General features: G+C 51.1%; 2 protein-coding genes across 10 annotated transcripts; one reads left to right on the top strand and one right to left on the bottom strand.

The window, feature by feature from the left end:
* The first annotated feature begins 216 nt into the window (after positions 1–216).
* On the top strand, positions 217–311914 carry CTIF (cap binding complex dependent translation initiation factor). Of its 8 annotated transcripts, none has more exons than XM_060118402.1 (14): positions 217–429; positions 40371–40521; positions 76293–76494; positions 80928–80975; positions 90667–90738; positions 112922–112995; positions 113978–114082; positions 120608–120683; positions 167074–167150; positions 216079–216571; positions 219270–219569; positions 273814–273969; positions 309824–309877; positions 311604–311914. In XM_060118402.1, the coding sequence occupies exons 3-14, from the start codon at positions 76315–76317 to the stop codon at positions 311817–311819; spliced, it is 1851 nt and encodes a 616-aa protein (XP_059974385.1). In that variant the 5' UTR covers positions 217–429; positions 40371–40521; positions 76293–76314; the 3' UTR covers positions 311820–311914. The 8 variants fall into 8 exon arrangements, with proteins under 8 accessions (XP_059974385.1, XP_059974386.1, XP_059974384.1 ...); XM_060118403.1 differs by lacking the exon at positions 40371–40521 and adding an exon at positions 69387–69515; XM_060118401.1 differs by lacking the exon at positions 40371–40521.
* Positions 311915–367683: 55769 nt separating this feature from the next.
* SMAD7 (SMAD family member 7) lies at positions 367684–399700 on the bottom strand. 2 transcript variants are annotated; one of them, XM_060119334.1, is made up of 4 exons: positions 397511–399700; positions 396100–396153; positions 390462–390533; positions 367684–369645 (listed from the first exon to the last, which is right to left on the bottom strand). In XM_060119334.1, exons 1-4 carry the CDS (start codon positions 398121–398123, stop codon positions 369107–369109), a joined length of 1278 nt encoding a protein of 425 aa, XP_059975317.1. In that variant the 5' UTR covers positions 398124–399700; the 3' UTR covers positions 367684–369106. The 2 variants fall into 2 exon arrangements, with proteins under 2 accessions (XP_059975317.1, XP_059975315.1); XM_060119332.1 differs by having other exon boundaries at positions 390462–390536.
* Between the last annotated feature and the right edge of the window lie 32434 nt (positions 399701–432134).

Genomic DNA, 432134 nt, shown 5'->3' on the forward strand with positions numbered 1-432134 from the left:
TCCCGGCGGCGCCCCGTTCTCCAGGGCCCGCCATCCCGGTAAAGAAAGGCGAACTACATTACCCATCAGGCCTCCCGCCGCCCTCTTTCCTTTCAAGTCTTTGCACGTGGCCGGAGGGGAGGGCGGGGCCTGGACGTCACTCTCCTACATTCTCTTTCCCTGTGTCAGAGCGGGGATCTTTTTTTTTTTTTTTTTCGTTCCTCTACTCCCTCTCCCCCACCCGCCCCTCCCTCCCTCTTTCCCTCCCCTCCCTCCCTCCCCTGTCGGCTGGGTTTGTGCGCTGGGGCGCCGGAGCCCCTCCGCAGCCGGGACGCGCGGAACTCGAGGCTGGAGTCGGCTCTCCCGAGCCTCCTCCCTCCCTTCTCCTTCCCTGCCCCCTTCCCCCACCCCCCGACTAGGGCTCGGAGCGGAGGCCAGAGGAACCCCGAGGTGAGCATCCCCCCGTCCGCCCCCCTCTTTTAGTCATCTCTGATTGCCGATCGATTCGGGGACCCGCGAGGAGGGCTGCGTGACGTGCGCGTGCTTATACATAAATCCGGGAAAACCGACCCAAACAATTAGCCCCCTTCCCTCCTCCCTGCGCCCGGGGCAGCCAGGAGTCGGCGCCCATCCACCTTCCCCGCCTCTGTCGAGGACCGCACTCCATGATCTCGCCCCCTCCCGAGGTTTGCCCCTTCCCTGCCGGGTTCCCCGCCGGTAGGGGAGCCGTAGCTCTGGAGCTCCAGTGAGGAGGGGGGTACTTGGGGGGCGCACGGCTGGAGCCCGGCTCGCGTTGGAGCCGCTTGGTGTAGCCGCTGTCATGTGCCAGATTCCGACCCGGGGGGAGGAAGAGAGCGAGCTTGATTCCTCTCTTTTGTTTTGAAGCCCGCATTTGCTGCATCAAGCAGTTGGTTTAGTACCGGCCAAACTTGCAGCTGTTCTGACTGTGCTCCACTGAGGTAGGGTGGCGGCTCCCCGAGGGACCCTGAGAGAGTATCTCCACGCCGCCCCTCCCTCCTCTGGTGACTGATTGTGTCTGTGGCGGCCGCGTGTGTGTGTGCGCGCCCGTCCCCGCGGGCGCGGGGATGTCTGTCGTCTAGACAGGCTGCACCCTCCCTCCGTCCACGGTGAGCCCGCGGGCCGCGGGGGCGCGGGGGACGGGAGCAGAGGAGGAACCCGAATCGGTAGATCCACTGAGGTCGCGGCTTTGGACATTCCCCACGGCGGTGATTCTGTTGGCTTTAAAAAAAATTATTATTATTATTCATTCCTGTCGCCGCGGTGTAATTGGGCCTGGGGAACGGATCCGTCCGGCGGAGCCGGGGTTAAGTTGACAGGCTCTGAAAAGCCAGCTCGCGGTGGCTGGTGACCCGGGTTCCGGCTCGGGTCCTTCAGCGAGCAGGTGACTGTCCCGGACGCCGGCCGTGGTGGGGGTGTGGGGGTGGGCGGCGGGCAGGGGGAACGGTGGCTTGTCTGCGGCGGAGCTGTGCTGCCCCTGAGGGCCGGATGCTGGAGCCTGGGTGCATCTGAGGGAGGCGTCCCGGGGACCGCGCATCTGAGTTGGGTACGTCTCTCCATTGACGTTAAATGACAGTCGGGAGTCTGAGCCCCTCCTGTGGGCGGCGTTGGCTGTTTGGTTTCGTGGAGTTTTCAGCGTTGGGGTTTGGGGGCAGGTGTGAACAGAGAGGGGGTTGCGGCGTGTAAAGGGGAGGGGTGGCTGGCGGCGCGGTGTGCATCCCCACCCGGGGGGTGAGGCGTCGCCTCCCGCGCCCAGCTGTTTGTGTGTGTACACACCGCTCTGGCGTGTGTGGGGGGGCGGGGACCGCAGACCGCGGCGTCGTGGGGACGCGCTTGGGCCCAGATCGCTCGGGGTATCGGTCCCGCCAGGGCTCGTAGTGGTGTGTGTGTCCGCGCTCGCGCCCGGGTTACTTGGAGAGGGGGGTCGTGCGGCTGGGGGCCCGGGGAGACCCTGGGGTTGCGTAACCCTCCCTTCGCGTCTCGACGCCCCCCTGACCCGGCAGACAGTCCACCTACTCGGTGGCGCCGGAGGCTGGTCTGGCTGGGCCTGGAGGAGCCGCGGGCGCTCGCGCGTTGCCCCCACCCCCCCACGCCCCTCGGTTGACCCTTGGCCGGGGGCGCTCTGTGGGTGCTCGTGCCCGCGCCTGCTGCCGTCTTCGCAGATCCTGGAGAGAATCAGCGCGCTCTGCGCACCCCTTCCCAATTTTTCGACCTGGAGATAGTGGGGGCCAAAGGCTGTCCGGCCTGACCGACCCCGGGCCCAGCCCCGCGCTGCCTCCTGCGCCGCTGCCGGGTGCCCGGCCGGCCGCATGCCTTTGCCGGCTCTGTCCGCTCGGCGCTGGGTCTCTGCGGCCGGGGATTATCTCCCAGGCTAGGGGCCCGCGCGCAAAGGGAGGAAGCCGCTGGAGCTGTGGGCTCCGCGGCGGCTGGAGGCTCCCGATGGCGAAAGTGACACAGCACGAGCGCCGCTGCCCGCCCGAGCTGGAGGAGAGAGGAAGGAGCCGCCCAGAGGGCGGGGAGGGGCAGCAGGCTGTCCGGCCTGTTTCCTCCTGTCCAGCTCCGGATCTGGGCAGTAAACCTCAGGGATCCCGGCTACGAGCATGCTGGGACCGCGCGAGAAAATTGCCTGGCGTGCGAGAAAACCCAATCATAGTGGAACAGAACGCACCGAGTAGACATTAGAACATGTCCAGTCCCTCACAGGATACACTCCCTTAGAGTATTTGAAACAGGATTCGATTTACACACAGATCAACTCATCTGCTGTGTCAAGTGTCTGTCCTGGATAACGTGTGCTTGGAGCAGTAATTTTGTAACGCATTCTGGGATACAGTGTCATCAGTGATTAAGAGATTGCTAGAATAACAATATGTTTGTATGACTTTACTGGGAAGTCCCCCACTGCATCATCGCATTTATTAAGAGGGTCCCATGAGGTAGGGGGATATTAACCCCATTTTACAGAATAGCACATTGAGGCTCAAACACTGACGTGACTTGCCTGAGGCCTTTCTGTGATTTCACTTCTCAGACTATGGCTTTTAATTTAAATAGTGACCACCTTAAAGTGTAGGTCTTGGCACCTCAGGAAATACTGAACCCAAGAAAGGGAGTAAATTATGGTATTTATTCTTTGTCAAATAACACTTGGTTTGCTACCAGTCCTAATGAGAATAAGTATTAAAAAACAGAAGTCTGCATTGCTGTTGTTATCACTCATCTGAAAATTTACTGCTGGTGAATGATCATCAGCTTTGATACATGCAGTATGTATACCTGCATGTAATAAATACATATGGATATATGTTTCTGCAACACATGCCTGTGTTCATATGGGTGTGTTCGTGGGGTCTTTATTGAATCTAAGGTTTATTCTTTACTTACTGGTTCCAAAACCATGGGTTTAAAGTATAGCTCCTGAGAAACCACCCAGGAACCTGCCCCCTCCATCTCCAGGGATGGGGAAGCCTTGAAAAGAACAAAGAGCTCCTACATAACTGTATGCATTTCTCAGAGTTCCCGCACATGAAGGTTCTCAGACACAGCCTGGAGGGTTATTAGGTTTGGTCAGATAATCAGCTATTCATTCACAAATATGTATTGAACACCAACATGTTTGTGTATCTTGAAGTGCATAGAAAGAAAATTTAACACAGTGGCCCTGCTTGGCAAAAACATCTTCTGGCTGTGGAGATAAATGTAAGATTTTAAGTCCAGCAAATGTTTGTTGAGCACCTTCCGTAGTCTAGATACTCTGCTGTGTTTGGGGCACACAAAAATATAGGATAGCAGAAACAGCTAATTTGCAGTGCAAAAAATGGATGATTCAGAGCCTACAGGAGGGAACAAATCATAAATATTTTAAAGCACTCGGCCTGGGACTTAGTCAATTTCACAAATGTTGGTTGCAAGGGACTCATAATGCCAGTCCCTGTGCTACAGCAAATGCAGAAGGAAGCAACAGAGGAAGAAGAGCCTTGTTCCTCTGAACTTCAAACTATTTGGAACCTCCCAGGTGAGCCCTAGAGGCCTGTCCTTCTGTAGAAGTTAGGCAGCTCGTGGGAGATGACCCTGAAGCCAACCAACAGTTTAGTCTGCTGAGCAATGAGGAACTGACAAGTTGTTGTCTGTGCTCCTGCCCCAGCTCTGCTGGACAGTGATGGGCTGTGATAGGCTGTCTTCAGTGGCTTTGGTCAAGGTCTCACTCAGGCCTTGCCTGAGTTTAGTAGTTTCTGTCTCACAGGTCTGTGGATATGTTCTAATATGAGTCTGCTTTTTAATCTTTTCATGCTCCAACTCACTTCCCGGGTCCTTGACACTGTTTTCCAATTTCATCTCAGTTTTGGGGTCCACTGCCCTTGTTTTTTTTTTAAATAAATTTCATTTATTTATTTATTTTTGGCTGTGTTGGGTCTTCGTTGCTGCATGTGGGCTTTCTCTAGTTGTGGCGAGTGGGGGCTACTCTTTGTTGCAGTACGTGGGCTTCTTATTGCGGTGGCTTCTCTTGTTGCGGAGCATGGGCTCTAGGTGCGTGGACTTCAGTAGTTGTGGCGCATGGGCTCAGTTGCTCTGCAGCATGTGGGATCTTCCCGGACCAGGGCTCGAACCCGTGTCCCCTGCATTCACTGCCCTTGTTTTAAGGTTCTGTTGTTTGCAGTTCACATGATGAAGGAGGAAGCAGGAGGTGGTGGTTAGGATGGGTAGAGAATCCTGAGCCCAGAGAAAGAACAGGAGGTACAAAACAGACGGGCAAATTGCAGTTTTGGGCAATTCTCCAAACCTGATGGCATTTCTGCATAGCTTACCCAATAATGTGGCAGCCCCTTTTGGTGTTCTCTTTGAGGGGGATCCTCTACCTCTGGACCTCACTGCTGACTCGCTGGTCACCTGAGCTCAGCTGCTAACATTCAGGCTTTGCTCTTGTGCCCTCCTGCCTCCTCCTGCGTGCAGTTTAACTTAGGGCACTGCTGTGATGGTGGTCTTCTCTCAGAATTACCCCCATGCTGACTATCGACAGCTGCCTGTTGTTTCTGAATTAATCCCCGGCCAGAGCTGTGGTTCAGAACAGAGTGAGAACAGACACATCCTCAGATCTAAGCACCCAGAGCTGGGAAGGGCCTTGTTGATGAGCTGAAGACCCCAAGGCTCAGAGAGGTGAAATGACTTGCCCAAAGTCACGGGGAGCCCTTGGCAGAGTGGAACATGAACTTCTAAAATTTGATGCCCTATTTAATCTTCTTTCTCTGTACTGTGATGCTTCCTGAAAAAAAGTGGGGTTCTTACTTCCCAAAGAGTGAAAACTCTGCATCTTTTTTTTTTTCCCCTTTGGTTCCAGGAAAGGCCCTGGAATTCGTCTTTTAGTCTTGAGATTGCTTTCCTTCAAGCCTGGCCTTCCTTGCCCTATCTTTCATCTTTGGCCCCCAGGAATCTAGATGAGAGCATACATTTGGGAGAGAGGTCTATGCTTGGGGCCTTCCAATGCTCTTAAGTTTGGTCTGTGGCTTTCCCTTTCCATGATAGGGTCCTCAGGAACCTCCTGAAAGTGTTTGCAAAGCTGTTATGTATATGCATTTTTCTAGGAGGAGGATCCACATGTTTTCATTTGATTCTTACCTGACTCAAGTAAGGAGAAGAACTACTGGGGGTCGGGGTAGTGGAGTTGGATAGGGGGTTGGTTGGCACTGGAGACTAGCATAATACCCTACACCTGATTTGGCTTTGCAGTTTATGAACTATTTCACACAAATTATTTCATCTGCTTTTTATAATACCCCTGTGAGGCTGTTGTTGTTATTCCCATTTTGCAGATAGGGAAACTGAGCCTCCATGGTTACTGCCATGCCGCAGTCACAAGTAAGTAGTAGAGCAGGGATCTGACCCCAAGTCTTCAGGTTTCAAATCTGGTGTCCTGAGTTGACGTGGTCCACCACGGCACATCATCATTACATTTTATGAGTGGAGGACCTCGAACTTTTTGGAGCTTCTTCTTTTTTTCTTTTTCTTTTTTTTTTTTTTTTGGAGCTCCTTCTTCATGATATCTGCTGCTGGCTATGTCCAACCATGGAGCCAGACTTAAGTGCTAACTTACCCGGGGGTGGGATGCATAAAGTATGGGAGGCAGTTATCATAACAGTGATATGTGGACTGGGGCCAGTTTGGGATGATTTCATGAAAGAGGTGAATCTGAGGGTAGGTCTGGGGTTGTGAAAGACCTGGCAGAGGTTTTCAGTTGGGACCATGGCCCAAAAAGGGTGAAGGGGAAATTGTGTGTGCTTGGTCCGGGGTGGAGCTGACCAAGGAGGTTGGGTGGATCCTGCAGTCAGACGGGGCTTCTCATAGTGACTGGGCTCTTTCTCTGGCCAGCTCTGTGCTACACCCTGGGGCTGCAACCATGAACAGGCACAGCCCTCCTGCCTTCAAAGAACCCACTGTCTCGCGGGAGAGGCAGACACTTAAACAGTTAAATTCAGCGTGTGTGGTGAGCACAGTGGTGGAGAAAGTTGCCTTCCAGACAAGGGCCACCTGCTCTAGCCTCAGAGGTCAGAGAGGGCTTCCTAAGGGAGATGATGCAGGAGCTGAATCTGAATGGATGAAAAGGAATTAGCCAGGAGAAGAGACCGGAGAAGGACCTTCAGGGGGAAGGAATGTGGGCGCAAAGGCGTGGAGGCCCGAGGCTGCCTAGTGGAGGAAGGGACTGCCGCAGGGAAGTCAAGCACAAGGCTGAGAGGCATGCAGAGCCCCGCTCTGAGGAGCTTGTGAGCCTGGCTGAGGACGTCGCATTTCAGCATGGAGGACAGGGCTTTAAGCAGAGTCGAGGCACTCGGCCATGGGCCGGAAGGGAGCATGACTGGGAGCCAGGCAGCCGCTGGGCTGATGAGGCAACAACAAGCTCCATGCAGCATTCGGGTCCCAGGGGATGAGACATATGAGGAGGAGGGACGGCCACGTATTTAAAACGTTTGGGGAGTAAAGTCGGCCGTGGTTGCTTAGCTTTGGGGGATAAGGGAGGATTCCCAGTGACTCCCAGGTTTCTGGCCTTGTGGACTCAGTGGATGGCGGCCTTTACTGGGCAGTGCCCTTCTGGTGGCTGGAGCAGGTCTGCTCTGGTGGGGGTGAGAAGGATTGTGGTGAGTTTAATGTTAGTCGTGGTGAGTTTGAATTGCTGGTAGGATAGTCCAGTGGAGCTGTCTTCCAGACCATACAGCGCGCATGGTAGAAGCCTGAGGAGGAGGTGTGGGCAGGAGCTACGGTTCTGGGAGTGGGGAATGGTCTGCGGCCGAACGTGACTGCGTGGGGACTGCTGTAGACAATAAGAAGACCTCTTCCTCCCATTGTCAGAGAATCCTTTGTCACGCTGGGCCGCTGTTGTCAGGGAAGCCAGGCGGGGATGCTGTGTCATGCTGGAGGCCCAGCTGGCAGAATCCAGCAACAGCCAAGAGCGCGCTTCAGCTGGAAGCCTTAGAGTGAGTTAGGGGAGAGGCCTTGTCATTTTTAACATCCCTGGTTAGCAGAGCCCTTCCCAGGCCCTCAAGGCGTAAGTAAAGGGCAGGGGAGACCTGGACCTCTGCCCAGGAGAAGGCAGTCTAGTTGGGAGACAAGATGTGGACATACGAAACCACTAAAAATCTGTAATAACCTGGACAAATAGTGGGCTGCACATTAAATGGAAGAGGCCTGCTGGTACTTCTCTTCCTGCCATGCCGCATTTTTACAGGGCTGCTGTGTTTTGGGCAGAGTGCCAATCTTTGCATTTTTGAATGCTCGGACCTACATAGTAGGTGTTCGTCCTACGTATTTGGATCTGCAGGGATGTGGCCAGAGTTTGTTGTTTGGGGTGTGGGGTGAGGTCAGCCAGAGAAGGTTCCCGTGAAAAAGTCCAAAGAGGGGATTCCAACACTGATTTGGAATATTTTTAGTACCATAGCGGAGTAAAAATCTCGAAAACCTTCCAACTACCAAGCACCTAGAAATGCTGTATGAAATATAACTAGCATCCTTTCAAAGAAGAGCTGAGCTCCTCGAATGTAAGAGAAATCCCCAGGGAACTCAAAAGTGAGCGAGGACAGTAAGCTTGCACTGACGCTAGGCTAGGCCTGGGGGTGGGTTTGGCTGTGGGCGTGTTGAGGGGTCTCAGAACCAAAGGCAGCTGAGCCCTTGGCATTGCCTCCTCCAGGGTCCGAGGTGAGACTGGGAGTTGGCATGGAGGGCCCTGCCTGAAACGGGCCCCTGCAAAGGTGTGCAGGCTTGGAGAGAGGATGCAGTAGATGTCTGCCCAGTGGCATGGAAGCGGGAGAGGGGGAGCTTGTCTGTCTTGGCCTGGATTTGGGGTGGGGAAGAATCTTCCCTGGAAACTCGAAACCTCAGGCCTGTTGTGGCCTTGGATGACCACTACACGTGTGGTCCAGAAGTCCCCAGGGAATTAGCACATTAAAGCCTTCGGGGGCCAGGGTCTCCCTGCCTGTGGGCTCCAGGATCTCATGAGTGTCAGGAAGATTCTGGGGTTCTTCACCCTTCACTGACTTGGGTCTCCATTTTGGAGAGATGCTGCAGGACCCGGGGGGATGGGGGGGCGCTAAGTGAGGAGGAGGAGAAAGAGGCCTTGGCGGGAACCTTTGAAAAGGGCCTCCGTGACACTTATACACTGCTGAGGGCGTGTGCATGGCTGTGGAGAAGGGCTGCACCTGCCCGAGGGCTTCATCTCTCAGCAGAAGCCTGCAGACGAGCCTGTCCAGGAAGGTCAGACCTTCTCCCCCGCTGTTGACTCAGGCCAGGTCTTTCCAGACAAGGCTTCTGTCCAGGTTACTTCTCAGGGTGGCTGTGCAGATTCCAGCAGCTCCAGGTCCCTCCAGACTGCGCCACATCATCTGCCCTAAGCCCAGAGGCTTGAGCACCTCGAATTTCAAACTTGGGAGACATCTTAGAGGTCACCAAGTGGGTCTCCTACCTGGTGTGGGAATCCTGTCTCCACCAGCACTTGCTCAGAGGCTTCCCGTGGCCGGGAGTATGTGGCTTCACGAGGCAGTGCCTTCCCTCATTAGAAGGCTTTTGCAGCTGGAAGTTCTCCTGTGAGCCTCAGGCACTGCCTGGCTATTTCTACCCATCGCCCCTTCGGCCATGGGCTGTGGTGAGAGATGCTTTGGAGGCCTTTCACCACCTTGCTCACTTTTGCTGGAAGGGCCTTAATTTGTCGAGCTAAGATTCTGTGAGAATCCAGCCAGCTTCCATCCTAACTTCCTTAGCAAAGAGGGAGATTTTGAAGATGAGATGTAAGGTTTGCTGAGCTGGCTGTGATGCAGAAGTTCTAGAAGCTTTGGCTCAGTGCTTTTCAGATTCCGACTAGAGAAGCAAGTTCCTTCCTCCAGCACCCAGAATACATTTCAGTTTGTAAGTGAGTGACTCAGGAATCTGATGCAGGGAGCTGACGTTTATTGAGTGTCTGTTAGGTACCCGGTACAGTGCTAGGTGCTGTCGGTATGTGTTACTAAATAAAAGTAACTTCTGGGGCTTCGCTGGTGGCGCAGTGGTTGAGAATCTGCCTGCTAATGCAGGGGACACGGGTTTGAGCCCTGGTCTGGGAAGATCCCACATGCCGTGGAGCAACTAGGCCCGTGAGCCACAGCTCCTGAGCCTGTGCATCTGGAGCCTGTGCTCCGCAACAAGAGGCCGCGATAGTGAGAGACCCGTGCACCACGATGAAGAGTGGCCCCTGCTCGCCACAACTAGAGAAAGCCCTCTCACAGAAATGAAGACGCAACACAGCCAAAAATAAATAAATAAACAAATGTGGGGTTAAAAAAAAAAAAAAAAGTAACTTACGTGAGGGAGAGAGAAAGGGCAGCAGAGCCATGGAAATGCCTTACTGTACTTGTGACAATTGAGCCCTGAAGTTATTCAGAAAGAATGTGTGTGGTTCCATCCGGGAGTGGGTGGGGCAGGCATTCCCCATGCTATTCCCTTATAGGGCCTTCCTCTGGGGTAGGCAATGTCATGATCTCACCACGAGCTGAGAACCCACAGGCCTTTGCCGTATTCATAGGTCATTTGCTGAGATACTTACAAGTTTGAACCATGAGATCAAGAAAGTAGCCTGCTGGACAATCCGCACCTTGATGTGTCACCAAACAGGACGGTGTTGACAATGACAGTGTTTTTCCCAGCATGCAAGGCAGAGCTTGCATGCAAGGGGGGAGCTTGTCTGTCTTGGCCTGGATTTGGGGTGGGGAAGAACCTTCCCTGGGAACTTGAAACCTCAGACCTGTTGTGGCTTTGGATGGCCACTACATGTGTGGTCCAGAGAAGTCCCACTGGTGTCTGTCTACAGTGGCCCGGGCTCTTTGAGGAAGCAAAAGACTTTCTGCTCCTTTGCATTCACAGGTTGGCTGGCATCTGTGAGTTCATATATTTAACAGGTGCCGTGTTGTGTTATGAGGAGCATGAGTTGCCTTTGTCGCCGAGGTTGCATCAGCCAGCTGGATGCCCGGATGTGTGCTCCTGACAGGGCCCAGTGGTGAAGGTCAGGGATTCTGGGAAAGTACCCAGTTTCTCCTCTTCTCCCTCCAAAAATTGTTCTTCATGCTCACATTCTACTGGTTTGCCTCAAACCTTTTTTGGTTTTTTTTGAGGTACGCGGGCCTCTCACTGGTGTGGTCTCTCCCGTTGCGGAGCACAGGCTCCGGACGCGCAGGCCCAGCGGCCATGGCTCACGAGCCGAGCCGCTGCACGGCATATGGGATCTTCCCGGACCGGGGCACGAACCCGTGTCCCCTGCATCGGCAGGCGGACTCTCAACCACTGCGCCACCAGGGAAGCCCTGCCTCAGACCTTTTACCCTAAGCCTGTTACCTCCGTTAACATTTGGTTTGGTTTAGCGCACATGCATCAGATGCCTGAAGTGGGTCGGAGGAATTCAGACGAACCTGGCAAGGTCCCTACTTCCTGTCTTCATCTTGGTGGGGAAGACAGAATGGCCTCATTTGTGTGGTGCGAGAAGTACTGGGTAAAGAGAAAGAAAAGTGTGCTGAGGCAGCCAGAAGTTGGAGTGACAGGGAGTGCCATTAATAATCATGCCAGGACATAGATATAAACTGGGACTGTCCTGGGCAAATGGGGGCTTATGGCCACATGAGCCAGGGAGGGTGAGTGCATGTGGATCATACCTGACACTGTCATCAGTCCTTTGTACTACAGGATGCACGTAGGCCTAATGGAGGGGAGGGGCTTGGCTGCAAGAGAAACTGGCATCTGTTTCCTGTTTTTCTGGGGCTAGAGAGGAAAGCTTTATCTGTGGGGACTGTGGACTAAGAACTCAGATGGGTCTCAGTTTACAGCCACAAGATTCTATCTTATATCTCACTATGATCTCAGTTTTGGGGTTGGAGATGGAAGTTTGGGGAGATGAAAACCGCCGGATTTGTAGGATGTTATTTGCTACAGGTAAAAGAACACTAGACTAACAGTGGCTTAAAAAACAAGATGTTTGTAGACTTATCTAGCCAGAAGTCTGAATGTAGGGGTTCTAAAGTTGATTAATTCAGTGGGTCAATGATAATTTTAAGGACTCATTCTAACCTTCCAGGCAACCATTTACAGCACATTGGCCTCTGGCTCAGGCTTGACCCCTCATGGTCACAGCATGGCTCCCACTGCTCTACACACCACATTCTCACGTAACTGTATTGGAAGGCAGGCAGGAAGGTGAGTTTCTCCTTGTGTCTTAAAAAAATTTTTTTTTTCTAATTGAAGTGTAGTTGATGTACAATATTATATAAGTTACAGGTATACAATATAGTGATTTACAATTTTTAAAGGTTATATTCCATATATAGTTATTAAAAATATTGGCTATATTCCCCATGTTGTACAATATATCCTTTAATTTGTTTTATACATAATAATTTGTACCTTTTAATCCCTGTCCCTATATTGCCCCTCCCCGCTTCCCTCTCTCCACTGGTAACCACTAGTTTGTTCTCTGTATCTGTGATTCTGCTTCTTTTTTGTTATATTCACTGGTTTGCTGTATTTTTTAGATTCCAATATAAGTGATGTCATACAGTATTTGTCTTTCCAAGTCCATCCATGTTGCTGCAAGTGGCAAAATTTCATTCTTTTTTATGGCTGAGTAGTATTCCATTGTGTGTGTGTGTGTGTGTGTGTGTGTGTGTGCCACATCTTTTTCCATTCCTCTGTTGATGGACACTTAGGTTGCTTCCACATCTTGGCAGTTGTAAATAATATTGCTATGAACATTGGGGTGCATGTATCTTTTCAAATTAGTGTCTTTGTTTTTTTCAGGTATATAGCCAGGAGTGGAACTGCTGGGTCACATGGTGGTTCTATTTTTAGTTGTTTTTTTTTTGTGAAACCTCCATACCATTTTCCACAGAGGCTGTACCATCCTTGTGTCTTAATGTATCAGGCATGAAAACCTTGCCCAGAATCCCCCTGCTAGAATTTACTATCAAGTTCCATTGAAGAGAAATGGGTCGATATCTCACCATGGAGGCTGATAAAGCAAGTTTTGGTGTTTTCTGCCTCATCTATAGCAAGAGGGAGAACTGCTTGTGAGGAGGTGGAGAGGGGGATCGTGGTTAGGTAAGCAAGGATTGTTTACCTCACCAAATTTCATTGTGATTTTACTTATTCATTTGGGGATGTATCAGCTTTATTGAGATATATTTTTTTAATAAAATAATTGAGGTATAAGGAAAACAAAGCTACCCCCTGGGCTTTGGCAACTACTCTTCTTTCTTTCACTATAATCCTGCCTTTTCTAGTAATTATTATTTCTTTTTTTTTTTTTTTCTTTTTGCGGTATGCGGGCCTCTCACTGTTGTGGCCTCTCCCGTTGCGGAGCACAGGCTCCGGATGCGCAGGCCCAGCGGCCATGGCTCACGGGCCCAGCCGCTCCGCGGCATATGGGATCCTCCCAGACCGGGGCACGAACCCGTATCCCCTGCATCGGCAGGTGGACTCTCAACCACTGCGCCACCAGGGAGGCCCTAATTATTATTTCTTAACCTATAGGTAATATGGGAGTGGAGGACCCTAGGTGTCCCATGGAGGTCTTTTGTGTGGTCTCAGGTATGTTCTATGTCCCCTTCCCCCAGTGGCCCCTCTGCATTCCGGTCACTGGGGCCAGGTGGAGAAGCCGAGTAGACAGAGTTGTCCAGAGGGAGGGAGAGGGAGGGAACCTGTGTTGGTGGTGGCCCTGACAGCAGGACTGGAGATACCTAAGGGGCCGAGGTTCTGGATGGTCCATGATAGACAGCAGTCACTTGTGCTGGCAGCTGTGGGGTTTGAGGGAGGAAATTGCTTCTTAGTGTGGCTTGGACACTCCTTGGATCCTGCAGAGTCAGTTCTCCTGCCCCTGCTAATTGAGAACTCTGGCTGTGGGGATTGTAGGCCACGGGAAGGTTATGGGGGACACCACCTCCCCCTCTCCAAACCATCATCCCCTTCTATTGATACAAACAAACAGCTCAGGCCAAGGGAAGACCACCCAGTCCCCTGGAGCAAATAAGTGCCCTCTGGGCTCTTCTATACTCTGCTCGTATGGTCAGTTTTGTCCTTCTCTTCCATCCCAGCCTATGGTCTGTACATCTTTAGCACACTTAGCACTTTGCGTCACTCCCATCCTTCCTTGGGTTCTTGCCTGGTCTGCTCCCTGAGATCATAAGCACCTTGAAGGTCATATCCTGGTCTGAGTCACTTGTGGATTTCCCACTGGGCTAGAGCAGTGCTTGCCACAGGGTCCCTGCTCCCGGAACACAGATCTTTTTTAAAGCAAAATGAGTATTTGTAGAATGAGGGGAGGTACTTGTTCACTTTGGGCATCTCTCCAGATTCCAAACCAGCTCAGTGTGGCACAGCACAGTGCCCTGGATAAGGATTTGTGAGTCTCTACACATTCCTTTCCTAAAGAGGAAGAAAGGTAATCCACCATGCTGTTATGGGCTGAATTGTATCCCCCCCTAAAAGTACGTTGTAGTCCTTCCTAACCCCCAGGACCTTGGAATGTGACTGTATTTGGAGATGGGGCCCTTAAAGAGGTAACTAAGGTAAAATGAGGTCCTATGGGTGGCCCTAATGCAATATGACTGGTATCCTTAAAAGAAGAGGACATCAAGACTAGGACACCTGAGACAGCCATGTGCGGACACAGGGAGAAGGTAGCCATCTGTGAGGCCAAGGAGAGAGGGCTCAGAAGAAACCAACCCTGCTGACGCCTTAATCTCAGACTTCTAATGTCCAGAACTATGAGAAAATAAATTTCTCTTGTCTAGGCCACCCAGTTTGTGCTATTTTGTTATGAAAGCCAGGCTCCAAATTCAGGCCTATGTGACTCCAGAACCTGGACTCTGCACTGTGAGCTGCTGTGTTTGGGGGTGGGGTGGGGGTGGATGTCTGTCAACTCAGGGATTGAACAGGTGGTATTTCTGCTGAAACCCTGGGGCAATCCAATAATAACTTTAAAAACCTAACATTTGTTACGTATTACTGTGTTAAAGTGCTTCGGGAGCACTTTACATGTGTTATCTTAATTAGCCTTCTATTTTATAGATGAGACAATGAGGGCACAGAGAGGTTAAGTAATTTACCCTAGGTCACACAGCTAATAAGTGGCATAGACTTTTGCTATTTTGAGTGTTGTATCTTAACCATTACACACGGGGATTGACAGGTTATGCTGAGGTCCTCTTGTGGTATTCTGGGAAAGTCACTGGTCTTACGTCTGCCATTAATGCCTTGGGTGATCTTGGGCAAGTCACTTTGCACCTGGATGTTTTCTCCTCGGTGACCTCAGGGACTGGATGAGCTACTATCTAACGCCCCTGATTGTCTCCTTCTGAGGTTCCTAGTGCCAGGCCTCTGAGGCAGGGATTATATCCTCAGCATGGACTGGTGGAGGGGAGGAGGAATCCCTGCGATGCCATCTTCGGCATTTGCCCACACCTGAGGTAGCAGGTCTAGATCTGCCTGATTTGGCCATTTGGACCTATGGCTTGACAGTTTGCTCCTTCCCTATAAAATTAATTTTTTCAGTAAGGTAGAAATTATCCCCACTCTGTGCCAGACACCTTTCTTGGTCTTTTAAGGATGTGGGCTTTGAGTTATATCAGCCACAGGGTACGGGGAAAGGGTTGATGGTAAGTGATATGATGTGCTCTCTTCCTCTAGGTTAACTGCAGTCCCATTCATGCTAGAGAGAAAGCAACCACGGGGACAGCACACCTTAAAAGATCCCGTGTTGAGCCAAAGACCTCTGCGTCTTTAGCCTTATCTTGTTTCCATTTCCCATGAGACCCAGGTAGAGGGCAGGTGAGGGTGAGGGTGAGGAGAGGGTAGTGGCCTGGTTCTAGGATTCTGCAGCCTGAAAACAGAGCAGTAAGAACAAGGATGAGGTTGGCCAGGCTGCTTGTGGACAATCTCAGGGCCCTGGTTTTTAATCCTCTGGCAGCCCAGCCCCTGGTTTATCCCCACAGGGTTTTAATGATTTTAGTTACCTCATTACAGCTAGGTTTACTTAATGTATCTGTAATAGATTTTAAAACCAGAAAAGCAGGTGAGTGTCTTTGAATGTTCCCAGTTACTCAGCTGCCTGCTCACGACCTCTGTAGATCTAGGAAGCCGAAGCTCTCTGGCTCTAGCATTCAGATGGCCGGGAAGAGGCCTTCAGATCCCAGTGGCTGAGGACACCTTGAGTACCCTGACCGCTATGGATGGGCGGTTGTCAGCAAAACCAGGGGTTATTACCCCCCGGTGCTCTTGTGAGGAGTGGGAGTGGGCCGGGCTAATGCACTTCTTCTAATGGGGGCATTGAAGCAAGAAGAACTAGGTGACTTGGCCAAGGTCACATACCGCACTCATCAGTGAGAAAACAAATTAAGGGCTGGTTCTCCATTCAGTAAACCTCCTTCCTCTGCCTAAAGTACGGCATTCAGACCACTGATGGGGAGTATAGGCTGATTTTCAGTCGAATATCTAGGAACAAGTTAACAATTTAAAGCCACGTATTCATTTAAATGTGCATTAAAGAAAGAAAACATAACTAGTACATGGAACTTGTGATTTCGTTATTGCTTAGCAGGAAGCTTAGTTTAATAAAAAGTCAAGACAGGGGCTTCCCTGGTGGTGCAGTGGTTGAGAGTCCGCCTGCCGATGAAGGGGACACGGGTTTGTGCCCCGGTCCGGGAGGGTCCCACGTGCCGCGGAGTGGCTAGGCCCGTGAGCCATGGCCGCTGAGCCTGCGCGTCCGGAGCCTGTGCTCCACGGCGGGAGAGGCCACAACAGTGAGAGGCCCGCGTACTGAAAAAAAAAAAAAAGTCAAGGCAAAGTCTATAATAACATGACACCTGGTACCCAGCCATGACAGAAAACTCCAAGGTGGTGAATTTTGGGAAATGCTGCCCAAATCAAGTTTGGGTTGGGCTTCTGTCACTTGGCACTGGGTGAGTTCTGAATAATACATGACCGATTTCAGCCCAGGGCTACCTCTTTTCATGTAACAAATACGGGTTACTAAGTATTGAAACTTAGAAACAAAACTTCTATACATGTGATTGTAATTTGGATTCATGAAAGGTGGTCATTACCTAAAGACAACCTAAGTAAATATTGTTGTAAAGCAAAGAATCCTTTTATATAGTGTCCAGTTTCTTTCAAAAGCAAATTTAGACTTTTAAATAGTAACTTATATTATCCAGGATTTTGATGACCAGAAACTTCTTAATTGGCACCTGAATAACTTCAGCACAATGAAGGTTAATATATTTAATTGTCAGAAAGATCATCTTAGCATCAAATGTGCTGCAATAAACAATGTTCTGACATCCTTTCTCCAACCAGTGATAAATACTCTTGTCTAAGGTTAACTAAGGGGTGCATTTTAGAGCTAGCCCATCCTATGAACCCGACAAAGTTTTACTATCTGCATTTGAGTAAATTCCGATTATCTAGAAGAGTTGTGTTGAAGCTGAGGCAGTCACTTGTAACACCAGACTCAACATCTTTAGGCCAGCCTATTCTCTTCCATACTGTGAGCAATGGTGACCCTATTTTCTGAACCCAAAGTCAGGGTGTGCATTTGAATATTTGAAATCAGGACTTCTTCCACCTGTCATCTTACATCTACGTCGGGACACTGAGGTCTCATTCTCAAATTTGTTGATGTGCTCATGCAATTTCAAAATTCTCTTTTTTTTTTTTTTTTTTTTGCGGTATGCGGGCCTCTCACTGTTGTGGCCTCCCCCGCTGCGGAGCACAGGCTCCGGACGCGCAGGCTCAGCGGCCATGGCTCACGGGCCCAGCCGCTCCGCGGCATATGGGATCCTCCCAGACCGGGGCACGAACCCGTATCCCCTGCATCGGCAGGCGGACTCTCAACCACTTGCGCCACCAGGGAGGCCCAAAATTCTCTTTTTTAATAAACATATTTGTCCTTTCTTCACATCCTCCTGAGACCTACTTTCTCTTTCTACTTTCCTCCCAAATATCTTGGCCCCTCACAGTCCTGCTTCCAGTACAATGTGTATGGGGGTTTTCTACACCACCAAGCAATTCTCTGACACCAGCTGGGTGTCCTACAATTCAACTCAATTCTTCTAACACTACCTACCTACAGACAGCATCAGATCCCACAGGTTAAGGGCTCAGTCCTACGTCTAGACCCCCCCCCCACACCCCCAAACTTCAGATGCTATGCTTCTGACTGGCTTTCAGTGACCCTGCTCCTTGGGTCCTATTAATTTGTTAGAGCAGCTCACAGAACTCAGAGAAGCATTTTACTTGTTAGATTACCAATTTCAGGAACAGTCAGATGGAAGAGCTGCATAGGGCAAGGTATGGAGAAAGGGCCCAGAGTTTCCATGCCCTCCTGGAATACACCCCTCTCCCCAAATCTCCAGATGTCCACCAACCTGGAAGCTCTCTGAACCCCATCTTTTGGGGATTTTAGGAAGGCTTCGTTACATAGACATGCTTGATTAAATCATTGACAATTGTATATCGATTCAATCTCCAGCCCCTCTCTCGTCAGGGGTGGGACTGAAATTTTCTACCCTCCAATCACATGGTTGGCTCCCCTGGCAGCCAGCCCCCATCCTTATGTTTCCAAAGGTCACCTCATTAACATAAACCTAGTTGTGGTGGAAGGGGTTTGTTATGAATATCAAGACACCTTTAAAGCTCTTACAAATTCCAAGGGTTTTAGGTGCTATATGTCCTGGATGGTTGAAGACCAAAAATATAGTTCTTATTATAAATAACAATATCACATTCCTTTATTAATATAACAGAAAATTAAATCTGGGGTCTGCATTCCTACCCCATCCCCCCAAATCCTAACAAACAAAAGAATATTTTGCTGTGTTATCTGTGGGAGCAGGTGGCTTTGTAGCCTGAGCAAATGATTGAAATTAAGGAGCCTATTCTCCTTACTATTGCTGTATAACAAACCATCCTAAAACTTAGTGGCTTAAACAGCGATAATCCTTTATTCTGCTCAGGAGCCTGCCATTTGGGCAGGGCTTAGTAGGTACAGCTTACGTCTGTCCGCTCCACGTGGTATCAGCTGAGATGGCTCAGCCAAGGCTGGAAGATCCACTTCCAAGATGGCTCATTCCTGAGGCTGGCGAGTTGTCCTGGCTGTTGGTTCTTCTCCATGTGGGCTTCTCCACGGGTCTGCTTGGGCTTCCTCAAGGCATGTGGCTGGGTTCCAAAAGTGAACGTCCCAGGAAACAGGAAGGAGAAGCTGTGCTTTCCCAGAGCGTGGCCTGGAATCCTCGGTGTCTCTTCCATATACCATCCGTGGAGCAGTCACCCAGGCCAGATTCAAAAGGAAGGGACATAGGTCCTATTTCCTGATGGGTGGGGTGTCAGAGATTTGGGGGCCATGTTTTAAACCACGGGAACTGGTCTCACAGGAGAGGAGTGTCCTTCCTTCTTGCAGACCTGCAGGTTTAGAGTTCATCTTCTTGCAGTCTTTTATGGGGAGCATGAAAAAAGAAATGCCTGTAAAACCCCGTTTGTATCATTTAAACACTGTTATAGTTAGTAAATGTCCATTTTATATTCTAGTCCTTTAAAAAGTGGCTTCCCCTCGAAGCAGCCGCATAGCACAGGGAGATCAGCTCGGTGCTTTGTGACCGCCTGGAGGGGTGGGATAGGGAGGGTGGGAGGGAGACGCAAAAGGGAGGGGATATGGGAACATATGTATATGTATAACTGATTTAATTTGTTATAAAGCAAAAAATAAAAAAAACACATAAACATAAAAAAAAAAAGTGGCTTCCCCTTGTCACAGGTATGTGGGCATCTTCATTTAATCAATCACTCCCAGAATTCGCTGAAATAGAGGCGTGCAGGAATTTGCTGAAATAGAGGCATGCTGGCACTTGGCCTTGGCGGTGGGAGTCGTCCCCAGGCAGGGCTATCCACAGTTACCGGCCTTCCTGGAGCAACTCTCTGTGGCAAGAGCCTGCGCTGGCTGCCAGCAGGCTGCAGAGATGAATAGGGAGACACCCCACACCGTGCCCACCTTCAGGGAGCCCAGGGTTGTATGGTAGATGGACAGCAATGGCCTCAGTGTCACTTTTTCTCAGGGTGTCCTTTTCCACTGGTGAAACACAGGGTGAGCCTGTCTGCTCTGAATGCAGTGGGGATGACTTCTCTTTCCCTTTCTGGGGCTCTTGATTTTAAAGTGTGCCCTGGCCTGGAGCTCCCCACTCTGTTTTCCTCATCTGTGAAACAGGGAGTTCGGTACAGTCCAGGGGTCAGCAAACTACAGCCTGCTGACCAAACCAGCGCAATGCCTGTTTTCCTAAGTGACATTTTACTGGAGCACAGTCATGCCTGTTGCTTTTTTTTTTTTTTTTTTTTTTTTTTTTGGCAGGACGCGGGCCCCTCACCGCTGTGGCCTCTCCCATTGCGGAGCATAGGCTCCGGACGTGCAGGCTCAGCGGCCATGGCTCATGGGCCCAGCCACTCCACGGCATGTGGGATCTTCCTGGACCGGGGCACGAACCCGTGTCCCCTGCATCAGCAGGCAGACTCTCAACCACTGCGCCACCAGGGAAGCTCATGCCTGTTGCTTTATGTACAGCCATGGTTGCCTTTTGCTGGTCGCAGCAGGGACCATATGGCCCACAAAACCTAAAATGTTTACTCTCTGGCACTTTACAGAAAGTTTGTAGACCCCTGGTGTAGAATAATGGTTTTCAAACTTCACATTTCAACAAACACATGGTTCTTTCTTCAAATAACTTTACCAATAAATCAAATAAATTTACCAATAAATCTGTTCTTCTAGAACTTGTGCCATGCACTGTACCAAGTACTTTTAAATTGTCAACCTATTTTAATCCTTATAAAAACCCCGTGAGATGGGTATTATTATCATCCCCATTTTAGAGAAACTTGAGACAGAGTTAACAGAGAGGTTAAGTAACTTGCCTAAGGTCACACAGCTAAGAAGTGGCAAAGGCAGGCTTCGAATTTAGCAGTCTGGCTCCAGAGTTCATGTTCTTACCCACTGCTCAGTGCTGTTCACTGGTGGCCTGATGTGAAAAGAGGGAGGCCGGATGACTAGAACTGGTGTGGAGATGCTCAGCATCTTCCACTCATCCTTTGGCTTCTCTCCCTGCAGCCCCCAGAACCCCCAGGGCCATATCTGATAACCTCTGCAAGGTTAGCAAATTACAGGGTCCTAAGCTAACAGGTAGAGGGGAGTTTAGCTCGTTTGGGTTTCCCCAAGAGGAAGTGATCCTGGTTGTTGGGACCTCAAGCGAGCCTGGAACTGTAGAGAGTGAGGACTCCAGACAAACGATCATAATTATGCCCAATAAAAATGAGTGCTTGGAGACCAAGGTCCACAGTTCAGAACAATAACTGGAAGAAGCCATCTTTCAACTAATTGCAATGCCCCAAACAAATATTAAAACTAGTAAATCTACGTGGAGTCAGTTCTCTGGGCCAGAGTGATTTACCTCAGAATTGAGCCATAAAATTCAGCGAGGGCCAACTTTCCACACTGAATGTCACCTTCCCAGCTCCCTCCTATCAATAACCAATAAATCAGCCCAGGGGAGTTAAAAGATTAGTGGCAGCGTTTCTCGGAGAGGTGGGAGCCTGGGGCTGCTGAGGGGCCCTTGGGGGTCTTCCTCTGTGCAGATTAGCTGCCTTGACTGAACCCACCTTCCCCATAAAGGGCAGTTTTCAGGGAGGAAATACAGCCTTCTCTGTCCTTTGGAGCAGCAGAGGTGAGGGTGACTCACTTTTATTGCCGGTGGGAAGCTGACCTTGATCTTGGTGGTTAGTTTGAAGGTGACTGGGATCTTGGAGGAGAGTTTATTCTGTGGTGTTGTGGCTGGTTTCAAGAATGGGTCTCTTCAATTTAGCGATTTGAGAGGATTCCTGATTCCTAGGGACGCCCCCCCCGGCCCCGGGCCTGTAGCTCCTCTGCCCTGTACAGAAGGGTCTCTCCTATTGTGAGGGTTTTGCTGCCCCTGCTTTTTCTCCTAGGTCTGTGTCCAGTGGGCTTGGGACCCCCGAGGGGACGTAGGGCGGCTCTTTGTGGGTGCTCCCCTCCCGCCCGCACACCTCTCTTCCTGCCCCCTCCACCCCCCAATTGATAAAATAATCTTCCTGACAACCAGGAATCCCAGTTCCTTTCCAGAGATACTCTCTTTGAAGGAAAGTCTTTATAAAAAGTCTTGCAGGGCTTCCTTGGTGGCGCAGTGGTTGAGAGTCCGCCTGCCGATGCAGGGGACACGGGTTCGTGCCCCGGTCCGGGAGGATCCCACATGCCGCGGAGCGGCTAGGCCCGTGAGCCATGGCCGCTGAGCCTGCGCGTCCGGAGCCTGTGCTCCGCAACGGGAGAGGCCACAACAGTGAGAGGCCCACGTACCGCAAAAAAAAAAGTCTTCCTGTTTCTTTTTGGCTGCTTTCAGGCCACGCTTTGCTGTCCCTCAGTTTTTTCAGATCGGGGTTTTCCTTCTCAGAGCCAGCTTTTTGGAAGTGTTCCCACCCGGTGGCCGCTCTCCCCGCATTCCTGCCTGTTTCAGGCGTGACCGGACTTGATCGATGGGTGTCCCAAAGGCTAGAAGGTCCTAAAGCAAAAGGGGCTTTTGTGGGAGTGGGTGGTACCCCTTCTCTTCCCGTATGCTTTGCCTGCCTCCTGGTTGGTAGTGGGGGCCTTGTGGGCCTGGGGGTTGGGACTGCACGTGTGGAGGTGGAGGCCCTGCAGGGGTGGGCTGGGGTGAGGTACAGTCTTGGGGCGGCTCCATGTGCTGTGGACGGCCCCCTTCCCAGGCCTCTGTGAAGGTCCCCAAAGCCTGGCTCTAACTTAGCCTAAAGAATATTTGACCTCATCCATCTCCCAAGTAACTGTCGACGGAAAGCAGCAGGTACTTGAATAAGTGAAGCTGTTTCTTTTAGGGAACGTTTTGGAAAACAGAAATTTGGTTCTCACTGAAGATACCTTACTAGTGTGTGTGGTTGTGTTTTCAACAGCTTACAAAATTTTAATGAAAATATGCGGCCACCACTGCATTAAAGTACATTTGAAGAATCCTCTCCACCTCATCACTTAAATACTGTGTTAAGTTTTGCATATTGTATCCCTTTTCCCCTTTAATAGCAATTGGTTGATTGGCAGCTGTGCTAAATAATTTTGTATGCTTAATTAGCTTGGTTTTAAAATTTTTTTCGAGTCCTGTTTATTACCGATGTCACCGCTGTTTTCCACAGAGCCCGATCCCCGCAGCTCTGTCTTATCACCGCCTTCATCAGTGGGACCTTCTCTGCAGAGAGTACAGTTGGTCCTCTGTATCCACAGCTTCTGAATACTCGGATTCAACCAACCTTAGATCCAGAATTCTACGGGATCCAACATTGGTTGAATCCGTGTATTCCCAGGGCTTGTTCTAAGGGACTTGGAACGTGTGCAGATTTTGGTTTCCCTGGGGGGTCCTGGAGCCAACCCTTCTGTGGGTACTAAGGGACAACTGTATCTAGTTTTAGTTGTGCCTCCCTCTGTCTGGGGTTTCCCTTCCCTCCTCCTAAAGGAAACACCCGAGAAATCGCCAGGCTCGTTGTACCCTTAAATAACATCAGTTGCCACTCATTTGTGTCGTATTTTAAGAATTTACCAAGTGCTCTCATGCCCCATATGTGGGGTAGGCTGGTGTTATACTTATGGCCACTTTACACAGATACTCTGAGAGATTAAAAGTCTCACATAGGACTTGGCAGCTGACATCAGGACCAGAGGCTATATCCTCTCACTCTCAATCTAGCATTCTTTCCACCACACCATGGAACCAGCCAGAAACACCAGGGACGAGACCGCTATGCTTTAGTTCCTTCTTCTGTAAAGTGGGGTCATAACAGCGCCTATTTCATGAGGCCACTGTGAGGCCGAAGTGAGCTGTCACATGTGCTTAGGATGGTACCTGGTGACAATACATGTGAGCTCTTAGCGGGGGTGGTAGTAACCCCCGCTTGTGTGCCGCACATTGTGGGGAACAGACTGATTCCGTGGCTCAGGCACACCCTCCAGGAATGCAGGTAAAACATGCGCCCAGATACGTATCATACGGGACGAGAAGGCTGGGCCCGTGGCTGCATGCTGTCTCACACCACACGTCTCGGGGTCCAGCCTCCTGAAGTAGTGCCCTTTCCTTTGCCAGGGTGGTTGACCAGGAGGCCACCTGTAGGGCTGACCCTTCAGTTGGGGATCTTGGCGTGCTCGGTGGTCTGTCCATTTAACAGACTGAGGCTGTAGCACTGGGCATTCTGGCTCCCAACATTGCCTCACGGCTACCCTTGCAGTGTCACCATGTGTACACATACATGCCCAAAGGGACAAAGCCATCAACAGTGGGAGTGTGTGGTGTGTCAAGGAAGGAGTTCATTCATTCATTCATTCAACCAGTATGTACTACAGTATGCCAGGCCCCGTTCTAGCTGCTGGGGGTGCAGCCGTGAGTGGGCCAGAGCCTCATGGAGCTTTCTGACCACAGACAAGGACACAAGTGTGTGCTATGAAGGGGCATAAGGCAGGGCCAGGGGCTGGAGGGGCTGGGAGGGGGGTGGTGACTTGAGTGGGAAGGACAGAGTCCTGGAGAAGGAGAGTGTGTGGAGGGGTGGGGATCCTGGTCTGTTGGAGGAGCAGCGGGAAGCCATGGGGCTGGAGGGGAGCGAACACGGGGGGGAGCACCAAGCCATCCAGTAGCAATATCATGGGGCCAGATCTTGCTGGACTTGGACTTGGACTCATAGGAAGCCTTTGGAGGCTTTGGAGGGCATGCTGTGAGATTGCAGGGCTCGCATTATTAGCCAGGGAGAGGAGAAGCTCTCACATCCGACCCTGGCACAGGGCTGGGGTTTCGGAACCTCCAGCGCATCTGCAGTTGTGGCCTGTGCAGGTGCCTCCTGCATCCTACCCTTTAGGTATGCTGCCCACCACGCATGACATTCCAGTGATCTCCTAGGGCTGATGTACCCGCTCCACCCCCTGTGCTGGAATGCAGAGTCTCAGTCCCAGCAGCTGGGGCTGCCTGGTGTGTGCTTTGGCAGAATTCCTCTCCTGATTTTGAGCTTCTGGGACCCATCTGGGGTTCCACTTTGTGCCCCTTTCAGCGAGCGGCACACCATAGGCCTCCCCAAAGCTGGTAGGGAAGAGAGAGGACGTAAAACCCAAGATTAGGTCCTGAGCCTGGCCAGCACCTTGGGGGAGGCACTTTGAGGGCAAAGCGTTGCGATTTTCATGGCCAAGATGAGCTTGTTGTGTGTGGGGATTGTCCTCACAAGGGCTGGGGGCTAGGTGGGGGGTTGGTCCAGCCGCAGCACAGTGGGGACATCCTTCCATGGGGGCAGCCACCTCATTCCACTGCTCACTGTTGGAGGCGACAGCTGGGACAGCGGCTGCTGCCTCTGAGGCCAGCCTCTTCCTCTCAAATGCCTCTTTCCTTTGGGGTGGGAGTCCTTTCCTCATCCAGAAAAAGATGAAAGCTTTGGAAAGGCTGCAGAAACCCCCTTATGGACAGCTCCGGGTAGATGACAAGAGAGGGACTTTGGGGAAGGGATTAATACTGCTGGAGTTGTGTCTAAAGGACAGTGCTTCCTGGGCACTCCTATTTGGCTTACAAAACCCCACAGCCAGCAGCCTACCTCACTCGGGCCTGTCTGAGAGACTGTAGATTTTGATTCTCATTCAATCATTAAATGTTTTAAAAGTCTGTGAAACAGATAGTCAAAGAGTTAATAGTCTTATTTATTCAAGAAATTTATTCAACAGATATTTTTGATTTTTTTTTTTTTTTTTGGCCACGCCATGAGGCATGTGGGATCTTAGTTCCCCAACCAGGGATCGAACCCGTGCCCCCTGTATTGGGAGCACGAAGTCTTAACCACTGGACCTCCAGGGAAGTCCCTCAACAGATATTTTTGAGCAGCATCTATGTACCAGGCTTTTTTCTAGGTGCTGGGAATATAGCAAGTGAACAAAACAGAAAATTCTTGCCCTTGAGGTCTAGTCTTATAATAGGAGGTCATCTTTAAAGAAAGACCTCTCAGTTCTTTAAATAGTAACTCGTGGAGTTAAACACGCATTGGTTTAAGGATCATTGGCTTTGTGCCAGAGAGTCAGGGACAGTGGGGTAGTTAGGATGTCCAGGGACAGAAGGAAGGAGAAACCGTGTCACTAAAGGCCAGTTGGGCAAAGGAGACATCCAGCACTCTTCCAGTATGGCAGAAGTCAGGGGAGAATGGGATTCTGTTTATGAAGTTGAGCTTGTACATAACTATTTCTGAACATGTTTATATTGTGGAGGTAACTTATCCATGACTGGTCTTCTGATAGACCAACAAGTGTTACTGAGTGTTTTCTTTGTGCCCAGGTACATGGGGCTTGTGGGAAGATGTGTTCCTTTCCCTGGAGACTAACATGGTTAAGCAATTTACAAACAAAACAAGGGCAAGTCTGTTCAGAGTCACTTCATATGGCTGGGCTTGAGAGCACTGTGGAAAGAACTCATTGAAAGTAGTCTGGGAAGGCTTCCTGGATGAGGTGGCTCCTAGCTAGTCAGAAAGAAGTGGAGAAGGTGTTCTCAGAGATGTGGTAACACGTGAGCATGGCTTGTGTCCTTCGGGCAGCACGGCTGGTGTGTCACAATGGACTTGGCAATGGGGCGGGTAAGAGGTTAGAAGGTGGGGGGCAGTGCAGGCCAGTGGGGGCTTCATGTGGCCTGCACCGGGGCTCCATTGAAGGTTTTGCAGCAGATGAGTAGACTGGTAATGGCAAGTGTTTAGGGTGTCTGTTGGTGGGAGGGAGCTGGGAGCAGACAAATGTGAGTCCAGAGAACGGGTCCTTCCCCAACGAGTCATGAGGGCCGTGGATAAATCACTCTCTAGAGACACCTCAGTTTACCTCATCTGTAAAATGAAAGTAAGATTTCTAATTCTGGCTATTTCACAGATTTGTTGTGAGTCTTAATTTTACGAATAGGTGTGACAATGCTTCAAACAAACAAAAAAAAGAATAAAGTGTTAAATCAAGAAAAAAATCCAGGCTATTAGTGTCAGGTTCTCCTTCTCCCTTTGGCTTCCTGACCTAGGAGACAGCATGAAGCGAGAGAGAAATCTCGTTCTCTTGTGGGTGAAGGACGTTGTCCACGCATCAGAGAACCAGGGAGGGGGAAGTGAGCTCACAGCATCTGCATTTAATCCCCTCTCCTGCCCCCACTGAGGTAGGGGAACTGAGGGGCCCCTGAGCCAGAGCTGCAGCCCTGCCCAGGGTCCCACAGCTCATCAGCAGTGGAACAGGGACCCTCCTTCTGTGTGAGTCCGCTCCGGCTGCCATAACAAAGTGCCACAGAGCGGGGCTTAAACACCAGAGACTCATTTTCTCATGACTCTGGAGGCTAGAAGTCCAAGATCAGAGGTTGGTTTCTCCTGAGGCCTCTCTCCTTGGCGTAGAGATGGCCACTTCTCACTGTGTCCTCACATGGTGTTCGCTGTGTTTGTCTGTGTCCTAATCTCTTCTTATAAGGACACCAGTTGTATTGGATGAGGGCCCACCCTAATGACTGCATTTTACCTAATCACCTCTTTAAAGGCACCATCTCCAAATACAGCCACATTCTGCGGTACTGGGTGTTCGGACTTCAGCAAATCAATTTTTTGATTGCTGGGGGTGGGGCACAAGTCAGCCTGAAACACGTTTTTGTTTTTTCCAGAATTTCCAGAGTGTGCACAGTTTTGAGTGGAAAAGCACACTCCTGGAGGGAAAGGGGACTGAGAATTGAAAATCCCTGGGAGCTGTTAGAGATCTGATTTGTGGGATGTGGGCACCGCTGAGAATTGTGACAAGGCAAACATAGATGAGTGAATGATTTAGTGCTCCTGGCAAACTTGAATTAGATTCACTTAAGTAAACTTCATAAACAACCCGTCCCCCTGAGTTTCAAAAAAGTTCAATTAACTGCCTTTATAAAAGATTTCATAACAGGTTTACTTCTTTTTTTTTTTTTTTTTCAAGCTCCACCAGGAGTTGTTTTTTTTTTGGCTGCGTTGGGTCTTCATTGCTGCGCGTGGGCTTTCTCTAGTTGCAGCGAGCGTGGGCTTCTCATTGCGGTGGCTTCTTTTGTTGCAGAGCACGGGCTCTAGGCACACGGGCTTCAGTAGTTGTGGCTTATGGGCTCAGTAGTTGTGGCTCATGGGCTCTAGGGTGCAGGCTCAGTAGTTGTGGTGCGTGGGCTTAGCTGCTCCACGGCATGTGGGATCTTCGCGGACCAGGGCTCGAACCCATGTCCCCTGCATTGGCAGGCGGTTTCTTAACCACTGCGCCACCAGGGAAGCCCAGGTTTCCTTTAAATACCCACCCTCACTGGTATACTTAAAAAGTGATTTAACACCATGTGATTAAAGTAGTACATTTTCAGAGCCTAGCCATTAAAGGCAGGAGAGGCAACCTGTAATTAAAAGTCTGCTGAACCTTCCTCTCCCAAAGACCAGTTCAGTTTAGGACAGTTGACAATTAGAGCAGCTGAGGCGCTGGTGAGTCTCCTGTGCCTTCCACTCTAAGTAAGCACGTGCAGAGATCTGACCAGGCTTGGAGGAAGGCAGCACTGACCACCCCGCTCCTGCCTGGGGCCGGGGCATCTGTCCTGCTGTCCTACGAGCCAGCGTTGAGTCTGTGCGGGCAGCAACCCAACCTCGTCCTCCTTGACCTCTGTCACCTGAGGGCAGTGATAGTGGACCCCGGTTAGTTTAGAGGGCAAGGAGACATAGGCCACATTGAGTGTTGTCCAAACCTGATGTTAGCGATTTCAACCTGCAAACATTCCCTCTTAACCACAGCTGCAGACCTGGCCAAGTTGACTGATTCCTAGTCCTCCGTGTAAATGGAGCACATTGCCCGGGACTGGGAGAGGAAGCCAAGATCAGAACGAGGCCCTTTCCCACCCCTTAGAGGGGAGAGCATGTGTAACCAGGATCCGTTTGCAGGGAAGCATGTCATGATTCTTAGAGCGTAAAAGCTGAACATTACGGGGAGAAAGAAGAACACTTGTCACCCAGGGCAGAGGAAACTGGAGTTTAATAAAGTCAGTTGCTTGTTGCGTATCAGATTCTGTCCTTCCATCATAAATATTTATTAAGAACCTCCTGCATGCCGGAACTGTGCTGTGTACAGAGGGCCACGCGGTAGTCTCCCCTGGCCAGAGAGCCTTCAAAAGCAATTTTCGAAGTTGAGCGCTTCGTCCCTGCCCTGAAGGCTTGCACGGACGAGTGGAAGAGGCAGATGTTCACACACAGGGTGGAGCGAGACGCCCAGGGCACCGTGTGAGTCCCCGGAGAGGAGCCTGGCCCAGCCTGGGGAGTCAGGGAAGTTGCCTTATGAGAGTGATGAATAAGTTGAGAACTAAATGAAAGGACGCAGGGAGGGAAATTCGTTTGGCCAGCAGGTGGGGACAGGAGTGTTTAAGGCAGGAGGGACATTGTATGCAAAGCTCTGGCAGTGAGAATGTGCATGTGTGGGCATCATTCAGGGTCATCTGAGGACACAAACTTGGAGGAGAGTGGAGGGAGGTGAGGAATGGGGCTGGAGTGTTGAGCAGAGGCCAGAGTGTGAAGGACACACAGGCGGAGGTGAGCAAGCCAGACCTTGCCCCAGCTTTTTTCTTGCACTTTGGGGCCAGAGATCCTGTGACAGATGCCTTCGGCTCGAGGGACCACACTGCTGGGCAGTCTGGACACAGCCTACCCTTAGCCCCACTCCTCCCCGCTATACCTGGTGCTCTGAGGGCTCACTCAGTCCCCTCGTTGGCATCCAGGCTGGGGGATTTGTTCTTTGATTCTGCTGTGAGGTTTGGATGGCCTCCTTGCCCTTCACCCTGAGTTGCCTGGCTCCTTTCTGGGCTGTGATGCCTCTGTGTCCCTTCATGCCCATGCAGAACTCTTCAGAGCCTGGCAGCCTTTGTTGTTTAGGGTCTATAAACTCAAAGGAACCAATCCATGAGTACTGGTTGGTGAGAGACATCAGAAATAACCAGGGCTTAAATAAGATAGAGATTATTTCTCTCTTGCATAAAAGAGGCCTGGAGGTAGGCTGGCCAGAGTTGGTATGCTGGTTCCATGGGCCTTAGGCTACTTCCATCTTTTTGTACCACCATCCTGTGCATGTGGCCCTTTTATTCAAGGTCACTCAAGGTCCAACGGTGTTGCTGGAGTACCAGCCATCACACAGGGTCATTCTGGGAAGAAGGAGGAGGAACTGGAATCAGTTTTCATTGATTACCCCTATCTGCAAGGGAGGCTGGGAAATGTTTTTCAGCTGAGCACTTACCCAAGGTGCTGTTAGTAAAGAGGAATGGGAGGATATATATTGATTAAGCAACTAGCGGCCTCTGCCGTGGCATGTTGTAGCAGGGAGCCAAGGAGGACGAGCAGCTCCCTGAGGGTGTGGCTCTGTGTTCCATTTCTATCTGTGGCACTCAGCCCTGTGGCTCATAGGAGATGCTGCTGACTGGGCAGATGAATGCGACAAGACGCGGGGGAAACTCTACTACTGATTAGTCATCAATAAGCCCAGAGGTAAGCAGCTCATGCAGCTCAATAGCAAAAAAACAAACAACCCAATCCAAAAATGGGCAGAAGACCTAAATAGACATTTCTCCACAAAAGATATACAGACAGCCAACAAACACATGAAAGGATGCTCAACATCTTTACTCATTAGAGAAATGCAAATCAAAACTACAATGAGATATCATCTCACACCAGTCAGAATGGCCATCATCAAAAAATCTAGAAACAATAAATGCTGGAGAGGGTGTGGAAAAAAGGGAACACTCTTGCACTGCTGGTGGGAATGTGAATTGGTACAGCCACTATGGAGAACGGTATGGAGGTTCCTTAAAAAACTACAAATAGAACTACCATATGACCCAGCAATCCCACTACTGGGCATATACCCTGAGAAAACCATAATTCAAAAAGAGTCATGTACCAAAATGTTCATAGCAGCCCTATTTACAATAGCCCGGAGATGGAAACAACCTAAGTGTCCATCATCGGATGAATGGATAAAGAAGATGTGGCACATATATACAATGGAATATTCCTCAGCCATAAAAAGAAATGAAATTGAGCTATTTGTAATGAGGTGGATGGACCTAGAGTCTGTCATACAGAGTGAAGTAAGTCAGAAAGAGAAAGACAAATACTGTATGCTGACACATATATATGGAATATAAGAAAAAAAAATGTCATCAAGAACATAGGGGTAAGACAGGAATAAAGACACAGACCTACTAGAGAATGGACTTGAGGATATGGGGAGGGGGAAGGGTAAGCTGTGACAAAGTGAAAGAGCGGCATGGACATATATACACTACCAAACGTAAGGTAGATAGCTAGTGGGAAGCAGCCGCATAGCACAGGGAGATCAGCTCGGTTCTTTGTGACCGCCTGGAGGGGTGGGATAGGGAGGGTGGGAGGGAGACGCAAAAGGGAGGGGATATGGGAACATATGTATATGTATAACTGATTAAATTTGTAAAATAAAAAAAAATAATTAAAAAATAAATAAATAGAAATTGGAAAAAAAAAAAAATAAGCCCAGAGGACCCAGAGAATAGCAGGACTGTGCATGGGCTGGGGGCCTGGCCCCACTTCATACTTAGACAAACCGTTTACTTCTTTGAGCCTCAGTTTCTCCGTCTTCAGAAAGGGAATAATCGTTCTCCAAAAGATTTGTGACAAGGATCACATGAGTCAATAGACTCTACATAGCTATATAAATGGAGGTTTGTGGTAGTGATTTGCAGGTTTTTTAAAAAATAAATTTATTTTACTTATTTTTATTTGTGGCTGTATTGTGTCTTCGTTGCTGCACATGGGCTTTCTCTAGTTGTGGCGAGCAGGGGCTACTCTTTGTTGCGGTGCGCGGGCTTCTCATTGTGGTGCCTACTCTTGTTGCGAAACATGGGCTCTAGGCGCGCAGGCTTCAGTAGTTGTGGCACGTGGGCTCGGTAGTTGCAGTGCACAGGCTCAGTAGGTGTGGCTCGCGGGCTCTAGAGCACAGGCTCAGTAGTTGTGGCGCACGGGCTTAGTTGCTCTGCGGCATGTGGGATCTTCCTGGACCAGGGCTTGAACCCGTGTCCCCTGCATTGGCAGGCGGATTCTTAACCACTGCACCACCAGGGAAGTCCCTGATTTGCAGTTTGTTTAGCTCCTCAGACTCTTCCCCTCCCTCTAGGTAAAGTCTAGAAGATTAAATGACTTTTCTGAGCTCAATTATATGTACTGACTTCTCTCATAGACTCCACCCCACCCACCCAAGCCGCAGGGATCATAATATCCCCTTGTGTTTCCAGACATCTTTCTTCTGAAGAGCTCAAAGCCTTGATTATTTCTGGACCACCTAATATTCCAAGATACAGGGAGGGGCAAGAATTATTATTTCTATCCGGAAAATGGACAAGTAACCCACTCAGGGTCAGAGCTGTAACTAAAACTGGGTCTTCTGACTCCAAACCCAGAGCTCTTTCTCCCGAAATAGTATTTACAGACCTTTTGTTTTAAAGCAACAGATGGAGCTCTTTAAAATAATCCTTCATCAGGGGCCCAGTGCACAAAACAGGAAACAGAATGCCACTGGCTGCCCTGCCCCACAAGCCACCTCCCTGGAAAGTGCCCCTAACTCTCCCCAGGGCCCCAAGGTGGGCTGTCCTTGGTCCTTCAGGAAGCTTCCACTTCCCTAACTGCCCAGTGCTTCGTGGGTTTTGAGTGCTCTGGGTGGATGCAGGAAGTAGAAGCCCAAGCCCTCCCCTTAGCTGGTGAGATGAGCAACTTGGTCATCGGGTGACAGTGAGTAGATGTCATCACACCTTGGCTTGGTTCCATCCTGGGATGGAGACCCTCACAGTCCGGCCCCATCTCCCAACCCAGCCCCGACTCATTGCCCACTCTCCCAGTGCTTTACCCTAAATAGGTTCTCAAGGAGTGCTTTCATGCTCAAAAGAATTATAAATTATGTGGTAAAACCACATACCCCAAATACAAGTAATTATAACTTATTGTCCATTTTTCCTTTTATAGTTTTGAATGCTTTCTTACTATGTTCTTGCCAAGCTTCCTAACTTTTTAATAAATCTACCCTGTGTTCTCATCCTGACTTCTCTGTGGTCCACATTGATTATCTAATAGAAATTTAATTTAAAAAATTTGACGAAGTAATACACTTACACAGTTAAAAAATAAAGACAAGGGCTTCCCTGGTGGCGCAGTGGTTGAGAGGCCGCCTGCCGATGCAGGGGACACGGGTTCGTGCCCCGGTCCAGGAAGATCCCACATGCCGCGGAGTGGCTGGGCCTGTGAGCCATGGCCGCTGAGCCTGCGCGTCCGGAGCCTGTGCTCCGCAACGGGAGAGGCCACAACAGTGAGAGGCCCGCGTACCGCAAAAAAAAAAAATAAATAAAGACAAAATGAAAAGGTATGCTTTGGCAACAACCCAAATGTCCACCAACCAATCAATGGATAAACAAAATGTGGTGTATCCATACAGTAGAATATTATTCAGCTGTGAAAAGGAATGAAGCACTGATAACGTGCTACAATTTGGATGCACCTTGAAAACATTATGCTAAGTGAAAGAAGCCAGACACAAAAGTAACATATTGTATGATTCCATTTATATGAAATATCCAGAACAGGTAAATTCATAGAGACAGAATGAAGGTTGGTGGTTACCAGGGGTGGGGAGGTTGCAGGACTAGGGAGGAATTGCTTAATGGGAACTGGGTGTTCTTTCGATGTGATGAAAATGTGTTAGAACTAGTCAGAGGGGGTGGTGACACAGCAATGGGACCGTACTAAGTGCCATTGCATTGTGCAATTTAAAATACGTAAAACGGTTCATTTCATGTTATGTGAATTTCACCTCAAGAATTAAAAGAAAAAAAAGCCGATACGATCTGTGAAGTATGGAAATATTGTTCTCACTTTGTCCCTTCCTTCTCGCCCTGCTCCCTCCCCGGAGGTAACCATTTTTGAAAAAACTTTTTATTATTAAAAATTCCAAAAGATGTAAAGGTAGACAGGAGGGTTTAACGAATTACTGTGTACCCACCACTCAGCTTCCTCAGTTATCATCTCACCACCAAGCTTGATTCTTTTCCGGTGTCCATTCTCCTATCCCTGGAGTATTTGAAGCAAATCCCAGACACTATATGATTTCACTCATAAATAATAAATCAATATAGATCAGTAAAAGAACTGTTTTTTAAAAAACACAAGTATAATATGTACCACTTTCAATAATATTTTGTTTCTCCTTTCAGTATTTTTTCATGCACTATAAGGAATACATTCTGATGTTTCCCCTTTCTTACGTCAAAGGGACCATACTGAAAATGTGATTCTGTACCTGTTCTCTTTCACCTTACAGAACATTCTGTAGGTGTTTTCTCTATCAGTGCACAGCGATCCTCCTTGTTTTCTTCTAAGTGTATAATATTGTATCATATGGCTATATACTAGTTTATTCACCCATCCCCCATTTCTGGTGGTTTTCAGTCTTTTCCTTTTTTTAAAATTTATTTATTTTTGGCTCTGTTGGGTTTTCGTTGCTGTGCACGGGCTTTCCCTAGTTGTGGTGAGTGGGGGCTACTCTTCCTTGCTGTGCGCGGGCTTCTCACTATGGTGGACCCTCTTGTTGCGGAGCACGGGCTCTAGGCGTGTGGGCTTCAGTAGTTGTGGCAGGTGGGCTCAGTAGTTGTGACTCGCGGGCTCTAGAGCGCAGGCTCAGCATCTGCGGCGCACGGGCTTAGCTGCTCCGCGGCATGTGGGCTCCTCCTGGACCAGAGCTCGAACCCGCGTCCCCTGCACTGGCAGGCGGATTCCTAACCACTGCGCCACCGGGGAAGTCTCCAGTCTTTTCCTTTGCAAAGTCTGAGCAGGACACTATGCAGACTAAGGGGTCCAAGGCAAATCATATTTGGCTCATGGTCTTGAGAAACCTGTATTACGCAGATTCTTCAGAGAAGCAGAACCATTAGAGAGAGAGGGAGAGAGAATCCTCCTGGGGTTAGCTTGGGTTTCCCTCCAACATGGTGGTCTCAGTGGATGTGGCCTTATTTCAAGGTGGCTGCCCTCCCTCAGAACACAAATGTGAAAGCCTCCAGGTCTTCTTCAGTCTTAGGCCTGGAAGGAAGCATCATGTCACTTCTGCTGCATTGCTGAACATCCAGTTGCACACTGCGAAGTGTGGACACTTCCATCCCTATAGGGAATGTAGTAGAATGTCTGGATACTCAATAAATATTGGTCGTTTTATTAGAGCACTGGACTGTGAGACCCCGCTCTTGGGATAACTTCCTTTGTGACTTAGCCCAAGACCTACTCCTTCTCTGGATCTCTAAAATGGGGATAATAGAAATACTGCTGCCAGGCCCAGGTCCAAATGAGATAAGACAATAATAGCTGTGAAAGATGTTGGCAGCTAGGTGTGGCAGGGTTTTTGGAACCTCCCTCCCTGGAGCTCCCACCCCCAGACACGAGTCCTGCCTCTGCTGCTGGGGGCAGGATCTGGGGGTGCAGGAGACAGGTCCTGGGTCCTCCTCCTGAGATGTCCAAGTAGGCCATCAGGTGGGTAGGTGGGTAGGACTTGAGCCCATGAGGGACAAGAGGAAAACTTGCTGAGTGTTTTATATCCATCAGGGGCTTCATGGCTTTTATATCTTTTCTCATGAACCCACATAGCAGTTCTGTAAGGCAGTGACACTTTTGCCCCTTGGACAGTCGTGCCATGGTGATACAGCTGAGTGACAGCCAGAATTCCAGCTTAGGCCCTCCAGGCTCCAAACCCCGTGCCCTTTGCCCACAAAACTGGCTGGAAAGAGAGACTCTTGGCAAAATACCAGAATTTTCCTTACTGTGAACACTGTTGACTCTAATTAGATTAATTTTCACTTTTCTTTTGCCTCTGAGGGGTTGATGATACAGTAGGATTACAGCACTGCACTGTGAGTAGAGCTGTGAGTGCTGGTGTGAGATCCTCCGAGCCCGAGAAGCAGTCAACTTCACATTTAATTTACCCAAGTGCCCTGCTGAGGAGCCCTCCTCACCCACGACAGGGCAGTGATGGTTGATAGAGGCCCAGCCTCTTGGTCTGGCTCTACGCCCCTGGGATGTTCCCTGCCCACCGCCCCCCAGGCCATGACTATCACAAAGGGTCCCTGCCCGGCATGCATTTCTAGAAACGCTGCTCTGAGCACACGTTTGTGCTGGGTTGTGGCCCTAGCCCCAAGCCCTGGTTAATCTGAAGTAGTTAAAGCAGCTGCTTATGGAGTCTCCTCTCTCCAAGGTAAACTGTGGAAGTAAGGGCTTTTGCCTGGATTAAGGCCTTAGCAAATGAGAGTGCTTTTCCAATGCCAGTCTTGCTTTTTTCACTACAGGGAGCCCAAAATAGACATTTGTGGAGGGCCCAGGACATGTGCCAGGTGGGCCCGAGCTAGAGAGATGTATGTGCTGGAACTTAGCCTCAGACAGAACTCACTGAAGAATAATTCCAGTTTGTGCATTGTCCCTCCTTGACCTTGCACAGCAGTGCCAGCACGCAGGACGCCAAGGTGTTGCCCACCTGCCCTGGCGCGTGCAGCTGCTGAGGGGTGGGCCTGCCTTCTGAGAGCTGTGAGTGTGCGGTCACTCGCGCCGAGGCTGCCCAGGGCAGTGCTGACCTTTGGAAGGGCAAACAAGTGGCCTTTGGGGCTTTTCCGGGTCAGCCGCCAGCCCAGGAGAGAAGCACTTAATACAGCGTTGTGTTTTCCCCTTCTCCTCCGGCCTGACCATTTCTACTGGGAAGCCAAAAAGGCATAAGCATCTTACAGTAACTGAGGTGGTGCCGGGCCTACTGGTACCTTATGGCCCCTTCCTGAGATGGGCCTTGCCTTTCATCTTCGGACCTTTGCCTGCCTCCCCACATCTCGCTGGCACCCTCCCCACCGAGCCTCTCATTTTCCGAGTCCTCTTTCTGTGCAGCTCGGTACCTCTATCAACACAAACGCCAGAATGAGTAGGCGAAAAGCCACCTCTGGACGGAGACTCTTCTCGTTTCCAGATTCACGGTGCCGGCGGAGGCATAACTGTTTAATCGCTGACACTGTCTCCAGTAAGACCAAATAAAACCCAGTCCCATGGAGGCCCAAGTCCAGGATGTGACACAAACAAAGGAAACAAAGGAAGAAGGACATAGGTAGGACTTGGTCTGCTCAGATGCGCCTTTTAAAATTCTTCTATTTAGACTCTAATTCCCTATTCTACTTCATAAGCTTGGTGCTTGGGAATTTCAAGCCTTGTCTTTTGTGTGGTTTTGGTTTCTGGCTTTCTCTATCCAGGGGATGATATTCTAAAATGTTGAAATTGCTAATTATTCTTAACACCTTGAGAGCCGCTGGGGTGGCCTGTGTGATGAGAGCAGTTCATGTCGCCGCCACAGCAGACGTGCTCACGGAGCCCCTAGGAGAGCGATTTGAGGGGAGTTAGCGAAGTGGAATCACTGTTCCTGCTTGAGCAACGCACCGGAAAGTGGGTGTGACCTGAGGACCTCTGTAAGGCCTAGATGGGCTGTCAGAGTCACGGCCTCTGTTCCCCACAGTGACCCAGGAGGAGAGGCATCTGCCAGAGCCCCCGTGTCTGGTGACAGACCGGCCTGGGGACTCAGACAGGCTCTCAGACACTTGAGGTTAGAGCTATGAGGAGAAAACCACAACAAGAAATCGTGGCTCTAGAAAAACACTTCCTTGTCCACTGGAGGCGCGGAGTGTGGGTAAAATGGGATCTGACGTGTCCCTGCCTGGGGACCAGAGAGCGGTGACGGAGAGGGAATTCCCAAAATCCACCCTTTTAAAGTAGGTGACTTTGGGGACTTCCTGGCGGTCCAGTGGTTAGGACTCCATGCTTGCACTGCAGGGGGCGTGGGTTCGATCCCTGGTCAGGGAACTAAGATCCTGTGTGATGCGGCCAAAAAAAAAAAAAAAGTAGGTGACTTTGAATATATTCACAATATTGTGTAACCATCACTTACTATCTAGAACATTCTCTAGAGACATCATTTTCTAGAACCTCATCACCCAGAACATTTTCATCCCCTCCTGTACCCGTGTGCAATCACTCCCATTTCTCCCCACCCCCCTCAGCTCCAGGCAACCTCTAACCAACTTTCTTTCTCTATAGATTTGCCTATTCTACACATTTCGTATACATGCCATGACTTTGCCATGCTATTACACATTCCTTCTTCAGCATCGTGCCAGCACGAGCTCTCTCGTTTATTTTCATAAATTTCCCATTTCACAGTGAGAGAAGGTGAGACAGAAATACTCCGTTTTCACAAATACTGCAGCTGATTTTTCTGTAAAAAAATGTCGATCTTTTGGAAAAATCCTGAGATCCAGTACAATTGCATAACTTACTAACCCTGCATCTGAAATTACACTTTGCTCCTTGTATTTGCAAAAATAATTCTTGCCACCCCCTTAGGCTTGGGGGCTTTAGTTTAGCCCTGCCCCCCTCATCTCCACGTTCCAAGAGCTTTTCTTCCCATTTGTGTTCTTTTCAGCTGCGGGTTGGATCTGGAGGCTCCCCTCTCCTTGCTGGGTTCCTGCAGACTTTCTTTTTGGCATTTCTGTCACCACTGGCATTTCCTCTGAGGCAAGCAGACCAGGAATAAAGAGCAGCCGGCGAGGGGAGGGAACGTTTTCTCTGTTGGCAAAACTGGAGTGAAGCAAGTGTCTGGGAGGACGGGGCTCCCATCCAGTTTGCTTCCTGGGGTCAGGCAGCCAGCGGCCCTTTACCTCATTTCTTTCTTTTTATTGCTCATGTGGGGCTGGAAAGCTAGAGGGTGTGTCCCTCCTGCAAGTGTTTATTGAGCTTTAGGTAAGTACCTGGTACCCAACAAGGTGTTATTACCTGTTGCTGGGAGAAAAAATGGCAGACGGGAAGGAGGTAAGGCTCCACACAGGAAGAGAGAGGTATGATTACGTGGCGGAGGGTGTGCTTGGGAAATAAGTGCTGGAGACTTTAGGGAAGTGGCAGGTCAGGGTGGAGCAAGGCAGGGGAGGCCTTGTGTCTGAGGTGGGCACAGTGGCCCTGCGGGATGGGGGTGGGATTTAGAGACGGGAGGAGGGGGACCCATTTTGGAGGGAAAGGGTATCACTGTTCTTCTCCCAGAGATGTCTGGTGTGACTTGGCATCTGAGAGGCCAGGAGGAGAAAGGCCCCAGAATGAAGCTTCCCAGAAGCAGGAGGCGGGGCCGGGGCATGCGGGGGTAAGGCTCCGAGTGGGAGGTAGAGCCTGTCCCCTCTGCCCAGCGGGGAGCCATTATAAGACTGTACAAAGACCCACTGACAGCTTATGGGGCTGTTTGGGGATGAGTCCTGGGACCCGAGGTAGAGGTTTGGGACCCAGAGTCCATCAGGCACTGGCCTTGGTGGCGCAGAGAGGTGATGGCTGCGTGGATGACGTAAAGACATCGGTAGGAACAAAGAGGAAGGGGTGAAACTGAAAGACCTTTGGCGGAAGACCCCTCAGGGCTCTTGGCTTTGGTGAAGGAGGCACCTGGGAGTGGTGTTGATTCTGTGTGGTCCTCAAGGCCTCCCTGCTCTGCCTCCTGCGTCAGGGTCCCCTCGGTGCCTTGGATGGTCTTCTGAGGCATGCTGGGTCAGGTGCACCTGCCTGCCGTGTGCTGTGTGCTTCCTGGCACAGGGACAGTCTGTTTACCTTATGGCCTCCCAGCCAGCAGGTTATCGAACAGTAGCTGGGGTAAGGATGGGGGGCGGTTAGGAGGACTCTTTACTCTTGCAGGTAATAATAACTTGGAGTATTAACTTACTGATTAATTATTATTAATTATTATTAACTTATTATTATATTAACTTATTATTAATTAACAATAACTTGGAGTATTGGGACTAGAGGAGCTAATATCACCGTTTGAGCGGTTACTGCATGCTAAGCATTTCACCAGCGCTAGTTGATTTAGTCCTTGCAGTAACCCCATGGGTTGGCCCCATCTTACAGGTAAGGAAATGGAAGCATGGAGAATTAAGTGATTTTCCTGAAGTGGCACATCCAGTACAGGACAGAGCCTAGACTCAGATCCCAGTCCCATGGCTTCAGCCCCTACGCTCTTGCTCACCCGGCTCCACCCTGTCTCAGAAGAGCAGGCTCTGTCTGTCTGCTGAATCGCACTGATTGTGACTGATGTGTGTCAGCACCTCCAATAGGCCGAGGACCTGCCCCTCGCTCCCTCCCCAGCCTTGTCTGTGACGGTGGGTAAGAGAGGAGAGAGGAAAGTGCTGGAGAGGAAATGCCCACCTTTGGGGCAGCTGGGCAGCAGGACTGGGTGGGGCCTGCGCACAGCCCAGCAACGGGTGTGGTTGGCCCCCCCCCGCATCCCACCCGGCCCTAGGGAGAGTCTCCCTCACTAGCTGTTGGGGCCAGCAGTGCTTGGAGCACTGGCCAGAGAGGTTCTTAGGCGAGGAAGGACAGGGTGGTGGACCAGGGAAAAGAATTTATGTCCAGCTGGTAGTCTGTAGAATTAGATGCTGCAGAAAATTTTAATGAATGCTCTGTTACCTTAATTTTCTTAGAGTGTGAAGTATTTAGGCATCATAGGGATGAGAGTGATACCAGATCCAAGAGAGCTTTGAGTTCAGTTTGCATTGTTTCTAGACAGATTGGCAGGGGAGGGGGTTGGACTGTTTTTAGATGGTGCTATACTAGTTTTGTAATGAACAGACAGCGTGCCCACTGCTACACACTCTCCTTACTCACGCTTTGTTGTAATTAGTGCCTTAATCATCTTCCAACAGGATCATAAGGTCTGTGAGGGCCTGGAACACGCCTGTCTCATTAGCTGCCCCATCCCCTGTGCTGGGCACAGGATCCTGGTGGGAGGATTAATTCACCTGGAGGGGTTGCAGAAGGTGCCAACGACTGGATCGCTGACCAGTGAGAAGTTTGGTAGGTGGTGGCAACAGCTTGACCAAAGCATGGAGGACAGAGACGAGGAATGTCTGTGGAAGGGCAGGTGACATTAGGACAAAGTTGTGGACTGCTGGCAAAAGGCAGGACAGGTCCTGAATATCAAGTCACTTATCTTGTCTTTAGGGAATTAGGGCTGAAAACACATGAATGTTTTCTGATGCTGGTCTTTCTGTAGACACCACTAACTTATGCAGCGCCTTGGTCAGAAATAGGAAAAGGCATCCCTTATCTTGGATGAATTTTGAAGCAAGCAACCCCTCCCTCTCGCCCCTCCCCCAGGTGGCTGCAGCCTTGCTTCAGGGCACATGGTCTGACAAATGGGATGTGTGCTGACTCTCAGCCTTCACCCATTGTCTTGCGTAGATGTCTTTGAGCAGTACACAAACTGCACAACTGTATAAGGTCACCCTTTTGAGATTTAAAGTCTGAGTTTAGGCTCTTGAATGGAGAATGTAAGGTGGGAAGCCTGTGTCACTCAACTCTGATCATCCTATTTATTTACACCTTCCTCTTGGCCCTATGTCGGTGTTCTTTCCACAAAGAAGCAGGGATTGTTACCACTGGAGGTCAGAACCTTTATAAGCACATGGTCCACAATTCCCAAATATTGGTCCTGGACCCCGAAGAGCATGAGTCTCACCCAAGGAGCTTATCAAAATGCAGATTCCTGTTCCCCGGACTCACATCGCAAGACAAAGCCCAAGAATCTGTATTTTTTTAATGGAACTAGCCCATTTCTTCAATTTATAGATAAGGAAACAGAGACCAAGAGAGGGATGGTGACTTGCCCAGGCGCGTCTGGGGTGGGGTTGAGACCTGATCCCACTCTGGTGATTTTCAGTGCAGGCCCACCTGCTCCTAGCCCCCCACCGGCTCTCTCCCAGCTCCTCCATCTCTGACAATCTCCAAGGCCAAGAACCTGTCTCTGTACCATTTGGTTTGCAGATCATGCTTCCTGTAGCCATCAATTTTTTTTCCCCACTCTTAATAGTAACAGTACTTTACTGGAGTATAATTTATATACAGGATAATGCATGAATCTTAAGTGCATAGCCTAAGGGATCTTGACAAATGTTTATATTCGTGTAACCATCGCCAAGATCAAAATAAAGATCATGCCGGAATATCATCAGGGGTTCTAAAACCATCTTAGCAAGGCTAGTGAGGATGGAAGGCACCTGTTCAGGGGACAGCGACCACCTCTCCCGTTTGGTCCCCATGTGTCTTGTATTCTCTGCAGTTTCCCTTGGAGAGGTGGGGCCTGTGTGGGGAGCAGGGCTCAGGGAGCAGCAGGAATGACTTGTTGCCAGATTTCTCAGACCTAAAACAACTCCACGTACCAGGGCCAGACCGAGCTGCAGGATCGAAGTGGTACATCTAATTGGGGTACGATCTTCAACAGCATTTGAAGATTGTACCCCCCAAAAAAATCTGTCTTGCTGTTGAAATAAAGAAAGGCATAGAGAGCAGAACAAAAATCATTTGGCTGCTGAAGATAAAGAGTTACCTTTAAAAAAAGCTCCCACTTGGCCTGGGCTTCTCTCACCCTCTCCTGGGACCCTGGGGTAATGCAGACTCGCTCCCAGCCAGTGCCAGCCTTGGGGGAGTTCACAGAGTGCCCGTGTGTGGCATTGCTGGGGCCCAGCAGGGGACCCCACGGCTTTCTGTGAGGTTGGGTGGAACCTGGTAACACAGCCTGGACGCACACCCCACGCACACCCCTGGGGGTGACCTGCTGGGCAAGATTCCAGCACTGCCTCCCTTGCAGACTTGGCGGACGGCCCATCCTCAAAGGCTTGCTTTGAAGAGTCCATCTCTTCAAAGCCATACTTTTAGGGCCCAAAGCTGTGGACAAGGACCAGTGGGATTTTCATCCCATCCCTTGGCAGGGCTGGAACATCCAAGAGATGCAATCTGCTCCAGCCTTGAGAGGCTTCCTGGGACTTTGCTAAGGGACACTGACCATTGTTTGCACTTCCCAGGGGCAGAATCGCCTCAGAGCAGATGACCCAGCTGCTGAGAACTCCTACTTCTCAGTGATGCTCTGTTTCTGTTTCACATGCTCTTTCCTGCATGCTTCCTTTTCCTGTCTCAACTGCATGACTCTTTATAGCTGAGTTAGAAAAAGACAATAACAGCCTGCAGGTATTTCTCCCTTTGGGTGGACTCTCATTTGTGAGTGTTGTGGTGTTGTTACCTATGCCGACTCCAAGAGCTAATGGCTTGAAGGAAGATGCCTGACCTGTGGGTGTGGCCTCTGTTCTTATTTTCCTTAGAGACATACTTGTAGGTGAATGTCAAAGACATCTTTGGTTATTTTCTTGACTGATTTTTTTTTTTTTTTTTTGCGGTACACGGGCCTCTCACTGTTGTGGCCTCTCCCGTTGTGGAGCACAGGCTCCGGACGCGCAGGCTCAGCGGCCATGGCCCACGGGCCCAGCCGCTCCGTGGCACATGGGATCCTCCCCGACCGTGGCACGAACCCGTGTCCCCTGCATCGGCAGGCAGACTCACAACCACTGCGCCACCAGGGAAGCCCTTGACTGATTTTTTTATTCCTAGGTATGCATACATTAAAGGGTTTTTAATATCTGGGCAAATGGCCCTAGAGAAGATAGGTTATACACATCTTCATCCCCATTAGCTGAGTGTGAGAATACCAGTTTCCCCAACACTGGGTTTCGGTGTTCCTTTCCACTCCTCCAGATTTGGTGGGTATGAAATTATATCTCATTTGCCTTTGCATTTCTTTGATTACTAGTGAACTTGAAGATTTTTCAGGCCATTTTTTTATAGGCCATTTATATTTCTTCCTTTGTAAATTTACTTTTCATGCTCTTTGCTCAGTTTTTCTATTGATGTATTTTTCTTTAATTTTAGTTAGAGGTCTTAATTTATAGGTTAAGGCCTTGATTTCTAGATTTTAAAATGTACTCATCTCTACCTAGACTTGGAGGCTTGGAACAAATTAAATTAGCTCCAGGGTGGCACCAGGTCATCACTGGCCCATCCCCAAAGTGGTCTTTGGGAGAGTTAGGAAAAGCGCCCCTCGCCTGCAGACGCAGCTCTGTTCCTAAGCGTAGGGCTTGGTGAGTGGCACATAGCGGGTTTCAGCCCATCCTGGCTTCCTCAGGCAGGCACCCCTGTCCAGAGCACAGCTGCACAACTTACACAGTCCACACAGCCTACACCACTCTGTGTGGCCACTCTGAGTGTTAGGCAACTGAATTGAGGCAGTTTTAAAAATAACAAAAAAACCCATCCAAGCCATTGACTGGTACACTTTTTACTATCAATATAATGGAACTTCCCAAACTTCAGACGTGGGCATCGCAGTGTTTTTTTTTTTTTTTTTTTTGATTTTTGCAGTACACGGGCCTCTCACTGTTGTGGCCTCTCCCGTTGCGGAGCACAGGCTCCGGACGCGCAGGCTCAGCGGCCATGGCTCACGGGCCCAGACGCTCCGCGGCATGTGGGATCTTCCCGGACCGGGGCACGAACCCGTGTCCCCTGCATCAGCAGGCAGACTCTCAACCACCGCGCCACCAGGGAAGCCCCACATCACAGTGTTGTGAATGGAGTTAGAATTAGGTGATTAGCCTTGATTTGGTTTGTGTTGCAGCAATGGAAGCCAGGGAGGAGGAAGGAGACTCTAGTCCTGACTTAGTTACTAGTTACTGATGTGACCTGTGACTCGGGGCAAGCCAGCTCACTTGACGGGCCTCACTTTTCTCACCAGTCAAATGAGAGTCTGTGACTAGATAAACTTATAGGTTGTTCTCAACTCCAAATGTCTATAAGTCCAGTTCTAGCCATATTTTTCTTTTTCTTCATAAAAAGATTATGACATATTTAAGACAGTTTAGCTTTATTTTTTCTTTAGTGTCTGGATTATGTAGAAACAAAAACAATTGAAAGTTCTATACATATGTTTTTCCATTTCACCAAATTTCTACCTTAGTTATGCTCTGACCGCCCAAAAGAAGAAATACTTCAATGGAACCAATCCCCCTTCTCTCTCTCTCTCTTTTTTAAAAAATTTTTGTCTGCATTGGTTCCTCGTTGCTGCACATGGGCTTTCTCTAGTTGTGGCGAGCAGGGACTACTCTTCGTTGCGATGTGCGGTCTTCTCATTGCGGTGGCTTCTCTTGTTGCGGAGCATAGGCTCTAGGTGCACGGGCTTCAGTAGTTGTGGCACACGGGCTTCAGTAGTTGTGGCACATGGGCTCAGTAGTTGTGGCTCACGGGCTCTAGAGCGCAGGCTCAGTAGTTGTGGCGCACGAGCTTACTTGCTCAGCGGCATGTGGAATCTTCCCGGACCAGGGCTTGAACCTGTGTCCCCTGCACTGGCAGGCAGATTCTTAACCACTGTGCCACCAGGGAAGTCCCCCAATCCCCCTTCCTTGTTTTACTGAAGGGCGTCCTCAGGGTCTATGAAGTCGTTGATGAGAAAGCATGTGTGCATTTGACAGTGGGAAACTGTGGTTAAGTCAGTGTCATGACTCATTGCATCTCTTCCTTCTTTCCTTCCTCAGTAACCATTTATGTGTCTCCTTGGTGAGACCTGGAAGTGGGCAAGGCGTCAAGGACCTCATTGCCTTCTGGGGAGCAGCGACAGGAGCCTGAACTTACTGGGACCCTCCTGTGTCCATTCTGCCTTTGCCCTGTTATGTTGCTTGCTGTCCCACCGAGGACCCCCCTCCCCCCAACTCCTGCTGCCTTTGGCTCCCACAACCACTTGCCTCTGCACCCCATGCCTTTTTCTTTCTTTTTTCTTTTTTTTTTTTTTTGCGGTACGCAGGCCCCTCACTGTTGTGGCCTCTCCCGTTGCGAAGCACAGGCTCTGGACGTGCAGGCTCAGTGCCATGGCTCACGGGCCCAGCCGCCCCGCGGCATGTGGGATCTTCCCGGACTGGGGCACGAACCCGTGTCCCTTGCATCGGCAGGCAGACTCTCAACCACTGCGCCACCAGGGAAGCCCTGCCTTTTTCGTCTTCCACATTTTCCCACAGGGACCTGTTCTCTGTGGCCTATCAGACGGGGGTTCCTGGGGCCCTGTCCCAGCCCCGTCTCCACTTGCCCTCCTCCTGGGTCCTCTTGCCCCCTTGGGTCGCCCTGGCTGTTGCCTGAGTGCCACTGACTGTCACATCTGTTCTCCACACCAGTCCTGTCCTCTGATCCCAGTGCAGTGCCCACCAGACTGCCTCCCGGACACTTTGACCTCAGGCGCCTCCCAAATCTGCCTCGTGGTCCTTGTCCACGCCCTCTGCTCTGGTTTGCCTTCTTATCACCGAACTAGTCCCCCAAGCCCACAACCCGGGACACACGTTCTGCCTCTCCATGCCCCTCCCCACAAACACGCTCACTGACCTGTCCGGCTGCTGCCCACACAGCACTCACTGCATCTTCTTGTCTTTGCTCTTCTGCCTCCATCTTGACTCAAGCCCACGTCTTCCCTGTTCTAGCCTCCTGCAGGACTCTCTCCACTGTTCCTTCTGTTCCAGTCTTTCCCCCTCCCGATCTTGCGTTATTACTTTGATGCAAATCTAAGACAAGGAAAACCTCTGTCCTATGAATGACTCGCTCCAGAATCTTTGCTCTCTCAACTGTACCACCATCTTGCGTAGGGCAGGATGCAAGCTGGCAAAGATGAACTTGACCTATCCTTTATCAAGGTAGGCCACTCCCCTCTGACTGTTTCTGCATCCTCAGCACAGCGTGGGCAGTGGGAGAGTGCCCTGTGCTTTTCCCCATCCTCCCCTGTGTCTATCCCCTGCCCTCCCCACCACCACCTCCCATCATCCTCCAGAGACTTAGTAGATCAAGGAACCTGCGGAAGGAGGTCAGAGCTGGAAGGGACTGGCTGGCACCACTTTCTACATTTTACAGAAAAGAAAACCAAGGCCCAGGGAAGGGGCATGTTCAGGTCTCACAGCTGGGGGTTTGTGGTGGGTCCTCTCATAGGTGTGTGTATTCCTTTCCTGCAGATGCTGGAACAAATCACCACAACCTGGGTGGCTTAGAACAATAGAAATTTATTCTCTCACAGCTCTGGAAGCTGGAAGTCTGAAATCAAGGTGCCAGCCAGGCCATGCTTCCTCTGAAGTCTCTGGGAGGGATCCTTCCTGGCCCCTTCCAAGCTTCTGGTGGGTGACTGGCAGTCCTTGGCCTCCCTTGGGTTGTAGATGCATCGCTCCAATCTCTCTGCCTCTGTCTTCACGTGGCCTTCTCCCTGTGAGTGTCCCTGTGTCTGAATTTCCCTCTTTTTACAAGGATAGGAGTCATTGGCTTTAGGGCCCATCCTATGCCAGGATGACCTCAAATTTGATTACATCTGCAAAGACTCTACTTCCAAATACAGTGACAGTGACGATGGGGTGGGGAGTGTTAAGACGCCAGCAGGTCTTCTTGCAAGGGACCTGTCACCCCACAGCAGTGTGACAGGCGTCCCCCATCTCTGGTGCTAGAGAGGGGTATGAGGTGTGGTTCACACCGGGTCATTCTGGGGTATTCTAGGTTGGAAAGTCAGTACTCAGTACCCTGCTTGTTGGACCTGTCCCTTTAATAAACAGTTTGCCAGTAGTGGGTTTGTCTCTGCGCGCGTGCGTATGTGCGTGTGTGTGTGTGTGTGTCAGAGAGAGAGGGGTGAAGGACTGAAGTCTTATCAGCCTTCTTTTAAGATATAACTATACATTTCAGCCTAGGGGAGGGGAGAGATGCCTCACAGAGGCATCATTTTTATTTGTAACTTTTGTCATTGTTCAGCTCTGGGAAATAAACTTGAACATGCACTGGGGGTAAACTGCTTTATATTCTTGTCTGTTATTTAAACTAGCAGGCTTGCTTCTGTATTCCTTTACAGGCCAGTGCCTTGTACTGCTGGTTTTTCGATTGCTCTGGAAGTTCATTGTTGCTCTGGCCCTCTGACCTTTGTCTGGCCTTTGCCCATGTGCAGAGTTTGCGAGTCAGCGTTTTGGGTGGGCTGGAGGGCAGGCGGCATGATGCTCCCTAGCCGCAGAGGTTTGGACCCTAGGCTTGCAGGTGGGGAGAAGCCTGGGTTGGGGCTCCATATTTAGTCTGGAATCCAGTCCCAGCTGCTGCTCTGAGGCCACAGTGGATGCCAGAAAGGGCGGAGCACCGGCCCCAAGCCAGGGCAGCCACGGCCTACTGTCCAGCACTGCTGGGGGACAAAAGTGTCAGTCCATCTGTACCGGGCCTGCCCCTTTTCCTGCCTGTATATTGACCGGGAAACCCCGCTGGCCTAGAGAGGTGACTTGCCTGACGTCACATAGTTAATAGAGAGCCACTAGGTTTGGGTGGCTCTTTCTGGAATCCAAGTCCTTTGCCCTTCCCTGGAACCATGCTGCCCAGGAGACCATGCTGTCATCAGGATGGGGGTGCCTCCAAGTGCCAGCTTTCCCAGAGACTGGGAAGAGAATGACCAGCACCCCTGGCGGCACCCTAATTGGGAAAAGAGACACATCCATTTTAGACTCTCCAGTTCCAGTTGGCTTCTGCCACTGCTTACCACCCCCCCACCCCGCACTGAAACCTGCTTGTGTTAGTCATTTACACCATAGTGTGAATGTCAGTCCTCTCCCAGGGAACTTAAACAGTGGTCACAGAGTGAGACTTGGAGTCAGACAGATACAGCATTCTGCACATTATAAGGTACATGCGGGTGGGAATAGGCAGGCAGACCTCAGACATGGAGGAAGTTCTGGGACCAGCCCTCAGAACATCTCAGCTCCTGTCTGGTGCCTGCCCTCTCTCCCTTGTCCATGGACTGGCCACCCATCCTGTGCTGTACAGTCCAGACCTGCTCAGGAGCCTGTCCAGTGGCCTCGCTAATTACCCTCTCCCTTCCAGGGCAGGGTCCTCCCACTAAGCCACCTCACGCGTCCCAATAGTCTATAGGTAGACCACCCTCGGGTGTGGTGCCTGCTGCTCCAAGCAGTGGCTGCCTGCAGGCATCAAATAGCCTGGCCTGAATCTCTGAGCAGGACACATGGAAGGGGATCATTTCAGCATCAGGAAGGGCTCAGCACCATGACAGCAGTCCCATGGCCCCGTGTCCATGTGCCCTAACCCGCTTGTGGCCATGATGTCTGGACCTTTCTGGGCCTCAGTTTTCTCATCTCTAAGATGGGAACCATCTTACAGACTAGAGAGAGGATTGGACAGAGTACATGTAAAGGCTTAGCTCTCAGTAGCCACTCACATAGTTATTACGATGTTCGTTGTCTCAGTTGATCCTCATAGCAACCGTGGGAAAGTAGGCAGGGCTATTAACCCCACTTTACAGATGCAGAAGTTGATAGTAGAGCAGGAGAGGGACCCAGCAGCCCTTTGGGTGGCGCTGTGTTCTTCCCACTGAAACACACCGGTAGTATCTGTGGGTTTCAGGGGTAAGGTTTTCTCCTTTGCCCCAATTCTCCTGGATACCAGTGAATAAGCAAGTGTGAAGCTCTCCACCTGTGAGGCACCTTACTTCCCAGGGGTAGTTTGGAAATAGCTCTCCCTGGCATTGCCCGAATGGTTCAGACTCAGCGGAGAAGCCACGGGCCTCTACGGCTGGGTGAATGGATTTAATAACTGGCACGAGTTGGCCTCCCAGCGCGGACACTGTAGTTCCCATGCCACGCAACCCCTGTCACTGTTAACAGTCGGAGGCTGTGTGCCGGCAGAGGGCTCCGGAGGAGTGGACGGGAGGGCCTGGCGCTGCTGAGGACAGCAATTAGCAGGGAGCGGCTGGTACTCATCGCTCTGCTCAGCTGAGCAGCAGCCAAGCCTGACATTCACAGGCTGCTTTTGGCTCCTGGGGCCCCAGGGGTAGAGGAACAAAGGGAGTCACTGCAAAACTTTGGGGGCGTCATCTCATCCTGGAGGGGCTGACTGCCATGGGAGCAGGGCATGGCGGGCAGCTGGGAGCTGGGAGGCCCGGAAGCAGGTGGGGCCCATCCAGGCTGACCGACTCCACTCTGCCTGGAGCCCATATCCTGCCTCCAGATGAGCGAGCTCATTTTTGTAATGAGCCCGATAAAGTTTTCTCCTGTCCTTGTCCCCCTGGGAATCCTCAGCGGCCAGAAAGACTGGGGTACTGTGTGTCCGGCGGGAGCGTGGCACCTCTCAGCGTCCAGGAGGCCACAGGAGGGCTTCCCTCAGGTCAGTATGCACTCGGCCAGGACGCACAGGGAAGCCCTGTGATAGGGTGCTCGCGGGGAGCAGGGCTTTCAGCCAGACTCTGGCATTCTCCGGAGAAGACTTGGCAGAAAAGGGCAAGTTTGTCGTGCGTGTGAAAGGACTCAATCAAAGCAAAATTATCTTTATTGTCATCATTATTGGCATTAATAATATGTGCCTAGAGTTCTTCTGGATTTTAGACCTGGTATTTTTGTTCTTGACAACCCTGGGAGGTTAGAAAAACATAAAGATGGGCAAAGATATTGTTCTGTTCTGAAGGTGTAGAAAAGGGGCCTAAAACAGGCAGGTGACCGACACAGGCGATAAGCCAAGGGGAGAACATGCCTTTGCCTCCTCTGGGGCTGGGGCCAGGCCGAGGGACGCTAGATTGTCCTTCACATTGTTTCTTCTGAGTAAGTACATTCAAGTATCTACTATAAAACCTTATGTAGGGGACTCTTTTCCATCAACCAGATGCCACAGACGGAAGAGGTGAGTCCCTCTCCTGCACACAGGGGCCTCCTGGAACAGGCCCTTCCCCCTTCTCCCACCCCGTCCCACCTCCCCGACTCCTGGGATGTGTGGCAGGGAAGGGGAGAGTTAATTTGGCAGCTCTGGTGTGTGGAGCATCGAGGCTGCAGACTGGCCTCTTTCATCAGCAGGCGGGCCGGCTTCATGGGTGTCCCTGCGCTCTGACACACGGCCCTACACTCAGAAGGGTTAATGCTCGCTGATCCCTGGGCTGTCGCTGTTCTGAAATCCTTATGTTGAACAAGAGGCTCCGCCTGCATTCTTCTTTTCCCCGGGCGCCCCATGAATTACGCAGCCAGGCCCGCTTGCTTGGGTTCCACAGCTGTTGGGGGCGTGAGGAGGGGTCTTTGGGGTCTGTCAGCTGGCCAAGCTGCTGGGGTGAGGCTGGCAGAGGCCACAGCTCCCCCTGTGTGGGGACTGGCATTTATGGCACGCCGGGCGGCTGAGCCAGGCCAGGCGGGGTTTCTGGAATGGGCGCGCACACATTCCCGGCCTGCCTCTCTCCGCCCCTCCCTCCCCGCCTCCCTCCATCCCGGGCTGCCCCTGCCCTCCACACCTGGAGACACCACGGTGCACTCCCGTGACTTTGCTGCAAAGGGCAACGAGCCAGAACTCCTGGCATGCACAACAGACAGACATCCCCACCCTGCCCCGAAGTTGGCTCCATCCGCGTCCCCTCGGGGTTTATTTTTGATGGAGGGGGAAGAGGAGAACCATCCGAGGAACGCGCTCCTGAGGCCCCTCCTCACCTGGTGCGCTCGGCAGGCCGCAGCAGACCCCAGCACGCCTGGGAAGTCAGCGGGCCGGCCCTCACCCAGACCCTGCCCAGCACAGTCCTTACCAACACATCAAGTTCAGCAAGAAAACAATTAGGGAGCTGAGGCGCGAGGTCAGAATCATGGGTTCCGGACTGCAAGGGCTGGGGGGAAATCGGTGGTTAGTACCAACGTTGCCACTGGAAACCAATGGGCTCCAAGGTGGGGTGCCTAAGGACCCACCCGAAGAAAGTATTAGAACTCTTATGTATATTTATTTTTTTATCTTTTAATTTCTATTTGGGTTATGTTTTTGTAATGCACAAAATGTATTGCCAGGGTGAGTGTGTGTGTGTGTATGTGTGTGTGTGCACACGCATGTGTGCAGGGGTGTTATGTACAGATTATGTATTAGTCTGCTAAGACTCCTTTAACAAAGTACCACAGACTAAGTGGTTTAAACAGCAGAAATTTATTCTTTCACAGTTCTAAAGGCTGGAAGTCCAAGATCAAGGTGTCAGCAGGGTTGATTCCTTTTGAGGGCTGTGAGGGAGGTGCTGTCCTATGTCTCTCCTCTAGCTTGTGGTGGTTTCCTGGCAATCTTTGGCATTTCTTGGCTTGTAGATGCATCACCCAGTGTCTGCCTTCATCTCCACTTCATTCTCCCTGTGTGTGTCTGTGTGTGCAAATTCCCCCTTTTTACAAGGAGACCAGTATAACCTCTTCACTAATTACATCTGCAAAGACCCTGTTTTTTTTTTATATAAATTTATTTATTTAATTTTGGCTGAGTTGGGTCTTCGTTTCTCTAGCTGTGGTGAGCGGGGGCTACTCTTCGTTGCGTTGTGCAGGATTCTCATTGCGGTGGCTTTTCTTTTTTGTGGAGCACGGGCTCTAGGTGCGCAGGCTTCAGTAGTTGTGGCACGCGGGCTCAGTAGTTGTGGCTTGCGGGCTCTAGAGCGCAGGCTCAGTAGTTGTGGCACATGGGCTTAGTTGCTCCTCGGCATGTGGGATCTTCCCGGATCGGGGCTTGAACCCGTGTCCTCTGCATTGGCAGGAGGATTCTTAACCACTGCACCACCAGGGAAGCCCAGGATTCCGGGATTTTAAAATGGCAGGCGCCTGCCTTCGAGATCCCCCAGTCCAATGCTCTCATTTTACTGACAAGGGGATGAAAGACAGAGGAGGGGAGGGTCCTGCCCAGGATTTTAGTTAGAATCAGGCAGCTGTGTCAGTTCTGTACTGCTGCATAACAAATTATCCCCCAAACAGCACACATTTATCTCCTGCTTTGTGCTGGCTGGAGTCTGGGCTCAGCCCGGCTGGACACTCTGCTTCCAGGGTCTCTCCCAAGGCTGTAGAAGAGGTGTTGACTGGGGCTGTGGTCGACTGCGGGAGTATCTGCTTCCTAGCTCGCTGGTACAGTTGTTGATGAGGTTCAGTTCCTTGGGGCTATTGGGCTGAGGCCTCAGCTCCTCACTGGCTGTTGGCCAGAGGTTGCCCACAGTTCCTGGCCACGTGGGCCTCTCCAACGTGGCAGCTTGCTTCACCAGAGTGTGCGAGCCGAGAGGGCAATGGAGAGTCAGCAAGACAGAAGTCAGTCTTTTGTAGCCTGATTACAGAAGTGACATCTTATCATTTTACCATATTCTATTTGTTCGAAGCTCGTCTCTAGATCCAGCCTACACTCAAGAGAGGGGATTAGGGCCTCCCTGGTGGCGCAAGTGGTTGAGAGTCCGCCTGCCGATGCAGGGGATACGGGTTCGTGCCCCGGTCTGGGAGGATCCCATATGCCGCGGAGCGGCTGGGCCCGTGAGCCATGGCCGCTGAGCCTGCGCGTCCGGAGCCTGCGCGTCCGGAGCCTGTGCTCCGCAACGGGGGAGGCCACAACAGTGAGGGGCCCGCATACCGCAAAAAAAAAAAAAAAAAAAAAGAGAGGGGATTACACAGGGCATGGAAAGCAGGAGGCAGGGGTCACTGAAGCCCATCTTAAAGAGTTCCTTACCACAGCAGCCTATAACAGGAAACCTAAGTAACAGTGGCTTAAACAATACAGAGATTTTTTTTTTCTCCCATGTAAAAGGACTCTGGAGGCAGGAACCCAGGACTGGTGTGGGCGCTCTGTAGCCATCAGGGGCCTAGGGTCTTTCTGTCTTTCTGCTTTGCCATGCTTAATGGGTGGCTACTTACTAGCCCCAAAGTTGCCTCATAGTCTTAAGAGAGCTGCGGGAGCTCCAGACATCATGCCCACATTCTACACAAGGAGGAGAAAGTGGAAAGGACAAAAGTCATGTGCCGGCCCAGTCAGTCCCTTTAAAGGGTTTCCCACCCATTAACTTTATTTTACATCTCATTGGCTGCTACTATCTGTGAGGGAGGCTGGGAAATGTAGTTTTTATCTGGGCACATTGTCTCCCTCAATGTTATAAGGGTTTTGTTAGTAGGGAAGGAGAGACTAGATATTACAGGTTCAACTAGAAGTGTCTGCCACTCTCATAGCTCCACAACCTGAAGGTGGTAAAGCCAGGTTTTCGGGTTTCCCTGTGTCGTGTGGGCCCTGTTTCCAGTTCCTGATCTTCTGAGGGGGCGGTGTGGGTGGAACAAGGTCAAGCGTTGAAGGGGGAAGTGCAAGTTCAATGCGGGATGAAGCATTGAATGTAGCAGTTTAATGTATATGTCGACTGGCCAATTTTATTCATTCATTCCCTCCCTCATTCACTGAACATCCATTTGCTGCTCACTTACTCTCTACAAGGCAATAGGAAAGGAGGAAGAAAAAGATGTGAGGGACCCACAACATCCAAGAGGAAACAGACATGTGAGTGGATAATTGACCAGTCAACAGATAACTCACCAGAAAACCAGTCCTGGGGAGAAGGGTCTTGAGGGGTGCATAGGCGTTGTCTGGATAGGAATAAGTCAAGGATACAGCCTGTGTCCTGGCATGTAGATTCAGCCCCCTGGTCTAAAGGAGGGCCTTGCTGGCCTCTCTCTTCTTGAGCCTGTGAACTTGGGCAGTTTCTGATGAGGAGACCCAATGACCAATGCAACAGACAGACCTCTACCTCCAGCTGGGCCCATGATGGGGTCTCTATACCCCCTATTCCATTACTTCAGCTTTTGTAGCCCACCGTCTGTCCCTGGACCCTGCAGCCAAATTCCTTAGACCTCCACTGGGCATGCACCAAGCTCCAGGCTCTTAAATGGTAGGCAAGTAGCATGGGGGGCAGGGAAACCCCGGCTGAGGTGACTGGGGAATTGGCGGGTGGTTCTGGGGTCTTACCACGTTTCCAGATTTCTCCTGCTTGGCAACCACAAGTATTTTTCATACCTTGGTTGTCTTAATAAGTCACAAGAGAACAAATGAAAACCATACAATTTAGTCTGTGAAATTCTGCTCATTTATGTTTAAGAAGGCTTCAGAGGCCTTGGTGTGAAGGAAGTTAGAAGTGTGATGTCATTAGCAAGGTGGGGGAAGGTGTGGTGGGCACCTCTCAGCCCCGAGGCCGATGTGGCACCATCTGATGATGCTCAGAAATTCCTGGAGCCTGCCTGCCCCCAACACCATACGCAGAAGTAGACAAGAGAGCCCACAGGGCAGCAGGGGAGCTGGGAATAAGATCATGGCATGTGCCATCTCAGTGCACTTAAAATGTTAAAATCAGAACTTGAGATCATATCTCCCTTTGGTATTTTGCCAGCAGAAGGATCTACTGCCGGGAGGTTTGTGTAATGATGGAACCCAGAGCAAGAATGAGGATAGTAGCGCCAATAATGAAAACAGTGGCATTTATTGACTGTATCAAAACATTCAACATGAGTTACAAGGGCTTTATGGGGATTATTTCTTGGTCCCCACCTCCAACCCCCAGCCTTCTTCCCAGGGACGGGGGCGGGTGGTAGGGAATAACCCCAGTGATGCTCCCATTTCCCACCTCTGGCTCTGCACGAGGTCAGCAGATTTCTAGATTAAGCGGTGACGCACAGGGTGACAGATGGACAGCATGCTCTCTACCCAGCAGGGGCCCTCGTGCATTGCCAGAGAAGAAAATGACCTCTGTGCCAGACAGCTCATGGCTGTGGAAAGGCCTTGCAAATAAGGCAGTGTCCCTGCCGGAGGGGTGTCAGCAGAAAGCTCTGCTGGCCTGGCGCGTGGCAGGTGCCTCGCAGCAGGGGGCTGCCCTCCGCGTGACCAGCCGCCTGAGTCTGGGATGGCAGAGGCTCCACCCAGCCAGCGTTCTAACCTGGTGATCAACAGGCCGGAGGGACCCCGCAGCCAACTTTTTTTTTTTCTCTTAAACCAAAGTTTGTTTCTTCTTACTTATAAAAAGACCAAAAGCTTATTTTTGAAAAAAAAGAGGAAAATACAGAAAAGGTAGTCCTAATTCTGCCTGAGAGATGTTTTAGGATATTTGTTGTTTGCAGTCATTTTTCTGTGCATTTTCATGTGATTGAGATCCTAGCGTACCTAAAAATGTGTTTTTCCCCCCATAACATGGCAACATGAACACTCCTATGTTGCTACAGTCCTTCACAAATTCCTGGGGGCAAGAAATCCATGGGGCGGCAGCCCCAGTGGAACCATCTCTGTTGCTGGGTATGACGGCATCTCAGCGCCCAGCAGTCTGTTCCCCTCCACGCTAGCTCCTTTCCTGCTCAGCCGGGCCTCTGCACTGCCCAGGTCAACAGGGCACCTGGCTAGTTCCTAAGGGAATTAGGAGACCCTCCTCCTTCTAGAGTCTGGGCAGTGCCAGGTACACCCATTATCGGGAGGCAGGGCAGCGCCTGTGTCCTGGGCAGACGGATGAGACCCTCAGCGTGGTGATGGCTCTGAGAAGCGGGTGCCCTGGCCCCTCCTCACAGCCTTCCATTGCGGGGGTGATTCCTGAGCCAGCATAGTGTTCCCCAAAGCTTTCCAGCCTCTGATACCCACAAAGTGGCCAGTCCACTTTGAGTATGTGAGGCCAGAAGAGGGCCGCTCACCACGTTGACAACCAATGCATCCAATAATACCCTGGGCCTCAGTTTCCCTCACTGTCCAATGGACACAGTCACAGCATCCGTGGGAGTGAGCACTAAATGCAGTAAAACATGAGGTGCACTTCGAAGGGTGTCTGGCACACAACAGGTGTGTGCTGTCACTAGTAGCTGCTACTTGGGAGCTCGTGGGTGGCGGGGAGCTGGGACCAGCAGGGGAGCAGCACGGATGCTGTAGATGAGCGTGTGATGCCTGGGCTGAGCGAGCGGCTGTGCTGATACACACACCTGGGTTCAGGTTCAACCAGTTGCTAGTTCCTGTCTCACCTGTGGCAGCTCCAAGGTCTGGGCACTTTGCACGGATAACAGCATTGATTGCGCACGCTCTTCACCCTAGTGGCGCAGCACCACTCATGAGGATGAACTGGGAAAGTGGGGTCTTGCACTCTTTCAGCCAGTGGTGCCCCCGGCTGCTGTTGAGGTCATAGGTCCTGACCCACATCTTCCCTCTGGGCCTGCACACGGGGCTTCCCACTGCCAGGCAGAGCAGGGGAGGGAAGGGATGCCGACTAGAGGCGATGGGACCCAGCAGGTGCTCCCAGGCTGGGACAGCTTCTCGGGAGTCCCTACTGTGAGGGTCACCTTTGTTGAGTTGATACGCCGTTTGGGCCCAGCATGGTGGTCTTATGTCCTGAAGGCCTGGGAAGAAGAGCTGGTCTCCTGTCCCTGCCTCCGTGACTGTACCTGGGGGCAAAGGCCAGCCCCTACTCCACCCCTTCCGCCCAGCGGGTTGGAATGAGGATTTGGGAGCCGTTTTATGCAGCAAGTTGTGCTGTGCCCAGCTGCCTGGGCTGGCTGCTGTGGTCATCGTGAGAGGAGGCAGCGGCGTGGCCCCGGCCCTAGAGGAGGTCAAGGCCTCACGGGATAGCACACAGGCTTGGTGGTGCCTCGGTGATGCGGTCCCTGCACTTGGGGCCTCTCCCCTCCCCCACCCCGCGGACCTCCCATCCTCCTCCAGGGTCACTCAAGGTAGGTGCTCCCTGACCTTCTCTCCCGGACATATTATCATTATTTTTGTTTTGTTTTGTTGGGTTTTTTTGTTTGTTTGTTTTTATTGAGGAATCATTGACATGTAACATTATGTTAGTTTCAGGTGTACAACATAACGATTCAATATTGGTATATATTGTGAAATGATCACCCAAATTATTAATCGCCATTGTTTATGGAGCCTCTAGTGCATGTTTGATTCTGAAATAAGCACATCAAGTGTACGCGTCATATATTGATTGCTTACTGTTTGCCTGGGACTGTGCTAATTTTATATAATCCTCTCAATTGCCCTGTCAAGTTGGGGTTCTTATCTGCTGAGGAGACTGAGGCTCCCAGGGTTCAGTACCTTCCTGGAGGTCGTGCAATGTGTTTGCCCACCAGTTACTCTGTGCTGACTCCTGTGTGTGTCTTTGTACCGGTGTCTTTGTGGCTCCTGACAGGAATTCCTATGTGCCATCTTCTGCCTGCCACCCTGGCAGATCCTCAGGGCAGAAGTCACGTCTCACCTGGTACCCGGGTTCTAGCACGGCGCCTGGCACGCGCTGAGGAAATGGCAGGTGTTTGTTGTGCTTTGAGTCAAGGGTGGAGCCAGAATAAAGGGCACAGGGGTGCCCTGAATGGATATTCCTTTTGAGCTCTGACAGCTCAATGTCCGCAGCTGTGTTCCTGGCTTGGCACTGCAAATAGACTGGAATGTTGGATGCTTTTTTCTCCCTTGGACAGTGCTGGGTGATGGACAAATTCTTCGTTACCTTTTGCACCGTAACTAGTTCTTTCCCTTTTCCCCAGTATTCCAGCCCTGAGTGGCCTCCTGTTACATCAGTCCCAAGGCAGCTTATCTCATGTTAGTTCCATTTTACACTGGTGTCCCTGGTGAGGCTGTGACTCTTGCTGAAATCCGAGCAGTGCCCTCCTTGCTCTCAGCCGCGTAGACTGGCTGTTTCCACAGGCCGCTGTCCTCATCCTTGTTGGACAGGCCCATATCTGGTTCAGTTTTCAGGCTTCGGTCTTCTACTAGAGGAAGCATATCTCAGCTCTGTTTAACTGGCTCTATCCTCACCTTGAAGGCTTTGGGCCTGTTCTTTATCCAGCTATAGGAAAAGAAAAAGGACTTTTTTGCTGAAGCAAAGAGGACTTGATCATGTTAATCTGTGCTCATGTCAAAGGGCCAGCTCTGCAATCCCAGGCTTACAAAAGAAAAATGTGTTTTTCCCCATCTTGATCCGGTACCCTGTAAGACAGACATACTGCCAGGATGCGAGCAGCATGTTTAGATATTGAGAATCAGTTTAGCAGTTTCCTGAACTCCGCATATTCTGTCTGCATGCAACAGACATGGTGATTTCTCACATCAGGCTCAGCAAGGCCGTTTCTAGACTCTTACAGGCGATCTGATGGAGAGGCTGTCTTCCCGGGGCCCCCACCTATAGGGAGAATGTGTAACTCTGAGAAAAACACCTGGCCACCTTCATTTATAAACATGGCACAATATTGTTGGATGGCAGCCTGGGGACCAGCCTGTGGGGAGTGGAAATGCAGTCTCCTGGCAGCTGTAAATTAATGGTCCTTCTTTGCCTACATGCATGTTTAACATGGTCCCTTAGATGACATTGGAATGAGCCCATCTTCATGGGCTTGTAGGACTATGACTGTTTGTACAGATATGTTCATCTTATTGTTGGGTATGCTCTAAAAGACTGTTTTCTTTTTTTTTTTCATTGTTGTTGTTGTTTTTTATCGAAGTAGAGTTGATTTACGATGTTGTGCCAGTCTCTGCTGTACAGGAAAGTGACTCAGTTGTACACACACACATATATATTTACATTCTTTTCCATTATGGTTTATCACAGGATATTGAATATAGTTCCCTGTACTATACATTAGGACCTTGTTTATCCACTCTAAATGTAATAGTTTTCATCTACCACCGCAAAGTCCCAGTCCATCTCTCTCCCTCCCCCCTCCCCCTTGGCAACCACAAGTCTGTTCTCTATGTCTATGTGTCTGTTTCTGTTTTGTAGGTAGGTTCATTTGTGCTATATTTTAGATTCCACATATAAGTGATACCATATGGTATTTGTCTTTCTCTTTCTGACTTCCCTTAATATGATTATCTCTAGTTGCATGTTTTGGTTTTTTTTAAACGAGAAAATGTAAGAGAAGCTTAGAGATGGCAGTCTCCTGGAGGTGGCCTGAGGGAGTAAAAAGGAAACACACTGGCACAAATCTCAACTAATAAGGGTTTTAGTCCTGGCTCCATGATTTGGGATGTGTCATGTCACAGCTCTGTGCTTGTGTTTCCTCATCTGTAATATGAGGGAATGACTTGACCATTTCATTGCTTCTAGGAGACATGATTTTCCCCCCACATGTTAATATCTCTGAAATCAGGGTGCATCTTACTATTGATGGCTGCTAGCCACATGGCAGGTGTGTCACATGGCATAGCTGTCATTGCCTGAGCAGGTGTGAATGTGGTCCTGCTGTTCAGACTGTCATGACCTCAGTTGAATTGGGTGTGTCGTTGGTCATCCACCTGTTAAGTGGATTGGCACTCAAAACGTCTTCCAAAAGATCTCACTATAATTTATTATTGATACCAAATGTTACTGTGTACACAGAGGGACAGGGAAGCAGTAGTGGGGCATTGATTTGATATTAGAAAAGCAAATATTTGTTGTTGGGGGAAGAACTGCAATTTCATACTTTCTTGTAAAACAATAGGAATTATCAGTCTCATGCATGCCGCCAAAGGCAGGAGAAATTCCCAAATCCCTCAGAAGAGATGAAACCACCGCAAAGCTATGTGAGGCTCGTGTGACCAATTTGTCTGCATGCAGGCTTGTCGTTAAGGCATTATGTCATAGTTTAATTGGCAGCATTTTTTTCGTTTCTTTGTGGCTCATAAAATAATGGTGGGTCTTAGAATTGATGACTTGGCTTTCTAAGGTTTCTCCTGGTTTTAAAATCTAGTAGTTTTATTTGCATTTTTTGGTCAGTTAGAACAAACTAATAAAAATAACATTCGTCCCATGTGTTGGTGCTGCACCTCTGCGGCCCACAACACTTAACTCATGATATCAATTGCCTGGTTATTTTCCTGTTTGTTCCTAACACCTAAACTCAAACTTGAGTAGGTACTTATTAAATGAATGGATGGATGGATAGATAAATGGATGGAGGGATGGATGGATGGACAGATAAATGGATGAAAGGATGGATAAATGGATGAAGGGATAGGTGCATGGATGGATGGGTGGGTGGGTGGATGGAATGGATGGATGGATGGATGGTTGGATGGCTGGATGGATGGATGGGTAGATGGATGGATAAATGGATGAATGGATGAATAAATGGATGGAGGGATGGATGGATGGATGGACAGATAAATGGATAAATGGATGGATAAATGGATGAAGGGATGGGTGAATGGATGGATGGGTGGGTGGGTGGATGGAAGGATGGATGAATGGATAGATGAATGGAGCTGCACCAGGAGATGCATTCTATCTTTGGTGAAGCAGCAGAATCCCTTCTAGGGAAGCTGCAAACATTTCTGTCAGATTTAGGGGGAATCTGGACTCAGTTTTTTAGGCTTTTTGTTGATATTCTTTTATTCACTTATAGTCTTAGTTGATTCTCACAGCTATAGTTTTCTCTGGGTAGGTCTCTAAGCTACTCAGCCAGAGATTCAAACCCAGGGCAATTATCTTGGGACCAACTTGTGTAAATACACTAGTTTTTTTTTTTAATTATTTTTTAAAATTAATTAATTTATTTATTTTTGGCTGTGTTGGGTCTTCGTTTCTGTGCAAGGGCTTCCTCTAGTTGTGGCAAGCGGGAGCCACTCTTCATCGCGGTGCGCGGGCCTCTCACTGTTGTGGCCTCTCGTTGCGGAGCACAGGCTCCAGACGCGCAGGCTCAGTATGTGGGATCTTCCCAGACCAGGGCTCGAACCCGTGTCCCCTGCATTACCAGGCAGATTCTCAACCACTGCGCCACTAGGGAAGCCCAATACACTAGTTTTTAAAGAGACTTTATTGAGATATAATTCACATACCATACAGTTCACCTATTTAAAGTTTACAATTAAATGCTTCTCAGTATAATCACAGAAATGGACAACCACAGTCAATTTTAGAACACTTTCATCACCTCAGTAAGAAATCCCATACCCTTTAACTATTGCCCTCCTGCCCACCTGTTCCATCCCCTCACCTGCACATTAGTGGGTACCCTAATCACACACTAATCTACTTTCTGTCCCTATAGATTTCCATATTCTGGACATTTCATAAGAATGGAATTGTGTAATCCATGCTCTTTTGTGACTTTCACTTAGCACAATGGTTTTTTTCTGTTTTTTGTTTTTTCTTTGCGGTACGCAGGCCTCTCACTGTTGTGGCCTCTCCTGTTGCAGAGCACAGGCTCCGGACACTCAGGCTCAGCTGCCATGGCTCATAGGCCCAGCCGCTCCACGGCATGTGGGATCTCCCCGGACTGGGGCATGAACCTGTTTCCCCTGCATCGGCAGGTGGACTCTCAACCACTGCGCCACCAGGGAAGCCCCGTAGCACAATGTTTTTAAGGTTCATCCACACTGTAGCATGTATCAGGACTTCATTCTTTTTTATGACCGAATAATATTCCATTGCCTGAATATACCACATTTTGTTTATCTATTCATCAGTTGTCAGACATTTGGGTTGTTTCCATGTTTTTGCTATTATTAGTAATACTACTAGACTTCCCTGGTGGCACAGTGGTTAAGAATCTGCCTGCCAATGCAGGGGACATGGGTTCGAGCCCTGGTCCGGGAAGATCCCACATGCAGCGGAGCAGCTAAGCCCGCAAGCCACAACTACTGAGCCCGCGTGCCTAGAGCCCGTGCTCCGCAACAAGAGAAGCCACCACAATGAGAAGCCCGCACACCGCAACGAAGAGTAGCCCCTGCTCGCCGCAACTAGAGAAAAGCCTGCTCACAGCAACAAAGACCCAACTCAGCCAAAAATAAATAAAAATAAAATAATAAAATAAATTTAAAAAAAAAAAAGAATCTGCCTGACAATGCAGGTTACATGGGTTCGAGCCCTGGTCCAGGAATACCCCACATGCCGCGGAGCAACTAAGCCCATGCTCCACAACTACTGAGCCTGCACTCTAGAGCCCGCCAGCCACAGCTACTGAGCCCACGTGCCACAACTACTGAAGCCCATGTGCCTAGAGCCTATGCTTCGCAACAAGAGAAGCCACCACAGTGAGAAGCCCATACACCGCAAAGAAGAGTAGACCCCGCTCGCTGCAGCTAGAGAAAGCCTGCGTGCAGCAATGAAGACCCAACACAGCCAAAAGTTAAAAATAAATAAATAAATAAAATAATAATAAAAACATTTACGTACAAGTTTTTGTACGGACATGTATTTTCATTTCTCTTGGTTATATGTATGTGTGTGTGTATATATATATATATATATATATATATATATATATATATATATATATATATGTGTGTATGTATATATATCTAGGAATAGAATTGTTGGATCTTATATTAACCCTATGTGTAATCCTATGAGGAACTACCAGACTGTTGTCCAAAGCAGCTGCATCGTTCTTCATTCCCACCATCAGCATATGAGGGTTCTAATTTCTCCATATCCTCACCCACAGTTGACTCAGTGATTTGTAAGGGCCTTTCTACTTCTAAGCTCCCAGGATTCTGGAGTGAAATCCATTGACGGTTGAGAGAATGGAGGCCCTTTTCTGGCTTTGTAGATCCCCTTCTCCCATCTCAGCAGAGTTTGCAGAGGGCTGTGGGGCATTTCTCAGTTAATTATCTGCCAGTTAACCACTCAGCCTGCTCGCTGTGGCTGTAACTGGTTACAGACTGCTCCTGCTGTGTGCCCGTAAAGAGGTGATCTGCTGCTACCACACTCTAGTGAGGGAAATTAACTGCAGGGCTAATGGGAAATAGAGCCCAATGACTGTGATGGCCTAATAAGAACAGTCATCTGGGATCTGCCACCAGGTGGGTTCTCTCTTCTCTCTGCAAGGCATCTGGCTGCGTCTGGGCGCCCTTGCTGCAGCTACCCCACTCTAGCCCCCGGGGAGAGCTCCTAGGTCACAGCAGCCCTCTCACCGGGAGCCCCCAGTCCTTCTATCCATCTTCTGTGGAATCCTACTTTGTGCAGGGCCCTGGAAGTATATTGATGGGAGAGACAAAATGATCACGTCCACAGGAACACACACTCTAGTGGGTTCCAACGGGAGTGACCTGGAAGTCAGATTTTCTGGCTGCCTATTTCCCTAATTATGTGACCTCAGCATGTCCCAGAGAGAAACACTTGGGGGAAACCAACCCCAGGAAAACTACTGTACCTGAGCCTTCAACATGGCCGTGGCCAGCAGCCCTCATCTCTGCTGTGGCTGTCATTGCCGAGATCTCAGTAGTTGGGCTCCGTGTTCTACAAGGTAACAGCTGTAGCCAGCAGATGTCTGTGGTCTGCAGAGCTTGGCTTTCCCACCCCCTCTCTCCAGAAGAAGTCCCTGTAGCACGTAGGACTTTCATCCCTTCCATCCCCGTAGCACGTAGGACTTTCATCCCTTCCATCCAGTCCCTTTCCTCTTCATCCCTCAGAGCTTCTGCCCTATCACAGCACAAGCTGGTGGGAACAGTCAGTGATTTATTGGCTCGTGCCACAAAGCAGTGGGACTCTGAGCTGCTGCTGGTCCTGGGGAGACATCCGGGGCTGGAGTCAGGAAGCCTGGGTTGCAGTCCTTCCTGTCACTAAGGCACAGGCACATTGCTCCAGGGTCCCCATGTGTAAGAGGGAAGTGGTGACGCATACCTGTCTCCCTCATACACAGGGTGATTGAGAAGCGACTGGCAGGATGGTGCTGGGCTGTGCAGACCCCAGGGCAAGAGGCCCAGAGCCCCCTCCCAAGCCCGGACAGATAATTTCAGATCTGATTCAGTAGTTCATATCTGCTGGTAGCTTACTGCCTTATCCTGTGAAACGCACAAAGCCTTGACCTGGAGCAGTGCAGGGCCCACTTGAGCAGTGACCATGGGGAACAGCAGAACCATGGGGGATGTTGGGCAAGGATGGGAACGTTGAGTGGGTGGAGTTCTGGGCTCCTGGCTTCTGTTTAATCAGAGTAACCGTATCTTGGAGCCCCTCTGTTTGGGTTCAAGTCCTGACTCAGCCAGCCTCTTACCAGATGACCTTGGGCAATTCCTCTCTGCCATGGTTTCCTAATTTGTAAAGTGGGGACAAAAAGGTGCCTACATTATAGGATTGTCTTGAGGATTAAAGTAATATATGACAAGCATTTAACACAGGGTTTGGCACATAGTAAATGCTCAATAAATGCTGGCTGTTATCTTTTCTATATCGGGGCAGCTGGGCAGCCATGTATAATTTAATTTGAAAAATAAGTATGGTATTAGAGGAAAGTAGTTTGGAAACCAGCAATCTGTGGGGAATACAGTATTGATGGTTTGCCTTCCTGCTTCAGTAAAGGTCAAAGGCAGCTGGCCCTGAGCAGGAGCAGCCCTCTTGGCGTCCTCCAAACAAAGGCAGGGGCAGCATGGGTGTGCTGGCTCCAGACCTGGAGGCCACTCCAGGAATCAGGGGTCTGGTCTTCCATTTTCTGTGGTTTTACACTCCTGGGCACTTGCTGTTCAGTTCTGCCTGTGGTTCCTGGAGGAATGCAGGGAGAGTGATAAGAGCCTGGGCACTGGATCAAGTTCGAAATTCCTGTGGTTGCTGTCCAGTGGGCCTCAAGCATTGTGTGTGATACATGCAGGCTACTCAGCCAAACAGGGGTCCATCCCCAGCCTACTGTACTAGCTGATTCCACTGCTGACGTGCCACCCGTCTCTGCCTACCAGCAGCCAGCAGCTGCCTGTGTGTTAATACCAAAGGGACGGAGCATCAGTTACCTGCTGTCCATTTTCTAATTTCTGAGAATCCAGCATCAGATACTCAGTGATTAACTGAAAGCCTACAGTGGGCTCAGGTCTGGCTCCCAGGGCACAAGGGGATGAGCAGACACGTCCTCAGCCTCTAAGAGCTTGTAGTTTAGCTGAGGAAGGAGGCAGCCCCTCAGACCACTTCAAGGCTGAGCTGGAGTATGGTGGAGGCATCACAGGGAGCAGTGGGACAGCCCTGTCCTTTCACCTGGACCTCCCTCAAGACACCCAGGAGGGGCACCCCTTTCCCTGGACAGAGTTTGGGGGTACACTGCCTTCTGTGGTTGACAATTTTCTTTGTTTCCAGTGCAGCCCAATCCCTGCAGAGTGACACAATCTCCCTATAATAGCTCTGTGACCTGTCTTCAACCAGGTTAGGGTAGTGTCCTGCTGGTCCGGAAACCTCCCTCTTTGCAGTGACTTTGCATATTTCTATTTTGGACTGTCATGTACTGATTTCACATTGTAACTCCCAGGGGACAGTCCTTGTTCTTGATTTCCAAGTTCTTAGGGACACTCCTCATTTTTGTGGTCATAGACCACCTACAGTTTCTTTCTTGTAGTGAGGGGGTCTCAAACGCGGATGTCTGTGAGGGCCAGGCAGGTAACATGTGAGTGCGTGCAGCTGCGTGAGAGTGATGGCTATAGGCCGTGGGGAGACATTAGGGAGCATTGGGGTCTGTGGAGAACTGGTGATCATGTGCCCTGTCTGAAGGGCTCGGCCCTGCTTAGCTCTAGCTGACGCTTGTAATGTTGGGAGGCAGGCCAATATCGCTGGATCTCACAGTCTTTCAAGAAATCAGAAATGTGGATTTTTACGTGAAATCTTTTGGTTAATAAAATTGGCTCGAGGGCTTCCCTGGTGGCACAGTGGTTGAGATCCTGCCTGCCGATGCAGGGGACGCGGGTTCGGGCCGCGGTCCGGGAGGAACCCACATGCCGCAGAGCGGCTGGGCCCGTGAGCCATGACCGCTGAGCCTGTGCGTCCAGGGCCTGTGCTCCGCAGCGGGAGAGGCCACAACAGTGAGAGGCCCACGTACCGCAAAAAAATAAATAAATAAAAATAAAATAAAATAAAATAAATTGGCTTGAATATTTAAAAAATACAGGACAGACCAAACGAAATACACTGTGGTCCTGACATGGCCCCTAATGAGCATTTGCAGTCTCTGCTTTGTGGTTATGCTCCTGTGCGGGAAGAGTTGGTCATCCAAGGTGGCAGGGGACAGAGGCTGAAGGGCCCAGTGAGCAGCTTCTGTGGCTGTTCTGAGGGACAGGGTCACTATGAGCTGGGGTAGTCAGGGTGGCGTCCAGAGGTGGGCTTGATCGAGGGGTCCTGGAGGATGAGGAGGGGAGAGGGAAGGGATGCTGTTCTCGGAGCCAGCTCTGTCTTCCCAGCCGTGAGACAGGCCCACAGGGTCACAGCCCCCCAAGGGACAGGCTTCCGAGACCCCCGCCAGTGTCTCTGAAGCCACTTGGTACTGTCACTGCTCCAGCTGGGTTGGTTTAGGAAGCTGTTGCCAGGAGGGAGCAAGATGACTGGGGACCCTGGTTACCCCGAGAGAGACACTGGAGGGAGAGTGTCACCTGAGAAGGAAGGCCTGGGTGCTGGGCCACCGGGCTTGGAGGAGCTTTGTGGCCTTCACCTGAGGTGCTCTCCCAGGTGCCTCACCGGGTTCAGAGCAGGACACCTCTGGGCTCTGTTCCCGGCATTCTCCGAGTGAGGTTCCACTCTTTGTCCGTCAACTCAGAAGCTTTTCAAGGCTGATGGCGGGGCCCACGCGCTCCACTTCTCATGCGTTTTCACTTAATCCTCCCAACATTTTATGAGATGGTACTTTTATCATCAGACTACTTTAAAGATGAGGAAACAGGCTGCCCAAGGTTACAGAGCTTGGTTTAGCCAGCATTGGAACCCAGAATCATCATGTTTCCCTATCTTAGGAGTAGGAGGCAGGGAGGAAGCGGCCTGACTCCAGCCAAGGATGGGGCTGGCCAGCCAGTGACCCTGAGGCCTGTGACTTCCTTGCCCCCTCGAGCCTGTGGGGCACGACATACAGCAGGTGCTCAGTACCTGTTGAGGTAAATTGCCTTAAGGAAGCTCTAGAATGTGGTGGGAAGAAGTTGGAGTCTTGGTTCTGGGACCAGGTGACCCTGGAGGCTGGTGAACCGGGGGATGGGACAGGTCCACCCCCAGCACCCTTGGCTGTAGTGTTCTAAGAGCTGGGAAGGGGCTGGCGGGGAGCCTGGGCCTAGCAGCAGTGGGCAGAGGAGCTGGGAGGCCCACTCCCGGGGAAGGAGCATGCTGGCCTGGGTGGGAGGGGTCTGGGGAGCCGGAGGCCCGTCTGCCGTCAGGGCTCGGGACGGTGAGAGGTATCGGATGAAGCGGGGCCCCCAAAGACCATGAAGTCTTGTCAAGACAAGATAAAAACCCATAAAAAATTCAAGAGCAGGATAAGAGTTGGGTGACAGCGCAAGGTGGGGTGTGAAGGTGTCAGGAAGCAGCCTGTGCTCAGCCAAGGGAGCGGCTGGGGGGTCTGGACCTGGAGCCCGGTGGAGGCTCCTGTTGACCCCGGGGGCTGGAGGGGAGGGCAGATATGGACGGCAGGACGGTCCAGGGATAATGCAGGGGCTGGACCTCAAGAGCCCACCCTGGATGCCCTTGTGCCCATTGGTCCGGGCTCGTCTGCTGGTGTGGAGGCCTCTGCAGGGTCGGGGGAGTGACTGTTTCAGGATGTTTTCTCCAGAGGAAGTCCCAGTCGGGAGACTGGAATCTGATGGGGTGTGTCCTGTGCATGGACTGCTATGGGTGCACCGCTCCCTCTCCCCGCGCCCCCCTTCTCAGGTGCCTCTCCAGGTGCTACCACAGTGGGCATGCTGAGGAGAGTAGGGTTCCCAGCGTCTCTCCTGTCTTCTTGGCTCAAGTGGCCTGAGCCGTCACTGTGAAAACCAGTCCAGCTCCTCAGTTACTCCTAGAGGCTGCTCTGGGGAGAGAGCGGCAGGGCCTGGGCCCATTGGTTTCTCCATGGAAACTCTGAAAGATCCACAGGGCTTGGCCCAGGGCCCTGCATGGAGTGAGGGTTCAATAGGGTGTGAAAATGATGCAATGATTTGGGGGCTGTGTGTTATTTAGGAATAACTGTCTGATGTTAATGACTGCAGCCCAGAACTGCACTTGGGGTCCAGAGACGTTGGCAGTCATTGGGGGAGGGGGAGAGGTGACTCAGCTCAGCAGGGGGTCTCTGGGGATGGCAGACTCTCAGGGGCTTGGGGACCTGCATTACAGGTGGGCTCTATCCATAGGTATCCGAGTGGCTCCCAGCAGACCCTCCCCTTCTCTGGGCTCCAGTGTCCTCATCTGCTCAGTAAAGGGGCTGGATTCTCTAAGATCCACTGAGGTCACGAGGCTTAGATCTCAGAAGCCCCTCCAACTTGTTGAGAGCATTTGGGTATGTCTGGACCCACAGCTCGGCCCTGTGGGACTCTAAGCAAGTACTGTTATGTGTTCCTGGTGCCGAGAGCCTGGGGTGGAGGTCTGTGATCCCAGGGTCCACAAATAAATATCAGTTCAGCCTGTCAAGGTCCTGCCTGGCCCTAAGTGGGCCATGAGAGAAACTGCCCCTCTCCCAGGGAGCTGGCCAGCAGGCCAGAGGATCAGGATGGAGAATCCAGCCATTTTCCCACCAGGGTGGAAGAGCTGAATAATGGATAGAAGGGATGTGACAGGTTTTCTAGATCTTGGCTGTTCTAAGCCGGGTCCTCTGACCAGCGGCAACACCACCAGCTAGCTGGCAGCTTGTTAGACGTGCAGCCTCTCAGGCCCCACCTGGGATCCACTGAATCCGAATCTGCATTTTAACAAGATTGCCTGTGATCGCCGCACACAGGAAAGTTGGGGAAGCACTGCTCTGGCCCACTTTTCATAAAGTCTTTTGACCACGCCTCACAGAAAGAAATACATTTCCATGGTGTGTGTGTTTGTTTGTTTGTTTATTTGTTTGTTTATTTGTTTGTTTACTTACTTACTTACTTACGGTACGCGGGGCTCTCACTGTTGTGGCCTCTCCCGTTGCGGAGCGCAGGCTCCGGACGCGCAGGCTCAGCGGCCATGGCTCACTGGCCCAGCCCCTCCGCGGCATGTGGGATCCTCCCGGACCAGGGCACGAACCCGCATCCCCTGCATCAGCAGGCAGACGCTCAACCACTGCGCCACCAGGGAAGCCCCCATGGTGTATTTAGATGAGACAGAAGTTCCATGAAACAATAGTTTCACTTACAATGTGTGTTACTCACTGGACTTTTCAACTTTGTTGTATAGTTTTCATGCTGAGATCATGAGTTTGCCTTACACTAAGTTTATTTTGCAGCCGCTAAACCGCCGAGACCTGCAGTTTGAAAAGCACCGCCCTAGCTAACCCTCGTCTGATGTTTGAGTAACAAGGGTTACACCAGTATCAGACATGTAGAGGATGCCTGGTGTCCTGACTCCTGAGACGGTAAACGATGCTGATTTGTGAGGTCGCCTCCAGCTCTGAGTGTTTCTAAACTTTTCTACTTCTGGTGGTTGGGGGCCTGAGGCTCCTGTACACAGAAGCCTCCCCTGAATCCCCCTGCTTTTTTTTGGTAAGCACCAGCGTGGCTCAGAGTCCCCAGGCCAGCACTGACATGAGTGGCCGAGCCTGAGGGCTGCAGGCTGGGGGGAAAGGCATTCTGCCTGAGTCCTGTTTATGCAGGAGGTGAGGCATGGGCCAGACTCAGAGGGGTAGGTTTGCTGCAGGACGTTGTGAAGGGGGTTCCCATGGCTTCCTCAGGGAGGGCTGTGGGTGTCCTCCTCCCCTGGCACCTGGCCTCTCTCCTCCCACACTGGAAGCGGGAGGCCTGGCCCGGCCCTGCCCTGCCCTGGGGGCTGCCTGCCACAAAGGAGAGAGCCCTCCTGCAGGCTCTGGGTGTAGGTGGCAGTTGCCAGCACTGTGTTGGGGAGGGAAGTGGAGAAGGGCGGGCCTTGTGTGTAGCAGGGTCACCAGGAGCGACTGCTGGAGGGGATCCGGGCTCGGGGAGCGAGGCCGAGCTGGTGGAGACGTGGTGGGTGGATGCGATGCAGCACCAGGGGAGCGGCGCTGACTGGCGGGGCCCTGCCGCCCACGTACAGCTCAGATGTGCCTGTATCCATCTGCGGAGTTGCTGTCCTGCTGGGCTGGATGGACAGACCCATGAGTCCCCAGGCCACTGAGCTCAGGAGCCCAGAGCGAGCCCCCTACTGCACTGCACAGCTCCCTGCAGCCGGCCTGCGGGCCAGGTGGCCGGACCCCTTACGGAAAGCCGAAAAATGAGCCCTGGGCTTCCTCTCTGTGGTCCCAGCTGAGATGTGTGCTGAGGGCCTGAGGGGAAAGGGTCCGAAGAAGGGTGAGGGGCGCGGGGCTGCCCTTTCAGGGCCCGGAATGATGGATTCCCCAGGGAAGAGCTAGCAGGCAGCGAAACAGAAGAGTCTCATCTGGTTGGCAGGTCGTGGAATTGGTCCTGCGGATTGGGGGAGGAGGTGATGCCTCTAACGCCTGGCTGTTCTTAAAGGGATTGGCTAAATTTACAGCTGCTAATGCCTTTTGTCACTGGGCGGGTGGGAAAGGATGCTGAGAGGGCTGGGACAGTTCCAGCTTCTTGTCTCTGGGCCCTACCTTTTCCTCCAGACCTCTGGCCCCTGATGTAGCGCTGTGAGCCCCACGAAGGATGAAAGGCGGGCAGGCCCAGAGGATGGGGGGAGCGAGATTCCTGACCTTGGGCAGAGCCCGCCGTGTCAGCTGAAGCACCTTTGCTGAGTGCTGGTTTCCCAAGGAAGCCGCACCGCTTTGCAGCCTCAGCCCCTCCGTGCCCCTCCTTCAGCTGTGCCCACCCGGGCCCCGCCCTCCCGCCTGCAGGCTCTGGGCTGCCTGCCCTTTACAGCAAAGTGCGGCCTCAGCACTTTTCCCACTCCTGCTGTCTGCCCTTTTGTTCCTCGGCATCCATCACCTGGCAGGGAATGGGGGCAGGGCGGGGCGAGGAGGGGAGCCAGGAAGGCTGCAGGGCGTGTTCCTGGGATCCGGACTCAGCTCCGCATACTGCATCCTGGATGGCTGCAGCCGGGGGAGGTGTCTCTTCTCCTCTTCCACCCTCTCCTCTCTTTCTTCCTCCTCTGGTCCCGTCCCCCTTGTCACTTTCACTGATCATTAAAACATAAGCTCCTCTTGCTGGCTCTCAGCTTAGCCAGCAGCCCAGCTGTTTGGGGGTTTCCCATCCCATCCTGATCTTCCTGTGAATGAGAAACGGAGCCAGGAGGACACCCCAAAGCACAGGCAGGAAGGGAGCAGAACAAGCCCTGGAGGAAAGCATCCCTTTATCTCCCTGTGTCTCCACCAGCCTGAAAGTTTACTCTGTGCCTCCTCACTCTTTTTACCTTAAAAATGCGGTGGAGGGCTTCCCTGGTGGCGCAGTGGTTGAGAGTCCGCCTGCCAATGCAGGGGACACGGGTTCGTGCCCTGGTCCGGGAAGATCCCACATGCCGCGGAGCGGCTGGGCCCGTGAGCCATGGCCGCTGAGCCTGCGCATCCGGAGCCTGTGCTCCGCAGCGGGAGAGGCCACAACAGTGAGAGGCCCGCGTACCGCAAAAAAAAAAAAAAAAAATGCGGTGGAACTTCTAAGCTTATACCCCAAAGAATTGCAAACAGGGACTCAAACAGATACTTGTACACCCATGTTCATAGCAGCATTAATAGCCAAAGATGGGAACAACCCGAATGTCCACTGATGGATGAATGGATAAACAAAATGTAGGTCATACATGCAGTGTATTATTGTAACACAGTGTATTATTCAGCCGTAAAACGGTGTGAAATTGTGACACATTCTACAACATGCATGAATCTTGAAAACATTATGAGTGAAATAAGCCAGTCACAAAAGGGTAGATATTGTATGATGCCACCAAAATGAGGTACGTTGAAGAGCCAAATTCAGAAGAGATAGAAAGTAGAGTGGTTGCCAGGGGCTGCGATGGGGGATGGGGAGTTGTTTGCTGGGCACAGGGTTTCTGTTTGGAATGTTGGAAACGTTCTGGAAATAGATAGCGATGATGCTCACACAACATTGTGAATGTACTTAATGCTACTGGGTTGTACACTTGAAAATGGTTACAATGGTACATTTTGTGTTATATGTATGTTACCCCTATAGAAACTGGGGGATTGAGTGCCTGGCTGATAGCCAAGGAGATGGATAATGTAGCTGCACTCCCTCTCTCTCCCTCCTCCCTCTTCTCTGCTAAAGAGATAAAGCTTGGGTCTTTTCTACTGAAGGAGGGACCTGAACCCTGGTTGGGGCTCATTCTAGAACGTAGAAATGAGCCTAAGTGATATGTTAGCCCGGTTCCCCCTCCGAAAGCAGAGTTCCCAGAAGTACCCCAAGAACAGGAGTCCCTGCGGAGAGTAATACGGAAGGAGGGAGAGCTGGCAAAGGGGCATTATGGATCTGGTCACCACTGTGGGCAGCCGGGCCCGATCCCCTGGGACCCCCTGGAGGACCATGAGGGAGTGTTTGTCCCCGTCCAGGGCTGCCCCGGGGGCTGGTAGCTCCTCCCACTTCTAGGATGCAGGTTCCAGGTGCAGGTACTGCTGGTGTGTGTCAGAGGAGCCCTGGGTCCAAGGCACTCAGGGCAGCTGTGGGGAGGTGCTGTCAGGCTACATGTTGAATCGGACTGGGCAGCAGTGACCGGGCTAGGAGGGGCCTCCAAGGCAAGTGACCAGTGTGGGGCATGCTCCTTTTCCCTCTGGGCACCAAAATTCTCCAGGGTGGCAATGTGTCTCAGTGCCTGTCTCTTTCCTCAGTGAGCCAGTGAGGGGTGAGTTCTGCCCCCGGGCTCCCTGACAGGACGGTGGTGTGGCCCCATGACAGACCCGCAAGAGCCTGGGAGCGCCCAGCAGAGCAGGACAGAGACTGCTGCTGTAGGCCGAGCCTCGTGGAAACGCTCTTGTCTAGTTCCTACAGAAGCCAGCCCTCTGCCTGTACCTGTGACGTGTGCCAGAAGCCTGTGATAAGATCTTAAGTCTTCGAGGAATAATAGGCGCGGCCTTAGATACTGGCTTTTTTCTGCAGGCGGCTCCTTTTCAGCCCTCTCTGGACACTGGCCTTATCATCCCATCCCCCTGAGGCCGTCCGTCTGCCCAGGATCCTGCACTGAGCTAGGCACGGGGGCCAGGTCTCTAGAGCCTGCAGCCCAGTGGGGGTTAAGACACGCGCACACACACACACACAGCACTTGAGGGATTCCCTGGGCTTTCAAAGGGCACTGGGGAAAGGCGAAGTGGGAGATGTCCCGAGGGCCTGAGCAGGCTGCCGGGAGGTGGGATGAAGAGGCAATGGGGAGTCACTGGACCTGGAGCTCTGCTGTGAGAACTTGGGCAAGTTACTTAACCTCTCTGAGCCTCAGTTTTCTCTTCTAAAGTGTATAATTATATCGATTACATAGAGTTATGGTGAGGGGTAAGTGGACGAAGGCATATGGAGTGCTGAGGAGAGTGCCTGGCCCATGATACAGGCGCAATACACATTAGCCTTTCCTGATATTGGGGGTTGCCGTATCCATGCCCCTAGGCCGAGGCTGGGTGCATCCTTTGCCCACTGGCCGCTATTAAAGCTAATTGCCCGTTGGGCTAATTTCCTGTTGGCTCTAAGGTTCTAGCACTCTGTGAGTGTTAGGACCCCGAGATTTGACAGGTGGAGGGAAGGGGTGAGGGACATAGTGTGAGCAAAAGCACAGAGGCAGTAAAAGCATCATAAGCATCATGTGTTAGTGGCTTATTGCCATGTAACAAATTACTACAAACTTAGTGGCTTTAAACGATGCCCGTTTATCATCTCACAGTTCTGGAAGTCAGAAGTCCTGCCTGGGATAGCAGGAGGCTGAAATCAAGGTGTCGGCCAGACTGAGTTCTGGTCCGGAGGCTCTGGGGGATGAAACCTGACCCCAAGCTCATTGGCTGTTGGAGAATTTACTTCCTGCAGTTGTAGGACGGAAGTACCTTTCCCTTGTGTGTCGTTGACCGGGCATTGCTCTCAACCTCTAGAGGCTGCCCAGGATCCTTGCCCACGCCCCTCCTTCTTCAGGCCAGCAACGCTGTCTCTACCGCCAGCCCCGGATTTAGGGGGCTCGTGTGATTGGATCAGGCCCACCTGAATACTCTTCCTCTCAAGTCTGCTGATTTGGAGTTTAATTATATTTGCAAAATCCCTTCCCAGGAGTTCCTAGATTAATGTTTGATTGAGCAGCTGGGGGAAAGGTGTACACTCAGGACCCTCTTAGGGGGTCTACCTGCCACACACGGCTTGTACCTGGGACAAGGAGCAGAGTGGCGAGGGGGCTGGGGGGAAGCACAGGCAGCCATTGGAGCAGGTGGATGTTGGTGGTGGGAGGGATGTAAGGCCACTGTAGGCCTTGAATGACAGGTGCAGGAAGGGGCGTTGGACACCCCTACCCCCTCCTGTGGCCCTGCACCACTAGGCATGCTTATTTCAGTCTGAGCAAATTACCTGCACACTCACTGCCACCCTGGCCTCCACACCTGGGTTCCCTCACCCAACCCTGAAACCTCAGACTCCTCCCTCTGGGGCAGGTGGACAAATCCATGAGCCCTAAGGCCACTGAGCTCAGGAGCCCAGCGCACACCCGCTACAGCTGGCCTGGGGTCCAAGGGAGACTGGGCCTCATGCAGCAGCCGAAAGCCAAAACCTGAGTCAGGAAACCAGCTGAGAATGTGTGTCTCCCCAGGGAGTTCTTCCTCCCCATGGTCCACACAGACTCTGGGGAGCCTGGCGAGGGTGTGAGGGCATCAGCATTCACAGTCTCAGCAGCATTTCTGGAACCCAACAGGCCATTCCTTGTGCTGTTTTGGTTTCATTACCGTTAAAAATGCAACAAGCCCTTAATTATCGGTGAATAACTGTGTCCTAAAAAAGCTCTCAGTAATCCAAGGTTTTGAAATGCACGTGTTCCTTTGAAAATACTGGGATGTTGCCTTTATTATCCACAGTACTGTTCTAGGTGCCCTCAGCCCTTTGTGGTCCCAGAGCCCCGTGCATATGTTACTTGGGTCTTTGTGTATCTAATGGTGGTGGTTGGGTAGAAGACTGTTCTGCTAGTTCTGATGGTGAAGCCATGTGCAGCCTCTGCTCCCTCTGCCGAACGGGCTTCCCTGTGGAGAGCACTGATTTCCAGACAATGGAAGGGATACCAGACAAGCTTCGAAGCCCTTTCCCATCAGGCCTAGAGCCTGTCCAGAGGAAGGGGGAGGGTCCCTGGTGGGAAGGGACCTAGTGGTGAGATTGGTTCTAGCCTTCCCAACTTCCAGGTGGATCGGGAGGGAGCTTTGGGAGCAAGTGTGGACAGTGGAGGTGTCCCTGCAGGCCTGGGCCCCTGCAGCAGCTGGGTTGACCCGGTCTAGTTGGGGAGGGACAGCAGTTCTATTGGTGGACTTTAACAGCTATCCCTGGAACATGGTCACATTATGCCAGGCCCCCCAGGGAGAGGGCCTGAGGGCTGAAGAGGGAGTCATTCTCCTACAGAGGACCATGGCTGGGCCACACCCTCCCAGGCAACCCACCTTGCCTTTCACATGGTATCATTAAAAGCCAGTCACGTCCTTACAGACTGAGTGTAGCGTGTGTCCCAGTAGATGCACCATTAACAGGGCTGCAAGATCATGTTAAGGCCTACAGTCTTCACCTAATTTAGGGATAGCCTGGTGTCCAAAGAGAAAAGAAGGTATTTCTTAGAGGCCCAGGCCCCTTAGAGGGTTTGTGTCTGGGGACCCCTGTACATCTCAATGCTGGGGTCAGAGACGTAGAAGCCTGTGGTCTGTTTTATTCTGCTTTGTGGTGGATTTTTTTTAACTCTAAGTTGAGAAGTAGGGTTGAACTTGCCGACTGGGTCCATATTCCGCCTTTTCCTGGGTGGTAAGGTCCGGGTATGGACTAACGCTCAACATCGCATGAGTTACTGTGTTGGCCAATTAGGCAAATTACCTGCCTTCTCTGGGACTGAGTCTCCTTCCCCACGCAGGAGGGATCACAGCATCCTCTTCACACTAAAGGCGAGCTGGCACCCCACTGACTTCTCAGGATGTTGGGAGACCAAGACAGCAGGCTGGACGAGGGAATGCTTCCAGGCGGGGGAGGATTTCTCAAGTGGGGTCATCATCTCTGCCTCCAGCTGTGTCTCACAGAGCCCATCTGTTCTCTGTATCCCGCAGCCGAGGCCCCTGAGTGGGAGGGATGGAGAACTCCTCAGCAGCATCGGCCTCCTCCGAGGCCGGGAGCAGCCGCTCCCAGGAGATCGAGGAGCTTGAGCGGTTCATCGACAGCTACGTGCTTGAGTACCAGGTGCAGGGGCTGCTGGCCGACAAGACGGAGGGGGACGGCGAGAGTGAGAAGACGCAGTCCCACATCTCCCAGGTGAGCACTGCCCGGGAGGGGGCAGGGCCTGGGCACGTACGGGGCCTCGGAAGCTCGAAGTGGGGTAATAAGGGTAAGGGACCCTAATTCCAGGCAGCATCTGATCGCCTGGCCCTAGGTTGCCAAGGTGTGGATGGCCCCACCCAGCAGAGCGTGGGATCCAGGCAGGAAGCCCCTGGCTGTGTGCTCCCAGCCCCTCTGACCCACCTCTACCCCGTCCTACCCCACTGGGCAGCTGCGGCCCAGCCAGACTCACAGTTCATGGAACACTCGTTTACTGAGCCCCTGCTGTGTGCTAGGCACTGTTCCCTGTCCTTCACAAGCTCATGTTCTAAAAGAGATCTGGCGATTGTAGCTTATCCAAAGGGCACACAATCAAAAGTCTATCACTTGTGAATATTTCCTCTGATGTCGAATACAGGCAGCTGTTGGCGCCAAAGAGTCGAGTCTCTCAGACAGTCATCCAGGGCCCTGTGTGCCAGACCTCGTGACACACATGAAGCCTTCAGACCAGACTCTCAGGTTGGCCTCCCTGCTCCTGGTCCATCTGTGGCAGCCCTGATCCTGGGTAGAAGCTGAAAGACTGTGGGTCGAGATTTGGAAGTTTTGAGTTGTCTTGAGTAGAATGTGAACCATTAAGGGAAGTGACCATGTCACATGCATCTTTGCTGAACATGTTAAATTCTCAGTAGATATTTGTTCAAGAGTTGGTTCCAAATTTGCTACTAGCTGCCTGTGTGACCTCAGGCAAACCCCTCAACTTCTCTGAGGCTTGGCTTTCTTATCTGGTGAGTGGGGATGATCCCGCTGCCTCAGGAATGTTGGAAGGTCAAAGGTGATAAGAGGCTCCCAAACTACAGAGGAGCAGGGTGTTGTCTGCACCCAGAGGCTCGGGGTTGGGGGGGGGGTCTCTTCTGCTCAGGGTCTGGGGCCCAGTGTCCACCTCTTGTCCTTGTCCCCCTCAAGCCTGGGGCTCCTCTGTCAAGTAGAGAAGTTGACATGGGTGCCCTGCTTTGGAGAAAAGCCCAGTACAACTGGCTGGTTCACACTCTGGGTGGGCAGAAGATCCAGACCCTCCAGCTTTTTAGAAAGCCAGAATGAACCTGTGGCTTTCCTGGAACTTAGGACCAGGAGTGGACCTGGGAAACTGTGAAGCCTTGCTGGTCCACACCTGATCCCCATTGGAGGGTGGGGAAGGCAAGATCTGCCCTGAGAGAGAAATCGATGCTTTCCTTGGCGTCCTTGAAGTTCTAAAATCGCAGGTAGTGTGAGCCTGTAATCTGTTCAGTATTCATTCTACAAGTGTGTATTGAGCACCTGCTCTGTGTCTAGCACTGTACTAGGACAGGGTACCCGGGAGTGAGTGAAAGAGGTGAAAAGCTCAGCCCTCGTGGAACTTATCCCAGTGGTGGATGGCAACTGCTGTGGGGAAAAATAAATCAGGAAAATGGAGTGGAGAGTGATGAGGGTCAGGAGGGGTTTGCAATTTTAAATGGGATGTCAAGGAAGATGTCACCGAAGGAGGTGGAGAGGTGAACTTGCAGAGGTCTGGGGAAGGGGCAGTCCAGGCAGAGGGGACAGCACGTGCAAAGGCCTGAGCTGGCAGAGTTATTCCAGGGGCAGCAGGGAGGCCGGTGTGGCTGGAGCAGAGAGAGAAAGAGGGAGAGCAGAGGAGATGCTTCAACAAGGCAGTGGGGTCAGGTAGACCAGATGTACAAGGGCTGAGTCCTGGGGTCTGCCTACATTCAGGAAGCAGGGGTGTGAGGGGGACCGGCAAAAGGGACCAAGAGGGGCTGGCAGTGAGGCAGGAGGAGATCCAGGTGAGAGTTGGGTGCTGGAAGCCCTGGGGAGGATGTGTTTCGAGGGTGTGAGGGCGGGCTGACTGCTGCTGCAGGGCATTTGGGAGGAGGAGTGAGAATAACCTAAAGGAGCCACTGGGGCCATTGGCGACCCTGATGGGAGGGGTGACGGTCCAGTGGTGGGGGTGAAGGTCAAGGAGATGGGTTTGAGATGGGAGGATAATACAGTGCAGGTCCTCCCTGTATTACAGGAGTTTCACTGTAAAAGGGAGAAGCATGTGGTTCTGGGGGAAGCGAGGTCACGACGGGAGCATTAACAATGAGCTGTGCGTTGATGGGAGCGGTCCAGGGCAGAGGGGCCGCTTGCTGGAGCAATGGCCTTGAGTAGGTGAGAGGGCTTGGCCTCAGCTCGGGCCCTGTGGACGGGTGCATGGGGCTAGCCTGACATGTACTGCCTGCCTCCCCCACTGAGTGGACTCTGGTGGCCTCCAGCAGGGCATCCCTCAAAATTTCCTTCAGGTGAAATGGGCTCTTACAGGACGAGGGTCCCAGGAAGCTGTGAAGCTTTACCCCAGAGGAATGCTTTGTGAGTGATAGGATTTCTGTTCCCAGAGCAGCCATCGGGGAGAATTTTGGAAGGAGGGGCCCTCCCAGCGGCTCTGAGCCCCCTGTGGGGACAGCTGAGCTTTCAGGATGGAGAGCAGATGGAGACGTTGCCCTCAATCTGGGCCCTGCACTCCCGGCTTCTGCTCCTGGGATTGGTTGGACCTAACCACGCTTGGATGTCCACATCTGGGTGGGCTGTTAAACAGATGTTGGCTTGAGGCAGAGTGTGGAAAACATTTGTACCATCTAGATGCATTCCTTAAACTTTCTGCATTCCCTGAGGTTCCCTGGGAGAATGCAAACACCTGGCAGGGTCCCAGGACCCGCCTGTGTGCAGGTGGCCGAGGGGGACATGTTTCAGTGCTGCTCCCACCAGCTACCCGCCCCAACCCAAATACAGCTGGGGTCCAGACTCCAGGGGAGGGGGCCTCTGTGGCAACTCTAAGCAAGGCCAGGGTCAGATGTGTTATTAGAACACACTTCTTTAAAAAATACAATCGCTGTTGACACAGCTTTGCAGGAAATCTCTCTGCTAAAGCACTTTTGCTTGTTTTTATTTAATCTGATGACTACTTTAAATGGAAGCCAAAGACAAAAATAAAAAACCTCAGAGAATGTCCTGGGCTGCCTGTCTGTGGTGGTGTTTTGATGTTTCTGGGAGAGAAAATTGTTAAGAATCTTGGAAACCTTGAGAAAACTTGAGGGAGTGGAGAAGAATGTTGCTTTTCAGTGGGTGAAGTCATTTTTTAGGATCTGAGAGATGGCAGTTGACATTCAGGAAGAAAATACCTCATGATGCTTGTAAAGTTGTGTTCTCCCCCACCCCTCCCCCATCAATAACTAGAAAGAAAATTGGATGGATGGACGGATGGATGGATGGATGGGAGAGAGAGAGAGAAGAAACAGAGAGAGACAGGAAAGTGTCCTTTTTTTTCCTACATGAGTAACCAAGAGAATGTATGTTCTAAGTTTCCCAACGTGTTTGGGTACCGATTTAAAATTACACCCTCACCCTCACCCACACATTTCAAAAGTGCCTGTCCTCCAGTGGATTCCAAGTCCCCAGAGGCACATCCTGAGAGTTGTCTTCACTCTGTCCTTGGGAGGAGGGGGATTATAGCCCTATTCTGCAGGAGAAAAGACTGAGACACAGAGATGGAAAATGGCCAAACCCCACTGCTTGGTGGTGGCTGAGCTGAGCCCTGGTGCCCACCCCTTCCGCACCTACTTTTGGTTGCCTGCTCGGTACAGGCTGTGACTAACAGGCTGTTGGGAAGTTAGTCTGTTTTTCCCCCTGTGGAATGGGAATTAGGATTCCAAATCTCATTGACCATTAACCTTTTGTGGAAGAGATTGGGATGTTATAAGTGGGGTAGTCTGGCACTTCTGATGTTAGTGGATGGTTTTGTGGATCATCAGCAAGCTTTAACGCAGTGTTCACAACTCTGGCTGCATGTTGGAATTGCTCTGGAGCTTGGACAGATCCCACCCTAGAGTTGAGTGGAATGGGGAGGGACCTCGGCATTGGCATCTCATCAGCCCCCACGTGACTCTGATGTTCTGCTCAGGTTGACGACCACAGCCACAGGTGGACTTGTCTGACTGCCTTCCTACCCCTCCATGTCCAGCTGCCTTCCCTTGGAAGGATAGAACGTAGGGCCATTGTAAAAAGTGGATACATTTAATGAAAGCGTGTTTTACACTAAATGCTTGTTTGCAAGTCAAATGAAGAGCCAGTGAGGGTGAAGAGAACTTCTTGTAGTTCTTTTTGGTGCTCTCAGGCACTTGGAAGTCCTGGGTTTTGTCTCATGCACAGAGACCTTACGAGAGATGCGACCATGCAGATATGTAGGATGGATTCAGATTGGCCTGATGTCGCTTTCTCACATTGTTTTTCCTTCTCTTTCTTTTTACATTTTTCCTTACATTCTGCCTTCCCTGTTCACTGTTCCCTCATCCCTCTTTTATCCCATTCCCTCATTTCCTCCTGTCCTTTGAATCCTTTTTCCCTGTCATCTTTGCTCATAGGAGGAAGCGATCAATGGTGGACCACCTATGAAAGGCTTAACAGAAGAAGTGAGTTTAAGGGAACCTGTGGGGTGTGAATGTGGGGACTCATTCTTCTCCTTATTTAAAAAAAAATATTTTTAATGACACAAGTACTGTATGCATATATTCTCATGGTACCTAAGAATTCAAATGCTGATTAGTTACGTCCTCATTCCACTATCTTACCCTACCTCCCACTGGAAGGATGAGTTAACTTCCTCACCTTTTCAGTGCTTTTACGTGTGTGTTTGTGTGTATGTGTGTGTGTGTGTGTATGTAAAACACGACTTACAGAAATATATTATTTCAAAATCATATATCATAGCTGGTGAATATGTTGTTCAATAACTCACCTTTTCCCCATGGCTGTATGCCCTAGGGATTCCTCCAGGCTTGTACATCTGCTGTGTTCTGTTTAATGGCTGCACAATTGCCCATAGTATGGATGTCCCATTGTTCAACCATTTACCTATTGCTAGACATTTGGATTATTTCCAAATTTTCCCCTGGAAATACAAGCTCTTTCAGTGAATACTTCTGAACATGCCTCATCCTGCACATATAAAACTGTTTCTTTAGGTGGATGCTGGGAAGTAGAATCCATTTTAATAGCTATTGCCAAATTGCTCTCCAAAACGCCTGTTGCATTATTCACAGGACTACCAGTGTATTGGGACAAATGGTCTTTTGTCACTTTAATTTGCATTTCCTCAATTTTTAGTGAGGTTGAGCACTTTTTAATCTGATTACCAGCCATTTTTTAAATAGGTTAAATTTTTATTTTACTTTTAAAGCAACAATTGGAAAAACAGAGACAATCAGAAAACAGAGAAAGAAGCCCACCATAATCTTGTTTTTTAAAGGAAGAATTTTCCTTTTTCTTTTTTTAATGTTTTTAGCTCTTTATTTATTTTTTAAATTTTATTTATTTATTTTATTTATTTTTGGCTGCGTTGAGTCTTCGTTGCTGTGCACGGGCCTTCTCTCTAGTTGCGGCGAGCGGGGGCTACTCTTCGTTGTGGTGCGTGGGCTTCTCACTGCGGTGGCTCCTCTCCTTGCAGAGCACAGGCTCTAGGTGTACAGGCTCAGTAGTTGTGGCGCGCGGGCTCTAGAGCACAGGCTCAGCAGTTGTGGAGGACGGGCTTAGTTGCTCCACGGCATGTGGGATCTTCCCGGACCAGGGCTCAAACCCATGTCCCCTGCATTGGCAGGCGGATTCTTAACCACTGTGCCACCAGGGAAGTCCCCACCATAATTTTATGTAAAAACTAGTGTCATTTTTGGGTATTATTTTTTCTTAATATACCTTCAAGAGTTGAGTTTCTAGCATACCTGTCACTCTTAGCTTGCTCGTGTACTTAGCCTGGTTTCCTACACATTATCTGGTGGTTTTTGCATAAAGTATAATTGTTTAAACCTGCCAGTTACTGTTGGCTAAATAGTGAAATATAATTATAGCTAAGAATGGTTAATTCAGGCCCCGTTCTAGGCTCTGGGATAAAGTCATGAACAGAATGGACCATAATCCCTGTCCTAGCTCTTACTTTCAGTTGGAGAAAGACAGGTGATAGACAAAGAAGAAAATAGATGTTAGAAGGTGATACACATGAAGGAGGCAAGAAGGCGTGGGGTGCTGGGCTGTCTGAAAGGCTTACTTAAGACTTTTGAGCAAAGATTTGAAGAAGGTAAGAGTTGAGGTCACTTAGGAACCAGGCTTCCAGGCAGAGGGGATGTTGAGGGCACAGCTCTGGTGTAGGAGTGTACCCTCCTTTGAGGAGCAGCTTTGGGGCCAGTCTGGTGGGGAGCAAAGAGCCAGGTCTGTGGGGTCTCGTCAGTGAGACGCCGGGAGGTTTTGAGCAGAGGAGGGACATGGTATCACTGGTTAAATTGGACCACTCTGGGTGCTGTGTGGAGAATAGGCTATAGCAAGGGGCGGGATGGAAAGGAAGCAGGGGGACCAGGAAGTCCTTGGTTGGTCAGGGTCAGAGGTGATGGTGAATTGGAGCTGTGTGGCACCGTGGAGGTGGTGAGACGTGGTCAGATTCTCATACTTTAAGGCACAGATAACATGATTTTGTAATGAATGACCTTGACAATAGCCTGAGCCTATAGAAGGACAGACTTTCCAGAAATGAGATGGAAGACCCTGGAAGAGCAGCATTGGGGGAGCAAAGGTCAAGAGTTCAGGTTTTGGATGTGAAAGGTTTAAGATAGTATTGGATATCTTAGCAGAGATGCTGATCAAGCAATTAGATGTACAAAGTGGCATTCAGAAGAGGGGAATGACCTGGAGATTCACATTTGTAAATAGTAGCATGTGGGTGACATTTTAAGCCCAAGGAGTGAGGGAGCTTAGACAAGAGGGTCAAAGATTGAGCTCTAAGAAGTTGGGGTCATGAGGAGGAGCTACCAAAGGACACGGAAGGGTGTCCATGTAACTCATTTACTCTACGTAACAATGCTGTGAAGAAGATGCTGTTACTGTTGCCAGCATACAAGGGAGGAAACAGAGGCACAGAGAGGTTGAATATGCTGCCTAAGGTCACACAGTGAGTATGTGGTCAGTGTGAGGTTTGAACCAGATGATCTTGCTCAAGGTGCCATACGCTTAACCTCTGCTATGGCAGTTTCTGTCATTATTACAGCTTGGGGGAAATAGTCTGAGGGAGAAAGAGACTTTCCCAAGGTGATAGAGTAAGAGATAGAGCAGGGATATGAACTCATGTTCGCTGCTTCAAGAACTCAGGCTCCTAATCACTGCGTTAAGCTGCCTCCATAACAGGAAAGTTGTTTGGGTTTCTTGTTAGTTAGTTAGTTTGTCTTAAGATCGGAGCAAGAAGCCTTTCTCCCTCTGAAATCTCAGCCTTTGGGCAGCATCCCCTCCCCCTCACACACAAGGTTTTCCTGGAGTATCACTGTGGAGGAGAGTGTGAGCTGCCAGCCCGTCTCTGCTCCCACGGCCTCTGTTCCCCCTCTCCTGGTCAGTAAGCCCTTGTGCCAGCCCAGAGGAAGCAGTCGAACAAGCTCCTGACTCTGAGAAGCTCCCATCTTTAGGCTGTCCCCGTCTCCTCTCAGGCCCTTCACCGGGAAAAGAGGACGTTGGGTGAGAGCAGTGGTTCCCACTAGACCTTCGAATCGCCCCCTGGGTGGTCCTGGCACCCCCTTGATTAAGAAGCCATGGATAAGATGGCTTTTTAAATACTTTTTCACTTTGAAATAATTTCAGATGTACATAAAAATTATAATAATAGGACAAAGAATTCCTCCATATCCTTCCCCCAGATTCTCCAGTGTTAATATCTTACCACATTTATATTCTTTCTCTCGTCTCTCAATAGATAAATAGATCAATAGATTCTGTATGTAGAGAGATTTTCCCTTTATCTCTAAACACTTCGCTGTGTGTTTCCTACGAACAAGGACATTCTCTCTCTCTCTCTTTTTTTTTTTTTTTTTTGCGGTATGTGGGCCTCTCACTGTTGTTGCCGCTCCCGTTGCGGAGCACAGGCTCCAGAGGCCCAGCCTCAGCGGCCATGGCTCACAGGCCCAACTGCTCCGCGGCATGTGGGATCTTCCCGGACCGGGGAATGAACCCGTGTCCCCTGCATCGGCAGGCGGACTCTCAACCACTGCGCCACCAGGGAAGCCCCATTTTATTTTATTTTATTTTATTTATTTATTGTTAACATCTTTATTGGAATATAATTGCTTTACAATGGTGTGTTAGTTTCTGCTTTATAACAAAGTGAATCAGTTATTGACAGATGAATGGATAAAGAACATATGGCACAAAAAAAAGAGAACATATGGCACATATATACAATGGAATATTACTCCCCCATAAAAAGAACATTCTCTTATAATTACAGTATAGGAAATAACCATTGATACAGTACTATTATTTAATCTATAGACCTTTTATTTCACCAGTTTTCTCAATAATATCCTTTATAGCAAAAGTTAAAAAAAAATTCTAGGTTCCTCAAAAAATTAAACATAGAATTACTATATGACCCAGCAATTCTACTTCTGGGTATATACCCAAAAGAACTGAAAGGAGGGTACCTGTACAACATGTTCATAGCAACATTATTCACAATAGCCAAAAGGGGGAAGCAACCCCAATGTCCATGTCCATCAGTGGATGATTGGATGGACAAAATGTGGTCCATACATAGAGGAATATTATTGAGGCTTAAAATAAAGGAAATCCTGTCACGTGCTACAACATGGATGAACCTTGAGGACTTTATGCCAAGAGAAATAAACCAGACACAAAAGGACAAGTACTGTATGATCTCACTTCTATGAGGCTTGTAGAAGAGTCAGATTCACAGAGAATGAAAGCAGAATGGCTGTTATCAGGGGCTTGGAGGAGGGGGGATGGGGAGTTATTGTTGGAGGGGGACAGCTGATGGAGCTGGAGTGCTGGATGGTGGTGATGGCTGTACAGCAGTGTGAATGTACTTCGTGACACTGAACTGTACACTTAAAAATATTTAAAATGGTAAATTATGTATATTTTACTACAGTAAAAAAATTTCTGGTTCAACATCTAATGCAAGACCATACGTCACATTGAGTTTCCAACATTTTGACTGGCTCTTTGAATTAATACCTATTTATCCCCTTTACTCATTCTGCTACTTTTTGGCTGTGTAACCCTGGCTCAGTTACTTAACCATGCTATGCCTCAAATTCCATATTTGCAAAGTGGGGGTAATACATGGGCCTTGGGATCTATGTGGAGTAAATGTTAATGTAAGTAGCAGGCTTAGAATAGTGCCTGGATTAAATGAAATCTTTATATTTCCTGGGGATGAGTCCTTTGTTACACATGTTGCAAGTGGCCTCTCACTTGTCTTTAATTGTGTTTGTGATTTCTTTTGTCACACAAAATTTTAGACTTTGATGGAGTTTAAAACTTGTATCTTGGATTTTAACCAACTTGGAATGTGTTGTCCATGGTACTGGGAGGCAGATTCTAGGGTCATTTTTTCCTCGCTGGCTTGCTGGTTGTCTCAGTCCCTGTGTTTGTTTTTGTTTGTTTGTTTGTTTGTTTTTGTGGTACGCGGGCCTCTCACTGTTGTGGCCTCTCCCGTTGCAGAGCACAGGCTCTGGACATGCAGGCTCAGCGGCCATGGCTCACGGGCCTAGCCGCTCCACGGCATGTGGGATCTTCCCGGACTGGGGCACGAACCCGTGTCCCCTGCATCAGCAGACGGACTCTCAACCACTGCGCCACTAGGGAAGCCCAGCATGAAGTATTTAAAGTGTACCGATAGAAGCAGAGAACAATAGAATAAGCATCTGTTTTGAGTACAGACTAAACATCTGTACTCCCATTTATTAAACCTTAACCCTGTGCCATCTTTGTTTCATCTTTTAAATTAAGAAATAAATTATAGCCGTTATGGTGAAGACCCAAAACCACTCTTGTGAATTCCATGTTCGTTGTTCCCATACAAACAGATTTCCCACTTTTCCTGCCTCTTCGTGTTCAACGACCTTTTCAGGAGGGGCCACCTTAACCCCCCAGAGAACTTGCTCCCAGCTGTAAACCCTTCACCTCAAAGGAGAAATGCCCTGGCTGAACCAAGCATAGGGGCAGGGCCGAGGAGAGTGTTCCCCAAGGGGGCCCTTCTCTTGTTCTGGAATCATCTCATACATATTAGGACGGGTTCCCGGAAGGTCTGTGTCTGGAGAATTTTCTAGGTGGTGGCTCAGAAAAGGCAAAGGGGAGGGAGGTGGTGGTGGCTGCAGCCTAAGAAGAAAGAAGACAGTGTGGGCAGCAGAATCCCAGCACAGGGGAGGAGATTTGAACAGGGAAGGGAGAGCTCCCAGGGGCTTGTAGGGTCAGGCAGCAGCAGAGAGCGGACGTGACTGGGGGGTTGGATGCCACACGGGCCCAGTGGTACAACTTCCTGGGAGAACTGCAGTGACTCACATTTAATTCCTCCCCGGGGGTCAGGAAAGCAGGACCCAGCTGGACCACACTCCCTCCCCCAAAAGCTTTCCCTGGGGGCCATGGCTGGGTCTGTGGGGTGGGTTTCTGTGGACTTTACTATCTTGCTAGCTTTCCTAAACACATCAGCCCTCTGCTCACTGCTTAACTGTATGATGCTCTCAGAGCCACTTCTTCATTTCTGTCTCTGCCTGCTCTCCCAGTGGAAACCTGGATGTTGGACTCTAGCTTCCCAACCAGTGGGTTCCCCACACCCACACTCCGGGCCAGTTCAGCCTGTTCTAACACAGCTCTGATGACGCCCTCCCCTAACAGACGCCTTCGGAATCTTTCCACCCAGGAAGTCTCTGACCGCTTAGCGGGAGAGTCCTGCTTGCTACCCTCTACCCCTGAGCTGGCCAGTGTTCCCCTGCCATGTCCACACTTGGGCTCACTCTTCTCCAGGGATCCCGGCTCAACTGCTTTCCTTCCCTAGGGAATCCCTCCGAGAGCACACTGTCCCTTCTCAGCCTCGCCCTCCCCCTCCCTGCGCCACTGTTACTGCACATCTCACCTCTCCTGTGAAGGGAGCGCCGGTGGCAGGTTCCACACCAAAGGTGCTCAGGAAGGTTGGCCAGTGTAAAGTCAAGGATGAGCTTTGACAAAGCAGAGCAGTCTCATCGGAGCTTGGAATCGCTCTGGGAAAGCCTAGCCAGGGGGCTGAGGTGGCACGTGGCTGTGCACAAAGCCTCGGCTGCCCCTCTGTGCCCGCTTGTCAGGAGCAGCCAGTGTTGCACCCCATCCCCGCCCTGCCAGGGACCACGTGGGGACCACGCTGACCCCAGGAGGAGGTGTGCCCACCCTCAAGTCACCTCTCTGTGAGATGTCAAGTCAGCAGTATGCAGCTGGGGTTGAAGCGTTTGGGTTGCCCCACTGGAGGAGGCCTTTCTCTGCAAGGCTGTCCTGGGATGGGACGAGAAGTGCAGGATCTACTTCTCTCCTGGCCGGTAGTCACTGCGTGCCTCCCCACTGTCAGCCAGGCTCCAACCAGGAAAGGAGAAGCCACTCAAGTATAGAAAGCAGTAAAGCAGAGGGACTGTTTTTATAGTAGTTCAAATAGTTTACAAATATATATATATATATATATATATATATATAAATACATATATACGTATGTGGATTACTTTTTTTTTTTTTGGCTGTGCCACGTGGCATGTGAAATCTTAGTTCCCTGACCAGGGATCTAACCCGTGCCCCCTTCAGTGGAAGCACGGAGTCTTAACCACTGGACCACCAGGGAAGTCCCTGGATTACTTTTTATTTTGAAGTTACTTTTGACTCATAGCAGATGTGCAAAAATAGTACAGGGTGTTCCCATGTACCTGTCCCCTAATATGAATATCTTACATAACCATAGTACAATGATCAGAACTAAGAAATTACCATTGGTACAATGAGACTTTATTTGAATATCACCGGTTTATCTACTAATGTCGTTTTTCTGTTCCAAGATTCAAATTTGCATCTAATTGTCATGCTTTCTTATTCTCCTCCAACCTGTGACACTCCCGTGGTCTTTTCTTATCCCTACAACCTCGACACTTTTGAAGAGTATTGGTCATTTATTTTCTGGAAAGTTCATCAGTTTGGGTTGCCTGATATTCTCTCATCATATTGAGATTGTGCATTTTTGGCAAGGACACCTCAAGAGTGACATGGCCCTTCTCAGGGCATTATGCTGGGAAGTCCACGGTGGTAATACGTTTTATTACAGGTGATATTATCCTTGATCACTTGGTTTAAGGTGGTGTCTGATAGATTTCTCATTTTTCCCTTTTTTTCTCCTATAATTTAATAAATATCTTTGCAGAGATGCTTTGAGACTACAAATATCCAGACAGAGGGAATTTAACCCAGGGAGTTGGTTACCCACATGATAAAAGAGCTGAGAAACTAAACAACCACAGAGAGCCATTACCACTTCTAGGCCTGAGGCACAAAGGGAGGAGATGGTATTGCCAGAGCCCAGCATTAGGGGTCGTGCACAGAGGGCCCATCTGGTGAGGCTGGAGCCTTGAAGGAGACCCAGTCATTGCTGGTAATGCTGCCTGAAGCATAGAGAGATGGGGGAGAAACACCACGGCTTCTCTCTCTTCCTGTCTCCCATTAGCCCAACCCAGCTAGAAGCCAGCTGAGTCTGCAGGGTTCAGCCCCTCTGCAGTACAGAGCCAGGATGGGCAAGAAGTGGCTCTGAGGGCACACTCTCTTGGGACTGGTACCTTGCCTTTGCCAATTCCTTCGACCTGAGCTGTGCTGTCCAATAGGGCAGCCACTAGCCACATGTGGCTCTTGAGCACTTGAAATTGACATGCTTTAAGCAGATTTCAAAACCTTAGTATGGAGAGAAGTATGTAACATATCTCACTAATCATTTTTATATCAATTACCTATTGAGAGAAACATATATTGAGATAAATAAAATGCATTATTAAGTTTCATTTTACCTTTTTCTTTTTTCTTCTTTAAATCTGGCTACTAGATCATTTAAAATTATGTCTGCGATTCCTATTCGTTGGCCAGCACTGCTGTAGAGTACACTTGTACCAGCCTGTATCATCGGCATTGTAATAAAATGTCTTTCCTATACAAAGGTCATGCCCTTGACCCACAGTCGGGAGGCTGGCGGTGTCTAGCCAAGGTTTCACGAATCCAGGACGGTGATGGCTTTGAGCCATCCACACTCACTCACAGTTCTGACCAAGTGTGTCAAACAGAGAGAGACTGGGCTGCTCTGCTTTTTATGAATCATACAGGTGTAGGTCAAGATCAACGTTCAGTGTGAGCAGGAGAGCCTACCTAACATTTAACACAATAATAAAAGCACCACTATATATATAGATAGCACATTACTGTGGAAGAGCTGTACTCTTACTACTACTTTATATCTATATATAGATTTGGTGTAGCTTACAAAGTCCCTTCATTTCAACCTTGCAGAGTCACCCAGCCTTGCTGTCCCCATTTTATAGATGACAAAGTGAAGCCTGGGAGGTTACATGGATTTCAGTGGCTCTCAAACATCTGGTGCATCCCTTGGAAAGCTTGTCAAAATGGAGAAGACAGGTGCTGCCCTCAGCAAGTGATTCAGTGGGTGGAGATTAGGACCCAGAGACCCCCTATGTGGCAGGGTTTGAGGACCGTTACACTGGTAGTTGTCATATCACACTTTGGGGCACATGGGGCCCCTGAGGTCAGTGGTGGGACTGGGCTTCTGATGGCCAGTCTGGGGCTCTTCCCCGATGCCATGCTCTCCTGTCAGTCCACAGGTCCACCGTACTTTGGGCCTGGGTGTACGGTATGATCCACACATACATGCCTCTCCTCTAGCTCCAACCTTGACACCGTAGGGAACTAGTGTGGCTGAAGCATGGTTAGGTGGTCAAACATGGTGCTGGTTTCTCAAAACTCATATTTACCCTCTGTGTTGTCTGGTTGGCTTTGGAATGTAGCTGGCTCTTCATCACTTTGGTGGGCTTAGGTGGCAGGAAATGAGTTTGCCTTCCCCACACATATGCCAAAGGGTCACCTCCATGTGGCACTGGGAGATGCCAAGTGGGACCTGGTGATACAGGAAGATTTCTCTTTGAAAATGGCTGAGCAGGATTTCATACTGGCTCTACTGCAGCAGGGCGGGACCGTGCCTGGGGGGCCAGAGCAGAGTGAGGATGAGCCTGTATGTCCTGCCATCACTGACCACTCCTTTCTCCCCTGCAGTGGACGGCGGACTGCAATGAGCAGCTGGACTGCAGCTATTCCTTCTCCCGAGGGCGAGCCCCCCTGCAGCAGGTAGGGAGCCAGCTCCATGCTCCATCTGGGGGTCATCGTGGTCTTGTCTGTCTGGGTTCCTGGGCTGTTCACCATGGTGCTCCTGAGAGGTGGTGATGTGGGAGTGCGGGAAATGGGACAGGGGAGGGTGCAATCTGCCCTCTGGAAAGCTCTCCCTGAATATCCAGCCCACAATGAAGCCCTCCCTGCCCAGAACACATAGATTCATAAGATTTATTTTTAGTAGCAGCATTATTTATAATAACAAACATCTGTAAACAACTACTTATCCGTTGAGAGGAGAATAGATAAATGATACGTGATATATCCTTACCATGTACTGTAATACAGCAATAAAGTGAGTGATCTGTGATACATCCTTACGGTGGAATATTATACAGCAGTAAAATGAGTGAACTGGAGGTTCGCACATCAGCGATGATGATGGATCCCAGGGTTTTGGTGGCGGGGGGCACTCTGGAGATCACTTCTGCTCCAGGTCTGCAGAGGACTGGGAGGGGCAGACTGTGGGTATGAAGGAAACCAGCCAGCTTCCTGGGACCAGGCTGGAGTCCGCTGCTTCTCCCCCTGCTGCTTCCCTGTGAGATCCCGAGGGGGCCCCTGTGCGGGTCGTGTGGCCCGGAGGGAAGGAGGCAGCTGCTCCTTGAGAGCCGTCCCTGGTGACCCCCAGGTCCCGTACACCCTCTGGTTGTCGAGCTGTTCTTGCTGATACCTTGTCCCACCTGTGGGAGGTGGTGGGATCAGAGCCTGAAAACTCCGTCTATCCCCAACCCCCAGTCCAGCCTCCCACTGCACCTGTCCAGAGAGATGAGGGAGGCTTTATGGGCTTCAGCAGTAACTTGCTCCCCGTTCCAAAGCACCTGTGTTGACACATTGCCTGGGCCCACTTGCTTGTGTCCGACTTCGGTCCATGGTGCTGATTAAACCAACTCTTCTCTATTCTGTCGTGAGGGAAGGGGGGCAGTGGCCTCAGTTCCAGATCTTTCTTAGGCTGTAGGGCTTTGCTATACCATGGGGTGTGTGTGTCGGGGCAGTTGCCCTGGACAGTTGTGTCACGTGACAAGACGCTTGTGTGTGTGTTTCGTTGATTCTTAAGTAGGAGGCCACGCTAAAGCCAGGGTGCGGTGCTCTGCCACAAACTTGGTGGCAGTTCTCTGTGTCCTCAGCTTCCTCGTCTAAAAACCAGGAGACTCGATGGCTTCTGACGGTCCTTCTAGCTTCTCCATGCCATTTACAGACAGGGAAGCTGGGGTCATGGAGGTGTCATGACCTGACCAAGCTGGGACTTGAAGCCAGGTCTTTGCCTGTCCTGTCCCCTCATCGGCCCTTTACCTTGTCTTCCTGTAGTAGGTAGCCTTCTATGGAGGTCTTTTGTCCTCCCCACTAGACTGCTGGTGCTTGGTCATGGACTCCGTTTATACTCCCTAAACCCCTCCAGCTCTTGGCCGAAGACCTGACACATCAGGGGCATTGTCACTAGTGTCTGCCAATTATCTGGGGTTTCCTACATGAAGATTCTCTTAACAGTTCAGCAGCAAAGGTGGACTTGGATTTGAGGACTCAAAAATCAGAGAGAGAGCTTCAGGGAAGGGTTGAAAGTCTTGGATGGGGACATAGGAGGCTGGTAAATGAGAGATTGAAAAACCAGCTCTCTGTTATTTAGTCAGTAGGTGTCTGGTTCTGGAATCATCCAGAGTCTTCCTTTTTGTTCTCACTCCTTTATCTTCTTTACTGGGTCCCCTCTCCCCACCCTTTCTCTCTGGTCCCATTTTCCCATCACTCTGGACAGGTTTCCAGGGGGATGAGATTGGCGTATCCTCCCACTTGCTTCTCATCTGCCTGCCTCACTCTGAGCTGTCCTTTCACAGCTGGTTTCATCCCCTGGAGGAGGGTGGGTGTGGTGTTGGCCAGGGCTGGGGGCTTGTGGGAAGGGATACCCTGGCACCATGAAGACCATCTGACCCCGAATGCCATCTTAGAAGCAGCTGAACAGTCGGCTTGGGGTAAGCAGGGGCTGAATGAAATGCAAAACGAAATGCAACTGAACTTAAAGAAGAAATTGTAAAAGGCTCATGTTAGGTCCTTTCTTGGCAGGTGGAACTGAGCATAAGTCCATTATAGGGGATGAGCCCCAGGAAGGGGGAGGTGAGCTCTCAGGATGTAAACCCACTTTACTTCCCTGATGTGCCCGGAACACGAGGGCTTCATAGTAGGGATTTCCTACAGGCAATGGGGCCATTGGCACTCCCACCGCCCCCAAGTAGTCTGTCTGATCATCTCAGAGAGAGGAAGGGAGAGACATCTGCTTCCAAGAAGCGGAATAGTAGCCGGGGCACCGAGGGACAGCCACGGTCTCAGCCCCACGTGCCACGTGCCTTGTGCATTCTGGATTCAGAGCCCGCAGTGTCCCCATGCGGCGAGCCAGCTGGGGGAAGCGAGAAGGCTGCTCCGCCTGAGTCCTGGTGAGGTCACACCCTGTGCCGTGAGAAGCTGCTCAGAGCCGAGGAAAGCGCAGCGGGCCCAAGAGTTCAGGGTGTTTGCGGAGGGAGTTTTCATAGATTCCTCTGCTGGGGAGTGTTTGTAGTGGCCTGGAGCATGGCCCCTGAAGGACAAGATAATGTATAAAAGAATGCCCAGTGCAGGGCAGGAGACACAGTGTGCACAGCGTGGCCAGACCTCAGGTGGCCCAGAGCTAAGGCACTCGGGCAGGCCGAGCAGAGGTGGTGGCATCGGGCTGGCCCTCCTGGAAGGCCCCGGACGCTGTACCCCATGCTGCACGGAGAGGTAAGATTGAAATGAGGTCTCCTGGGGTCATCACCTTGGTTCGGTGATGAAAGGCCTGACTGTAGACATTAGTAACTCAGTTAACTAGGGTACGAACAATAGAGTGGTGTACAAGACGGAAGGCTCTTTCTCTCTCGCCACCCTCCTGGCAGGGTGTTCAGGGCTGGCATGGCAGCTCAACGGTGTTGGGACAGCCTCCTTGTTTCTCATGCTCTGCCCTCTCTGGGGTGTTGCTCTTGTCCCACGGCCCATGCTGGCTCACGTCCACGTCCACATTCCTGCCAGTGGGAGCACCCACCCTGGGCTTCGTCTCCAGGAGCCTCTGATGTCACCTCAAGAAGCAGCCATCTTTTTTTTAAAGTTAAAAATTTTTTTAATTTTTTGTCCACACGGTATGTGGGATCTTAGCTCCCCGACTAGGGATGGAACCCACGCCCCCTGCAGTGGAAGTGCAGAGTCTTCACCACTGGACCGCCAGGGAAGTCCGTGAAGCGGCCATCTTCTTTATTTATTTATTTATTTATGTATTTATTATAAATTTATTTTTGGCTGTGTTGGGTCTTCGTTTCTGTGCGAGGGCTTTCTCCAGTTGCGGCGAGCAGGGGCCACTCTTCATCGTGGTGCGCGGACCTCTCACTATCGTGGCCTCTCTTGTTGCGGAGCACAGGCTCCAGACGCGCAGGCTCAGTAGTTGTGGCTCACAGGCCTAGTTCCTCCACGGCATGTGGGATCTTCCCAGACCAGGGCTCGAACCCGTGTCCCCTGCACTGGCAGGCAGATTCTCAACCACTGCATCACCAGGGAAGCCCAAGCAGCCATCTTCTGATGCCCTCTGGTGGAGGGATCAAAGCTGGTCAGCATCCCTTGAGTGACATAAGGAAAGCCCCACAACTTACCAGAGACAGCTGCTCCTGCCCACCCTGCCCTGGAGTGGCCCCCTGATGGAAGGGAAACCAGGGAGCTGCCGGCTGAAGAGTGCCTTAGCTGGGGGCAGCTCTGACGGGATGCTGCTGCCCATACAGCCTTCAAGGGCCCCTTCAGCCTGGTCCACCAGATGGAGGAGCACTGGACCAGCTCATATGAGCACCCACTGGCTTCCTCACTGTACCCTCTCCACCAGGCAGACACCCTCACCCACACGCTAATCCATGATGTGATCAGGATGTTCCGTATGTACATCTGCCTGTCCCCTCAGCCTGCTGGTGGGCCTTGAGCTGGGCACCACCAGGGCTCCCTTTACATCCCTGACCCACCCCCCCACCAGCCTAGGGCCTTGCACACAGTAGGTGCTCAATAATGATACCTGAGATGGCTCAGACCCGGTCTACGCAGTCATTCCCTAGCGGGTCCTGTTCCTCTGGCCACACCAACTTTGCTGAGCTTTTGGAAGTCATTGGGATGATGCGGAAGCTCTACTATCCCACATTCACCCCTGGGAAGAATTTCAGGAGGAAACTGAGGCTAGATTGAGACTGGGGTGACTGCTCTAGCACTTTCCCTGACTGCCCCACTCTGGGCACATGTACCCGGGACAGTGGGGCCCACAGCAGGATGCTGAGGTGCTGCATTCTGCCCAGAAAGCTGTGTGGTGAGTCACACAGACCATGCACTGAATGAGGAGCTGGGTGCAGGCACCCTTTGAGAAGTAGTCATGCACTGGGATTATTTTTGTTGTTTTAATTAATGAATAAAACCAAAAAAACCCTGCCTTCTCTGAACCCTTTCAGAGGCACAACGTAGAGGTAAGCCAGGGTAGGTAGAGTCCCACGAGGTGGAAGGAGGGGGCTCAGAGAGTCCAGAACAAAAAATGGGTTCCACATAGTCCTGAAGAGGCCCGTTAACTGCCTGTAGTCAGGACTTGGCTGTACTGGGGACTGTTTGGCATCCTGGCAGCATCTTTCCAAGAGAGTTCGTCCGCCACCTAGTCATTTACTCAGGAGGTCGGAATACAGTTAACAGGGGAGGTGCCCGGAGATGATTTAGAGGAAGGCACCTGAAATGAGAGAGTGCAGCCCAGTGCATTTAGACGACATCCCCAGGTGCCGGCCCAGGACTTAGCATTCAGGGAAGGAAGCTGAAGGCATGTGAAAGGTTGTGTGGAGTTAGGAACAAACAGGTCTTCTCCATCAGCACAGAAATGCCAAGGAAAGGAAATTGATGTGCCAGACAGCAGCAGTGCCTCTGATTAGTCCTTGAGAAGTACTTCCTGACCGAAGGACTTGTTGACCCACGGTGTTGGCTATTGAGCAAGTGATGGGATCTTTGCTGGGAACCTGATGAGCACACGTCTTTCCAGACAGGTTCATGCAAAGCCCTGGGAAAGGTAGGGATGTGTCAGAAATGGTGTCCTGAGTCCTGGCTGCCAGGCTGTGATCCCACACTCCCTGGAGTGAGGAGAGAAGGGCACTCCCCTCTTCCACCCCGTGATGCCCGGTAGCAAATCGAAGCATCAGGAGAGAGAGAAAAGAGCTGTGTTCCAGGGGTCAGAAGAACCAGATGTTGACCCAGGTGTGACGTGCACTCCAATGCCTCTTCCACAAAATGAGGCATTGGACTACACAGACTCCTCTGAGCCTCTCTGGAAACATCTTTCACTGTTTATATTCTGTGTCTCCATGAAGTGGGTCCAAATGGCTGCTAAAATCAGCAGGTCTGGATTTTCCTGATTTCTCTACTGTTCCCCCCACATACCCTGATGCCTGTGTCAACCTGCAGGTTAGATATATCCTATGTGTCAGCACTGACTGTGACCCAAGAGATAACAGATGGTAGGCAGAGGTGAGCCTCAAATGCACTGCTTACCTCTGGCTCACAGAAAAGGGTAGAAGGAATTTTCTGCCAGTCATCTTGCTGCCCTTGAGGAATTATAGTATCTGATTCAGAGCCAATCTAAAAACTCAGTACAAATGATATCTGAGTCAAAGTGCCCAGATTTTTAATCAGCTTCTCTGAATAATTAAGAAATATCATGTGTGTGTTCATGGCACTGCTCTCTGTTCACTCAGCATTTATTGACCACCTGCTGTGAGCTTGGCTCACATATGAGCTGGAGCCTTTGGGCTCACTACCTGTTTGTAGAGCAGAGGCGAGTGAACATGAAACAGACTACAGGCACACACGGTAAGACCCCCAAAGAGATGCCCTGACCACAGACCCTGCAGTCATTCCAAGGAATGGCCCTGTTGCTCTCTGCGGGTAGGGAGATGGCTTGCAGGACATGAGACTCGATCTGTGCCTTCAGGAATGGATAGGATGTCTGACCAGATGGAAGGGAAGAGAGAAGAAGGTGAAGAGAGAAGAAACGGTGTTAGCAGAGACTTGAAGTTGGCCATGACGTTGGGATATTAGAGTGGAGGAGTGGGCACAGCTGGAGTCACTGGTTAGTGCTGGGTTTTACCAGAGTGGTAGGGGGTGGGGTGTCTGTACGCCCCGCTGAGTTGCTGGAGCTGCTGTCCAACCCCACACATTTGTGTACCTTGCATGGCTTGTATTTTCTTTGTCGTTCCTTACAGGTAAATTGTGTCCCCCTGTATCAGTCAGGATAGCCTAGGAAATGCTGCAGTAACAAACAGCTCTGAATCTTAGTAACTTTAAGCCACCCATTTAGGACCCAGCTTGGTGGAGCAGTTGCCATGACGGAGGGAAAAGAGCACCGGAGGCAATTCAGCGCTCCAACCTAAATGTAACACACATCACTTCCACTCTTAGCTTGTTGCCCAGAACTAGTCACATGGCCCCACCCAACCATAAACACACTAAATAGGAGAATCCTACTATACGCCTGGACCAGGGAAACCAGAACTGGTTGGTGACTGGCTAGAATGACTGTCACATGCTCCACTTCTAGTGGAAACTCAACAGGGGCTGTGGCTGACTTCCTCCCCCACCCCCTTATCTCCTTTACCACATTAAATCCAGAGCTAGGCAGGTCTCCAGTGAACCCTGAAGATGTGGGCTCTCAGGATGAGAAGAAGCTCAGAGGTCACCTGATCCAACTCCCTGCAATGCAGGATCCCCCTGCTTCTTGAGGCCATTGAGCTGCTGGACGTTTCCAGAAATGGAGAACTCACTGCTTCCCAAGGCATCTCAGAGCATGTGAAGCAGCTCCACTGATAACAGTGTCGGTCTTTGATTCAGCCCAGACCACCTCTTCATGACTCCAGCTGATGGCTTTAGTTTGATTCCTTTTGTCCATGGCTATTTAGCCTCTCCCCCACAGTCTGCCATGGCAAGTCTGCTTTCTAAGCTAAGCATCCTCATTCCTGCAGCTGTTTCCTTTTGTTGTGGTTCGTTTATTCCTTTGATTATTTATTTGTTCGTTCATCCATTCATCCAACCAGCACGTCATCATTGAGGGCCCGTGTGCCAGCCACCATGCTAGGAACCAGGAATCTGGATGGGGAAGGCAATGGGGGCAGTCTCTGTGTATGTGGAGGGTAGAGTGGGCAGGGGTGGGGGCGGGAGATGGGCACTTAAACCACAGTGCTAAGAAGTCTGGGACATGACACACTGCTTCCCACGTCCTGTCCCATCCTGGGTTACTTTTCTGGGAGCACCGTAAGCACAGACTATATTTCCTCTTAATAAGCCTCCCAAAACTGAACACGGCATGTACTTCTGCTGCTCCCAGCATGTGAGCCTCTCTTTTCCAGAAGATGCCATCTGTCTCCATCCTCGGAGTGACTTCTGGCTCCAGCTCACCCGGAGGAACCAGGATACAATACTTACCAAACAATATTGATGATTGACTTCTATAGGGAGAGTAGTCGGCAACTATTCATTGAGCCCACGTTGTAAACAGGATGAGCCATGTGGCCTGGTCTCTGCCCTCAGAGTACCCAGAGTCTGCTTAGAGAAAGAAGACTTTCTCGAGTGGACAAGCAACATTCTAGAGCCGCGTGTGAATACTGGGAGGAGGGGAGCTGGCTGCAGCTGGCGTCTGTAGAGGAGGTCAGATACCCGGGCATGAAGGGGGAGGAGCCATGCTGTCATGGTAACGGCATCCGACTGGAGGACTGGAGTGAGGAGATGTGAGTCCTGGCTTCTGTACCTCTGACTCACTATTCCATCACTGGTGAGATACCTCATCTAGCTGCAGCCTCAGTTTCTCCTCTGAAAAATGAGGAGGTGAACTAGACTTAAGGTCATCAAAATGTGTTGTTAAAAATACAGATTTCTATTTCTGGGAAGATGGAATAGATGTTCTTTTCTATATTCCTCCTGTACAACTAAAACCCTGAACATTCTATATAAAACAAATATAAGAAGATTCTGAAACAGAGAGAGAAGGCAGACCAGCTAGGGACCTTGGGACCTGAGTATTGACACAGGAGTGACCTCCCTGGGTTTTCTTTTTGCTTCCTATATCCCAGACTTGAAGCTGAAGATGTGGGTAACTAGGAAATGCCAGTGGACACAGATTTTTTTTTTTTAAGTTCCAATAAAAGCCTATTATCTCTAAGCTTAGGTCCAGGAAAAGAATAGAAGCTTAGGTCTAGCAAGATAGAAAACTTTTAGACAATAGCTGCTGTACTCCAGCCAAATAGCACAGAAAAAAACTGTAGCACCATCCCCACCGTCATGAGCAAATAACCAGTGGGAACCTGGACTTCCACCCGCTCCGGGCTGTAATGCGGCCCCCTAACTCCTTCAGCAGTGTGGTGTCAGAGAAGGTCAAGTAGGAGGTTGTGACTTTCATCCCTGCTGGCTGGTAAGAAGCTCCCTGCCCCCATGGTATTGTTGGAGGCCATGCGGGGACCCTGGACTCCCACCCCCACTCAGCAGGATAGAGGTGCCCCTCCCCTCCCTGCTGGCACGTGTCAGAGGAGGTTCTACTAGAGAGCTGGGACTTCCACTGTTGCCCGGTGGTCGTGAGGCCCCCATAGCAGGGTCAGTGGGGACCATGTGGAGTCCTGGAACTCCTGCCTCCACTGAGCCATAACAAATGCTCCACTGACAGTACTGAGGTCGTGCCCACCCCTCTTTCCCCTGACAGAGTGGTACCACAAAAAGCCAGTTAAAACAGAAGATTTAAATGAGATTCAGAGTCTCATTACGTAACATGAAAGTGTCCTGATTACAATCAAAAATCATTTCTCATACCAAGAGTTGGGAAGATTTCAAAGTGAATGAATGAAGACAATAAATGTCAACACCGAGGTGTGAAATTGGACTTCATCAAAATGAAAAACTCTTGCTCTGGGAAAATCCCTGTTTAGAGCATGAAGAGACAAGTTACAAAGAGGGAGAAGATTTTGCAAAACATATATCTGACGAAGGACAAGCATCTAGAATATGTCAAGAACTCTCAAAACTCAGCACTGACAACAATGCAATTAGAAAATGTACAAAATACATGAAGAGGCATTTTTCACTAAAGAGGATATACAGATGGCAACTAAGCACACAAGAAGATGTTCATTGTTAGCTGTTAGGGAAATGCAAACTAAAGCCTCAGCAAGGTGTCTCTATACACCTGTCAATATGGCTAAAATTAAAAAACAAAAACAGTGACAACACTGAATGTCAGTGAAGATACAGAGAAATTGGATGACTCACACATAGCTGGTGGGGATGTTAAGTGGTACAGCCATTCTGGAAAACAGTTTGGCAGTTTCTTATAAAACCAAACCTACAAGTACCATATGATCCAGCAATTGCAACCCTGGGTGTTTATCCCAGAGAAATGAAAACTTATGTTCACACAAAAACCTGTACTTGAATGTCTATAGCAGCTTTATTCATCATAGCCAAAAGCTGGAAATAATCCAGATGTCCCTCAACAGGTGAATGGTTAAGTAAGTTATGGCACTCAGCAATAAAAAGGAATCAACTCTTGGTGCATGCAGTAACCTGGATGAATCTCCAGGGAATTATGCAGAGTGAAAAAAGGCTAATCCCCCAAAGTTACATACTCTATGATTCCACTTATATACCATTCTTGAAATGATGGGATTATAGAAATACGGAGCAGGTTAGCAGTTCTTCAGGATTAGGGGAGGGGGGCACGATGAAGTGGGTGGGTACAAAAAAGCAGCAGGAAGGATCCTTGTGCCGATGGAAATGTTGAGCCTTCTAGAGGGTATGGCTCTCGGTACCCTGGATGTGATCCGAACTATATACTTTTATAAGTTTTTCCTTGGCGGGGAAACAGAGTAAAGGATACATGGGATCTCTATTATTTTTTACAACTAGATGTGAATCTACAATTATCTAAAATAAAAGTTAAATTTTTTAAAGTACAGAACCTTTTGTTTCATCACAGTCTTTCAAGGAAATCTCATGTAGAAAACCCAAAGGGCAGAACTGTTTGGTGAGGCAGGGGAAGGAACCCACCTGCTTTCTCTCCCACTCTATCCACCTCGTCACTGTGGGAGCATCTAGATCAGCCCTGGGCCAGATGATCTCTCAGCCCCTTCCCTCCCTGGCCTTCTGTGGTTCTGAGTCTGGCGCTGGCAGGAAGGGAGATATCTCCAGCAACTGGAGAGTTCCAAGAAGGCCTCCTAGGGAGGAGCCTTGGAGGATGAGCTCCTTTCTCTGCACAGAGGCATGGGCAAGGTATGGGGCTAGGGACAGCTGAGTGGGCCCCCACTGCTTCAGCAGATGCTGGACAGGCAGCCAACCAGAAGTGGGCTCTGCTGTGGCCCAGTCTAGGGTAGGTACTAATAATATTGCCATTTAAATCCTAAGGCATGATTAATTAGCTGAGAGACTGGAGAAATATACTTGGCCACAGGGAGTCATTGTCTCCCACTCCTCTGGGTTTTGGGTCTTAATTCAAAGACAGTGAGGGTAGAGACAGAAGGGACAGATTGGACAGACAGACAGGAAAGCTCCAGAGTGAAAGGAATGGCCTTTTCTGCTCCTGAACTCAGCTCTGGTACTCCTCAGGAGGCTCTATCTTCTGGTCTCTGCTCTGTCGTTCTCCTGCCTCAGGCCTTTCTATTGTAGGAAGATTAAAATATTGGGGGTCCATCACCATCTTTCCTACCAGCACGTGGGGTGCTGTCCTTGGTGCTGAACACACACACACACACACACACACACACACACACACTCACACACCCCACACACATGCACACACAAACCCCCCCACACACACCACACACACACACACACCACACACACGCCCCCTCACACACCACACACACCATGCAAACAGAAACACTCACCACACACACACACCCAAACACCCCCACACACACACACCCAAACACACCCACACGCACACCCAAACACCCCACACACACACCCTACACACAGACCCCCCCCACACCCCACACACACCCACGCACACACACCACACACATACCCACAAACACACCCCACACACACACCCCACACACCCAGACACACCCACACCACACGCCCCACACACACGCCCCACACACACCCACACCCCCCGCACCCACACACAGCCACACACATACACACACCCACAAACACACACACCCAAACACACCCACACACACAAAAACACAAAAAAACACACCACAGACACACACACACCACACACACCCAAACACACACCCACACACACACCCAAACACACCCACACACCACAGACACATACCACACACATAAACATACACACACACACACACCCCACACACCCAAACACACCCACCCACAACCACCCACACCACACAGGCACACGCACACCACACACACACACACACACACACACACACACACACACCAGGACAGGACTGCTTCTCCTTGGGCCCTACCCTGCCCCACCCTTGATCTGTGCTTGGGTCCTCACTTCCTCTCTCTTCAAGCAAACCCAAGTCACCCTCAAAGTCTAGTTGTTTGGGTCTGAGAGGAGTTTTGGACCTGGCCTACAGGAAGCCCCTGTTTTGGCCCAGGAGATGCCTTTGGAGTATTTTGGTCTCCAAACGTCCTGTATAATGCACCACACTAGCTGCAGCAACCCTCATGGGGCCCCAGGAAGCAGCTTACAGGCCTAGGGTCCTGCTTTCCCCAGTCTCAGTCCATCCGTGTTGTTACTTGCAGGAAGTTTTTCCTGGAGTCCAGAGCCACAGTCTCCCCTGGAGCCCGCAGCATGGGTGGCATGCATCCTATCACATGGTGCTTCACTACGTGTTGTCTTCAGTTGTTTTTTCCTTTTCTGTGACTTTCCAGCTAGGTGGTAAGACCTGTGGGGCAGGGACAATCACCTCGGACCTCTTGTGGCCACACAGTGCCTAGCACTGTGTTAACCCACTAATGTGGGTGATATATTGGGGCTGGGGGCAGGGGACTTGGGAGGGCATCCTTGGAGAGGAAGGAGAGAGGTCTTGTCCATTGTTTAAAGGGATAGCCCTCCCTATCAGCTCCCCTGGGAGCCCTGAGTCTGTGGGGTTTGCTTGCTCTTGGCCCTCATCATGGACAGAATCTATGGAAGAACATTTTGCACCAAGAAGGGGAAATGGACTGGGATTATGAGCCTTCCAAGGAGCAGGGGCTGTACTGCCCTCATCTCTCTGGTGCCCAGGCTGGGCCCTGTAGAGCTGACGTCCAGCAGCTGGCCCCTGGTTCTGCAGTCCGGGAGTTCAGGCCCTGGTCTCTGCAGGCTCCTGGTGCTGCAGCCGCAGTCGGGCCGGCCAACTCTGGTGCGGCTGACACAGCAGCAAACATGCTGGGGAAACTCAGACTGACATGCCCGGACATCCTCTAGTTGGAACTTTGCCTGTGACCCTCCCACTAATGGGGGGGGGGTCCTCCTGCTGCCCCCTGCCTTGTTTAGCCAGACTCTGCCTTATTTCTAAACCTTTGCAGCCTGGGATTGTCAACACACACATACCTGTGCACACATACGTACACTAGCAGAAATGACTCTGCAGTTGTATATTAATAAAGAAAAAACAACAGTATAGAAGAGGGTCATTTTTTCCCATTGCACCTGACTTGGCATGTTTTTCTACTGTCCAGTGACTCACTCCCATCTTGTTTCATTCACTCATGCATGGAGCCCCCCGACCCTACACATTCTATCTTGCACCCCTACATTCCTTCTTTTCCTCACTGCAAGTATTTACTCCCTGCACCAGCGCTGCCTTCCCAAGAGATGAACTCGGAAAACCCAAATGTTCGTAGGGATATGGGTATGTTCCTGCATTATGGGAAACTCGACAGTGGGGTCAGAAGTTATTTGAATAATATATCTGCAGAGTGCAGTGGTTAAGAGCACAGACTCTGGTCCACACTCATATGCGTTCCTGGGAACTAGCTCTGTGAATGCGGGCAAGTTCTCTGAGCCTCAGTTTCCTCATCAGTGAAATGGGGATGGTGATAGCAACAGCTGCTTCCTAGGGTTGTAACAGATGTCAAGTGCTCAGATGGTGCCTGGTGTGCGGTGAGTGCTGCGTCAGTGTTTGCTGTTATCATTCTCTGGAACCTGTCCTCCCTGATCTGGGGTAGCTGTGCACCCCGCGTCGCCCTTTCAGAGGCAGATTCAGTCTCCCTGCCCGTGGGCAGGCCGTTTCCATTTCTTTTTCCACACGGTTTAAAGTGCTCATTATCCCTTTGTGATCTGTTCTGAGAGCAGCACGATTCACCCTGTCAAGGGGCCCCCTAATTGTCAGTAAAAGAAGCTGTTGTGAAGGATTCAGCAGCGTTTAAGTGCTAAAAAACGATCCACTGAAAAGGGTGATTTTTTTTTGATAAGGCTCCTCAGAACCTTGGCATTGCAACAACCTGGCGGGGTGTTGGCAGGGGCTGGGTGACCTCAGGGCCAGGGAAGGGCTGGGACTCAGAGGAAAGCCGTGGTCACCAGGCCAACTGGAATTGCAACCTGGAGAATGTTCTCGAAGAAGCCAGCGAGGCTTTGTGGAGAGCTCTCGGTGCCTGGCCACAGAGTCCTTGCCAAAAAAAAAAAAAAAAAGAATGAATGATGCTGCGTCCCAAGACTAGGAAGGCGGTGGGGGTGAGGAGGCAGGGGGACACAACAGAAGAGTGAAGCCAGGGCTGCTGCAGTTGAGGGGGTGGCAGGCTAATTGGGGAAGACAGGTAACAGATAGTTTAAGATGTCTATTTCCCAGTGGGGGAACCATAGTCCTGCAGGATGCTCTGTGGAGTGAAAAGGAAGAGTGGGGTGGGTTTCTGGCCAGAGGAGTTTGGGAAAGGTTGCATAGTGTGCCGCCGCCTACTTGAAGAGTCAGCATCCATCTAAGACCAATAAAGGCACTGAGAAGTTCTGCAGTAAAGTATTTATTTAACACTCTTTTAACTCTGTGTGTCCCAAATATTTGACCGAGGAGCCTTTTTAAACTTTTTGTCCCCCACAAAACTTTTTAATATCCACTGTTTCCTAAAGCGTGTTCCATGCATCACTCCAGCTGCCCTAAACTTAAACCGTTCTCAGTCCCTTCCCTGGATGATTCTGATGCACACTGACATTTGTGAGCCAGCGGATTAGTGTTTCTAGAACACCACTTGGAGCACACAGTAGATCAGGAAGGGAATCAACCACTGGGGTATGTGCTGGATGTGTCGTGGGCTTGAGGGGCACCAGCTGATGAGGAAACAGCAGAGCCACAGGGAGGAAGGCTCTCGAGCTGGATCCCATCAGAGAGAAAGACTCGGGTGGAAGGAGATTTGTTTTCTCTGAGTCCAGGAAGAGCACAGTGGCCCAAAGAGGAATATAGCCTTGTACCTTCAACAGCTTGGTGTGGCCTCAGAGCCCCTTCACAGACAGTGTCTGAGCCGCATACCAACACAAAGCTTTGCCAGTGTGCCAAGGAGGATGCTGAGGCCCCTGTAGCAGTGAGCAGAACAGCCAAGCTGCCGCCACCATCGTCTCTGCCCTGTGTGTGTGTTAGGGGTTGCAAGGTTTGAGGGTTGGCGTCCAGAACTCAAGAAGCGGGGAACATCCAAGAACTTTATGGCTTCAGGGGCCTTGGCTGGATGTGCATCAACGTGGCAGGTGGCCCAAGGTTCGCCTGGGTGCTGTCAGCCCAGGGCTGGCGGGCGCTGGGGATGAACGTGAGAAGCTGTTAGGTTCCTGGCTGTCAGTTCAGTGGCAGCAATCACGCTGCCGGTGAGTCCTGGCCCCTCTGGGCATCGCCTGGGTCACCACCTCCGCTTCAACAAGGGACAGAAAGGAAGGCTCTGCAGGTGAGGGTCTTCCCTCTCTGGGCTGAAACTTGAAGGACACAGATTTTGTTTCCAAGAGCCAGGCCCCTTCTCCAGCCCCTGTTGGTAAAAGGTTACATGCAGTGACTATATGCCGGTCACATCCCATTGCCACAAACTCTAAGGAGATGTCCAGATCCTTGTTATGTGCTGCAGTCATCTTGTCAGATGGAGCAACGATAAGTAAGTCATCTGCGTGACCAAGAGTTTCACTGTGGGCTTCTCCAGACACGTTCCCCCTCCCCGTTACAACACTGGCCTTGCTGGGGCTCACCCTCCTACTCTATGCAGCAAGAGAGGCCGCAGCCTTGCCCACAGCCCTCAGCCACATCCCGTTCAGCGGCCCGAGGGTCCTGATTCTTGCCCAGTGCTCTCGCCTCCTCCAGGGAGGCTGGGCACATTATTCTTTCCCCAGGACCGTGCAAAGTGTGGGCTGCGGCCCCTCGGTCTGTGAGGGGCTCATCCTAGCACTTCTGTTCCTGAGCTCCGAGAATCAGAGTCACGGCGTGTGGGGGAGGGAGTGGAGGCCGGAGGCAGGTGCTCATGAGGACTAACGAGGGATGGAGGGGTGAGAGCAGAGGCTTCCGCCGGCTGACGGATGCTCTCACCGGAACCAGAGGTTGAGCTGACGGGAGGGTGACGGGGGGAGGGTTGAGTAGCCAGGTGCCCGCTGGGAACCGCAGTGGTTTTGGAGTTTTCCAGCATTTAAAATAGGGTTCAGGTTATCTCCGTCGGCTCAGGAATAAGTCCTCTGGGCTCCTGCGAGGATGGGTGAGAGTCGTAGGGCTTCAGTGAGGAAAAATGTGTGGAGAGGGTCTATAAACTATGAAGTACTGAAAAAATGCTTCTCACCTCCGATCGGAGATGGTACCAGCTCCTCGAGGTTGATCTGCACATGCAGGGAGGTGGGGGGGGCCTCCCTTTACAGGGTACCTCCTGCTGCAAAGGCCTGGGGCAGCCCCTCCAGCAACTGCTGCTCTGTCACTGTCTCCCACTCATCAGCCAGTGGGGCCTTGTCCCTGGACCCCCAGAGTCCCTGAGGCTGGTGGGTCCCCTGCCAGGGATGCTGCTTCAGAAGAGGCTGGGGCCTGAGCTTGAGATGCCCAGGCACCTCCCTTAGCTGTGGTTCTCTCTGCACAGGGCCCTCTGCCCACAGCACAGGGCAGAGGGTAGACGGCCTCCCCTCCCTGCTACGAGGGGTGGTGGCCAAGACTCCAGCCCCCGGACCAGGAGGGAGATTTATGTGCACTCGCACTGCTCTTGAGCTGCTTTTAAGGTGTATTGTGCTCGTCCCTGTGAGGTGCTTGCGGTCCTGCGTTCAGCTGTGACCTTCCCGTCCTTTTTTCATGGTTGTTCTCTCTCTCCATCCTGCATTCCTCACTCTTTAGGGGTCTCAAATCCTAGGTTGGTGAATCCATCTTGACATCCTGATCTGTGACTCAGTCTTTCAGGCACACAGGCAGCAGGGCCTCTATCTCTCAGGGTAGAGTCTCTTTAATCAGTTGGCAGCCATCTGAGGTGGACCTACTGTGTGCCCGGCTTGACCACTTTGGGGACACAGGAACAGAAAGCAGCTGTGGTCCAGGAGCTTAAAGTCTCACTGGGGTCATGGATGAACCTTGAGGACCTTATGCCAAGTGAAGTAAGCCAGTCACAAAAAGACAAATACTGTGTGATTCCACTTGTATGAAGTACTGAGAGTTGTCAAAATCTTAGAGACGGAAGATAGGATAGTGGTTGCCAGGGCTGGGAGGAGCAGAAATGGGGAGTTGGTATTTAATGGGTATACGCTTTCAGTTTTACAAGATGAAAGGAATTATGGGAATGGATGGTGCTGATGATTACACAATATTATAAATATATTTAGTACCACTGAACTGTACGCTTAAAATGGTTAAGATGGTAAATTTTATGTTATGTGCATTTTACCACAATAAAAATGTTTTGAAAAAAAAAAACTTACTTGGGGAGATTAACACCCTTATGGGTATAAGAGAGTGATGACTAAGCAATGGTCCACTCCACATAAGCTGAATTTGTAAGTGCCAGAGTGAGTTGTGTATTTAAAGGGTCAGGGATTAAGGAGAGACTTCGTGTTACTATCCTGAAGGAGGAAGTGAACTTCACTCCAGGTGAGGTCTCAGACGTGTGCTTTGGAAGCAAGGTTTAGTGTGTTTGTTTGATTTTTTTTTTTTTTTACCTTTGCTTTAGAAGTCATTTTAAAATGCTGTACCTATTGGTAATCATCTTTGAGGCCTGGCAAGGGTGTTGTGAACAAGCCACTTAACATCTCAAGAGGGTGGGGGCCTGTCTCCTAGATAGAAAGTGAGTCTCTCTAGCCACCTACAATTTCAAAGTGACATTTGAAGCAAGCAGGGCACCAGGAGTTGGGATGGGTAGGGTGATGAGACAACTCAAAGAAGGAAGGGAGGGAGGGGCTGATCCTAGAAGATTGTAAATTGTGCCATAATTGATTAGTGATGTCTGCCCCTGGTGAGAGAGGGTGTGCTGGCAGCACACGTGCCAATCAGAAGAAACCCATCTACAGGATACGGCACTTCACTTTCAGAGATCTCTTCATTTAAATGTGAAGAATCTGAAGTCCAAATCGGTGAAGTAACTTCGCTGAGGTCACATGGCTCATTATGGCAACGTGTTTAAGGAAGACAGTGGAGGTCTCTTGAAGTGTTTGTCAACTCAGCAGACACCTCCTGGGCACCGAGCATAGAGTGCTGGGGCACCCGGAGAAGTCCCTGCCATCCCAGGTCCAAGCCTTGGAGCAGGAGAGAGTGACGGTAAGATGGAGTGAGAACTGCCACCGGTGGGCTCTGCGGCCACAGGTCACCCACGCGGGTGCTAAGTTCAGGACAGAGGGGGGTGACTGCAGTTTGGGAGGTCGGAGGAGTTTTCTGGAGCCAGGCGCTGCAGGATGGGGCACGTCTGGAGGGAGCAGGAGAGGAGCAAGGCCGAGACGAGAGGTCACGGTCAATAGTGAAAGGGATTATGGGGAAGCGAGACTGGACAGGTGTGGGGAAGACCCAGGTGCACACAGGTGGCACCACATGGAGAAGCTTCTGGCCCTGAGTGACTGTGGCTGATTCACAGGAGGATTGTGGGAGGTCTCAGGGCATCATGAGAAAGTTCCCAGCCACTTAGAGCCTGAGTGACCTAAAGCTTCAGGCTGGTGGTGCCAGAGGGAGGGCCCAGTCCTCATTGTATGGATGCAGCCCAGGCAGGTTACGTGACTCATCCGAGGTCACACTCTGGGTGCCCCTCTCTCCCATTAGCCCTTTGTTCCCTCAGCCTCCCCTGAATGCTCCCCTCCTCTCCCCACCCCCTCCTTATCTCCTGCCTGGTGTCTGTGAGGGTCTGAGCACTTGGGCCCCTTCTGCTGGGAGGCTGGGCCTCAACCTTTCTACTGGCCAGTTTGTGTTCCTCTCCCTTCAGACCGATTAGAAGCCAGAAACTACCCTCAAACTGCTCTCTCTCTGGGAAGTAGGTTGGTTTCTCCCTTGAGGGGTTGGTGAGTCGGGATGCGCAGAGTAGGATGCAGTGAGCAAGGAGACCTTGCTGGCCGCCTCTGCCCGACCTGAAGAAAATGAGAACTAAAACCAAAACCAGGGCTTCCCTGGTGGCGCAGTGGTTGAGAGTCCGCCTGCCGATGCAGGGGACACGGGTTCGTGCCCCGGTCCGGGAAGATCCCACATGCCGCGGAGCGGCTGGGCCCGTGAGCCATGGCCGCTGAGCCTTCGCGTCCGGAGCCTGTGCTCCGCAACGGGAGAGGCCACAACAGGGAGAGGCCCGCGTACTGCAAAAAAAAAAATTGCCAAGGCGTCGGGTGTCTCTGGTTGCTGGGGGAGGGAGAGGCAGGTTGCTGAGCCTCGTTTGGGGTTATTTCTAGCCGGCTTCTCAGTGCCTTGTATGTGGGCGGCGCTCAGTAAGTGCAGAATCTAAACACACACATACATCCTCATGCCTTTTCTCTTTTCACCAGTGTCCATGTGAGCTCTGCTTGGTAGGCTCTGGGGTGATGTTGGCCGTGGTCTCCAGCTGGGGGGGGGGCACAGGAAGGACGGCAGGTGGGACTCTTCCTGGGCCGTCTCTGGGGAGGTGGTGTGGGGAGATCAGAGACTAGCTGAGCCAGCCTGGGTCTGAGCTTGTCTGTTTGCAGGAGGTGGGATGCCAGGGCCCTCTGGTGCTTGATGTGGCTGAAGGACATGAGAAGGTCACAGGAGGGTTGTCTGCTGGCTGTGGGAAGTGGGGATGTGATGGACTGCCTGCCCTCACAAGGGGTTTGTGGAGGTGCTGGATGGTTGATCACCGTTATCCGTTTGCTAGGGCTGCTTGATTTAGGATGTTTGACCACGAACTAGGTGACTTAGAACAACAGAAGTGTGCTGTCCTCTCACAGTCCTGGAGGCCAAAAGGCTGAAAGCAAGGTGTCGGCAGAGCCACGATCCCCGTGAAGGAGCTACGAAAGGCTCTGTCCAGGCCTCTCTCCCAGCTTCTGGAACTTCCTTGGCCTGTGGCAGCATAACTCCATTCCTCACCTGGCGTTCTCCCTCTGTGTGCATCTGTCACTGTGTCCAAATTTCCTCTTTTTATAAAGAGACCGGTTATAGTGGATTAGGGCCCACTCTCATCTTAACTGGTTACCTCTGCAAGGAGCCTGTTACCAAATACACTGAGGGGCTGGGGGTTAGGACTTCAGCGTATGAATAATGACGGGGGCGGGGGGCCGGGAGGGGGGGTGATGACACAATTCAACCCATGACAATCACTGAGGAGCACTTGTGAGGCCCCTAGTAGGCCCCTGACCAGGACTGAGAGTGGGTGATGTTGAAAACCACTGACTTGCCCACCTGGGGGCACCTTGACAAGCTGCCGGGCTCCCTGTGCAAACCCAGGAGGCCTTAAAGTTACCCAGAATGCCTTATTGTATCCTGCCAGGATCCCTTTCCACATACTGGCCCTTTTTCCCAGATGACCCCTTCCCTCCTTTTCCCTCCGCTCTCCTGATCACCATGAATCCCTACTCTGGGGGAGTCCTTCCCTACTTCTCAGGAAATTTGCCTGTGCTTTGGTCCTACTGTGGCACCTTGAATCAGTGCACATTTCACACTGTATTGTAATTATTTATTATGTGTGTGTCATCCCATACCATTCTTTGCAGGCATAACCTGTGACTTCTCCACTTCTGTGTCTTCAGTGTCTGCCCAGGGCCAGACCTATGGAAAGATCTCAAAGGAAGATTGCCCAGTGTATGAGCTAGGGGATCTGAGGAATGACAGGTCCAGGGACAGATCATCATAAAACTAAAGACTGGGGATGCTACCAGGAATCTAACCAGAAGGTCATAACACACACAGAAGAAGGTGTACCTACCATGCACGTACAGTTCAACGGATTTCCACAAACTGAATACACCTATGTAACCAGCACCTAGATTAAGAGCAGACATTATCAGCCCCCCAGCACCCTGTTGGGGACCGCTTCTGGTTACTATCTGAATTCTCCATAGCTTAGTTTGCCTGTTCTTGAACTTTATATAAAATTGAATTATAGAGCTGGTACTCTTATATCTAGATTCTTTTGTTCCACTTTATGTTTGTGGGATTCATTTATGGCATTACATGTTGTTTTAGTTTATTCTGACTGTTGTGTAATATTCCAGTATGTGAACACACCACGATTAATTTGTCTGGTCGACTGTTGGTAGGCATTTGGGTGGTTTCCAGTTTGGAGCTATTCTGAGTAGTGCTGCTCTGTACTTCTGTGCTGTGTAATACTGGTGAACGTCTGTACACATTTCGGCTGTGTTTGTACTTGGGAGTGGAGTCCTGAGTTATAAGGCATGCACACAGTCAGCTTCAGTGGAGGTGGAAGTATTGTTTTTAAAGACTGTGGTGATGAAAAGCAGACTGTGGGGGTCATGATGTTACTGAACCAAACTTGGGTCCGCTTGCCCACGCACAGTAAAGCCAATCTACTGACTCCAGGTTGTGGTGAAGGAAAGTGCAGCGTTTATTGCAGGGCGCCAAGCAAGGAGTCCAGGCAGCTTAGTGCTGAAAAGGTCCAAAGTCCTCAAAGGCTTTCAGGGAAAGGTTTTTAAAGACAGGGTGAGGGAGGAGGGTTATGGGATATGTGATCAGCTCATGGACATTCTTCTGATTAGTTGGTGGTGAGGTAATTAGGAGTCAACCTTACCAACCTCTGGTTCCAACCCATCTGGGGTCTATGTGCTTGTGGTCAGCATGCAGTTAACTTCTTCCACCTGGTGGGGGTTTCAGTATCTGCAAAACAGCTCAAGGGACCTGGCTCAGAATATTATCTATAGCCCTAGAGGAGGAACTAAATGTCCTTGCCTTTGTTAATGGCTAAACTATTATGATTTTTGTCTTGCTTGTCTGTTTTCCTTTGTTTCTGCATTTTCTCACTTCTCTGATTACATTTACTCTTTGGAACTTGGGGAAGGCCTAGGAGGCTGAAGTTTTCCTTCAGGTAGAGGACATGGGAGGGGGTAGGGTCTGTTCTGGGAAGGCCCCATAGGGTCCTGCTCAGTTACAGTGAGGGATGGGTGGCATCAGGAGTGAAGATAGGGATCTGGAGAACTTGTTGCAGAGATCATCAGCCAAGGGCAAAGAAGACAGATCATAGAAGCTGGGTCAAGTAGAGCATTTTCTGTCTATGGAATGAATCATATAGGAAACAACAAAGGATGAAGACCGGAGCTAGTTGACTTAGAGAAATTCCATCGCTGGAGTTGTTGGTCAATGGGGGCTTCTTGGTGCCACCTGATTTCGGGGTGTGGGGCTTAACTCCAAAGGAAGTCAACCTCCCGACACAGACCTTCCAGCGTGCCTGGCTCTGCAGAGCCCCTGCCTGGGGAGAAGCCGCTGCCATCAGGCTGGCAGTGGTGGTGGCAGCTCACTAGTATAGAGGCTTTGAGGAGAGAGCCACGGGCTGGAGCAGCAGAGACCTGGCTGCCCTGTACCTGACCACACAGCTCTGTCAAACACCAGCAAAGTGAGGGCCCAAGCCTGGGGGAGGCCAGGGGTCCCCCTGCCTCGTACTGGGTACACCAGCCAGGACACTCACTCCAGTGGCTCACTCCAGCCTCCAAGCTGCCCAGGATGACCAACCGAGGGGGATGGCGGGGAAGGGGACCCTCTGCAACCCTCTCTGGAATTGGGCCTTCCACCCGTTTGTTCCATGTCCTGGCCGGGCAAATAATGCCACCCCTTTCATCCTCCATCTCTTCCAGAATGGCAGCAAAGACACCTCTCTGGACATGCTGGGCACAGATATCTGGGCTGCCAACACCTTTGATTCCTTCAGGTGAGCTCCTCCTCCTCTTGTGGTGTGTGGCTCCGGCTGGGACCCCAGCTTACTGGTCCTTATGCCCTGAGGGGCCTTTGGGGATTGAGTTACTGTTGAGAGTTCATTGATCAAGAAGTGGAGAGAAAGACAGGAGGGTGAAGTAGGAAGGATGAGGCTGGAGGAAGGAGGTCAGAGAGAGAAGGAAGGAAAATGGCGGTGGGGGAACGGCACGTGGCAGATGTTAGGCAGGCTGCGTTAGAGCTGAGGACGGCCAGCTGTGGCTGCACACCCCACCCCTCCCACCAGAGGTTATGGAAGGCGGGGGCTGGGGTGTGCGGAGAGGGGTCCAGAGAAAAGGAAGAATTGTCCGTGCTTCAGACTCTAGAAGCTTCCTGACGGGCCAAGTTGGAAGGGCAGGTATTGGCTAGGACGTGGGGATGGTGCCCCTGAAGGGTTTGCTGATGGGCTCTCCTGTCATGGTGTCCACTCCTTTGGAGAGTGATGGCCTCAGACCATGGATGGTGGTGGCCCTTTAGCTCAGCTCTGCCCCGGCCCTGGAGCTGGCCAACTCTGGCTCTGGCTCAGGCTTGCCCAGCATGGAAGTGCCGTGGGTCTCCTGAGACTGGTACCTGGGGGACCTGGCCTCCTGCTTTCCCGACTGACACACTCTCCCCAGGCTTTCCAGTGTTTCAGGTGGACCACTGTAGAGCGAGCATCAGGCCCACACTTGTGTTTTATAGGCATCTATTATCATACAGCAGGGTTGAAGAGAGGGGACGGCTACACAGGCAAGCACTTGCCCTGTTGTCTGTGAGCGCAGAGCTGACATTTCAGGCTCCATTCTGAGTGAGGGTCCCTGCCTGACCCCTGCCTGTGGCCAGTGGGCACTCCTTCTTCCTGCCCACCTCTTTCTGAGGTTCCCTGCCTGGGGTGTGCCGGGGTGTCTCATCCCCATCAGTAACTGGGCTTGTCACGTTTCTCACCCTCCCTCGCCCTCTAGTGGTGCCACCTGGGACCTGCAGCCTGAAAAGCTGGACTTCACCCAGTTCCACCGGAAGCTCCGACACACGCCCAAGCAGCCCCTGCCACACATCGACCGTGAAGGGTAAGGGGGACTCTCACGTAGGGGCTGGTGAGGTGAGGGACAGCCGTGGCTATACCGGGGCAGAGAGGGGCCTTTCCTTGGGCAGAGGCTGATGTCCAGAGGCTCAGTGGCTCAGATCTGCAGGTTCACTGGCCTCGCTCCAGAATCCCTCCACCCTTCACTGCCCGGCCCCCTCCAGCCACACTGCCTGCGCCCCTTCCTGACCACTCACAGTGGCCCTGCTTGCCAACAGTCTAGAGCAGTGGGTCTCACCTTGATAAGAACAGGGATCACTGGGTCCACCCGCAGAGTCTCTGATTCAGGAGGTCTGGGGTGGGGCCTGAGAATTGGCCTTATTCACAAGTTCTCAGGAACCGCTGATGCTGCTGGTCCAGGGGCCCCACTTTAAGAACCACTGGGGTAGTGGTTGCTTTTACTCGGTCATCTCACTCTTTGCTTAGTTCATGCATCAGTCAGTGTTTACTTTCCCTTTTAGAGATAGTGTCAGGGCCTGGGCTGACCTCCAGACAGGAATGTGACTCCAGCCACACACAGGGGTGTGAGACAGATGATTTCTTTTCTTCCTTCCTTCCTTTCTTCCTCCCTCCCTCCCTCCCTCCCTTCCTTCCTTTTAAGATAATTTTTACTGAGGTAGAATTCACATAACATAAAATTAACCATTTTAAGGTATTCAACTCTGTGGCATTTAGTACATTTATAATGTTGCATAACCACCACATCTATCTAGATGTTCCACACATCTAAATGTTCCAAAACATTTTCAACACCCCAGTATAAAACCCATACCCATTAAGCAGTTATTCCCATTTCCCCGCACCCCTACCCATGGCAACCACCAGTTTGCTTTCTGTTTCTATGAATTTATCTATTCTGGAGATGTCTATCTATACCTACCTACCTATCTCTATATAGATATATAGGTATAGATATCTGGAGGTATATATATATATATATATATATATATATATATATATATATATATATATATGTATGGAATTCCATATATATATATATGTATGTATATATGGAATCATATGTGGCCTTTGTGTTGGGCCTCTTTCACGCGGCATAATATTTTTGAGGCTCATCCACGCTGTAGCTTATATCAGTACTTCAATCCTTTACATAGCTGAATAACATTCCATTGTTTATCCATCTATCTGCTGATGGATATTTGCGTTGTTCCCATCCTTTGGCTACCATGAGTAATGCTATTATGAACATTCATGTATAAGTATTTGTTTGAGTCTCTGTTTTCAATTCTTTCGGGGTCTTTGACTGGGAGTGGAATTGTTGGGTCACATGGCTAATTTCTGACACCAGTTCTGACGTGTGTGTATTTTTTTCCCAAAATCCACAAGCAATTCTTCAACACTAGCTGGGTGTCCTATAATTCAATTCAATTCTGACACTGTCTCCCTGGATACAGCACCAGATACCAGTAGAAGTCCAGGTTGCTACTTGTGTTTCTGATCAACTGGCTATAAATCAGAGGTTCCCACAACCTCTCCTGGAGTTTGTTTAATTTGCTTGAGCAGCTCACAGAAGTCAGGAAAATATTTAACTTACCTGATTACAGTTTATCATGTAAGGATATAACTCAGGAACAGCCACATGGAAGAGATGCATAGGACACAGTATGGGGAAAGAGGTGCAGAATTTCCATGCTGTCTCTGGGTGCACCATTCTCCCTGAATCTCCACATGTTCACCAACCCAGAAGCTCGCCAAACCCCGTCCTTCTGGGTTTTTAGACAGGCCTCACTACATAGGCATAATTGATTAAATCACTGGTTACTGTTGATTGATTCAATCTCCAGCCCCTCTCCCCTCCCTGGAAATCTGAGGTTGGGGATAAAAGTTCTTACCCTTCTACCACAGGGTTGGTTCCCCTGGCAACCAGCTCTGATCCTCAGGTGACCTAGGGACTTTCCAAATTTCACCTCATTAACATAACGAAAGACACCTTGATCACTCTCCCCTTAGGTAATTCCAAAGATTTTAGGAGCTCTTTGCCAAGACTGGAGGTGAAGATCAGATACATCTTATTATAAATCACAATATCACACATGGCAATTCTATGTTTTAACTTTATGAGGAACAGCTAAACTATTTTCCACAGCAGCTGAGTATTTTACATTCCCAACAGCAATACACAGGGGATCCGATTTTTCCACATCCTCGCCAGCACTCGCTATTTTCCATTCTTTTCTTTTAATTATACTCATGGCTTTTATTTTTCCTTCCAGTCCTTCCCTGCCCACCCTTGTCTCCCTGTCACTTCAAGCTAAAATGTAGCTGATATTATGGGCTACATTCCTGCATCTCACCTGTCCCCCTGCTAACTCTGCCCACCCCACTCACACCTAGTGGTCACCCTCCTCTTGACGGCAGTGGTTTTACTGCAATGTAAGTGTGACAACCTGGGAGGGAGATGCTTGCATCCTTATTTCAGAGATGAGAGAAACGAAGCTCAGAGAGGCACAGTAACCTGCCCAAGTGGCAGACCTGTGATTTGAGCCCTTCTGACGCCATCCAGTGCTCAGGCTCAAGGATACAAGAGTATCCTTGAATTGGCTTGATCCCCTTAAAATTTTATGTAAAATTATGTGCACATGTATATTTTGGGGGGCAGGGGCCCATCACTCATATCAGACTTTCCCAGGGGACCCCATCTTCTTCCCATACCTCCTTTTTCCACCGTCCTGCCCCTACCTGTGAGGGTCCTGTCCAAACTCTTGGGATGGTTTTTTCGAGTAGAGAGAGAAGTTGCCCTTGAACACGGAGGCATCCTGTTAGGAGGACATAGTGCAAAGCAGAGTCACAACCACGGGGCTCCCTTGGCCCTGCCTGACACCCGTCCACCCGCTCACCATGCCCTCAACCCTCTCACTCAGCAGCACTGGGGCCATTTTCCCCCTGAGCTGCTTGGCTGCGCAGGGCTGTGCCCTCCACACTTCTGAGTTTAGGAAAGCTGACCTTTGCTCAGCAGGTCAAGTTCAGGAGCTGCTTGTCTGCAGAAGCGATGCTCCCCGTCTGCCCTGTGGTGGGAGCCAGTTAGAGCTTGCGGTGTGCCATGGGAAAGGGAGGAGCATTGTGCACTTCTGAAGCCCAGTCACGAGTCCTGCTGGGTCCCCAAATGGTGAGGGACACACACACACACACACACACTGTATACAATACGGTCCCAGAATAATGCCCAGAAGCGTTATTTCTATTCACTCTACTGTTAAAAAGAGACATGAACCCATTCATGATTGAGACTATGCATACACGTTCAGAGAGTACAGGTATAAAATAAGGGCCAGGTGTGCAGTTACGTAAAGTGAATGCGGGGGGCACATGTAGAGAAGTGAGCACCGTGGGGGGGATGAACTGGCTGCGGAAGCCTTCTGGAGAGAGGTGGCATTTCCCTGGGAAGCGCCCATCTCTCCTTTGTCCCCTGGGGGCACATGGATGGCAAAACCAGTGGGGAAACTGAGGCCCAAAGGACAGAAGTGATGACACTGCCTCATGGACTGAAGGTGTCCGTTGGGGAGCGAGTGATGAAGTCAGGCTTTCCGAAGGCGTCTGCACCAGTTGACACAAATTAACGTCCTAACAGAACACAATGTGGCAGTAGCGACAAATGACTATCCAGGGAAGGAAAGGTCCCCCCTGTGCTGAGGGCCCTTGTCCCTTCTGCAGCCAGAGGACCTGGCCACACCTGCTCACCACCAGGCTCACTCACTCAGAGGAGCCAGCCAGATTTGCTGACAGTGCCCCGGGGTCTCCCATAGACACCTGGCTCTCTGACCAAATCCCGTCTCTCCTGGGATCCTGGGGAGTTTGGGTGCAGCGTCCTGTGGCCACCTTGTGGCTAAGCCAAGAACTGTGTCACCCTTGGAGTCCGGCCTTTCTGGGGATGGACTCCACATGCCCAGCCACGGCAGCAGCCCTTGGAAGTAGGGTACCACTCGGTTGCCAAGGCTTCCCGCAGCCCGTGTTTCCACGGAGGGACAGAAATCAGAGGAGGTTGTTACCTTGGAAACCCTGTTAGCAGCAGTGACTCAGCTGGTCTATAGCAACCTTCTGCCCTTGGAACCTGCCTGCCGTCCCTCCAGGGAGTTCTGAGCCCCCGACAGGGCGGGCCTAGGGGCACAGCAGCCCTCCTTGCCGACCCCAGGGGCTGATGAGGTGAGACTCAAAGGCTGTGCCATGACGTGCTAGGCTGGTGCCCGAGGGTGGTTGGAGCCAGAGGTGTGTTACATGTTCACATGACCTGGGGGAGGGGTGTCAGCCCCAGAGCCCCCAGTTCCCTCCCCCTCACTGCCCCGGGACACAGGGAACACAGATGTCTGTGAGCAGGTGGTGTCTTCACGGGCCAGCCTGTCTCTGCCAGGCAGACTTGTTAGTTGAAAGGCAGCTGGATGTTTCCAGACCCCTCTCCACCTCCTCTGCAGCCCTGCACATCACCACCAGGCTGGAGGCTGAAGAGGCAAGAAGTCCCCTTACACCCCTCCCACCCCATCTCCACCGGCCAGAACCCAAGCTGTGCTCCCAACCCTGGCCTTCCAGCGCCATCTTGCCCCTTGGCCCCCTCCCCGCACCCCTCTGCAGCCGCAAGAACCCTGCCCTCCTTGCTGGCAACACCCTTGCGCTTAGCCCCAGGCCTTTGCCTTGCTGCCCTCTGCCTGGGACGCTCTCCAAGATTCTCTGCTGGACCATAGCACGTCCCACCTCCCCCCCACCTCCTCCCCAGGCTATTCTAGATGCTGCTCCTCTGGGAGGAGCTGCTCCGCGTCCCACCTCCCCCCACTCCCGCGTCCTCACTTGCCACCGAGCACTACCACCGTGCTGTGACGCGGAGGGCCCAGACCAAGCCGGAGCCCCCAGGGACACAAGCGTATGTTGAACGGGGCATAGATCCTATCCCCCACCCCTTCCCCCAAGCTGTACTGGGTTTTGTAGCCACCCCGTTTCTCTTCCTTGGAGTTTCAGGGTGCCTCTGTGCACGGGACTTTCATAGCACTTATCTCATGCTGCCCCCTACTGGTGCTCAGGTTCACTGCCCTGTAGACGGGCTCAGGACTCCTTGGCTAAGAGCTGTGAGCTGTCTGAGGGCAGGAACCACGTGGGATTTATTTTCCACGACTCCAGGAAAACTTGACAGGTCCAAAAACACAAGAGATGCTTGGCAAATATTGGATCAAATGAGCTAATTACTCTGAAATTTGAGAGTTGCATTAACTCTGGAACTGGAAAATGCTGCCACCAACCCATCAGGTAGCCCTCACCATACCTGGGCCAATAATAATAACAATACATAATAGTAATAGTAACTAATACTTACTGTGCACTGTGCATACACCAATCCCAGTTCTAACCGCTTGCCTGTATTATCTAAAACTCACCACAGCTTAGGGAGGTAGGAGCTGTTATTATCTTCACTTCAACAGATGAGGAATCTAGAGGCCCAGAAAAACTGAGTAACTTGCATGAGGCTGTGTTGGCTCTAGAATCTACGCTATTAATCAGTCACTGCACTGCCTCTGTGCCCCAATAACAATAACAACAAGGACAGTAAATATAACAGTCCTAGTAGCACTAATATATTTCCCTTATTATTTGTTTTGTTATAATTTTACTGAATTATTGCCTGTATTTACCATGATAATATATTTTCTACATATACCTTTATTATAGCATTTACTGTATATGCTGGGCACAGGTCTAGGCACTTCAGTACATTAACTAATTTAATCCTCCAACCACCTTGTGATGTTAGGCGCTAGTAATTATCCCCATTTTACAGATGAGGAAACTGAGTTACAGAGAGGGAAAGTGACTTGAGCAGGGCCACCCAGTTAGTAAGTGATGCCACTGGGGTTCCAAGCCCTGCAGCTCCAGAGCCTGCACCCTCAAATATGTGGAAGATGTGGGCCTTTGCCAGTGAATCGGGGTCGGCACCTCTGGTCTGAATCTGTGCCCACCCACAGAGGACATGAAGACAAAGCATTGGCATCTGAGCGGGCTTGCTGGACTGGCAAAGTCAGGCCCGGGAGGGAGGAAGCCCTACTGGGGGCCTGTGTGACCTTGAAAAAGTTGCTTGATCTCTCTGTTCATTTGCTTTCCCCTTGGTGTAACCGGGCAAAATGATGGGTTTTTGCAGGATCTGTGATACGCTTTGGGGCGTTCATTGGCAAGGCGCTTAACTTCTTTGCCTGGAAAGGTCAAGGGGAACTCTGGTATCCTTCACCTCCCTAGGGGATGGATGCCTTGTTAGTGCCTCTGCCCCACCCCAGGTCCCACATTCCTGCCTGCACACAGTCCTTTGTCCTCAAGGAAGGGCCTGTGTTGCAGGCCTGAGGGAGGAGGGCACTTCTCCAGGGCCATTTCCCCCAGGTGGGACAGGCTGATTCTTCGGCCTTGAGAGAGAGTAGGACCTGGTGTCTCCTGACCACCCCTGCTCTTCCTGCTTGCTGGGCCTGGACAGGATGCATGAATGAGCTGTCCTTTCAATGTTGTTATGTCTTTTCTGGTCCAGGTGTGGAAAAGGGAAGCTGGAAGATGGGGATGGAATCAACCTGAATGACATCGAGAAGGTCCTCCCGGCCTGGCAGGTAGGTTCAGGGGCAGAGTCTCCACACACCCCTCCCCCTGCCCTCGGCCTGCTCAGGGCCTAAACTCTCCCACTGGCCCCTTGTTCCTGCAGGGTAGAGCTGGATGTACTGCAGTGGTAGGTGGGCCGGGGTGGGTACCTGCCTTGGTGCAGAGTGTCCCACTGTGATGTGTGTGTGGCAGCCTGTGCTCAGCTGTGCCACAGGTGCTGGTGGCAGACCTGACATGGATGAAATGGCCCATGAACTGGCAACTCAGCAAACTGGGAAGCTTTTGTCCCGTGACCTGAAACGTCTGAGGTGAGGCAACCTGCAGCGTGTTCCGGTGGGACTGGCAGGGCTGTCATGGTTTCAGATGTGGTCAGGGCTATTTTTAGGCCTTTGAAAAGTGGAGTTGTCCTGCCAGCCTCCAGGTGTCTGGTGTGCTTGATGGTTTTGTCATTGATTGGACTCCTTTCCCTGAATCGGGCCGGGCTCCAGGACAAGAGGATTTACTCAGCAAAGAGACAGCAAATCGAGGTCCCTAGATGCTTCTGGTGCTGGGCTTTGGGCAGAAGCCGTAGGAGTGTAGCTGCTTCCGGGAATGAGGCTAGGCCTCCTGCAGAGGAGGGGAGCAGCAAACCCTCCTCCATGACCGATCCTGCCCCACGTGACCTGCCACGCACTGCACTCACCACATCACGCTTTCCTCTCTCTTCCCAGTCTGTCTGGCTGTGTCAGCTGCATCCATTCTTCTCTTCCAGCTCCCTGCAGGACTTACCCCCTTTTTGGTTGAGTGTTTATGCCTTGGGCCTATTAATGAGAGGCAATAGACTGAACAGTCAAGGCATCAGCAATCTGATTGGGATGTGACTTGGGCTGGTTTTCCTTTGTGTTTCTTCCACTTGGAGTCTGTTGAGCTTCTTGCATCTGTAGGTTTATAGTGTAGGTTTATATCAAATTTGGAAAAATTTCAGCCATTATCTTCCTCACCTCCCCCAGAACCCACCCTCTGGGGGATTCCAATTATATGCACACTGTGCTTCTTCATATTTTCCCATGGTTCACCAAAGCTCTGCTTTTTTTTTTTAGTCTTTTTTTCTGTGTTTCCTTTTGGATAGTTTCTATTGCTATGTCTTCAAGTTCACTAAGCTTTTCTTGCAGTGTCTAATCTACTGTTAATCCTGCCCTGTATATTTTTCATTTAAGATATTATATTGTTCATCTCTAGAAGTTCAGTTATGGATTTTTTTTTTTTTGGTATTTATCTTCCATTTCTCTCCTCTTCATGCTCATGCTTTCTCCTATCTTCTTGAGCACATGGAATACTTTATAGTAGCTGTTTTAATGTCCTTCTCTACTAATTCTGTCATCCATGTCATTTCACAGTCTGTTTCTGTTAACTGATTTTTCTCTTGGGTATGGGTTGTGTTTTTCCTTGCATGCTTGGTAATTTTATATTAGATGCAAGATATTAGGAATTTTAGGGTGTTGGATATTATTATTATTAATTAAAATATTTTGAACTTTATTCCAGAACACAGTTAAGTTACTTCAAGAGTTTGATCCTTTCTAGGCTTGCTTTTTAAGCTTTGTTAGGTGGGAAGCCTTTAGAGCAAAATTTGCTCCACTACTGGGTCAATAGCCTTCTGAAGTTGCCACTCGGTGCTTTATGTCCTAGGAGGTATATTTCCACCATGTCAGCTGGGAATACAAACTATTTCCAGCCATGTGTGATCTCAGGGGATTACGCCATCAATTTGTTGCAGGTAGCTTTCCACCAGCCCTGGAAGTTTCCTCACATACATGCACAAATTGGTGCTCAGCCAAAGACTCAAGGGCCTGCAATTTCTGGATTTCTCTCTGTGTGCAGCTTTCTCCTCTCTGGTACTCTGCCTTCCAAATTCTAGTGGCCTTGGACTCCCTGAATTTTGAACTCTGTCCTCTTAACTCATTGAGACCACCGGGCTCTGTTTGGACTCCTCCCTGCCTTGCAGACTGGAAGCTCACCAGGCACCAGGCTGGGGCACATGTAGGCACAGTATAAGGGAAAGTGTGGTGACTTTATGGTGGAGAAACCTGTCAGGCTCCAACCTGACCAGGTGGTCAGGGTTAACATCATTAGTGTGGGGTGAGTGGACACCATGTACCCATGATGTGCTGCACGGAGGAAGCCCAGCATCATTTCTGGGGTTTTCCTGCCAAGAAAGCACAGCCTGCATCTGGTCATGAGGAACCAAATGGAAAGGGCATCTTGTAAAACTGCTTGGACATGAAAGACTGAGGAATCTCCCAGATTGAAGGGGATTGAAGAGGCAGGCAACTAAATGCAATATGTATTCCTTTTTGAGATCCTGGACCATAAAGAAATAGAGACCTTGTTGGACAGTGGGAGAATGTGAGTTGGGGTCTGTGGCAGTAGTGTTTCTTGGCTAGAAGTGTCCTGATTTAGGGGGCTATATGATGGTTAGGTAGGTGAGTGTCCTTGTTGTTGAGAAACACACGCTAGAATATTTGCGGGATATGTGGCCTCATGTCTGCAGCGTGTCCTCAAATGGTTTAGAAAAAGATGAATGATAATGAGTTTGTAGATCTACAGAGGGAGAGAGGAGCCGGAGTGAGGGGGATGGGGGTTGGGGGGAGGGGCTCTTTGCACTGTTCTTGCAACTTTCCTATGCTTGAGAGAAAAATAATCAATAGGGTCTAGGCCATGATGTGTAGGTCAAAGGCACAGAGTATCGGCTAATGAAATACCCTCTGGCCTGGATCTGTACTAAATTCTCACAGCTAGTATAAAGCTAGCCCTGCTGCAAAAGTCAAAAGGTAAAGTACTCAGAAATCGCCACTTTATCACTCCATTCCTAAATGCCTACAGCATTCATTATTGATAGAAAAAGTACATTTGAGAGACACTGACCTAGGTGAGGAGCCCCCTGCCCTAGGAGAGGTGTTGACCCCTCAGTGGCCTTTGAGCCAGAAGCCTGGGGCATCCTGGCCAGAAAAGTTACAGGTGTGATCACATCTCCTGTTGGGTGACTGCCTCCCAGCTCTTTGGGGAGCACAACAGAGGGCCTTTCACTCCCGCTAGAAGGGAGAGGGAGCCAGGCCCTTACCTGGGGGAGGCAGCGGAGTGCAGGGGTTAAGGGCTTGGTGTCTGGACACCATGGCATCCTGGCCATGCCACTGACTAGCCAAGGGGTCAGGCTAGTTACTTACCTTGCTCTGCCTGCTTCCTTCTGTGTAAAATAGGATAATAACAGTATCTACGTCTTAGGATTGTCTGGAAGATAGAGCACATGAATTCACGTGAAGCACTGAAAACACTGCCTGGCACATAGGAGGTGCTCCCTCTGCTGGTGGACAGGCTCTGGGGCTCCCCACTTTCTTAGGAGGTGGGAGAGGGAGCTATTTCCTATACCCCATCTCCACCTTGTGCATTTGTCCTGAGTGGCAACCCAAGGAGTGCAGAAAGATTGCATCAGAGGTCACGAGAGTCAAAGGATAGGCGTCTGCCACAGACGTGCCAGTGACCTCCCTTCTGTGGGCCTTGGTTTACTCATCAGTAAAAGACACAGTTGAACTAGATTAGAGGTTTGCAAACTGTAAAGCTCTGGGATTTTCCAGAGGCGTCTCAGGGACGCTTCTGGAGTGGGGAGTGGGGTGGCTGAAGAAGCAGGCTCGAGGGGACCCCCACGCAGGCTCTCCCAGAACAGCTCAGCCTGTGTCTCTAAACCAGTCTTCTACAAATGGTTTCATTCGAAGATATGGTTCCACTACTGAACAGATTTTGAAAACCATCCGACCAAGGTCCTGCTCAGGTTTCATATTCTAGGGTTTTCTCTCTCTCAGGAACAATCCATCAGCAAACATTCTTGGTCTCTAGGCACTGCGTGAGACATCAGCTCTTAGAGGTGACGTGAGTGGAAGCCTACTGCCCCTGGTCTCCATTCCCAGTCAGGATCTACACAGCAGACGGGCTTTGATACTCACACACACCAACACTTTGAACCAGCTTTGCCCTCAGAAAACTACCAACAGACAAGTCCCTGAGCAGATCTACAGCTTTCCGGGTCTTACCCTAGATCCACTGTATTAGCTATCTATTGCTATGTAATAAGTTGCTCAAAATTTAGCAGCCTAAAACAATAAATACTTGTTATCACACACAGTTTTTGAGGGTCGGGAATCTGGGAGCATCTTAGCCAGGTGGTTCTGGCTCAGGGTTTCTCACAAAGCTGTGATCAAGGTGTCATTTGGGGCTGCAGTTATCTGAAGGCTGGACTGGGGCTGGAGGACTCACTACCATGGTGGCTCCCTCCCATGGCAGAGGGCAGGGAACTCGGTTCTACCCTGGCTGCTGGCAGAAGGCTTCATTCACATGAGCCTCTCCGTAAGCCACTTGAGTGTCACATCATGGCAGCTGGCTTCCTCCAAAAGGAGGGAGGAAGGAAGAGAGACAGATAGACAGACATAGACATATCATGGGTGAGAGAGTGGAGGGCATCCAACACAGAAGTCCTAATCTTTTCTAACCTAATCTTGGAAGTGACATACTCTCACCATGCCACAAGCTATATACGTTGATTGCACAGACCAACCCTGGTACAATGTAGAAGGAACTATACAAAGGTGTGAACATCAGGAGGCGAGGTCAGTGGGGGCCATCCTGGAGGCGGTGACCTCACCCACTGATTGTACCCAGGAATCTGTATTTGTTAAAGCATCACAGAATATCTGCAGTTTTATCAAGGTTATCTACAAGAGTTGAAAAGTTGTAGTTGATCATGCTCAGGGCTTGACGTCTCTTTGGGGAATTTGCATTTCATATGGTACCATTAGGACAAGGCCAACAGGCCTCCTGATCCCAAAACATATATCTCTGGTGGTAGAATTTGAGGTCTAGTGAGAGAGAACGTCAGGGTGATTGTTTTCTGAATTTTCCTAGTGTTCTCCTAGACAGGGCTGGCTGGTTCCGTTGTTTGGCCTTGGGGCCTCAGGGTCAGCTAGCCTAGCTATTGGCATTTGGGGTGGGACAGATCTTAATTGTGTGGACCTGTCCAATACGTACAGGTATTTAGTGTTCCCAGTTTCAACCACTGAATGCCAGTCACTGGGGAGAGGGCAGTCACGGTGACCACCAAAAACACCTCCCATTTTCAAATACATGTGGGGGACAGCATGCACCCAGCTGAAGACTGCTGAATGGGAGGGAAGCCCCACCCATAGTCTGGGGACCCCAGCCCATCCACAGCAGTCAAGGGCCTGAGCAGAGATGAGTGGGCTTCCTGGGGACTGTCTTAGACAGAAGTCAGGCTTTGAGGAGAAGAAAGAAACCTAGAGCCTCCCCTCCCCTCCTGGAGGCAGGAAGGAACAAAAATAGGAGGACGCAGGGAGAAGGTTGGCCTGAAGCTCATTGCCCACCTGCCCTCCACTTCTTTCACCCAGAAGAAGAGAGGCGGATATTTGTCTTAACGTTCAGTCCATCCTTCTGCCTATGAGTTTCTACCATCATTTCCCAGCAGAACTTTGACATGAACCTGGTTATGCTCTTGTTGGTGTGATAACTGGGGCGTATGTCTTTTTTTTTTTTTTTAAAACAAGACAGAATTTTTCAATCATCTGCTGTGTTCAGATACTATAGGCCATGGCATGATATTAAACAAACCCCCAAATCTCAGAGGCCTCACACACAGGATATTATTTGTCACTTACTGAGATTTCTGCTGAGGGTCTAGCTACCCACCAGGGCAGCTCCTTTCCAAAGCAGGGGCTCAAAGGTCCAGTTGGACTCCATGCTGTGGCCCTACCATCTCAACCCACAGTCCCCAGGTGGCCCTGGCAGGGACAAAGAGAGAGCTGGAGGGTCATGATCTGGGTCTCAAATGCTTTGACCCAGAAGTGTCATTTGTACTTAGCCCATTGGACAGGACTAGTCCCATGACCCCATCCAGGGGCAGAGGGGCTGGCGGAGAAGGAGGCGGTCGGGTCAGCAACGGCGCTTCTGCCCCGATTTCCTCTTTCCTTCGCTTGTTCGCCTAACTCTTCTTCATGGACAAGGGCTTTGCACCAGCCTTCTAGAGAGAGAGAGAACTGCATGAGATACAGCTGCCGGGAGCGGCACAGTCTAGAAGAGAAATGAGACCTGTGCTCTGATGACGGTAGTGCACAGTTGCAGCTATCAACGCCTGAGCGAACGCTGGTGCCTTGCCCAGGCCAGTGTCCCCGTAGAGGGAAATCTGGTCGCCTCCCTGCATGCTCCATCTGCCTCTCCAGTGCCGTGCAGTGTCTGCAGCCTGGGGCTTGAAAGAATGGCTGAGTCAGGAGCCGAGGGCCCCAGTGGCCCCCCAACTTAATGCCTGTTGTAGATCTCTGGGAGCTCTAGCTTGTCTCTCACTGGGATTCACCCATGGGGCACATGTCACAGTGAGTGGTCCTCGGTGGGAGTGCCTCAGTCCGAGGTCAGCTGCTGATGCCTGGGTGCCTGTCCACGCCCCCCTCCAGCCAAAGCCAAGGACTCGATCCCTGGTGGTCCCACCTGGTTGTGTTTGCACAGTGGGCAATGAATCCAGGAACCCCACTGCTGGGACTCAGGCCCCTGGAGCCACCCAAGAACCTGAGGAAGTGGGGCAGACAGTAGGTACCCACATCCGCCAGGCACAGTTCTCCACCCATAAGAGGCGTTTAGTTGGTTAGTAAAGGCTGATGCTGGTGATGTGGACTGTCCCCAAGGTCTGCCTCCCTGTAGTGATAGTTGAGGGGGGAGAGAGAGTGAGCTGGGCTGGGTGACAGCCAGCAGCCAGCTGTCAGCATCCCCAAACTCAGCAGCCTCAGGGGAGCTCTGATTGGAAAAGGCAGCTGGAGTCCCTGAACGTGGTAACATGGATTCAGGAGGACATCCATCATGGTTTCAGGCGGTGAAGCCACAGGGCAGGGCAGAAGCTGACACCTATACAACTGGGCTTAGAATGGAGTCCTGGGGGTCCCGCCTGCATTTTGGGCACCTCTGTTGTGAACCGTGGAAGGGGGTTGGCCAGCCTGCCGTATTGGCAGTGATGTGGACATTCCAGCCCCCATCGTTTGTAATCCCGCTCCCAGGGTGGCCCCAGGGTCAGGTACGGCAGGTGCAGAGGGACGGATGGCTGCGCCGTGATCTGCTCCCACTAGAGGGCACCAGCGCACCGCTCTGGAGACTCCGCAGTCACATTTGCAACGGGAGGTCCCTTGTCCCTAGCAGCCGAAGGTGTCCTTGCCTTGCGGGTGCTCAACGTGCAAATACCGTGCTTAACATTGTCCCCAAAATGACGCAGGCCCTCCAGGCTCAGGCCTTCTCCCCAGAACAAGGGAGAAGAAGAGGCAGTGAAAGAGGCAACCGCACAAGTGAAGGAAGTACCTGTTTGGTCCAGGTGTCCCCTGCCATGCACAGGCCTGACATTCCTCCAGGGACCCCTCCCCCCACCTCCAATCCTCAGACCCCTGGGAACACGTGGCAGCTCCCGGGAGGGCACACCCATTAAGCCTCTATCTGCTGCACAGACAAGGAGGGTGCTCGCCCACAGAGTGAGGCGTGCTGGTGGCCTTCCCCACACCAGACGGTTTCACCTGGGCCTGCAGGGGAGAGAGCCGCTGGTGTGGAGCTTGGAGAATTACAGTGCTGGCTTCTGCCCTTGGAAGGACAGGGGCTGGCAGGCGGTGCTGAGGGGATTGATGGAGCCCCATAAACTTGACTGAGTTCAATGCAAGGCAAGGGAACCGAATCTGAATGGGTTCTGGTCTCCCCTGGCGCTCCCCTCTCCTCCCCCCTGGTCCAAGACCTCCAGCCTAGACGCCACCCTAGGCTCCTTCCCCCTGAGGTGTGGTGACTTGAACAGTTTCTCCTCAGGGCCCTGCAGAAATACTGCCTCTTTATTCCACACACGGCCCTGGATGCTTCTGCGTTTTAAACAAAACCCCAGTTGAAGGACATGGTTGTTGAGTTATCTCGTGTCTTGCCTAAGGCTTTCTGAAAGGACACATTTTGATCATTTTTCTTTGAATTCTCTGTCAGAAACGTTTCACCTGCCTTCTTTTGTCTGACAATGGGAACTGCATAACCCAACTTATTTTGCTTTCCTGTTAGGAAATTTTGAAACTAAATTCTGTGTCTGTCTGCAGTTAATTATGAGCTCACCCTGACCTGGTCAGGTCCGTTGCTCTAATCCTCTGGTGACTGACCTAGTTTAGTGCAGCGCATAATGTGTAGGCCCACTGATGTGAGGTCGGCGTGGCGCACACACTGAACAAAGAACATGACTGAGTCGAGTGGGATTTCTGGCCTCCTGGATGTGCCCAAGTACTCTCTTCACATGGGACCCAGAGTGAGGACAGGAGACCAGCTAAAGGAGGGGGACAGTGAGGCTTGGGGTTCAGCACCCCATTTACCCGCTTGGCCCCGAATAAAGACAGGGTGAGAAACACCCCACCCCACCCGCCAGGAATCTGAGGGACATATGAGCTTTCAGAATGAAAATCACTGAGTGCTCGGAGGAATAAAAATGGTGGCAGATGCGGGAGCAGCCTTGTTCCTCCAGCAGGTGGCGCTGTTGCAGTGTGGACTCAGGGTTGGTGGGAAGGGGCTGCCCCACACTGGATGGAAGCGGCTGGAAGCCCAGTTCCCAGCCCTCCAGATGGGAAGGAGTGACTTTATCATTCCCTAGAGCTATACCAGCTCTGTGGCCAAGTCTTCTGGAAACTTCCAGGATATGCTAACTCACAGGCATGAGGATTATTAAAATATCCTGAGATGCCAAGGAGCAAAATCATGTAAAATCATGTAAAAACTAAGTCCCCCCTCACAACCCCAGGCCTGCCCTCTTCCCCAAATCCTGCTTCATGTCCCATCTTGGTCCCATGAGAGGTTCAGTCTGACTTCATTAACTGAGTCCACCAGGATTGACTGGGCATCTTTCTGTGGACCAGGCATTGTCTTAGTCATAATGGACTGAGTTTAAACGCAGGGGCCGCTGCCTTTTCAGTGAACCAGGACATGCAATTCTCCTAATGTCCCTGTAATGAGCATCTAGCAATGAATGACTGCAACGCAGTGCAAACACTGGCTAAGTGCCTTCCAGGCTCCAGGAACTGTGACGGTGCTTTCCTTTTCTTATCTTACTTATCCTCACATCGTCCCTGTGGAGGGTGTGCTGTTACTGATCTCCTTTTACAGACGATGCTATCTCTGGTCAGATGTCACCTTCTCAGTAAAGCCTTTTGAACACCCCATTCCGTACTCCCCATTCCCGCCCACCCCCACTTAATTTTTCTCCATAGTGATCATCACACACATGCTTTATTTTATTTTATTTTTTTGATTTTTTATTTATTTTTGGCTGTGTTGGGTCCTCATTTCTGTGCGAGGGCTTTCTCTAGTTGCGGCAAGTGGGGGCCACTCTTCATCGTGGTGCGCGGGCCTCTCACTGTCGCGGCCTCTCTTGTTGTGGAGCACAGGCTCCAGACGCGCAGGCTCAGTAGTTGTGGCTCACGGGCCTAGTTGCTCCGTGGCATGTGGGATCTTCCCAGACCAGGGCTCGAACCCGTGTCCCCTGCATTGGCAGGCAGACTCTCAGCCACTGTGCCACCAGGGAAGCCCCACATGCTTTATTTTTGTGGTCTGCCTTCTCCACTGGAATGTTACGTTCCATGCGGGCTCATATAGGTGCTCATTAAATATTAGGTGAATGACTAAATGAGCCCTGACTTGCTCCTATCCCAGAGGGACTCACCCCCAGCACCCCACAGTCCTTCACAGGGGCTCACGTAAATCGCGTACCGTCTGAGCTACGTGTCTGCACGTATCATCTCTGAATTCTCGTAACTGCCCTGTAGAGTGTAGGCAGTACAATTATCGTCATCTTGCAGACAAAAAAACCGAGATCAAATACCTGCCCCAAATCACATGGCTTACAAATGGGGGAGTGGGATTGGAATTCAGGCAGCCTGGCGCTCCTTTGTAAGGAGCGACGAGGAGGAAGAGGTGATGGAAAAGCATTTTCTAATTCTAGGTGACTGTAGTCACGTACAGCAAGTTAGGGGTGAATGTCATTTCCTTAATAAGCAAGAACAAGAAAATGGACATCTTTCTTTTTTTTTTTTTTTTTTTTTTCTTTACTGCTGTAGGCACTAAAAATGGAAAGAGACGAGGAGGGGGTGTGGTGAGGGAGAGAGGAGCCCCTACTGACACCTTTGACAGAGGAAGAGATGTTTTTCCTTTTTTTTAATCGGAAAGGTTTCCAGGGGCCTCCCCCCAACCCCTGCCGACTCCAGATCCTGCCCCGGCTCTGAGGAGGAATGCTCACCTAGGAGAGCCTCTCTGCTCTCTGGCCACCCTCCCACCCACCCAGTGCTTCCTCCCTCAGGGTAAAAATAGGTGCCCATACAATAAAGGAGGAGACCAGGACTTCTTCGATCCATGGTTTCCTGTCTGAGACCACCAGGTAGAAAGGCCCATTGGCCATGGGCAGTGTGTGCTGTGAGGCCAGCCTATCTTTATTTTTGTTGTTTGGGAGTATTTTTACAAGAAATTATTATTTGGGGCATGAAGAGTTTTGTTGGGAACAGCTAGGAAAGTTCCTGGGAAGCAGGCGACTGGCTGAGTCTGGACCAGGTTCTCACAGTCTCGGGCTGCGGGCAGTATGCAGGGAGGGGGGACTGGAGGTGACAAGTGCTTTCTGGCTCTAGGGCGTCCCGGAAACATCTGGCTCCCTTATAGGACAGCCTCAATTATCCGTAGCACAGTTAAGGTCTTAGACAGGGGCGGGCAAACTGTGGTCTGCAGACCAAGTCCAGCCCCCCAGCCTGTTTCTGCAAATAAAGTTTTATTGGCACATGGCCACACCCATTCATTTGTTCACTGGCTGTGGTTGTGTTTGTGTTACGAAGCAGAGTTGAGTAGCTGCAATGTGGACCCTACCACTGTCGAAGCCTAAATATATCCGATCTGGCCCTTTACAGGAAAAGATTGATAAACACTGATCCAGAGTATAAACAGAAAAAAAGCCCCGAGAGTTAAAACAGGTGACAAATAAGTTCATTCACTTGTCATCTGAGAGGCCTTCGGTTCTACATGCAAAACATCTTGGAATTCATCCAAAATGATTCTCTTCCAGCTCCCATTGCTTCAACTGTAACATGGGATCATATACGGATTTGACTTTCATTGCAAGGCTTTGCTGAGGGTCACAATATAAACCAGGTCGTATAATGACCAAAAAACACTCTACAGGTGGGAAGTGGCCTTACTAAGTAGCTCAGTTACACCTGGAAGCAAGCACAGAACTGGGGAGCTTGACAGACAAGATGGGAACCATCCACACATCCCTCCTGTGATTTGGGGGTGGCAGTTGCGGGTGGAGGGATAGAGATTCGGTTGTGTTTCCCCAGCTCCTACGAAGACAGAGATCTCAAAGAAGACTGTGTGCCCCGTAGACCTCGTGTGTCCCTACCTCTCCCTTGTCCAATCTCCCTGCTCTTTCACGGCCCTGTCAAATTTCACCTGCTTGGTGAAATTGTCCTAGATGAATCAGACCACCATCCCACCGTCCCAGTCCTGAGGGCTTTCGTGGGCATTTGGAGGACTTCATTGTAGGCCAGTTTTGAGGTTCTCCTTTTGTTTCACAGAGAGAAAAGCAAAGGTATGGCATTAGGGCTGCAGAACTAAGCAAGCAGTTGTTCAGAAGAAATGGAGGCCACGGAGAATGGGGGAGTCCCAGAGTCTTGAAGGGACGTGTCCAACAGCAGAGAGGGCAGTTGGTGCAGGTGCTCGAGGCCTTGGAACCTGACCAAACAGGGACTCAACCGAACATTCTTGAGCAGAGAAATGTATGATGGAAGGAGGTTTTAGGAAGCCAAGGGCCAAATCCTAAGGCCTGACCAATCCTTATGCTCTCTTCCTGGGACCTCTAAGGAATTCCTAGGATTGTACACATCTTCCCACAGTAGCCGAGGAAGGACGTTTCGTTGCTTCGTTAGGGACAGGCCGGGGTCCCTTAAAAAGAGGACCTTCCCCCAGTAGAGACGTCATCTGGTCCATGCCCTGCTTTGGGCCAGACCATACCCAGAATCCTTTGCTGAGGGACAGGGGGCTTGATCAGTCGGATGGGGGAGGGTGGGGGAGTAGCAGACCCAAGCAAGGCCAGACTGAAGATGGCCTCCCTCGTGACCTCTGCTGGGCCCAGGACATCTCACAGACAGCAAGAGCTGCTCTACCCACCCACCCCCAACCCCGGAATGACTTGGGCTTGGGAGGGGGAGGCCAGCAGAGGTACCAGAAGCCCAGGCCGAGAGCAGGCCCTAAGCTGGCCCGCGGGACCCTGGCTACCATCGCTCAGAGGCAGGGCCACCCTCATGCACGCACACACCCCAGTGACCCAGTGGTCCTTCCAGGAGGGGCCCCAAAGCCCAGGGTGAGTGGGGTTACCCCACCTGCAGCCCCACCGTCTGTTCCTAGCACAGTTTCCAGGACTGGTGTAACACCCCAGCTGTCTTGGGAATGTCCTGGTGACTTGGGTGACTAGGGTGCAACCTTCAACAAGGTTGCACCCTGGTCCAGCACCTTCCTGCTCCATCCTTGGGCGGTGGAAGGAGCAGCTGAGGCGGGGGAGGAGGAAGGTGTCGCTGAGGGTGTGAAGCATCCATTATTCCTTTATTAGCCAGGGTGCCATTTCTGGTCTCGTTCTCCTTCCTGGCGGAGAAGCCCGGTTATTTTCGTTTACCCCAGCTCCTCTCGCTGGGAGCAGCCGCCGGCAGGGCAGAGGGGGCGGGGCGGACAGGGCTACGTGCTCTCCTGCAGGCGTTTGTGAATGGGCCCTGGCTCCCAGGCTGCCCCGACGGCAGGCGCCCCCCCCAGGACGCGCTGACTCTTGCTGGCCGGCCGGCGTCTTTTCTAGCACTGCAGTGGCCAGGCAGGAGGAAGCTTTCTTCTGGCCCAAGAACAATACCAGGGTCAGCCCGGGGACCTCCCTCCTACACCCTCTTCCTTCCATTGTGAGCCGCTGCACAGTCCCAGGCCGCTTGGCTCTGCAAGCCAGGGGGGAGGGGGAACGGGCCCAGGAGAGATTAGCAATGTGTGTGACACCTCCAGCTGTCTGTCTCCACTTCCCAGGCTGGCCAGGATTCTGGAGGCAGCAGATGGACAGATAGACCAAGCATGTGTGAGTGACCATTGGGTCCCTGAACTTGCAAGGGGCTGCCGACAGGGTGAGGCCACTGACTGGATGGCACCATGCCCTGTCCCCTGCCCCCATGGAATCAGCATGTCAGGGCTGGAAAAGGCCTGCCCGGACCTTCTGCCCATCAACCCATTACACAGACAAATAGACCCAGAAAGGTAAAGGTTTTACCAGACTTCCTATTGCCCTGCTTAAAACTCCTTCAATGATTCCCGAGGCCTATGGGGAAAAAAACCACAGACTTTCCTTTAACCCCAGTGCCTGCCGGCCTCTCAGGCTTCTCTCCTGTGACTTCCCGCCTTGTGCTCTAGCATTATGACTAGTTAACGGGTCCTGATCCAGCAGCACCAGTCCCCTGCCTTAAATGTCCTTCCGGCTCCATTCGCCTACCTGCCACTTACCTGTTCTTCAAAGACTACTTGAAGGTCACCTTCTCTATGCAGCCCTCTCTAACAGCCCACTTCCGTTTTTGCTTTTTCTGGGCTCCTCGAGCACTTAATATATCCCTAGAGAAGGGCTGCCCTCCACACCACTGGGATGCCCATGTGTCTCTCCCCCACTTACATGCCTCTCCCCACACAACACACTCCAAATCCTGGGGTCTGAAAACCCTTAGGTCCTCAGAGTGTGGTCCTCAGCCCAGCAGCATCAGTATCACCCTGATACTTGATAGAAATGCAGATTCTTAGCACTCCTCTTCACTCCTATTGAACCAGCAACTCCGGGGTTAGGGCCCAGCGATCTGTTTTAAGAAGTCCTCCAGGTGATTCTGATGCCTGCTCAGGTTTGAGAGCCAGGCCTGAGGACCTACTTGCAGGCAGTTGGCTCTTAATAACTTCTTTTTTTTTTTCTCTTTTTCTAAAATTGAGATATATTTGACCTATAGCATTGTGTAAATTTAAGGTATACAACATATTGACTTGATCCATTTATATTGCAATATGCTGGCCATTGTAGTGTTAGCTAACACCTCTACTGTGTCACAGAATTGGCATTTCTTTTTTTTTTTTTTTTTTTTTTTTTGCGGTACGCGGGCCTCTCACTGTTGTGGCCTCTCCCGTTGCGGAGCACAGGCTCCGGACGCGCAGGCTCAGCGGCCATGGCTCACGGGCCCAGCCACACCGCAGCATGTGGGATCTTCCTGGACCGGGGCACGAACCCATGTCCCCTGCATCGGCAGGCGGACTCTCAACCACTGTGCCACCAGGGAAGCCCTATTTTTTTTTTTTTTTTTTTTTTTTTTTACATTTCTTTAGTGTTGGGAACAAGTAAGATATAGCCTCAGAAATTTTAATGTTTATACCAGTAGTGTTGTCTATCTTAATAGTTTCTTGATAATTTCTCTGGTAATTGACATCACCTATCCCCTTCTATTTGCTGACAAAATTTTGGTTGTTTATTTGTTCTTTACCATTATTTTGCTCAAATGGTGGACAAAGAATCTTGCCCTCTTTGACAACCAAGGATGGAGGTTTGCAGAGGGTTGAGTGATTTAGGAACGACCCAGTCCCCCAGACTCTGGCACCTGATCCTGGCACTAGCCGTGCCAACAGCCCTGGGTGAGCCCCTGGGGATTAGAGTTCCTGGTTTGGGGGGGGGAGTGTCATTACCTCACCGTCAAAGGTAGAAACCTCAGCAGAGCCCCCAGTGATGCTGCGCCTTTGCAGGTGATCAGAGCCACTGCCTGGGGTGAAGATGTGGGGGAAGCATTTATTTAGAGATGGAGGGGAAGCTCTGGGCTAGTTACGCTGTTCCTCCTCTTTGGATGACATTGCTGTGTGTGTAGCGGATTTGTCACCCACTGTGTGTTGGGCAGTGGCTGATGGTGAAGGGAGTCTGTCCCTGGGCTCAGAGCCTGTAGGCAGCCGGCAATGACCCTGAGGCATAGTTAGTGGCGAGAGGAAGCTGACCTGGGGATAAAACAACAAACACTAACTTCTGTCTACAAAGGGAATAATCAAAAGTTGATGTTAAATAGGCTATAAATAATAACAGTAACGTAGTTGCAGGCTCAGCACAGACTGTGGAAAAGCTAAACATTGAGATCTGTCCAGAAAACAATTCTGGCCTTTCCCTCTGAGCTTCAGTGTTCTGACTTTGGGAGCAGGGGGCTGATGAGAACAGAGCCCCTGGCCCAGGGACAGGTGATCATGTCCTACCTCTGAGCCTCACGGTCCCACTTCAGTGAAATAGGAGAGGAGGCTCTGCCATTCTTCTGGACCCAACCCTGTAGCCCCCTGACCCACTCTTGGGGTGCTTCTAGAGGAAAGACCTTGTTTGATGATTAAAGCATTACATGTGTTCTTGTGTTCCCCAAAGACCCTCACTTTTCCTCTTGGCATGCCCCCTACCCCCTGGAGGGCTCAGGAGGAAGTCCCGCTTCCCCCGTCCCGTGGCGGGGCCATAGGTAGCTTCCTCCACATCCCCAGGCTCCTCTCCCTCCCAGGGTTTATAAACCTTGAGTTTTTCCATTACTGATGGAGAAGTTAATTTAGCATTTTGCTTCTCACGGCTTGGAGTGTGTTTGGGTCCCAGAGGACTGTCAGCCTGGCGGGGATCCAGGGAGAGGTAGGTGGAGCCCCATGCTCCTCTAGGACAGGTACAGGAGGCTGAGGGTTCTGGGCCGCCGTTGTCCCCCGAGGCCCAGGGCTGTCAGCCCACGTGTTCTATGCTGAGTGGCTTCTTTGGCGTGGACGTAGCCTCCACCCGATGGGGGATGCTACAGTGTCAGGCGGGGTGTAAGCCAGAGCCTTCAAGGGCCTCGGCTGGCTCACCCTCTGCCTCCGTGGCTCGGCATCCTCCTCTCCAGACTGAGTGTGTCACAGCCAGTGGTCTCAACAGCCGTCCCCACCTCGTACGTCCTGTGGCTTGGATGAAACAGCTCACTTAAACCTGTTGGTATAATGTGATGCCATTGGTACAGGTGGGATTCATAAAAGGGAGGCTGAAGAGACTTCACGCCTTCCTGGGGAGTTGGGCCCCCCAAGAATTAGATTCATCTACCCAGTGGTTCCAGAAGTAGTATATGTCTGTAGTTCACACAAAATAAATAATTAAATAACGCTTTTTAAAAAATACTGAAAATTAAATCATATTAAATAATAGTTTAAAAATACTAAATAATACTAAAAGTACTAAAAACTAAATAATTCTGAAAGACCTATAGTAGCAGAAAATAGCCAAGTCCATGCCTCATTCTTCTGTAATTACCAGTTCCATTTCTCAAAGCAACTACTTTTCTTTTTTTTCCCACTGTTCTTCTGGTGTGCCACCATATTTCTAATTATATATAAAATATCTAATATTTCTATTACCTGGTGTACTATTCTTATACTGCTCTTCTTTTTTTTTTTTTTTTTTCTTTTGCGGTACACGGGCCTCTCACTGTTGTGGCCTCTCCCGTTGCGGAGCACAGGCTCCGGACGCGCAGGCTCAGCGGCCATGGCTCACGGGCCCAGCCGCTCCGCGGCGTGTGGGATCTTCCCGGACTGGGGCACGAACCCGTGTCCCCTGCATCGGCAGGCGGACTCTCAACCACTGCGCCACCAGGGAAGCCCCTCTTCTTAACTATATTGAATTTAGACATCATCTGCTGACTTCCTATTATGGTAGATGTGAGTTTTGCTCTCTTATACCCCTATCTTCTCAGTCTAGTTATATCAAATTTTACTTAAATTTTTAGTCAGATTATTACTTCATTATTGAATCTTATTTTACTTTTCTTTTTCTTTTGAAAAACATTCATAATAACAGAAAAGTTGCAAAAACAAAATACAAAGATTTCTGTATACCTTTCACCGGATTCCCCAAATGCTAACATTTTTCCATGCTTGCTTTATCAGTCTCTGCATAATTTTCTTTCCTTCTTTCTTTCTTTTTTTTTTTTTTTTGTGGTTTGAAGAATAAATTGTGGACATGTGCCACTTTATTCCTAAAAATACCTCAGTGTGTTTTCCTAAAAACAGGGTCATTCTCTTATATAACTACAATTTCATGATCAAAACCAAGAAATTGGGCTTCCCTGGTGGCGCAGTGGTTGAGAGTCTGCCTGCCGATGCAGGGGACACGGGTCCCCTGGTCCAGGAAGATCCCACATGCCGTGGAGCGGCTGGACCCGTGAGCCATGGCCACTGAGCCTGCGTGTCCGGAGCCTGTACTCCGCAACGGGAGAGGCCACACAGTGAGAGGCCCGCGTACCGCAAAAAAAAAAAACAAAAAACAGGAAATTAATATTGATGGAATACTATTATATAATCTTCAGACCTTATTTTGCCAGTTGTCCCACTAATATTCTTTATAGCTAAAGAAATTGTTTTGGGTATTTATTTTTCTGGTTTAGAACTCAATACAAGATCACAGTTTGCTTTTAATTGTAATGTCTCCTGAGCCTCCTTGATTTTCCTTTGTCTTTTATGACCTTGACATTGTTTGAAGAGTACAGGCCAATTATTTTGTAGAATGTCCATCAGTTTGTGTTTGTCTGATGTTTGCTCATGATTCAGTCATGCACTGTGACCTCAGTGCCTCATACCAGGAGGCATAAGATGTTGCCTTGGTGATGTAACACTGAGCACCTCTTCACGTGGTAGCTCCTAGGCCTCACCACCACAAAGTTACTATGTTGCCCTTTGCAGTTAATAAGTATCTTGCAGAGAGATATTTGAGACCATGCGATTGTACGGTTTCTGATAATATTTTGACCCACCGGTTTTAGCATTTATTGACGATCCTTGCCGGAAATATCATCAGGATGGTTGGCAAATGGTAACTTTTCTAATTTCATCTGCATATTTTAGTGGACTTTCTAGTGTAAGGAAGGTCTTTCCTTTCTTCTCTATTTATTTATATGTCTTGTCTTATAGATTCTTATGTTACTCTAGGGATTATAATCCGCTACTATTATTACTTATGTTGATGCTCTAATTGTCTCAGATTTGGCAAGTGGGAGCCCCTTCAGAATCACACCTGGGTATTTCTGAAATGTCCTGATTATTCTTTGAGTACTTCCTTACTTGCAGGCACAAGAAGTTGCTCCAGGCTTATTATGGACTTTCTCTGCCCAACTCTGGAATCCGTCATTATCCTCGGAGCCTGGTACTTTTTAGTGGACGTTTTTTAGAAACCCACATCCAAGTGCTAGGGTATGCTCATTGCTACTGAATCCCCTTGTCTTTTTTTTTTAATAATTAATTTATTTTTATTATTTATTTATTTATTTTTGGCTGTGTTGGGTCTTCATTGCTGCGTGTGGGCTTTCTCTAGTTGCAGCGAGCGGGGGCTGCTCTTCATTGCAGTGTGCGGGCTTCTCATTGCGGTGGCTTCTCTTGTTGCGGAGCACAGGCTCTAGGTACGCGGGCTTCAGTACTTGTGGCATGCGGGCCCAGTAGTTGTGGCTCATGGGCTGTAGAGCGCAGGCTCAGTAGTTATGGTGCATGGGCTTAGTTGCTCTGCAGTATGTGGGATCTTCCCAGACCAGGGCTCAAACCCGTGTTCCCTGCATTGGCAGGTGGATTCTTAACCACTAGACCACCAGAGAAGTCCCTGAATCCCCTTGTCTTTTGACCCTTTTCTCTCTCCCACTTTCTGAGTGCCTGTGTCCCCAGGTCAGAGTTTCTCTTATTCAGCTTCTCCAGAAAATAAGATCTTTTACCTGCAGGCAGGGATTGATAGATAGTTGCATGGCTGTGTGGGGTGCAGAAGGAGACTTGGGGGTCCTATATGCAGTCTTTCATGCAGTTCTGCTGTTTTCTCCCAGCACCTGAACCCCACCCTTTGTGATCCCTGATACCTCCAAGCCTTGAGCTCCTTGGAGGTCTGTAGGTTCCATCGGTGCATTTCTTATCAATATTCCTCTCTGCTGGGCTGTCTGCTACTCCTGCATTCGATTTCTGTCCTCCCAAAGTGTGTTGAAATCTCTTTGGTTCTCTGTGCTTTTGTGGGCTTATAACTTTTTTTATTGAGAGAGGAGGAGTTAAAATAAGTGCATGTGTCAATCCACCATGTCGAGTCAGAAGTCTAATTTGGTTGGATTTAAATCATCAGGGAAAGAGGGAGAGCATTGTAGGAGACACTGAGCTTAACGTGCTTATCAGGAGCAGTTGAAGGAGCAGACATTCGTATCTGGGAGCAGAGGGATGAAGTGGTCTGTCCTCTGAGTCCAGGCCCTGGACATGTTGTTACTGGGGTTAGAATATAAAGGGGGCAGCAGGATGTTCCTGAATGCCAATAAATAGGTTCTTTTCTTTCCTATTGTTCAAAGAACTCCAGGAGGGGACACACACACACACACACACACACACACACACATTAGCTGTCTGAGGACCCTGGGAAAATCTGCTTGGATTCAGACCTTATAGAGACGCTCACTCCCACACAAGAGCCAAGAGCCACCAGGGCAAATGCAGTCCAGGACCCGAGGATAAGCTCTATTGCCCAGCTCGTTAGGATCCCAGCCTCACCCTGCCTAGCTTTGCCGTTGACCCCTTCTTGTGGGGAAGACTTTTTCCCAGCAAGCATCCAGGGTCCTGGGAGGAGGGTTCTTGCCCAGTGCCACACCTGGGACAGGGCTGGGCACGTGGTCGGAGCTCAATAAGTCACAAAACCATAGAATGGTTGCTAAGATGCCAGAGCAGATGTGGGAGCCAGCTGTGTGCAAAGGACAGGGCAGTGCGGCCTCTCACAGTCACCCTGAAAGCCTACTGGTCATTGCTGGCCTCTCTCCTGTGGAGCTGCCTGGGCCTCTCCTCTTTGGCTAAGAAACGGGACCCCACCCACCCCTAATGGTACACTGGCTCTAGAAGGCCTCACATAAAGTACACGCTGTCCCTGCCTTTTGCCAATTTGCATTTCAACAATCCATGTATTCTGCAGTTCCTGAAAACCATTTGTGTAGAACTTTTGGCAGCTTTAAGCTTCTTACCTGGGAGTTCCTGCTCATTTCTGGAAATGTTGAAATAAGCAAGGATGCCCTTAAGGGCAGGCAGGGCAGGTTTTCTGGCATCACGCATTGCACCCAGTTGATAAAGGGCAGTGCCCCAAAGAGCCAGCCGGGGCTGGCAGAAGGCTCGTCCGTGTGCAGCTCTGTCAGCTGCTCCTAATCTGAGGAGCGCAGAGCCCTGAAGGGCAGGCACTCTGGGTACATCCTCTTACCTGGAAGTGTTCCATTTCCAGCCGATCACTGGCAGTGATTTGTCCTATTGACACGTTGTCACCTCAGGCTGCAATGTGCAGGATAAAACTGGGCCTGGAGGGGCAGAAAGGGTGAGATAAGGGCAAGGTCAGGAGGCGGGGACCCCGAGATTGGGCACCTAGACCAGCTGGAGAGAACCCAGGTCCTCTGGCTACCTCGCCCTAGTGCTGGCAGGAGGAACAGCCAGTGGTGGGCTGTGGGGCAAGAGTTGAAATCTCTCCCTGAACATCTGTCGTGGAGACCACGTGGTCGGCACTCTAAACCGTGAGGAAAGCATTCTAAACACATTGTGCTCAACGAGGAAACTAAGCCCCACCGTGGGGCTGGGCCGCACCCAGGGGCACACAGATCTGGGGCTCAGGATCCGTAGGTCACAGCTCTTTCCATACACACTGCAGTTTCATTTCTGATGAATTCTAACCATGGGTCCTTGCATAAGGCTCACAGGACATCTGTTTAATAATTTATTCTAGAATTTCACTAGGGATTGGCATCAATAGGTGTCTTTGAAAAGCCTTCATCCCTGAAGTGTCTGCACATAAAACGTTCTGTAGAAAGGAAATTAGAAAAAAGAAGAAAGGAAAGGAAATCACCATCAGAGCTGCCTCTCCACCCTCGCCCCACCCCCCAAGCACGAACCAGAAAGGCAAGGCTGTGTGAGCTGCCGAGGGCAGCCTTGACCCCAAGCCAGGCGCTCCCTGCGGCCCCCTCCTCAGCTCTGCCGGGTCCGAGGCGCAGAGGGACGGAGGGCCACTTAGAAGAATGCAGTGAATGTCGGGGGCCTTGGTCAACACCGTGGAGAAGGGTTTTCTGTCGTGTGCTCTGGACGCCCCACGTCGGCAGCCGCATTGCGTCCTCTTGCTGGTCTCTGTTCTATGCTATCAGGGAGGCCTGTGAGGCCCTTTTTAGCCCTGAAAGATGGCTTTTCAGAAAGTGTACATGGACCAGCCCTGCCTCTAGCCAGCACAGCCACTCTGAAAATTAGAGAGCGGTGTTTCTTCCTCTACACATGCGAAAGCCTCTGCCTGAAATTATCAAAAATGCCTCAAATCAGGCTTCCCTGGTGGCGCAGTGGTTGAGAGTCCGCCTGCCGATGCAGGGGACGCGGGTTCGTGCCCTGGTCCAGGAAGATCCCACATCCCGCGGAGCGGCTGGGCCCGTGAGCCACGGCCGCTGAGCCTGTGCGTCCGGAGCCTGTGCTCCGCAATGGGAGAGGCCACAACAGTGAGAGGCCCACGTACTGCAAAAAAAAAAAAAAAAAAAAGCCTCAAATCGATGAGACCGAGAGGATCATCTCCCGGAGGTGTGCAGAGCTCAAGTAAGCAGCAGCTGTTCCTCATTTTAAGCAAATTTCATACCCAGAAGCTTGAGTTGAATACCCAAGCCATTCATTCATTCCATAGAAAGCCAGACTTTGAGTTTAGAACATTTCCAGCTAAAGGGAACCTCCCTTGGAGAGAAATATCTTAGTGGAGAAGGTGAAGTGGCCCTTTCTATTTCCTCAGGAGGAAGGAGTCATGGCCATGGAGTGTTCTAGAATGTTATAGTGTTAGTCCTGAAAGGAGCCTTCTGGTCATCTAGCCCAGCTCCTTTCTTTTTTTTTTTTCTTTTCTTTTTTTTTTTTTTTTGTGGTACGCGGACCTCTCACTGTTGTAGCCTCTCCCGTTGTGGAGCACAGGCTCCGGACGCGCAGGCTCAGTGGCCATGGCTCACGGGCCCAGCTGCTCCGCGGCATGTGGGATCTTCCCGGACCGGGGCACGAACCCGTGTCGCCTGCATCGGCAGGCGGACTCTTAACCACTGTGCCACCAGGGAAGCCCCCTTTCATTTTGCCGCTGGGAAAATTGAGGCCCAGACAGACGTCCCTGCCTGAGCACAGGGCTGTTCTCCTCCCCAGTAAAGAGGAGATGAGCTGAATTCTAGAAGCTGTTGTGAGTCAAGGGTCCCCGTACCTGGGAGAGAGAGTCCTGCAGACCAGGAAGGACTGGCTGCAGAGGTGAGTTTGCAGAGAAGGAAAGCTGCTGCCAGGTCCCCCAAATTCTTCTGAGCCCTGAGCAGGACCCTAGGGGAACACCTTGTTCACCTGCTCTGGCCAGAGGTCAGCCACTTAGCACGAAGATTCTGCTCATGGAAATGTTAGTAAGATTTGATCATGTCAATAGTATGTGATTCCTTTTAAGGAATTCATTGCAAAGACCCTCAGCAAAGTTGGCCATAAGAAGCAGACATTCTGACAGCAGAATCTTCATAGTCCTGGCCCATTCACCCCACCCGGCCCAGCCAGGGCACAGTGACTGGTCAGGGACTGCTCACACGAGGGGCGGTTGTCCCTCTCCCACGTGTCCCAATACGCGCACGCGCGCGCACACGCACGCACACACACACACACACACACACTATTCTCAACATGCTAAAAATGTTGGGAACAATTCTTTCCAGTACTTGACCTTTAGGGCAGCTCAGTGGCCTCTGGGTCATTATTTTGCTTCAAAGTGCACCCGTCAGGTCAAAACAGAAACATTTGCTTGGCAAGAAAAAAGAAGATGTTCCTTTATGTGGCCCTTCCTGGCGGCAAGAAAAGGGACATTGTTCCAGCAGGCTGGTGTGTGGTGTGGTCAAGGAAATGCATCACACCCCCTCAACGAGGTCTTTTCAGGACACCCCAAAGGGCGGCAACACCGGGGGCTGGCTGCGTGGCTTATGCTAGCCAGTCAGGTTGGGCAGGATGTCCATGCACTGGAGGAGGAAACCTGACCGGTGGAAGATAGAGGGTCAGGCGAACCGATCCAGTGGACAGAGGGCCAGGGAGGAACCTTGCTGGGTCACTGGGGAAACTGGGCAGGGGCACCTCTCTGTGTTGCAAGAAGAGATGACTCAAAGACGTCGGGGCAGAGAATCAAAAGTTAGTCACTAAGCAGAACATCGTCTTCCTTCGGTCCTAGCATTGGTGGTGTGAAACTGCAGCTCCCTCTTTGGAAAGCTGAAAAGACCTTATTTCCAGGTCTCTGAAATGAGGGGCTGCAGCCCCCCTCTCAGTCCTTGCTGCATGTTAGAATCAGTTGGGGAACCCTTAAAATATACCCATGCCTGGACCCACCACAGACAAATCAGAATCTCTGGGTGGTGGGTCCTGGGCATCCGTCATTTTTACAGCTCCCTGGGTAAATCTAACATGCCACCAGCTTGAGGGTCTGTGCCCTTAGGTATTGAGGATTGATCCCATTTCCCCATCGTGTAAGGTGTTTGCATCATAGAAAAGCAAGGGGTGAGCCAGGACTGGATCCAAACTTATAAAACCTTTGTCTTCTTGATATTAATCACTCAGGCTTACATAATACTCATTCATTTTCTATCTGTCCTATGAGGATGTAGGAATCCTCCAGAGCAGGGACTGTGTCTTAGTTGCAGTTGTATTTCTCACAGACAATGCTCTATCCCCAACTCCCACCCCGATCCTTCACCAAAACCAGTCCTTTTAGTCTTAAATGTTTGTAGACTCTCCTCTTCCATCCCTCTGCCACGTCCCTAATTCCTATATTGGCCACTGTCGTGTCTTGACAATTGTGATAGCCTCCCTAAATCCATCCCCTTCATTACCTCAGCATGATCTAAAGTACACAGATCTAGCTATTTTGCTACGTGCTTAAGCCTTTCCCTGCCTTCCCATCACATGTAGGATCAAGCTCCCTCTGTGCCAGGCCTCCCCAATCCAGCTCTCCTTTCAGCCTCGGATCCCACATTGTCCCCACCATGCACTCTATGTAACAGCCGTGCTGGACTCATTCTGGGGTCCTGAATGTGGATGGACCAGCCCCCATCTTCACCTGGCGGACCTGTCATGAGCCCATGCCTGGCATGGGGATTGGCAGTGGTAAGTAGGCCATGAACAGGTGGTGAACCTCTCACTGCAGCCCTGGCGCCCACCACACCATGCACGGGACATCCTCCAGGAGTCAACATGGGGTTCTGCCCCGTCCCCTCCAAGCTGGATGCCTTGACCAAGTACCCTGACTTCTCTGTTTCCTCACGTCCAGATTGGGGATAACAACATCTACGCCCTGCCACTACCATCTCGGAAGGCTCTCGTGGGAATGAAGCACAATGGTCACTGAGGAGGGACTTTGAAAACCGTGAGGCCCCAGTCAGATCTGAGGGCTTCCATGAGAGCCTCAGGAAATAGGTGTTGCATATGGCAGCTCCCTGGGGCCCGCTGTGCACGTGCTCCTTGTGAGCAGGGCAGCGTGGAGATGGCGACACCAGCCTGTTCCCTCGGTGTTTTCATAAAGGGAATCGGGTGAAGGAAATGTCTCGGAATAGACAATCTTCCTAAACTCCCCCAAAATAACTTCAGTGGAAACAATTGTGGTAACGTCCACTCCGCACTTATTGTTTCAGTCCACTGCAGTGGGAACAATCTCCCGGCCTCTTCAACTCAACTGGGAATCAGCTGGACTTCCAGGGGCCTGGAAACAAAGGATTGTGCCCAAGGGCCTCTCTGGGTCTTCGTGGCCCACTGAAGCTGAGGACAATCCCAGGGTCTGTGTACAGGGCTGCTCTTCCTCTCAGCTTCCCTTGGGGAGTCTTGTTTGCTAGAGACTCATGTTTTCCCATAGGTAACTTTTGGGGGGGCATTACCTAAAGAGTTTATGATAACAATGCTAGAGGCTCTAGCTTTCCCCACAGTTAGATAGCCCAGTGTCCCGGACTTGAGACCTCAGAATGCTCAGTGGCTCTTGCTCACCCCCCACCAATCATCTGCCTCCTCTGAAAGGTCTTTCTCAAGCTCCGTCCTTTCCCCGGTCACAGGTGCTGCTCTCCCCAGCTCCCTGTCTGGTCTTCCTGCCTCTCTACTTGCTTCTCTTACTGGTCTGTCTCTTCAAAGACATTGTCTGAGCCCCTCTGCCCAGCCCCCTCTCCTCTCACCTCCCTCCCCAACTCCAGAGGCAACATGCGGCTCTCCACTGGCCCATGAGACAAAATCTGAAGCCCTCTGCAGGGCGTCCAGAGTCTCTGGAATCTTCCCTCACAACCTCGTCCATGCTAGTCATCCACCACCTTCCTGGAAAATTGTTGCCCCCAATTTTCCAGGACAGCCTTATTTTCTTGGCATTTTATACTTTAAAAACCCTCAGCCTGTTAATTATGTAACTAAATGTGATTTAATTTTCTACTTTTATTAAAAAGAAAACAAGAACGTTCTGACCCCTTCTCCTTACTTCTGGCTCACCACGCGTACAGACCAGCTTCCTCCTCACCTCTGTGTGCTGGGTCCTGCCTACCATCCCTCTGCCTCTAATTCCCCTGTCCTGCGGCATCTCTTGTTTCTCCCTTCCTCTAAAGTGTTCCCTGGTTACTGTGGGGGGACGGTCTAGAGCTGGTTCTTTCTCGGAACAGGGTTCCCTGCAGCAGCTTCTTGAACTTCACGTGCAAACAGCGTGCGGCTCTGGTTCACGTGCAGGTTCTGATTCAGTAGGACTGGGGTGAGGCTCGAGTTCCTGCGTTCCTAACCAGCTTCCAGCTGACGATGCTGCTGTTCTTCCATGGACCACACTTGGAGCAGTGGGACCTTATAACCATGGCTCCCGAATTTTGCTGCACAGTGGCCTCACTGGAGGGTTTTAAAAGATACCCGTGGGCTTCCCTGGTGGCGCAGTGGTTGAGAGTTCGCCTGCCGATGCAGGGTACATGGGTTCGTGCCCCGGTCTGGGAGGATCCCACATGCGGCGGAGCGGCTGGGCCCGTGAGCCATGGCCGCTGAGCCTGCGTGTCCGGAGCCTGTGCTCTGCAACGGGAGAGGCCACAGCAGTGAGAGGCCCGCGTACCACAAAAAAAAAAAAAAAAAAAAAGATACCCGTGCCAGTCTTCTACCCTCAGATATTCTGATTTTATTGGCATGGGGTACATCCCAGGCACTGGGATTTTTTTAAATCTCTCCAGGTGATTGTGTGTACTGAAGTGTGGGAACCACTGCCTTATGACATGGCGCGAATATGGCTAAGCCTATTGTAAGTTTCATCTGTGCTTACCTTGTCTCCCTTCACAGACTATAGACCTTCTAAGGCAGGACTCAGTGACCTCTTTTTTTTTTTTTTCTTTTTGAGGGTTGATTGATTGACTGATGATTGAATATTAGGCCATTAGGGGTTTCTTTTTTTTGGATGATTAACCAGTGTTCATAGAGCACATATTGCCAGCAGGGAATCATGCTAGATGTCAAGAGGGAAACAAAAATGAGAAGGTCGTGGATCTTGCAAAGCATGGTGAAATCTACACAACACCAGCCTTGGCGGAGGGTGATTGCCTGGGTGGTGTGATTTCAAGGGTTCTGGACATGTCTCCTTCCCCACTCCCCACCCCCAATTCCCATCCCCGAGGGGGAAAAACAAGCTTTACCTCCCTGGCTCGCTTATTCTAAAAACACTACCACTAATTTTTTTTGTTTCCCTTTTGGTCTAAGGCAGTGGTTGTCAACCTGACCATCCTTTAGAATTACCTAGAGAGCTTTAAAATCCCCACTGCCTGGGCTGTGCCCTGACCACGTGCATCAGAACTTCTGGAGTGACACGTGGGCATCAGGAGTTTTACATCTCCCCGGGGCTGTCAATGATACTCCAGGGCTGAGAGCCACCGACCCAGGGTTTTTATTGATTGAAATGTAGATACAACCCATTTATCCTCATCTGGGGGATTGAGTTTGTCAGAGCCTTCCCCGAAAGCAGGTTCTGATAGCAGTAGGGGAGAGACTGTGAGGATGGGCCCCCATCAAACACAAGAAATCACCACTGCGTCATGAGAAGGGCCCAGAGAGGGAAGACACACTGCTGCAAAATGCACTTGGCATCCCAACATTTCTCTAGAGCAAGGTTGCCAAGTCATGGCCCGTGGGCCAAATCCAGCCCCCCCACCCATTTTTATCAATAAAGTTTTACTGGAACACTGCCACGCTTCTATGGCTGCTTCTACAGTACATGGCAGAGCTGAGTAGTTGTGACAGAGACCATATGGTCTGCAGAGCCTAAAATAGTTACAACCTGGCTCTTCACAGAAAAAGTTTGCCAACCCCTGCTCTGGAGAGTTGACCCTGCATGTCCTCCCCTTGCTGCAGTTTACACATTAACACAAATGCTGGGAATTTAAAAAACCACTTCTTAGACTCTTTGTAATTTTGTAGTTGCTTATAAAGCAGGGCAGAGTGTCCTGCTTTATAGATGTGATGTGTTGAGAATAAGTCCTAGTTGGGCTAACATATGGCTCTGTGCTCTCAGCCTTAGGGTGATGGGCCTTGGGTGGCCAGTGCTACAGGCTGCCACCCTCTGGCCCCAAGCAGCCTTCTTGGGTTACCCCAGTGGGCCATACAGATGTCACTGTGCTCCCGATGGGCTGTGAGGTGAGAGGGCTGGGAAGCCCCATGTCAAAACTTGATAGATTTAAGAGGTTGGACAGACTGCGCTGGGAATGGACTGCTTTCCTGCCCGAGAAGGATGCAGTCAGGGGAGGGACTGCAGGAGGGCAGAAGCTCTGGAGATGGAGAGAGGGAGGGGATGAGCCCTGTGCTTGACCAGAGCCCACGCTTCAAACTCCTGTGTCCAGGCTCTCGCGTTCCCCTCCTTTCCTTCTTCAGCCACCACTGTGCCCTTGAAAGTAGGTCAAATCACTGTCTGCTACAGAGGCACGAGGGACAGAGATACCAACTAGGTCATCAGAGCTGCTGGTGCCTGGTGAGCCGGCCGAAACCAATGGCTGCCCAATTTAAGACAACCCATAAAGACTCTTTTATGTGGCAGGGCGTCCTTAATGGCCCACATCCACCCAGCAAAAGGTCAGCCCTGCTTTCTGGGAATGGAACAAGTAATTGAATTTCTGAAATAGTCCATTTCCTGTAGTCAGAGAGAGGTATAACCTATGTCCTTAAAAAATTAATAAGTTGCAGGCAGTTATTTCTTTTACCAAAGATATTTGCCATAGGACTTATAATCTCCTAGTATAGTTAAAACACAATTCTATACAGAAAGTTTATTGCATGCCAGCAGGTTTTTAGGAACTCATTTCTATCTACTGATTTCCCATCTTTCCTAATTGGAAACTTCCATAAGACCATGTTCCTTAGACTTTATAATTTTTGACAACACACTTGTCAGGGAGGTCCATTATTTTCGCACGATACTGATCATTAATATTTAGCTTGGCAGGATTGCTTTTAGTGACTTAATTTAGAAAGAGAGAGAGGGAAGAAGCAAGGTACCCCCAGCAGAGCCCACTGACAGCAACCCCGTGAATTTATATCTCTGACGCTGCGATGGTCTGCAGAGTGAATCCAGGGAGAACCATGAGTAGGCCAGTCCCTTCCATGGCTTGTTGAAAACCGTGCTCATGATTCTTTCATATACTTTCTCATTCCCTCAGCCAATGCGTGTTGGGTACCTGCTCTGTGATGTCGCTCTGCACAATCCACTGTGGTGGCACCTGGGGGTCTATTGTATGAGACTGCAACCCCCAACTTCTGGATCAGCCTGACAACCATCGGCTGTGGTTGGCGCTGGGTCTCAGATCTGCAGCTCTATGGGCATCGTGTTATGGTTCCATCCCAAGCCTCTGAGTTAATGTCCCAGCTCTACCACACACTCGCTGTATTGCATTAGGTCTGCTGTTAAATCTGTTGAATCTATTCCATCCTCCTTTTCTTCTCCTGTAGAGAATGGATAATAATAGCACCTCCCTCTCAGGGTTGTGGTGAGGTTTAAATTAGTTAATACATGTGAATCTCTGAACTCTGCCTGCCTCCGTAAGTGATAGATGGCTGTTATTATCGTTATCACAGCTCGCGATCCTCGCAGATACAATTTAGTTCCTTCTATGGTAAGAAGACTTTTTGAATACCTTCCAGGAAAGTGGAATTGCTCACTCAGTGGAAGGGCGCATATTTCTCAGGCAGGACTGGAGGGGAAGGAAAAGCTTCGCGGGCTAGCTTCCCCCCATTGTTGGGCCAGCTCATCCGCATGGGACTCAGCCCAAGGATGATGCCCTCACCTTGCCTTGCCATCTCCTTCTTTGTCTTCTTGCCACCCTGAGCTGACCTAGGAGGTAGCCGGTAGAACCTGTTGCAAACAGCCAAGGAGTGTGAAGGCAGGCTTTCCCTCAAGTCCAAGCTATCTCCCACATGTGTTCTCCCCTTCCCCTCCTCCCCAACCATCGATGTCGTCGGACATGTGGAAGATTCTTGCTGTGCATCTGCAACACATAAGATGCTACTTTGGAGGTGAAACTAAAGGCTCTGACAAGGAAGGTAGGACCCTGAGGCCTCCCACGGAGTCTCCTGGCGTTTACCTGGGCTGAGGTCACAGCTGTCTTTCAGAATTCCCCTTCACCCCCAGTGCTTTCACCCCAGGCAAAGAGCACAAATCCAGGGCAGAAAGCAGTGAGCACACCCAGGAGTGGCCATTGAGTGGCATTCCCTGTCACTGCCTGGCTCCCACTCATGGTTTGGGCCAGCCTACCTCAAAAGTGCAGGAGAAGCTTTGTCTTGAGTCCTTCAGGAGACCAGGCCTACCTCCTTGGACCCTGCCACCCGGTCACCCCCCTGTCCCAGCAGAGTAGAACTCCTGGTCTCAGCTCCCTGGTCTCTGTTATTCGTGTGACCCCTCCAGACCATATTCCTCCCCTGGTAGTACTGACCCCTCTCAACCTGTCTGGCCTCAGCTCTGAGGACCTAGGGTGCACTTGAACCCTTCTCTCTGTGGGCTGGTCTGGGCATGCGCACTTTCCCCTTGGGTCCAGCAAACTTGTATTCCAGGACTGGCCAGATGTGTTCCTATACGTCATCTCGTTTGATTTCCAGCGCCTCGTTTAATGCTCATGACGGAAGTAGGTTGAAGTTCTCCCTTTTAGAGCAGAGGAGGCTGAGGCTCGGCGAGGGGACGTGAGCAGCCCTCCTGCCTGGCTGGACCTGCCTCTGGCCTTGCACACAGAGATGGCTTGGCGGCAGTGAGACACTTGTCACAGACTAGGGTGCCTGTGGAGTTGATTGGTGGACCCCAAACATCCACAGTGCTCTTGTTCTAGTGCAGGCCGGGAAACGGCCACCGTGGTCCTCGGAGAGCTTGCAGTGGAACTGAAGACTGGGGGATCCAGATCCTCATACCTTTTCCATTCAGCTGAAGGACAGTTGCAATCGCTGAGCACTGGGCCTCATGGTTACAGGTCGAGGGCCCATGAGGCAATGGAGCATCGTGGCTTCTTGCAACACAGGAGATTTTGCCTGGTTGATGGCTACAGTCTGTAGGCCCCAGGCCCCTTGGGTCTCCCATGCATGCTGTTGGTCCCCAGTGGGTAGAATGGGGATGGCCCACTTCTGGTCCATCCAGGGTTGTCAGTCATCTTAACTTTTCATCCAACAAGCAGTTATGGAGGACTGTGGTATCTAAGGCACAGTGGGACCTATGGAAGGGAAGCAAACATGGTCCGTGAGCCCCTGGAAGTTTACAGCATGGTAGAGGAGGCAAGCCTGCGAGCAGCTACCTAGTCTATTTAGACACCAGGCTGGCGTGCTAAGAAGAGTTTTTCCGACGTGCCCTGTGACCACGTGAGTTAATTCACATGGGAATTTGCGTCAGTGTTGTAGGGCAGGGGCGTTTATGCCAACAGCAGAGGCTGGACAGGATTTCAGGGCTGAACAAAAGTGGGGAAGATGTTCCAGGCAGAAGGAAAAGCTGGGATGAGGAAAGTGTGTTTGGGGGTGGAGTGGCAGACACATGGGGGGCAGGGGGGAGAGGATGGCCCTAGAGCAACCCCCAGGGCAGGAACCCGGGTCCCCTGGCCCCCTGGCCCCCAGCCCAGTGCTTCTTCTGCTGTGTTTCCATAAATAGACGTGTAAAGCAGTTCTTGAGCCAGTGGGGAGGGGCAGGGTAGTAATTAAAACTTTTCCTCCACGTAGGGCCCTGAGCTCTGACATGGGGGAGAGGGCAGTAAGAGCCTGAAGAATCACTTCCTCCACATAAGAGACTGGAAAGGCTGTGGTGCAGCCATGAATACTGGTCACCCAGCCTCCAGCCCCAGATCTGACCCCTTGGGCCCAGCTGTGCACACTGACCTTCCTGGTCAAGCTGGGGTGAGCACAGAGCACGAGCTGGGTGGCCGTGCAGGGCAACCCGAAGGTCAACATCGTGGGAAACTGCACCATCCTAAAAAAAAAAAAAGAAGAAGAAAGAAATTAAGAAAGGTGCAAAACTCACCCCTGAAAAGCTTGGGGATAAAGGGAGCAGCAAGTGCACCGGCTTTCCTGGCTGCTTCTGTTCCGGCAGCTGGGTGGTCCAGCAGACAGGGGCTGCCATTCTGAAACCTCCTGTCGCAGGAAGCAGCCTGGCACAAGCTGAGCAGGGGAGGCCTGGCCGGTGGCAAAGGACTCACTCCTGTATGTTCTGGCAGCTTCAGCGTTAGGACGTGAGGGCTGTATGGTTATTGGTCAATAAGTGGGCACTAAACTAATTGTATTGCATTTGTGTCAGCGGTCCAAGGAGGGTAGGATGGTGGCCCAGGATGGGGAGGGTCAGTGAGCAAATGACCCCAAAATCCCATGTTCTCTTTGAAAACAAAACCGAACAAAAACTGGTTATGGCTTGAATAAATACCATTAGCAAGAAGGGAAAGGGTTTGGATTACATGAGGACCTGACTCTCATACCAGGACCGCAATGGTCGCTGCTGAGGTCCATGGCTTAGGCCAACACAGGTGAGCCAGAGGTTCTCCCACCAGTCTTTGCAAAATGAGGAAAATGGTGAGTTCACATTTTGCTCAAATGAAAGGGATCACTTATAAACAAAATCACTCCTGAACTAAAATAAAATTCAAAAATTCAAGAAAAAGAAAAAATTACTCCTAAAAACCCCTTAAAATGCCCATGAAGTTCAGAATACTTGGTTTTGGAATAGGTAACGTTGCACAGCAACGTTACCTACGTGTAAATGTATATATGTACGCTCTATTGTAAAGAGTACATGAACCCCGTATAGTAGTTAAATTTTCTTCCTAAGCACATGTCGGTGAATTTGAGTGAGGTAGACGGAGCACCTGATTGAGACTCCGTGTACAGGGCGTCCTACAGGAGAGCGCAGTGACTTTTTCATGGAGCTGAAGTTAATCCACATAAAGGCCCAGCTTTTATTTTAAAGTTTTGTCCTTTGTGAAATGATGGTGGCAGTGGGTGAGATGTCATTAAGCAGAGTGAAAAGTAGCAACTGTCCATTCTGATATTTAAACTTTACTAGTTTATGATATTCAAAATGTTGGTTTCAGCCTTGAATCTCTCTCGATCTGTCAACCTGGTCATTCTAGTTTGGCTCAAATGTCACTCTCTCAGGCCATTTCTGATCCTCTAATGGAAAGCATTACCCTCTTCATTTCTTTTCCCGGCACACTTGTCTCTTTCTTTTTAGTTGCATCCTGTTGACTGTCACGTACCCCTTGTAGAGTGGAAGCCCATATCTGTGGCTTAGTCACCATGGTAGATCAGCTCCTGGCACATGGGAAGCCTCAGTGAGGATGAGCCGGGTGAATGAATGAAAGCATGGTTGGTTCCTCCAGGGAGAGACCACGTTTTGCCCTCCTGTCTCTCCAGCGCTGATACCGTGCCTGCCCCTGTGGGTTCTCCCTGCTTGTCTCTATCGTGACTCAGCCTCTGTGATACCCTGTGAGCTGTCCGGTGCCCGGAAGCCCCAGCCAGGCTGCCCTGACTTGGTGTTCCACTCACCATTTCTCTCGAGTTGGGAGCAGCTCACTTTCAGAGGATGCAGCCCCTGCCTTTGGTCTTCAGGGTACGGGGGTGATGTCCTGCCTGGAGTAGGTTCCCAAGAAGGCCTGCCTCTCTGGGAGACAGGCCCTACCCTTGCCCTTCAGAACCTCTGGAAGCTCCTTCTCTTCTTGCACCACCCCCACCCCACCCCCCGCCGCTGGGCGCCTGTGATGAGATGAAAGCGGGATAAGCAGTGTCCAGATGGGGCCAGGAGCGGGCAGGAGTTGAATAACCACATGGAGGAGGCTGAGGTGGCCACAAGCCGCACTTTTGTCCCCTGAGAGTGTCCTGGACACAGCTGGGGGGCTCAGGAAGTGGTTGGTTGGTAGACACAGGGTGACCTCATTCTAGGACAGCGTGACTGGGGCTTTGGGCTATGGCTTCCATCTTGAGGGACGTGGATGGAAAGTGAGAAAGTCTCAGGGACAGCAGGGGCTCCAGGTGCAGATGGGGGGCCCTTGGGCCTGGAATTTCACAGACTGTGCCCCCAAAAGGAAGAGGGCCATGGGGGTGTGTGCAGAGGATGGGGGAAAGGATGGGCAGTGGGGAAACCTCCTGTGCTGCCTGTCCTCATCCGTCACATAACCTCATTGAATCCTCCTGATGGTCCTCTGAAATTGGTATAATTCTTTATTATTGCCATTTTATGGAAGAAGAAAATAGAAGCATAAGTAGGGTAGCTATCTATCCAGGCTCCCACAGTAGGTGGCAGTGATGGTATTTAAAACCAAACCAATTGACTCCGATCCCTGCTGGGCAGCCCCGAATCTGCATTGCTTAAAGCACCTGAGGTTGGCTCTGCAAACACTGGGACAGGGGCCCTGCTGCTCTTAGGTGCTCCTTTGTCAAGGCCTCTTTCCCTGTCCCCCCATGTCCCTGGACAAGCCAGCTTTGGCCCACCAGTGCAGGGGCAGGAGAATGATGTACCCGTTCACTCACACAAGGCCTTGGAGGCATCCCCTGCACAGTGGGACTCGGCTTGGGATCTCAGCCTCTCTGGTAGAGGTGTTTGGGACAGGGGTCCCTGCCCAGGGCCCACAGAGGCCCTTACACTTACCGTTACCTGACTACTGCCAGTTTGTATACTGAACCACACCAGAGTATGTTCAGGAGAGGCAAGAGCAAAGCCATTAAAACATGCCTTCTAGCAACTTCTGCTGGGGCCCTTGCCTTTCTGGTTCTGCTTCTGTTAACTTCAGAGCCTTCTGGTAACTCGGAGGGCAGCCTCGGGCATCCCTTCCTCCACGGGTTCCTTGCACCCTGGGTGTCCGCGTGACTTCCCTGAAGTAGTAAAATCGCTTGTGTATCTGTTTTTCCAGCAGCCTGTGGACTTCTTTGGGACACAGGCAGAGCCTGGTTTTTCTATGTCCATGACACGCAGTGTGGTCACAGAACGCAGTGGGCATCTTCTAAGTGTTGTAGAGTCAATCACTCCTTTTCCAGAATCCATTGTTGCTTCTGTTCCCAAGATGGTCTCTGAACCTCCCCAAGTACATAACACTATTCACAAATTGTACCTCACGAAGACTGTCCCTCCTTCTTAGAGACCAGAGCACGAATATTACTTTGTCTTCTCTTGAGTTTGCTTTATGGGCTTTTCCAGGATCTGGGTCTTATCTCTGTCATGGATACACCATTCAGTTAGAGGCTAGAATTCAGGCCACGTGTGTCCAGTCATGCCCAGGCAACTTTCCCGGAGGCTGCCCAGCAGACCCTGTGTCTTTCCTGTGGCCACTTGTACCTCTTGCCTTTCTAGATCATCTTCCTGCCTCTGGTCTGTAGCAGCAGGAAGCTGTTACCTTTTTCAGGTCCACAGCCTTCCCAGGACCCCCAGCAAAAGCCGCTCATCGAGGAAGTGGGGAGCATCTGTCTGCCCCCATTCCATTCTCATGTGGCTGTCCTTGTGTCATCGTGAGCCCAGGGGGCCTGCCTCCAGGACTCCTTCTGGACTCTTGGTCCTGGGCTTGTCACCTGGATGAGGCCCTGAGCCACTTGGTCTCACATGGTGCTCGACGCAGAGAGAGTTATAGTCACCCTCCAGTAGCCCTCCCTACACACACATACACACACACACACACACACGCCCATCACAGGACTACACACACACACACACACATGCCCATCACAGGACTACACTGGTTGCAAATGGGAAACTTTTTTTTTTATATACAGCAGGTTCTCATTAGTTATCCATTTTATACACATCAGCGCATACATGTCAATCCCAATCGCCCAGTTCATCACAGCACCCCCCCCACCCCCCACCGCTTTCCCCCCTTGGTGTCCATATGTTTATTCTCTACATCTGTGTCTCTATTTCTGCCCTGCAAACTGGTTCATCTGTACCATTTTCTAGGTTCCACGTATATGCATTAATATACGATATTTGTTTCTCTCTCTCTGACTTACTTTACTCTGTATGACGGTCTCTAGATCCATCCACGTCTCTACAAATGACCCAATTTCGTTCCTTTTTATGGCTGAGTAATATTCCATTGTATATATGTACCACATCTTCTTTATCCATTTGTCTGTCGATGGGCATTTAGGTTGCTTCCATGACCTGGCTATTGTAAATAGTGCTGCAGTGAACACTGGGGCGCATGTGTCTTTCTGAATTACGGTTTTCTCTGGGTATATGCCCAGTAGTGGGATTGCTGGATCATATGGTAATTCTATTTTTAGTTTTTTAAGGAACCTCCATACTGTTCTCCATAGTGGCTGTATCAATTTACATTCCCACCAGCAGTGTATGAGGGTTCCCTTTTCTCCACACCCTCTCCAGCATTTGTTGTTTGGAGATTTTTTGATGCTGTCCATTCTAACTGGTGGGCGGTGATACCTCACTGTAGTTTTGATTGGCATTTCTCTAACAATTAGTGATGTTGAGCATCTTTTCATATGCTTCTTGGCCATCTGTATGTCTTCTTTGGAGAAATGTCTATTTAGGTCTTCTGCCCTTTTTTGGATTGGTTGTTTGTTTTTTTAATATTGAACTGCATGAACTGTTTACATATTTTGGAGATTAATCCTTTGTCCGATGATTAGTTTGCAAATATTTTCTCCCATTCTGAGGGTTGTCTTTTCGTCTTGTTTATGGTTTCCTTTGCTGTGCAAAAGCTTTGAAGTTTCATTAGGTCCCATTTCTTTATTTTTTTATTTCCATTACTCTAGGAGGTGGATCAAAAAATATCTTGCTGTGATTTATGTCAAAGAGTGTTCTTTCTATGTTTTCCTCTAAGAGTTTTATAGTGCCCGGTCTTACATTTAGGTCTCTAATCCATTTTGAGGGTTTTTTTGTGTACGGTGTTAGGGAGTGTTCTAATTTCATTCTTTTACATGGAGCTGTCCAGTTTTCCCAGCACCACTTATTGAAGAGACTGTCTTTTCTCCATTGTATATCCTTGCCTCCTTTGTCATAGATTAGTTGACCATAGGTGCGTGGGTTTATCTCTGGGCTTTCTATCTTGTTCCATTGATCTATATTTCTGTTTTTGTGCCAGTACCATATTGTCTTGATTACTATAGCTTTGTAGTATAGTCTGAAGTCAGGGAGTCTGATTCCTCCAGCTCCATTTTTTTCCCTCAAGACTGCTTTGGCTATTAGGGGTCTTTTTTGTCTCCATACAAATTTTAAGATTTTTTGTTCTAGTTCTGTAAAAAATGCCATTGGTAATTTGATAGGGATTGCATTGAATCTGTAGATTGCTTTGGGTAGTATAGTCATTTTCACAATGTTGATTCTTCCAATCCAAGAACATGGTATACCTCTCCATCTGTTTGTGTCATCTGACAGTGGTTGAAAAAGCAGCACTTTAGTAATTGTTTCCTTTACATTTTACACAATGTAACATATAAACAATTTTCTAACATTTTTCTATTGGTTTGTAGTCCTGTCCTTTGTACCAATGTTCTCGTTTATTTTTTTCCGTTTACTCAGAAATTATCAAGTCAATGTCTTCAGTATTTGACATTGCTCAGTGGATCATTTCCTGACATGGCTACCAGTGGGAGGGGGCAGGGACAGTCGTGTTTGCTTTCCAGCATTTCACGGATATACTAAGAACAGCCGTGACAATACCTAAAGTTGTATCATGCTGAATTATTTAGGACTCTTTGGGTTGCAAGTGACAGAACCCCAACTCAAAATATATTTAAAGATGAAAAGGGTAACTGATTGGCTCATGAAATCAAAGGAAGACAAGCAGTCATGACACAGGAGGCAGGAAAAGCAAATGTTTTCATCCACATTTTCCACAAGAAGGAGGAGAGGGCTGGGTGAGATAACTGCCCAGTGGTATCCAAGTTTGGCAACAGAGCTGGGGCCCAGGTTGCCTAAAGGCTGTGTGGGTTTATTAGTCAACATTCTTGGCTGTTACAGTGAGAAACCCAACTTGAAGGAAAAAGGAGGGCTGGGCTTTATTAGCTTAGTGCACCCGAGGAAGGCCACATGCCAGCGACCTGGCCTCTGTAGCCACGCAATAGAGCAGGCACAGACCCCTGCGTGCTGGATGAATGCTGTGGGCTCGCACCCCAAAGGCTGCCACAGGCAAGATATTCATGTGCAGTAGACCCCACTAAACCCTGGCCAGAGAGCCTCAGTTAGGCTCCGTTTCTGGAAGAGTGTCCAGTTCTTGTGGAGCCAGCATCCAGCCTTTCAGAGTGGGTGGCGGCTAGGTTCACAGTCCAGGGTGTGAGTAGGGGGCAGGGGTGGAGGCAGTGGGTGATGTTGGTGGTTCAGAGGCAGCCTCTGCATCTCTGCCCCGTCTACCTTTATGTTTGTTTTTATATTGGGACTCCAGCTGAGGTATTGTTCTTAAAAGGGTCTCTGCTGATTAAAAAAAATAAATTAAAAGAAAAGGTAGAAAATCACGGATTTAAACGTGGTTTAGCCTCCCGCCTCCCACCTTTCTTTCTGAAACAGGTCAGCTTCTCTGAATAGCTGTGCAGCCTTGAGATTCCAGGAATTTTAGAAACATTACCTGTTTGTTTCAGCTTGGACGTGACCCACACATCCTGCCCATGCGGAGCTTGGTAGGATAACTTCTTAGAAGCTATGAAAAAACATGACCCTAGCAAGAGGAAGGCTTCACGGTTGAGACAAACTCATTGTCAGAGGAGCTGTACTTGGTATTTTTATGGCCCCTTAAGTTGCCAAGTGCTGTGTTTCCTTCATACCGTCGGCCCTCGGGATGTCTCCCCGTGTCGAGCTGGAGACAGGGACCTGGGGAGTCCCAGCTGTCTTGGCCTGAGTCTCTCCTGCCTCTGTGGGGCTCCAGCTCCCTGGGCTCGCCCAGTGGGCACGGCAGAACCAATATCCAGTTCTTCTGAGTCATGGTTCATGGGGCCCTCCACTCTGGGCCATCTGGAATTTTCTGGAGAGAAAGAGGCCATTAGTTTCCATGTGTTTCAAAGCATCCTTGGGAGTGACAGGTAGGGCCAATGCGCAAGCTTGAGAAGAAGAGGAGCGGGGCTGTGGTTTCCAAGAGGCCAGGTGGAGAGTCGGTATCCAGGAGAGATGGGGGCAGACGGGCGGGTCGCTGGAGAGGGTGGAGCTGGGGCCACAGGGCGTACCCGTCAGGAGACTGGTGTGTGTGGGAAAAGGCAGCTAATGTGTAGAAAAGAACCAAGCGCCAGGTGTCCTGGCAGTGGAGTCTTGTGATCCTGTGTTTATTTCTGGCTGGAGTCACCTTGAGCACAGCTTTCCAGGCCCCGCTAGGAACCTCCCATTGCTACCTCACCTGGGCCGGGACCCGCAGCCTTCCCTTCCAGCGCCAGCCTTTCCCAGCCGCGTCACCTCCTACTGAAGGCCCGTCCAGGTCTACCCCAGTCTGCGGTCTTCACACAACAGGAGGAAGGCTCTCTTGTATTGGTGTAACGCACTCTCCCTTTGCAAAGAGCTGGTGTGTGAGAGAGAGAAGAGACCTGTGAGATAGTTAGGCCTGGATGATTTCTATCAGACCCAGGTCCAAGGCCAGTGGTCAGAGGTCACAGATCACGGGAATATCAGGAGAATCTCTCTTGAAAGGAGAGTGGGCCTGGGGTTCCATGAAGCTGCCGGCCGTGGGACTGAGCTCTGTGGGGCACTTCTAAACCTCGTCCCGCAAGATTGAAGGGGAACCAGGCAGAGCAGTAGCCAGGGGCCCTGACCCCACCAGCCTGGGCAGAGTAAGCTTGGTGTCATGAACACCACCCCCTAGAGAGAGGGGAGCGGAGGCCTGACGAAGGGGCCGTGGCCAGGGTCATCACAGAGGTCACAGTGAGCACACACGGGCATGCACTCTGCAGGGCAGACATGGGACGGCATCTGAACCAGCGCCCAGGGACACCAGCTCTCCATCCTCACGCCTGGTGGGCGGCACCATGGACAGAAAGGGGACCTCCAACGGCGGCTCCAGCACAGGTCGGAGCTTGCGCTGAGCCACTTCCTCACTTGCTGGGACCCAGAGTGCATGGCCCGGCACCATGGGGTCAGAGGTGGGGCAGGAGATGCCCTCTCATGCCCCCAGTGGTTCCACCTCCACACCTCTGTCCCGGTACTGCAGGCTGAGTGACATCACAGTTGGGGGCGTGAGCCTTGGAGGTGGCAGGTACAGGCTGCTGCCAACTGGTTGGGTGGCCCTGAGGAACTTCCTGGACCTTACTGAGCCTCTCCTTCCTCCTTGGTAAGAACAGGCTGCCAACACGGTGAAATTACCTGGTGAGCATGTAACTTTCACGAATGCAACTCCATTTTGGCAAAGGAAATCCAGTTAGAAAAATGACCTTTTTTTAAAGCACAGATGATTTTGCCTACTCTTCCACCTCTATTCTTCTCCTGGCCCGGGAAGGGGGGCAGGGTGCTGCCATAACAAAGTGCCAACACGCTGTTGGCTTAGAACAAGCGCGATTTATTACCTCCTAGTTTTGGGTTCTGGAGCCACCATCAAGTAGGTGGCTTAAAGCAACAGAAATTTAGTCTCACAGTTTTAAAGGCTAGAAGTCAGGAGTCAAGGTGTCAGCAGGGCTACGCTCCCTCGGGAGCCTCTAGGGGAGAATCCTTTCTTGCCTCCCCGAGCTTCTGGTGGCTGCCAGCAACCCTCACTCTTCCTTGGCTTGAAGCTGCACCCCTCCAAACATGGCTTCCATGTTCACATAGCCTTCTTCCCTCTGTCTCTGTCCAAATGTCCTTCCTCTTACAAGGACACCAGTCACTGGATTTAGGACCACCCTAATTCTGTATGACCTCGTCTTAACGCCGTCACATCTGCAAAGACCCTGTTTCCAAATAAGGTCGCCTTCACCTGTACCCAGGGTTAAGACTCCAGCTGATCTTTGGGGGGCACGCAATTCTACCCACTGTAGGGGTGAAGACACCGCACGCGACACTGTGGTCAGGAGCCCCCGCCCTGGCCCTCGGAGCACCCGGTGCCTCTGTCTCCTCCTGCAGGGCCAGCGTGTCTCCACACAATCCACCTACGACCCTAGCGTGTGTTGTCCCGCAGGTGGACGTTCTAACGTACCTTCTTCTTCTCCCTTGTGCACCTGTCAGCCCATGAGCACTCAGCTCAGGTACCATCCTGGCGAAGGCCTCCCTGACCCTTCTCCAAGGAAAGGTCCTCAGGGCTGCCAGAGGCATCTATACAACCTCTACCGTGATGCACGGCATGCATCAGCTTGCGTATTTGCGTTCCCCTGAGCTCCTAGGGCTGGGACTGGGTCTCTTCACTCTGGTGTTCCCATCTGATGCACTGGCACATAGTAGGCCTGGAGAGCTGCTTGGGTGAAGAAGAACCAAGGAGGGACAGATGGGTGGATGGATGGCAAGTAACGGACGGCTCTCCCCTGACCATCGCCACAGCTGCTGCTCTCATCCCTTTGTCCTGCCTTGTTCTGCTCGATAGCATTTTTCATCATTGCTCATATTATCTATTTGTTTGTCATCTCTCTCCTTTCACTAGAACGTGTGCTCTGTAAAAACAAGCATTTTGCCTATTGCTCTTTCACTACTGTGTCTGCAGTGTCTAAGACGACAGTATTTATAGGATGGGTGGTTGGATGGGTGGATGGATGGATGGGTAGATGGGGGAAGGGTGGATGGCTGGGCGGGTGGGGAAGTGTGGAGGGATGGGGGGAGGGGAGCCTGTGGCTCAGTGGACATGCATCACTCTTATCACAGAGGCAGCCGGTCTCAGCGCCACCCGGCACACATGCTGCCTTGCTCAGCGCGCTTACATCGCCTTCCCTCCCATATCCTCACCCCCAGGCCCAAGATATGTTTGTTTGTAGCTGTCATCTCAGAGTAAGGCCCCCTGCACTGCCAGTCTGCGGTCAGCAGCTCTGCTGCAGCTGCCTTTAATCCCCCAGAAATACCTGCCATCCCAGGCGGTGAGGTATTAGCTTCAGCCTGCCCTGGAATGGGCAGATTTTACGTGATGTGTTTCAGCAACCAGAGCAGTAACACGCTGCCCATAGTGCCGCATCTTAGACCAGTGCTGACCTCTGGGACAGGAGAGAGAGAGACTGAGAGAGAGAGAGAGAGAGAGTGTGTGTGTGTGTGTTTCACGTGTCCTCTGCCCAGGCTGCACGCAGAAGGAGTATTATCTTCCCTCCCTCCCTGGAGAGGCTTGTTTTATATAATCTACTTGTCTCCCAGGCCCACTTAGTTATTGAAAGTGGTCAGAGGTTAGACAGAGGGGAACTGCAACCAGGTCTCAGAGCTAAAGGGAGACGGGTTCCCATGCAGAGAGGTGGAGGAAGAGCAGGCAGGGCCTGGGTGGTCCAGGGTGATGCTACAGAGGCTTACCTGGCTCCGGCTGAGGAAACACACAGACCAGCTAGAAAACCAGAGGCTGGTGGGGCTCTTGTTTATTTGGGGGTAGGGAGGATGCTCATACCTGGACTGACGTCCAGATGGGGCTCTTTCAAAACATAGAATAGAAGAACTTATTGAGTAAAGAAATAGAGCAAAGACTACTGTATACTCTTTTTTTTTTTTTTTTAGTTCTGTGACATTTTATTTAGTATACGTAACATGAGATCCACCCTCTTAAAAATATTTGTTTTGTTTTTTTATGCTGTATACTCTTAAATGATCATTCTGACAAGCCTGATAAATTTCCCATCCTCCACTTAAGAGGTACATCCTATCTAAAAAGCAGGGATGGGCTTCCCTGGTGGCGCAGTGGTTGAGAGTCCGCCTGCCGATGCAGGGGACAGTCGGGTTCGTGCCCCGGTCCGGGAAGATCCCACATGCCGCGGAGCGGCTGGGCCCGTGAGCCATGGCCGCTGAACCTGAGCGTCCAGAGCCTGTGCTCCGCTACGGGAGAGGCCACAACAGTGAGAGGCCCGCGTACTGCAAAAAAAAATAAAAATTAAAAAAAATAAAATAAGAAACAGGGAGGGGTCTCTGGTCTAAGGCCAGAACCCCATCTTCCCTGGCCGGGCCTGGAAATACCAACTCATGTGCGTCTCCAGACTCCTTATTAGTCACTCTCGTCGTTGGATGCACCTTGCCTACACGTGCCACCCTCTCCAGCCCTTTCGTAGGAACCATGTTTTAGGGCAGCTGCTTTCTGTAGAGTAATTGAGTGAGAGGGAGACACAGTTTTCACCGTGGCTGGATTTTTTATTTTTCAAAACACTTGCTATTGCCTCTACCTGGAATATTTTTCCCACCTTTTAAAAATTGAGATATAATTTACATGCCATAAAATTCACCCTTTAAAATATGTGTGTAAATGGTTTTTAGTATCTTTATGAGATTATGCAACAATTGCCGCTGTCCAATTCCAGAATATTTTCATTATCCCCAGAAGAAACCTGGAGCCCATTGGCAGTCACTCCCCATTCTTTCTCTCCCCAGGCACTGGCAACCTCTCATCTACTTTCCGTCTCTGCAGATTTGCCATTTCTGGACATTTCATAAAAATGAAACCGAACCATATGCGGTCTTTGATAGATTCACCCATGCTGTAGCATGTATCAGAACTTCCTCTCTTTTTATAGCCATGTAATACTCCATTGTATGGAGCTACCACATATTTATCCAAACATCAGTTATTGGACATTTGGGTTGTTTCCATTCTTGGCTATTATGAATACTACTGCTATGAACATTCATGTGCAAGCCTCATCTCCCACCAATGGCTTTAAAGAACTTTTGCCAGCCTAGGTCAGCAGCTAATCTGATGACAGATCGTGACTAAGCACAGACTTTCTCCTTCTGTCTTCCTCTTTTGGCCTCATATTTGCCTCCCTTGATACCCAAATGCCCTTGCTTTGGGGGAAGTGTGGGCAGCATCTTGAGTTGTGTGTGTCACATGGTACCACCACCAGCTTGAGTTTGAAGAACTAAGTGGCTAATTGAAGAGGGTCCTCCGGTAAAGCTTGTATAAATACAGTGTACCCCATTTTATACAAGACCATATGAAAGTTCTACATAAGTGCCCCAGGGAAGGTGGCATTCATTCATGTATTCACCATGGTGCCAGTAGGCTGGGGCCGCAGGTGATCTTGTGGGTGGGACCAGTCCTCTAGAGAGCACCGGCCTGGGTTATTCCTGGGGAGGGAAGACCTTTGAGGTGCAAGGCTTTGCTCTGTCACCTTTGTCACTTTGTTCAGCTGATTTCTGGCCTCCCACTGGGGTCTGCCAGCCTCAGGCCAAAGAGAACACAGGCAGAACTCCTCCATCCTTCCCCAGCACACCACCTGGTCACCAGGCTCTCTGCTAAATCCCTCCACCTTCCCTAACCTGAGCTTCCTACACCCTCCTCCCGTGCAAACCAACTCCACTGGACGCTCTCTGCCAAGACTGGGGGCCCCATGAGGAGACGGACCAGAGCAGCCTTGCTTGTCCTGGCTCACTCGGCCCTGAGCCGAAGTGTCAGGTTGATGGGAGAAATGCTGCTGCTGCCGATGATGATGATGATGATGATGATGATGACGCCAGCGATGGCAGTGACACCACCAGAGATACTTGCTGAGGTGTGCTGCATACCAGGCACTGTTCTACGTTCTTTACATGTTTATCAACACATTTCATCCTCACAGGGACCTCCATTTTATGGGTGTGGAAACTGAGGCACATAGAGGTTAGGTCACCTGTTCAAAGTCACATAGCCATCAAGAGGACGAGCCAGGAGCTGGCAGTTCACAGTGTGGCTCCAGATCCCAGGCTTTTAACTACGATGATATTTTATATATGTACATACATATGTAGTAATTTGGAGGCGATAGATGGATGGACACAGTGGTCAGAGCAGTGGCTTCATTAGAAGCCCTGAGGGGTCCCGCATGCCCCTGGGCCACACTGAGTCCTGGCAGAGGGCTAGGACTCCATGCCGAGGCTGGGTCACCAGGGCAGCTCCCGTCTGCTGCAGCCGTGTGGCCGGGAGGGGGGTGGGCAGGCCAGGATGCAGGTCAGAGCCCAGGACTCTGGGGCCCAGACAGGGGAGGCTGGCACCTTCTGAGCTCGTGGAAGGCCAAGTGTCCCGACAGCTCCCTCGGCCCGGCCTCAGAGCTCAGCTCCCGATCCAGGCTCGGCTTCCTTCCATTGTCTCCACGGGGCACGCCCAGTGTGTTCCTGTGGTGACCTGAGGCCGGAGGGAGGGAAGGGGCCAGCCCGGAGCTGGGTGAGGGTGGGAGAGGGGAAATGAGAGGGGAAGACTTGCTGTTTTTCCTTGTTTGTGTTTTGTATTAAAGAAAGCAAATAATACCCTTTGAGAAAACCATTAAACAAAGCACATCCTAAGGCAGCAGAGGCCCATTGTGCCTGCCTGAGCCAGAATCCATTCATGCCTTCTTGGTCCGATTGTTGGAACCAAGAGACAGGGTGTGAGGGAGGGACTGACAGTATAAATAATATAAATTAAATTAAATTAAATTTGAAATGTGCCCTTCCCTCCCTGGACTCAATAGGAGTCTCGGCCAAGCGCCTGAAAGGCCAAGGTCCCTGTGTCCTTCTGAGCCTGTTGTCCTCCCCGTGCCCAACCCAGGAAGCACCTCAAGACTGGCCGGGCTGCCCATGTCCAGGGCTGCTTAGCCCTGTGGTTGGGGGCTAAGCCCTGAGAAGGCAGCCCAGCAGGATGCTCCGCTAGGAGCCCAGATCCAGAGGGCTGCGTGTGCCCTTGCCGTGGAGGGGGCCTGGGCTTCTGTCTCCCTGTCTGTAAAGTGCGTGGGGGGCGGGTACTAAATGGGCTCTCACTGTGCCCTCTCCAGCACACTGGGCCCTGTCACACCCTCTGACCCTGTGCACACCCAGGGCCTTGTGGGCGGCATGGGGGCCATGCTCAGTCTGTGGACTCTGCATCAGGACCCATACCCAGATGTCCCAGGCCCAAGCCAGGCCTCCAGGCCTAAGACCCTCAACCCCTCCCACCCCACCCCAGCCTGCCCATAACGGAATGGCAGTGCTTTCCCATGTCCTACCAGAACACACTTCTCTGGGGGGAGGGAAATGGTAAGAAGAGAGCTGGCCATCAGCCCAACTTCTGCGAATAATTCTGCCTGTGGCCCGGCATTTGCAAGATCAACCCTGCATTATGAATAGAGGGTCTCTCCGACCTTGATATAAATATATACAGAGTTGTTATCATGATGACAATATGCAAAAGACCATCTTTAGGATTTTCCCCAGTTAAAAGTTTAAAAAAGCATTTAGCTATTTGCATGTTTCCTCTAAATATACCCCAGAAGTATAAGTAACAAAGATCTTGGGTAAAAATTGCATGAGGCATCCTGGACTAGTATGAGGAGACCTGGGTTCTGGCACATTCCCTCTGCATGAGGCTCAGGATTTGCAAGGAGGCTGCATCTCCTTGGTCCTCTCAACAGCTCATAGAAGATATTAACATTCCCATTGTGTTAGGAAGCTTGATGTTAGAGGGCTAACTTGTCCTCCATCAGCCAGTGATTCCAGGATCTCATTCTCTGCTGGACCTTGAACTGGCTCATCCACCCCTCTGGACCTGAGTGTTCTCATCTGTAATTTGAGTGACTGGATGTGACAAATTCTAGGGACCCCTTTGTGTCCCCACTGTTCTTTGATTCTATAATTCCAGCGTTATCACCTGGTGGGAAACTCATTAACTCTGGTGTTCTCCATTTTTCAGCCTGGATTTGGTGGTCAGAGTCTAGCCTTTCCAAACTCTCGATTTCGTTTTGTCATAGGTGTTGTTGTAGTTAGTTCAGACCCAGAAGTTCTTTGCTCTCTTCCAGAAGATTTACTGACAGTCCTCTCTTCCTCCCCCAAACACACAGGGCTACCACCCGATGCCCCACGAGGTGGAGATTGCTCACACGAAGAAGCTGTTCCGGAGGAGAAGAAATGACCGAAGGTAGGAGACTCTCCGTCGCCAGCTTTGCGTTTTCTCCGCCTCTGCCGGCCCTTCTGGAGCTACAGTCCTGTCCTGTGTTTGGCTTTTCCTGGTCATCAGCCGATGCAGCGAGAGGCGACGTAGGCTCAGTGGGCTGGTGACCAGGGGTGGCGGCGGCTGCCCGCCTCTTGGTTGGCCCTGGGATTGGATCTATTCAGGAGTCCAGGGCAGGTTTGGCAGTTCAGGAAGAGAAAAGCTCTTTCCACTGACCATGCAACAACAGTAGCGGTCCTCAGGGGACCAGGACCTGCCGACGTGTGTTTTGAGACACAGCCTCCAGGAGGCTCTGGAGCTCACAGTTCCAGGACTGTCTTTCCTCTGCCCTGTCCTGGGAGCCGTCCCTGGCCTGTGCTGGGTTCTGCTGTGACAGCGACACACAGATCAGCAACTGCACTGCTGCTTCTCTCGAATGCCTGGGGAGTTGGGGCTCACTTAAACTAAAGCAGAAACCAGGATCTCCCCTGGCATCCAGCAGAGGGCTGGGTGACAGCAAGGGGCCAGAAAAAGTGCCTGGGATAGCCCTGGAGAGGAACAAACAACTGAGGTTGGGCGTCTGGGAGGCTGAGCCTTTGTTTCCTTAAAGGTTGTCTGACAGGGAAAGGTCTTCAAGGTGTATTCCAGATGGAAGAGTCCAGGTGCAGAACAGTGTTTTAGTATGTGGCCATTTGTGCAAAAGCAGGGTTAGAGTATCTGTTTGTTTGTTTGTTAGAATGTGCATAAATGATTTCTGGATGGAAATGAGAGCTGGAGCGGAGAGGAAGAGAAAGAGGGAAGCGAGGAAGGAAGGGAGGGAGGGAGGGAGGGACGGAGGAAGGAAGGCTTCTGCTTGAAGAATTAAAATGAGGTTCTCCTCCACAGGGAATTTCTTCTTAGTTAAAGGTGATGGCTTGTGCTTTTACCTTTAATGAACAGAGCATATTCTCGGAGAGCCAGAAAAAAGCCCAGTCAACACGCTTCCTCAGAATACTGGAAACGCTTCTTCTTGTGCAGCTTCCTGGAGACCAGGGCTGCCCAGGGTCCCCGATCCCTCCCTCCACATGCGGGACCTGAACGAGGCGTGTTGGGTGGTGGCCGCAACTCAGGGTGGATGGAGGACCAGGCCCCCAGACTGTCATCAGCTGGTGGATTTAGTGGAACCAAAACGGCCCCAGAGGACAGTGGGTGTACAGCCATCTGGAAGGAAGGCAGTCCGGGCTTAGAAACCACCAGGCACTTTGTGTAGTGGCGTCAAAAGGGGAAACTGGGCTTCCCTGGTGGCGCAGTGGTTGAGAGTCTGCCTGCGGATGCAGGGGACACGGGTTCGTGCCCCAGTCTGGGAAGATCCCACATGCCGCGGAGCGGCTGGGCCCGTGAGCCATGGCCGCTGAGCCTGCACGTCCGGAGCCTGTGCTCCGCAACGGGAGAGGCCACAGCAGTGAGAGGCCCGCGTACCGCAAAAAAAAAAGGGTGGGGGGGAGGAACTGAGCAGGAAGAGTTGGACCAAGCCTATTCCTGGCCTGCCCAGAGTGTAGTCATTGCCCTGTGTGCGCTGCCTTCTTGTTGTGCAGCGTCACAGAGGCTAATTCCTGATTGCTGGGTTCCCTGCAGAGAGAAGTAGGGAGCACCCCCTAAAGGAGGCATGGGGGTCACGGGGGACTGGGGAGGTGTCCGGAGGCTCGCTGTCGCTCCTCCCCTGCCCTGTGGTCCCCAGAGTGTGTGTGGAGGTGGGGGGAGTCCCCGAGCTTCCGTAGGAGAAGTCACCCTGTGGGCCCAGACAAGGGCAGGCTGCTCTCAGCGTCCAGATCAGCCGCGCCTCCGCTTGTGGGCCAGGTCACCTCACTCACCAGGAGCCCCTGGACAGTGCAGGTCTCCGGAAAGCAGCGGGGTGACCCAGGAATGTAGGAAAAGGAGCGTGACATGCAGGCACCGGGAAGCCGGCCTTCCGCTGAGCCCCGCTCGTGTTAACAAATGCCCAGTTAGGTCAGCACACCTCGCAAAGGATGTGGACCCGGGACTGGGTCCAAAGCAAGGCAATAAAGATGATTAAAGGGATGGAAAGTATGTCCTGTGAGGAGAGGCTGACGGGCCAGGGCCAGGGAAGAGGAGGCTGCGGGAAGGGACGTTCATGCCAGTAAACTCCTGAAAGATTTATACAGAGCGCCGAGGCGCGGCCGCCCACCTTCCCCGGGACCCGAACTGCAGGAAATCAGCTGAAATGAAAGGAGAGAGTGTTCCTCTGGACCAAAGACAGACTCAGGCAACAAACATCTTGACCATCAGGGGCTCGGACTCTGCCATTCAGCGTGGCAGACACACGTTGAGCCTGTGCTGTGTGCCGGTCGGGGCCCCACCTTTACTCACAATCTGGAATACGGTGCAGGCCAACACTCAGCCGTCACAGAGTCCCCAGGCAATGGGGACTTTCAGGAGAAGAGCAGGCAGCCGGACACTTTAAGGACCTCTTTGTCGGAAAGCAGGCAGCCAGCACCAGCGGCCCCCCGAGTCCTCCTTGGTGGAGTGTGTGATTCTGGCATTTGAGGAATGGCTACAGAATATTATCCAGTCAACCCTAACCTTCCAGCTGATGATAGACAGTCACGGCCTTGCTGAGCCCCAAACCTTTATATTTGACCTTGATAGTTAACACTTTTGTACAGCAGGTTAAGCTTCCTAGTAGTAGTGAGGCTTGCGTTCCCTGGTGGCAGAGGGGGAGGTGACCAGAATCAGATGTGGTGGCCAAGGGCGCAGCCAGCATCTATCTGTGTCATGCCTCTGATCTCTCCCCCTCTGCTGCAAGGGAGAAAAGGTGCTGTTTCCCCTTTTAACAGATGGAATCGCTGAGGCCAGGGACACTAGCCAACGTTGTTCAGCTAAGTAGCAGAGCTGAACTCGCCCCTGCTGACTGCAGCTCTCAGCCTTTTCTGACTCCACAGCCTCAGGTGGACCTTTGACCTAGAAAAAGCCAAGAGCAGGGAGCTGGTGGCTGCATAATTAGGAGGGTGGCTGCAGTGTCACGTGAAGCGAGGTGGCCCGTTCCACCCCCCTGGTGTCTCTGAGGCTCTCCCGGGAGGCCTGCAGGGGTCTGTGGCCTTCCGTCTGACTGCAGAGGACCTGGTGTCTGATAGCTGCAAGCTCTCGGCAGCTCGGCAGGTTGCTGAACCTGGGGATCTGTGCTACCCCACGGCCTGCAGCAGGAATTTCTAAACTGGGCTCTAGAGCCCTAGTCTTGACGGAAGCCTAGATTATATCGTAGTTCCCGGTGGCCTCTTGAGGTCTTGAGTGTGCCCTTACTGCTTTTATTCTCTGATGTCTGAGGCATATGCCGTGGAATTAGATGCCGGATGTGAATGCCACCTTTCCTACTCATTAACTCCATGATTTTGGCAAATTACTCTCTACCTTGAAAACTTTATTTCCTCTTCTGTAAAATGGGTTCATTAATTGGGAGGCTTAACCAAGCTCATCCTTGTAAGGCACCGGGAAATGGCCTCAGCACCAACTTAGATCACAGGGGGATCCGAGGTGCTCAGAAAACACTGTAAGGTGACAGTGGAGTGCAGATGTCTGCGGTGGCAGGGTGCAGGGGCGGGGCTGTTGTCCCAAATCCCCATGAGTGCCGGGTTTGCTTGAGCCCAGGGAACTTTCCTTGCATCACCTCTAGTGGCAGGGCACCCAGGGTCAATTGTTCCTTCTCAGGGATCAACTTTTACAGCTTTGCTCCCACTGTCGGGGCTGGCAGGGAAGGAGGGCCCCTCTAGGGCAGCCATCTGCACACTCTGCTCCCACATTCTGTGCGCTGCTTCGAGGGCCTCTGTGTCTAAAATTGAGTTGTGGGCGTCTTTTCCTCATTTTGCAAAAAAAAAAAAAAAAAAAAAAAGGTTAAGCTCGTGAACAGTTCAAAAGTTTTCTCCCTGGGCTTCCCTGGTGGCGCAGTGGCTGAGAATCTGCCTGCTAATGCAGGGGACACAGGTTCGAGCCCTGGTCTGGGAGGATCCCACATGCCACAGAGCAACTGGGCCCGTGAGCCACAACTACTGAGCTGCACATCTGGAGCCTGTGCTCTGCAACATGAGAGGCCCGCGCACCACGATGAAGAGTGGCCCCCACTTGCCACAGCTAGAGAAAGCCCTCGCACAGAAACGAAGACCCAACACAGCAAAAATAAATAAATTAATTAATAAAACTCCTACCCCCAACATCTTAAAAAAAAAAAAAGTTTTCTCCTTTAATATGGTCTCAAAACATGGACAACTGGTAACCACTTGTTTATTTTGTGAACCTAATCGAGGATGTTTGCTGATTTCAGACAAAATTATGCATTTCGTGATATGAACGTACTAAATGAGTATTTCATGCATTCCTGGAAGAGCAACATGCCTCCGGTTGCACTGTCCCCACCCAAGCCAAGAGACCTGCCGACTGGAAGGGGGTCCGCTGAGGTTCATCTTCTGCCCTGAGCCCCTTACCCTCAGGATGCAGGGCAGAGGGGCAGACTGCAGGGCAGAGTCCTGGCCATGCCGTGACCCACTGCCTGTGTTGACCTTGAGTGAGGTCTCACGTCTGGGGGGATGCAGGGATTTTCTCTCCTCCCTCCACCCCTGCTCCGTTTGAAGAGATGGACATCTGAGGGCACGAATGAAGGTCATGGTCTGTGCTCCCTGGGAAGCAGAGTCTGGGATGGAGATTATTGAGCAGGACACTTACTAAGGAGCACCCTTGGGGTCACGGGGAGGGAGGGGAACAGGACTGGGCAGAGGGAGGGGGTGCACTGCAGCGCAGTCTGGGTGGGGAGTTCTGATTCTGCGGGAAGTTCTCAAGTTGGAGTGACTCTTTAGAGTTGTCCCAAGATGGAGAGAAGGGGCAGGTCTTTGTACCCCTGTGTCTGCTCTAGTCATCAGATGGAGAGTGCCTTGACCTTGAGCCGGCAGCTCTCTGCCCCAGACAACTTCTGAGGGCTGCATGCCACAGCGCATCCAGCAGCCAGGGGCGCGTGTGTCATTTCTGAGCAGGGCCCTGGGTGGCACATCGGCGAACACCACAGTGAAGCCCTCTTTAACTCTCCAACTAGGATTGATGGAGCAGTGCTCTGGGCTACATTCCATGCTGCAGAGAAACCAGAGAAGTGCCAGGCGTGGTCCCTGGTCTCAAGGGCCTGAGGTAGAGCTTGCGCAACTGGCCTCAGAAGCCACCAGGACGTGGTGCACGACTAGGCAGCATCCATGTGTTCCCGCGAGGAGGTTCTAAGAAAGGAACCAGTGACAGTGGTTACAGAATGCTTCCTGAGGAGGTGGGCACTGAGTTAGCCATGAGTCACGAGGGGTATCTGGAGGGGAGATGGGAGGACATTAGGGTGAGACTGTGAAAGCCTCAGTGAAACAGATGTGGGACCCAGGGATTCCCACCGCCCCGGATGTCGCTCCGACAAAACTCCCTAGAAACAGAGCCGGATGGGTGGAGCTCACTGCTGCCACTACCCGCAACTGAACTAAAGAGAAGGGAAAAGCTGGAGCTCCTGGCTCCTGACGGGGCCCAGCCCAGACGTTAGAAGTCCCAGTAGACCCCGCAGGCTCCAGAGCTGGCCTCCTAACGGTGAGAGTGGGGCAGCTAATGGAAGCATTAGGGGTCCATCGCACGATGCCCGTGCGGCTGGGGAGACAGCATAGCCATTCTCCAAATTAATTTGTTTCATTAAGTGAGGTCTCAGAACGGTTAATTTACTCCATGTGCAAAGCAGATTTGAAAAGAAGGAAAGAATGGCACAGTCATCGCCAGCTAGTATCAGATGGCTCTGCTGGGCGAGAGGCAGGAGAGCAAGCTGTCCCCACATCTGAGTGCCACCCCCTCCCTGGGTCCCCAGATGGTGCAGTCGGGCCACAGCCTGGACGCTGCAGGGTGAGCAGAGCCCCCAGCAGCTCTTGCTGCCTCTGTCCTATGATCGACCATGACAGTGGCTTGCTGTCCTCTAACCGTAGAACCAATTTACAATCTCATTTCTCCATCTCCTCCTCTGCCACCGTGTGCCCAAACCCTCCCTGGGTGCCAGGCTCTTTCCCTGGGGACAACGTTAGAGTCAGCCATCAGATTTGAGTTTGCAAGCTTTCTGTGACATCATCTAGGTCACTGATAAAAATGAACAGGGCATCTGGAATTAATGGTGATGGGTATGCAGTTTTGGGAAGATACTAAATAACCCTGGATTTTGTGATTTAAAAGGGTAGATTTTGTGGTAAGTGAATTATATCTCAAATTTTTTAAAGTTATTTTTTAATGGATAAGGCAGACCCCAGGATGGAGTGATGGGGCAAGCCTCTGTAAACACTCCTTAATCTTGGTGTTTGCAGGGTTCCCCAAGTGTATCAGGAGAGTAACCCTTTCAAGGACGTAGATTTGGTCTGGCCCTGACTTGGTCTGTGTGACTGTGTGCTAGCTATTAGTGGTTACATCTTTTCTTCCAGATCATTGGCTTGGCAGTCTCCTTAGGAGAGATGATATCTATATTTTTCTGATTTTAAAAAATTGGAACTGTATACACATAGCTGCAGTCTCTAGCACTTTGTTCCTCAGAAGTGGTCAGGGGCTATTTATGACCTCACATGCAAAGCTGTCTTTTTCTGGACCGTGTTGTTCCATCCCTTGGGCAAGAAGATGAGCCCTCAGAGTGCCTGTCTCTCTCCCGGGATTTCCTCCGAGGCCCTCGGCAACGTACTGAGGATGCTGTAGTGGGGTCTACCTTTCCGGGTCCAGCACATGTTCTCTGACAGAAGGCAGACCTTTCTCTCAGCGGCCCTCTTAACTTTACATCATCCTCCCCATCTGCAGACTCATGGTTGCCTCTTCCTTCTCACTCTAAATACAAAAACTTAATTTTAGAATTGTCATGAATGCCTGCTGAGCGCACTCCTCGACACACTCTGACAGCTCTACCCCACCCTTTGATGGCCATCACTGGCTACAGGAGACCCCTCATTCCCTTCTAGAATTCACCTTACCCTCCTCCTCTTCACGCTGCGCTCATGGGCAGGGACCCTGGGGGATGCCAGTGCCACGTTAAAATCTTGTCTCTAAGTCACAGTTGCTTTCTGGGACTTGCCATGCCCTTTAACGCCTCACACCACTCCTGCAGTCATGGACTCCTTCAGCGACGAAGATGACTAAGCCCCAGACCTTGCCCACCAGGAAATGATCAGAAATTCATCTAGTTCAGAATCCAGATCCATCCATCCATCGGCTCATTCACAGGAGTCGTTAAGGTAGCCCTTTGGGAAGTACAGTCAATCCTCATTACTCGTGGGTTCTATATTTGCAAATTTGCCTCTCGTTAAAATGATTTGTTTCGTGTGATTTAGTCAATACAGTGCTTTCACAGTCATTCATGGACACTCCCAGAGTGGTGAAACACTGGAGTCACCTGACACACATGTTCCCAGCTGAGGTTGAACCAGGAGACCTCTGCCTTCTTGCTCCAGCTCTCATATTGTAAAGTAGTGTCTTTCCGTGATCTATTTAGTGCCGTGTTTTTTGCGTTGATGTGCTTTTCATGGGTGAATTTGCAGTTTAAAATGGCCCCTAAGCATAGCACTGAAGTGCTGTCTATGTTCCAAAGTACAGGGAGGCTGTGAAGTGCCTTATGGAGAAAATACGTGCGTTAGATGAGCTTCGTTCTGGCCAGAGGGATAGTGCTGTTGGCGGTGAGCTCAATGTTAATGAATCAACAATATATATTAAATAAGGTGTCCTTAAACCAAAACACAGATAAAGCGGGGTTACCTTTGATCAACTGGAGAAGATGTGACTGGAGGCTCGCAGGAACCTAACCCTGTCTTTCTTCTGGGAGCAGTGGTTCAGGGTGCAGTGTGGTTACACAGTTATATAGAGCATGACTACTGTGAATAATGAAATTGGACTGTGCTTACCCTTTAAAACAGGGGGAGAGGTGTTGAAGATAAAGGACTATGTTGTGAGTGATGGGGTTTTAGGCCGAGTAGTTTATCTTGTCCGAGTGGCGGTAGCAGAGATGGGGAGATAGAAGGAGGGAGCGGGAGAGCCTTCCTCCACGGTTGTCGCCTGGCTTGGGTCGCACTGAGGGGACCGCTGCTTCATTCGCCCTATCCTGGGATGACACCGTCCCCAAGCCCTCCAGACGGCTCAGCCCTGAAGTGACCATTATTGTCATCCTGTCATCAGGAGCCCAGGGAACAGTGAGACAGATTATACTCCCATTGCCTGCGGTTTGTCTTTATATCGCAGCAAGGAAATTGCCCTCATTAAGTCCCTGCTAAAGATAGATAAGAAAATGGGACAGGCAAACCCCTACCTGGCAGGCAGCCCTGTCAGATTCTAAGCAAAATGAGTCAGATAGGAATTATTTTTAGGTTCCTTCTCCTCCTCCCCCACACCCACCCCCAAGCTCTCTTGGAAGGAAGAACAGCTCATTTCTTTTTTTTTTTTTTTTTTTTTTTTTTTTGCGGTACGCGGGCCTCTCACTGTCATGGCCTCTCCTGTTGCGGAGCACAGGCTCCGGACGTGCAGCCTCCGCGGCATGTGGGATCTTCCCGGACCGGGGCACGAACCCGCGTCCCCTGCATTGGCAGGCGGCCTCCCAACCACTGCGCCCCCAGGAAAGCCCGCAGCTCATTTCTTGAAGCCAGATGTCCAGGTCTGTGTTTGATTGACATGAAGGGCCTTGGTATGCCTAGAGAAGACCCTGGCCTTTGTACGAGCCGTGACGGCCGGATCATCCTTTGGACAATGCCCACCTCACCTGGCACTCATGGGCAGAACAGGCTGCCGAGAGCGCTCTGAAGGCTGGCCGACGACTCACCCTTTCCTGCCCCTCTTTCCTGGCACGTGCTCCGTGCTCAGAACCTGCTCTCAGCGTCACGCTTCATGGGAAAGTAAACCAGTCCCTGGGGTCCCTCTCCCGGGGAAGGACCAGCAAGTCCACGGGCCCAGGGCCCACATCTGTGCATGGCCGTCTTATGCCTTTTGGCAGAGCTCCTGGTGCTGGGCCAGCCTGCCCTCCCAGTCTGTGCCCACTGCTGGGAAGCTGAGAGCTACTCCTTCTTGCTTGCTCTCTGCTCCTCTTTTCAGCTACTGGGGTTCATCCAGACCCCTTAAGCCCTAGACAGCAAAGGAGGGAGACCTGGGGGCAAGGAAGCTGACAGAAGAGGAAGCAAGGGTGCATACCTAGTGGCTTGGAGCAGCAGGAGGGGTGCTAACTAGGAAAGTGGCCGTAGAGAGATAAATGCCATCTCCACCGGGTCTGTGCCTGGGACAGGAAGTAGAATGGACGCCAGGAACCAGCCACCTGAGTTGGTTTAATTACACCTCCTCAGATGTCTTAGTCTCTCTTTCTGAAATGCTGGACATTTGGACATTTGGGTTGGCTCACAAATGTTATTCCCAACCCTCTCTCCCCTGCTAGAGCATATGGACACAAGCAACTCCGAGGGCCCCAAGTGACCGGGCCTCTGGTGCCAAGTCTGCACAGCCTTTGCCGGGGGCCACCAGCCTGGTGGGTACCGGGGCCTAGGCCAGGCTCACTTGGGTTCTGGACCAGTTCATCCCTCACCAGCCAGGGGAACATGAGGCGATCTTGAGGTGATAAGGACCCTTGCCAAGCTCATTCTTCTTTTTGTCCCCAAGGACACTGACATGCCCCCTGCAGGGATGCCAGTAGGTGAGGGGTGATGGCAGGTACACGAGAGGGCCCAGCCCCAAGCCCAGCTCTAAGTACAGAAGCATGGGTCCCCTCCTTCCTGACGTTTGCTCCTGGGACCCCTCCATCTTGGGCCGTGTGCAGGGAAAGAAAGAAGATGGGGCCAGCAGTTATGGAGTCTGGGTTTCCATCCTTGTGTGGCCCAAGGCAATTCCCTTACACTTTTGGAGCTAATACTTTCAAATGTATTGGGGTGAGTGCGGGGTTAAAGTTGACAGAGAACCCTCCCCAGGAATATTCCATTCTTTAGCCGTGGGCTGGAAAGACAGACAGAGACACTCCAGAGGCCAGCTGGAGCTTTCAGTGCAAATAACTAGCTCCCTTGTACCTTCATCCCAGCCCATTCACCCTCTCCAGAAAGTTCCAGAAAGCTGGGCCATGTCTGCTGCTCCTGTGTACATCTTTTGGGACCAATCTGGTCTAGGTCTGTACCGTGGCCTGGGTACCCAACCATGCCTGGCTGAGCCTCCGTACTCCCAGCATTCTGGCTACCCACATGGGACCACCTTACCCGTAGGGTGGGCTGTGCGTACTGTTGGCTCTAGGCCCTTTTTGATAGGCCCATGGGCAAGCCTGGCTCACCCCGAGTCCTGCCCGGAAATGACTCGGCGATTTAACAAGCACTTCTAGAATGCTCACCGTGTTCGGGACACACTGAGCCCTTTGCAAATATCAGCTTGTACAATCTTCCCAACAACCTAGGAAGGAGATGCTGTTTTTATTTCCATTTTACAGATGAGGAAAGTAGTTTGCACAGAGAAGGGGGGTAACACCCCCAAAGTCGCAGAGCTGGGAAGTAGCTGAGCCAGACTGCAGACTCAAGCCGCCTGGCTCAGAGCCTGGGCCCCTAACCAGTTCTCTGCTGGAAAACCCTCTGTCCACTCTTTGGCATGCTCGGCCCCCCTCTTCTGGGTCCCTCGCCAATTCCTACCTACACCCCCAAGTAAACCCCTGATTCACTGTGCTAGGGGCGATACAGGCAGCATGGGGGCCTCCATTTTCAAAAGGACTGAGGAAGGGGCTAGTGCCGCATTCAAAGGAATGAACAAATGGTGAGATTTCAGACACGACCCACCCTCTGCCCTCTGCGCCCCTGCACCAGGTTAGTCACACCCGTAAGATCCCTTCCGTGGTCCGGATGATTCATGTGTGGACATATTTAGGAAGTTCCTATAATAGCGCAGAGATTTCCCAGGTTGTCGGGGCCCCACTTGGTGAGAGGCTGGAGGAAGGGTGCTGTGCAGAACGGTGGGCAGCTCTCGGGAGGGCAGTCTGGAGTGGGAGAGCTTCCTCCAGCTGCCATCCCCCAAGTCCCAGGAGGACCGCCCAGGCCACAAGGGTGCCTTTCACTCCCCAAGGCTCCTCAGCAGGGACGGGAGCACAGCTTTTAAAAATACCAAGGAGCCTTCCTGCCTGGGTCAGCATTTACCCTTAGCTCCGAGAGTTATTTCTGAGTCTTCCCAGTAATTTAATTTTAGCCATTTATTCCAATGTGTGTGTGTTTGGGGAAAGCCAGGGTGGCCTCTATTATGGTTTGGAGTATTTTGGGGAGGCCCTGGTTTCAAGAAGGGATGCAGGGACTCAATTAGGCAAGACATCAGCGAACAGAATTAAAATAACTCAAGGAGACAGGCCTGCGGGTCCCAGGAGGTGATGCCTCTGCTTAGCCCCCCGGAGGAAGTGAAGACCAAGGGGTCCCCTGCGGGCCCAGTGGGCACCTCTGAAGTGGCAGCTTGTGTCACTGTCTCCAGCTCTCCCAGCACCTGCAGGCATCTCAGGGCCTTTCAAAATGCAGAATGGATGGAGCTGCGGGCTCTTTCCAAGTTGGCCTGGACAGACAGCCCGAGCACCAGGAACAGACAAGCCCACATCAGTGGCAAGTTCTGGAGCTCTAGCTGGTAGGTAGACAGGCAAACTCATCAGCAATTTATGGGGGGCTTAAAACTTAATAGGCACTAGCCCATTAACATTGCAGGGTTTTGGGAGGGATTATTCGGGAGGAATTACTAAACAGAGGTCACATAGACCTTCGAACCCCCCTACCAGCACCAGCCATACCTGACCACCCCCTACCCCCTGCCCTCCCCTCCCGCCAGGACAGGCCTGCCTCACCCCCGACCTACCCGCTGCCTCTCTCCTGCCTCCTCCTAATTCACTGTCCTTGCTCACTGCACTTCCCGACCCCAGTCTGCTCTCGGTTCCCTGAACAGGCCAACCTCACCTGTCTGCACCTGACTGGCCCCTCCGCCTGGGCCCTTCCTCACCCGATTCTTTTTTTTTTTTTTTTTTTTTTTGCAGTACGCAGGCCTCTCACTGTTGTGGCCTCTCCCGTTGTGGAGCACAGGCTCCGGACGCACAGGCTCAGCGGCCATGGCTCACGGGCCCAGCCGCTCTGCGGCATGTGGGATCTTCCCGGACCGGGGCACGAACCCGCGTCCCCTGCATCGGCAGGCGGACTCTCAACCACTGCACCACCAGGGAAGCCCCTCTTGCATTGCGCTCCCCTGTCACTATCCAAGCTCTTTTTCATTCTCCCTTGATCCTCTTCCCTGACCTCGCCCATGGTTGCTGGGATGCATCAGGCCCGGCACGGACTGGAAGAGCTCTCCCTGCCTGGCTCACCTGGAGCAGGTGCAGCAGCTGAGGGATTCGAGGATGGGGCAGGGGATGGGGTGGGAGCGTGCAGGACACTCACTGGTGCGTGGGAGGGCGAGCCGTCCGGGTGATCGTGGTCGCCAGCCAGCGTTCCCGCAGCTAACCCCTCCCTCAGGAATATGCAGCCCTTCGGTTGCCTTCAGACTCCTCTCTTCAGCTTAAGGGGAGAATTCTGTGGACAAAGGATCCAATTTCAGGCTTTCCGTTTGTGGGGATTGACACTGAACTTGGGAACGATGTGTCAGACCCCAAGATGAGAAATGTTTTTAGGAAGAAAAATATACTCTGTGGGGCTGTGTGTACGTTTGGCCCAGCGTCCCGAGTGGCCACAGCAGACTGGCTCGGTGTGTCAGAAAACAGATGGTCGCCCTGAGCAGGAAACCTGGTGCCTCTGAGCCGTGAGCCACAGCCGTGGCTCAGACAGGCTGGGCAGGGACCAGGGTGGGGCTGGCGGAGGACAGGTTTCTGACTTTGCCCTGATGATCAGAAGGTTGGCACACTCTCGGTCAGGAATGGGGTTGGGAAGCTGACCTCTAGGACCTCTCTAGGCGGGGCCTGCAAGGGCCAGCGCCCTCCCAAGGAGCCATCCAACTTCTGTCTTGGGCATCCTTTCCTGGCCGAAGCTCTAGGTCTGTATTTTCACTGTGGTGCTCCCTCCGCCCACAACTGGGGGAAACCGTCTATGCCTCCTCATCCACCCCACCCCCACTACTCTCAAGCTGCTCCTCACGTACCTGCAGTTACCACTCTTGCATCCCATCTTGTGAACTGAGGTGTCAGGAGTCAATCCGGCCTTAATGGGTAACCCAGGGCAGGTCACTTTGCATTTTCACCAGAGCCTTCAGTGATGACCCAGAGTTAAGAGAGTGACCTCGTGCTAAGAGCTTGGGGCACAGTGAAAAGCCAGGAGGTGTAGGGAGTAGGTAGGGAGGGTACATGGGTTGTATTTTTTGAGGGTGGGATGTTTAGCTCCTAGGAGCCTAGAACTATCCCACTTTAAGCAAACATCCTTTTTGCCTCTGTGTTCATTTACTGGAAGTCACATAGCATGAACTGTAGAGCCCAGGCTCCAGCCAAATGTATAGGTGGCCCCTTGGGTGTGCTGACTTGTCTAGACTTGGTTTGGGTCTCATGTGGAGCCTCCAAGGCATGACTTCATCTCTCTGAGGCATGTTTCTCATCTACAAAGTGGGGCATCTGCCTTCTAAGACTGTTTTGCTGTTGAAATGCAGTGATGCTCTGAACACAGGTAAAATATCAAGGGCTCTCAAACATGAGGACTTACTGCCTGTCTGTGTGTGTGGAATACACACATCTGTGTTTATAGCTGTGTGTGTGTGACTATTTTAGGGACTCTGCCAGTTATCACTTCCAGTGATAGTTTGCTGGAAATGGAGCTTGGCCTGCACGCTTGTATTGGTTATCTATTGCTGTGTAACAAATTACTCCAAAACTTTGAGCTTCAAGCAGCAGATACTTTTTACCTCACATAGTTTCCAAGGGTCAGGAACCCAGGAGCAGTTTAACTGGGTGCTTCTGGCTCACGGTCTGTCTTGAGATTGCAGGTCAAGCCTGTTGGCAGGGACTGTGATCATCTGAAGACTTGATTCAGATGGGACTGGAAGATCCACTTCCAAGCTCACTGACGTGGTTGTTGGCAGGCCTTAGTTCCTCACTGGCGGTTGGCCGGAGGCTTCATTTCCTTGCAATGTGGGCCTCTCTGTAGGGTGCTCCTGATAGAATGAGTGGAGAGAGGGAGAAAGAGGCTGTCATGTCTTTTGTAACCTAATCTCAGAAGTGACATACCATTCCTTCTGCTCTTCTATTGGTCCCATAGACTAACCCTTGTATGGTGTCAGAAGGGACTACACAGGGTGTGAATGCCACCGGGTGGGGACCATTGGGGGCCATCTTTATCTGATGCTAGTTTCCTCCTGTGGCATTGCTTTTTTTTTCCCCCTCCCATTTTAAATGATCTAGTAAAATGCAACAATAGGTTTGAATGGATTGAGGTTTTTGCTGTTTTCCCTTTTCTGGTTCAACTTCATGTCTTTCCAAAAATGCCTTCCTTATCCTGTCCTCCCCTCTACATTCATATCCTACCTCCCTGTGACTCCTCTCTACAGTGGAGCATGAATTAGTACCTCTCTCCCTGGGGAAGGTTTTAGACCAGAAGATGCTCTTTTTTGAGCTTTGGGACCTACCTGTCCTCCAGGGGTCCAGCAGGTAGTTCCAGGCAAAGGTAACTTTCCAAGATCCACACAGTCACACTGTCTCTCTCTCTCTCTCTCTCTCTCTCTTACTCACACATACTTATTTTCCCTTAAACTCTATAATCTCAATGATTATAAAAGATTGGGCTTTAATTGGAAGCATATTGAAATACTTGAATCTCTCAGACACTGACAGGGAAGCCTTCCTTGGGTAGGAGAGAAAAGAACACCAATATTAGCAATACAAATAAAGGTGTCTTACACAGCCTTTCTCATAGCATCCCTGCAGCAGGCCCGGGGAGCAGATAGGACAAATGTCCCCGTTATAAGAGTAATGTAGGTGAGACTCAGGCCATGTGATTTGCTCAAGACCTTGCAAAACTGAAGCTGGTCCCGGACCTCGGACTATTCAGACTCTTTGCCATGGGGTTGTGGAATATCGGCCCTAAGCATGGGGACATGCGCTTCTTTTCCACCCATTCCAGAATAATTGGTGATCTGGGGCTGTCTGCCTGTCTGGGTGCGGGTTGTCCGGCCTGGGAGAGCAGCCCAGGTGTTGTAGGGGATAGTGGAGAGAGCAGTGACGTCCCTCGGAGCTGAAAATGTCGTGGCGGGAGTGATGACCGGTAGTGAGGGAGTACACAGCGGTGATGGCGGAAGAGGACCAACCCTCCTTCATCTCTTCCTTCCAATCCGCCCACAGGCTTTTCCCCCTCCGCTGTGAAGGCATCACTAGAAACACTTCAGGAGGCTCTGGCTCCAGATGGAGTCATTGGAATGGAGTGATAATATGCCCCTTTCGTGGGCAGTTGTGCTGGCCAACACAGGACCCAGCGTGGCTATTTAAGCTGAAGTGAAGTAAAGCTAGAATTCAGTTCTTCAGTTGCACTGGCCACATTTCAAGGGCTTGACAGCACCGTGTAGCTTCGACGACAGTGATGGTTAGCTACAACATGATGGTTACCACACTGGACAGTGCAGACAGAGAATATCTCTGTCCTCACAGAAAGTTCTGGAATGTAGCCCTGCCCTACAGAAACTCCCGGGCCCCAGAGAGCCAGGCATGGGGAAGGGTGGGGGGAGGAGGGGGGAAGCAGACTGGAGGGGAAGAGTCTGAGGGTCTGGCCAGGGGGAAGAAGGCCTGAGAGCAGAAGGAAGAAGCTGAGAAGGAGAAGTGTTCCTTGAGCAGCGTATCCGCCACCCCTCCGTCGGGCTCAGGAAGTGTTTGCACCTCCTTCAGCTGGGTCTGGGAATGAGGGCCAGTGCCCGCCCTGCTGGGGACATCACGGAGAGGTGAGAGTGGAGCCCTCATTGTAGACGATCCAGGGCACACCCTTGGGCACAGGGAGTGACACCAGGAGAAAGGAGAGCACAGGGTCCCCCCCCTCCCCACCACTGGTTCCTGTATCAACAGTCCCCACCCTCTACAGGTGACTCCATTAACCCTCTCATTCCCAGAGAACTTCACGCACAAACCACGCCTTCAGCAGCGTCTTCCCAGGCTCTCTCAGGGCACCTGGTAAGGGCTTGATTTGCTTTGGGAAGCGAGGGTTGCGTAGATTTTAAACCAAATCTTATATGGAAACTAAATATATAAACTAATCAAAGCAGACCTCTTTAGTTTTGATCAGGTTGGGTCTAGAAACCCACCTGTCCTCACCACCGCTGTCCCTTTGTCCCTTTGAGTCATGGTTTGTGTGTCCCCACTAGTGTAAAGTAATTACTGAAGCTGCTCCGTATGGAGTGTGCACTGTGCTTCCGGCCTGTCTGGGTCAGGGGGGCTGCAGACTTCTCTCATAAAGGACCAGAGGAAAAAGCATTTAGGCCCCAAGGGCCGTGTGGTCTCTGTCACATCTACCCAATCCTGATTCCACATTGTAGGGCAAAAGCAGCCACTGACCACATGCAAACGAACGAGAGGGGCTGTGTTTCAACAAAACTTTATTCACAAAAACAAGTGGAGGCTGGATTCGGCTCATAGGCCATAGTTTGCAAATCCCTGATCTAGATTATCACAAGAACACTAAAAGGAAGGAAACGTCTGTCTGCGCCTTACACTGAGGAGACCGAGGTGCAGCCATGTGGAGTCACCTCCCTGCCTCTGCTCTCACGGGCCTTTGGGGCAGATTCAGTCTGCACGACCGGAGTTGACATCCCCTGTCCCTGCATTCTGCCTGGGAGGGAGTGCCTACCCAGGGTCGCTCCAGGACGGACATAACAGGAAAGCCAGAGGAGAGGCCCTGTGGGGTACCAGGCTGTTCTACCCCATCCCCCCAACATGCTCTGGTTCTTGAAGGCAGTACTGCATTTCTCAGAGAAGCAGGGCTTAGGGCTGGTGTGCTGCTGGCCGGGTGCTTGAGCTCCGGTCTGCTAAGCCTCATCCGCCCTGTTGGACAAAAGTCCCTGGGGATGCATTTTGATGTGGAGGCTGCAGAAGGCCTTGCTGAAGGCTGCTGTGGGAGACCTCGGGATTCGGGTGCCTGGGAGTAGCCATTGATGCCTACGGAGTAGCAACAGCACCTGGAAGGCTGTAGGAAGGAGAGTGTACCCTGCTTCCCTGAAGCTTTTTTTTTTTTTTTTTTTTTGTGGTACACGGGCCTCTCACTGTTGTGGCCTCTCCCGTTGCGGAGCACAGGCCCCGGACGCGCAGGCTCAGCGGCCATGGCTCACGGGCCCAGCCGCTCCACGGCATGTGGGATCTTCCCGGACCGGGGCACGAACCCGTGTCCTCTGCATCGGCAGGCGGACTCTCAACCACTGCGCCACCAGGGAAGCCCTCCCCCCGAGCCCGAAGCTTTTAAGGCAGAACTTGAGAAGTCAGAAGGGGAAAAGGGCCAGCAGGACAGCGCACAGACAGGACAGGTCTTGCCTCAGCGACGGGGCTGGCCAGCCCAGACCCTGCCCTGCATGAGGCTCTGCCACGCCCTCCACGGGGCAGCCACCACCTGGAGCTGATACTACAGCCCAGAGCATCTTCAGCTCTTGGTGAGCTGTGTCTGAGCAGCCCCTCTGGACACAAGGCTTCCCATTCACCCTCTCGTGACTGCCCAGATCACAGCTTCACCTGCAGACAACACAGCCCAGCCAGCGGAGCTCGGTTCCCGATGTGCCCTGCACCCCACACCAGCCGTGCTGCAGAGGGGCAGGGCTGCCCAGCACCCAGCCAGGATCCTCGTCGTGTATAGACAAGAGGAGGCACTCGGGCTTCCCTGGTGGCGCAGTGGTTGAGAGTCCACCTGCCGATGCAGGGGACACGGGTTTGTGCCCCGGTCTGGGAAGATCCCATATGCCGCGGAGCGGCTGGGCCCGTGAGCCATGGCCGCTGAGCCTGCGCGTCCGGAGCCTGTGCTCCGCAACGGGAGAGGCCACAGCAGTGAGAGGCCCGCGTACCGCAAAAAAAAAAAAAAAAAAAAAAAAAAAAAAGAGGAGGCACTCACTAATGTGAGCGACCGTCTGGAGGCTTTATTCACCTTTGTGCCTGCAGTAGAGGCATGGTGTACTCTCCGTAGATGTTTAATCTACTTATTAATCTTAATCATGTTAATAGTCATAGTATGAATGAACGGCATTTTGAGAGGCACTGGGCCCTTGTGGCCTAAACTTCCATTAGTATCTCCCTCCTTTGGGTTTAAAAATTCACATTCCCTGTGGTCCCTTCCAAAGTGTAGCTACCTTGGGAGAGGTGGTATCCTGAAGCTCTGGGACCCCTTCCTGGGACTGGCTTTGTCAAGTTTGTGGGTTACAGACAGGGGATCGGGGGGCGGCAAAGAGGGACAGCGTGGGGTCGGGGGAGGCGGGAGTGGACTTGAAAGCCCAGCTGGGTTGCCTGATGATTGTGCCTCAGCCCTGCTCCCCCTCTAGGGGAGTGGCAGCCTCCCATTTCCATTTAATCCCTCAGACCGCACCCCGAGCCTGAGTGGTTAAAGCAGGACTAGCTGGGCTCTGGGCCACTGCTGCTGTCCTGGGGGAGCCCGCCAAGTGCCGGGTCAGGGGAGGGGCTCTCTGGGGACTGACAGCCGTGCCCAAGCCCCAGGGAGCATCCTGCAGTTGGGAGGAGTACCAGGGACACAGATGGCCAGGCGGGGGCCCTGGGCAGCCAGCTCCGCCCAGAGTGTTCGGACCGCGACATCCGGGGCTGCTCTGGCCTGTCCTACCGCAGAGCAGCCAGGAGTGTTGAGAAGGAAGAAAGTCCTCTGTCTGCCCAAAGTTTTCCGTTTTCGTAAGAGCAGCACTGTGAAAGAAGACAGCCTGCACCCACCTCCTTCAAGGCCATGCCTGTGGGGACCCTCCCAGCCCTGCTCGGCCTCCAGCCGGCCCTCCAGCCCACCTCAGGGTGCTCGCCCTAAGCCACACCCCAGCCCACACCGGAAATCCCCATCCCTTCTCCAGGGCTCTCGGGACTGGGTCTCAGAGCGAAGCTTTTCCGTGGCAAAAGTCCACCTTCCCATCCTAAGAGTCCTCCGGGGGTCTTAATTCTGGTGGACGTGGTAGCAATTTGGGGTCTGATAAAGTGGGTATTCACAGGTAGAGCTGGCCATCTCCCCCTGAGGCAGGCTTAATGCTTGGCAAGGCCATGAGGGAGGTTGGGTTCTTCAAACTCTGCTGAGCCTGTTCTGTGAGCTGTGGCTCAAATCCAAGATGGGAACGTCCAGTGGGAGAAGGCGCCAGGCTGAAGCCTCACCCCCTCCCTCTGGGGCCAGGAATGGGGAGACCTTCAAGACTGCCCCTCTGGCAGTGACTGCCCATGAAAAATAGGTCAGGGCCGCCCCCCTCAAGCATTGCTGTGGTCAGAGAGATGATGTCAGATTAGCTACATTAAAATTGCTCGAATCCCAGGATTCATTGGGATTTGTTTGCATCCTGTTTATCATGGGGCAGCATTCTGGGGGAGAGAGGGACATTTTCCTTTAGAGGCCAAAGCACTTTGTAAGTGTCGGCCTCATCTGCCTCGTGGTCCCTAGGGTGGCAGAAGCAAGGCCTGTCACCAGCCCCTGTACAAGCTGGTAAGTGAGGCTGGACAAGGGGGCTTTGGTCAGGAAGGAAGGCTCTCTTGAGTGCTTCTCGCAGGCCCAAGTCTGTGCCGGACATTCCAGGAGCTTATAGCCTAGTTGGAGAGAAAAGGTATACTGAACACTTCCACTTAATAACATTGTTGTATGTGTGTGTGTGTGCGTGTGTGTTATACATTTGGTATGTGTATACACATATGTCCACATGTGTGTATATGCATGTGTGTGGTTTGCATGTGTAATAGTACAGTACCAGGCCATAGACCCCGGGACTTCAGAGAAAAGAAAGATTTCTGGGGTTTAGAGTAACAAAGAAGCCTTCCTGGAGGAGGTGGAACAAGGTCTGTGTCTTCAGTGGGCCGGGCAGAGGGCGGGGGGAAGCAGAGGCAAAGGTCCCGAGGCGGGGCCTGCCTGGTGTGGTGTCAGGGACAGTGCACCGGCTGGCCTGACTGCAGAGGACACTGCTGAGGGGCCGAGGAGAGAGGTATGTCAGGGAGGGCCCTCTGTGGAGGGCATAGAAAGCCAGCCAAGAGTTTAGACCCAGTGCACCCAGCTACAGACACATCTCTCGATGCATTGTATGCAGACGTCCAGGCTAGGAGAAGGCATCACAGGAGGGGCCGCAGGTACCAAGACACATGGTGGGAAGGCGTGTGGCTTGTGGAGGTTGGCGAAAGAAGGGAATTTCATGTCAGAGGGAAGGAGATGAGCTTGGAAGCTGGAGTGGGGTTGAGATGTGAGGGGAGTGTCCCTGAACAGAACCTGTATCTCCAAGGCAGCCTTGGACTTTTGTTTTGCGTGCCAGAGCCCAATTCTCATCCTTTTAGGCTGGAGTCTGTAGAACGCTTGCTGGTGATGCAGTTCCCCCCATCAAAAGAGGTCGTGATCAAAATTTAAGACGTCCTCCTCCCCAGGGGCCCTTAGAGCCGGGGACAAGATGTAGGTGCTCCCTTTGCACCTGCTGTCCTCCCCGGGAGCTCTGGCCCTTGAACGGGGCAGAGACAGGAAACCCCCGTGCGTACTCGCAGAGGGGAGGACGAATGGCCTCTTGGCGAGGGCTGGGCTGGCCCTTATCCCACGTGTCAGGGGAAGTGGAGGAATCGGAAACGGCACCCCAGGGTGGTCTGATGGCTGGGATGGCCTCGTTCCTGGGAATGGTTGCCACAGAGCCTTTTCCCCAGCTTCTCCATAGCAGCACTGTTCTTTCCTGGAGCGTTATTGAAAACCCGCAATTACCAAGCCGCCCCTGGGTGGGAGTGTTCAGACCTCCTTCTTTTTTCCAATATACACTGAGTCAAGACCCAGTCATTGCAGAAAGTGGATTCCTCTCCCACATTCCTTCCCGCATGGGCAGCGAGCTGGGTGATGATGTATTTCATGTCTGGGATTAGGAAGGTGAAAGGGGTAGGGTGGATGCCTGTGCCTCTCCAGGCTCTGAAGCTGGTCATCCTCCTGCCCCTGGCATGCTCAGGGCTACTCAGCAGATCCCATAACGTCCCCGGAGTTTGGGGCCCCATCTGCCTCCATTTACACCAAACAGAAGTCAGAGCTGCGGACGGAAGCTTGGGAGAGGACTTTGGGCTGGAATACGTGATGCGCGGCTTCGTGGAAAGCTCCACCCAGGCTGTACTTTGGGGTGGCTCGGAGTTTTGCTCTTTCTTGTTCTTCCAGTGATTTTTCTTTTTGGCATATTTATTTCCTGGCCTCTTGCCTTTACTTGTGTGAGTCGTGTTTGAGGGTTTTGGGAGAGAAGGAAAAACATACAGAATGGGTGGCTCCAGATTTGAAATTTTCTCCATGGAAGAGAGAATAAAAGCAGCTGTCATGCACTAGGAACTTTCAGAGCTGTACCATCTTGGCCAGTTGAACCCCCGGGCTCTAGAAGGTCTTCCTGGGGAAGGTAACATTGGTCCTGCCTCTGTGGGGAAGAGTACAGAAGCTTCCTGTCGGGGCAGGCCAGCCTCTGCGCTCAGCTTCCTTATCCCTGAGGGAGCAGTCAGCCCTCTGCCATCCTGACCAGTTGGCTGGTCACCTGCAGCTCCACCCTCCTGACATCCGTGGACTCCCTAGAACTGTACCTGCTCAGCTGGCTGCTCCCTGCTGACCCCCTGCTTTGCCCGTGCACGCCTACCTCCTGCTCACAGCCCGGTCTCCGTGACCCACCACGTGGCTCCATATCGCCCAGCAGCCCTTTGCCATGTGCAGAGAAGCGGGTGATGGGCGCTGAGGCTTTTGCGTGGTGAAACGTACCTTTATCACCTTCTCCTAAGAAGGGGTTGTTTGCTTGCATGGTTTGCCGGAAACAGGTTTGGGTCAGCCTCCATACCTGGTCCTCTATCGACCCACAAGACCCACAGAGATCATCTTATCCAGGCTGCTCATTTTGCAGCAAGAGGGGGGCTCCCCAAGGAGCCAAACTGTAAGCTAGGTCTCCAGCTTCCCCCCTGATACTTCTTCTAGCAATTGGCAAGCCCCTGCCCTGCCTGTTACCAAGAACCAGGGAGGTCTAGAAGTTCAGAACTGGAGGAGACCCCAGAATAACTCATAAGCTACTGCACATGGAATTCTAGGGACTGTTTTGCCCCTTACCCCGAGTGGTGGTGCTTGCTAGAAAGCAGAATTAAACCACCTTGGGGGCTTCCCTGGTGGCGCAGTGGCTGAGAGTCCACCTGCCGATGCAGGGGACAGTCGGGTTCGTGCCCCGATCCGGGAAGATCCCACATGCCGCGGAGCGGCTGGGCCCATGAGCCATGGCCGCTGAGCCTGCGCTTCTGGAGCCTGTGCTCCGCGATGGGAGAGGCCACAGCGGTGAGAGGCCCGCGTACCTCAAAAAAAAACAAAACAACAACAACAACAACAAAAAAAAAACCACCTTGGTACAGACAATTTTAAAAGTAAATTAATAAAAATTGGTTTTTAAACATCCATCCCTAAAAATAAAAAGCAGAGTGAAATAAGTGACCTTAAATAATATTAATTGAAAAAAGCAAAGTGGAAAAAGTACATGTAGTATGCTACTTTTCTCCCTAAAAGGGAGAAAATGTGTATTCATATTTACTTATGCTAAAGATAATGAATGGATGGATAAACCATAAAACCAATAAAGTGGTTATTTATGGCACAAAAGGGCAGTTGGTGGGGTGGGGGAGTAGAGGGCAGACATCACTAAACACCTTGTTTTGCAGACTTAACTTTGGAACCCATGTAAATATTTTACATAATTATATATTTTAAAAAGAAATTTTAAAAGAAGAAAAAACTAAAGGAAAAACTATTTTACATAATTAGAAATAAAAATGTAATTGAAATAAAAGCAGACCTTTTGCTGAGCCTGAGAGAGCAGGCGTGCTGCCTGAGCTGGAGTTCCAAGCAGCTCCTTCGGTCACTGTCTCCCCGAGCTTCAGGCTCCTGCATCCTTCAGCCTTCTCAGTGTCCCCCAGCGGGTGCTTCAGAACTTATCAGTCTCAGCATATCCAAGAGTGAGCTTCTGTCCACCTCAAATCCGCCCTCTCCCCCCGTCTTCCCTGGCTCAGGTGACTTGGCTCCATCCTTGCCGGTGCTGAGGCCAGATACCTTAGGGACATCCTTGATTTCTCCCCTCCTCTCTACCCACATCCAGACTGAAATTCCTGCCAGTCCCACCTTCAAAACAGGTCCAGAATCCACCCACTTCTTACCACCTCTACTCCTGCCCCTCTGGCCCAGGGCCCCATTGGCTCTCACCTGCATTATTCCTATAACCTCCATGGTCTCCCTGACTCTGCCTTTTTAAATGTGATTTCTTTCTTTAGACTCCTCCACGAATCCCCAACATTTCTCAGAGAGTAAGGACCAAAGTCCTTTCAATGGTCTACAAGGCCCCAGGTTATCTGGTTCCCATCACCTCTGACCTCATCATCTGCCATCCCCCCTCACGCTCTGCACTCCAGCTACGCTGGTCTTCTTAGGGGCCTTGAGAACACCAGTAAGCTCCTACCACAGGGCCTTTGCACTTTACCTGGATTGCTCCGCTCTCAGATATTTACATGACTCCTTCCTCAAGTCTTTGCTCAGTGGCACCAGCTCAGTGAGATCTGTCCTAACGATTCTATCTAAAAGTACAAACCCTCATAGGTGAGAGAGAGTGAGAAGTACAAACTCCCAGTTATAAAAGAAATAAGTCAGGCTTCCCTGGTGACGCAGTGGTTGAGAGTCCACCTGCTGATGCAGGGGACACGGGTTCGTGCCCCGGTCCGGGAGGATCCCACATGCCGCAGAGCGGCTGGGCCCGTGAGCCATGGCCGCTGAGCCTGCGCGTCCGGAGCCTGTGCTCCGCAACGGGAGAGGCCACAACAGTGAGAGGCCCGCATACCACAAAAAATAAAAAAAGAAAAAAGAAATAAGTCACAGGGATGTAATGTACAGCATAGGGCATGTAGCCAATAATATTGGAATAACTTCGTGTGGTGACAGATGGTAACTACTTATCGTGGTGATCCTTTCATAATGTATAAAAATATCAAGTCACTCTGTTGTACACCTGAAACTAACATAATGTTGTAAGTCAATTATACTTCAAGTTTTAAAAAAACATTTTAAATTAATAAAAATGCAAGCTCCCCCATGGGTGTCCCCCCACACACCAGCACCCCCAATCCTCCTTGATGGCTTCATATTCTCCGTAGAACTTAATGTCCTCTGCCATTCTGTATTATGCATTTATTCTGTTTATTATCTGTATCTCCCCATTAGAGAGGGAAGGTCCACAAGAGCAGGGCTTTTTGTCAATTACTCCCAACCGTATCCCCAGTGTCTAGAGCAGTGCCTGCATATAATGGAACTCTGTAGACGTTTGTTGAGTAAATGAGTGGATGGCCAAGGAGGTAGCCCTACCCAGGTTACTTACTGTATCCTCTCGGGTCCTTTCAGCAACTCTGTTACGTTCCTGCTGGCTCTCTGGAGTTGCCTCCCCACCACAGGTCTCCCTGCCATAGCCCAGAAATTAGGCCATTAAGCCACCCAAAGGAGAGTCTGAATCCCGCCTGGGCCCTGGCCTGTCTCATAGCTTTGCCAGCACCAGTCCTCAAACACACCACTTCCCCTCCTGCCCAGGTTTCCCACCTAAAGGAATGGGCTCGCTGGGCTGTGCTGAGAGACCCTGTCCGTCTGCCGCCCTCACTTCCCCCTCACCTGCCCTCAGGGCCGTGCTCTGCCCAGGAAGGGAACAGAGAGCCAGTGAAGGGCTGCTGGGACCAAGGCCCCCGAGGGAGTCCTCCAAAACGCCTTCCTCATCCCCCATGTCAGAAACCACATCCCACTACCCCACAGTAAAAACCTAAACATCCATGTCTAACAGTAGAGCCTGACGCCTCCTGGAGTGAGCCTGGCAGGCCCTGCCTGCCCACCAGGAATGAGCCGTGGACAGAGGATGCAAATGCACTGATACTTACCATCAACTCCGGGCAAGATTCCAGGGACGGACAGCACTCACCTGGGCCAGGTGACCAGGGCAGCTCCCCAAAGGGGGTGGGCTTGAATGCCTAGACCCAAGAGAAGATATTTTGAGGCAAAGACGGGTGAAGGGGCAGTTCCAGCAGGGAGATGGCATGGACACCCTTGGGGGGAGGGGGACAGGCAGGTGAGAGCCCCACGCTCAGACCTCCAGCAGATTTTCAAGTCTCTCCCAGGAGAATCCAAACCCTTCTGAACACCCCACACTGAAGCTGCAAACGTGAGGTCATGTGGAAGATGCCAGGCTTGCAAGGAGCCTGGGCACGCCAGAGGAAGTGTTTCCTGGGCTCACACATAGAGTGAGAGGACTGTACCCGGAGTCCTGACTTGTCACTGCTGCTGGTCCTGAGTGAAGCTACGACAGTGGCCATGGGAGCTCCTTACCGAGCCCTTGCTCTGTGTCAGGCACAGGCCAACTGCAGCTCATTTAACCCTCAGAACCATAGGCAATACCCCTTTCATTATCATTCCCCCATTTTGCAATTGGGAAACTGAGGTACGGACCAATAAGAACCTTGCCCAAGGCACACAGCAAGGAGGTGACGGGGCCTGGACTTGAACCCAGGTCTGGTTGGCCCCAGAGACGGGCTCTTACCCCCATGCCAGGGGTCTGTTTTCACCTTGGGAAGCTCGCAGTGTGAGACCCTGCCTGTGGGTGTGGATGGAGCCCCAGCTTAACGCAGAAGAGAGGGGCACGCCCAAGACCCACCCCCTTGGCCAGTTCATCACTCAGCAGCCTGGAGAGACACTTTGGTGGTTTTGAGCATTACTCACTTTGAAATGATTTTTATTCTTAGTCAAATATTTAATTTTTTTACCCATAATGGACAGTTGGTTAAAGGCAGGAAGCATTAAAGAACACTGATCTTAAAAGGCTGGTTCCTGAGGAACATGCAAGTGGTAATAGCTCTGCACGTTTGCCTCGGGTGCTCCACCCGGGTCCGGGAGCCCCAGGCATCTGGTCGGAGTCCTGGAGACCCCAAGCCTGGCCGGCGTCCCACTCCGTTCATGGGAGTCAAGACCCTCCCTACTCACGACCTGCTATTTGGGCAGAAGTGATTGCAAGCACTTCCTGAAAATTCTCACGTCTCATCATTTAGAAACAAAGCAAGAAAATTACAAAAACAAACCAAGTTGATTTTTATTAAACAAACATACAATTTAAGAATTCCAAACAGTGGGCCACAAAATCAGTTTTTGCTTTTTGTTTCTTTTTCTGCCTTATATAGTCAAGCGTTAGCCTCCATGTGAGCATGTATGTGGTGCCAAAGACACAATGAAATGGTAATATATCATTTTGAAATTTCTTTGTGGAAAATTATGCTTTGCCTTCATAACTCATTTATAATAAATGGAGAAGGCATCACTTGGTAAGTGGGGGAAAGTTAAATATTGCCTTTAATCATAGATATTATTAAAGGTCATATTAGATGTGAACCTTTATTATTTACTCCCAATAACATATTAATCTAAAAACTATGTTTTATATAAAATAATTTCTTTATCGTATACCATCGAAAATAATAAAAAAAATTTTAATTCCTAAGTGTGTTTGCAAGATGATATGTTACTGTGAGGGGAGTTCTCACGTCTAAAAAAATGGAGCAAGGCTGCGGCCAGCCCACTAAACTGCCTCAGTCTCCACAGGTGTAAAAATAAGTATAAAAGTATGTACTTTTCCTCACCCATTGAGGGAATAGGTCTCCTGGTGGGTGCTGTAGAGGCCCACCCTGGGGAACAGAGTCTTGCTTTGAGAAGCTCCAGGTATTACCCATAAGGGCAAATCTACTTGCTTATGATGGTACACGGGGTCCACCCAGGCCTGTGTCCTTGGGGATGTAGGAGTTTGGCTACTGCCTTCAGATGGTGCCCACATGCTTGGGCTCCATTAAGGAACTTTCTATAGGTCTCAAGGACACAAATGCACAGTGAGCTCTGTATGCATCTCTGGTGAGGCCACCCCTACCTACGGTGAGGGGTCTCTGCAGTTTTACCTGCTGCTAGGTGAAACAGGACCCTCTGTGGTCGATTTTATTGTATTTTTATTTGCTTTGCCTGGTACATAAGAAATTGACTTAAGAAAAGTTGCCACAAAGCCTTCGTTGAGTCTGAGTTTCTTCTAGAATGCCCACTCGATTTCTTCCCTTCTAACCAGATCCTACTCATTTTTAAAAACTTCTGATTTCAACAAAAATCTCAGACTCACAGAAAAGTTGCAGGAATAATACAAAGAATCTCCATATATTCTTCCCCCGGATTCCTCAAATATTAACATTTTACTGCATTTGCTTTATCTTTCTCCCTCTAACCTACATTTCTGACCTGAGTGAGAGTGAGTTGCCAAAAGGATGCCTTTTTACTGATAAATTGTTCACAGTGTGTTTCTTTATAAAGACATTTTTCTTTCATTACCACAGTACAATGATCAAAATTGGGAAACTAACATCAACACAATACCGTTATCTACTCCATGGTCCTTACTCATCTTTCTCCAGTGATCCTAGAGCAGGGGTTACATTCAATTGTCATATCTCTTTAGTGCCTTTTAATCTGAGGACAATTCACAAATCTTTGTATTTCATGACATTGACTTTTTTTAAGAACAACTAGTTGTTTTTGTGTCATGGTCCCTCATTCCAGTTTCTCTGATATTTCCTCTCAATCAGATTCTCAGTGCATCATATCAGGACACTCATGCTATCCCCTTACCCCGGGACTGGTGATGCTGACTTTGATTACTTGGTTATGGCCGTGTCTGCCAAGTTTCTCCACTGTGAAATTATGAGTTTTCCCTTTGTAATTAAGAAATAGCTTGTGGGGAGATCCTTTGAGACAATGCCAATATTCTGTTTTCCTCCAACTTTCACCCACTAGCCTCCACTGATGATTCTTGCTTAAGAATTATTATTATGGTGGTTGCCAGATGACTTTCTTTTCTTTTCTTTTTTATAAATTTATTAATTTATGGCTGCATTGGGTCTTCATTGCTGTGCACAGACTTTCTCTAGTTGTGGAGAGCGGGGCTACTCTTCGTTGCGGTGCGTGGGCTTCTCACTGCAGTGGCTTCTCTTGTTGCGGAGCACGGGCTCTAGGCGCACGGGCTTCAGTAGTTGTGGCTCACGGGCTCTAGAGTGCAGGCTCAGTAGTTGTGGCGCACGGGTTTAGTTGCTCCGCGGCATGTGGGATCTTCCCGGACCAGGGCTCTAACCCGTGTCCCTTGCATTCATTGGCAGGAGGATTCTTAACCACTGCACCACCAGGGAAGTCCCTGCCAGATGATTTTCTAATTCCATCATTCCTTCTACGTTTATTAGTTGTCTTTCTACTGTCAGGGAAAGTCTCTGGTTGATTTTAAACTCACTACTCTAAACTTCAGGACCCTGCATTTGGGAGCTAGGGAGAGAAAGTCCTCGTCACCTGTCTGAATATCCCTGAATATATTTATACACTGAATCCTGGCTGATGGGTGTTTAATGAGAAGGCTATCAGCACAGTACTTGCTCTTGGGAAGATTCTAGCCCAAGAACCCATCTGCTGGACAGCCGTGTCCCAAGAAGGCTGAGCGGGTTTTGGGGAGGGTGGTGTTGGGGTCCGTGAGGTGTATTAACCTGTTGAGTGGCTCCCCCTCCGCCGTGATGTCTCACCACGGACTCGTCAGTTCCACCAGCCCCGGCTGAAAAATATGGCCCGAGGGAGGCCCGACTCCAGCTAACTCCATTTCACATCTCCTTCCTGAGCTGGAAAAAATGGTCCTTCAGGGACAGAGCAAACCTGTCAATAATGAAGTTGTGAGGGAGAGGCTGTCCCAGGAGGGTGACTGGGTTGTGATGGCTGATGGGCTGAGGGGGGCCAGTAGCCGGCAGCGTTCCCCTGGAGAGCCTGGAAACTCAGCGGCGCTTCACTACCCGCAAAGCCGAACCAGCTCAGGACTGCCCTGGGATCCTCTGCTTCCCGCAATGGAGCCATCATTTCTTCACCTGGCTTCCCAGGGCTGCCCAAGGCAGAGTGGTGAGTGGGCAAGGTTTAACACCAAGCCCTGGGGTCATCCCTTTGAGCCTGCCCCTCACCTATTTTCCAGTTGTAGGTCCATTTGATTAATAAAACAACTGAGGGGCAGAAAGGTTAGACAGCTTGTCCAAAACCACCCAGCTAGACAGGGGCAAAAACCAGGGTGTGAACCCAGGTGTGTCCGATTTCCAAGTTATCGCTGCATCCTGCTGCGTCCCCAGGTGGGGACTCCTGCTAAACCCAGTAGGGTTCTGTGGAGGAGGTACTGATTGCAGAACGGGCAGGTTAGGGATAGGAGGTCTCCATGTTTGGATACCTCCAGTGACGGGGAGCTCACCACATTTCCAAGCAGCCCCCTCCAATGTGGGGTAGCTGTCCTGAGGAAGTTACTCCATTAGGTGAGCTCAGGCTGTGTCTCGGGCCTTCCTTCCCCCAGAGTTCTAAAGGACTCAGCAGCTGGTGACACCTGGTATTTAAACAACTCTTAGGGGACTTTCTCCCTATCCCTCTTCCTCTCTGTCCTATCTTTGAAAGCCAGTTTGAGGGCTACTAGACTACATGGAGATGGTGAGATTAAGATAGATGGTGAAGAGGGCTAGTTCGAGTGGGCCTCTGAAGCCACTCAGCCAGTGGAGTAAGTGTGATAATGTGGGCCAACTGAGGCCCGCTGGCCAGCTGTGGTGGACACAATGGCCAGGCTTTAGGCTGGGAATCAAGGAAGTCATTGGAGGTAGCCCCTAAGCCTGTGGGAGCTCCTTGGGTAGTATTTCCCTTGGAATGATGGTGGTGAGTATCTGGTGATGAGAACTTACATGATGGGAAATTATGTCCAAAATGCAGCCTCTAGAGGCCAGAATTAGAGCAGAAGTAGAAGCTGGACATCTGAGGTTTCTTCTTTGATTTCTAACACTTGAAAAAGCCTGTTTCCCCACAGCCTCAGTTCTCCCACCTGTACTATGGGTGTGCTAATGCTCAGCACTTCCTCCAAATATCTGATGGATTCATACTATATTGCTTGGAAAACCCACAATATAATATTATTAGAAATAACACGTACATCAACTCTTCTAAAACTCACAGGAACCCTATGAGATGAGTCCTCTATTTGTCCCCATTTTACAGATGAAAAAGCTAAGGCCCAGAGAGGTTAAGGAACTTGCCCAGTGTTGCACAGCTGGGAGTTCAGAGCCTGGATTTGAACTCTGGGGGTCTGACTCCAAAGTCCATACTTTGAACTATGGCAGTATGTTGCCATAGTATTGGTAAATACTCTGGGAGTTTGTGTTGGGCACTTTCTGTATTCCAGGCAGTGAGGGGCTATGCAAGATGGCCACACGAGGGGCAAGTTCACACCCATAGCCAGGCTTCCTCGGTTCTTTAGGAAGAGTGGGTGGGAGCACACAGGCTCCAGAAAGGTGGCATGGCCAGATTTTGCTTCCTGGTGTTGATTGACATGACTTGGTCAGTTTAGCCACAATTTCAATTTAGCTGGAAAATCGAGCATCCCAGCTGAGACTTACCTGCATTCGTGTCTACTGTCCACCAGACTCTGAGTGTGTGCCCAGGGAGGGCATATAGCTCGGGGGATACCTGGACTCACCAGTAGGCTGCACTGAGGGTCCATGGGCCAGACTTGGAGACTGCAGGGCTTGGCTGGGCTAGGCGGAAGGGCGAGGGCCTTTCCCTGGAAACAGTCCGCTAGGGCAGCCGCGTGCTCTTCCCATGACATCACGCTGCCTCAGAACGTATGAGGCCAAGGATTCTTGGAATGCCTGATTCACCCTGGAACAAAAATAATACCTCGTATTTATAATGTGCCTTTGTTCCCCAAAGGCTCTCCCAGGCTTGATTGTATTGTAACTTCAGATGTGCCTTGTGATCTAGGCAGGAATGCAGAGAAGGTGGGACCCCACCTAAGGAAATGCCTCGAGTGAGGATTTGGTGTTCCCATTCTGCAGGTGGGAACACTGAGACATGGAGAGGTGGGTGGTTTGCCAGAGCTGCCCAGCAGATTGGTGCTGGGAGCCCTGGATTTCCAGTGGGTTTGAGAAGAGGGCCTCAGAAATGCCCCAGCAGTTGAGTTAAGACTCAGAGCCGCATCTAATACCCCAGAGAAAGCTATTTCCTCATGGCCTTCTGTGCTGCCCTAAGATGGAGGAGGGTACAGGAGCCTACAGCTCTTCCCACCCCCTGCCCACCCCAAGTGCAAGGGTAAAGCCAGCGGGCCACCTGAAAACTCAAACTCCCCCCAGCCCTGCCCCACAGGCCCCAGTCGCAGGAACTAGCAGACTGGTGGGGAAAGGATTGTTCCCAGCACAGATGGAAACCCAAGGGCCACGTGTGGCTTTTGCGGTTTTCCCCAGACGCAGTGGAGCCAAGGCTGGAAGGCCGGATTTCCAAACCTCAACCCAGAACGCCTGTCCAGAGCCCTCCCAGGCTATCCCCTCTCCCGGGCCTCAGCTTCCCCGTTTCCAGTGGCCTCCGGCTCAGCCTTTGGCCTTTGCGTCTGCATATCTAGCTGAGCTTCCGCACCTCGTGCTGCCAGAGCCACGACCCCTCCCCCACTGGCCTTGGCCAGGGCCTGGGGTCCTCTGGATTGGGGTTTCAGTGGCTCAGCAGTGGTGTGCAGGCTGCCCCGGGCCCTCAGGACCGTGGAACAGGCCGCAGACCCTTGAGACGAGAGCATGGTGGTTGAGAGCACTCATTCTCGGGCCAAACTACCTAAGTTCAAACCACGTTCTGCTTCTTGCAAGCTGTGTGGCCTTAGGCAAGTACTTACCTTTCTGTGCCTCACTGACCTCTGTAAAACAGAGTGCAGTGGTCCCTCCCTCTTAGAGTAAATGAAAGCTCTGCCTGGACCCGTGGTTAGTGCTTCATACACGTTACCGTGTTTTCATTACTGTTATTCTGCATCTTTGTGATTTCAGCTACAGTCCCATTCCTCCGGGCAGCCCTCTTGGCAGGGCTGGCTTCTCGGGTGTGCAGTCTGTGCTCTTGTGCTGAGACCCATGCTCAGAATGGCTGCTCTTGGTTTGATGCTCTGCTGTGGCTATCTTGACAGTTTTGGACAAGAGGCCCACATTTTTATTTTGCACAGGGCCCTGCAAATTATATGGCCAGTCCTGCCTCTAGGATCAGGCTAGGACAGACCCCTGTGCTACTCCCTGCTTCCCTTCCTTCATGACTCTTGTTCCTGGTTGTAACCAGATACCTGTTTCTGTAATTACTGGATTAGTGTCTGTCTCTCCAAATGGACCCTAAGCTCTATAAGGACACAGCCCTGTGTTGGAGTCATCGCTGTGTCCCCAAGATCTGGCTCATTGCAGGGCTCACTTCAGGCATGAATGAATGCCCAGCCCCACCACAGACTCTGAGGGAGAGTTAGAGAAGGTTCTCACACATCTGAGGGAAGTAGATGCTTTTAAGTGTTCACAAGAGGAACGCCCAAGGCCGTAGGTGGCAGAGACTAGGGAAGCCAGACTATAATTTCGTGAGGAGTCCAGAGATAGAGGGGGCACCCTGGGGGCTGGGGAAGGCTCCTGGGCGGATCTGGGCCTCAAAGCCTGGGTGGGATTAGGAGAGGTATTGAGAGACTCCTTAGGGAGAGCTGAACAGCTTTTGTCACCCCCTCCCCCCAACTCCCAGCTTCTCTCAGAGTGTTCCAGGAGCCATGTGGCCTTGGGCAAGCCCATTGATACCTCTGCTGAACCTCCAGACAGAGGTTCATTAATTAAACATGTTTAATTAATGAAGCAGTAAATGAACCAGCCTTTCCCCTCCTCATTCCTTTGTTCATTCATTCTGTAGTTGGTGTGAGTAATCTTTTCTCTGCCTCAGGGTGAAGAGTCAGACCCTCTCATTTCCATCCCACAGCATCCCTTTCGCCAGGTAAACATCTGGTCTCTAAAGCTTTCAGTCCACTCAGTGGAAGACTGAACTTCTTACGTGAACTCTTGCCTCGGCTGGCAGAGGTCTCAGTCCTGAATCATTTCCTACCCAACTCTGAGCGAAAGGAGAGTCCCACAGACCGCTGGAGTGGGAGCCTCTAAAGCTTGGCTGACCATCCAAGGCAGCAGGCGTGTTCCTGAGCACGTGATGCTCCGCGCACGTTGTCAGGGGAACCTGGTGCGGGAGTGCGCCTGGCACTCAAAGCCGGCTGGGACGGTGCTGGTGTTCCTGCCATGATGTGGATGATGGCAATTACAGGCGGGGCATTTATCTAAGTGGCTAGTAATGCCCCAGTTCTCCAGACCTAAGACCTCCTAAGACCTCAGAAGAGTCATTGTTAAATCCAATCATGTAGCGTTTCAGGCAGTGCCTTAGAGCAGAAACACAGATCCAAGTTCCAGTACAGGCTTTGCCACTAACTAGCTGGGCAACCTGAGGGGAACGAAGCAACCTCTCTGAACCTTGGCTTTCTCATATGTAAGACCAAGCTTTCTCATGCTGTCTCTCGTGTATCTTCACAGCCACCCCGGAGCTGGGGGCCGACACAGCTAGGGAAAGAGACACAGAGGGGTGAAATCCCCCCAAGCCAGGCTCTGAGCTGGCTGTAGTCTCACAGACCAGACAAGGAGTGTCCTACAGAGCAGACTCAGTGGGTTTCCAGCACCTAGTTCAGCCCCGAGTGTATCGTAGGTGCTCAGTTAACACAGGCCACTCTGATCCTTGTCTCTTTGGTAAGCCAATGTCATGCTTCCCTTGGTTGGCCCCCTGAAGAGGGAAATAAGTCTCCGCTATGCTTTTCTTTGCTAAGCTTCCCATTCTGCAAACTGGAGCAGCCTTGTGTGGCGGGTGACCCTTGTTTCCGTGCCCCACATGCCGAGCTAAGCTAAACAGCCCCGGAGCCGTGTGCCTGAGCCCCTACATTTCAACTCGTGCTTTGTCACGGCAGCGGCGGGGGCAGGGGAGGTGGGACCTGTGCGGGGCATGTGTAGGTGGACAGGAATGGAGGCGCCTAAGCTAGTAATAAGCAGTCATCACTTTCTGAAGGCAAGAAATATGAGCCCATGCATAGTTCTCAAACCACTCGCCCTAGGAATTTTGCTTTCAGAAAATTTTAAGCAGACCTACAAATTATGTGGTGAAGTGTCCGACATTGAGAGAACCATAATAAGTTGGTGGCCCTCAGAATATCTAGTTGGGAGTGATTATGAAATAAAAAATGAACAGAGAGACGTTTGTCTGCATTTGGACTGCTGTTAAAATCATTCTTAAAAACAAAATCTGAAGTTATTCTCCCTACACCCACCTCCCAAAATGCAGCTGTGGTCTTTGGAGAACATTTTTTTTTTTCTTAATAAAAGAGAACAGTCTTAGAGTGGAACAAGACATCTGATTTCAGAACCCAAAGAAGAAAGAATAAACTAAATGAGTGATGGAAAAAGCATACTGACAATTTCCATTCTCAAAAAAAAAAAAAGCATTATTTTCCTAACAGCAGGTGTTGCCAGTAGCACAAATGGAATATTAATCTTATCTCCTAAGCCGTTCCTCCCCCTGCCCTGCCCCCACCAGAGGAAACTTCCCCCGAGAAATTAGAACATAATAAGCAGACAGGGAGGTGGAGTTTTGCCCTTTTTGGCTCGCGGAGCTGCATGTTTAGTATGTCTCCGAAACCTGGACCCACATATCTGGGGATCTGAGACCAAATGTGGCTTCCTTACCCACCACTGGGAGCAACAGTGCCTCATCCCCAGATCAGCCAAACCTAAACCCACAGGTTTCGTGGTGAGCAGCCAGCTGGCCCCTGAAGGAAGGTATCGACGAAACCCAGGGCCAGCAAACACAGAAGAGAGGAGCTGGTTTTGGCCAGCTCAGCCAGCAACCGCTGACAAATATTTGTGAATGGCCAGAGCAGGGGAGCCTGGGTCTCCATTGTTGGAGCCCAAGACCCAGCCCCAAGTCTGTTCCAGGAGTTAAGGCCCTCTCAGCCCTTTTCCAGGCCAAGGACATGGGCCTCATGTGGTCATCACCACAGCAGGTCTCAGCGGTAACTCAGCCCTTCTCTCCTGAGGGGGCTGGATCTGAGGGCAAGTGGGAGACAGGAGGTGGATGCTTGGGAGCCGTGACTGGCTGACAGGCTGGGTACACTCCTGGGAGCTTCTGCAAGGCCCTCTGGTGTGGGACTTCTCCTCACTGAGCCTCAGTTGGCTTATCTGTAAAATGGGAAGAAAGATTCTCGACTGGCCTGCACACAGAGACCAGTCCCAACGATCACTAGCCCTGAAAATTAAGCAGGAAGGAAGAAAAGGGGCTCCATGCCCCATGCTCCTCCTCCAAGGGCATCTGGCTCTTCCCTGCCCTCCTAGGGGCCACGCAGCCAATCTCATTTGCTCTCCAGCCCCATATCAGCCCTCCTTCCTTTGAATCATGAGTCTTGTCTACCCAGTTAAAAGGGCGCCCTTGAGAGTGGACTCCCAAGCTTCTCCTCCCCCCGCCGTGGACGTCACTCCACGTGTGAACAGGAACTGCCACCCAGGCAGAGTGAGTCTGAAAACAACCACTAATGCTCAGCAACCTCGGGCATTCTTCTTGGTCATTGCTGTGTTGACAGGGCTGGCCGGCTCCAAGGTCTTTTGAACCAGGAGGACATGGAGTTCCAGGCCCCTGAAAATTTCCAGAAAAGAATAGCAGAAGCTCTACAAGGCCTAGCTGATTTCTTTCTGAGACCTTGACCAGCCCTATAGAAATTACCTTCTTCCTCCTCCACGTGAAGAGAAGTGGATTTGCGGGGGGGGGGGGGGGGGGGGAGCTAGGGGAGATGCTGGGCAAAGACAGGGGAATCCCTGATATGGCAAATGGGAAGCCAGTCTCAAGACAGATGCTGGGAAGGGCTTGGTCAACCATTCTTTGGGGGCATTCCTTGGGCCATAGCTGCAGGCACCACAAAAATTCTAAATAAGGATGACAGAAGTTGGAGGAAGCAAGCATTATCTGCCAGGGGATTTCCAAGGTTCTTCTCCGGGCTTAAAAATTACACTCAAAGAACAAAGAGAATGGAAGGAAAAAGGGCCAGTTAATTTAAAGTAATTAAAAAATTAAAATAGGGAGAATTTACAAAACGTCACGGCGCGTGGTGCCACAGGGAGTTGGTGGGCCGTGAAATTTCTTCCGTGCTCTCCCAGTGCTTCTCAGGATGAGGGATCCAGGCTCCTGAGCTGACCTGTGTCTCGGGCATCTGGCACATCTGAAGGCCAGTTGGTGATCCTAGGTGGAATCCAACTCAGTGAGTCACTTTGCTGACGGGGCCCAGCTCGTCCCCGTTCCCCGGGTGCCCTGCCCTGCTCTGAATGCAAACGGACCTTCTTCCAGAACTTAGTGTTAGGCCCATGATGATCCCTGTTTTTAGAATGAGACCATTAGGGAATGAAACTGAGTGCCAGTGGCGGTGGTAGCAGTGCTGGGATTGGGTGGAGGGGCTGCCTCTTTTGACTCTGCTGTATTGCCTCTTAAATTATTAAAATAAATACAACTAAAAACCCTGGACATTGAAGTATACAAACAAACATAAGAGAACTCTGAAAGGCAGCGAGAAGAAGTCAGACTGGGTGGGGACCTTGGCACCTGAGGGATGACACAGCAGTGACTTGCTTGAGTTTTCTTCTCAGCCTCATAAATCCCGGACTTGGAGTGAAAGAAGCCGGCAACCCAGAAACACCCACAGGCGCAGGCAGACCAAAATGGCCACAACAAAAGCCTTCCCTCTGCAGCCAAAGAACCAGGCAAGGGGCAGACTCTTAAGACAGAAAACTCTTAGACAATAACTGCTCTAATTCAGGCAAACGCCCTAGAGAAAACTGGCTCCACCCCACACATGCCAGTAAGGGCCAAACGAGGGGCTGAGATTCCACCTTTGCCAGGCTGTGACGAGGCACCCAAACCTCGCCAGGCTGGTGTCAGTGAAGCTGGGTGGGGAGTTGAGACTCACCCCTGGAGGGCACTGAGCACCCCTCCCTCTGTGTCAGTGGAGGCCATGTGGGGAGCAGCAGTGCAACACCCTGCCCCTCCTAGCCAAGGAGGTGTCTGTGTGTGGAACCAGAACCCCCCACTGTGCCCAGCATTAAAGAGGACTCCCTTTGCTCTGTCAGAGAAGACGCAGTGGGGAACCTGACTTCTCCCCCGACCCCGCAGTAATGAGGCAGCGCAGCCCTTTCTACTACTGGACCAAGGTAAGAGGAAGCCAGCCAAACAGAAGGTGTGATTAAGTCCGGAGTCTCATAACATAATACCCAAGATGTCCAGCTTCCAACTGAAAATCTTCTGTCACACCAAAACCTTGAAAGATCTCAACTGAATGAAAAAAGACAATACATGTCGATACCAAAATAACAGAGATATTAGAATTATCTGACAAAGATTTTAAAGTAATCAGGATAAAAATGCTTCAAGGAGCAATTTGGAACACACATGACACAAATGAAAAACTACGTCTCAGCATATAACAAAGAATCAAATGAAAACTTGGGTTAAATAAAAAACTCAATGGATGGACTCAACAGCAGAATGGAGGGGACAAAAGGAAGACCAGTGTCCTGGAAGATAGAACAATATAAATGATGTAGTCTGAGCAACAGCGAGAAAACAGACTGAAAAGAATGAACTGAGCTTCACAGACCTGAGGGAACATAACTGAAAATCTAACAGTCATGTCATCCAGGAGGTAGAGGAAAAAAAGGGTGTGACTGACAAATGACCCAAAGAAATAATGATTGAAAACTTCTCATGCATTGCTGGTGGGAATGTAAAATGGTACAGCCTCTCTGGAAAACAGTTTGACAGTTTCTTTAAAAATTAAATACGCAACTACCCTACGACCCAGCAATGGTGCTCGCAGGCATTTATTCCAGAGAAATGAAAACTATGTCCACACAAAAACCTGTAAACAAATGTTCCCAGCAGCTGTCTGCACAATAGCCAGTAACTGGAAACAACCCAGATGTCCTTCAGTGGGTAAGTGACTAAACTCACTGATACATCCACACCATGGAATACTACTCAGCAGTGAAAAAGGAACAACTGTGGATACATGCAGCCACCTGGATGGATTGCCAGGGAATTATGCTGAGTGAGAAAAGCCAATCCCACTGGGCTAAATACTGTATGTATACAACATTCTTGAGGTGACAAAATTGTAGAAATGGAGACTGGATTAGTTGCTGCCAGAGGCTAAGGAGGAGGTGGTGGGAGGAAAGTAAATGTGGCTATCAAAGGGCAACACGGAAGATCCTGGTGGTGATGGAAATGTTCTGTGTCTTGATTGTATCAGTGTCAAAGTCTTGGTTGTGATCTTGAACTATAGTTTTGCAAGATGTTACCATGGAAGGAAACTGGGTAAAGGATACAAAAGATCTCTCTGTATTCTTTCTTACAACTGCATTTGAATCTATAATTATCCCACAATAGAAAGTTTAGAAAAATAAATTTATGTTCATTTAGAAAACACAAAAAAGAAAAGAAAAATCCTCATCCCATCCCCTAGAGATAAGGACTGTTAGCATTTTGATGTGTATCCTTCCAGTTTTTTTATGCATATGAATACTTGCTTTAAAAAACAGCACCATGCTGCATGTATTACAACACAGGCTACAGAGTGAATTTTTCACCATGTTCTTAATTTCTCCACAGTCCGTTTTTCACTGCTGTTCTAAACACTGCTGAGATGAATATCCTTATTCCTACATCCCTGTGCTTTGATTATTTCCTTTGGATAAGTTGTCACACGTGGATACATTGCGAGGTCCAGTGGTTTACATGTTTTAGAGGCTTTTGTAACCAATTGTCAAATTTCCCTCCAGAAACATACTAATTTCTACTTCTAATATACAGTGGGTTGTAAGTTACTGTCTGTGTGGAAAGAAAAAGAAGCTTATACACCTGTCTCTCACTTAAGACTTTAATTCCCCCTGAAAACCCTGCCACTTAGGGAAAGCTTTTCTTTTATTTTTTTATTTTTATACAATGCTTAAAGGTTACTTTCCATTTACAGTTATTACAAAATATCAGATATATTCCCAGTGTTGTACAACACATCCTTGAGCCTATCTTACGCCCAGTAGTTTGTGCCTCCCACTCCCCCACCCCTATATTGCCCCTCTGCCCTCCCCACTGGTATCCGCTAGTTTGTTTTCTGTATCTGTGAGTCTGCTTCTTTTTATTCACTAGTTTGTTGTACTTTTTAGATTCCACATATAAGCAATATCATACAGTATTTATCTTTCTCTGACTTATTTCACTTAGCATAATGCCCTCCAAGTCCATCCATGTTGTTGCAAATGGCAAGATTTCATTCTTTTTTATGGCTGAGTAGTATTCCATTTTGTGTGTGTGTGTGTGTGTGTGTGTATACTACAACTTCTTTATCCATTCATCTGTTGATAGACACTTAGGTTGCTTCCATATCTTGGCAATTGTAAATAATGCTGCTATGAACACTGAGGTGCATGTATCTTTTCAAATCAGTGTCTTTGGTTTTTTTGGATATTTACTCAGGAGTGAAATCGCTGGGTCATGTGGTAGTTCTATTTTTTTGTTTTTTTGAGAAACCTCCATACTGTTTTCCACAGAGGCTGCCCCAATTTGCATTCCCACCAACAGTGTACAAGGGTTCCCTTTTCTCCACATCCAACATTTGATATCGGTAGAAGGGAAAGCTTTTCAATGAAAAACTTTTCATTAATTTTAATGGGAAAATGATCCATATAACCCCAACCCAAGACACCCCCAAATTTTCACAGATACAGAATTATTGCCCCTCGGTCCAGATGGCAGAATAGAAGGATGCGGAATTTGTCGCTCCTCACAAGTTCATCAAAAACACATTTACAGATGGAATAATCCCCATAGAGCTCCTGCTGAACAGTAGTGGTAGACTTCGGACACCTAAAAGAATGAAAGAAAGAAGAAAAAAGAAAAAAAAGAAAAGAATCAAAAAAGAGACCAGCAACCCTGGCAAGAAGCTGAAGGTGAGGAGAGGTCCCCACATTAAGAAAAACTCCCTCATGAAGGGGAAATGAGCTGGGACAGAAAAGGAACTTCAGGGGATCAAAGGAGAACACTGCAGATGGTCTATGGAAGGCAAGACAAAGTAAGAACCGCACGCATGAGCTAGACGGCAGCTGTGTGCATTCCAGCCTGAATCGTGAGTCACCTATTGTGAAGGGGAGCTAGGTGCTAGAAAGAGGGGTTTGGAGTGCAGAGCCAGGGAGAGGACAGCCCTTGGCTGTGAAAAAACAGCCTGAAGGGACAGGAGCAAGGGGCACCACAACCGGGAAGGTCTGTGGAAAAAGCCTGAGACACCATAGCAAGGCGTCATAGTAGCGTGGCATGCAAGGGGCGGAGCTGCCATTATAAACCCCTTCCCCATCCGCTTCTTCTGCCTCTGTGGGCATTGGGAGGGACTCCCACCAGAGCAAGCCCACCTGCCCCTCATGCCAGGGTCATCTTTGCCTGCACCGCCCACCCCAAAACCTCCTTGGGAATCAGCTCTGGGCACCCCTGCCTGGGACAAGAGTCCACCGAAGGGACTCTTGACAGGGTCAGAGGGCTAAAGCGTGGGGTTGGAAGAACAGACCTGGGGAGAGAAACGCAGTTGGCCGCGCAGATACAATAGAAGGGACAGGACTGAGGGGACGCGTGGCCAGGAATCCCCCTAGAGGAAACGGGGTCTGCCTGGAAAGCAAGGCACCATTGTTGAGAGATGCATGGGGGGCGGGGGCAACAACGTTCCCATACACCAGCTCCTGCCACTGCAGGTACTGGGAGTACCCAAGTGGGCTCCAGGCAGCTGCTGCTTTCGCTCCCACTCACCTGGGCAAAGATCAGATGCCTGAGGGCAGCACACAGGCAGAGGTGGGGTTAAAACCAAAACTGAGCCTGAAGGGTGGTGCAACTAAGGAAGAGAGACAGAAATTTTTCTATGCAGCAGCACAAGCTGTGAATTAAATCCCCAAGATCGGCTGGGTAATCCCTGCGTTTGTGGAATATCTGAATAGACAATGAGTGTTTCAACATCTGAGACCAGTCTAGCCTTCGCAGCACTTGACTTTGTGGACAAATACACACAGGAATCAGGCCAAATCAGAGTCTGAGCTGGCCTCACTGTCCACAGCAGGTCCAGAGACCTACCTAGTGGGGTCGGGCCTGGGCCTCCAGGGTGGGAACATAGAGTCCAGGACACTGGAACACCAGAGAATTCCTGGGCCCAGGCAATATTAATCAGCACCTGCATTCCTGAAGGTATCCATATCAACACCAAGACCCAGCCCCACACAACTGCCTGCAGGCTTCAGTGCTAAACACCTCACACCAAACAACCAGCAAGACAGGAACCCAGCCCCACCCACAGTAGACAGGCTGCCTAAAGTCATACTAAGCTCACAGACAGCCCAAAACACACCACCTGACACAGCCCTTCCCATCAGAGGGAAAAGACTCAACTCCACCCAACAGAGTGCAGGCACCAGGCCCTCCCACCAGGAAACCTGCACAAGCCCCTGGACCAACCTCACTCAGCAGGGGGCAGTCAACAGAAAGAAGAGGAACCACGACTCTGCAACCTGCAGGAAGAAGTCCATAAATACAGTAGTTCAGACAAAATGAAATGACAGATAAATATGCTGCAGACAAAGGAGCAAGGTAAAATCCCACAAGACCAAATAAATGGAGAGGAAATCGGCAAGCTATCTGAAAAATAATTCAGAGTAATGATAATAAAGATGATCCAAGATCTAGGAAATAGAATGGAGAAAACACAAAAAACGATTAACAAGTACCTAGAAGACCTAAAGAACAAACAATCTGTGATGAACAACACAATAACTGAAATGAAAAATACACAAGAAGGAATCAATGGCAGAATAATTGAGGCAGAAGAACGAATAAGTGAGCTGGAAGATAGAATGGTAGAAATAACTGCCGACAAACAGAATAAAGAAAAAAGAATGAAAAGGATTGAGGACAGTCTCAGAGACCTCTCAAACACACCAACATTCGAATTATAGGGGTCCCAGAAGAAGAAGAGAAAGGGAAGGGGCCTGAGAAAATAGTTGAAGAGATTATAGTCAAAACTTCCCTAACATGGGAAAAGAAACAGTCAGTCAAGCCCAGGAAGCACAAAGAGTTCCATACAGGATAAACTGAAGGAGAAACATGCCAAGACACATATTAATCAAGCTTACAAAGATTAAATACAAAGAAAAAATATTAAAAGCAGCAAGGGAAAAGCAACAAATAACCTACAACGGAATCCCCATAAGGTTACCAGCTGATTTTTCAGAGAAACTTTGCAGACCAGAAAGGAATGGCAGGACATATTTAAAGTGATGAAAGGGAAGAACCTACAACCAAGATTACTCTATCCAGCAAGGATCTCATTCAGACTCAAGAGAGAAATCAAAAGCTTTGTGGACAAGCAAAAGCTAAGAGAATTCAGCACCACCAAACCACCATTACAACAAATGCTAAAGGAACTTCTCTAGGTGGGAAACACAAGAAAAGAAAAAGACCTACAAAAACAAACCCAAAACAATTAAGAAAATGGTAATAGGAACATACATATCTATAATTACCTTAAATGTAAATGGATTAAATGTTCCAACAAAAAGACACAGACTAGCTGAATGGATACAAAAACAAGACCTGTACATATACTGTCTACAAGAGACCCACTTCAAGCCTAGGGACATATACAGACTGAAAGTGAGGGGATGGAAAAAGATATTCCATGCAAATGAGAATCAGAAGAAAGCTGGAGTAGCAATACTCATATCAGACAAGATAGACTTTAAAATAAAGAATGTTACAAGAGACAAGGAAGGACACTACATAATGATCAAAGGATCAATCCAAGAAGAAGATATGCAATTGTAAATATCTATGCACCCAACATAAGAGCACCTCAGTACATAAGGCAAATGCTAACAGCCATAAAAGGGGAAATCGACAGTAACACAATATTAGTGGGGGACTTTAACACCCCACTTACACTAATGGACAGATCATCCAAACAGAAAATAAATAAGGAAACACAAGCTTTAAATGACACAATAGGCGAGATAGATTTAATTGATATTTATAGGACATTCCACCCGAAAGTGGCAGAATACACTTTCTTCTCAAGTGCTCACAGAACATTCGCCGGGATAGATCACATCCTGGGTCACAAATCAATTTAAGAAAGTTGAAATCATATCAGGCATCTTTTCTGACCACAACACTATGATATTAGAAATCAATTACAGGGAAAAAACTGTAAAAAAATACAAACACATGGAGGCTAAACAATACGCTACTAAATAACCAAGAGATCACTGAAGAAATTAAAGAGGAAATCAAAAAATACCTAGAAACAAATGACAACGAAAACACGATGACCCAAAACCTATGGGACACAGCAAAAGCAGGGAAGTTTATAGCAATACAATCCTACCTCAAGAAACAAGAAAAATCTCAAATAAACAACCTAACCTTACACCTAAAGCAACTAGAGAAAGAAGAACAAACAAAACCCAAAGTTAGTAGAAAGAAAGAAATCATGAAGCTAAGAGCAGAAATAAATGAAGTAGAAATGAAGAAAGCAATGGCAAAGATCAATAACACTAAAAGCTGGTTCTTTGAGAAGATAAACAAAACTGATAAACCTTTAGCCAGACTCATCAATAAAAAAAGGGAGAGGACTCAAATCACTAAAATTAGAAATGAAACAGGAGAAGTTACAACTGACACCATAGAAATACAAAGGATCTTAAGAGAGTACTACAAGCAACTATATGCCAATAAAATGGACAACCTGGATGAAATGGACAAATTCTTAGAAAAGCACAACCTTCCAAGACTGAACCAAGAAGAAATAGAAAATATGAATAGACTAATCACAAGCACTGAAATTGACATTGTGATTTAAAATCTTCCAACAAACAAAAGTCCAGGACCAGATGGCTTCACAGGTGAATTCTATCAAACATTTAGAGAAGAGCTAACACCAATCCTTCTCAAACTCTTCCCAAAAATTGCAGAGGAAGGAAGACTCCCAAACTCATTCTATGAGGCCACAATCACCCTGATACCAAAACCAGACAAAGATGTCACAAAAAAAGAAAATTACAGGCCAGTATCACTGATGAACATAGATGTAAAAATCCTCAACAAAATACTAGCAAACAGAATCCAACAATACGTTAAAAGGATCATATAACATGATCAAGTGGGATTTATTCCAGGGCTGCAGGGATTCTTCAATATATGCAAATCAATCAATGTGATAACACCATATTAATAAACTAAAGAATAAAAACCATTTGGTCATCTCAATAGATGCAGGAAAAGCTTCTGACAAAATTCAACACCCAGTTATGATAAAAACTCTCCAGAAAGTGGGCATAGAGGGAACCTACCTCAACATAATAAAGACCGTATATGACAAACCCACAGCAAATATTATTCTCAATGGTGAAAAACTGAAAGCATTTCCTCTAAGATCAGGAACAAGACAAGGGTGTCCACTCTCACCACTACTATTCAACGTAGTTTTGGAGTCCTAGCCACAACAACAGAGAAGAAAAAGAAATAACAGGAATATAAATTGGAAAAGAAGAAGTAAAACTGTCACTGTTTGCAAATGACATGATACTATACAGGGAAAATTCTAAAGATGTCACCAGAAAACTACTAGAGCTAATCAATGAATTTGGTAAAGTTGCAGGATACAAAATTAATACTCAGAAATCTCTTTCATTCTTATATACTAACAACTAAAGGGCAGAAAGAGAAATTAAGGAAACAATCCCATTCACCATTGCAACAAAAAGAATAAAATACCTAGGAATAAATCTACCTAAGGAGTCAAAAGACCTGTACTCAGAAAACTATAACACACTGATGAGGGGACTTCCCTAGTGGCGCAGTGGTTAGGAGTCCACCTGCCAACGCAGGGGACATGGGTTTGAGCCCTGGTCTGGGAGGATCCCACATGCTGCGGAGCAACTAAGCCCGTGCATCACAACTACTGAGCCTGCGCTCTTGAGCCCGCGAGCCACAACTACTGAAGGCTGTGCACGGAGAGCCCGTGCTCCACAACAAGAGACGCCACCGCAATGCGAAGCCCGTGCACCACAGCAAAGAGTAGCCCCTGCTCGCCACAAGTAAAAAAGAAAGCCTGTGCACAGCAACTAAGACCCAACGCAGCCAAAAATAAATTAATTAATTTAAAAAAATAAAAACACTGATGAAAGAAATCAAAGATGACATAAATAGATGGAGTGATATACCATATTCTTGGATTGGAAGAATCAATATTGTGAAAATGGCTATACTACCCAAAGCAATCTACAGATTCAATGAAATCCATTTCAAATTACCAATGGCATTTTTCACAGAACTAGAATAAAAAATTTTACAATTTGTATGGAAACACAAAAGACCCCGGATAGCCAAAGCAATCTTGAGAAAGAAAAACAGAGCTGGAGGAATCTGGCTCCCTGACTTCCGACTATACTACAAAGCTACAGTAATCAAGACAGTATGGTACTGGCACAAAAACAGAAATATAGATCAATGGAACAAGATAGAAAGCCCAGAGATAAACCCATGCACATATGGTCACCTAATCTATGACAAAGGAGGCAAGAATATACAATGGAGAAAAGACAGCCTCTTCAATAAGTAGTGCTGGGAAAATTGGACAGCTCCATGTAAAAGAATGAAATTAGAACACTCCCTAACACCATACACAAAAATAAACTCAAAATGGATTAAAGACCTAAATGTAAGACCAGACACTATAAAACTCTTAGAGGAAAACATAGGCAGAACACTCATTGACATAAACCACAGCAACATCTTTTATGACCCACCTCCTAGAGTAATGAAAATTAAAACAAAAATAAACAAATGGGACCTAATGAAACTTAAAAGCTTTTGCACAGCAAAGGAGACTTTAAAGAAGATGAAAAGACAACCCTCAGAATGGGAGAAAATATTTGCAAATGAAGGAACTGACAAAGGATTAATCTCCAAAATATACAAGCAGATCATACAGCTCAGTATCAAAAAAGCAAACAACCCAATCAAAAAATGGGCGGAAGACTTAAAAAGACATTTCTCCAAAGAAGACATACAGATGGCCAACAAACACATGAAAAGATGCTCAACATCGCTAATTATTAGAGAAATGCAAATCAAAACTACAATGAGGTATCACCTCACACTGGTCAGAATGGCTGTCATCTAAAAACCTACAAACAGTAAATGCTGGAGAGGTTGTGGGGAAAAGGGAACCCTCATACACTGTTGGTGGGAATGTAAATTGATACAGCCACTATGGAAAACATTATGGAGGTTCCTTGAAAAACTAAAAATAGAGCTACCATATGATCCCACTACTGGACATAGAGAAAACCATAATTCAAAAAAACACATGCACCCCAATGTTCATAGCAGCACTATTTACGATAGCCAGGACATGGAAGCAACCTAAATGTCCATCGACAAAGGAATGGATAAAGAAGATGTGGTACATATATACAATGGAATATTACTCAGCCATAAAAAGGAATGAAATTGGGTCATTTGTAGAGACGTGGATGGACTTAGAGAGTGTCATACAGAGTGAAGTAAGTCAGAAAGAGAAAAGCAAATATCGTATAATAACGTGTATATGTGGAACCTAGGAAAATGATATAGATGATCTTAGTTGCAAAGCAGAAATAGAGACACAGACTTAGAGGACAAATGTATGACTACCAGGGGGGAAAGGGGTGGAGTGGGAGGAACTGGGAGACTAGGATTGACACATATACATTATTGATACTATGTATAAAATGGACAACTGATGGAAACATGCTGTATAGCACAGGGAACTCACGTAGTGCACTGTGGTAACCTAAATGGGAGGGAAGTCCAAAAGGGAGGGGATATCTGTATGTGTATCGCTGATTCCTTTTGTTGTGTGGTGGAGGCTAACACAACATTGTAAGGCAACCATACTCCAATAAAAATTAATTTTAAAAAATTTATCAAGTGAACAGTGAAATTGAGTTTATATAAGTAATAATAATTTTAGAACAAATAAATACAATTTTGTTCATGAAATGCAGTGCAGCAAAGTTCTGTTGTACCTGCCAAAGAGATGGATTACAGACTGGGACGGGGGCCTCATTCCCTAGAATGTAACGTCTTCTCTCCACAAACTTTCTTCACTGGCTTTACAACTTTGAGAGGCTCATGGTTATTCTGTTCTCCAAATGCACTTCAAATAAGGTTATGGCATGGAAAACACCATGAAGGTGAAACAGAGTTGGAACACAGGAGTGTTTTAGTGATGGAAGCAGCCCTTGAGCTGCTGGACTGAAGGGTCCTCAGAATACCCCCACTCCCCTGCTCTCCTTTAGTCTTCAAATCAACACATTTGGGGTTTGTCCCGTGATGTACACCTCAAATTTGTTCCATATGATAATCTCTGCTTTGAAATTGTCAAAAAAACTCGATAAGCCTGTCTGCCTAAAACCACCATGTTAAATATCACTTCTGTATTGCTCAGCTCGGGCTGCCATAACAAAATACCACAGACCGGGTGGGTAAACAACAGAAATTTATTTTCTCACAGTTCTGGAGGCTGGAAGTCCAAGGTCAAGGTGTCGGGTTTGGTTTCTTCTGAGGCCACTCTCCTTGGCTTGTAGGTGGCTGCCTTCTGGCTGTGTCCTCACATGGGATTTCTTCTCTGTACCTGCATCCCTGGTGTCTCTGTGCATTCAAATTTCTTCTTATTATAAGGATACCAGTCATGGGAATTCCCTGCCGGTCCAGTGGTTTAGGACTCGGTGCTTTCACTGCCAGGGCCTAGGTTCCATCCCTGGTTCCCGCAAGACATGCGGCACGGCCAAAAATAATAATAATAATAAGGATACCCGTCAAATTAGATTAAGGCCCACCCTAACAGCCTCATGTTAACTTAATCACCTCTTTAAAGGTCTTATCTCCAAATGCAGTCACATGCTGAGGTCCTAGGGGTTGAGGCTTCAACATGAATTTGAGAGAAACACGATTCAGCCTATAACAATTTCTTATAGCATATTTTGTTAGTGGGTTTGGGGGCAGAAATGTCAGTGTACCCAAAGAAAGGTTGTGTAACAAATGGTATAACTTTTCATGAGTCATGATGGTTAAAAAGTCATTGACAGGGGCTTCCCTGGTGGCGCAGTGGTTGGGAGTCCACCTGCCGATGCAGGGGACGCGGGTTCGTGTCCCGGTCCGGGAAGATCCCACATGCCGCGGAGCGGCTGGGCCCGTGAGCCATGGCCGCTGAGCCTGGGCGTCCGGAGCCTGTGCTCCGCAACGGGAGAGGCCACAACAGTGAGAGGCCCGCGTACCGAAAAAAAAAAAAAAAGTCATCAACAGGATAGTTGTTATCAGATACAGTTCTGTGTATATATCTTTACTGGAACATGCATAGAATATGTTCACAAAATGGTAATGGCTGCTTCAAGAAAACATACTGGGTGTCTGGGGACAGTCAGGAGGATTCACTGTATACTCTTATCATTTTAATTTTGTTCCCTACACATGTACTAACGCATATTCTAACAAGGGAATAAAATACTTATTTTAAGTCAAGGGTTGACTTAAATCCTATATAATCACCGGGACCTGTCTGTCATATTCTCTGCTAGTATCCCCAAGCCCCATCACAGAGCCTGGTGCATAGGAGGCCTTCAGTAAGGGTATTGAAAAAATGAATAAATGAATTCCTTCTAATGTTTGGACACAGGGACCCTGGCCAGCGGCCCCAGTGACCCTCTTTGTCTTTCCCCTTTGGTTTGCAGGCGACAGCAGAGACCCCCAGGAGGGAACAAGCCTCAACAGCACGGTGACCACCCACCGGGCACTGCCAAACACAACAGGGACCACCAGAAATCCTACCAAGGGAGCTCAGTGCCCCACCCCTCAGGGAGGTCCACCCATCACGGCTACAGCCAGAACCGGCGCTGGCACCACAGCAACATGAAGCATCCACCAGGCGACAAGGGGGAGGCAGGCGCCCACCGCAATGCCAAAGAGACCGTGACCATGGAGAGCCCCAAACTCGAGGACGCCCTGGGGGATGCCGGGCACAGCGGCCTCGAGCCCCCCTGCAGCCCTGATGCCCTGGTCCCGGTGGCTTCCGAGAGGCTGCCCCTGCTGCAGCCAGGCGGTCCGGAGGCTGAGACAAAGCGTAAAGACAGTATTATTTCCGAACGCAGCGGGGAGCGGCCCAAAATTACCCTGCTCCAGTCTTCCAAAGACAGGCTGCGGCGAAGGCTGAAAGAAAAGGTACCGGTAATTGAATTTTCCTTGTTCTCTTGCACCAGGGAGGACAGTGAGAGAGGTAGGCATCTTGGTAGGTGGGCTCGGGCTTGCGGACCTGGGGAGCCTCGTGGAGGGAGGCTCATGTGGCCCCAGCACACCTGGTCAACACTGCCGAGGGACCCCCGGCCACCAGACGGCAGGCCCATGGCCAGCTCTGCATGTGAACCCCCTCCAGCACATTCCACCCTCCAAGAGCCCCGGGTGAACACTCGGTACCAGCCCCCAGCCTGAGAAGGGAGGGGAGGCAGAGGCATGTGCCTCCAGGTGATGGGAGGTGGGCAGAGAACGCCTGGTTCTTCCCTCCAGCATTATCTGGTGGCAGATACGGCCCTGTTAGTGCTAAAGGGCATCTAGGGAAAACACAGAGCCTGTAACATAAGAATGCTTCTCCCGAAGGCGAGTACCAGGCTGCGCTCCCTGCCAGGGGAGAGCAAAGGTGAGCTGGGCAGAGTGCAGCAGACTGGCCTCAGCCTTGCCACTCCCCGCCTTCACCAACCAGCAGTAGGGAGGGGTCTAAGGGACAAAATTTAAGGAGGCACTCACTCTCAGCATCACGCAGATGCCCATCCTGCACTGGCACAGCCCTGAGAAGGAGGACCTCCTTAAATTTTGCTCCCCAGGAGCCTCACATTCCTCACCCTACTCCTGGCCCTGGTCTCTAGAGCCTAGTTCACAAATTCAGGAAGAGATGCCCCAAGCCTCCAGAGAAGGGCTTGGAGCTCTGTCCCTGGCAGCGTTAAGCCCACTCTGTGCACCCTAGCTCCCCGTCCTCAGCCAAGGGTGCAGGTAAGGTCACCTTGGAAAGGAGCTGTTCCCAAGAAAGGCCAACTTGCCCCCAGCTTTCCTCCACGGAGTCCTCCTTTTGGGGCTTCTGCAGAGCTCAACGTTCCGGGCTTCTCCCTGGCATCTCTCTATGGCCTTCTCTCCTCCACCTTTCACCTCCAAGGCCAGGTCCACACTCAGGCAGGACAAGGCAGGTCAGACCTTTTCCCTGATCAGTTCTCGAAGGTGACATGCTGCTGCTGGCATCCTTACAGCCCCTGGCCCCCACCCACTGCTCCCTGTGGGGCAGGCGGCTGTGAGGTCCTGGAGGAAAGCCTCACTCATTCCCTTACGTCCCAAAGATAAGAGCCTGGAAGAGCTTCCCAAGTGATGGCCAGTGTGTGGTCTTTGCCTGAAGAGCTTCTGGAACAGATTGCTGCAGTCCAGCCAGGGAGAGAGGATTGTGAATTCTCTCCAGCTCCACTGAATGTAACCACAATGCCACAGAGAGGAAACAACATGGGCTTTAGAGTCCAGCAAACCAGCTCAGTCTTCACTCTGCCTTTGAGTGGCTAGGTGGCCTTGGGCAAGTCACTTAACCTCTCTGGGCACACACACCCCCAGTTTACCCATCTGTAAAATGGGTATAATATTATCCACCTTGCAGACAGACTGCAGACCAAATGCCATAAGTTGTGTGAAGACCCTCGAGGGGTTATTCTATACATACTGACCACTATTCCTGCCCTGGGGCCCACAGGGTTGGGGTGGGGAAGGAGGGGGGAAATAGAACAGGTAAGGTAGATCCATAGCGCCCGTATTTCAGCTTCAAGAACTGCCCTCAGGTGAGGCCTCCTGGACTCCTGGACCGGGAGGAATGGGCTTAAGCAATAGCAGGGCTAAGGGAAAGCTATAGACCATCTAACCTAACCTCCTCATGTTACCAGGGAGGAAAATGAGGCCCAGAGAGTGAAACCACTTCCCAGAGCCATCCAGCTAGAGACAGAGAGCAGATTCTAGGACCTGGGTCTGAGCCTCCCTGCCGTGGATTCTTCTCTTGATGCCGGAAGGGCAAACATGGGGCTTCCCTTTATGTCCCTGAGCCTGCCCTTTAACCCTGGTCTCACATCCCAGCAGTTAAGTCAGTCATTTTCCTGGCCACCAATCTATACTTCTGAGACATCAAATGCCATTTTCTTCTTCCCCCAGCGCAGGTCTGGTCCCAGTTGTAGTGAAACCACTTAAGGGTGTAGGGTTTTTTATCTGAAGTTTCCCTCCTCGAAGTGCCAGGTGTTTTTGTGGCACATTGAGGGATTCCTTGGTGTGCAGTGCTTGTTGTGAAAAGCCAGCACAGTCTCCATAGGACACAATGCCAAGGCCGTGTCACAGGGATCCCCACACCCAGAGGACATGATGGTCCTCGGGCTGAAGGAGCCGAGGTCTGGAGGACGAGGTGGCCACTCCATGGGCGCCTTGAACCAACAGAGCAGGCATTTTGGACGCTACCTCCTTCCTCACCTCGTCTTCCCACCCTCGTTTTCTCTTGGCCCAATTTCTTATCTGTTATTTTATTTCATCTTTTATAAGCCCCATTAAATCATTTGTAGATTGAGATATTTAATGTGTATGAGGCAGAGCCAGTGTGTATGAGAATCCTGGGTAAGAGCTGTAGCTCACAAGAAGGATCCACCCAGGGTGTCACAGGGGCCAAGAAAAGGGTCAGCAGAGAGCCTGGGGCCCCAGGGTCCATGGTGAAGGTCGGCATTCCCGGAGGGATCAGACCTCAGGTTCTAGAAGGTGGGGCGGGTCCTTTCTGAGGGTGGCAGCCCCCACCTCCACTGGCCACCCCTCCACAGAAAGCTGGGCTCCGCTCAGGCGCGACTCGGTTTGTCTCCCGCACCCCCAGGATGAAGTGGCCGTGGAGACCACCAACCCTCAGCAGAACAAGATGGACAAGTTGATTGAGATCCTGAACAGCATGAGGAACAACAGCAGCGACGTGGATGCCAAGCTCACCACCTTCATGGAGGAGGCCCAGAACTCGACCAACTCCGAGGAGATGCTGGGGGAGATCGTCCGCACCATCTACCAGAAGGCCGTGTCCGACCGCAGCTTTGCTTTCACGGCCGCCAAGCTGTGCGACAAGATGGCGCTCTTCATGGTGGAGGGGACCAAGTTCCGGAGCCTGCTTCTCAACATGCTTCAGGTAACGGACGCCGACAGCTGCACCTCCCACCCCTCCCGCCGGTGGGTTATTACTAGAGAGAAGGCTGCAGATTCTGACCACAGTTGAACTTTTCCCAAGTTGCACCCTTGCCCGATTAATTACAGAAAATAAAAAGGCACTCAAGGGGCAAGGGATGAGTGACCGGATTTGCGTGTGTTTGTGTGAGGGCTCCATGGTTACGATGGACCAATATAATTTTATAGGTGCTTCATGTTTAACCAGCCTTTCCCTCTTTCTATTTCCATGATAGGAGGGCTGGCTCTTGTCTTAACAGGCTCTGTGCTTTGACCTCTCCACGTCCCAGCAGACATACACTTACTGTGGACTTCTCTTTTCTTCCTCTTCCTCCTCCCCGGGACCGCCCTCCAGACCCTGCAGGTGGTGCCCTGGTTGTAGTTGGTGCTGAGATGGGTCTGAGCAAAAGGCATAAGGGCCTTGAGGAGGGAAGCTTTGATCTGTCTGCCAATGCGCCTGGGCTTCTTGAAAACACTTTTAGGGCCAAGGGGAAGCGTGGAGATCAAAGACCGTCTTGTTCCTTGGTGCTATCCCACTAAATCCCTCCACCCCAGAGAACTTAATCCTGCCCCTCTTTATTCCTTCCTCCGTGGGTGCCGGCGTCCAGTGATGGTTTTACTGGGGTGTGTAATGGGCATGGGCATGGGTGCTTAGGCTGAGCCCAGCACTGTTTGATCTCATAGGTGGAGAGCTGAAGGCCTATACGTGCTCTTTCATCAGGCATGGTAGCAAGTGAACTGGTCCCAGAACTGGTGGCATCAGGGAGAGGTAGCAGGTGGCACAGCATGGTGGCCATGCCAGGCCCAGGGACTATTCCTTGGAGACTTGGCTGTGGAAAATCATCTGTAATCATGCTTTGTACCTTAGGCTAGTTGAGATATGAAATGAGTTTCAGTCCAGGTAGGGTAAAACAATAGCTTAGAAGTTCTGAAAGTAGGATTACAGAACTGGAAGAAACCTCCTGCAGGTCTGTCTTAACGAGGGTGACCATATAATAGGTCATCCAAACCATGACACTTTTTTTTTTTTTTTTTTTTTTTGCCGTACGCGGGCCTCTCCCTGTTGTGGCCTCTCCCGTTGCGGAGCACAGGCTCCGGACGCGCAGGATCAGCGGCCGTGGCTCACGGGCCCAGCCGCTCCGCGGCACGCGGGATCCTCCCGGACCGGGGCACGAACCCGTGTCCCCTGCATCGGCAGGCGGACTCTCAACCACTGCGCCACCAGGGAAGCCCCCATGACACTTTTGAGACTGGGGGCTCTAGTCATAGTCAGGCCGAGACCCCAGGTGTTAACCAGGATATATGGTCACCCTGGTCTTAGCCACCTGGTTTGCAGTCTTCCCTCTCTTCCCTGAGAACAGGGTGGGAGGAGCCCCCTCCGAAGGCTGCCCATGGGCTCCATCCCCGCCGTCCTCTCCTCTTCCCAGGGAGACTGCTCACTGCAACCCGAGCCTCGCTGGCCGGCCTGGGCTGCTTCTGTCCAGCTCCAGGCACCGATCGGGTTCCCATTCCTGGATCGCCCACGCTCCCCGGTGATGAATTCCCTCATTACCTGAGGGATTTGCACATCGGGCATGTTCCTCGCTCGCCGGAATGTCCTGGGAGAGTGTGGAGGGTGACAGTGGGAAGCAGCCTGTCTGCCACGTACAGCCAGGCACGGGGGAGTCAGGGACAGATTGGCCTTTGGCCTCGGCTTTTATCAAGAGAAGGGCCAGGATAGGGCCAGACTTCTAGACAATAGTTGCCAGCTCCAAATAACCTAGCCAGAGCCAGTGGTAGACAGACACACAGGGCGTGAGACGAGATGCACCCAGGAAGGAAGGGCCGCTGGCAGCAGGGGCCACCCAGGATCCTGCCCCGGTCAGGCTTCTCTTCCAATGACCCGTGGTTAGAGCGGCCTTGCCCACAGTGTCCAGCAGAGCATCAGTCCTGAGAAATGCTCAGTCACAAACGGAGCTTCGTGGCCCCTACACCCGCCTCTCCGTCAGCCACAGAGTGGACTGGCTTAGGCCAGCAGGAAGGGAACCTGTTTGGCTACATCCAACTCAGTGAAATCCCCTTTGCATTCCCCAGCTAATGACTTCTTGTGGAATTAGTGTGCTGAGAGACACAGTTTGGCAAACACTAGCGCAGGGAAAGAGCACCAAACCGAAAGTCAGGAAACAGGGCTTCTCGGACTGATTCAGCCATCGTCACCCGGAGCTTGGCCTCTGCAGCTCCTGCTGGGAAAGTGATTGGCTGCTCCACACTGATCAGTGGACCTTATGATTTTGCGCTGCTAAAGATGAGTCGGGGGCCTCAGGGAGGGCGTGAGCGGCCCCGCGTGAGCTGCTTCCTTTCTCTGTCTCTCCTGGCCCTGTTAGTGACATGAAACAGTCCTGGGTCCCTCTCATCCTCAGAAACTTGCTTACCCCATATTGGGGCTCGGTGATAGGTCTGTCATGTGTGACAGGCTTTGGGGGCCAGCCCAAGAGACCCAGTCCTGCTAGTGTCACTTGTCTCTGGGACAGAGGGGGACTCTCACTCCCAATCTGCCATTTGCCTGGATGGAGCATTTGTGGGTCAGATATTTAGAAATCGAAATGTCCCCTAGACCCTACCACCCCCTTCATCTCCTGCAGCCCCAGCTTAAGTGTAAGAGGGAGAGGGCTGGAGCTGGACACTCAGGCCTCCTGGGTCACTGTTCAAAGCCCTTTGGCTCCCATGGAAGGTGGGCTGAATGTGCTGGCGTGAGGCTGCCCCTAAGCTCCTAGCAGACCCCCGGTTACAAGGCCTGGAGGAAGCCAGCACCGCGTGTCCGTCAGGACCCCCTCTGCAGCTGAGGAGGTGGCGGGTTGGAGTTGGCTTTCTAGGCAGCATCATACATGGCCACTCACCACCCCAGACCCACAAGGCTCAAGAAAAGAGAGCAGTGGGCATAGCTCATTAAACCCCACTTTCCTTGTGACCCACAGGGGTGTCGTTTTTCACCTGCTTTCATCTTCTGGCCCACCTGATTTGTATCCCTTCCCCGGCCAGCAGTCCTGGGCCTGGCCCCCAGCGCCTTGCCCCTGCTTTCTCCCTCTGAGGTTTGCGCTCAGCTGCATGCACTCAAGGCCCACTGCCTCTGGATCCCCAGCCAGCCCCTGGTTCAGTTCGGTGGCCTCTGAGATGCCCCTCACGTGGCCAGGTTTCGCCTCTGCCTCCGTGTACAAGTTCTGAGACCCGGCTTAGTGATTCTGGCTGCAAAGCGGAAAGGGTGTGAAGTGCCCTATGAGCACAGCTCCCAGCAGCTGTCTTTGGATGTTGCCCTCCTTGGCCGACCGCTTTCGCTTTCACTGCCTGGGCGTCGGCAGTGGAAGCTGGCAGCACGGCAGGAGAGGGGCAGGCTCTGATGTAGTGGACACTCTTTGGCACAGTGTGGCGCTGCCTGCCAAGCTGGGATACCGCCCCCATGGAGAGGCAAGTGGGCCCAGGGGGAAGTCAAAAGACCTTTCACCCTTCGCAGCCAGACTTAGCGTTGTCATCTCAAGAAGTCCAAAAGCACCACCCGCATGAGCATGGACGACGCCAGAGACCTTGGGGTCCCAGGGGACCCCTGTCACCAATCCACAGCTCAAAACTCATCTTCAGTTTTTACATCTAAACTGAGTCTTTTTGCCTTAGATGTGGTCATTTTCTTAGTAATGTTCTTGTAAGTAAAATGCTACTTATTAAACAGATATTTCTCGGATGTCTGTTATGTGCCAAGCCTGCAGTCTTCATTAGATCCGTGCTTCTCAAACTTGAATGTGTGCTTGAATCACATGGGATTTTATTTAAATAGAGGTTCTGATTCAAGAGGTCTGGGTAGAACCTGAGATGCTACATTTCTAACAAGCTCCCAGGCGATGCCCATGCTGCCGGCCCAGGGACCACACTTTGAGTACTAAGACATCGGATGGCTGATGGTTTGTAGGTGGTGGGTCAAGTTCATAGACAGGCCAACTGAGGCAGAGTCTTTTATTGATGTGATGTCAGAAGGGGGGATCCAGCCTGGGAATACTGAGTTCCAGTCACCAGGTTTTCTTTAGGGCATTGGTTCTCAGCCTAGCTGTCCGTTAGAATCTCATGGGGAGATGCTTTTATTGGGTTGGCCAGAAAGTTCGTTCGGTTAGTGAATATGTTGTTCAATAAAGTTCTTGGTGAAAATGACAAATGTGTCTCTTATTTTTATTGAAGACTGAACGAACTTTTTGGCCAACCCAATAAAACATACCAGCGCAGGGGCGCCCCCCTAGACCAACTGAATTAGGTTCTCCAGGGATGGGCCTGGGCATCCATTTTTAAAGACCTTTCTGGCCGATTCTGTGGTGCCGCAGATTTAACACCACTGTTAGAAACTTACTCCAGAGATGCCCTGACTGTGCCACCCTTGTCACTTAGGAACCACTGTCACTTATGAACAGCCCTGCCTATCACCCTGTGAATCAGCCAAGAAATGTGTCCCAGGTACTGGACTCTGCTGAGTGACGTGAAGGATTCAGAGCCTGAGCTGGTGGGAGAACACCAAAGCAGGAGACGTCAGCCCCCGAGACAATCCTGTCACCTTGCCCGGCCCCGGTTTCCCCTCTGTGCCATGAGAAGCTGGGCTGGACCATCTCAGGGGACCTTTCTCACATACCTCGCTGTCCTGAGGTTCCTCCTGGGAAGCCTCCACACTAACCGCGTCAGCCAGGTGGAGGCTGCCTCTCCTCTCCCGCCCGCCCCATTTCTCTCTGCTCTCAGCTCCGTTCCCCAGGTCCTTTTCCTTTTTCTTGGTCTCAGACATTTGTCGAAGCGCCTATCACATGTTTCAGGAAAAGGGCCTCACTCTCAATCCACGTTGCCAGGCGAGGCCACCAGTTAAGCTGAGGAGGTGATTCGTTTCCCTGCCCGACCTGCTTCACCCCACCTCTTTCCACCCGACTCCCAGCTGCATGATTGCAGGGTCCCGCACCCACACGGCTATGAGCACTAATGGGTCCTGACTTCCAGGAGAATGTGGGCTGCCCGTGGCCCCTGGGTTACAGAGGTCACCAAAACTCTGCCTTGATCCTCACCAAGGAATTGTGGTACGACGAGGGGAAGCGGGCTCTGGTTTCACAGCGAGGTGAAGAATGAGCGTGCCTCTTTTTATGGGACCTTTGGAATGACAGGAATTGGAGGCCTGAGCCCCCTCCACCCAGCACTGCCCCGTCACCACCCTGGGCCTTCCACTCCGGCTCAGGGAATGCTCCTTTGCTGAAATATGCTTGGGTAGTATAAGTTCAAGCCCTCCTCTGTTGAAATGTGTGTGCCCTGTTTAGCCAAGAGGTGTCTGCATCTGAGCTATGCAGAGCAAAGTATTATTAGAGCAGGCATCAGTGTGTCTGTAACTGAACCCAGCTCTCCCTAGCAACCGTTGTCAACAACACATCTAACAGAAGGAGGCAATACCTTTTTTTGAAGGAAAAAAAAACAGAAAAAAACCCTCACCTCACCAAGTCGTAAACACAGCAAGGCTGTTGTGAAAAGACAACGCAATTCAGAATCTGGCATGTGACCAGGTTTCAAAATAAATTGCTGTCTGCCAGCACCTTCTAGAAGACAACCTGACCTGGAACTAGAAAATGGATAAACTCTCCAGAGTTTTTAGCTGGGTCACCCATTAAGCATCATCTTTGGGGCTTTTGATACATAGGAACTCAATTGCTTGGTGAACGGGCTCCGTGGGGCCTCTGGGAGGTCTCTGGGAGTGATTTTAACTGTGGGTTTTAGCCCCAGAAGGGGCACTCAAGATCTCCTGGTCTGGCTGCCCCACCAGTGAATCAAAATACAAGCTGCATCTTCAGGGCTTATGTGACCCATCACCCCACTTTTACCCCGTTTCTGCCATCTCTGTCCCCGTCTTTGTTCCACATTTGCTGGCTTGGGCAAAGGGACTGGGCTGTTTCTCTAACTCAGCTCATAAAAGGGAACCTTGGTCTTCCCTGGTGGCACAGTGGTTAAGAATCCGCCTGCTAATGCAGGGGACAGGGGTTAGAGCCCTGGTCCGGGAAGATCCCACATGCCACGGAGCAACTAAGCCCATGCGCCACAACTACTGAGTCTGCGCTCTAGAGCCCGCGTGCCACAACTACTGAGCCCACGTGCCACAACTACTGAAGCCCGCGCACCTAGAGCCTGTGCTCCACAACAAGAGAAGCCACCGCAATGAGAAACCCACGCACCACAACGAAGAGTAGCCCCCGCTCACCGCAACTAGAGAAAGCCCGTGGAGCAACGAAGACCCAACACAGCCAAAAATAAAATAAATAAAAATAAATTTATTTTTTAAAAAAAGGAACCTCGTTCTTCCTGGTTATCTCAAGGTTCAGGAAAATCAAATGTTGTTCCTCTTTACCCAAAATTTGGAGTTCCTAACCCCAGTCTTTTACTGAGGGAGGGAGGAGAGGAGCAAACATTGATTCTTGGTGTTCAAACCAGCTCTGAGTTGTAAGTTCCTTGAGGGCAGGAATCCTGGCTGCATGATCATCAGTCCCCAGCTCCTAGCATCATGACATGTACACAGTAGGTGCTCAGCAAGCGCCTGAGGAAGGGAGGGATGGAGCCCTCTGTCTTAGGTACCAGAGCTCCCTGATGTGAGATGGGCTTCTCAGCTCTTCTGAGCACTTTCACACGTGTGAACGTGGAGATTCTCTCTCCGAGCTGGGCTCCAGGGAAGGATCCATCCCCCACGTTTACAGGTGAGGATGGTGGCTCAGCAAGGCCACAAGTCATGGGGGTGGTCCGTCCAGCACCCCAAGCTCTTGGGTCCCTTGCCACCCCCCAAATAGAATATACCGGTCAGAAAGTTGGGAAAATCAGGAATCCGTCTCATGAAGCTGTCAGTGGGGATATCAAAATCCGCCCTCCTATAAGACTCCCATTGGCTTTCCAATGGTCTGAGTCTCTGGGCTTTCCAGGCCAATAGAGAGCTGAGGGTGTCTGAGGAAACACCTCCACGGCTCCATCTGCTTTACGCAGATGAACCACACAGCTGTTCTTCCTGAGGCTGGCTCTCCCCTCGCACCCTCTCCCTTGGCCCAGAGCTCCGCCTTCACCCCTGCACGCCCACCACTGAGCCGATGTGCACTCCAGGCATGTAAACTAATTTTACTGTTGGCCCAAGCCAGGCATACCCAGGGATAGAAGCACATTGTTCTGTGCATTCCAGAGCCTGAGCAAAGCCCTGGGCTGTACCCACCCCGAGCTCCCCTCCACTGGTTGCTAGAAATCAAGAAGGAGAAAGCGGAGGACTGGCAGGCAATGCAAGCAACTCTCCCGTGGGCAGATTATGGAAGGTGATTTTGAAGGCCCACAAAAGGTCCCTCTTTCTAAAAAATGTTGCTCCAGTGGCACCCTGTGAGTTGTCGGTGCCCTGCAACGGCCGGGCAGAGCTGGCACACACATTCCCCGACAGTGGGCGCCAGCAGGCTTGCCTCCATGTCCTGTCACAGGAGCTTGACCTGCGTAAGAGTCTGTGGCAGGTAGAGCTACTCCGTCGGGGACAGCGATGCCCGGCTGGTACCCATGCCCTTAGCCCACCGGACCCAAACCAGAGGCGAGGCCTGTGCCTCCTGCCAGACGTGTTGCCCACACTTGCTTTGGAATGAGTGAATTTTACCTTGTTTCTTCTAATCCTGATGTCTTCCCCTCAACAAACACTTATTGAGCACCTGCTGTGTACCACACACCGTGGCACAGCCCATGCGTGTGTCACCTCTGTCAATTCTCCCTCCCCTCTCGTCGTCCCCCAGTTTGTGCCGGTGGGGCACTGGCCCAAGCCTAAGAGGTTTATTCAAGAACCCAGCTGGAATGCCTCAAGTCAGGTTTTTCTGCCTTAGCGGGGGCACCGTGGCTTCCGAAAGTGCTAAATCTGAGGCCCCTTCTAGAACTTTGGAATGCCCCGTGAGACAGAAGCAGCCTGTGACTCGAAAAGAAAAATATATATATATATATATTGATTTTTTAATCTGAAAATAAGCAGAAGAAGGAAAATGTCAGTCCCAGAAGGAGCCCAGGACAGCGGCCTGCCAGTCAAGGTTTTCTTGTCTGAGGCTGTGTCCCCAGGTGTTTTTGGGGGGCAAAGACTGTGTCCGAGAGATCTTTGTGTCCCCCACCCAGCCTGCCCATGGCAGGTATTCAGCAAGCATCAGATGGCTGCTTCTGGATGCTTCCGCCCATGGGGACAAAGGCGCATTGGTGGGCAGATGCTGGGACAGCAGAGGGACGCACAGTGTCCTGCTCCCTCCCATCTCTGGGCCGAGGAACTTACCCTGGTCAGGAATTATTTCACCATCACCCGTGTCCCTTGCCAGGCCGTGTCCTCTTCCCTGCACACCCTCACCTCCCACCCCGTCTTCATTTTCCCTGCTAAATCCACTGATAGGACTTGGCCGGGCGCTCCCCTGTCTGAGGCTGCCATGCCGAGGCAGGCCCCGAAGATAAGTGGGTTATCGGAGAAGGCAGCTCGGGTGTCCCGGGCCCCAGAGGGTCACCCCTGGCTGGCTGGCGGCTCACCCCCAGCACCTCCTCCTCCCCTCTCCCCAGAGCCAGGCCAGCAGGAGACAACAGTTCCTTTCCCTCAGCTCAGCGAGTGGCCGGTCCCCAGCCGCCGCCGGGAATCTGAGCTATGCTAAGCCGCTCCAGATCGCCACATCGCTGCCCTGCCCGGGCACGGCCGGCCCAGACAGGGCGCCTCTACCTGCTGCGGCTGCCGCTGGAAAGCTGGCACCGCCCAGGCCGATGGAAACAAATCTCCCTGCGGGTTATGTAACTGCTCACCGCCCTGTCCCTGGCTCCCTAGGGAGGCTCCCAGCCACCACAGAGGGAGAGTGGTGGCCCCTGGGCAGGGAGGGGACACAGAGGGTCATTCTTTCAAAGAGATGCACATAGTCTTGAGTGATTGCCCAAGGTCCTTCTCTGGATCCAAGGTCCGCAGCGCCCCAAGGAGACTGGTGTTCCCTGTAAATGCTCGCTGAGCACGGAGGCCAGCTCAAGACACTAGCCCAGCAGAGTGAGAAAGGCTCATCAGGAGAGCTGGACTCGCAGGAGAGGTTAAGGCGAGAGGGCAGTGCAGTTTCATTGTTGGCTTGTTTGGTTTGGTTTTTTTATTTGGCTTTTTGTTGTTGTTGTTGTAAGATATATACAACATAAAATTTACCTGCTTAACCATTTTTAAGTGCATAACTCAGTGGCACCAAGTGCAACCACAGCATTGCACCACCACTCCCACCATCCACCCCCAGATCCCTCTCATCTTCCCAGACAGAAGTCCTGTAGCCACCAAACGACAGCTCCCCAGCCCCGCTATATCTCCTCTCTCCCTTCTTTTTCCGTGAGTTCTCGCGCGCCATGCTCTGTGCATACCACATGTAAGTGGAATCATACAGTTGTCCTTTTGTGTCTGGCTTATTTCATTTATCATCATGGTTTCTAGGTTCATTCATGTGGTAGCACGTCAGAATTTCCTTCCTTTTCATGGCTGGATAATGTTCCATTGTGTGGAGGGACCATATTTTGTGTATCCGTTCATCCATCATGGATGGACACGTGGGTTGTTTCACCTTTGGGCTATTGTGAATGATGCCACCATGAACACACCCCATACAAGTATCTGTTTTAGAGCCTGCTTTCAATTATTTTGGGTGTCTACCTAGAAGTAGAATTGCTGGATTATATGAAAACTCTGCATATAACTTCTTAGGAACTGCCAAACTGTTTTCCAGAAGGTTGTTTTTGATGGGGAAATGTAACAACACAAGACCCAAGTGCGGGACAGTGAGGATGCCGCCTTACCTGGAATCCAGGGTCAGGGTGGAAGTGGAGAGTTGGAAGTCTGTAAGATGGAACAAAAGGATTTGGACTTTATGAAGTAGAACCAAGGAGCCATTGTTGGTTCTTGAGCTGTGGTGTCCTAAGATTAATTGAAAATCATAGAACGGTATAGACCTGAATGATCTATAGATTATCCATCGAACCCATTCATATTGTAGATGAGAGATTAGGGGCTCAGGAAGGTTAACAAAGCCCTGCTTTAGGAAGACGTGCGTGCTGCGTTATAGGCTGTCATGCTTGGAAATCTGTTACATAGAGGACCAGGGGTTTCAGGTGACCACAGCTGTCTCTTTTACAAACAGCCTGCCCCTCAAAGGTCCAAGCTGCGGTGGCAGGCCTCACTCCCCACCTCCTCCCAGGACCTGCTCCTGGCCCTAGGTATGCGGAACAGTAGCATTTGGCCCACGATCCAGAGGCTGGAAGCTGGGGGTGCTACCACGGGGACCGTGGGTGGACGTGGCAGATGCACTCCTCCACCTCTGCTCCCCTCCCTTCTGCAGGGGCCACAACAGTCTCCAGAAGCTGCAAGAGTAAGTCCGTGGGCATCTTTGAACTGAGGCTTCCCAGCCGAGGGCACGCAGCCTAGGTTTCAAAGCCGGCACTGAGCACATGACCTGCTGGCCACCTAGGGGGAGAATGAACGGGAATCACACCGTGTGCCCTCCCACCGCTGCCTCGATGCCCCCTCCACACTGCTGTGGGCACCTCTCCCCCTCCTTTCTTTGCCCATACCTATGTGCCTTGGCTGTGCTCTGGATGCCTGGCATGAATCACAGTGATTTTATGAGAAATCAGTGAGTGTAGGGGTGAGGCAAAGGGAGTTGGGGGATGGAAACTTTAAACAGCCAGCAAGAATGCCACACTTGTCTTTTTTTTTTTTTTTTTTTTAATTTTTGGCTGCATCGGGTGTTCGTTGCCGCGTGCGGGCTTTCTCTAGTTGCGGCGAGCGGGGGCTCATCGGTTGCGTTGCGCGGGCTTCTCATTGCTGTGGCTTCTCTTGTTGCAGAGCATGGGCTCTAGGCACGCGGGCTTCAGTAGTTGTGGCACACGGGCTCTAGGGCACAGGCTCAGTAGTTGTGGCGCATGGGCTTAGTTGCTCCGCGGCATGTGGGATCTTCCTGGACCAGGGCTCGAACCCGTGTCCCCTGCACTGGCAGGCGGATTCTTAACCACTGCGCCACCAGGGAAGTCCCCAGCCACACTTGTCTTGCACTCACTGCTTTCAGGGTGTCTGGGTTCCGTCTCCTCTAGATAAAGAAGAGATCGATTTAAGCGGACAGAAGTCTTCCCAGCTCCCCCTCCAGATGACCACTAAGAGGTCACCAGGCATCCCAGGTTGCAGAGTGTGATGCAAGGGTGCAGGTGGGAGTTCATCCGTGCCTCAGTTACTCCTCAGCCGACTGGCATCGTGTGAACAATCCAAACCCAGTTATGCCCAGTTCCTAGTTTCTTCTCACTCTAGACCTTTCATGTCTGGGGGCATGTCTGTCCAGGAGACATTGTGACCCTCGACCAGGAAGCAGGGGCTGGACTGTGTGGCCCCTTGAGGTCACCTTCCAGCCCAGGACCTCTTGCTGCAGCCTGAGAATCATCAGCACAGGGAATCTGCCCTTGGAACCCGAAGTTCAGAATCAGGGCTCCCTGCGCACCCACAGACCCTCCATCCCCTACTGCTTCATGCCTGGCATGCTGAGTCTCCAGGGAACAATGCCAGCCCCTTCCTGGCCCCCCCTCAACCGCAGTTCAAGTCAGCAGTGCCAGGGAGAGGGTGGGAGGCCCCTTCGGGGGAGCAGGTTGTGACCTGCAGGCAATCGGCTTCACTTGACCCTTTGGTGACCTTCCAGAGCCCAGTTCACAGAGGGAGAAAAGCTTCAGGCCACTTAGAAACGTGGAGACAGGTATGCCCAGCCCAGAGCTGCCCGCCCCTCCCCCCGGGATAGCCCCCCAGCCCTCCCCCTTGAGGAAGCCCCTCACCCCCCAAATCACCCCACTCTTGACATTGCCTGGCTAGGACCAAGCATATTCCAGAGACGTTGTACCACTATGTATGTGCACGGCCAGACTACTCGCACCCAGAAGACTAAGCAGAGAGGGCTCGAGGGCCACCACGCTATCCTGTAGCGCCTCCGCCTTCCAGCTCCGCCACTGAGCAGGGGCGATATACCAAAGGAGGGAGGAGCTTAGGTGGTATTCGGGGATGGCTGGGCTCCAGCTAAAGCTTAGGAATATCTATCTATAATTGGAGTAAGTGCATTCTTGAGCAGCTGCATGTCAATCGGGGCTCCACATACTGGACTCACACCTGCCATTGACCCCGTTAGTTGACAGTCATTGCATTACTCTGAGTGTTGAAAAAAGTCTGATTAGAATCGCGGGGTTGGACACAGAGTCACCTGGAATTCAGCCTGCAGGCCCCAGAGATTTGCTCTTCATGACGTCCTGCCGTGTTGCATAAGAAATCATTGACAAAGCAGAGTCCAATATCTACCTCCTAACCCTGGTTCTGGCACGTCAGCTGGCGACTTTGGGCAGACCTCGCAGTCTGGCTGTCCTCCGCTTACTCTTCCATTAAATGGGGGTAATAATACCTGTCCCCTACACCTGCTTACTCTACAGACATAACAATTGTTAAAATCCACTGAAATACATATCGTTTGGTCTGTGTCCTCTTAAGGCCCCTCCTCCAAGAGGAATTTCTGAATTTCATATAAACATATTTTTCCTTTCACCTTTGATGAATCCCATTCATTCAAGGTTCCTAGGAGAGGCCCCGCACAGATCTTCTTCCACAAGCCCAGGGGCCCCCGAGTCATGCTACGGTTTGGGGTTTAGATGCAGCACTATGGCCAGCCCTGGGATCTGGCCACAAGGAAAGCTCTCACAGGGGCCCTGGAACTGGTGTTGAGGCCCTCTGGGTGCCCTGTGCTCAGCACTGTTACATCCCAGTAAAGCAGGGGCCACTGGCCTCTACCAGATACTTAGAGGCCTACTGGAGGGGCAAGGCCAGCTAAAGCAGAGAGCGGTTTAGGCAAGTCGGAGGAGGGGGCAAGCCCTTTAAGAACTGGCATCTGGGGAGGGCTTCCAGGAGAAGGCAGCATGAAAGAAGAGGCAGGCTTTGGGTGGACAGAGGAAAATAGGAGGAAGGAGCCAATTTAGCAAAGGCTTGTGGGTGGGAGCAGCCGGGGGGCGGGGGGGCACAACTGTGCAGACAGCGTGGTGGGATGAGATAGGTGTACACGCCAGCCTGGCCGAGGGTGTCCAGGCAGCAGCAGGGGGCTCTGCTAGTGTCAGCAAGCCCTGGTGTAAAGCTGCCCGGCCAGGCCATGACCCCGGGTCACAGTCACCACTGTGGCCCAATCATTTGCTGGCACTTGCTTCTCACCATTGCAGGCCAAGATTGTTTTAATCCAGAACTAAAACTTCTACCTTAAGATTAGGGAGCTCCCTGCCAGCACTGGGCCTCGGTCAGTCTTGGGCAGGAGGCAGGGAGGGCCACTGCCTCTGGGGCCCAGTCCAACCTGCTGGCAGGCTCCAGACACCAGGGTTTCACTGAGACAGGTAGTACGGGGGCTGGCATTCAAGGCCGAGAGACCCTCCCTTTCCTGACCAGTTCAGCGCTTCGTGAGAGAGGGCAGGTCCCAGGTGCCCACCTCGAGTGACCCACTCAGCCCCTCTTTATGGATCAGCTGCCCCCAAGAGCCCTGTGGAGATGGGTGCCCTCCACACACTTATCCACACACAGCCTGCAGTGCCGGTGCTCTCATAGGGCCCCTTCCTCCAGCAGAAGCCGTACAGCCTGCAGGGGACCAGAAGCAGGGCTACATGGGATGCCTGGGGCTGGGCAGATTCACAAAGCAACCTCCGCTGCTCAAGCCCCATCCCTCCTCCCCCAGCACATTTTTTCTGGCCTGCCTCAAGGGGTACGGCAGGAGACAGGAAGTCTGAAGCCAGCATCTTGCCTGGCTCTGGGCCTCAGTGTCCTCATGTGGTCCAGGGGCGTGGTTAGTCTCCCCACCGGGCAGCAAGGCTCATGGCTCCTCCTGTCCTGCTCCCACAGTCCCTCGGGCGCCTTGGGCTTATGAAGGTTGTGTGCATGTGGGTCAAGGATGGGGAGAGCCTGGGAAACATTTGAGGGCTGACATGGGGCAGGAAGAGAAGATGGGGCACTGCTCAGAAGTAGGGGACTCGAGGGGGCATTACAGGAGGCGCCTGGGCTGCAGCATTCCAGGCTGCTGCTCCAGCCCTGCCTTTCCCTAGCCAAGTGACCGCAGGCCAGTCCTTCCACCCTTCTGGTGGCTTCCTTGCCCATAAAATAAGGGGGTGGGTAGAAGAAGTGATTTCATAGGTCCCTTCAGCTCTTTGTTATTCTAAAGCAGACCTGCGGGGCATACAGACAGTGCCTGTTAATTGCCCACTGCTGTTGGTGGGTTGAGCAGTGAAGAGCAGACGCTCCCTGCCTGGAGGGGTCTGCAGTCCTGGCCACTCCTGCCCCCCGTCCTGGTTGGGTGTCTGCAGTCACTGGCCGCCTGGCAGGCAGAGAAGCCTGCAGGGGGCGCCAGTGTGCAAGGCTGGCCTCACCTGCCTGCAGGCCCCTCCCAGTCCAACCCAGCATCTTGGCCTCCTGTGCTTTGTCCCACAGAGAAGATGTAAGCCATCTGATGGTGACTCTTCCACAAAGCCACCCTCCAGTGTTGCAGTTTCCGGCCCCTGGGGGCCCCCATCCCTGAGACCAGAAACCTCTGTCTTGGGGTCCTTTCCAGACCTCCAGGACAGGCCAGCATAGTGTCTGAAGGCTCCTGTCAGTGTCTGGCTGAGAGCTCTGTTTCAGCCGGGCAGTCACTTTGCAGGCACTTATTGTGCACCGGCTGTGTGCAGACACTGTGCACCCTAGGTACCCATTAGACTTTTGCGAGATGGGCATTATTAGTCCCATTCTAGATGCACACCTGAAGTCATACAGCCAGTCAGGGACAGAAGCAGAACTAGACCCCAGTCCCCTGGTGCCCTGTGCCCTCCTCAGAACCTGCTGCTGCCTGAGTGCCTCTGTTGGCCAGAAGGGTATTTGTATTGGGGGTGGGGTAGGGCCAGGTAGAAGGTAGAAGGCAGGTGGTGGGGAAACAAGATAAGAAGATGCCTTTTAGATGACTTGATCAGAGCCTCCGCCCCTGCAGAGTGAACAGTGGCTGGGTAATCTCCCCATTGTCATCTTATGGCTGAAAGCATCTGGAGACAGTTTCCAGGCCAGAGCTCCGTGGGTACTTGGGATCTGCTGCTCCCCACCTGTCACAGTGGGGCCAGGGGGCAGGGGTGTCCCTCTCCACCAGGCTGTCCCAGCCGGCCCTGGCTTCTCCTCTGTGGCCCTCCCACCCACTGGTTCCCAGCCCATCACCCTCATAATTCACGAGAAAAAGCAAAGAGAACTCAATTCGGTTTGATTTGCTCCACTTGGCGGCCCCACGGGCTGGAGGCCCAAGCTCTGGGTTACAATGGCTCCTGGTGAGTGGGTGCCGCTGGTGCCCTGTAGGGCACATGGGCATCTGTGAGCACCCCTCTGTTCGCAGCCCCGCAGTCCGGGGCAGCTTGAATCTCCTATGACAGGTACCGGCCACGGGAGCCCGAGTTAGCGGATTGTGTCTCACATGAGGCTTCGCACCTCCATCACCTCTCTAGACCAGAGGAAAGGGTGGTGACACTTTTAACTGGTCCCTTCCTCACTGCTCACCAAGCCCAAGAGATCAGGACATCAGGCTTGCAAAGTAAAAAGGAAGAAGAGAGAGAGAGCGCGCACGCCTACATGCTGTCTTGTTTCTAAAGCTCTAAATTATTAAGTGAGGACCCTGGAGTGTAAGCCGGGGCAGGCAGGTTGCTCAATCCTGAAGGAGCCCTTCTAAGGTTTCCCCGGCACCCAGCCCAGAGTGTCACCCCGGAGAAGGAGCCACGCTGTGAAAAGGCTTCTTTCACGCTGCTGCCGTGCCTGCTCTTTTTTTTTTTTTTTTTTAAGCTCCCCCGCCCCGCCCCGCCCCGTACAACTTGATTTATGATGACCCCTATGCATTTCAGCAGCTGCGGCTTCATTTCAGAATCGGGTTAAGTAGCCCAGGGTTCAAAACGGAAAAGGTCAGAAGGGGGGCTGCAGGAAGGCGAGCCACACTTAATACAGCGCGTTCCCACGCGTGCCTCTGCAGCCTGGGGTTCACGTGCATCCTCTCCCTGCAAACGTGGTGCCGCCATACACACACCGTGGCGCCTCCGCCTGATAAAAGGGAAGTTCAAAAACATGGTAGGTTGGCACGCTGCACCAGCTGCCCCATGCTTCCTCTCCCTCCAGCCCCGACAGAAGAGGCAGCCCTCTTGAGAGCTGGTCGGAATGAGAGCTGTACAGGGGCAAGCAACTGTAGGGCCCCCTCTGTGTACCTAGGGGGCAGAGTGCTGAGGTGGGGCTTGAGGGACTGGAGTGCAGGTAGGCTTGAGCCCCTTCCATCCCTTCCCTCTGTCCCCGGTCCCCCCCTCTATCATCCCACCCTTTCTGGCTAGCACAGCTTTCAGGTACTCAGACCAGACAATCGACGTCTGTGGAGACCCCCATCCCTGCCTTCAAGGAGCCTCTGGCTTTGCGAGCCCCCTGCTTGTTGTCAGGCTCCCAACTGACCCCAAAGGGCTTGCTTGCAACAGTTTGTTCTCTGGACTTTGTGTTTTCCCCGTCTGCTGTACCCTCCCAGCGCCTCCTGGCTCCGGCCCCAGCGCCAGCCCCTGTCTGTCCCTGCAAACACAAGTCAGCTGTGTGTGCAGACAAAGCCATGCGTCGCAGTGGGGGCCGGGCCTGCAGAAGGGACGTTTCCAGGGAACTCTGGGGGCGGCGGCTGGGAGGGCAGAGGCGACTGTCTGATAGCAGGGACTCGGCGTCACCGTCTAGGGGACTTGGCCGGGCCCCAGGGGCCAGTGGCTATGGGTGGTGACTGGGAGAGACAGCCAGGCTGGAAGAAATCTGCTGTGTGAGAAGTGTAGGAAACGGGCTGGAGAGGAGAGATAACAGCCCGTGCTATGTGTGTCTGTGCGCGTCTGCGTCTGCCGGCGAGGGTGGCTGGAGCCAGGCGGTCTGAGGCCATATCTAGGGAGATTTTTGTCCTGGGTTGTGAAAGTGACCTATGGAGCCAGCAGCAGGGTTCAGGGCCTGGGAGAGAAGACATGTGGCCCTGCCCTCCCCCCCCCCCCCGCCTTGTCTTATGTTCCTGTCAATGTTCCTCCGTGTTCCTCTTGCCAAAGAGCAGGAAGGGGGGAAAGGGGTGGCAGGAGGGAGCATTCCTCAGGCAGTGCAAATGGTTAAGGCCTGGGTTCCAGTCTCGATTGTATCAGTAATTTGACATATGAACTTGGATACATCCCCTAATATTTCTGGCTCTCAGTCTTGTTGGCTGTAAAATGGGGATTATTTATATCTGCCTTGCACATTGCTCACGGTGGTCAGAAATCTCTTATGAAATAAGGACGTGAAAATAGTTTGTGAACTGTAAAGTGCCACATAAACGAGAGCAGTTGTGATGATTAGACTGGTTTGTGAATGCCAGGGATGCTGAAGAAAGGCCGGGACTAGAGGAGCCTGGCGGGGAGCAGCAGGGAGGAGGGGGGTTACGGGAGAGTTTGGGGACAGTGGTGGGTCACAGCCCCGCCAAGAATGGGCCCTGCGGGAGCTGGACCCGGGGCAGGAAGGGAGGTGGCAGAGGCTGTCTGCGGGGGTGGGGCTTGGTCACAGTTTTGCCAAGTAGAAGGTGGCCTGGGTTGGGCACCCACTTCTCCCAGGACACAGGAAAGCTGTGTGAAGCCCTTACCCATCAGGGGCTCCGGGCACTTGCCTGGCCTGGAGGCTAAAGTCACAGAGGAGCAAGGGGGAGCTCTGCTTTCCTTTCCTAACCTCCGCTGCCCAAGACAGCCAGGTCACTCTGTCCCCTGACCCCCTCCCCATCCTGACCTGGAAATCAGCCGTCTCTGGTGTGGAAAGTGCAAGAAGGAGCTGGCAGGGCTGACGGGGCTGCTGGGCTGAGAGAAGCTGAGCTATTTAAAGCTCGCAGCAAGCACCCGGGGGGCATGAGCACCACCCACCCCCAAGGCCCTCTCGGCATTCAGCTTTTCAGTTCCTTGGCTGGATCCCAGGCCCTCAGGGCACCCAGAGGGCCACAGGTCAGATGCCAGGGGCTCTGGGAAGCTGCAGGCAGCAGCTCCTGGGGCTGGCATGGGAGGGCGGCTCCCCCTCACCTCAGGCCTGGGTTCCCTCCTGGGGCCTCCAGACTGAGTTGGCGGGGCCACACAGACTCCTTGGCTCCCGGCTGGGGATGCATGGGGAGCTTAGAGAAGGAATGCCCGGCGCCTGTGGCCCAGGGCAGCTGCCGTACGTGTACCCCTCCTCCATTGGCCACCACGCTGCCCAATTTGGGGAACCATAGCCAGCTGGGGCAGGATTGGGAAGTGGGGAGCTTTGCTGGGTACACGCTTCTCCCCTGCCCGGGCCCGCCTTCCCAGCACACCCCAGATTACAAAGCGTTTTCTCCTTTTTCCCCACCTGACGTTCACCTGTCCCGTGTCCTAACCCATTAGTGTGTCACACACTCACTGTGCTGCTCTCCTTTCCCGGGTCTGAAAGGCCACTCCGTGCCTCGGCCCGGAAGAGGGAGTGGAAGGAGGCCTGTTAGATACGAGTACCACCTGGGAGAGCCTTCACTGAGCGGTTCCTGGGTGCCAGGCCTCAAACCAAAGCTGGTCTGCACCACAGGCTGCAGCAGCATGCTTTATGTATGGCGTGATTTGCACAGCTGCCAACTGCCTTGTCCGGGAAGGACTGGCCATTATTCTGAGACTGCATCCTTCCTACTACCTTGGCATTAAATTGTCCTCTCTTTTATGAAATGATGGATGAAAACTTTTTTAAAAACATCCTTAACAAAATAAAACACTGGCAACCCTCAAATTTCACAGGTCCAAGAAATCCTGGAGCCCAGGCCCAGGGCCCTGGGTGGTATCCAAAACAGCACAGTTCACCTGGGTACCCGGCTGTCCTCAGGCCTGGGGAGCCCTGGCCTACAAGGCCCCTTGGGTGGGAGAAATTGATGAGTGAGTGGGGTGCAGCGTGGAGAGCAGGGCCAGGGCACTCCCGAGCCTGGGACTGCGGGTCTCAGCCCAGCACTAACTGGTGGCTTCACAGCTTGGGTCTCTAGCCCAGCCCAGCCTTCCCGGCTCTGTTCTCTTGGCTGGAGATGCTTCCTCCCACTCGATGGGAATTCAGGGTCCCAGCTGCCTGCCCGCCACAGGCTGCCTGCAGCCGAGCGCAGCACGTTGACCCCTGCCCTCTTGAACGTTGACCTCAGTCACCAGGGCAGCACACACTCCCAGCTGCCTGACCCCCACTTGCTCCCGTGTGCCGGCTTGCACGCCCTCTCTCTTATGCACCCTCTGTGTGTCTTACATAGCTCCATGTGTGGACTGATCGGTGGCCTCTTCCACACCAGAGAGTCATTCATTTATTAGCTGAGCATCTGCTACATGCCAGGCAGCGTGCTAGTGGAAAAATGGGAGAGACCCTCTGCCGCCACTGGGTTCCTCATAATCTGACGGGCGACGCACACAGATAAACGAGGAACTGCCGACCAGTGTGCTGAGCGCTGTACTAGAGGCCTGAGCAGACCGCCTGAGCGGCTGGGGAAGGAGGAATGCACGGGCGGGGGGTACTGGAAGCTGGCGCTCAGAGGAAGGGACGCTCAGTGGCTGGGTGGGAGCTTCCAGATGGACAAGTGTGTGTAGAGGGACATTTTCTAGGCAAACAGATGAGCGTGCGTAAAGTAAAAAGCGGGAGAGAATCGTGTGCAAGGAGAACGGAGGTGGCGTTACTGGAGGGAAGTGCGCACTGGGGATGAGGGGGCTTGGAAGATAAGAAGCCAGAAAGAGGGGCTCGGCATGTTTCCCTCAGGAGCCTGCAGGGACCTCCTTTGTTTAACATGCATCAGCCCAGAGAGCACAGGGTGCTTGGGCAGAGCAAGCGTGCATGTGTGTGTGTGTGTGTGTGTGTGTGTGTGTGTACAAACTCCCACATACATGCTCTGGGAAAGCCGCACTATCGTCCTCACTCTCAGAAGTGCACGCCTCCAATATCTCCCATCCTTCCTGATCACCAAACCCCAAAGAGACCAGCCCTCGGCCCTCAGCCATTCGCTGTACTTGTGAGCATCAGGTTTTCCACACTGGGTCGCTTTGCCTTCAGTTCCTGGCTTCTGGCAAAACCAGACCTTGGGGTGGATTTCTTTTCTCTTCTCTTTCCTTCACTTCTTCCTTCTTCGCTGCCTCCTTCCTCCCTTCTTTCCTCCCTCCCTCTCTTTCTTTTATGATTAAACCTCACAGAAATGCAGAAAGAGCTCATAGATTATTGCTATTTCTCATTCTTGTAGGGCTCCAAACCTGAACTCAGCTATGGCTGCTTTAAGTAACTACAAAATTCGGAAAATAATTTGCAAAAAGCAGAAGCTGACTTGGGATGCCCTTTCATGAAGTGGTCTAGGTGGTCTTGATGCACCCTGAAGCCCCTCCACTGCTGCCCGCACTCCAGGTGGGGGGGCTCCTGGCACCTCCAGGCGGGGAGGTGGGAGGATTTCCCCCCGTGCACACATCCACCACCTGCAGAAACCCGTCCCCCTGCAGATAGTTCACGTTCCTCTGAAATGGACAAGGAGCCTGGCCCAATCATCAGGTCATCAAGGAGAGTAAAAGGCTTTCAAAAGCGAGCATTCCCAAAAACCAAACTCAGGGGGAGGAACTGGGGGGGTTCTGAAGAGACTGCCTGGGACTCAGAACCAGGCTGTGGTTCATTGGCTTTGCCATGAACTAGCTGTGATCTCGGTGTCCGCATCAGGGGCAGCTGCCCTTTACCAAGTTTCTACCATGTACCTTGGCCACACCTGGGAGCTCTGGACATGCCAGGGCCCAGGCCGCACCCCTGACCAATTGAATCACCATCTCTGGGGGGTGGGGCCTGAGCACCAGCATTGTTCAGCTTTCCCCAGGTGAGTCCACCTTGCCATCAAGCTTGAGAACCATAGCCCCAGACATCGCACTTAGAAGTTATGGGTTAAGATCATTCTCACAGCAACCCTGCCAGGTTTTATGAATGAGGAAGCTGAGGCTCAGAGAGTTTGAATAGCTTATTCATGGTCTTTGAGGTTCTCCCTTGTTCTAAAGCCTGTTCCTCCTTTGCAAGACTGGATATACCTGTGCAAACACCACACAGCATGGGGGGGTGGGGGGAGGAAATGAGGGGGTGAGTGAGCAAGTTGATGGAGGCTGGAGAGAAGGGGCGTTTCTGGTGTTTGGGAGGGGCTGCAGGCCTAAGGTCTCTCTCCAGCCCCCCTCACGGGGCAGAATTGAACCCCAATACTGGGGACTGGAGGGCCATCTGGCTCTGCTTGAACCTAATACTTGAGCAGATACTTACAGGGCCTCCCGGGCCCAGCAGTGAGCATCGTAAGAGCCTAGCTAGACTCAGGAGCTATGTTCCTGCCTCAGTTCAAATCCCAGCTCCAGAGCTCACGGGCCAGGCAACTTTGGACAAGGGACCTGATCGTTTTCTCTCTGGTTCCTCATCTGCATGATGGGGATGATGGTAGAGTCGTTATGAGAATTAAATGAGACACTGCATGTAAGGATTTAAAGCAGTGCCTGGCACATAGTAAACACTCAATAAATCCCAGATGTGCTAAGGATTACCGCTGTCATTATGCAGTTTTCCAGTGCTGAGCAGAAACTAGAGGGACGTGGGCCTGAATCAGTGCAAGGTGCCATCCTAAGTGAATGTTTCTCCTTTGACCTTACCTACTCTTAGCTAGAAGATCAGAATTCCTGGGGCAGAGAGTCCAAGCCTGGAATGCTGAAGGGAGAGGAAGGACCCAGCCCAGCTGTCTTCCCTCCTCGGCCTCACCCCAAACCAGTCCAAGGGGCCTTTCCTCCTCTCTCCACCATGATCATTGCCACCTCCACCCCACAACCACTGACTCTATAAAAGCCTTCTTCTGAGGGCAGGGGGTGGACTGGATGACCTGGAGTCCCTTTCCTCCCCACACTGCAGTAAATCTCCCTTCTCGTACCCTGTCAGTCTGTGTCCTGCTGGGGACCACAGCCCGTCCATATGGTTCAGCCAGCAGCCTGGGAGGGGCCCTGGAGATGGGACTTTGTTTGGGGGGCCTCCAGACCATTGAGGCAGAGGCGGGGCTGGGGTCAGGGAACAGCAGGGCTTTTCACTGGCTCTCTGGCAGCAGCTGTGAGGGGTGCCAGCAAGAGACAGATGCTTGAGATCTGCCCCCATCCCGGTCCTTACTGTTTGTGAGGGGTGGGCAGAGGAGGGGGGCCCAGCTGGCAAGGACTGTGGCCGCATCGGTTCACATCTTAAGTATCAAAAGGAAGGAAGGAAAGGAGAGAAGGGGCCCATATCTCTCAGAAAAGCAAAACTGTGGGGCTTTTCCCAGGTCATTATCTATCTACAGGATGGTTTTATACTTGGGGCTGTGCAGCCTACCTCCAGCCCTTAGATGCCTCCACTCAAGGGGCCTTAAACACAGCTGCCCCCAAACCAGGTGTGGCAACAAGAGATCACGATAAGCCCCTCGGTTCTCCTCTCCTCTCCTGGTTGAGTCCTCTCCCTCCTGGGAAGGAAGAAGGAGCCGGGGTGGGGGGGTGGGGGGGTCTGTGTGTGCATGCATGTATGCATGCACATGTGTGTGTGTGTGTGTTCACACACGTGTGTGTTCATGCTTGTACGTGTGTCTGTGTTGCCACGTTACGCATTCCATCTCCCAGGCAGCATGCGTCTGGCTGCACGCTGTCTGGCTGTCTGCTTTTCTCCCAAAGAACGGTTTGCAGTTTAGATGAAGGACTCCCGCTATAAATGGTATTTCCTCTGTCCCCACCCCCGCTCCCTCCACCGTCTCCCACTCCCCACACACTGCCCTGGAGGGGCTTGGCAAAGCAGAAAGGTTGGGGAAGCTGAGGGCTGGGAGGCCCGCTTGCATGCTTCGGGATATTTGTCTTGATCACCTCTCCTGAAGGGGAGAATCTCAGCAGGAGGTGAGGGGAGAGCCAGACGCTCCTGCGCATGACATGCTGCTCTGGGAAAGCAGCTTCTTGGACCTTGAGCCAGGAGCTCCCCCTTTGCAAAATCTCCAAGTGATAACACCCACAGGGGACAACTGGATGCCTGACCCTCTGACCTTTAGGTTGAGGAGGAGAAACCTGAGTTGTTGTTGTTTTTTTAATATAAATGTATTTGTTTATTTATTTATGGCTGTGCTGGGTCTTCGTGGCTGCACGCGGGCTTTCTCTAGTTGTGGTGAGCCAGGGCTGCTCTTCGTTGTGGTGTGCGGGCTTCTCATTGCAGTGGCTTCTCTTGTTGCAGAGCATGGGCTTTAGGCGCGCGGGCTCAGTAGTTGTGGAGCACGGGCTTAGTTGCTCTGTAGCAGGTGGGATCTTCCCGGACCAGGGCTCGAACCCATGTCCCCTACATTGGCAGGTGGATTCTTAATCACTGCACCACCAGGGACGTCCCAAACCTGAGTTTCTAACTTTAGTCTCTTTCCAAGAGGAAGGTCAGAAAGGTTTGGAACCTGCTCAGTTACCAGGGCACCCTGACATTGGGGACAGAGCCTCACTCTGAGGACCTCACGTATAAACCACATTTCTGCCCCCGGAGGAGGGACAGACACCAAGGCTTCAGCCAGGACTCAGGATGCTGAGTTCTAGGTCCTGCTCTGCCCCGTACTCTTAAGAAGAGTGAGTGAGCTGTCACTGCTCCCTGGCTTCAGTGTCCTTGCCTGTAAATCAACGTCAGTGCCAGTAGTAAGTCCTGGGACCGCGTTCCTCCCATTTTCCTGAGCATCTCAGGACCACGCCTGGAGCACTTTTGCCCTGTCTGCCTTCACACCTGCCCTCCCATGACAACGTTGCCAGGAAGAATTCATGGAGCTGAGGGAGGTCAGGGGGAGCAATAGGAACAGCCAGAAAGTACAACGATAGCCTTTGTAGATAAGATTCCTGAGTCTGGGAGAGGCCGAGATGTGACTGCAATAGGGAGAGAATATAGACCTCATCACCATCACCATAAATCCCGGAACAGAGAGACTCAGGGGTCGCCCTTGGACAGGTCACTTTAGGAAAATTAAAAGGAAACACTTGTTCTGTTGCACAGGATGGGGCTGAACTCATCATTTCCCAGGAGGTGCAGGCCCAAAATGGACACGGCTGCTAGGAAGGCTGAGATAAATGCAAGCATGATGACTTCAGGATAGGCCATGAAGGAGCCTAGATAGTAATACCAAAGGAGCCCCCTGCCCACCCTCTCACAGTAGGCCCCTCAGCCCGGGAGACCCTGGGCAGACTCAGGAGGACATGCGCTGTGCTGAGCATGGCAGAGGTGGCAGAGAGTGGGTGTGTGCATGCGGGGGTGGGTGGGGTGCTTCTGGGCTGCAGACCCTCGTCCTCCCACAGCAGAGTCACGTGGACCTCCCCTCCATGACTTCTGCAGCCCCCTCCTTAGCAGGGAGTACTGAACCAGTGAGAAGCCCCAGATCATTTTCTTTGGGTTTGGAGATATATTCACTGGTTTTTATTTTCTTATAATGTGATAGGTGATGGCGTGGAGTAGGGAGTCCAGCAGGCCTGGGTTCAAATCCCAACTCTCCTTTACTAGTTGTCTGATCTTGGATGAATTACTGAATCTCTTTAAGCCTCAATTTCCTTGCTGGTAAAGTGGGGATGATAATAGTACTCCATAGGGTCCCTGGGGGATTAAATGAGGCAATATATGTAAAGGGCTTAGTTTAGTACTGACCCTCAGTACCTGCTCATAACACCGGCAGTGATTCATCTGGATTTTGCTTGGGGTGAGGCCGAAAACTCGGCCTCTGTGTACTGGTGCCAAGTTGAATCTCAGAGTTTTGGGTGAAGTAGAAAAGAATAGCTTTATTGCTTTGCCAGGCAAAGGAGGACACAGCAGGCTAGTGCCCTCAAAACTGTGTGTCTCAAGCTGGGGGGATTTGGGGAGGAGTTTTGTAGCAATGGTTCAAGGGCAGGGATGCTGATAAGGATCGGGGTGTGTGCAGGGCTGGCATTCCTTTAATCTAGGCTCCTGATCAGGTGGTCTCCTATGAGCTTTTCTGGCTCTTGAGGTTATCAAAACTGTGACCTTCTCTCTGGAATGAAGGATGCTTCATCAGGTCATCAAGGTCTTCCATTTGTTGGGGGTTTTAGTTCTATAGAAGAGCTCAAAGATATTGTTATGTGTATCCCTTGAGGAGGAACCAGAACCCTGCCCCAAAGCTGCACTATTGTCTCTTGACTGCTCTTCCCGTGTCTCTGCATCCCCTCCCTTCCCTTATTAGCAACTGTTTGAACCTGCCCTTTGGAACTCAGGGAAGGTCATGGAGGCTGGAGTCTGTTCCCTACAAACAAGAAATGGGGGACACAGGAGGGCTTCCATGCCCAGAAGTCCCACAGGGTCCTGCTTGGTTTCAGGGGTAATAGTGAAAAGAATTTGTGTTTCCATTCAATTTATCTCATGTGCACTAATACCACGGGTCTAGCCCCATGTGAAGGACTGTGGAGATACAATCAAATATAAATCAAGGACGTACCATGTTCATGGATTGAAAGACTCAGTATTGTTAAAATGTCAGTTCTTCCCAAATTGATCTGTAGATTCAACACAGTCCCAGTCAAAATCTCAGCAGGCTTTTTAGTAGAAACTGACAAGCTGATTCCAAAATGTACCTGGAATCACAAAGAACCTGAAATATCCAAAGAGGTCTTGAGAAAGACAAACAATATAGATCAAGGACTGATTTTTGCTGTCAAGAAGCTTAAAGCTCTGTTGGGAAGACTAGACATTATAGTGAGAGACCCAGTAGACTGTAGGGCAGTGTTTGAGTGTAGATGCTAGAGCCTGACCCCTGGGCTTCCAATGTCACCTTTGCCACTACAAGCTCATGACCTTGGGCAGGATACTTTTATCCTCCCTGTGACCTAGATTTCTCTTCTGTTAAATGCGGATAATGACAGTGCCACTGCCATGGGGCTGTTGTAAGGTTAAACGCAATCTACTGATAAGGGACATTCCACCAACAGAACACCAAGATCTGTCTTGTTGCTTGGGTTGAGTTAGAACTCCTAATCTGGTAGGGAAAATAAGACACATATACACATGGCTGTATCTGGTGAGAGCCCTGGGACTGGGACACTCAGTTATGCTCCAGGGGATTCAGAGGGCAAGAAAGTCTTCAGCTGGGTTGGCAGCAGGCCATGCAATGACAAAGCAGAACTGGGTGTAGTTCATGGTTCCGTGAAATTCCTTCAGTGCCCAGGGCTGTCTCCTAGATGTCTGGGAGGGGACAGGAATGGAATGAAGGCAGTTCCTGCCCCAAGGGTCTCATGGTCCTGTGGAAGAGGTGAGCCTTGAAGGATGAGCCACCTTTCCCAAGGATGAAAGGCTGAAGCTAAGGCCCTGAGGCCTGGGAGTCCAGCCCCTCCCTTTCCAAGACCCAGACTGGGGAAGTAGCTTGCCCAGGGTCACTTGGCCAGAAGTTAAATATAGAGGAAGTTTCAAGCCGACGGGGACAGTGAACAAAGATCTCATGGCAAGGGGGAACTGCAAAGGTGTTGCTCATGGCCTTCGGAGTAGAAGGTTCCTTCTGGAACCCTGAGTTCACGGGGGTTGTTGTGGAGAAGGGACAACCCACAGGCTTGAGTCACCAAGGGGCAGGCTGCCAAGTCCCACAGGACACCCCGCAGAGCCCTTTGGCCTGGGCCCAGCTCAGCCACCCCCTGCCCACCCCCCTCCCCACCCACCCCCATACACGCACCCCACCAGGCCTGGAGACGTTTCCTGAAAGACGGAGAAAGCGCCGGGAGCTGGAGGGGCGGCCTCAGCCGCCAGGGGCCGGGGCCAGCTCTCTCCGGAGAGGCAGACATGCAGGGGAGGACGTGACCGGCAGCTCTCTTTCTCCAAGGCCAGGGATTTCAGAGGAATGCAGCCAACTCTGGCTCTGAAGTTCTCACTCCAGACCCCGCCCGGCGGGAGCCCAGGGCGCCTCCAGTCGCCACCCTGGAAGTCAGAGAGGCACGTCACAGGCCCCGTCTGTGTGGGGGAACACGTCCTCCTGGTGGCTCTGTGGGCCAGCCCACCTCCTGGTGTCCCCAGTGTCCCTTCTCCTGCCACAGGGCCTGAGCCTTCCCGATCTCTGTTCCCCTGTGTCCCCACACCTGTCTACCTGCACACACCATCTGCCCAGGAGAGCCTTGGCTACTGGAACAGGCCTCCCAGGAATGTCACGTCTCTGAGGTCACGAGCAGACGTGGGGAGGAAGGGGAGCACTGTGCAAACCCTTTACAATGGCTCAAGCCAAGAGAGCGGGTGACACCCAGCTGTCTTTAGGTAACTCTGCAGCTTTCTGCCTCGCCAGCCGATCAGACTGTGAGAGCCACGCTCTGGACCAATAAGGAAGCTGAGGCCAGAGAGGGGTGAGGAGGTGCCGAAGGCCATATACCGAGAGGCAGACCTGGGTCTAGGATCTAGGTCTGAGGCCAGTGCTCTTTCGAGCTATTTTTGCGGTTTTGTTTCATTTCCTTCTGTAGGAGAAAGACAAGTTCTGGACAAACTGTCAGGGCCACAGTCAGGGCCACCGGAGACCCAGAGAAAAGAGGAGAGTGGCCAGGTCCCAGAGTCAGGCTCCCTACCCACGCCACCCCTATGCTGGGTGGAAACTGCCCCCTCCCAGCCCCGCCCTGAGGGTCTCTCTTCTGTAAAGCAAACAGTTGCAGACAGGAATGTGCTGTGGCTCACCCAGATCGCCCGAGGACAAGCACTTTAATCCCAGCGTCTTCCCATCCTCCCCGAAGCCTGTCACTGAATTCACTGTAGCTTTTATTGTTGGGGCTTTGTTTTCCTTGAGCTGCTCTGTTGAGTGTCTTCCCCGGGTCCAGTTGACCCTGTTTGTATTCCATCCATTTTTCCAGATTTCCTGGAATCCTCTGTCCTTGGAGCCTGATCTATGCCCTCCCTGGGTACTTGGCTTTTGCTACCTGGTGTTCTTAGCTTCATTTCGTGGGTCTGCTCCTGTCCCTCTAACAAAAGTTTAGGCAACTTCATTCGTAAAACATTTGATGAATATGTATTAAGGGCCTACTGTGTACCAGGCACTGGGCTGGGCCCTGGGTTCTGGTGGGATTCAGCGGTGAACAAAACAGTCTATACAGCTTGCTCTCATGGAGTCATATTCTAGTGAGGAGGGAGATGAAGACCATCCAGACAATAGAGCAGTCAGTAAGTAAATTAGGATAAGACTGTGGAAGAAGATGAAGACAGGCGTGTTGGGGCACAGTTTTAAATAGGGCGATTAGGAAAGAGCTCACCGAGGTGACCTTTTGATAGACCTGAAGGAGTGACCCATGTGGTACCAGAGGAACATCCTAGACAAAGAGAAACAGCAGTGCAAAGGCCTTGAAGCCAGAGTGTACCTACCCCATGGAGGCCAGGGGTCAGGGGTGGGGCCGGGGGCGGGGAGCTGGCCGGGTGGGTGGGGGGAGGGATTGTGGGAGGACATCAGGTCAGAGCCATGGCAGGGCCCACCTTGTGCAGGATCTGCAGGCCGTCCTGAGGACGTCGCATCTACCCTGAGCGGTATGGGACACCTCAGAAGGTTTTGCGCAGGAAGTACAAGATCTGGCTTAGATTTTAATGGGACCACTCAGGCTGCCAGGTTGAAAGTAGTCTGAAAGGGTGAGGTAGACCCAGGGAGGCCAGCTTGGAGGCTTTAGGAAGAGGCTTTAGGAAGAGACAGGGCAGAATCTGGAGCACATTTGAAAGAAGAGCTAACAGGATTCACTGAAGGATTGAATGTGGGTGCAAGAGAGAATGTTGGCGTCGAGGATGATCCAAGGTTTGGGGCCTGGGCAGCTGGAAGAGGGGGTGGCCACCCACTGAGATGGGAACAATCACGTGGGAGCAGCGTGTGGCAGGCAGGACCAGGAGTTCACTGTTAGGCACAGCGTGTTTGAAATGCATAATAGAAAGTGGTCGTGCGGAGTGGGTGGTGGGAGTCCTAGGTACAGTGGTCTGGACAGCAATAAGCCTCTGAGAGCCATTCAGTGGCATTTGAAACCATGAGACTGGATGAAATCTTAAGATAATGAAGATAAATGGTTTAAAAGGCCACTTGCTTTAGAGCTTGTGTTTTTAATTATCCAGAGTCATGAATGGGTGGCCGATGACTAATGGGCTGGCTACCCCCAGAGCGTGGCAGGCTGGGCCCCTGCACCTCTCCCCAGGATCCTCTCCCAGGCTAGCAGGACACCAGGACGCAATTAATTATGCTTGTAAATGAGGAGGCTTCTGCGAGGGAGAAACAGGGAGGGGCAGGCTGCAGCCCCATCACCTCGGAACCTCTTGACATTTCATGGGAAAACGGTGTCATTTTAGCATTTCGTTCCTTGGTGAGGCTTAAATTTCAGCTTCCGGAAAACTGACAGAGAGCCTGGGATGGGCGCCTAGGGCTATCTTTGCTCCCTGCGGCTTTATATAACTCAGACCTTTTCCCCACAGCCATCCACAAGTCCGGCTTCTGTAGGTGGTGCCAATAAGATTAAGTATTTAGCGCCCACTATATTTTGTGCGGGGTATTTCTGACAAAATGTTTCCTGCCTCCATGGCGATCTCTCGGTAAACAGAATACCTTGGAGGAGGGTGGCATGCTGTGTGGCACGGGGGCTGCTTACCTACCCCCTCCCTCCCCTTTTTCTTGTTAATCATTAGCCTGGCTGAAGTTCCTCTTCAATGATCTAGTTTTCCCTAAAAATCACTCCCAAATACTTCTTTGAGGTCACCATGTAAATGCTCAAGCAGGAATTACGGAGAAGCTCAAACTCTCAGCCTGGGGACTTCCCTGGAGGTCCAGTGGTTAAGACTCCGTGCTTCCAATGCAAGGGGCACACGTTTGATCCCTGGTCGGGGAACTAAGATCCCACATGCAGCACGGCGCAGCCAAAAAATAAAAACAGAAAGCAAAAAACAAACAAAAAAAGTCAGCCTGCCCCAATTTTACTGGATTTGAGTGCCATTAGGTCCAGTCATTTTCCCAGGAAAATGGGAAAGGGTTTTTAGGAAGAGCCTGATGTCAGGACAGCCAATGCCCAGCTTGCAGGGACTGTGAGGGCTCAGCCCAGCCTTACAGATAAGAAGCCTCAGAGGGTCTCCCAGCCACCCATGCCTGCACAGGACTGGCAGTGGGACACCAGAAATGGAGCACAATTGAGTTGGGGGTCCCCCTCTGCTCCTGTTACCTTCTCTCCTGCTCTGTGGAAGATTTCATCACCATCACCATCTGTACCACCTCTGGATCCTTTGGGCCTACTGACTAGAGGCCAAAGGATGACTTTCAGCCCCCACAGAAGTGCCACAGGGGTGCCTGCTCTAACCCCCAGCTCAGCTTCTGCTCCCCACTCCTTCCTCAGAGAGATACACGGACAATACTGCTCTCATTTGTTTTTTTTAAATATGCTGCTTTTAAAAAAAATAAATTTACTTATTTATTTATTTAGTTTTGGCTGCGTTGGGTTTTTGTTGCTGTGCACGGGTTTTCTCTAGTTGCGGCAAGCAGGGGCTACTCTTGGTTGCAGTGTGAGGGCTTCTCATTGTGGTGGCTTCTGCTGTTGCGGAGCATGGGCTCTAGGCGTGCGGGCTTCAGTAGTTGTGGCTCGCGGGCTCTAGAGCGCAGGCTCAGTAGTTGTGGCGCACGGGCTTAGTTGCTCCACGGCATGTGGGATCTTCCCGGACCAGGGCTCGAACCCGTGTCCCCTGCATTGGCAGGCGGATTCTTAACCACTGCGCCACCAGGGAAGTCCCTGCTCTTATTTTTTGCTGCTCCCTCAACAGATTCATTCCTCCCAGCCAGGCACAAAGCTGAAGGCAAGAGTGAGCTTGTAAACAGTCTAGAGTCATGTCGGGCAGGGAATCAGCCAGCATCCTAGCACAGACTGCTGGAAAGGCGGAACAAGCAGGAAGAGCCAGAGCTAAGGCATCGGCTGAACTCCCACCCAGCAAATGCAGGCTCCCCCAAAAGGCCTCCGCAAGTGGGGGAAGAGCCTTAGACCAGGAGGGGTGAGCTTTGGCTGGTGGTTCCAGAGATGGGGACTCTGGCATGGCCAGGGGGCTGACTTTTCAGTAGTCAACTGCTTGGGGTAGTGGGTAGAGAGAAAACTTGGAAGCAAAGGGAAGTTTGGGGACATTCTTCCCAGAATAGCTTTAAAAATAGGACAGCTTTACAAACCACCTAGGATGATTGAAAGCAGGTGGGATTGAAGCAGATGCCCTCTAGAGATGCCTGTCAGACCCAGAGTTTGTCAGAACTCTGTAGGTTTTCCTGATTGTTCAGTAGATCTCAGAACGCAGCTTAAGACATCCCTTCCCTCAGGCCCCCTGAGTACACAGCGTGAGAGTCAGTATCTGCCAGAAAACAGGCCCGCAAACACCTGTGGAGGGAGGGAGAGAGGGAGGGGAGAAGGGAGGGAGGGAGGGAGGGAGGGATGGTTGTAGACTCTAAATTCACCAGCTAGAGTCCTATGTGGCGATCCATGACAGAGACCACAGAAATCACAAGTGGTTAGTTTTGCCTTCACTTCCTGTGTTGGCTTTACCTGATGTTACTTTCACGTTAGGAAGAAGCCATGTTTTGGAAGCAATTGGCATTACTCCAGGCCAGGTATTTTGATCCTCAGGCTGTAAGGTTGCCTTCTCCTTGAAGGATGACATATCCAGCCAGGACTCAGGTGCTGGAGGGAGGCCCATCTGCTGCCCTAAGTGCCTGGGTAATCGCCATTCCCTGCCAGCATCCCTGTGGGCCTTTGCTTCTTCCCCAACGTCATTTCTCCAAGGTCTTCAAATCCCTTGGGTTATAATGACTTGCAGTTGGTGAGAAATGGGCCGTCTCACGAGCCACCACAGACGCGAGCCTGTATATCACCTTTTCATTCGGCCAGGATTGTTGTAAGGACTCCCCAGATTAAAAGAAGCTTGTAGTGAAGTCTTCCATTTAATGAAGATGTTTGTTGGGAGGAAAAAAAATCACTTCTTAGTTTTATTTATTTATTTAAGTTTCTTAAAATGGCTTATAAAGAGGTGCTTGTATTCTCCGAACTCTTTCGAATATGTGGGTTGTATTTTCCCCAGGAGCTTACTAACCTGGGGGGTATGACCAGATCGCCTTCCTCTGGATCCCCAGAATGGGGTTGTGCACTTGAGTATGCACCCCTTCTTTTTTTTTTTTTTTTTTTTTTTTTTTTTGCGGTACTCGGGCCTCTCACTGTTGTGGCCTCTCCCGTTGCGGAGCACAGGCTCCGGGTGCACAGGCTCAGCGGCCATGGTTCACGGGCCCAGCCACTCCGCAGCACTTGGGATCTTCCCGGCCACTCCGCGGCACGTGGGATCTTCCCGGCCACTCCGCTGCACGTGGGATCTTCCCGGACCGGGGCACGAACCCGCATCCCCTGCATTGGCAGGCGGACTCCCAACCACTGCGCCACCAGGGAAGCCCCACCCCTTCTTTTTTGTCACTTGCTTGATGACTCAGAATTCTGTGTGCGGAAGAACTTCAGACCCTCTCTCTTTGTGTAAGAGTTTAATGCTTATGGAAAATGGAATTATTTCCCCCCCAAAAGGAAGGAACCTTAACCATCCCTGCCTTGGGAAAGCCGACTTCTTTGCCATCCACAGAACTAAGACTGGCACCACCTTTCACGTGCTGGTGCTGGAATGGCAGGCTTAGGGCAGAGGAGGGAAACACCTACTGAGGGACCACTTTTGAAAATGGCAAACATTGCCACACTCAGCCTTTTTTTAGCCTTTGGATCAGTGAGGGTTTATGCACAGGAAGAGGGGACTTGCTGGAGGTGGTTAGAACAGAAAGCAGCTTTTCAACGTGAACGACCATATCTGACCTTGCAGTGATGCCCATGCATCCTGCCCTGCACACTTGGACATGTGTACCCCACAGCCACCCCGAGGCTGACTGGGGAGCAGGACCTAGAATTAGAACAGGCTCACCTCTCTTACATACTCGTGGCTTCTGGAATATTCGTAAGTGCTCTCGAGATACTTGTGCAATGGGAATTCTGAGTTAGAGACCTACAGCTTCCTTAGGGCCATCCTTTACACCGCCCAAGCTTTTCTCTGACAGCTGGAGTCAGATGTGCCCAGCCCAGAGTAAAAAGGGCCATGTCAGCAGCCTGCACCGACAGCCTTCCTGGCCTGGGTCCCCGATGTCCTTGTCAAAGACCCCCATAGACTCCAGGGCCTCCTGTGATCAGTCACCCTACAGCTGATTTCCCATGGTGCTACCTCTAATTTTCTAAACTATCCCTAATTTTCTTCCCTTCAGATCCCACCTGTCTTAAGTCTGGTTTTTCTCATAGAAGGGCAAGTTTCTGATCAGTTGAACTGTGCCAGTGTGATTTGTAGTTGATGTTTTACCCTGTGGTTTGACTGGGGGGTTGCTGGAGAAACAAAGTCTTATCCTAAAGGTGCAGTGTGGATGGGGCGCCCTCAGGCACCATGCATGCTGGTTGCAGGGGAAATGCTGTAAGGCACAGAGGGGCCTTTGGGCTCACTCCACAGAGGCCCACACTTCTAGGTCTGCAGCCGTCCTCTACCCCATGGGACAGGATTCAGGCATCTGGATCTCACAGTATCTATGACAGGTAGTAGGGCATGTTGTATGAACCCATTCTTCAGATGGGGCTCAGCAAGGCCAGGTGATTGCCCAAGCTCACACAGTGCTCTCTGCACTCTCCTTGGATGTTTGCTAAGGAAGCAGAGCCTTCTGTGGCGGGCAGAGCCGGTGGCCTGTGAAGGGGCATGACATCAGGCCCTCTCCACTCCTCTCACCCAGTCAGAACATCACATGTCACCTGGGTAACCCTTCCTCTGCCTGCAGCAGATCCAGCACCACCAAGGGCCGGCGCGGCAGGGAGGAGGTGCCAGACACGACTGGTACCTCCGGCTTCCTGCCCTTTCTTTCTGCAGACCTGTGAGCACGCTGGCGTTATTTTTATCTGGGGACACAGGCGTGGGAAGTATTTGTCAGTGTCATCTGGTAAACGCAGTTGAATTATCTGTTGTCCAAGGCACCCTCAAATAAGTAGTGTTAAGTGTGCCAAGCTGTTCACATTTAAAAATACAGTCAGACTGATGAAAGATAATTTGCTCACAGAGCTGACATCACAACCCAAGCAGAGAGCTGTCAGTGCCAGAGCCCAAACTTTATTTTTACCCTCTTGGGGTTTTGAATCCCCCATGCTTTTCTTTAAGCCATCATTCTGTATCTATAATCCACAAGAGGGGAAATGGCCACAGTGTGCGGACTGGGTGCAGGGGCAGGTTTTACACGCCACTGCGTTGTCTGCTGAGTTAACTCGAGCTCCATTCTGAGCCCAGTGAAGTAGCTGCTTGGCGTTCAGGTGTGTGTCCTATGCAGCCCCTAGAAGGTTTCTAAAGACAGTTGCAAGGTGCCCCCTCATAGGCCTTACCTTACACTAGATGGAGCCCCTCACTGCTTTGTTTCCCAGTGTTATTCAAGGACCTCTGCATCTTGCTGGGTCCTAATAAGTCGCCCCAGTGCGGGCAGGAGTGTGCAAGGGATCACTCCAGGCAGTGGCTCTCAGCTGGGGGTGATTTTGCCCCCAGCAGACGTTTGGAAATGTTGAAATATTTTTGGTTTCTACAGCTATGAGCGAGGGTGGGGACTGCGACTGGCCTCAAGTGGGTAGAGACCTACAATGCACAAGACACCCCCTGCCAAAAAGAATAATCCAGTCCAAAATGTCCAGTGTGCTGAGATTAGGCAAGCCCACTCTAGCAGATGGCGCCTCCTCCACCATCCAGCGTGTGGCTTGACAGGAGGTGCCTGGTCAGCAAGACCACAGGTGGGGAAAGTGACCAGTGGTGGCCAGCAGCTCTTGATCACGTGAATCAATTCAGGAAGGGTCTATTGAGCCAACTACCTTGTGCAAGGTCAGGACCAAGCTGGACTTTAAGGGGCTGGTGAACCGTTGCTGGTCCATCCATGAGGACCAACCACCCAGTCTTGTAGAGCTGTCTCAGCTCACCAGGTGACTGCATGTCCATTGCCTTATTCAATCTTCACCACCACTCATGGGCCTGATGGACAAGTATACTTGGCTTCATTTTGCGGATGACCCAACTGAGGCCCAATGAGGTGAATAACTTGCCCAAAGTCACATAGCCCCAAAATGGCAAGTCTTGGTCTTCCCGCTAGATGATTTCTTAGTAAGGATAACATACCCTTTCTGATCTCAGAGGTCCCTCTTCTGTCTTGGGTCATGTTGGATCCCGTATGGATGAGGAATCATTCCTTCCTTGCATCCACCTTAATATGAATGGAGACATGACTAAGGGCAGGATGAGCTTCCCATCTTAGCATCTACCATCTTCCTTAGGAAACTTCCCTTTCTAGGGTGGCCAAGGGGTGGGAATTCAGACAGATCACACCTGCCGTGGAGGTCCTTGGGCCCTACCTGGGGAAGGCCAAGGAAGCAAGGAGGAGCCCGTCATCCATTGAGTCTCTCCCTGGCCAGGCAGTTTTCATTCTTGCTGTGTCTAGCCCTGTTACCCTTTCCCGCATGGAGAATGTGAGACTGTGGGAGGTCTTGGGGTTTGCCGAGGTCTGAGGGCTGGGTAGGAGTCTGATGATCCAGGCCTGTCTGGCTTAGAGGCCATGGTGCATACTCTTGACACACCAGTGGTTTTCAAACATTTTTAGCAGCAGAGTTATTTTTTCCAAACTCGATTTCGGGCATATCCTCCACCATGTGAAACAGATCCAGCAGAGGGGCTCTGCCTGGAACCAAGGCGTTCGGAGCCTGCCCACCCGACCCCCGTCACCCACCCCCAGTGTTGGCCCGAGGCTCCTTGGAACAACATGAGGCCCCATCTGGTCTGCGGCCTGGAGCTCACGGCTCATCGAGAGAGCCTGAGCGCTTCCTTTGGGGCCACCCGAACCCCTGCAGCGCTGAGCACAGAGCAGACATCAAGTCCAGATGGGTAGGACCAAAGGGAATGGCATGTTGAAACAGCGGGGACTGTTCAGACAGAGCCTGATGCAAACAGCTTCCATCCAACGCTCCCATCCACATCTTTGCAAAAGATACCAGGCATGATGATCACTTCCACATCCATATCCCCATACGGTCTCCAGAGGTAGGGCAGGAGCCAGGATCCCCATTTCACAGATGCAAATTTTGGCCTTCCCTGAGCCCACTGCACCTCAAGGCCTTCTCCTCTGCCCCGTCTCTCGCTGCGTGCCCCACCTATAGCTGTTGCTTAACTGTCGTCTGGTAAACATTTTGGGATACAGATTGATAAAAGATGTGTGCCCCCCCCAACCATTACAGCTTCCCTGAGGGATAATGCCCCATAAATGTTAATGTGACTTCCGAAGACTTCATCTGTGGCAAAGTTCAAAGTCGCGGGTGGATTTGGGCTTCAGGCTGAGTCATTCTGGAATCCCCATTATAGGCCAAATCTTTTCGTGTGCAATTCAAGGGGTTTTCTCAAATTCTATAAATAGTTTAATAATGCCTGTGTGATCATCTATTTTTATCGCTAGCCTTCCAGACAGTTTCAGAAGTAATGTGGCTGCTCACTGAAAGCAGGATTTCACAAGTCTTCAGTTGCCAGTTGCTTCCAGAGCATGGCCTGTGGGCCTGGCACTGAACAGTGGGATCCTGGACAGCGTTTCTGCCTGGACGAGGTGGCCTGACTCTCCTGGTGGAACCTGGTCTGGGCAGAAACTCTGGGAGCAGACTCTAGGAATCTCCAGAAAGCTGGATAAGCTGGGCTCTGGCCCCAGCTCCCACTTTCCTCCCACAGAAAACCCTGGACAAAACATTTGTCCCCTGTGTGCCTTGTTTCTCAAATTGCAGGCTGTGGGCATTGCCCCTGTTCTATTTAGGGGACTCACGGCTTTTTCCCTGGGTTTTCACATCTGTTTCATCACTCCATCACCCCACTGACCCTGTGCAGGTCAAATAGTCTCTTTCCATTTTACAGATGAGGACACTGAGGCAGATTTTTCACAGACCGGCCTGATAGTCACACGATGCCCTGCCCAAACTAGACTCGTTGCCCTTTATTTTACAGTTCCTCAAGCTGAGGCCATGGTGAGCACGCCCCCAGCCCACTCCCCACCCTCTCCACACAGAGCTCTGCATAACGGATGAGACCTACCTGGGCCGTGGCCAGACCCTGGTGGATACCTGCCTCCAAGCCCATGGCCACTCTCTGGGCAGGACAGCAGCCAGGCAGGGAGGAATCCCAGTTCTGCAGAGTCAACAGCTGGGCCCTGTCTTCCGGGGGGACCTGCAGGGAAGTGCAGGGCAGAGGCAGGCAGCTGTCCTATGTACAAGTGGGTCTTTTCAAACAGGATGCCTTTGGGGGAGAAAGAACAGCAGAAGCAGAACTAGAGACCTGGGTTCCAGCCCTACCAGCCTCGGAAGGATGATCAGATCCCAGGATCTCTTCCTCCAGCGTAAGATGCTGTGTAGGGCAGAGGTGGCAATGTTTGTGGGAAGTGCTTGGGAAAGAAAATTGTTATGTAAATGTATGGTGGTGTTATTACAACAACATCAGGCCTCAATGGACGAGGCCAGGGGAGGCCAGGGCGCCAGCACTGCAGAGTCTGCTGAGTGTCTGGTTACCGAGGGCTGCCCTAGGTCTGTGGACGTAAGCGCTCTGACTCACCCGTACCTGGGAAGTGGTACCTGGAAGTGTCTTCCTGAGTGAACCCTGTGACACCCTACTTGCAGGCATTCCTGCTCATCCACCTGTAGTCCTGTCAGGCAGTCTGGCCCTCTCTTCCTGCTCAGAGTTTTCCTTCCAGCCTCTTTTGAGGGCATTTCAAGGCCACAGCCACAGCAGGTGCTGGTTCCCCCTTGCCTGAGAATGAGGCTTCGTGCCTGCATAAGTGCGAGACAGAATTCCCACTGAATCAGCCCAGCTTCTCAGCTTCTTTTCACTGCACCCCAGCGCCACTACCCCGCGCCTCCTACGGATCAGCAGAGCTGAGCCTACCTGACCTGATTTTGCCAACCCAGATTTTGCTCACACCCTGGGAAGCTTGAAAAATGTCTCCAGAATATTCTAGATTAAACTGGAAGTGGCTGATGGCAGTTCCCAGCCACAGTGTATTCCCTTCACCTGGAGCCAAGTGCCAGGGAGAACGCATTCTCAGCCTCGGTGTCCGTCAGTCACAGAGAAAGTCTCCAGTGCTTTGTTTATTAATAATAATAAAGGGCCAGCATTTGGGCATGACGTTCATGTATGTTTACTAGAACAGATTCAGGATTAACCCAATAATGTTACTCTCTCTTTATTCTTTTGGGTGGGACTCAAAGGGCAGCAGTCACAACCAGCACATGGGGAATTTGACATGATGCTCAGGAGAGTTTCAGGCACTGGTGAAGGCCATGCTCATGGTTCCAGGCCAGGGTCTATGTTTGCAGTAGGCAGCTGTTGTGTCTGTCTGTGGTCTGGGGATCTGTCACAGGGCCCCACCTTGCCCAGCCACAGAGTTGGCCACGTGACTTGGGTCTGGCAAATCAGGGAACCCCGTCTCCACATCCACAGTGATTGGTCTGAGGGATGGTCATCTGACGAGCAGGGCCAATCAGAATCCTTCCCTGAGATTTGCGGGTTGGACACAGGCAAGAGGGGTCATGATAGAGACTGGAAGCTACTGACGGCCATCTTTGCCATTGCAAAGGGAGACCCAGGCAGGAGACAAAGTGGTCAACATGCACGAAGCTAAGACAGGCAGAAGCAAGAGCAGGGAGGACCAGCTCTGTCATTGTTTGATCCCTGTGGACCAGCTGTGTTCTTGGGGACCACCCCCTTCCACCCCTGCCACATAAACCAGTTCAGGCCCTGTGTGCTTTAACTAGTTGGAGAGGGTTTCTGTCCAGCCAAGAATGCCATCTAACAGTGTCTGGGGGCAGAACAGAAGGAAGCACTGGAGTGATAAGGGCTTTGGCATCATATGGTTGGGTGTCTGGGCCGTGGCCTGTGGAGGTCAAGGCTACTCAGGGAAAGGTCCAGCCTGGAGTGGGAAGGGTAAGGACATGCCCAAAGGCAGGGCCCAGTGGACATCAGAACCCAAAGTAAGCAACCAGGTTCATGTCCCAGGGCGGAAGCTGTAGTCTCATCCTCACACCGGCCTCTGGGGTGCCTTCTTTCTGCAGACAAGATGCAGGCCTGCTGCAAACTATTGCCCAAGCCAAAGTGACCTGCAGGTCAGAGTCCCACTGTTCCAGAGTAGAGGTACAGCTGAATCCCCAGGGCCAGGCCTCAGGGCCCAGCAGGACTGAGCCATACACCCCCGGCTGGGGCCGCACACACAGCCTGCCAGAAGGAGAGGGTGGCCAGGTCTGGGACCGGCTTCGGTAGACAGAATGACTCCGGACACAATAACCAGGAGGTCTCTCTGCCACTTGTTAAACACCTACTGTGTGTGCCAGATCCATTGCACACATCACTCTTTGAAGCCAAGGAGGTCTGTCTGACCCAGTCAGAGTGATGCCAAGACTTGGGCAATCCTTCCACCATGCTGCCCCAAGTGCGTGTGTGAAAGGCAGGGTGTGGGCTGCCACCCAGGGAGGACCATCCAAGATACAGGTGCCGGCCAGCTAGCCCATTCTCCCCTCTCCTCCTCTCCTGTTGCCAGGCTCTGCTGGAAGGATGCCCACCCAGCCTCAGCCCACCCTCCTTTCCGACTCGGCCCCATTTCATCCCCTGGCTGGGAGCCACTCTTCCCTCACAGAGGAGGGGCCAACTGTCATTCTGATCAGTTCTTTTTGGTCCTAAGTCACAGAAACTAACTTGAGGTAGCTTCACATCCCTGAATCCTTCTTTCATAAGGGTACAGAGGTGTCTGATGAAGCCCAAAGGTCCCAGGAAAGGACAGGAAATGGCACATTCAGGGTTCTCTCTCAGGCCAGGGGAGATGGATCTGCCATAGTGTCTGCAGTTTCCCCTCCAGACCAGCCATCAGCCTGGGAACGCCCCTGCCTCTGCCCCTGTGACCAGGTGCCAAGAAAGGACCATATCACCTTCTGTGAGGTGGAAGCTCCTGCCCTGGGGTCCCCCCAAATGATAATGACTGAGCAGGACAGGAACTTCCCAGGAACTACCCAGGGCCTATTTCTACCCACGGGGGGCGGGCAAGCAGGCCCTGGGCTGAGAGAGGAGAACAGAGGAGGGAGGGGGAAGTGAGGAGGGGAGCGTGCAGGTGCGCCTCGATGGCTGCAGCAAGCAGCACTAAGGGGCAGGTGACTGAAGGGAGGCCCAAGGCGGGGGAGCAGCCAGGTGAAAACCACAGATGACCCTGTCGCAAAGGGCGACTCTACAGAATGGCATGGGCTTACTTGACGCAACCTTGAAAGGGGGAAAAAGTCCCAAATAAGCAAAGAAACCTCACCCTGTGACAAAAATGTTACCCACAAAAGTGAAACAAATGCTACGAGATGGACTGGACCAGGACTGGCACAGAGCAGTTAGGAAGAATACATCTGGGGAGTGAAATAACAGCCACAAATGAAAGAAAAGGTGGATCCTGGCAAACATACTGGCTCTGTCCTCTCAAGTCTTAAATTAAGAAAAGAATGGGGCTTCCCTGGTGGCGCAGTGGTTGAGAGTCCGCCTGCCGATGCAGGGGACACGGGTTCGTGCCCCGGTCAGGGAAGATCCCACATGCCGCGGAGCAGCTGGGCCCGTGAGCCATGGCCGCTGAGCCTGCGCGTCCGGAGCCTGTGCTCCGCAACGGGAGAGGCCACAACAATGAGAGGCCCACGTACCGCAAAAAAAAAAAAAAAGAAAAAAAAGAAAAGAATGGTAGGAGGGTTCCCTTTTCTCCATGCCCTCTCCAGCATTTATTGTTTCTAGATTTTTTGATGCTGGCTATTTTGACTGGTGTGAGGTGATACCTCATTGTAGTTTTGATTTGCATTTCTCTAATGATTAGTGATGTTGAGCATCTTTGCACTGTTGGTGGGAATATACGTTGATACAGCCACTATGGAGAACAGTATGAAGATTCCTTAAAAAACTAAAAATAGAACTACCATACAACCCAGCAATCCCACTACTGGGTATATATTTGGAGAAAACCATAATTCAGAAAGTTACATGTACCACAATGTTCATTGCAGCACTATTTACAATAGCCAGGACGTGGAAACAACCTTAAGTGTCCATCGACAGACAAATGGATAAAGAAGACGTGGCACATATATACAATGGAATATTACTCAGCCGTAAAAAGAAATGAAATTGAGTTATTTGTAGTGAGGTGGATGGACCTAGAGTCTGTCATACAGAGTGAAGTCAGTCAGAAAGAGGAAAACAAATACCATATACTAACACATATATATGGAATCTAAAAAAATGGTACTGATGAACCTAGTGGCAGGGCAGGAATAAAGATGCAGATGTTAAGAACAGACTTGAGGACACGGGGGAAGGGGAGGCTGGGACGTAGTGAGACTGTAACATTGACATACAGGCACTACCAAACGTAAAATGGACGGCTGGTGGGAGGCTGCTGCATAGCACAGGGAGATCAGCTCGGTGCTTTGTGACCACCTAGAGGGGTGGGATAGGGAGGGTGGGAGGGAGGCTCAAGAGGGAAGGGATATGGGGATACGTGTGTGCATATAGCTGATTCACTTTGTTGTACGGCAGAAACTAATACAACATTGTAAAGCAATTATACTCTGATAAAGATGTATTTTAAAAAAAAAGAACTCAGGAAAGAAAAAAAAAAGAAAAGAAAAGAATGGTGGCAGCCTGTTCCCTCTGAACAGGTTGGCCTCTTAAAGAAGAGCTGTCTGATCACTTAGCATGGAATCTTTACCCACATGTTCACCAAATGCCTGCTATGAGCCAGGTACCATTCTAGGGGACGTGGCAATGGATAAGACAACAAGACTCCAGACCTAGTGAAACTTTCTTTCTAGTGAAGGGTCAGATCATCAACTAATACAGGACCTGATACAGATGGTAAGGGCTAGGAGGAAAATAGAGCAGGGCCAGACGATGAGCCCTGGGGGCTACCGTCTTAGAGAGACAGTTAGGGGAGGCCCCCCTGAGGAGGCAACATGGGAGCAAAAACCTGAAGGAAGGGAAAGTTTGCGCCGAATAAAAAACAGAGTACCTTCTATTTGAAAACAACTTTCCTCTTGCCAGTATAAAGAATTCTGGCAAATACTCTTTTTAAGCCCTCCAACCAATGGCCTGGGGGAAGGACTGGGATCAACTCATTGCTGGTGGGCTGTCACCAGCTCCCCAAGACCCACCCCTCTCACGTTTCATCGTGACTTCTCAAGGAAAAAGAAACTTCCTGCCAGCAGTAAATAAAAGGGCACTTTCTCCTCCGCACTGGGGACATCGCAGCAGCATCTACCTCTCTGCACAGAAACAAACCAGAGTCACCAGGGATGTAGAATGTGGATGGGCAAATTTCCCTTGGTCATTTGTTTTAGGAGAAGGAAATGATGGTGAGTTTGCATGGATTGGTGGGGCTGCCATCTACTTCAGGAAGCTTCAGAATACACTAAGATCCTTGTGCCCTAATGTCTCCCGTCTCTCAGGGCACCATCTCCCTGCTGCAGCCGCTGGCCGCCCGGTGGGGGGGTTCCCCCTTTGCCTGTATGCAGCTGTTTTTGGCTTGACCACAGGACTCTATCATGCCAGAGTTCATGTGGTTATCCAGAGCAGGGAAGAATTTCCCAGAATGCCTTGAGAAACCTGAGACACTGAATGGCTTTCAGGGCTTATTGATGTGGCCGGTGCAGGAAATAGCTGTACGTCAATAAATAGTTTTAGGCAGGAAACGAGGCTTAAATGGTAGCCTTAAAGTTTGGGGAAAGGCACTAGGGGTTGCTGGGAGGGAGCCTGCCAGTCAGATGAGAACCTGGAGCCAAATACCAGTCTTTGAAATGGCTGCCACCAATCTGAGGCCCCTTGCTGGTTCTGGATGCAAAAGGCTGAGGTTGAAGGCAGTGCTGGAGACCCAGGGGATGGCTGGTTTCAGCTGGCAAAAAAGAGCTCCTTGTTCCAGGGGAGAAGTTGGCAACCTACAACGTATGCGCCCAGAAGAGACACATAGGCTGGCTTTTGGTGGCCTCTGGGCTGGGCAAGTTCACAACCCACTTCCCCACCCTTGTAGTGAGAATCACCAGTAGCTGGCAGGTCACTCCAAGAGTTTCGATGTCCTAATCAAAAAAATCAAGGAAAAGGGTCACGATCTGCCAGTTTCTTTTTAAGTAACTGTTTTTCTGACTATAAAACTAAACGTTCTCAGAAAAGTGGGGAAATTCAGAAAATAATAAAATGTAAAAAATAAAGGTCATCCATAATTCCACTATTGAGAAACAACTACTGTTAACACTTTGGATATTTCTCATCTTTTTCCTTATATAAAAAATTTGTTTTTATTCATGGGCGAGATTATATAATATTTGCAAGTTTGCGTTTTCTTTTTTTTTAAATTTATTTATTTATTTATTTATTTTTGGCTGCATTGGGTCTTCGTTGCTGCGCTCGGGCTTTCTCTAGTTGCAGTGAGCGGGGGCTACTCTTCATTGTGGTATGCAGGCTTCTCATTGTGGTGGCTTCTCTTGTTGCGGAGCACGGGCTCTAGGTGCACGGGCTTCAGTAGTTGTGGCACGCGGGTTCAGTAGTTGTGGCTCATGGGCTCTAGAGCACAGACTCAGTAGTTGTGGAGCACAGGCTTAGTTGCTCCGTGGCATGTGGGATCTTCCCGGACCAGGGCACAAACCCATGTCCCCTGCATTGGCAGGCAGATTCTTAACCACTGCGCCATCAGGGAAGTCCCTGCTTTTGTTTTTTCACTTAGCATTACACAGCCATTTTCCCAAGCTGTTATAAACTTCTCATAAACGTAATTTTAATGGGTCCATGAATCATCATTTACTTAATCATTCCCCTATTGTTGGATGCTTAAGCTGTTGAATTTTTGTGTGTATTAAGCTTATTTTTCCTGTTATTTTAAATTATTTCCTTATGATAATTATCCAGAAGTGCAATTACTGGATCAAACAATAAGAACACTTGAAAGGCTTTTTTTTTTTTTTTTTTTTTGGCTGCATTGGGTCTTCTTTGCTGCGCACGGGCTTTCTCTAGTTGTGGCGAGCAGGGGCTACTCTTTGTTGCAGTGTGCAGGCTTCTCATTGCGGTGGCTTCTCTTGTTGCGGAGCACAGGCTCTAGGCTCACGGGCTTCAGTAGTTGTGACACATGGACCCAGTAGTTGTGGCTCGCGGGCTCTAGAACACAGGCTCAGTAGTTGTGGCACACGGGCTTAGTTGCTCCGCAGCATGTGGGATCTTCCCGGACCAGGGCTCCAACCCGTGTCCCCTGCATTGGCAGGCGGATTCTTAACCACTGCGCCGCCAGGGAAGTCCCCAAAGGCTTATTTTAAGATTTTTTTAGGAAAGTGATACGAGTTTACATGGCCCATATTATGAGAGTGCCTGTCTCACTTCATCTTTACCAGCAGTGACCATTACTGGTTTTTAAGCTTTGCTAACATAGAAGGTGGGAAAAAATATTTTCATTCATTTGATAGCTACTGAGATTTAATTTCTTTTTATATATTTGTCAGCAATTTATGTTTTCACATATGAATTATCTTTTAATGCCCTTTCCCGTTTTGTCCATGATTTAGGGATTTAGTACTTTTAATATCAATTTGAACAAGCTACTTAAATATTAAGACCATTACCTTTTGTCACATTTATTGCAGATATTTTTCCTGGTGTATCCATTGCCTTCTAAGTGTGTTTATAATATTTTGATTTTTGATGCATTCCTCTTGTTTTAATTTATAAGGCCCTTCTCCATCCAGAAATTTGATAAATACTTTAATTTTCTTCAAGTTCTTATGGTTTGTCCTTTTTTTTTTTTTTTTCTTTAACATTTACCTCTATTTCATCTGGAATTCATTTTAGGGGCCAGTGTGAAAGGAGACTCTAAATTATCCACTCCACCCCACACCCACCCCGACGTAGACAGCTGTTTCTGCATCATTGCTTGAGTGAATAATGCTTCCTTTGCTACTGATTTGTGGTTCTCTAGGGGCCATGTGATAAACCCTTATGGATGCCAAATTTGTTTCTAGGCTATCTGATCTAGCTATTCATTCTTATGGCAGTTCCACACCCTTTTAATTATTAAAGCTTTAGGATAGGTGAAAGTAATATAACTCTTTCCAATTTTGTTCTATTTTGTTTTTAGCTATTTCCCTATTATTCTTTCAAATTACTCTTAGGATGTTTTTTTTCAAGTCTCCATTTCCCCTTTCTCTCCAAAACATTCCCGTTGGAATATGGAGTACAAATTGGTGTTAAACTTGTGAATTATTTCAAGGAAAATTACCATCTTTTCAGTGCTGTCTACCCATTAAGGAATATTATGTGTTTCTTCACTTGTTTAAGACTTTCTCTTAAATTTCTCTGTTCAGTTTTGCAATTTTCTTCATAGAAATCGCACATTTCTTAATAATGTCATTTAAGAACTTTTATTGCTTACTAAATGAGTTTTTGTGCATTAAAATGTCTCACTGAAAAAAAAAAGAATAAAAAAATGTCTCACTGGTTAATTCTGTCATAAAAAAGCTATTGATTTTTGTATATTAAGTTTACATCTAAATACTATTAATTAGTTACTAAACTCTCTTGTTAATTCTGATCTTTATTAGAGAGTTCTCTTGGGTTTTTCACATATATAATCTTATCAAAGCATTTTACCTCTTTCCTTCCAAGGGTCATGGATGTTGCTGCTGTTTTTTAATCAGGCCTATTGATATTATGTTTATAGATGTACTGATACTATATCAGCCTTGCCTTTCTGGGATAAAATCTACTTGGTTATAATGTATCTATTTGTTAGTATTTCATTTAGGACTTTTGTGTCTACTCACATTAGAAAGATTAGCCCATAGACTTCCTTATTTGTAATTTACTATCATTATGAGATTTTGGTAATAAGGAATGGGAAAAGCTTATTTTTTCTGTGTTCTGGACCAGTTTACATAGCACAACAGATATCTAATTTTTTGAAAATGTGAATCAGCTTACCTACAAGAGTCATAAGTTTAGAGACCTCCTTATAATATGTAATTCAGAACTTTTCATTTTATGATTTTCTGTCTTTTCTGGCTTTTAATTTATTTTTTCAGTGAAGTTCGGTGATATTTATTTTCTAAAAAAGCACCTATTTCATCATTTTTTCCAAAATCATCATCATAGAGTGGTAAATAGTTCTTATTGTGCTTTTTTTTTTTTGGCTGTATGTGGGCCTCTCACTGTTGTGGCCTCTCCCGTTGCGGAGCACAGGCTCCGGACACGCAGGCTCAGCGGCCATGGCTCACGGGCCCAGCTGCTCCGAGGCATGTGGGATCTTCCCGGACTGGGGCACGAACCCATGTCCCCTGCATCGGCAGGCGGACTCTCAACCACTGCGCCACCAGGGAAGCCCCTTTATTGTGCTTTTTAATCTACTCCATATCTGTTTACATATATTGTTCATATTTCTTTTTTTCCTTTTTTTTTTAGTCATTGCAGTTTTTTATTGAAGTATAAAAAATTGATTTACAATGTTGTGTTAGTTTCAGGTGTACAACAAAGTGATTCAGTTATACATATATATTTTTTTTCAGATTCTTGTCCCTTATGGGTTATTATAAAATACTGAGTATAGTCCCCTGTGTTACACAGTAGGTCCTGTTGGTTATCTATTTTGTATATAGTAGTGTGTTTATGTTAATCCCAAACTCCTAATTTATCCCACCCTTCCTTTCCTTTTTGGTAACCATAAGTTTCTTATGTCTGTGGGTCTATTTCTATTTTGTATATAAGTTCATTTGTATCAAAATTTTTTTTTTTTTTAGATTCCACATATAAGCAATATCATATGATATTTGTCTTTCTCTGTCTGGCTTACTTCACTTCATATGATAATCTCTAGGTCCATCCATGTTGCTGCAATTGGCATTATTTCATTTTCTTATGGCTGAGTAATATTCCATTGTATAAATACACCACGTCTTCTTTATCCATTCATCTGTCGATGGACATTTAGGTTGCTTCCATATCTTGGCTATTGTAAATAGTGCTGCAATGAACATTGGGGTGCATATATCTAGTTTTCTCCAAATATATGCCAAGGAATGGGATTGCTGGATCATATGGTAGCTCTATTTTTAGTTTTTTAAGGAAACTCCATACTGTTCTCCACAGTGGATGTGCCAATTTACATTCCCACCAACAGTGTAGAAGGGTTCCTTTTTCTCCACACCCTCTCCAGCATTTATTATTTGTAGACTTTTTGATGATGGCCATTCTGATTGGTGTGAGGTGATACCTCATTGTAGTTTTAATTTGCATTTCTCTAATAATTAGCAATGTTGAGCATCATATTTCTAATTTATTTCTGTTTCTGCTTTCTTGTTTTTACATATACTTTCCTTTCTTTATTTTCTAATTAATTAATTTCTGTATTTTGTCCTTTCATATATTTCCTTAGTTATTGGTGGTTTTCTAAGTCTTTTGAGTTGAATATACAAATTAACACTGTTCAATAGAAGTATAACATGGCCCACATATGTACTTCTAAATTTAATATTGTATTGTACTATACCCAATATATTCAGAATTTCAACATATAATCAGTATTTCTAAAATATTAGACATTTTACATTCTTTTTTCCATACTATGTCTTTAAAAACTAGTGTCTATTTTACACAGACAGCACATCTCAGTTTTTTAGAGGCACGTTTCAAGCACTCAGTAGTCAGTTTAGAGGATATATTTGCTTCCTTTTTATTTTTTAATTTTTTAAATAAATTTATTTATTTTTGGCTGCGTTGTGTCTTCATTGCTGTGCGGGCTTTCTCTAGTTGTGGCGAGCAGGGGCTACTGTTAGTTGCAGTGCATGGGCTTCTCCTTGCCATGGCTTCTCTTGCTGGGGAGCATGGGCTCTAGGCACACAGGCTTCAGTAGTTGTGGTGTGTGGGCTCAGTAGTTGTGGCTCGCGGGCTCTAGAGCACAGGCTCAGTAGTTGTGGTGCACGGGCTTAGTTGCTCCACGGCATGTGGGATCTTCCCAGACCAAGGCTCGAACCCCTGTCCCCTGCATTGGCAGGCGGATTCTTAACCACTCTTCCACCAGGGAAGTCCCCTTGCTTCCTTTTTAAATAGCCAAAATAGTTAAGACTATAAATTTACCTTTCATTATAGCTTTGACCACATCACACAAGTTTTTACAGCTCTTTATTTCCTAAATCTATTATTGTATATTTGATTACATCTTCATTCCATCTTTCTTTAGGAGAATGCCTTTTAAACAAGTAATTGGCTATTTTTTAAATTGTTCTTAATTCTTAGTCCAAGTATGTAACCTATACAGTTTCTGTATTCTGACATATGTAGTAGAATCACAGCTTATAATGAGGTTTGTTTCAATTTTGCCTTATTCATTACACTATTTAAGTCATCTAAGTAATACATTTTTTGTTCATTTAATCAGCAAAAGAATACTAGTGATTTCATTTTCCAATACTATTTTTCTATCTTTTTCTTATGTTTTTTTTTTTTTTTTTTTTTTTTTTGTTTTTTTTTTTCTGTACGCGGGCCTCTCACTGCTGTGGCCTCTCCCGTTGCGGAGCACAGGCTCCGGACACACAGGCTCCGCAGCCATGGCTCACGGGCCCAGCCGCTCCGCGGCATGTGGGATCTTCCGGGATCGGGGCACGAACCCGTGTCCCCTGCATCGGCAGGCGGACTCTCAACCACTGCGCCACCAGGGAAGCCCTTTCTTTTTTTTTTTTTGGTTTGTTTTTTTGCTGTACGCGGGCCTCTCACTGCTGTGGCCTCTCCCGTTGCGGAGCACAGGCTCCGGACACACAGGCTCCGCGGCCATGGCTCGCGGGCCCAGCCGCTCCGCGGCATGTGGGATCTTCCAGGATAGGGGCACGAACCCGTGTCCCCTGCATCGGCAGGCGGACTCCCAACCACTGCGCCACCAGGGAAGCCCCCTTTCTTATGTTTTAATAGCTTTTGTTTTATGCAGTTTGAGGCTGTGCTATACAGTATATATGTTATTTATTATGGATTGTATTTTTTTTTTCTTTTTGCGGTATGCGGGCCTCTCACTGTTGTGGCCTCTCCCGTTGCGGAGCACAGGCTCCGGATGTGCAGGCCCAGCGGCCATGGCTCACGGGCCCAGCCGCTCCGCGGCATATGGGATCCTCCCAGACCGGGGCACGAACCCGTATCCCCTGCATCGGCAGGCGGACTCTTAACCACTGCGCCACCAGGGAGGCCCTGTATTTTTATCTATATAAATAATTTTTATTTTACTTAATGAATGTTATCTTGAGAACTACTTTGATTTTACTTATGTTTTACTTTTATTTTATATCTATTAATGGCTACTAGTGTTTTAATATTTTTAAAAGCACACTTTAATGTCTATTTCTCTATTTATCAAACTTAAGAAAGAAGCAATAACCTGCAAATCTTTATGGTCTAAATTATGAAATTTTGTGTGCTTACAAGTCTTCTCTCCTTCTCCCACCAGTATTCATCAGTCTTAAGTAATTTAACCTTGGATTATTAGGTTACTACTACTATGAAATTCTTATTCAGATTACATTTATTTATTAAATATCTTCTCTCTTGAGGATTATTTCTGGATTTTGACTCAATCTCATAACCAAAATTATAATTACTTATTTTGATTTAACTTCATAAATCTACCTGGTTTCAAGTTTTCACTTCTGGTCCTTCTATACCATGATTTTCTCAGAGTTGAGTAGTAAATTTTTTTTGGCTGGAGCATGCATTCAAGAAAGTTTTTGAGTTTTAAGTTTTTTTTTTTTTTTTTTTTTTTTTTTTATTTTTGGTACACGGGCCTCTCACTGTTGTGGCCTTTCCCGTCGCGGAGCACAGGCTCCGTACGCGCAGGCTCAGCAGCCATGGCTCACGGGCCCAGCCGCTCCGCGGCATGTGGGATCCTCCGAGACCGGGGCATGAACCCGCGTCCCCTGCATCGGCAGGTGGACTCTCAATCACTGCGCCACCAGGGAAGCCCTTAAGTTATTTTTAATGGTGCTTTAAGAAAGCATAAATTTATCATCTCAACCATTTTCTAAGTGTACAGTTTAGTCATGTTAATTATAGTCACATTGTTATGTAATCAATCTCCAAAACTTTTTCATCTTAGAAAACCAAAATTCTAATCCATTAAACAACTACTCATTGCCCTGTCTCCTCAGCCTCTGGCAACCATCATTCTACTTTCTGTTTCTATGAATCTGACTACTCTGGATACCTATATAAGTGGAATCATACAGTATGATGATGATTCTCTCGGTCCCTTTGTTCTGTGTATTCTGGTGTCCTTTTTGCAACTGGTTTATTTCACCTAGCATAATGTCCTTAGGGTTCACCCATGTTGCAGCATGTATCAGAATATTCTAAGATTTAATAATATTCCATTGTATGCATATACTACATTTTGTTCATCCATTCCTCCGTCAGTGGACACTTGAGTAGATTTCACCTCTTGGCTATTATGAATAGTGCTCCTTTGAACATGGGTGTGCAAATATCTCTTCAAGATCCTGCTTTCAGTTCTTTTGTATATATCCCCAGAAGTGGAACTATTGGATCATATTGATAATTTTATTTTTAATTTTTTGAGGAATCACTATACTATTTTCCATAGCAGCTGCACCATTTAATTCTTTTAAAGATAAGCATGTGAGTGGGATTTTTTAAAAATCTGCTTGTGTAAAATGTCTTTGTCTTGCTTTCACTCATAGCTAGGTGTGTTCTTTTCACCTCAAACATATGAAGATGTTGCCTCAGTGTCTCTGAATTTTAACATCAATTATAGAAGTATAAGGCCAACCATATTTTTATTCCTTTGTAAGAAACATAGGGGGCTTTTTTCCTTCAAAGCTGTTTTTAGAATTTTTCCTTTTCCTTGAAATTAATAAAAAGAAAATTCTCCTGCTAAGTATAAATAGTGGGGCTCTGGAACACTGTGAACCCTTTTTGCCTGAAGAGTCAGCTCTTTTTTTTGTTGTTCTGTTTTGTTTGTTTTCAACTTGAAGTTTCTCTCTCGGGTTCCTTTGTTCTGTGTATTCTGATGTCCTTTTGAAAACCTCTATAATTCATGTCCACTCTCTGTCTTCTCTATCCTTTTTCTTCTTTCTTTTTTTAATCCATGGCTTTGTCTTCAGCTGTCTAGTTGTTTTCCAAGTCTGTCTCATGTATCACTTTCTCTGCAGTATCCATTCTATCCTTTATTGCTTCCAATTCACATTTCATTTTGCTGTGGATTTCTGACTTCCTTTGGTTCTCCCCTATCCCCATTTCCAGTCTCATACTTCATCTCAACCTAAGGTTTTTTTAACTAATCACATGTCACGGAATCTATGTTGTTGTTCTTAACAGACAGACGATCCCACATGTTTGTAGTTGGGTTTTTTATTTTATTATCTTTGCTTTATTGTAGTTGACATTTTCAGAGTTATGCATTTCCATCAGATCTTCAAGATAATGCTCCCCTATTCTGCAGTGCAGGATTTTTCCACAGATGCCATAGCTCTCTGCTCCTCCCTGACCCTTGAATGAGAAAGGCTGGGTTTGGTTTTGGTGTTAGCTGTGCAGATCATCCTTACGAGTTGCTCAGTGTCTGCTGAGGTAATAGGAGAGTCTCCCCTCAGACCTGAAGCTGGTGGCTTCATGTGCACATCCCAAATTCAATATCCCATATTTAGCAGGCCTTCAGTCTTCTAGTGAGTTCTACTAGCCCAAAACAGAATCCTCTCTCAACGCCACTGATTATCAGGAGGAAACTGAGTCAAGCTGTAGTTCTTTGATCAGATGTAATCATTTTTAAAAAAATACTCCAGTCCCTGGTTTGCATTGCCCTGAGACTTTTCCTTCCCAGAGGGCTTTGCCTGAGAACACTGTACCTCTGAGGACTCAGGGGACCACCTCAACTCCTTCTGCCCTGAATCTGCAATGACTAGAATAAGAGCAGTACTGATGGGAGCTGCCGTAGTGCACAGGCACGGGGGCTTGTTAACAGTTACAGGCTCTTTGCCTACGAGCCAGCGGCAGACAGAGGGAGGGCTTCAGCTTGATCTCCCTCCCCATCTCACCCCTGTCTTATGGGTAGTGGGGCCAAGCGGCTTTGGACACCCAGAACTTCTCAACGACAGCATTTTAGTCAATGGTAAGGCGTCTGCAGTGAACTGTAATCTTCCTTCTCGGTGTTGTTGTGGGGCTTATGTCCGCTCTCATGGGTATTTTTATGGGAGATAGAGAAAGGGCGTCTCAGGCAGGGGCACCATTTTAACACCCGTGCTGGCACTTTATAAAGGTCTAGAGTTGTTCTCAACCATGGTTGTACATTGGAATCACCTGGGGAGCTTTCAAAATATACCAGTGGCTTGGCCTCACCCTGGCCAATGACACAAGCCTTTCTGGGTGGAGTCCAAGCATCAGTAGCTTCAGAGTTCCTCCAGGTGACTCCAGTGAGCAACCAGGTCTGAGAACGTTTAGCTCAGAGCAGAGAGCCATGGAAGGGCTTAGGTTCTCATTCAAGTTCTTGTACTGGTGACCCTGGTCAAGTCTTTTCAGCTCTTGTACCTCAGTTCCCCCATTCTAAAATGGGAATGGTAATGCCTGCCCCTGCTCTGACCACATAAAGATATAGTGGGATAAACAGAAGTTAATGAGGATAGAACTACCCAAAGTTTCATGACTTCAAGGCCCGCAGCACCCTCTGCAGGGTCTGGGCCAGCAGGAAAAGTAATTCATCCTCCTCCCGGGGCCACTGGGCCACCCCACGGTGGCCACCCCTTCTCACAATGATGGAAGCAGCACAGGAGAGTAAGCATAAATACTTAAGGCCTCTTAAGGACCAGGATCAGAACTGGCACCCTGTCAGTTCTGCCTCATCCTACTGGCCAAAGCAAGTCACAAGGTCAAACCCAAAGACCAGGGGAAAGGCGGAGGAAATTTCTGAACATAACCTAATCTACCACAGATTCTTATCTTTCAATCGCCAGAAAGTTCAGGTTTTTATTTCATTCTGTCTGGACCTTTGCAGTGGCCTCCTTTCTGGTCTCCACACCTATGCCATAGTAACCTTCAAAAGAGCACAGGTATGACGAAGGCATTTCAATGACCCCCCAAAACCTTCCCTACCAACCATCGCATGGAACCTGACTCCTTGGCTGGTTTCAGTTAGCCACAATGTAGCCCCAACCTCCTTTCCCAGCCCTGCCCCCATTTTCCTCTCTACCCACCTACAATGGGGACAGGTTGGCTAAGACCTCCCTGGTTCCCAAACTTCCATGCTACCTTCCTGGTGCCTCACCTGTGGTCATTGCTCCACCTGAAATTCCCCCGGGTTCTCAGGTCAGAATCCTAGCTCTTCCAAGGTGCCAATTTCCAGTTGAAAGGAATAACTCCTACCTCTGAGTTCTCCAAAGTCCCTTTACCTGGAACCCTCCAATGGCTTTTAGTTCATTCATAACTGAATGAACTAAAATGAATGAACATGTCTTATCTTACCTCCTAGAGCAGTGCCTGGCACACAGTGGGGCAATGGTATTTTTAAGGAGGATGAATGAATGAGTGAACAAATGCCTCTAGTTTTCCTTCTATGCTCTGGACCACTTGCTGGCAGGGGTTGTAGCTGTGTCTCTAGCCCAGTGCTGGGGCCAAGATGGGCCTCAGATGCCCATTGCTGGGTGTGTGGTTACCCTCACTGCTGTGGGGGCATGATTTGGAGGTTAGCAAAGGAGATAGTTTAGCCCCAGGGAGTTGAATGGAGGAGGTGATGACTGGGAAAGGTGTCATCTCCCCCTTTATCTCATTCCCTCCACCTCAGTATCTGGGTCAGTGAGACAAGGCTGTAGCGCCCCCCAATCTGGGGACACTGAAGAAGAGGTGCTATGGCTAAAGGTCAAGGTGGTCTTTCTGCCCACAAGTGAGTCTTCAGCATTCATGCTCCAGCCACGGGTCACCCATAACCCTTCTCAGGGAAATCATGGGGTTTACCAGTTGCCCAGGCCTAGCCCTTAGCCAGTAGGCACCGCGGCAGACCAGGGTGGTGCCCGGGCCCCTCCCAGCTCCTGTGCAGCTGACGTGGTCTCTTGTGCCTCCGCAGAAGGACTTCACAGTGCGGGAGGAGCTGCAGCAGCAGGACGTGGAGCGCTGGCTGGGCTTCATCACCTTCCTGTGCGAGGTCTTCGGCACCATGCGCAGCAGCACGGGCGAGCCCTTCCGCGTGCTTGTCTGCCCCATCTACACCTGCCTCAGGGAGGTAAGTCTCCGCCGGCCCTGCCCGAGAGCGTGGGCGCTGCCCTGTCTGCTAACGACGCGCTTCTCCATCTCTGATGCACCAGGAAAGCTACAAGGCTTGTACCACTTAAAGTGATCAATCATTTGGTTAAGAGAAACGGAACTCCCCAGTGCTTTTGTTTACTCTACGCAGGTTTTTATTTATTGAGTTTACATAAAAGGAAATAATCCCCCAAAGGAAAGTATTATGAACTCAGACTGCAGTCATTCATACTCTAGAACACTGCCTACAGGAGGGAGATCTACAGAAAATATTGAGTGACTAGATCTTTGGACTGGATTGGTTTACCATTGAATTATTTATTCTAAAAAATATTTGCTTCGGGCTTCCCTGGTGGCGCAGTGGCTGAGAGTCCGCCTGCCGATGCAGGGGACGTGGGTTCGTGCCCCGGTCTGGGAAGATCCCACATGCCGCGAAGCAGCTGGGCCCGTGAGCCATGGCTGCTGAGCGTGCGCATCCGGAGCCTGTGCTCCGCAACGGGAGAGGCCTGCGTAACGCAATATATATATATATATATTTGCTTCTAAATTTCCTCTGATAAAGAAATAAATAAGGATAGTAAAGAAACTTTTAAGAAGCAAGAAGTCAGTGGGATGATTGCCCTACCAGGTATCATAACCCACTTTGGAGGGTCACCCTTGGCAGCTCTCAAGGGGTAGAATTGAAGGGCAAATATGGAAGCTATTGGTGTGTCCAGTGAGAGGCTGGTGGCTCAAAACACAGTCCTGAGAGTGAGGAGGGGCAGGGCCAGTTGCATTCCAGTTATATCTTTGAGTTAGAACCAACAGGACTTGCTGACATGAGATACAGAGAAGGGAAGAAGTGACATAGGGTCCTCATCTACCACCCTGTTGGCACCATTTCCTGGGATGGGGAAGCTGGAAGAGAAACAAGTAGAGTGTGGATGAAAACCGAGAGTTTGGGTGGCCTGTTGGCCATCCCTGGGGACACAGGCTTCAGCGTTGTGTGAAGTGTCGACCTGTACCTGGTGCTGGGGACTGGATGGGGTCACCCAGGGGTGGAGGAGGGTGGTGAGATGGAGGAGGAGAAGTGGACAAGGAGTGGCCGGGAGGCTGGAAACAAGCCAGGAGGGCACAATCATCACAGCCCTTGTCCAGCTGGGCCAGCCCACACCTCACAGGTGTTGGTCCCCTCCCACCCTCAGCAGCTGGTCCCAAGATGCTGATCCCAAAAGGAACAGCCTCTGGGGAATCAGTGGGACCAGGACAGAGAAGAGGCCCAGGTTTGGCAACAAGGAGGGGCCCCACGGTGTCAGTGGAGTGAGAACAGAAGCTATGTTTGCCTCGTTGGGGAGCCAGTGGAGATGAGGGCATGAGTGTGGACACCTTTTTGGAGAAGTGCTTCTGTGAAAGGCCGCAGGGAAAGAGAACTTGTCAGCTAAAGGGGAGGTATGCGGTCAAGAGACACTTTTGTGTTTCTGAAAGAAAGATAATAGAGCAGTTTAAGAGAAAGGAGGAGGTATCTGTAAATGTTTTTGAAGCATCCATTTATAGGAAAATAGCACATTCATTCCAGACTGCGTGGATCTGCATGAAAGCAGAGCACGCAGGCCTCTCCTGGGTGCCTTGTGGCCCTGTAAACCTCTACCACTTCACGTAGCCAGAGATGTTTCTTGACAAATGTACCTGAATTCAGACTGGTTTCTCAGATTCAGACAATGACCTCTTCCAACTTGAATTCACTCTCAAAGTGTCCTCAGCTCAGACTGAAGTACCAAGATAGGCCATGGCTATGCTTTTTGCATCCCTTTGGGATGCTTTGAAGGTAGCCCTCTTGGAGGCAGGGGGCTGGCCCGGATGGCCTCTTGGAGTCCTCTCATCCTTGCCTGAGCTGCCCTGCACCCCTGACCACCCACCTCAAGGCAGGGAGCAGCACTGTTCTAGGGCAGTGACCTGGATTGCCCCAACATGTTCCCTCTGCGTGATCTGGGCACCTCCTGGTGTTGCCGTCACCTGCTCCCCCAAGCAGGAAGCAGGGCTACAGCCGAGCCCTGGCCCTGGCTGCTGGGAGACTTCTGACAACACCTGAGGTAGCGCGAACCTTCCGGTGTGAGATCCGGCCAGTGCCGGGAGGTCTGCACAGACCAGAACTAAGGAGCCTCCCCTGACGCACGCTTGTTTGTTGCTTTAAACTCACACGGACCCTGCCAGGCCCATGGTAAACTTGAAGGGTAGATAAATGATCCATGGTTTTTACCATTTTGTAAAAGAGGAAACCACCGCCCCGCGTTCCAGACTATCTGCTTGAGGCCACACGGGGAGACCCCTGAATTCTTAGAGTCAGCTGCTTCCTCCTGTACCTTAGGACACATACACGCATACCCAGGCCTGACCCACGACCCAAAGCGGGTTGAGCCAGCTCTAGGATGTTTCTAGAAGCCAAAATCACTGCCGCTGCCTTTCTCTATGCTGGACGAGTTTAGGCTCTTCCCCCGGGGCCATGCAGATGGCTGACCCCAAATGTACAGGGCCCACCCTGCCCTGAGGTCATCCCAGCTCCCTGAACCATCCCCAGGCCAGCATCTCTGGCTGCCCACTAGACACATCCCAAATCAAGCCTCGAGCCTTCCAACAGGATGTGCCAGCGGTGCTCCAAACGCTCCTGCTCACTCCCTGTCCTCACGTGGCCCAGACACAGCCTTCCTGCCCCGCTGTGGCCAGACAGCAGCCCCAGGACTCCCCAACTGCCCTTTCTCAGTGTCATGGGACACCCACTCCATCCTCTGCTTCGGCACCACCCCCTAAGGCTTACCTGCTCCCCTTTCCTTGATGCCCCCGAGTCAAACACAAACCCATGGGCCATCTTGGTGCGAAGAGTCTCGTTTGGAACAAACCTACGGGAAAGATACAAAATCCTCAGCCTCGGGGTCTTCATGCTCACGGAGGCCACCTTCACTGGATGAGGGGCTTACCCAGATTGAGCGTGTGCTTAGCCCCTGAGCCCCTTCAGGCTGGAGGACAGCCAGCCCTCTGAGAGATGCCCTGCCCTAGAGCGAGGCCCCTGGGCATTTCCTTCCACACTCTGACCTAGTTGAATTAACCCTCTCTGTCACTCAAGCTTGAAATCCTGGACTCCATCCTTGGAGTCTCTCTCTTCCTGGCCCTAAAACACCTCCTTCCAGGCCCAGCTCGAGCCACCTCTTCTGGAACCTCCCCTGTCCCCACCCCCAGCCGAGTGTACGAGGAGCTCCATCCTGAGCGAGGCAGTGACTCCATCCTTATAGCTCCAATCCTTTTTACATCACCTTAGAGGATTTTTTAGTATTGATAACAGTACAGTGGAAGGCGTTGTCCAAAGCACTTAATGCATTCTCTTGTCTTTTAACTTGGGCAACACCCTGAAGATTATCATCCCCACTTTCCAGAGAACAGAGACATCAGGCAGCTTGCTCACGGCCACACAGTTAGCGGGCAACAGAGTCAATATCGGAATCCAGACGTGACTGCCCGAGTCCCTGCTCCTAAACACCCTGCTTCACTGCCTTACAAGCAGAGCGGGAGCTGCTCTTATTCTATTCTCGTCCATACCCAGCGCCTACTCTGTGATGGAAGCCAAATAGATCTTTGTGGGATTGATCCTGTTTTTGCCATAAATAGCATGTGCCAATCAGAGATCCCTCTTCGAGGGATAGAGAAGAATAATTTTCAACAAGCTCTTTAATTGTTTAAGAGCAAATAGTTTCTGCCAATATGGTTTTCCAAGTGAGTGAGGAGTATTACTGGTGATCAGAAGCTGCATAGTCTCCTTGCCCTACTGTTTACAGCTCATATTTGCCTCATGAGCTCTTTTTAATTTTTTTTTAATGTTTTCAAATGTTTATTGTGGTAAGAACACTTAACATGAGATCTACTCTCATAACAGCTTTTTAAGTATACAGTACAGTATCGTTATCTGTAGGCACAACGTAGTACAGCAGATCTCTAGAATGTATTCATCTGGCATAACTGAAATTTTATACCTGGTGATTAGCAGCCCCCCACTTCCTCCTCCCCCCAGCCTCGGGCAACTCCTATCCTATTCTTCGTTTCTATGAATTTGACTATTTTAGATCCCTCATATAAATGGAAACATGCAGCATTTGTCCTTCTGTGACTGCTTATTTCACTTGGCATAATGTCTTCCAGATTCAACCATGTTGTCCCATATTGTGAATTTCCTTCTTTTTTAAGGCTGAATAGTATTCCATTGTGTATAGATCACATTTTAAAATCTATTCACCTCTCGATGGACATTTAGATTATTTCCACATCTTGGCTGCTGTGAATAGTGTTGTAATGAACATGGAAGTGCTAATATCTCTTCCAGATCTTGATTTCAGTACTTTTAGAGAAATACCCAGGAGTGGGATTGCTGGATGATATACTGTAGAAGTTCTATTTTTAATTTTTTGAGGAACCTTCCTACTGTTTTCCATTGAAGCTGTACCATTTTGTATTCCCATCAACAATGTACAAGAGTTCTAATTTCTCAACACTTTTTAATCTTTTGTAGTTATGTGTGTATATATATATATATATATATATATATATATATATATATATATATATGTATATGTATATAAAACAGCCTTCCTAACAGGTGTGGGGTGGTTTTGATTTGCATTTCCTTGATGATTAGTGACCTTGAGCATCTTTTCATATGCCTGTTGGCCATTTCTATGTCTTCTTTGGAAAAATGTTTATTCAAATCCTTAGCCCATTTTTAAAAACCTGGTTATTAGTTTCTTTTGCTTTGGGGTTGTAAGAGTTCCTTAAATTTTTTTGAAAATTAACCCCTTATCAGATATACGGTTTACAAATATTTTCCCCCTTTCTGTAGGATGCCTTTTCACTCTGTTGTTAACTCTGCTGTACAGAAGCCTTGTAGTTTGATGTAGTCCCACTTGTCTGTTTTTGCTTTTGTGCTTTTGGTGTCATATCCATGAAATCACTGCCAAGACCAATGTCATGAGACTTTTCCCTTATGTTTTCTTCAAGGAGTTATAGTTTCAGGAGTTATGTTTACAAGTCTTTAATCCATTTTTTAGTTTTTGTGTAAGGTATTAGCTAAGAGTCCAGTTTCATTCTTTGGCATGTGAATATCCAGTTTTTCTAACACCATTTGTTGAAGAGACCATGCTTTCCCCATTGTGCTTTCCTGGCACCTTTGTTTCTATCCACTCCCTCTCAGTTGACCATACATGCATGGATTTATTTCTGGGCTCTCAATTCTGTACCATTAGTCTGTATGTTTGTTTTAATTACTGTAGCTTTGTAATATATTTTCTTTTTTTATATAAATTTATTTATTTTTGGCTGCATTGGGTCTTCATTGCTGCATGCAGGCTTTCTCTAGTTGCAACAAGCAGGGGCTACTCTTTGTTGTGGTGTGGTGGCTTCTCTTGTTGCGGAGCACAGGCTCTAGGCATGTGGGCTTCAGTAATTGTGGCTCACGGGCTCTAGAGCGCAGGCTCAGTAGTTATGGCACACAGGCTTAGTTGCTCTGCGGCATGTGGGATCTTCCCCGATCAGGGATTGAACCCGTGTCCCCTGCATTGGCAGGCAGATTCTTAACCACTGCGCCACTAGGGAAGTCCCTGTAATATATTTTCAAATCAGGCTGTATGATGCCCCCTGGTTTGTTGTTTTTCAAATTGTTTCAAGATTGCTTTGGCTATTTGGAGTCTTTCATGGTTCCATATGAGTTTTAGATTTTTTTTTTTCTATTTCTGTGAGAAATAACACTGGAATTTTGATTAGAGATTGCATTGAATCTGTAGGTCACTTTGAGTATTATTGACATTTTAAATATTTTAGTCTTCTAATCCAAGATTGGGAACAAGACAAAGAATGCCCAGTCTCATCACTCTTATTCAACATAGTACTGGAAGTCACAGCCAGAGCAATTAGGCAAGAAAAACAAATAAAAGGATATCCAAATCAGGAAGGAAGAAGTGAAATTGTCTGTTTGCAGATGACAGGATCTTGTATATAGAAAACTCTAAAGACTCCACACACAAAAAAACTGTTAGGACTAAAAAATGAATTCAGTAAATTTGCAGGATAAAAATCAACATACAAAAGAATCAATTGCATTTCTATATGCTAATAACAAACTATCCAAAAAAGGAAATTAGGAAAATGATCTCATTTACAATAGCATCAGAAAGAATGAAATACTTAGGCATAAACTTACCTAAGCAAGTGAAAGACTTGTATGTTGAAAACTACAAAATACTGGTGCAAGAAATTAAAGACACAAACAAATGCTAAGACGTCCCTCAAGCTGTTTTTAATAGCATTCTAAGGACCCCTTCATCCTGCTAAGGTCCTCAGCCAAACTGTGACTGCAAGGGTTCCACACACAGGAGGGCTGTAATCAGTGTCTGTGGCCTGAGCTAAGGGTTTTATCATCTCCCGTCTCACCTGGAACTGAGCTGGCAGGTTTGGGGTCTGGCTCACCCAGTGCCATCCCTCATCCCCTTTTTCCTGACCCTACAAGGCTCTCTGCCACCTCTGTAACCCAGTGGTGATGTTGCTAGACTCCTCCAGGTTATCAGTGAATGGTTCTCTCTGGGCGTTTCTATCCACTCCCTCTCATCCTTCCTCCTTCCCCCAAACATCCCACCTTTCCTCTCTGCATTCCCATCCTCCTGCCCTCTTCTGAGTCCGGCAGCCATAGCCAGAGGTCAGAGTGGAGGAAGGGAGGAAGGGAGGAGGTGCCTCTGTCAGGAATCTCTCCTCCCTCAGCACCCCTCTGTGACCCCCACCAACCTCTCCCTCTTGTTGGCTCCCTTGCTCTCCTTCCCCCAGGCAACAGAAACCCCATCTGCCCCTCCCTGCCCTTCCTCTGAGGGGTGTCTCTGAGCCACAATCCCCCCAGGGATGCAACTGGCCGGGCTCCTGGAGGAGGCTGGCAGGCCCGCAGGCTGTGGAGGAGAACACAGAGGGCAACGAGTCAGGCTTCTCCGGAAATGAAATTGCTCCATGCAACAATGAGAGAGCCACTTTTTTAACTTTTTGCGTGAGCGTGCATTCAATTGCTCACATTGTTTTGGCTCCAGGGAGAAATCTGACCTCGGAAAGGCTGAGATGAAGTGGGTGTGGGTGGAGATCCTCCACTCTTTCACAGGGCTGAGAGTCAAGCAGAACACTCCTCAGAGGTAACTTCCAGTGGGACCATTCCTCCCTTCCCAAGAGCAGAAGATGGGGCTGTGTCTAGCCACCCAGCTGAGGCCAAGGCAGGGCCCCCTGGGGCTGGAAGAGACCAAGGTCGGCTGTGCCCAGGGTGGTGATGGACCCTAACGGGAAACAGAGACTCAAAATTATCCTCCATGCAGCCCAGGACTCTCAGTTGCATCCCTGGCAGGGGTGGGGAGTGCCTGCCCCCTCTAATCTTTGGGAAGTTTTTACAAAATCACAAATTCTCAGACCAATTAAATCAAACTTTCTGGGGATGGGTTTTGAGGAGGCACGGGAGTGGGGGGGAGATTTAAGCTTCCCATATAACTACAATGTGCAGCCAAGGTGAAGAAACACGAGTAGCCGCATCCTAGGTGCATTTCGTGAGACTGATGGACAAAGGGCACGTGGAAAGGTACCACCGGAAGAGCCAGAGAGACCAGAGTTTGAATCCCAGCTCTGCCACTTACTAGCTGTGGGGCTTTAACCTAATTCTTCATCTTTCTGAACCTGAATATTTTCTCTTTGCGTGGGAATAATTCATTCTGCGGGTTTGTTTTAAGGCTTAAAATAAGTGAGATGTTCACATGAAGCAAGTAGTGTGTGACAGCCCCTTGGTGAGCTGACATGTGAATTGCTATCGAAAGCAAACCGTATTCCAGGCATTACTCAAGAGAAGTATCACATCACAGGAGCCCCAGAAAGGAAGATCCATTCTCCTAACTGGGCACCAAGGGCCCCCACGATCGCAGCCCCTTTTCCTGGAGAACCTCTCCTGAGTCCTACAGCTGCAGCCACCCTGTTGCTGTTGTGTCTCCACAGAAGGTCCCTAACTTTCCTCCTGCCTTGAGCGTGATCTTCCTCCTCCTTCTGCCTGACTCTAGCCCACCTTCAAGACCAGGTTCACTTCCCACCGCGTCCCCACCCCACCCCAATTTACTCTTCCTGCAGCATTCTGCAGACCTCGCATCTACACCGGCCTGCCAACACCCGCTCTCTGGACATGGGCTTTACCAGTGGTTAGATGAATGCCTGGTGACTTCTTCTTGATTGCTTTAAAATCATTTCCACCTTCCACTGGTACCTGAGGATAGGCTGCATCTCATCTATCATGTAACCCTGACTGCATTTTGTTCAGGACTCTGTGTCCATTCAGTAAGCAGTGATTTGGTTTGAGGCAAAGCTAGTTTTTTTTACTGAACTGCAAAGTTTCCTGATTGTACTAGAAGGAAGGAGTACAAGTTGTGATCCTCTCCGAAAAGGCTTACAATCCACTTGGCTACCACATCCCCAGAAATCAAGCAGCTGTGAACATTTATGATGGGTTGTACAAATATAGAGGTGGAGGGAGTTTAGGAGTGTGGGCAGCTGCTGGGGGCAAAGAGGAAGGGGGACTACAGCTTAAGGGGAAGTGGGCTTCAGACAGGTATTGGCAGGGAAGGAGAAAGGCCCCCAGGAAGAAAACTCTGAGCAGAGGGCTGGTAGCCAGAATGAAGCACGGCTCATCTGTGTGGTGTGGTAAAGAGACGGCCTGATGGGTGGGTCATGGGCTGGCACTGGCTCCCAGCAGAGGCATTCTGGTGGACACAAGGTGATACTGAGAACCTCTCTCTGAGAGTGTTTTAAGCTGGAGAGCAACACCATGGAAAGCATAAAGGAGCGTTTGTTTATTCATTCAACAAACACTGAGAAAAATGCTATTTCTTTACTGAGTTGAAAAGTCTCCCAGACACTTTTCCTGCTAGAAATGTGCTGAGACAAAGTCAAATAAATCTGGGGCACTCCCTGGCCAGAGAGGCCCACAGATAACTCAGTGCATGGTGGAAAGTACAGTGCTCAAAATAAGGTGAGAGTGGGAAGCGGGAATGTGGGTGCCCAGAAGGCAGCTGAGACAAGATCTGCCTGGCAAGGGCATCTTAGCCGAGAACCCTCTGACTAGAACCTTCAATCAAGCAGGCTAAGAAGCAGGAAGGGAAGGGCTGGAACGAAGCTTGAAAATTCAGGAGAACCTTCCTACATGAACAGTTTATTTCAGCCCTAGTCTTAGGCACAGACCCCGTTTGGAATGTTCCTCTGAGATTGCAGCCTTCCCAGGGCAGGTACACAGCCCCTGGGCGCTGGTTTAGCCGCAGAGTTCCTGCAGGTCCAGCAGCTGCTGCTATGAATACCCAGCTTAAGCAACCATTCCTGTAACCTCTGCAGAAATAACTCCCCACAGTTTTTTGTCCCCTCCAGAGCTGCCGTCCCCCTCTTCCACTCGGCAGCCAAGTCACTCTCTGGTGTGATGCCGCTGACCTACTCAGACAACCCCCCAAAACACACACACACACACACACACACACACACACACACACACACACGAGCACCCTGATGTGTCCCCACCTGAGGCGAGGCCTCCTCAAGATAAAATTCAGGTCTCACCCCACCCCCACTCCCCCGACCCTCCCCCAGCCCCCCCTTTAACTGTCCTACTTCCTTAGCCAGACTCTGCAAACTGAAATGTGAAATTTGAAGCCAGTGTTCTCCTTAGCAACCATGGTAACACAGGATCTGATAGAGAGCCTGGAGTTATAAAAATACCAGCTTCCACCAGACACTGGTTTCCAAAGGGAAACCAGTCTCCACGCCAGAACCGTTTTTAAACAGTCTTAAAACTCAAGAGATTTCCAAACGCATCTCAACATGGCTCAGGAGGACATCTCTTCAATTCCGTTTTGGAAGGTGGTTCAGTTGCAAGCTTTCAGTATTTTCTATAAAATTTAGAGACGCAGAAAAGATGTGGCTCTCTGAGAATTCGGGAGCCGCGTCAGGGATATATAGGTGGGAACGGCTGTTCTTAAACAGCAAATATGCGACATTTTTTTTTAAGTTAGATTGAATTGCTGCCACTCCTTCCAAGTTCCCTCCCAGCGAGTCCTCAGCGCCATCAATCCTCCTAATTATAGAGGGGGACTGATTTGATCGATCTCCCCTTCGTAGAAGACAGCTTTAATTAACATAACCATTTTCTAACAGGAATTTACGTTTAAGCCCTCGAGTGGAGAGGTAAGAGGTAGAGCCGTCTACACTTCTCTGCTCAGGGCCAGGAAGAAACGTCCGGCATCGCTGTCCTCCAGTCCCTCCCCTCCCCCACGGAGGCCCCCTGCGGCACGGCCTCTCGCCTTCTCCCGGCGCTGCCTGCAGGGGGCGCCTGGCCTTGCGGGTTGGGGGTGGGGTGCTCTTCCTGGAGGCACGGGGCCTCCCCCGGCCCAGCCCCCAGCCCCGCCTCCGCCGCCCTGGGCGGACCGGCTCTCCCCACCTCCCTACCCCGCTCCGCGATCTCCTGCTTCCTCTTATCTCCTGGGGCCATGCCTTGTAATTCTGAAAAATATTCTAACTCAGTAATTAATGTCTGAACTTCAAGAGGCCCCTGCTTTCTGCAGAGTCGCGCAGAAGGCGGTCAGGGACGGGGAGGGGCCGGGGTGTGGATTCTTTTTCTAAGCTGGCGAGTGGAAGGTGGAGGATGCATTGTTTCTTGCTAGAGTTTGCGTACAAGATACACACATGTATACGTGTACACATACGCATGCGTCTGTCCATAGATTTTTTTAAAATCCTTTGGGTTTGGAAAAGAAGGATCCTTCCCCTCGCTCCGTCCCAGTGGCGTTTTCCCAGTGGGCTGATGTCAGAGGCTGCTCAGCCAGCTGGGGAGCATGTGGGGAGACAAGCCGGGACACTTTGTGAGTGTTTAGGTCCGGGCGGGGGAGTGGGGATTGGCTGGTAGGGAGAGGGAGTGACCTATATATTTAGAGGATAAGAAATCAGGAGCTGTGGGATTAAAAAACGGCCATCAGTAACTTAAGATAACACAGAAGTCAAAAACAAAAGTTTGCCTATTTCCCACCCACAAGGAGGTTGTAAGCAGCCCCAGTGAATCCTGGCTCAGCGTCCCCCAACAAACGCCTCCCTGTGGTTTGCCCATCCCCCATCCCAGCCCTGCCAGCCCTTCCTGCCCCAGCTCGGGTCCCCTCCACCCAGCAGTTTGGGTGCCAAGGGATGAGCGCGGGCTGCTAGGGGCTGGGCACGAGCATGCTGTGCATGGCCCCTGCCCTCACAGAGCTGCTGTCTCCTGGGGAGAAGTGGAAACACAAAGTGCCCTGTGCTGGGAGCTGGTGCATAAATCACACGCAAGTCTCTCCAGGACCCACACTTACCTTTCTTTAACCTGCTCCAGCTCTCAGGGTCACAGAATTTAAAGCCAGCAGCTGATGATACCCCACTCGCTGCTGCCCCACCTTCAGAGTAGACGACGTTTAGGCAGCACTTGTTGGTGTGGAAACCAGCAAGTTAGGAACCACCTTTTCTCCTCTTTTCTGTAAGCGTAATTTAGTAGATTTGCTAATTACAAGTTGACTTCCTCCCTTGTTTGTATGTAGCAGGACACACAAAACAAAGACATATAAAACAAAGACATAGAGTAAAGGGATCAGCCAGCAGCATGTTCATATCGTATAAAATGAAGAGCTTCTTAATGAGAAAAAATGTGAAGGAACACAGTAGATGAAGTTTCAGGGCCTTTGTCCTTGCCGTTCCTTCTGGGAGAATGCCCTTCCAGGTATCCTTCCAGACCTCTTCTGGGTGTCAGTTCCTCAGAGGGACCCTCCCGTACGATAATCCTCACAGCCTGCTTTCTTTTTCTCCATAGCCCTGACTAGTATCTGACCCCACCTTAAGAGTTTTCTTTGTTAATCTGCTTGTTTTCTGGCTCCCCAGCTAGCATGGAAACTCTCTAAAGGCAGGGGCTGGTCTACTCTGTTCATAGCTATATCTCCAGTGCCTGGAACAGTGCCTGCCATATAGGAGGTGCTCAATAAATCCTGTTGAATAAATTAATGAAATAGAATGTCTAGACCGAACAAAACAGGAGACAACAGTCACCCTTCTGGAGTGAATCGAGGAAGATTGCTCAGGGGAGATAAATCCAGACTCCTTGAAGAGGCAAGGTGAGCAAGCAGCGTGGGGCTGGCTGATCGTAGTCCCTAGAGATGAGCTCAGAATGAGGGAGGGAAGAGGAACACTCCCCCCCGAAATCCAACTCAAAGGAGTGTGCGCAGCACGTGAGCAGAAACTGCTGCCAGTCCATGAAGCTGCCCGTATTCTCTCCCCACATCTCGCTCTAGTTAAGTGGTCTTTTCTCGACTTCTGTCTGTGTTCACGTGAGATTTAATTAGCCTGTCCGAAGTCAGAATCCTATGAGCCACCATCGTGAGAAGTCAGGGTGGGCTTCTGACCCTGCTTCATAGATCGAGAGCCTTGGGGAAGGGATTGTGGAGGGGCCACTGAGTGAGCACCTGCTGGGTTCCATGCCGGCTTCAGCTGGGCCTGGAGATGCAATCAAGTAGCAGGGTCTTCCTCTCCTGCATCTCCCCTGAGGAGTAAGCAGGATGCACAGGGCACAGGAGGGTGCTGTGAGGGTCGGAAGAAGGTGAGACCTCGACACAAGAGGTGGGGGAGTGGAGCGGGTGAGAGAGGACACCCACAGTCACAAGCGCTGAGGAGAACGAAACCTCTTAGCCCTTGACAATCCCAGCACAATCTCAGCGATGGAGGAACACATCCAGTACAATATAATGGCAGCCCCTATGTCACTGTACCTTTTCTAGTAGCAGCGTTTTTTAACAGGCACCAGTGAAATTAATTTCTATATCTTTTATGTTATCTAACATATCCAAAGTATTATTTCAACGTATAATCAATATTAAAAAGCATCAGTGAGATTTTTTTCTATTATTCTTTTTTGTAGTAACTCTGAAATCCAACGTGTATTTTACACTTAAAGCATCTCTCAATTCGGACTCGGCGCATTTCAAGTGCTCAAGGCCACAGGTGGCTGGTGGCTCCTGTACTGAACCATGTAGGTCTGGAGGCTAGCTTCTGGAGTCCTCGGGCTTTTGGAACAGTCTGGATCCCAAAAGTATCTGGATCCCCAAAGTCTCAAAAGTATTTTTACAGCTTCTCTCTCTGAGCACCCAGAAGCAAAGGAAGGCGGTGTGAGCTGAGACTTTACACTCATAGTCAACGTGCTAACACCGCTCAGTTGGCCAGAGGTCCCTGATCGGGTCTGCAGAAGGCAATCCTTGTGACCCCAGAATGAAAAAAAGGTGGAGAGAGTGAACGGGGGAGGTGGAAAAGGTAAACACAGAAAGGGGAAAAAGAGGTCGTGGGTGGCCAGGATGGCAGGCTGCGTGACAGAGCTAAGAACAGAGTCCACAGACCAAGGAGGGGCAGCCCGGGCAGGGCAGGCAGCTGCCGGCTCCAGCTCACAATGGCTAAACAGAAAGCGCGGCCCAGGCCACGGAAGACACAATTAGCTCATTCTTCCATTGCCCTTTTGGTTACATTGTTGTTCTCGGGACAGCCATTTCTGTAATTAAGGCCTTGTCCCTTACTCAGAGGTACTGCAACATAAAAGTATTTGCTGAATCTGGTTTTCCAGGGTTAAAAGCCAGACTTAGGAAATGCAAACACACATTCACTAACTAATTACCCTTTAATTAAGGCTGAAGCCCTGCTTAAAACAATTAGCTCCGGGAATTGAACAGTAGGTAGGACTCCACTTTCTGCTAATTGTCCTCCCCGGGTCGCCAGGATATGGCGAGTTTCGAGGGAGGGTGGGACAGGAGGGAACGAATTCGTCTGCTGCTTTTGGTCTGGACTGGACCGAGCTCGGCTTGCTCTGGACACGTTAGTCAGAGGAGAGCTGGAGGTGTGGGGAAGGGCGAGGAGGATGTGGTTTGGGCAAGGGGAGGCGAGAGGCTGCCCCGGGCTTGGACGCGGGCCGTGGGAAGTCTCAGGAGCTGCTGCTGGCCACACTGAGGTGCCTTGCCTGGCTGGAGCTGAGGGCGTGGGCCAAGGATTAGCTGACTGGAAAGCAATTAGATGAGGTGGGGCTGGCTGGGAAAATACCTGGAATCCCAGGGCCAGGGTTGAGACTTGCTGGGGCACTGCCCAAGGCGGGAGCCTCGTGGGCTCTGGGGAGCGGAGGTGCCCCCCGGTGAGGGTGACTGCCACTGGCCCACCGGCCCGAGCCTTTCTCGCCTCTTGCCCGTGAGGAGAAGTGGATTCTAGAGTGAGGGGAGTCCGGAAAAGAGGCCCTTTTCTGATTACATTTCCTCTCTCCGAACGTCTCCTCCGCCTTGGTTTGCCCGTCCCCCTCCCTCCACCCCTCCGCAGACTCCCAGGACTTTCCTAAGGCGGGCCTCATGCAATCAGACTACCTCCCCCTTTTCTAGGTAAGAGGGATGTGTATGTAGGGTGTTACCCTTCCAGGGACTTTTAACGTTTTGAAAGGAGAGGTTGGAAGAAAAAAAATGTGTGCCCCAAAGGGAAAAAAAGATGCTCATGGGCTTCCCTGGTGGCGCAGTGGTTGAGAGTCCGCCTGCCGATGCAGGGGACACGGGTTCGTGCCCCGGTCTGGGAAGATCCCGCATGCCGCGGAGCGGCTGGGCCCGTGAGCCATGGCCGCTGAGCCTGCGTGTCCGGAGCCTGTGCTCCGTAACGGGAGAGGCCACAACAGTGAGAGGCCCGCGTACCGCAAAAAAAAAAAAAAAGGTGCTCAGAGTTTTGGGGGGAGTCAGGAAGATGACTAAGACCTCCAGGGGTCTCCCCAGAAAATACCCACAGGCACTAAAGCTTGCAGAGAATCCCTGGAGCCTGTCCTCTGGGGAGCTTCCAGTCAAGAGGCCCTGCTCCAGAAGTGGAATTGGGATTTTCATCCAGGCAAATGGTCAGAGAGGCCTTCCAGACCACCCTCAAAGCAACAGTGTAAAGGATTCTCAGGGCTGACCCAGCACAGATAAGGACTTCCACGGATTCCAAAAGCCCCTGACAGCTTACTTTTCCCCAGAAGAGATCCTAGCTCATCCCTGAGCTCTCCTCTCTTCTCCCCAGATCAGAGGTCAAAAGACTTCTCGAAAGGGCCAGATAGTAAATATTTTAGCTTTGCAGCCCAAGAGGCAAAATCGAGTTTAACCACATCCCTGCGATGTGTACTGCGCTGAACAGCAGTGTGAATCTGTGAGAACGGTTTCTGTAGAAACTACTCAGCTCTGCCTTCGTAATGGGAAAGCAGCCGTAGGTGATATGTAAATGACTGAGAGTGACCGTGTTCCAACAAAACCCTATGTACGGACACTGAAATTTGAATCTTATATCATTTTTATGTGTCACCGAATATTATTCTTCTTTTGATTTTTTTCCTAGCTATTTAAAAATGTCAAAACTATTCTCAGCCCATGAGCCTGTAAAAGGCAGGCTGTGGACTAGATTTGGCCGGTGGGCTGTAGTTTAACCGACCCCTGATCTAGGTCTGTGGTTCTCAGCTGGGAAATTGCCTTCCAGGTAATGTCGATGCACATTAAAATTGAAGAATCACTGTCAGAAAGGAGAATTTGCCCTTTCTCAGGCAATGCTGATGCTGAGGTTAGGAGGACCACACACTGAGTAGCAAACACTGAGCTAGTCTGAACTTCACCCCCACTTTACAGATGACAAAACAGGCCCAGAGGTGACACAGCTCTATCATATGAACCCAGGGAGAGGCTTCTCTGTCCCAGGATGCAGAGCTGGGTGGTTTTCTATCTCTGGCCGCCTTCAGAGATCTACCCTCCCAGCAGCTCACGATGCCCGAGGCTCTAGCTGAGACACAGGAAATGTGTATGTGTCCCCTGGAGTCCCAAAGTGGCAGGGCTCCAGTGAGTCACTTCCCGTGAATGGCAATAGTACGCACTGAGACATCCTCATGCTGTCAGTCAGCTCCCTCCCTGCCCTGCGCTTTAGAGAAACTCCCTGCCAGCTTTGGGGATCGACAGAGCAGCCCAAGAGGGAAGCTAAAAGCCCCCTCTGTGAGAAAGGAACTGGAAAGGACAAGGGCCTGGACGTCAGATTTACATGATGTCAAATCCCACGCTTTTTATACTAGCTGGAACCTGAGGCAAGTTACTTAATCTCTTTGAACCTCAGTTTTTCCATCAGTAAAATGGGGAAACAGCCTCTACCTCTGCAAGGTTGTCTTAAGGATTGATCATAATGTCTGTCAAGTGTCTGGCACACAGTACAGAACTTTTATGGTTTATTTTTTCTTTTTCTTTTTCTTTTTCTTTTTTGCCACACTGCGTGGCATGTGCGATCTTAGTTCCCCGACCAGGAATCAAACCCGCGCCTCCTGCAGTGGGAGCGCGGAGTCTTAACCACTGGACGTCCAGGGAAGTCCTAGGCTCTCTTTATCGGCCACCCTGGCATTGTGCCTTAACCACAGAGCTACCCAGCCACAGCCTAGGCAGCCACAGAAGAAGGCAACACCTGAGACCGTGGCTGTGTTGATGTCACTGGCTTGCGCTTCTGTGACATTTCCACTGGTGATGTAGGGGTATGGCTCATGTCTGAGGTTTGTACCTAGGGCCCTTGGGTGGCCTTCAGGGTCTGGGAACCCACTGAAATTGTACGTTGACATCTGTGAACCTGTGGAGATGTGCATTTTTCTGGAAGAGGTGCCAGAGTTTCCATCAGATCCTCAAAGGGCTCCATGTTCCCCCCGAAAATTACAGGATGCATATTTATAAACACAGTGCAGAAGAGAGCACCAGACTTTTGAGACAGATTCCTGGATTTGGAAATCAGCTCCCTGACACTGACCTATGCATCAGAGGTCATCTAATTCAGATCTGAACTTCCATTTCCTCAGCCCTAAAAACTGGGACTAGCATACCTGCCCTGCCAAGTCCAGAATCAGATGATACCCTATGAAGGAAAACAGTCAAGAATGGGTAGGGCTCTCACAGGGGCCCAGGTGAGCAAGGTGAGTCCCAGGGGGGCATCCTGCAGGGCCAGTGTGTTTGCTTCGAATTTAAATACTGGGGGTTTTAAAGTGGGCAAAATTAAACTCTGGTGATAAGGAGGATCATGGTGACCCTCGGGAAGGGTCAGTGAAATGACGGGGTGGGCGCAAGAGGACTGTGGGGTGTGATCCAGGTTTGTAGCTCTTGGTCAGGGCATCAGAACATGTTTGCCCTTTGTTATTTGTGCAAATCCATCTCACTGCACATTTTTGTATGTGTGATGCTTAAACAAAAAGTCTTCTCAAAAAACGTTCAACTGAGAAAACTAGAAATCCAATATAAAATCACCCCCTGGGGGCTTTTTCTATATAATTTTGCAGTTAAGTTAGCACATAGCTTGAAGAAAGAGTAATTTATATATAAACACAAATAATAGAGTAAGATTTTAAAATAATCCAAAAGCCAGGTTTAAGCATCTTTCTTCTTCACCCAAACTGCTATCTAAGTCTGCTTACATAACTTCTGCTTTCTTTAATTATCTCACGGGGCCCACAGGCTGTCTTGGCCCTCTTCACAACCATGGTGGACCTGGCCTATTTTGGGTGGCCCGTCTGCCAGGGCGGTGGCTTTGCTCAGCACACTCCTTGATTCCAGAGTGCGCCTGTCCTATCCCATCTCTCCTTCTTTCCTGCAATGGATTTCTCTTCTCTCTCCCACCTCACAGGCTCCCCTCTCTCTAGTGTTTTCTTCTTATCAACCCACTAAATCCATCTGAGGCGAGAAGACCTTCCATTGCCCCCATATTCCCCTCCAGAAGCCACCCCATTTCTCTGCTCCCTTAGAGCCAGAATTTTCCAAAGAATTGTCTCCCTACATGGTGTCTCTGGGTTAATTCTGCTCCATCCAGCCAACAGCGTGGTCCCCGTTCGAGATTGCCATATCACCAAATCCAGAAGCCTACTCAGGCCTCCACACCACCATTATAGCAAGGAAGCAGCACAGATGATTTGTAAACCAGTGACAGTGACTGTGCTCCAACAAAATTTTATTTATGGACACTGAAATCTGAATTTCATGTAATGTGTCACAAAATATTGTTCTTCTGATTTTTTTTTTGTCAACCATTTAAAAATGTAGGGACTTCCCTGGTGGTCCAGGGGTTAGGACTCCGTGCTTCCACTGCAGAGGGCATGGGTTCGATCCCTGGTCAGGGAACTAAGATGCCGCAAGCTGTGCGGCGCAGCCAGAAAAAAAAAAAAGGAAAAATAAAAATGTAAAGAACATACTTAGCTCGCTGGCCTGTACCAAAGCAGGCTGAGGGTGGGATTTGGCTGGTGGACTAGAGGTTATCCGCCCTTAATCTAGATGTATGATTCTGAACTAGGGGCAGTTTGCCCCCCGATGCCAAGGGGCATTTGGTAGTGTCTGGAGACATTTTTGGTGGTCACAACTGGGAAAGTGCTACTGGCCTCTGGTGGGGGGAAGCCCAGGTTCTGCTCAGCATCCTGCCATGCCCAGGAGGCCCCACAGCAAAGAATTGTCTGGCTCAAATGTCAGTCATGCTGTGGCTGAGAAATCCTGATCTCATCTGGCCCCAGGACTTTAAATACCATCTGCACCCAGTGCTCTCAAATGTATCTCCAGCCAGGACCACTCCTCTGGCCTCTAGACCCAATGGCCAAGTCCATTCCTCCCTCCAGCTAGCTTCAATCTTGGTAAATGAAACCACTGGCCACCCTTTTAGCTCAGGCCAAAAACGTGGGAGTTACCCTTGATTTCTCCCTTTTCCCCACCACCTCTCTTCTGTCATGCCACCATCACCTTGGACGTGGGCTTCAAATAGCTCCAAGCTGGTCTTCCCTCTACCTCTTTGCCCCACTTTTCTTCATCCCAGATGAAACGCCTATTGCAAGGCAGGTGTGCCGCCACCAGGGACTCAACAGAGGTGTTTCCAAGCCAATACCCCTCTCGAGTTGGGTGTGCTGGGCTGCCCAGGCCTCGGGTGAGACTCTGGGCTCAGCTCCACCTGGAGAATGTCTCACCTGGGTCCTTGCACAGGCGGCAGGTACTCTCACAAATAAATAAGATTGATTTTTTTTATGTCCCCCTGAAACTAGTTTCCTTTCTCATCATACTTCATATAACGTACATAGATAGATAATATGTTTGTGCATGAGTGTGTAGATACACACACACTTGGAGGCTGGCTCCAAGTACATGTATCACCCCGAGTTTAGTGTAGGAGCCTTCGCCGAGGTTCTATGTTCACCTTTAAGTCCTTCTCCAAAACTTCATTTGATGGCCCCATAACCAGAAACACGGAGAAGTTGATGTCCTTTGGGATTTACCAAAGGACAGGCAACTGTAGCCTGTGGTGGGCCATGAGCAAGACCCCAGGCGGAGGTCTCAAAGCTTGTGTTGTGTGGGTCACAGGCAAATTCCCAGGGCAGCAGCAGCCCTCAGACTTGAACTGCACAAACTGTAGATCCATATCTCCAGGCCTGAGTGCATCCACCTGACACCTCCCCCTGGCCCACCCACGGATCCCTCAAACTCTGAGTGTCCTGATACGACCCATCTCCTGCCCCCCAAACCTGCCCCTCCCCCCCCCAGGGATAGTACCACCATCTTCCTGGCTGTGGTGGCTGAAGACTCCAGGCCATCCCTGACCAGCCCTCACCCCATCAGTCCCCAGGGTCTGTGGGTAGCAGCTCTCGTAGAGTTCTTGGCTCTGGCTACCACTTTTCTCCCTCTCCATTGTCTAGGCCAAGGTCACCTTTCACTTGAATTACCCCACCAGCCTTCTAACCAGGCTTGGCCCGCTCTCTCTCTCTGTGGACTGCACGGGTCACTGCCTGGAATGTTCTTCCCTCCTTCCCGCTCCTGATCCCACTCTTTCTCTAGCTCCACCTTAAAGTGTCAGTTTAAAGCTCTCTCCCCCAGGAAGCCTTTGCCGAGCCTCGTCTCCCCGCACAGATGAGCATGGTCCTTCCTGCCACCCACCACCGCAGCACCCTTAGTTCTGTGCCAAACGAGCCCGCTTGCTACTGAGAGCTGCCACCGATAGAGCCTCGCTTACTGTGTGCCAGATACTGCTCTAAATACGTCTCATAGATTATCTCATGTAATGCTCCCCCCACTTTCCAGATGAGGAAACTGAGACACAGAGAAGTTACCTGTGCAACATAATTAGCAGGTGATCGAGTCAGGATTAGAACCCAGGCAGTCTCACTATACAGCCCCGGCTCCCATCACTGAGCTGCTTGTGTAAACTCTGTCTTTTCTACTAAACTAATAGGCCTATGAGGACAGGATTCATGCCTCCTTATTGAATGAATGAATGAATGAATGAATGAAAAAGTTCTTCTATTCTTTCAGACTCCTTGGAGGAGGGTGCAGGACCAGCCATGCTCCAGGCCTGTCTGTCACTGGTGGGGCTGCATCCAGGGAACACAGAGGCTCTTCTGAGTGGCTTTGCCCCAACCAGCACACACTTTCCTTCAAATCCAATCCACAGGTTTTCTGAGAGGGCCAGCTGGGCACAAGGTCCTGCGTGAGGAAAAACTAGTCTAGGTAAACTCTAGGCTATCGACCTAGAACTGGGTAGAACCAAATAACTGCTCCCGGGCTGTGAGTAATGAGGCTTCTCCCTACAGGGGATCAGGAGAGGAGGTCAGGGAAGGCTTCTCGGAGGGGGGGTGTCTTGCGGTCCATCTTGCAGGATCCAGTAAATGGAGCCAAGGTGAGAGAAGGCAGGCCTGGCTGAGTCAATGAGGAGCAAAAGCCGGAGGCAGATAAGGACAAGACATGTTCATAGATGGATTTGGCTGGACGGGAGGCCTGTGAAGGGGAGAGAGGGGGATGGAGGGCCCCTGGGGTGGAAGTGGGCCAGCGAGCGCCTGAGTGCCAGGCTAAGCACTTTATCCCCTGCAGCCCAGTCAGTTGGACCCGGTAAGGATGCACTGGTGATACAGAATACTGACGCACATGCTAATTCACCCAAAGAGATTGTCTCAATTTAGAAAGAATCACCCCATTATGAAAATGTATACTCTTGCTAAGGGTAAGGCTCTAAAGCCAAACAAACTTCCAGGTCCCCATTAAACACTCTTATCTCCAACCTTAGACTTGGCAGCGAGCACCTCTGCTGTCCCCAGGCAGCCCAGGCCCTTTTCTCAGCCCAGGCCTGTTTGCCCCTCCATTTGGGTGGCTGCTGCTCTGAGCACAGATGCTAATTATGCCTTGAGCACGGCCCTATTCTTTCTCTGCTTAATCGTCCCAGGCCCAGCCGTCCCTGCCCAGTTGGTCCTTGGTAACCTCCTCGCACCCAAACCCACCACAGAACCAGCTAAGCTCCTTCACCCAAGGGGCAGGCCTCCCGGCCAGCTTCTGCCATGTGTCTTCAAACTCCACCCACCTCCCCCACCCCGGGAAGACTGGCACCTCTGCCTGGGAACCAGGCTGCTGCAGGCATTTATTCTTCATACGGCTAAAGAGGACATGATCTAAGCAAAGGCTTCTTCAGCATTCCGTGCTTGGGGGCAGAGTAAGAGGCCGGTGTGCCCCTCCCCCAGCTCCTCAAGGCCCCTTGCTGGTTACTTGCACCCTCCCCACTCCCAGCCCCTGCAGAGTCTGGAATTGGTAGGAGGGACCCCTGGTTAGCTTGGCATACCAAGAAGAACCTTCTGAGAAGCTTCTTCCCAGGCTCAAGACAAGGTGGATTGGCACAGCCTTTCAGATGACCCTGTGCCCATCAGTGAGCAAGGCCGGGCTCCGGGGCTGCAGCGGCCTAGGGCTCTGTGCACAGGGAGGCCTTTCCTTGGAAGCCAGTGGGTCACCCTCTGTGGCAGTGCCCCTCTCCTGTCCATACCTACTTTCCCATCTCTTCTTCTTTCTGATTAAATTTCTTTGCCTTCATGAAAGGAAACATCTTGCACCCCCAGGATGCATCCTGTCTCCCCGAGGGGCCCACCGTGCTCTGATGTGTTTAAACCCGGGAGAGGGAGGGAGGAAAGGCGATGGGTGTGAAGGGGAGGCCTCGCTCAGGGACTCGGGTGGCTAGACAGCGGCTCGGCCCCCCGGGAAAGCTCACCCAGGGGAGGAAGGACTGTTTCGCAAGCGAGGCTGGGCAGGCGCTCTGAGCTGGTCCATCGGCCCTGGCACGCGGCTGGGCCTGTTAGGAAATCCAGGAGCCGCTCTGTCTGCTTTCCAGCAGGCGCCACTTCTCTTTCCACTGCTTTGCTCAATTCACGGCCCGGCTCCAGGGCCAGGCTGGCGGGTGGGCGGGCAGGCTGGGCACCCTCTGCCACAGGCCTGCTGCCCGGAAGTTGCCTACTCCTGCCTCGGCCTGTGTTAAGGGTCCCCGGGCCTGGGCTGCAGAACGGCGCTGATCAGGCCGGCCGGCTATCGTGGCCATCTCGGGTGGGAGGGCAGGGTGACTCTCGGGGAAGGATTCCAGACTGTTTCCTTCTCTGCTGAGCTCCAACGCCCTTATCTCCTTTCCTGCCAGGCGGGACTCTTCACGAGTCACACAAAAGAAAACCCCACCCAAGACACACAACCCCCCCCCCACCCCGCACAGGCTTGAAGGAGGAGGGCTCGCGTCTGGTTCCGCTCAGGCTACCCGTTTATCAGTCAAGGGAGCAGTAAGTGTACGTTGAGCTCATATCATATATTTGGTCCAGAAGGGGTGGAGGTGAAGAGACGAGGCCATCCAAAACATGGAGCCACCTTGGAGGCTGTCTGAAAGCTCTTGGCCCTGTCAATCAACTGAGATGTTTCTTGGAGGAAAAACAACCCAGGGGAAGGGGGGCAGGCAGAGGACAATTACACAGTTCAGGGGCAATTGGGATAGAGATGGGGGGTCGTTATGGGACTCAGTAGGGCAAGGGGTGAGAGATGTGAGCATGCTGAGCATGCACTGCACAGCCCCTCGCTCTAGCGTCTTGCAGGCATGAGTATTACTCCCCATTCACAGAATATGGGGATACAGGAATAATAACTAGATTATGGGAATATAGAAAACTGAAGCCCCAGGATGTCAGCTGATTCTGCAGTTTACAAGGCTTGTCGCTGTGAGAACTGAAAGTAGAGCCCAGGCCGTGCAGCTCCTAACTCTGTCCCAGGCTTGCTGTCGAGCCTCAGAAGGGCAGTCTACCCCTAGCACATTCAGACTTGCTGCTGGGCTGCGCTTCCTGGAGGCAGGGGGCTGGCCTAGTTGACCCCTCAAGTTCTCATTCCAAGCTAGCGGGCTGCAGCAGCTTCTACAGGCAAGTTGCTATGGGAACTATAACTTTGAATTTCCTGGCTCTGGGGCTGTGAAAATCACAACCTGAACCTTCCATTGATGTGGGTTTCTCGATTAATTTCCTGTTTGATTGTTTACTTTAGCGAGCGGAAAATGCCTTTGCAGGCAGCTAGTTCCCTCCACCAAGACGCTTATCACACCCTCCCCCCAAAGCCAGCAAGGTCAAGTCCAGGCCTCAGGGGGGCGGAGGTTGGGGGGCTGCAGAGAGCCAAGGGAAGAGGCCAGGGGCCAGGGGAGGCCCCACTAAGAGCAGATGGCAGCCCGGCCGCCCTGCCCTTCCCTGCCCTCTCCTTGTGCCGCCCCGGGGGTCCCAGCCTGGTGGGCACCGGGAGAGACTTGTGAGTTCAGAGACTGGCCCCGTGAGGGGTGTCTGCCCACTGTCCCAGGCCTCAGGCCTGGGCCCCAGCCAGCCCAAACCCCTCCCCTTGTCTCAGGGAGCCATTTGATGCTGAGTCAGACGCAAAACGCAGTCATTCCTTCAGAGGGGCGTCCAGAGGGTACTGTCAAGGGAGTGACGGTCCCAGGTGCCACCCAGTGCCGCCAGGCCAGGCACTCCTGGCCAGGCTCCACCAGAGGAAGCTTGGAGAACAACTGCTTTCCCATCTGCCTCTCCTTCAACGGCTCTCCCCAGGGCCCCGCCAGCAGCCTGTTAACATAATTCCGTCCTGTTCCGGCTCCCATCCTTGGAGAGAGGTTCTCGCTGGCAAGCCCAAGTGAGGCCAGGTGAGGCCCTGCGTCAGGTATCCTGATCTGCAGCGATAACCGCCTCTCGCTGGGAGCAGGGCCGCTTTGCCGCCTTCGGAGCCCTTCTCCTCGCCCCACCTGCCGAGCCGCTCAGAGATGGGCAGGAGCACTTAGACACCAGGAGGGGAGGTGGAACAGGCCAGAGGTGTACTGACTGGTCGGGTGGTGATGGGAGACGGGGGGCTCCCAGCCCCTCAGTGCCCCTTCCCTTGTCTAGGCGACTATGATAAGGTACCCTCCTAATCAGGGCACTTTTGAAAGCGAAAGGAATATTACTAATTATTTGGGATGAACACAAGAACCATCGCAGGCAAACTGGGGTGTGGGGTCACTCCACCTTTTGCCAGCCTCTCGTCATTAGTCTTATGTATGTGGGACTTACTCATGGGGCAGTGGTCATGTCCTTTGACTTCGGAGGCAGACTAGACCTGGGTTCCAAAGGCGGTTTTCCATTACCCGTGCACTCCTGGGGAGTTCATTTCACTCTCCATGCCTCAGTTTCTACAGTTATACAATGAGAATAATTACAATGGTATTTAACTCAGATAAACTGGTAAAAGGATAAAGTGGATTTTAAAACATGCACAAAGTTCAGAGCTTGGCATCTGGAGTCAGCACTCCAAAAAATGTAAGCCAGGTACTGACTGAGGACCCGGAAGGTTTGACTCAGCCCTCAGGAGACCCCTACTGAAAGGTAAAACCTCAGGGCTACCTCGGGCATTTTGTGTTCACCCTTTAAGAGAGATCCATGGACATCAAGGCAGTGAATACAGAAGAGGACAGACAAGGCTTCTAGAAGGAAAGGCAAGGGCCTTAAAGGAGAAGCTGGAAGGTGTTGAGAGCAGTCACGACCAACGTCCTTGATGTTTCAAACACCGACGCAGGGTCCCGGGAACTCATGTCTGCAGGGACTACGTGAACAGAACTCGCCTCCTGTCCAGGCTACCGGCCAGGACTTGGCCCCCAAGAGGAGGCATTGGAGCTATGGCCCCGTCCTCTGGCTCTGGTGTCTGCAGAAGGATTCAGTGTCTGCTCGGAGCCCCAGATTACGTTTCCACCCCCTGGGGCCAGCTGTGGGATGAAGCATTCCCCCATGTGACATTTACTGTGGCCACTTTGTACGGGCGGTTTGCAAGCTCTGCAGGAAGGAGGCTAATTATTCCCTCCAGGGCGCCTGGTCCACAGTTAGGGTGCCTGCCCGCCTGCCCGTCTTAGTTAGGAGGGCAGACAGCCAGACCACAGGGCACAAGCTTGGACTGAAGTCCAGTTCAGAACCATGAATTTCCTTGACATCTGACCGTAGGTGCCACACCGGGGCTTCTTATTAGGCTAGTGGAAAAGTGACAGTTGGGGCAAATTCCCCTGTCCTGGGGATGTCTGAAATGCAGGCAGTCACAGAGTGACGGTAATAAGTAATGAATGTAAAACAACACTAATCTCCTAGTTGCCCAGACAGGCCGGGCAGCGTGAGCATTACACGGGTACCTATCCACAGCCACACTAGTGCTTCTTGTCCGTTTCAGGGGAATGATAGCCTTTGTCTCATTTAAGGCTAATCCAGGCATCTGTCCTCTCCTCTCTCCCGCACGCTGCGTGCTCCTCTCTGCCCCTGCTCAAGTCTCTGCCGCTGTACCGACCATTCCCCTGGACCCTGGGCCAGTCTCTTTTTCCTAGCATCCTACCCTTCTCTTCCGTAGGCAAGTTCCCTGCCCCGCCCCCCAAAAAGGAGAGACGGAGGAGGAAAGGAGAGTGAGAGACAGAGAAGAAAGAACAGAAACCCCCGGAGAAAAAGCAGTGGTCAGCTCTTTCTCTCTCCGCATCCTGACCTTGCTCTGTCTTTCCAGCCCCACATTACCCAGGCTTCCACCCACCCCTCCCTGCATGAAGTCATCATGGCAGAGGTCACCTGTGCTCTCCTAATCACCAAATCCAGGGGGCCCTGGTCATTGTTTGTCTCACTTGACCTCTCTGAGCTTTTGACACTGTTGACCTTGTCGACAAGAAGTGACCTTGACTCCTTAGCACTCCCTTGGCTTCCATGACGTCACTTTTTCCTGCTCTGCCTACTTGCCTGACCACCCTCTTCCTCCTTTGGGGGTTCCTCCTCCTCTGCCGCCCTTACGATGTTGCTGTTTCCGGGTTTGGAGCTCTTACCATCTTCTCTTATTCCATGTCATTCTCAGGTCGTGTCACACCTGTGGCCTTGACTCACACCTGGGCACTGATAGTCAAAGGTGGCCAGTCTCCCACCAGTCTTCTTCCCTGATGACCCGCAAGGACGGTGGGCTCGGAATTTCTAACACTGAACTCATTCCTTTTTTCCAGAACCCACTCCTCCTGCCTTCCTGATATCGCTGGTGGCACCGCAGTTTATGCCGCGGACCAGCCCCGAACCCGGGGCTTATCTGCCTGCTGCATTGTCCTTTTCCTCACCTTTACTTCTGCCTCCTAAGCTATCTCCTCCCGTTGTCCCTGCCCTCACTTGAGCCGCCATAATTTCTCACTGGTCTCCTTGCCTCCAATTCTCCCACCAGCCCACCAGCTCCAGTCTACTCTCCACACGGCAAATAGTATGATCCTACTCACCAGTTGAAATTCTTTTCAGTGGCTCTGCAGTCCTTTAGGATAAAATCCAAACCCAGTAGCATGGCATCTAGAGCCCTTTAGGATGTGGTCCCAGCCTTCTTTATCATCATATGCTCTCTCTCCCCCAGCACCGTATATTTCAGCCTCTTGAAATACTTGTTATTCACCAGTGCACTCCATTAGTTCACCTTTTTGGTTTTGTTTTGTTTTTGTGTATATGCCATGTGCTGCCATGCCTGGCGTGTTCTTCACCACCACCGCTCCATCCCAGGCTCCAACCCCATATACCTGGCGCAATCTCTCTGTTTTCCCTACTAGACTCTAAGTTACAAGTTTTATTCTCCTTGTTATCCAGGTACTTACACAGTGTTTAGTACATAGTAGGTGTTCCATAAATGTTGTCGAAGGACGGCTGGCTGGCTGAATGGATGGCTGGATGGTGAGCGGGTGAGAGGATAGATGGGTAGATGGGAAGATGGATGAAAGGATGAGTGGGTGGATGGAAGGCGGGATGCATGATGTGTGGGTGGATAAAGGAATGGACGGCTAAATGGATGCATTGGTGGATGGATGCATGCATGCATGCATGCATAGATGGATAGATGGTGGCCAATGCAGAAAAAGAATAGGTAAAATCAATTCAGTTTTGTGAAGGCCCGGATTGATTATCATCACCAATCAACAAAATTAAGAATTATGAGCTCCAACCAGCAAAGTAAGAATTAGCTAATGTGGGAGAAATTAAAGTAATTCCCCAAGAAAGAGGATGCTGACCCAGGGCTTCTAAGCACTTTCTAGTTCTTCCCAGACTTACTGTCTGTCTGGCTTGAGTAAGTAAGTCACGGAACTACTGAGCCGCGGTTTCTCTGTCTATTAAGCAGAGATAATAATGCCTGTGTCCTTTCCCTGTCTCCACAAGAGTGTCACGGGGATAAATGGGATGGTACATGACAAAGTGGGTCGAGATCTTCAGGAAAGATACATGTTTATGAAGATATACATTTAATAACAATAATAACACCTTGCATTTGCATCAAGCTTTGCACTTTTCAGAACTCTTTCACATGCATTATCTCCACTGACAAAACAACTCTAGGCAAGTATTATCCCCATTCTCAAGTGAGGAAACTGAAGTGCAGAGTGACTAAGTGACATGCCCGGAGTTACTCTTTTTTTTTTTTTTTTTTTTTTTTGCGGTACGCAGGCCTCTCACTGTTGTGGCCTCTCCCATTGCGGAGCACAGGCTCCGAGGCCATGGCTCACGGGCCCAGCCTCTCCGTGGCATGTGGGATCTTCCCAGACCGGGTTCGCGTGTCCCCTGCATTGGCAGGCGGATTCCCAACCACTGTGCCACCAGGGAAGCCCCGGAGTTACTCTTAGTTAATAGAAGCCAAACCTTCTGCACGTTTTTTTTTGTTTGTTTTTTGTTTTTAATTTATTTATTTTATTTATTTATTTTTGGCTGCATTGGGTCTTCATTGCTGCGCGTGTGGGCTTTCTCTAGTTGCGGAGAGCGGGGGCTCCTCTTCGTTGAGGTGCACGCAGGCTTCAGTAGATGTGCTCGTGGGCTCTAGAGCGCAGGCTCAGTAGTTGTGGCGCACGGGCTTAGTTGCTCCGCGGCATGTGGGATCTTCCCGGACCAGGCCTCGAACCCGTGTCCCCTAAATTGGCAGGCAGATTCTTAACCACTGCGCCACCAGGCAAGTCCCCCTTCTGCACGTTTTTGATGACAGCCTCTTGTGGCTAGATTTTCTACTTCCCTGCCTCCCTGAAGAGACCCAGATATAATTGACCCTCTTCTTGAGGACTCAAGGTCATTATCCGGAGCTGTCCTCTAGACTCAGCTGTAGATGCCGGTCCAGGTCCACCAGAGGCACAGGGTGGAGATGCCCTGACTCAAACCTGAGGGCCCTCCTGAGATGCAGGTGGCCCTGTGCAGCTCCTCGCCCCGGCCACCACTCTAGACCACGTGCCACGCCTCGCGGCCATCTCCTCTGGCGCTGCCTCCGTCTTCTCCCTCCCATCAAGGCTTGTGCCCGTCACTGTGGCTTCCTCAGCCTCTGGAGACCTGCACCTCCCACTCTTTTTTTTTTTTTTTTTTTTGCGGTACACGGGCCTCTCACTGTTGTGGCCTCTCCCGTTGCGGAGCACAGGCTCCGGACGCGCAGGCTCAGCGGCCATGGCTCACGGGTCCAGCCGCTCCGCGGCATGTGGGATCTTCCCGGACCGGGGCACGAACCCGTGTCCCCTGCATCGGCAGGCGGACTCTCAACCACTGCGCCACCAGGGAAGCCCACACCTCCCACTCTTGCTTCTTCTTTTTCTCTCTCCTCTTCCCACGACTTCTTCCATGCTTGCAGGGTATCCTGCCACTGCCCTTCTGTAGGCCCAGCCAGCCAATCAGAGCTCTGGGTTTGTTCCCCAGCAAACCAGCCAATCACATGCACTCTGAAATCTCCTCATTTTTGCTCTTTTGTTGCTGCTCCTAGCCTACCCTTGACTACCTGCAAAAGAGGGGCTCCTGCAGGTGGGGGGACTGGCTGAGCTTTTACTGGGGCTGCATTAGGCTGTCTGGGTTTGTTCTACCAGGGTTGGAACCAAGCTGTTGGTGAGCTGAGGTGGTTGGGGGAGCTTGTGGGGGGGTGTGGCTAGAAGAAATTGTGATCTCCAGCGCTCGCTCCCCTCCTGCACAGGAAGACGGCCCCAGGGTCCCTCCATCAGCACCCTCTTTCCCTCCCAACAGGGTGGCATCCCAAGCAACCAACCTGGCTGCACTGTGGGCACTCCTTGGGCGGCATGGCCCCTGCCCTGGCTTCCTTTCCCCAGGGACTCCGAGGTGCTCCCACCAGGCTGCCTTTCTCCCTTTGCTGTCCAGCCGCCCACAGCCTGACTCGAAGCACCTTGGCCTCTCCCCGAGGGAGGATATGAAGGGTGTGCCCACAACAAGTCTCCGGCAGAGACAATAGGACAGGAATGCATTAGCTTCCGAACAAACACTGTGTGGGCTCGCACAATTGCCTTGGATTCTCGTCCAAGAAACACATTTCGCTGTTCCAGGGTGCCTGCCCCGGCCCGCCCACACTCCTTTCTGTGCCAGAGACTTTGATGAGTGGGCTGCTCCTCCCCCCACCCCGGGGGCCTTCAGCCCCCAGGTCGGCAGCCCTGTCTCCTCCATCCCTACAGCTTTTCTTCCAACGAGCCATAGCAGAGAAGAGGGACAGTCCTGTCCAGGCAGAGAATGGCCTGCCCACCAAGGAGTACCTGCTCCCTGCCACTGCTTTTAAACCATTTTTAAATCGTGGTTTTAAAAAAAGCAAGCATAAAATTGACCATTTTAGCCATTTTAAAGTGGACAGTTCAGTGGCATTAAGTACATTCACATTGTTGTGCGACCATCACCACCATCCGTCTCCAGACCTTTTTCATCTTGTAAAACTGAAACTCTGTCCCCATTACACACTAACTCCCTTGTCCCTCTTCCTCAGCCCCTGACAACCACCATTCTACTTTCTGTCTCTATGAATCTGTTCCAGGTCCCTCATATAAGTGGAATCCTACAATACTTGTCCTTTTGTGCCTGGCTTATTTCACTCAGCATAAGGTCTTCAAGGTCCGTCCATGTCGCAGCATGTGACTGATAGGATTTCCTTCCTTTTTAAGGCTGAATAACATTCCGTTATATGGATGGACCACATTTAGTTTATCCATTCATCCATCAGTGGACACGTGGGTTGCTCCCACCCCTTGCCTATTGTGAATCATGCTGTTGGGAACACGGGGGGACAAGAATCTGTTCAAGTTGCCACCACTTTCTGAGATTTGCTTGGAGTTAAATGAAGCGTTGTCTCCAAGAAGACCCCAAATAGAACACGCATAAACAACAGAGTTGGCCCCCTCAGTGTACCAGCAGGGATTCATTTATCCAGAAACTAGCTGTCTTTTAGGAAAGCAAGCCATGAAGAAATGGAACACAAAACAGGTAAGTTTTGGCCAAGACAGAAAAGGGTGGAAAGGTCTTGCCCTTGGACACTGCCTACAAAGAGCAAGTCAAGGACGGATTCCTGAGAAGCCGTTGATCACCCAGAGGCACTGGAGCCTCTCAGAGTGACACTGACAGGGGTCCTGGGGAGGGAGCCCCGTAGCGCATGTCAAGTGCTCCCCCGGGGTAAGGCCAGCCGGCCTCTCTTTCCACCACACAGAGCAGCAGGGTGGGACTTCCCAGCTGTGATGATGGGGGCTGAGGGGACGTCCTCTCTGCAGCCCTTCAGCTCTAAGGCTCCAAGGGTCCGCTCTCCAAAGCTGGCAACGGACAGGCCGAGATAGCGTTTGGGGGAGGGTAGGACGTGGTCTGCAGCACCCGTTCCCCTCCCGAGCTCTGCATCTCAGCAACTGCAAAGGAAAAGTCCAGTGAAAGCCTCCCAGTCCTCCCCCACTTCCTTGAGAAAACCCAGCAGGCCGTTTGCGAGAGGGCCTATCACTCCATGTGATTCTTGGCTTAACACAGACTTTCCCAAACAACCAGTGAAAGATAAGGTGGGAGGAGAGGCTCTGGGGTGAGAGCCTGCCCACAGCCTTGCTTGAGAGTCCCCACCCTGAGTCTGTCCCCCAAGAGCCCAGAGGCCCCCCAGGGAGGGAGCAGGCCTGTGGGGGTTTGGGTGTGCAGAAGGGAGGAGGTAGTCCAGTCACTAAGATGCGGGAAAGGGAGGAAGAACGGGAAGCCCTGGACCGGCTCTGCAGTTCTGAACCGTCACCGGGGAGCAGACGGAGGGCAGGGGGGCCTCGGGCCATAGAAGGAAAGAGACACCTGCTCATCCGGGCAAAGTGCTGCAGAAGCATGAGGCTCCACGAGGCTATCCACGCAGTGCGGGCAGACGTCGGAGGGCCACTTGGAGGGAGAAACAGTCACACTTCAGAGCATCTAGTACTTGTCCGGCCCCGGCTGTTCATAGTATTTCCCATCATGTTACCTCCCATGTCCCGAAGCCCCAGGACCCCTAAGAAGCTGGTCTCAGAACGGAACATGATCCCAGGTTCATCTCAATTTCCCGTGACGGTCATTACTAGCACCTACTATGTGTCAGCCAACATGCTAGGTGCACCCAGAGCAGGACCCCTTTCTTCCTTCCCATAAACTCCCAGTTCTGCCTGCTCCCCTCGTCCCCAAATGGCTGCCACCACCCACTCTGTCTTTGGGAGTTCCCTTCCCACCAGATACCCCACTTTCCCCCTTTCTTGTGATTTCTACCAGCAATTTTTATTTTAAGGTTTCTCTTCCTGCTAAGCACTATGGGAAACCTATGCAGGAACGAAGTTACCCTCAGAAAGAAGTCCCAGCAAACCTCACAGAGTTCTCTTAATATTTGTCCTCATGTTCCGTGCAGAGTCAGTGGGGCTACGCCCACCTTCCCCCAGAGACAGTCAGGGCCCTCCAAGTCCTGGAACCAGCCCCTCCCAGAGCAGGCTGGGTTGGATGCTGGAACCAACCCGTGGTCCAGTACCCATGACTCGGTACGCCTGCTGCAAGGTGAGTCACCCCACCCCAGCTTTTTCCAGAACCTGCTTCCAGGGTTTGCTAGATGAGAGAGGTCCTTCCTAGTGTGACCCCCCAGAATCCCCCCAGACACTGACTCAGTGGAAGCTTCCCTTGGCTCCCCTTGAGGGTCTGCAGCCCTGTGGGGCAAGAAGACTCCAGAAGCAAACACTGGCATGGGGAGGAGGGTGGACAGCTGTGTGCTGCAGAGTATTCCTCTGTGCAAATGTATCATCATAATTTAACCAGTCCCCTTGTTGGTAGCCATTCAAGCTATTTGAAAAAGTGCAGCAAAAACCATATATTCATGTCATGGTGCGTATGTGGGCAGCGGCGGGGCACGTGTGGAATAAATTCCTGGAAGTAGTATCGCTGCTCCGAGGGTTTGTACACTTGTAGTGTTGATAGTATCACCAAATTGCCACTTAGAGAGTCATACCAACTTCTCTTTCCACAAACACTGTACGTTTGCAGACACACTGATGATAATTTTGTGCCGTGTCTGCTCTGACAGGAGAAGTCTGTGGGGTGGAGGTATCCAAGTCCCGCTCACTGTCGCCTTTCCAAGCGCGTGCACTGGGGTGAGTTGCCCTGGGGCTGCGGCTCAAGCTTAGTCCCTCCTCACTCGCAGACTTTCCCAGATGGGTGGGTTTTCTCCCTGCTACTCAAGGCATATTTGTTAGCAAATACTTCCAAGTGCTTACTATGTGCCAGGCACTGTGCCAGGTTTCGGGAAGAGAATGGACCAAACAGGCCTTGCCCTCCTGGAGCTTGCCTTCCCCTGGGGGAGATAGCAGACAAACAAACAGATCGTATGTCAGGGGTGAGAGATGCTGCGGAGAGAAGTAAGCCAGGAGGTGAACTGCGGGATCACTTACACACAGGCCGGTCAGGGAATCCCTGGTGGATGAGGTGATGTCGGGGCAGAGCCCTGAGTAAACTGAGGAAGGAAGGTCTGCAGACAGGTGGTGGCTGAGAATTCCTGGGTGACAAGAACACAAAGGCCCAGAGTCAGAGGTGTGTCAGTGGGCAGAGCATGCCCGCCAATGGCCGTCAACGCCTGTCACTGCATGGCCGACGCTGTTACCTTCCCCGGCTTGTCCCTTGCTCTCCACCAGCTCATCTTTTGAGCAGCCTGAGACCTACTTCTGCTCCTTCATCCCCAAATGATTTCTTTTTCGGTGTGTCTACTGTGGGACCGGTTAATGCCCAGCCCTGCAGAGATACAAAGAGGAAGGAGGTCTGGTTCCTGAGAGCATCTCTGGTCAGAGCAGCCCACACTGATCTGGCCCCTGGACTCATTTGACATTTAATACATGCATCTTCAGCCCCCCCTCTGATGTGACCGCTTGTGGCTTCTGCTGGGGGAGACCCTGGGCTGGGTGGATGGCTGCAATGTGACAGGAGAAGGGGGAAGTTAAGGAGGGTGTGTGGAATTTGGATTTCGAGTCTACAGTGAGAACAGTCCCCAGGGTTGTGTGTGACTTCACCCTGCTTGAACACGTCATGCCCAGATCAGAAACCTTGACTTTAGTTCTCGGTTAGTGGACAAGGAAGCTGACCCTAAAAATGCCTTCCTCTTGTGCTCTCTCCTTACCCTCCACCCTTCCTTTAAAACAAAAAACAAAAACAATGCATAAATCACATCGACCCACATTTATCGAATCCCTACTGTTGCCAGGAGCTGTGCTAGGTGTTAAAGGGCAGCGGAGATGAACGTCACACTGCCCTGCCTTCAAGAGGCCACAGTTCACACTGGAAGATGTCTTGCCACTTGTGTGGAATGCTGAGCACTGGGAAAGGCAGGGGGTGCTCGGGAGTGAGAAGCAGGGGCGGGCACCATGGGCTGGAGTGATCCAGAAGTCTCCAAGGAAAGCTGGAAAATGACCTGGGGAAAAATGGGGGGAAAGGCAGAAAATAACAAATATTGGTGATGCTGTGGAAAAGTCAGAACCCTAGACACTGCTGGAGGGAATAAAAAATGGCACAGCCACTGTAGAAAACAGTTTATCGGGTCCTCAAACAGCTAAACGTGGAGTTACCACATGACCCAGCAATTCCACTCTTAGGTGCGTACCCAAGAGAGATGAAAACCCATGTCCACACAAAAACTCGTACACAAGTGTTCATAGCTGCCTTGTTCACGACAGCCAAAAAGTGGAGACAGCCCAGATGTCTATCAACTGATGAGTGGATAAACAAAACGTGGTGTATACATACAGTGGAATATCTTCCAACCCCAAAAAGGAATGAAGAACTGACACAGGCTACAACGTGGATGAACTTTTTTTTTTTTTTTTTTTGCGGTACACGGGCTTCTCACTGTTGTGGCCTCTCCTGTTGCGGAGCACAGGCTCCGGACGCGCAGGCTCAGCGGCCATGGCTCACGGGCCCAGCCGCTCCGCGGCATGTGGGATCCTCCCAGACCGGGGCACGAACCCATGTCCCCTGCATCGGCAGGTGGACTCCCAACCACTGCGCCACCAGGGAAGCCCATGGATGAACTTTAAAAACATTATAAGTGGAAGAAGCCATTCACACAAAAAAATCACGTATTATATGATTCCATTGTATAAAATGTCCAGAATAGGTAAATCTATAGAGATTAAGGGGTTAGGGGTTGTCAGGGGCGGGGGTGGCGTGGGAAACGGGACTGACCACTAATGGGTACAGGTTTCTTTCGGGAGCCATGAAAATATTCTAGAGTTAGTAGTGATGTGATGGTCGCACAACTTTGTGAATCTAAAGTCACTGAATTGTATGCTTAAAAATGGTGAACTTGAGCTTCCCTGGTGGCGCGGTGGTTGAGAGGCCGCCCACCGATGCAGGGGACACGGGTTCGTGCCCCGGTCCGGGAAGATCCCACATGCTGCGGAGCGGCTGGGCCCGTGAGCCATGGCCGCTGAGCCTGAGCGTCCGCGTCCGGAGCCTGTGCTCCGCAACGGGAGAGGCCACAACAGTGAGAGGCCCGCATACCGCAAAAAAAAAAAATAAATAAATAAAAGAAAGAAAAAATGGTGAACTTGATGTTACGTGAGTTATGTCTCAATTTAGAGAGAGAGGGAGAGAGATTGAAAGAATGAAATGCAGCACATAGAGGAAAGCCTGGACGGGGGGTGGCCGGTCCCCGTGCTGACCCTCCTGGCCGTGGCCTTGGTCAGGAAGCAATTCCAGCCTCTGGAACGGTCTGTATGGCTTTGCAGGCTCACATTGCTGGGCCCGTGGAGAAGACTGCTGTGATTGCTGCAAGTCCTCCTATAGCCAGGGCCCAGGAGCACCTGAGACCATGGCTGAGCCCCTCTCACTAATTAGGAAATCTACGCGAGTTTCAGTCTTGCTGACCAGCTGCTCATAGCTGATGATCCCAGCATGCCCGCCGCTGCCTTCAAACCCACCTGCGGCCTTGCTCTGCTGTGGCCTCTAGTCAAGCCCTCTGACCTGGCTGGGATGCCCACGCTCCGTGACTACGGCAGTCCTCTAGCTGCTTAGATCCCGTCAGAGAAATCACTGCTTCCTGGGGCAGTGCTCCTGCTGCCCTCCGGCCTTTGGGGGCTGCCTCTCTGGCCCGCCCCTTGGAGATGCTTGTCCTGGGCTGCAGGCAGCTGAGAGCAGCACACCCCCCTAAGCGGAATTCTCTGCCGCTCTCTTCCAGCTCTTGCAATCTCAGGATGTGAAGGAAGATGCCGTCCTGTGCTGCTCAATGGAGGTAAGCAGCGTGGCTTAGACACCTCCCACCTCAGACCCTGTGCGTCCCTCTCGCCTTAACAGTTATGGGGGCTCAAGGACCACTGGAGGCATCCACGGGTCCAGGGCAAGGGCGTGTCGAGCGGGGCTGGTGGCGGACGGCTTCCTGAGTGGATGTGGACTTCTGCTGGAGGAGAGGGAACTGCCGGCTCTCTGGCGGGAAGGATGGAGTGCTAGCATCGTCCACTCTCCCTCTGCCCCCAAGACCACCTCCTCCTCGGCCAGGTACACCACACAAATGACTTAGGAGATTCTAGGTGATGCCCTGCACCCCACATATCTCCTTTGGCTTCAGTGGTGTGGGGTTTGGGAGGAGGTGCTGAGGCTTGAACCCCCAGGTTGGCACTGTCCACTTCCAAGCAGCCCCCATGGGAGGTCCCACTCCTGTTCCCAAGGTGTGACCACTGCTCTCCGGGATCTTCCTTCAGACACTTGGCTTTGGCCCAGTTACAGGGACAAAGCTGTGCCTTCAGAAAACAGTCCAAGGGGAATTTCCTGGCAGTCCAGTGGTTAGGACTCCATGCTTCCTCTGCTGAGGGCACAGGTTTGATCCCTGGTCGAGGAACTAAGATCCTGAAAGCCGCACGGCGTGGCCAAAAAAAAAAAAGAAAGGAAGGAAGGAAACAGCCCAGGGACATTCAGAGTGGAGCGTGGTGAGAAGAGGGGATTCCAGGGCCCACACACAGGGCACGCCGGGGCTCCAGGCAGGGGAGATAGGAGGGGAGGAGAAAGCATGGTCCCTGCCTCCAGACAGCTTGTGGTCTGGCTAGAGACAGAGACCTCTGTCACATGCACAGAGTGGATGGGACGGTACAGAGCATGCATCCCTGAGGAGTTAGGGGAGAGGTCAGAGTGGGCCAGAAAGGTCAGGGAAGGTTTCGTGAAGAAGACAGAGCCTTGAAAACATGGGTGGGCTGAGGCTGGAGGTGGGGCAGAGACGGGGACTTAGATTATAGAGAGAGGAGTTGCAGGGGCTGCCGGCCGAGGGTGCGCTGATCCAGAGGATCGGGGCTCCTTCTTCCTAAAGGGGCTTTTCGAGATGACCAGGGGCCTCTCTTGGGGGCAGGCCCTCTGGCTGCCCTCCTGCCCCAGTTCATATTTCTCTCCTCCCCTTCGCGTCACAAGTGTGGGCAGGGGTCAGTTCTGGGGGTGTGTAGGTGCAACTGGGGGCAGGAGAGAAGGAAAGAGAGAAACAGGAGACCTCATCCCCGCTCTCGGGTTCCACACGGACACATGCAGGTAATAATGACCAAGTTCGTTTCCAGAGAGACATCCCAGCAAGTGAAAATTGACACGGTGCCACCTGATCACTCTTGAAGGAAGCAGGTCACACAGCCATTGAGGGTGTGGGCGATAGTCAAAGAAGGCTTCCTGTAGGAGGGGAGGCAAGTGGATGAAGGGAGAAGCAGCGTGTTCCCGGTGAGGCCTCTTGGCAGCCCTGGGCAGCAGGCAATATTCTGACCCCTCTTATTCCTCCGGCAGATCGGGTATTCAATGGGGGCTCTCGCATTGGCTGTGTCCACCCTCCACACTCTCCATCCTCCTGCCCTGTGGCAGAGGCCTGGGCCTGCACCTTCCTGGGATAATCCAGCTATTTCCCGTTCCTGCCCCCAGCACCCCTAACCAAGGTGGGTCAGGAGCCCTTTCAGGGCCCAACTCACGTCCTAACCCCACTTCTCTGCCCGCAGCTGCAGAGCACAGGCCGACTGCTGGAGGAGCAGCTGCCCGAGATGATGGCGGAGCTCCTGGCCAGCGCCCGCGACAAGATGCTGTGCCCCTCGGAGTCGATGCTGACCCGGTCCCTGCTGCTGGAGGTCATCGAGCTCCACGCCAACAGCTGGAACCCTCTGACGCCCCCCATCACGCAGTACTACAACAGAACCATCCAGAAACTGACAGCCTGACAGCCAGGGGGCCTGGCGGGTGGCCCGAGGGCAGCTGGGGCCCTGGTGCACAGAGCCAGATGGACAGGCGGGAGGACAGGGGTGGCCCTGCCTGCAGAAAGAAATGGGGAGGAAGGCAAGCAGAGCCGGCGGCCAGTATGGAGCCAGACGGGGAAGGGACCAAAGCCCTAGGAGGAGCGCCCCCCTACCCGAACCCCCCAGCCCGAGCATGCGGCAGCTCACACCAGTAAGGGAAGCATGTTTCTTCCTCACGGTGGCCCGGCCCTCCCCCTCCTCACTTCCACTCCTCCCCAACCCCTCCCATGCAACATGTCCCCAGCAGGGCTGTGTGCAAGGAGTTCATCTCTGCGACTCCTCAGAGGCCTTGGCAGCCCGCACGCAGGGTACAGCTTGGGTCAGAAAGGACCTCAGAAGGCTGAAAAAGTGGGTCGGAGACGGGCTTGCATTGTTCCTGTATGCTGTCAGCCGCAGTCGCCAACTGGCAGCAGGCGACGTGTAGCAGATGTCCGGGAGGACAAAGGCAGGCACGGTCCCCACCAGCCGCCCGTAATTGACGGCCTTTGTCCTTACAGCCGAGCAGGGGGACAGAGGCGGCTGCTCTAACCTTCATGCTCCACCCTCCCCACTTCCAGCCTCCTCCCTTCAGCCCCCAAGCTGCAGGCCCAGGGGGCCGGGGGCGGGCCTGGGGCCTGGAGGGGAGATGGAGTTTTGCCTTCTACTTGCACTCTTTTGTTTCATTGTGTTTTATTTTTTCAAAAGTCAGCTGCTTTGAAGTCTCCTCTCTCGACGCAAAGGGCCCCGCAATGTGATCACACAGCCAGCACCGCGAGGACTCCCTGATGAGAGGGAGATCAAACCCGGCCCCCTCTGGAAGGATTCTAGCCACAGACAGCTTGCCAGTAGCCAATTAGGGTAACTGGAAACTTCTGCCCCGGCAGGGGAACCCGCTGGAACCCTGTGCCCCTCAGGCCCCGGCTTCCAGTACCTCTGTTCTCTCTTTTTCTAGCTTCCTCCCTCAAAGGGCTGATACTGTCGCTGCTGGGAAAGCATTAAACCCGTCCTGCCCTGGGGCCTTATAGTGAACCGGGCTCAGAACGAGGCTGGCGAATTAAAACCAAAACGCCCGGTGATGCTTCCCCGCTCCACACACAGGTCTTGTCCCAGGCTCTCACTGGAGGGAGAATCGGGGGGCCCCGCAGGGCTCCCCAGGGCTAGCTAAATGGGCTGTGTCGGTGCCCTAGCCCATAGCCACAGTCTGTGCCCCGGGAGGGCTGTGTCCCCAGGGCTCTCGGGAAAGGGTGAATTCATTGAGTCGTGGGGACCATCAGGGGACCCAGCAAGCCACCAGCTTTCCAGGCTGGGAACGAGGCTGGGGGTTCTTGGAGGGGCCGAGTCCTGGGAGCAGCTCCTTCTCTGATGGCTAGAAAGGAGGATGCGTGTTGGGCCCTGGGAGGCTGGCTTCGGGTTGTCACTGGGGTCCGCACAGCCCATCTCCTGGTCTGGAGCCCTCGCTTTGATGAGCCCCTGCAAAGCAACCTCAGAGCCCAGCAGCTTCCTCACTTGCTCCTTGGTTGAGGCCAGTCCTTCTCTGGGTCACCTTGGAGGCCCGCTGGTTGCCTGGTCCGGTCAGGCTGGAGGAAATTCCCTTTGTTGAGTCTCGGAGAGCAGGCAGGTGGGGTGGGGAGCAGCTTCCTCCGTACTTCCTGGCTTTCCCCACCAGCTGCCACCTGCCTGCTGTCCCCAGAAAGAGCCTGTGGGGGACAAGGCATGGGGGCACAGTTTACCTGGAGTGGGTCAGTCACCTCTGCCAAGGAGCCCACGCTGCCCCTGGCGTCTGCCTTCGCCCTCCCGGCCCCTTCCTCTCAAGCTTCTCCTCACTGCCTTTCCTCCTCAGCCTACACCTTTGGCTCAGCCTGGGACCCAAGGACCCCAGAGGCCCCACAGGAGGCCTTGAGGGAAGAGCCGGGCTGATATTAGGATGCTCAGAGAGGGCACCAGGGAAATCATGGTCCCGAGGAGTCGGCAGCCCAGGCCAGGCAAGCAGCCACGCCCGGGCAGCCCTCAGAGAGCCGCACCTGGGCTGAAATGGGCCCTGCTTCCCTCCAGTGGGGGGGTTGTGTGTGTGTGTGCATGTGTGTGTGTGCACGCACGTGCGGGCATGCATGAGCACATCTACTGAGAATGAAGCAGGGCCCTGGAAGGAGAGAGAGGCCTGCGAGTGAGGTCGAAAGTCGAGGAGGCAGGGGAGTGGGTCTCCCACCCCTACCTTGGGCTCAGAGAGCGAGCTTTATGAAGGGGCCCCAGACACCACGGACTCAGGGGGCTGACGTCCCCTGGAAAGCCAAGCAAGTAGCGTCTCGGGCACTGTGAACCTAATGCCCTTCCTCCTAACAGCCTTCCTTGGTGGTCTTGCCTCATGGCCAGCCCCTCCTTGACTGTTAGGACCAGAGGGGGAAGAAGCGAGGTATAAATATGTAAACATATATAAATATATTTTTAATTACGTGTCGTGTCACCGTGGCTCCAGACATATGGTTTGCCTAGTATATTCCATTGCTTGAAGGCGCTTCCTGGCCGATCCGAATAACAATTTAAGCTGTTTTTCTAAATGTGGGTTGCTGCTACTTTTTCAGACATGGAAGGAAAACATCAAAAAAATTTTTTTTCTTAAGGAAATAACAGTAAAGCCTAAAATCTGAGACACTGAGGCAGCTTCCCACGGGAGACTACTCAGACAGGAACTGGGGGGCAGAGGCGGGCGCCCCCAGACCTCCGCCCCCTCCCCAGGCCAGATACCCCCTGCTGAGTGAGGGAGGCCCTATCCAAGTTGACCTCTGAATGTATTTGATGGGAGGCTAAACTGGATATTGCGTTTCTAATGCTTGCGTGGCTTTCCCTCCTCGCCTGTGGCTTCCTTGGCACAGAGGAGGCAAAGTCCAGCCATCTGATGCGGGTCCTGTCTCCGTCTCTCCCCCGACAGTCAAGACGAGGTAGTCATTGTTTTCCTCTCAGGCAGCCGGCCTGTTCCTGCTCCCATGGCCTTGTGGCTTTGCCTAAGCTCCGGGACCGCAGCCCCAAGAAGGCCCCCAGCCTCCCCCGGACAAGGCGGGACCCCACCATCCTCCACGAGAGTGTGCACGCCCCAAACCCACTTTCGTCTTCTCGTCCTTCCTTAACCAGTCTGTACACCTTTAAAGTTTGGGGATCGTCCTGTCCATCCATGTAAATGTAAATGTTGGCCGAGTCGGTATTTATTCTAATTTTTATTTTATTTTATTTTCTCTGAGGGATGGGGAGGGGGGTGTGGGAAACGTACCACTGATCACGCCCTGGGCAGCTGCAGGGGCGGGGGCCCAGACAGCCAGGCCGCCACAAGAGCAGCCCCACGGGGCTGCCCAGACGCCAAGCCCCAGTCTCTTATCTGGCATCAGAAGCCGGCCAGTGTTCCTCGTCCAACAGACTGTCCGGCCTGCCCATGGAGTCCTGTCCCTCAGCTGCCGGCACTCTGTTGGGAAACCTCAGGCTGAGCCTTTGAGGATGCAGATCAGAGAAATGTCAACTTTCCTCTGCTCGGGACACTTGCACAGAAGGGCTGCCCGCTTCGCCTGAGCCAGCTGGGAGCCTGGTGACGGGTCCTACCTCCCCGGAGCAGGGGCCTGGGGCTTCCCGCCAAAGCTGCAGCAGAACCCTGCTCATGCGACCACCTTCCCTCCCTCGGTATGTCCTGCTTTCCAGCTGAACCCAAACTACAAGTGGGTTTAAAAAATAAACCACACCAAAAACAAAAATGCCCTGCATCTGTGTTCTTTGTGTGTTTGGCAAAGGAAATCTCTCCCAAAGGCTTTTGTGCCTCAACAGGTGCTGGCAGAGGCCTCAGAGGAGCCCCTACCCAGGTGATGAGCTAGTGAGAAGATTCCCCACAGTTGGGCCACTGTGGGGAGGGGGCGCCTGGGGGCTGGGGAGGGTTGGGGAGGAGTGGTCCAGGATACCATGGGTGAAGGAGACATATACCCCCTTCCTCCCAAGCTCGGGAACTGTGGCCTATCCAAGGTGGGAGGATTAAGCCAGTCCTGCACAAAATCACTTTTCCGCTAAAGATTTGGTTTGCTGTGTGCTTAACCACTCCACTCCCCAAACCTACCCCTCCCGTGAAAAAGTCACTGTGACATCTGGCAATGACTCGTTTTAAAAAGACTGAGACTTGGGCCTAGCCTAACAGCCTCTAAAAGTCAGCAGCAAGTGGCTGTTCTGTCCCCGTGAGTCAAATCAGTCTTTCATCAAAGGGTCCCAAATCCCATCCATGGCAAGACACTGGGGACACTGCCTCCTGGTAACAGGTCCCCCTTGGGGATTCTTTCTGGCTGGAACTTGCCAGGCTTTCAGTTCCTCAGAGTGGCACCCAGAACATCCACACCCTTCGTACTTCCCTGGTCTGGCCAAGGTGGTGGCCAGGCCAGCCCAGGAGCCTGGTGAGGGTCTGCAGAGACTGGTCCCTGCCCATTACTGAGTGACATGACAATGTGAGGTGCTAGCCGGGAGTACACAGGTTGGTAGAGCGAGATACGTTTTTTTTTTTTTTTTTTAATTTTTGGTCTCATGCCACGTGGCATGCAGAATCCTAATTCCCTGACCAGGAATTGAACCCGTGCCCCTGCAGTGGAAGCGCGGAGTCTTAACCACTGGACCACCGAGGAAGTCCCAAGGGAGATAACTTTTTAATTAAGCGATTGACCTTTGTCAGCCTGAAGTTTTTTACAAAAATACAGAGGGGTAGGAGCAGAAAGTGAGGTCAAAATGAAAGGTGTTAGAAGGTGGGGAAGAGGGTAGGGAAGGAAAAATCTTACCATACACTGTTCACCAAAAAGAAGAGCTTTTTCTGGGTGATTTAGTTCTGGTTTCAGAAAGTTCTAAATTACTGAAAATTATGAAACAAATACTCCAAATAATAAATGTTTCAATTCTGCATTTCACCGCCATCTCTGCTGATATGTGTTATCTGTCGTGCTGAGGGTGGGTTACCTTTGTACTGGGGTCTATAGGAAGGAGGGACCGGAAGACTGTTTTGGATGAATAAACTAGAACACGTACACACACGACTTGTAAGGTAGTACCAAGGCAAAGATAGCAGAAGAAGCAAGGATTGAGATGGTAGAAGAGGAAGAAGTGGTTATACTTTAATATTAAATGTCTCATCCCCACGGTTCTTTTCAGGGCCCTCCATACACTGTCTCAGGTGGTTCAGTGATATAGGCAGATGAACATTTTTGATTCCCATTTTACAGATGAGAAAACAAAGGCCCAGAGAAGTGACACAACTGACCCAGAGCCCAAGGCCAGTCAGTGGAAGAGTCAGGGGCCAGAGTGAGAGCCAGGTGCCCCTTCCCCAGCCCAGAAAGCAACTGTGTCCTCAGCAGCCTCTGCTCTGACTGCTGTGAGCACCACCCCAGGAAGCCGGCCAGTCCCACCAGCCAGATAGAAGGAGCAACCAGCTGCCCACTGAGACCGCCATGGGCAGGCGACATGGTCTTCCTTCCCTATCCGTGGAAAGGAGGAGCATGGTGAAATACCCCAAATCAAAGGACTGCCGAGGGGTGGGGAGGAAAAGGAGTCACATTGCAAAGTTTGGTGCTATTCTACGAAAAGATTCATTGTGACATCTTACAAGCTGTCTGGTTGGATTCCCTCCAGGCCAGGGGTCCTCCAGGTGGGTGGGAGGTGAGGGAGACCCTCCTGGGGGGCATATCCAGGGGTGGGGTCAACATCCAAATTGCCTGGGAAATTTTTCAAACTACATGTTAAGAAAGGACACACAGGGCTTCCCTGGTGGCGCAGTGGTTGAGAATCTGCCTGCTAATGCAGGGGACACGGGTTCAAGCCCTAGTCTGGGAGGATCCCACATGCCGCGGAGCAACTAGGCCCGTGAGCCACAACGACTGAACCTGCGCGTCTGGAGCCTGTGCTCCGCAACAAGAGAGGCCGCGATAGTGAGAGGCCCGCGCACCGCGATGAGGAGTGGCCCCCCACTTGCCACAACTAGAGAAAGCCCTCGCACAGAAACGAAGACCCAACACAGCAAAAATAAATTAATTAATAAACTCCTTCACCCAACATCTTCTTAAAAAAAAAAAAAAGAAAAGAAAGGACACACATATAAACCAACGTTTTCAGAATTCTGGCATAAGGAAGCCACTCTTCTTACTGGTGGGCACACACGGTTGAGGCCACCACCCACCACTCCAGGAGCACAGCATGTGATGAGCACAGAGATCAGTCCCAGGAATGCAGAATTAACACACAGAAACAGTGGGCAACGTTGCTGCCTTCCTCACCCCAATTTGCAGTATTGGGACCTCTCATCCAAGCTGAGACCAGGCTGGCCAGCACATTGGCAGTGGGGGAAAGGGCTCCAGGATGGTCCTGGCATGTGGACAGAGTATATACCATGGACTCAGGGCCATGTTATGACTCTCACGGGCCCTGGGCCCTCATATGCCTCCATAGGCCCTTCCTCCTTAAAATAATATAAAAATTGTATTTTATGACTATATTGGTATAAAGACAAATATATGAATATTCCTTATTAAAGCATTTTCTTGCAACCTAAAAATCCATTTCTTAATTCTGATTTTGAAAGAGCTGAGAACATCTTCCAGGTCTCTAAAGTTGTCTTATGTCCTAGGTACTGTGCCTGATGCATACATCAACCCTGTGTGGATGTCTTATCTGAGCCAGAAATCTCACCTTCCCCTGCTGCTCACCTGGTCTCAGCATGAGCCCAGGCAGAGGAGGGGGGGCGGGGGTGGCCACAAGGCAGCTCATGCTGCCGCCTTCCAAGGAAGGAGTTGGCCCGCTCTAGAAGCAGATGCAGTAGCTGCTTCTGCCCCAGACTGGCCGCCAGCCAGCCAGCCCGGAGTGTGAGGCAAGCAGCTGGGTTTGACCGGCCAAGAAGACTCTGGCCCAGAGAGCCTGACCCACCACACAGCCCTGGCTCCTTTCCGCAGCCCTTTCACACACATTATCTGGTCTCACCAGTGCCCTGTGAAGGAAGTAAATACAATTCTTACACCCATTTTACATCTAGGAAAACATGTTTAGAAAACCAGACCCTTTGCCTGAACGGTGCTGTGTAGTTTTCAAATATATGATCTTGTTTGATCTCACAAATAACCCTGGCAGGTGACAGATTTTTTTTACTCCATTCTAAAGATAGAAGAAACAGGCTCAGGGAAGCAGGAGCAAACCCATGTCATGTGACCCCCAGGCACAAGGGCCAGGTCTTGAGAGGGACCTGGTGGACATGTATGGGGACTAGGCTGAGGACCCAGGTTCCTGGCCTCCAGCACCCATGGCCACCTTGGGACCTGAGTCCCCTCACCCTGCTGTGTCCCCCAACTCTAATTGGCCCACGGGCTCCCAGGGACAAGCAGGGGCTCAGGTCAGGGTTCTTGGACGCCCTGGTGACCAGCAGAACATCAGTGACATGGCCCTCAAAGGTACACAGATGGATGGGAGAGAGGCTCACGGCCTGACGTGTGATCAGTGCTTTTCCCGTTTAACCAGGGCCAGGAGCAGACTCTGCTGTGGACTCAGCTCAGAGGAGAAGGAGAAGCGCCGGGGCTGAGGCTGGGACGGGAACTCCTGAGGCACACGCCAGGGAAGGGAAGGGCCCTTGGAGTCTGTGTCCATCAACTGTGCCATGCAACTCTGGGCAGCTAATTGTGTAACCAACAAGCTTGAAATCTCAAGACTTACAACATGAATGTTCACTGCTCTTTTTAAGGGTCTGCAGATGGGCTGGGGTTTGGATCACATTGGCTGGATGGCAGGGGACCCAAGTCCAGTCTCCAGCCTATGGACAATGATTGGAGTTATGGGCGTGTATCTCCTCTAAGAAGTTCTCCATGACAGCTCCCCCAGTCGGGGTTACAGGTGCCCCCTCTGGGTTCCCGAAGCTCCCACGGATGCCTCTACCATGGCCCAGCTCGCTGTGTGTGACCATTGGCCTGCAGGTGGCCGACGCCCACTGACTGTGAGCTTGACCTCGTCTGCTCTGCATCTGCAGCACCGAGCCCAGGGCCTGGCCCAAGCAGGCGCCGAAAATGCATGTGGGTGCTAAACAGGTGAACCATGACAGCGAGGTCCGGGTAATAAGTGACAGAGGGGCTTGGGGAGGGAAGAGCTGAGGTGCACCTTGAGCCAGGTCCTGGAGGGGGGGCACCCAGAGCAGCGGAGGTGTGGGGACCCCACATGGGACAGGGGGAGGGCTGGGGGGTCCTAGGGCCCTGCGGTCTAACAGTCCAGAGAGCCTGCAGGTGGGGGGACTGCTGTGCTGCAAGGGTGGGGGAAACCAGAGGCACAGCGAGCACAGACGGGGCCTTTGTGCAAAAGAGAAGGTGCCCTTCCTCCCTCGGGGGTGCCCAGCCCTGCCCAGGACCTTGGGAGCTGTCCGGACCCCTCATCTGGGCCCCTCGGGTAGGACACAAGCTGTACACTGCATGTGAGATTCTCTGGGGCTGCGTGGGGTGTATGCACAGGGTGGTGTGTGTGTCTGGTGTGTGTGTGTGTGCTTCTGATGTGTGTGAATTTGCACTGCAGTTTCTAAATCTCCTCGGCTGGTTGGCCTCTGAACAATGAGGGGTGTGAGGGTCCTGCTTCCCAGAACCAGAGACGCGGGGTGGCTTTCAGAGGAGGTCACGGTGGCTTTCACCCTGTTCCCTGGGACCGGGGCTGACACCGATCCCGCAAGATGCCGAGAACAGGCTGTTGGTCCCCGGTGGGCAGGCCACAAGCCTGCCTTCCTTCCCTCGGCTTATTCCTTAGTTGGTGAGGGGAAAGGTGTGGACAGAGAGAAAGGAGGAAAATGTTCCCAAGGGGGTCACAGGGCCTGGCCACCAAGACTGGGGTCAGAGGGAGAGACCCAGGAGGACCCCTGACTGTGGTCACAGGAGGTGCTGCCCGTGGAGGAGGCCTGATTCGTCTGAGGAAGGGGTGTCCCACCCAGCAGGACGACGAGGGCTCCGATGGGACCACCAAGGGAAACTCCAGCTTCCTCCCCAGAATGCTCTGTGGTCCCTGTAAATCGGCCTCAACCACCCAGACAGTGGGCTTCCTTTCAGGAGCGGCAATCCTGTCAGACCCTGGTAGGGAAACATCTCTGGAAACGGGATCTTGGAGAAGATGTAGGACTTGTGTATTCATCTGTCCCAGTGAAGCTGAGGACTGGGCTGCAGGGGGACAGGCGGCTTCCGCTTTCAGATTTCTGACCGTCACCTTGTGCTGGAGCCAGGCTCACGCAGTCCTGGAAGGCCCCTGTGGCTCTAGGGGCTTGTTTGAGCAGGTGTCGTTAACTGACATTTGCTGGGGAGAAAATGCCCCTCGAAAAAACTACGCTAAAAGCAGCATAGGATCTAGAGGGGACGGCTTACTCTTCTCTCCCTGGTCCAGCTGCACCAGGAATATTGGATTCTCCTCTGGGACTTTAGTTTTATTTGGCACACGGCCAAGCATGGAGAGCAGGCCAAGAGGGGGCTGGCGCTCGACGACCGAGGGGAAGCTGCTGGAGCCGAGAACATTGTGCCCGAGAACGCTCTGGGTGTACACATCTGACCTCAAAAGCCAGACATGCCACCGTGGGAAAGAAAAAACAAACAGGGTGGGGCGGACTGGACGTTGAGAGTGGACTGTGGACACCCAGATCCAAGGACACTGTGGGGACCAGCAGACGGTGTGGCAGGGGATAGCTGAGGGGAACACAAGGGCCTGAGCACCAGCCTCCCACTGGACATGTTCCAGCAGAAGCTGGGGTCCACTGAGGACCCCGTGGTGTCAGAGGATTCTCTCCTTTCTGGGGCAGGGTGTGGATAAGGAAAAAACCCACAGATCCCTTCCATCCTGAGGTTCTGAAAAGGGACCAGGGCCTCTCGGGTTGCCTCCCAGGACCTGCTCTTGTTCTCAGTCCCTGGAAATTACTTAATACTTCCTCACTCCCACCCTCCTCCCTGCAAATACTCCAGGCTGTCAGGGTGTGGAGGGGAATTTAGAGCCCACCCTCCCATTTTACAGGTGAGGACACGGAGGCCCTTACAGAAAAGGGACTTGCCAAGGTCACGGTGGTGCCAACATTCATGGGTGCGTGTTGAACCAGGCACCCAGCTGAGCACTTCCCGGTTTCTCACTACAACTCCTGAGGGTCCTGTCTCCATTCTACCCAGACTGAGAGAGGGTCATTTGCCCCAGGTCCCACCACTAGCAAGAGGAGGGGCCGCATTCTAACAGGGTCCCCTCTGCTTCCAAAGCCCTTGCAGGTGACTCTGAACCTCAAACCTCGGTGTCCCACACACAGCGATAAAATCAGGTAAGTCCACTGAGAAATGCAGATGGTCCCTCTCTGTGATGTCTGCCGGGATTAGTCTAGTGAGGCTGGCAAGTCATTCAGTGTCTCTGAGCCTTAGCTTCCTGTACTGAAAGTGGGGATACTGAGATTTACCTTCTGTCTTGTTGGAAGATTTGGATACAAGTGCCTGTCCTCTGAGTCCTTTGCAAATGACAACTCTTTCCTCTTGACCCCCAGGCTCTCCTGCCTCACTGGCGTGTGGCTCTTCTGCTGGGTAAAGGGTGTGCACAAAAGCATGTCCACTCTGAGTGGGGCATGGCTGCTGAAGTTGGGACTTCAGGTGTTGGCCTTGCCACCTCCATAGAGGCACTGATGGGTGAGCTGACCTGTCACCTACACTTGATTCTCCCCCAAGCATCCATCAGCTGACTTTGAGGGCCCTGGGAGACACACGAGAGAGGCCATACTCCTACCCCCCCGCCCACACTCAGGACCAACAGGTGTTCAGGCCGATGAGACAACCCACTGTGTGCCAGGTCCATGCTGGGATGAGGACATGGCGGGGAATCAAGCAGTCAGTGGAGGCTGCTGGCAGAGGAGGTGGGCATGTAAGAAAGGGACAGTGAGATACAGTGGGTGACCACACAGAGCTGCACATTCTGGTGATGGAGTCGTCCGTCCCTGGGGACAGGGAGCCCAGCAAGGTGGTGGCCTGGGGACCAGTCTCCTGGTGTGATCTGATGGGGGCCAACCCAGCACATGAGGTTGGCCTCAGGGTGGGTTCACGGTGCATAACCGAGTGCCGTGTGGGTCAGGTGGATGACGGTTAAAGCTGGGCACAGTCAGAGACAGCCATGCTGTAGGAGGGATGAACCAGCCAGGCCCTGTGGGAGGGGGTTGGGTGGGTGGGTGGGTAAGAGAAGCCCCTTGCAAAGCCCCCGATGTGCCAGAGACTTAGAAGCTAGATCTGGAGGAGTGAATGTAGGAGGGGGGCCAGGTCCCTGCAGGAGAAAATGGGAGTCATTGGAGGCTCCTTATCAGAGAAGAAATGAAATTAGTGGAGATTAATCTTCCTTCTGTACGCAGAATGGATTAAAGGGGGAGAGAAACGGTGAAAACAGCAAGAAGAACCAGTTAATTAAGCAGGCAGGAGGCACCCCGATGGGGAATAGGTTCTGATTGTCACACAGGGCCAGCTCTCTCCATCCCAGGCGCCTGGCATTTTCCAGAACAGAGATGTTGTTACACATACATTTATCGCCTGTTGCCATAACTTGCCTCTTTAAACAGAAAACATTTCATAAATTTTTTTTTGGTCAAAATCTTTCTACAGGGGATCATACACATCCCTGAGTCCTCTCACAGAAGGCCCCATGGGTCTCTGCCTTTCCTGATGACTCAGGCTCATTCTGACACCACTAATTAGTAGACTGGACTGTAATACTGGGTTACCCTCAGGGATTATCAAGGTGTATCCAGTCTGCTTTGCTTTGTTAATGACTGCATCTGCCTTTTACAGTTTCTCTGCCTTCTCTCTCTCATACAGCTCTTCTCACTCCTATCAGTATACCTGTTGTGGCCTGAGAGACTAGACCACCAAACTTATCAGAAGTGTTTGTGAATAAGAGCAGATAGGCTCTAAGTGAGGGCCCGAGGGACATTTTTATGAGCAAAGAGCAGGAGCTTTACTGCGTGAACGGATGTTTCAAACAACCATTTCACCCGCTCAGAAACCATTTTTGCCGAGTTTCCGTCCCCCAGTGACTTCCAAATGTAGTGGATCGACCAGAAACGTAAGGTTTTGCCAACATAACCTTAACCTTGTATCAGCCCATGTGATCCTCTTGGCAGCCTTGAAGCTGATGGGGTGGGTCTCACCTTCATGCTCCAGGGAGGAAACCTGAGCCTAAGGGCTGGGGTGGGCCAAGGTCAGAGAGCGAGTCAAGATGAATCTCATGACCGGCCTGGTCACCTTGCCTCAAGGCCACCAGACCTCCCTCCATAAGAGCTGTGGGGAAAGTGAGGCAGATGCCCCTGGACTGGTGGGAAGAGCACCGCACTGGGAGTCAGCAGGTCCAAAGTCTAGTCCTGGTTCCAGACTCACCACCTGGGTGCCCATGGAGCCATTGCTTCTTTGGGCATCAGTTTCTCCATCTGAAAAAGAAGGATGAGTATATTCGTTTGTAAAGAATCCTCTCTGTAATTCTTGAGTTGTCTTTGCTCATTAGCAGGAGAAGGAGGGAGGGAGGGAAGGAGGACAGGAAGGAGAGAGAGAGAGAGGAGAGATATTAACAGTTGCTCTGCCTGATTCCCCACCTGGGCCCCCCAGGTCCCCTCAGTCTCCTGATTTGACTCCATTATGATGTACCCCTTCCCCGATCAAGTTCATACCTATGACGCATCCAGGAAAGCTATTAAATTTCAAATTAGTCAACTAAGAGTCGACAGTCAACTAAGAGTGAAAGGCCTGATGATAATGGCAACCTACCGATGCAAAACTCTTTCCAGGAGCAAAGGGTCTGGCCACCCAGGGTTATCATCCCATTCACAGGAGGGGCTACGACCCAGGGAGGGATTTGGCTAAGAGTAAAATCAACAGTTTTGGACTGTAAAATCAACGATTCTCTAGCTACTTTTGTCTTTGGCACTTTTTTTTTTTTTTTTTTTTTTGCGCGGTGTGAGGGCCTCTCACCGTGGCGGCCTCTCCCATTGCGGAGCGCAGGCTCCGGACGCGCAAGCTCAGCGGCCATGGCTCACGGGCCAAGCCACTCCGCGGCATGTGGGATCTTCTCGGACCGGGGCACGAACCCGTGTCCCCTGCATTGGCAGGCGGACTCCCAACCACTGCACCACCAGGGAAGCCCTGGCACCTTCTTTCTGCCTGTGTCCTGAGCCAGTTCCTCTGGCTTCAATCCTCTGCTTTCTCTCTCTGGCACTCAAGGCCCCCAGGCTGCCCAGGAAGGTCACTCTGAAGGGAAGCAGAAGGTGGGTCCTGCCACTTGCAACTCAGTTGAGGGCACTCCCACTTGAGCGGGACCAGGAGGAAAGGCAAAGTAGTGACTGGCTGAAGGCATGAGGCGGTGTGTCCCCTGACCCCACCCACCAGCTGGACAGGTGGCCCAGCATCAGGGCCCCTGCACGTGGCCCCTTTCCAGCCCAGACCGGTGCTGGCAGCAGCCCCTGGTCTGCTCTGCTCACCGGAGCCCCATGCAGTTTGCAGAGCCCTGGCCCTCTTTTCCTGCAGTGACTCCACAGGTCTGGGGCCTGAGCTTGGCGGCTTTCCTGGGCTGCTGCCTTATCGATTATTTAGGCTCCCTTTTTGCTGGGGATGTCAATTTAGCGGGTTCCCGGGATGGCTGTGTTTTAACCTCTCACCCTGGTCTAGACTCCGTCGGCTCCCGCTGTCCCTCGGCCAGGAGGAGATGGAGGGCCCCGGGTCTCTCGGGCAGGCTCTGGAGCCAGCGGATTTCCAGGAACAGACGCTGGGATCTCTGCAGCCCCACCAACATGCCTCCCTCCAAACCAGCCCAGTGAATTATTAAAGATGCAATTTCCTTTCATCTTTCCAGTAAAATCGCTCCCTGTGCCGTGATCCGCTGCCTTCCTGTCACTGGCTGGGCAGGGCCCTTGGCAGGACCCTCATTCACCCCTCATTGACCCCACTCCCTCCCCATCCTAGAGGGCTGAAGGGGGCTAACCCCTTCCTAAAAGGGTCCAGGGAGCTCAGGAATCTTGGGAAACTGGGTGGGGTGGAGGGGACTTGGAATCATAGAGTACTAGAGCTTGCCGTTTCACAGCTGAAGGAAACAGAGCCCAGAGAGGGATAGAGGCCAGCCCCGGGCAGCACAGCAAGCCACTGGCAGAGCTGGGGCTGGAGCCCAGGCTCCGGTCTCCCAGCTGAGGGTTTCCCTTTTTCCAGCCCTCTCCCTTGGGATGACCCCCTACACCTCCCAGGGCAGGGAGATGGGTCAAGCTTCTTGCTGGATCGATTAGGTCTCCGAGCGTGAGTTGTAACAGTCTCTGCTTGTTATTTACCGTCCAGTGCGTCCTCACCCCTCCTGCAGCGCGCTAGCTGAACTAAAACCGTAATTATTACTGCCCTCTTGTCAGTGTTTACTGTTTCGGGTTTTGCTGTTTACCCCTGGTGACCATCGCAAGGTGCTGGCGAGCCGGCAGCTCCTTGTCGTTCCTGGCCAAAGCCCTCCGCTGCTGTAGGGTCAGGTGCCGGATGCTCCTTCTCACGGCCGGGCTCCAAATCCGGCTCCTCCCCAGCCTTCCCGAGTCCCCCAGAGACATCCAAATGCACCTACCTCCTCTTTTGCTTCATCCAAGCTCTGCTCTGAAAAGGGTGCCTGGGAAGTGTTTTCGGGTCTTTAGCTTGGGTCTTGGTGTCCATTAAGACACCACACTGTGTGCCCAGCCCTGAGCCAGCTGCTCTGGAGGCTCCAGATGACCGTGGCCTCTTGGTCCACAGGTCAAGTTCCCGCAGCCCAGGCAGAGGGAACCCAGAGGGGCCCTTGAGGTTGCCAACCTCCTCTCCAGCTTGGCCTGAGCCCCACCAGGCCAGGCTGCAGTGCGGGAGTCAGCCCAGGGCTTTTCTCCACGAGGGACAGAAAACCTCTTCAGACAAAAGGGGCTTCCGAGGACACGTAGAAAAGCCTGCCAGAGACAGAAACCCTCCCTGACCCCCTTCTTGTGACAGGAAGGGGTTCCACGGCCTTTGTTAAGATCTTGCTCAGACCCTGATTTGGGCCCAGGTGCGGGCTATGCCCTTGGCCCCCAGCTGGCTCCAGCCAAGGCCCACGTTCCCCTCACCAGATTCACCATCCTGGGGTCCCTGGCCCCTCTCCCAAACCCTCCTTGCTTCCCTCCAGCTCTGAGAAAGAGGACTCTGAGACCTTCCTGGGCTCAGATCTGTACCCGGAACGGGGCCTTCACCCACGTGGGGGAGCACCCGCTGTCTGGGCTCAGATCTGTACCTGGAACGGGGCGTTCACCCACCTGGGGGAGCACCCGCTGTCTGGGCTCAACACTCCCCTTGTCCTTGGTGTCAGAAACATCTGCACATCCCACCGACCTCCCCTGGGCACTTCCATGCACCGAGCACCACGGTGGGCCCCTTCATGTCTGCCTTTCACTCAATTTAATGAATGTGACCCTCACACCCACCTGTATGCTTTAACCAGCTACTTCCCTTCCCTCCCCCAACCCCATGGCAACCAGTAATCTGCTTTCTATTCTGGACATTTCCTATAAATGGAGTCATACAATACGTGGGCTTCGTGTCTGGCTTCTTAGTGTTAAGTTTTTGAGGTTCATCCACATGGAAGCGTGTATTAGAACATCATGACTTTTTATGGCTGAATATTCCATTGTATGCATCTACCACAATTTGTTATCCATTCAACAGGTGATGATCAGTCCCATTTTGCAGATGAGGAAACTGAGGCCCAGAGAAGGTAAGTAGTGAGGGTTCCCTTCATCCTCCTATTTGCTGCTCACAGGAAGGGGCCCCACCTGTGCTTCCCACCTACCTAGGGCAGGGCTAGGCTCTGGAAGTAAGCCTGATTGCCAGCAGTGAGGAGGCAGCTGCGTGAGGGGCAGTGTGGTGTAGTGGTTAGGAGGCCACACTCTGAAGCCACACTCCCTGGGTCCAAATCCTGGCTCCACCCCTCCCCAGCCATGTGGTGTGACTTCGTGTAAGTCATTTAGCTTCCCTGTGCCTTTGTTTTCTCATCTGTAAAAGGGGGATGACGACAATATTAGTAGTAGCTACTTCAGAGGGTGTTGCAAACATTAAATGAACTACCTTTATGTACAATTCTAGACAATGAAAACCAATCTATAACTGACAGAAAGCTGATCGGTGGTTTCCTGGGGATGCCAGGAAAGGTCAGGAGGGAAGATTACAAAGGGTTCTGAGGAAAGTTCTGGAGTCGTGGATTCAGTTATTATCTTAACCGTAGTGATGGCTTCAAGTTGGCCCTCCACATCCTCAGGTTCCACATCTGAGGATTCGATCAACCTCGGATCAAAAATATTCACAGGGCTTCCCTGGTGGCGCAGTGGTTGACAGTCCGCCTGCCGATGCAGGGGACACGGGTTTGTGCCCCGGTCCGGGAGGATCCCACATGCCACGGAGCGGCTGGGCCCGTGAGCCATGGCCGCTGAGCCTGCGCATCCGGAGCCTGTGCTCCGCAACGGGAGAGGCCACAACAGTGAGAGGCCCGCGTACCGGGCAAAAAATAATAATAATAATTCAGAAAAAAAATTCCAGGAAGTTCCAAAAAGCAAAACTTGAATTTGCCACACACCGGCAACTATTTACATAGCATTTACATTGTATTTACAACTATTTACATAACATTTATAATATATTAGGTATTATAAGTAATCCAGAGATGATTTGAAGTATATGGGAGGCTGAGTGTAGGTTATATATAAATACTACACCATTTTGTATAAGGGACTTGAGCATCTTCGGATTTTGGTATCTGCAAGGGTCCTGGAACAAATTTCCCATGGATGCCAAGGGCCAAGTGTATATACCTGTGTCAAAATTGATCAGATTGTACACTTTAAATATGTGCAGTGTTTTGTATGTCAACTACACCTCAGTAAAGGTACCTCTAGAAATATCACATGAGTTAATGTGTGTCAGTCACTCAGCACAGTACCAGGCACGGTGAGAACCCGTGAACAGCAAGTGCTGGTGTTGGTTGGTCTCTCACAGCCCTGCCACCAACATCCCCCTACCAGGGCCCCCCTTTCTCTTCATCATTAACATTTCCAGGTTCCCAAAAGCCCACACAGGCTCTAGGCAGCCAACCCTGTGTCTGGCTAACCATGTGTGTACATGTTATCAAACTTGAAATTCTTCCAGAGCATTTGCTAAGTAGCCACTGTCCCACCCTTCTTACCCACCCTACCTCACCCCACCCTCCAGTCCCCACCGTCACACAGTGGCCCACGTCTAGTAACTCAGAGGCCCTGATCCAGCTCACTTCTCATCAGTCAGTGCCGCCGGGTGTCAAATTTTTTTTTATTAATTTATTTCTTTCTTTACTTTCATTTTTGGCTGCTTTGGGTTTTCGTTGCTGCATGCGGGCTTTCTCTAGTTGCAGAGTGCAGGGGTTACTCTTCTTTGCGGTTTGCGAGCTTCTCATTGTGGTGGCTTCTCATTGCAGTGGCTTGCACGGGCTCTCGGCGCTCAGGCTTCAGTAGTTGTGGCACGCGGGCTCATTAGCTGTGGCTCGCGGTCTCTAGAGCGCAGGTTCAGTAGTTGTGGCGCACGGGCTTAGTTGCTCCGCAGCATGTGGGATCTTCCCGGACCAGGGCTCTAACCCCTGTCCCCTGCATTGGCAGGCGGATTCTTAACCACTGAGTCACCAGGGAAGTCCCAAATATTTTTTGACCCCATGACCCAGCCATGCTGTTGGGCTAACGTTGGCATGTTGGGACCCTCCCAGAGCCCAGGTGTCCAGCAATGCCACTGTCCCCCCAGGCCAGCCACAGAGGGAACACTCAGAGCACAGAGAACATCAGAGACTCCCCCAACCAGACCTTCCAGGGACCATGAATCTTCCTCTCTCCTGCCACCTTCCCCCACTCCACGCCTGCCAGGTGGGGAGACATCGTGAGGGGGTGGGGCACTGGTTTGAGGGCTGGAGGACATGCACTGAGTCATGTCACATCCGGACAAAGGTGATAATTTGGTTTTCTTGGCTTTTCTTAAACATTTCCTCTTCGTTAACTGCTCTAAGCTCTGAGCAAGAGATTTTTACTGAACTGGGGGGCAAGGAAGGTCTAGACCTTGACTCCATTTCAGAGGCTGGGCCAGAGCTGGAGTTGGGGAAGGGAAGGCAGGACCCTGTTCTAGGGACCTGGGGTCCTCCTGGTCCACGGTCTTCCCATGGGCACCTGTCCAGCTTGGGTAGGATGCTGCCCTGTTGTCAAGGAAATAGCCACTGCTGTCTTCAAGGGGCTGAGTGAGCATGGCACAGAGCAAGTCGGTTTTGAAGAATGGAAGAAAGGAAGGGAGGTAGAACACAGGCATTCGCAGGCCCAGTGAGAGGCTCCCGGTGGGTGTGGGGCAGCAGGGAGCCCAGGGCCTACAGAGCGTGGAGTCTTTTTTTTCTTTTTTTTTTTTTTTTTTGTGGTACTCGGGCCTCTCACTGTTGTGGTCTCTCTCGTCACGGAGCACAGGCTCCGGACGCGCAGGCTCAGTGGCCGTGGCTCACGGGCCCAGCCGCTCCGCGGCATGTGGGATCTTCCCGGACCGGGGCACGAACCCGTGTCCCCTGCATCGGCAGGCGGACTCTCAACCACTGCGCCACCAGGGAAGCCCACAGAGCGTGGAGTCTTCTTGCATGTGGAAAAGGCTTCTGGCCCTCACAGCCTGCCCTCTCCTCCCTCACAAGGCCACCTGCCCACCCTTCCTCCCCACTCCAGGCAGGGCCACCTGTGTGTGGCCTTCCCCTACCCCCCATCCCCCTCTGTGGCTCTCACACCCCTAAATCAGCTCTCATGTTTGGTCATCTTGACCCTTCCTCAGCACCGTGGGGAGGGCAGAGGCTCGCCCTCTCCTCAGGACCCCCGGATAAACACACAGCCAAGAACCCACACGGTCCACGGGGCCAGCAAGGTCTGAGGAGGAAGGACCACAGCAGCCCTCACAGCTCCAGTTCTGCAGCCCCCGTCGCCTGAGCCTCGCTGGCCCTTCTGACCCAGGCCCCCCTCCTTCGCCTTCCCAGCCTCTCAGGCGAAACTGGCTGACAAAGCATGGTGGGCAGACGGGTCTGACAGGTCCTCCTGAACTGCCTGCCCAGGGCACCTTGAGCCAGCCTCACCCCTCGCCACAAGTTCTCCATGAAAACCAGGAGGCTGACCGGAGCCAAGGTTTCACCGTGGGGTCTGGGACATGGGGCAGGCAGGGCACAAGGAGAGCTGGGCCCGGCCTGCTCCATCCCAGCACATTTGGTTTTACTATCTTACACGTGGCGTGATGGGAACCATGAAACATTCCTGCTGCTTTCTAAATGCGTGAAAACCACTGGCCCAGGACAGCTTTTAAACCCTGTAGAAATCTCTACTCTAAGAGATAATGTTCCCGTAGGTGCACATGCTGAGGACCAAGCAAGAAGGCCCTCCAGACCCTGGGGAAAGCCAGGCCCCAGAATGCAGCCTGGGACTCCTTCCCGTCCTGTCTCCATCAGAGACTCGGGGTCCCTCCTCTTCCTCCTCCTATGGGCTTCAAAGTGGTGAGCTGGGGCCCGGGCATCCCTGCCCCAGCCTCACAGGGCTGCGGCCTCCGAAGCAAGAGGTACACAAATATGCCGCTCAGCCGGCAGGACGGCTTTCCTGTCAGGAGAGACCTCCATTATTCAGAGGCTTTTGGCAAGTGATACCCACCCCCCTTGGGGGGTTTTGAGGAAACAAGCTGGAGCACTCTGGGCACTGCCCCATCCACCCAGCTTTGGCTGGGGCAAAGGGTCCCCTTCACACCCTGCCCACCTCTCCAGACAACCCCCAGACATCTGGGGGCTTCAGGAAGCCCCTCCCTGGCAAGAGCAGACAATGTTGGGGGACAGACAAGGAGCCAATCCCCATACCCAGGCTCTTTTAACCCCCTTCTGGGGGTCCCAGACCTCTCTGAGAATCTGAGGAATACCATGGATCTTTTTGCTAGCAAAACAATCACACACTTGCAGATTTCTACTCTAATTTAGAAGCCTTTCAAGTCCATCCCTCAGTTCCATGTGGGTCCTCAGACCCTGGGGAAGGGCACCACAGCCCCCTGACATCAAGGAGGAAGTGGTTTTAGATGGCAGGGGACTCAGCTAGATCTCAACACATAAAAGGTGCTGGATAACTCTGAGATGGAGGAATGCATTCCCTCCCCAGCTGTGATGTGAGTGACAAGGATGGGGGACTGGGAGCCAGGGACCTGGATCTGGCCTCCACCATAAACAACTCTGGGACCTGAGGCTTGGTTTATTCATTCCAGGTTGGTCATCTCCCCTCCACTCTGTGCCACGCATGGGCACATGGTAAGGAATAAGACAGACATGTAAACATGTCCCCAACCTTGCATGGCTTAGAGTCTGTGGAGCACAAGAAAATTAACAAGTAAACACAGAAATAAGTATATACTTTATGAGATGGGCAGGGACTCTGACTAACCCTCAGCTTCCTCATCTGTAAAATGGAGATAACTCCAGTTATTTGCTGGTGTTTCTAAAGGAAGAAGTGAGACAACCTATGCTAAGCACTGAAACCTGAGCCCGGCACCACAGGGCTCAGTCTGTAGAAGGTGCAGCTTGTGGGTGGAGCTGGTCAGCAGAGAGAAGCAGGCCCGCTCCCCACGGTGGCAGAGGCTCTGCAGAAGCCAGACCACCACCTTCCTAACCAGCCAGCCTCAAGGAAGCCTCCGGGCCATGAATGACATCAGGCAGCAGTCAAGCCCCACATGAGGGGCAAGCAGGTGCATAGGGCAGGGGGGAGATTCCATGCAGAGTCAGGCCAGCCCCTTGAAAGGTCAAGGTGAAGCAGTGGACTAGAATTGTATCTTTGCAGGGATGGATTCTATGGCCCGTGCAGATTTCTACTTCCAGCTACTGTGAACTAGTTTATCTCACACCAACTTTCCCACCAAAACAACTGGAAAAAAAATGGATAAAATAGATTTTAAAATTTTGTTTGAAGGCATCGAAGGGGTCTAGAGGCCATGATGTTGGAGAGGAGAGAAATCCAGAGAGATGATCTCAACATTTGGCCTTATTTTTCCCCTAAGCAGTAGCTGTGAAATTGAGAATATGAACAGAAAGCGGAGACTGAGTTTTTGCAGTCTCATGGGATTAGGGGAAAAGGGGACCAGGGGAGTTCAAGCATCTCCAAAGAAGGGGCGGGCTTTATTTTTTTAAAAGGCTTTCATTTGAGACCTTTGAAGAGCACATTAGAAACAGATCAGCCTTCACAAGGATTAAAATCCAACTTCAAATAAACTTAATTCCAGATTGGATTAAGGTGAGTTGCCTCTACTCTAACTCCCTTCCTGAAGCAAGAGTATATGCTCTCTTGATCTGTCAGAGCCTCAGATTATCTCTACAATTTTTCCATACACAGTGTCTTATATACACACAGTCAATAAAGTTTACCAGGCATACCAAGAGAAACGACCACATGAGTGAAACCAAGATAAAAAAAACAAAAAGAGATAATAGCAACAGACACATAGGAGATCCAGATACTGGCATTTAAAATAACAGACTTTAAAATAATTGTGATTAATAAATTCAAAAAGTAGACAAGATAAAGAATTTAAGCAGAGAACTGGAAACTTTTAAAGTTATTAAATGGAAATGGAATTCTAGAAATGAAAAATACAATGATCATAATTAACAATGCAATGAATGGACTTAATAACAGATTAAATGTAGCTAATAGAGTTTGTGAACTGGAAAACAGGCAGTATAAAATATTGAGCATTGAAGCACAGTGAGAAAACTTGATAGAAATAAAATCAGGGCATAAGAAGAAAGTCACCTTTTTGAAAAATCCTTAAATTTTTCCCCCTTAAAGCACAGTATATACACTGTTTGCATGTACAACATACTATAGTAAAGTGTTAGTGCATGTATGTGATAATGGACAGTATGTTATAAAGAGAACATATGTAAAATTTACTTACATCATTTAATTGCATAAAAGATAAGCTGGAAGTCTCATGCATTAAATATGAATTTGATAGACTCCATGGTATATCAGACTGGAGGAGAGAATGGGCTTTGGAGCCTGCTACCTGAATTCTGCCTCTGTCTCCTACTATGTGTAGACCTTGGCCCAAATCACATAACCTATCTGAAGTTGTTTCATCATCTATAAAAATGGTATGGTTTGCTGTGAGGATTAAAGGAGAGATAGTGTATGTGCGTGGTACCCAGTGAGCACCTCGTGATAGGACAGATGGCTTTGTTTAGGTCATCAGATGCTGACTTCCCCTGGATCTCTCTCCAGCACAGGAGCTGTTCCTCCATGGAAGTGTCTTGATTTTAGGTCCCCCGCCCCACTGCAAAAAAACAAAAAAAAAACTTTCAGCTCCCCACCCCGCCCTAGAGAAGCATCCGATATATTCATTTACACCTAGTAAGTCATTACTGAAATGTTCCGGAAGGAAAAGTGCAGGGAGGGGGCAACCCCTAACTCTAACAGGAATAACTCTCAGATGGTGGGACCTTCGGGCACAGGCAGGCCCTTTAGGAGAGGAGCTTTGAGTAAGGGATTCTTCCTCGTGTTCCTTGACTCACAGCCCACAGGTGACCTCCCCAGCTCCCACCTGTGGCTCTCAACCCACTGGCCACTCTGAGCAGTCACCAGTCTTCTTTCAACTCTGTAAGCTGCCAATCTCTTTTTCCACCTTCAGGCCTTTTTACACGCTGTTCCGTGTGCCTGGGATGTGCTTATCCACGCTCTTCTCACATCCTACTCCTGCTCACCCTCCAGGTCTCAGCTCAAATATCACATCTCAGAGGAGCCTGCCCTGATGGTCCTGTCTTAATCATGTCTCCCTTCATGATACTTACTACACTAACAAGTCACTTTATTTTTCTATTTTCTTATCTCTTGTCTATAAATGGCCTCTACTACTTGAAACAGCCCCTATGGAGCCCTGAGTATTACCATCACTGTTAGTTTGAAACTAGAAGTGTCAACCCTCATTCATTCATTCACAAAATGCTTATTAAGCACTTACTCTGTGCCGGGCACGGGGAAGGCACTGGGAATACAGGAGGGACAAAATAGACAAAGTCCGTACCCTCGTGGATCTGGGAAGAGACAGACACAAACAAACAGAAGACCTGTCGGAGGTGCTGGGAGCAGTGGAGGAAAGTACAACTGCAAAAAGGATGTAGAAAGGGAAGCGGAGATGCAATTTTGCATGCGGGAGACCCCAAGACCTCTCTGATAAAGTGACATTTTTTTTTGTTTTGTTTTGTTTTGTTTTTTTTGGCGGTATGCGGGCCTCTCACTGCTGTGGCCTCTCCCGTTGCGGAGCACAGGCTCCGGACGCGCAGGCTCAGCGGCCATGGCTCACAGGCCCAGCCGCTCCGCAGCATGTGAGATCTTCCTGGAGCGGGGCACGAACCCGTGTCCCCTGCATCGGCAGGCGGACTCTCAACCACTGCGCCACCAGGGAAGCCCGATAAAGTGACATTTAAGCAAAATCTGGAAAGAAAGGATGGTGCTGGCCATGAGGATATGGGGGATGAGGCTTCCAGAGCTTCAGAAAGGGGTTGTTATGCTTGGCAAAGTAGGAGATTGTATTGGTGTTTATTTGGCTTCCAAAGCGAATTGTCTCTTGTGATTTAATAATATAAATCAAAAGCCTTAAAATATGCGTACCCTGTGAACCATAAGTCCACTTAGGAATTTGGCCATAGGAAAAATAATGTATGCGTATATTTATGTATAAGGATACTGACTAGGGAATTTTTAAAGTATGGAAATACTATAAATGTTCAGTGTTAGGGAAGTAGTTAGGTAAATTAAGGTCATCCATACAATGGAATACTGTGTAGCTATTAAAATATTTAGAAGAATATTTTAAAATGTAGAGAAATGTTCATAACCACTTGTTAAGTCATAATCTCTATCTAGTACCACTTTGTGAAGAAAAAAATATATATGTAGAAACCTTTGAAGGCATAAATACCAAAATGTTGAGAGTAGTTATTAATGAGTGATAAAGAATATGGTTAACTTCTACCTTTTCTTCTTTTTACTTTTCTATTGCCTTGAGCTTTCTGCATTGAGTGCTTTCCATATTAATTTAGCAATAAGAAAATGTTATTACATCAACCTAACTGTCCCTAATACATACTCATTTATACACTGAATGGATGTGTGTTGAGTGCCCACTCTGTGCCAGACACAGTGATGGAACCTTCCTAGTGGTAACAAACACATAGGTAACAAATCAACTCCGCCATTCACATACTGTGAAAAGTGCCAGGAAGACCCAGGTAGAGGGGTTGAAAGGTACCCAAAGGCTTCCTCTCAGAGGGTGGAGAGACAGAAACTACAGGGTGTTTTGAGGATGTTGTGGAGGCCAGAAGGAAGTTCTGCTTCTCTTTCCTCAGTAAAGTATGAGGCAAAGTCATCAACTGAGAGTGGGCAGGGGGTGGGAGGTCGGAGGGAAACGTGAAGTCTGGAGGGACAGCAAATTTCCCCAAAAGCACAAGACTTTCCAGGCAGTGGTGAATCCCCGACTTGGAGGTCTGTGATGTGCCCCATCAGCCCAGCTACAGGATTTTCTCTGCCAAAATTCAACTCTTGGGGAAATAGCTGGATTCAGCTAAGGGTGGGATTCTCCAAAGAGACACAAGAGAGGGAGAGAGAAGCTAAACATGGCAGGGTTAAAGCAAAAATGGTGAGGTTGAAGAATGACTGCTGCTCAGGGTCAATGGACAGAGTTAGAGACCTGGAGGGCAGGGGGAGGGAGGGGTGGTCAGAGAAAAAGAAGCCTGAGAGCACGTTCCCGAGGCGAGGCGGTGCAGCTCCTGGCCATGACATGGGTCAGGCTGTGCCCCGGCACTCACTGAGGAGGACGTGTGTGCTGGAGGTGAGACAGTCGAGGAACTGAGACTTGGACGATCATCACCCCCACGGAAAGTCCCAAGAAGGTTGGTGACAGAGCCAGCATCCCAAGGAATGAAGGGGAGTGACCTTGACCAAGAATAGTCAGCAGGGGGCTTCCCTGGTGGCGCAGTGGTTGAGAGTCCGCCTGCTGATGCAGGGGACGCGGGTTCGTGCCCTGGTCTGGGAGGATCCCATGTGCCGCGGAGCGGCTGGGCCCGTGGGCCGTGGCCGCTGAGCCTGCGCATCCGGAGCCTGTGCTCCGCAACAGGAGAGGCCACAACGGTGAGAAGCCCGCGTACCTAAAAAAAAAAAAAAAAAAAAGAATAGTCAGCAAGTAACAGCCAAAAGGAGGCAGAGAGAGTGTGTGACACAGGGGATGGTCTTCAGAAACAGCTGGAGGGAGGGGAGAGGGTCGGAAGTGACAGTGTGAGTAAAAGTGGTGTCCGCCCTCCTGCTGGTTCTGAGATGGATGTGCAAGAGAGAAAAGCAGCCTCCAGTGGGAGGACTTCAGGGAAAGCAGAGTCCTCGGGGAGTAAGGGACATTCACGGAAGAGGTTGAGGCTACAGGCACGTCTGTGTCACAGATCTTGAGTTGCAGAGTCCAAGGAGGGGCAGGAAGCTGTGTCAGGTCAGGGATGTCGGGAAGGGGTGAGAGTCCGGGTGATCATGGACAGTCGTAGAAAGCTGGACCCCTTTCAGGATGGAGAAAAAGAGGGATGTGAGGGAATCGGATGGACTAACCCCAATTAGTGTCTCAAAAGTCCAATTCGAGTTCAAGGTCCAGAGCAGGGAGGGGACTCATAAGGGTTGGCTGCCAGTGGGGGGTGAGGAACCTGAGTCATCACTGTTGGCTCTTTCGAGGCTCAACCTGCAAACACGTGCCCGGTGTTTGGATGAATACCCAGCAGCAAGGAGGAGAGTCACAGCCCTTAGGGTCACCCAGAGCGGCGAAGAACTGGAGTCTGCGGAGACCCGGGGAGGTTCACTCCAGAACAGGGAACCCAGGACTCTGGGCCCCCTACCTCCCAGGAGGGGGAGACGGCATGTAGGGCCTTCCCTCTCTCTCTGCAGGAGGCCCTGCTGGCCCTGAGGAGGCTGAGCCTGGCAGTCCTGACTCATTGGCCCTAGACGATGTCCCCCCTTCCAAAGCATTCCATTGTGTTTTCATGCGGTGCCAGACTTGTTAACAGAGTAAATTTAGCTTTTATGGGCAGAAGCAGCCAGGCGTGGTCAGGGGGCCAGGGGTTCCACAGCAACCCTCAGCCTCTGAGCATGAGCCTGGGAAGATGCCTCCCGGCCCCTTCCTTACCTGCCACCTCCTTCCCTGGCCCCTTCTCATTCCCCCACTGACAGCTGAGGGCAGAGAGAGGTGAGGGAGCGGGACAGATGCAGAGGGCCCTTCCACGAGGTCCCAACAGCTGTGCAACTGCATGGGGACAACCCACGGCTCCTCCCCGGGCCTCATCTGTAAAATGGGTAGAATGTGCTGCCACCTAACGCAGGGTCTCCAGGCAGAACAGGAGAGAAACCCCAAGGGCCAAGTCCCCTGGCTTCTCAGCTGTGTGAGTCAGCTGAGGGGGGAACACCCCCTGCCAAGATGGGATTATGGATGAAAGGAAATGGGAAAGATGCTGGGAAAGCGTGCTAGAGCCCTTGGACCAGGGTGCACGTCATGCCCGCGTGAGAATCAGGCAGGAAAGTTTGGGCGGAAGCATCCTGGACCATTGTGATGTCTAAGGAAGGCTCGGCCACGCCGTCAGGAGTCCTGGAGGCAAAGTCAGCCGCTGCGAGTCGCAGGCCTCCCAGCGATGGGTCTGCCTCAGTGCCCGCCCCAGACCCACCAGGCTGGGGGCGGCCCGCGGGCCATACGGCAGCGAGGTTCCCAGTGTGCAGCCCCTAAGGCCTGGGTCAGTTCTGCTCCCATAGTTGGAGAACTAGAGTCAGAGGCCCAGATCAACCCCGACCACCCTCCTAACTCCTGCGGGGCCACCAGCAAACGGATCAGCCTCTCCATGCCTCCGTTTCCTCGGCAATAAACCCCCAGCCCAGGGGGAATGAGCGAGGAGTCCATTACAACTAATGAAGCAGCTAGTAGGGGACTAGCACGTTAGCACTTGGGTACCCCCTCACCCCCTGAGACTGACACAGGGGTTCCTCAGCTAGGGAAAGAGACCAGTACCCCGGGGGCCACCCCTGCTAACAGGGGGCACACAGACCTCTCTCTCAGTCTCTCCCATTTCTTCTCCTCCTCCCTTCCTATCCACCTCGCCGTTTCCCGTCAGAGCATCCCTGAGACCTGCAGCCACCGCCTCTGGGAAGCCCTCCTGGCTTTCAGCCACACAACCCTCTCCATCCTCCTTGGAATCTCACTGCCTCTAAGAACCCCACCGCCCGGGAAGACACCTAAACGCTTTGAGCGTCTCATCCCTGCTCAGCACTGAGCTCCCGAGAGGCCTGTCTGGCCTTCTGCCCACCTCAGCACAGGCGGAGCACACGGAAGTCCCTGGACTCATGGGCAGCTCCCCAGAATGCCAAGCCAGCCCTTGGCATGGCCGCTGCCGTGGAGGCAGGGAGAGACGATTCATACGTCCTGATTCTTTTAATTGAGCTCATCGCCTGTCTGCTCTGCCTTCTGAGCCTGCGTCAGTGCTCCAGTCTGCTCCGTTTACGCACAGGAACACAGAGCAGGTGAGCAGAACTAGGCAGCTCTCCGAGGCCTGGGCACTTCGCCCGACCGGCAGCATCATCAGGCAGGGGGCATAGCCTCAGGGGCTCAACCTGCCCACTCCACGGGCAAGAGATCCGAGGGCGATGGGCCCCACCTCTCTAGAATGTCTGCTCCTACCTGAATGCAAGGGAGAGCCTGGGACTAGAGGAGCTGAGAACCCTCACCCCTGCCTTCCCCGGCCTGTGGGAATAGGGCCAGAGCCCTTGCAAGGGGCTCCTGGCGCAGGAGGGACCCAGGGGTGCCTTCCCTCCCCCTGTGAGGAGCAGCAGGCATGGGCTGCTGGGCCAGCCCTCAACACATAGGCCCCAGGACAATCTGGGGAGGAAGACAGGGACAGTACAGCTGTCCCCAGACTACAGATGAGAAAACTGAGGCCCGGAGAGGGGAGATGTTTTACCCAAAGTCACAAAGTCGCAAACAGATCTGCACCAAAAATTCTAAATTCAAGTGTCCTTCTGCTGCCCTACTGGCGGCTGGCAGGTGCCCTTCAAAAGACACAGGCCCCCGCTCCATCCCTACTATCTCTTATTTGTGACTTGTCTGCCCACGGCCTGTGTCCTCACCCGTAAAGTGCTGTTGGCAGCACCCGGGAGCGTGGTGAGGCTGGCATAGAGGAGGCACCTCTGGAGACAGACATTATTAGTCAGAGGTGCTTTGTCCTCCCCAAGGCCATCCAGCCCCAGCTGGATGCCTGACCTCGGGCTGCAGGGTGGGAGGTGAGCTGTCATTCTGGCAAGCCCGACACCAAATCCGGGGCTGGGGAACGTGGCTGAGCACAGGGGACTCGTTTCAGCTCACAGAGCTTTGTTCAGGGACGCTGAGCAGACGTGGCACAAGATTTGCCATGTTCTGAGGAAAATCAGGTTCACACATCACCCCCTGGCCTGCTGCCCACTCAAGAAGGGCCTCTGCTTCGCTCTCTCGAGCACTGGGAAGGCCTGATCATAGGCCGGAGGGGCGGGCTCACCTTTCCCCCACCCTGGGTCCCCAAATCAGGGAGGCTAGCCGCCCCCAGCCCCTACCACAGTCACATACATCCCTATGGAAACAGAACTCTGTTTCTGAGGGTGGGCTGCACCTGGAAGAAAGTTAATGGAGTCATCCCTCGGCCTCTCCCTGGCTGTGTGACCTTGGGCAAGTCACTTCCCCTCTCTGGGTACCACAGGCCAAGTTCCTGCCCCTGTAAAGAGAAGCTGGGGCTTGGTTTGGGAGGCCTGGTGGGGGGTGGGAGGAGTTTCCTCCTCCTGTAAAAGGAGGCGGGGGTGCAAGTCGCTCTCTGCGGCCCTGAGGGTGCAGGCATCCCGAGCTGCCATCCAAGCCCTAAGGTCCGCCGGGCCCCAGAGGCAGAGTCACTGCCGCTGGGAAGACGCGAGGGGGAATGGGAGGAAAGCCAGGATCCTCCCCGGCCTGAGAACGGCCCGGCTCGCCCGCTCCCTCCCCTGCCTGGAGCTGGGCCTCCCGAGGGAGGGGCTCCGCCATCTGACCCACTGGCTCCCTAGGGCTGGCGCGGACGCGTCGCCGCGTCGGTTCCCAGGCAAGCCTGCGGGCCATCCATCACCTCGGCCTCCGCTCCCGCGCTCCGTCCACCCGTCGGCGGGGCGGGCGCACCCGCACCCCGCACCCCGCACCCCGCACCCACCCCGCTTCGGCGCCTTTCCGCCCCGGGTCACAGACGCGCCGCCGCAGCCCGGAGCTTTGCCCGCACCCCGCCCGCCCCACACAAGTCCGCGCCCGCGGTGCCCTCGGGACGCTGGCCGCTGCTGCCGCTTTCCCAGACGACGGGGGTCCTGCCCACCCCACCCCAGCCCAGGCCGGGAAAGGTGAGCCTCAATCAGCCACAGTGGTTTCACTCCTGGACCCCCGTGGTTCTCAAAAAAAAAAAAAAAACAACCAAAACTGGTTCTTTCTGCCCAGCTCTGAATTGCTCTAGCAGCATCAACAGAGGATTAATTAAGCCCAATTAAGGCTGGTTTCAGCGCAGCGCCCCCACTCTCCTGTTCCACTGCCTGGTGTCCCACTCTCTACCCTGCTATCAACCCCTGCTCCCAGATATCCAGAATCCTCTCAGTTTCCCTAGTGTCTGCCCAGTCACTGCCCGTTGAATGAATGGATGAATGAATGAATGAATGAGGACATTTACAGCTGAACAGTTTGGGCACACTGCCTAGGCCCTCATACAAAGGTACTGCATTAAGCCTTAAGTCAAAGTAATCAAACACCAGGGAACTGGGTGGGCCAGGACTGGCAGGTGCCAGAGATATTGCGGGGCAGGGAGTGGGGAGCAATGGCCTTCTGGACGAGGGGGTATCACAGTGTAGAGGTACTTGTTTCAAGACCCAAAACCACCTTGTAGTTGAGTATCTGACTTGTGCTGCAGAAGTTCTGACTCTGCCTAGAATATAGCCTATGGAACAATGCAGGGCAGTACAGCTAGTCTCACAAGGGTCACTGTGAGCACAGGATCCATTTCACTATTTCGTATTATGTTATTTTCTTTTATCCCACCAGAACTCTGTAAGGTAGGCCTCATTATCCCCATTTACAGATGAAGAAACTGAGACTCAGAAAATTTACTCTACCCAAGAGCACTCAGAATGTGGTTGAGTCGGGATTTGAACCCAGGTCCCATCTTACTCCGATGCCCTTCCTCTTTCCTCTGTACCTCCCTGCCCTTTGCCTCCAGTATAGTTCTTCTACCTGTGGTTCCTCCCTGTGATCCTGGAGGGCACTGTGAGGTGGCCATGTGTGGCTTCAGGGTCTGTGGTCACGCTCCAGATGAGCTCTGAAAGGGCCATGTTCTCTGACTAGACAGTGGAAGTTGTCTCCACCATGACCAGCCACAGGGCCTGGGATCCTCCCAGTCTGATGCATAGAAGATCCCTAGGTGGAAGTTAGGAGCCCTACATTCTCATCTCATCTTTGCTGCCAGCTAGCTCTGTGACCTTCCATCTCTGCTGTCTCTTGAAATAATGCCCACAGGTTTGTGGGTGCAGTCACACAAACACACACACACATATATACACACACATGCAGGACTTTTCCTCTGGGCAAGTTGGGGTTGTCATTTCTTTAGCTGCACACACTGGGATCCACTATGTGGCAAAGAAGTGGTCTTTGGCACCAAAGGACCCCTCCCAGACCCAGAAGTCTCAGCCCTGTGTGCCTGCAGGTGGAGTGCACCCAGGGAAGGCCAAGGCCTGGGCCGGAGATTGTCACAGGTTCTGGAAAGTTCATGTCTCTCAAACCAGTCCTGAACAGCCAATCCTGAACCGGCAACCTTCACCTCCTTCCTTCCTTCGTGGACAATTTCCTGAGCATCAACTACACCCAAGGCTGCAGGAAGGCAGGCAGAGGAGCACAGCCAGGGCTCTGTGTCCCAGAGCTCATGGGGAGAGTTTGAGCCACATCAGAGGAGTTGGGGTGGGATGAGGGGGCAGGTAGCCAGATCACCTCTAAAAAGGCTTGAAAGCCCAGCTTTGCAGGGCCTGGGAAGATCACCTAATTCCACTGGGCTATAGTTTCCTCATCTGTGACACTAATACTAATATAATATTTACTTCATTTTAGATTTAAATGGTTTCGAAAGGTGAAATGAAATCATGAACATAAAGTATTTTGCACCAGACTTGGTGCATAGTAAGGGGTCAATAAAAGTCGGTCATTAATAGGTGATCACAGCTTATGAGCGGGCCTTTGCCCAGCCATGCCTCAGGGCCACCAGAGGCAGGGACAGGGCTGGAAGGCCCCTGGCAACCGTGGTGTGTGCTGAGTCAGGCCCGCCCTGTGCGGTATGCAGGGAAAGACACGGCCTGGGGATCCGGCCTGTCTGTCCACACTCCCTGAAGCACATGCTGATGTTCAGGTCCCCCAGCTGGACCCACAAGCTCAGACCCCAGAGCTCCCTGGGGCTCTCTCGGGGCTGCTTTCCCCTCAGGGGCACGCCTGGACCTCACCTCGCCAGCCTCTTAGAGTGAGAGGCAGACACACACAAACAGGGCCTGCGCCCTGCGGAGAGGTGGGCCCTCATCTTGGCAGGTGTGTGCGCGGCCTCATCCATGGCATGGGGCAGATGCCAGGATGGTCATGGTGGAGGGTAAGAACACATTTCCAGACGGCGCTGCCAGTCCTCACCATGTTCCAGCTTGTTGACACGGTGATGGCATAATTACAGTTTCAATCACAGATTAATAATAAGTCATTTTTGCAAACGAGGAGGCAGGTCTGCACTGGAAAGGGCCCCATAGGGCCCGTCGCCTCTGCTATCTGAGGCTGCTGGCCGCTGTTTGATGTTTTCTGCCGAGCTGAGACTTTTCTAAGGACGATCATAATAACAGCAACCACCCAGGTAATAATATCCCTGCCTGCCCATTGGCCTCTGGATGGAAGGAGATGATAATGGAATTTGCTTTGGAAGAGGCATCTGCCTGTGTGTGTGTGTGCGTGTGCGTGTGCGTGTGTGTGTGTGTGTGTGTGTGTGTGAAGAGCTGGGGGTGAATGCTCATGGGTGCTGGTTTGTGTCTGTTGATGTGTCCGTGTGAGCATGTGTGTATATTTGGGAGTGTGTGTGTCCATGTGACATTAGCAGTGCCCAGAGGGACCAGTCCCCACACAGGTAGGCTGAGGCCCCTCTCGCCTCCCTTGTCCACCCACAGCAGGTCTGTGCTAGAGGACTGGGAGGGACAGAGGAGGCTCTGGACCCCCAAGGTGCCCCCCGGAGAGAGCTTTGGGTGTGGCAGGGCCCAGGCCAGCCTGACACCCCGCGGGGCTCCCAGGTAGGGCTGAGAAGCCGCTGGACGGCTCTGTTCCGAGAGGGGTTGGCCAGGAGCTAATAATAACAATGGTGACAATAACAACCACATATGTGTGTTCCGAGCTTTCTTCTCTTCTCTTATCTTTTTTTCTTTTTTAAAAAAATTTCATTTATTTATTTATTTTTGGCTGTGCTGGGTCTTCTTTTCTGTGCATGGGCTTTCTCTAGTTGCGGTGAGCAGGGGCCACTCTTCATCATGGTGCGTGGGCCTCTCACTGTCGTGGCCTCTCTTGTTGCGGAGCGCAGGCTCAGTAGTTGTGGCTCACGGGCCTAGTTGCTCAGCGGCATGTGGGATCTTCCCGGACTGGGGCACGAACCCGTGTCCCCTGCATTGGCAGGCAGACTCTCAACCACTGTGCCACCAGGGAAGCCCTCTCTTCTGTTATCTTTGTGATCTCATTTGATCCTCACGACCACCCTGAAGGGGAGGAGGACAAACCTCATGACTCCCACTGGCCCCAGTGGAAATGGGCTCAAGAAGGAGGAAGGCCTGCCCAGGTGACACAGTGGCGGGTGACAGGGCTGCAGACAGTTCTGTGTGCTGGGCTGGAATCCTGGCCCTCTGTGTGGGCCCCACACAGGCCTCCACCAGGCCCTCCACCCTCTCCAGGGCAGCTTGTGACCCGGGCCAAGGGGCAGGCAAGGTTCAGAAGCCCGATTCCCATTTGCCAAGTTCTCTTTGGAGGCAAAGGGATGCTGTGCCCCTGGGGATGACTCTGTAGACTGGGCTCCCGAGAGCTGAACAATCCTGGGCCGGCCTCGGGCCAGCCTCTGCGAACCTGGCTCTGCACCTGGCTTAGTCTCAGACCAGCCTAGCTGTGCCCCACGAAGCTGGCCCCTCATAGGACAGCGACACGGTGAGCTCATTCATTCCCCACGGCCAGGCCGGGCCCAGGTGGTTTTAACAACCCTGCAGGTGTGGCCCCGCCCAGGTGGCTGCCCGCCTGGTGCCTTAGGCAAGAACACAGTGCCCCAGAGGAGGCAGGGGCCAAAATGGAGGCGCTCACACAGGCTTGGCTTCCTGCTGTCCAGCTCTGCCCACTCCCCAAGGGGCCCTTGGCTTTTCCTGGTGCCCCTAGTTCCCGTGTACTCCTGAAGGTCAGGCCTGGTGTCTGCTCCACTAGCATATGTCGGACTGCCATGGAGTTCAAAGCACTTGGAGGCAACATTCAGTTATGCTCAAGTGGATGGAGGGCCCAGGGAGGCAGGTGGACACTTCCATTTCTCAGCTGGAGAGACAGGTGGGCCATCACTCAGAGGCAGGAAATGAGTCAGGCCAGGGCCCAGCCTGGGCAGCCTTACGGGGCTCTGTTCAGGGCCCTACCCTGGGGCTGGGGCAGGAGTGGGAACCCAAGCCCAAGCCCTGCCTGAAGGGCCCACCCCAGAGCCCCTGCCTGGGGAGGCCCGTGGGGCTGGCACATAACCAAGTCCCTTCTCTCCCAGGAGCAGACCTGGGGTTCCCCAGACCTCTGCCTCAAGGACTCCGGAACAAAGAGCTAGTGTGTCGCTAGCCTGGTACTCAGGGCTCCTCACACACTGACCCCCATCCACCCCTCTGACTACATGACGCTTCCAGAAATTCACCTTCTCAGGGCCTTTGCCTGATCAGCTCCTACCACCACCGTCGCCCCGTCCGTGGTCAATAGCATTCTTCCTCCTCCTCTCCTTCTGTGTGAAGCTTGGCCAACTTCCAGACCACTGCTCAAATTCCCGCTTCCTTCCAATGTACCAGCACAGTGTCTGGCTCGGAGGGGCCTCAATGAGCATTTCCCAAATGAACCAATGAGTGAGTAGCCAGAGAACAAGAGCCTGGCCAGTCGGCCCTGGCGTCACCTGGTTGCTCTGTCCTCTGAACCCTTGAAGAGAAATGTAAAGTACCTGGCATATTACTCGGCCATAAAAAGAAACGAAACTGAGTTATTTGTAGTGAGGTAGATGGACATAGAGTCTGTCACACAGAGTGAAGTAAGTCAGAAAGATAAAAACAAATACCGTATGCTAACACATATATATAGAATCTAAGAAAAAAAAAAGGTCATGAAGAACCTAGGGGTAAGACAGGAATAAAGACGCAGACCTACTAGAGAATGGACTTGAGGATACAGGGAGGAGGAAGGGTAAGCTGTGACAAAGTGAGAGAGTGGCATGGACATACACTACCAAATGTAAAATAGATAGCTAGTGGGAAGCAGCCTCATAGCACAGGGAGATCAGCTGGTGCTTTGTGACCACCTAGAGGGGTGGGATAGGGAGGGTGGGAGGGAGGGAGACGCAAGAGGGAGGAGATATGGGAACATATGTATGTGTATAACTGATTCACTTTGTTATAAAGCAGAAACTAACACACCATTGTAAAGCAATTATCCTCCAATAAAGATGTTAAAAAAAGTAAATAAATAAAAACAAATAATAAAGTATCTGGGCTTTTCTCTGAGTGGAGTTAAGCCCCAGAAGCCAGGCGGGGCTGAGTCTCCCTCTCCCTGCGTCATCGGGGGCCCCAGCAAACCCCTGCACACCCACGGGGCGCTCCAGATCCACATTCTGGTGAATGCGCCCAATAATGGGAGGAGCTGGGCAAGCCAATGGTGGAATATTTTAAAAATACGCAGTCTCTTCCTCTCTTCATCACAGGCACTACTCTCCAGCCACTAAGGGTATTAGATATGCTCTTCTGTACTTGACTTCTGTTTTCTGTTTTCCATTTTGTTTTTGCCTGTGTTCCCTGCCTGTAATAATAACAGTAGATAAGAATTACTGAGTGATTCCTCTGGGCCAGGCACTGTTCTAAGAGCATCGTGTATATTAACTCACTTAAGTCCTGTATAAGCCAGTAGTTCTCAATCGGGGTCGATTTTGCCCCCAGGGGACATGTGGCAATGTCTGGAGACATTTTTGGTTGTCATGACTGGGGGTAGCAGATGCTACCGGGATCCAGTGCTTAGGGGGATAACAGTGCACACAGGACAGCCTCTCACAGCAAAGAATCATCCCGCCCCAAACATCAACAGTGTCGAGGCTGAGAAACCTTGCTCTAATCCTTAGAGTCTAAGATACTGTCTGTGATTATCATCTTATTTTCCCACTGAGAAAACTGAGGCCCGGAGAAGTTAAGTAAATTTCCCAAGGTCACTCAGCTAGTCAGCAGGTTGCTTTAACCCAAGCAGTCTGGGGCCACCGTCTTGGCCTCACTTTGTGGCATCTCACGTCTGCCCTGTGGCCAGGATCCCCTTCCTTGTGGGCAGCCCTATCTGCTTACCCACTGACATCACCTCTCAGTCAGAGGGAGGAATGGTCCCATCAGGGCCCGGCTGAGGGACCCAGAGTGTTTAGCCACATTCCACGACCCCTGAGAACCTGGAACGTCCTGTGCCAAGCCTGCCCCAACCCCGCAGCCCACGCTGACCTCCCTTCTCTGAACTGGGTCACAGCCCCATGCATGATGCCTGGCCATCTTATGTGCAGGGATCTTATGGAGGGCAGAAAGGTGCTGGGGGCAGAGGCCACACCTCCTCCTGCATCCCCACGCCTCCAGGTGCAAGGCCCTGCGCCCACACTTGGGCCTTACTCAGCCCTCTGTGGTTTGACGTATGACATGAGGGTGTGGGTATGGAGGTTCCAGCACAGACGAGGATAGGGATGACTGGTGAACAGACATGAGGGCAGCGATCAGACCACCTCCAGGCGCCATGGGGCCTGGGCTGGAGAGGAAGCGGCGGTTGAAATGAGGAACCTGCCAGGGCTTTCCAGACAGCAGGCAGGCGGAAGAGGCCCTGTGCAGAGGGAAGGAGAGGCCAGGACTGACACCATCCGTCTCAGGATGCAGGCCCCTATTTGGCCAGGCCTCCAGCTGCTCTCCCACTTGTGAGACAGTTGACCAGGGTGAGGGGTGCAGGCTGGAGCTGCACTCAGGAAGGAGCCAGCTGGTGTGGTGGGAGATCTCCCCACGTGCTAGCCCACTGCTTCAGGGGGGGATGGCAGGGAGGGAGGCACCCTTCCTTCTCCCCACCCAACCTGATGGGCAGGACATTACACAATCCAAGTGCTCCCAGCAGATCCTGCGGCCCATCCCCTTCCTGCTAGAGAAACATCGGAGGAGACTCAGGCCAAAACCAAGAACAGATCCTCAAGAGGATGTGAGAATGAGGAGAAGACCACAAGATGAAAGATGAAAACCCCTAGAGGAGGAAGCCCAGCCCAGGGGTGGGAGTAAGTCGCTTCCTGCAGGAACCCCTTACAGGCAACAAGGGCCTCCACTGGGCCCCTCACCCTGGCTGCTCCCAGACCTCCCAAGGATGCCCATTTCCTGGGAGCAGCACCCTTGGCCTCCTTGGAGTCTTGCTCTGGCCTCACAGCCACCCAGAGTGAGCAGGTCTGCTCCCCTTGTCAATGGTCAGGTCCTCCAGCTGCTCCCAGATACATCAGCTCTTCTCTTCCTGCAGTTCAACAGGGGAGAGACAGGAAAAGCAATAATAAAAAGTACCTTATTGTACTTTAATATATTATCTCATTCATCCTCATAACATGCTCATTGCTATATCCCCAGCACCTCTCACAGTGCTGAGCACAATAAGCATTTGTTTGAAAATGAGTGGGCCATCCAAAAGTGAAATTAAGAAAACAGTGCCATTTACAATAGCATCAAGAAGAACGAAATACTTAGAAATAAATTTAACAAAAGAAGTACAACAACTTATACACTGAAAATTACAAAACTTTAAAAGAAATGAAAGAGGATCTAGATAATTGGAAAAACATCCCACGTTTATGGATCAGGAGACTTAACAATGTTAAGATGGCACTACCCCCCAAATTGATCTACAGATGCAATGCAATCCCAGCTGACGTCTTTGTAGAAACTGGAAAGCTGATTCTAAAATTCAGATAGAATTGCAAGAGACCCACAATAGCCAAGATAATCCTGAAAAAGAAGAACAAAGTAGGAGGACTCACTCTTCCTGATTTATAAACTTACTACAAAACAACTGTAATCAAGACAGTGTGGTACTGGCACAAAGATAAACATATAAATCAATGGAATAGAATTGAGAGTCCAGAAATAAACCCATACATCTATAGTCAACTGATTTTCGACAAGGGTGCCAAGACCATCCAAGCGGGGGAAATAGTTTTCTCAACAGATAGTGCTGGGACAACTGGATTTCCACACACAAAAGAATAAAGTTGGACCCTTACCTCATACCATATATAAAAACTAAGTCGAAATGGATCAAAGACCTAATATAAGAGTTAAAACTATGAAACTCTTAGGAGAAACATAGGGATAAGCCTTCATGACCTTGGATCTGGCAAAGAATTCTTACATATGACACCAAAAGCATGAGCAACAAAAGAAAAAATAGATACGTTGGACTTCAACAGAATAAAAAACTTTTGTGCCTCAAAGGATACCACCAAGAAAGTGAAAAGACAACTCACAGAATCAGAGAAAATATTTGCAAACCATATATCCGATAAGAGACTTGCAGCCAGAATATATAAAAACTCTTACAACTCAACAATAAAAGGACTAATAATCCAATTTAAAAATGGTCAAAGGAGATGAATAGACATTTCTCCAAGACACGCAAATGGCCAATAAGCACATAAGATATTTGACGTCATTAGTCATCAGAGGAATGTAGATCAAAACCACTTCATACCCACTAGGATATCTAGACTCAAAAAATCCGATAATAGCAATTATTGGCAAGAATGTGGAGAAATCAGAACCCTCATACATTGCTGGTGGGAATGAAAAATGGTGCAGCCACTTTGGAAATTAATCTGGGAACTCTTCAAAATATTAAAGATAGAGTTACCATATGACCCAGCAATTCCACTAGTAAGTATATACAGGCATACCTTGTTTTATCACACTTTGCCTCACTGGGCTTCACAGATATTGTGTTTTCTACAAGTCAAAGTTTTGTGGCAACCCTACATTGAGCAAGTCTATCAGCGCTATTTTTCCAACTGCATTTGCTCATTTTGTGTCTCTGTGTCACATTTTGGAAATTCTCAAAATATTTCAAACTTTTTCATTACTATTATATTTGTTATGGTGACCTGTGATCAGTGATCTTTGATGTTTACTACTGCAAAAAGATGACAACTCACTGAAGGCTCAGGTGATGGTTAGCAGTTTTTAGCAGTAAAGTGTTTCTTATTTAAGGTATGCACATTGTTTTTAGACATGATGCTATTAGACAAGTAACAGACTACAGCATAGCATAAACATAACTTTGTATGCACTGGGAAACAAAAAATTGTGTGATTCATTTTATTTCGATATTTACTTTAGTGCAATGCACTGGAACCGAACCCTCAATATCTCCAAGATAAGCCTATACCCAAGAGAAATGAAAACATATGGTCACACAGAAACTTGTACATGCATGTTTTATAGCAGCATTATTCATAAGAGGGAAAAGGTAGAAACAACCCAAGCGCCCATCAACAAGTGAATGGATAAACAAAATGTGGTATATCCAGACAGTGGAATACTTTTCAGCCAAAATTAGTGAAAGTTAATGGAAATTATGGACTTTGGTTGATGATGATGTGTCAACATTGGTTCATTGATTGTAATAATTCGGTGTCACACTGTATCACATGGGACGTGTGGGATGGTAGGGGAGGCTGGGTTTGAAGGTAGGGGTATGTGGGAATTCTGTACTTTCAATTGTACTGTGAACCTAAAATTGCTCTAAAAATAGTCTATTATTCTGAAAGTAAAAAAAAAGTGTTGCTACGTGCTACAACATGGATGAAACTTAAAAACATGATTTTAAGTGAAAGAAGCCAGTCACGAAAGACCATAGTACATAATTCCATGTATATGAAATATCCAGAACAAAGGAAATCTATAAAGACAGAAAATAGATTAGTGATTCCCTAGGGCTGGTTGGGGGGAGGGAGTTGGGGGAAGAAAGTGGGTGATAGCTAAAGCATACTGGATTTCTCTTTAGGACGAGAAAAATGTTCTAAAATTGACAGCGGTGGTTGAACATATCTTTGAATATTCTAAAAACCATTGACTGTACACTTTAAAATGGGTGAATTGCGTGGTATATGAGCTATATTTCAAAATATAGTTATTTTTAAAAGCTGTTAAGAAAAAGACATTTTTTAGACAACTGAAACTAAATATAGACCGTGGATTAGAAAATTGGTCAATATTAAAGCTTTCTGACTTGGATAACTGAAAAAAAATTGATGGACAACTCTGTAAAGTAGGCACTATCATTATTCCCATTTTACAGATGCAGAAGCTGAGGCATGGAGACATCAAGTTACTTGCCAAGGATCACACAGCAGTTTAAGAACCCATAGTCTTTACCCTCTCCTTGTTTCTCCTGGCACCCTGATCTTTTCCTTTATAGCACTTGTCACAATTTGTAATTTTATATTTTTTGTTCTACCAGACAATAAATTCCCCGAGGGCAGAGACAGGTCTCTTCTGTTCATCACTTCTCCATTTTTTTTTTTTTTTTTTGGTTGCTGTGCCATGCGGCTTGTGGGATCTTAGTTCCCTGACTAGGGATTGAACCCAGGCCCCCGGCAGTGGAAACGCAGAGTCCTAACCACTGGACCACCAGGGAATTCCCTCCATCGGTTTAAACAAACATTTATGGAGCCTATTTACTATAAGTGAAGCCTGTTATGTGTAAGAGTCAGTGAAAATACTTAGTACAGGTATTGGCTCATTGTGGGTGTTTAATAGATATTTGTAGTTTGGATGGATGGAAGGATGGATGGATGGATGGATGGATGGATGGATGGATGGATAGATGGATGGATAGATGGGTGGGTGGATGGATGGGTGGTTGGATGGGTAGATGGGTGTGTGGATGGGTAAATGGGTAAATGAATAGTAGATGGGTGTGTGGATGGGTAAATGGGTAAATGAATGGATGGATGGATGGATGGTTGGTTGGATGGATGGGGATGGATGGGTGTCTAGATGGGTGGAGAGGTGGGTTCTGGACAAAGGCTGATTGGGCCTGCCCAGGACCATTAGTTCCTGGCCTTATGCTTCTCACATAGCTACCCTTTTCCTCCTACCCCGACCCTCTACCTCTGGCCCAATCTTCAGGCTCATCACATCCAGAGACCCCCACCAAGTGCACAGCCTCTCCTCTCTTCCTCCATCAAGGTTATCCAAACCTTCCCCATTTTTCAAGGCCTTGTCAGGCCCTACCTCCTCCAGGAAGTTTTCCTAGCCTGCCCCTTTCCTACACTCCTTCTAATGCATAATATTTGATGGACATCCCCTCTCATCCCTGGTCATTTCCTGTAGATGTCCCTATCCTGAGATGCAGACCTGGAACTCGGGGAGGGTAGAGGCCTTGGCTCCCTCCTCCTCTGCTGTCCCAGGGGCTGGTCAGTGGCAGGCACCTCTGCTGTCCCAGGGGCTGGTCAGTGGCAGGCACTGGGTAAAGCCTCTGCATTGGCCACACAGGTAGGAGTCATGGCTTCTCCCTTGGTAGAGAGGGAGTTACTTGCCAAGGACTCCCTCTGGAGGGAGGGAGGAAGGCACAGGCACTGGAGGGAGGAAGGCCCTCAGCAGCACCAGCTCCACAGGGACAGCCAGGCCCAACCCAGGTGGAGGCTGGTCCAGAGCCTGACCCCTGGACCAAGCTGGGGTTGGGCTGGCAGGGGGACATAGGCGAGCTGGCCACAGCAGGGGCCAGGCGTGGGCGCCTGCCTCCCCACCCAAGACTGAGCTGACCAGCCCCCAGGCGGGCTGGAGGCCTGTTTGCCTTGGCCCTGGGCCAGGGCCGCCCCGCCAATGAGTCATGCGTGAGGACTGCCTGGCTCCAGTTCAAGGGAAACGGGCTGGAGACAGGGCCTCCTAGGCCTGTGCAGGGCTAGGCTCTGGGGGCGGCTTCCCAGAAAGTGTCTGCTGAGACTGCCTCAGGGCCACTGCTGGGCCTGACACACCCACTTCTCCCTCCCCCTCGTCCCCCTCCTCCTCCAGAAAGACCACGGAGAGGCAGACCTTGAGTTCCCAGGAAAAGATCCTTGAGCGTCACCAAGGACCCCAGCAACCCACCCACACCCCAACAGAGCTGGCCCTTCCCTGGTGCTGTCAACCCACACTTTTAGAGCACCTACTGTGTGTATGGCAGGGACCTGCTGTCAGGGAGTTCATGGGAGTTCAGCAGGTGGGGCAGGGGGCAGGAGGGGAGAGGAGGCCCCAGAGGCTGTGGGTGCTCATACTGGAAGCACGAGTACTAGGGGAGACCTCTCAGTTATCTGCCCATATCCCAGGCTTCTGGGTGAGGACACTAACACTGGGGCCCAGAGAACAGGAGTGACTTACCCAAGCCACACAGGGAGTTAATTACAGCAAGATAAGAACCCAGGCCTCCTGACCATGGGTGCCCAGCCCCTGGCTGCTCTGAAGGGTGGCCCTGGCTTTAAAACTGCATGGCTCTCATGATTGGAGGGACACTGCCTAGGACATTTCTATTTCAAGGTTGGGCCCCCCTGGGGCTTTCCTAAGGGCTTCTGTAAACTTACAACTCTGCCCCTGCTGAGTGGCCTCTGCTTGCTTAGGATCCTAGTGACCACCCAGGTGGGGAGTGTGCCATGGCCATCATCAGTGTCAGGAGGGGCAGAGATTCCCAGCTCTCCTGTCCCAGTGGGATGGCTTTGCAGCCAACCATGTCCTATGCCCCTCCCGGCCTCTATCTATGGTCAGTCTTCGGAGCTGCAAACTACAGAAGATCATTCTGGCTGAGTTAAGCACAAAAGAAAAGTCCTGACAGGATCCTGGTAGGTCACAGAATCAACAGGGGGCCAGAGAACTCCTCCATAGCAGGGAGGGCTGGCAAAACCCCACCACAGAGCTGTCTCTTGAGATCCCACTGGCCACGCTCACCCCAGCCCCGGAGCTCCAGATGACTCTCCTCTCCCCACTGACATCTGCACTGGACACCAAACGCTGGACTGTGCTGTTCGCCCCACGGATGCTGCTGTTCCCCAGAAATGGGGTGTGGCCACTGCCCACGCCTAGAATCATTCTCCTGCCTCCTGCTCCTCTGTTCCCTCATTCTGACTCCAACACCAGAGCAGGGACATCTGATTGGCCAATCCCAGGTCATGTGCCTATACTTGGCCACTAGGGAAGCTGGGAAAGCAAGTGTCTTGCTCTTTAGACTCTCAAAGAATTTCCCAAGCCAGGTAGAGAGCCCAGGTGGCAGACAGGCAAATCAATAACAGACGTCCTCTTGCTCGCTTACCCCCACCTCCCAGTCTTGGCTTATCCCACTCCCGCCCAGACTGTCAAAAGTGCACACACGGGCTTCCCTGGTGGCGCAGTGGTTGAGAGTCCGCCTGCTGATGCAGGGGACACGGGTTAGTGCCCCGGTCCAGGAAGATCCCACATGCCGCGGAGTGGCTGGGCCCGTGAGCCATGGCCGCTGAGCCTGCGCGTCCGGAGCCTGTGCTCCGCAACAGGAGAGGCCACAACAGTGAGAGGTCCGCGTACCGCAAAAAAAAAAAAAAAAAAAAAAAAAGTGCACACAGGCAGAGAAGGGTGCTGCTGAAGGGCTTTGAGTTCAGTTTGTAATTGTATCATACAAGGAAAATTCTCAGCAGAGGGCGTGGCGCACAGTCCGTGTTGAATACAGTCGGGTTTTTCTCCCCAGGGAGTGTGCCAATGTAGGAGCTGAGGGAAGGTGACCTGTGGTTCAGCTAGCTGGTGTTAGGATCTGGCCCAAGGCAGACAAGGATGGGGGTTATAAGAAAGTGTCATATAAAGTGCTGCAGAATCTGGTTCGTGCCAACAGAAGAGGCTGGAAGGCTTCTTGGAGGAGGAGATATTTGAGCTGGACATTGAAAGAAGAGAGTTCACAGCTAGAGAAGGGGGGAAAGACATTCCAGGCCAAGAGTCTGTGGGAAAGTGCGGAAACGTGAAAGTGCATGGCTTTTACAAACAAAACTCAGATCTGGGGGCTTCCTTGGTGGCGCAGTGGTTGAGAGTCCGCCTGCCGATGCAGGGGACACGGGTTCGTGCCCCGGTTCGGGAAGATACCACATGCCGCGGAGCGGCTGGGCCCGTGAGCCATGGCCGCTGAGCCTGCGCGTCCGGAGCCTGTGCTCCGCAACGGGAGAGGCCACAACAGTGAGAGGCTCGCGTACCGCAAAAAAAAAAAAAAAAAACCCTCAGATCTGGGTTTACAGGATGCCCTCTGCCGTAACCAGGAGTATCAATCAGCAGGGCAACAAGCATGGGTACAGGGAGAATGGCTAGGAGGCCTCTGAATTACTCAGGCCAGAGGCCCGGAGTGCCTAAGTTGAGGTAGTGTCAGGGAAAAGAAAACGATTTGATATTCAGAAACTTCCAGGGAATTCCCTGGCAGTCCAGTGTTTAGGAACCCGCGCTTTCACTGCCAAGGGCATGGGTTCGATCCCTGGTAAGGGAACTAAGATCCCGCAAGCCATGCAGTACAGCCAAAAACAAACAAACAAAAAACCCAACAGGGCTTCCCTGGTGGCGCAGTGGTTGAGAGTCCGCCTGCCAATGCAGGGGACACGGGTTTGTGCCCCGGTCCGGGAAGATCCCACATGCCGCGGAGCGGCTGGGCCCGTGAGCCATGGCCGCTGAGCCTGCGCGTCCGGAGCCTGTGCTCCGCAACGGGAGAGGCCACAGCAGTGAGAGGCCCGCGTACCGCAAAAAACAAACAAACAAACAAAAAACCCAACAAACAAACAAACAAAAAGAGCAGAAACTTCCAATCCAGGGCAAGAGAAAAACAGATGGGGAGGAGCAGAGGGAAAGGGGAATGAGGTGACTCTGCTTTCTGGCAGGTAGATCTTAGGGGGCTGAATTCTGCATTCAGGGTGCCTTTCTATGATGGGCTCGAGATAACAGAGCAAAGGCTAAGGCTGCCAGGGAGCCCTTCCCTTTCCTTCTGCCGTATAGTCCTCAGACATGCTTAGAAGGAGGACGAGGGGAAGAGGAAAGGAAGGAAGGGAGGGAGGGAGGAAAGAAAGAAGGAAAACATGGTACAAATAGTTTTCACAGATAATTGGCACCAAAATGAGGGACTAAACCAAGGAAGATGAACTCATGGGATCCAGGGAACGAGAGACTCAAACCAACAAAGGGGTGGAGGGATGCTTCGGGGTGACTGCTGTGCATCCATAAGGTCCATGAGGCAACCCGTCCAGAAGGATGGATACTTGAGGAGGAAAAACATTGAACTGACAAATTGTCTGATAGGTTTGACCTTAAGGAAAAGTCAAGAAGTGCTTGAAGTATATTGAGGAGTGCCTGAAGTGTATGGAAAGCAAACTACAATGAACTCTAAGGCAATGAAAAGAAGCTAGGCAAGTCTTAACTCCAGGAATACCAGAGTTGTGTAAGGAAAGAAATGCAATCATAGTACACTCCATGGCTCAGCAGTGAACAAGATTGGCATAGTTCCAATAGTGTAAGTATTGACTATTGAGGAGAAGGGAAGTAGTATGAAGATTCAAGACAGTGATCCCTAACTAGAAAGTTAATAGAAATTTAACCGATAATATTTAAAATTAAGGCATTAAGCAATATCAGAATATTATTTAGAAATATGGTGATATAATCACAGCTGTAATGTAAATTACCCCTGAACAGTAGCACTGAAGAAATTGAGAAGGGTTTAACATTTTTTCTTAACACACTTTTGTAACTTTTGAATATTTGATAATGAGTATATATTACTTTTACAACATTTTAAACCAATAAAATATGTTTAAATACTAAAGAAAAAAAGAGATATGGTGATAAATACCAAAAGAAACAGCTGGAAGAGTTGAAAAGGTTATTTCTGGGAAACTCAGGGGAAGAAAGAAAGGGCAGGGGACTGCTGTATTTCATTGTAAGGCTTTCAATTACCTTTGACTTTTAAAATTTTGTGCATGAACTTGAAAAAAGTTTTTAATTCCTTAAAAATAAATGGCCACAAAGAATAACAAATCAAGAGAAAAAATAGGCAAAAGATATAAAGAAATTCACGAAATAAATGCAAATGTCCCCCAAATACATGGAAAAAAATTACATCCACACACACCATTCCACTCCCTGATGATGAAAAAAAACATCAGAAGTAGCTGTGCATTCATGGACCTGGAACATGATCTCATTAGATTATTAAGTGTCTGGAGGATGGTACAGTTTACGAAACAATATTACAGTGTCATTTTTATAACAATTTAACAACTTTTCTTCGAGCACCTACTACCATGGTAGGCACATAAGAATGTATTTTTTAAAAAGTCTGAAAGGGATGTGCTCAGATGTCAGCAGGTTCAATGTGATTGTGGAACTAAAGGTAATTTTTAAAGTTATTTTCCCTTTTTCTTAATTTAGTCTAATTTTTAGTGAACCTAGCTTGCTAAGTTTTGCTGAACAACAAAATAAATGAAATTTTATTTATCCATTTACCTATTTGGAGCACCCTAGAATATGAAATAAAACAATGAACATTGGTTTGGATAAGCACCCAATTACTAACCCACTCAGACACTGCAGAGAGTGTATCATGCCAATTTGTACACCTCAGGGCTCAATAGAGTCTGGCACATAGCAGGTCCTCAAACGAACAACTAGACAATCAAAATTAAGCAGGGGCTGGTGCGATATTGTAGGCAGGGGGCTTACTGTACATATGTGAGCCTCCAATGTGTATGTGGAACACAAATAACTACATGCTAAAAGGATTAAAGGGAGGGATGTATATAAAACACTTAGCATAGCGCCTGGCGCTTTGTAAGTGCTCAAGAAATATTAGCTATGGGCTTCCCTGGTGGCGCAATGGTTGAGAGTCCGCCTGCCAATGCAGGGACATGGGTTCGTGCCCCGGTCCGGGAGGATCCCACATGCCGCGGAGCGGCTGGGCCCGTGAGCCATGGCCGCTGAGCCTGCGCATCCGGAGCCTGTGCTCTGCAACGGGAGAGGCCACAGTAGTGAGAGGCCCGCGTACCACAAAAAAAAAAAAAAAAAAAAAGAAAGAAATATTAGCTACTATTTGTAATAATAGTTGTAGTAGTAGTTATCATTGTTCTGATAGTACCTAGGACTCCAGAAATTCCACCACTCATGCAGCTGCCCAGCCACAAGGCTCTTTGTCGGAGCCCTAAACAGTCATGAGGACAGGAACCCCTTTACCTCCTCCCACCACTCTCCCTCCTCCTCCTTCTCCTCCCCCTGCTGCTGCCCACCACCCACCGGAGCAAGCCTGGGGGGCAGTGCACCCTGAGTGCTCCCCCAAGGCTGGCCACCGGGTCCCAGGATCCCACAGCCAGAATGTCCGGCCCACTCTCTCCCTGCCCCACAGGACCACTGAAGACATGCCACACCTGCTGTGTGCGCTCCTTAGGTCCTGGAAGAGAGAGAGAAAGGGACAAACCGAGGGGAAACAGGACTGATTCGGGGGAAGGAATTGCATGCCATTGATCCTCTTTTTAGAAAACAGACTCTAACTGAAGTATAATACATACAGAAAAGTGCACAAATCTTAAGTGTACAGCTTAATGAATTTCCATGTAAAGAGCCAGTTGATTAAGAAACAGCATCGGGCTTCCCTGGTGGCACAGTGGTTAAGAGTCTGCCTGCCGATGCAGGGGACGCAGGTTCGTGCCCTGGTCCAGGAGGATCCTGCGTGCCGCGGAGCGTCTGGGCCCGTGAGCCATGGCCGCTGAGCCTGCGCGTCCGGAGCCTGTGCTCCGCAACGGGAGAGGCCACGACAGTGAGAGGCCCGCGGACCGCAAAACAAACAAACAAAAAGAAACAGCATTGTCAGCCCTCAGAAGTTCCTCTCATGCCCTTTCCTGACATCTAACACCGTAGACCCATTTTGCCTGACATGGAACTTTATACAAATGGAATCATATTTGTGTGGGTTTTGTGTGTCTGGCTTCTTCAGTTCAGCACTACGCCTGTGACTTTCGCTCTCTCGTTGTGTGCAGTTGTAATTCTTTCCTCCCCATGCTGTATGACATCCACTGTATAAATAAATCACATTTTTAAAAAATCCATTCTACTTCTGATGGACATTTGAGTTGTTTCCAGTTTGTGGCTATTCGAACAGTGCTGCAATGAATATTCTAATATTCAAAAGGCTCAGGCGTTTTGGTGAATGTACATATGCATTTCTGATGTGAGTATGATTAGCTTCAGTAGATACTGACAAGCAGTCTTCCAAAATGGTTAAACTAATTGATACGCCCACCACCCTCACGAGAGAGTTCCAGTTGCTCCACACCTTTGCTCCTGTTCAGTATCAAGTGGTATATCTTTTAAATGAATATTAGCATCCTTTAAGTTCAGCTCCAATACTAGACCAGCATGAAAATGAATGATCTACAGAAATGTCTGTGATGTATCATCAAGTGACAGAAGCAAGTTGCAGGCCAATATGCATAACTTGATTCCATTCATGAAAATTGTGTATGTGCGTAGGCAGAAGCAGAGACCAGCTTCAGAAGGGGATGAATCAAAGCCTCCTGTGATCATGAGCATTTCTGGGGAGTGGCATTGGAAGGCATAGTTTTAAACGTTGAGATTGAGGATAATTTTTACTTTTGTGTTTTTCAGTATTTCTGAAGTTTTGGAAAAAAGCTGCATAAATAAAATAAAATTCTCCATCCCCCATGCCCCATGCCCATGACACACCATTCCATTACCTAAGACTGGAAGCCCGACCCTGTCTTTCTTGTTATTCCCAGCATTCTCTCCTGCTCTGGAATTACCCTGGGCAGGGTCTCTGGGACAAGTCTCCTGGGCACTGTAATTTCTCAGACTGCAGTGTGTCATTAGAAGATCTGGTGCTGGTGACATGAGTCCTGGACGCAGCAAAGATTCCAGACCCTGATGGGACAGGACAGCCCAACCACAGGGCGAGTCTCCTGGCAGAGATACCCCTGGAGTCTTGAGCTGCCTCAACAGAACCTGGGCCTCAGGATGTATCTTAACCTCGAAGAAAGAGGCCAGAAACACGGCTCTTTCGAAGCTGCAGCCTCCCATGGGGGCTCAGGACTCAGAACAAGAGCTGTGGAATTAGGCAGACCTGGGCTCCTGCTCTGCTCTTCCCTGGGCCTCCATTTCCTCACCTGTAAAATGGGCTAATGACAACGCTTACCTTAGAGACAACACCAAATGCCTTGCTGAGAGCGCCTGGCACAAACTTTGCCTTCGATAAACACAGGCTGCTGTTATTCTTATGATTACGGTGGCAGTTACCATCACCCCAAGAGGCAAAGTTTTGCACATACCTTTTGGGGGAAAAATATAAGAATGCACTCTTTCTTTTCACAACTATTCTAAAACAAGTACAAACCTACTTTTCTTGGGGGAAGACTAAATTCATCTGAAACCTGAATGCATTTATTTCAGTTGGTAAGTTGAGTAGTCGTTCAACACTGATTCATCCAAGGAATATTTGTCAAGCGCCTACTATGTCCCAGGCACTATCCTAGATACTGGGGATATGGCAGCGACCAGCGCTTCCCATCTACTAGGGGAGTCAGACAATAACCAAATCAATAAACAGGTTATAATAAAATGCTAAACATGTATAGAATACAGTACAAATAATGCCGACCAGTGCTATGGAGAAAAGTAAAGCAGGATAACAGGAGCTGTGTGCTGGGAATGCTATCTGATGTGTTCAGCTGAGCCAGGGCTCTGCTCTGGAAATTTCTCTCTCCTTGGCTGAGTGAGGAAGCCCAGGAGGCACTGGTCTTGGCCGGGTCTCCACTGACACTGGCCTGGGCTGAAACGGTCTCTTATGCCTGGGGAGTTGGGTGGGGTTTGAGGAGGAGGGTGAGAGGGGCTGCCAGTGGCTTTTAGGAGGTGAAGCTCCAGCAAGGGGGAATTTCCATGTAGCATTGGACCACATGGGGAGACTGTGTCCTTAGAGGGCAACCAGCAGTCCCTCCAGGGACACCAGTGGGGGAGGCCCCTCAGCTCGTGTCAACCACAGCAGGTAATTACTAAGCACCTACTATGAGCCCAGAGCTGGGCTTGGTGTGATGAAAGATGTGATGCAAGTAAGTATGCGAAAAAAGCAAAACAAAACAAACAAAAAAAGTAAGTAGGCGAGCTGGTGCCTGACCTCAAGGAGCTCCAGTCCTGCTGGAGATACAAGACCAATCTCCACAAAAAGAAGAAAGCAAGACAGATTGGGTCGAGTATCTGGGTGGGTGGAACAGGTCATGGGTTCATCGGGATGGCAAATCACCCAATCTCAGTCCGTGGCACGATAAAGTTGTACATTCACACAGCCTGCTGCAGGCCCAGTGGCTTTCCAGGGCAGCGATTCAGGGATCCAGGCTGTTCTCATCTCATGCCTCCATCTTCCAGTTCCCTGCGGCAGAGGGAGAGAGGGAGAGCTGGATCACCTCTCACCAGTTCTTTACGAGGCCCCTCTACTTGCAGCCCATTGGCCGGAACTAGTCACATGGCCCCAAACAAACTACAAGGGAGGCTGGGAAATGGGGGCCACAGAGCTATGGATGAGATGTATGAGAATGAAATGTCTCTGCCACAGCTGTTTATTGCTACCAGGACCTAGCAAGCTGGGTGAAGGAAAAGGAGTTTGAAAGGGGCATTGCACAGAGCAGGTGAGTGCCATCCTGTAGGAAAAAAAAAAAGAAAAAGCCTGGGAGAGACTTCAGGAGAACTGCCAGGCGTGACCTTGCCTGGGTCCTGACGAACTCACCGATCTCTTCCATCCTCAGTTCCTTCTTCTAAAAGGTCCCATCTGGGATCTTTAAGAGGATGTGTGTGAAGGAGGGCTCGCTGCACTGTTGAGAACAAATGGAATATCGTTATCTACAAATTAGCCATATTGTCTTTCGGGTTCAATGCAGCCGTAAGAGACACATTCTGTTTCTACCTCCAGGGCCTCTGTGTCCTGCCTGTAAATCCAGGGCATAGATTCCATCTCATACTTTTCCACCAAAGCCCCCGCCTGGGCCTGGGACCACGCTGAAAGCAATACTGGGAGCAAAGACACATCCTCCAAGTGTCTTGTTGTCTCACTCAATAATTCACGTCAAGTTTGCATTCTACTGCATAACACACATGGGCTTGTCTTAAGATAAGACAATCATATTCTTTCTCCCCCGAAGCTCCTTAAAAAGGCAGCTCCAGGAAAGTGCCCCAGGTTTATTTATCAGCTTCACCCGGCCTGGGGTACGTGTGTCTATGGGATGACCTCGGAGCAGGGGTCCGAGATCCTGCGGCTCTCAAATCCCAAGGAAGTCCCATCGTACAGGCTCCCTAGAAATACGGCCCCAGCTCTCCTCATCTCTGTGGCTCTAGTGGGCACTAAATAGACCCCAGAGTGAGCCCAGCCTGGCACCCAGGCCAGGCACCCTCGCCCACCCCTCACCCCCAGCCATGAAGCGTTGCTGATTAGTCAAAGCACTTGCATTGGTCCGAACTCACCAAGGGCCTCCTGCAGCGGCCACTTCGTGTTCTCTAGATTAATTGCAGCTGGGGGAGGGGAGGGACTCCATTTTAAGAAAATCATTACTTTCAGAAAGAACGGGGGGCGCTTCTGGTTGGGGAAAACCGCTGAGCTGGCAACTCGGGCCTGCTGCTTCAGCGCCAGGCGACCTGGGGCGGTGCAGGCTGCTCCGCTTGGTGGCCACCGTCCGGGGCCCATGCCCCCTCCTCCCGAGGCCGGGCATCCCGGCCCTCCTGCCCTGGCTCCCGCCGGCCTTCGCTTCCTGCTCTGGCCTGGACTCGGCAGTTTGCTGGCGTTCCGGGCAGCAGGGAATCACCCCGATATTGACCACCCGCCCACTGCCTTCTCTCAGCCCCCTTGCCACACAGCCCCTGTCCGTGGCCCCAGGGGAAAAAGAAGGTTGGGGACCCCTAATCACCACGGCCTTGAATTGAGCATCTAGTAGATTCAGTGGCATGAAATTGCCATTTTTCTAGGTCTAAACAGTCAGATAGTGGCAACCCCACGTGGTTCAGCCTAACCATGCTATGCCTATGCATTTCCTCACTAATCCCCCTTTGGGCCCCATGAGGCAGGTGTAATGTGCATTTGATGCTTCAGAAATTGAGGTTCAGAGAGTTTAAGTGACTTACCCAAGTGAGCACTCCAACCTCAGTCTCTCTGACTCCAAAACCCAGCACGCTGAGTCACATCCCCTGAGTCACCCACCTGCCCCGGCACCCGGCTCTCCAGTGTCTAGAGCTGTGCTTCCACGTGGCTGCGTTGACAATATGCAGACGGACAGAAAGCTCCTGGGGAGGGTGAGCGTGCGGGCCTCACCGTCAGGAAGTCTGTTTGCTGTGGGCTTGGGTGCAATTCCATCCTTCCCTCCCCCAGGCTGTATCTGGGTGTCCTGGGCAAATCACTCACCTGTGGGAGGGTCTCCTCTTCCGGAGCTGGCCAAGGCCTGCCTGTGTGGTGCCGCAGCGTGGGCCTGTGGAGAGCATGCACTGGGAAGACCCTTGGTGCACACAAATCTGTACAAACCTCGGGCTCTGTTTCTACTGTTCAGCAGTCAAATCAGCCTGGTCCTTTCAAACCAGAACTTGTTTTAGAAAGAACATATGCCCGACTCAGTCACCCTTGACCCAGGCCTGCCCATAGACATGAGATAGCACAGAGGTGATGAAATCTGACACTATCACTTACCAGCTGGGGGACCTTGGGCAACTCTGTAACCTCAGTTTCTTCATCTGTAGAATGGGGCTCATGATAATGCATCTACTTTTAGGATAGTTGTAAGGGTCATATGGCACAATCCCAATGTAAAATGCTTGGAACACTGCTACCACATAGTCAGAATACAATCAGTGCTGGCCATTATTATTATTATTTTTTTTAAAGAAGATGTTGGGGATAGGAGTTTATTAATGAATTAATTTATTTTTGCTGTGTTGGGTCTTCGTTTCTGTGCGTGGGCTTTCTCTAGTTGCGGCAAGTGGGGGCCACTCTTCATCGCGGTGCGCGGGCCTCTCACTATCGCGGCCTTTCCTGTTGTGGAGCACAAGCTCCAGAAGCGCAGGCTCAGTCGTTGTGGCTCACGGGCCCAGCTACTCCGCGGCATGCGGGATCCTCCCAGACCAGGGCTCGAACCCGTGTCCCCTGCATTAGCAGGCAGACTCTCAACCACTGTGCCACCAGGGAAGTCCTGGCCATTATTATTATCACTGTTTTCATCCCAAGCACAATTCTGCCTCTCCCTCCCTCATCAGGACAAGCCCTGTCTGAACACTGTACTAGAAATTTTTAAGGTAGTGGATCCTAAGAAGGATCCCAGAGTGCCGAAAGCTTACTGTTCAGTAGGGAAGAGAGAATCCTAGACCACTGTTGTCTCTTTAGAGCAGAAATTTTTGAGAGGCTTCCTGGAGGAGGTGTGGTCTGAGTTGCATCCTGAAGGATGAGAAGAAGACAGCCAACTGAAGAAGGAGCTGGAAAGCGCTTGCTTGGAAACACATAAGCAAGGCGTGTTTGACGAATTGCAAGTTACCCTGCATGCTGGGGACCAAGATGGGTGTGTGTGTGTGGGGGGGTGTCTGTGTGGAGGGGGTGGGGGGTTAAGGCATGAGGTTGGTGGAGGCAGATGCTGAAAGGCCACCTGGAGTGGAGGAAGGAGGCTCTAGAGAAGGTCCCACACTAAATCGTACTAGTGGGGATAGAGCAAGGGAACATACGTGAGAACTGTTTGCATTTTTTACCTCTGGATGGAATGAGGCAGAGAGGACAGGGTCTGGCTGTTTATTTCATGTCGGGGGACAGGGCAGGGGAGACGGGAGAAGCCGGGTTTCTGGCTGGGGCGGCTGAGGCAGCGCAGGTGAGGAGAGATGAAGGCACCGGAGTGACGTTGCCACCCGGGGACAAGGTGTGGCCCAAGAAGAGAGGGGAGGACAGAACCCTGTGACACACCCCAAAATCTGACTGGTGAGCTGAGAGAGGAAGGAGAGCCAGGTGACAGGAAAACCTCCCTCCAAGGGGGCATCTTCTCCTCCTCTCCACGAATCCAAACTCCTTGGCTGGAGGTCCTCGTTCCTCACTCAACACATTCTGCCTGGGCTGCTGGCCACCCTCAGGCGTGGGCATCTTGTCCTCCAGCACCACGGAGGACACATGTCCCCTGCAGCAGTCCTAGCACATCAGAGGTGCCCAGGGGATGTCTGTGGTGACGGCAGCTTAGTGCCGTGTACTGCAAACACGGGGATTCCCCTAAATGTCCCTTCTTTCCCTGATCCAGGGTCAGCCACCCCACGGGGGTCCACAGCCCAGTTCCAACCTTGGGGCTGAGAGTCACGTCCAGGTGACAGAGGAGGGCGTGAAGGTGTTGCTGCCACAGCCCCTGCCTCCTGGACCCGGAAGCCCTGCCCACGTAGCTCGCGGGGCAAGCAGCTCGGGGCCCACCTTCCCGCTGGTTTGAGGTGATGGGACTGGAGCCCCAACAGACTCCACCAAATAACATCTCTACAGGGTTTGGACCAAGGAGTAAGGCCAGAGTCAGCCCCTGAACACCACCACCCCCAGCACTTCCTCGCCGAGTGACCTTGGGCAAGTCTTTTAACCTCTCAAAGCCTCCAGTTTTGCAGGGGGTCCTAGGGAGGATTAAATAATTCCCTTAAACGCTTAACATCATGCCTGGCAACTAGCTAAGCGTTCAATAAATGGTAGCTATTATTATTAAAGAGCTTCCTGGCATGCTGATGCAAGTTAGAGCAAACGAAAATGCCTTTGACAGCTCCCTAATGGAACACCTTCCACCCCACCCCTCCTCCACCACTACCACCTGGGAATTAATTACAGCCCTCCTTGGGTGTTTTCCAGACGTGGATTTTACACTTATTCTAGGTTGCAGAACTAGAATAAATGGAGGCAGGTTTCAGTTCAACTGGTAAAAAGCTGCCTCAAGTGGTAGTGAGCTCCCCGTCACCTCATGTGAACAAGCTGGCCCAGATGACCATTTGGCACTAAAGCTCTAAGTTAACATTCCTCGCTATACAATTGTATTATAATTCCCTCGCATTGAACAGTGGTGCCAGTAGGCTGTAATGCTTTGTGTCATTTGGCAAAATGAAAAACTGGCAATCCTACCTTGGCCCTCCAAAAATTTTATGAAATTGTACCAGTTTGTGATATCTAAAATCTTCACTCCCACTTCAAAGAGACCCCCTTCCTGGGTCTAAGATTTAAGACCCTCTGACATAGACATCTAAACAGCCCCATTTGGTGCCTGATTTGAAGCTATTTCTTGTGCGAGAGAAGTCTTGAATCTGAAACGTGGCTCAGGGATTTCCCTGGTGGTGCAGTGGTTAAGAATCCGCCTACCAGTGAAGAGGACAGGGGTTCGATTCCTGGTCCGGGAAGATCCCACATGTGCGGAGCAACTAAGCCTGTGCACCACAACTACTGAGCCTAGAGTCCACGTGCTGCAACTACTGAAGCCTGTGCGCCTTAGAGCCCGTGCTCCACAAGAGAAGCCCCCGCTGCCAGCAACTAGGCAAAGCCCGTGCGCAGCAACGAAGACCCAACATAGCCCCAAATTAATTAATTAATTGAAAAAATAATAATAAAATAAAACATGGCTCAGATCAGTGAAAATCCCAGCAAGTGCCACTGGGGCTAAGCTGGGCTGGGCCAAGGGAACAGAGAACTGGAAGAGTGTTAAGCAGATGCAGAGTAGGGTCTGCCCAGACTCCTTGCAGCCTACTCCACCTCCCGGAGTGCCCAGTAAACTTAGCGGACCCAGATCCCTCCCTCCCACCATCAACACTCAGCCCCAGCCTCATCTCTACTCCAGGGCTTCAGCCCTCAGAGGATCTCTCCTGGAACCCAGTGTGGCAGTGACCTTCCTCTGGGAAAGGTGCAGTCATCTCAGGATTTAATGTAAAGCAAGGAGTCAGCAAGCAGGAACTGGATGGACCCCAAGTTCTTGGGACTTTACCTTCTCATCCTATCTCCCAGTGCAACCTCCTTCCCAATCATTCAAAATGATATTCCCCCTTTTCAACTTTTCAGGCTTTGAAAAATCAGCTGCCTTTGTAACTCAGGGCTCCCCGAGGCTGACCCATTACAAATTCAGGACAGCCACCAGCTGCACCCTAAGGTTCCTGCTTATCAAGAAAGGTGGTATCTGTGTAGGTACGGGTCTTTCTAGGATGCAAGGAAGAGCAAGCTGTTCTGGATTGTCTCTCCCTTTTGTGGTCCCACCAACCAAGCTTCCTCCCCAACCAAGCTCTGGGAGACCCCCAACTGTCCCGGATTCTGATGGCTACATCCCGCTGCCCACCCACCCGAAGAAAAAGGAGCTGGAGGACAACATGGAATCAAGTATACATTTTAAAAATTGTTTAATGGAACATAAACTCCTTTAGAAAAACATTCAGCTAGGTGATAACACCCATAGAAAAAAACACCAATCTTGTGTTTATCTTTTTTAATTTGGCATTTGTTATTTGCATTTATATTAAAGCAAAGTGCATCTTTTCTTTATTTTTGTTTATACACATTGCACAATACATAAATAATGATGCTTATAAAACGTCTTTATATTTACAAGTAATAATATATTTATATATAACATAAAATACATTTTTTCTTTAATAAATCTCAGGGTTTTTTTTCAGGAGTCCTTTTTCTCTCAAAGCACTACAATGCTAAATTTCCAATGAGAATGCTTCTCTTGTTCATTTAAACCTTTGTAGTTAGAAAAATAGCTTATGTTAAAGTCTAAACATGCTCATTGAGCTAAGAGCAGTGTCAACGTATCATACGAGTGTATGAGTTGTAGAAGAAAACGGAAGAGTTAGGCGTCAGCTCAGGATGGTGGTACCTTGGGTTAAGATGGACCGAATCCTTCTTGGTGGGGAGGGGGGCGGCTCCCCTCGCTGGTCTAACAGCAGAGCTCAACACACAGGCTGCAGAGGGGAGGAAAGTGCTGGGCTGGTTTTCTGAGTCCAGGAAAAACCTGATGTAACCAGGGCAGGGGAGAGGCGGAGGGGCCTGAGAGGGCACTGGGTGAGCAATACTGTGACGGGGCTGCCCCGGCAGCCCTCGGGAAGCCCATCTCAGAGGTATCCAGGAGCAGGTGGCCAAAAAGGAAAGACACGACAACGGCAGCAGGGTGGCCGGAGGGGAGTGAGATAGCCTATGGAAAAACAGGTTCTGGTTCAGCCTCTGGCAGCGTGGCTTCTAAGAAGCCTGCGGACAGGCCAATGTCCTAGAAGGGGAGAGGCGGGATGGGGGCTTCCCCAGGCTGGGGGACAGAGCCTTGCTGCTGGCCGCTGCCGGGACACCCGCTGCCCCACTGTGCAAGTCCAAGGAGCACGAGGGACACAGCTTGGGAGCGCAAACCTCTCAGCGGTCAACATCCGTAAGAAACACACAGAGCACACCGCTTCCCCCATCTGCGTACACACACACACTCTCTCTCGTACACCCTGACGAGGGTAACGAGGACCCCGAAGTCGAGGCCCGCCCCGCCATTTACACTGCGTTCGGTGGTACTGATTTTTGCTTCCCCTTTTCATGCCTCGGTGTTCTTCTGCCAACCATACCACCCGCCCCCGCCAAAACCCCGACAATTCTTTTCATAAGCTATTTCTCAAAGAACAAAACAGAACATAAACAAGAACGAGGGGAAGGAGGGGAGAAAAAAGGAAAAAAAAAAAAAAAAAAAAAAAAAAACCGACCAAAGAGTTTGCATGAAAAGCAAGCACTCAGGAGGAAAATATTAGCAGCAAAGTAGTTTGGACTGGGCCCGCTCGGCTCCCGCTCTGTTCTCTCCCCACGTGGCTACCGGCTGTTGAAGATGACCTCCAGCCAGCACGGGCAGCTGCTGATGAACTGGCGGGTGTAGCACTGGCCCCAGCCCTTCACGAAGCTGATCTGCACGGTGAAGCCAGTCCACGGCTGCTGCATGAACTCGTGGTCGTTGGGCCGCTGCAGGCTGTACGCTTTCTCGTAGTCAAAAGCCTTGATGGAGAAACCGGGGAACACTTTGTGTACCAACAGCGTCCTGGAGTCCGGGTTGTCCAGTGTGGCTGACTTGATGAAGATGGGGTAACTGCTGCGGTTATACACCCACACGCCATCCACTTCCCGCGTGAGCTGGATGCCACAGCCGATTTTGCTCCGTACTTTCTGCACCAGCTGACTCTTGTTGTCCGAATTGAGCTGTCCGAGGCAAAAGCCATTCCCCTGAGGTAGATCATAAAAGATATCCAGGGAGGGCTCCTGGACACAGTAGAGCCTCCCCACTCTCGTCTTCTCCTCCCAGTATGCCACCACGCACCAGTGTGACCGATCCCCAGGCTCCAGAAGAAGTTGGGAATCTAGAAAACAAAATGGCGGACATGGTTGGTTGGTGGTGATGGAGACCAGCCTTTTCCTCTTCCTCCCAAAATCAAGATCACACACAGCCCCCCATGATCAGCTTGTCTCTCAGGGCAAGACAGAAGGAGCGAATGGGGTGCTGGATGCATTGCAGGCCGAACAGTCCTCCTACTGGGGCCTGGAAATCTTGACCCAGTGATGGAAGAGCCTTGCCTCTAAGCATGGGGCTTGCTGGGGAGCCTCTTCCCTCCATTCCCCACACCCTGTCAGAGACCCAGGATACCAGCACGTGTGCCCACCTGGCCAAAGGAAAGCCCCATCGCTGCAGAGCTCAAAGCCAAGACCACTTAGTAACTTGGCTGGTCCTGGTTTTAGGGCTAGAAAAGGCCTTACAGTTGCGGGTCTAGAATTACAGTTCTTTAAACTGGATGGAACCTTGAAGGCCAGCTGCTCCAGCCCCTTGTCATCCTCATGAGAAAACCTGGACTCAGAAAGCTTGTTGCTCAGGCCCCAGGGATGATGGAACCAGACCTAGACCCCAGGACCACCTGCTAAGCAGCCTTTGTGCTTGTGGTCTCCCAGTTCTCAGGTCAGTGCCTTGGTCAGAAGGAGGCACTATCCGGGGGGAATTTTTTTTTTTTTTTTTTTTTTTTTTTTGCAGTATGTGGCTTCTCACTGTTGTGGCCTCTCCCGTTGCGGAGCACAGGCTCCGGACGCGCAGGCTCAGCGGCCATGGCTCACGGGCCCAGCCGCTCCACAGCATGTGGGATCTTCCCAGACCGGGGCACGAACCCGTGTCTCCTGCATCGGCAGGCGGACTCTCAACCACTGCGCCACCAGGGAAGCCTTTTTTTTTTTTTTTTTTTTTTTTAAAGAGGAGCCACTGCAGAGTTTACTCCCCGCCACAAATATTTATTTATTTATTTATTTGGCTGTGCTGGGTCTTAGTTGCAGCATGTGGGATCTTCGTTGCCATGTGCAGGATCTTCGTTGCTGCATGTGAACTCTTAGTTGTGACACGTGGGATCTAGTTCCCTGACCAAGGATCGAGCCCTGGCCCCCTGCATTGGGAGTGTGGGGTCTTAGCCACTGGACCACCAGGGAAGTCCCATATCCAGGAAAAATTTTAATGGACGTGGTTTTGGGTAAAAGTATCTACCTTCCTAACAGAAAAATAACTCTCAGTTTGTCAGTCAGCAGCAGCTCTGTATACGTGAGTTTAGGTTAAAATGCCAAATCACAACCTGCAAGTTGGTGTCAGCCCAGACTACCTTAACTTCCTCCAGCCCAGACAGAAGATGATGTGTTTTAAGTGGGTACCGCCATGCTTGCAGGGTCCTGCCTGCCGCATTTTCCTGTTCCCCTTCCCTCCCTAGAAGCATCTAATGTCGCTGCCCTGCCCCCTCCCCTCCCCTGGAGGGCCCACCCCGGCTTTCCTGTACATGCTTCTTCCCACGGGCAGCAGGGGAGACTGGGGTGATTCTGGTAAGGTGACTCCCGAACAGGTGCTCAGAGATCTTTAAAAGGGGGGAGCATATGATAGGAAAGGGGGCCCTGGAGGCTGGCATTCCGACTCCTCCAACCCCTCCTTTAAGCTGGAGCCGGCGGGGCAGGACTCAGACTGGGAACCCTAAGTCTCCCCAGCCCAGCCGGGCTGCAGGAACACTGTGGTTTGTGCTGGCAGGGCGGAAACCGGAAGTCTTGTATTTGTTAACGAAAATGGGGAGGCACAGGGGGAAGGCCTGGCAGGCAGCAGAGGCGGCCTCCTGCCCTCCCTGTAGGTCCCTGCTTCTCACTTACCGGGGTGGGGGGCTTAGGGCATGAAGTTGGGGGTGGTGTGTGATGTCTTTGGGTTTGATTGGCCTTTTTGATTTTGGAACCACTGTGTCTAGAGCCTGGATGATGATGGGTTATAGAGCACAGCAGCTGGGGGTAAAGGAGGACTCGGGTCCCGATTGTCCTGCTGACCCGGCAGGCTGGGTAACCAGTGCAGCTCAGCACACCAACTCCTTCCAACGTTAACAGGCATGTAAGGACCTGGGAACCAGTCAGCTGCATTAACTTTACATGGAGGTGTCCCGTGAATAAGTCTGTACAAAGGCGCTCGGTGACCCACGGAGGCAGCCACAAACACCCACCCTGAGCACCAGGTGCCTGGACACCCCCCACCTGGCCTTCTCAAATGCCTGCCCCACCAGCTACACAAGACGGGGAAGCGGAGGGCTCCTTCCTCCCCTCAACCACTACCCCACCGAAAATCAACACCAGAAACCTGGCCCATCACCCCTGACCCCGACATTCATCTCTAAAGCACAAGTGTGAAAGAGGCTGTGTGCATGGATATGTGCACATTTCGAGTGTGTGTTATGTGAATGTGTGTTTGCGTGCGCATACACAGGAACATATGGAAAAACAAGAAAGCGACAAGAGCTCCAAGCAGAAGGTGAGTCATCAGGCATTAACTTGTTTCTGCAAAGTATCCATCAACTGCTAATAAACTCGTGAGTGCTGGCAATCTTTTGAACCCTCTTGCCGAGGGAGTTCAGCTCTGAAGGCTATACCAAAGACCCATAACATCCACGTAAATAAAAATGCTCTGACGTCCAGGTTTGCCGGGTTGGAGAAAGCACTCTTCTGGAAGGCACAGGGCGCCCACCTGCCTGCTTGTTTGCGGGGGGAGAGCGTTTCCAAATGTAAGAAGTTCTCACTTATTATCCCAACTCAGGACAACAAACCGGCCTGGAAAGGAAGGCTCAGGAGTCGCTGGGAGGGAGGTTCAGGAGACCCTCAGCGGAGCCTCACAATACTTTGTTTCATGGAGCCCGGCTCCCCTGAAACCTGGCACCCGCCAGAGTATGGGGGTTGGGGGAGTGGGTGGAGGGGGAGGGGAGGGGGGGGCGGGTGGGAGCCTGAAGATTCAGTTGCCCCTGTGCCAGGCCCACCGGCAGGGGGGTGGGGGTGGGCCTTGTCTGCCTGGCGGGATTCAGGGGGCAGAGGAAGCTGGGGTGGGGGGGCTGAGGTTGGCCAGTAGAGAGGAAGGGGAAGGGGGCGGGGTGGGGGGCGTTCTGGCGGGTTTCTCTTTCATCTGTGTGGCCCGACAATGCACCCAGCAATTTGCTGCCAGACATCCCCTGGAGAAAGAAAAAGCCTTTTTCTGTTGAGGTTAATGGCCCGGCCCAGATAAACGGCAGCGTGTGGGTGTCCCTCGATGTAAGCAAGGTCCCTGAAAGCCCACTAGGTGCCCCAGTCTGGAGCAGCAGGGCCCCCACGTGTCCGTCCCCCCACCATGTCACCCTGCAGTCCCCTAGTGCCCTGATACCTCTTCCCCTTGATGCTCCTGAACTACACAGCTCTGAGCACAGAAACAGGCTGTCAGGCAAACCCATCTCTAGAGCGAAGGCCCCTTTTACACAGCACGCTTCTGGGGGCCCAGTACAATGCCCCAAATTGCCAGTTCAGACCCCACTCCTTAGCTCTGAAGTACCCGCCGTCTGGGCTCATTTCTAGGAAGCGCTCAGCATCATCTTCAGAGAAGCACAGTTCCTGGAATTGGGCCCACAGCCCACAAGCATCTCCCCACAAAGGTCGGGGCAGACGCTTAGCTCCTGGGGGCTTCCCAGGCCTCCAAGTGAGGAGCTGGCAGGACCCTGCACAGAATAAAAAAGGCCCCCTCGTTACAGGGACTGAGGAAGGGTCTTAGAGTAATCCTGGTTGCCGATACTTAACCTCCGAAGGCAAAACTCGCAGTTGTTCCCTGTTAATTTCCCTCAGCTTTTATAACCTTTTCCGGTATTTTCAACAACTTCTCCCTCCTCAGAAAACTGTACGGGGGGCCTGTTTTAAAACTGTATTTGTGCATTTTAAAGCATCCAAAAGAAAAGCTGTGTTGTCAAAAGCTACCTAATCAGATGCCTGCTCACAATTTTTTCTTTTTATTACAGTTTAGGGAATGTGTGGAGCAACCCCAGAAAAGTGCTGAATCAGCCTAAAATTCCTTTAAGGTTGTTTGCCCCCCTCCCCTTCCCAATTTCCCTTAAAGCATAAAATCTACCCTTTAAAAGCAAAGCGGGAGGCCGTGTGGAGAAGGAGAAGGATTCTGCCTCGTGTTTGCACTTGCATTAGGGAAGACCACTTAACAAGGCGCTCCCTGCCTCGTACAAAGAGTTATTTAATTACCCTCGTCGTGAATGAACAGACCAGACCCTTCCAGAAGACCAGAGGCTCATGAATGAATCTCATGCCTGGGATCGCAATGGCACAGGGTGACCAGACCCTCAAGGCCACATCCTAGGTAAGAGAGGAACTTCCCCCTTTTAAAATTTTTGATTTGAAGGTGTGAGGAGATGAAGAAGAAAAAAACTGGAGGGAGGGAGGAAAGGCCAAGTTCAGTGCCTCGACAGTACCATATCCGGTCTCCAATATAGGAAGTTGCCCATGAGGCCAGAGAGGCAGAACTGTTCCAAAACACCCAGTGGGATTACGAGAACGCTTGAAGTGAGGCCATCTCACCCTAAGCTGTGTCCACACACAGAGGCGGTGCTGATGGGACAGGGGTGGGGCGTCCCCAAGTTTGACTTTTCAGGACAGGCACATACTTGGGAAACGAAGCAGCACAGAGAAAGCCACAGAAGCAGGCACCTGCCGAGTCCAATGTGCCCACTGCCAGGTCAACCAGGGGGCTGGAATAAAAGGCGGGCGGGCGGGGGGCGGTGGGTGTCTCAACCCACTCTCATCTCGGCGAGGCACTTGGATTATAAAGGGATTATTTCTCTTATCCAACATTCTGGTTATCCCACGGTGGGATGGGTCTGCGAGCCCCCTCCCCAGCGGTCCAGCAGAGCACACAGCTGGGGATGGAACCTGGGCAGAAATGGCTGCCTCAGGCGGGCTGATGAGGGCAAACGAAGGGCACACATGCAGACCCAGAAGTCAACCCGGCAACCCTGGAACGCAAACGTGGCCACGCCTCGCCCTCTCAGGTCCAGGGTCCTCCCTCCTCGGGACTCCGGCGCCACCAAGGGTTGCCTCATCCTGTCCTTCCCCCTACATCAGTCGTCCCAAAGGTTAACAGCTTCATCGGCCTGGCTCCCCACCCTGGTCAGGAAACTGTTCAGAGAGCAACCAGCTCATTTCAGGGACAAGGACTGAGATAAAAGGGGACTTGGTGCCAACCCGTCCCATCCACTCTCATCCCAAACACAATTAACAAAGTCTCTCGCTGGTGTCTAGTTTTCAGGAGAAGGCAAACACATAAACACTTGCTGCGGTGTCTGGGCTCAATCTGGGTTCTGGGGTCGGCTCTCATCAGCTATGCTTACAACCTCACCCGGGACACAGAAGATGACGCCAGAGCTGACCCCTCGGATTCTTGGGGCAGCAAAGACGGCTCTGGGGTTTAGAGCAGCTACCATGGGGGTTGAAATTAACTCCAAACATTTCAGGTTAACTCTCAGTTACCCAGAAAATGCTCAGACCCAACCCATCACCACTACCCCCAAGCTCCTACACCAAATGGATCAGAGAACGAAGGCAGGACAGAAAAGTTGGATACTTTTTCAGAGCTCTGCGATGAGGTTCTCCACTGAGGCGGCTGGACTGGGGGGTGGGCGGGGGTGCCGCAAGTTCTCCTTCAAAGGCCAGGGTGCTTCTTCAGGTCCCTGGGCCCAACCTCACTCCTCAGCGAGTTCCACCCGCCACGAGCTGACCAGCTATGGAGTCAGACACTCCCCCTTCAATCTGCCTCCCATGTCACCTTGGTGGTGACTTGAGCTCATCTCTAAAATGGAGCTCCCAGCACTGGCCACACGGGCATTGTGACAATTTGATAAAAAGCAGCCAGAGGTCAGGGCCTGGCCAGCAGCCACAGCGGAGGGTCTCAGTTCTTAGGGGCATATTATCTCTTAGGTTCTCCAGATGCTCGGAAAATGCTGACAACTCTTCGCCCCCCCACCCCCACCCCCAGGTGGGAGAACAGTTCTGGGCTGATACCTTCACCTAACGAGCATTTACTATGCATAGTTCTGTTGAAAGGGGCTCACAGAAAGGGGACCCTGTGAGGCTGCGGTATTACCATTCCTATGTTAAAGGAGGGGCAATGAGACACACATCACCTGCTGAAAAGCAGAGCTGGGTTCAAGGCCAGAATATTGGCTGGGGTGAGTCGTGTGTGGGCGGCTACCTCAGGCCTCAAAAGCCACCAGTCCTCTCCAAACACTAGAGGGGAAAACAAGTGTCCTTCATAGCCCACAGCAGAAATGCTATGCCTACCGTGGCCCCTGAGTATGGGGTCCAGCTCCCTCGCACCAAGCAAGCCAGGAGTGAAATGGCTTCTTTGCCAGCAAGCTGCTGCTCTGTGACCTTGGCCAAGCGGCTTTGCCCCCTCAGAGTCTCAGTCTGACCAGCCCACAACTGGGGCAAAGGCAGCTGGGGCAAAACAGCCCCATGGGCCCCCTTCTGGCTCTGATGGTCTCTGGCTACACCCTGGGTTTCAGTATTCAACAACACAGGTTCCATTTATTTTTACTACCTTCTGGAGAGTAAGAAAATCATTTCGGGGAGCAGGGCACATTTTTGCATTTCATTTGCAACAATAAAACAAAACAAAATCAAAAGGGAAAGGAGATTTGAGTCAGATTTGGCCGTGTCCGTCTCTAAACCAACTTTTTTTTCATTGCAAAGAGTTACAAACTCGTGTTCTTTCTGTGTCGTCATTCATGGCCCCCAGGAAAAGGTGAGTGTCCAGGGAAGGGTCTCCTGTATCACCATCTTATTTCCAATGCCCACCCATGCTCGGGCGCCCTGAAGCTTCTCACCCATCATCACCCTCCTTCCTCGTGCAAACTCCCCTGGGCTGACATATTTGGCAGGTCCTGCTAGTCTAGAAGACTGATTCGTGACTGTGCCTTACAAACTGTGATGAGTAATCAGTTACTAGAGCTAAAATGCACTTCCCTACTCCCCCAACGGGCCACAGCCCCACCTCCTAAAGCCCCTCAAACGGCCCAAGTCGGAGGCCCCCAGCCCAGGGGTCCCTCCTAAGAGCAGTGTTTTGTCATCAGAGAATATAATTAAGGGTAGCGCCGGGGAAGGGGGGAAGCCACACAAATCAAAAGCTCCCATCTGTCTCGCCAGCCGGGCTGACGCGGCTTCCTGTGCCCCAGCCTTCAGCCATGCAAATTATAGCGTGTACCCGGCTGCCTGCCTTCTGAGGAGGCCAGCTCTGCCCAGCTCCGAGGCCTCAGAGGAAGGGTGGGGACTCCCAGCCCGGCCAACTCCATTCATAATATTTACAGTAAATGGGCCTCCCTGGCTGTTGGTTAGTGTGCATCCAGCCTCAACCTTTTCAAGTCTGAATTTCAAGTCTCGTCCACCCCAGGGTGCACCACCAAGTTCCCACTGTCGTCCCCCCCGCAACTTAACTCAGCAGCTCCCTTCAGAAAGGGGGGTCACACACTTGCACACAGAGCCCCCCAGACCTGCCTGCAGGGGCATTATCTGCTCACCTGCCTGCCCCCTGGGTAGGATCTGGCCACTCCAGGGAAGACACAGCAAGGAGAGGAACATCCCACAACAGAAGGGCGTGCGAGTCACATCTCTAACCCACCCACCCCCGACCCGGAGAGAGTCCACAAATCCCCCCCAAATTCCACGCGTGGATTCCCAACTGGCGGTGCGCCTCCCCTCGCAAACACAGATCCAACAAAGGAAACTACTCTTCAACTGCCAGGAAGTCCCTCATTTTCTTCTTTTTACTGACCACTTGTAAGTACGCTGGCTACGCGTTAAAGAATCTTAATAAACACAGATGCACAATCAGACAGCTTTCCGAAAGGACACAACCCCCAGAGGTGCAGGACAGTTTTTGCCTGGTTCTGCAGGTCTGGGGGCTCTGCGGGAGCAGCTTTTGCTGTGGGTCTCAATTGAATAAAGCCCCCGAGCTGCACGGACCCTCCAAGCTCCCTGCAAGGTATTCCAGCCCCAGACGCGGGCCCTGCCCCACCCCGTCCTTCACACAGCTCCAGCTCAACTCTCTCCTCGTTTTTCTGGAGGGTAGAGAAACCTTCCCAAGAAGAGGAAAAATCCAGTGAGAAACAAAAGTCCTTTTCATCCCTCCCCTCCCCCAGCTCCCCTTGTTCCATAACAATTATGAAAACTGTTGGATGGGATGGCATTTTGAACATTTACTGCATTCCGGCCAATAAATTCCAGCGCTGGATCTGATGGAAAAGCCTTCCCTCTCCGGCCAGCTCCCTGGCTCCCCGCCCCCTGCTCACTCCCGGCCCTCATTCCTTCTTTCTTTACAACCCAACACCAGGGCCTGGCCAGGGCCGCACTGTACTTACAGGGAAAAACAACAGTACGACAGAGTGGAGACAGTGTACAGAGTGGAGACAGTGTGCAGACTGGAAAAGTTAATCATTACTTCTGTCTGCCTCCGTAATCTAATCTCCCTGGCTTTGACACAGTCACTGCTCAGCCATCCCAGCCCTTTCACCCCCAAAGCACCCAGGACCTCCTAGGCGTGAGCCCCCCCCCCATCACAGGCCCTCCCACCCCTTAGCCTCCAGTGAGGAGGCCAGGGGAATGAAAGTCCCCCTACCCTGGACCACCGTCACAAGGCCACCGCTGCTCAGTGCGGTGTGCTCCACATTTCAGAGGACTCTGGGCCTCACATGAACGCGGGCTCCAATCTGGCCTGTATCCCTGCAGAGAGCCAGGCCACCCCTCCTCCGCTGTCCTCCTCCCCCCACCCCATGCCACTCTCCTCTCACTCCCCCTGCCCCAGGGCTCACCCGCAAGTCCACCCAGTTGCCCCATGTGATCTGTGATCTGTCTATGCAGACTCTCAAGTCAGGATGGCCCCGCCTCAAAAAACTCAACACAGAATTACCACATGACCCAACAATTCCACCTCTGGGTATATACCCAGGAGAACTGAAGCAGGGTCTTGAAGAGACACCTGTTCACCCATGTTCACAGCAGCATTATTCACGATAGCCAAAAGGTAGAAGCAACCCAAGTGTCCACTGAAGGATGAACGGACATCTATACACATTTAAAAAGAAAGGCAAGGGCTTCCCTGGTGGCGCAGTGGTTGAGAATCTGCCTGCTAATGCAGGGGACACGGGTTCGAGCCCTGGTCTGGGAGGATCCCATATGCCGCGGAGCAACTAGGCCCGTGAGCCACAACTACTGAGCCTGCACGTCTGGAGCCTGTGCTCCACAACAAGAGAGGCCGCGCACCGCGATGAAGAGTGGCCCCCGTTTGCCACAACTAGAGAAAGCCCTCGCACAGAAACGAAGACCCAACAAAGCAAAAATTAATTAATTAATAAACTCCTACCCCCAACATCTCAAAAATAAAAAAAACTATTAAAAAAAAGGGGGGGGGGGCTTCCCTGGTGGCGCAGTGGTTGAGAATCTGCCTGCTAATGCAGGGGACACGGGTTCGAGCCCTGGTCTGGGAAGATCCCACATGCCGCGGAGCAACTGGGCCCGTGAGCCACAACTACTGAGCCTGTGCGTCTGGAGCCTGTGCTCCGCAACGAGTGGCCGCGACAGTGAGAGGCCCGCGCACCGCGATGAAGAGTGGCCCCTGGCTTGCCACAACTAGAGAAAGCCCTCGCACAGAACCAAAACCAAAAAACCAAAAAACCAAAAAACCAAAAAAAAAAAAAAAAAAGAAAGGCAAGTCTGACACGGACTACAACATGGATGAATCTTGAAGGCCTTACACTGAGTGAAATAAACCAAATACAAAAGGACAAATACTGTATGAATCCACTCATATGACGTACCTGGAACAAATTCAGGCCAGGAGCTGGGAGGAGGGGGGACTGCGAAATTAGTGTCTAATGGGCACAGCGTTTCAGTTTCGAAAGGTAAAAAAGTTCTGGGGGTGGATACTGGTGATGTTTGCACAACCACGGGATGGACTTAATGCCACTGAACTGTACACTTAAGAAGGGCTAGAATGGTAAACGGTATGTATATTTTATCTCCTAATGCTCTCGTGTACACCCTGCATTCTTGAGTACAAGGGATTCCATGGGATGGGGCTAAAGGACCCCTGGAAATGTATGCAAATATTGGCAGGCACGTGCATTTTTCTGGGGAAAGATCCTTCAACTTTCATTCATTCTTGGAAGAGTCTGCAAACCCAAAACCCTGAAGAACTACAGTCTTTTCCTTTGCCAGTGGAAGAGGCCATTAGCTACCCACCACCTCCGCAAAAGGGGTCTTATTCTCACACACCTTCAAATCCAAGAACTGAAGATCACAGATCACAGGATTTCATTCAGTACTGCAAGGGACTTGGAGACCAGGTCCAAGTGATTATCTTGTAGATGAAAAAACTGAGGTCCAGGACACAAAAATGGCTCAGTGAAGGCCATGCAGCCAGCTGATGACTGTGCCCCCATCCTCAGCCCAGGAAATCAGGCCAGCCCCAGGGGACTGAAATTTGGAGGGTGGACGCTTTCCCTCCCATTGTAATTCTCTCCAAGCCCCCTCCTGGGGCATCCGACAAACACTTGAAATGGGGGTCGGCTTCTGAATCTTTGAAAGCCCCCCCAAATCCAGGCCTTTTCCCAGGAAACACCGCCCCCCATCCACAGTGGGCCTTTAACTGTGATCCCACTGAGCTGGAGATGAGGCCCATCTGTTTTTAAGAACTGTATACTGTGCACCCAGATCACAGGAAGAACTCAACTCCTGCTTTTCCCTCTTGGTTACTGATTAATGAGGGGGAGGGGCCGTGCTGGCTACGAGGCTGCCCTGGGGTTGGCAAGGTCCCCAGGCACTTTCTGAGCTGAGCGGCTCTTCCTGGCCCTCTCTAGCCTCAGAAGCTCACTGGGGAAAGAGACCTGCCAACTTCAGCAGGTGACCGCAAGGTGGGAAAGGGCGACTAGAGATGGTAATTTAACCCTCCAGGTGGCAGATGCAGAAAGCTGAGTTTACTGACAGTACAGTCTTTTCTTGGCGTTGTCTTTTTTTTTTTTTTTTTTTTTTTTTGCGGTACGCGGGCCTCTCACCGCTGTGGCCTCTCCCGCTGCGGAGCACAGGCTCCGGACGCGCAGGTTCAGCGGCCACGGCTCACAGGCCCAGCCGCTCTGCGGCATGTGGGATCCTCCCGGACCGGGGCACGAACCCGTGTCCCCTGCATGGGCAGGCGGACTCTCAACCACTGCGCCACCAGGGAAGCCCTTGGCGTTGTCTTTTTTTGTTCCTGTTGAACGTCCACCCCAAGTTGAAAAGTAAAAAGGCGACACAGAAATGAGCAAACACGAGAGACACCAAGAGTCCCTGGCCTGGTGATCTGAGTGCTCGCGTCTGAGTGACAGAAACTCCCCATTTTGCAAGAAGAAAACTGGAGTTGAACTCAGTTCTTCCCTTACTGCCCTGGATCAAACCAAAGGCCAAAAGAGCTCCCCCGACTCCACAGAGGAGCAAGGATGATTAATTAAATGAGGGAGCTCCCTGAACGGAGCCACCTCGGGGGGAACAGCCAGGGGCAGGATGCGCAGTGAAAATGAAACCCCTTGGTAAGTGGGTATTAGATTACCTCGCGTAAACCCACCCACAGGCGGGCCAGAGCTTCACACACTGGCTGGGGCCTCAGAAATGAACCTGACCCTCAGATTTTAAATTAAAAAGCAAGTGTTGCATCCCCAGATGGTCCTCATGGGAATCAAGCCCACCGGAATTATAAAAAAGGTCCAAGTCCTGGGCTTTGAAAATGTCCCACCTCCGCTGTGGCTGTAAAGACATAAATGCTAACATTCCAGATGCCCACCCCACCCCCGCCCTGCCCTGCCCCTGGCTGGTCACCTCCACTCCGCTGGGCTCCCAGGTACCACCAGGGTCTGGATTATAACCCTACCTCCTGCTGTTGTAGCTCTTATCTCACAATCAACAAGTGGGGGGGCCGGGGTGTGTGTGGCGGGAATAGAAACAGAACCGGAGGAGGCAGACCTCTGTTTATCCACAAGCTTTGCTTTATCTCAACTCTCAACAGACCACACAACCGAAGCAGAGAAGCTGTGCCGGCCCTGCGTGCTCAAACAATCTCCCCAGGGGCCCATCCCTGCACCTCCCTCGTGTCTTACAACACCTCACCCCATGGCTGAGAAGCTGCCCCGTGCCTGACTCCAGACAGAGCCAAATCCTGTTCAAGGACCCTCCATCTCACTGACCCCATAGCACCTTCAGACAGACCATTACATCTGCAGAGTCCAAGAACTACATCCTCCGTGCCTGGCAAAGCGTGGCACGTAGTACGTGCTCAATAAATAATCGCTAAATGATTGGACCACAGGGACATGCTGGCTTCTCCCAAGGCAGCTGCACCACCACCGCCCCCCAGGCCCCAGCTCGAGAACCCACCTGGGAGCGGAGTATGCCTTCCAGGCAGGGGTCAGCAGAAAGGCCTAGGCCTGGCCCCAGGCTCCCCGTGGAGGCGGGAGAAGAGCCCCTGTCCTCAGCTACTTCCCAGCCAGCTGCGGCTGATTCTGGGAGGTGTTTCCAAGCCAGGCGCCGGCCAGGCAACCTCTGTGGGCTCACCACCTGCCCACAGCATTCTGCCTTGGCGTCCTGCTCTGTTTGGACAAGCTACCCTCACCGAATGTTCAACAATGCTTTTACACACCCCAGGGCTCCTGTTGTGTTATGAAAACAAAACAAAGCCCACTAAGGAAAAAAGCTGGGGGTTGGGGGGAAATGGGGAGCAAGCCAGCCACACACAGATCTCTTTCTTTCTGGTCTCCATCCTAAAGATGGCTCCTTGACAGCCCGGGTCGGGGCACTGTCCCATGTTATGAGAACAATGACATCGTCCAAGAGGGGACTTAGAAACCCAGAGATGAATAAATGAAAACTGTTTTCACATCCAGCACAATACCACCTTCTGCACATCACTGTGCGGCTGCACAAGCCCTCTTTCTAAAGGGGGAAGCTTCTGGGTGACTGAGGACTGCGTTACTCCCATCCCCCAGGGCAAAGCACAGCTGTACCAGGGGAGCTGTCTTCTGTCACCTCTTTACTGCTCACCAGAGTCCTAGCGATAGGCAGTCAGGAAGCTAAAGGAGAGACTCCTTGGGCAAAACGAGGCCCACTGCTAGTGAATAAAGGCAGCCCCAGCCCGCCAAATGCCAGGCACCTTGGTTAGGGGAAGGTCATGCTGGGGTGAACAGGCTAAGGGTATCAGTAAATTCCCACCCACCCCTCCCCCCAAAAATACGAGTTTGTTTTTTTTTTTTTTGCAAGTTAAAACTGAGCTAATGACACTGGGTGGGGCTCAGTGTGGAAGACTCTGCAGCCAAACCAAAACTCACTTCCAGCCAAGAGCTGCTTGGCCTCACCATTTGGGGAAGGAAGCTGAAACACTCATGAAGGATTCTTTAGTATACTGGGAAATAAGGCTGCAGCTAACATTTCAACTGAATGTGACCCTTCTGGTAAAATATTTTTTTAAATAATAAAAATAACATAAAGTTCTCAAACAGCCTCTTTCTTAAAGAAAATGGCCCAAAAGTTCTCATGGGAGTGGAAGGAAAAAAGGGGGGAAAAAACCAAAACAAAACCGGGCCGGCCTCCTCTCAGCCACTACCTTTCACGAACAACTTTTTTTCTGGAGTTCTTCTCATAAAAGGAATGATGCAATTTCCTGTCTTGTCCCAATACTTCCTGTTCACTTACAAGGTGAAAGTTATCACCCTGTTTTAAACAGCTGTCCTCAACTCCACAGAAAGTGCCTTTTTCCATCCAGTGCCCCATCCCTGTCACAAAATCTCCCCATTTTAGAATATAAAGGCTATCATCGCCTACACCTTTAATGAGTTGGTTTTAAGAAAAAGCCTCATTCTCTCTACGGTAGACACTGAATCTTCAGTCGCAGCATCCCAAGAAAGTGGGCTAGGGGCACACACCCCCGTGGGGAGAAGCGAAGGGGGCTGGGGGCATCATCCCCAACGAGCCACCGTGTTTAGGTAGAGTTGCCGCCACCAAGGGACTGTTCCTTTCTTGGTGTGTTAGCCACTAAATTGAGAACTGTGCCTCAGCAGTTAATAATATCTTCCCGCTGAAAATAGCCCGGAGAGGAAGCCTGTCTGTGACAGTAGGCACACAGCCAGACTGGGCTAGCCATTCAGTACTGAGCGAGAGAGATGGTAGGGCCAGTGGTGACCTCCCAGTGGCCACGCTGTACAGTATCCTTTCACAAGGCTCCTGCAAAGGGAGGGCTCCCGGGCGAGTCACCAGCCTCCTCTCTACTCTGCAGCCCTATAACCTCGGTGAAGCTGTCACATGAACTAGGGTCTTGGGCAGCAGGACCAGAGGAGGGGGCCCCCCCCGGATCACTCAGCAGGGTGTCAGGAGGACTCCAGGCTTTGGGAGAGCGCCCCTACATGGCTGCTTACCAGTCCCTGGGCTGCCCAGAGGAAAATAGCACCTGGGGCAGAGAAGGAGCAAGGGCGCTCACTTCCCCTGCAGAAAGGTCAGCCTTGGAAAATGAGCCATAGGGAACTTTCCTGTCTCTCCCTTCTGCAACCAGGATGGAAAAGAAAAGGTTGACAAATCACAGGAGACAGGCCCGTGACTGTGGGCTCACCCCTGGAGACCTCAGAGGTACTCTGGAAACAAGTGTCTAGCTACAGATCTCAGGCACCTAACTGAAGTCTCCATTTTCATTCTCCAGAGCCAGTGTTTTTTACTGAATATCTAAATACCTGCATGCATTTAAAAGCTACCACAGGTCACTACTTTTTAAAACTGTGGCAAGATATGCGGAACACGACATTTACCATTAGTGACATTGAGAGCATTCGCAGAGCTGAGCAACCATCACCACTATCTAGTTCCAGAACATCTTCGTCACCCTGAAAGGAAACCCTGTCCCATGGGTCACTTCTACCATGTCCTCCACTACAACAAAGCCAATGGGAGGATGAGGCAGGGTTAACACACCTTGTCAAGCTTCTACAATCGAGTGAAAGTCTTAGTTGAGAAGAGGCTCAGCAAGCAAGGTACTCGAATTCTTCCCTATAGGAGCACAGGCAGAATCACAAAAAACCTGCACAGCCACCAAGAGAAGCCACCAAAGGTACTCTCCACACACACACACACACACACACACACACTAGATACTCCCCCTCAGGAACACAGACCCTTTTACCCCTTACACCAGGGGCTCCCCAACTTGTCTGCACCCTGAAATCATCTGGGAAGCCTCAAAAAATACTGATGCTGGGATCCTGCCAACAGACTGTGATTTGGAAGCTCCCAGGGGTTCCGATGTGCAGACAAGTCTGGGGACCACCACCCTGCGCCTGTTTTTCTCCCACCAGGTTAAGACACCTGCTGTGAAGTGGCCTGGCGATCACAGCACTGTAGGAGCAGTATCACGGGACGGTAACAGCAGCAATAAAGAAGCCAAGTGAGGGCTTCCCTGGCGGCGCAGTGGTTGAGAGTCCGCCTGCCGATGCAGGGGACACGGGTTCGTGCCCCGGTCCGGGAAGATCCCACATGCCGCGGAGCGGCACGTCCGGAGCCTGTGCTCCGCAACAGGAGAGGCCACAACAGTGAGAGGCCCGCGTACCGCAAAAAAAAAAAAAAAAGAGAGAGAGAAGCAAAGGGAGACAAACTTGATCATGAATCCTTTGGCATTCCCTCCCTTTTCACTGCCCCCCCCCCCAGCTCTGGGCCACAGGTCCAGAAGTCCACACAGCTACTGCTGGGCTCTGCTAAGAAAAAGCCTCCCTGGGGAGAGGGTGTTAGTGCCCCAAGACAGTGGCCAAGGGCTACACCGGAACCTGGCCCCTCCCCCTTCGCGGGCCAGCCTTGCTCTGCATCAGGGACGGGGTGCATGAGGCAGTGGCCCATCTAGTCTGGCCGGCAGAGCAGCCCCAATTTGCTCCAGAGACTTTAAATGCTGTCACCCTGCATTTAACCCCTGCCTGACTGCCCCATTCTTTCCAGGACAAAAGGGGTTTTAACAGTGAGCCCTTCTCTGGGGTTGAGTGCATGACCTCAAGCCTTGCAGAAGAGGCAAAGAGCTTGAGCTGCTGTCCTTGACTGGTCTTCACTGGGGAGTGGGTGTGCACCAGGTGAGCCGGCCGGGGATTGAGTCATCAGCCTGGCATTTAGGGACATATGGGTCCCTAGAGATTCAGACTGTCACTCCTCACAGTGGCCTGAAGGAAGGGGAGAGGATAGGTAAGGAGCTCGCTCATGGTTACATGTGCTGGTCCTTCTGACTCCCCCCCAAGCCCATGCTCAAGGCCACTTGGATGAACTCAATCCACCCCCACCCCACCCCCCATGGCATTAGAGACTCCAGAGAAACCACTTATCTGCTTGTTCCCAGGCACGGGAAGGAGATATAAAAACACAGCAATAGGCACCCGAGGAGAGATTCCCAGTTTGCCATCACCATTCCCAACGAAACAACAAATGCAGCTGAATAACTTTCCTTAAGAACAGGATGGAGCACTCTTTCCTAAGCTACCTGGTTTGAGCCCAAGTTGACTGTGGACTGAGCCAGGACCACATTTTCAGATTATGTAGGTGTTTTTGAAGACTCTCCTCCGAGGCTCTCATAGACGCCAGCAGGGATCAAAGAAGAGGAAAGAACCTTTCCTGGAATGGATGCTGACCTAAGGACATTCCCATCACCCAGGAACTAGAAGCGAGACACGGATCTGAAGACCTTAGCAAAGGAGCTGGCCTCCCTTGGGTTGGTGGGACGGTGTCTCTCCAATAAGCATGATTTTATACAACCAAGAGATGGGTTCCTCAGCACCCTCCCCCAAACACATCGGTACTACACCTCCACTGCCTCCCACCTCCCTCCCTGAAATCCAGGGTGGCACCTCTTTTGAAGTTTAAATGACTACAAATGGGGGCTTCCCTGGTGGTGCAGTGGATAAGAATCTGCCTGCCAATGCAGGGGACACAGGTTCGATCCCTGGTCCGGGAAGATCCCACATGCCGCAAAGCAACTAAGCCTGTGCGCCACAACTACTGACAGGCTCTAGAGCCCGTGAGCCACAACTACTGAGCCCGCGTGCCACAACTACTGAAGCCTGCACACCTAGAGCCTGTGCTCTGCAACAAGAGAAACGACTGCAATGAGAAGCCCACACACCACAACGAAGAGTAGCCCCCCGCTCGCCACAACGAGAGAAAGCCTGCGTGCAGCAACAAAGATCCAACACAGCCAAAAATAAGTAAATAAAAAATTAAAAAATGACTACATGATGTTGGCCTCTAATCCCTGCCCTAACCAGTGAGGCCCGTATGTCTGAGGCCCAACCAGCTTTAGACACCAATATACAAAGGAGGAGGCTGGGTGTGCAGCTGAATAACCTGCAGCTCACAAGTGAGGTGGTATTTCTTCAAACCCCTCCCACCCCACCCCACTCCCCCAAATCAGGACAGTAGACAAGCTAAATGAAAGCTCCCCCCAGAAACTCCAGATGGAGGCTGCAAAGATGACAGCTTCGAACACATGCTTTTAATTACCAGTGACACAGTGAAAGCTCTGGGAGCAAATCCTTTCCACTTCCACCACCGAGCTGAACCTAGAAGCTTCCCATCTACGTAAGACCACTCCCAGGTGGGTATTCTTGAGCCAGGATACATGCCAGCAACAAGGGTTTGTCCTACACGCCTTTCCAAAAGCACCATACCCAGATCAAGATTCAGAACCAATCCAAACACTCCCCGGGCCCAGAGCACACATCCTCATGGAGAAACCATCTCTGAGGTCCACCTATCCCGTGTTAGAGGGACCCAGGCCTATCCCAGCGCCTGCCCGCTCATGTGTCTGTGCACGTGTCTATCTGTAGGTCTGCAGCACGCATACACGCGTGTGTGTGCGCGCACACACACACACACACACACACACACACAACCAGGCACCGAGCAATCCATCTGTCTCCGAGAGCCGGCTGTCAGAAATGAAAGTACAATCTCCTGGAACCGAGTCACAGCCTTCTAAAAATGTGCCGTTTTCCCAGACTGAGGAAACTTGCAGGGGTGGGGTCTGTTTCACTGCGAGTCCCAGAGGCCTGGCCTGTCGTCTCCCCGGCCAGCCCCGGCCAGCCCCGGCCAGCCCCGCGCTGCAAGGCTGGAATTCCAACCCACAGCCAGCGGGCCGGCTCCCAGAGCTCCTACCCGCCCACTCCCCTTCCTCGCAGGAAAGGGAAGGGCCAGCCTTGGAGTCACCCCGGCATCTCGGGAGGGGCGAGGGGCGTGCCTTCAAGCACACCCTCACCCCCACCCCCGAGGCACCACATTTTCACATTCGGCTGTTTTTTTCTTTCCCTTCTTCCCTTGCCAAGAGAATCAAGCCCTGGCTCCCGCTGCCGACCTTCCTCCCACCCTAAACTGAGCCCCATTCATTAAGCCCGATCTCGGCCAGGACAGGAAGGAAAACAGCACACAGGGCCCGTGAAAGAGACACTCAGAGAGGTGATTTCCAGGGGGGAGGCGGGGGCAGAGCCCTGTGGGCACCTTCCCCGCTCCCCGCCGTGATGCCCACTTGGCCTGGCGCTCCCCACAGCAGGCACCCCGCTCCAGCCTCCTTCCCCTCCCTGGCCCAGCCCCCTTCAGCCACCACAGCCCCCCCACCGGCCTCATCCTCCGCCAGGCAGACACACCCCGGCCTCGGCCACCTCCACCCCCCCACCATGGAAAGATCAAGTTCTTGGAAAGGAGGTTTGGGCTTTCTCCATTTGCAAAACCCTCCGCCCTGGACTCGAGCCACTACCATCATCTTTTGGGGGGGGGGGGGCATTCTCGCGGCAGAGGGAGGAGCCGTGGGTTTTCTCAGGGCCTATCGCCTCCCCTCCAGACACCCCCAAACCACTGGCACCAGCCCAAGAAACAGTTTCTTCAACTTCCCCCCACGGCCCATTATTAATAAACTACTCCAACTCTGAACGGAAAGAAGAAAGAGTTGAAACTTTGAAGCCTTGGGAATTAGTAAATCAAGAGCTAAAATTCAAAACAAATGCTCTTTCATGTGGAGCCCCCCGTCCCGTTTTTTTCTTCTTGCAGTTTTGTTGAACGACGCTATCCCTTCAGAGACAAGCACTCCTTCCTAGCAGCTTCTCATTCATCGAAATGGCTGCAGTTACTTTGGGGGTAGGGGATGAGTTCATCATTGCTTTACCCCCAGTTTCTTTCTAGGACTAGAAAAACTCTTGGAAGCCCACCCGTCTCACAGGGGCTGCACTGTCACACTTTCGGCTCCGGCTCCGGGGGCCGGGTAAGGAGGCTGGTGGCTCAGGCGGGTATCGTTACTTCCTCCAGCAGAGGAGACAGACAAGATGTTATCAATAAGACAAACCTTCCGAAAAGCCCCCTTTCAAAAGCTACCACTTCCCTTGCTTGTTTCATGTGGTTCAGAGGGGCTGGGACTCCTCCCTGCACATTCAGAATTTAAAAAATAAAACCCTCTAACAACATCCTGAGTGTGCTATTTTGCCCAGACCCTTTCCTCTCCTTGGCTTTCTTTCTTTCCGGAACTCTCTGAGCCTTAGAAAGCAGAAAAGACACAGCTCTCATGTCCCGGGATGTTCTTCCCTCCTCCACCGCCACGGTCCACTCCCATCCTCACCCCAAGCCCCTGCCCTTTCTGGGTCCCTCTTTTTTCCTGCTCAGCTCTCTCATTAGGAGCTTTGAGTAAACAATATCCTCTGTCTCAGATAACAGCCAGAGTATATACTGCACTGAAATCAAAACAAACAAGGGTCTCCCTGAAGACATTCTCAGCAAGCTCAATTCCTGCAGAGGGAACTGGCTAGGACGAACGGAGCGGAGCCTAAGCGACACCTGACCGGTTAAAAGTCACAAAAGAGGGTGCACCATGGTCCCCCCCAAAGACAGTTTTATAGCTTCCATCTGAGCTGCCATGATCCTACACCAATGTCCCAAGGGCAAATGCCCAGAACTCTGCTGGATTTTCTTCCTTTTTTTTTTTTTCCCCCCTGGATTACTTTCCCTCTTGTTTTAGCTAGTTCTTAAGAGAATCCAGTGATGGCATACTGGGGTGGGAAAAACAGGTGGAAAACAGGACATATTTAGAACAAATGGAAATGTCTCCCACTTACATTGCTAATGAGTTTCTCCAAGTTTATCACTCTCTTCTCCTGTCTCTCAGGGACAATGATGTTTAGGCTCTCCAGTGCCCCTCACCCAATTCCATAACTCTCCAGCCTGGGGAGTCCAGGTCCCTGCTCACACCTGTGGGCCCTGAGGGACACCTTCCCTGCTGGGTAACAGTATTAGCACCTACTGTCTGCACTGTCCCCACCCTGGCCCTCCCATCCCCACCATGCACTGCAGACTCCTGCACGAAGCTGGACTGGGAAGCAGGACTTGCAAAGAAGCATCTACTACTCCAAACTCCCATCCTACACTTGGGATTTGTCTTCTACAAGTTCCCAAAAGGTGGATCCATTCCCTTCAAGGCACCCGATGCACTGAGAGTGAGAGCAAAAAAGGGCTTAAACCCGTGAACTAATAACATCAAAGTCACCCAGTGGAAGCCCCTCAAGTCGGGAGCTGCTTAACAATAACCACGAAACATGGCCCAACACCAGCCCGCCCGCCGGCCCCCACTTCCAGATCTACGGCCCAGAAGGACGAGCTGAAGGGCAACAGAGTCATCACGGATACATCCAGTTTCATGCACATAAAAGTGAGAATTAATTCCAGACCAGCTGGGGTGGCGCAAGGCCACCTCCAGTCCTCCAGTCTCCAGTCATTTCAGGAGGTCTTCGAATTGCCAAGAAAGTAAGGGAAAGCAGCTCACCTGAAAGCCCCCCAGGGGCCAGATAATTCGTTCCCCCTGTTTCAGCGGAGGAAGGCACAGCATCTGGACAGTCTGCTGTGGATATGAAAAGAAGAGAGAAATAAATAAATAAAAACACCAAGATTAATTTTTAAGCACATTCTAAACAGCATTAAAGAGAAACCACACATTCCAAACGGGTGACTCCCGGCCGCGATGCTGATTATTAATGGGCTGCTCAGGCTTCGCTACCCATCATAAGACAGACCACAGCACCTTGTCACCCGTCTGGGCTCCGGGCGGCCAGTTAATCATTAGTCAAGACAGACCAGCTGGAATTTCTCTTTTATTGCAAGTCCCCCATTGAGGAAACCAGGTAGTTCCCAAGGTCAAAGGACGCCCGGTTCTTCTCTCAACCGAGGTTGCTGTCTACCCCCCATCCTTCCCATCTTTTCCCAAAAGCATGGCCTCTCTGCCTGGATCCAGTGGCCTCGCTGCCACTCTCATCTTCTTAAAGACAGACTTTCCAGTTCTTTAGGAAGAACTGGTGTTGGGCTGAAGGGACTTCTTCCTTTTTAACTGAGGTATAATAAGTATAAAAAAAATACAAATCTCAAGTACAACTCAATGAAATGAATTTTACTCATGTACACACCTGTGTGAACAGCCCCTCACACCACATCACCCTCACGCCACATCAGGACAACAGAGAACATTTTCAGCAAGGCTCCCTAATCCAAACTCCCCATCTCTGGAAGCCCTCCCAGGCAACCCCAGACCTGCAAGCCTCCCTGCCTCAGTTTCCTGTAAAATCTTGCTGGCACCCAGTACTTGTAATTTCCTTCTGCTGTCTTTATTGATCTTTTACCTTCAGATCCTGTCTGCCTGAACTGGACTATAACCTTTCAACATCTTTGTCACCCTCAGGTGCTCAGCACAGTGACCTAAATGTTCATGAGGATAATGACAATTCCAGATGCGAAATAGACTTGACAACCTCCCTCCAAGCAATTAAAACAAAAAATAATGGCCACGAACCACAACAAATTAGCCCCATGAAACAAAAATACGAGACCCCATAAGCATATCATGCACCATTGCCAATGCCAAATTTACTGAAATCCATAGAGAAAGGCCGGCTCAGGAAAGGAGCGTCGCAGCACCGGGTCAGATGGTGCAAATTCCAGTCCCTCCACCCCAGGCCACTAGCAGGATGTCCCCGAGGGGTGCGTTACCAGTTTCCCCCTGGAAACACTTGGCCGAGAGGGCGAATAGGAAGCCAAGTGAAAGAGTAGCCCAGGGGCAGGTAGCCACAGAGCTCTCTAGGGGCCCAGCAGCTGTCTCCAGTGCCTGGTAAAAGGGGGGAGGGGCTGGGCCACTCAACTCTGAGGTCCTCTCTCTAATCCCTCTCTTGCATTCTCTCTCAGGCTGGAAGAACAACTTTTCAAGAATTCTTCTAAACAGGGAAGGAGGAAGCGGAGGAGTGGTAGCGGCGGGCAGGGGAGAGAGAAAAGACTGTGTGGGTAATTTCACTGTATCAGGGTAAAGTTTAATTCCTAACAGGAATATACAGTTTTACAGGATACACTTAATCAAATGGAAAACAATAGGGGCAGGCAGGAAATGGAGTTGCTGGTTAAAGAGTGTATAGCCTGCACTTTCTAAACTACTTCGATGGCCTTCACTATGCTGGAGATTGGCTTCTACCTACCCCGCAAAGGGAAGACACCCCCATGATGACTTATCCACGGCCGCTCCCTCCCCCCACCGGCTTTGGCTGGCTGAATCCCAGGGACAAGGTGTGTTTCAAAGGAAGAGCTCACATCTCAGGGCAGAGCTGGGACCACATTCAGGGTTGTCAGCCTGTCTCAGGTCAAAGGTTAAGCCAGCTCCACACTGGCCACCACAAGCATTTCTATGAAATGGTGTTCTGCCCTTTGTGCAGCGCCTTCGATCTCAGAAGGGATTTACACACATTAATTAGGTCTCCTTACCACCCCTGTGAAGTAGCAAGGTCTACCTGTTTGACAGGTACCCAGGTAAACTGAGGCATCACTGAGTAGCCCAAGGGGCCACCCAGTGAGCTGGACCATACCCAAGGGTTCAGCCCTCTCCCTCCCAAGGTAGGCCACATCCTCACTCTCTTCCCTGAAGGTAGCTGGGCTGAGACAGTCTTCAGCACCCAGACTGGCCTCAAGCTCCTGACAAGTTAGTATAGGTCAAAGAGGCCACAGCTCCGTCTCTCACCCACAGAAAAGCTCTGCTGAGGTAGCTCTCCAAAGGCAGGGTTCTCAGCTACTGCCTTGTCGTCTGCTGCCCAGAGCCCAGGCCGGTACACTCAGAAACTCTAGGCTACTCCGGGCTCTTCTCCACCGCTAAACACTACCAAGCACCCAGTGAGTGCTGGGTTTTGTGGGAGCCTCAGTCCCCTCTCCCAGCAGTAGGAGAGCTTTCAAAGGTGCATGCCTGGGAGCAGCCAAGGAATGAGCTGCTGCAAGGGGTACAAGGTGACAGAGCTGGGGACCCCACCTCTCTCATTCAGAGAATGGTTTCCAGACAGCCAGGATATTCTCGTCAACTTAGTTCTGAGCTACCTAAGTACCTACGGTCTGGGACAGAGGCGCCTCCACCACCACCATTATACCCCAGCCCTGCCCCAGTCCACAACCCAGGTTACAGAAGCACTATCCAATGCACTGGCATCTTCACTGCATTTTAGGCAGGCACATCAGGTATGTAGAATGAATGAGTAAGCCACTAAATGAGTGAATGAGTGAATCATCTAACCTAACTCCTTGATCACGTGGGTTTAAAACCAGGCCTGGAAAAGTTAAAGAGTGGCCTGAGTTAAGAGGTAAGTGCAGGACTAGGTCCCAGACTTCTCAACTAGGCTTTGGAGGTCTATCTGCCAATGGTCACCTGGATCCCCAGCCCAAGCAAGTAGGTGTACCCAGCAACATCCCCTCCCCGCCAAGCCATTCTTCAAATCTTTCAGACCTTCAGATACAGAGGACACAGGAAGCAGAGCCTACAGAGCAATCCCTTCCAGCATCCCCACTCCATAAACTGAGATCTCATTCTAACAGCCTGCTCTTACTCCTGGTGTGATGGGGCTGGGGGTAGGGGGGGGGGTGTCCTGACTTCTGAGAGCCTCAAGTCACAGCCACCCTACTCCTACATCTAGCCATGTCTAACACTCCTTTCCCAGAAGATCCTGCTGACTTCGAACCACAGAGTACCCAGGCCTACCTAGTCAGGCCATGCCACAGGCTGCAGTGGAACAGCTTGAACCAGAGCAAAATGGAGCTCCCAACTTTCAGCCCGAGCATTCCTCCAAGGCTGCAGGGGGACCAGGCCTCAGCCTCTTCCCACCGCCTCTGCCCAATCTGGAGACTTCACAGGAGAGATTCCCTTAGTTGTGCAACTGGTTAGGATTTTAATAGCTGTCCACTGTAAACCTTATGGCTGGTTCTCACCTAGTAACCCAAGACTAAAAATGCAACCTACGACTTAGAAACTTTAGAATGTAAGCAGCTGACCTAAGTTCCCCAGCCAAATACTCTCCCCCATGTGCAAGGCAAAGAGAAAAACCTGGGGCAGCATCCCATCTGTGTGTCTGACCTCAACATCTCTGGCTACAGCAGCCAGCAAAACCAGGCCCAGCCCTGGCTGCACTCCAGTGCGTCAGGAGATTCCCACCACAGGGGCTTCGCCGGTTAGCACCCTTACATCCTTACACAAAGGTGATGTTTTTCACTTTTTTGTTGTTTGTTTTGGGGTTTTCTGGTTTGGCGGGGGGTTAGATTTTTGCTTTGGAGTGTTTTCTGGGGGTGTTTTTTTTGTTGTTGTTTTGTTTTGTTTTACAGAAACGTTTTGGGTGAGTAACCAAGCTGTGAGTTTCCGATTGGCAGGTTAATCACTTCCTATTGGCTGATCTGGAGAACTTTTCTCCCCCTTGGAAATGGCACATTCCTGTCTTTGTGGCTTCTCTGTTTGCACACATTTTGCTACCTAATGTCAACACTTGCTAATGAATAAATATATCACTCCACTCACTGAAAATGAGGTCCTGGCCTGAGAGGGTGACTGCTTGAAGCCGGTGAACAGATCTGTCCAGGTATCTCTGCAGGAAACCCAAGAGAATGTGGTCTTTCTTTCCTATGATTTTAGGAAATTTCTCAGAACATTTCGCCCTAGTCTTCTTTACCCCCGGGGCCAAGGTAACTGGCCTCCCTCTTTCTCACTTTTAAGGAAAACCTCCGAATTTGAAGACTATGGAAGGGAAAACAAAAGTAGGACAGAGATAGCCCCTTGGAGAACTCAGCTCATAAAATAATTCTTGAGTATTGATGCCAAAAACCCAGTCAACTTACATTCTTGGAGAAAACAGAGCTTGGTCATTCCAGTTAACATTTGTTACGAATACAGAGCTGCTTATCTCCTCATTAATGACTATTTATCTGGTGTTTTGTAAATCGAAAGCAAAATATCACATGCTTTGCAGGCCACTTACTAGACAGGCACCAGGCAAGCAGCAACGCCTTCCCTCCTGGAGGGATCGTGTAGTTGGGGAGGGCTGGCTGGAGAGCATGGGCTTCTCTTACACCGTTCATTAAAGTATTTAATTCTGGACAACGCCCCAGCAAGACTTTTAATTAGTGGGGGAAAGGCCCAACAGCCAAAACTCATGAGGCGGAAGGACTTGTAGAATTCCAAGAGGGAAATGGGGCCCAACCCTTCACTTTTCCTTCTCCCAGAACCTTGGCAAAATAAAAACGTCAAAAGCGTTGCATTTGTCAGGCACCAGTGTAGACCAAAGTCACAATCCATACTTTCAAGCAAACGAACCTCCCGCTGTAAGAAGGGGCTCCAGGAAACAAGGGCCCATCGAAGTTGTCACCCTCGAGTCCCCGTTTTTCAGACCCTCCTCCCCTGGCACTGTCAAACCTCTGCACTGCCAGCCAGAAGTTGAATGCAGACAAGCGCAACTGAGGTGGTGCCAGTCTCAAGTGGGGCTTCTGCCCTGGCCTCGTGCCAGCCTGTGACAAAGCACCAGGCAGGCAGAGCTCTGCTAGAAACTTTTATAGCCCTCACCAGGAACTCCGAGAAAACCAGGAGGGGGCTGTGGACTTGACTTCTCAAATTTTCTAATCTCTTGCTCCAAACCAAGGTCCGTCTCTGCACTTTTTAAAACTGTCTTCCCTCCCCCATCGGGTTATCCATTCTTCCCACTGAGATACTTCTGGCACTCACAAAGTCTCCGACGTTGCCCATCAACCTGTCCTATTTGGCTCCCGAGATGCTTCGGCGTGGATCAAATTCCACGTGTTAAAAGCTGAGCCAACTTGGGTTATGGAGTGCAAATACATGAAAAAAGGAACAAAATGGAAATATCTAGGAAACAAACATCTCTGCAAAAAGATATATATGTATACATACACACACACACATATATACACACACACACACACACATTACCGCCAGCTCCAGTCACAACAAAAACAGAAAAAAATCCACCAAACTTCCAACATCGGCAACTATAACAACCTCGGGGCAAGTCCAGCGTCTCCCCACGCCGCTGCCTAGGCATACACATCCGCGTTCTAGACTCCATTTCTAACTTAAGATAGGAAGGATATTTTTAAAATCATCTACTCACCAGTTGGTTTGAGAAAATCCATCGGGTATCTGGAGTAAGGAGGAGGGGGAGACTCTGGAATTAAAAAAGAAAGAGAAAATAAAGGCCGAGCCAGGAGAAAGAGATAGAAACTTATGATAACAGAGGCATTCTTTTAGCCCAACTGTTTGTCTTAGCTGTGGGGGTTGGAGGCAGGGCCGCGAGGCGGTGATTGCCTTGATATTTAGCTGTCAGATAAACAAAAGAGGCCGCCTGGCGCCAGCCTCGGCGCTCCGCTCCTCCACGTCTGCGGCCGCCGCCGCCGCCGCCGCCGCCGCGCTCGGCCGGCCGGGCTGGAAACCACCAGCTCGGCCGCGGCTCGGCCGCGGCCGCTCACTTCACAGGGCTGCAGGGCCACAAAGCCCCCTCCCCGTCCCAGAACTTCACATCCCACTCCCACCGCCCCACCCCACCCACGCCCCGACCCGTCCCCCAGGGGTGCAATTCACCTCCGCCACCGCTGCTCCGCTCCGCACCCGCGCGGGGAACACGGGCTTCCCCTTTGCCAGCCCACCCGGGAGGTGCACCCCAAGAGCGCTGGTGAACTTGGATTTGTGGGCGCCCGAGGTGCACTCCGCCCCCGCACAAAGACGTAGAGAAAAGGGAATCAATGGAGGAGGCCGGGAGGATAAAGAGGAGGAGGCTGGGGTCTCAACTGAGAAAAAGCCCAGGCCCCAGGGGCATCCTCCTCACGGAGGCGCTGGGGGCAGACCATCCCACAGTCAGTAACTGTGCTTTCCTGTGCTGGAAGAAAGGAAAAAGCAGGGGGCACCCAACTTCTCCTGACTGCTTGTTCTCTTTCACCCTGGGGTGGCACAGTTTAGAGCAGATATCCAGCGCGGCCTTCCATCCTAACTCTTTGCCTCAAAACCCAAAGCTGCGCCGGCCAGGGCAGTCTCCCGGCCCCTTGTGCCCGACGTGACTCTCTTTATTTACTAAAGGAGAGCCTTACTCTCTAGCCTTTACAACTGCTTCTTCCAGCCTTCCTTGGCGGCCTTGGACCGAATCCAACTCGGCCACACACCTCAACGCCTTTCCCAGAGCGGGGGAGGCGTGACCCCCGCTTCTCTCTGCACCCCTTGGCTAATCCGGAAATGAGGACATCTAATCTTTAACCCCCTGCGTGTAGAGTGTGTGCTTGAGCAATGCCCAAAGCCTCCCCCGCGCCCCGGGGCAACAGAGAAGAAAAAAACTGGAAGGGAACCCCCAGGGAATACCTTTCCAGTTTCCCCTAGTCCCTTCTCGACCCTTGTCCCCCATGTCTCTTCCCAGGAAGAGATGTACACTCCCCTCCGGCGAGGTAGCTACACAAACACACAGCCCCCAATGGAGCTTTTCTTGCACCACCTGAGCGCCAGAAGGAGGGGAGGGTGGGCGCAGAACAACTTCCTACCTAGTTCGCAGAGTCGGCTAAGGTGATGGGGGTTGCAGCACACCAGCTCGGGGTTGATCTTCCCGTAAGATTCACAGCAACACAGCCTCTTGACTTCCGAGGAATGCCTGAGATCCGGCCACCTGAACACTTTGCACAGCAGGAGGGGGAGCGAATAGGACGAGGGCGGCTGCGCGGGCTGCGAGCCGGAGGGCGCCCCCAGGCCCAGCCTGCAGTCCAGGCGGCCAGGCAGCAAGAGGCACGCGGTGCGCGTACCGCCGCGGGACTCCACGGCCTGGAGCAGCAGCTCCAGCTGCCGTTCCTTCAGTTTCTTGAGCACCGAGTGCGTGAGCGCCTTCAGATCCGCCTCGGCGCCCCCGGCCGCGCCGGAGCCCGCGGCTGGGGGGTGGGGATGGTGGTGACCTTTGGCACCTCGCACCGCCTTGCCCAGGCAGCAGCCAGCCCTGCCTGCGCCGCCGCCACCGGCCCCATGCACCCGGCCGTCCGTCGCCCCTTCTCCCCGCAGGTCGCCTCCTCCTCCGCCTCCCCCCGCGCCCTCCTCCTCGTCCTCGCCGCCGGGCGCACGGCTCCTCCAGAGACGCCGGACGAGCGCAGATCGTTTGGTCCTGAACATGCGGGGCGAGGAGGCGAGGAGAAAAGTCGTTTGCCGGCTAAGGAGCGAACATGACCTCCGCACACCATGAAGAAGTCGGGTGCCGAGTTGGGGCAGCAGGCGCAGGCGACAGCAGCAGCAGCAGGGGCCCTGGCAGGAGCGGCGGCGGCCCGAGGGGCGCTCCGTGGCATGCGCCAGTCTCCCGGAGGCCGGGGCGCGCGCGGGGGCCCGGGGGCGCCCGCCGGGGCTCGGGGGCCTGCGCTCCGGCTGCCCCACCCCTCGCGGCCCGCGCCGTGCGCCGCTCTCGGGCCCCGGCGCACCCCGGAGGAACGCGGCCGCCGCTTCCCTGGGGGCGGCGAAGCCTACCCCGGTCGGCGCCTCCCCAAAAAGAGGCCCCCCCGCAGCGGCTCCCGAGTGTCGGGCTCGCCAGCCTCGGCTGCCTACATGGAAGATCCGCGAGGGCAAAAAACGAAAGGCGTTCGGCTGGGCTGCTGGAGGGAGGAAAAAGCCTCTTTCCCCCTTGCTAAGCAACTTAATTTGGGGGTGGGGAGAAGCTGGCAATTAAAAAAAAAAAGCAGCAGGCACGCGATTTATTTTTTTTCCTCTATATCCTTAGTAACCGGATCGCCTTGAATTCCGTACACACGAAGACTCGGGGGAGGGGGCTGAGTGGACTTCACCCCGCATGAGATGTCTGGCGAAATAAGGAAGCTCTCTCAAAATCTAAGAACCAAACATGCAAAGCCCCAAATGAAAAACACCACCTCCTCGTACCCCGGAGGTCTGGGGGCGTCCGGCTGGCCTGGGGTTTAAAAAAAGAAAATGTTTACAAAGTAGAACTAGACGTTTGAGGGGTGGAAAAAACGTATCCACGAGTTACATCCCCCTTTTTTCCTTGCAGAGCCCCGCTGGTCTTCCTCTCCTTTTCTTCTGCCAACAACAAAAAAAAAAAAATCGTATTTTTTTAATCCACAGAAAGCTTTGGCTAGGCTGCTTCAATCCTTCGCATCTGGGTGATTTAGGGTAGTCTCTGGTCTTTCCTCTTGCGCTCCCGGGGGCCCCAGTCCTCAGCGGGGACTTCCTCGGAGCTGGCGGGGGCGCAGGGGCAGAAGATGCTGCGGCGGCGGCTGCGCCCCGCGGGGCTGACAGCGCGGGGGAGGGCGGCGCGGCGGCCGCGGCGGGCCGCTGGCGGGTCGCGCGCTCTCGCCCTCCGCTCTCTAGTGCGGGGACCGCCGGCGCCCCCTCCCCTGGCCGCGGCCGGCCGCTGGGGCTCCCCGTATGGGCTGCTCGCCCCGACTCGGCTGCGGCGGCTGGAGGCCCCGGTGTCCCTCACGCCGCCTTCTCCTCCGAGACTCTCCTCGTCGCGGTCGGGAGCCTCCTTGTCCCCCGTCCGCCCTCTCCTGGCGCTCGGGTCCTTCTGCCGCCGCCGGGGGCTCGCCGCGCCGCACTCAGGGGCTCCTGGGCCGTGCGCTCGGCAGCTCGGCGCCGGCGGGCTGGCTCTGTCTCGGGCAGCTCTCTCCGGCGCGGCGAGCGGACCGAGCACGGCGCCCGGCTGGCTCGGCTGGCGCAGCTCGAGGACTGGCTCCTCCGTGCGCCGAGCAGGAGAGCGAGTGTGCTCAGGGCTCGCAGCCTCCGGCAAGGCCTCCCGCCCCCGCCCCCTTCCCTCCCCCTTCCTCCCCCTTCCCTCCCCCGCCCCCAGCCGCCGCCGCCGCCGCCTCCTCCCCGCCCCCCCCGCCCCCCCAGCCCTCTGCTCTGCTGGTTCCACTGCGCAGTGGCGCGCCCGGCTCCGGCCTCGTCACGTGGCCGTCTAGACACCCTGTCGCTTTAAAAAAAAAAAAAGCGATTGTGTTTCGCAAACAACAGATCGGGTTTCTAAAAGCTATTTCTCCACCCCGCCCCCCGCCACCGCCACCCCTTCCCGGGTCTGCAGGGGTGGGGGGGACGAAAGGGGGGGACGAATAAAGGTGGGGAGCAGGGAAGCTCCCAGAATCAACTGAGACCTGGCGGAATCAGAGGAGAAATGGGAAGACCCAAGAGCACCGAACAGGTTTCGCCGGCGAGTTATGGAGCGAAGCGAGCGGGTCGGTGGCGGATTTAGACCCGGACCGCGGAGCTTCTCAGTGGCTGTCCCGCGCGCGCTCGCCCTAACGATTCATTCATTCGTTTTGTTTTAAAGGCCCTGGCGACGGATCCCCTGGCCGCCGCGCGGGAGGGAAGGGGGAGGAGAGCGCTGTCTCCGTTTAAAAGACATTTACACCGGACTGGACCGAGGCCCTGGGAAGTGTGCGCTGGAGGGAACAGCCGGGCCGCCGAGGGTGGGGAGGCGGCGCGAATGTGACCTCAGCGGCGGCCGCGCGCTCCCTCCCGCCCTCTCCCGCTCCGGGCTCGGGTTTCTAGGACTGCCTGGAGAAGTGTGTCTTGTGCAAAGCTCTGGAATGCATTTGGCTGGCTGACGAGTTGCGAGGGGCAGCATCCTGGCGGGAGGTGGGGGGGGGGGCTCGCCCGCCCGCCGCGTGCAGGTTTCCTCCGGAGCCCGGAAGACCTCCGCCACCCCGCCTCCCAGCGCAGGAAGGTTACCTTCCGAGCAGACCTGCCTAGGGCATGCATATGCATGCAGGGCCTGTTTCTTCTCCCTCCTCGGCCCCGTAGCTTTCAAGGCGCTTAGAGTCAGAGAGTTTATCCCCTTACCCGAAGCTTTAGAGAAGCATAGACCCAGCAGGCCGACTATTGCATGGAAATGGGTAAAGCATTGGTGGGGCAAAGGACCAGATTACGTTTACTTCGTGAAAACTGTTGATAGTAGAAACGTAATGATTTAAACATATACGCATCATTATTGAGGAGGCCACTAGTTGGCATGGTGGTCTAACCTCGCATCTTATTCAGTGAAATAAGATTTTTTTAAAAAGCCATTTAGAATTGTGAGATCAGGACGACTATGAAACTCACTGGGGATTTTAACGAATCTTTAGAAAAGGTGAAAGAAACTATTTTCATTTTCCCAGCTAAGTTATGCTCCTTTAAAAGGAAAAGGCACAAAAATAATAATAAAATAATAATAATAAAGAAAAACAAAAAACAATAAAAGTAATCAAAGGAAAAAGCTCAGATGGATCTCAGCTTTATAGCTCAGCCCCTTCCCTTCCAGCAACTTAAAAGGTGTCCGTATGCCATAGGTGCTTAATAAAGATTTAGGAATCAACAGACTTGAATAGACTCATTTGGCCCATTTCCCCCAAACCCACCAAGAGCACCTTTGGAGATATGAAAGTGAGAGAAAATCATGATCATCTCTAGGCAAGGACCCTGAAGCTCACTGACCTAGAAGACCCAGAAATGCCAAGCAGTGCAGAAACGTGTAGGACAGGGCAGCAGCTGGCATTCTAAACCTTGTAAGCCACATAGGCTGCAATTGTATAAGATCATAATTTTGTTACAAATAAAAATATTGCTTATTGAAAAGGGCATTGAAATCTGTGTGTGTGAAATTTTCTGAACAAGCAAGCTGCAAAGACAGCAGGAGAGAAAGCCCAGGAGAAAATGGATTTGGGTGATCCCATCATCATAGGCAGGGAAGGACAAAACAGGCAGAAATGGGATTTTTGAGGTATCTGGGAAATGCATAATACACTCATCTCAGAAAGGCTTAGAAAGAATACCTGATTCCTGGCTGGGGCTGTGCCACTCGCTGGTTAAGTAACACACTAGTGGTGATATTAGACGAGCACTTGCAGGGTTTAAGAAGCTTTCTGGGCAAGTTTCCTGCCCTCTCCGGGGTCTCATTCCCTCTCTCTGCTCTGGGCCTAGCTAGAAGATGTTCACTTTCCTGTCGAGGCTAGGCCAGACTGCAAAGTGACAGGAAGGACTTAAATAAGCAGTGAAAACAAAAGGCATAATTCTAATTAAGTTTCTTGGCTAAATGGAGAATCTGAAGACTGGGAAATCTGGCCAATGGTGCTAACACTATGGGATGAGAGGCCGGAGCACACACAGGGCAGGTAGATTTAGCGGGTGTTTCAGGAGTTGAATCTGACGTCACAACTTGTCTGGGTGGAACATGCATATTCTTGCAAAGATATGTTACCATATAGTGTAATTGTGGGTGCTTTTAATTCAGGCGTCACCCCTGCCTTGCCCTCTCTACATGGCTTTCCTCCTCCATTTTACTGCCCTAGGTAGACAATGGGTGGGTTGCTGGGCAAGTACCTACAGTGGTTGGTGCTGCTTTATAGCTCCCTGGCATCCCCTGAATCAGTTAACATCCCAAGCCTTCCTGAGAGCCAGTCCCACCCCATTCAGATTCTTATTCCTTTCCTTTCCAAGAAAGAAGCTGGACAGTAGAGGAACTCCTGGCTGGCTGGCGTGCCTAGAAAAGGAGTTCCTTTCCTTTCCACAGGCAGAAATGAGACTGACAGGCACCCCATTTCAAACTATTCTGATCCTTGAAAAAAAGTTTAGGAGTTCACCAAACTATTGTGAATGAGTTTGATTCTAATCATTTGCTGGCAGGGAATATGGAATAAAATATCTCATTTGCAGTTGTTTATTTCCTGTTGTGGCTTCTATTTTCATCTTTTAGTCACTTTGGTGATAGTAATCAAACCCTAATCACGGTGCAGCCACAAGTCACAGAGACCAAAATAACTTGCAGCAGAGTTATGACAAACAAGGATGGAGTCAGCTAAAGACCTGGCTACTTAATCACTGGCCCCTGGCACCCGAAGGACTGCGGGGGCCGCCATTTGACTGACCGCTGGCTAAGCAGCTAGAGGAGAGAGGAAGCTGGAGGGAAGTTGCTCCAAGGCCCCCGGTCTTGAGCAGTCGGGGCCCCAGGGTGCATGAGGAAGGAGGACAGCAGAGTGCACAGGAAGTGGAGGAGAAGCAGGTAAACCGTCCACAACTGCTGGGGGGAAATTGACATGAAAGAGGATGAGGAGGACCGGAAAAGAGAACCTGAAAACCTCTCAGGACTATAAGCAACTCTAAGCACATCTTAAATAAATAAATAAATAAATAAATAAATACCTCCTGTCTAGGGAAGACAGGATTCTTCCTTTCAGTACTTCTCTCATTTCCAGTGGTTCTTAGATGAGAAGGGCAGAAAGAGCCCCCAAAGGACATGTAGGTGTGTTGATGATGGGGGTCAAGGGCCGAAGCGAGGCAAGGGTGAGGATTTTTCCTTGCAGAAGCCAAAGAAGAAACAATCGAAGAGGCAAAAAAAGTGTTGGAAAATATCGACATTTCTTGCACAACCGTCCCTTGAAAAATGTGTGAGTGAGCCCTCAACCATCCTGAACTGGCGGCAATACAAATGGAAGTGATGGTTCATGAAAGGAAGACGGCATGAGTGAGGCTGATGTGACAATCAGCACTTCTTGGCTTATCTTAGAAGAAGGAGAACGTGGGTGAATGAAATGCATCTAATTCACCATCAAATAAAGATGCCATAAGCACTGGCTCATCAAATATTCTTGTATTACAGACATGCTGTCAACTGATCTGTAACATTTGCCAGGTGGCTCTCCAGGACACTCAACTGGGTACTGGGGGCTAGAGGGGGAGGGGCAGGATAAAATGAATGTTCTTATGAAGGAGACAAGAGAAACGCCCAGAAAAAGTAAAGATCTAGGACAACAGAGACATTCAAATATATAGTCATATAGATACAGTTTCCTCCAGGGAGGGACACTGGATGGCTGAAGAAAATGGCTGGGAGGGAAACTTCACTGTACACAACTTTTTGTATCTTTTCAACTTTGCACCATGTGAATTGGTTACTTATTCAAAAATATGCAGCTTTAAGGGTTTTTTAAAATCCCTGCCTGCTTTTCTTATTTCCTGAAATTGGCTGTTCTGATGTCCTTGTAGAAAAGGATGAGTTGGCGAGGTCCCATGTGGAAGTGAGGCTGCGGACAGCTTCTCTCTCTGTGGGGCAGTTCCTACAGGAAGGCTGATGACAACAGAGGCCAATGTGTCATCCCAGACGGCAAGGGTGGAGGCCGCCTTTTCATGACCCTGGCAAGAGTCAGTGAGGAAACACGCCAGTCCTAATCAAAAGTCATTCTAGATATCAGTCAGGTGCAAGTCCTAACCCGGGGAGGACAGCCTCATACACACTGGCGTCTCGACCACAGAGGCACAGGAAGGAGCCTGCCCCATCTGAGAAAATGAGAGCTGCGATTTTTGGAACAGAAATGTGCTCACATGATTCTCAATCCATTTAGCCAGCATTGATTCAAGAGGTGGTGCCAGGTACCAGGCGCGACCTCTGAGACATATAAAGGTGTATTAAACAGCCTCTGCTCTCAAGAAATGCACAATCTAGGGGCTTCCCTGGTGGCGCAGTGGTTGAGAGTCCTCCTGCCAACGCAGGGGACACAGGTTCGTGCCCCAGTCCGGGAAGATCCCACATGCCGCGGAGCGGCTGGGCCCGTGAGCCATGGCCGCTGAGCCTGCGCGTCCGGAGCCTGTGCTCCGCAACGGGAGAGGCCACAGCGGTGAGAGGCTCGTGTACCGCAAAAAAAAAAAAAACTATTTAATGGTTTTTATCTAAAAGCTCCAAAAGACAATGTGCAAGTATTACATGTTAAGTTACACACCATTAACGTTGTTGTATACAACTGGTAATAAACAGATAAAGGAAAAAATGGATTAAAAAAAAAAGGAGAAATGCACAATCTAGGAGAGGGCTAGAAATATAAAAACGTCCAGCCCTCAAGAACGGAGCAAGAACAGGACGAGCAAGAATGGAGGCCTCTGCTCAGGAGAACAGAAAGTCAAGGGATTTATTCTGTCTGGGAGGGGGAGTCTCAGAAAGTTTCCCAAAGGAAGAAATATCTGGAAGTAGACTGGCTGAGTTGACAACCAGGCTGAGGTGCTCATGAGGTGAACGATCCTATTCAAAAGGAAAGCAGGACAGAAGGAAACAATTGGTAGTTTTCTGTCCACTTCGAGCTAAGTCTTCAAAACTCAAGCCACACTTGTCACTTTGAGACGATAACTTCATAAACACTCTTAAGCCTCAAGGGGTTTAAGGATGGAGGTGAGGCCCCTGCAGTGGATGCTCAGGGAGATCACCTCCCTCAGCGTGAAGTTTTCTTTGTAGAAAGAACTTGCAGGCACAACACGACATCATCTATAACCGCAGAGAACTTTCTTCTCAAATAACGGGAAAATCTCATGATCTCCACTCCTCAAATCAATAGTCAGGCCTCACTTGGGGCAAACTGCTTCATGTCAGGGGGCGATGCCAGTTTTAACACAAGGGAAGGGAAGAGCCTCCAGCGTGAAGCTGGCCTGTGATGGCTCAGCAATGGGGGGTGCTTAGGTAATGGCCTCAAATTCCAACAATGAAAAACTAGGATTCGCCGTTGCAGTATAGACAGAGAGACATACAGTTTGGCTGATTTCCAAGGGCACTAAAAACACTGATTTTAAAGACGGCAAAACAAGGAAATAAATGTTGAGCCTAATTCAGAGGCCCCCCGATGAGCCCTGCTGTTATTCCTCACTATCCATGCTGCAGACTGGGTCTTCATTTGAACTTCAAGACACAATCCAATGGACTTGAAGCTACCAAATTAGCCTTCGCTGTTTTCTGATTTTTCCCCCTATTTTTCCCCCCTATTTTTATCTTTCCCATTCCCCTGTCGAAAGTCTTTAAAGGATGACTTTGGTACTGAATTCTGCATAGTAAGTGCAAGTTAGCATCTTTGTGACGAGACATCCTGTTAATGGTGAATCAGAACTGGGCAGCCTGCAGAAGGGGTGATGTTTTGTCTGTAGTAGAGCAAAGAGTCATAGGTGACCACACACGCTGCTCCTGACACGTCCTGGGACCCGCCAGAGCAGCCCGGCCCCGTGAGTGATGGCCGAGGCATTTCCACTGTGAGGACCCGGGAGAGCAGACAGGACCCTCAGCCCAGTTTTCAGACCGAAAAGACTTCTCTGCCATTCCTAGCTGCAAGGCTTTAGGAAAGCTGTTTCCATAGTCTGTCTGCCTTCCTCTGAATTAACAACGTCGTGTGTGTGCCAGACCCGGTGTGAGGCTCAAGGAACAAAGCCTTCACCACGGGGTTGCTGGGACGCGGCGCGGGGGCACACCGGACACATCGCCAGCACAAGTGCTATGTAAACTAACTGGTATACAGATGCTAATCGTCATGATTATCATGGATTTGGAGGTAGGAGCCACCCAATAAACTAATTTTGCCTAACCTTCCGAGCCTAGGAAATGAATTTTTACAGAGATAAATGTCCAAGTGATAGGGTAATGAAGAAGGAAGCCACTCGTTCTAGTGTCTGGGACTTTGTGTGCGTTTTACTAGGACAATTGGGATGGTGTCAAAGAAGCAAGTCCAGCATCAGAGTTTAAAAACAAGCTAATAAGCCTGGGAAATCTTTTTCTCAGATTGAGAGAGGGGTAAGTGTGGACACAATAAAAAGTTTCTCATTCTTTGCTAACATTACTGTGAGTCATGAATATTTTCCTATGTTCTAGAAATAACTTTCTGGTAATTATGACAAACAAGGAGGGAGTGGGACGGGGTCCACTTTTTTTGGGAAGGAGATACCCAGTACAGTCTCCATCCCACCTTTCTCCATAAACGTTCATTCTGAAGCCTTTCAAGGTCTGTGGAATACAATGTTACCTAGCATTGCTCACGTCCGGTAGACCCATAAGAGAAGACAAGGAAAACTGCGGTAAAACGTGATGAGAGCCAGAAGGGATTTTAGAGGTTACATGGCTCAGAGTCCTCTCCGGTCCAAACCCCAGAACCTGTCATCCATGGTCAAGTTTGCATAATATATGTTTTCTCAAATGCTAAATTATTGGGTATATTTAGTTTGCTTTTTCTATTTTATTGATTTTTGAATAGGTAATATATGCACAGTGGTACGTAACTCAAAGTGGACAAAAGGGCGTGAAGAGAAAAGTAAGGCTTCCTTTCACCCAGGCCCCCGGCCGCCCGCTTCTCTCTCAGGAGGCAGCCCCATCGCAGCCAAAGAGACAGAAAGTGAGTCATGTGAAGAGGCTCATCTCTGCTTTGAACTCCAGTCCCACGTAGCCACCTGCCTTTTTGACTCCTCCCTTTGGATGTCTCAAAGGCACCTTGAGCTGATTATGTCCCAAATAGGGCATCTTCCGCCCAGAATCTGCTTCTCCTCCAGACCTCGGCCCTCAGAAAACTCACCCGCCTCCGTCCAGTGGTGGGAATCGAAACAGAGGACCAGCCCAGACAGCAAACCCTTTCTTCTTCATCCCGCATCCAAACCAGCCTTAACATCCTGTCAGTTTTACCTTTGAGATGCCTCTCAGCCCATCCACTCTTCTCCAGGTCCCCCCACTGCAGCCAGCTGGACACAAGCCACCAGCATCTCCCCGGTGACTGATGCACACAGCGCTTTCCTCACTTCCGCTGTGGCCTCACTCGGACCCACCAAACCCCCTCTGCTGAGGTTGGTCTTGGTGCTGGCCTGACGGCAGCACGACGCAACAGTCTTCCTATAGCCCTTGGAACAAAGTCCCTTCCTTGACCTACAAGCCCTGAGTGGCCTGGCACCCCCTCCCTCCTCTTGCTGTCACCTCAGGATCTTCCTCCCACCCCAGGGCCTGGGCAAGTGCTCAGCCTGAGATGCCCCTCTCTCCTCTCCAGGCTCCTAAGCTTTGAGTTATGTCACCCCGCCCCTATCATTATGCACCCTCACAGCCTCAGGCATCTCCTTGTGTAGCAATTACTACACTGGAAATCTTACCTTGAATTCCGACTCCTTGATTAATGTCTCCCCCCCCATCTAGCCAAGTGTAAACTCCTTGAGGGCAGGAACCCCATATTACAGCACATCAAGCACTGTGACTGGCATAAAGCAAGCACTCAACCAATACTGGCTGAACAAGTGACTGACCGATAACGAAAGAATAAATCATTTCTTTTGAGATGATGTCCTTCTTAGTTCGAGGAATCAGTGTGCCCTACCTTTTATAAAATGGTGGTGATAATAGACAGTGTTTACTTAAACATTTACTTAGGAAAATTCAATGTTGACAATTGAACTCAGGGTCCCTCAACTCAAAACCGACAAATTACTGCTTAAAGCCCAAGGATAGAATCTCAGATCGAGAGACCCTGGAGGAATCTAAGTACCTTCCTGAGGAATAAGTTGCGGCAAAGTTAAGGGGGCATAGTTAACACTCTCAATTACTTCCGATTCTGTGCCCGTCCCTCCTGTCTGAGGATCATCACCTGCATTCTCTCAGCCAGAGCTCCATGAAGATGGAGAGAAGATTCCCTAAAATCACCCACCTGGTTAGCAACACTTTCAGATCCAGAACTTGCCTGTCGCTCCATCAACATGTCTCGACACCCAGCAGTGTGCGGTGGTACCAAATGTCTAAAAGGCAGCATAGCAAATGCACAGGTAAAAAAGAAACAGAGGGCTTCCCTGGTGGCGCAATGGTTGAGAGTCCGCCTGCCAATGCAGGGGACGTGGGTTCGTGCCCCGGTCCGGGAGGATCCCACATGCCGCGGAGCAGCTGGGCCCGTGAGCCATGGCCACTGAGCCTGCACATCTGGAGCCTGTGCTCCGCAACGGGAGAGGCCACAACAGTGAGAGGCCCGCGTACCGAAAAAAAAAAAAAGCAGTCCAGTTCTCCCTGGCTGGCTGACCCTGGCTGTTGGCACAAAGTAGGTCCTATGTGAGTGAATGAACAAATGAATGAATGATTGGTCATTCTTCCAGGACTACCTTCTTCCCTACCTTCTTCTGGGACTCATGATCTGAACCCTACCGTCACAGGATCATGTTTCACAGTCCCCAGAGCCCTGTCACCAGCTGTACCATGGGCTGGGCGAGCAGGAACCATTCCTCGGCTCTCCTGCATCCCAACTATGGGCCCAGCATTGCTCAACATTGTTGCTCCCATGGTGAGTTTGCTTTCTAGGGAGACACAGAGAAGAAGTAAGTAAACAAATACATAAAAACACATGATTTCACACAGTTATAAGACCTTTGGAAAACATGAAGTAGAGTGAGGGACGAGGGTTGGTGTGGGCTGAGAATGGCTGTTTCAGGTCTGTGATCAGGGCAGTCCTGTCTGCGGAGGAGCAAAGATCAGGTAAGACCCTTTCAGGAAAGAGAGACAGCCAGGGTCTGGACCCTGAGACAGGTGAGCTGGCAAGTTAGAGGAATAGCTGGGAGGCCAGCATGGCTGGCATGGTGACAGCATGGGGAGAGGGATCGGAATGGCAGAAAGAGAACTACTGGGGGAGGGGGGCTAGATCATGCAGAGGCCCCCAGGTGTTCATGTTTGTTGAATGAATGTGCTGACAAACCCAAGATAGTGGAGACAATTATGGTATCAGGGGAAGCACAAAGCACCCCAGCACTGGAGCCAGAAATACTGTGTTCAAACATCAACTGTCACCATTAGCTGTGTCACCTAAGACCTTGATTTCCCCGTGGATAAATGGGGATAATAATACTTACCAACGCAGAGCTGTCTCGAGGTTAAATGAGATGATGTAACATGCAATGGAATATTACTCAGCCATAAAAAAGAATGAAATAATGCCATTTGCAGCAACATGGATGGACCTAGAGATGATCATTCTAAGTGAAGTAAGTCAGACAAAGACAAATACCATATGATATCACTTATATGTGGACTCTAAAAAATGATACAAATGAACGTATTTACAAAACAGAAACAGACTTGCAGACTTAGAGAACAGACTTTGGTTACCAAAGGGGAGAGGTGCAGGGCGGGGCGGGGGGAGGAATAAATTAGGTGGTTTGATTAACATATGCACACTACTAACTATAAAATAGATAATCAACAAGGACCTACTGTATAGCACAGAGAACTCTACCCAATACTCTGTAATAACCTATAAGGGAAAAGAATCTGAAAAAGAATATATATATATGACTGAATCACTTTTCTGTACACCTGAAACTAACACAACATTGTAAATCAACTATACTCCAACGTAAAATAAAAAATAAGATGATGTATGTCAAAGAATATTGTAGAGATGAAGCTACAGAATCATGTAACTTCGCCATTTAGGCATTTCTGAACCTAGCATAGAATAATTTTGTGGTATCTAGGCCCTAAGGCCCACTTATACAGGTTGATTGACCAGTAAATGTTCTGTTTGTGGAATTCCTGCTGAAGGCATTTGTATATAGTAAATTTGTTATAAAGTCATATAGCAATATATATATATATATATATATATATATATATATATATATATATATATATATATATACACACACACACACACACACACACACACAAATATATAGCTCGTGTCCATTCCTCTTTTTCTTCTTGATTAACAGGAGTATAGTAAGTATAATTTGTTGATGAAGATGCTGAGGAAACTCTCTGACACCAAAACCATCTGAAATTGACCATTTGCTTAAAATTGCACAAACTCACAAATTTTACTTTTAAGAAAACAAAAGAAAAACTGCCCAAAGAGGCCTAGGAAAGCAGATATAAGCTCACTCGTAAACACCCCATGTTTAGAGTCTTAAACTATGAGCTGGGTTCTGGCCTTTCCAGAAGAGCCCCATGTTCCTTGCATGTGCTTTTGCATGTAACAGATCCTGAGCAAAGAGAGGGTGGTCACAGGCACCAGGTGGGGTTAGAGGTCCCCACCTCCCCTTATGGTCCTCCCTGGGATGAGGAAGGAGGCCTTCTCCTGGCACATCAGCCATCTGGGCAACAGCCCTTCCTCCGAGTGGCTCCCCAAGGGTTCCCTACCCAGGCCTCTGCCTCACTCATTCCCAGCCCAGCTGTCCCCTCTCCCAGATCCTGGGCTTCAGGGAACACCAGCTCTGCCTTCTGGGAGCCACCGTGGGCTCAGACCAGGGGAGAGGCTCCAACAATTACCTCTGTGCCCAGAACTGCTGATCTAAATAGACTTCTGCTGGTTCCCTGTCAAGCCAGAGACACTTAACAGGCACCTCCATCCCTCAGGATGCCAGAGGAGGGAGGCACACCCATTCCATTTCTCACCTATCCATCCCCCTCCACAGCCCACAAGTTACACTCGTCCTTAACCCCAGCCAGCTGTCTCCCAGCATCTCCCACTGGCTTGAGACAGACATAGAGGTAGAGGAGGAACAGAGTAAATCCCACCCAGCTAGGAAAATACAGGTCCCAGAAGGCTCTGAACAAATGTGAGTTCCCTTCCTCCTTCTCTCCAGGTGATGGACAGGGGCCCTCAGGGGGTATTTTCCTCTTCCAAGAGAATATGCTCCCTGTGTCCAGGGTATCACTATCCTCTCTGCCTCCACACAGCCTTCCAGCCCAACACTCAATCCCTCATGGAATATTCTTGACACTTTAAAGGATCTGGCCGGCATGAAAGCCAATGTGGCTGCATTCTTTAATTAATATTTATTGAGTGTCCCTATTAGGTACCTGGCAAGCACACTGTGTTGTGTGTGGCTAAAATATCTATTCCCTTTCCTCTCCAAGAAAGTACATTCCTGGACAACCTAGGAACGTTGACATGCCAAGTAAAGGAACAGCACACTCTAGCAACAGCCAGAGTGAGTGGGGAATTAGTGAGAGAACAGAGGCAGTACAGGACTCTGGAGACGGGAACTTGAGTCCCAAACTGGCTGTGTAAGTTCCAGCAGATAGCATCACTTTTCTGAACCTGTGTCTACACAAATGTGATTAACAATATCACCCTGCCTGCCTCCTGGGGCTGAGGATGTTGTAGAAACCAGGTGAGATCCCGTATGTGTCGCCCTTTGAAAAGTTTAATACGCCATACGAACGCCAGATGTTTCCTCCCAAATAAAATCTTTGGTGCCTTTTTTGGAAGGCACAAAAATTGAATGAGATTTAAAAGAATGGAACTCTGGGAGGTCAAAATCTGACAAATGCCATATGGCATGAGTTTAGATTCCGAGGCTCTGATCCAAACTGTAGACGAGCTCCTTTACCCTTTGATAAATGTTAAATACATTCATCTCCAGCTATATGTATGTATATGTGTATCACACACACACACGCACGCACACACAAACACTAGGAAGGAAGGGAATCCTTTGAGGGTCCCTTTTCAATAACTTGGGGTTGCATATCGGCAAATGGGGAAAACCCTACGCAGGCGTGATGTGAGTAAATTAGACCATGGTTACTACAAGACAGTGTTAAGTGTGTAAACTTTAGAATTATAATTTGGTGCATTCCTGGCATAAATTGGTGTGATCTTTCTGGAAAGTAGCAGACAATTTGATCAAGACAAAATGTTCCTCTGGGTAAAGAAAATGTGGTATATACAATGGAATATTATTCAGCCTTGAAAAGGAAGTTCTGACACATGCTACAACATGGATGAATCTCGAAGACATGCTAAGTGAGATAAAATCGTCACAAAAGGACACATACTGTATGATTTCACTTACATGAGGTATCTAGAGTAGTCAGATTCATAGAGACTGAAAGTAAAATAGAGGTTACCAGGGGCTGGGGGAGGGGGGCATGTGGAGCTAGTGTTTAATGCATATGGAGTTTCAATTTTGCAAGATGAAAAAAGTTCTGGAGATGGATTGTGGTGATGGTTGCACAACAATGTGAATGTACTTAAGGCCACTGAACAGTACATTTAAAAATGGTTTAAATTGTAAATTTTATGTTATGTATGTTTTACCACAAGTTTTTAAAAATGTTTCCATTTCTGACCCAGTAATTCACCTAGGAATGTATTCAAAGGACATAATCAGGAAAGAGGGCAAAGATGTTTGTATCATCTTTGACTTAAGTCTTATTTTGGAAAAACTGGAAGCAATCCAAAGGTGAAATAATAGTAGAATGAGTACATAGATTATAAAATATCTGTGTTAGGAAACACCATGCCACCAGTAAAAAGCTTGCTTTTGAAGAATATATAATGACATGGCAAAACATTCATGAGAAACAGGATTCAAAACCGTCTGCCCAGAGTGATCTCAATCTTGGAATATGTATACCAGTACATGCATAAGGAAGAAAGGTCATAAGGAAACAAACCATTGGTTATCTCTGGGCGGTAGGGATTAGAGATTATATATAGGGATATATTATATTTTTATGATTTTTATGTTCTTCTTCATGTTTCCTAGTGTTCTATGATGAGTATGTATTAATTTTATATCAGAAAAATGATAAATCATTATTAAAAAGACTGTAGAGCTTGAAGATGTGTCTCCAGATCCCCTATGGATCTGGGGACCCTCAGGAAGTGGGTGGCACAGGCAGTGTTCCATGGGGTATGCTTCCAATAAGCTCTCCTGAGGATGAATCAGATCTGTAATGTACACTGTCTGCAAAATACCTAGGGCACAATGGAGACACCTGTGATAGATATTTGTGATTAGGTAACTGTAGTCCAAAATACTTCACAGTACTTTGGGGCGTCTGTAGCAGTTTTCTTGAAACTTTGGGGATATACATAGCAGTTGCCTAAAGATTATATGTCAGAAGTACGGAAGAAACATAAGGTCAGATGTGTATGTCATGTTTGAAGAGGATATGATTCACATGGGTTTAGCTGAAATGTCCAAATTACAATCTTCGTTATATGTTAAACAGAGGTATTAGAAGTTGCCCAACTGAAAGGACAAAATATAATTGAAGAAAAGCTCCCATGATCAGCTCAGTACTGTGTGACCACCTAGAGGGGCGGGATAGGGAGGGTGGGAGGGAGATGCAAGAGGGAGGGGATATGGGGCTATATGTATACATATCGCTGATTCACTTTGTTATACAGCAGAAACTAACAAAAAATTGTAAAGCAATAATACTCCAATAAAGATGTTAAAAAAAAAGAAAATCTCCCATTTTCAATGCAAACCAAGAAAATAAAATACTTAGGGAAATTATTCCAAAAATAATGCATGATCTAAATGAAGGCATTTTTCAAACACTAAGGAAGACTTGAAAGAATGAAAAGACGTACCCTGTTCTTGGATAGGAAAACTCAGTGTTACAAAAATGTCAATCCTCTTCAAATTAATGTCTAATTTAACTTGATTCCAATAGAAATGTCAATAGGGTTTAAGCAAGGGATGCACAGGGGAACTGGCCAAGGTGATAAACTAAGATTGAAATTCAAATGAAAAGCAAATGCTAGGTAAAATTTGAAAAAGAAGAGCAATAGGGACTAGCCCAAGCAAATATTAAAAAGACACTCTAGGTGTCTTCCCTGGTGGCGCAGTGGTTGAGAGTCCGCCTGCCGATGTAGGGGACACGGGTTCATGCCCCGGTCCGGGAAGATCCCACATGCTGCGGAGCGGAAAGATCCCACATGCCGTGGAGCGGCTGGGCCCATGGGCCATGGCCGCTGAGCCTGCGCATCCGGAGCCTGTGCTCCGCAACGGGAGAGGCCACAACAGTGAGAGGCCCACGTACCGCAAAAAAAAAAAGAAAGAAAGAAAAAGAAAAGACACTCTAAAGCTTTAGTTATTAAAATAGTTTTTTACTGATGCATGCATAAATAGAGAGATCCATGCAACAGAACGGAGAGGTCAGACATAGGTTTAAATACATTTTTTTCCCAAAGAATCACCTTATGGCTTTGAAAATTTTGTATATCATATGTCTATTTTCTATTTTGTTAATTTCTGGGTTCTGGGTTCCGTTAGCCTTTTTCCTTTGGGCTTAACATGTGCTTTTTTCCCCTAACTAATTGAAATAGATACTTAGATCATTGATTTTTTCAGCCTTCCTTCTTTTATAACATATGCATAAAACTATACATTTCTTTCAGTATAATTTTAACTATAGCCCATAAGTTTTGATATATTTTAATTATCGTTCAGTTAAAAATATTTTCTACTTTCCATTTGACCCATAGGTTATTTTAGAAGTGTGTTGCCTAGTTTCCAAACATTTGGGGGATTTTCTAGCTCTCTTTTTGCATCTTAATTTCAGAGAACATACTCTGAATGATTTCAAATATAAATATGGAATTTAGTTAAATATAAAAATGGTTCTTCAAATCAGCTGAAAGAAAATGGATATCCAATAAATAACATTGGGACAACTCAATGGGGACTTGGAAAAAAAAAATACCGGTTATTCATTTCATACAGTAAAGGAAATTCCAGATGGATCAAAAATTTCAACATAAAAACTAAAGCCATAATAATATTAGAAGAACACAAGAGGAAATTCTTTTAAAATTTCACAGTAGGGAAAGTTTTTCTAAATCCAACCTTAAAAGATTGATAAATTTAGCCAACATAGAAATACTCAAATCTTTGCTGGCCCAAACTACCATGAACTTGCTCTTACAGGTTAGGTGAGAGGGCATGTCCTGAGAGGAATGTGAGCAGAAGTTAAGCACTGGCAGGGTTTGGGACTCGGGAAGTTTCGTGGCCAATAACTGGGTCTTCGACCGTAGGATATATATAGACAGGGAGGAAGTGGGGGAAGTATTTCAGATCCTGAGAAATGAGGACAGACAAGCACCTCACCATGTTAGCAAAGCATTCGGATTACCACAGCTTTGTTTTCAACTTGCTAGGAGATCTGGGGCATGAGCTTCAGTCTTCAAGGAAGGGTCATCTCATTCAATGCAATACATTGTCCAGGACCCTAATCAGATGTGTGCGTCATAGGTGATAAAAGCTTTCCACACTGAGCACATTGGGGTTCCATCCAGATCTACATGCCACCACTCACCTAGCCCTGTGACTGTGAACACATCACTAAATCCCATCGGGTACCATTTCCTCAGCTGTCAAAAAGGGTGGCATGGGCTTCCCTGGTGGTGCAGTGGTTGAGAGTCCGCCTGCCGATGCAGGGGACACGGGTTTGTGCCCCGGTCCGGGAAGATCCCACATGCCGCAGAGCGGCTGGGCCCGTGAGCCATGGACGCTGAGCCTGCGCATCTGGAGCCTGTACTCCGCAACGGGAGAGGCCACAGCAGTGAGAGGCCTGCGTAACGCAAAAAAAAAAAAAAAAAAAAAAGAGTGGCATGAGAATTAGTGTTAGAAGCACAAACTCTGGAGCCAAACTACCTGGATTCAAATCTTGGCTCTGCCCCTTACTAGCAATGTGCCTCAGTATTCTCATCTGTGAAATGGGGAGAATAATAATGGCACCTTCGTCGTAGGATTGTTCTGAGAATTAAATAAATTAATACTTTTATTAGTATATGTAAAGCAGTTAGAAAAGTTCCTGACACATGGCTCTGTGTTACCTGTAAAATAACAATCGTCAATGTTACTCGTATTTAAATTGACTCGTATATGAAAAAGACCCCTTATCTAAGAGGTAGACGACTTCATTTGTAGTTAAAGATGAAATTTTAGATCCTGAAATAAGAGATGCTGGAAAGTCTCTTTCCTATAATTTCTCAGGAATTATAGACTCAGGGTTAGGAAGAACATTAGAAATGATCAATACGAGATCAGATCATCCAGCCTGTTTGAAGGCTTTCAGGGACTGTGAATTCCCTGCTTTCAAGGAAACCTGTTCTTCTGTTAGTGAAATTTCTAGTTAAAAGGTTGACCCCAAACTGAACTGGTTTGCCTGCTTATAACTTCCCCCCATCGATCCAACTCCTACCTTCAGCAGCCACGTAACAAATGTAACCTACTTCTACCAACCAGCCTCTTCTTGAAGATTTTTACTACGTCTTCCTTTACCTCCTCTCCTAGGAACTAAACATACCCTGTTCTGGCCCAGACCAGGATTTCCTCACCATCGTGGTCACCCTGCTCTGGGGGCCCTCAACTGGTCAACATTCCTGTTTAAAGTTGGTACCCCGATCACAGCATTTTGGGTCTGGAATGTCCTACTCATGAATGTTGAGTGAATGAATGAATGAATGAAGTTCTCCAATTAGCACCGTAATACACCAGAACTATCATCTCCCTTTTATTATCACAACCTCAGATTATATTAGCTTTTCCAAAAGGAGCTTCCAGAGCTCGTTGACTTGGGGGTGTAGGCATGCCTCCCAAGATCTTTTCCCTCCCTGGAGAGATAAGGCTGTAGGACCCACTGTCGGGAGCCTACCTGCTCTGGGAATCTGCTAAAGAAGAAGGCAACACCATGGGAAAGTTGAAATCCGAAAACCAGCACTCTAATCATGCAAAGAAAGAAGCTTGCCGGTGACCGACTCGGAAGGTCCTATCTCTCCTGTCGGAGTGAGGGTGACTGGGTTGTTCCTTAATGCTGCTCAACGATAATTTCTGGTTCCACTTATAAGCAAAAGACAGAAACGCACTTCCTGGCCTGCTAAAGTTAGGTGTAGGGGCTTCCCTGGCGGCGCAGTGGTTGGGAGTCCGCCTGCCGATGCAGGGGATACAGGTTCATGCCCCGGTCCGGGAGGATCCCACATGCCGCGGAGCGGCTGAGCCTGCACGTCTGGAGCCTGCACATCCGGAGCTGTTGCTCTGCAACGGGAGAGGCCACAACAGTGAGAGGCCCGCGTACCGCACAGAAAAAATAAATAAATAAATAAATAAATAAAATAAATAAAGTTAGGTGTAGCCACATGACGTGACTTGTTCCTTTTTCCTGCCTTTGGTGATCGTGCGCACACAGACGTGGAACCGCCCCCAGTGGGGACCTCGGGGTGCAGAGCCTGAGACCACACACAATAGGCTTGGAACCCGAGTGAGAAGTAAGCCTTTGCTGCTTCACCAGTTGGGGTGGGGGCCGAGAGGGGGGATCAAGAGGGAGTCTACCTCTACCTGCCAAACCAACCTAATCCCAGGTATCTTGGGAAACAAAAAATGAAACCCCTTTAGATGGAGCCATGGAGGCCCAGAGGAGGAAGGTCCAGACCCTGCCATTCCCAGGTGTGAGGCTGGGTAAGTCACTTGGCCACCCCAGACCTCAGTTCTCTTATCACTAGAAGAGGAGGATTTCTCTAGATGATCTTCCACTAAGCCTCCTAAAGTCCTTCAGATCACATCGGAAGACAGTCTTAGTGTAAGATGTCAACACTGGGGGAGATTGGACAAAAGGTATACATACAAGATCTCTCCGTAGTATTTCTTACAACTGCAGATGAATCCACAACGCTCTAAAATAAAACGCAGGGAATTCCCTGGCGGACCACTCGTTAGGACTCCGTGCTTCCACTGCTGGGGGCCCGGGTTCCATCCCTGGTCAGGGAACTAAGATCTTGCGAGTGGTACCCTGTGGCCAAAAAAAAAAAAAAAAAAAAAAAAAAAATCCAGAAAAGTGAAAAAAAAAAAGACAACCTTAAAGCTGAACCCAGTTCTCTTTTTTAAATTTTTATTTTATATTGGAGTATAGTTGATTAACAATCTAATGATGTTGTGTTCATTTCAGGTGTAAGGCAAAGTGATGCAGTTATACATATACATGTATCAATTCTTTTTCAAGTTCTTTTCCCATTTACGTTATTTCAGAATATTAAGCAGCGTTCCCTGTGCTATACAGTAAGTCCTTGTTGGTTATCTATTTTAAATATAGCCTGAACCCAGTTCTTAAAGCGCTAGTGAGTTTGATGTTTGCTGGTATAATTCTTCCAGGGAAACCCCTCCAAAGGCCTCCATGGGATTTCCTGGGCATAAGGCAGTTTGGCCATGTCCTCCATTCCTCCTCCTTCAGAAGACGCATTTAACTCCCAACAATGTAAACCAAGAGCTCCCATTCTCCTGCTTAACTTAGCCACAAAAATTAAATATTAAAAAACTACAGGGACTTCCCTGTGGCGCAGTGGTTAAGAATCCGCCTGCCAATGCAGGGGACACGGGTTCGAGTCCTTCCGGGTCCGGGAAGATCCCACATGCAGCTGAGCAAGTAAGCCCGAGCGCTACAACTACTGAGCCTGTGCTCTAGAGCCCGCCGGCCACAACCACTGAGCCCACGTGCCACAACTACTGAAGCCCGTGCGCCTAGAGCCCATGGTCTGCAACAAGAGAAGCCAATGCAATGAGGAGCCCATGCACAGAAACAAAGAGTAGCCCCGGCTCACCGCAGCTAGAGAAAAGCACATGCGCAGCAGCGAAGACCCAATGCAGCCAAAAATCAATCAATCAATAAACTACAAAAATGTTATGTCACAATAGGTGTTCTTTTGCAATGTAAAACGTTCCAGGGAGGGAGACACAAGAGGGAGGAGATATGCGGATATATGTATATGTATAGCTGATTCACTTTGTTATACAGCAGAAACTTAACACATCATTGTAAAGCAATTATACTCCAATAAAGATGTTTAAAAAAAAAAAAAAAAAGAACACAGAATCCCAAAACAAAACTTCCAGACAGTTGCATTTTTAAATGCTGGAACAAGTAAATTCTGGTTGTGTTATGCTTTTCATTTTTCTCTGTTTTCTATATTTTATTTAATGAAAGAAATTGTGGACAAAAACTTTAAGGAAACAAAATTCATGGTCACAGCAGCAGCCTGTTTAGTCCAGATAGTTCATGGACATTACTGAGCTAGGAACCTTCAGGGAGTCCATCAGCCAGGTGACCTTGGGCAAGTCATTTTACCCCTATGGGGCTCAGCGACCTCTATGCTGGACTACCCGTCCGTTCTCTGAATGACCCTTTGAGGTCATTCTAGTTCAAGACAGAGTCCTGGGAAGACTCCATCCTTTCAGCTCTGGTCAGCTTCTCTCCCCTGTGTCACCCTGAGCCATAGCTACTGTCACCAGCATTTCTGCCACGCCCCTATTTGTCACGCACAAAATTCCAGGGATCTAAGCACACAGAGGCATCTGAGGATGCTGACAGACCACGACTAGTCTAACTTAATGACAGGGCAACAATTCTGGCTGATCTACACATGCAGTAGTCAAGGTCCTCTTTCACAGTAGGTAAACTGAGGCACCGATGGATAAAAGTTTGATCAAAGTCACCCAGGCTGGTGTTGGTGCTGCCCCTCATCGCAGTGCCCTCCCCGAAGACGTGCTTGTACCCAGCCCTGTGCTCTGGTTAAAGAGTTCTTGCTGCTCCACAGAGCCGTCCAGCACGAAAGCCCTGGTTAGCAGGGACCCACACATCAGGGCTCTGGGAGGGCCTGCTACACCTGCCCTTAGGCAAACAATTTGACTTTCTAGATTGTGCTTCCTGGAGGGAGGAGAGAGGGATGCTGGTTTCTCCCAGCATTAAAGTATAATGCTTAAAATCAACTTATTTTATGATTTATAAACTTTTTCTTGACATAGAACCTACGTACGGAAAAGTGCACAGATCATAAACATACAGCTTGATGAATTTTCACAAACTGAATACACCCATATAACCAGCTCTCGGGTCAAAAACAAGAACATCACTGGTACCTAGAATGTCCCCTCCACATTCCCTCCCAGTCCCCTCCCCCAACAAGGGTAACTAACCATTTTCCTGACTCCTCACACCGGGATTATTTTTGCCTGCTTTTGAACTTTCTATAAAAGGGATCACCACATTTTTAAAAGCACTTTCTTTATAAGCAACTGAAACTTTAAGTTCACATGTAGAGGAATTTCGGGATGGCATTGTTTTTGATTTGGGCAACCTGCAAGCGGCTTTAAATTCACTCTATATGGACCATGAAGCAATTTAAAAACCAAAGTATTTTACTCTGCCTGATCAACTCATCAAATGAGTCTCAGCAGTCTCTCTCAGGGTCCCTGGAGCTCCTTTGCTAGTCCTTTCCCTTTCTTAGAATCACCTAAATCCTGTGATTCTAAGACCCAAGCCAGACTTGGCCTGTGATTCTAAGACCCAAGCCAGACTTGATCCTTTATTATTTTTATTTTTATTTTGGCTGCGTTGGGTCTTCGTTGCTGTGCGCAGGCTTTCTCTAGTTGTGGCGAGTGGGGGCTACTCTTCGTTGCGGCGTGCGGGCTTCTCAGTACGGTGGCTTCTCTTATTGCGGAGCACGGGCTCTAGGCGCACAGGCTTCAGTAGTTGTGGCTCGTGGGTCTAGAGCGCAGGCTCAGTAGTTGTGGTGCACGGGCTTAGCTCCTCCACGGCATGTGGGATCTTCCTGGACCAGGACTCGAACCTGTGTCCCCTGCATTAGCAGGCAGATTCTTAACTACTGTGCCACCAGGGAAGTCCCCAGACTAGCTTTAGACAAAAGAAAAAAAAAACCTTTTCCTTTTATAATAGTTTTACATTATAGAGAAGTTGAAAAGACAGTGCAGACAGTTCCCATATATCTTGCACTCAATTTCCCCTATTGTTAATATCTTACATTACCATGGTACCATTTTGTCACAACTCAGAAACTGCGTTTGTATATTACTGTCAACTCAATCTCATACTTTATTCTGATTCCACAGTTTTTCCCTAATGTCCTTTTTCCCTCCTAGGAACTATCCAGGATACCACATTACATTTAATCCTAGTCTCCCTAGGCTCTTCTGGACTGTGACAATTTCTCAGATTTTCCTTGTTTTTGATGTCCTTGACAGTTTTGAGGAGTACCAGTCAGGTATTTTGTAGAACGCCCCTCAGTTGGGTTTGTCTGATGTTTTTCTCATGGTTATGGGTTTTGGAGAGGAAGACTACAGAGGTGAAGTGCTGTTCTCACGTCAAATCAGGAGTACACGCTATTGACATAACTTATCCCTGATGATGTTGACCTTGATCACCCGGCTGAAGTTGTGTTTGCCAGGTTTCTGCACTGCAAAGTAACTCTCTCCTACCTTTCCACACTGTAACCTTAGCAGCGAGTCACTAAGTGCACTAAGTCACTAAGTGCAGCTCACACTCAAGGGGAAGGGGATTAAGCTCCACTTCTTTGAGGGAAGAATATCTACATAAATTATTTGGAGTTATCTGTGTGGGAGATTTGACTCTTCTCTCTCATTTATTTATTTATACATTCAATCAATCAATCCATCATTTCTTGTATCAGTATGGATTCATTCACCGGTATTTATTTTACACTTGGGATTAAAATCCAATATGATGTTATCTATTCTTTTGTTTGAATTGTTTCAGCCTTGGCCATCAAGGGCTCTTTCAGGTTGGGGCTCCTGCGTCCCTTTTGCATGCCCCATCCTTTTGATCTTTCAGTACTTTCCTGCTTTCTGGCACTACAGGATTCTCTAGACTTATTTTGAGTATTTCCTGCCCCAGCCTTAGAATCAGTCATATGTTCAAAGAGCAGATTGGCCAGTTTTGTTGTTGTTGTTGTTGTTGTTTTTGCGGTGCGTGGGCTTCTCACTGTTGTGGCCTCTCCCGTTGCGCAGCACAAGCTCTGGACGCGCAGGCTCAGCGGCCATGGCTCACGGGTCCAGCTGCTCGGCAGCATGTAGGATCCTCCCGGACCGGGGCACGCACCTGTGTCCCCTGCATCGGCAGGCGGACTCTCAACCATGATTGGCCAGGTTTTTGTTTGTTTTTTTTTTTTTTTTTGCGGTACGCGGGCCTCTCACTGTTGTGGCCTCTCCCGTTGCGGAGCACAGGCTCCGGACGCGCAGGCTCAGCGGCCATGGCTCACGGGCCCAGCCGCTCCGCGGCATATGGGATCCTCCCAGACCGGGGCACGAACCCGTATCCCCTGCATCGGCAGGCGGACTCTCAACCACTGCGCCACCAGGGAGGCCCTGATTGGCCAGTTTTGACCCATCTTTTCTCCTCAAGATGTAAGCAGTCCTCATGGTGGGAAATAGCCCAGCCTTATTATGTGGCACAAACCAGCCATTTGCAAACAACTTTAAATCTAGTTTGATGTTTTGTGGGGTTTTCCCCTGATTGTGGTTTGTTGCTATGGTTCGAGTATGTGCTCAACCTGTATGCCTACCATCTCTTCTCCCAAATGGTTTTCAGTTTGCTTGAAGCCACTTTCCTCACTCACTTGACTGAGACTGTGATGTAGACCTGCCCCAAGTAAGTCAGGATGCAGAGCTAGGAGAATAAATTAGAGAGGTTCTCCTCCTGCAAGGCTTCCGAACTGCCAGCCTGGAAAACTGCTATGTAAAGATAGGAGCCAGCTAGACATACACACATGTACCACACACACACACAGACAGACACACACACACACAAGAAAAGGGAGAGGGCACCACAGGGAGGGCAAAAGAGGCCTTTGCTCAGAGAGCTGGTGTTCAAAGGGAAAAAACAGGGAGGCGCTTGGGCAATCCAGAACTGCAGGTCTGAGCTGGCCTGGGATTTTAGCACAGGAGTGAGTTCTTCAGAAAAGGACCAATGAAAACCTTTTAAAGTAAGTGTTCCCCTACCTTTTTTCAAGGTTGAGCACTAATCACCTTCTCTTTCATTCTTCTCACCATTCCATCATTTAAAATTAAACCCTTTGCTTTTCTCCCAATGCCGCATCTGGCCCATCACAAAAGTGATACTACGCATGTTTGCAGCTGGCGGGGGGCCGTGGAAGGCGTCCCTGACACTTGCTTGGCTTAGCACAGAATGAACATGGGCTCTCTCCCACTCTCACCACCACCTCCCACCTTCGCAGAGGGGAGGGGAAAAGGAGTCAGACAGGTTCCCAGAGCACATGACCATGTAGTAAAGCATCATGGTACTAAAGCTTCACCCGAAATGTGACACATCAAGGTGACATCACCTGTCCACCTTCATTCTTCTCTCCATCTAGCAAAAGTCCCGCCTTTCAGGACCTTGGTGCCCCTCCCAGAATGCCCCTTTGGGGGGACTTTGTACAAATGTCTGAAGGCTCTGAAGCCATGTGGGAAATAGTTCTCAGGGGAGGTTTCCCCATAGAGGTAGGGTAGTATATAATTAATGGAACTGCATAGACCCTTGAAGGTTACCTTGACCTTGACTGAGTGATAAATATAACTGGAGTTAGGAACAGAGCACACCATTCAGAAAGCAAACTTTCACCTTTTTTATTCTTAACCTCATCTCCACTTTGCCCCTCTATAGTATCAGAGCATTTTAAGAAAGGAAAACCCACCTGCTCTGTCTTTTAACAGTATAGACAGCTCCTCCAATCGCTCCAATCCGGGTGAGGGGCGTTGGCCTTACACACCGAGTCCACTTTCCTAACACTGGCCGGGAGGGGCAGCGAGGTGACCCAGTCACTCAGCCAGTTGGTGGCAGGGCTGTGACGGGAACCTAGGCCTCCAGACGCCTCTCGCGTCCAGGCGCTTCCCATAATGGAAGGCTTCGCTCCATTAAAAGTTATTTTCAGGATTCCACAAGCCCACCATCATCTCCCCCCACCCCGCCCCTTAACGGAAAATTTATGTAAACCAGTCAAAATACAGCAACAGTTTCTTAATAAGTATGTTTGGAGTTTCACTCTGGACTCAGGCGAGAGGATGAGGACTTAAAGGTTCCAGTGTTCTTCTCCATACGGCCAGACAATTTTTAAACACTTAAGGACGCATTCAGGCCCACACCCCTCAGGTTAAGCAGGGTGCTGGCTCCGCCTGACCCCGGCCCCACCATGCTCGCGGTTCCCACCCGCTGGACACAGGCCCATGGCCGGGTCCCCTCAGTAACAGCATCCTCCCCTCTCCCCACCTCCCCCAGCTCTCACAAGAGACCAGGCATCTGGGCAGGAGTTAAGGAACGGGTCAGTGGCACCGGGGTGCCGCCGTTGCCGTGGCTGGCAAGGAAGCCGGGTTAAAAGACGGGGCCCCCCAAAAAAGGATAGAAAAATTTAAAAAGACGGGGCCCAGGGTAGGGGGAGAATATAAGGAGGGGGAATATCATTCACAGAGGGGTTCAGAGGAGGCGGAGCCACCGAGGCTGGGGTGAGAGGGGGATTCTCTTGTAGGACTGGGGGAGATGCTCGCTGCACCTCTAAAATAGCTGCAGGGAACATCCCAGGGACTTCCATCCCCCTTCCGGGCTGTGAGGGTCCAAGGCCCGAGTCACCCGTGACTCAGCCGGGTGGTGGTGGTGGTGGAGGCGGCGGCTGCGGCGCGAGGCCTGGGGATCCGGGAGGACTAGCTCGGCAAGCGCCCGAGAGACTGAGTTGGGGGGCGGCTGAGGAGGGGGGCCGGCGGCTGGGAAGGGGGATGGGGGCGGCTGGGGAGGGGGAGGGGAGGCGGCTGGGGAAGGGGGAGGGGGGAGCGGGGCGGCGAGAACGCGCCCGCAGCGAAGGCGCCGGGCGGAGACCGGGGCCCGGCCGTGCGCCGTCAGCCCGGCGCCGCGCTCCGTGCGCCCGCGCCGCCTCCCGGGGCGCCGCGCGGGTGGCGCAGGTAGAAGCCGGGGGCCACCCCAGGGCTCAGGTTGCAGCCGCCGGGCTCGGCCCGAAGCAGCGCACTGCCAGCAGGCGGACGGGCAGGCCCGGGGGGGAGCCGGAGAAGAGGCAGAGGCGGAGGCGGAGGCGGAGGCGGAGGCGGAGGCGCGGCGGCGCGGCGCGGGGCGGGGCCGGCGAGGGGCGGGGCCGAGAGGGCTCGCGCCGCCCCCCCCAACCGCGGGTGGCCGAGCTCCCGCGGCTGCGCTCTGTACGCCGCTGGGGGAAGTTGCGGCGCCCTCGCCAGGCGCCGAGGCGTGGTGGCCTGAGCGGGGCGCGGGAAGGCGTGCCCGCGGCTGGGATTCGGGCGGGCGGGGCGCGGACCGTACAGCCGCGGTGGCGGCGGTGGACCTGTAAACCTTAATGACAGCAGTCTTGCCTGTCTGCGCCGCTGACTCACGCGGTGACCCAGACTGCAGTCACCCGGCGGCCTCCCTCCCGCCCTCTGGCCTCAGTTTCCCCGGACGCCGAACAAGGAGGCCACTGTGTCGTTATTCATTCCTCAGAGCGCGTTCACTCCGGGAGCATCGCCGCCTCCCCGGGGAAGCGACAGAGGCGACGAGGTTTTAATTATCCCTGGTGGGGGCGGGGGCGGGGAAGGCCGAGCTGGGCTGGGTAATTGGACGCAGGGACTGTTCCCAGGTCGGCTTCAGCTCTTTATTTTAAACCTTCCTTTCCACTTCATCATATTGGAGTTTTACCTTCTCCCTTCTTCTCCACTCTGGTGGGGCTGCTTGAAAAGCAATGAAGTGACTCACTACCTCGGTCCTGGCGGTTTAGGCGTCTCACAAATGTTGCATGTTTAATTAATCTCCTCGCTACAAACTTCAGCGCCTACTAAGGGCCAGGCCCTGCGTGGTTAGCACCGAAGATACAGTTGAGCAGGAGACTGGCCAGTTCTTGAGCGCAGCCTGTCAGAGGAGCCGCCTTGAAGCAACCGGCTTACTTGTTAGATCCTTGTGTAGGAATAAAATGGATCAAATTACTGACGCAAGAAACAGTGGATGAATCTAAGCCAGACATAAAAGAGTACATACTGTATGACCCCCTTGTAAAAAGGCTGGAAAAGACAAATCTAAGCCATAGACCGCCGTTGGTTGTCTGGGGCTGGGACAGAGGGAGGTGACTGGGATGGGGACAGGGCAACTCTGGGATGATGGAAATGTCCCATATCTTGATCAAAGCGGTTACATGGGTGTATATAGCTATCAAAACTCACCAAACTCTGAAATGGGTGCATATTATTGTATGTAGATTATACCTCAATAAACTGAGGCCATTAGTCTCAGGAGTCTGGGAGCTTTGTCAAAGTCATATGGCTAATCAGCCTTTGGCATCATTCTTAACATTTGAAAATGCATTGAAAGAAATAACTTAAAACATTATACCCATAAAACTTTGGCTATGGGAAGGGATTGAGGAAGGAGCAATGTTATTTGTTGAGGGCTCCAAAAAGAAGCCTTTTCTTATGTTATTTACTGAAATTGTACAAGCCCTGAATATTAGTGTTACTGTTATTACCCCCATTTTACAATGAAGGAAACAAGCTCAAAGAGATAAAATGATTCGCCCAGGCTCACTAGACTTATCCTGGCAGACACCACTGAGAGGGACCATCTACATTTCTCAGTGGCCTTACCTGATTTTATCGCTGTGTGTGGGACACCGAGGTTTGAGGTTCAGGGTCACCTGCAAGGGCTTTGGAAGCAGAGGGGACCCTGTTAGAATGCGGCCCCTCCTCTTTCTAGTGGTGGGACCTGGGGCAAATGACCCTCTCTCAGTCTGGGTAAAATGGAGACAGGACCCTCAGGAGTTGTAATGAGAAGCCGGGAAGTTCTCAGCTGGGTGCGTGGTTCAACACGCACCCATGAATGTTGGCACCACCGTGACCTTGGCAAGTCCCTTTTCTGTAAGGGCCTCCGTGTCCTCACCTGTAAAATGGGAGGGTGGGCTCTAAATTCCCCTCCACACCCTGACAGCCTGGAGTATTTGCAGGGAGGAGGGTAGGAGTGAGGAAGTATTAAGTAATTTCCAGGGATTGAGAGCAAGAGCAGTTCCTGGGAGGCATCCCGAGGGGCCCTGGTCCGTTTTCAGAACCTCAGGATGGAAGGGATCTGTGGGTTTTTTCCTTATCCACACCCTGCCCCAGAAAGGAGAGAATCCTCTGACATCACGGGGTCCTCAGCTTCTGCTGGAACAGTCCTGGGGTGGAAGCCTCAGTCCCTTATGAGGCCGCCTCCTCCACTATTGGGCATCTCTGGTTTCCAAAACGTTCTTCTTCCTTATGTGGACCCCCAGTCTGTCCTCCTGGGTCTCCTTCTGAGCCACAGTTTTGGTGACCAGGCCCCGGGATCCACTTGGGAACATTTTCCTCCTTTCCCTCTGTCCACACCTTTCCCCTCACCAACTAAGGAATAAGCCAAGGGAAGGAAGGCAGGCTTGTAGCCTGCCCACCGGGGACCAACAGCCTGTTCTCGGCATCTTGCGGGATCCGTGTCAGCCCCGGTCCCAGGGAACAGGGTGAAAGCCACCCCGCGTCTCTGGTTCTGGGAAGCAGGACCCTCACACCCCTCATTGTTCAGAGGCCAACCAGCCGAGGAGATTTAGAAACTGCAGTGCAAATTCACACACATCAGAAGCACACACACACACCAGACACACACACCACCCTGTGCATACACCCCACGCAGCCCCAGAGAATCTCACATGCAGTGCGCAGCTTGTGTCCTACCCGAGGGGCCCAGATGAGGGGTCCGGACAGCTCCCAAGGTCCTGGGCAGGGCTGGGCACCCCCGAGGGAGGAAGGGCACCTTCTCTTTTGCACAAAGGCCCGGTCTGTGCTCGCTGTGCCTCTGGCCTCCCCACCCCCCTTGCAGCACAGCAGTCCCCCCACCTGCAGGCTCTCTGGACTGTTAGACCGCAGGGCCCTAGGACCCCCAGCCCTCCCCACTGGAAGTCCCTGTCCCATGTGGGTTCCCCACCCCTCCGCTGCTCTGGGTGCCCCCCCTCCGGGACCTGGCTCAAGGTGCACCTCAGCTCTTCCCTCCCCAAGCCCCTCTGTCACTTATTACCCGGACCTCGCTGTCATGGTTCACCTGTTTAGCACCCACAGGCATTTTCGGCGCCTGCTTGGGCCAGGCCCTGGGCTCGGTGCTGCAGATGCAGAGCGGACGAGGTCAAGCTCACAGTCAGTGGGCGTCGGCCACCTGCAGGCCAATGGTCACACACAGCGAGCTGGGCCATGGTAGAGGCATCCGTGGGAGCTGCGGGACCCCAGAGGGGGCACCTGTAACCCCGACTGGGGGAGCTGTCATGGAGAACTTCTTAGAGGAGATGCATGCCCGTAACTCCAATCACTGTGACTCACTGCATGCTGAGCTCTGTCCCCTGTCACCATAAAGGGAGGCCTTGGCGTGGGCTGGAGACTGGGCTAGAGTCTTCAGCCTTGGGCAAGGGTATCCAACTCAGCCTCAGTGTCCTTGTCTGTGAAATGAGGGCGTCAACCTTGTCCTTGTGAGAGAACAGTTGAGGCGATGTGGTGAGGTGGGCACTGGAGCCACACAGGCTGCCTTCACATCCCAGCCTCATCACCATGAACTATGCTGTTCAACCTTGGGAAAGCTAGCTCCCCACCGACTCAGTGTTCTCATCTGAAACATGGGAGCCAGAACAGGAAGCCAGAACACGGTTGTTGGAAGGATTTAAAGCATTTCAGTTAGGCAAGGGTTTAGAACAGTGATTGACACATGGTGAGCCCTGTGTGTACAGAATACGTGTACTTGCTTAGCAGCCCCTGGTACATAGTTAGGAGCCAACCAATGTGCCTGTCCATGCTGGACAGGCCCTCAAAGAAGTCTCTTCATCCCGCCAGACCTTTATCTTTATCTTTTTTTTTTTTTTTTTTTTTTTGCGGTACGCGGGCCTCTCACTGTTGTGGCCTCTCCCATTGCGGAGCACAGGCCCCAGACGCGCAGGCTCAGCGGCCATGGCTCACGGGCCCAGCCGCTCCACGGCATGTGGGATCTTCTCGGACCGGGGCACGAACCCGTGTGCCCTGCATCGGCAGGCAGACTCTCAACCACTGCGCCACCAGGGAAGCCCTATCTTTATCTTTACCTGTGTCTGAAGGGAGAGATGCACGGCTGGGTGAAGATGTGTTTGCTGTGCTTCTTTCTTGGAGACTCAGCCTGGGCCTTGGTTTTTGGAGGGTGTGGCGGTGGCAAGGAGGTTCCCTCGGTCACTAGGTGGATGGCCACCTGTGCTGGCCCTGTGCCCGTCTCCTCCCAGTTGGCACTGTCACTTGGAAGATGGCAGTGGCACTCACAGTGATCTGATTGCTTTCCGAACGCCTCCTTTTCCCAAACATGGGCCCACCTTGGCTCTGAGCAGATTTCCATGATCACTGCCATCTCCTCGTTTGTTTCCTCCTCCTCAAAATAAATGTATAAATATCAAACATTCTGGCCGTTCCTCAAACAATTGGAGCTACCTTACGACCCAGCAATTCTACTCCTCGGTATATGAGAAATGAAAACACATGTCCTCATCTGTAACATGGGAGTCATAACAGGAAGGACTTGTATGGAAACTCCTACACGTTTGTTTACAGCTCCTACAAGGAATGTTTACAGCAGCATTATTCATTACAGCCAAAGGGTGGAAACAACCCGAATGTCCATCAAAGGACCAGTGGATAAGTGAAAAATGGTATATCCATACAACGGAATATTATTTGGCCATAAAAAGGAGTAAAGTACTAATACATGCTAGAGCGTGGACGGGCCTTGAAAACATTATGCTAAATGAAAGAAGCCAGATGCAAAAATTCACGTATTGTATGATTCCATTTATTTGAAATGTTCGGACTAAGGAAATCTATACAAACAAAGTAGGTTAGTGGCTATGTTGTTGAACCCAAGTGTGTGTGCCTGATGCACAGGGAGGCCAAACAAACGGAAACACCAGACTTTGGAGTGGAGAAAGGTTTATCGCAAGGGCCAAGCAAGGAGAGCATGGTGGCTCATGCTCAGAGGGCCCAAACTCCCTGATGGTTTTCGGGGAAGAGTTTTAATAGGCAAGATTTGGGGGGAGGGCTGCAGGGTGTGTGACCTTCCTCTGACTGGTTGGTGGTGAGGTAACGGGGCAGTGTTCCAGGAATCTCAGTCATCAGCCTTCTGGTTGCAACCAGTCTGGGGTCCACGTGCTTATGCTTAGCCTGAAGTTACCAACCTCCACCTGGGTGGGGGCCTCAGTTCCTGCAGAATATCTCAGAGATCTGTGTTAGATTGTTATGCGCATCCCTGCAGGAGGAACGGAGACCAGGCCCCATGCTGCACTATTGTTTCTTTCTGCATTCCCTCACTCCCTTAATTAGTAACTGTTTGAATCTGCCCTTTGGAACTCAGGGAAGGTCTCTGGCGGCTGAAACATTTTTCCTCCAAACGAGAAATGGGGGACACGGAAAGGCTTTTGTACACAGGAGGGCACGCCAGTGTCCTACTTGGTTTCAATGCCCCCCTTTTCTTTGATACTCCTCAATCTTGAGGGGAACGGGTGCTGGACAAAAAAAGGAATAACGGTTTGGGAAGAGAGGTTAATCATAGCCTTGGCAGAGGAACTTGGTTTTAAGGGGACTCTGTTTTGGTTGCTTAGGGCCAGGGTGGGCTAGGGTTCTGGGGTTGGGGGATTGGAGGGTGATAGCTAAAGGATATGGAGGGTCTTCCTGAGGTGATGAAAATGTTCTAAAACTGACAGTGGGGATGGTTGCACATATCTGTGAATAGTCTAAAACCCGTTCCATGGTACACTTTGAGTCAATTGTATGGTATGTCAGTTATACCTCAATAAAGCTGTTACATAAGTACTGGATAAATGCAACACTGTTCTTTCCACACAGGGGATTTATGGTACCGACAGAGCTCCCACACCACAGGTGGGGACAGTGTCACGTGCAGAGGCCCAGCACGGAGTCCCCGTGGTGTGCTCCGGGCACCTCTCCAAGCCCATGGCCCCCCTGCAGACCAAAGTGCCCCCTTCCCCTCTTCTGTGGCTGCGTGCACCCCACAGCTTCTGTGACCTTCCTGTTTCCTTTTCTCATCACCACAGCCTGGGAAGCCCCTCCTCACTCACTGCTCGGTGCCCAAAAAACATCACTCCTCCACTGCCAGCCTCACCCAGAACTTGTCACTCCCTGTTGGGGTTCCTGGGTGTTTTGCTCCTGGGGAGCGAGACTGTTTACTTGTCTCTTTCCCCAGCTGAGCAGAATTTCCATGAGACTATCCCACACCCATTCCTGGAAGAAACTAAGTGCTAAATAAATGCTGTTGAGTTGATCTGAACAACAAGAGACTTAAACTGAACGAATGAATGAAAGCCTTCCACCTGAAATGTTCAATCCTGAGCTCAGATTTTTTTTTTTTTTTTTTTACTGACTCATTACTTGAATCCATTTTTGTTTTAACTCAAAAAGTACCCAATGAACCAGTTTGAGTTGGAACCCCATCTATGCATTTTCTGAATTCGTTCCAGTTGAACCAGAATACAATAAGAACATAATGTTTTCCAAGCTGAAGCTGAAAATTTCCCAACATGCAGAAAGGTCTACCTGTCCTTTTTTGGGGGCGGGGTGGAGGGACTCCGGTTCATCACTCCCTCTGCAGGTCAGAGCCCCTCCTAGCTCAAGGTTCTTCAAGTTTCTGTTAGGGGAAACACTGACTGAAACTGCCCACCCTGGCCAGGCAACATGGTAACCACTTGCATGAGTTCTCTTAAACAGGAGATCCTGTTTAAGGACCACAGAACTAACAAGCTACCGCCAACCGGAAGAATTCGAGAAAGGTCAAAAGGAGAGAGGAGGCGCCCA

The sequence above is a fragment of the Mesoplodon densirostris genome, chromosome 15 (assembly GCF_025265405.1).
Source record: "Mesoplodon densirostris isolate mMesDen1 chromosome 15, mMesDen1 primary haplotype, whole genome shotgun sequence".
Classification (NCBI taxonomy): Eukaryota; Metazoa; Chordata; class Mammalia; order Artiodactyla; family Ziphiidae; genus Mesoplodon; species Mesoplodon densirostris.

Bases quoted from the DNA above. Each gene is read 5' to 3' on its own strand.
- CTIF (XM_060118402.1), top strand. From the start codon at position 76,315: ATGGAGAACTCCTCAGCAGCATCGGCCTCCTCCGAGGCCGGGAGCAGC. The intron at 112,996-113,977 runs GTGAGCTCCTCC...CTCGCCCTCTAG, and splicing joins AACACCTTTGATTCCTTCAG to TGGTGCCACCTGGGACCTGC. The intron at 216,572-219,269 runs GTAATTGAATTT...CCGCACCCCCAG, and splicing joins GGCTGAAAGAAAAGGTACCG to GATGAAGTGGCCGTGGAGAC.
- SMAD7 (XM_060119332.1), bottom strand. From the start codon at position 398,123: ATGTTCAGGACCAAACGATCTGCGCTCGTCCGGCGTCTCTGGAGGAGC. The intron at 396,154-397,510 runs GTAGGAAGTTGT...TTTTAATTCCAG, and splicing joins TAGCCGACTCTGCGAACTAG to AGTCTCCCCCTCCTCCTTAC. The intron at 390,537-396,099 runs GTGAGTAGATGA...TCATATCCACAG, and splicing joins GGATTTTCTCAAACCAACTG to CAGACTGTCCAGATGCTGTG.